The sequence below is a fragment of the Capricornis sumatraensis genome, chromosome 13, assembly GCF_032405125.1.
Source record: "Capricornis sumatraensis isolate serow.1 chromosome 13, serow.2, whole genome shotgun sequence".
Classification (NCBI taxonomy): domain Eukaryota; kingdom Metazoa; phylum Chordata; class Mammalia; order Artiodactyla; family Bovidae; genus Capricornis; species Capricornis sumatraensis.
In genome coordinates, this window is record NC_091081.1 from 88,278,693 (window position 1) to 88,852,610 (window position 573,918).

At 51.3% G+C, this 573,918-nt stretch overlaps 6 protein-coding genes across 13 annotated transcripts in view; 1 reads left to right on the top strand and 5 right to left on the bottom strand.

Moving 5' to 3' along the window:
* Window positions 1-35,968: 35,968 nt before the first annotated feature.
* PRR18 (proline rich 18) lies at window positions 35,969-36,736 on the bottom strand. The gene has a single exon (XM_068984819.1). It carries the CDS (start codon window positions 36,734-36,736, stop codon window positions 35,969-35,971), a length of 768 nt encoding a protein of 255 aa, XP_068840920.1.
* A 6,654-nt stretch (window positions 36,737-43,390) lies between these two features.
* Window positions 43,391-59,120, bottom strand: SFT2D1 (SFT2 domain containing 1). Its single transcript, XM_068984925.1, has 8 exons — window positions 59,001-59,120; window positions 52,161-52,247; window positions 51,544-51,626; window positions 49,652-49,733; window positions 48,697-48,732; window positions 47,155-47,213; window positions 45,453-45,482; window positions 43,391-43,902 (listed from the first exon to the last, which is right to left on the bottom strand). The coding sequence occupies exons 1-8, from the start codon at window positions 59,061-59,063 to the stop codon at window positions 43,863-43,865; spliced, it is 480 nt and encodes a 159-aa protein (XP_068841026.1). The 5' UTR covers window positions 59,064-59,120; the 3' UTR covers window positions 43,391-43,862.
* A 32,615-nt stretch (window positions 59,121-91,735) lies between these two features.
* Window positions 91,736-104,953, bottom strand: MPC1 (mitochondrial pyruvate carrier 1). Of its 4 annotated transcripts, none has more exons than XM_068984933.1 (5): window positions 104,804-104,953; window positions 103,319-103,322; window positions 93,284-93,380; window positions 92,573-92,705; window positions 91,736-92,226 (listed from the first exon to the last, which is right to left on the bottom strand). In XM_068984933.1, exons 1-5 carry the CDS (start codon window positions 104,872-104,874, stop codon window positions 92,202-92,204), a joined length of 330 nt encoding a protein of 109 aa, XP_068841034.1. In that variant the 5' UTR covers window positions 104,875-104,953; the 3' UTR covers window positions 91,736-92,201. The 4 variants fall into 4 exon arrangements, with proteins under 4 accessions (XP_068841034.1, XP_068841035.1, XP_068841037.1 ...); XM_068984934.1 differs by lacking the exon at window positions 103,319-103,322 and adding an exon at window positions 95,598-95,725 and having other exon boundaries at window positions 104,804-104,909; XM_068984936.1 differs by lacking the exons at window positions 103,319-103,322; window positions 104,804-104,953 and adding exons at window positions 95,598-95,725; window positions 104,441-104,457.
* A 24,644-nt stretch (window positions 104,954-129,597) lies between these two features.
* RPS6KA2 (ribosomal protein S6 kinase A2) lies at window positions 129,598-463,818 on the bottom strand. 4 transcript variants are annotated; one of them, XM_068985384.1, is made up of 26 exons: window positions 463,756-463,818; window positions 459,505-459,555; window positions 406,614-406,622; window positions 373,782-373,792; window positions 317,183-317,196; window positions 302,329-302,354; window positions 219,659-219,775; window positions 211,036-211,117; window positions 197,196-197,276; window positions 196,012-196,091; window positions 192,532-192,638; window positions 189,846-189,883; window positions 187,722-187,864; window positions 184,526-184,596; window positions 181,191-181,279; window positions 173,318-173,382; window positions 168,067-168,169; window positions 160,331-160,461; window positions 158,783-158,908; window positions 145,747-145,836; window positions 144,775-144,933; window positions 143,211-143,372; window positions 137,184-137,260; window positions 135,762-135,879; window positions 133,459-133,596; window positions 129,598-131,784 (listed from the first exon to the last, which is right to left on the bottom strand). In XM_068985384.1, the coding sequence occupies exons 1-26, from the start codon at window positions 463,816-463,818 to the stop codon at window positions 131,659-131,661; spliced, it is 2,277 nt and encodes a 758-aa protein (XP_068841485.1). In that variant the 3' UTR covers window positions 129,598-131,658. The 4 variants fall into 4 exon arrangements, with proteins under 4 accessions (XP_068841485.1, XP_068841484.1, XP_068841481.1 ...); XM_068985383.1 differs by lacking the exons at window positions 302,329-302,354; window positions 317,183-317,196; window positions 373,782-373,792; XM_068985380.1 differs by lacking the exons at window positions 302,329-302,354; window positions 317,183-317,196; window positions 373,782-373,792; ... (1 more) ...; window positions 459,505-459,555; window positions 463,756-463,818 and adding exons at window positions 410,589-410,639; window positions 410,731-410,800.
* A 32,275-nt stretch (window positions 463,819-496,093) lies between these two features.
* On the bottom strand, window positions 496,094-512,657 carry RNASET2 (ribonuclease T2). Its single transcript, XM_068985298.1, has 10 exons — window positions 512,572-512,657; window positions 512,214-512,379; window positions 509,319-509,379; window positions 507,649-507,704; window positions 506,138-506,195; window positions 504,628-504,698; window positions 500,298-500,411; window positions 498,735-498,783; window positions 497,345-497,419; window positions 496,094-496,664 (listed from the first exon to the last, which is right to left on the bottom strand). The coding sequence occupies exons 2-10, from the start codon at window positions 512,288-512,290 to the stop codon at window positions 496,482-496,484; spliced, it is 744 nt and encodes a 247-aa protein (XP_068841399.1). The 5' UTR covers window positions 512,291-512,379; window positions 512,572-512,657; the 3' UTR covers window positions 496,094-496,481.
* Window positions 512,658-553,142: 40,485 nt separating this feature from the next.
* Window positions 553,143-573,918, top strand: part of CEP43 (centrosomal protein 43) — a 26,991-nt gene continuing 6,215 nt past the window's right edge. Inside the window, exons 1-8 of one of the 2 annotated variants that reach the window (XM_068985287.1) lie at window positions 553,143-553,275; window positions 554,149-554,202; window positions 554,797-554,851; window positions 555,317-555,405; window positions 555,846-555,983; window positions 560,061-560,141; window positions 562,887-562,946; window positions 572,206-572,432. In XM_068985287.1, coding sequence (XP_068841388.1) covers window positions 553,174-553,275; window positions 554,149-554,202; window positions 554,797-554,851; window positions 555,317-555,405; window positions 555,846-555,983; window positions 560,061-560,141; window positions 562,887-562,946; window positions 572,206-572,432 — 806 coding nt within the window. In that variant the 5' untranslated portion in view covers window positions 553,143-553,173. The remainder of the gene's footprint in view (window positions 553,276-554,148; window positions 554,203-554,796; window positions 554,852-555,316; window positions 555,406-555,845; window positions 555,984-560,060; window positions 560,142-562,886; window positions 562,947-572,205; window positions 572,433-573,918) is intronic. The other variant, XM_068985288.1, reaches the window with a different exon arrangement.

The following is a 573,918-nucleotide window of genomic DNA, read 5'->3' on the forward strand; positions in this document are numbered from 1 at the left end:
CATCCAACCATCTCATCCACTGTCATTCCCTTCTCCTCCCGCCTTCAATCTTTCCCAGCATCAGGGTCTTTTCCAGTGAGTCAGCTCTTCACATCAGGTAGCCAAAGTTTTGGAGCTTCAGCTTCAGAATCAGTCCTACCAGTGAACACTCAGGACTGATCTCCTTTAGAATGGACTGGTTGGATCTCCTTGCAGTCCAAGGGACTCTTAAGAGTCTTCTCCAACACCACAGTTCAAAAGCATCAATTCTTCTGTGCTCAGCTTTCTTTATAGTCCAACTCTCACATCCATACATGACTACTGGAAAAACCATAGCTTTGACTAGATGGACCTTTGTTGGCAAGGTAATGTGTCTGCTTTTTAATATGCTGTCCAGGTTGGTCATAGCTTTTCTTCCAAGGAGCAAGCGCCTTTTAATTCCATGCATATGCATTAACATACTCTGTCTCTTTCTGACCTACTTCACTCCGTATAATAGGCTCTAGATTCATCCACCTCATCAGAACTGACTCAAATGCACTATTTTTATGGCTGAGTAATATTCCGTCACATATATTCACCGCACCTTCTGTATCCATTCATCTGTCGCTGGACTTGTAGGTTGCTTCCGTGTCCTGGCTATCGTAAATAGTACTGTGATGAACACCAGCGTGCAGGTGTCTTTTAAAATAGTGGTTTTCAGCATATATGTCCTGTTTAATCCTCTCACGTTTGAGGAAGTTCGCCTCAGCAAAGGCCCTTCCTCTCTGAAGAGTTCGGACGCCGGACGCCCAGTGCCGTGAACCACTGTGTGGACCCTCGCAGCCTGGACCCCCAGCAAACGGACACGCACAATGTCCATGCAGGTGACTCCTGTGACGGACGACCAGACCCACAGCTCTTGGTGGTGGGAACAGCACGTGAGCTCCTTGGTAGGAACAGCCCCAGAACCCGGCACCTCACACGTGGAGGTCCAGGGTAACGGGGCACACCACCAACCACCTCTGCAGACACCAGTGATTTCGCGTTTGGCTCACAGATCTCTGAAGCTCTGGGATGAGCCCCAGCACAGGGTATGGATCTAATCTACACTTTCCCAGAGGCCGTCCACGTGTCTCCCTGTCACTCAGTAGAAAGCCCGTCATTTCTCCCAGTAAGGCCTGAGAGGACGAACTTACCACCCTGAATCTCTGCGGCTCTTGGGCTGACTCCTTGTTTTCTGTTCTGTCCCAATAATGTGCTAATGCTACCTTGCTGCATTTATAGACAGTTTATCACATGCTTTAATGCCTGGAAGGGCTAGACCCTTCCCCCAACCTAAATTCTTCTTTGTCAAGATTTTCTCATAGATTCTTACTTATTTATTTTTCATGTAAACTTTATAATTCATGTATCTGTCTCCAGAGGGAAAATTGATAGCTTTTATTTGGGAAAAATGGAATGTGAAAGATTAGAGATCTCTTCAAGAAAATTAGAGATACCAAGGGAACATTTTCATGCAAAGATGGGCACAACAAAGGACAGAAATGGTATGGACCTAACAGAAGCAGAAGATAATAAGAAAGGTGGCAAGAATATATAGACGTATACAAAAAAGATCTTAATGACCCAGAAACCCTAACCACTCACCTAGAGCCAGACATCCTGGAATGTGAAGTCAAGTGGGCCTTAGGAAGCATCACTACAAACAAAGCTAGTGGAGGTGATGGAATTCCAGTTGAGCTATTTCAAGTCCTAAAAGATGACGCTGTGAAAGTGCTGCATTCAATATACCAGCAAATTTGGAAAACTCAACAGTGGCCATAGGATTGGAAAAGGTCAGATTTTATTCCAATCCCAAAGAAAGGCCAAACATGTTCAAACTACTGCACAATTGTACTCATTTCACATACTAGCAAGGTAATGCTCAAAATCCTTCAAGCTAGGCTTCAATAGTACATGAACCATGAACTTCCAGATGTTCAAGCTGGATTTAGAAAAGGCAGAGGAACCAGAGATCAAATTGCTAAAATTTGTTGGCTCGTAGAAAAAGCAAGAAAGTTCCAGAAAAGCATCTGCCTCTGCTTCACTCAATATGGTCGCAGAGTTGCACACGACTGAGCGATTTAACTGAACTAAACTGCTTCATTGACTATGCTAAAGCCTTTGACTGTGTGAATCACAACAAACTGTGGAAAATTCTTAAACAGATGGCAATACCAGACCACCTGACCTGCCTTTTGAGAAATCTGTATGCAGGTCAGGAAGCAAGAATTAGAACTTGGAACAACAGACTGGTTCCAAATTGGGAAAGGAGTACGTCAAGGCTGTATATTGTCACCCTGCTTATTTAACTTATATGCAGAGTACATCATGAGAAACGCTGGACTGGATGAATCACGCCGAAATCAAGATTCTGGGAGAAATAACAACCTAAAAATTGCAGATGACACCACCCTTATGGCAGAAAGTGAAGAGGAACTGAAGAGCCTCTTGATGAAAGTGAAAGAGGAGAGTGAAAAAGCTGGCTTAAAACTTGACATTCAAAAAACTAAGCTCATGGCATCCAGTCCAATCTTCTCATTGCAAATAGAATGGGAAAAAGTGGAAGCAGTGAAAAATTCTATTTTCCTGGGCTCCAAAATCACTGCAGATAGTGACTGCAGCCATGAAATTAAAAGACACTTGTGCCTTGGAAGGAAAGTTATGACAAACTTAGACAGCGTATTAAAAAGCAGAGACATCTCTTTGCTGACAAAGGTCCATATAGTTAGAGCTGTGGTTTTTCCAGTAGTCACGTATGGATGCGAGAGTTGGACCATAAAGGAGGCTGAATGCCAAAGCATCGATGCTTTTGAATTGCAGTGCTGGACAAGACTTTTTAAGAGACCCTTGGACAGCAAGGAGATAAAACCAGTCCATCCTACAGGAAATAAACCCTGAATATTCATTGGAAGGACTGATGCTGAAGCTCCAACACTTTGGCCAACTGATGCAAAGGACTGACTCACTGGAAAAGACCCTGATGCTGGGAAAGATTGAAGGCGGGAGGAGAAGAGGATGACAGAGGATGAGATGGTTGGAAGGCACTGCTGATTCAATGGACATCAATTTGAGCAAGCTCCAGGAGATAGTGGAAGACAGAGGAGCCTGGCGTGCTGCAGTCCATGTGATTGCAGAGCCAGACATGACTTAGCAACCAAACAACAACTATTTTGAAAATCAGGGAGGACTGGTCTCTTTATGTCGGTAAGTCGTCCTATGAAAGAACGTTGTGTGTCTTCTCTGGTTGAAGGCTTCTCAACCTGAAATTCCTGGCGCGTAAATCACGCGCGCAGATGCTACCCCGGCCGCAGGTGCGCTCACGGCTGATTTTGTCCCCACGCCTGCTCACTCGCGCCATCCAGACGTCCTGCTGACCCTCGTCACTTCCCCTTTCCTCCTGCAGAGGGCGCCAGGGACCAAGGAGCCGCCACCCCTGCCTGGAGCCAGTGACTCGGGCAGGGAAAGAGTTCAGAATACGCGAGGTCCTTGGATTTTCCACATTATTGGCTGATTTCAGCTCATGTTCTCTTTTGTGACCTTGGATGACGACCAGCTGCGTGAATTTTTCATGTGCGCTCAGGTAAAGTGACCTTTATCTGAAAGGTTTGTTAGAAACTGCAAATTCACATTCTTAAAAGTGTTACTTTTGCCAGAATATAGACTTTTAGCATCCACACAATAGGGATATTTTCTGCCACTAGGAACGGCCTGGCTGTGTTGTCGCACAGGAACTGAGGGCGTTACGTGGAGATGGTAGAGGCTACAGATTCAGCTCGTGACGTAAGCGGTTACTGCCTCCTACAGCAGGACGTGCTGTGCTTCTTGGTTTTCAGCAGAATGAAAATGTCTGTTGCGGAGGCTCTTTCCATTAGCTGTTTCTCATGATCTTTCAAGATTCATGACCTATTAAGGCACACCTGAGGAGAATCGCATCGACTGTGGCTGGAGATCACTGTTATTCTAAGCCCCCTTTCACCCTGAGTTTTTTCCTACACTTCACAAGACGTGGTTCCCTACGATGCTGCAAGAAGGCTGCGGTATTCGGTTTGTACAAATGCGCAGCTGGAAGGATGAGCAGGCAGATGGCAGAGACAGCCATCAGCTGCTGTGAGCGGCCCTGTGTCCCCAAGGCTGGGGGCTCCGTCAAGCAGAAAGGGGCTCCACAAAGCCCCTGCCCAGGCTCCCAGGGGGCAGGCGGAACAGGGATGATGGCTTTTGCACGAGGCAGCTGTGGATGCAAGACGCTCGGAGGACCAGGCCGGGGGATGCTGCAGAGGGATTCTCTTCGCGGCACAGCAGCGCCGGCTCCAGACCCGACCTGCCCGCAGAAGCTCTGAGTCACCAGGGGCTCAGCCCGGGGAATTCAGCCACCGCGAGCCTTTGTTTTATGTCTCAGCATTTTCTCCTTCCTGGAATTTGGAGCCTGGCAACAGCGTGGAGTCTTTAGCAGGTGGCTGCTCAAAGGCACTGGGAAACCAGCCCGCGGGGGTCCTGCAGGCTACAGGAAACACTCCCTTATGTTTTGCCCTCATTTCTCATGTCTTTCTTCCACTGGGCACTTGCATTAGCCTCTTTTGGAGGTTAGCAGAAGATTGTTTTTTAACTGAGGCATATAATTCACAGGTCATAAAACTTATCCCTTTAAAGAGTTCCCTTGAGCGTCTCTCCGTGTACTGGTAAGGCTGTGCGCCCATCACCAGAATCAGCGTCAGACCGTTTTCAACATCCCAAAGGAAGACCCTGCCCATTAGCTTCAAGTGGCTCTGGAGGTAAGGAACCTGCTTGCCAATGCAGGAGACATAAGAGATAGGGGTTCGATCCCTAGGTCGGGAAGATCCCCTGGGGGCGGGCACGGCAACCCACTCCAGCGTTCTCGCCTGGAGAATCCCCATGACAGAGATGCCTGGTGTTGGAGTCCTGACCTCAGCCCCTCAGAGTGTGACTGTATGTGGAGATGGAGGCTTCACGAAGTCATCATTAAAGTGAGACGATCCAACCTGATGGCTGCCCGTATAAGAAGAGGAAATTCAGACACAGAGAGACCCAGGAGTGCAGGCACACAGAGAAAGCCCACGTGAAGGCACATGGGGTGGGCGAGTGTCTGCAAGCCAAGGAGAGAGGCCTCAGGAGAAACCGAACCTGCCCACACTCTGACCTTGCAGAGCCAGCCTGCAGAGCTGTGTGGAAATAAACATCTAAGCGCCTGCCCTGACTGTGCTCTTTCGTTAGGGCAGCCCCAGCAACCTGATTCGGACCCCAGCAGGCCTCTAGCCTGGATATTTCACACAAATAGAATCATTTCAAACAAATAGCACCATGCAACATGTAGTCTTTTACGTCTGGTTCCTTTCACTTAGCGTAATATTTTCAAGTTTCATCTGTGCCACACCAGATACATAAGAACATAATTCCCTTTTATGGCTAACTGGGATTCCATGGTATGGAGAGGCCGATTTTGATGTCCATTCATACTTGATGAACATTAGGGTTGTTCTCACTGCTTAACTCTTATGAATAACGCTGTTACGAAAATCATGTACAAGTTTCTGTGTGAACATAAATTTTCTATTAGCTTAGGTACATGCTTAGAAGTGGAATTTCTGGGTCATGTGGTGACTCGAGGCTGACCTTTTTAAGGAACTGAAAACTACTTTCCAAAGTGGCTGCACCATTTCGCCTCATTACCTGTAACGCACAGGGCTCAGACTTCTCCACATCCTCGTTACGGTCTGTCCTTCTTATTACCGCCACTCGAGTGCCTGTGGGGGCGCAGCTTGCTGTGGGTGGGATGCTTTTTTATGTCAAGAATGGAAAACGTAACGTGGTTTCCTTCTCTGTGCCTCACCTTCCGATGTTTGTACTTTTCACAGACGTGAGAAATGTAATCACTGGTTGTGCGACCCATCATCAGATCTCACGTGATGGTTTTGTAGCTCATCCAGGTTGGCAATGTTGACCTTGTCTAAGTGCATGTGTGCACAAGTGTGTGTGTACACACGTGTGCGTGTGGTGTGTGTACACGTGCACATGTGTGCATGTGTGTTGATGTGTGTACACGTGTGCGTGTGTGCACGTGATGTGTGTGCGTGTGTGCATGTGGTGCATGTGCGTGTGTGTGCATGGGATATGTGTACACATGTGCATGTGGGTGTCTGCAGGGTGTTGTGCAAACACGTGTGTGTCCTCCTCCCACGGGACAAGAGTCAGAGTGACTTTGTGATTCCCCTGCCCACATGGCCTACACAAGGCTGCAAACAGCAGGTGCTTTACAAACCCGGGGAGCTTCTGGGCTGGTCGCTTCAGAGGGGCGTTGAGAGCCCGCTCCCACCGTGCAGGCCCCCAGGCTGCCCCCCAGTTGCCCTTTCAGAACAGGGCTCTGTCACCTCTTCTCGCCCCGAGGCTTGTTGCCATGGAAGTTCCTCGCCCGCGTGACCTGCGCCCCAGGGCCCCAGCTCACGCCCAGGCCCGGGAGCCTGGCAACCGCTGCCCAGGAGCTCGCCCAGGCAAGTCTGTGCCCACGTCTGCCCCGCGGGCCCGTCCCGCCCCCTCCCAGCGCACTTCTTGCTGGGCGTCCCCTACCCCGGTGCTCAGCTGCATCCCTGATTCATTTTCCTCCACTCTGCTCGTCACATCATGGCAAACTTTTTATGTATGTAATTTACTTGTGCGTGTTTTTGCCCGATTTATATTAACAAGTGATTTCCCTGGTGGTTCAGCAGTAAAGAATCCACCAGCAATTCAGGAGATACAGGAGACATGGTTTCGATCCCTGGGTCGGGAAGATCCCTGGAGAAGGAAATGGCAATCTACTGCGGTATTCTTGCCTGGGAAATCCCACGGACAGAGGAGCCTGGCGGGCCACCGTCCCTGGGGTCACAAAGAGTCAGACATGACTGAGTAAACAACGGGTGACTTTTCTGGCTCCGTACCTGTCTCCCTCCAGCAAAATCGAGGCCCGCGAGGACAAGGATTCCTGTTTTGCTCACCTCTTGTGCCTCTCTCCTGAGAATGCAGCCTGGCCCACAGGACGCACCTGTACATGGTCCTGGAGCTGAGTGTGTGTTACGCGGCTCAGAGAAGAAAAGAATCTGGAAGCTGATGAGAGCCCCGGCCGCTCTCATGAAAATCCTAACCCTGTCAGAGGTGAGAAGCGGCAGCTTCCTATTGAAGTAACCCAGGGACGCCGAGCATCTTGATGTGTTTAAACTCGGCCATGAAATAAAATAGTTGAGCTCTTTTCACGTCCAACTCTCTCGATGCTTGTAAAGCTATTATTTAAAGTATATGAGATCTCAATAAACATCTTCCTGAGAAGTCTTGGGCTTTGCCATGGTAACAGAAGTGAGAGAGCCTCAGAGCAAGAAAGTCTTGAAACAGGAACAGATATGAACTGTCAGGAGACCTGGGTTCAATCCCTGGGCCAGGAAGATCCCATGGAGGAGGGCATGGCACCCCACTCCAGGATTCCTGCCTGGAGAATCCCATGGACAGAGGTGACTGGCGGGCTGTAGTCCACGGGGTCACACAGGGTCAGACTGAGGGACTGACACTCACTGTCAGGAAGTGTCACATGCGATTAAAGCTCAGATGAACTCAGACCCTCTATTTCACAAGCACCCGTGCTGCGGATGCGCTCATGGAGGCCGACAGAGAGAAACCACCATCACGCTGACCCCAAACGTTACTCTCTGCTGTTTCATCAGAACACGGCGATCTTGTCAAAACAGGACTGAAGCCCAGGTGAGCGCAGTGCTGTGACCCCGCGTGAGCGTGGCGCTGTGAAATTCACAACTTTATCTTCACAACTTCCACAGAGCCCGCTGCTGATAACAGAATTAACCTTTGAAAATCTGAATTCTGGGTACACACTATGCTAAAAACAGGCTCAAGTTTAAGAAGGAAAAATGGCAACTATAATTTGACTGCAACTCTGGTGGGTTGAATCACCTTCACTAAAAATTTGTGGATTGATGTCTTAAGCCCCAGCACCGTAGAATGTGACTTCACTTGGAAAGAGGGTGGCTGGAGACGTAATCAGTTGAGACGAGGTCGTACTGGAGCAGAGTGGGCCCCAGATCACACGTGATTAGCGTCTGTATACAGGAGAAACTCAGACGCACACACAGGAGAACACTATGAAGGTGAAGACAGGCTCGGGGAGACGTAGCTACCGCCCAGGAACCCCGAGAATCACCTCCATCACTGGGGGCCGGGGGCAGGGCCAAGGCAGGAACCAGCCCTACCCAAGCCTTAACCACAGACCTCTGACCTCCAAAAGTATGAGACAATATACCTCTGACCTCCAAAAGTATGAGACAATAAAGTTCTGGTGTTTAAGACACCCACTCTGTGTCACTTTGTTACAGCAAACTAGTATATTACCCATATCTGACATTTGGGTACACTACCTATTTCACTGGAGGAAAACTATTTTTAAAATCATAGAATATCCTGTCAGCTTTTGACCTGAGAGTTGGTGCTATGAATGCAGTTAGTTGAAGAAAAGAGAAACCCAAACTGTTAAATTCTGAGGAAAAAAAATAATAATAATACTGAGGTCACAAATCAAGGACACTGCAGTTCCATCAGTGTGGACGCTCTGTCCCCTTGGGGACAGAGAACTGGAAGGCCAGGCACACGTGGCAGCCGTGGCGGGAGAGCCCCCCAGCTCCGGCACTCGGGCCCCGGCACGGCCCTCAGGCTCGGCCTCGCCAGGACCGCCCACTACCTGCCGGCCCGGTTAACAGCCCCCGACCTGTGCTCGTCATTGAGCTGTGGGCACCTCCCTGGGTGCATTGGCACAACTGTGCAAACTGGCAGAACACCCTCCATGCGAGAGAGACTGTCCAGGAAGTGGGGATGCGGGAAATGCCGGCGCGGCCCAGGCTCTGAGCCGGGCTGCGGTCTCCACGCCCGGGCGGCCAGCACCTTTGGGAAGCACGTCTTCCAGCTGCTTCAGGCGGTGACAGAGGAGCTGCGTGTCCCTCGTGTTACACCTGCTCCTCCCAACAGCCTCTTGCAGCTGTGTGCGGCCTCGTGGCCTTGGCTCCCTGCTGAGCTGCAAATACTCTCACGGCAGCAGATCTCAAGCTTCTTGTGCAAAGCTGGCCAACCCAAGGAGTTCCTGAAAGGTCACCAAGTTCAGTTCAGTCCAGTCGCTCAGTCGTGTGCCACTATTTGCTACCCCATGGACTGCAGCACGCCAGGCCTCCCCGTCCATCACCAACTCTCAGAGTTTACTCAAACTCATGTCCATCGAGTCGGTGATGCCATCCAGCCATCTCATCCTCTGTCGTCCCCTTCTCCTGCCTTCAATCTTTCCCAGCATCAGCGTCTTTTCCAACGAGTCAGTTCTCTCATCAGGTGGCCACAGTATTGGAGCTTCAGTTTTAGCATCAGTCCTTCCAAAGAGATTTCAGGAATGATTTCCTTTAGGACGGACTGGTTGGATCTCCTTGCAGTCCAACAGACTCTCAGGAGTCTTCTCGAAAACCACAGTTCAAAAGGTCAAAAAAGGCCTGCCCTAGAGGGTACCAGCTCCGGCCCCAGTGCAGTTCTCGGGCAGTTCTGAGCACCCTGACCCGCTGTCTCATGCTGGAGGAGGATCTCCTTCTGGACCCCACAGCCTGGGTTATGCTGCCGAGTTTCCGTCCTTGATGATGTGTGTGTGTGTGGGTGTGTGTGTGTGTGCACCTGTGCCCTGGCCACTGTGTGGTCAGACCCTTCCCTGGTCTTGCTTGCATCCCCCGGTGACAGCTCTGTGCCCTGCAGAAGCCTGAGAAAAGGAGCGCTGGGCACCTGGCTTCAGCCTTACCCTCCTCTTTAACCCTTTACCACCATCCGCACCCTCCACCCCGCCCCAGCTCCTGACCTGCCCCCTGACCCCGGTCAGCTTCAAGTCCAGGGACGATTGTGTTCCTGTCCATGGTGCTGGAGGTGTGTTTTCACCAGGCACCTGCCCTTCCCTTCCCTGTAGGCGAGGCTCTCTCCCTGACCCACGGATGTTGCCGCAGCGCAGACTGTACAGGAAGGAAGGCCACACGCAGAGAACAGACCGGATGCCACCCCCCAACTGGAGGCTCTCGCGGCCCCGCAGGGTCCAGGTTCCTCGGATTTCGGCAACTTCATCTCACTGTTAGCAAACCACATTTCAACTTTTCGGCATTTCTGCTTCATCCCCTACCAACTAACATTCAGGTTTTCATACCAACTGTGTTTCACAACAGAAAATATTCTTTACTGAAGTCATGGCTATTAAAAGCATTATAATTTATTATGCTGATTCCTGTGTGACAGAGTATTAAATACTTTTTTTCTGTAACTCTTTTGAAAAAATCTGAGTGTGTAATTTGTAAATTTTAAGGAGTTGGATCTAATTTCCTGGAATAATACGGCTTTCTTTAACAATAGTGATTACATGACATGCCCAAATACGCTGGTGACTCTTAAAGCCGCGGCCCACGGGCATTTCAGCTCTCACGTTGCTTTCCTTCTGTTCAGCATCAGGTACGGACTCTGAGATAATGAGATGCCACCAACTTGAAATTTCTGGAGGTTTCCATGGTAGCACAAGTCCAGAGCTCCAAGATCCAGTTTCTTGTCTGATGAGAGTTTGACAGATTGAGCTATGCCCTTGCAAGAGAGTTTAGGCAACTATAAAAGCCAGTGTCCCAGTTTCCAAAACATTTGCAAAGCCAGTTGCCAGCATGGGGACACTGGGGGACACGGTGCTCCCCCCAGGGAACCGTGCAGCCAAGGCACTTCCTGCTGTGAAGGGCAGGGGTCCCCCCAAGGTGCAGGTCCAGTTTCAGTCCCGCAGCCTGCTCTTGAAACTGGCGGGGGGAGGTGGCAGCTGTCTGTGCAAGAGGACAGCACTCCCGTGTGCAGAGGGGCTCCGGGCGGCTCCGAGGCCCTTGCACCCAAGCAATCTGCACTTGGGAACCTCAGTCTCTGCTTCAGAAGGACTATAATGAGCTGGCCTTTCACGGCTGGATTCAGGGTGCAGAGTGCTCACCATTACACCATGGGATCACTCAGCTGGCAAAGAATCCACCTGCAATGCAGGAGACCCCGGTTCGACTCCTTTGTTGGGAAGATCCCCTGGAGAAGGGAAAAGCTACCCACTCCAGTATTCTTGGGCTTCCCTTGTGGCTCAACTGGTAAAGAATCCTCCTGCAATGCAGGAGACCTGGGTTAGGATGAGCCCCTGGAGAGGGGAAAGGATACCCACTCCCGCATCTGGCCTGGAGAAATCCATGGACTGTATAGTCCACGGGGTCACAGAGTCAGACATGGCTGGGCGACTTTCACTTTCACGGCAGGTTGGCTGATTCTGCCTTAAAAGCCGATGACTCATGGGATTTCTCTGTTTTAGGCAGGTGCTATGCTCCCTTCCTGATGGCGCTCAGTGCGGCTCGGTAGCTGGGGAGTTGGCTGGCGGAGCCCCGTGAGCTGGTCGCCTCTCTCGTCCCTGTCCAACCCACCCCCGGAAGGAGGTCACCGCCCACTGCCGCGGCTCCCCACACACTCAGGAAGCCTTGTTTTCCTGAAGAAAGGCGGCATTGTTATCCGTCACTTGCCACATCCAAGCCCAGCACGCCCTTGCTGGTCTCCAGGAGCTGTTATGTTTTCACTTTGGAGGGAAGCTTTGTAAACAATGCTGTGGTCTCCTCAAATTTCATCAGGATTCCTGCCTGGGCTGAGTCAGCCCACGATCTCTGGGCAGCTTAGACCCCGTTGCTGTGAAGGTGACGAGGGTGAGGATGGAACAGACAGAAAGGTGAATGGCCTGGCTGTTTAACTGGCCCAGAGTGTAAATGACTAAAGAGAAAGACTGCTGACATTTCAAAACAGACAATCACACACAGCCTCAAGAATAAATGAGAGGGAAAGAGAGATTAAGTGAGGAAAGGAAAGACGGAAGGAAAGAAAAGAACAGCACGCTAGAAAAAATAGAGGAAAGCACAGAACCAGCTTTGTGCAATTTCAAATAAATATCACACTCCTGTGAGAATTCGCATACTTTTGTGCTTTGTTACAAAGTCTTATTTTTTCAATAAGTAATTATACTAATGATTCTGGGGCCCTACTGATTTACTATGGGGTCAAATAACTACGACTCAGAAGCAGGTAGAATAAATTCTAAAAAGAGAAATTTAAATTGAATGAACTCAATGTTGAAAAAACAAAAATAAAGACAAATTGAAATGCATTTCTAGAGGAAAATGTGTTGACAACGTGTGTGGGCTTTACAAATCGGAGGACACCTTCCCAGAAAATATTCTAATCTTGAGATGAATTGCTTTGGGAGATTTGGGAATACCAAGAATATGGACTTTTATCCCTGAACATTTTTTAAAGAAAAGGAAGAAATTACATGCTAATGCCTTTGTACACCAGTTAGAGCCCTCAAGTAAAGGCCATGGTATTCAGTGTTGTTTGCTGTTCAGTGGCTAAGTCATATCTGACTCTTTGAGACCCCATGGACTGCAGCACACCAGGCTTCCCTGTCCATCACCAACTCCCAGAGCTTGCTCAGACTCATGTCCATTGAGTCAGTGATGCCATCCAACCATCTCATCCTCTGTCGCCCCCTTCTCCTCCTGCCCTCAGTCTTTCCCAGCTAAAACTGGCTAAAAAACAAACTTCTCCTTTGCAACTGGAGACATTCCTTCCCTGCCTGAGCCGGGAGGCAGTGGACATTGGGGAGGACCCTGGCCTGGCTGCCCAGGCCCTGCCGGCTCAGCTGGGACCCCAGGAGGAAAGTCTGTGAATCTGTGCCTCTGTTTCTTTCTGCCTCAAAGAGGAAAGGAAGCAAGTGAGCCTCTGACCACACTTAGGAAAGCACCTGAAAGTTTATCCATTAATCTGGGAACTTTTCCAAACCTCAAGTCTGCAACCGCTAGGGTCATGCATTCAGTTTAGTGAATCATTTTTTATGGAACAGAAGAGAAAATAATGCACCATACTCTGTATACTATAGATGTAACAGAAGAGAAGAGACTGCATTTCACATACTAAGGGCGAGCACCGTGTCATCACACGTTTCTGAGTCGGACAAACACAGCCCCTGTGTGAAGCTCCTTTCCTGTGCAGGTCACTGTGAGGCTGGGGGGTTCGGAGAGGCTCGCACGACCCTCCAACTAGAAGAGGATGCTCTACCCACAAGCAGACAGAAACCAGGCTGGCCCTGCGCCGACTGGGCCTTCACCTGTGTCGCCATGGCAACCTGCTCCCACCACCTCCACGTTTGTAGCGTCCTGTCGCTCCCCACTGCTGGGTCTGTGAATCTGCCCTTTGGGGGGCTCCGTGCACCGCGGGCCCCTGACCCCCACAGTAGCGGGGGAGGAGGAAGCCCCATGGGAAGCCCACATCCGCAGACCCGCCGGGCCGAGTGATTTCTTCTCATCAGCAGGCAAAGCTCCCCTCTTGCGTGTTTTCCTGTTACATGAGAGACGCGCTTACAGGACTTGGAGGGGGTGGCGGAAGCAACAGGAAGACGGTCCCGGTTCCCTTGGAGACAGCCTGAACCTCCGCACCGGATTGGACCGCGGACGGGGGACTGGCCTGCCCCCTCGCCGGTGATGAAACAAGATGAAAAGAGAGAAAGGCCACAAAGGCACCCGGGGGACCCGGCGCTGTAACGCGGTTTCCTCGAGAAGTGGATTCAGGATTTCTATTCGGATCCTGCTGCTTCTTCACGCTGTGGTGTCTGCATTTTTGATCCTTTAGTCATTGAAGAAAGAAGACACATTCACAAAGGCAAAAACGCCAAAGAGAAGGGAAACTGTTTAAGAAACCCACATTCATGGCAGTGTCTGTGTAAGCCTAGCATTTCTAAACCTTTTATAATTTCTCCTCATTAAATATTTGATCCCTTTCCAGTGAATGAGGGGGCCTTCCCAGGTGGTGCTAATGGTAAAGAACCCGCTGGACAATGCAGGATACCCAGGAGACAGGGGTTTGGTCCCTGCGTTGGGAAGATGCCCTGGAGGAGGGCATGGCAATCCACTCCAGTATTCTTGCCTGGGGAATTTCGCCTGGAGTATTGCCTGGAGAATATTGCCCGTATTCTTGCCTGGAAAGGCTGCGAAGAGTCAGACACGACTGAAGTGACTTCACACACACACACACACACACACACACACACACACAGTGAGTGCAGGAACCCTGCAAGATTTGAATGAGGAAAATCACCAGAAACAACAAAATTTTTAAATGGGCAAAAGATGTGAATAGACACCCCAGCAGAGAAGATCCAGGGTTGGTAAACAAACATGTTGCTCAAATAAAAATCAGGATGAGATGCTACCAGAGGCCCAAGAGAACAGCTAAGCTTGAAAAAGGGGCCACACCAAGTGTGGGCCGGGGCACGGAACTCGGCCTCCGACCGGTGAGGACGTGAAACGTCCCGCCACGTTGGTTTCTTAAAAAGTTAAGCATAGTTTGCGATTTGAATCCCCTTTCCAAGCCTAGGTATTTACCCAGAAGAAAGTGTAGGAACGTCTGTGCCCCTGTGTGTTTATCGTAACCTTACACGTTACAGCCAACAGCTTGGATTCCACTCGGATAGAATTCTGGAAAACGCAGACTAATGGATCGTGATGAAAAGCCCGTCAGCGGTTGCTTTGGGGTGAGAGGGGAGGGACAGGGAGGACCAGGGGAAGGCTTCCCAGGAGAAAGCAGGGATCTGAGGCTGAGGACACAGGCGCCGTCTGCATCGTGGCGACGGTTTCACAGGTGCAGACATACATCAACACTGGCCAAAGTACATGGGCTCACACATGCGCGGTAGACTGTGTGTCGGCGACGTGGCAGAAAGCTTCAGGGACAGACAGAAGCCCTCCTTTGCCTCTCAGCTCCCGGGGAGTGCTGTCAACTGTCTTGTTCTCCCTAAAGACGGCATTCTCCTCCTTCACCGTCTTGCCCCTTACTTATCGCTGCTGTGATCTGATTTCTACTTTCATGACTACCAAAATCACCCCTGCAAAGGCCACTTCTGTCCGCAGAGTGTGAGACCCCTGGCCTTGTCCATCACCTCATCCTGGCACCCGGCCAGGGGTCCACTCCTGAGGTCTCCCTCAGCTCTGGCCCCTTGCTCCTCGTCCTGTGTCCCTGGCCTCTCCCCTCCATCTGCCTCCTGGGTCCTCCCCTTGCCCACATGCCGCTGGCTTGACAGGGCTCTGCTCTGCCGTCTCGCTCCTTCTGCGGTGACCCCCAGGCTGCTGACGGCGCCACACCCCGTCTCCACACTGGCCTCCATCAGGGGCTCCCGTCAGCCCCCAGAGCCCCGTGGATCCTACTCTGAGCTCCTTCTCTTCTCCTGGGAGTCACCCTGATTGTCCCAGTCTCGGGCACCATCACACCATCCTCCAAATCAGGAATCCAGGGGTGCTCGGGCGCCTGTCCCTGCATCCACAGTGAGTCTTGTGGAACCCACCCCCGAGAGTTCACATCCGGTCTCTCTGCTCCACGTCTACCTCAGTCTTCATCGCAGGTTTCATCCCCTCCATCCCGCCCTTTCTAAACTCCTCTGCCTGCCAGCGCGACCTTTCTAGAAGGGAACCCTAACCACCCTCCCCTGCCCCCACTTACAAAGCCCCCATATCCACAGCACTCAGCTCTAACATGCATAAAACCATCTGGGAAGACTTTAAAAAGCAAGCTCTAACCTCAGGTCCCAGGGTTTCTGCTCCAGGAGCTCTGATGTGCACTGCGGAACTTAAACAAAACCTCTGATGGGGTTGGGGGCCGCAGTCAGGAGGGGCAGATACTGTTGCCTATCGGTCGTCATTCCTGAGGAGGGGGCAGCTCGTGCACTCAGTGAATAGAGGCCAGAGGTGCTCCTTGACGTCCCCCAGTACACAGGCAGCTGGCCCACCCGGCGCCACCGAGAACAGCCCACCCTAAACCGCCAGTGTCGTGGAGATTGGGCCACCCTGGCCTGGAGGAGGGGCATCCATTCTCTTTGCAGGACACACGAGGCCCCCTGACTTGCCAGAGTGCAATCCCAGGGGGAGACGCTTGCAAAGACCCCCAGTTGGTCACTGTCCACATTCACCTGCTCGTGGAAGCCCCTGCCACCTTCTACTCAAATGCCAGGTCCTGGCAGGGTCAGCCAAGCTCGGGACCTGCATTTGCCCACAGGAGGGTTCGTGTTCGGATCCTGAGGGCTGGACGCAGCGGGGCGCCGGGCCAGCGGAGCAGGGGCGTGTGGGCCCTGGTGATGGTTCCTGCCTGTGGCTTCGCCCTGGTCTCCTCCATCCTGCCTGCTTTCCCTCAGCCGCTCTCTAGACCCTTCGTCAGCTCTGTGAGCTGCTGGCCATCCCTCCCAGCCATTCACTTTTTTCTTTTGCAAAGTTTTCCAGAAATAGTTCCCACTGTTTCCGACCAAGAGTCTCACTGACGCAGTCTTGTCTGGAACCAAAAGTCACTCACTACATACGTGCTCAATGACTGTCATTGTGCAGAGGAAAGGTGGAAGGACGCAGGCTGACAGAAAGCCAGGGAAACCCGATCTGTGTCCACCAGCAGGGCGGCACTTACCCCTTCAGAGGCCGGGCTGCCTTCATGGACCGGCAGCACAGTTACTGACGGTGATCCAGTTGGCCTCTGCACGTCCACGCTGGCTTTTAGAGCAACCAGACGATGAGTTAGATTACAGCCTCTTCCCAAAGCTAAGGAAGCACTCTCCAAAGCAGAGTCAGAGAAAAGGAAGAGGACCCTGCGAAGGGAGGGGTGATGTGGTGGCCTCAGGCGCCTCTGGGGTTGCAGCCGACAAGCCCACGCTTGTCCACCTGAAATCCAATGCAACAGGGAGGATGACCGGGCGCGCACACAGCTGATCATTTGCCTGAAAGCAACCCAGGAGCAACCCACTTGCCTGGAAAATCCCATGGACGGAGGAGCCTGAAAGGCTGCTGTCCATGGAGTCACTAGGAGTTGGACATGACTGAGCGACTTCACTTTCACTTTTCACTTTCATGCAGTGGAGAAGGAAATGGCAACCCACCCTAGTGTTCTTGCCAGGAGAATCCCAGGGACAGGGGAGCCTGGTGGGCTGCCGTCTATGGGATCACACAGAGTCAGACACGACTGAAGTGACTTAGCAGGAACCCAGAAGATTAATGGTGTGGGGCTTAAGGACAGAGACACAGGGAGGCCCAAAGCAAAGGCCCAATAAAACGTGTGCCGTGCAAGCTTCCTAATCTGGACAAATTCTCTCCGTCAGCTTGTCAGGAGCTGAGTTCAGGTTCCTAGTCAGAAACAAAGTCACATCTAGAAGGTTCTAAACGTGACGCACTGCGCAAACCCACAAGGAGGCAAGGGTCCTTCAGAACCGTGATGCTCAAAGGTGGTCCCACAGAAACCAGCAGGAAGGAATCCAAAACCGCTTAGAAATCTCCGTGCGTGCTCAGTCGCTCAGTTGTGTCTGACTCTTTGTGACCCCGTGGACTGCAGCCCGCCAGGCCCCTCTGTCCACCGGATTCTCCAGGCAAGAACACTGGAGTGGGTTGCCATTTCCTCCTCCAGGGGGTCTTCCCGCCCCAGGAATGGAACCCGGGTCTCCTATGTCTCCTGCATTGGTGGGCAGGCTCTTCACCACTAGGCCACCTGGGCTACAACGTGGGTCAAATAAACCTTACATCTGTTAAATTAATAACAGAAAACTTTGCCGTGTACTTTGCAGCTCTTTTTAAAATTTCATTGAAATTGAAGATAGAAAAAATACTTGATTCTTCACCCCAAATAACTTGAGAAGCAAAAAAAATGTATAAACTAATGGGCTGATCTACGGCTTTGCAGGTGGCATTAAAGGTAAAGAACCCACCTATCAATGCAGGAGACCTGGGTTCAATCCCTGGGCCGGGAAGATCCCCTGGAGAAGGAACTGGCAACCCACTCCAGTATCCTTGCCTGGAGAATCCCAGGGACAGAGGAGCCTGGGGTCCAGTGGGTCGCAAAGAGTCAGACACAGCGAAGCCACTTAGCGTGCACAGTGGGCTGATCTATGGAAGTGAGAGTCTGTGCAAATCAGTCAGGTGAGTTTTTCACTTCTAACAGCACAGTCTTCAGGCAAAGAGCTGAGATGGGGCAAAGCTCTAGATGGTGGCATCAACACGCTGTTTGGAGCTCCCCTCCCCATTGGAGCTTCCCTACCAGATCCTTCCAGAAGGCTGAGACACGGCCTGGGACCTCCTTCCATGGGAGAGGCGGCAGGAGCTTCTCAAGGAACACCCCAGCCCACCGCCCACCAGCACTGGCCCCACGATCTCAGGTCCTCAGTCCTGGCCATGGAGCCTGGAGGCGGGGAGGCAGGCGTGTACTCTGCATGTGGAGGAGAGGCCAGGAGGGAAGAGGCCGACAGACAGCCTCCTTTGTCTCCCACATTTCATACTGTCCTCCTGGGCCTGCCCCAGGGGCCTGCCCCCAGCCAGCCCTGGTGTCAGGCGCTGGGATGTGGCCGGTGCACCCTGTGGGGCCATTGCCAAGTCGCTCAGCCGTTCTTTCCTCTGCCCCGTTCTCCATCAGTCCCAGGCCCCTCGCGGGGAGACCCTGAGGAGCGGGCAACCTGGCCTGCAGCTGACGTGACCCGGATACCCGTGGGCTATGGGGGTCCCCCAGCACGACCACAGTGACCACAGGAGGAAAGCTTTTTTTCAACATGTGTTCACGCTGAACTCGGGTGAACCCGGGGTGGCATGCAAGAAGGCGGCGATGTTGTGACCATCTCGCTGCTCTGTGCTGCCCGGAGGATGGAGGCTTCTGTCTGCAGGGGGCGGCAGTGGGAGGTGGGCATGCTGCGGTCACACTGTGTGAGGGTGGGTCCGCAGGGACTCAGGGGTGAGTATCGGCAGAGCACAGCCCAGGATGTCACAGCGCTCGACTCAGACCCACTGTCAGCACCCAGAAAGGAGGACACGAGTGTGCCTGTTCTAAGATGATGGTGGTAGAATTGAACGGAATGAGAACTACGATGGGGTTGGGGACCGGGGTGAGTGGGTCTCAGAGGCAGTGAGACCCCCCAGAGGCAGTGAGCCACCTGGGGGCGAGGGGCTCCTGGAAGCATGAAAGGGCCCCGCAAGGTGGAGCCCTGGGGTCAGTGTCCAGAGTCTGCCATTAAGTCTGACTTGGGCACATAACTCCAAGCTCACATGGCTGAGTCGTGGAAGGACAGGGAACCGCCCAGGTACGTCCGACCCTGACCCTGACTGTCTAACCCTCTGGCCTGCAGGGACTGCCGCGCCTCCCTCTAAATTCTGTGACCTAATTTGTAAATGGGACTCGAAGGACCTCACCTGCCTGACGCAGGGACTCCCTGTTAATATCTTGGGACCCTGTGGCTGCAAAGTCTGAGGGCTCACCCTGTCCGTAACCCAAACCAGCAGGAGGCGACGGGACTCTGGTTTAGCGCCATGCGGGTTTACTGCCTTGGACACGTTTCAGCATTGCTGCATTGCCGAAAGCCAGAATACCGCCGCCTTGGGTTTCCGCACTGGGAACCGAAGCTCTCTGCATCTCCTTCCATTCGCTCCGTTACACCGTGAAGGCGGTGCTCTTCTGTGGCCTGCGTTCCCAAGGTTTCTCCGCTACAAATGCTGGTGAGAAAGGAAACGAAACACGCATGGGTTCTAAGTCACTGGTGTATGTGATGTGCTTAGATAACTCCCTGGGGAGCTGGGCGTGTGGAGTCTGGGTAGTCGAGTTTTAGACAGAGGTTCCCAACTCCGGCCGCACCTTACGGTCACCAGGAAGTTTCAGTCTGACCCCCAGGCCCCCCGGGGATCTGAGTCACTAGGCGTTGTCTCCTGCCTTGTTTTGTTTCTAACTATCCAGGGGCAGCCAGGGTTGAACGCAGATCGCTCAACCATGACACAGAAGAGCTGTTAACTCAGCTGGAAGGAAAAAGACAGTTTAATGGTGCTGCCACTTAAAACTTATTTTAATGACTCAAAAAAAAAAAAACCCTCCACATTATTTCCAAGAGTATTTAGGAACATGTGGGTGTTAGCTGCTCAGTCATGTCTGACTCTTTGTGACCCCATGGACTTTAGCCCGCCAGGCTCCTCTGTCCATGGAACAATCCAGGCAAAAATACTGGAGTGGATAGCCATTCCCTTCTCCAAGGGAATTTCCAGACCCAGGAATTGAACCCAGGTCTCCTGCACTGCAGACAGACCCTTTACTGTCTAAACTACCAAGGAAGCCCATTTAAGAATATAATACGTTTCTTTTCTCGAGTCTTTTTCATGAAAAGTGAAGGGATACAAGAATCGGATCTCCATTGCCAGGTTTAATTTTGTGAAACAAACCCCAAAGCTGCCAAACAATGAGATGTTTGTTTTTAAATAAAGAGGCCTGTCAGGCCCGCTGCAGCATTTTCAGGCTTGGTTCTAGTCGCCTCTTAATTCCCTAGAAAAACAACCAGGCCCACTGTCTCTCCTGGGCCAACACAGAGGGTGCCCAGGTGGCCTCCGGAGAGGAAGGTGCCTGAGAGGTCGGCGCACCCATCCCCTTATCCTGCCCTCTCCTCTCCTCTGCTGCCTTGTACGCCCCAACCCTGATCTATCGGAACCCCCATCCCGCCGAGCTCCGGGTGCCTGTGCGCCCACCCCAGCTCCGAGCACTCGGGCGCAGCTCCAGCTGGCCCTCAGTCCTGGTGTGTGCACCCCCATCCCGGGCCGGGGACATGCCGCCTGAGTCTCTACAGCTGGTTGTCACAACATCCCAGCAGTGCCTGGCGACCAATGGGTGCTCACAGGCCCCTAGCCAGCATCGCCAGTTCTATGTTACCATCCTAACCACAGCTGCCCTTCACATCGGAATTCATTGCTGGTTTGCTCTCATCCCATAACTTTCTTGCTCTTCTTGGATTCTTTCCCCCAAGAAAGCTCCTTGAACATTAGAATCTTTGCTCTTGCCTGGAAATCAGTAAGCACTTGGGAACACCACATGTGTTTGCATTTTTAAAAGCTGCAGGCACTCGTGATATGGAGAATTACACTAAACTAATCCACTCCGGTATTCTTGCCTGGAAAATCCCATGGACAGAGGAGCCTGGCGGGCTGCAGCCCAAGGGGTCGTGAAGAGTTGGACGTAATTGAGTGCAAACGTGCGAGTCACAGCCTGACGATGCCTCAGGAGACTAAGTAACTATGGAAGCAGACGTCATCATCTGTTTGTTCTTCAACCAATCACATCAGTCCGTCCTTTCAGGTGCTTTCGAGCGTCCTGGCAGCAGGATGATGAGACGTGTGGCCAGGGCGGATTTGGGATCTGGGCGTCTGCAAGAGGACCCTTTTCATGGCGGCCAGACAGAAAACTGAAGGTCCACCTTTCGGCGCTTACTTTCACTCCCCCGGGAAGTGGGCAGCTACCCTCGAAAGGAACAGAGATGTCCTGCTCCCAGACACAGACTGTTACGCTCAGCTCTACTGTCCCTGGTATTCTCCAGCCAAGAACACTGGAGTGGGTTGCCATTTCCTCCTCCAGGGGATCTTCCTGACCCAGAGATCGAACGCAGGTCTCCCGCATTGCAGGGAGACGCTGTACCCTCTGAGCCAGCAGGGAAGCCCCCTAAGGGGAGCAGAGTGCTGGCAAATAATGGTTGTGGTAATAGTGTTTCACAGAAGTCCAAATTCAGTTCAGTTCAGTTCAGTTCAGTCACTCAGTCGTGTCTAACTTTTTGCAACCCCATGAATTGCAGCACACCAGGCCTCCCTGTCCATCACCAACTCCCGGAATTCACTCAGACTCACGTCCATCAAGTCCGTGATGCCATCCAGCCATCTCATCCTCGGTCGTCCCCTTCTCCTCCTGCCCCCAATCCCTCCCAGCATCAGAGTCTTTTCCACTGAGTCAACTCTTCACATGAGGTGGCCAAAGTACTGGAGTTTCAGCTTTAGCATCATTCCTTCCAAAGAACACCCAGGGCTGACCTCCTTCAGAATGGACTGGTTGGACCTCCTTGCAGTCCAAGGGTCAGCAGGTGGGGAACTTCAGATGACGACACCAGGGGTGAGGGTTCTTGCTGAGGGCAGGCCAGGGCGACCAACCGAGGTGGGGAATCTCCACCCCTACTCAGCAGGATTCCTGCTGACCCCCCGCGCTACCCCCTGGATGAGGCAGGCCTAGGACAGGCCTCTAGGAGGAGGCCTGGGGAAAAGGGCGCCAGGAGCTGGTCTTGAGTTTGGCCAAACAGAGTTTGCAATTGGAGACAAGTCTAGGAGACACTAAAAGCTTTCTAAATATGAGTAATTATGGTCACCTTTCATATGCTGAATAGAATACTTTCAAAACACAGCCAAGGTAAACAATTTATCCAAGAAGAAAGACAGTAGTTACAACATGAAAATAAATTAAAAGTTCAGCTTCACTATTAATTAACAAAATCCCACAAGCTTTTTTTTTTTTTTTCCTATCAGATTAACATTTCTTTAAGTGATCCTACCACATACTTGGCAGGGGTCAGTGGGAAGGATGTTCTCAGATGTCACTCTGAAGTGTCTATTATCACAGACTTTCTCAAAGAAAAGCTGCCAGGACTTCCCTGGTGGTCCAGTGACTAAGATTTAGTGCTCCCAACGCAGTGGGCTCAAGGTGGATCCCTGGTCAGAGACTAGATCCCACATCCCACAACTAAGAGTTTGCATGGCACAACTAACGATCCTGCTTTCTGTGGCTGAAAAAGAAATCCTGCACACGATAACCAAGACCCAGAGCAGCCAAATAAATAAATATCCAATTTTTAAAAGAGAAAAGCTATTTTAAAAAGACTCCATATATTCAGACTCGTGGTTCCAGAAGTTTATTCCAAGAAAAATCAGAGATGCATATAAAGATGCATAAACATCCCTATTCACTAAAGTGAGACTTACATCAGCTCAGTTCAGTCGCTCAGTCGTGTCCAACTCTTTGCAACCCCATGGACGGCAGCACGCCAGGCCTCCCTGTCCGTCACCAACTCCTGGAGCTTGCTCAAACTCATGTCCATTGAGTAGTTGATGCCGTCCAACCATATCATCCTCTTTCAAACCTTTTCTTCCTGCCTTCAATCTTCCCCAGCATCAGGGTCTTTTCAAATGAGCCAGTTCTTCGCATCAGGTGGCCAAAGTATTGGAGTTTCAGCTTCAGCATCAGTCCTTCCAATGAACATTCAGGAATGATTTCCTTTAAGATGGGCTGATTGGATCTCCTTGCAGTCCAAGGGACCCTCCAGAGTCTTCTCCAACACCACAGTTCAAAAGCATCAATTCTTCTGTGCTCAGCTTTCTTTATAATCCAACTCTCACATCCATACATAAAAAACCAAAGCTTTGACTAGATGGACCTTTGTTGGCAAAGTAATTATGTCTCTGCTTTTTAATACGCTGTCTAGGTTGGTCATAGCTTTTCTTCCAAGGAGCAAGCGTCTTTTAATTTCAAGGCTGCAGTCACCACCTGCAGAGATTTTGGAGCCCAAAAACTTAATGACTTACATAAGTAAGTGACTTATACAAATGCATAAATATTAGCAGACACAGTTACTCACTGTAGTGGTGTTTAAAACGTCTCCCCCGAATGGAGGGTAAACTGAATACTTGTGTAGGGAATTTGTTTTAAAAATTAGAGAAATAGGGGAAAGCTACACAGCCAATAATATCATGTGGTAGAAAAATATTCACTAATGTGAGAGAATTCTCATGTCAGTTTTCAGTAGGGCTCTTTATATTTGCATAGATGCTAAAAGGGAGAAGCACAAAGATGATCAAAGAAATGACACGTGGATAGCAGAATTATAGTGGTTTTCATTTTCTAATTTTTATCTCTCAGTATTCCCCCAGGTTTTTATAAGCAGGAAAAACCTAATTATTAAAAAAGAACAAAAGCTCATTATTTGACTTTGATGTTTAGAGGAAACAATTACTTTAAGTTACTAATTCCTTCATGGTTACCAAAAATCTCAGAAAACTCCTCAAAATCGTGTTGTTTCCTGTGTTTTTATTTTACCATTGTCAAATATCTCATCTCCTAAGAAATGAACATTCCCTCTACCCAATCTGATATTTTTGTTAATAGAACAATGAGACAAAGCATATGAAAATGGTTTGACTACTGTTGCTCAGTAACCAAAACGTACATAGGACACCCTCAGGATGAACAGGAAGAGTCCTCATTCTGTTCCGATAACTGGTGCGGCACTTAGGAGAGGACCAGTCTAGTCACAGCCTGGCTTTGCTCAGCAGCACTTAGCATCTTTAATTACTTCACTTCACGAGAACAATAAAACGTGACCGACGTGAGATCAAGCCACAGAATTTCTCCTTGCAAAAAGTGAACGTCTGCTAGTTTGGGTATTTAATTACCCTTTAAAATACGTTTCAAATTTCCGTAAGGTACTACTGAAAAAGTAGCAACTTAGCTGACAAATGAACCATGTTTCTTCCTTCTCCGGAGGACTTTGCAGACATGAGGTGATCCGGAGGTGAGCTGATGCTCACAGAAGGCCGGGTCCTCCCTGAGGGCGGGGAGCGAAGGCCACACACGGAGGCACAGAACGATTTAGGCGCAACCGCGCTGTGGAGACCCCGGCAAGCACCTCCCCAGAACTGCCTACCACCTACTCACGCGGGTCCCTGCACGATCCCCTCGCCTCCCTGCAGGCCCACTGCCCATTCACCACTCGGGCTGCCCTGGGGCTCAGTCCCACCACGGACCTGATTCTCCTACCTGAGGGCTCACCCCCAGTGTTCAGCATCTCCCACCACCAGCGTATAAGCCCCACAGGGACGTGCGGTGATGCACCCCGAGCTCTCAGACCAGAAGCGGCAGGTTCGGATCTGGTAGGTGGATGCCCACGGTCACCAAGCGGACAAGCTCAGAGGGGCCCGGTGCAGGGCGGTGCTCCACATCCCTGACCTGCAGTGGCCAGTGGCATCCAGCCCATCCCTCTTTGGGCAAACATCCTCATTTCCCCACCCCCACGACGTGAGAGCCAACCCCCAAATCTGCACCCCGCAGGGACTGACACAGGGTCACCCAAGACGGATCCCCCCCCCATTACTGCCTGCGGGCTTGATAACCACCCTCACCAAAGCCTGCTTCCTCAGCTTTTCCTCCCACTCCTTCAATGTTTTAGAAATTGAAGTCTAATTCACTTGCGTGCATGCTGAGTCGCTTCAGTCCTGTCCCCAGTCTTTGCAACCCCAAGGACTGTAGCCCGTCAGGCTCCTCTGTCCATGGGATTCTCCAGGCAAGGATACTGGAGTGGGCTGCCATTCCCTCCTCCAGGGGATCTTCCTGATCCAGGGATCGAACCTGCGGCTCTTATGTCTCCTGCATCGGCAGGCAGATTCTTTACCACCACCTAGGAAGCCCATAACTAACTTACACTCCTATAGTATTGTACGTACTAGTTGAAGATGTCCAACATAGTAACTTTGTATTTTGCACATTAGGAAATGATCACCAGGTCAGTCTAGTTACCCTCTGATGCCACTCAAAGTTGTTCCAGTGTTAATGACTGTATTCACCAGCCGACTCCTTTATTTTAGGCTGGAGGTGTGGGCCGCTCAGTCTCCCTCACCAATGGCACTCCCCCACTTCCATTCTTCTCAGATCCCTCAACCTTCTCAGAAGTCTTTTTGCTCAAGCTGAGGCAGAGTTACCTTTTATTTTAGAAACCAAAGAACTAAAATTAGATTCTGCTTTCTCTATTTCCTTATTGAGATGTTCTTATGGATTGTGAAAACCAAACTTTAAAAGTTGCTTGTTTTAATAACTGAGCTGAGTATCTAGTTACCAGCCAAAGAAACCTCAACTAGTCATTTGGAAGAGCTGGAAGTTAGCAGGGCAGCCCCATGCTTCAGAGTGCAGAAGCTGCCCGGTGGTGAGCTGCAGATCACCCCTAGTGGAAGCCGTGAAACAGAAATTCAAGTGTTCATTCTAGCAGGATCTGATACCAAAGAAATAACGTCCAAATCCCCCTTTCCTTCCCAGTGCCTCACTCACATCACAGTCCTGTTAGCAAGGAAGACATCAAATTCTTTCCTGCTACCCCATTGAAAAATCGCCAGCATAGGGGCAGACTCTCGTGAACCGGAAGTAAAGCCTGCGTGGGTAAAGAACCTCAGTGAACCGGCACGTCCCTGGAAAATCTGGGGTTGGTGGGTGTTGCAACGCCGTGACTGCATCTCCCTCCCACCGGGAGTGGGATGATGGTGATGCTGGCTCTTCCCCATGGGTGTAGCCTTGGGGAGGCCCCCAGGAAGGCACGCCCAGGGCCGCTGCTCAAACAGCCGCTCTCTGGCACTTTGCCTTCAGGAGACGGAGACAAAGGACAGTGGCTCCCTGTGGCCGCTAGTACGGTTGCCCTACGTGGCTGGGGCTGGGGTCCTTTTGATTCACATCAGTAACCATTAAAGTCTTTTAGTGGGTAAATGAGGGAGTCTCTTTAATGTTTTTAATAAGCTTTAAAATTTTTTTCATTTGACTTCAATTTTTTTTTTAATTTCACAAAATTACAGTACCCACCCCCACCCCCCAGCAGAAAGATAAGAGTAGACTGTAGGTCGCCTGCAGAAGGCTGGAGGAACAAAGTTAGGGTTCATCCTGGGGACACGGACTCCTAACTTCTTTAAAAATCTGGTACCTTTGGTCACAATGAGCTTGGGTAATTTAGTAATTTTTTAAAATCTAATTGAGGAAAGTTGTGACTGAGTCTTCCTCTTGCGCGATGCCTGATGTTCAGTTCATGCAGGGGAATTCCTGTCTACATCACATACCTATCCAGGACTGCAGACAGGACACGGGGCAGCTTCCAGGTCCTTCTAGCACCAGCTCAGCACAGCCCGCTAGAGCACCCTGCTCCCAGCTCAGCGATGCTGAAGAGCAAGTTTTCTGTGTGGACCCATCCAAGCTTCCTGAAAGACCCCTGGGCGTGTCCCCCCACAGCGCCAGCATACCACACGCCCTGGGTGGACATCCCCGGGACCCAGCAATGGGGCTCCTGATCTCGTGAAGGAACCAGTAATACCAGTCAAAGTCAGCAATCATGTTCTGGAACAATGGCGTCCGCAGTCTCAGCTGAACGAGCAAGACCTGCTTTCTCTGCAGCTCAGGGTGGGGTGTTAGTGATCCTTCACAGTTAAGGACAGTCTGGGCTCTGAGGTACAGCCGGCCTGACTGTGCTGCTATGGAGAAGGACAGGGCTGCTCAGGACCATCCATCACCCTGCTGCTGGGACAGTATCCAAGCGTTTGGGGCATCCATGTTCCAAGGCGGGCACCCTGCCAGCAGGCAAGCACGGAACTTCTGGTCACACATCTCCATGAACTGGGTTCCATGTGTGTGTGTGCACGTAGTCACTCAGTCATGCCCGACTCTTTGCGACCCCATGGACTGCAGCCCACCAGGGCTCCTCTGTCCATGGAATTCTCCAGGTATGACTATTGGAGTGGGTTGCCATGACCTCCTCCAGAGGATCTTCCCAACCCAAGGATCAGACCCAGGTCTCCCACATTGCTGGTGGATTCTTTACCATCTGAACCACCACGGAAGCCCAGTCTTAAGTTCAAATGTATGTTTAAACAGTGATGTCATGAGATACTGATTTGGGTTTGTTTCCTTAAAAACAGACTCTGAGGGTGTTTCCCATGGAGAGGTACCAAAACTCTCTGAAAATCCAGAGAGTTTGCTCACACCAGGAAAACGAGGACAAGGTAGGTTTTGGAGGTGGCTGGTCTGTATACTGCCCAGGAGGGCGGGCCAAGGGCCTTGGGCACATTCCAAAGCCCACCCCCAGCGGCCTCATCCCCCTCTCTGCTCACCAGTTTTCTCCCGCCCCTTCCCAGGGCTGGCAGACACACCAGTGGGCACAGCTGACCAATCATCCTATCCCATCTCTCCTGGCCCTGCGGTCCCCCTACTCCTGACCTCCTCTGATGCCTCTCACTTTCCCCTGTGCTGGGAGAAAACCCCACTTTTGTTTTGGAGCAAATGGGCCGCCTCTGGTTGTACAGCTGTGTGAAGAGTTACCTGCGTCTCAGGGCAGAGCTGAACCTTCACCACACTGACCGTAAGTGTGCAGGAAGGACTCGCCGATGGGCAGCTGCAGGGCAACTGGGCGACAGGCTGGCTGTGGCCCTTCCCATCTCATTTGCTGTCTTTTAAAATATTTATTTATCGTTGGGCTGCACTGGGTCTTCGTTGCGGAATGCAGAATCGTTCCTGGCAGTGCGTGGACTCTAGTTGGGGCATGTGGACTCGGCTGCTCGCCAGGATGTGGGCTCTTAGTTCCCAGACCAGGGACGGAACCCCTGCTTTGCAAGGCAGAGTCTTAACCACTAGACCACCAGAGACGGCCCCCTCATCCACTTCCCTAATGAGGGTCTCCTGGTGATTCTAGAACGGAGGTCAGTGCAGCCAGACTTCAGGGCACCGCTCACGTGGTCGCAGCTCCGTTTCTGCCCGGATGTCTGCTCATCTTTTCTTTCCCACTGGTGAGGGGTCCCCTCCCTTTGTGTTTCAGGTTTACCATTTTGAGGACATTTTTCTAAACTATGGTCAAACATTCCATTGTTAGTGGAAGAGTAGTGTAATCTCTGCCGGGAGCTGCCAGACGCTGAGCACAGACAGCCGTCCTTGAGAAGGTGCCCCTGACTTTCAGACATGCCTTCTGAGCAGACGGAAAGTGAGGAACGAAAGTGGAACAATCTCTGCGATTTGGCTTCGACCGCGGGGCCCTGGTGCCCACCAGCCGGTCTCTTGGGACAGCTGTGCTTTATAACAAGCATGAAGTCATCTCTGTCTGTCCCTGGCCCTCCCATCACCCGCAGTGTCTCTCTGCAGGCCCTGGGATGGCACAGCCGTGGGTACTGGCTGTGCTTGGTCGTGAATGGGCCCATTGTTGGGAGTCCCGTCCCCGCCACTGAGAGACTGTTTCAGAACTCTCTGGCTGGGTTGTCTCAGCTGGTGCAGCCCCAGGGTCCGTGGGGTCATGTTCAGGGGTCTGAGCCCTATGAATGCAAACACCACGTCACCACATGCCAGGCCGGGTCCCCCGCCTGGAGCTCCCATCACCCAGGTCCAAAGCGGGAAGCGGGGCAGACAGTGACCAACGAGGTCACTGTGAACGTGGGGAGCTGGGATGGGCCAGGCCCTGGGCTCGGGCACTGCCAGCCCACCTGCATCATTGTGTGACCCCTGGACACCACTAGTGCCCCTCGGGGTCACCCAGTCTCCTCCAGCGTCTCTGCTTTCTCCTTTACCCAGAAACCTAGTTTCCCTAAGAGCACCTTCTCAGCAAGTCCCTGGGATAAGGCTTCCGTCCTGGAGACTAGATCACCACATCCCAGCCCTGGGTAACACATCAGTGAGCCTCAGGTGACTCTCTAACCCTCAGGAGCATCGTGACTAGGAGGGTGCTGGCCCCTCTACCCATGAAGTGACAGTGATGAGTCCATGTTGGGAGGTGTCCGGACAGACTTCCCAGGATGCTGCCCCGTGGATGTGGGACATAGCGTCTGGGGGGTGGGGCAGGGTGGTCTCCCCTCCCTCCCCCACCCCAGCACCGTGGAGCCTGGATCTGCTGGGCACTGGCCACGATTCAGTTGCTGCCGTTCACACCTGAGTGCTTGGGCCACATCATGGGTCCCCCTTCTGTCTATAAAATTGACCAGAGAGCGTCATCCAAATCGATGGTGAATGTAAGTGCTCTGAAAAGAAGGCTAGTCTTGTTATCGATGGGGCTTCCCCCGTGGCACAGTGGTAAAGAGTCTGCCTGCCAATGCAGGGGACACAGGAGATGCTGGTTCAATCCCTGGGTCCGGAAGGTCCCCTGGAGGAGGAAATGGCAACCCACTCCAGTATTGTTGCCTGGGAAATCCCATGGACAGAGGAACCTGGGAGGCTACAGTCCACATGGTTGCAAAGAGGCAGACTGACTGAGCATGCGCACACACACTCGTTATAACACAGTGAAAAGGGCAGAGAGCCGGGACCAGGGCAGAGACTAAACCCAGAGGCTCCGCAGAGACCGCAGCCTGCTGTGGGGGAGGAGTGGGCTGCGGGACTCCCAGGGATGAGGGCACGGGAGAGGCCCCTCGCTGTGAACGATGTGGCCTTGCAAACCAGGCTCTCCCAGTAAAAGGGAAGCCAGTTTTCCCAACGTATTTGCGACTGTGTGTTGGACGTTTTCTGTTTATCCTTTGCTTAAGGAAACAGGCAAAATCTTCCTTGCGTCCAAATGAATCGCAATGCAAAATAAAAAAACATTTATGCCTCACACATGCAAATATCAGCTGTTCTGTTTGGCAAACTAGATATTGACCTCGGAAAGGAAATGTTTCTGAAATAACACAGAGAAAACCTCACTTGGTGCCTATTCCAACCAGCACTGTTGGCAGTGGGTGGGAAAGCTGTTACTTCGATTCTGCCTGTCCCTGGTTTGACTGATTGCCCTTTTAAGATCTGTAGGATTGCAGTTAAATTCCCCCTTATTCCTGATCTTGGCAGTTTGTGGGTTTTTTCTGTCTTTCTTTCTTCATGATCAGTCACAACAGGTACTGCTGATTTTAACTAATCTTCGAGTACTAAGTTGTGCAGTCATGTCCAGCTCTTTGTGACCCCCTGGACTGTAGCCCGTCAAGCTCCTCTGTCCCTGGGATTCTCCAGGCAAGAATCCTGAGGTGGGTTGCCATTTCCTTCTCCAGGGGATCTTCCCAACCCAGGGCTCGAACCAGCATCTCTTACGTCTCCTACACTGGCGGGTAGACTCTTTTAGCTCCAGGGTCACCTGGGAAGCCCAACTGATCTTCAAAAAGAAGCAACTTAAGACTTTGTGAGTTTTCTGTATTGTTAGTGTCTTATTTCGTTGATTTCTAGCGTAGGGCTTCCCTGATAGCTCAGTTGGTAAAGAATCCACCTGCAACGCAGGAGACCCCAGTTTGATTCCCTGGGTTCAGAAGATCCACTGGAGAAGGGATAAGCTACCCACTCCAGTATTCCGGCCTAGAGCGTTCCATGGACTATACAGTCCATGGGGTTGCAAAGAGTCAGACATGACAAAGAGACTTTCACTCACTCGCTCAGTGTGATCTTTATCCATAAAAGGTTTTAAATCTGTACTCCATGGAAAAGTCGGTTCCATGGAAAACCCACTGAGGGAGGCACCTGGAAGTGGCCCCTTGTGAGGGCCCTCCCCAGGCGATCACCCGTGCACCCCTCCGTGCTCACTAGATCCTTCCTGTGAAGGTTCAGAACTTGAACCCGGGGGCCTGGTGATGAGGGCAGCTCAGCAACTGGGTGCTGGGGTGAGAGGCCCTCCCCTTAGGACTCACTGTCTACACCTACAAATAGAGGAAGGTTGGTGTGCCCCTGCAGGCAGCACTACATCCCGAGTGGGTCCCCTACATGCATAGACACCCTTGGGGGCCCCTTCCAGACTTCCAGAGACGCCCAGGCCCCAGCTCTGATACTCCTGTGGGCTTCCTCCAGGCAGGAACGACTGTGGGCACTTCAGGCATCTTTTGCATCAGGTGGCCAAAGTACTGGAGTTTCAGCTTCAGCATCAGTTCTTCCAGTTAATATTCAGGATCTCCTTTAGGATGGACTGGTTGGATCTCCTTGCAGTCCAAGGGACTCTCAAGAGTCTCCTCCAACACCACAGGTCAGAAGCTCAATCCTTCGGTGCTCAGCTTTCTTTACAGTCCAACTCTCACATCCATACATGACTACAGGAAAAACTGTAGCTTTGACATTTGCCGACATTTGTTGGCAAACTGATGTCTCTGCTTTTTAGTACGCTGTCTAGGTTTGACATAGCTTTCCTTCCAAAGAGAAGGGTTTTTAATTTCATGGCTTCAGTCACCATCCACGGTGATTCTGGAGCCCAGGAAAGCAAAATCTGTCACTGTTTCCACTCTTTCCCCTTCTATTTGCCAGGAAATTATGGAACAAGATGCCATGATCATTTGTTTTTTTAATGCTGAATTTAAAACCAGCGTTTTCATTCTCCCCTTTCACCCTCATAAAGAGGCTCCAGTTCCTCTTCACTTTCTACCACTAGAGTGGTATCATCTGCATATCTGAAGTTGCTGATATTTCTCCTGGCAATCTGGATTCAAGGGTACAAGTTACAGTTTCAGAGTCAGTGTAATCTGACCAGACCCCACAGATCGCTACCATCCCTGGAACTGTGCCATTTGCTGGGAAACTACAAAACTGAAGTTTCTGATTTCTGGCATCTGCTTTTTCCAGGAAGAGAATAGATGGACATAAAACCTCTCTTAAAGTGCCAGGGAATCTCCTAGATATGTGGCATTTAGTCACACATGCCCTGCCCTTCGATAGAGACCTTCCATGTCCGCTCACTATAGCACAGACGCCCGGCCTACAGAGTGTGTGCTCCCAGCCCAGCTACAGGCAGGGCAGTGATGGGAGGATTAGGCCCGAACATCGCCAGTTACTCAGAGAATGCGGGGTTCCACCTTCTTCCTTCCATGAACATCGTTTATCATCTTTTCTCCATGGACCCAAAGATTTCAAAGACAGACCTCATGCTCTGAGTAATCTATAGCTCTCACCATCATTCAAACTGACTCTTCTGATTGGAATGACACACCAGACTGAAATAACTTTCAGCAAAAGAAAAACATTGTAGTGAGCGTAGATGGAACTCTTAATCTGGAGTCATGAGCTCCCTAAAACATACGCAGATTTTGTTGTTAGCAGGCATATTCTTAGGAGTATTTCTGGAATTAGCTCTCGTGGGGGTTGGGACCCCACAAGAGGTTAGGTACTGCTGGTAAGTAGCCTTGTCAAAGTCACTCAGTCGTGTCCAACTCTTTGTGACCCCATGGATTGTAGCCCGCCAGCCTCCTCCGTCCATGGGATTCTCCAGACAAGAATACTGAAGTGGGTGGTTCCCACTCCAGGGGATCTTCCCAACCCAAGGACAACCCAGGTCTCCCACATGGCAGGCGGATTCTTACCATCTGAACCACCAGGGAAAGCCAAATAGTTTTATTATGACATTATTTAACTTAGCAATAGAATTCTTAAAATCCTGGTCGTTGCTGGCAGCAATTAAGAGCTAGTGGTAAAAAATCTGCCTTCTAACACAAGAGACATAAGACTCTGCCCTGGGTCTGGAAGATCCCCTGGAGGAAGAAATGGCAACCCACTCCAGTATTCCTGTCTGGGAAATCCCATAGATAGAGGAGCCTGGCGGGCTACAGTTCACGGGGTTGCAAAGAGTCAGACTCGACTCTTTAGCAGGCAGGCACGACCCTTTGCTAACCCCTGGAAATCCCAAAGCCTCAGGCAGGGCAGTACCAGGGAGAGGCCATCTCAGAAGAACTCTATTTTGGATGGCGTGTGGGATCTTAGTTCCCTGACCAGGGACTGAACACATCTGTGCCCTGGGCAGTGAAAGCACTCAGTCCTAACCACTGGGCCATCAGGAATCCTCTCGGAATACCTTGGTGAGCTCTTCTCTTCCTGGCCAGTGTGTAATATCCCCCTAAAAAGAAATACAGGCACCAAGCTTCTCTTTTACTTAAACATGAAGAAACTGCAGTGCAGTGACTTGGAAAACATCAGTTACAACATGAACGCACATCACGTGTCACGTGATGAACACTTTTTTTTGTCTTTTATTGAGGGTTGTCAACCAGAGCAACACGAACGTTTGACCCATCTGCTTTTAAAATGAAGAACAAGGCACACAACTCCAGCCGACTTCGCCAAGGAGAAAAAGTTCGTGGTGTCCGTGGCCAGTTATGGGCGAGAAGGGGCTGGGGGTCCAGCAGAGTGGGGAGGGGAGGAGAGGGAGACAAAGGACGAGACGCGGACACAGACAACACGCGTGCCAGGGCCAGGACAGACACACAGACGCAGGACACTCTGCAAACATCAACTCCTTTAGGAAAGTCTTTACAAGGCCCTTACTGTCATGACGGCCATGAACCGGGGCCTGTTAATCACTGGTGTTTGTGCCGAGTGCACATAAGGCCAAGGGCACTGCCCTCCTTGACCTCACAGTTGACATCCAGAGCAGCATTCCTCCCCCAGGACTGAGCTCGGCAGACTCCACGGGGGTGCCCGCAGCATTCACAGAGACACGTGTCTTAAAGTCACCTCCACACGATTGCTGCCTTTGCCATTCTGGTATTAAGACACACATTTAAAATAAAACACAGTCCAGCTCTGGGCATTCATACAGAAGGCAAGCTATTCATCAGGTGGAGGTCCTCGGTCCTGCATCTCGTCTGGCGGCTGATCCAGCTCCCACTTAGATGCTTCGTGTCTACCTAGAGGCGTGCCTAGCACGGGAGAGATGAGAGCAGAGACCTCCGCAGGAAAAATACAAAACTGGTTTTTAAAAATGTAAGGCTTCAATGTACAATGCAAGCAAGACTTGACACTTTAAAGTCTAATGAGATAAACATTACACTAGTTACGTGTTATAAAATAAGTCAAAAGTTGAGGTAATACATTACACTCTCATATAACCAGCTTTATCTGAGTATAACCTTCTCCCCCCTTCTCAGCCTTGGTGTTAAATATACTCAGATGCACAGAAGGAATACCTAGAAATCAGCCTGGAGTTAGTGGAGCAGAGTATGACCTCTGAAAGGCAGGGGAGTCTTACCCTGTATTCAAATAATAAATAAAAACTTCCCTTTTCCAAACCACTGTATAAACGGTACAAAGCCACCACGTCACTGATTCTCACACAGGGACTAAAAGCACTGAAAACACCCATCTGCCCTGCACTCCCACGGTCCCTAGAGAAACGGGTTTCTGGCCCGCATGTGGCGCCCCGAATGTGGTCCAGCTCTCTGCACGTCCCCTCCCCCTTCCCTCTGTAGCACAGACAGGTGTGAGCAGCACTAAGATAGAGAGGGTGCCTTCTCCAGAAGCGGGCCTCGCAGAGTGCCGCCGCACCCCGGACGCCGAAGCGTCCCTGCAACTGTGCTCGCCCGTGTGTGTGTGAGTGTGAGCGTGTGTGAGTGTGAGTGTGAGTGTGAGTGTAGAGAGCACGGTGGGCAAGAACTGTATGTGAGCCGGCGTGAGCATGTGTGCATGAACGAGCATGAGTGTGAGTATGGATAAGTGTGCATGAGAGCACAAGTGTGTGAGCGTGAAAGCTGAGTGTGTGGAAGCAAACGTGCATGTGTGCAGGCACATATGCATGTCAGCGTGCATGAGAGCACAAGTGTGTGAGTGTGAAAGCTGAGTGTGTGAAGGTAAGCATGTGTCAGTGTGCAGGCATGTACCTGTGTGTGTGGGACTGTGCACGTGGGCTCCCGGCCCCAGGAGTCTGCGTGGCCACCGAAGAGCACGGTGCCCATCACAGCGCCCACTGGCCGGGCAGACTCTCCTGGTGGCCAGCACCCTCCCCCCTGCCGACCAGAAGTTCGGTTCACCTGCGTCGCGGGTTTTCCAGGCCCCAGGACATGGTTCCCACCCAAGAGAGGCAAAACCGTCCACGCAGCACTGCGCCCAGCTCCACACCTGGCCGCCCCCCTTCTGGCCCCCGCACCTGGGGGTCACCGGGCCCCCTGCACCTGCAAAGCCACACCCACCGACGGGACTTCCTCCGCTGGGGGTGGGGGACCCAGGGGACCCTTAGGGGTGGGGGCTGAGAGGCATGGGTACCGCGACTCACCCCCCACCCACGAGTGCCGAGGACACCCGTGGGCGCGGAAGAAGCCAACAGGTGCAGAGGGCAGACCCGCAGGGCGAGGCCCGGCCGGCGGCAGGGCAGGGTCGCGGCCCTCTCACCCTTCCTCTGCAGGTGGTGGGCCGCGGGGCCGGCTCTCGGAGCCCGGGAGGGACGCAGGCGGGGTGGCGCCCGTTTCCCCCTTCCCTGCAGGTGGTGGCCCGCGGGGAGCCCGGGAGGGGCGGCGGCCGTCTCCCGGTCCTCTGCAGGGGGTGGGCCGCGGGGCCGGCTCTCGGGAGCCCGGGAGGGCCGCGGGCGCGGTCACAGCGAGCTCAGGTGCGGCAGCGCGTCCAGGGGCCCCGCCCGGTCGCGCGCGGCGGCCGCCGACTCCACGCCGCGCAGCCACTCGGTGCACTTGCGCACCAGGCCCTCGTCGGCGGTCGCGGCCTCCTCCTCGTACTCCACGTCGTCGTATTTGTGCCGCTCGTTGAGCAGCGACACCTTGAGCAGCGAGCGCAGGTCGGCGGGCCGCGGGCCGGGGGCGGGCGGCGGCAGCGGGGCCAGACGGCCGAGGCCCGCGGCCCGGGGGCAGGCGGCGGGCGGGCGCCCGGCGTCGGCTGGGGGCGCCCGCCGGGGCCGAGCCAGCAGCTGCCGCTCCAGGTGGCGCCGCTGGATGACCAGCACGGCCTCGGGCGTGAGGCTCAGCGAGAAGCGCAGGGCGGCGTCGGGCCCGGCGCCCGAGGCGGCGGTCCGCGCCCCCGAGGCCGCGGTCCCCGCGGGGCTGTCGCCGGAACCGGCCGGCCGGGACGCGCACGGGGCCGGGGCGCGCGGGGATGCCGGGCCGGGGGCGCGGCGGGCCGGCGGCCGCTTCAGGGTGGCGGAGGGCCAGGAGCTGGACAGCGGCCCCGGGGGCCGCTCGGGAGGCCGCCTCTTCTTCTCGGCGGCCGCGGCGGGCGGCGAGGGTCCGGGCGGGGCGCAGGCGGGCGCCGCCGCCTTGCGCGGGGCGCCGGGCTTCCGGGGCGGCGGGCGCGCGGCGGGGACCCCCGGGGCCGGGGCGGGCGGCGGCGGCGGCGCGGGCGGGAACGGCATGGTGGTCAGCGTCCTGGAAGGAGAGGGGCGGCTACCGTGTGGGCGCGCCGAGCCGGGCGCCCTCCCCGGGGGGCCGCGGTCCGCCCCCCGCCCGCCCTCCGCACCCACCTGGGCTGGGCCGCGGCATCTCCGGCGCACACACGCCCCCCGCGTCCACACCCGGGGCCTTGCGTCCGGGCACCCCGCTGCCTTCCTCCGTCCTGCCTTCCTTCCGGGGCCAGGGGCTCTGCCGGCTCTCCTCCGGGGACAGCGGCGGCCGGTCCACGCGGAGCCTGGCGCGCCCGCGGGAGGAGGAGCCGCTGCGCCCGCACGCCGGCGCCGCGACTGGGCGGCCGAGGCTCCCCGGGCGGCCTTCCACCGCGGGGGCTAATCCATCAGAGGCGGGGAAGACCGGGCGTGTCCTCCGCCCGAGGCGGGGTCCTCGCACGTGGGCCAGAAAGTCGTGTGCCACCTCTCGGCGCTTCTAAGATGGTGCGCAGGCCGGCGGCGGGGGGACCGCGGGCCCCGCGCGCGGCCCCGCATCCCGGTGTCGCGGGAGGAAGCTGGCCGGAGTTCAGAGGCGGGCACAGACATTTCAGGGCATCCTTCTGGTTTTGTTTTTGGATCATGTTGAAAGACAATCATTTTTAAATTAAAAACCTCGTATTCCTTGGCGAGGCAAAAAAAAGAAAAAAGGCCAATTTCGGTTAAATCGTGATATAGGACCTTCAGTTCATTACAGGAGACTCCTGTGAGCACACGGAAAGCATTTACTGCTGTAACAGTCGTTCAAAGGAATGCAACAGCTTCACTGTCAACTTAGTCTAGTGGTAGAGACCTGAAAACATTCCTTCAGTTTTCAAATGTGTGTTAGATAAATGAATGATTCACTGCATAATTACAGAGCAGTGCGTCCTAAAGTCAAAATTTCAAATGAGGAGTCCCTGCATTACTTACGGAGAATCATCCATTGTTTAGAGCTCGTCCACCCGCCCCCCGCCCCCCACCCATGGGATATGCTTTTCTGGGCCAGGGAAAGCGTTAGTCACTCAATTACGTCCAAGTCTTTGCAACCCCATGGACTGTAGCTTGCCAGACTCCTCTGTCCATGGGATTCTCCGGGCATATTACTGGATATGGTATACTGGAGTGGGTTACCATCTGTTTCTCCAGGGAATGGAGGAAATTCTCAGGAATTCTCCAGTAACTCCCAGGAATTCTCCAGGGAATTCTTTTCTTCCTGACCCAAGGATCAAACCTGGGTCTTCTACACTGCAGGTGCCTTCTTTACCATCCGAATCCCCAGGGAATCCCTTTCTGGGCTACCCAGGAACACAGCTAGGTTGTGTGGGTTATGGCCCAGGTTAGCGGGGAGTCCTCAGACATGGCCGGTGCCCCCTGCGCAGGGCTCTGGCCCGATCTCCAGGCTCTCCTGCTTCCCACCAGCACCTCGCTGCTGTCCGGGCCCCTTCCCACGTGCTCCCCTCAGGGCACGCAAAAAGGAACATGATTGATGGCTGGAAACCTTCTCTTGATGGTCTGGGATGGAGGGGTCGGATTAGGCCCTGTCATCTCCACCATCACCCTCAAGCCACCCCGAGTGTCTATTTTCTCCATAAAATACACAGTCCCCATTTCCAGACAGGGCTCCTGCTGTCCTTTCCCCTGGACCTTCTCCTTGTCCCTGCCAGTGTCTCAAGGCATCGTGTCTCCTCCCAAGGCTCAGGGGAAACACTGGAGACAGTTCAGGTCGTAAAACACCTGCGGTGCCGCCGAAATCACCCCGGCATTTTACCCCGCTGTTCCTCGGTGGGTGTGGACTAGCTGTGGAAGCCGAGGCGGCAGGAACACTCCTGCCAGGAGCGTGGAGGGCAGCAGAGGCGGTGAAGCCGGTGCAGGTGGGCGGGGTGGGGGTCAGGAGGCGGGAGGAGGAGGAGGGGCTAGGGGACCACGGCTATGGGCGCAGCCCCCGGGGGCAGCTGGATGCCCAGAGAGGGATTCCAGGAGGGACCTCAGCACTTCAGGAGCTGTGCCGGTGTCAGCGACTGGCTTTCCCTGCTTCCTGTTTCCTAATTCTTGAAGTCACTCGGTCCTGTTTGACTCTGCGGCCCATGGCTGTAGCTCTCCAGGCTACTCCGTCGGTGGGACTCTCCAGGCAAGAATACTGGAGTGGGTTGCCATTTCCTTCTCCAGGACATCTTCCCGACCCAGGGATTGAACCCAGGCCTCCCGCACTGCAGGCAGATGCTTTACCCTCTGAGCCACCAGGGAAGCCCTGTTTCCTAATTCTTAGAATGCTGTGGAAGTGACTCTTGAAGGGTGTGAGTGGGAGGTAAGCGTGGGTTGGCATCTCATGGTCACGACAGCCGTGTACGTCCACGCACAGGATGGACGTGCTGTGTGGCACGTGCCGCCCCGCCCCTCTGACTGTCTCCAGTCTCCTAGAAAACCAGGGCTCCCGAGCGGAAACACCTCCCAACTGCACGCGGCCCTGGGGGGAGGAGATGAGCCTCAGCCCAGCCGTGGGCCCCAGGGCCACGTCAGCCATTGGCACACTAGAGGAGAGAGGGACGCTGCGGGTAAGGAGCCTGCAGCACCCACAGCAGATGCTGGTTGGCCTTTTCCCCCGAGAGAAACTCGGAGCCGTCGGATGGACACACACGTCACACCAGCCTGGTCCGTGGGCTTCTCCCAGTCCGCCCGCGTCGGTCCCAGCCTGGAAGCTCGGGGACTTGGCACGCGGCACATGTGCCTGGTTTCGGAGGCGGGAAGGTGAACGCCGAGGGCCGCCCCCCAGCACCCAACCCATTCCTCTGCCCTCTCCCCACGGGCGCTGCGGCCCCACAGCCCCTGTGGGGGAGAGGAGTCCCCAGCCTCGTGGTGGGTGGGCTGCCCTCCCAGGGGCCACGGAGAAGTTAGCATTTCTGGAGGGCTTCGGACCCGCAGACTCTGCGAAAGCCCCCTGCCGAAGAGTTCCTCTGCCGAGAACTTTCAGCCCCCTGATGTCAGAGGCTGGAAAGCCCCCCTGGGCCTGCAGGAGCCCGCGAAAGCCGCCTGTGTCTGGCCCTGTCACTGGCGCGCTGACTGTTAGAGAGCTGGCTCGGCGGCGTTCTATTTGGTTGACTTGTTAGCCAGCGACAGTTACCAGTAAGGAAAGTCACACCAGGGAAGACAGCAGGCCTCCGTTCAGAATAGGGGATGGAGCGGAAAAGGGATCAGTCAAGAAATACAGTCCGGCTTAATTCATAATTTACCTGGGCTTTTGCATAACATGCCCAGAACACAATAGTGGGGATAAACTACTTACATACCAAATAGTAAAGCTAGAATACTGCGGTGAGGTCATCAGTTCCACAGCCACGGTTCTGTGGTGCAAGAGATAATCACCAAAATACTCATCTTAATGATATGAAATTCACTGTTTGAAATAAAGCTAGTTGATTTAAAAGATCATTTCAGTTCAGTTCAGTCGCTCAGTTGTGTCCAACTCTTTGCGACCCCATGAATTGCAGCACGCCAGGCCTCCCTGTCCATCACCATCTCCCGGAGTTCACTCAAACTCATGTCCATCAAGTTGGTGATGCCATCCAGCCATGTCATCCTCTGTCATCCCCTTCTCCTCCTGCCCCCAATCCCTCCCAGCATCAGAGTCTTTTCCAATGAGTCAACTCTTCTCATGAGGTGGCCAAAGTACTGGAGTTTCAGCTTTAGCATCAATCCTTCCAAAGAAATCCCAGGGCTGATTTCCTTTAGAACGGACTGGTTGGATCTCCTTGCAGTCCAAGGGACTCTCAAGAGTCTTCTCCAACACCACAGTTCAAAAGCATCAATTCTTTGGTGCTCAGCCTTCTTCACAGTCCAACTCTCACATCCATACATGACCACTGCAAAAACCATAGCCTTGACTAGACAGACCTTTGTTGGCAAAGCATTGTCTCTGCTTTTCAATATGCTATCTAGGTTGGTCATAACTTTCCTTCTAAGGAGTAAGCGTCTTTTAATTTCATGGCTGCAGTCACCATCTGCAGTGATTTTGGAGCCCCCAAAAATAAGGTCTGACACCATTTCCACTGTTTCCCCATCTATTTCCCATGAAATAGATGGCATGAAGTGATGGGACGAGATGCCATGATCTTTGTTTTCTGAATGTTGAGCTTTAAGCCAACTTTTTCACTCTCATCTTACACTTCCATCAAGAGGCTTTTTAGTTCCTCCTCACTTTCTGCCATAAGGGTGGTGTCATCTGCATATCTGAGGTTATTGAGATTTCTCCCAGCAATCTTGATTTCAGCTTGTGCTTCTTCCAGCCCAGCATTTCTCATGATGTACTCTGCATAGAAGTTAAATAAGCAGGGTGACAACATACAGCCTTGATGTACTCCTTTGCCTATTTGGAACCAGTCTGTTGTTCCATGTCCAGCTGTAACTGTTGCTTCCTGACCTGCATACAGATTTCTCAAAAGGCAGGTCAGGTGGTCTGGTATTCCCATCTCTTGAAGAATTTTCCAGTTTATTGTGATCCACACAGTCAAAGGCTTTGGCATAGTCAATAAAGCAGAAATAGATGTTTTTCTGGAACTCTCTTGTTTTTTCCATGATCCAGCAGATGTTGGCAATTTGATCTCTGGTTCCTCTGCCTTTTCTAAAACCAGCTTAAACATCTGGAAGTTCACGGTTCACGTATTGCTGAAGCCTGGCTTGGAGAATTTTGAGCATTACTTTGGTAGCGTGTGAGATGAGTGCAACTGTGCGGTAGTTTGAGCATTCTTTGGCATTGCCTTTCTTTGGGATTGGAAAGAAGTCATTACTAAACCTTTAAACCGAGAGTTTAAGAGCAACTTAGTGAAATATTTAGTGAAAATGATATCTTCTATAGCTAACAGGTCAGAAGTGAGTGGCTGCTCTGTGCTCCACCCTTGTGCGATCATGGGTCTAACAGCCCCAGGGCTCTGCTGTGAGCTTGCGGTACAGAGTTCAGTTCAGTTCAGTCCCTCAGTTGTGTCTGACTCTTTGCGACCCCATGGCCTGCAGCATGCCAGGCCTCCCTGTCCTTCACCATCTCCCGGAGCTTGCTCACACTCATGTCCATTGAGTTGGTGATGCCATCCAACCATCTCATCCTCTGTTGCCCACTTCTCCTCCCGCCTTCACTCTTTCCCAGATCAGAGTCTTTCCAGATGAGTTAGTTCTTCGCATGAGGTGCCATTTCATTCTGTTCATGGGGTTCTCAAGGCAAGAATCCTGAAGTGGTTTGCCATTGCCTTCTCCAGTAGTACAGGGTGCAGCGTCAGTGTTATTACCCAGTAGATGATGGGAGGGTCCCTCACCAGGGCCACGCTGAGCATTGCTGTACTGCCTGCCGGGTGGCACAAGGGACCCGCTCTAAGGACGCTGTCCTAGGGAGCGAATACCCATAGAACCTCACTTGGGGGCCATCCTGCTAAGGATTGAACCTCCGACCACGACAGGCTGGCTCCAAAGGGGCCCCCACCCTGAGGAAGCATGAGGGAAAGTTTGACGAGGAAGTCTGTGGTTAACGAGACCATCTGTCACTCTCACACCAGGGCAGGGCCCAGAGGGCCTGGGCAGGCCTCTCATGCCGTCCCTCCCTGCTGGGGACACGCGTTCACTGAGTCCCACTCAGCCCCCAGGCTCTGAGGCCCATCGTGGGGTCCCTCCTCCCTGGTAGGACCTGGCGTGGCTCGCCGGAGCGCCTGCACCACTGGAGTCTGGCTGGACAGATGGTCCCGTGCAGACCGAGAGCTCCGAGGGGCTGCAGCCTGCTGTCTCAGGGGTCGGTTGGTCCCTCGGCCCCATCTCAGTGGACTCTCAGCCGCACCCCGCCTCCAGGCGCCCGGCTTCCCCTGCAGCCACCCCAGTCCCCGTCCAGGGGTCCTCTGCACAGCACCGGGCTTCCCGCCGGTTCTGGGGACTGGTGGATGTGTCTAAGGCGAGGCTCCGACCGTGGCCTCAGCTGGAGACAGGGCCCTCCCAGGACTGGATGCGTCCCCTCTGTGCTCAGCAGCCCGGCCTCGTGCCGATTCTGCACAGATCCCTCGATGCAGGAGTCCCCCCCATGCCTCCCGGGAGCCCCTCCCGTCCTGGCTCAGTCACCACGGCCTGGAAGGCCACCTTCCTAAGGAGCAGGCTCTCGCCTGCGGACACACTGGGTCATTGATGGGCTGGGGACACGGGGGGGAACTGAGGGGCGAGGGGAGCTGGTGACATCTGCCTGTCCCGACTTCTCCCCGGATCCAGCCCCGCCTCGCAGCGCTCCCTCCTGGGTGGGCCGGCTCCTCCCTCCGGGCCTTACCGTGCCGGGCAGGCCCTGACCCGGACCTGGTGGTCAGCTCTCCTGCACCTCCGCTCCGCCTGGCCTGCCCTCCTCCTCGGCGTCCGCACCGCCTGTTTTCGGGCCCACCCTGCACAACACACTGAACACACTTTCACAGTCACTCTGTCTTCTCACCCCTCACCAACCTGTCCTCAGGGCAGTTACTAGGATAGAGATCCTATCTTACCCGTTTCACTGGAGAAAGACTGCACAAGTGTCCAAACTACATTTTATTCAACTGAATCAACAGACCACCCACTTAAAACATAAACTTGAAAAAAAAAAAAATCACAAACTTGATCAAGAAAATGTTATTTTTTCCAAGTGTGGGTTTATTTCAAAATTATGAAGATTTATATATTATTTTTTATTACATACAATAAAGCGGTTTAGCTTACAGTAAAAGCTTTCACATTTAAAGTTTTTATTTTAAAAACATATTTAAAAAATGTAGACCCTTAAAAACCACCAAAAAAGCTGAAAATATCTTGCAGTGTAGGTTTATCCTTAAATATTCACATCTCAAATGCTGTTTAGAAAAAAGATTTAAAAACTGGCTAAAAATCATTTACACTTGGCAATGATTAAAATCTCGTCGTCTCTGACAGAGCGTATTAATGGCACATAATGAATTTACTGTCACAAGCATCTAACAGTTTAATGGGTAAGCAGTTTCACCAGTATACAAAATGGGCTTAGATGGTCGATGCAGTTGTTCTGGAGTGATCACTGTATCAGGAAAAGGACACTGCACCAAAAACAGAACATCAACTTTTAAAAGGTCTTCTCAGTTTCCTTCTTTTCAAACAGCTTTCAGCTCAGGAGAGAAGAACAGCACTTAATTACTGCATCCCTGATTTAAAAAAAAAAAGGAAAAACAATATGATAATTTTGCCTCCAGAGTGAACTTGCAAAAAGATTCCTGCCAAGAGACAAACGCACCATCACCTTCTTCCATCAGAATTCAGTGGAACACCCCCAGCGCATTTCCTGGTTAACTAAAACTTTCTTGAGTGTCACTTGAAATCAAGAACTGAGACACGGAAATAAATTATTAGTTGCTGAAATGGTATTTATTTATTTAGAAATATTAACCAGCACTTATTGCTAATTTTCTTGTGAAGAAATTAAATACCAAAAAAAAAACCCCAAAAAACAAATTTTAAAAAAGAAATAATGAACAAGATTTTAAAACAAAAATGTTTATAAACTACATTCTAAGAACTCCAAAAAAAAAAAAATTCTACGTGCTAGACCATGGTACCCCACTCCAGTACTCTTGCCTGGAAAATCCCATGGACAGAGGAGCCTGGTGGGCTGCAGTCCATGGGGTCGCTAAGAGTCGGACACAACTGAGCGACTTCACTTTCACTTTTCACTTTCATGCATTGGAGAAGGAAATGGCAACCTACTCCAGTATTCTTGCCTAGAGAATCCCAGGGATGGGGGAGCCTGGTGGGCTGCCGTCTATGGGGTTGGCACAGAGTCAGACATGACTGAAGCAACTTAGCAGCAGCAGCAGCAGACCTCATTCACCTTCCAGGACAGTTAGTCTCAACATGATCACTGTTACACAGACTGTTCAGGGTGAGCCCAGGATAGAGGCACAGGCCCACGCCATCAGGGGAGCAATGCCTCGCCCTGGCTGTGAGCTCCGGCTGCACCGGAGTGGACACCGTTTCCAGGGCGCCTCTTCCCCTTGTTGAGGGACAGCAGGAGCCCTCCCAGCTAAGGTCCCGAGGGCCGGCTCTTGTTCTAGGTCACCCTGGTTTGCTTTTTCTCCTTTAAGTGTTCGTCAGAAAGACTCACTCGTTTGAATAAAAACAGAATTTCTACCAATTTCCTTCACTGTTCCATTAGGCTTACAGTTTCGCTGTTTTCATATACAACCTGCATTTCCAGAGCTCATGGAGAAGCTGTGCCTCGAGAGGGTGCACCTCTGAGCCTCACGCTGAAGTCTCTGCAGCTAGTTTTGCTTTTCCCTCCACAATTACATTAACACATTTTTCTTGGAAAAAAAAATTTTTTTTTTAAATGGCAGTTACCTCAACATACAGAATAAATGTTTCTGCTGGCTTAAACCAAACATCTATGCATCAGCCTCACTTCCTATTTACTGGGTGTTTACAGTCGTGGAAGGATGCAGGGTCTCTCGCCAACACCTCCGACCTGCAGGTGTTCAGGTGCTACATCTGCAGTCAGCTCCCAGCCCACCTGGGACCCGTGTTCACATGTTTTCACTTTATGTGGCAAGCTTCTATCAAGCTTGTTTAAAAACTCATTTCCTTTTGGGAAAAAAGTAAATGTCAATTTTTAAAAAGGCCCTGTAAATCATATTTTATTATGAAAATTACTAAAATTTAGAGGAGCAGAAAGAACAGGATGAAGTTCAAAGAGGCTCACCTCGCATACGGGATGTATGACAGACTATACCTGCAAGAAAAATTCAAGGATGTTGAAATTTAATCTACATGACGTTTTTCTTTATGCCAAATGGCCATATTCTAACAGCATAAAAAAAGGAACCAGCAGAATATTACACAGTGATTCTCAGAGCATGAGCCAGACAGCACACAGCATCACTGGGGAACTTGCTAAAAAGGCAAATTACCAGGGCCCACCCCACACCTCAGAAGAAGGCAATGACCCCCCACTCCAGTACTCTTGCCTGGAAAATCCCATGGATGGAGGAGCCTGGGAGGCTGCAGTCCATGGGGTCTCTAAGAGTCAGACACAACTGAGTGACTTCACTTTCACTTTTCACTTTCATGCATTGGAGAAGGAAATAGCAACCCACTCCAGAGTTCATGCCTAGAGAATCCCAGGGATGGGGGAGCCTGACGGGCTGCCATCTATGGGGTCGCACAGAGTCGGACACGACTGAAGCGACTTAGCAGTAGCAGTAGCACCCCACACCTCTTGAATGAAAAACTGTTGTTTTAATAAGCAATCTATGTTTTTAACAAACTCTTAAGTGATTCTGATGCCTGCTAAACTCTGAACTTTTGTTATAACAGGTTACTACTTTTAAGTTATTAAGAAAAAAAATTAACTATAAAGTAACAGAATAAACTACACTCTCCTTCAAGAAGAAAACAAATACACATCAACAACAAAAAGTAATATATTAATAGAAAATGACAAAGATTTAAATTTCCCATATGTCAGAGTAAAGCGTCTGAAGGTTATTTTGCGACAGGTAAAGCAGCGCTTCTAACATGTGCTGATATCGCCTCAGCGGAAAGGGAGGAACAGCCCCAGCGCACACACAGCTCCTAGACTGGCCGACACCAAGATGTCCCACAGCACTCGGGAAGGGGCTCACTGACTCTTACGAGGAAGAAAACGAGACTTGGGTCTACAGAAGAAAGGAAGAACACTCTGAAAGGCCTTTTGTCAGCGAGGAACACTTTTCTGGTCTGACCCGGAAGCATGTGAGGGGGACACGTTCCATCAATCACATACTCACCGGGCCCTCGGTGCCGCCCAGCCCTGAACGCGGCTGCGTGAAGGGGACGGCCACTCAGGAGGGACCGGCCACTCAGGAGGAACCGGCCACTCAGGAGGGACCAGAGGGGTGGAAGCCGCAGGGAGACGGGGAGGCAGGGCTGCAGTGAGTGCTCAGGGCCAGAGGCAGCTGCTCAGCAACACCGCACAGAGCGAGGGGTCCCCGCCATCCCCCGGGCTCAGCCTGTGCCCGGCATGGGTTTACGCGCGCGGGTAGCACCCCGTTCATTGCTCGCCTTCTCTGGCACAGCAGAGAAGGGCGTGCAGCACCGTGTGACGTCAGTGCGGCCCCACAGCCCCGTGTGACATGTCAGCATGGCCCCGACTCCCGGCGTGACGTCAGAGGGCCCTGCGGTCCCGCCCCCGTGTGACACGCCAGCGCGGCCCCGCCTCTCTGCAGCTCGCCTCTGTTGAGTCTCCGCCCCGCCCATCACCACCACCCGGGACACACCACAGACCGCAGGCACCTGACCCCTCAGGGGGCCCTTTCCCCCGGGGCCAGGAGAACCTCCCCAATGACCTCCGTAGGCTCACAGGCTGGGAACGAAACGCTTAGCACCGCTGAGGAAACTACCTTTCCAATGAGTGTAAGACTTACCAGGTCATCGAGAGGAACTGCAACATGCAGAACAGCACGGCCAGCCCCTTCTTATGCCACTGACAACAGCAAAGACAAAGACACAACCAGGTGAACATTTTAAAATATCTTTCACAGCCTCGTTCAATTCCTTCCTTTCAAAAGACGTAACTGATAGCTCCATTCATTTCATTATATTTTAGTATGACAAATTTTCCATTCAGTAAATCTGAAAATTAAATATCTACAAATTCTATTCTCTTTCTAGAATTCTGATTCCATTTACTTAAATGCTGCTAAATATATGGCATTAAATGTTAATGAAATAATTGTGCACAGGCTCAAAGTATTAACCCCCTTTGATGTAAGGCCTTTTAAGTCAAGGCTAACTTTTCCAAAGTCAACATCAAGGCACAGCCCTGGCAGTCCAGTGCCTAAGACCCCCTGCTCCCAATGCAGGGAGCCCGGGGTTTCAATCCCTGGTCCTCTGGTCAGGGAACTAGATCTCCTGATCACGACTGAGACCCACCACAGCTAAATACATCAGCAAGTATTTTTTTAAAATAAGTAAACAAAATCGACATTGAAAAGACCACTTGGTCAGCAGATCTATACCCTATGTGGAGTCCATGTCTCCGACTCACTGGCACTGCCTTCTTTCCTTGAGTCACTTTTTGAAGTAAAACTGTACTTCACTGTGATCTTCCGGAATAATATAAACAGTTTCTGCGGTTGTTTTAAAATGACCCATTTTTAGAATGTGTCCATCTCTATATTCACTTCCTCACTTATTTTTAATCTACTGCTTATAAACAGACTGCTAGACCACTTCACATCAGAAATCAATTTCCCACAGGGGTATGCAAAAATTGCTTAAGAAAATTCTTTTACGTTACAATTGGGAATTGAGGTATTTAGTGAATTCTTGTGTAACTAAAGCCCAGTCCTTGTATCATTAAACTCAGAACACTTCTGGTGGGACATTTCTGAAGTGCATTATACACCACCCCATCATCTTTGAAACACACCGTGTTCTTGGGAGCTCAAGAACCACCTCAATCCCCTTTGGAAGTAGATAAGGAACAACACGCAAATACAGTGAAGGATCAGGAGCATCAGGAAGTAAACGGAGCTGTAATGAAGCTCCTCTAGAGGCTCCTGGAGAGCTGTGTGTGCACGGGTGCCTCCTTGGTCCCTGGTGCCGTTTTGGCTGGCCTGCTTTCTGGCCCTCTCTCCTCGGTGCTGGGACACCTTTAGCCCGAGATGCCCTCCCCGCCCGAGAGCCACAACGCAGCAGACCCTCAGCGAGGGCCCCTCACAGGCCCCCTGATGACGGGGGCCGTCCTGACCTGGAGGCAGGAAGAATCTCACCTCTGTTTCAGGTGGCAGGCTCCACTGCCAGTCTGGCCACTAACTGGACGCTACACACACGACTTTAAGGACACCAGTCTTCGGTGAGTTTTAATAAATCAGACTTTGAGCTCCTCTGAGATGGCAGCTTGATGACACTTTACCTGGTGAGGGGCCACACAGCAGAAAATAGACACGGCTGGGGTAACTTACCCAAAGGGCAGCACACAGGGTGAGCACGAAACACAGCTGGGGAAAGCAAGGAAAACGGTCGAGTTTGAGTCTTTTCAAAGGCCAAACAAAAATGCATACACAATTTTGCATTCATTTGCATAATAACACACCACACAACAAAACCAATGAGACGGCTTACTCGAACTGTCCTTACATATTCTCTGAGTATTATTTCAAAGTCTATGACTGCAATCTTCCGGGGCAAACCGGAAACACGCAGTAAGTCATCTGCTGACTAAGCCAACAGACGCTGTTTCACGAATGCATGAGTGAGGACAGCTGTTCTCAGGGATGTGTGATGCTTATGTTAACGTTCAGTAACTCAAACCACCAACACCGTGTTTAGTACAACTGTTAATGTACAGGGGGTCCTATTCTACTTAGCTTTACATAAGGAGCTGACCATAATCATTTCATACAGAAAGAGTACACTGTCACGCCACACCCTGTTCCCAGAGTGACAAGGTCAGGCAGATGAAAGCAGTGGGGACAGGTCTTAAGACAGAGAACGGGGTATTTGTCCACCACTCCAACAGGGAAGGGACAAAAGCCAGGAGACTCTCCCAGAGAAGACTCAGATGGACCCAGAAGTGACCTGACCTTCCAGCCCCATCCTCCAAAAAGCCCATACAGTGGTCCAGTAAGAAAGGTTGCCCGGGGCTGGAAGCTGAACCGCGTGCAGCTCTGCTTTCCGCCTGAGATACACTGCGCTGCTCTGCTAGAGAACGCCCAAGAACACAGGATTCCCCCAGCCAGTCACTGAGGTAATGCTGCACAAGCCAAACTCTTCAAACTCACAGCCTCAAGGATGAGACTATCACATTCAGCAAAGGAAGCATGAGTTCCTCTGCACACAAGTGGGTGATAATTCATAAATAATGCCAAAAACACCCTCCTATGAAAGTTTTTTAAAAAATGATCATTATTTACTTACAAGCATAATAACTGTTGCAAGCAATCTCGTTGTTTCAAACATTTTCTTCAGTTGTTTCACGGGTCCCATTAAAAAGCATGTACTATTTGAAACAAAAGAAATGAGAGATGGTTCTGTTAATTGGTCTGTGTAAAAATAAGTGCTTTTAAGAAAATAAACCCTGTCAGCTTAATTAAACAATCTCACTGAATCTGTTTTACGGCAGAAAGTGAGAAATTAAAGAGCCTCTTGAGGAAGGTGAAAGAGGAAACTGAAAAAGCTGGCTTAAAACTCAACATTCAAAACACGAAGATCATGGCATTGGGGTCCCAACACTTCATCGCAAACAGGGGGGGAAACAATGGAAACTGCCAGACTTTATTTTCCTGGGATCCAAAATCACTGCAGACAGTGATGCAGCCACGGAATTACAAGACGCTTGCTCGCTGGAAGAAAGGCAACGACAAACCTAGACAGTCTATTAAAAAGCAGAGACATCACTTTGCCAGCAAAGGTCTGTACAGTCAAAGCTGTGGTTTTTCCAGTGGTCACGTATGGATGTGAGAGCTGGACAATAAAAAAGGCTGAGTGCCAAAGAATTGATGCTTTTGAACCGTGGTGGTGAAGACTCTTGAGAGTCCCTTGGACTGCAAGGAGATCCAACCAGTGAATCCTAAAGGAGATCAGTCCTGGGTGTTCATTGGAAGGACTGATGCTGAAGGTTCAATACTTTGGCCACCTGATGTGAAGAACTGACTCCTTTGAAAAGACCCCTGATGCTGGGAAAGATTGAAGGCGGGAGAAGAAGGGGACGACAGATGTCGAGATGGTTGGATGGCATCACCGACTCGATGGACATGAGTTTGGGTAAACTCTGCGAGTTGGTGATGGACAGGGAGGCCTGGCGCGCTGCAGTCCATGGGGTCACAAAGAGTCAGACAGGACTGAGAGACTGAGTAACAAGTGTTAGAAGGAAACTGTAATCTCTGTGTATTCCATGACACAGGAATGCCTCTTACAGTCGTTTGCAGCGTCACTTCTCAGTGCTGGGTCAGCATGGCCGCTGCGGGCGGCCTGGGAGGACAAGGCAGTCTGTCTTTAGCATGGGCCAATTCAGCGACGGCCCCCTTATCTCGACGCGTGTGGCACGCGTGAACGGTGCAGTCAGTTGCAGAAGCAGTGTCCGTGCAGGGCTTCCAGGAGCAAGGCAGTGTGCAGTCACTCCCCGAGGCCCTCCAGACTGCTGTCTGAGGAGCAGGATGGGCCCAGAGGCCGACGGAGCTCAGCGGTGGTTCACGCCCGTCCCCTCGCCACCACCTCTGACCTGGAACGTCCCTGAGGAGACGGGGGCTCACCTCTGAATGCTGAGAGCTCACAGCTGTGACAGACAGCAGCACCCCAGAGATGCGCCCGAGGCCCTCAGAGAAGACCCCCCGAAGGCCAGTGCACAGTCCTCGGAGTCACTGCCCCACATGGCCCCGCCCGACCCCTCTGCACAGCACTGCCACCCGGGATCTGCTCTGGCTGGCCGGCCGGGCATCTGACTGTCCCCCTCACGAGGCAGCTACGAGCCGGGACTCCGGAGGGCTGTCGGGTGGGACCCCAGCCTGGTCACCTCCCTCGGTGTTTCCCCAAGGACTGACCGCCCCCTCTCTTGCGTCTCTACCCCTGCACGTACAATGGAGGGTGACAGGCAGTGCTTGGCACACAGGCGGCACCTCCAGAGGCTGGCTCTTCTCACCATAAACACTATGAGGCAGCTGGCACACAGCAGGGCTCTAAGTATTTACTGAGGGAATGTAAATTTTGAACTCATGACATGCACAGACCTACAGAAATATATCCTATTACAAAAGAAACTTTGATAATGACAGCAAACAAAACATTTTGAGAAGCCAAACTTCCATACATACCTGGCTAATGCAGCAATATTTCCAAAGGTATAAAACACTGCAAAAAGCTTTATGCCTCCAGGGAGCCACAGCAATCCAGTTCCCTGAGTTAAGATGTTAGAGTTATTTAAAAATAATTCTACCACTGTAATAGATTAAAATATAAACCTGCTACTATAATAATGATGGTATATAATGATATTTAAGCATAAATGTGTTAACATATGGTCTCTAATTATACAGTTTCCTAAAAAGTTAATTTTCAATGTTATCTGCTAATTTGAATCTTATGCCTATTTGCATATGAGTATATATAAATGAGCTATTCCATAATCTTCTTTATATATCTAAGTAAATCTCTATTTAAGTATTCTTTTTATAAATGGCAAGTTACAAAAGGTAATAAACTCTTCTAAACCACTGACTGCAACTCTCCTAACACACACAGTGGTTTTTCTTCAGTGAATTTATTCTAACAATCCATAAACCCCCCTAAATATTAGTCTCTACATCTTTTTATTGATCTCTACCCCTTTATTTCAAGTGACTAAATAAGTCCCATCAAAACAGTCCAGATAAATGGAATGCTTAGTCTCACACGAAGCAGAAATTATCAAGCAACATAAAGCTTAACTCACAAGGATGGAGAAGAAGATGCCACTGACGAAGCATATGGCAAACCACTTCAGCCTGGTGTTGAAACTAAGCGTCGAGGCATCAAGCACCTTAAGGAAGGGGAATTAGAACATGTTTTAAAATCACCACTTGGCCAATCTGGTGCTTTATATGACATTAAAGCAAATCTTCACTTTAACACAGACGATGAACCTGTTTTACTTTGCACACAGTGGTGCGGCTTAAGAATATGAGGACTCCTCGGCTGTGAAGAGGAATGTTACCTCTGCAGATGAGATAACAGCGCTGTTTCTGGAACACTCTTCCTGGGAGGGCCAGGAAGGGCACTGATGCATACGCGATGAGACCCATTCTAAAATGCTCACTGATTAAAACCAGGGGAAAGTCGGAACAAGACGGGCAAACTGTTGACAGGTGAGGAGATGGAGTCAGGACACACACCCTTCTCTGTCTCGTGTCTCAGGGCGTCTGGGCCAGATTCCTGCATGCAGAGCCTGACTGGACGGTCCTGCGGGAGCCAGTCCCAGGGGAAGCCCTGAGGACTCAGGGAGGCTGGGCAGAGAAGGGGAGGGGCTGAGCGAAGCCGTGACCTCAGCTGGCGCTCAGTGGACACCACACCCCATTGTCCGTCCAGCCATGAGGCCCGATGACCTTTTGGGACTCACCTCCCGCCAGCTGCTCTGGATGCAGGGTGTGTGTGTGGGGGGCGGGGGGGCGGGCGGAGCGTGTGTCACGAGCAGGGCCCAGCGTGCCACGCGACTCCAGAGCGGGCCCAAGGGGACATCTGTGAGCTGATGGGCAACGGGTACATCCGCCCAATGGCCAGGACCTGGGGTGCCGCCATCAGGCTCTGCCACGGGGTACTCCGTCAACTTCAGTTACAAAAAGCTCATTTGAAACCAGCATGAAAAGTAGATAAAAACAACTAAATCAAGGTTCTGCCAATGTAACATCCATCACTATTTTAACACATTTTAAATGTTTTTTAAATTTGCTTTAAAAACAATCTTGTTTCCAGCAATGTCATCTGTTTATACTAAAACTGACCACTGTAAACAAAGAATGAACTTGCCTATAATAAATAAATAAATATAAATAAAACTGACTCACGAAAGCCTGCATTTCCTAGACCTAAGTTATTAAAAACGTGGTTTGAAATGATAACTAACTCTAGAGCAAAAACACTCCAGGATGTCATGTATATTCTAACCAAATCATATGGGAAAAGCGTACCCCATATATGTCATACAACAGTCTGGCATACAGTCATGATTAAAGTACACATTTTCTTTACAGGAAGTACAGCCAGTCTGTAACATTAGTTTCAGGTGTACAGCACAGTGACTGAGTACTTTATAAATTATATTCCCTTTAAAGTTACTGGGAAACAGCGGCCACGTCTTCCTGTGCTCTATGGTATCTCAGCTGCTCACCTACGTGACGCACAGCGGCAGCATCGCTCGCCTCTGCCCTGTCTCGCCTTCGCTTCCCCTCCCCGCTGGTAACAGCTAGCTGTTTTCCACGCCTGTGAGTCTGTTTCTGTCTGGTTACCTACATGCGGCATATTTTTTAAGATTCCATGTACAAGTGATAACATTAGCATTTGTCTTTCTGGTCATTAAGTTTAACACCCTCTAGGTTCATCTACATTGTTGCAAATGGTAAATACATATTTATACTACTAAATACATTATTACAATTTAGTTCCCAATAAGGCTGAAAAAGTATCAACACCAGCTGTTTCAAGAAAACCAGAAATATACCATAAGGATTTAAATTTCAAAATTTAAAATTCTAACGTGTATTACCATATACTTAAAAGACCACATGCTTATAGTGTATTTTCAAAAATAAGGAAGCAAAAATAGTTTTTGTATGCAAAAGCTGAAAATACTTTTGTCTACATTCCTTACCTCAACAGATTAGTCTTTGAATCCTTACGCAGCATGAAAAGTAGATGACAACAACTAAATCAAGGTTCTGCCAACGTAACATTCATCGCTGTTTTAACACATGTTAAATGTTCTTTAAATTTGCTTTACAAACAATCTTGTTTCCAGCAATGTCATCTGTTTATACTAAAACTGACCACTGTAAACAAAGAATGAACTTGCCTATAACAACATCTAAAATTTCACTTTTTTTCTGATCAGGAAGAATACACATCAAGTACATTTTAACCACATGGGAGAGAATGAACCCTGGAGACGGCGCACTGCACAGGGAACGGTCTGCTGGTCTGTGAAAGGTCAGACCCGGTGTCCCGGGGCAGGGTTCCTAAGTGGTCAGTGCGGACCCATGGTGATGGTGGGGGGCGGGACTCAGCAGGGAGTGAGGACCCAGGGTTCGTGTTCACTTTCTTTCAAGCTTCAATCGCTCCGTGGTCTTTGTCTGACTTGGTTTCAGCACAGCCCTTTGTACAACAGCAGATATTTTTTCTCTGTCATCTGCCAAACAAATTTTTTCCATTTGCAAATTTGGAATATTCGATCCACAAGCAAATAACTTGTCCCAAGCCCTGCAGATTGTCCAGGACACAAAAACATATCACAGAAACGTTACAATGTCCATCTATAGTGCCAAAAAAAGAGGCCCTGCCCTGACCCCGCAGACAGATGGCGTTAGCATGAGCTGGTAGGTGCAACGTGTGGTCCAACCTGGATCAGGAAGGGGCCCAGCTAAAGCAGCAAGTGCTTCCATCTCATACATTGAGTCTTAAAAGAGAAATACACACTAAAATTGCCACCAGTCATTTCACTTGTTACCAAAGGGAGAGGAAGCAAAGAGTACACCTCATGAAGCAGGAGCGACCCTCCTGTTCTCTGGTGTCCTCTTTATGTGGCAAGAAAGCAACAGCACCTGCAACAGAAATTTATTCAAAAGAGAAAAATGAGTCGGAAACAATGGAGGAAAGCATCCTCCCGGCAGCACCGGTACTGCTGGTGAAGGGACGGACCACGGGGATGGAGGAGTCGGGACGTGGACACCTACCCGAGGCAGGCCCTGGTGGCCAGAGCCCACCTCCCAGGCGACCACCCCACGAGTCAAGGGAACCGCCGAGCACTGAGCTCCCAGAGCTGCTCCTGCAGAGACGGCGAGACACGGAGCCGCCCGGACAACAGCAGGGGAAGCAGGCGTGCACACCCTCCCCATGGGGCCACGCCCCGAGCCCTCCGGGTCCCTCTCCCGGTCACCCTCTCCCACCAGGACCCCAACCGCAGGTCCTGCCCCCTCCTAGCAGAGCCTGGGCTGACTGCTGCATACACTGAAGCCCAGCCTTTCTGCTCCCCGCCCTTCGGGGACCCAGGGTCTCTCACGCCCTGAAATGACCCTGTGTCCAAGCCCAGGCCACTGCTCTCCAGCCGTGACGTCCCCCTGGGCTCCCGCCTCACCGCTCCGCTAGCCCCCTCTTTCCAGCACAAATGGCAGGGTGCCTCGCTTCAACAGACAGCAAAGGTTCCCGTTCTCTCCATTCACCTAGCAACACCCCCTCATGACTCAAGCCTTCCTTGCTCGTCCTCTGGGCAGTCACGCACGACAGGACATCAAACCAGGGCATCTGCACTTCAAGAGCCCTGGCCCCGGCCTGGGCCTCCCCTGCGCATGGCTGTCCATGGCACCCTGCCTTCCCATTCCACCACCGCTGACCACTCCGCCCCACTGCCACTTCAGGCTCCAGCTCTGCCAGGCGCCTCTGCTGGCGCCAGGGCTTCCTCCCTGGGCTTCCTCCATCTGCCACAGAGAACGGACGCCCACCCACCACCAGGCTTGCCTGGGACCCTCACCTCGTCCTGTTCCCACCACCACAGAGGGCAAAGCTCAACCTAGCCACAAGGTTAGGTGCCACACCCTCTGACCTCCCAGGGACCTGACCCAGTGGGATTTCTCCCCAAGGTCAACAGAAAGCCACGTTGCCTTGGAGACACCACCCCCACCCCCTACACCACTGACCATCAAGGACTGAACATGCTTAAGCCTCTTCTACCTTAAACACACAGAAAGGAGGACTTCACCCTCCAGCCTCCGCTCCTTCATTCACTGATTCACTCAACAAAGTTAACACTTAACACAGGCCCTCTTGTGGGCTCCTGGGGGCCTGTGTTAAGTGCCAGGCGAGGGATCTGGCTCTTGGTTAAAAGGAGCTGGGAGAAGGTGCAGGCCTGGTGCACGGCCCCTGCCTGCGGTCAGGGATGGGCGGCTGGCTTATCCTTGCATCACCTGCGCTCCCAGCCCCGAGGCCCTCAGGAGAGCCGGGCAGCAGGGGAGGGGCCCTGCAGACTCACCCCTCAGTCCCTGCCCTTCTCCCCTGACCTCGGAGGCCATAAAACTGCCTGACCCCTGGCCTTCGCTGCCCCACCAGACCCCTGATCAACACCCACCGCTGGGGGAAGACGGAGCCCAAGGCAGCTGCCGTGTCCTCCGGCTTTAGCCAGAGGCCAAAGCGACTACCGGCTGAGTGAGCCCCTTCAGTTTTGGCTCTCACATGAACTGATCTGGTCTCTGCTCCCCCACCCTTGCCCTCTCCAGGTTCCCCGCTTCCTCCCTGGCTGCCCCCTCACTCCTGAGCTCCTCACACTGGAAAGCCCCAGAGGTCAAACCTGAGCCTTATCTCTGGTCTGCTTACCCACAATCCCTTGGTTATCGTGAGTACTTCCTCCAGCATCTCACACCCAGCAGCCTTCCTGCCTCTCCACTCAGCAGCTGGCATCTCAGACTCAACACCCAGACTCTCCCCACTCCCCGCCCTACCACCTGCGCCTTCCACGGCCCAGCTAAGGGAGACTCCCTCTCTCCAGCTGCTTAGGTCAAAACCAGAGGCGCCCCTGGCTCCCTCAGCGCTCACGCATCCAACCCGTCAACTACTAACCCCGCCAGCTCTACACCCAAGCCATTTACAGAGCCTGCCCACTCTCACTTCAAACCACCGTCACTCCCATCTTCCTGATCCGGCCAGTGGTCTCTCCCCAGGGCCACTCCCGGAGTCCTCTGCCCCTCGTCTGTTCTCCATGGGCCTGCCAGCGCGATCCTTTAAAATCCAAGTCAGGCACATCCCCGTTCTGCCCTCGGCTCCTCAGCGCTGACAGTAAAAGCTGAAACCCTCACTGGGTCCTGCAAGACCCCACGTAATCCAGAGCCCAACTGCACTCTCCCTGGCTCCAGACACTCCGGCCTCTTTACCGGCCTTCAACAAGCTGAGCACTGTTCTCAGGATCTACATTTGCATCAGTTGCCCAGGTACCTCAGGGACTCTTCAGAGGGACGCTGTAATGTCACCCTGACAGACAGGCCCTCAATGACCATCCAACACAATCAGGCAATCCCAACCTCCTCAACCTGCTTTACCTTCTTCCATGGCGCTTACCACTGACTGACATATTTTTATATTTACTTGTTTATTAACTGCTTTTCCCAATTAAAATATAAATTCCATGTGGGGGAAGCCAAACCAAACACATGTAGGTACCAAAATATTTGTTGAATAAATGACCACCTCCTCTGAACTCACAGCACATGTCCCTTCCAGTCACTCCCAGCTTCCATCAATGACTTCTCTACCTAATCCTTCTCCCCTCTAGAGTGGGCTCAAGAGAAGAGGCACCCTTACCCTCCTGTCCCCAAGGTTTTAGAGCAGCTCAACAGGACTTTCTGAGTGGCGTGTCCCAAGCCTGCAATGTCCTATGCAACAGCCACTAACTTCCACGCTTAGCCAGCACCTGAAACGTGGCTGATGTGGCTGCAATTTTAAATTTTATTTAATTCTAATTAAATTGAAACAGCCGCATGTCGCTAGGGCTGCTGCTTGTATAGCACAGATCTAGAGCAAAAAGGGAAGCAAGAAACAGTGGTTCAACAAATGAGCGGGGGAGGCGTCTGTGGGTGCTGCGGGGGCTCGCCTTTAGGCAGCAGTGCCTAAAGGACGTTTCTCATATTACTATTTACTGGTTCTTATGTTAAAGTTATGATTTGCCAAACTGGTTAGAGTTCATCTAGAGCAGACGCTTTCTTTGAGTCTCTGAACCCTCAGAGTCGTCCAGAATCCTGTTCACTAGAGGTGCGGAACAATTATGACCACAAGGAAGGAAGTTAGGACAGGAGAGGGAACAAATAAAAGGTCTTTCTGTAATACTGCATCCTTTTAAATGTTCCAATTCGGTGACAGGCAAGCATGAATTTGTCTGCAGGCAAATAACACAGATACTTACACAGCAGCTCCTGCCGCACTATTTTTAACCCTCTAAATAGAGGAAGTAACCCTGATCAAGTCTCGTGGGTAAACCACAGAGACAAGGGTTTTTTTGTTTTGTTTTTTTTTTTGTTAAATCTCTTAATAGAGCTCAACAGACAGCTTTTGCTTCCGTATTATTTCACTTCTCAATCATCTGGGTTTGTTTTTTCTTTTTCTCCCTCCAGTCCCCCTCCTTCCACAAGACTAGACACACTCACAACCCCTCCCTTAACTCCAGGGGCTAACAGAGGCGGCGGAGCTTCGCGGTTCCCGCTTCTGCAGCACCGGGACCCGCACGCCTATCGCGCCGCCAGCCTGGGTTCAGAGTCCACAGCGGGCGCGGGGCACCGGGCGAGGCTGGGGGACGGCGGCGCGGGGCCGGGCGGGCTCTCTGGGGGAGGGAGACGGGCAGCGAAGCGGGCTCCTGAGGGTCTCAAGGCCCCACGGGGTGCGGGGGGGAGAGGCGCCTCAACGCGAGCACCCGCAGACGCCACAGAGACGCCACGCACACCCGAAGGCTCCCCAGACCCTCCCGAGAGGCGCCGGGCGCCTGCCCCGCAGCCCAGCTCCGCGCGCCCGCCCCGGCACGGGCGCGCCCCCGGTGCCGGCTCACTACCTGCGCGGTCAGGCCCTGCTCCTCGTCGTCCTGGCCACTTAGGACCCGCCGCAGCTTCTCCATGGCCGCAGCCGCGGCGCCCGGCCCGCCCCTCTCTCAGCCCCTCAGAAACCCCGGAAGTCGAGACTCTTCCAGCCGGCCGGAAGTCCCGGTCTCCAGCTTCCGGCGCGCCGGCTCCGCCCCCCCGGCGGCCGTCCTAGCGGCGTGCGCATGCGCGCCGGGCTCCGCCGCCCGCACGTCTGGCCCCCTGCGGCTGCGGGGGGCGGGCTTGGGCGGGGCTTGGGGCGGGGCGTCGGTGCTGAGTTCGCCGCCCGCCCCCGGCACCCCCGGAGACGAAGCGGCTACTCTGCAACGCGCAGTGTGGGATTCCGCCGCGCTCGGGTTTACCCGTCGCTGCCTATCCCCTACCTCCAGGAGTCGGGACCCAGCGGGCGCATGGCCATTGCTGGTTGGATGAATAGGCCCATGAACGTGGATCCTCACGGGTGTCCTCGACGCCGGTGCCTCGGACCCAGGTCCAGGCCTGCAGACCAGGGGGTCCAGTGTCCGGACCAGAAGTCTAGCTCTGCAGACCGGACATGCGTTACTGCAGGCGCCCGTCCAGTACTGCAGGCCAGAGATCCAGCGCCCAGATGCACGTCCAGTGACTGTACCAGAATCCGATTCTGCAGACTCCTGTCCAGCGCTGCAGACCCGAGGCCCCGTGCCGTAGACCCCCTTCCAGGCCTGATGGAAGAATGCTGGGGGCCAGTATCAGAACGGGCTTCCCAGGAGCGCTAGTGATAAAAACCCGCCTGCCAGTGCAGGAGATGTAAGAGACGCGGGTTCGATACCTGGATCGGGAAGATCCCCTGGAGGAGGGCATGGTAATCCACTCCAGTATTCTTGCCTGGAGAATCCCACGGACAGAGGAGCCTGATGGGCTACTGTCCATAGGGTCGCAAAGAGTCGGACACCACTGAGCAATTTAGTACAATGTGAAAACAGGGACAAGGGTTCAGTCTTAAAGAGTAGCCTTGCACCTTGAACAATGTGGGGGCCAGGTGCGTCTGCGCAAACTGTAGTCTGAAACTGTTGTATAGCTTACAGCCGGGCTGTCATGTGTGAATCGTCTCTATCTTCGGATCCTTTGTGTCCACGGTTCTGCATGTTGGGCTCAACGAGCTGAGGACTCGGTAGTGCTGTAGTATTTACTTTGGAAAAAGTCCAAGTTTAAGTGGACCTGTGTATTTCAAACCTGTTTTGTTTAAGGGTCAACTGTACTTCAGACTGTCTCAGGAAAAAGCAAGAGGCTGCTGCCTTCTTCCTTTTTCCTTGTGAGAGGTGTTTTAAGTTTGTAAGAGCGAAACCCTACCTGTAAAAGGAATAGCTAATCCAACCCACCTTGCCAGTTGTGCATAAACACTGCAAACCTCTGAACAGCGTAAACACAGTTCTCCACCTGCACTGGGTGGGTGGACACTAGCAATGAGCTAGTGACTTTTTTTCTCTCGTTCTCTACCATGCTAAGGAGAGAGGAGAAACTAGGGCTTCCTGTACAGTGAATTACACTGAATCTTCAGTGTGTACTCAGTTCAGTTCAGTTCAGTTCAGTCACTCAGTCGTGTCCAACTCTGCGACCCCATGAATCGCAGCACGCCAGGCCTCCCTATCCATCACCATCTCCCGGAGTTCACTCAGACTCAACGTCCATCGAATCCGTGATGCCATCCAGCCATCTCATCCTTGGTCGTCCCCTTCTCCTCCTGCCCCCAACCCCTCCCAGCATCAGAGTCTTTTCTAATGAGTCAACTCTTCGCATGAGGTGGCCAAAGTACTGGAGCTTCAGCTTTAGCATCATTCCTTCCAAAGAAATCCCAGGGTTGATCTCCTTTAGAATGGACTGGTTGGATCTCCTTGCAGTCCAAGGGACCCTCAAGAGTCTTCTCCAACACCACAGTTCAAAAGCATCAATTCTTCGGCGCTCAGCCTTCTTCACAGTCCAACTCTCACATCCATACATGATCACTGGAAAAATCATAGCCTTGACTAGGCAGACCTTTGTTGGCAAAGTAACGTCTCTGCTTTTCAATATGTTATCTAGGTTGGTCATAACTTTTCTTCCGAGGAGTAAGCGTCTTTTAATTTCATGGCTGCAGTCACCATCTGCAGTGATTTTGGAGCCCAAAAAAATAAAGTCTGACACTGTTTCTACTGTTTCCCCATCTATTTCCCATGAAGTGATGGGACCAGATGCCATGATCTTCGTTTTCTGAATGTTGAGCTTTAAACCAACTTTTTCACTCTCCTCTTTCACTTTCATCAAGAGGCTTTTTAGTTCCTCTTCACTTTCTGCCATAAGGGTGGTGTCATCTGCATATCTGAGGTGATTGATATTTCTCTCGGCAATCTTGATTCCAGCTTGTGTTTCTTCCAGTCCAGTGTTTCTCATGATGTACTCTGCATAGAAGTTAAATAAGCAGGGTGACAATATACAGCCTTGATGGACTCCTTTTCCTATTTGGAACCAGTCTGCAGTTCCATGTCCAGTTCTAACTGTTGCTTGCTGACCTGCATACAGATTTCTCAAGAGGCAGGTCAGGTGGTCTGGTATTCCCATCTCTTTCAGAATTTTCCACAGTTTATTGTGATCCACACAGTCAAAGGCTTTGGCATCGTCCATAAAGCAGAAATAGATGTTTTTCTGGAACTCTCTTGCTTTTTCCATGATCCAGCAGATGTTGGCAATTTGATCTCTGGTTCCTCTGCCTTTTCTAAAACCAGCTTGAACATCAAGGAGTTCACGGTTCACGTATTGCTGAAGTCTGGCTTGGAGAATTTTGAGCATTACTTTAGTAGCATGTGAGATGAGTGCAATTGTGCAGTAGTTTGAGCATTCTTTGGCATTGCCTTTCTTTGGAATTGGAATGAAAACTGACCTTTTCCAGTCCTGTGGCCACTGCTGAGTTTTCCAAACTTGCTGGCATATTGAGTGCAGCACTTTCACAGCATCATCTTTCAGGATTTGAAACAGCTCAACTGGAATTCCATCACCTCCACTAGCTTTGTTCATAGTGATGCTTTCTAAGGCTCACTTGACTTCACATTCCAAGATGTCTGGCTCTAGATTAGTGATCACATCATCATGATTATCTCGGTCGTGAAGATCTTTTTTGTACAGTTCTTCTGTGTATTCTCGCCACCTCTTCTTAATATCTTCTGCTTCTGTTAGGTCCAGACCATTTCTGTCCTTTATTGAGCCCATCTTTGCATGAAATGTTCCCTTGGTATCTCTAATTTGCTTGAAGAGATCTCTAGTCTTTCCCATTCTGTTGTTTTCCTCGATTTCTTTGCATTGATCGCTGAAGAAGGCTTTCTTATCTCTTCTTGCTATTCTCTGGAACTCTGCATTCAGATGCTTATATCTTTCCTTTTCTCCTTTGCTTTTCGCCTCTCTTCTTTTCACAGCTATTTGCAAGGCCTCCCCAGACAGCCATTTCGCTTTTTTTCATTTCTTTTCCATGGGTTAGTGAGCTGGCGCGCGGCCGCATCCGCTGCAACACCCCGTCTCTGAGGTCAGGGCAGCGGCCAGGAGGAGCTACCGTGCATCCGAAGCCAGTGGAGGCCAGGAGGAGACACCTGGTGTCCGAGGTCAGGGCAGCAGCCAGGAGGAGCTACCCCACGTCCGAGGCCAGTGGCGGCTGGGAGGAGACACCCCGCGTCCGAGATCAGGGGCGGCCATAAGAAGCCACCTCTCGGCTGAGGCCAGGGGCGGTGACCTTGGTGTGTACTCAGTCGTGCCCAGTTCTGAGTCGTGACCCCAAAGACTGTCGCCCACCAGGCTCCTCTGTCCTTGGGATTTCCCAGGCAAGAATACTGGAGTGGGTTGCCATTCCCTTCTCCAGGCGATCTTCCTAACACGGATCAAACCCCGGTCTCCTGCATCCCCTGCACTGGCAGGCAGGTTCGTTACTGCTGAGCCACCAAGGAAGCCCATGGAGCTCCTTCCAAGGTCATCAGGTGATGCGTTTTGCCTTCCAGTTTGGTGATGAAAATAGTGATGAAAATGCCTGCTTACTGTTCTGCTTATTAAATCACCTACTTTATTCCTTCCCTAAAATCTCACATTTAAAAGGTAAAGTCCCCAAACTTTTATTGTCCATCCTTACTGTCTTCAGTAGAATTTTATCTAATCTCAGTGAGATAGAAAACATAAGACCCCTAGAAAAATATGATGTGCTTGCTCTGATAAAGCATCTTTTAGGTGGAAATACTTATATTTGGCCTATTTATACTAAAGTGTGAGATCGTCCCCTTTTTTCCTTAATTTAAAAAGATCAGAAAATAGATGAACGCAGTTCAGTTCAGTTCAGTTGCTCAGTCCTGTCTGACTCTTTGGCCTCCCTGTCCATCACCAACTCCCGGAGTTCACTCAGACTCATGTCCATCGAGGCAGTGATGCCATCCAGCCATCTCATCCTCTGTGGTCCCCTTCTCCTCCTGCCCCCAATCCTCCCAGCATCAGAGTCTTTTCCAATGAGTCAACTCTTCGCATGAGGTGGCCAAAGTACTGGAGTTTCAGCTTCAGCATCAGTCCTTCCAAAGAAATCCCAGGACTGATCTCCTTCAGAATGGATTGATTGGATCTCCTTGCAGTCCAAGGGACTCTCAAGAGTCTTCTCCAACACCACAGTTCAAAAGCATCAATGCTGTAAAATGATATGCCTCTATGCTTCTATTTAACAAAAAGAGTCTATCTATCTCATTTTTTAAATTTTTCCTTTTGAAGTATAGTAACTTGAGTTTTGTGTATACAAAACGATGAAATAAACTACCTCTACTAATGGGGAGAAAGCTTTCCAAGGATACGTGAGGCTGAACCATGTGAAACTGCCAAAGTCTGACTCTGTTTAACCTGAAAAGGGCAATTTTACAGCTTTTAACCTGTACCTGGGTTTAAGAAATTTTACTTAGAATATAATACTGGAGATCCGGACTTTCTCACTTCTCATGCCCTGTGAGTCAAACTTAGTTTCCAAAAAAAATACTGCATAAGATGCGCTGAAGGCATAACCCACTGGAAACGACGATGGAGTCTAGGCTCTGGAGTCAGCCAGCCTGGGCTAGGGTCCTGACGCCGCTGTTCCGTAGCTGTGATGTTGGGGGCAAATCAACCTCCACTCCCTTTTCACAACGTCATGTGAAAATCAAGGTGATCGTGGTTCCTATCTTGCAGGGTTGTTATGAGGACGAAATAAAAATAATATATCTCCTGACCCTCTTTATTCAGGGGTTCTATATTGCAAATTCGCCCACTGGCCAAAGTTTGTTTGTAACCCAAAGTTAATGCTTGCATGCATGTTCTCAGTGAGTGGGGGCAGGTGCAGAGGCGTGAAAAGCTGGTCACCCAGCACTCCAGTTGGGCTGCGGTGGAGCCAGACTGTGCTGTGCCTCCTTGTTTCTGCTCATTCTGCAAATAAGTGACACTTTCACGGTCTGCTTACTGCCACATTTTTCACATATTTGCGCCTTTTGTCGGTGATCTCACTGTTTAAAACAGGCCCCAAGCCGTGTGCTGAAGTGCTGCCTTGCGCCCTAAGTGCAAGAAAGCTTATGGAGGGGAATGTGTCTTAGAGAAGCGGCGTTCAGGCTGAGTTATACGCTGATGTCTGAGAGTTCCACGTGAATGAATCAATAATGCGTGCTAAGAAGCTTTTAAACAGAAGTACATCAGGCGAGGTTGTAGGCTGATCATTTGAGGAAAGTGCTCTCACAAGCTCACAGGAACCTGACCTATGTCTCTCCTAGGAGCAGTGTTTGTGGCAACTTTGTCAAACATAACGTGCAGATAACAAGAACTGACTAGGTATAGACAGCAAGTGCTGAGTCAGCATTGGGTTTCGCGATTATGATCATTACTGCTGTTTCATCATGCGCAATTCCTGCTCTGGTTCCCTGTCTCCCATCCCACCTGTGGAAGGAAAATTTAAACGGAGTTGGTATTGCTCAGCAAGCTCTGTGACATGGAGCCGGCAGGCCGCAGAGGAAGATGACTCGCTTGCCTCCGCCTGGAGGAGGGCCTGACCTCTTGACCTGATGAAGTTGTCCAGGACACCTGCTGGAAAGGCAAGGTGTCAGAGCTGCAGGCAGAAGGCGGCCGGGCTTAGTCGTGTCCGACTCTTTGCCACCCCACGGACTGGAACCCACCCGGGCTCCTCTGTCCATGGAACTCTCCAGGCAGGAATACTGGAGTGGGTTGCCAGTTCCTCCTCCAGGGAATCGCCCCGACTCGGGGATCAAACCCACGTCTCCTGTGGCTCCCGCATTGGCAGGCGGGTGCTTTACCACTGTGCCCCCTGGGAAGCCCCAAGATACCAGGACATTTACCCTAAAATGACTTGGGGCCGTCTATCTGCTTATTGGACGCCGGCCCAAAAACATGATTTTAGGACAAATGTTTATCCTAAAGGACAAAGGAGTCCTTAAGGAGAGATCTTTTCTGACTCGGCATCCGTCAGTCACAGTCCTCTCCAGGCAACTTCTCGTTATCTTCCTGCCTCGTTTTCTTCTTTCTTTTCCTTTTTTTCCCTGGCTTTGTGTCTTTAGAAGCCCCTGATCCTTTCTCCTTTGGGGTTACCCTGAATCTGTGTCTCCAAATTGCCCTTCTTAAGGCCCCAGATAAACTGTCCCTGTCTGCAGACTCCTGTGCGACATGTTTTGGTAGACACATCCTGGTGAACAGTCTGTAAGGAAACCAACCTCTTGCCCATAATCCTTGAACAAAAGCCAGGAGCTGCCTACTTCCTGCCTCTTCCTGCCTCTCAGACACAGCTTTCCAGAGCTAATGGCCTTTTCACACACAAGGCAGGGGGACAAGAAGGTTCCAAGAGGGGAGACGCAAAGCTTGAGAGTCTTTTCTGGGCCCTGAGATGAGAGTCCCCGCTTTCCTCTAGGCCTGCTGGGGGGCCGGTGGAGGGGTCTCCACACCTGCCGTCCATCCCTCCTCCCTCCATCCCTTCACCTGACCACAGGGGAGCGGGGCTGTCGAAGGCAAACACAGGTCCCAGGGGCAGAGCCCCCAGTCAGGGAGAAGGAGGTCCCCACCAGGGAACACGTGGTCCCTCCTGCAGACAAGCCCGGGCCCAGAGCAGCCCTCAGAGGCCTCTCCACCCCACCTCAGGACCCCTCCCCGCAAGAAGTCCATGCACAAACCGCCACCCCTCCACCTACTGACGGTAGTGACGGGCTGGCTTCCCAGAGGGGCCTGGGGAGAGGTATGTGGGAACCCAACCCCACGGCAACATTTAAGCATCTCGAAACAAAGATAATATAAAGCATCTCAAGTTTCCTATTCTCATTTCTTAGATTTCATACAGTACTCGGTAGAAAGTTGTATCAGACACTCTCCAGTAATAATTCAGCTGGGAAATTACACTCAAACCTGAGTCCCTGTGCAGCTAGAAGTACCTTAGAAAGAGTGCAGAACTCGGGATAGAGCTGATAACAGTTCACCACCGGCCACTTACTCTGTCTTATCAGCTCGTCTTAACTGCTCCTCTGGACATGACAGAAAACCTTGGTACAAAATGTAACACCGAGCTTTCCCTGCATGAGGACCGAGGCCCCAGATGCCTCTGAGTGAATAGAGTCCGTTTCCCATTAAGGCTGTGAGGCTACTTCCAAGCAGAGGGTCAGGACCAGCTGTCAAGGTGTGGGTGGAAGAGAAGGAATTGGGGACAGTTCAGTTCAGTTCAGTTCAGCTGCTCACTCGTGTCCAAATCTTTGCGACCCCATGGACTACAGCACGCCAGGCCTCCCTGTCCACCACCAACTCCCGGAGCTTGCTCAAACTCATGTCCATCGAGTCAGTGATGCCATCCATCCATCTCATTCTCTGTCGTCCCCTTCTCCTCCCGCCCCCAATCCCTCCCAGCATCAGGGTCTTTTCCAAGGAGTCAGTTCACATGAGGTGGCCAAATTATTGGAGTTTTAGCTTCAGCATCAGTCCTTCCAATGAGTATTCAGGGCTGATATCCTTCAGAATGGACTGGTTGGATCTCCTTGCAGTCCAAGGGACTCTCAAGGGTCTTCTTCAACACCACAGTTCAAAAGCATCAATTCTTCTGCACTCAGCTTTCTTTACAGTCCAACTCTCACATCCATACATGACCACAGGAAAAACCATTGCCTTGACTAGATGGACCTTTGTTGGCAAAATAGTGTCTCTGCTTTTCAGTATGCTGTCTAGGTTGGTCATAACTTTTCTTCCAAGGAGCAAGTGTCTTTGAATTTCATGGCTGCAGTCACCATCTGCAGTGATTTTGGAGCCCAAGAAAATAAAGTCTGTCACTGTTTCGCCTAGAAAGATGGACTTCCCAGATGGCGGTGGTGGTTAAAAAAAAAAAAAAAAAAAAAACCTGCCTGCTAGTGCAGGAAACATAAGAGATGAGAGTTCAATCCGTGGGTCGGGAAGATCCCCTGGAGGAGAGCATGGCAACCCACTCCAGTATTCCTGCCTGGAGAATCCCGTGGACAGGCGGGCTACAGTCCATAGGGTTGCGACAAGTCAGACACGACTGAGTGACTAACACTTCCACAGTGTGTACTAAACCAACTTAGCACACACGCATGCATGCACACTTCAAAGGATGTGGGTGAAATGAGCAGAGAAGAAGTAAGCCTTTAGGGAAACAGCCTTAGCTCTGAGGCTCCCTGTGGCCCCGGAGAGACCCCAATTCCTCTGTGCCATCCCTGACGACATCCCTGCAAACAGATGCTCTGAGGGTCCCACTGCAACAGGAGTCTGGCGCCATCCCCACTCTCTCTCCTGAGTCAGCAGGAACCCTGAGATGATCGCCAGACCACCCACCCCCCAGGGCAGGCAGATGTGGGGGCCAGTAAACCACACGTGAGAACACTACACGGCACAGAAGTGGCCAATGTCAGCTCCAGCTGATCTGCCTAGACGGGTCCCGCTCCGGCGGTTGTCCGCACGTGGCATGGAGGTCATTTTAAGCCTGTTCATCTCACTCCTCTCCTGAAGAGCCTCCAACAACTCCCCTTCGTCCTCAGAGTAACAAAAGACCAGATAAACTGGGTAACTCGCGGAGCTGGTCATGACCCAGCCCAGCTCTTCTCTGCAGCCCTATACATCACCACAACTGCCTTTCCGTGCGCACACACACACCCTGTAGCTCCCACACAGACTGCAGCTCAGCCAGCTCTCCCTGCTCAGCCTGCAAAGGCACAGGCCCACTGACAGGCCTTTTACCCTGTTCTCATTGCCTGAAATCTTGCTCCCGTGTGCCCCACCCACCCCGAGCTCCTCCAGACTGCCTTTCTTGGCCAGCTGCCTCGATCTCCTCGGCCTCCTCCTCTGGCCAGCCCTCCTGGACCTCCTACAACGTGAGCAGGGTCCCCTGCCTGGAGCTCTCCATGCTGCTGTGTCCGTCCCTAAGCAGGGTCACAGTCTCTCCCTGGCTTTGCCTGGCCGAGGGCAGCCTTGTGTCCAGACTCCACCCTGTGATAGATGCTCAGAGGATATTTTCAGAATGAATAAATGAGTAACAATTATTGTTCAGTCACTAAATTGTGTCTGGCTCTTTGCAACCCCATGGACTGAAGCACGCAGGCCTTCCTGTCCATCACCAACTCCCGGAGTTTACTCAAACTCATGTCCATTGAGTCAGTGATGCCATCCAACCATCTCATCCTCTGTCATCCCCTTCTCCTCCCACCTTCAGTCTTTCCCAGCATCAGGGTCTTTTCCAATCTGTCAGCACTTCCCATCAGTATTGGAGCTTCAGCTTCAGCATCAGTCCTTCCAATGACTATTCAGGGTTGATTTTCTTTAGGATGGACTGGTTTGATCTCCTTGCTGTCCCAGGGACTGTCATGAGTAACAATAACTGCTGCTAAGTCACTTCAGTAGTGTCCGACTCTGTGCCACCCCATAGACAACAGCCCACCAGGCTGCCCCGTCCCTGGGATTCTCTAGGCAAGAACACTGGAGTGGGTTGCCATTTCCTTCTCCAATGCATGAAAGTGAAAAGTGAAAGTGAAGTCGCTCAGTCGTGTTCGACTCTTCGCGACCCCATGGACTGCAGCCTACCAGGCTCCTCCGCCCACGGGATTTTCCAGGCAAGAGCACTGGAGTGGGGTGCCATTGCCTTCTCCGGTAACAATAACTAGAGCACATTTAAAGAGTCTGAGACATAAGTTGCCTCCATCTGCCACCTAAAGTTAGTTGTGGAGAGAAAGTTAGTCTAGTTGTCAGTATATGAACAGTGCAGAGCCCATCCTGTGTGTAGCTCCCCCCCTCGGAGGGCTGGTGAGATATAGAAAGATAAGCTGGGTATTTAAACAGCTGACATGAGCCAGGCCTTTCCTCCACCCGGGTGCCCACCAGCCCTCCCTCCACGGCTGAGAAGGTCTGGAACCTGGGCCATGTGCCAGCTAAGTGGTGTCCAGCGGTGCCCAGCATGCCCTGACCCTGGGTCCCTGCCCCGGCGCTGAGCCACATGAGCCCCCGAGTGAGAAGTGGAAGGGTGTGTTCCCCAGGGGTCTGCTCTGTTGGAAACTATCCCGCTTCTCCGTTTTACTCACATGTGGTTTTCCAAAGAAGGACACAAAGGTGATTCTTTTTCTGATTATCTCTTGGGCATTATGCCTTCCCCAGGAGAAGGTTTTACACCTCCAACCACTTGACAAGCGAAAATGCCGTCCCTGAATCCTGTCTCCCAAGAGCAGAGAGGGCCTGGCCCGTAAGAACGGGCCTCTGCTCTTCCTCCACCTTCTGTCGACAGGTAGTGTGGTCAGCATCACACCGCTGCCGCTGTGGATTCAACACTGCTGTGAATGGGGCTTCCGGGCGCCCTATTCACGTTCGTCTGAGACCTGCAAGAAACCCCTTTGCTGGCCTCTGAACACAAGTGGACCTCTCACGGCTTCGAATTAATGAACCAGCTATAAACGAGTTTTGGATGTTGCTAGCTTAAAAGCAAATGTAGGTAGAAACCAACACAACCGTGTAAGGCAATTATCTTCCCACTGAAGTTTTTTTAAAAGCAAAAGGAAATTCAGCATCTGACCATCTGTTTCTCCTGCTCCGTTTGCTGTATCCCTATTGACCGATGGAAACACGACCGCAGGGCCATGCAAATGGTTAGAATATGTTCCCATGGCAACCAGGATGCAACCCACAGAAAACGAGTGTGTATTAGTGCGATTAACTTATGGTCCAATTAAAAATAACACAATCCTCCCTTTAAGGGATTAGTGGATAAAAGTGCATTTATTTTCTACTTGGTACTTTGTTCAGAAAAGAAAAAGATACTATCTCACCATGAAGAATTTTTGAAATGAAATTTAATCAGAAATGAGCAAAAACAAAACAGGGCACGGTGAATTTTAACTTCGGATGTTAGAGGCCCCGAAGGCAGCACGTTCCGGGAGCTTGTTGGGGACGCAGAGTCTTGGGCCCTGGAGTGAAAGCTTCCAGGTAGCGGGCCCCTGGGAGGACAGATATACATGGTGAGTGTGCACGTAACGGCCCCCACTGGGCAGTCAGGGCGAGCCCGGGGCGGCTCTATTCAGGGGGCTGGTCTGGAGGGAAACTTGCGCAAAAACAAGGATTTGCTGCCAAACTCCAGAAACTTCAGGTCCCAGGTCTATACTGACTCCGTTCTTCGTTCTCACCTCAACTCTCTCTTGCAGAGCCCGAGCCTCGTGCCCCTGTGGTGGGCATCCCTGCCTCTCCGCTCCAGCTCTGACTCGACTCTCAACCCGCTGACCAGGGAGACACAGGAGACGGCCCCTCGGCTTCCACACCTGCGTGAGGCTCCCTGACACACACGTCAGGTCCTTACCACCTGTCCCGAGTGGGCCCCCACGGAGACGGAGCAGCAGGTGTCTGCCCATGACTCAGGGCCGGCCTGGTGGGTGGCAATAGGGGCAGACATGCACTCAGACCTTGGAATAGAGTCCCAGCCGGGGCCTCAGGCCCATCTGGGGAGGGAGGGCAACCTGTGGAGGGGAAAGGGCCAGGCTCCTCTTCTGCATCCACCTGTCATTAGGTGGGGGCTGGCCCTGGGCACACGTGTGACCCGGTGCGAGGTGGCCGTTCCTGCAGAGGGACCCAGTCACCACCAGAGTGGCTTAACCAAGGTTATGCAGAAAGGGGCCGTCAGCCTGGGGACCGTGGAAAGGTGGGCACTACCGTGGAGCCACCTGCACGGTGAGTGTCGGGAGCCAAGCCCAGGCCAGCCGCGGCCGTGTCCAGCTGTAGGAGGGGTGTGTGGCTGCAGCTGCTGTGTCCAGAAGGGTTTCCTGACCACAGTGGGGTCAAAGAGTGATGTTGGACCCACACTCTCGCTCCTTGAAGCTGGCTTGGCTGAAGCAGAGGAAGGCAGCTTGCAGACAGGTCGGGGCACTGCTTATACTGATGTTGGGTCTGTGTTTGAGCCCAGTCATTTAGAATGACCTGGTCACTTTGTGTTTGTCTCCGCCTCCTTCATCTTCACAGAAAACTGGGACTCATACAGCGCTGACCCGATAGGGATGTTGGGAAGATTAAATGAGATTCTGCAAGTAGAGGCCTAAGACTGTGCCTGCTACGTGGTGAGTGCTTGCTCCATGGCTGACGGATGTTCAGTTCAGTTCAGTTCAGTCGCTCAGTCATGTCCGACTCTTTGCGACCCCATGAATCACACCACACCAGGCCTCCTTGTCCACCACCAACTCCCGGAGTTCACTCAAACTCATGTCCATCGAGTCGGTGATGCCATCCAGCCATCTCGTCCCCTGTTGTCCCCTTCTCCTCCTGCCCCCAATCCCTCCCAGCATCAGGGTCAAAATGAATCAACTCTTCGCATGAGGTGGCCAAAGTACTGGAGTTTCAGCTTCAGCATCAGTCCTTCCAATGAACACCCAGGACTGATTTCCTTTAGGATGGACTGGTTGGATCTCCTTGTTGTCCAAGGGACTCTCAAGAGTCTTCTTCAACACCACAGTTCAAAAGCATCAATTCTTCGGCGCTCAGCTTTCTTTACAGTCCAACTCTCACATCCATATATGACCACTGGAAAAACCATAGCCTTGACTAGACGGATCTTTGTTGGCAAAGTAATGTCTCTGCTTTTGAATATGCTATGTAGGTTGGTCATAACTTTCTTTCCAAGGAGTAAGCGTCTTTTAATTTCATGGCTGCAGTCACCATCTGCAGTGATTTTGGAGCCCAGAAAAATAAAGTCTGACACTGTTTCCCCATCTTTTTCCCATGAAGTGATGGGACCAGATGCCATGATCTAAGTTTTCTGAATGCTGAGCTTGAAGCCAACTTTTTCACTCTTCTCTTTCACTTTCATTAAGAAGCTTTTTAGTTCCTCTTCACTTTATGCTATTCACATCATTTATTTAGATAAACCAATGGTTGTTTCTCAGCCTGGTCCCTTAGTTGCTGCGAACTTGTTCAGGTTTTCTGCTGTTTATTTTAAAATTCTTCATGTTTCTACATAGAAATAATATTATTTCACGCACTTCTGGTTGGTTGCAGCTTTTGGAAGTTCTATTCCCTGGATGAGAAAATGAGTTTCAAATTTGTGTTCAGATGGGTCTTCCCAGGTGGTGCTAATGCTAAAGGACCCCCCGACCAATGCAGGAGATGTAGGAGACGTGGGTTTGAGCCCCGGTTCAGGAAGATCCCCTGGAGGAGGGCACAGCAACCCACTGCAGCCTTCTTGCCTGGGAAATTCCATGGGCAGAGGAGCCTGGCAGGCTAGGTGCGCCCACAGTCGGACACAACTGAAGTGACTTAGCACGCACACAGTCAAAGGGCAAAAGGAAAGAACTGCTTCGTGCTGCTACAAAGGATATTAGCCCCCCAGATGCGTGAGCTGGGGTCTCTCTGGGCAGCCAGCACTCTTTCCTGGCACTCCACTCCCCAAGCGGACGGAGCTGCAGGATGTCTTCACTCCGGAATAACGCACACGTGAACTTCAGAAAGTAGATCGGACCTCCATCATGAGCCTCGCCTGTGTTTGTCTTCATGTCCTCACAATTGTGAATGCATTCCAACTCTCCACCTCAGCGTTCGAATCTCATGAGGCCACGAGATGGCGTAATTTTGCCACAAAAGAGCCTCAAGTCTGGGGCAAGCCTCAGAGGGCCAAGCCTCTCTGGGCTATCCCTGCTTCTGGGAGAGTCAGGTGTGTGGGAGCTCCAGGCTCTCCCTTGGGGAGAGAATCCTTCCAGCCCAGCCTGGTGACTCTGCCACTAGGGGATCACGACTTAAATCAGGAGGAGCACCGTCCTCCCTGCAGACAGACCGATGGCCTAGGGGAGCTCAGTGATTTGTATGTTTCATTGAAAACCCCAAATATTGAACTGCCTGCTAAAACTGACAGACAAATTCCCTTTCCCCTCCTCCCTCTCATCGCTCCCATGCCCCCCCTCCTTTATTCAGGAGCCTCCCCTTTACTTCTTTTGGCTTTGACCTTGCAGCTCTGCCTGGGGACCAGCCCACAGGTGCCAGTGTAAACGGAAGAAAGCACAGAGTCCTCCTGGGAAGGTAGGTGTGTGCCCCGGGCTTTCCGGAAGGACTTGTCCAGTTGCGTTGTGTCCACAGAATGAAGTTTCTGTCCTCTGACTGTTGTGTGTCATCTGAGTTCCGGTTAGGCAGACTCTAAGTGCAAGTAGATGCCTGTACATCCTGCCTGTAGAACTTGAGCTGAGATCACGTAAGACAGATGTGTTATCTGCTGTGACTCCCGGCATTTAACACTTTAGAACTCGTCGTCTTACACTTAAGGTTGCCAGGGTGGGGGGGGAGGTGGGGAGGAGGGGAGAAAGGATAGAGAATGAGTTTGGGATAGACATGTACACATTGCTGGGGTCTCTCTTGGTACTCCAAGAAAGTGTTCATCGCTCAGTTGTGTCCGACCCCATGGGCTGTAGCCCACCAGGCTCCTCAGGCCACACGATTCTCCAGGCAAGAATACTGGAGAGGAGTAGCCTTTCCCTTCTCCAGGGAATCTTCCCAACCCAGGGATCGAACCCAGGTCTCCTGCATTGCAGGCAGATTCTTTACCATCTGAGCCACCATACTGTTTGTACAACAGATACCCTACCAGAGCCTGCTGCACGGCACGGGGAGCTTTGCTCAATGCATGTGGCCGTCTGGACTGGAGGGGCTGGGGGAGAGTGGACGCGTGTCTATGTGTGGCTAAGTGGCTGTGCTCTCCACCTGCACCTACCATAACACTGTCAGCTACACCCCAATATAAATGAAAAGGTAAAGAAAAAAAGAACTTGTTGTCTTAGGCGAGCGCTCCACAATTACTGGAATGGAGATTGACCAGTTGCTTGGTGCTTGGGTGGAGGGTGCTGGTCCTGAAGACCTGGGTTCAGACCTCGAGCCCCCTGGCTATATGGTTGATCTCAGACAAGCTATTTAACCCCTTTGTGTCCAGTCTCTATCCATGGAAGAGGGAGCACAGTGGTATGTAGGAGCGTCTTAAGTGCTTCCTACACACTTGTAATAATGTCCCAATTTTTATAGTAGCTCATCTTTGTCCTTTATGATGTCTCCTTTCAAAATAACTTTAAAATGTTGCAAACACAGAAGATTTTGCTCATCAGTTCAGTTCAGCCGCTCAGTCGTGTCCAACTCTTTGGGACCCCATGAATTGCAGCACGCCTCCCTGTCCACCACCAACTCCCGGAGTTCACTCAAACTCATGTCCATCGAGTCCGTGATGCCATCCAGCCATTTCATCCTCTGTCGTCGCCTTCTGCTCCTGCCCCCAATCCCTCCCAGCATCAGAGTCTTTTCCAATGAGTCAACTCTTCGCATGAGGTGGCCAAAGTACTGGAGTTTCAGCTTTAGCATCATTCCTTCCAAAGAAATCCCAGGGCTGATCTCCTTTAGGATGGACTGGTTGGATCACCTTACAGTCCTAGGGACCTTCAAGAGTCTTCTCCAACACCACAGTTCAAAAGCATCAATTCTTCGGCGCTCAGCCTTCTTCACAGTCCAACTCTCACATCCATACATGACCACTGGAAAAATCATAGCCTTGACTAGACGGACCTTTGTTGGCGAAGTAATGTCTCTGCTTTTGAATATGCTGTCTAGGTTGGTCATAACTTTTCTTCCAAGGAGTAAGCGTCTTTTAATTTCATGGCTGCAGTCACCATCTCCAGTGATTTCGGAGCCCAGAAAAATAAAGTCTGACACCGTTTCCACTGTTTCCCCATCTATTTCCCATGAAGTGATGGGACCAGATGCCATGATCTTCGTTTTCTGAATGTTGAGCTTTAAGCCAACTTTTCCACTCCTCTTTCACTTTCATCAAGAGGCTTTTTAGTTCCTCTTCACTTTCTGCCATAAGGGTGGTGTCATCTGCATATCTGAGGTTATTGATATTTCTCCCGGCAATCTTGATTCCAGCTTGTGTTTCTTCCAGTCCAGTGTTTCTCATAATGTACTCTGCATAGAAGTTAAATAAGCAGGGTGACAATATACAGCCTTGATGTACTCCTTTTTCTATTTGGAACCAGTCTGTTCCATGTCCAGTTCTAACTGTTGCTTCCTGACCTGCATACAGGTTTCTCAAGAGGCAGGTCAGGTGGTCTGGTATTCCCATCTCTTGAAGAATTTTCCACGGTTTATTGTGATCCGCACAGTCAAAGGCTTTGGCATAGTCAATAAAGCAGAAATAGATGTTTTTCTGGAACTCTCTTGCTTTTTGCATGATCCAGCAGATGTTGGCAATTTGATCTCTGGTTCCTCCGCCTTTTCTAAAACCAGCTTGAACATTTGGAAGTTCCCCCAGTCGGTAGGTGCCCAATATGCTACTGGAGATCAGTGGATAAATAACTCCAGAAAGAATGAAGGGATGGAGCCAAAGCAAAAACAATACCCAGCTGTGGATGTGACTGGTGATAGAAGCAAAGTCCGATGCTGTAAAGAGCAATATTGCATAGGAACCTGGAATGTCAGGTCCATGTATCAAGGCAAATTGGAAGTGGTCAAACAAGAGATGGCAAGGGTGAACGCCAACATTCTAGGAATCAGCGAACTAAAATGGACTGGAGTGGGTGAATTTAACTCAGATGGCCATTGTATCTACTACTGTGGGCAGGAATCCCTTAGAAGAAATGGAGTAGCCATCATGGTCAACAAAAGTCAGAAATGCAGTACTTGGATGCAATCTCAAAAACAACAGAATGATCTCTGTTCATTTCCAAGGCAAACCATTCAATATCACAGTAATCCAGGTCTATGCCCCAACCAGTAATGCTGAAGAAGCTGAAGCTGAAGCTGAAAGGTTCTATGAAGACTTACAAGACCTTTTAGAACTAACACCCCCAAAAGATGTCTTTTTCATTATAGGGGACTGGAATGCAAAAGTAGGAAGGAAGGAAGTCTGGATTTTGCTCATATCCTTCACCTAATTTCTCCCACTCTTAACATATTACATCACCAGACCACAGTGATCAAAACCAGGAAATTCATGTGGATGCAAATTGAGTTAACTAAGCTGGAAATTTCATTCATGTCTCTCCAACTGTCTCACTAACAGGCTCCTTTGAGTCAGGAGCCAGTCCCACTGTGGCCAGCAGCCCCAGCCCCGGGGGGTAGGGTGCGGGGGTGTCTGCGGGCTTCCTGCGTCTTTCACAACCTGAGCACATGGGAGATCTCTGGCAAGCGATTCCATGGAATGTCTTTCGCTTTGGGATAATCTGATATTTCCTCACAGTTACATTGAGCTGATGTTTTTGAGGCAAGAATCCCACAGAATTCTCTGCATCCTATTGAGAATGACAGGGTGTCTAGAGTCTTCCTCTGTAAACAGGGGTTTCAAATCTGGTGGATTCCATCTATGGAGGTTGAAGGAAAACAATAAAAAGATATTTTTTTTTTCCTGGAAAGTTGCAAAAAGCAAACCTTGAGTTTCTACTGCCAACGCAATTTACATAGTGTTTACATCATACTTACAACTATTTACATAACATTGACATCTTATGAGGGGGTCTTGGAACTAATTAGAACCAATCAGAACGATTGTTCTGTTAATGTTGATGATTCGGGTGCTGTCCGTGGGGTTCCCTCACTGTAGAGTCACTGCTTTCCTTCGTCACTGATACACACCTATGGGCTTCCCTGGTGGCTCACACAGTGAAAAGAATCTGCCTGCAATGCAGGAGACCCGGGCTCTCTCCCTTGGTCGGGAAGATCCTCTGGATTCCCTGGGCCAGTAAGATCCCCCGCAGAAGGGAATGGCGACCCACTCCAGTATTCTGGCCTGGAGAATTCCGTGGACAGAGGAGCCTGGTGGGCTATGGGGTCACAAAGAGTCTTACACAACTGAGTGACTAACACACATGCACACACTCAGAGGAGATGTACTGAGACTCAACTATGATTTCTCATCGTGCTGACACACCTGCCGTGTTAGCAACAGCAGGTGGTTCTGGCTTACAGACATAGTTACTGTGGTGTCAGCCTAAGGGCAACTTTCTCTTCCCATCATTTGCGTGTGTCTTTGTGATTCTGTTATGAGGAAGAACTGTCCCCTCTCCACTGTCCGCACGCATGTGTGCGGATTCCATCACTCATTCATCCCTCATTGATGCGGCTGTGGGCTGATGGGTATTGATTTCATGCTCCGGCTTAGTAATCACTGTCACTGTTTATTTTGTTGCTCAGATTGTCCCATATTTCGCCTGCGGGGCTCCTGTGTTCTGCCCACGTTCCCTCATCGTTTTTGGAGCACGTGCTTAACTTCTGACGCCATAGCATGTTCCAGGCTCATGGTGTGTTTTCCCAACCCCACGCCGAGCCAACTGTTTTCCAAGGAGACTCATACTCAGAAACACATATCTGGCCTCCAGGTGTGCCCACTGTCCCGGGGGTGTTCTTGCCTCTAGGCCACCGGAGCGGACCGAGCTGGGGCGACACGTGGACCCTGCGAGTTTATTCCCTCAGCTCCCATCATTCCCTCCTCCTCTTTGCTTAAATCATAACGTCTTTTCCTGACGGTGAGAAGCCTGGTTTTCATCCCCGCCTTGTGTTTGCATCGTTGCTCAATCCTAGATTAACCGCACTGCATTTCAGAGTGTTGCCCTTACCCCTGTGGGAAACAGAGTTCTGAACGACAGTAAAATGTTTGAGCATGGATCGCTCTGTTCTGAGCTACACTGTGTGGTCAGTAAACCGTTTTCCAAACACATCAGGTTAGTGATTGGTTCATTTGGAACCGTTGTGTCCCAGCCGGGTGCCCCACATCCTGGCTGATTCTAAGTGCTGTTCTGGGGAAGTCTTTCCAGACACACAGCGGTGTCTTGCTCCCCTCCCCCTCACTCCCCTGCCCCCACCCTTCCCGCACTGCTGCCTAATCTCCTGTCTGGTTTATTCATCTGCATTTCCTTTGCACAAAGAGCAGATGTGTTGCTTCCCCCATCTCCCTTCTCTCTTACAGGAGGACAGGATACCAAATACAGCTGTATTTCATTTTTCACTTAGCAGTATATCCTGGAATATCCACATCAGTTCTTAGAAGTCCTTATTTTTTTAACTGCTGAATAATGTTACTTTGTGTTCAACAGTTTTCTCAATGACTACTTAGGTTCTTCCTACATTTTTTCAACAACAAATAATGCTACAATGAATAACAATATATATTCATATACTCACACATATACACACATACATGTACACATACATACGCATCTTGATTATACGTACACATATGTACATCTGGTGGCTCAGCCATAAAGAATGTGCCTGCCAGTGTGGAAGACTTAAGAGATGCAGGTTCGATCCCTGGGTGGGGAAGATCCCTTGAAGAAGCAAATGGCAACCCACTCCAGTACTCTTGCCTGGAGAATCCCACAGACAGAGGAGCCTGGTGGGCTGCAGTCCATGGGGTCACAAATAGTCGGACACAACTGAGCAATGAGCACCCAGCCACACCTACACATAAGCACGTGCATACAGATGTATACCTGGAGTTATGAGTTAGCTGCTACTGTATCGCAAGTCACTTCCAAATGTAGTATCTTAAAACAGCAGCTGTTTATCACTTTACAGAATCTGGGGATCAGGAATCCACGCACAACTCAGGCGGGTCACCTGGCTCTGGGTCGAGGTACCAGCAGGCTGTGGTCTCACCCAAGGGAGGACCCTCGTGCAAGCTCGCCCGGGCGGCTGTGTGCGGGATGCGAGCCCTCTGCAGTGCTGGGCTGAGAGCCTCACTTCCTGCCTGGCCGGAGGCTGCCCTGAATTCCTGGGTTGTCTGCAGTGGCTCACGGCTTCGAGTCTGTCTTCCATCTATGTGAGCGAGCAAGACAGAGCAAGACCTAAGACACAGCCTTTTTGCAACCTAATCTCAAATGTTGCCTTCCATTCCTTTCATCGCATTCTGTTAATGAGAGGTGCGTCACTCCCGCTAACTCAGATGGTAAAGAATCTGCCTGCAGTGTGGGAGACCCGGGTTTGATCCCTGGATTGGGAAGATCCCCTGGAGGGAGGAGATGGCAACTCACTCCAGTATTCTTGCCTGGAGAATCCCATGGCCAGAGGAGCCTGGAGGGGTACAGTCCAGGGGGTCGCCAAGAGTCGGACATGACTGAGCGACTGGCACTTTCTCCAGGTCCAGGTAATACTCAAGGAAGAAAGGAGCGCGGAGCACAAGCTCCTTTCTGGGGACCGTCCAGAGCCTGCCTGCTGCGGAGTCTATCTTCAGGGCACATTCTCAGAAGAGAACTGCTGGGTCAGAGTGTGTGTGTGTGCTGGCAGGTGGATCACACAGATTTGCCTCCCCACCAGTCACGTGTAAGAGTGTGTTTGCCCACAGCCTGGACAGTGCGGTGTACCACCGGACATTTCTATTTTTACCAACCTGACAGGTGAAAAAAATAGTATTTCAATGAAAAAACATGCTCACAATCATTCATAATGAAATCAAAATAAAACAACATTGAAACACTGGTGTTTTCCTGCTGTATTTCCATATCATATGTAAAGAGACTTTTTACTTCTTTGCTGCTTCTTACACCTGCAATTGGATACTTTTTATCTGATTGCACTGCTGAGCATATACTGTGTGGAATGGTCGAGAAAATGCAGGGCATACCTTACTTTGACCTTCCCGGTGGCTCAGATGGTAAAGTGTCCCCTGCAGCGCTGGAGACCGGCATGGCTACCCACTCCAGTATGCTTGCCTGGAGGATCCCAGGGACAGGGGAGCCTAGCGGGCTACGGTCCATGGGGTCGAAAAAAGTCAGATACTACTGAGCAGCTAACACACTTTTACCTTGTTCTTTATGTTAGTAAAGATGCCTCTGATGTCTCTTCATTAAGTAAGATGCTGGCTTCAGGACCAAAGGCTATCTACATTATCATCATTATTATACTAAGAAAGTATCTTAAGTAAGTAATTTTTATCAGGAATGGTTCTGAATTTTGTCCAAGAGTTTTACCGCTTCTGTGGAGATAATTATAAGATATCTTCCTGGATCTGTAAAAATGTGTATAATATTGATGGATTTTCAGATATTGAATCAACTTTGCTTTCCTGGAATAACTCACACTTAGTCATGACAAATTATTTTCTTAATGTGGTATTGACCTCTACTTGCTAACATTTTATTTGTATTTTTGCCATCCTCTATCCTTAATCTTTCAGTATCCTTCGGTTTTAATCATGCCTCTTCCAGACGTCATGTTATTGTTTATATTTTTCTATATTCAACCTGTCTTTATCTTTTATATTTGGTAAGTTTTGTCTCTTTATAATTATTATAGTGACCGTATGTTAGGATTTTGCTTTTGTGACCTTATGCTTTGCTTTTATTGAATTTTATTTTCTTTTCTGCTTCTTTTTATTCTCTTTTCCCGCTTTCTTGTGGCCATTTTGAGTTTTCTGCCAGTTTAAAAGGTTAAAGATTATATTTTTGTTCTTACTGTGGCAAACCTCAATTTAAAACCTCTAATTATGGATATTTACCAGCCTTAGTAAACTTGGCAGTATCTTATTGTATCTTGCAATTCAGGACGTTTTGCCCGTGGTTTTGGGCTCCCTCTTCCTTCAGCCCCCATGGTGCTGATATTTTAGCCCTGGACTGTTGTGGACACAGTCTGTTCCCCACCTGGTTCCGATGGTGGACTTTTCCTGGGCGTTTCATCACCCTTAGCTCTGTGGCTCTTATAGCAGTCCCCTGAGTTTGTCTCTTTTCGTGTCTGAATCCTGCCTCCAAGAGCTTTTTTTAGTGGATGGCAACATTTTTGAGGCTTGTATGAGTGAGAATGTTTATATCCTCACATTTGAGTGACAATTCAAATTTTAAAAAGCTAACATTCAAAGTCATTTTCTTTTACTACTTTAAAACCATTAAAGGACGACTTGCTTGGTGGCACGGTGGACAAACATCCATCTGCCAATGGTTTGATCCCTGGTGCAGGAAAATTCCTCATGCATGGAGCAGCTGAGTCCATGTGCCGCAGCTGCTGAGCCTGCGTTCTAGAGCCAGAAACCGCAACTGCTGAAGCCCGTGCACCCTAGAGCCCATGTTTGGAAACCACAGGAGCCACTGCAGGGAGAAGGCCACACACCTCGGCTGGAGAGTCGCCCCCTTTCCCTCTGCAGCTGGAGAAAACTGGAGCACGGCAGCGAAGACCCAGCTCAGCCGGAAATAAATAAAATTATTTTAAAAAGAGAAGCCCATTACACCAGTATCCTCTTGGACTGTTTTCCTACCAAGCTGTCTCTTACTCCGCTCCAGGTAGAGTGAGGATAAAATTCAACCACGAAACTTCTGCGAGTGAAGGGGCGCTTCTAGTAATGAAACTTGGGCCACAGATGTAAACTAGAAGGGCCTCGCGTAAACGGAGACACCCTTCTCCAGGGGATCTTCCCAACCCAGGGATCGAACCCAGGTGTCCCGCATTACAGGCGGATTCTTAACCAGCTCAGCCACCATGGAAGCCCAAAATGGAGACGCACGCTCTACTCACCGGCAGGTTGTTTAATCACCCTGCTTACAGATGCTTCATTCTCTCTCTGGAAGCGTTTAGAGTTTTCTCCTTGCATTTGATGTTCGTGGGTTTTGTTTCAGCGCTTCTTGTGTGGATTTGCTGCTGTTCCTCTTTCTGTGAGTTCTTTCCGTGTGACGCCCTCTTCCTCCGTCCCTCCCTGCCCCCCACCCTCCTCCTCTCTTTCCCTGCCTCCCTCCCTTCCCTCACTCTGTGTCTCCGCGACTCCTCCTGTGAACTCTCTTCAGGACTCTTCACTGTAGTCAAACGTAGAGCTACTCATCCTGCCTGCAGGAGCCGTTTCAGTCCCAGTGAAATGGATTTATTATCGCGAGTCTTTTAAAAGGCATTCTGTTTTATTCCCTGTCTCCAGCACATTTTAATGCTCAAGTGCTTTTGCAGACGTAGGCACTCCGGGCCTGGGGAGGCAGGAGCCCCACCCCTCAGCCTTCCTAAAAGGTATTTATTTACCTTTATGATCGTAAAAGGTGTTTCCAGATGCCTGTGGTACTACTGCTATCCCTCCAGGAACTGTGGACATGAAGCCTCAGACTCCACTTTCCTTGCCTCAGGATGGCTAGAGCCCCTGACCACAAACAGCAGAATCTCCTTGGACCAGCCTAAGCAGACAAGTAAATGCTACAGGATCCGTCAGAGAATCATGTAGAATGCGAGTGCGTTTTAAGACTGTGCTTCCAGGACCAACACCTGGGCGGTGTGATGGGCGCAGACACGTGAGACAGTGGTTCACCTGATCAGTGGCGGGGCCTCTGCTGCCAGAACCGGCCGACTTCTCAGCGACGAAGCTGCCCGCACGCGGGCCCGTACAGCGGACGTTCTGTAGGGAGCCTGCTTCTGGGGCACGCCCGTGGGAGGCCTGGGGGCGCAGCGGGGGCCCCAACCTCGCCACCTGTCTGCCGGCTGCCAGGGAGGCCTGTGAGGAAACGGGAAGTTGGAGAACTTCCTAAAATACACAAAGGCTGCTTGAATCGTTACGGGCTCTGGTTACAGGAGCCCCCAAGGAGCCTACAAGCCAAAGGAGGAGGAAGACCAGCAAACTTCCGAGAACTGCCCCCAGGAGGACGGAACGGACCCCAGATGGTACGTCCAACCTAAGACAGCTCTGCCAACCAGGAACATGTTCACATTTCTCTGCGTGCTTGCTTAATTCTCCCATCTCCAGGAAAAGGAAGCCTTTTAAATTAAATTTGCAGAGTTGTCTCTCTTACGTTCAAGAAGTCTTCAGATTATTTTAAATACACTGTAAGCCTATCAGTTCCACAGAGAGATGACCTCATTGATCAGGGGAGCTTTCAGAGCTTCTGTTTAGGAAAAGCAACCGCTAAGATTCAATGCCCGCTCAGGAGGCTTAGGTGCCCAAACTGTGTTGAAAGACTTACTCTTTGCTCTAAGTAGTAACTTCTGAAAACTGTAATAAGCAACTATGAGGTTATGTAATTCTTCATTAGGAAGGCTTTCAGAAGAAAGGTGAATGCAGTTGTGTTTAAATGAAGCAGAACTGGAAAGACTGGATCCATGCACTGCAGACTGTCATTACCATCCACACCGTCGTCTTCCATCTCCTGCGCTGGTTTCCAGACACCGAGCACGGATGTCGGCAGGCCCAGCGCTGCTGACGGGAGCCTGTTTTAACAGCTTCACCCCGTGCTCTGCTCTCACTCTTGGCCAGAAGCAAAGACACTGGGATGAAATTCAGTGAAAGGCACTGCAGCACGCGTTGGCCTTCCATCCGGCTCATGCTGACCTTTACCCTGACTCTTGGCAGAACTTGTGCCAAGAGTGGTGCTGCAGTTAAAAATTAAGCAAATGTGGTCAGAGAACTCTTGGGGTTTTGCTTGTATTTTTAAGTACCTAACTACAGTCACTATAAGGTTTGAGGTGGGTGAAATACTTAGGACGTATTTGATTATGCTAGAAAATACATGTGCGTATGCAAGCTCAGTCACTTCAGCTGTGTCTGGCTCTTTGTGACCCCATGGACCGTAGCCCGCCAGGCTCCTCTGTCCATGGGATTTTCCAGGCAAGAATACTGGAGTGGGTTGCTATCTTCTCCTCCAGGGGATCCTCCCGACCCAGGGATCGAACCTGTGTCTCCAGTGTCTTCTGCATTGGGGGTGGATTCTTTACCCAACAAGCCACCAGGGAAGCCCAGAAAATGTACGGAGGAGGCAAAGCTTGCGTTTTGACGTCTGAATGAGGAGAGGATTTCAGATCCAAAAGAGAGAGAGAGAGATGTTGTTTTTGCTTATCCTGTGGAACCTTTCTAATAAAAAAATATTCTATTTGCTTGGCTGCAGCAGGTCTTAGTTGCGGCATGCGAGCTCAGCTGTGGCGTGTGGGCTCCAGTTCCCCGACCAGGGAGCGAGCCCAGGCCCCCTGCATCGGCAGCACAGTCTTAGTCCCTGGACCGCCAGGAAAGTGCCTGTCCTACGGGATCTTGAGACCATCCATCTCCCCAAACTCTGCCTACAGAAAAGTAAATGGACTGTGCAAGGTCGAGAGGATATTAACCGAGAATTATGTGAGTGTGTGCGATGTCAACCTTGGCATGAAAATACAGAGCCTAGTAGGCAGAAAATTTGGTTCAGTTTAGTTCAGTTGCTCATTATGTCCGACTCTTTGCCACCCCATGGACTGCGGCACGCCAGGCCTCCCTGTCCTTCACCATCTCCCAGAGTTTACTCAAACTCATGTCCATTGAGTCGGTGGTGCCATCCAACCATCACATCCTCTGTTATCCCCTTCTCCCGCCTTCAATCTTTCCCATCACCAGGGTCTTTTCCAGTGAGTCAGTTTTATTATTTTTATTTAAATAGAATGGTGATAACTCAAAAAGAGTACAAGATAAAACTTGCCTAGTGGTTAGGAATCCACCAGCCAGTGCGGGGGACATAGATTCGATCCCTAATCCAGAAAGACTCCACGTGCCATGGAGCAACTAAGCCTGTGCACCGCAGCGAGAGAAACCACGGCAATGAGAGGCCCGCTCCTTGCAAAAATAAATAAATAAATTAAATAAACTATCTAGGTTGTAACATTCAGTTCAGTTCAGTTCAGTTCAGTTCAGTCACTCAGTCATGTCCGACTCTTTGCGACCCCATGAATCGCAGCACGCCAGGCCTCCCTGTCCATCACCAACTCCCGGAGTTCACCCAGACTCGCGTCCATCGAGTCAGTGATGCCATCCAGCCATCTCATCCTCGGTCGTCCCCTTCTCCTCCTGCCCCCAATCCCTCCCAGCATTACTAGAAGCTAAATATCAAAAGGTAGAGTTGATTTGTTTAGCCAGAACCCATGAGTGTAGACAGACCTCACTGCCTACACTGAAGAATTGACGAGATCATAGATACTGAATTGCCTGGACGGTCGTGTGATTCTTGGCCTGATTTCCAGTTTCCTATACTGCAGATGGTGATTGCAGCCATGAAATTAAAAGACGCTTACTCCTTGGAAGAAAAGTTATGACCAACCTAGACAGCATAGTCAAAAGCAGAGACATTACTTTGCCGACTAAGGTCCGTCTAGTCAAGGCTATGGTTTTTCCAGTGGTCATGTATGGATGTGGGAGTTGGACTGTGAAGAAGGCTGAGCACCAAAGAATTGATGCTTTTGACCTGTGGTGTTGGAGAAGACTCTTGAGAGTCCCTTGGACTGTAAGGAGATCCAATCAGTCCATTCTGAAGCAGATCAACCCTGGGATTTCTTTGGAAGGAATGATGCTAAAGCTGAAGCTCCAGTACTTTGGCTACCTTATGCAAAGAGTTGACTAATTGGAGAAGACTTTGATGCTGGGAGGGGTTGGGGGCAGGAGGAGAAGGGGATGACAGAGGATGAGATGGCTGGATGGCATCATTGACTCGATCGACGTGAGTCTGAGTGGACTCCGGGAGTTAGTGATGGACAGGGAGGCCTGGCGTGCTGCGATTCATGGGGTCACAAAGAGTCGGACACGACTGAGCGACTGAACTGAACTGAACTGAACTGATACTGGGAACATGAGCCTAGAGCTTCCCCTTCTAAGAACTACCAGCTACTGGAATGCAAAAGCCTTCACACTGAAAACAAATGCAAACACCTGTGTTGAACTCTACATTGGGTAAGTGTTCCTGTAGCAGAGAAAAAAGACTGTCTCCAGTGAATTTAGAACTGTTACTTGGAACTTACATATTGAGGACGTGAATTCTGAGGGCAAAGAACAAGGGTAATTGCCAAGCTGGTGTTCAGTAGTTTCATTGTTTGCTGTAATAATGGAATGATTGAGAAACTATTTTTATATTGTTGCGTAAAGCAAGTAAGGAATGAAATGCTTGTGTTAGAAATAATGCAATTCATTATAAACAATTCGATTACAAAAATGAAAGAAATTAAGTAGAAGTACTCTGCAAGTACTAACCTGATCTGCCTCTTGAGAAACCTGTATGCAGGTCAAGAAGCAACAGTTAGAACTGGACATGGAGCAACAGACTGGTTCCAAATAGAAAAAGGAGTACATCAAGGCTGTATATTGTCACTGTTTTTATTTAGCTTATATGCAGAGTACATCATGAGAAACGTTGGGCTGGATGAAGCACAAGCTGGAATCAAGATATCTGGGAGAAATATCAATAACCTCAGATATGCAGATGACACCACCCTTATGGGAGAAAGCGAAGAAGAACAGAAGAGCCTCTTGATGAAAGTGAAAGAGGAGAGTGAAAAAGTTGGCTTAAAGCTCAACATTCAGAAAACGAAGATCATGGCATCCGGTCCCATCACTTCATGGCAAATAGATGGGGAAACAGTTGAAACAGTGGCTGACTTCATTTTTTCAGGCTCCAAAATCACTGCAGATGGTGACTGCAGCCATGAAATTAAAAAATGCTTATTTATTGGAAGGAAAGTTATGACCAACCTAGACAGTATATTGAAAAGCAGAGGCATTACTTTGCCAACAAATATCTGTCTAGTCTAGGCTATGGTTTTTCCGGTAGTCATGTATGGATGTGAGAGTTGGACTGTGAAGAAAGCTGAGCACCGAAGAATTGATGCTTTTGAACTGTGGTGCTGGAGAAGACTCTTGAGAGTCCCTTGAACTGCAAGGAGATTCATCCAGCCCATCCTAAAGAAAATCAGTCCTGAATATTCATTGGAAGGACTGATGCTGCAGCTGAAACTCCAATACTTTGGCCACCTGATGCGAACAGCTGACTCATTGGAAAAGACCCTGATGCTGGGAAAGATTGAAGGTGAGAGGAGAAGGGGACGACCGAGGATGAGATGGTTGGATGGCATCACCGACTCAATGAACATGAGTTTTAGTCAACGCCGGGAGTTGGTGATGGACAGGGAGGCCTGGCATGCTGTGGTCCATGGGGTCGCAAAGAGTCGGACATGACTGAGTGACTGAACTGAACTGAACTGAACTTAACTCAACAAGAATTGACAGGGAAATATCAGTGTGAGTGTATGGCCTTTTTTCAAAGTCCTTTTGAGTGCTGTGGGCTGAACTGGCCAAGACACCCTGTGCCTCCAGCAGCAGGAGGGAGCCGGGCTGGCGTGTGGGTTGCTGACACACTCCCCACGCGAGGAGGGGGGTCTTCACAGTGGGGCTGAGCAGTCGGGGGGGCTCGTGCTGGGCTTAGTGCGATCAAAGAGAGAGACTCGGACAGGGGCTCCCAGAGGCCAAAGTGATGACTGTTGAACCGAAAACAGTGATCGTCACTGACAAAAACATTCAACCTATGACGGTTCCTGATCCAGCTCTGCTCAAAAGGGGAAACACCAGAAAAAATAAGTCAAAGTAACCTGTTACAACTGAAATGGCTACTGAGCCCATTATACTCTAAAAATTGAGCAGAAAAGGAAAGATTGAGTATTTATCCTGTTCTTCACTGTGGCCCATGTCCAGGTGTAAGTGAATAGTTTAGTTAATGGAATAAAGCGCTACCTTATAGCAAAGCTCTGATAACTAGACATAGAAAGCACCGTCCAGCTGCCCTTGTGACTGTCTAGGTAAGAGTTACCACCTGGGGCCGGTACCACCCTCCCGCCCCTGGGGTCAGCCTCTGCCCTCCTCCAGGCCAGGACCCTGCCTGGGTGACAGACCCCTCGTGTGACTCTGCTCCGTGCGCTCTCTCCAGGCCTGAAACCCGAGTTCTTCGGAGACAATGACAGGCTGTGGAAGCGCTCCCATGTAACGTCGGGTGTCAGGACCTCAGATTGTGTGACCGCTTGTGTTTTGGATACCCTCAGCCAACGCCCCTGCACAAACACATCTGAGAAGATGGCTGAGAAGTCCCAGACGAGCACGTAAGAAGGCACAGTCCCTGAGCCCGGCCGGAGGCCCCACGTGGCCCCGTGGCGGGCGGGAGCAGCCTTTGCAGGAGGCGTGGGGCACGGCCAGCGAGGCGGGAGGAATGTCACTGAAGGGGCCTGTGGATTTCCCAGCCGCCACGTCTGTGCCGGGACGTGCAGGTCCAGCCCAGGACAGCGCAGCACACTCTGCCCCGGGACCCGTCAGAGAAAGGAAGTGTCCTTTCCTGGAGGAAGCCCTCGTGGCCCTTTGACACGTGACAGTCGACGTCACTCATTATGGAAGTGTCACAATGCAGGCTTTGAGCCCTGCATTTTATTATTTGAAATGAAAAACATTTTGAGCCCTGGAGTATTATTTTCAGACAGAACATTATTCATGGCAGTTTAAAAAATCGAAAATGTGTTGATACTGTTGACTAAAAAAAGATGTACAAGTTGAGAGCTGGGAGTTAAGTTTTACTTGGGGCAGAATGAGGACTGCAGCCCAAGGGGCAGCATCTCAGGGAGCTCTGAGAGCCTGCTCCAAAGCGGCAGTCGGGGAAAGTCAACATATAAGGTTTAGGTGAAGGGGGCGTCATTTTACAAAAGGGTTTCTGTCAGTCATGAGGGTCTGACATCACCACGAAGGGATTTAGTGCTTCTCAAGATATGCCAGGACTGAGACCATAAAATCTGTTCCTAAAACATCCAACTGTCTAAAGACCTGTCCCACCAGATTCCCTGGAGCACTGAGTGCCTCCCTCCACCCTGAACTCCCTCAGGGGGTGTTGAAGGTCAATGGCTATCGCAGCTCGGGGTTCAGTCTCCATAGAGGCAGACGGCCTTTGCTGTTCAGCCGTTGGCAATGCTCTCGGTAAGTAAAAATGGTGGCTCAGACGGTAAAGCGTGTCTACAATTCAGGAGACCTGGGCTCGATCCCTGGGTTGGGAGGATCCCCTGAAGAAAATGGCAATCCATTCCAGTACTATTGCCTGGAAAATCCCACGGACAGAGGAGCTTGGTGGGCTACAGACCATGGGGTCGCAAAGAGTCGGACATGACTGAGTGACTTCACTACCAACCCAAACTTGGGTCTCCTTGCCTGCACAGTAAAGCCAACCCACTGACCCTGGGCTGTGGGGAAGGGATGGGCTGTGTTTCTGCAGGTGATGAGCAAGGAGTCTGGACAGCTGGTGCTCCAAATAGCCCCGCTCCCTGTGGGTTTCAGTAAAGCGTGTTTACAGGCCAGATGGGGGCGGGCGTCCCAGGGAGTGTGATCAGTTCTCTGATTGGTTGATGGTGAGGTCACAGGGAGGGGTCAGGTGTTCACATGATCAACCCTCAGGCACCGATATGTCTGGGGACCACGTGCTCTTGGTCTAGTAGTTGACCTCTTCCTTTTGGAGGGGGTTTAGCATCCGTGAGACAGCTCAGGAATGAACACCAGAGACGTCATCTGGGGGCTTGAGAGGGGGGCTCAGCGAAGGACCTGGGGGAGGGGTCCGTCCAGGAAGGCCATCGGGTCCTGCTCCGTTGGGCTTTTAGAATAATCACATTCGCACCAAACCGAGCCCTGTCTTCCTGTTTCAGTTGTTATTGCTGATGTTATTACCGCGTTAGTGACCGTATATATATGGCTAACATATTTACGTATTTATGTTGGCTTGGCGTTCTCTACTGACACTCCAGCCAATACCCAGGTGAGATGTCCTGCGGGCACCCTGCAGGGAGCAGGCACTGCGCCCGGAGGGCAGATCAAATAGCCACCACGTTCTGTGAAAACTCACTTCTCATGTCGCCCCAAGACAAGGCTTGGTACGTTCACAGGAGGAGCACAGAGCTGGAGGGCCCGGAGTCCGTGCTCCCAGGAGGGTTCCGTCCAGCCTGCTGGGAGAACGAAGTTTTAATACCATTTGGCCAGTCTTTTGATGAGATTTTCACTTACAAACAGAATGCCCGCTTGTTCTAAGTGTCCTTTCTTCTAATGATTCACCGGTCATTTTAAAGGAACCGAGAACCTTTAACAGAATAAGTCTGGTTCTGGGCCACAGCTGTCCTGTTGGTGCTGATGCTGAAGGGAGTTAGGAGTCGGATTCCAGCCAGCAACGCTGCACCCGCACCTTTTCTCGTCATTCCTCTGGGGTCCTGGCATGTGTCCCTGCCGGGACTCTGCACAGAGAATGGGGAGCTGAGGGCCGCCTGAGACCCCGTGGGAAGCTGGCCCCCGGGGCCCCTCAGCGCCCCCTCTGATGTGGGCCGTGCACCTCACGGGGCCCATGGGTCCCTTCCCCGAGCCCTGCGCCCAGCACACACCCTGCTCGTCCACATCCACTCAGGGCAGAAGTGGCCCTGCCGGCCTGTCTGCATTTCCTCACCAGGTGCCCAGGTGTGAGAGCTGGCAGATGGTATCAGTCTCCCAACTGACACCTGGAGCTACACGGGCTCCTCGCTGGCACTAGAGACGGGTAGGACGGGTTCTCCAAGGTGCAAGGGGGAGGGGAGGATCCCAAACCGCAGGCTAACAGTGGTGGCTCCGGACGGGACAGGCCGCGAGGCTCCTTTATGTGCAGCTGGGTGGTTTGCGTTGCTTACAAGTTTTTACTTGTGCAACTGGTCCAGCAGAAGGCGCTGTTTAATTAAGCCCATCCAGGCTCTGATCCAAAGTTCCTTTCAACCACCCTCCCCTGCAGGCAGGCAGCCGTGGAGGCATGAACCTGATGGCGGGGGAAGGGCTTGTCCCCAGGCTCTCCTCTGTGGTGGATGCAGCCTCGAGGCAGGAGGCCCCAGTCACACAGGCCCCCTGCCCCCTTGCCTCTGGTTCAGCGGGGACAGGTTGGCTGAGAAGAGGGGACACAGAGCCTGCGGACTCCTCTGTCCATCTGCCTCCCTGGTCCATTACCGCCAGAGCACAGCAAACGCGCCCCCCTCCGCAGGGGAGCGTTAGAAACCCCAGCTGTGCTGCGTGCTGACCCGAGGCATCAGGACAGGCTCCTCAGGGTCGCCCCACCCCCGCCCTCCGAGCGTGCGCCTGCCCGGGGTCAGCCTCCCCTCCCGGTGCCCCGCACGGCGCTGGCCATGCGGTGTCGATGCGTGCCGGGGGCCTGCAGAACCCACGGCTTCCATGGCAACAGCACGGGTTTGCCCAGGACACCTCGGCAGGGTCCAGGTGCAGGCCCAGGGGCACCCACTTTCCATTGCCTGCCCACAAGGCAGAGGGCACTATGAGCAGCAGGGACTGGGGGTGCCCTCCGGAAACAGGCCCCGGCCTGTCACTGCCCCTGGCCGGCTCGTCCACTTTCAGGGAGCTCAGTTTTCACCTGTAAGTGTCCTTTCTGGGATACAGTTCTTCAGTTTCTTAACAAACACAGCAAGGTATTTAATCATAGTCTTTTGACAAATATTTAAATCATTTATTGCCATTAATTTACAGCATTTCAATATACACACTGCACAGAAGTACAAATAGCTTTTCAAACACTGGCAATGTGCTTTCCGCTATGTGGCCAGCTGTCAGCCGGGTCATGGTCATTAAGGATGTGACTTCTGAGTACTTAAATGCTAATGGTTACAAATTTTGTTCTCTTCAGCTTTTCACTAAGTATATTCTTATAGATAATACACATATTACTGCAGATAAAACCTTCATTGAGAATTATTAAATTGATTGCATATTTGTGCTATTCTTTCTGAAGAGAAGGAAAATATTCAGTACTCGTAAGGCAGCAGAGAGTTGGTTTACGGACTCTGCTATGTCTAGAAAAATAGTCTGGTTAGTAAAAACAGCATTCTGCGTATTTTCCTCAGCGAGACTATTCATGATGGTGGAATCCGTGACTCGGCAACAGCAGCTGGCAATGCAGTCCCTTCAAAGGCCGGTTCTTCATCCCCCACTGTTACGCTGATGCCTTTTTAGACATCCTGGGAAGAAGCACAAGGCAAAACCCGTGAGGAAACAACTTCTCCACCAGCCTCAAAGGTCAGGAGGCCTTTAAGAAAGGTCATGGAGAGCTTGACGTAACACTTATTTCCAGTCAGGATTTTACAGAAACAGTGATCGCCGACTTCATGCCAATGTTCCTGTTTTAATCAGTGACTTTTCACTGTGTATTAACCACCCAATCACTGTTTCAAATTCTTGGCATAGTTCTGCTCTGAATCAAGTCTCCCCAGCTGGGATGCACTTCTGTCCACACCCACCCCTGGCGATCTCTGCTCTACTCCGCCCAGCTCCTCAAAACACAAAGGGTGGGAGGGGTCTGCTCACTCGTGCCGGATCAGCCGTCCTCCCTGGATGAGCTGTGCGACCTCGTTGGTGGCGTGGCAGGCAAACAGGAGCCAGTTCCGAGGCTGCACCTTGTAGGCGAATCTCATGAACGTGAGGGAGTAACAGCAGAGGGCTGTCAGGACACGCAAGACAGACAGTGGCTGACAGCCGCCAGGAGCAAGGGCTGCTGGGCCGACTGCCTCAACACAGGAGCGCCTTCTGCTACGACCTTTACATGCTTCCGCAGACGGGAACCTCATGAGATGGTTTCCCTGTTGCTGGGTACTCTTATTTATTAAAGTCAGTGCACGGACATCAGTTCTGAGCTCCTTTTCTGTCCCCTACAGTTGTTTATAGTCTGTCATCTGAAAGACCTGCTATTTAATCCCCTCAACATGTTTTAAGGTCAAATATTAAGAGTTTCAAGTAAACTTAAAGATACTTTCTCTGAATAAAGCTCAAGAGGACACACTCTTTAACTGGGGGCACTAACTCTGAAAGGCAGACAGGACCCTAACAAATACTTCTAAACACAGCAGCCCAGCTGCTCCCTGCTGTGTGACGTAAGGTCCCTCAATGCCAGCAGGCTCTCTGCGGTACTTTCTACCGTGACTGCAGTATCTGGGGCGACAGACTTGGAATGTGTGCAGGAGCTGTATCCTGCTATAATCACACCTAATCCCTCCCAATCGTCCACACCTGCGTCCTTACCAAATGTCATCCGCCCACTGATGATCTCTGGGGACTTCTTCATGTCATTGATGGCGGCAATGGGAAGACCCCAGTTGGCTACTGGGCCCCAAAAGTGCTGTAAAAAATGAGGAGAGAAAGAAGACGAGAAGTGAAGATGGAGCCATGAACAGCTGCGGCTTCCTCTACCTTAGATGGTAACGCGAACTGTGCGGTTAACCCCTGGAAGGTTACCAGGCAGGCAGGCGCTGGGCTGTGCAAGTGCTGGCCTATGAATCAGCAGTTCTCACAGGTGAGACCCCAAACTGAAGGGAGCAGGCACTTTACCAAGGTCCCTGCTAACTTCCAGATGACAGGTAAGTAATCTCTGACCATCTCATTTAGAGAATTTTCAAATGAGATCAACTTCTTGCATAATTCAATCTTGCCACAACTTAACTTAAACCTTGTTAGAACTATTCTCTGCAATGTTTAAATCTATCAGAACTTCTTTTTTCAAGTTTCCATTAAGATATGTATCAGTATCTCTTAATATACAGACCCTAAGTTGGATACTTTTTCTGAAGAAAATAACTTAGAAAGGGAAGAAACTGCTTTCAGTTCATATGATCATATTCAGATCAGAGAAGCAAAAAATCTATACTTGGAACCTCAGATAGTATGAAATAAAGATTGAAAAATACTTTTAAAATAATAGTAGCAAGCTATACTTAGAAAATGGACCAACTGTTTCTTACCGGCAACCACAGCCATCACAGGCCACCAAAACCTAGTTGTCCATGTTGAACAGCAGTGACAGCCAACTTATTTAATTTCTGAGGCTGAAATAAGGCCAGGGGCTTTCCCTATTAAATTAAAACTTGTCTTATTTATGCACAGTTTGCAAATAATACTTGAACGTATGAGGGAGGGAATCCCTGGCGCCAGCGGTTAGGCCTCAGTCTCTCACGGAGGCCCAGGTCTGATCCCTGGCTGGGGAACTAAGATTCCCACAAGCTACGCGGCACAGCCGAAACAAACACAAGTAAAATATGAAGGAAACCACACACCATTGGCTAAAGACCCTTTTCGGTTATCAGAACATTAAGCAGTGCTTTATTTCTGCCTATCAGAGCATTTAAGATCAATTTAGACTGCAGAATACATTTCTAGATCTGCATTTTTAAATACTGACCAAGATTCACTAAAATTCAAAACCTCCTAAGAATGAGAAAGAAGAGAAATGCAAAAAAAAAAAAAAAAAAGATGAGAATTCCCTTTGTCATGATCTAATACTCTGAAACGTTTGCACGATATGCTTGATGCAAGCACGAGGCTGTGCCCTGAGAAGCTATCCAGCGTCAGAGCTGTCCTGTGCCAGCATGCTGAGAACTGTGGCGTCCACGTCTGAGTTACGGACCCTGTAACCTAGGCACAGCTGGTGCACAGAACCTCTGAGGTGCTGGGGTGGCTAATTAGTCCTGCTTTCAGACTGGATTCTGTCTGAGACAACAGAGCTGAACCTTTCCTAGTTCTGGCGTCTAGATGAGGGCTGGCCACTTCCCTTCTTCCTCACCCTCCGGGCCTCCAGTGACACAATGTCTCCCCCTCCTCACCTGCTTACTTCAGGGAGGGACCTGTCCTTCCCTGTGGCCCCTCACTTTATCCCACATCATCTTCTTCTCCGCCTTTTTTTTTTTACCACGGCAGTCTACTCCCATCACGTGCTGTCTAACTGTTTCCCGTCACTCTGCTCTGCTCAGCGACCTCTGCATCTACAGGTCACGCACACGGCTCCCTGCGGGGCTCGGCCACACCCGGTGTCTGCATCACAGCTGTGGCCAGACAGTGGAGGCCTTGGCGTGAATCTGAAACCTGAGGCAGGGTGGGGACTTCCGGTCACATGACAGTGCTCAGAGTTTCACTGGCCTGAGTGTAGGGTTATATGACACAGGGTTCTGCAAGTCAAGGGCTATATATACACTTGTGGTTATAAGCACTGAGAGATACTTAAGATACATTTCTTAAAAAGAACATAAAGGGAAAATATACTTTCAAAACTAGTTACGAAATTATCTAACCGCAGAAAACATCCTTTCTATCTAGTGCGAGGTGCCAGTCGTCACTTCGCTGCTCTGGAGTAACGTCTGGCCTGTGCCGCAGACAGGTGCAGGGCAGGGCGCTGGTCCTCTAGGGAAGCCCGAGTCCAGAGGGCACCTCGAGGACCCAGGGGCCACGGGAGGCGCCCCCGGCCCGAGGCCTGCAGGACGGAGGCAGGATGTGCTATTTCCTGTCATAACTCTGCTATGGCACAAAGTCTGCAGAAGCCTTGCGCGCAGGAGAGAGAGGCTCTTACCGTACTATTTCGTGAGGAGCCGCCGAGATTCGGACAGGAAAGACATAGGGAAGGAAAAAAAAAGATCAGATGCTTAGAGACATTTCAGTTTCTTTAACGGCACACGTGTCCACGTCCCAGTAACAGAACTACAACACAAGCAGCACATTTTTAAAAAAGATGAGTTAGTGATATTTCTAATAACAACCTTTACCTAATGAAACTAAACCTTAATTTTATCAAAAATAAACTTAATCCTTAAAGCCAGGCTATCCAATAGGAATACAATGCAAGTCACACACGAGAGCCACATAAGGAAGTTAAAGATTTCTAGAAGCTATGTTAACAAAAACGAAAAACAGGAGTTAACCTTATTCATTCCAAAGTTTCAAAATATTTTAATTTGGACATGTAATCAAGAACAACCTCACAATGAGGCATTTTGCATTCTTTTTTGGCTCTAAGTCTCTGAGATCCAGTGGGCGCCAACACTCCCTGGACACCTCAGCCTGGACTGGCCACCCTCCACGAGCTCCACGGCCACTTGGGGCTGGGGGTTCTCAGACTGGACAGCACGGGCTTCAAGGGAGCATTTATTTGAATACAACTAGTTGGACATACGCACAGTGCTGCAGAATTCTATCCACAATGAACTTTTCCACTCTTACTAACAGGCTATCACCAGAACATAAGCCCCTAAAAATAGGTGTGTAATTCTATATTCTGTTCATGACTGAAACTCTGGTCCAAGTGACACCCAGCATTCACAAGGCATTCAAACAATGTTTGCTGAATGAAGAGAAAAAACTTTCAATGTTAATTGTTTTCCTGAATGTTAAAACCAATGCCATTCAGAAATATGTTGAGTTACTTTCATTGCTGAAAGGCTAGTTCTTCTTTCCAGGATATAGCTGAACAGTTCTGTTAAGGCAAACTCTTATTAAAGTACAGCTTACTTCCCTGGTGGCTCAGATGGTAAAGCATCTGTCTACAATGCTGGAGACCTGGGTTCAATCCCTGGGTCGGGAAGACCCCCTGGAGAAGGAAATGGCAACGCACTCCAGTACTATTGCCTAGAAAATCCCATGGACAGAGGGGCCTGGTAGGCTACAGTCCATGGGGTCGCAAAGAGTCGGACACAACTGAGCGACCTCACTTTCACTGAAAGAATCACTGGAATAAAATGATAAAAATCTTTATACACACAGTCACGTCCGAATAACTCATCTTGTCCTTTTGTTCCTGGGCACGTCGCGCGACTCCCCCGTCCAGGAACGAAACCCACGCCATGCCCCCTGCCCTGGAAGCGGAGTCCCAACCACTGAATCACCAGGGAGGTCCCTCCTCTAGTTGTTTCGAGTTAGGGCTCAAGGAAGTTCTAATTTTCAGCATGAAAGTACTTGCCAAAGGTGCTAATTATACACTTCAAGTAGCTTCCATTATGAACTACGACCAGCCTAGAAAGAGCCCGTCTTTCACAGTTAAGTGAGCTGTTCTAACAGATGACATTTCCACTGTGGAACAAGCAGGTCTCAGCTGAGCACAGGGCTTTACTGGGGGGCAACGTCCTGAGCCGGTCAGGGCAGGGTCCAGCAGTTTACAGGCTGCAGTCACCTCTGGGGGTTGCTCTCCTCTGTTCAGGGTCTGGCAGAGGCCTTTTATTCACCGATCAATGACCAATGGCTGATTGTTTTTTTTTTCCTACAAATTATTTCAGAAATATTCCAAGATGTAGTTCTTAAAATCCAAAATGTCAACTTGATAATTTAGTTTTCAATTCAGAACTCTCTCCTTGGGTTGTACAATAGTTCAAACTCTAGCCTATTTTACAACAGGTGACCTTAGGGCAGAATGTGAAGGAGGAATTAATTTCTGCCACCATTCCCTGCTCAGTACAAAAGTCCTACGTGAAACTGATCACAAAAATAATGTTGATCACATCACTTTAATAGTGGTTTAATGATTATAAAACGACCTTGAGAATAAAACTGTTCTAAACATCCTTGGGAAATACAAAAATCCACAACTCAACGTCTCTTAATTCTGCGTCAGAGTTGTCCAAAACGTGAATCAACTATCAGTCAAAAAATCTAAAAAGGACATTGGTGCAGGGCCAAACTAGAAAAGTTTCCCAGTATGAATAGCTATTCTAAAGAAAGATAAACCTAAAAGCCACACAAACTGCACCTGGGGACAGAAATGTAAAACTGTGTGGAGAACACCCTCTCTCCACTCGGGACGCTGCCTGTACTTCAGTGAAGGTTAAAAAACCTCAAAACATAACAAAAAAAACTCAAAATGGATACAGGTTTTCTTAGGAGAAACCAGGTAAGAATGTTGATGGAGGGACCTCCCTGGTGGTCCAGTGGCTAAGACTGTACTGCCAATGCAGGGAGCCCCAGGGTTGATCCCTGGTCAGGGAACAAAACCTTACCTGCCCCAACTAAGATCCCACCTGCCCCAACTAAAGATCCCACCTGCCCCAACTAAAGATCTCGCACAGCCAAATAAACAAATAATTAAAAAAAAAAAAAAAAGCCGAATGATGATGGAGGTGAGAGAGGAGGAGGACCAGGACCACCCTGAATAAACGTTATCTTCTTTTCCTCCTTTATTTGAATACTGCTTGTCTGGTCCCAGGTCTCTTCCACACCCATTTTTATTTTCAACAAGTCTCCTGGGCACTGACAATTTGTTTCCTTTTCCTAAAATTACTGACAGTAATTGTTAGCTTTCTCTGCAAGTACTCTGGGTAATTTAGGTAATTTATAACTTGCTTTCAGTTCAGTTCAGTCGCTCAGTCGTGTCCAACTCTTTGCGACCCCATGAATCGCAGCACGCCAGGCCTCCCCGTCCATCACCAACTCCCGGAGTTCACTCAGACTCACGCCCATCGAGTCAGTGATGCCATCCAGCCATCTCATCCTCAGTCGTCCCCTTCTCCTCCTGCCCCCAATCCCTCCCAGCATCAGAGTCTTTTCCAATGAGTCAACTCTTCGCATGAGGTGGCCAAAGTACTGGAGTTTCAGCTTTAGCATCATTCCTTCCAAAGAAATCCCAGGGTTGATCTCCTTCAGAATGGACTGGTTGGATCTCCTTGCAGTCCAAGGGACTCTCAAGAGTCTTCTTATACAGTACTAAAAGGATCCTAGCATAGTCTGTGTATATCGCTCCTGAGAGTAAAGTAAGACTCTGAGATATTCTAGACTGCAATTCTCTTAGAGGCTGAAAATGGTGACCACCATTTCATTTATTCTCACCAACTTTTACCTGATTTTCTACTTCAAGTTAAAATCAGGGTGTTTTTACAAATCATAATGTGTGATATTCAACTGGTCAAAACTAAACTGGAAGGCAGAAAAGAAACTCTTGTGGCCAGTTCTGCTTCTACACTCAGCCTCAGAAAGTGTTTGAAGGTCATTTACACGACAGGGAAGCAAAGCCAAGGGCAGGGCATGGAAGCTTGTGGCAGAGAAGGGACACATACACAGGAAAAGGGGCGCAAAGAGAGCACTGACACCTTCTTTTCAAAGCCATTTTTGTGCGTAACTACTTCCCTTCAAATCTTAAATATACATTCCTGTTTTGGCTTCACAACTTTGGCATGCAGAGGGTCTCGATGTCTCAACTTTTCTGCGTGGTTTGGATCTTAGTTTTCCCATGTGGCTAGGGAAGTGCTGGACCATCTGATGTCTGAGGACCATTCAGCTCTAACATTCTATTCTATTTGGAAAGAGTTCTGTTTTCCCCTGCAACTTCTCCCTTAGGTATTAACTATAAATTCTTAAAGTTCTCCTGGAAGCTTAGAAGTTAAAATTAACAGAATAGAAAACCTTATTAACTGGAGAATACTCACTGCAAACACCCAACTTACCTGGAGTTTATAAGAGCATGCTGACTGATAAACTGATTTTCTAACACTCATGATCTAGGCTTACTTAAGAAGACCTCCTTTGCACATATGTGCACATAAACATCCATTCACTCCTCTAGGAAGGGGAATAAATCTCTAGTATAAACATACACAGACTTTGACAGACCACAAAACACACATCCTATCTCCAAGCTTAGCTGCTCCTTCTAATTTATTTTTCTTAATTCAGGAGAGAGAATAAGAGGAGAGGACCCCTCCTCCCCGCCAAAAAGCTATCTTCTTTTGCTTTCCACTGATAAGGTATGTGAGGACATAATTTATTCTTCTTTAGAAAGATAACAGAATAGAGATCCAGAAAGTTCTTGATTCACGATTTTCATTAAGGTAAGAAGAAGAAATCAGGGAAAGGAAAGCTGAAAGGTACCAAAAGGAGAGTACCAGGAACTCAGGGACTGAGCACGGAATATTCATAAAAATACAAGTTAATAGAACATTTCTTTCGGTAAGTATACACAGCACTATGGTGTGTCATCAAACAGTTACCGAAGCACAAAAACCAAGAAATTTGTCCAAGACTGAACTGACACAGCTGGAAAGCAACAGGGCTCGGATTCAAACCTATCATTCAAATTCAATACTTGGTGCAATAATACTGCCAGCACTCACAACAAAAACTATTGCTAATTACTTAATATTTTAATACTGAGACCCTATTTTAGTGTCCCAGTTGTCCGAGTAATGCCTTTTAGAGCTGTTTTCATCCATACCAGATCCAAACAAAATCCACACACTGCCTTTGGTTAGAGCCTGCTCTTTCAACTCAGGTTTCTCAACCAAAAAAAAAAATTTTTTTAAATACACTTGAAAATTCACTTCAGTAAGAAAGGCATTTCAATCTTATTCAGAAAATGTAACTGACAGGAGTTTATAATCTATGTGAAACATGATTTTAAGTTTTTGCTGCAGATGTCAACTCTGTCGTTAATAAGATGACTTTAAAACTCTACAACAGCTTTAGTTTGGAAAACCTCTATACCCCTTTGGCAGGCTGTAAGAAGAAGGCTGGAGCTCTTGAGTAGTCCAGGATTGCAAAGAATGTAGAACTGATGAGATGAGCAGGCACAGAACCCCATTTCTGATTGGAGGAGAATATGAAATTGTCTTATTGCTTCATTTGCTTTTGCAGAAGCAAAGCAGGGGCTGTAAGGAAGACTGGAAGAACCAACAGAGGAAACATCCCTTTAATAAGTTCTGGAGAGAGAAGTCTGTCTTTCTAGGGGAAAAGGCTAATAAAAGAGCTTCTGATGAGACTTTTGATACCATTCCTCAAACCTGTCCTCAATCATCTCTTGGCAGGTTGGCATGAGATCCCACTGCTGCCAAGAACAGCAGAGAAAACAAGCACAGTAGGACACTCACTTTCTCCGTCCAGTCCACAAAAGTACTTCCAGGTCAAAATACACAGCTTCACACCTTGTGAAAATGAGCAGGACCCTGTAGGGCCTTTCTGGGTACAAAACCCCCTCCATGCCCCCATTTCTTGTTACAGAAAAGCGCTTTAGTCTCCAAGGCCTTCCTGAAGTTCCCAAGGGCAGATTCAGGCAGTTACTAATGGGGAAAGTGAGGAAACACAGAAAGAAGGAAATGTAAGCAAGAAAAGTAATGAAAGAGTAAACAATAGTTCAGCGACAAACCAAGTCCTAATGCTGCTGCTAACCCTAAAGGGACACACACAACAGTCTAACACAGACCTTTGAGTTGTTCTGCAGGAACAAAGACCCCACCCATGGTGGGGGTGGTGACTACATTCCCACCATAAGAAGCTGGAACTAGAAGACTGTCATTATAGTTATAGTTCAGTCGCTCAGTCGTGTCCGACTCTTTGCGACCCCATGAATCGCCGCACACCGGGCCTCCCTGTCCATCACCAACTCCCAGAGTTCACTCAGACTCACGTCCATCAAATCAATGATGCCATCCAGCCATCTCATCCTCTGTCGTCCCCTTCTCCTCCCGCCCCCAACCCCTCCCAGCATCAGAGTCTTTTCTAATGAGTCAACTCTTCGCATGAGGTGGTCAAAGTACTGGAGCTTCAGCTTTAGCATCATTCCTTCCAAAGAAATCCCAGGGTTGATCTCCTTCAGAATGGACTGGTTGGATCTCCTTACAGTCCAAGGGACTCTCAAGAGTCTTCTCCAACACCACAGTTCAAAAGCATCAATTCTTCGGCGCTTAGCCTTCTTCACAGTTCAACTCTCACATCCATACGTGACTACTGGAAAAACCATAGCCCTGACTAGACGGACCTTAGTCGGCAAAGTAATGTCTCTGCTTTTGAATATGCTATCTAGGTTGGTCATAACTTCCCTTTCAAGGAGTAAGCGTCTTTTAATTTCATGGCTGCAGTCACCATCTGCAGTGATTTTGGAGCCCAAAAAAATAAAGTCTGACAGTTTCCACTGTTTCCCCATCTATTTCCCATGAAGTGACGGGACCAGATGCCATAATCTTCGTTTTCTGAATGCTGAGCTTTAAGCCAACTTTTTCACTCTCCTCTTTGACTTTCATCAAGAGGCTTTTTAGTTCCTCTTCACTTTCTGCCTTAAGGGTGGTGTCATCTGCATATCTGAGGTTATTGAGATTTCTCCCGGCGATCTTGATTCCAGCTTGTGTTTCTTCCAGCCCAGCGTTTCTCATGATGTACTCTGCATAGAAGTTAAATAAGTAGGGTGACAATATACAGCCTTGACATACTCCTTTTCCTATTTGGAAGCAGTCTGTTGTTCCAGATTGTTATTAAGATTCCCCAAATCACCTGGTTATGTCACCACCCACCAGTCAGAAGTCCACAAGCTGATCACACACCCTGCAACTCTCGCTCTTTTGTTTTGTGTCTTTAAGAACCCTTTCTTGAGAGTCATCTGGGAGTCTGGATGAACATGAGCCGCCCCTTCTTGGTTTGCAGGGACCCTGCAATAAACACGGCACTTTCCTTCTCCACCATGCCGGGTCAGGAGATTGGCTTGGCTGTGTATCGGGTGCATAGACTCAAGCTCTGTTCAGTAAAATCCACATTTATGATTTTAACTTTTCCCATAACAGGAAACTTTTAAAAATGTTTCTGCTACAAAGACAGCAAGGTATAATAGAAATACATAGTGATTTGAGGTTTCCAACTATTTTCACACCCCTCACCTGGTTTAATGTTCTCAACAACCCAGTGAGACAGGACATTATGATTAAGCCCATTTCATAGATGGGGTAACTAAAGTCCACTGGGATTGACTGCTGGGGATCCCTTGGCCTGAAGTCATTCTTTGGAATCCTAGCTGAGAGCCAAACCTTGCAGTACTTTCCTGGACACTGCAATTCTCTTCCTCATTTAGTCAGAGCTTAATACAATTAAGGCGATGCTAGAGAAGTTATACAAACATTAAAGCTACATGAACCTAACCTCTGAAAATAGGTTAGACCACACATCAAAGCATCCAACTGAAATGTCTGGCTCTCAGACACCTATCTAGTAGAAAAAATATAAATTTAGAAAAGTGGGGCTAACTCTCTTCCTTGAAAATACATATATTCTACAAACTCTTCCTAGGTGATCATTAGCATATTTCTAATATGGATAAGATTTTATTCTTAATTACACCATACAGCCTTATCCTTAGTTGTCCTTAACTATTAGGAAGGCTCATACATAGGAGAAAACATCAGTAAAACTAAGGTAGTATCTGAAGCCATAGGGAAACTTAACTGCAGGGACTAAGCACACAGCCTCACATGATTACTTTGCTCAGACTTCCCAGGACATTAACCTGATAAATACTGTACTCCACAGTACTAAACATCTATCTTAATTAACCACAGTGCTATACAAGTACAAAAAGTTTTGTTTTGTTTTGTTTTAGAAAACTCAAGAGTGAAGTTCTTGATCCCAAATTTATGGCAGAAAATTATTTTCCTTACCCTACTGATCTTTAAAATTAGAAGTAAACAGTATTTGCAATAACATTCAAAATTTTAACAAATTATATATATATTTTTACTGGTAAATGAAGCTGCCTTCATACTGTACCCTATGGATGGTTACATTTCTTAGCTGTCATTAACTCTTTACTACATTAAACTGCTGAAAAACATTGCAGCGCTAAATTTACCTAGGTTTTAGAAAATCACACAAAAACTAAAATTTAAATTTATTCTCCAGGGAAGAATACTGGAGTGGGTTGCCATGCCCTCCTCCAGGGGATCTTCCCCACACAGGGATTGAACCTCTGTAGTCTCCTGCATTGGCAAGCCGGTTCTTCACCACTAGCGCCACCTGGGAAGCCCCCAAATAAACTATATAAAACGGCTTTAAAGTTTTATTATATATTTTGAAATACAAAGCAGGCGTCTCAAGGCTAGAGATAGAAATAAAATACAGAAAGTGTCTTTAGGCCTTTCATCCCGCCAAAGCCCTTTCTACCTGGAAAGAATCAATGGAAAATAACATGCAAAAAAGCGTGCGCTTGGTTGGCAGAATATTCGTCTGTAAAATTGTGTTGGATATGACTCCCTCCCACCCACGCCTGACCTCCTGAAGCTGAGAAACGCGAAGGACGAGTCGACCAGGCGGGCACGGTGCCCTTGTGGCGGAGAAGGAGCCCTGGCCCCCGCCGCTCCGCTGGCCCCGCGCGACTCCAGGGCGCGCCCTCCCCGCGCCCGTCCGCCGCACACCTGCCAGGCAGGTGCCTGGAGGCGGAGCCCCGGCCCCACCCGCCGGACCCGGCCGGCTCTCAGCGCTCGACCGCGCCGGGGCTCCACCTGCGCCCCACCGGCCGGAGGACCCTGCGCCGCGGCCCCCCAGCCGCCGGCCCGCTACCCCGGGACCCTGCTCGGCCGACTGGACTCCCGCCCCGCTGCCCGCGCCCCTCGTCACGCGCGTCATTGGCTCCGGAGCCCGGAGCCCTCTGCGCGTCCAGGGTCCGGCCAGGGGACTCGTCACCTCAGGAGTGACCGGGCTCCCGCCCGCCCCGCTGCCCGCTGCCCGCGCCCCTCGTCACGCGCGCCATCCGCTCCGGAGCCCGGAGCCCTCTGCGTGTCCAGGGTCCGGCCCCGGGGGACTCGTCACCTCAGGAGTGACCGGGCTCCCGCCCGCCCCGCGCCCCTCGTCACGCGCGCCATCCGCTCCGGAGCCCGGAGCCCGGAATCCGGAATCCTCTGCGCGTCCAGGGTCCGGCCAGGGGACTCGTCACCTCAGGAGTGACCGGGCTCCCGCCCGCCCCGCGCCCCTCGTCACGCGCGCCATCCGCTCCGGAGCCCGGAGTCCTCTGCGCGTCCAGGGTCCGGCCCCGGGGGGACTCGTCACCTCATGAGGTAGTCCCGGAAGTCCTTGCTCCGGACATAGTCCGCCGCCTTCCGCACCAGCGCTCCTGCCATGGCCGTGCCGGACACCTAGCCGCCCGCGGTGCCCTCGCCGCAGCGCCTCGGATCCCAATGACACCCGGCGAAGCGGACAGCGCGGACACCGCACCCTACCGCCCGCGCGCGTCACGACAGCTCGGCCCCGCCTTACGGCCGCCGCCCGGCTCTCGGCCTACTGGAGGGCGCTGAGCGCGAGACGGCGGCGCCGATTGGCTGGCGCTGGCCTCACACCTCCGCCCCGCCCCTCAGAGGCGGTGCGCGGAGGGGAAGGGGGAGGGCCGCTGCCGTAAAACGGCCGGGGCCCGGCGGCGATTGGCTAGCGGTTGCTAGGCAGCCAAGCGGGCGCGCGCCGGGCGGCAAGTGACAGCTTCCTGGCGCGCAGGTCCATCCTCGCCGCCCGCAGGGGCGCGCTACCCGCCTCTCGTGGGTTTTTGCAGCTGCCGCAGGCTCCGGACAGGCGGCGTCCCCAGAAGCCGCCCTCTGTACCGGCAGGAGAGCCGGTCACAAGCTCAGGACCGACCCCGGAGCCGCAGAGCCACGTGCGGGGCGAACCGCCGGGAGAGGGAGACGTGGGAGCGCCCGGCTGTTCTGGGTTTTGCTTTGTTTTTATGGTGAATGTTTTACACTGGCCCAAACTGTGGAGGTATGAGTCAATTAAAAGGCCTTTGGTGGGGAGAGAGCAGGGAGGGGCGGCGGGCCAGAGGCCCTGGGGCATCTCTGGCAAAGACATCAACTGGAACGTAAACACCATTATTATTTATTTATTTTTAATATGGGAGGATGGGAAACGATTTCCATAGCCACCAAAGGGAGAGAGTCAAAGAAATAGGCCTGCGTCCTTTCCGCGGAATGCCTAAAACGTAAGGCGGCTGTGCCTTCTGATATAAAAATACAGCCCTCGGGACTCTGTGGGGCCTCATGGGAGGCGGCCTTCCTCCCCACCTCCCCCATTCTCTGCTTTACCAGATAACAGTATCTGATGCACATTTCTGGAGTTGCTTTAAAGATATGAAAACACCCCACCGCAAGGAAGGTTTAACTTCTGTGAGCATATAGCCCCAGGCTGCATGAAGGTAACCCCTGTGACACCGCCTCCTTCCCTCACCATCAGCCAGTCAGAGGCTTGTGCACCAGGTGGTCACTATACCTTGCTATTCCCCTGTCTCACCTGGCTTTTCAAAGTGCTTTGCCAAAACCTTTCAGGAAGTTAACATTTTTTAAAGGCATAAGCCACCTAACTCCTTGCCTAGCCCTGCAGTAAACCTTTCTCTCCTCCAAATGCCAATGTTTCTGTTTGTTTGTTTGGCCTTAGTGTGTGGGACACAGGAACTTGTGCTAACAGAAAGATCTTTAAGATATGTAGGAAAACAATTAAGGTGCAGAATCGTGTGTAGTATGCTGGCCATCTGTGCACAGAGACAAAGAAAGTATATAAATTTGTGTTTCCAAAGATCAAGAGCAATGTTGGCAATGGCTGCCTCTAAGGACGTTAAGGGGGTGAAGGTTGGAGGGTGACTGTTCTTTGTGCACCTTTTGTTCCTTTTGAAAGTTGTACAACGAACATATGTTATCTATTCAAAATTAATAGTAAAGAGAAGAAATGCCTTTGAGAATTGAAATAGCAGTCATTTCATTGAATCAGATTTATTTTCTGTCAGGTTGTCTAGAAAAGGCAGAGGAACCAGAGATCCGTTGGATCATCGAAAAAGCATGAGAGTTCCAGAAAAACACCTACTTCTGCTTCACTGGGGCTTCCCTGGTGGCTCAGATGATAAAGCATCTGCCTGCAATGCGGGAGACCTGGGTTCGATCCCTGGGTCGGGAAGATCCCCTGGAGAAGGAAATGGCAACCCACTCTAGTATTCTTGCCTGGAGAATCCCATGGACAGAGGAGCCTGGTGGGCTACAGTCCACGGGGTCACAAAGAGTCGGACACGACTGAGCGACTTCACTCACTCTGCTTATTGACTATGCTAAAACCTTTGACTGTGTGAATCACAACAAACTGAAAAATTCTTCAAGTGATGGGAATATCAGACCACCTGACCTGCCTCCTGAGAAATCTGTATGCAGGTCAAGAAGCAACAGTTAGAACTGGACATGGAACAACAGACTGGTTCCAAGTTGGGAAAGGAGTATGTCAAAACTGTATATTGTAACCTTGCTTATTTAACTTATATGCAGAGTTCATCATGAGAAATGCTGGACTGGATGAAGCACAAGCTGGAATCAAGATTGCCAGGAGAACTGTCAGTAACCTCAGATATGCAAATGACACCACCCTTATGGCAGAAAGTGAAGAACTTAAGAGCCTCTTGATGAAAGTGAAAGAAGAGAGTGAAAAAGTTGTCTTAAAACTCAACATTCAGAAAACTAAGATCATGGCATCCGGTCCCATCACTTCATGGCAAACACACTGGGAAACAATGCAACCAGTGATAGACTTTATTTTTGGCACCAAAATCACTGCAGATGGTGACTGCAGCCAGGAAATTAAAAGGCATTTGCTCCTTGGAAGAAACGTTATGACCAAGCTAGACAGCATATTAAAAAGCAGAGACATTATTTGTCCACAAAGGTCCATCTAGTCAAGGATATGATTTTTCCAGTAGTCATGTACGGATGTGAGACTTGCACTGTAAAGAAGGCTGAGGGCCGAAGAATTGATGCTTTTGAACTGTGGTGTTGGAGAAGACTCTCAAGAGTCCCTGGGACTGCAAGGAGATCCAACCAGTCCATCCTAAAGGAGATCAGTCCTGAATATTCATTGGAAGGACTGATGCTGAAGCTGAAACTCCAATACTTTGGCCACCTGATGCAAAGAACTGACTCATTGGAAAAGACCCTGATGTTGGGAAAGATTGAAGGCAGGAGGAGAAGGGGACGACAGAGAATGAGATGGTTGGATGGCATCACTGACTCAATGGACATGAGTTTGAGTAGACTCCAGGAACTGGTGATGGACAGGGAAACCTAGGCGCTGCAGTCCACGGGGTCGCAAAGAGTCAGACATGACTGAGCGACTGAGCTGAGGGTATCTACAGATTACACTAACCTTGATCTTCTGTGAAAGCATACATTATTACACAATACCACAATCGCAGAATAACACCAAGAAGGTTGTTAGAGTCCACTGGGGCTTCATGGTAGCCGTAGGAACTGTGACCTGAAAGCAGCAAAGGGACCTTGTTTGTAGCATCATTATTAAGAGCAGCCATTTGTTGACCAGGAAGCACTTTTCAAACAATTTCCTCCTCCTCCTCTCATCAACTCAGAAGGTGAGTATAAGGAATTGGAATAGCTTTCAGCTGCTGCCTCTATGTCACTTCAGTCATGTCCAACTCTTGCAACCCCCGGCAACCCCACCAGGCTCCTCTGTGGGATTTCCCAGGCAAGAATACTGGAGGGGGTTGCCATTTCCTCCTCCAGGGGATCTTCCCGACCCAGGGATTGAAGCTGGGTCTTCTGTAACTCCTCCGTTGGCAAGGGGGTCCCTTACCACTAATGCCACCTGGGAAGCCCTTTCTAAATAAAATCAAACTGCATCTGGCTCCCTGATCTCAGTGGTCCAGTCTTATTCCCTAAGGTTTTTCTTTCCCTCGTGAGCAGTGGTTCTGAAAGGAGCTGTTAGAGGAAACTGGAGCCACAGCCTCATAAGCCTCAGGAGGTCCAGAGAGCGGCCCTGAGAGCTTCGTGGGTCGGTGAGAATGCAGAGACGCTGGCAAGGGCGCCTGCGCGGTCACCGCTGTCCCCTCAGCCCTCATTGGAAGACTCGCCTTCCCATTAGGGCCTCAGGTGGGCCTCTGAGCTTCCGTTGGCTTCCTGTTGTGTGGAGGAGGGTGAGCTGGGGTGTTTAAGTAAAGGAATATGCTGAGTAAGTTCAGTTCAGTGGCTCAGTCGTGTCCGAATCTGCGACCCTGCGGACTGCAGCACGCCAGGCCTCCCTGATCATCACCAGCTCCCGGAGTTTACTCAAACTCATGTCCATTGAGTTGGTGATACCATCTAACCATCTCATCCTCTGTCATCCCTTTCTCCTGCCTTCAGTCTTTCCAAGCATCAGGGTCTTTTCAAAGGAGTCAGTTCTTCGTATGAGGTGGCCAAAGTGTTGGAGTTTCAGCTTCAGCATCAGTCCTTCCAGTGAATATTCAGGACTCATTTCCTTTAAGATGGACTGGTTGGACCTCCTTGCTGCCCAGGGGACTCTCAAGAGTCTTCTCCAACACCACAGTTCAAAAGCATCAATTCTTCAGCGCTCAGCCTTCTCTACAGTGCAAGTCTCACATCCGTACATGACCACTGGAAGAACCATGCTGGATAAAGGAATATATAAGCGTCCTGGTAAGTAGCTCACCTGCGATCTGAACCCAGTTCTTTTAGTCTGAGCATCATACATTGTCCACTATTTCAAATGTTGGGACAAAGAGAAGGACTTCTTTTATGTGAAGAGTATCTTTGCTACTTTAACTATGGAGCTGGCACTATGGTCTGATGTATAAGAGATCCTAGCAGTAGAAGAACCCCCAGCTACTCTATTTCCTAAAGCTTCAGAAAGGCTGCCCGCCTCCCCAGCTCCCTGCATGGATGGCGGGTGTGTAGCGAAGATGCTAACGTCACTGGCTGTGTTGGAGCTCAGGTTTGCAGAAGCAACTGCAAAGCCCTCTCAGCTTGTGGGAATCTCGCGTGCCCACCCAGGTTCAGGACAGGCAGTCACCGCCGAGCTCCGACAGAGTGCTGAAGCCCGAGGCTGGAGGGAGCTGACCCCCGATCAGAGAACGTGCACGCCCAGCGCTGTGCTGGCTTTGCTTACAGACCCTGTATGCAGTGCCACTGCTTGTCGTGTAGGAGGGTGGGGGGGGGGGTCCCCTGCCTGCGTGTCCCACGAGGGTTTCAAGGCATGTGGCTCTGCGGTGCTTTGTACGGTAGAAGAGCTTCCATGTGGGACAGACAAGCTGCAGTTTCTTACCTAACTATCAAAACAGCAAAAAAACAAAAAAAAACAGTAGATCTAATTACAAGCTAACACACTGAATTCCCGGAGAAGGCAAAGGCACCCCACTCCAGTACTCTTGCCTGGAAAATCCCATGGATGGAGGAGCCTGGTGGGCTGCAGTCTATGGGGTCGCAAAGAGTTGGACACGACTGAGCGACTTCACTTTCACTTTTCACTTTCATGCATTGGAGAAGGAAATGGCAACCCACTCCAGTGTTCTTGCCTGGAGAATCCCACGGACAGGGGAGCCTGGTGGGCTGCCGTCTGTGGGGTCACACAGGACTGAAGCGACTTAGCAGCAGCAGCAGCACTGAATTCCGCAGGTTACTAATATCATCTGTTCTTTGGTTGTTACAATGAAAGAGGCAACTTCTGAAGAAGTACTTAGTGGATGATAAAAGTTATAAATAATAAACGACAGAGTCCCATCGTATAGCTGAGGGAGCAGCTATTCAATATTCTGTGATAAGCCATGATGGAAAAGAAGGTGAAAAAGCATTTGTATACACGTATAACGAAGTCATTTTGCTCTACGGCGGAAATTGACATTGTAAATCAACTATACTTCAGTAAAATAAAAAATTGTAAGTGTTTTTGTCCTGTTGCCCATTTTTCATTTTGGTCATATAAAATATGCCTTTCTTTGGTTCTCGTCAGGCAGGCACAGGTCAGTTTGGTTAGCTTAATATAATAATTTAAAAATGTGGTAAATGAATAAACCAAAGAATCCTGGAGTTCAGAGAGGGCCTTGACACTTAAATTCAAAAGCCAAAGTACATTTTAAAATCCGAAGGCAAAATATCTCAGCCGAGCCAGCCCCTGCCCTCCCACCTGTAATGAATCCGCTGCACAGCTCCCGGGGCTTGGGGAATCCTTTCAGATTCTTCCCAGGTTCCGGGTGTTCGGTTACTCGGTACTACTCAGCATGGAGAAATCCCAAAGAGTGTCTCACAGCACGGAGTCTTCACTCTGCCTAGTAGTTCAGTAATTTGCTAGTGAATCAATGGCAAAGGAATAAAGAAAATAGAACCGTCACTGTCTGGCCTTTCCGGTTGAAATGTGCGACATTTCAGGCTCCAGCATCAAGGGGTGTAGTCCAGCCCCTGAAAGGTGAGAGGGGCTGAGTCTCCCCGGGGTGCCTGGCATCACCCAGAATGGCTGCTGCTGGTCACGGGAGACACAGGTGTCACACAACCTGAACACAGGCAGCCTCCCCAGCCCTGTGTCGTCCAGAGTTTCAGGGGGGAAAGTGGTGAGGGGTTTTTCTCGGTCAAATGTATTCAAAAACTTACTTGAATCAGACAAGGTTAGTTTCTTCTGTAGCTCTTCCGAGTCTTTACTGAGGTCCTGGGAATGATGGGATCATAAAACATGCTTATTCTGTGTAGCATTCCCCAAATTCCTTCCCCACGGAGCCCTTTGGGAAGGAGCATCTTACAGATTGTCCCTCTCAGGGGTCCAGAGCCCTGGTTCCTGCCTCCAACCCTCCGAGCCAGGGCACAGAAGGAGTTCAGACCTTCCATTCAGGCTGACACCCCACTCACTCTTTAGCCGCCTACATGTGGCAAGTTCCTTGAACCCCTCAGACCTCAATTTTTTAACCTATAGAGTAGAAACAAAACATCGCATCATACATGTTGCTGAGCTTTTGTGAGAATGAAAAGCAATGATGTCTGTGGGAAGACACTGCCAACAGCCGATCCTGCTTCCCTGCGTCCCCTTAGGACATCAAGGTCCGCTTCTTCCTTGCACCCCGCTTTGGGCAGCTTGGGCCGGGGATCCTGCTCGCCCACCTGTCTTTTGCTACTGGGTTGCTTGTTTGATTTTTCTTTTTGGGGAGAGGCTGTACATCGCACCACCCTTTAATCCTCTGAGTTTTATCTTCTCTCCAGAAGAACAACGGTGGAGAGAGGTTGTTGTCCAGTTGCTCAGTCGTGTCCGACTCTTTGCGACTCCACGGACTGCAGCCCGCCAGGGAGAGAGGGTGTCTGTGTACATCTGTGTCCTCGGAGGGAGGTCGGAGGTGCCTGGGTCCTCGTCTCCGCCTCTCCTGCACAGTCATGTGCTCTGTGTGTGCTGAAAACCAGGCTGGGGGAAACCAGACCTGCAGAAACGGTGGCTCCCTCCTCCCACAAAGACACAGCAGGCGGTGGGGGCCGCCCACCTGCTCAGACCCCTGCGGGCTGCAGGCAGAGCAGTCCCAGCCGTGGAGGTGGGTTCGGGGGTCATCTGGAGCCTGGAAAGTCCTCTCATTTCCTGCTGACACTGACCTGAAATTCTACCTTTGTGAGGATGCTGATTGAACAGGAAGCCATGCTGGGAGGGGCTCCCCCTGGCTAAACACAGGACCATCTGAGTATCCGAAGCACTGACTCTAGACATGGAAATGGGGGAGCAATTCTGTGAATTCATGGTCCTCAAGGGAAAACACCAAGTCCACAGAACAGGGCATTTTCAGAAGCCAAATATCCGTAAGGGACTTGTATCTAAAATACTTAAAGAACTTCTACAACTCAATAATGCAAAGACAAAAAGACCCGAATAGCCCCATTAAATAAGAGCAAAGAAGGACTTCCCTGGTGGCCCAGTGGTTAGGACTCTGTGCAGGGGGGTTGGGTTCAATTCCTAGTTGGAGATCTAAGATCCTGCACGCCACGCGGTATGGCCAAAAAGACAAAGATCGAATAGACGTTTCTCCAAAGAAGAGGTACAAATGGCCAATAAATGTATGAAAAATGTTCAGCAGCATTAGCCATCAGGGAAATGGGAATCAAATTGGTAATTAGATACCTCTTCACACTCTCCAAAATAGCTACAATCAAAAAGAATGGAAAACAGCAGGTGTGAGTGAGGATACAGAGAAATAGGAGCCCTCGTGCACAGCTGGAGGGAAAGGAAAATGGTGCCTCTGCTTCGGCAAACAGTCCAGCAGTTCTTCAAAGGATTAAACACAGAGCTGCCTTGTGACCCAGCAATTCCATGCCTAGGTGCACACCTGAGAGAAGTGAAACATATATCCTCAGAAAAACTTGGCCAGGAATGCTCAGAGCAGCATTATAAACAGTAGTGAAGAGGTGAAAACAACTCAAATGTTGGATCAACTGAGAGCTGGCAAACATGAAACATTTGAGACGGGCTACTACATGGCCGGTTCTTGCGAACACTGATGAACTACAAGAAGCCAGACACAAAAGACCATCTATCCTTGATTCCAGGCTTCCCTGATAGCTCAGTTGGTAAAGAATCTGCCTGGTAGGCTGTGGTCCATGGGGTCACCAAGAGTCAGACACGACTGATCGACTTCACTTTCACTTTTCACTTTCAGCATTGGAGAAGGAAATGGCAACCCACTCCAGTGTTCTTGCCTGGAGAATCCCAGGGGCAGGAGAGCCTGGTGGGCTGATGTCTATGGGGTCGCACAGAGTCGGACACGACTGAAGTGACTTAGCAGCAGCAGCAGCAATGCAGGAGAACCCGGTTCGACTCCTGGGTTGAGAAGATGCCCTGCAGAAGGGACAGGCTCCCCACTCCAGTATTCTTGGGCTTTCTTCGTGGCTCAGCTGGTAAAGAATCCACCCACAATGCGGGAGACCTGGGTTTGATCCCTGGGTTGGGAAGATCCCCTGGAGAAGGGAAAGGCTACCCACTCCAGTATTCTGGCCTGGAGAATTCCATGGACTGTATAGTCCATCAGAGAAGGCGATGGCACCCCACTCCAGTACTCTTGCCTGGAAAATCCCATGGACAGGGGAACCTGGTAGGCTGTGGTCCGTGGAGTCACTAAGAGTCGGACACAACTGAGAGACTTCACTTTCACTTTTCACTTTCATGCATTGGAGAAGGAAATGGCAACCCACTCCAGCGTTCTTGCCTGGAGAATCCCAGGGGCGGGGGAGCCTGGTGGGCTGCCGTCTATGGGGTTGCACAGAGTGACTTAGCAGCAGCAGCAGCAATGCAGGAGAACCCGATTCCACTCCTGGGTTGAGAAGATGCCCTGCAGAAGGGAGAGGCTGCCCGCTCCAGTATTATTGGGCTTCCCCTGTGGCTCAGCTGGTAAAGAATCCACCTGCAATGCAGGAGACCTGGGTTTGATCCCTGGGTTGGGAAGATCCCCTGGAGAAGGGATAGGCTACCCACTCCAGTATTCTGGCCTGGAGAATTCCATGGACTGTATAGTCCATCGGAGAAGGCGATGGCACCCCACTCCAGTACTCTTGCCTGGAAAATCCCAGGGATGGGGGAGCCTGGTGGGCTGCCGTCTATGGGGTCGCACAGAGTCACACACGACTGAAGCGACTTAGCAGTATAGTCCATGGGGTCGAGAGGAGTTGTTGGACATGACTGAGTGACTTTCGCTTTCTCTTTATCCTTGATTCCACTCATATGAAGCATCCAGAGTGGGCAAATCCACAGACACAGTGAGTTGCCTGGTGGCCGCCTGGGGCCGGGAAGCAGGGATGTTAATGCATCCACGCTCTGCTCTTGGGGTGATGAAAACGGTCCAACATTGGTTGTAGTGATGGTTGCACAGCTGTGACTGTGCGGGAAACCATTGGCTTTATACTCTTAAGGGGTCAGTTGTAGGAGACGTGAACTATATCCCAACAAGGTTAGTCTTCAAAAACTTAACAGAGAAAAAAATCTCTAAAACAATGCAGAAGGAATTCCCTGAAGGTCCAGTGTTTAGAACTCTGCGCTTCCACTACAGGGATTGCAGGGTTGATCCCTGGTGGGGGAATTAAGATCCCACAAGCTGTGTGGCGAGGCCAAAAAATAAAATAAGTAAAAATAAGTTGCAGAGGGGAGTAAACAGAGCAAAAATCCAGACACTCGTTTGCCATAATCAGTGCACCACTTCTTCGGGTAAGGAAAGAGGAAGAAGCATTTATCTGTACGAACTGTTTCAGACAGCGTTAGTCACAAAGGAAAGCTCTTCTTTCTAGAATGAGCACAGCAGATAAATATGAAGGAACGGCGGAACTAAAACAACGTCAGTGTGTAATCCCTAGTGAATTATTATTTTGGCAGCTGGCTTGTGGGATTGTAGTTCCCTGAGACCAGGGATCAGACCTGTGCCCTCTGCAATGGAAGTACAGAGTCTTAACCAGCGGACTGCCAGGAAAGTTCCCCCCGCCCCCCCTGCCCCCACCAACCTCCTCTTTTTTGATCTGTAATCCTTTGTAAAATATTGATGCAGACAAAGGTCGTCAAGGATGCAGGCCTGATTTATTCAGTAAGGGGATGGAACTCGGTCTCCACAGGGTGGGTCTCCCAGGTCCGTTTGAAAGGGGGAAATGCCAGTTTATAGTCAGGGGTGCAGCTGGACCTGCTCAGCATCGCAGCCCACTCTAAGTGGCCCCTGGCAGCACCGGGCCCACAGTCCACCGCACATCTTGGTTCTGAGTCCAGTTAGGCCTGTGGGCACACCTTCCAGTTCTCTGGAAATGAAACCGTTAACGGGATTAGTTAAGGGAAACTCTGAGGAAGTGACCCAGCTTCTCCAGTAAGTGAAAGTCACTCATTCGTGTCCAACTCTTTTCGACCCCATGGACTACAGTCCATGGAATTCTCCAGACCAGACTACTGGAGTGGGTAGCCTGTCTCTTCTCCAGGGGATCTTCCCAACCCAAGGATGGAACCCAGGTCTCCCGCATTGCGGGCAGATTCTTTACTAGCTGAGCCACAGGGAAGCCCTTCTCCAGTAAGTGGAACATTTAGCAGGACAACACGCACGTGCTGAGTCACGCCAGTGTGTCCAGCTCTTCGTGCCTCTATGTGCTGTAGCCCTCCAGGCTTCTCTGTCCATGGGATTCTCCAGGCACGAATACTCGAGTGGACTGCCATTTCCTATTCCAAGGGATCTTCCCAACCCAGGGATAGAACCTGCATCTCTTACGTCTCCTGCATTGGCAGCTGGGTTCTTTACCACTGGCAACACCTGGGAAGCCCTAATAGGGCAGCAGGGCAATGGAGCGCCCCTCTCCCGCACGCCTCTGGCCTTTGGAAAGAAGACAGTCTGGATCAGTGGTTCCCAGTAGAAATGTAGCAGGAACCACAACCTGAACTTTGAGGACTGTAGCAGCCACATTAAAATGTTAAAAGAAAAAGGTGAAGGTAATTTTAATAATGCAGTCTATTTAGCACAATATATCTAAAATATCATTTCAGTATACGTGGAAGTCATTCAGTTGTGTCCAACACTTTGCAACCCCATGGACGACACAAGGTGCCTACTCAGCTGTGTCTGACTCTCTGCAACCCCGTGGACTGTAGCCCGCCAGGCTCCTCTGTCCATGGGATTTCCCAGGCAAGAAGACTGGAGTGAGCTGCCATTCCTCCTCCAGGGGATCCTCCCAACCCAGAGCTCAACACAGGGATCAAATCAGAGTCCCTTACGTTTCCCACACTGGCGAACAGGTTCTTTACCACTAGCACCACCTGGGAAGCCCAAGGACTACACAGTCCAAGGAACTCTCCAAGTCAGAACACTGGAGTAGGTAGCCGTTCCCCGCTCCAGAGGATCTTTCCAACCCAGAGATGGAACCCAAGTGTCCCCCATTGCGGACGAAGTCTTTACCAGCTGAGCCACCAGGGAGGCCTGAAAACACTGGAACGGGTAGCCTATTCCATCTCTGGTGGATCTTCCTGACCCAGGAATCAAACTGGGGCCTCCTGCTCTGCAGGCGGATTCTTTAGCAGCTGAGCTACCAGGAAAACCTCAATAATAAATATTACAGAAGTATTTTATTTTCTTTTTTTCATACTATGTCTTCAATACCTGGTGTGTATTTTACACTTACAATTCACCTCAATTTAGATGCTAAATTTTGATGCCAATACTTGATCTCTATTTACATTTCATAGCATTTATAGTTTAAAAAAGTATACTCACACACTCAAGTTGTTCCAAACATACTGAAAAAATTTCCAGAACTGAATTGAGTACCAAAAAAGAAACAGAAAAAAAAAATCGCTTTCCTTATCTGCATTCTCATCAGCAAAAGCGTTTACTTTTGAAAACGAGTTGAAGGAAAAGCATATCAGATTCAAAGCTATGTCAAGGGCTTTCCTGGTGGCCCAGCGGTTAGGATTCCATGATTCTACTGCAGGGATTCCGGGTTCAATCTCTGGCTGGGGAACTAAGATCCCACAAGTCTAGGGAAAAAACCCCCCAAACCAACAGGTAAAGTTAAATGAATTCACCTACATTGTTTCAAGTCAGTTATGTTAACCTTGACATCAAAGGTTAGTGATTGCCTAAACAGAAAAGTACCGCTTCAACTTGGGAGTGGCTGTGGAATACACATTACTGTTTACTATTAAAGCGTTCTGCCTGTTTATTCATGTTAGGAAATGCTGTAATATCATTATTATTGATTTGTTGTGTAAAAATTTCAATTGGAAATAAATTCGCATACCTGTCTAGCTAGGTCACAAGGGTTTTTTTTAGTATTTACTTATTTGGCTAATTCAGGTCTTAGCTGCAGCATGAAACTGCTTTGTTGTGGCATGTGGGATCCAGTTCCCTGACCAGGGATCAAACCCAGGCTCCCTGCATTAGCAGCACGGAGTCTTAGCCGCTGAACCACCAGAGAAGTACCGGTCAGGAGCTTCTATGTGAAGGCTTTCAGCTTCAGGTTTAGCTCCTTCTTAGGTGTGCTGTTGGGGAGAAAACATAGGTCACACTGCTGTTTGTTGCTTTGATTACTGAGCATTTGGAGAACATTCCATTTACAGAAATCCTTGAGTTAGAGGAAAAGTAGGGGAAATCTTGGTAAAACTCTTTCAACGAGCTCTGGCAAATATCATCACACTAAAAGTCACTGTTTTGAGCACATTTCTTTGAACAATGTTGGTGGTTTTGTACTTATTTATTTTCTTAGATTCCTTTTGCACCACAGTTTTCAGGATCCTTCTGGAAATAGTGTGACTACTGCATTCTGCGGCATGAATGGTAGTGAATGGTCTTAAGTTCTTAACAACAAATGGATTTCTCTCAAGAGACCAAAATGGTGACTTATCAGTTTTTCTTATGCCCCCTAAAAAGTGGCTCTGCTTCAGCAGGTACTTGCCAGTGTTTAATTTATCCATGACTTCTCACCCTACCCTACTCCCATATACCTCCTAACATCAGCTGTCTTGTTTTATCATTTCTCCGGGGTTCAGTGTGCAGTGAGCAATTTTTGTGTCAGAAATCCCTTGTCGTAACAAATGGATTTAACAAACTCAGCTTATGTAAAGCTACCTGTGTTCTCTTCATATATCTGTAAAAAGATGTCCCTAATTGATTATGTAGCGTGAGAATAGTTGAAGATAGACCAGAAAGACTATCTGTGAATTAATTCTCCTGCCTATGTAGAACAGTGATCACGGAAGAAAACTGCTTAGTTGTTACTAGCCAGCGTAACTTATTCAAAGCCTCCGTTATTTTATTGCATACTAAACTAGTGAATTAGTTGGAGAAGGCAATGGCACCCCACTCCAGTACTCCTGCCTGGAAAATCCCATGGACGGAAGACCCCCTGCAGTCCATGGGGTCGAGAAGAGTCGGACACGACTGAGCGACTTCACTTTCAGTTTTCACTTTCATGCATTGGAGAAGGAAATGGCAACCTACTCCAGTATTCTTGCCTAGAGAATCTCAGGGATGGGGGAGCCTGGTGGGCTGCCGTCTATGGGGTCACACAGAGTCAGACATGACTGAAGCGACTTAGCAGCAGCAGCAGCATTGCCTTTAATTTCTTTCAATGGTTCTATAAACTCAGGAAGAGTCATAACATTGGCACAGATTTAATGAAAAAAATTTTAAAGAACACTCTGACACTCTTCACCATGTCTACTTCAGAAAGTCAAATGTGAATATTTTCAATATGCATTACACAATGGAATAAAGCAATAAGGGAACCACCAGTGTCTTATTTTAAAATTCCCATGAATCCTTGATTTTTGGCTGAATAGCTGAAGCACTGTCCATTGCAACAGGAATTACCCCTGTTTTCTCACTCGTAGCTGATACGCTGCAAGGCTTGAGAATGTCCTCCATGGGCTCTGTTTTTCAGGCCATGACTTGGCAATGTTACTTTGTGTGTTTGCAGGTCTGCGGTTGGCCCGGGGGTAACTTCAGCCTCAGCCCAGCTCAGCGCTTCTTCATTCACTTCATATCTTGTTCCATATCTGTTCCATATGCTTAGGTGTGTTTTAGATCATTTATTATTTTTACTTTTTTAAAACCTAAATGTTTTAAGCAACTGAATAATGATGTTTCAAGCAATTGGAAAAGGTGTGTATTCTGAATACCGAATACTGGCAGCTTGTCATATTTTTCATGAGCACAGATTTCCTTCATCATGACGAGGCGTCCCCAGCCTGCTGTTGTCAGCTGCCAGTCTCTTCGAGACACAGTACAGATCGTTGCCCCTGATGCTCCGTGAGGGTCTCTTCCTGTTTTACCTAATACCCGCTGTCGAGCTCAGGGCTTTCCACAGCAGTGCCTCTCTGGAGCCTGAAGCCAGCGGGCTGGGCGCCTGGATTCCAAAGGCTCCGCCTGGCCTCAGCTAGCACATCTTCTGAATGGGGTGAAGGGCAGAGATCGAAGTAGCCAGCGGCATTCGGGTGAGTTGAAGTGTATACTGCGAGTGTCCTGTGGCTACACGGGTCAGTCACAAACACTGAAACACAGACGAAGATCAATTTCTTCAGAAATCTTTCACCCACAAAGCAGGTTATCACTTGACGGGGTTAGGCTTGTTTACTTGACCTCAAACATGCTTCCACGTGGGCCATGCCCTGTGGTCTGGGTTGCAGCTCTGAGCGGCGAGTCTGAAAGCTAATATTTGGGTTGTCCTCATCTCTTAACCCTGGCCTAGTTCTACGCTTAAAAGGAGAAGAGGCAGCTTTACGGAATTTGATGCTGATCAAGCAAACGCTAGTGTCCGTGGGTCATTTCACTGAAGGGGCCGCTGCCTGCAGCGGTAATAAGAGCTACTCTGGACGCCTCCACCGAGGGAGCAGGGGGCTCCGCGTGGCACCTTCTGTGGTCCCCAAGCGTCACGTGGCTCCCCTCAGAGGGGAGGAACAAGGCAGCCCCGACGTCACCCCTCAGTCCCTTCCCCTGAGACAGGACAGGTCCTCTCGCAGCTCAGGAGGGCCCAGGGCTTGAGCCTGTGGCTTCCAGGTGTCTGAGCGCGTGCATTTTTCTGCTCTTGGCTGTTACCAGGCGTGGAAATGATGTTTTCCAGTTGTTCCAGAGAGAAGGCAATTCTGACTCCATGTTGGAACTGTTTGTCTGACTTGCTGATTGTCGCTTTTGTTATTATAATCATACAGGGCGGCCTGCCTCAGAGGACCCTGCCCCTCTGCCAGACTGTTAACTAAAGTGCCTTTGTTCAGAACCCTGTCCACCTGTAGATGGCAGGAGGGAAGAAATTAGCACATCCTCCGCCCGAGGCTTGCCATTCTAGGAGACGTTTGCTAGGTTACTGGTCTTTTTACTTTGCTTCCTCACCTCCCCCCATGTCTGACCGGTAAAGATCCTGGTGTCCAGCCCCCATAAGATGGTTCTTTTGAGGCACTAGCCTGCTGTCTTCTCTGTCAGCTGCCTTTCCGGATCGAGCCGGTTTCCTTGCCTCAACACCTGGTCCCGGATTCACAGGCCTGTTGCGTGGCGAGCAGAACGAGCTTGGCCTTGGGAACAGTGACTTTAGGGTGGGGAGGGGGACGGGACCAAGGGAAGGTGGCTCTCACAAGAGTCCCTTCCCGTCTCTGCGCTGCTCCCCACGCTGGTGCAGCCTTGCCTTCATCCTCCTGCAGGCCCTGCTGGGACCCCGGGGGACGCCGTGTGGTGCCCCCGGGGTTCAGGCAGACACAGGTGGGCGACACCTCTGCTCTTGTTCCAGCAGGGGAAGCAGGTGGGGAGGGAGACAGAGAGGAGCAGAGAGAGAGACAGACAAGGAGACAGAGAAAGAGAGAGACAGGGAGAGAGAGAGAGACAGGGAGAGACAGAGAGGAGCAGAGAGAGAGACAGACAAGGAGACAGGGAGACAGAGAGACAGAGAGACAGGGAGAGAGAGACAGAGAGAAGCAGAGAGAGACAGAGAGACAGGGTGAGAGAGAGAGACAGAGAGACAGGGTGAGAGACAAGGAGACAGAGAGACAGGGAGACAGAGAGACAGGGTAAGAGACAAGGAGAGAGAGAGAGACAGAGAGGAGCAGAGAGAGAGAGAGACAAGGAGACAGAGACAGAGAGACAGGGAGAGAGAGACAGAGAGGGGGGGAGAGAGAGAGACAAGGAGACAGAGAGACAGGGTGAGAGACAAGGAGAGAGAGACAGGGAGACAGGGTGAGAGATGGAGAGAGAGAGAGACAGAGAGGAGCAGAGAGAGACAGAGAGACAGGGAGAGAGACAGGGAGAGAGAGACAGGGAGACAGAAAGGAGCAGAGACAGAGAGACAAGGAGAGACAGAGGAGAGAGACGCAGGCGGGGAGGGTGAATCAGCGCGCTTGTGCCCGGTGCAAGGAGGGCAAGCCAGGGCGATGGGAGAGGGAGGGGGAGAGAACGTGGACAGGCTGGGGCGGGGAGGGCAGCCTCCGACGGGACCATCAGAGAAAGGACCTCTGAGACTCTGAGGCCTGAATCCTGGACAGGAGCGCTGGGCAGGATGTCGGGCCAAGGGAGACAGCGCGTAGACCAGGCCTCTTTTGGGAGTGGGGTGGTGGTGGGGTCGCCCAGCACAGGGGCGCTGTGCAAGCTGGTGGCTCAGCCCCTGCACCCTCCCCGGGGCCTCCTCCAGGAAGCCCACCCTGACCAGCTATGAGCCTGGCTCCTGACAGCCCCGTGAGACCAGCCGGCCCCATCAGGCTTCCGCGTGTGGGCTCACCCCCGCTCACCACCCCAGACCCACACGGTTTTGTTTCTGCCTGGGGGGCTCAGAGCCAGGGGGATGCACGGGGCTGTGTGCCTTCAAACCCACATGGTGAACCCTCACCCCCGCTGTGATGGCATTTGAAGGGTAGGCTTCGATGCGGTCACGTGGAGAGAGCGCTTGCAGGATGAAGGGCCCAGGGCCTTCGTGAACCAAAGGGTCCCCCCAAGACACAAGTGTGTGGGGCCCCTCTGGTAGACCCGCAGCCTCCTGAGCTGTCTGCAGAATTCTGTCTCACCAGCGGGGCTGATCGAGCTGGGAGGAAGGAGATGGAGGCCACTGCTTCGGGATGTCCTCCGCACGTCTCAAGGACTCGGCCTTATTAGGGCCGCAGGGCCGCCCGGGGAGGGCTAACAGGGCAGGGCTGGGGGCCCGGAGCCCCTGCAGTTCTGGGCTTCTCTCTCTCTCCCAGGTCCCAGGTGCTGGACATTAAGGGGCGGGTGCTGGCAGGACCCAGTGGGTCACGAGCAACATGCTCCAGGCTTTGTCTGGGCTCTTGGGCCCCATGGTGGGAGGGTTTCCAGGACGCGAACGTGACTCCATCAAGCTGTCCCAGAGGACACCCCCAGCCTGAGCTGCAGGCCAAGACATCGTCACATGATGACCTGTCCTGATGAGCCGGGATCTCGGACAAGGGGTCCTGCTACAGCGGGGAGGGACGAGGTGCAGGGATTGCATGTGGGAGATGAGGCGATCCTGCAAGGGGGGTTTCAGAGGCCGAGACCCCCAGACACAGACCTGGGAGCAAACGGGCACAGAGTCCCAGCCAGCTGGGACGCGTGTTGGGGGAGGACGCGGGAGTCACCGGGGAGCCCACCAGGAGTCTGCAAGCAGCCCAGGGGAGGGGCTGGGGTATGTTGTCTCTGCCCGTGTGGCTTCCACGCCAGCTCTCTCGAAAGTTCTGCAAGGACCTACTATTCTGTGATAATTCCCTTTCTGCTTAAACTTGCTGAAGAGGGTTCTCGTGTCTGTAACTAAGACTCCCAACCAATGTTCTGCAACGGCACCGTCCAGTGGAACTTTCTGCCTTCACGGAAATGTTCTAGAGTCTGGGCTCTCCAGCTCGGGAGCCCTGGCCTTGGTCAGCCACAGGGCTCTTGATATGTGGCCCGTGTGGCCACAGAACGGAATTTCAAATTTTATTTGACTTCTCTGGTGGCGCAGTTGTAGAGAGTCTGCCTGCCAATGCAGGAGACGCAAGTTCGATCCCTGGGTTGGAAAGAGCACCCGGGGGGAGCAAATGGCAGCCCGTTGCAGTATTCTCGCTGGAGGATCCCGGGGACAGAGGAGCCTGGCGGGCTGCAGCCCACGGGGTCACAGAGCGTTGGACACGACTTGGTAACTGAACAGCAACAACAAAGCCATTCACATTTAAGTAGCCGACTGTGGCTGGAGGCACCTCTTGGAGGGCACCGCACTGTGATATAAATTAAGGTGGGGCGCGCCTCAGGATTAGCTGAGATCTCAGCGGCCAAGGTCATGGGGCTCAGGGACGAGACGGATGAGCCGGGCTTCCTCCAGGAGGACCAGGGTGGCAGCAGGTTTCCCTTCAACACAGTTTAGGGATCCGGGCACAACGGTCTGCTGACGGAACTGTATGCCGCAGCGCGGACAGTGGGTTGCAGGGGGCAGCGCTGCCGAGGAAGCCCAGGCGGGAGGTCAGACCACTGCCCAGGTGAGCAGAGAGACGCCCAGGAAGGTGCCCAGGTGAGCAGAGAGACGCCCGGGAAGGTGCCCAGGTGAGCAGAGCGACGCCCAGGAAGGGAAGAAAGGGAAGCCCAGGGTCCAGAAGTGACCGAGCAGGACAGGAGGTGGATGACGCTGGCGGGGCCGGGGAGAGGCCCTGGAATGAGGAATACCCAGACGGATCCTTGGGAGGTTGTGCAGGTCCTAGGGCTTCAGTTTCAGCTGACTTAGGGAGTTGGGCAGCAGCCGCCAGGCTGGGAGGCTGAGAGGCGCGCAGGAGGCTCAGGGCTGATGGACCAGGGGAGGCTTGTCAGGGAGCCCCGTGGCGACCAGCAGCCCGCAGTGGCCGGCCGCCTGCGGGTCAGGGCAGGCCTGGGCTGAGTTTGGAGCTTGGAGGCTCACGTGGTACTGTGTGTCTCCGACAAGGCCGGTCCACCGAGCCACAGCGGTACTTGAGAAATACAGGGGTATTATCTGAGCCTTTTTCCGGGGGTTACCTGAGTCGTTTGCACCACTGAAGACCTATTCTGAAATTAAATTTTTCTTACGGACCTGTTACAAGGAAGGTTTTGTCTAACGATTAGGTAACTTCTCTGCTTCTCTACCAGAGTGTTTTAATTAATTAATTAAGCCATGATTTGCGGCATTTGGGATCTTAGTTCCCTGAGAAGGGATCAAACCTGAGTCCTAATCACCGGCCCACCAGGGAATTCCCTACAAGAGTTTTAAAATTTCTTGTTTTACTTTTTTAATTTATTTTTTAATGGGAGGAAAGTTGCTTTACAATGTTATGTCGGTTTCTGCTGTACAGCGATGCAGATCAGCTAAGTGCTGCGTGTGCTCAGATGCTCACTCGTGCCCGACTCTGCGACCCCATGGACTGCAGCCCACCAGGCTCCTCCGACCATGGGGTTCTCCAGGCCAGAATGCTGGAGTGGGTTGTCACTTAAGGAGAGATTTTCTCCTGTGTGTGAGAGAGCTATGCTAACATAAAATCGAGAACTGAAAGGATCCTGACCTTTTGCCCTGTGTAGGTTCATGGCGTGTCCATGAGCTTCTGTGTCAGGAGCTTCCCAGAGCTTGTGGCAATGTTGACAGACACCCAGCTCTGCGGAAATCTCGGGTCGGCAGCTCGGGCCGGGGCATAAGGAGCAGACGTAGCATCTGGGACAGCTGGACAGCTGCCCTCCCCACAACACGTTCCCCCCCCCGTAAGGAAAGGGTGTGATCTGGGAGGGGGCGCAGGGGGCGGAAGTGACCCAGTCTACACCTGCGGGACCCACCCTGCCCTCTGGTGGCACATTCTGAGAATTGCGAACTCACAGGAAGCCCTTCCTCTGCACGGAGCTCGGGGGCTGGGTGGGGGAGTCGCTGGAGTGAAGCTGGGGAAGAGGAAGTGAGCTCATGCAGGTCTTCTTGCCCCGCCGTCCCCTCCCTGCTCTGCTGTTCCTCCCCGCAGCCCGCAGCGCCCCCCTTCCCTGGCCCTCTAGCTCCTTCAGAGCATCTTCTCCGTGAGACCCTCTCCCTCTCTGTCTGAACGTGCCCTCCGCTGCCCCCTTGGCCTCCCTGTGTCCCCCCACGGCACTTGGTACCCTGTCATGGTCACACCCTTTGTGTGATTTGGTTGTTTCTTCTGTTTCCTCTCTCATCAGGAAGAAAGCTGATGGAGGGCCGAGTTCTGCTAGCATCCCTGGGGCCTGGTGAGAAGCTGGTCTGAAGAAACGTTTCTGTGGACAGACTGAGCATCTCTCCATCCGTCCTGGGGAGAACCTTCTTGACCGCGCCTCAGGGCACCCCCTTTCCCACTGGACTTCCCCTGCCATGCACCCCTTTTCCAGCGTCTCCATCAGCCCTCAGGAGACCGAGACCCCGCCCCGGGGTCACCAGGGCCGCCCTGCCGCCTCCTCATTTCACAGCGGGTCCTAGAAGGCTTCTTGGAGGAAAGGGGAGTCTGAAGCCACTAGAACTTTCTGGGGACGTGGGAACCCGTGTCTCAGCCCCATGGACTGTGGCCCGGGAACCCGCGCCCCGTGGACCGCAGTCTGGGGACCTGCATCCTGGGCCTGGGGACCGCGGTCTTGGCCCTGCTGACCTCTGGCCTTTTGTCCAACACATCAGGGACGGTCGCTCGTCTGGCGGCCGTGAGGCCAACATTGATTATTTTGTCATTCACCCTCTCAAGGGCTTAGACATTATGCTTCCACTGTGATTCCTGTCAGTCTTTTGGGTCAAGTCCCACGTGATTCTGGGTTTCTCTGGATGTTTTCTCGGTCTCACTGGGGATCTTGTGTGACTAGGTCAGAGTATGTTGTTAGCAAAAATCTTAGGCTCTGAAAACATGTTTAAATGTATGTGCAGAGCCTAACTCTGGTCTTAATTTCTCTTTAAAAAATTCTTTTCTTCAGTCTGAGCATCTACCTTTCCAACTGCTGTTTACAACTAAAAACAAAACCCGATCGATCCAGTTTCCAAGTCCATAGGTTTACCTGATAAAGAAAGTCTACAGGCCTTGACGTGTCCATGTGATCAAAGTTTCCAACTTCACAGTCCGTCCCTCAGCCCAGAGCAGAGCCCAGGAGCCCTGAGGTCAGGGTCAGGGGCTGAGATGACTTCCCATTCCCCCAGGAAAGAAACCCTGCGTGATAAGATTTGTGGGAAACACTGAAATTGCAGAACTCACCGCCAGCAGTGCTGTTTCTGAGCTGAGGCCACACCTACGATTTGGAGATCGTGACTCTCTTGCCTAAGCTCAGATGCGATGAAAACAGCGTATTAAAAATTGTTTCTCTGCCAAATGTTTGTGTGATGTTTATCCTAGTCACTGTGAAGTGACAAACACACACCCAAATTGGACACATGTCGTACAGGAGGGCTGTTGATTTTAGATCCTGAATTAGAGCCAGTGTTGGGGAATCAACTAAATAAAACTCGAAAGTCACCAGCTCCACACTGAAAGGTTGATAAGATCTGTGTCTGAGAGGATCCCGCACATCTCAAGGCCTCCTGAATGAAAGCGCAGCTGCCGGTCTGCAGAGCTGGCCTCCGGGCGGCTGCTGCGGTGTGTTGCTACTGGTTTAATTCCTGTTACAGTTTCCGTTCCTGTTGCGCTGTTCCTCTCCTGCTGGAAGCTCAGCTTCACGAGAGGTGGGCCCTGCCCCATGGCTCGGAACCTCTCAGGACCGCGACGGGCATGAGGTCCCAGCTCAGAAGAAGAGCTCTGACTCAGCGACTCTGCATGGGGGACCACGTGTTGAGTCCGCGTGTCTGCGCGTCAGTAATGAGATGACCGCCACTGTGTCAAAGCACGGACAAGCAGAGGGAGTGGGTGCCCTCCCGGGAAGGGAGGTGCCCTCGTCCGGCGTCCGGCCCAGGAGGCCAAGCCCCGGGGCAGGGCCATGTCCGGCTGGCCACCTGAGTGGCAGAGCAGGACCCCACGCCTGGCGTCTGACCTGGGATCCCAGGTCACGCGCTGCCTGGTTTCTGGCCTCATCCACGAGCGGGACTCATCACCTGGGAGGTCTCAGAGCGGGTGAACGCCGGGATCTGCTGGGGCCCAGAACTGGGTGGCCCAGGGGTGCCCTGGAAACTGGGGGCCCAGGCCCAAGTCTCCCTCACCCAGCTCGGGTCCCAGGGTCTTGGGAAGCAGATACGCCTACTGGCCTGGTTGGTGGTGCTTAGGACAAGTGACAAGCAGGACTGGAGAATATTGACGGGATATTCTGCAGGAAAGGTGTCTGCAGGCCTATTTCTCATCCTACAGAAGGTACGTGCCCTGGTGGTTGAGGGTCACCAGGAAGTCCGGTGAGCTAAGGCCGCAGACCGCCCCCGTCTGGCCCAGCCCCTCTCCCAGTCTCACGGGTGACAAGTGAGGACAGTGTGTACAGACCGGAGCCGCCGGTGTTGGGGAGGGTGGACCCCTGGCCTTGCTCATCTGCTCACGTGTGAGCAGTCACAGAGCTGACGCTCACGGACAGCACACAGCCGGGGCACAGAACTGCCCTGACCTGGGCAAAGGATGGCAGTTTGCCTGCAGCCCTTAGCGTTGGCCTGGGGTTTCCAAAGTCTGGCCTTGCAGAGACACAGCCCCTGTGTGCACCCTTGGCCTGGGCCATGCCCCCCACCCTGGAGAGACCTGGCGAGGGGCAGGGACTGACAGACACGAAGTCTTGATGTGGGCTCTGGGGAGGGGGTCCTGACCCCGAGTCTCCTATCCTGGCCGTGTCCCTGAGACTGAGGTAGGTAACTCGTCAGCTCCTGAGAAGCAGAGCCCGGATGTTGCAATTGCCTGCGATCCACACACAGGCTGACCTTTGCCCGCCCGGCAGACAGGATGTTGGGATGTCATGGGCTGGCCCTGGGGCAAAGAGGGGCTGAGACCGCAGGTGGAGTTGCCCTGCTGTCAGCTGCCCTCACAGTGGGGAGCACATCCTGGGTTCTCAGGGAGGAGGAGGGGGCAGCTGGGAGGACGGCGGACTCAGCTCTGAGGCTGCAGGGAGGGACTGGGAGCCGGGGAGTACGGGCACCTCAGAAACTGCACACGGTGGGGCTTGGAGCCTCCCGGAGGCCCCAGGAGGTCCACGGCCCTGCCTTCACTCCGTGGGCCCACCTCGGACTTTTGACCGCCAGAACCACTCCCCAGGGGACTGCTCGACACCCCGGCCACGAGGGCTTGTCACACAGCAACACAGCATGCATGCGAGCTGCCCTCTCCAACTCAGTCTCCTCCAGGGGAAGGTTTTCTGAGCACCCTCTGGGGCCTCCAAGATCTCCTTGTGTGTTACCTCAGGCCCTGAAAGCCAGCATGCCTCCTGCCTGAAGGCCCTCAGGAGGGACCCCTCTGCTGCTGGGGAAGCAGCCCTGAAAATGTGTGTGTGTGTGTGTCGAGGGGGCGGCCCGGCCTGCAGACAGAGGTGTGTGTGCCTGTGTGTGTGTCGGGGCGGGGGTGGTCCGTCCTTCAGAAAGAGAGATGTGTGTGTACATGTGTGTCGGGGGGGTGGTCTGGCCTCCAGACAGAGAGGTGTGTGTTTGTGTGTGTGTTAGGGGGAAGCGGTCTGGCCTGCAGAGAGAGGTGTGTGTGTGTGTGTGCGTGTGTGTGTGTTGGGGGCAGGGGTGGCCCAGCCTGCAGAGAGAGGTGTGTGTGTACATGTGTGTGTCAAGGGGGGGCGGTCTGGCCTGCAGAGAGGTGTGTGTGTGTGTCCTGCTTGCTGACACACGCAGGTGAGGAACTGACCAAGAGGGAAGAAGAAATGAGGTTGGAGAGCTGATGACCAACAGCGTAGCTTCTTGCTTTATTTCTGTACAAAGAAAAGATGGGCAGGAAGTGCCACGTGGAGGCACCCAGGGGAGACCAGCAGCCCGCCGCCCCCCACCCCAGGCCTGCTTCACTCCAACACAACTGTCCACTGTCTCCTGCCCGGCTGCCCAGGGCGTCATGCACTCACAAACACACATGTACACGCACTCAGCACTCACACCTACAAGTGCACAGATGCAGCCACACTTCCAGCCCCCAGGACGAGAGGAGGCAGGGGGCAGCGGCAGAGGCTGGCAGAGGAGGGCGAGAGGCGGAGAGGCCAGACGCTCACCCGTAACAGTACAGAAAGGCCAGTGTCAGAGCTGTGCTAGAAAAATAGTACACTTCATAAAACCCGTGTTTATTAAAAAAAACCTATTCAGAAAGTCTGGAAAGCGTAATAAATACCGTAGGGTGGCCGCCCATCTCCAACATAAAATATAAAGCGTGAGCTCGAGAGTTCCCTGTAAACACGGACGCGGGCTGGGGCGCAAAGTGCTGGCAGCGGGGCGAGCGCAGGTCCCTTCCCGGGCGGCCTGAGCCCTCAGCAGCTCAGCGCCCCCTCCAAGCTAGAACTCCGCGGCCCTTGGAGAGGCGCGGGGGTCAGCCCATGTGGGCAGAGAAGAGTGCAAACCAGATCCTCCTGCGGGGGCGGGGCTGGGAAGGTGAGGGGACCGGGGGGGGGGGGGGGGGGGACAGGGGGCGGGGGGACGACACCCTGGTGAACACACTGGCTCCATCAGTGCTACGACCGCTCACAGACCGACGGCCTTCCTAACAGCCAGGGGGGTCTGGGATCCCGGAAGGCCCGACCTGGGGAACACAGGAAAGCCCACTCTCCGCTGCTCTGACACGGGGGCGCAGAGCTTTCGGGGAGGGGGGCGGGTGCGAGTCAGGTGTTTCTCTTAAAGTAGAGGGGGCAGTGTTGAGTCTAGAGTGGGCACCCCAGAGGGTGCGGCTGGGCGGGAGGCCTGTGATCCAGGGCTGCGCATCTGCGGTTTCTATGGGGGGTGGGGGGGTGGTGTCTGGCTCTGTGAGGGGCAGGGCAGCCGGTTAGCCTGCGGGCGGCCACTCCAGGCCCACAAGCCCTGCGAAGCAGCGGCCGCACCTGCACTCACACCCCGCCCGTGGGCCAGAGGGCCCAGCCGTGGGCCGCTTCACTCAAGATTTCTGCAAGTTCAGTTGAAAATAGGCTCTTGACTTCTCCCGGCGGACTTTGTGCAGAAAGCCTCGTTTCCGAGGAGGGTGAGAGAGGAGGGCGCTGCACGGACAGCCACGTCGGCGGGGGGAGGGGGGGACAGTGACGGGGTCCGCAGAGCCGGGCGCTCTCAGAGGTGAGAGTGGAGGGCTGCACGCAGGCGAGCCGAGCCCGCGGGCCGCTCAGAGGACACGCCGACCCCCTCCCAGCGCTGCACCTCTTCGGCCTTCTCTCTCCCTCCATCGCAAGGCTCCGACTCGAAGCAAGTGAACGAACCTGCCCACAAGCCCAGGACAAAGGCCCAGGAGCCGGTGGGCCGGACGTTCTCTGTGCAGCAAACCAGATACAAACGATCATGGTTGATTTCCGGGAGGACAAAACCTATGACCTGGGGCCACTCGGGTTTGCTTAAGTGTCCAATAACAGGTGAAACCGTTCTGACCTAAGACAAAACCCTTGCGGGTAGAAGTCTCCTGAGCCTCGGGGAAAAAGCACTTTCTATTGAGAAATATGAGAAATGCCTGAAAGGGTTTTGTGGGAAAACAGGTACAGGGATCTCTTCCCACCTTTTCATTCTGCGTGGTTCTGAGGGGGAAAAAAAGCCTCGTGGAATAATTAAAGCTTCACCAATATGCTTATATTTTAAGGTCTGAAGACCATTAGACAGAGATAGGGAGCTATAGTTTTAGAGTGCGGCATTCGTTGATTTTGGGGTTGGGTGCCAGAGTGACTTTTAAATCCTGTCTTCTAGGTGAGAACCTGGCTGAAAACAGGCGCGCCGTCCCCGCCTGAGTGCAGGGGGGCCCAGCGCTGCCGGACGACGCCCACTCCCGCGTGCACACGCCCAGCAGAGACATTAAACATCCCTGACGCTTCAGCTGAGAACAGCCCTGTGCGACAGAAACACAACACACGGCACAAAAGCACAGCTTCCACAAAGGGCTCCCCTGCCCTCTGCGAGCATCCTGCTGCTGGCCTCTCTCGCGGGCGGGGCGGGGGCGCGGCAGAGGTCTCCAGGGGAACAGAGAGAGGGCGGATGGAGGCAACCGGGCTCGGGGTTTCCGGCGGCCACCGCGGCGCTTCCACGGACCAGGAAAGGGAGAGCCGGCACTCGGGGGAGCCCGGGACCTCTCGCAAGTTTGGGACAGGAGTGGAGCAGCCCTCCGCCAGTCCCCGGTCCTCGTCAGGGAGCACAGGCTTCGGCTGGCTCCTTCCCGGGCGAGAGGACACCAGCGATGCTTGTGAAACGCGGCCACTGGTTCTGAGGTTTCCTCGCCCCTCCCCAGCTCTGCAACAGGAGAGAAGGCGGGAGGTCGGTCCAAGCGGGGGGCGGGGGTTGGAGGAGACAAGGGCTCTTTGGTTCATTCGGAGGGACCAGGCGTCCACCCGCCGGTCACTCAGCCGCGGGCACAGGCCGAGCGCAGGGGCCGGGAACCGCCCCCTCCTCGCGGTGACATCCAGGCTGCGTGTGCCGGAGGTGGGACCAGGTTGCTGACTTTACAGCTGGAGGAGCCATCTCTCCACAGAAACACAAGCCATGTGCAAGGCTCACGGGCCGGGAGGAGCCCGCGGGTTCTCGGCACGGTCAGGGGTGCAGGAAGGACTCCGTCTGGTTGGCGGGGGCGGAGGGGGCAGGTCGGCCTGGCCGCGCGTCCGGGGGGTCACCGTCCGATCCTCTCCGGGCTGCAGGAGAAGGCTCGGGGCTCGGCTACAGCCGCGTGGACGTGAGTCTCTTCATGCCCCGGCGCTGGGCCAGGTTGGACGACAGCACGGGCTCCAGCCGCGGGGCCTGAGGGGCTCTGTTGAGAGCGAAGTAGGTGGCAGCCATGGCTCCCTGCAAACAGAGGGGGAGGCGGGCTCGCTGAGCCTGGGCGGCCGGGAGGCCCTCCGCCAGGACCCGCGCCGGCGCACTCAGACACCTGCCTGGGGCTCTGAGCGCCGCCTCCGCCCACCCACCGCCCACCCACCGCCCACCGTGAACTGCGCAGGGACGCAGACCCGCCGCCAGCGCAGAGACGCAGTGACGCAGACCTGCCCCCTGCGCAGTGACGCAGGGACGCAGACCCGCCACCAGCGCAGAGGCAGAGACGCAGGGACGCAGACCCGCACCCTGCGCAGTGACGCAGGGACGCAGACCCGCCGCCTGCGCAGTGACGCAGGGACGCAGGCCCACCGTCCAGTGCCCCCGGGTGAGGCCTCCTGACGCCCATCCTGCCGGGTCCCTGGGGCGCCCTCCTGGCAATGGCTGAGCCCGTTGGCCCCCAACTCTGCCCGTTTTGAGGGCTTGGGACCCATTTGGGGGCCGTGGCCTTTACGGGAGCAGCTCTAACCGGCTGGGCGGCTCCTCGCAGGAGCCCCTGTCCCTGCGCGGCCAGGGCAGCGCACCTCTCCCGGAGGAGGGTCCCACCGGGTCGCAGGGCTCCCTGCAGACGGGTGCGGGCCTCTCTGGCCAGGCCCGTGAGAGACGGGCCAGGCCGCCCGAGGAGCAGGACTGGGCCGCAGTGCTCGTGTCATCACACCAGCAGCGCCGATAAGGCGGGGTCAGCCTCCGCCGGCTACCAGGAGCACTGGGGCCTCAGCCCTCCCGGAGAACAGCCCGTGGGCGGGACCCCCTGTCCTCGCCGTGTGGACCCCCGGGTCCTCTGGACGCCCGCCGTCTGTCCGGGCTGCACCACAGGGGCCGGGGCGGCACCAGCGGGGTGACCGGCAGCCACTGCCCGGCCGTTCGTAGGTTCAATGACACACAGCCGCAGTGCAGTGGCCTGGAAATGATGGCCGCCCCACAAGGTCAGAAGAGGCAGGCAGTGCGGGCCTGCTGTAAGACAAGGACGAAAGGGGCAGCGAATCCGTGGGGCGGGGCCTCTAGACCCCCGAGCAGGAGCCCCTCGGCCGTCCGCCCTGAGCTCCGTGGGCGCGGCTGCTCTGGGCTCACCCATCGTCCAGGGCTTCCCGCTCGGCTCCCAGGGTCTCGAGATGCCCTAAGCTAAGAGGCCACGCCAGCGGGGCGTGGTGGTGGGTGAGCTACCGGGCAAGGCTGGCTGCAGAGGGCCGGGGACGGGCAGGGGTCCGCAAACGCCGGCCGCTGCCTGGTGTAAATAAGCTCTTCCTGGAACTCACTGACCACTCAGGTGCCATCCGCGCTGTTTCTGTGCTGTGACACAGAGCTGGGCAGTGACAGCCATCTGGTGAACCCTCAGATGTGTGCGGTCTGGGGTTTACAGAGGCGCCTGCAGAGCTCAGGCCCAGAGCGGTGGGCCTGGCGCCTGGCCTGGTACGGGGCCCTCAGCCTGTCTCCTCTCTCTCCCTTGTCTGTCTGTCTCTCTGACACACAGACACACACACGTAATGAAGCTGTCCAGAAGTTGCCCCTTCGTCAGAGTTGGTACGTGGCCGCAGGTGGGGGGCACACCTGTCTGTGCCGGTTCCTGGTTCCCCTCCCGTACCCAGGACCCCTGGGGGTTAACCAGGCAGGAAGTCCCCCTCCCATAGACGGGACTGCGGGTGGTACCTTCACCAGGTGGACGTCCTGTCTGCTGAGCTGGTTTGGGGACAGGTGTTCCCTGTTGACGATCCAAGGGTGTTTGAGGACCTGAACTGCCGTCAGGCGCTGGTGAGGGTCCACGTGGAGCATCTTGGACACGACGTCCTGCGGGGGAGGGTGAGCAGGGGCGTGGGGGTGAGGGCTGCCCGTGCTCGAAGCCGTCCCCCTCCTCCCTGTCCCCCTCCTCCCTGTCACAGCAAAGCCTCACCATTGTCCTGGGAGTGACTCTCTGCATTTGGGGTCAAACATTTGCCTTCAGGTTTGTAAGAAGGTGAATTTTAGAAAAACAAGTTTTAACCAGCATCAACATGGTGGGTGCCCCCTATTTTTAATTTTTTTGGCTGGGCTGAGTGGCTTGTGGAATTTTAGTTTCCAGGGATAGAACCCGAGCTCTTGTGACAGCATGGAGTCCTAACCACTAGGGAATTCCCACTCCAGGTTTCTATTGTAGGAAAGATTTCACATCTAAAGAGAAATCAAATGTGGAGATGTTCAATAGTGGATGTAAATTACTGCAATACTGAGTCAAAATGATAATCTTCCCAAGGGAGAAACTGAAATAAGGACTACCCCACAGCTACAAACCAATCACAATGTCTTTGGTCACATTTCATGACATGTAGTAAAATGTTACTGTCCTCAACGCCACACACATTTGGTACAGCATTTGCTGCAAATAATTGCCAACTATGGAATTGATGGTCTGGTTGCCATTATATGTGTTCAAAGGTTTCATGTTCCATAGAGGTGATTTTCTTCTTTGATTATAAAATAATAACAACAAAAACTCCTAAAATGGGTTTAAAGACTGAGCTCGTCTTTATATTAACATGTTGTAATACAGGCAAATGTGTGTGCACACAAGTGTAGTTACAACTATGGAATTCATGAGACTGTCTTCACACACTCGAAGCACCTACTCCTGTGAGTCATCAGGACCGTCCTTGGGGGAGGGGGCTTAATGTGACGCCGCTGTGTTGCAGGGGAAGATGTGACGTGTCCACTTGTTCACCACGTGCCCGAGGACGGGCCCCGGGGAGAATCCGTGGCTTTCCACCAGCCTGCTCTCCTGCCTTGGTGTTCCCACCTCGTTCAAAAACGAAATGAAGTCAGTTAGAGTCTCTGCCCAGTGTGAAGTTGCTTCGCTTAACAGAACTTGTGGTCATCAACCACAGTGAAGAAATACCATACACCTTCAAGCAACTCCTTCTGCAGAGAAACCCAAAGCCCTTTTACATTTGCTGACACTAGTCTTGGTAACTTCTTGAGACAAATATTTCCTAGAAGGATTGTTCTTCCCATTTTCAGGTGTAAAAATGAAAAGTTGGGAGAACTTTATTGACTTGCTCAAGACCTCACAGGGACTTCCCTGGTGGTCCAGTGGTTAAGAATCCTTGCAATGCAGGGGGCACAGGTTCGATCCCTGGTCAGGGAACTAAGACCCCACCTGCTGCAGAGCAAGTAAGCCCCTGAGATTCGACTACTGAAGCCCGTGTGCTCTGGAGCCTGCACGTTGCTACCGGGGAGACCGTGCACCGTGACAAAACATCCAGAGTGCCACCACTGAGACAACACAGCTAAATAAAACTAAAACCAACAAACCCTCACAGTAGGGAATTCCCTGATGGGCCAGTGGTTAGGACTCTGCGCTTTCACTGCTGAGGGCCCCAGTTCCATCCCTGGATGGAGAACTAAGATCCCAACAAGCCAAGTGGCAAGGCAAAAACCTAACAGAAACCAAGCCCACTGGCCTAGATGTTTCTGTGAAAGTGACATTAACATTTAAATCCATCAACTTCTCCATGATGTGGGTGGGCCTCATCCAACCAGTTGAAGATTTTAAGTGAAAAAAGACTGACGTCCCCAAGGAAGAGGAGATTCTGCCAGAAGACAGCTTTGGACGAGAGTGGCAACTTCTATGTCTCCCTGAGCCTTCAGGCTTCTGGCCTGCCCTGGAGATTTTGGACTTAACCATTACCAGCCTCCACGATTCCATAGAAACAGACCTCCCTCCCTCTGTCTCAGTCTCTCTGTACATGCACACCCTGTTCTGTGTCCCCGAAGAACTCTAATACACAAGACTACAGAAAATGTGAAAAGGGCTATGAAATATTTTTGGGAAAATAATTTTTTTTATCTGAAAAGCGTACAAAGTCTCTGAGTACAAAATTTCTAAGTCATTTGCATGAGAAGTATCCTCTAGCGTCCTCGGAGACGTTCCTGCAGAATCTCCACCCCGGGGCCGTGAGGGCACCAGGCAGAGAGCTCACCTTGGCCGCGTCAGAGATGGAGTCCCAGTTTCCCCCGGAAAGGGCGTATTTTCCGCTGCCGATCCTTGCCAAGATGTCCTCGGGGGTGTCGTCCGGCCCGTTTGCAAAAGGGGTGAATCTGTGTGATGAGAGATTCGTGGTGAGCTTCCATTCTACAATCTGCGGTAAAGCTCACTGTGCCTCTGTGTGGTAAAAGCAATCATTCTTTCCTTCCTCATCATGCTCCAAAGCCAAGATGCGCGGCAGAGTGCACTTGACTCCTTCCTGGTGTGTCTCTCTTCCCTGCTGGCCAGTGCTAAAGGCTGATAGGGCAAATGAAAATGTAAACTCAAAGATGAGGCCTCCAGGACCATCTCCGGCTTCCCTGGTGACAGAGGGGCACAGCGGTTTCCCCGAGATATGGTTTCCATGGCGACAGTGTGGCATAGTGGATGGGAGCCTGGGATTTGAAGTCTGAGAGACCCATGGTCGATGTATTACCAACAGTGGGTTCTTTGACAAATTAACTTTTTGAGGCTCAGTTGGACATGGGCAGCACGATGCACTATAGCAGCGGAGTGCAGAGACGCACCGAGTGTGAATGCTGCTTGCGCGTCCCTAACGTGGGACAGGTGTTTCCTGCCACCCCTCACGTAAACCAGGGCGGGTCAGCGTAGCCTTCCTCGGAAAGGACTCGCATGTGATTCTAACAGCACTCCGTTCCGTGGCAGCTCTGTGCTCCTAGTTAAGTATCAGCAAAGCGAGCCCCGGAAGGGCCACCAAGAGGGGCACCGGAAATAGACGGCAGGCCACCCGGGCTCCCCCTCCACTGGACACCGCCCCCAACTCACTGGGAAGCGCGCCACTGAGGCCACACAAGAAGCAGGCCATCCTCGATCACTCCTGCGAGGCCCTTTTCTCCATTTTGCCCAGTAAAGAGGACTGGATAACCTAGACATCTCGCCTGCCCTGCCACCCAAGTGTCTAATAACGTTTAAGCCGCTGGGCACTAGGGGATCCTTGGATTCCAGGCCTTCCTGGCTGGAAGGAGCCTTCAGCATCCACAGTGTCATCCTCTCAGTCAAAAGTGAGGGCAGTGAGGGGCTCAGGGCAGGATTCCCCCGGGAGCAGAGCAAGTGAGGGTGAGTCTGTGTGCTGGAGCCCGGGGCCGCCTGCCGGCTTGCTGGCTCGAGGAGACGCTTCTAAGCAAAGATGTGATCTTTCCAGAGGGTGCATAGTCCAGAGTTGACAGTGGCCTCATGGTCTGAGGCTTGGGGTTCTGTGGGTGAGCTGAGCCCTGCAGTGCCAGCTCCCTAATTCCAGAGACACCCCTGAACGACAGGCAGTGCTAAACTTCCTGCCCCTGCCCTCTGACCACCCACCAGGCCCCGGGCCTGAGCTCCTGGCCTGAGCGGGGGCCGGCCCCCACACGGGCTGCATTACCCCGCCAGCATGGTGTAGAGCAGGATCCCCAGGCTCCAGATGTCACATGCCGCGTCATAGCCCTGCCGCTTCAGGACCTGCGGGGAGAGCGGATGCGGATCAGCGCTGGGCGGAGGAGTTCAAGTTCAAAGCGTGTTGCTGTGATGGGACCATAAGGCCGGTGGAGGTGGGAGTAGGGGATGGAGGTGGGGGGTAGGGGATGGAGGTGGGGGGAAGTCTTCAGTGAGACCATCGTGTACTACTGCAAAGCCAACCCCAATTTCCCACAGTAGGATTCCCCCAAGACCAGCACGCACAGAGAGCCCTGGCTCTTGACGAACATACGACAGATGGAAAAGGGGACATTTAACTTCGGAGGAAGAAGAGTTTGGGGAGCTCCCTGGTGGCCTCGTGGTTAGGACCCCGGGCTTTCACTGTGGTGGCCCAGATTCAATTCCTGGTTGGGGAACTGAGGTCTTGCAAGTCATGTGGTGTGGGGGAAAAAAGGCAGAATTATTTTTAGCGTAGTAAAACATATTTAGGCTTCCCAGGTGGTGCGAGTGGTAAAGAACCTGCCTGCCAGCACACCAGACATAAGAGGTGCAGATCAATCCCCAGGTCAGGAAGATCCCTTGAGAAGGACATGGCAACCCCCTCCAGTGTTCTTGCCTGGAGAATTCCGTGGACAGAGGAGGCAGGTGGGTTATACTTCATGGGGTCGCAAGAGTTGGACATGACAAGTTCATCATTCAGTTGCTTAGTCACGTCTGACTGTTTGTGACCCCATGGACTACAGCGTGCCAGGCTTCTCTGTCCTTCACCATCTTCACCACCAGCAAGTTGGAACTTGCTCAAACTCTTGTCCATCGAGTCAGTGACGCCATCCAACTATCTCACCCTCTGTCGTTCCCTTCTCCTTCTGTCCTAAATCTTTCCAGCATTAGGGTCTTTTCCAGTGAGTTGGCTCTTCACATCAGGTGGCCAAAGTATTGAAGCCTCAGCTTCAGCATCAGTCCTTCCAAATGAATATTCAGGATTGATTTCCTTTAGGATTCACTGCTGTGATCTCCTTGTAGTCCAAGGGACTCTCAAGAGTCTTCTCCCACGCTATAGTTTGAAAGCGTCAGTTCTTTGGTGCTCAGCCTTCTTTATGGTCCAGCTCTCGTATCTGCACACAACTACTAGAAAACCCAGAGCTTTGACGAGATGGACCTTTGTCAGCAAAGTGATAGCTCTGCCTTTAATATGCTGTCTAGGTTTTAATTTCTCTCACAAAATACACTTGGCACAACACTCCCAGCTTCCCCACTTTTAGGAGTGGTTGAGTGGCATCAGATACATTCACACCACCTTCCCTTGAAAGAACTCATCTTGTTTTGAAAAACTGAAACTCTGTCTCCAAGAAACAGCTCCTGCTCCCCTCCCCCAGCCCCGGGAACTACGATTTTACTTTCTGTCTCTATGATGTGATGATGCTAGGTCCCTCATGTGAGGGGAATCACATCATTGTGTTTTTCTTTATCACACTTTTAACACCGTGTTCTCGGGGTTCATCCACGCTGTGACCTGGGACAGGATTTCCATCCTTTTCCTTCATCTCTCAGTCGTGTCTGAGTCTTTTGAGCCCCATGGACTGCAGCCCACCAGGCTCCTCTGTCCATGGATTCTCCCGGCAAGAATACTGGAGTGGGCTGCCATTTCCTTCTCCAGAGGATCTTCCGGATGGAACTGGAGTCTCTTGTGTCTCCTGCATTGGCAGGCACGTTCTTTGCCACTAGCGCCGCCTGGGAAGCCCTCCCTCCTTTTAGAGGCTGGCTAGCACCCCGCTCAGCCGTTCTTCCATCGATGGACACAGGGAAGCCCTCCCTCCTTTTAGAGGCTGGCTAGCACCCTACTCAGCCATTCTCCCATCGATGGACATGGGGAAGCCCTCCCTTCTTTTAGAGGCTGGCTAGCACCCCGCTTAGCCGTTCTTCCACGATGGGCTCTTGCACTGTCTCCACCTTCTGGCTGCTGTGAATAACGCTGCTGTCGACACGCAGACAGATTTCCATTCCTACCTTTGCTTTTAACTCTTTCGGGTTTACACCCAGAGGTGGAATTGCTTGGTCACTGGGTAAGTCTGTGTTTGATTTTCTGAGGACTAGTTAGGATGGGAGAATTTTCATGTGTCCCAGGATCACCCAGTTCAGAAGAGAGCAGTCCTCTGCTATGCTCACAACTGAGAATAACAATGAAGAAAGAGCACAGATGCTCCTGGAAACTGCAGGTCGCTGGTTTTATGCCGAATGTGGCATCAGGAGAGCTGTGTACAATTTCCTTAGACACAAGGGCCAGGTTCTCTGTACTTGGGACACAGAGCCTCCAGCCCTGTAGGTAAGTCACCGAGGTGTGTGGACAGGCCCGGGGGTCAGTGTTCAAGCGCTTCTCATCTCCACTAGCTGAGTGTCTTCAACGTCCCGTCCATGGAGGCTGTTTCTCTTTTTTGTTTTGAATCTGTGAAATGTGGCTAATAGTATCTACTCCATCCATTCCATACGGCACATGAGGATAAAAGCAAAAAATACTGGTGAAGTGTTTGGTAAACGGTAAAGTGATAGATCAGCGTAAAGTAGTCTATAATCACTAAAACCATTAATATTATTATTCAGTTCAGTTCAGTCCAGTCCAGTTCAGGTCAGTCCAGTCGCTCAGTCGTGCCCAACTCTTTTCGATCCCATGAATCGCAGCACGTCAGGCCTCCCTGTCCATCACCAACTCCCGGAGTTCACTCAGACTCACGTCCATCGAGTCAGTGATGCCATCCAGCCATCTCATCCTCTGTCGTCCCCTTCTCCTCCTGCCCCCAATCCCTCCCAGCATCAGGGTCTTTTCCAGGGAGTCAACTCTTCGCATGAGGTGGCCAAAGTATTGGAGTTTCAGCTTCAGCATCATTCCTTCCAAAGAAATCCCAGGGCTGATCTCCTTCAGAATGGACTGGTTGGATCTCCTTGCAGTCCAAGGGACCCTCAAGAGTCTTCTCCAACACCACAGTTCAAAAGCATCAATTCTTCGGTGCTCAGCCTTTTTCACAGTCCAACTCTCACATCCATACATGACCACAGGAAAAACCATAGCCTTGACTAGATGGACCTTAGTCGGCAAAGTAATGTCTCTGCTTTTCAATATGCTATCTAGGTTGGTCATAACTTTTCTTCCAAGGAGTAAGCGTCTTTTAATTTCATGGCTGCAGTCACCATCTGCAGTGATTTTGGAGCCCCCCAAAATAAAGTCTGACACTGTTTCCACTGTTTCCCCATCTATTTCCCATGAAGTGATGGGACTGGATGCCATGATCTTCGTTTTCTGAATGTTGAGCTTTAAGCCAACATTTTCACTCTCCTCTTTCACTTTCATCAAGAGGCTTTTTAGTTCCTCTTCACTTTCTGCCATAAGGGTGGTGTCATCTGCATATCTGAGGTTATTGATATTTCTCCCGGCAATCTTGATTCCAGCTTATGTTTCTTCCAGTCCAGTGTTTCTCATAATGTACTCTGCATAGAAGTTAAATAAGCAGGGTGACAATATACAGCCTTGATGCACTCCTTTTTCTATTTGGAACCAGTCTGTTGTTCCATGTCCAGTTCGAACTGTTGCTTCCTGACTTGCATACAGGTTTCTCAAGAGGCAGGTCAGGTGGTCTGGTATTCCCATCTCTCTAAGAATTTTCCACAGTTTATTGTGATCCACACAGTCAAAGGCTTTGGCATAGTCCATAAAGCAGAAATAGATGTTTTTCTGGAACTCTCTTGCTTTTTGCATGATCCAGCGGATTTTGGCAATTTGATCTCTGGTTCCTCTGCCTTTTCTAAAACCAGCTTGAACATCAGCAAGTTCACGCTTCACACACTGTTGAAGCCTGGCTTGGAGAATTTTGAGCATTAGTTTAGTAGCATGTGAGATGAGTGCAATTGTTCGGTAGTTTGAGCATTCTTTGGCATTGCCTTTCTTTGGGATTGGAATGAAAACTGACCTTTTCCAGTCCTGTGGCCACTGCTGAGTTTTCCAAATTTGCTGGCATACTGAGTGCAGCACTTTCACAGCATCATCTTTCAGGATTTGAAATAGCTCCACTGGAATTCCATCACCTCCACTAGCTTTGTTCGTAGTGATGCTTTCTAAGGCCCACTTGACTTCACATTCCAGGATGTCTGGCTCTAGATGAGTGATCACACCATCGTGATTATCCGGGTCGTGAAGATCTTTTTTGTACAGTTCTTCTGTGTATTCTTGCCACCTCTTCTTACTATCTTCTGCTTCTGTTAGGTCCATACCATTTCTGTCCTTTATCGAGCCCATCTTTGCATGAAATGTTCCCTTGGTATCTCTAATTTTCTTAAAGAGATCTCTAGTCTTTCCCATTCTGTTGTTTTCCTCGATTTCTTTGCATTGATCACTGAAGAAGGCTTTCTTACTTCTTCTTGCTATTCTTTGGAACTCTGCCTTCAGATGCTTATATCTTTCCTTTTCTCCTTTGCTTTTCGCTTCTCTTCTTTTCACAGCTATTTGTAAGGCCAAATAGTTCCGTTCTCCACACGGAACCCGAGGTTTGTTTCCATTCCTGACGCCCCCCGCCCCGCCCAACCCCCTCACTCCCCAGCATCGTTAGCCTCCTCTGCACTAGTCTTGCTCTCACCAGCGGCTCTGGTTTGGCTGTTTTCTAAAGAGCAAGAAGCTGGATTTTTCTTCACAAACGCATTATTATTATTTAATAATAATATTATTATTAGCATCGACCAAATAACGCAGTAATGTTGATCGAATAGAACCAGATTGTTTTTAAAGGGGCCGCAGGTATCATCTAGACAGTCTAATATCGGCCGCACAGGCCAGCCTGGGCTGCGCGTCCATCCGTATCCTGGCAGACACGCAGACGTCCTCCTCGGGGACCACTGCCCCGCGGTCAGCTTGCAGACCCGGCCCGCACCGCCTCTCGGACAGTTCACAGCCTGACCACTAGGTGTCAGCATGGCTCTCTTACGACGCGCGGTACCCGCCACCGCGCCCGCCTAGAAACGCTCTGGGGCAGCTTCACCTGCAACCAGAAGGATCCACACGGAACCCGAGGTTTGTTTCCATTCCTGACGCCCCCCGCCCCGCCCAACCCCCTCACTCCCCAGCATCGTTAGCCTCCTCTGCACTAGTCTTGCTCTCACCAGCGGCTCTGGTTTGGCTGTTTCCTTAAGAGCAAGAAGCTGGATTTTTCTTTACAAACGCATCAGGGACTCCAGGGCCTATGGGGCACGACCCCTCGAAGCGCGGAAAGGGGAAAATGTGCTTATAAGATGCGCTGCTCTGGTTCTCTGAGGCCCCGAGCCGAGGGCGGAGGGGGCCCCTCAGGATCCACGTGGGTCCTCATCTGCAAATCTCTGCAGAACTGTGACAGGCCCCCAGTGCGCCTGTCGTGGAAGGCAGTCGAGCTGGAATTCTGGCATAAGGTCTGTGCACACGCGCACGCTCCCAGTGCAGCTGCGGGTGGGTTTCTGATCCCAGGTGACACACTGGCTCCCCTCCCAGTTGAGGAGAGACCAACGCATTAGTTCTCACTCTGTGTGCTTGCGTGCTTCAGTCTTGTCTGACTCTTGGCAACCCCATGGACCGTAGCCCGCCAGGCTCCTCTGTCCATGGGATTCTCCAGGCGAGAATCCCGGAATGGGTTGCCATTTCCTCCTCCAGGGGAGCTTCCGGACCCAGCGCTGGAACCCAAGTCTTCTATGTCTCCTGCATGGGCGGGTGGGTTCTTTACCACTGGGGCGACCTGAGATGCCCACTTCTCACTGCAAGCCTTAACAAGTAAGCAGATATGGTTGAAATCGTCTATAGCACAGCGACAATTCTACATTACAGGTTTACAAATAGGAAATGAAAATGTTAAAATAGCAGTGTCTGAGCGCTATCAGCGGCTGACTGCCTGCCCGCTGGTGCCGCTGCCCACTCCAGCGGCTCACGTGGGCGGCCATTCCAGCAGCGGGCGAGGGCCGACCCCCGCCGGCCCAGCGGTCCTCTCACCTCCGGGGCCACGAAGTTGGCCGTGTAGCAGGGGGTCATAAGCAACCCGTTCTCGGCTCGCAGCTGCTTGGCAAACCCGAAGTCACAGATGCGGATGGATTCGGGGTTTCCAGACTCGTCCACGTACAGGATATTGCTCGGCTTTAGGTCCCGGTGAACAACCTGGAGAAGCAGGAGGAGCCACGCCTAAATCGGGGGCCGGGATGGAGCAGGGGCGAGAAGCAGAGGTGGGGGTGCCCTCGCGAGATAAGCGCTCATTTGGAGCCGTTTCCTCTGGGTGGGTCTGGCGGCAGGAAGCCATTGGCTGGGATGCTGTGAACTCCGCAGGTCCTTCCCCCTCTCTTTCTCTTACACCGATGCTCAAAACTAAGGACCAACCAACTGCCCCAGCCTCTTGGATGGCGAGTGTCTGGATGAATAAATAAGTAGGCAGCTGTCCAGGATCAGGGGGGGCCCCTGGGGCCATCACTAGGGGACACTGCTGGTGGTCAGGAACTTGGATTTCTGAGGATACAGGCCGGCCGTGTGTGGCCACGTTCCAGCGTGGGCAGGTGCCGGGTACCCCAGCGGGTGTGCAGACAAGGAGCCTCCGTCCTGTGCTCATGGCCAGGGGGCAGAAACCTGGGGCTGCATCTGTGCCCGGGGAGCGGCTGGGCGCTCTGAGCACCAGGGACAGAGCCAGCGGCACCTCAAAGCACAGAGGTTGCTCAGCTCTTCAGGGCACAAAGCGGCTTCTTCGGAAGGGGACAGAGGCCCGTTGTGAGAACGCGTGGCATGCCCACACCCCGAGTGGGGCCCAAGTGTCTCCATTGTGCTGTTCACGGCCAGACAGAGGACGGGGGGAGGCAGATGAAAAAAGCCTTGGCAAGCGGCCGGTGAGGCTTCAGAGACTGCGAGGCCGGGAGACTAAAGACCCCAATGCCAGCTCCCTTCTTGCAAAGAGGCCAGTCTGCCAAACCACCCTCTGAAGGGCTGCCCCGGAGTCTGACTGTCCTGGGAAGGGTTTACTAATCCCGGAAACAGCGACCGCCGTGGGGGCCCAGAAGAGTGCCCTGTTCAGAGGGCACACGTGTGCAGCTGGCAGAGGAACAGTGCAGGCCTACCAGGGGCTGCTGACCAGGCGGGGAATCGGGCTGGGGAGGGGAGCGGGCCTGGAGGCACAGTGCTGGGAGGAAACCGGTTCTGCGTGCAGCTTTGGGCCAGACCCTCAACCCTTCTGTGATCCAGTCTCCTCATCTGTGAAATGGGTCTGATCTGGAGCCTAGAGGGCTGCGATCTCAGCTCTCACAGTCATTTCATCACCGGCCTCCTGGGCGGTGGGGGTGGGACAGTGAGGAGCACTCCACCATCAAGTCCGAAGTACGTTTTCGCTGTAATGGGTCCCAGTGAATTTAAATCTGACCGAGCTCCTGGATGTAGGCTGTGTGCGTCTGAAATCACGCAGGCCCATGAGGAACCGCTGGGGTTGGGACGTAAGGCGGGACGCCTGGTTCCTAAGTGCCGAGGCCGCGGCCCCGGGGCGCTGGCTTCCCGGCCTCCCGCGGCCCGCCCCGGGGCGCCTTACCCCCTGCGAGTGGAGGTAGTCCATGGTCTTGGTGATGGTGCACAGCACGGCGCTGGCCTCCCGCTCCGAGAAGTACCGCTGCCGCAGGATGCGGTCCAGCAGCTCGCCGCCGCGCATCAGCTCCGTCACCAGGTACACGAACTTTCCGTCGTCGTAGACCTGGCGGGCGAGAGTGCGACCGGCATAGGGACCCCGCTGGCAGGCCGCGGGCACAGGGGCGCCACGCCGGGAGGGAGGGGCAGGCCAGCGCCGCCGCCTGGGGGCTGGGCTTCCCTTTACGCTTTGTTCACAGAGGCCTGTCCTCAGAACTGCGCCAGCGTCACGAAGGCCTCTTACGCCCGCCCGGGCGTTCACAGGGCCCTGGGGAGACCGAGGGGCGGGTCCTAGTATCTTGAGGTTCTGGGTTGACGACCCTGGGGTCACTCTGGGGTGGAGGGCAGGGGCGGAGAGGAGGTCAGCGCGCTCCCCGTTCTGACTCCCCGGCCGGGATGGACGCTGCCAGGAGCATCCGACTGGCTCCAGCGCGCCTGGTCACCCCCTCCCTGTCCTTCTTCCGGGGACAAGGACCCCGCATCACTCAACACGGACAGAGGGAAGCTGGCCGGGGCCGTGGACCTGGAGCGTCAGAGCTGCAGCCCCGCTTCACGGGCTCCACGCTCTCCACGACGGTGAGAGACAGCACAGCCGGGTTAGACTCCTCGCGGGTTCTCTCTCCTCTCCCCCACTGCATGCCCGGTTACGGGAATCCCGGAGGAGGTGGGGGGCCATCAATGGGACGTGATGAACGGCCCAGCAGGTCGGGCCCCCGGCTGCCGGGTGACCCCGAGGGTCTCGGGCAGCAGCGGCCTCGGGCTCCAAGGCACCAGGAAGGGCGGATGAGCTGGCGGCAAGCGGCTCCGCGCATCCACGGGGCTTCCGGGGGCGGGGCACAGACACAGCTCGGCGACAGCAGGGGCGCCGGAGGGCACTTACGTCTTTGAGGGTGATGATGTTGGGGTGCTGGCCGTACCGCAGGAGAATCTCGATCTCCTCCGAGGGGTCCCTTTTACTCTTGTCGATGATCTGAAACAGACAGGGTGTGTGACGTGCGGCGTCCAGCGGGCGCCCGCGGCTGGGCCCCCTTCTGCACCCTCGCGCTCCCCGTCTCCAGCTTGACCTCAGCCAAGATAACCCAACACTGCCCAGAAATGCACGGCCATCCTTTCTTTCCTAGTGAACAACAGACTGACATTAAAAAGAAAAAGGCACTTGCCTCCAGACACTAAATTTTAAGCCGTTACACAGCTGGATGAAGAAGGGTGAGTTTGGGGAGCTCACACAGGCACCCCATAAGCAGAAGGTGGTTTTTCTATACTCGTCAGGCTCTGGGAGGGGCAGGGCTGTGCCCTCTCTCTGTCCAAAGCGGGCCTCCAGCTGCTGTGTGTCTCTCGCCTCCTTGGGAGGCTACACACCAGGCACAAAGGGAGACCCAGCGCAGTTCTGACCGGGAGACGCCGGGTTGGTGCTGAGGTTGCGCCGTGGCTTATCCGAATGGATGCTCCTTCAGGCTTCCAACCTTCCTCCTCTTCCTGGCAAGTGTAGCCCGGGTCTTAGGATGGCAGATAAAATTCTTTCCTCCGTGAAGACAGATGGCTTTCAACCACTGCTGCTGCTGCTGCTGCTGCTAAGTCACTTCAGTCGTGACCAACTCTGTGTGACCCCATAGACGGCAGCCCACAGGCTCCTCTGTCCCTGGGATTCTCCAGGCAAGAATACTGGAGTGGGTTGCCATTTCCTTCTCCAATGCATGCATGGATGCACGCTAATTTGCTTCAGTCATGTCCGACTCTGTGCGACCCTATGGACAGCAGCCCACCAGGCTCCTCCGTCCACAGGATTCTCTAGGCAAGAATACTGAAGTGGGTTGCCATTTCCTGCTCCAGCTCCCAACCACAGGTGTCATGGATGAACGTGGACCTTGATCCAGGCAGGCGTTCATTCATGCCTTGTCACTGTGGGTGGATCACCACAGGCTCCTGCGGAGGCAGCTTCCTGCGCCCCAGTCCTGCTTTCTGTGGGGATGGAGTGGGTTGGGGAGGGGACCCCGAGCTCGCAAAGTCTACAGCACCTGGTGGGATTCGACACTCAGAAGCACTGCTCTTCCCTGCGCGTTAGCTTCACGCAATTTCAAAACATTTGCCACGGGGAGGACGCGTATTTCAGAGGGAGGAAAACTCGCTTTCACTCCCCGTCTCATCCAAGGCTCCAAGCAGAGCTCGGCATAAACTCACTCTCTTCTTCAGGTGAGCAAAATGCCTGGGGGGTGGGGGTGGAGGAGGACCCAGAGTGAGTGCTCTGCAGCCCCCACCCGCTGCCCCCTCAGCGCCGAGGACGGTGGGCGCGGAGTCTGTGCCTCTCCCTGGCTGGGTTTCAAACCCGCTGCCAGGCCCTGCTGACATCACACCAGGACTGTGAGCCCCACAACACACTGGGGCTCCGCGTCCAGTGAAACGTCACGCTTCCTTTCTTGACCCAGCACCTTCCTCCTCTTGTTACTGAAGTTCTAGCTCGGACACCAGGGTGACTTCTGTTACTGAAGGAAGTCAACACACAGTGCGTCTGTCTAGAGGAGTCGTCTTAAAGGCTCCTTTAGCAGCTGGTGAAGCGGAAGCCTTACCATGAGGATGCTTAGCTGCCCGCGGTGTGGTCTTTATGCTGTGTGGGTCCCCCACTGACCAGCGAGGTTCTAGGACTCTCTCTGACCCAGCTTCCTGCTGGCCATTCAGTTCCTGGGCGGTGACCCGTTTGGAACTTGAGAAGATTAAAATCATTAGTGGTGGGTTTTTTTTTTTAAAAGTTAATAGTATATTCTTTTTTTTTTTTCAAATAAAATTTCAGGCTTTTTGTTGTTCAGTCATGAAGTCATGTCCATCTCTGTGCGACCCCACGGACTGCAGCACGCCCGGCCTCCCTGTCCATCACCAACTCACAGAGCTTGCTCAAACTCATGTCTATTGAGATGGTGGTGCTATCCAACCATCTCATCCTCTGTCGTCCCCTTCTCCTCCTGCCCTCAATCGTTTCCAGCATCAGGGTCTTTTCCAATGAGTCAGCTCTTCACATCAGGTGACCAAAGTATTGGAGTTTCAGCTTCAGCATCAGTCCTTCCAATGAATATTCAGGACTGATCTCCTTTAGGATGGACTGGTTGGATCTCCTAGCAGTCCAAGGGACTCTCAAGAGTCTTCTCCAATACCAGTCCAAAAGCATCAATTCTTCGACGCTCAGCTTTCTTTATGGTCCAGCTCTCACATCCATATATGACCACTGGATAAACCATAGCTTTGACTAGATGGACAAATCATGATGGAACAGGATGCAGGATGAGCAAGAAAGAAGAAACTTTTTTACCACACCGATGGCCTGGGGCAGGGGGAGGGGAGCTATCACGGGACCAGAGGCAGCTGCATGGACGCACGGACAGGGCCCCCCAGGCCTGAGGGTGCTGCCCTCCTCCCTCCTGGGGTGTTTCCCCAGGTGGAACCAACCGGAAGCCAGGGGGCGGGCAGGGCACCGTGGTGGGGTCCCCGGTGGGCCGGGAGTTGGGGAGTGGGCAATGCCTGGAAGGAGGTCCCTGGGGAGTAGAGGCGGGCTCAGGCCCCCTCAGCTGCCCTGCTGGCTGCTGCCCCCGCCTCAGTCTGGGCGGTGGGGGACCAGCGTGCAGCGGCGAGTTCTGTTCAGACCCAGAGTCCTGAGCCCAACTGTCGTTGGCGAGGGCTGGCCGTGTTTATCCACAGGCGTTTGCCTGCGGTTGTTTGCAGAAAGCTCAGGAAGGACACACAGAGGTGTGATGACTGGTCCCTGTGCCCGAGCGCAAAGCCCAGGTTTGTGGCGGACAGCTCTTGGGGGTCGAGAACACTGCTGGGAAGTGTCCAGGAGGAACTTCTCCGTGGGGGTCAGTTTCTTGGGATGGTGACTGAGGGACTGGCTTCTCGTCCAAGCGAGCCCTGGTCAACTGAGTCCCTTATTTTGAGAACAATGTAGCTTTATAGTCTTCCTTACGCAACAAAACTGAGGGGAAAGTTCTCAGTAAATAGATCCGCATGCAAGGCCTCCCTTCTCCGTGCGGATGCTCAGAGCGTGCGGATGGACCACAGGTGGGGAGGACCAGAGGCTCTGTCCTCTCCTGGCGCAGACGCCCCCCAGCGGTCAGCGACCAGCGAGGCTGGCAAAACAGACTCTCCAGGAGCTGCTGTCTGAGCAGCTGGATGCTTCCACAGCCCACAAAGCGAGTCCAGCCCCAACAGAGGATGCAGAGGGCAGGATTCTCCTTAGCAGGTGAGGCGCACAGGCAGGTATCAGCACGTCCTATTCCTGCTGGCTGAAGGCGGGGATGAGACTGGTCCAGACGTTCCAGCATCCACACGCTTGTTCCTCTTCCTTTTGGTCTCTGCATTTCCCCGTCTTCCTCGGCCTCACCTCTGTCCAGCACGGGCTCCCCTCCCAGACACTGACTATCACAGGGCTTCGAGGTGCCCTGTGCACCACAAGACAGAGGGGAGAACGCCCAGGCTCGCCACACCCCCTCCCGGGGTGGGGTGTTTCCTCTGACTTGTCGAGAGGATTAATACCATATTTGAAACGAGACTAGAAGAGCGTGGGGGCCCTTGTAAAACTGAACAGATACCTTCTCTTGTTCAATTAACTTAAACAAATGACACAGAGAAAGGGCTCCAAGGTTTCCTGCCGGAAAAAATTAAATTTCCATGCCAATCAGTTTTCCTTCTAAAAATAAGCTCCATTAATTCAGCCATCTGTCTTAATTCCACTGCTTTTCTGGTTGACAAATTACACACGCAGCATGAAAATGAGCCCAGAAACGTGCTGTAATTGTCAGCAGTCTGTTGTGAATACAAATGGAGTGGACAGTCAGTCCAGCTTCAGCCCCAAGTGTGTCAGCCACACTTCACTAGAATTACAAATCGGGAGATGCTGACTCCGGCACAGTTTCAAGGATGGCGCTTTATTTTTACCTGACTCTATTGCTATTTTAAGAACACGAGAATCTGCTCCTGAAAGGACACCCAGCTGTGCTGCCCTTCGGGACAACGTGGCCATGGCTGCCGACGTCCTCTCGGACCCACGCGAGCCTCGCAGACACACAGGGAGGAAACGGGCGAGCGGCACCTTGGGTGAGAGGAGCCTGTGTCTGTGTGTCTGCAGAGGAATCAGGCCACCCGGAGAGGCAGCCACAGAGGGCTCCCCACGTTTTCAATTCCTCAGTGAGCTCCCTGTTTGGCTCTGGGCTCTGGTTCTGTGGTCAGTGAAGCCCTCCCTGGCTGGACTGTGAGCTTCCCGAGAACAGGTTTGCTTTTGCCTGGAACCTAGCACTGTGTCTGCCTGGGTAAAAGAGTTAATACAAAATTGTAAGAAACGAATGAAAGTAACTGGTTACTGAACAGAGGGGTTCAGTAAGGACACGCGTGCAGAAGGAAATGCGATCTAGAGACAAGAAGTGTTGGGTGGACCAGCCGTCCTGCCCACTCTGAGAATAAACAAGCCAAAGGAAGAGATGCAGTGATTCTGGATTTGAAGAAAAGCCCCTGATTGCGCTCTCTCTCTCTCTCTCTCTCTCTCTCTCTCTGCCTTTCGGTCACACCACATGGCTTGTGGAATCTTAGCTCCTTGACAAGGGGTTGCACCCAGGCCCCAAGAGTGAAAGCAGAGTCCCCACCACTGGGCCACGAGGAAACTTCTGGGACTTTTCTCTCACCATCCGTCCACCGAGCATCATGACGGGGTGTAGACAGGAAACGAGCTGGGAAGCACGCTGGGTTCCAGGAGCACTGAAACAGGCACTGAGGCCGGGAGGACGGGGACAGGCGGGGACCACCCCATGCTCAGAGAGACGGATGCCCAGCGCGGGGAGTGGGGTTCAGGCGGGGACCACCCCGTGCTCAGAGAGACTGAGGCCCAGCGCGGGGAGCGGAGTTCTGGGTTCAGGGAGGGGCCCTGCCCCCTCGGGAGTGGGCTAAGGATGGGATGAGGAGGGGCTGGAGGGGCTCCAGGAACAGGGCGGTGCGGGCCTGCTGGCCACTGCAAGGATCTGGGTTCCACCTGAGTGAGAACAAGACCCAGATTCCTCCACAGCCAGTCCCTCCCATCAGGAAGCTTCCACGAGCTCTGATCCTTCTCCATCAGAGGGCGGACAGAAGGAAAACCACAATCACAGAAGACTAACCAAACTGATCTCACGGACCACAGCCTTGTCTAAATCAGTGAAACTATGAGCCATGCCGTGGAGGGCCACGCAAGACGGACGGGTCATGGTGGAGAGGTCTGACAAAACGTGGTCCAGTGGAGAAGGCAATGGCAAACCACTTCAGCATTCGTGCCTTGAGAACCCCATGAACAGTATGAAAAGGTAAAAAGACAGGATGTTGAAAGAGGAACTCCCCAGCTCGGTAGGTGCCCAATATGCTATTGGAGAAGAATGGAGAAATAACTCCAGAAAGAATGAAGGGATGGAGCCAGAGAAAAACAACACCCAGCTGTGGATGTGACTGGTGATAGAAGCAAGGTCCGATGCTGTAAAGAGCAATATTGCATAGGAACCTGGAATGTCAGGTCCATGAATCAAGGCAAATTGGAAGTGGTCAAACAGGAGATGGCAAGAGTGAACATCAACATTTTGGGAATCAGTGAACTAAAATGGACTGGAATGGGTGAATTTAACTCAGATGACCATTATATCTACTACTGTGGGCAGGAATCCCTTAGAAGAAATGGAGTAGCCATCATGGTCAACAAAAGAGTCCGAAATACAGTACTTGGGGGCAATCTAGAAAATGACAGAATGATCTCTGTTTATCTCCAAGGCAAACCATTCAGTATCACAGTTATCAAGTTTATGCCCCAACCAGTAATGCTGAAGAAGCTGAAGCTGAACGGTTCTATGAAGACCTACAAGACCTTCTAGAACTAACATGAAAAAAGACGTCCTTTTCATCACAGGGGACTGGAATGCAAAAGCAGGAAGTCAAGAAATACAGGGGGTAACAGGCAAGTTTGACTTTGGAGGACAAAGGCTAATAGAGTTTTGCCAACAGAATGCACTGGTCATAGCAAACACCCTCTTCCAACAACACAAGAGAAGACTCTACACATGGACATCACCAGATGGTCAACACCGAAATCAGATTGATTATATTCTTTGCAGCCAAAGATGGAGAAGCTCTATACAGTCAGCAAAAACAAGACTGGGAGCCGACTGTGGCTCAGATCATGAACTCCTTATTGCCAAATTCAGACTTAAATTGAAGAAAGTAGGGAAAATCACTAGACCATTTAGGTAAGACCTAAATCAAATTTCTTATGATTATACAGTGGAAGTGAGAAATAGATTCAAGGGATTAGATCTGATAGACAGAGCGCCTGAAGAACTATGGATGGAGGTTCTTGATATTGTATAAGAGGTGTTCATGAAAACCATCCCTAAGAGAAAGAAATGTGAAAAAGCAAAATGGCTGTCTGAGGAGGCCTTACAAATAGCTGGGAAAAGATGAGAAGCAAAAAGCAAAGGAGAAAAGGAAAGATATACTCATCTGAATGCAGAGTTCCAAAGAATAGCAAGGAGACATAAGAATGCCTTCCTCAGTGATCAATGCAAAGAAATCGAGAAAAACAATAGAATGGGAAAGACTAGAGATCTCTTCAAGAAAATTAGAGATACCAAGGGAACATTTCATGCAAAGATGGGCACCATAAAGGACAGAAATGGTATGGACCTAACAGAAGCAGAAGATATTAAGAAGAGGTGGCAAGAATACAGAGAACTATATAAAAAAGATCTTCAGGACCCAGATAGTCACGATGGTGTGATCACTCATCTAGAGCCAGACATCCTGGAATGTAAAATCAAGTAGGCCTTAGAAAGCATCACTACGAACAAAGCTAGTGGAGGTGATGGAATTCCAGTTGAGCTATTTCAAATCCTAAAAGATGATGCTGTGAAAGTGCTGCACTCAATATGACAGCAAATTTGGAAAACTCAGCAGTGGCCGCAGGACTGGAAGAGGTCAGTTTTCATTCCAATCCCAAAGAAAGGCAATGCCAAAGAATGCTCAAACTACCGCACAATTGCACTCATCTCACACACTACTAAACTAATGCTCAAAATTCTCCATGCCAGGCTTCAACAGTATGTGAACTGAGAACTTCCTGATGTTCAAGCTGGATATAGAAAAGGCAGAGGAACCAGAGATCAAACTGGCAACATCTGTTGGATCATCGAAAAAGCAAGAGAGTTCCAGAAAAACATCTGTTTCTGCTTTATTGACTATGCCAAAGCCTTTGACTGTGTGGATCATGACAAACTGGAAAATTCTTCAAGAGATCGGAATACAAGACCACCTGACCTGCCTCTTGAGAAATCTTTATGCAGGACAAGAAGCAACAGTTAGAACCAGACATGGAACAACAGACTGGTTCCAAATTGGGAAAACAGTACATCAAGGCTGTATATTGTCACCCTGCTTATTTAACTTATATGCAGAGTACATGATGAGAAACGCTGGGCTGGAGGAAGCAGAAGGTGGAATCAAGATTGCTGGGAGAAATATCAATAACCTCAGATATGCAGATGACACCACCCTTATGGCAGAAAGTGAAGAGGAACTAAAAAGCCTCTTGATGAAAGTAAAAGAGAGTGAAAAAAGCTGGCTTAAAGCTCAACATTCAGAAAACGAAGATCATGGCATCTGGTCCCATCACTTCATGGCAAATATGTGGGGAAACAAGGGCAACGGTGGCTGACTCTATTTTTTGGGGCTCCAAAATCACTGTAGATGGTGACTGCAGCCATGAAATTAAAAGACGCTTACTCCTTGGAAGAAAAGTTATGACCAACCTAGATAGCATATTCAAAAGCAGAGACATTACTTTGCCAACAAAAGTCCATCTAGTCAAGGCTATGGTTTCTCCAGTGGTCATGTATGGATGTGAGAGTTGGACTGTGAACAAAGCCGAGTGCCGAGGAATTGATGCTTTTGAACTGTGGTGTTGGAGAAGACTCTTGAGAGTCCCTTGGACTGCAAGGACATCCAACTAGTCCATCCTAAAGGAGACCAGTCCTAGGTGTTCATTGGAAGGACTGATGTTGAAGATGAAACTCCAATGCTTTGGCCACCTGATGGGAAGAGCTGACTCATTGGAAAAGACCCTGATGCTGGGAAAGATTGAGGGCAGGAGGAGAAGGGGATGACAGAGGATGAGCTGGCGGGATGGCATCACTGACTCAATGGACATGAGTTTGAGCAAGCTCCTGGAGTTGGTGATAGACAGGGAGGCCTGGTGTGCTGCAGTCCATGGGGTTGCAAAGATTCAGACATGACTGAGTGACTAAATCGAACTGAACTGAGTGAGGAAACCACTGCGGGGGGTGGGGGGGGTGCGGTGGGACGGGGGTGGCGGGGCCGGTGTAAACACGAGCATAGACTGGAATACGCACCCAGTCATGTCAGGCCACGAAGACCTAAAGCTGCGATGAAAGCAAAGCTGCAGGCAGTCTGCACAGTGAGCGCCTCTCATGAAGTAGGAACATGAATTATCTTTCCTTCCAAACACACCTCTCCCCTGTGAATCCCCCTGACTCAGAGTTACCTTCTGCAGGTCATCACTGATCCCATTCCAATCTTCCTTTAAGTGAAAGGTGCGTTAACGCTTTGGCATCTGCGCAGTTTGTGTGTTGTGTTATTTTCAAGTCTTGCACAATCTCCTCTCCTCCCACTAGCCTCTGGGGCTGGCCGTGGACACAAAGGCGGGCCTGAGTCTCACATCAGACGCCCGCGAGAGCAGCTCCGAGGTCTCAGGAAGCAGGGCGCATCTGTCCACTGCGATATGCCTGAGAGAGAACGCCGCGGTTCTTCCCCTTCGGCATCCTAGCCTGAGGCAGGTGCACGGCGGGGGGGACACTCCACCCGATGAACCTGAGGTGGGGGTCAGCGTCGTGCCCTCCCAGGTCAGACTCTCCTGGCAGGGGACCCCAGGCACCTGGTGGGGTTTGCCTCAGCGGGGGGCAGGGGCCAAGCCCAGGGACCAGATTCTTCTTGTTCAGTCGCCAGGTCGTGTCCGGCTCTTTTCGACCCCATGGGCCGCAGCACGTCAGCCTCCCCTGTCCTCCGCTGCCTCCCAGAGTCACTGAGTCCCTATTCCATGTGGTCTCACTAACTCAGGACCTGAGTGTAAAAATGCAGCTGAGAACAAGTGCAAAACCAGCAATTTTGTGTCCCGGGTGTATACCTGGGTAGGTTGGTTTCAGTATATTGGTATAAAGACCTAGAACTGAAATTGCAGTTTAACTTAAATTGCAGTTGATGTGATGACAGGGTATTCACAATCCAAAAGTAGGTGTTTATAAGGCTGACACAAACTTAAAGCAAAACAGCGGTATTTCCAAGAACGTGAGAGCTGCTGTACGCTGTACTCTGAGCTTGGAGGCTGATGGCTCAGGACTGGCCCCGAGGCCCCTCAGAAGGGCCGCACCCGGACCCCGGCTCTGGGCAGAGAGGGGGTGTCCCGCCCTGCACAAAGCGTGCTCCTGGTCCACAGCCATCCAGCTACCAGGACAGCAAGCAGAGGCTCCGCGAGAAGGAAACCGCCCTCATCTCCAGACTCCAGCTGCCGGAGTTGTCTGTCTGACACTCTTATCTTTATGCCTTAGGCTGGGGTTCCCAACCTCGGCACGCCTGACCTTGTGGGGTTGAGTCTCTGGGGCACCGGGGGGCTGTCCTGTGTGGGATTCGGGGAAACACCCTGATTCCTGGGCACCACACGCCAGGAGCAACTCCTGCCCCGCGCGTGTTCCCCAGGGGGCAGAATCACCCCGGTGTGATGGCCTCGGGCAAAGCCCGCGTATTCCGCCCACAGCCCTTCAGTCCGGGGGACCGCGGTCTCCCCCTGCGGCTCTGCACGCAGAGCGGACGTTCCCGCCTCCTCCCTGTAGCCGCACAGAGGCCACGACTGATCGGTCTCAGAATGAAACCAACCCCGTTCTCCGCCCAAGAGTCTGCAGCGCGGGGTCTGCACACCGCGGTGGCCTGGAGAGATGTCGCCCGAGTTCAACAGGGCGAGTGCGGAGCTGGGACCCACTCGCAGCCGAGTCGCTGAACCGCGTCACGTTTGAGAGCATGCCGAGAGGGCAGCTTCTCGGCTCCTCCGCCCGCGAGTGCGGTGCTGCTGCCCGTCGGGTCAGCAGAGCACGGAAGAGCCAACACGCGCTCCGCGGTGTTCTACCTGGAAACGCTGGAGGGAACAGAACGGGGAGCCGCAGCGGGGCGGGCAGCTTTGGGGGCAGATGGGCTCGTCCTAAACGCTCTCTGTCGTGGGACTCCCGCCGGCTTTCGTCTCGGAAGGAAATCCAAACGGGGTGTCTGCCCCTCGATGGAGGAGCCAACGCTCGGTGAGCGGGTAACCGAGGCAGCCGCGGTCCTGGGCGTGCGTCTCACTGGAGGCGCTCCTCCTTCCTCGCCTAACCCAAGGAAGCTCCAGACGAGGAATCACGACCCACCAGGGGCTCGGAGACCATGGGGGCGGTCCCTGCGACGCCCACCTGCCCAGTCTGTCCAGGGAACCCCGAGGATTCGACTTCAAGGAACTTCAGCTTCAGCTCGGACTCCTACCGTCAGCTGCAGTCACAGTTCCCGGCTTCAATGCCCAAGAAGCTGGGGCTAGAATCCCCGGAAATGCCAATCGTGGGGTCCAGTCTTTGGGGACGGAGTTAGAAGCCAGTTGCTGACAAAGCTGAATTCAGACGGTGTCTTTTGGTGAAAGCTGGATACGGGGACACTGGGGGAAAGACACCGTTGCCTTTGTCAGCGGGGGCTTATTTTCAGAAACCTCCCGTGTCAGGCTGCACTCTGGAAGGGCACCAGTGTCGGGCGCCCGCTGAACAATAAACGCATTTCTCTGCGCTCAGCGGAAGCCTCGATTGTTTCTAGGACTGGTGCTGGCCACCCGACACAGTGTCTAAAGAAATCCTGTGAGGAGTGAGCCCAGCAGAAAGAATTTAAGAAGCCCCTGCATGCTTACGAAGCATGTGAAATATGTTAAGTAAAACTGACGTCCTCGTCGAGGCAGGACTTGGTTCTCCTCTCCCCCATTGGCTTGTCTGGACATAGGAACAGCATCATCCGAGATCCCGTTAAACCCTCCCGAGGACGAGGAAAAATGAAACTCCTCTTTGAGCCAAATCCCGAAACACATCAGACCGACATGCAGGGTGGCCCCCTTGCAGCCGCAACCCCACCCACCCAGGGATTTAAAATCGTGCGATATTCCCTTCCGTCAACCACTCCTTGATGCGGTCAAGACACTGGGCAGGCTGACGACCCCAGACTTGCGAAATGCACAGACTGAGTCTTCCTCCAATGTAAACACTCTGTGTTGTTTGAGGAATTCAAGTTATATTTGTCACAAAGCCATAAATTGCCAGCCCCACTTAAACCAAGGACCTGCGATGCTTGGGGCTGGTGTCTCCGACAGGGCTGAGCGTGTCCTCGGGGTGCAAGGCAGTGGGCAAACGTCCTGCTGGACACAAGGATTATCTGTTCCCAGGAGTGGCCAGGGAGCTGGGGATGGGGCGGAGTGAGGCCACGGCATCGCAGCCACCACTTCGAACAACCTTCTCGGAGCTCAGGCGACCACAGGGGCTGGAGCGACTCCTCTTATTCCACTGCCTGCTGCACAGGCTCCGTCTGTCCCCAGAGGCTCCTTGAAGAGCAGGGGAACGTCACGTGCACCGTCCTGGGCTAAGCCAGGGTGCCCTGGTCACCACGACACCATCGGCTGGACCTGGGTCCTTGAGCACCTCCCGGCCAGCTGAGTGGGCAAGTGGGCAAGTGGTAGACAGACCAGCTCTCGCCCTTGTGGAGGGAGAGCGCACGAGTCATGCTTTTTGCAAAAATTAGGTTATGACTTTAGCAGAAAGTTTTAGCTTTCATCCACGTTTCTGTTACTGTTGTTCAGTTGCTTGGTCATGTCCCACTCCTTGTGACCCCATGGACTGCAGCACGCCAGGCTTCCCATCCTTCACTACTTCTTGGAGCTTGCTCAAACTCACATCCATTGAGTCAGTGATGCCATCCAACCATCTCATCTTCTGTCATCCCCTTCTCCTCCCACCTTCAATCTTTCTCAGCATCAGGGTCTTTTCAGATGAGTCAGTTCTTCAAATCAGGTGGCCAAAATGTTGGAGCTTTAACTTCAGCATCAGTCTTTCCAATGAATATTCAGGACTGATTTCCTTTAGGATGGACTGGTTGGATCTCCCTAAAGTCCAAGGGACTCTCAAGAGTCTTTTCCAACACTACAGTTAGAAAGCATCAATTCTTTGGTGCTCAGCTTTCTTTATGGTCCAACTCTCACATCCACACATGACCCCTGGAAAAACCATAGCTTTGACTATCCATATTTTACCAACCAGAAAATGCAAGAAACTGATATTTTGGATTTCCAGATCAAATATTGAATTTAGCAACAATTACAGAAGCAAAAGGCAGGATGGAGAGAGTGCCAAACTGGGTGGTAGACAGTCGTCACTGTTTACTGGGCCTGATGTTGAGGGCAAAACTGCCAGCTCTCTGCTGAAGCTTTTGCAAATGTTACAAAATATCTGCTTCTGTTTATCTCTTTGATTTAAGTTTGGTGACTGTAACTTCCTTCCTCATCTCTCCCCCCTTCCTTCCTTCCTTCCCCAGATGCACTGCCTATGTCCCAACTCTACATTTTCCAAAATACCGAGCACCCAAGCTTTTGTCCCAGTGTATTTCAGGTGCAAAGTTACTAAAGGCGCTCAGCACCCACCTACACGTTGACTGGAGAAGAACACACTCACGATCTGCGGAACAGCTTTTTAAGAAGTGACCTGATATCAAGGCAAACGGAACTGCCCGCATCCGAGCCTGGGGGAAGATGCGTGAGAGGGTGTTCGCAAAGCCGGCCGTGCCCGCGTGCCTGGGCGCCCTGCTCTTACCTTCACGGCGTACTCGGCGTCCGTGGCTTTGTGCACGCAGCGCTTGCACACAGAGAAGGAACCCACCCCGATGTCCTCCTTGATCTCGTAGCCGTCGGTGAAGTGGACGTTGTTCCCGTGTAGCTGCTGCAGAGACAGCGGCAGAGAGCGGGGTCAGGGGGCTCCAGCCTGCGCACGTGGGGACACCGAGGCTAGGAGGGCGTGGCGGCTCAGACCACGGTCGCAGGGCTGGCTGCCGGTGGTTCCAGATCTCAACCCCAGCATCCCCATCTTTCGGGTCAGGACCCTGGGTTGGCTGCCCCACCTGCTTCCCCTAAACACCCCAGGGAGTGAGGATCCGAAGGCGGGAGGTCAGATGCTCTGAGACTCAGGCGGTGGCTGTGGTGCTTGTGTCCAGAGCGGGGTCTGGATGCCAGCGTCTGATGGAAATCCCACCCCTGACGCCCCTCCCCATCCCCACCTGCCGCCTCAGGGTGTAGACAAAGTCACCCATTACGGTGACACAGCAGCAGCACGGTCCACGTTACACAAGCTGTGTTTCCCCAAAGGGCCTTGCGGAGAGAAACGTGGCCTTCCAAGACCATCCACCGCACCCAGACTCGGCTCTTAAAGGAAAAGTAGTCCTGGTGCCTCGTGAGAGTCTCTACAGTGCTCACCTTTACACAGTGCAAACCCCCTTAGGAAAATGGCTTTCACTGACCCCCTGAAACTACATTTCATGATGGCAATTGGGACATCCACCATGGTGGACACTCACGGCCCTGGGGAGCTGGGGGAGCGAACCAAGGGGCTCTACAAGATCCCCTGCATGATGGGGGACCGCCTGGACGCGGGGGACCACCTGGACGTGGGGGACCACCTGGATGCAGGGGACCACCTGGACGTGGGGGACCGCCTGGACGTGGGGGACCGCCTGGACGTGGGGGACCGCCTGGATGTGGGGGACCGCCTGGATGTGGGGGACCGCCTGGACGTGGGGGACCGCCTGGATGTGGGGGACCACCTGGACGTGGGGGAGTGCCTGGAATAAGGGGACCGCCTGGAAGATGGGGGACCGCTGGACGTGGGGGACCGTCTGCACATGGGGGACCGCCTGGATGCGGGGGACCACCTGGATGCAGGGGACCACCTGGACGTGGGGAACTGCCTGGACGAGGGGGACCACCTGGAAGATGGGGGACCGCCTGGACGTGGGGGACCGCCTGGACATGGGGGACCACCTGGAAGATGGGGGACCGCCTGGACGTGGGGGACCGCCTGGACGTGGGGGACCACCTGGAAGATGGGGGATCGCCTGGACGTGGGGGACCGCCTGGACGCGGGGGACCACCTGGAAGATGGGGGACCGCCTGACGTGGGGGACCGCCTGGACGCGGGGTACCGTCTGCACATGGGGGACCGCCTGGACGCGGGGGACCACCTGGAATAAGGGGACCGCCTGGACGTGGGGGACCGCCTGCACATGGGGGACCACCTGGAAGATGGGGGACCGCCTGGACGTGGGGGACCGTCTGCACATGGGGGACCGCCTGGACGATGGCAGGTTACCTGCACGATGGGGTGAACCGTGGCTTTGTGCAGGTCTTGTTGCGAGGGCTCCTGGACCAGGCTGGAGGCCACAAAACTGAATCCTCTAAACAGATGGTGGGCGTTGGCACTGGGGGGGACGCCGGGTGAGTCTGCAGGTAACAACCAGAGAATCAGCCTTCCCGGGGAGCTGAGCTACGACAAGGTGCAGAAACCCTGTGAGTGTGTGTGCACGTGTGCACCTGTGTGTGTGCACGTGTGCGTAGGTGTGAGGTGTGTGTGCACAGGTGTGTGTGTTAGATGAGGAGGTAAAACAGAGATCAGAGAGGCTGAGCCATATGAAACCACACTTTATTTTGTGGCTCAGCTGGTAAAGAATCTGCCTGCAATGCAGGAGTTCAGTTGCTCAGTCATGTCCGACTCTTTGCGACCCCATGAATCACAGCACGCCAGGCTTCCCTGTCCATCACCAACTCCCGGAGTTCACTCAGACTGGTGTCCATCGAGTCCGTGATGCCATCCAGCCATCTCATCCTCTGTCGTCCCCTTCTCCTCCTGCCCCCAATCCCTCCCAGCATCAGGGTCTTTTCCAGTGAGTCAACTCTTCACATGAGGTGGCCAAAGTACTGGAGTTTCAGCTTCAGCATCAGTCCTTCCAAAGAAATCCCAGGGTTGATCTCCTTCAGAATGGACTGGTTGGATCTCCTTACAGTCCAAGGGACTCTCAGGAGTCTTCTCCAACAGCACAGTTCAAAAGCATCAATTCTTCGGCGCTCAGCCTTCTTCACAGTCCAACTCTCACATCCATACATGACCACAGGAAAAACCATAGCCTTGACCTTAATTGGCAAAGTATTGTCTCTGCTTTTGAATATACTATCTAGGTTGGTCATAACTTTTCTTCCAAGGAGTAAGCGTCTTTTAATTTTATGGCTGCAATCACCATCTGCAGTGATTTTGGAGCCCCCCCCAAAGTAAAGTCTGACACTGTTTCTACTGTTTCCCCATCTATTTCCCATGAAGTGATGGGACTGGATGCCATGATCTTCGTTTTCTGAATGTTGAGGTTTAAGCCAACTTTTTCGCTCTCCTCTTTCACTTTCATCAAGAGGCTTTTTAGTTCCTCTTCACTTTCTGCCATAAGGGTGGTGTCATCTGCATATCTGAGGTTATTGATATTTCTCCCGGCAATCTTGATTCCAGCTTGTGCTTCTTCCAGCCCAGCATTTCTCATGATGTACTCTGCATAGAAGTTAAGTAAGCAGGGTGACAATATACAGCCTTGATGCACTCCTTTTTCTATTTGGAACCAGTCTGTTGTTCCATGTCCAGTTCGAACTGTTGCTTCCTGACTTGCATACAGGTTTCTCAAGAGGCAGGTCAGGTGGTCTGGTATTCCCATCTCTCTAAGAATTTTCCACAGTTTATTGTGATCCACACAGTCAAAGGCTTTGGCATAGTCCATAAAGCAGAAATAGATGTTTTTCTGGAACTCTCTTGCTCTTTGCATGATCCAGCGGATTTTGGCAATTTGATCTCTGGTTCCTCTGCCTTTTCTAAAACCAGCTTGAACATCAGGAAGTTCACGCTTCACACACTGTTGAAGCCTGGCTTGGAGAATTTTGAGCATTACTTTACTAGCATGTGAGATGAGTGCAATTGTGCGGTAGTTTGCGCATTCTTTGGCATTGCCTTTCTTAGGGATTGGAATGAAAACTGACCTTTTCCACGAGACTCGGGTTCAATTCCTGGGTTGGGAAGATCCCATGGAGAAGGGAACAGCCACCCACTCCAGTATTCTGGCCTGGAGAATTCCATGTACTATACAGTCCATGGGGTCACAAAAAGTCGGACATGACTGAGCGATTTTCACTTTCACTACAGCAAAAATACCCAGAACAAAAACTTCAGGATGATCATTGATAATAACGTATTCGATATTCATTCTGAGCCACGGCCCTTGGCTCTGCCCACTCCAGATGGAGCCCAGAGCCACCAGCAACCTCGGGGTGAGCTGTCACTGCGGGCAAGGCCTGGAAGGCCACACTCTGAGTGTCTCAGTTCAGCGGAACCGGGCACAGGGACGCAGGCCCAGCAGGGTGACCCTTCTGTCCCCTGAGGGTCCCCAGGGGCCTGCCTGCAGCATGCAGGGCGCTCTGCTCGCGGACCTTCAGGGAGCCCTTCAGCACTGACCCCGCTAAGCTCTGTGCACGTGCTCGAAGGCTTCACTGCTGCTGAGATGGGTCCCGTTCCAAGCTCACCATTAAGGAAAACAAAAGGATAAAAGACTGGCAGAGAGAAAAGATCTGCATCGTACTGAACAGACAAAACTCTCTACTATGCAAAAAGCTCCCGGAGACCAGTGAGAAAAGGGGGAAAGGCCCAGGAGAAAAATGGGGGAGGGCATGGAGGGCTCCTACCTGAGGAGGTGCTTGGTCCCTCTAACGGGCATGGTGACCAGGGCAACGCGCTGCCTGGCAAATCAGCAAAAGCTAACCAGGCTCGTGCGGGTTTGGTCAGGGCTGGCACTGCAGTGGTGGGTGGGAGCCCAAGTCGGCAGAATCCTTGCAAGGCTGGCGTGGAGTGTCTACCTAAGCACAAATCCACCTGCCTTCTGAAGAGCAGCAGTGACACTCCTACCCCACAGAATTACTTTAAGGTGATTAGAAATAAATGTGGGAAACGTTGCTCTTAGCAACATTTGTAACAGCAAAAAAACATTCTGGCGACAACCTGGATATTTATCATCAAGGAAACCACGCTGCATCCGTGCTGCAGAAGTGTTGCTGCAGCCAACAAAGCTGTATCCATGTCATCAGGACGCTTGGTCTGGTGCAGGGAACACCAGTAAGACAACGAGGCCCAGAATGAGACACGGCTGTGTCAAAACTGACACAACAGCTGGTCAAGTGGAAAAAGAGAAAATACGCTGTGGAACGCACCCACCGGGAGAAAAATTCAAAAATATGTATCTTAATGCATTCTAAAGCACAGTACAGTAAAGCCATAAGCAATATTAACTAACATAAAGTCCTGTCGTGCCCTGGGGGCTTCCCAGGTGGTCCTGGTGGTGAAGAACCCCCCTGCCAGCGCAGCAGACTTTAGAGACCTGGGTTTGATCCCTGGGTCGGGAAGATCCCCTGGAGAAGGGGATGGCAACCCACTGCAGTATTCTTGCCTGGAGAATCCCGTGGACAGAGGAGCCTGGCGGGCTGCAGTCCATGGGGTCGCACAGAGTCGGACACGACTCGAGCACACCGTTTGACTTGGTTTGAATACTTCATTTTGACGTGGAAACAATATATAAACTAAGGCTTTCCGGTGGAGCAGGGGGGTGGGTGGGGGTCGGCTGCTGCAGGAATGTGCGTTTTCCTCCTGAGCATTTTATTTTGGGGGAAAGGCAGCTGGGGTGCTCCTTCCACACCCAGGAGCCTAGCCATGAGCTGCGACCGGGCAGCCCACACGGCTCTTCCAGGGAAAACTTGTAGGGTGACAGGGGCTTCGCGGGCTTGGCCTACCCCCTTTCAGCACCTCCGACCACGAGAAGGCGGGTCTCAGCCCCTGACGTCTACCTGGCAAAGGGCTCCAGAGTCACCGAGTGCCTGAGATCAAAGCTGACTGCACTTGGAAGCAAGGTGCCAACGTGTTGGACCAGAGAAGCTTAATTAGAAAGCACAAGACTCGGCTGTGTAGTTTCTAGAATTTGGAAATTATGCACCCAGATGGCAGAGGCAGCAAGCGCCTTCCAAAGAGGTTTTGTTCCCGGGCCGGTTTTGACTGTTTTTTCCCTGCAGAGAACTCTGGCTTTGAGGTTTGCCTGCTCTTAAAAATCCCCCAGGTGAAGTGTCCTGGGCTAGGTCTGCACCAAGCACAGGGACACAGCGTCGGTTCAGCCACCATCAAGCCCAGAGGTGCAGGTTTGGATGGAAGAACTCAAGCCCATGCCAGGATCTAGGGTGAGCCACGTACAGGCTGAGGGCCGAACGGATACAGGCTCAGTTACAGCAACTGGCAGTCTGCGTGGGCAGGATGTAGCTTCCTGCAAATATGAACTGATACACCTTCCTGGGTGAACGGAGAAAGTCTGTGGATCAAGTAAGCAAGGACTTCAACCGTCAAAGAGGTGTGAAGCCCAGGGCCAAGCCTTCTAACACTCAGGGTGCGTCTCCCTGCTCTGACCCAGCAGAGACCAGCTGAGGTTCACACGGACCTCACGGGAGGTTATCACAGCCAACACTGGTCTGTGCAGCTGGACATGACCACACGGCAGTGGCAGCCGTGACTTTTAACAGGCTTTACAATCAGCTAGGGGACACTGACTTCTAGCTCAGTACTAGAAGAAGGGCAAACGTGTGAGTTGGATGAAGGGAAATTTAAAGCTGAGTACAGTCAACCTTCGTTGATCCTAGGAGTGATCCCCGACTTGTTGCAATGTTCGTTGTGCTTTTAAATCTTAGGCTGGCATCTCCCGCAGGTCAGCAGACTCTGAAGGGCAGCTGGTGTGTCGTCAGGGAAAGTCCACCAGCTTTAGCATCAGCTTAAGCTAAAAATGAAAGACTTGAAGACCGCGACAAAAAATTCCAACGGTGCGTCCAAGTCTGACACAGGGCCTGGACTGCCCGCCGCTCCAGGGTTACACCGCATCTGCTGCCCTTTCAGTCATGAACTCGAATCACATGCTCAGAACAGTCTGGTCTCTTTTGAGTAGAGAGAGTTATTTTTCTATGTCTTCGCATTTCAATTACTACCTCCTCAAAGGCAAACTGTGTCGTGCAGTAAGTACAATTGATTGGAGAAATCCAAACAGTAAGGGGTAAAAAAAGCTATTTCTGGACAGCATTAAAACGCACTGTGTCTAATTATGTTTTCCTTTAGCTAATAATAAAATAAACTTGAATTCTCTGCACAAAAGATATATGATGCACTTAAGAAAAAAGCCTGCTAACAATACGGGCCAATTAGGTTGGGGTTTAAATTCTTCATGGATGATACAAAAAGTGTGCACAGGTGAATAATTCAGAGCCGACTGCGTTGGCATTTTCTTGCCAGGCAACACAAATCTGGTCTTTATTTCAGGATTTTAAACACAGTTCCCAATGATGGAAACCCTTGGTGAAACTGTGCAGCTTTCCTTAAGGACCTGGAGGGGGTGAGGGTGCTCGTCACAGGCAGAGTTCTCTGCTGGAGTTAACCCTTTCTGGGTTCCATGGCGTTTGGGTAAGCCACGGAGAGGGCAGACAGTGACCTGCTCAGGTGGGCACAGCCAGGATGGAATCCCTCTTCCTGCTCCGTCTTTCCAACCTCTGGGGCTAACGAGTCCCTTGTCTGTGAACTGGGTCCGTGCTGCCAAGTCAAGGACTGGCCACCCCCACCTCCAACACACAAGGGCTTCCCGAGGCCGCTGAGAGCTGCATGAGCACCCCGCCACCTTTCCTAGAGGACCCCTGGGTCTCCAGCTGCTCCTGAGCAGCCGCGTGAATCTCACAGCAGCGACTGGTAACCCCGACCGTGGCCGCAGGCCTCACTCGGGCTCTGGCCCTGAGGACGGTCTTGGTTTTATCTGGGGGCTGCAGGAAGACCCGGAAGAGACCAGTGAGTGTCTGTGCCTCGACTCCCTAACCAATAGCGCCCAGCATCCGCTTCCTTTCAGGTCCTGGAGCCTCCACTGTGGGGATCTGCAGGCACCTTCCAGGCCCCAAGGACGCCCCCTTCCCACCTCTGTGTTTGCACACAGCTCACATCCGGAAAGGGCCCCTCTGTGGTGTGGAAAGCCAAGTGGATTCTTTGTTGTAATGTTACCCACTTGATATATCATATTTGACCATCTATTTATTTCACGATTGTCTTTTTAAATCATAGACAGTTTCAGATTCAGTAACAGTGAGAGAGGAGCAGGACATGGCCACCCACTCCAGTATTCCTGCCGGGGAAATCCCACGGACAGACGGAGCCTGGCGGGCCACAGTCCACGGGGTCGCAAAAGAGTCAGACACAACCGAACAACAACAGAGACCAAAGCGTGAGAAGCCCCATGCGCACAGCACGCAGCCCCAGTAGCTACCAACGGGCTGAACGTGTCCCATCCAATCTCCAGAATAAGGCGCGCTCGGTCGCTCAGTCGTGTCCGACTCTTTGCGACCCGGCAGACTGTGGCCAGCCAGGCTTTCTGGAGTGGCTGCCATTTCCTCCTCCAGGGGATCTTCCTGACCCAGGGTTCAAACCCGTGTCCCCTGCATTGCAGACGGATTCTTTACCATTGAGCCACCTGAAGACTGGGCACAATCTCCAGAAGGGGCTTGTCACGGTGTTTTCGGACCAAACCACCATGCCTTTACCATGGTGAACTGGACTGTGTCCCACAGCATCCCATGCTGAAGGCCAGAGTGACTGTACTGGAAGAGGGGTCTTGAGGGTGTAAGTGAGGTCGTAAGGGTGGGGCTCTGATCAACAGAGCTGTCTTTATCAGGAGGAGGACCCCAGGGGCCTCTCTCTCTCTCTTCTCGGATACAGAGTGAGTCCACGTGAAGCCAGAGGGAAGGTGGCTGTCTGCAACCCAGGATAGGGCTCTCATGGGAAACCAAGATAAATTTCTGTAGTTGAAGCTGCCCAGTCTGCAGTATTTTGTTGAGGCCACCTGGGCAGACAAAGACAATCACCATATTTTTACAAAGTTAATGCATGCTCAGTCACTCAGTCCCATCCAACTCTTGACTCTTTGAGAGCCCATGGACTGTAGCCCACCAGGCTCCTCTGTCCATGGGATTTCCCAGGCAGAATATTGGAGAGGCTAATATCACAGAATGACAACTTTTAAAGGGAGCTGAGAGTTGGACTGTGAAGAAAGCTGAGTGCCGAAGACTTGATGCTTTTGAACTGTGGGGTTGGAGAAGACACTTGAGAGTCCCTTGGACTGCAAGGAGGTCCAACCAGTCCATTCTGAAGGAAATTAGTCCTGGGTGTTCATTGGAAGGACTGATGCTGAAGCTGAAACTCCAATACTTTGGCCACCTCAGGCGAAGAACTGACTCCTTGGAAAAGCCCCTGATGATGGGAAAGATTGGGGGCAGCAGGAGAAGGGGACGACAGAGGATGAGATGGCTGGATGGCATCACCAACTCGATGGACATGAGTTTGAGTAGACTCTGGGAGTTGGTGATGGACAGGGATGCTGTGATTTATGGGGTTGCAAAGAGTCAGACACCACTGAGCGACTGAACTGAACTGAACTGACCAGTTCTGATAGAATTTGGTAGACCTTAGGAGTAATTCAAGATGCATCGTGGAAGCTAAACTCACGAGTCCATCTGCTGGGCTGAGCTATAGGAGCTGACGCAACTTTTCAAACAGCTGTTTGGTTTTTTTGCACGAATAAGATCAACAGTTCATGCATTTACAGACTTGGCTGACAGCCTCCCTCTTCCCATAAAACCACTAATTAAATGAGACTTTCGTTGCCTCGAGCTTCTTTTCTCAAACTTTGCAGGGTGAGTCCCTGGAATCGGCAACTCAGGCCCAGAGGGAGCAGGAGGAGCAGGAGCGCCAGGGAGATCCGCAGGCAGGCGCCCCCAGGGCGGCTGGGAAGCGGCTCCATCACGGACGAGCAGAGAAACGAGAACAAACAGTCCTGAGGGTGACCACCCCTGGAGGCGCCCTTGAACGTGGGGCTCTCCGACTCCGGGGTGCCTGGCATACCTGGCCGGGCTAGAGGACCCTCGTGGGAAAGTAGCCCAGGCCACCCCACCCCTGCCCGCACACACCTGTGGGTGTCCTCGCCGTGAACTCGGGGTCGAAGTGGAAGGTGTCCTCTGGCCTGCCCACCGCTGGCTTGAAGGGCGGCTTGATCTCCTTTCTGTACAGCTTCTGCAGGGAGGGCAGGATGGAGCGGGGGCTGAGGGCTGGCAGGGGGATGCAGGGGAGGGGCCACCCATGCCCCCTCGCCACTCTGCCAGGGCACCGCGGCCCTGCCCCCAGCTCTGACACGTGCAGGAGCACCCTGAGAATGTTACGCTGAGGACACCACACAGCCGCATCGTCTACACACAGACGTTGAAGCTGCGGCTCCAGGGAAAAGGCTTTGGGGGCATCTAAACACTCTGATTTTAGCGTGACAGTCTCGATCATTTCTGCGCAGTAGAATCTGCTTCAAGTAGCATCTGACAGGCCAGTCACGTCCGCCCCCCCCAGGTACCAACAGGAAGAGCCCTGCTCCTCTGCACCGTCGCCCCGTCTCCAGGGCTGGGAGCCAGCAGTTCAGATGCCGCCAGTTGTCGGGGACACCGACCCCATCCGCGCCCCCCTCACCCACACCGCAGGGTCTTTGCACCTCCTGGGGCACCTATTTGGGCTGCTCCCAGATTCAGGCCTCCAGACCCCCCTGTTCAAGTCCAGGGGCTGAGTCGGGCTTTGCAATTGATATACATGTTTTTGCATTCTTGAACAGGCCCTCGGAGCGCCTGTCAGAGAGCCGGCCGCTTCTGGGGTCTGACTCAGTCTCATGGTGACTGCCTTGGACAGGGTTCAAGGGCACACCCTCATGTACATTGTTCCAAGCCTGACTCCTCGCTGATTGCTTTTAAGGAGCCACACAAGGGCGTTCAGAGCTGGGCAGGACATGACGGATGATGCTGAGGTGTGGGGGGAGGTAGGGAGAGGTTTGAAGGTGGCCCCAGGGCCCAGGATGCCCGTCTGATGAGGGAGGTGGGCACCGGACCGGCACAGCCTGGTGATGGCAGGTGTGGGCCAGGGGTTCCACTCAGGCGGATTTGGGAATGGGAGGCCTAGGTTCAGTCAGCTCGCCCTGGGAATAGGCAGCAGCTGGCGTCAATCGTCGGGAGCTGTGCACCCCGCAGCAGGGTGTGGGAACCAGGAGGAGTGTCTGGCTGCAATCTGTCAGCTCACCTTCTCCACAGCCTGCCTCACCGGCGGGCCCCTAGGCCCCGGCTGGGAACATGGGGCCCTTCCTGGGGCTCTGGGCTCACCAGGCCCGGACTCAGGGCTCCAGACGGGTGGCTCTGCAAACGGATGCAGCGGCCTGTCTGGATCCGCTTCCAGTCTCTTAAGGACTCGAGATAGCAGATTTCATCACCAATTTTACAGACAAGAAAACTGAAGCTATAATAGGTTAGGTACGACCCCTTCCAGGGTCAAGGGTGACGAAGGCACAGGCGGGGGGGCGGGCCTGGGTCTCCAGACTCTTCCCGCCTCAGCGGAGACCCCACTGGAGCACACCCTGCAGAAGGCGCCGTCTGCACAGACGCGCTGACCACTGAGCTCCCTCTCGGGTTCGGAGCGGCCTTGGCCGCGTGTGCACACGTGGAGCTGGGGTGTGCACTCGGGAGCCCTCGGAGGAGAAGTGAGCTAATCCAGCCTCCCATTACTTGGTTGCTTCCAGCCCTGGGTGAAGAGATTTCATTAGGAACTGAGTTACCCTTTCCAGAAATGGAAAGATGCTGCTTTCTGTACTGAGGCACCAGCCGGGTGTGTGTGTGTGTGTGTGTGTGTGTGTGTGTGTGTGTGCGTGCGTGTGTGTGCGCGTGTGCGTGCGTGAGTACACGTACTTCGGGGAAATCAAATACGCAGGGTGAGCTCTGCGCTCCGGTTAAAACACCTGCTGTTACCAAGCCTGCCGGCCCCCCAGCCTGGCCGCCCCCGCCACCGGGCATTCTCTCTGGGGTGTCTGCGCTGGGCTAGTCACCAAATATTTGTCCTCCTGCTGCTTCCCGGAGGACGGGGAGGAGGGCGGGGAGGGAGGGGCCTCCAGCAGAGCCCAGTCTCCCACTTCCACGACGAGGGGGCATTTGTTTACACAAGAGAGTTCCACGAAAGAGAACCACACGCGTGGTGGCCAGGGGCGGGAGGGGTTTCCCGTGGCTGAAACGGGTGAGGGGGTTAAAGGCACGGATATCTTGCTTACAATGGATAAGTTCTGGGGAGGTTCTGTACCGCATACTGACTATAGCTCAGAAGACTGGTGCCTGCTTGGAAGCTGCTGAAAGAGGAGATCCTGAGAGTTCTCATCCGAAGGAAAAAGCTTACAACTACGTGTGGCGACAGATTTCAACTAGACTTACTGTGTGATCACGTCACAATACCGTACAAAGAGCAAACTGTGATGCTGTAACGCTGAAACTAATACATGTCAACTGTATCTCAGTAAACACACACACACACAGAACAGGTCATCATTTCATCCGAAGGAGAGCTCTTGCACCTGGAGGCTGAAGCCCAACCATTTTGGCTCCTCCCCTCACTTAACACCCAGGCCAAGTCTTCACCTGCCTCCACTGGGAGCTGGGAGGTGGTCCTGGCCAGGAGGCTGACCCCTTGGGAGGAGACGCAGACCCCCCACTGGCAAGTCCTCATGTATAAGGAGAAGAGCTCGTCGCAAACAGATGGTCCCCCAGCAATGAGCTGTTGCGGCTTCATCCGAGTGGAGAGCAGCGCGTATTTTAAATGGAAACATCGAGTGATAACTCGGGGATCCAGAGAGGAGGTGGCCCCTGGAGGTCCCGGCTCCAGGACGGTCCTCGGCTCACACTTGCCCTGCTCTGCCCGGGGCAGAATCCCAACTCCAGCGCCCACCGAGCAGGTCCCGGAAGCGGGTCTGCAGCCTGTGCACCCTCGGGCTTCACGCGGCAGCGTGTGCAAGCGTTGTTCCCGTGCACTGTCTGAATGGCCTCTGTAAGCCTGTGTGTCAGCTGCGGAGAGCCCGACTGACCAGAGACACAGTGTGGGAGAAAGCTCCCTGAGGCTTGCTGGGGGGCAGCAGGAAGTCCCCCCAAGACACCTCTTCCCCCGACACTGGGACCTGCAGAGGCGGAGCCTATCAGTGAAATATGCCCCAGACCCCCCATCTCGGGGGCTTGGTGCAGCCTCATCCTGGTTTCAAGAGGGCAGCAAAAAGCCTCAAAGCCACCGGGGGTGTTTGGTCATCCTTCCCTTCTGAGGCACCCTGGTGTTTGCTGCAGTCTTAAATGTCTTCCTGACACTGGATAAACATTTTGGAAAGTGATTTGTTGGCGTTTAGTTGCTGAGTCGTGTCTGACTCTGCGACCCCTGGGACTGTAGCCCGCCAGGCTCCTCTGTCCGTGGAATGCCCCAGGCAAGAACACCGGCGGGGGGAGTCATTGCCTCCTCCAGGGCACCTTCCCGACCCGGGACCAAGCCTGAGTCTCCTGCATTTGCAGGCGGATTCTTTACCACCGAGCCTCCAGGGAGGCCTGGAAAGCACTGCTGCTGCTGCTGCTGCTAAGTCGCTTCAGTCGTGTCCGACTCTGCGACCCCAGAGACGGCGGCCCACCAGGCTCCCCCGTCTCTGGGATTCTCCAGGCAAGAACACTGGAGTGGGTTGCCATTTCCTGCTCCAATGCATGAAAGTGAAAAGTGAAAGTGAAGTCGCTCAGTCGTGTCCGACTCTTAGCGACCCCATGGACTGCAGCCCACCAGGCTCCTCCGCCCATGGGATTTTCCAGGCAAGAGTACTGGAGTGGGGTGCCATCGCCTTCTCCATAAGTGTTATTCTTATACGTCTTCTCTTCGCCTGTGCCCAGACCTTGGAGTGGGTTTGAAGATTTAGAGAAAAGGGGGACTTGCTCCTCATTCTGTCACATCTGCTGCTGAGCGCAGGGCCAGGCGGAGAGTGGACGGCATGCCATTTTGTGGAGGCCATTGAGCTTCCTAATTCTGACCTGGACGCCCCTCTCTGAGCCTCTGGGACAATTCTCCTCACACCGATGGAAAGACAGTGGGGTCTCAAGACCAAGTTCACCAGGCATTACTTTCAGTCTCAGAGCTTGTCCCGGGATTTTGAGATGACACGAGCTGTAGCAATGATGGAACGGGTTTCACATCATATGTACAGGCTGGGGTGCTCCGAGCAGGTGCATCTGAATTCTATTTATACCTAAAAGGTGACTAGGGAAGGACAGAGGGAGCGAAACAAAAATAGCAACTCGATAATGGAAGGGAAAACTGATTGCAGCTCGGGGTCAGACAGAACATCTGTTTTCTGCAAGCACTTGTGGCTCCAGGCATTTCAACATTAACACGCTCCAATTAGGCAAAGGGCACCGTGAGAGATGCTTCCTGAAAGAGCAGAAACGACGCAGACAGGACGGGAAGGGGAACAGGAAGCAGCCCAATGGCTCCAGCGCGCCGTGGGCGGGTCTGGGGTGTCTGGTCCACATGGCGCACAGCTCTGCCTCCGGGGGAGATCCCACCCAGAGCATTAGAACCTCGGTGTCTGGGTGGCTGTAGGGGGCCTCCTCTCACTCTGTCCAGTTCCCGCAGGAGTCCCGAGTCAGTCTGACCACCCCTCCCCGCCCTCCACATCTCATCACCCTGGACACTGACCAGCTCGATTACGACGCCCGCCGCAGCGTGAGTCCTGGCAGGTGGGTTTAGCCGGAACCCCCACCTGGTGTTTCCCCTTAATCACTTTCTGCCCGCCAACCCCCGGTCCGCGCCCCACCTCCCTCCTGAAAGCAGGACCCCCACCCCTGAAGTGGTCCCACACCATTGTGACGGCCCTCCAAACAAGTCTTCCTTACGCCTTTAACAAGCATCACAGACACCTGTCTTCCCCGGTCGGGGGAACGCTTTTCTGTAACAGCTTCTACAGCAGTGAGAGCTAACTGCGGGCGGGGCCCAGACTCCAGGCAGGAAGCTGCCCCCAGTCTGGGCCCAGAGGCCCCATACCCAATGCTCTGAGCAGCCACGAGTGGCCCGGGGTGGCCTCAGCTCGGTCCTCAGGAACGCGGGAGGGCTGCAGGGCCACGGGGGCCCAGGGTCTCCAACTAGCAAAGGCCTGGACGGGTTCCAGGCCTAGAGCTGCAGGGGAGGGCTGGAGGGTCCCTGGCCTGTGCCTGGGAGACACCCCGAGGGAGCACCCTCCTTCAGGGGACGGGTTTACGCTGACCGCTGGCCTGTATCCAGCAGCTGCTGCGCCCCCTGCCCCAGCCCCATCTTCCTGCGGTTTCTATGCAGAAGGGACCCGGGCCGGCAACTTACGTTCCAGTCGATGGTGACGAAGAAAGGGTGGCGCTTGATCTCCTCCACGCCGTCCAGCCCGGCACCTGGGGGGCCAGAAAGCAGAGACTGTCAGAGCAGAGACTCGACTACACGCCCTCTGACGTCAGCACAAACGGGTGACGACACGCCCTCTGACGTCAGAGCAGAGCTGCGACTGCACGCCCTCTGACGTCAGCACAAGCTGGCCACTGCACGCCCTCTCATGCAGCAGTGAGGCGGGTGCCGGGGGCACGTGCAGGGTGGTCCCGACGACCTCCAGGGAGAAGCAGCCTCAGCTGCCCCCTCTCCTGCCAGTCCCCGCCTTGCCCACCTCACAGCCTGCAGAGGCCACCACGCGGCCCTGCTGGGCTGTGACCAGCTGAGAGGGGGCGGGGGAGGGGCAGAGTGGACGCCCCCAGCAGTAGCTGTGAGCTGCCCTGGCAGCTGGGCCAGGACGTGGAGGCCCGGCCCAGCCTCCATCAGAACCAGCTGCAGGCCGGACCTTCCTGAAGGATGAGATGACGCGGGCGAGGGCGGCGGGGAGCCCAGCCCAGAGACTTGGCTCCGGGACTCCCGGGGAGGAAGGCAGGGCCCGGGGCGCCCGTGTCCTGCAGGACGGCAGCCTGGAGACAGGGCAGCAGGGAGTGGCGGGCACCCCGCGAGCACTGCACCCTGAGTACCGACAGAGCTGCCTGTTACTGCTGCTGCTTCACCTCTGCCCGCTTTGCTGCTGACGGTATATCCCGAGGCCCGAGGGAGGGGGCGCGCGGAGGACTTCAGGGCAGCGGGACCGTCCGACCCCTGACGGCGGAAGCACATCGTCACGGATCCCACACCTCCCAGAGTGAACCCTGCCGGCACCTCCACGTCTCAGGGAGTGAATATGTGCTGATCATCAACACTAACAAAGGCGGGATTCGCCACGGACGCGGGAAGGGGTGGCGGGCCGCCTCCAGTGGGCAAGCGCAGCTCCTGCTGCACGTCGAGGGGAAAAAGGCTTTCCAGCTCAAAGGGACAGGCTGAGCAGGAGGCACCCCGAGCTCCAGGGGCCCAGCCGTGCCCCAGTGCAGAACCTCGTTCAGGTCCAGCCCCACTCAGCCGGCCCCCACCCGAGCCTGAGGTCTCATCCTTGGGAGGGAGGCAGGAAGATGAGGAGGACAGATGGCAAGTGGCCACCTCAAGCCTCTGTGGTCCCTGTGGAGCCCCCGACCCAGCCTCACCATCCAGCCTGAGGAGCCGGGGGACCCTCCCAGGAGACACAGCCTGCTGTGGGCCTCGTCGGGAAGCTGCTCACAGAATCAGGTCATCTCTAGGTGGGTGAGGGTCCAGCCAGCTCCCACCTCGGCCGGGAAGCCTGGCCAGGCCAGCACAGTGGGAAAGAGCCCCTGCCCCTGTCACCACACTAGCCTCCAGGACCTGCTGATCAACTCTTTGATATGCAAATGACCATAGACAGGAGGAAGGGGTCAGACCTGGAATGCTGCGCTCCAGGGACCCGGGGAGGCAGACACACCAGGGGCCTTTCCCACTAAGTGAGATACTGCACCACAGGACCACCAGGGAAGTCCTCATCTAATCTTTTAGAGCGTCCTGTGCAATGAATCAGTAACAGTCACAGGAGACCTTCCTGAGGTCTGGGATCCGTTCTCTGAATTACCAGAGCTGGGGGCGGGGGGTGGCGGTCCTGGGAACCCCGGCTTTACACCCGGTCAGCAGATAGCACAGCGACCTGGGTCCCCCGGCTTGTGTCTGAGGCGGGGGGCCCGATGGGAGTGACCGTAACCCTCTGGGGTCCAGGATAACTCGGGCGGTCAGAACTGCGCTGAATCCTAGGACCCAGTGGGTGTCTGTGGAGACGGGGAGAGCCCGTCCATGTGGAAACCCCGAGCGTCTAGTGTCAGGAGCGTTGTCAGTAGTGGAGAGAAACAGCATTGTTTGAGGACCCTCTGCAAGTCCGTGCCCATCTCCAGAGAAACCCCTGACCTGAGTCTGGAGAGCTGGCCCAGCCTGGGCGTCCCCAGCATCTGGCAGTACTCCCAGGTGCCCAGGCAGCTGCAGGAACACGTCAGCAATGAACATTCTGGCTTCGTGCCCACCCACACGCAGGCCTCCTTTGCTGAAGCCCAGAATGCAGGATTGAAAAAGACTTGGCCACCATGAGTAAAGCAAAATGAAAAATCACCTCTGATTTGTACACTTTCAGCTTTTTTAGGGGGATTCCCTGGTGGCTAAGATGGTAAAGAATCCTCCTAGATTCGATCCCTGGGTCAGGAAGATCCCCTGAAGGAGGAAATGGCAACCCACTCCAGTATTCTTGCCTGGAGAATCCCCATGGACAGAGAAGCCTGGTGGGCTACAGTCCACGGGGTCGCAAAGAGTTGGACATGACTGAGTGATAAATACTTTCACCGGTCTTTTTTGCATGTTTTACCCATTGCATTTCATGCTCATTCATTATTTGCGAGTACATGCTGCAGGAATCCAAACAAAACAAGACAGACAAGAAATACAGGTATTGGTATAACTACAAGTATCTGTTGTACCAGCTGGGTTTTCTTGGGCACATTTTTATCTGCACCTTCTTCCACTGCAGTGAGATTCTGCACCATGTTTGTGCTTCTAGGCCTCAGTAAACACTCGACAGTGAACTGACACTTTCATTATGACTCAAAAATTATAACTATTCCAAAGGAGGGAAATGTAAATCAGAAAGTTCCTGCACGCAGCTCTCTGAAGCCTGTGTCAACCTTCCTAGGGGAAGTGGGGTGATTATTTTGGATTCCAGTTCTATTTATCCTCTCCTGAAACACGTTAACATAGTCTACTCTGCACTTGACAACTCCTTTTTGTTTAAACACGCAGTGAGCAGAGATCCATCCTGGCAGAGTCCGGGGGAGTCTGTGCTTGTCACTGAATCTCGGCTGACTTGCCGTGGGGTCATCACCAAATGCACTCAAGTCTCACTCTGTCCCCAGAGGCAGGAAGAAGACACAAAGGCAGGTGTGCATGGAGGGAAACATTCAGAACAGAAGAGCAATCTCTAGGTAGCTTAGTGAGTCTTCACTAAGACCCCCACGCCAGCCAAATACGCAGATTCAAGAATTCACACTTACTCTCTGCAGCGCGAGTAAGGACCACATTTAATTACTTCTGTTGTGATCACTCGAGGACCGTCTTCCCGAATGTGGCTCTCTGGACCACGTCTGGATTTCTCTGTGCTGGTCCAGCGGTGGTGCTACATCCGTGGGAACCGACCTCCACTGAGCGCGGCTGTAAACGCAGCACTGGGCCTGTCGCCGGGACCTGACCCTTTCTGACCCTGGTCTCCTGGAGTCTTCCCCTCCACATTCTTTAACAAGGCAGCCCTGTTCATTTCCTTCTGGGCTTAATCATCGACAAGCTTCCACATTCTCAGTAAATCATCCCTCAAAAGTTCTGAGGATCTGCCAAAAATGTTTTCCTTCAATCTTCCTGCCCACAGAAAACTCGGGGAAATGTTTAATCCCTGGGCCCTCCGTGACTGTTGAACTATTTATTTGGTGCTGTGTTTGTTGTCCCAGAGTCACAGAGTCGCTCTCTAGTTCTTTGGGGCGTGTTCACAATCTGCTCGTGTCTGGCTCTTTTCCTCGCATACTTTGCGTTCCATCGAACCTGCACACTCCTGAAGGCCAGTCTACAACCACCCAGGATTTGAACTCTAGGTCTCCTTTCTACGTCTTCATCACCCACAGGTCATCTACAAGTCATTGTTCTGGCTTTGAAGTATCTTCGGTCAGCTTGATTCTTCATCTGATGCTTAGAATCTTTGCCCGGCCGTGGCTGTATCTCCCAGGGCCCTGACGGCTGAGGGCGGCACCCCCGCAGATCCTCAGGGCTGGTGGGGAACTGTCAGCTCCCAGCGAGGGGCAGGGTGTTCTTCATGACCAAGCCATCAAGGGCCAGCCCAGCACGCGAGGTCTCGGTGGTGCCAGCGGGGCTGGAGGAGATGACAGGAGAGCGGGGTGGCCAGTGTCTGAAGCCAGGTCAGGAGAGCACAGCCCCTGGAGATGGACTCTGGAAAGGAGACGGAAGCCGGAAGAGCAGAGCCCTCGCGGGTGGATGGCCCTGCCCCTGTGTGTCCCGGACGGTCGGTGGTAGCTTACTGGCCATGCTGTTTTATGCTCAGCAGCACGTCTGACTCCAGATCCTGCCGCCTCGTCTTCCAGGAGCCCAGGATGTCCCAGGACTCTTCAGAGAAGCTGCAGATGTTCACAGGGATGAGCTAGGGACCCCCGTAGGGTCCTTCTCTAATTCACAACCAGAATGATCGGCAGAGAAACCAGAGCCCCTCGCTGCATCCTCAGAGGGTCCTGCCCTGGGGACTGTTCAGCCGGCATGGCCTCCCGGCCCCTCCCCTTGGCCACCTGAGGTCACACGTGCTCTCGCGTGCTACAGGACCCTCTGTGACTCTGTGTGGTGTTTCTCTGGCCCAGCACCCACATTCCCCACTGCCCCCCAGGCTAATACACACACAAGGCTTGGAGACGCCACCCCAGGTCCTCAGGCAGCCCTGCCGGGGGGCCCTCCTGACTACAGCAGCCGGTATATTTTGGGCCTGCTTCCATCACTGAACAAACCACAGTACGTAATAAACAAGGGTGAAGCCCAAATAATCCAGTCTTCCAGCTGCTGAGTCCACTTGCACCATGGTTGAAATAGACACAAATTTGACTCCATTTTGGACAAATATAAAAGTAAAATCTCTCCACTTATGGCACAGAAAACAACCCTGTTCCTGCTGTTCCACCCACTGGCCACCGAGCCTCTGCCAGGCCTAGCTGGGGGCCTGCTTGCCCCCTCCATCTGCCTGTCCCCTCAGGCCCACCTCGCCCCTGCACCTTGCCCCTCAGGCCTGGCTGGGGGCCTGCCTGCCCCCTCCATCTGTCTGCCCCCCAGCCCCGCCTCGCCCCTGCTCCTTGGGTACTGCATCCTACCAGGGGAGGGGGCTCCCTTGGCTGGCTCCTCAGCCTTCTCTGGTCTGCAGGGAAAAGGCAGGGGTGAAACCCACCCGAGATTTCTGGCCTCTTCATCCCCATGACTGGGTTTCCCAGGTGGCATCACCGACCTGTGTCCCCAGCATCTGCCACAGGTGTGGGGCCCCTCACTGAACAGTGCCTGCCCGCGGCCAGCAGTGGCCAGGGGACCTAGACTCAGACTCACTGGGTGAGGATGTCATGCCTTCAGGGGACGACAGGGTGGAAACACCATCTCAGGCTCAGCAGCCACCTCCAGCAGGCGATCTGGGGCAAGGGCCTCGGCCTCATCACCTGTCAGGTGTGCGACACCAACCAGAGGAACTTCTGCCATTTCTTCCACTGCAGATGTTATGGACTCACTCTTGGAGGTACTGAGCGGTGTTCCTCCAAATTCATGTGGTCAAGTCCTAACCCCAGAACTTCATGGGAAACCTTATGTGGAAATGTGATTAGTTGGGAAGAGTTCACCCTGGGGCAAGCTGGTCCCTGACCCCATATGGTTAGGGTTCTGATCAGTTCAGTTCAGTCACTCAGTTGTGTCCAACTCTTTGACTTCATGGACCACAGCACACCAGGCCTCCCTGTTCAGTGCCAACTCCAGGAGCTTGCTCAAACTCATGCCCATCGAGTCGGTGATGCCATCCAGCCATCTCATCGTCTGTTGTCCCCTTCTCCTCCTGCCTTCAATCTTTCCCAGCACCAGGGTCTTTTCCAACGAGTCAGTTCTTTGCATCAGGTGGCCAAAAGATTGGAGTTTCAGCATCAGCATCAGTCCTTCCAATGACTATTCAGGACTGATTTCCTTTAGGATGGACTGGTTGGATCTCCTTGCAGTTCAAGGGACTCTCAAGAGTCTTCTCCAACACCACAGTTCAACAGCATCAATTCTTCAGCACTCAGCTTTCTTTATAGTCCAACTCTCATATCCATACATGACCACTGGAAAAACCATAGCTTTGACTAGACGGACCCTTGTTGGCGAAGTAATATCTCTGCTTTTTAATGCTGTCTAGGTTGGTCATAGATGAAGAGCAGAAATTTGGACAGACGGGACTCCTCTACAGTTCAAGGATCAATAGACAGAGATCTCGGCTGACTTAAAGGTGATGGGGTCAAACCACAGATTGACGAGAGGACCCAGGGCTTAGGTGAGATCTTCTGATGTTGACAAACTCACAAAAGGGCCAGAGGACTTTGAGGGGTGGGTCAATAATAAGGCTCAATACAATTGAGAGGGGAAAGAAGTCCCAGCCTTCTAATTGAGCGGCCTGTGTAGAGCAAAATTAATCTCCACAACATAATTTTCACTTTATAGGCCAAAGATTTAAGGCAATTAAATTTAGTAGCCGACCTGGGTCAAGTTGGGTGAGTAATAATTCTGACTATGATTTCCTCTTTATATGAGTCTGCACATCCTATGGCATTAATATGAAGTGGTCTTGCAGGATGGTCCATAACTCCTGGGCCTTTACAATAATTCACTTTAGAGATTATCAGGAGGGCATTCTCTGGCCATGGATGGGCTGTTTTCCAGGCTGCTACAGGCTCCACTGTAGCAAATCATCATAATTTGATGATTATTTATCCACCTAATGAGATCAATCCATCTTTCTCTCTCATCAGGCATGCAAACTGAATAACAGAACAATATTCTGGGTCAGAGAACTATGATTTCTGTGATGTTAAAGTCTAAGACAAAAGTAAATTTAGAAAATTCTTTCCTTTTTCCAAAACAAAGGAAGAACAAATACATTTCCCCTCCCTTGGTTTGGTCACAGTCACCCACCAATGCCATGAATTCTCCCCACCAGATACCATGATATTTGAAAGAAAAGAGGGACTCCCAAAGCAAAATTCTTCATCGCTGCAAGAGATGAGACCGAACTGTTTGTTTTGTGTGTTTCAGTGGATAAATGAGCTAATGTCTTCATTTCTAGTTCCTGACTCCAGTTTCTGCCTCTGGGGAGGTTAGGCAGGTGAGACCATACCTGGGCACTGCCCAAGGGCAGAGCAGTTGGGAATGGAGTGGTGTGCCTGCTACCTTGGAGGCAGGTGCTCACATATGCATCCATAACAGGACAGGTATTCGGAGTTTGTTGCGGCACTCACAAACGACAAGGCAGAGACTGGGCAGATTTTCCTAACAAAACCTTGGTACTGAATTCAAAGTTTCGATCATCGGCAGTTCCACTGGTGGTGGGTTGCGTGATGGCTTCTCAGGGTGACAGACCAGAGAGGTCCCTCTTCTCCACAGCTGGTTCTCTCTTGTTCTGCTTCTGGCGTGGACTCAGGACCAGCTGGGTGCTTCTTGATTCTTGTCTGGTGCTGCCAGCCCTTCCAGAGACAGCCCAATAGTCCCTTGCCCACTCTGCCTTTTTGCAGTGATCTCAGGAGCCAGTTTAACAAGACCTGTTAAAATGCACTGCACAGGACGATGGTTGAGCCTCAGACAACTCTATCTGTACAAGCGGCAGGGAAAGAAAGACGCCCTCCCCACCCCCCAGATCTGTGCACTCCGATTATCTCTGCTTTTCACACGTTCCTTTGTCAAACACACTGCGTGTTTCCTATGCATGAGGTGCCATGCTGGCTCTCGAGGTCTTCCTCACAACCCTGTGAAGAAGCTCCGCTATGACCCTCGCTTCACAGGTCGGGAAACCAGGTGCAGAGAGGGCCAGCCCTTTGCTGAAGGTTGCACAGCAAGGAAGTGCCGGGTGGGACAGGGTCCTGGTATTCCAGCCCCCCACCTGGCGCCACCACGCAGGGCTCCTCCTGAGCTCCGCTCCCCCCTGGTTCACACCTGCATGTCCTCCACGTTCCAGTCACCCCCGGGTGGCTCAGGGGTCAGGGGAGCTTACCCAGCCGGTTGCAGGGGTTCCGTTTGAAGAGCGCTCTCAGCAGACTCTGGGCCTCCACGCTGAGGAACTGCGGCATGCCTAGCTTGGCTCTGAAAAGCAGTCATATTTTAGGGGAAGAAGGACAAGCCGAAGGGGGACCAGAGTTTGCTCCAGTGCTCTGGGTTTCTGCAGTCAGCATCCACAGAGAAATCCAATCAAACCAATAGCAGCTATTCACAGCAGATGTTTAATAATTCATTAAAAAACAATAAAGCCCCTAAAAATAGACAGCAATGCTCCCATGAACATAAGTAACATTTTAAATGGAAATTAACTATGTTTTCTGAGACAATGACATCAAAGGCTTTGGAGAGACAAGTGGCGTTGCTGACATTTTGGGAATCTCTCTCGGTTTGATGAGGCAGCTGGATTCTCCCATCTGTGTCCAGTTTAGTCTGTGGTCACATCTGGAAAAGGAGGGGCTTGCAGCCCCCTGGGGTCCTGGACACCCCCCACCTCCCTTCAGGAACTACGTGACCACAGTCTGATGCTGCCCCTTCAGAAATGCTGTCACTCCTGAGTGACAGGCTGTAAGTTCACACCTGGGATTTGATGGGAGGAAATTATTCTAGCTCCAGAAAAAGGTCTTATGCCCCCTTAGAATGAAAAGGAGCAGAGACCATCAATAGAAACAGCGGACTGCAGTTATGCACATCATCAGAGTAAAGGTCCCCTGATACAGGAAACATTGTCCATGGGATGTCTCTTATTATGGGATGCCTCTTATTTATAAAATGGCGTGATCTACAAAAATGCAAGGTCTGTAGGTGCCTCTTGGTTTTATAAAAGTTGTGTGTCCACCTGCAAGCAGAGTTTGAGAGAGCTGATCACGAGGCCAAGCAGCTTCATGGCTTCTCCTGCAGGTGCGGTGAGCGCCCCCCTCTGCCTCCCTCCACCTCCCCCACCCCTCCCAAGCAGGGAAGGCTGGAGTGACTTGGAGTCCAGCTGTTCCAGGGGCCACTTGCCCACTCTCGTCTGCCCTCTGCCTGCTTCTCTTTCTCCCACGGACTGCTATTTGACATCTGGCTCAGATGAAGCCTGTTCACATTTAAGGAGTTACAGCAAGGGACTTCCCTGCTGGTCCAGCTGTTAGGACCTGGTGTTTCCACTGCAGGGAGCGTGGGTTCGACCCCTGGTCGGGGAACTCTGGGGAATCCCAGGAGCCATGCAGTGCAGCCAACAAAATAAAATGATGTTTTAAAAAAGGATATTATAGAAAGACTGGCTCTGTGTTTAGATCTCTTTCTAGGGTTCTAGGTCATGAGGCCAAGCAGCTTCACAGCTGGAAAAGTTCAGTTTTCATTCCAATTCCAAAGAAATGCAATGCCAAAGAATGCTCAAACTACCGAACAATTGCACTCATCTCACATGCTAGTAAAGTAATGCTCAAAATTCTCCAAGCCAGGCTTCAGCAACATGTGAACCGTGAACTCCCCGATGTTCAAGCTGGTTTAGAAAAGGCAGAGGAACCAGAGGTCAAATTGCCAACATCTGATGGATCATGGAAAAAGCAAGAGAGTTCCAGAAAAACATCTATTTCTGCTTTATGGACTATGCCAAAGCCTTTGACTGTGTGGATCACAATAAACTGTGGAAAATTCTGAAAGAGATGGGAATACCAGACCACCTGACCTGTCCCTTGAGAAATCTGTATGCAGGTCAGGAAGCAACAGTTAGAACTGGACATGGAACAACAGATTGGTTCCAAATAGGAAAAGGAGTACGTCAAGGCTGTATATTGTCACCCTGCTTATTTAACTTCTATGCAGAGTACATCATGAGAAACGCTGGACTGGAAGAAACACAAGCTGGAATCAAGATTGCCGGGAGAAATATCAATAACCTCAGATATGCAGATGACACCAGCCTTAAGGCAGAAAGTGAAGAGGAGCTAAAAAGCTTCTTGATGAAAGTGAAAGAGGAGAGTGAAAAAGTTGGCTTAAAGCTCAACATTCAGAAAACTAAAATCATGGCATCTGGTCCCATCACTTCATGGGAAATAGACGGGGAAACAGTAGAAACAGTGTCAGACTTTATTTTTGGGGGCTCCAAAATCACTGCAGATGGTGATTGCAGCCATAAAATTAAAAGACGCTTACTCCTTGGAAGAAAAGTTATGACCAACCTAGATAGTATATTCAAAAGCAGAGACATTACTTTGCTGACTAAGGTCTGCCTAGTCAAGGCTATGGTTTTTCCTGTGGTCATGTATGGATGTGAGAGTTGGACTGTGAAAAAGGCTAAGCGCCGAAGAATTGATGCTTTTGAACTGTGGTGTTGGAGAAGACTCTTGAGAGTCCCTTGGACTGCAAGGAGATCCAAGCAGTCCATTCTGAAGGAGATCAACCCTGGGATTTCTTTGGAAGGAATGATGCTAAAGCTGAAACTCCAGTACTTTGGCCACCTCATGCGAAGAGTTGACTCATTGGAAAAGACTCTGATGCTGGGAGGGATTGGGGACAGGAGGAGAAGGGGACGACAGAGGATGAGATGGCTGGATGGCATCACTGACTCCATGGATGTGAGTCTGAGTGAACTCCGGGAGATGGTGATGGACAGGGAGGCCTGGCGTGCTGTGATTCATGGGGTGGCAAAGAGTCGGACACGACTGAGCGACTGAACTGAACTAGGGTTCTCAATGCAAAACCTATTTTCATGGCAAAATATTCTGCATGAACATTAAGGAGAAAGTTATGTTCACACTCAGTCACAGGCTTCCCAGATGACAGTAGTGGGAAAGAAGGCTCCAATGCAGAAGATATGAGACAAGAGGAAGGGAAGATCCCCTGGAGGAGGAAATGGCAGCCCACTCCAGTTTTCTTGCCTGCAGAGGAGCCTGGTGGGCTATAGTCCATGGGGTCACAAAGAGTCGGACACAACTGAAGCGACTTAGCATGCACACACTCAGTCACACGGGACACACGACTCCTGCCCATGTCAGGCAGGAGAGCTCAGGCCCCGGCATAAGCGGGCAACAGGCAGACTAGGGAGGCTCTCTCAGGAGCCCCTGCACCCTCTGCCCCTGAGTCTGCATTTCTGAAGGTCACCAGCCATCATGTCTAAAGACCCTGCCATGGGACAACTTTGATGAGCTTCACAGATGAGAAACAGACTCTTTGATAGAAGATTTCGTCAGAATCACACCCCACTCACTTTATCCACTGACAGGGAAATGCCAAGAGTGCTCACTACCATCATTGCCTACTGGATACTCCTGGTTTCGAAGACGGAAGCTCTTGCTATCAGAAGGGGTGAGCAAGTGCTGGGGTGGATCCCAAGGTGGGAGTTTGACTCACTTGAGGATGAGGGCCATGGTCTCCTTCCTGTCCTTCCCCTGGAACGGCAGCGACCCCGTGAGCATCTCGAACTGCAGAGCAACACAGAACGGGAGCAAGTGTTCAGACCAACCCCACTGCCCAGTGGAGAGACCCAGATGGACAGGGTGCGCCCGAGTTCAAGTGGCCATTCAAAATCCTGGTCAATTATGTGTGGGCACCGGCCCACATGCTTGCTTAGAACAGAGCTGCACGGTGGGCCTCGGTGTTCAGTGCAGAGATGGATGGGCGGGCGATGGACATGGTCACCAACCCGGCTCCACAGCAGGGAGCGGGGGTCAGTGCCAGGATGGGAACCTGAAGGGACAGCAGGACATGGCCACACACCTTCCACGGGGGCGACTGAGGACCCGTCCTTCCCTGGCGGGTGCAGTGGAGCAGCTCAGCGAGGAGGCAGGGGAGGGGAGGGAGACCTTTCGGTCCAGATCAAATGCAAGGATGCCCTGTGGACTCTGAGAGCCGTGCAGACTCGTCATCAGCAGGACGACCCTCCTCCTTCACCCGACTGTGATCTCCCGGCCCAGCGGTCACGAGACACTGAATGTGGAGCGGACGGGCCCCTAAGTGGGTCATTCAGGACGGAGTGTCCTGAGCCCGAGAGCAGGGTGGCCAGACATGCCCTGGAGTGAGGACCACGGCAGACAGCAGGGGCGAGAGGCCGGCCTCTCTGGACCACTGTCTCCAAAGTCTGGGGCCATTTCCTGGGGCACAGGGGTAGGGGGGCCGGGGAGCCCAGGCCCTCTCTGCACTCACTGCCTGTGGACCATTGGGGCCCAGACCTTCCTGGGCTGGGGACCTGTGAAGATTTCCCCTATGCCCAGGAGACCCTCGCAGAGACAGGTGTTCATGACACAAGATGAGACGCTTGTGTTCATGAGCCAAGATGAGGCAAAGCACCAAGAGGACACAGAGCCGGAGCGCCGCCTCCTGCCCTCCTCTCTCCTCGCTCTGCCTCTCACGCCTCTTCTCCCTCGGTTGTTTTTCATTTCATCTTCCTTTTTGTGTCTTCGCTATTCTTTATTTTTCCCCTCAGTTTCTCCATTTATTAAACATGCAATGATTTTGACCAGAAAACAGCACGTAAGGCATATTTTATCTTCATGGGGTAGATTTTATGTCTGCTGTCTTAATACAGAGAGACGTGGACAAGGTGGATAGCATGTCCCCGCTCCCCCAGGAGCCTCACAGCGCTAACTCCAGGTGGCTCTGCCGCGTGTGGTCTTGTGTGCGGTCTTCTGTAATGTGCTGGCCGCTAAGACGGTCCTTCTCCCCAGGCTCAGGCCGGCCTCCTGCTCTGCCATTGATGAACATCTGGTACACAGAGACACACGTGGCGTTCTGTGACTTCAGAGCTTCGGGCACGGGCTCCCTGGGGAACCGCTGTGTGGTCTCTGGTGAGCCCAGTGTGCACCCTAAGAGCTTGGAGAGTGTAGGGACGGGGTCCAGGGACAAGGGGAAGCCGGGGGTCCTCAGGGAGCCCACCCCACCCCGTGCTTCTCAGGCGGATGGAGGGGGACAGAGGGGGACGGAGGCTGAAGAACCGGAATCGCTCCTGAAGATGCAGAGCTGTGACCTGGGACCAGGAAGCCCGCGTCAAGAAGGTGATACCAAACTTCTGGTAAAATCTGCAGTGAGGGGGCTGACACCACGCGCCTACCCCCACTGCACACCCTCCAGACAGGGTGACGAGGAAGCACCCACATGGACGGGAGCAGAGCCGTGGAGGCGGCTACCTTTCAAGGGGGAAGCTAACCTGACGGTCTTGCTGATGTGTCTAAAGAGAGATGGCTGGTCGGAAGGGACAGCTGGAGGTCCCATCTCAGGGGCCTCTGCTGTGAAGACAGACTGCGTCTCAGCTGAGGCCACTAGACGTCTAAACAACCAAGAACGCAGCATCACCAGCCCTGGCAGCCAGCACTCATGGGGCCCGCGTGAGGTCAGCAGCTTGTGCCGACCACCTTGCCTGGGTTAACCTGCTTCATCTGCTGTGACTCTGTTTGGGGAGCAGCCTTCTCATCACAGTGTGACTTCCTTGTGAGTGGCGGGAGGGGAGAGATCACACTGACTCTGGAGGTGGGGGCGCTGCCCAGCATGGCGGGCGGTCTCTTCCAGAAACCCGTGCGCTAGCATCTTGGCTGAGGCCGTGGGAACTGACCCCTGCCCCCTGAGCTGGTTCAACATGTCTGCCCTGCAGACAGAGGTCAGGGGTCTGTGCTGACAAGTTCAATCAGCCCGCACTTCTGAGTCTGCGGGACTAGAACCTAGAGACCAAGTGAGTCTCCTGGGTGCCAGCCGGAAGGCATGCGGGTGACACCCTGCAGGACAGAGGCCAGAGGTCCCGTGGCCAGGGTGTGAGGTGTGTGCTGGAAAGAGGCATCCGAACAACCTCCGTGGAATCTCCGAGAACCCCCATCACTCGCTCTCCTCGTTCATTAGATGCACAAGGGGGAGGCGGCTGGACAACCCGGAGAGGCCACGATGCTTCTCCCATCCAGGGTCAGACCCAAGAGCCTCAGAGATCTGGTTCCTGCTGAGGACATGCAAGCGTGGAGGGGCCGCCAGCCCAGGGCCCAGTGCAGGGGGGCTGGACGGGGGCAGGGGACAAGGAAGGCTGAGGACGGGAGGACCGTGTGGGCCAGCACCACTTCTGTCGTGACGACAGGACACCCTGTCTAGATGGTGCTTGCTGCACGCTCTGCAAACACACGATCCGAAGAAAATCCACGTTTCTAGACGTAGATGTAAAATGCTCCACTCGTGTATTTTGGTTCATGCTGACTTTTATGGCTAAGTGGAGGGATTCTGTGATTGAAATAAGAAAAGCATCTTTAATCTGGAAATGACCGCACCCTTTAAAATAATGTTAAGAGCGTTAAGAATAAAGAAGGTCTGACTCTTCACACATCTGTATCCTTAGCTGAATCCCAGCTCTGTTTCCCGATGCTGGGAGCCTGGGGAGGACGGAGGGGAGGCTGCCAGGAAATGCCAGGCTCGGGGACGGATGAGTCACACAACGGGCATTGTCTTTCTGGGTTGTTCCCGGATCTTTGCGTTCCGGGGGTGGGCAGGCGCACGGGGGCACAGAGACCCGGGCGCCTGTAGACTGTGGGTGCCGCCCCACCGCGCGCACACCATACCATGAGCGCGCACACCATACCATGAGCACGCCGAAGGACCACCAGTCCGCACTCTGCGTGTGGCCCCGCCGGTTCACCACCTCGGGCGCCATGTACTCGATCGTCCCACAGAAGGAGTACGCTCTCTTGTCGTGGTCGATGGCCTCTTTACTCAGCCCGAAATCTACGGGGACACACAGCACACAGCGCTCAGTCTCCGGGCGGTGCTCAGACCCCTGGCTGCCCGGCCAGCCCTCCCCCCGCCGCCCTCCTGGGGCCACGCTGCCCGCAGAGGCTGAGCCAGGCCCCGCGCCTCCCCGTCAGATTCTGTCGGGATGAACACATCCAGGAGTGCTCGCAAGGGCACCCAGAGCTTGGGTTCTGATGCCCGACGCCACTTCCCAGAGGCCGTTTTTGGCAGGACACCCTGCATGTTGGCGGCCTGGGGAGAGGCTCTGGGGTTGCTCTGATGGACAGGCATGGAGAGGACCCTGTTCCAAAGGAAAGGACCAGAAAGGGGTCACGGGCAGAAGGGTGCTCAGGAAGGCGGCCCCCAGTGGTGAGGAAAAAGTGGAAGACAGACAAGTCTGACGGGGCTTCAGAGCTCCTGCTGGGCGTCACCATCCCCAGATCTCATCCTCAAAGCCAGCCAAGGGGGCCTTCCTGCCACGCTCATGTTACTGCACCCAGGGGGTGGGGGACACAGTGAGCATGCCGGTCCTGAGACTACAGACCCCTCCAGTTCATCACCTGTGAACTTCAGGTTATGTCACCTCCTCCTGGGCCGAGTGAGGACGGAGAGAGCCCGCTGCTAAGACAGCCTCCCCACCCACGTGGGTCTGACACTCACGACCGAAGCAACCTGCTCTGCACATCAGAGTCTCGGGGGCTTGTCTGTCATTTGTGCCAAAATGACAAATCATGACAAATTACTAACTTGGGGTTGCTAATAAATAACAGAGACGGCAATGACTGCATCAGAGGAAGCCAAAATCCTCTCATGGAGCCCCCCAGGTCGGTAGGCGTTCCGTGTGCTGCTGGGGAAGAGCAGAGAAACAGCTCCAGAAAGAACGCAGCGGCTGGGCCAGAGCGGAAGCAACGCCAGTTGTGGACGTCTGGAGGTGAAAGTAAAGTCTGAGGCTACAAAGAACAGTACTGAATAGGGAGCTGGAACGTCAGGGCCATGAATCAAGGCAGATTGGAAGTGGTCACGCAGGAGATAGCAAGTGTGAACATCGACATTTTAGGAATCAGAGAACTAAAATGGACTGGAATGGGTGAATTTAACTCAGGTGACCGTTATATCTACCACTGCGGGCAAGAATCCCCTAGAAGAAATGGAGTAGCCATCATGGTCAACAAGAGTCCGAAATGCAGTTCTAGGGTACAATCTCAAAAATGACAGAATGATCTCTCTTCGTTTCCAAGGCAAGCGATTCAACATCACAGTAATCCAAGTCTATGCCCTGACCGCTGATGCTGAAGAAGCTGAAGTTGAACGATTCTAAGACCTACAAGACCTTGTAGAACTGATGCCAAAAGAAAACCCTATTATTCCAGCTACCTCTGTACACGTGTGTACACGTGGGGTTTATGTAACACACATGTGCAGTTCCTCACTCAGCAGAGAAACCCAGAGAGGTGTTAGCAGAACCTTAAATCTCCGTGAAATGCCTGGCTGGCACTTTGGAACTGTTTTACCCGGGTGCAGAAGTCAGGTTTAGGTTCCAGCTTGTAAGTGTTAGTCTCTTCTGCTGCCCTCCGTGTGGGCAGCACAGAGGCACCAACAGGCCAAAGTGGGCTCAGTAGCAGCCACACCAGTGGACACGGCAGGTGCCCTCCAACCTGTGGCCCCCGCCTCTAGGGTGCCTCCTGAAGGGTCTGTCACACTAGTGCCCCATTCCCATGCATAATTCATGAGAAACTTAAAAAGCCTAACTGTTTGACATTAGAGAGAAGTTACTCTGTACTCTGCACTGGGGCGGGGTGGGCATCAGGAGCGGGGTGAGCCAGCCCAGAGGAGAGAAGAGGCCTCAAGGAGACCAGAAGGAGCCGTGGCCACAGGGACGCGTGTGCACGCGCTGCTGACGGAGGGCCTGGGCTGGTGCCCCGTGTACCAGGGCTGGGACAAACTCAACAGTGAGGGGTGGGAGAGACTTACACACCTGTGATCTTAATATGCCCCTCTTCGTCCAGGAGGATGCTGGAAGAAAGGGGAAGAAAACAGATGCTTTGAGACGAGACACGTGAGAGGGCACGCGGACCCCAGGGGACCCGCCCAGGCCCTGGGGAGCAGTCTCCATGCCAGAGGGGGAGATGCCTGCTGGCCTCCCGGCCGCTGCGTCCCTGGTCAGCAGCTCCTGCTGGGTCGGGCGTGCACAGACGCTCGGGGTATGGGGGCAGGGAGCACCCCTGTGTCCTTGTACCTGTTCACCAGGCTAGCAGGGATGGCAGGTCTGAGACCATCTCAAGCCCGGGGGGACGGTTTGCTCCCCGCCCCCAGGACTGCCTGCCCTGTGAGAACAGGGCTGAGATGGGCCAGGAGTGCCTGAGCTGTGCAGATACAGAGCCCCTCAGGGATCTCCTGTCCCCAGGCGGGCACTGGCCGGGCGGAGCCCGCTCCCTCTCCCCAGATCTCCTCGGGAGCCCCGTCCCGGCTCTCGGGACCAGCTCCGAGCTCCAGGGAAGCCCGTGAGACCTCAGGCTGGTCCCCTGGCTCTGGCCCTTGTTGCCGGCGTTGGCCACCTGGGACCCCCACTGGGAGCCCCGTCCTGCCACCCCCAGCTCTCTGCCATGGGGCCGGGCTCGCTCCCGCAGGCCGCATGGAAGGGCTGGAGGGAGGCCCTGCTCCAGGCTGCAGCCCATGGCTTCCTGGGGGCTTCCAGTCATCCCGTCTCGCTCTTCACTGTAACTAAACCCTGCACTCCCAGCTTCTGCGAGGTGTCAGCCCAGCTCCAAAGAGACCAGAATGAGGATTGTGAGGATTAACACGTGGACCCGTAAACACATTTGGGCAAGGGAGGAAGCTGGGACACAGGTCACCAGGAGGACACCAGGCTGAGGGCAGTGTCGGTCACAGCAGGACGAACGCCGTGTGAGGCCACTTGCGTGGGGACCCAGAGCGGTCAGGTCCACGGAGACGGGGAGCGGGGGGTGGGAGGTAGTGTTTCCCCGGGGACAGAGTGTCGGTTTTGCAGGATGGAGAGTTTGGGGATGGAGGGTGGTGATGTACAACAGCGTCAGTGTTCTTGACACGACTGACTTGTGCCATTGGAGATGGTCGAGATGGTCCATTTTATGTTGTGTTCGCCTTACCGCAACTAAAACAAATCAGCCATGGAATTAAAAGTAACACCCACTATTTCATGGAAAAGGGCAGGAAAATTTACAGCATGTGAGATGACAGTTTATAGTGAAAGAAGCAAACGTTCTCATCTTTGCTTGTCAGTTACACTTCATCTTTGCCCCAGAAGTGAGCAACTTTCAAGATTAACTCCCTACTAATTCTTGCTGACAACAAAAATCCTTGTTCTTCAGCCTGCAATGACGTATCACCACGTCTAACTGCCGGATCTCCCTGATCCTTCACGAGAGGGAGACTCGGGGTGCTGCCCTCCGGGGGGCCCAGGGCTCAGAGGAGGGGTGACGGTGGCCCAGCGCCCGCAGTGAGAAGGCAGCATTTGCAGGGCGTGGGGACACTCAGGAGAGGGCCTCTCACGGTTATTCACACATTCATCATTTACACGTGCAGCCAGAGATGCCCTGCCCAGCGGGCGGTCAGGCTGATGCCGGGTGTGGGTCTCAGGAAAACGCACTTTGCGTCAGAGGCGTGCAAAGCACTCCTGGCCCCCAGGCAAACCCAGGTGCTTCCGTCAGTGGCGGCTGCGTCTCAGAGCTGACTGTGTGTTTTTCTCAGGTCACGGCAGATGAAGGAGTAAGGGACGGAGAATGAGGCGGGGAGATTCACTTCCTGTGCCCTCGGGGCCTGGGTTGCCTTGTGCCCCAAGCCTTGGGGTCCCGCCAGGCCCCACTTTATCCAGCAGCAGGCGTGGACCTCAGTCTGCGGGGGGAGGGGGGTGGGGTGGGGGGTGTTGTCGACCACTTCAGGGGGTTGAGAAATCACCAACTCTGTAGCAGAGACCACTGAACTTAAAACTGCACCCTGTAGACCCCTCCTTTCCCAGTGGGTCCCTCCTAGACTGTGTCAGCGCTGCACAGAAAACAGCAGGAGAATGCCTGAAAGAAGACCATTACTATGTGGGGGGACTTTAGAAAGATTTAGACTGGATTAGCAAGACGTCCTAGACACAACATTACAGATGATTGTTGCCAGAGGTACAGGAATCTGCTTGGGATCTGGGCTGGGAGTCCGGCCCACTGTCCTTCAGGAAAGCCTGGAGCAGCTCAGCCGACTCGCCACCTAGAAACGGGCCCAGGCAGCTGAAGGGCTTCCAGAGCCTGGAGGTGGAGGTGGGCCGGAGGCCAGCCTGGAGCAGGAGGTGTGTGGGGGACGTGCCCCCTGCAGGACGGGCCCCACCTAAGAAGGCGGACAGCAGGTGTGGTTGGAGGGGTGGAGGGCCACCTCCAGCCTGACCAGCCTCCCCTGAACCACAGGGGTGTAGCCTGGCCTGTCTCCTGGGTGGGAGGAGTTTGGAGGGTCAAGGGGAGGGGGCAGGGCCATCCCACACCTCTCAGCACAAGCCATGCCTGTGTCTGGCCCCTTTCGGGGGGCAAGCAGGTGGAACCCTTGTGTGTGGAGGTGGTACCGGAACGTCCCCGGCCTCCGGCCTGACGTGTGCGCACAGGGGAACAGGGACAGAGTGAGGTCTCTGCAGAGTGGGGGCTGCTCACTTCTCTGGCTTCAGGTCTCTGTAGATGATGCCCAGGCTGTGCAGGTGGTCCAAGGCCAAGGCCAGCTCCGCCAGGTAGAACTTGACGTCCTCCTCCGTGAACATCACCTGCAGGAGACAGAGGAGGCTCAGCCTGCTCGGTCCGCCAGGTGTAGAGAGCAGGACGCTGCTCCTGAGGCCCGCCCTGAGCCCTGGGCCCCGAGCCCCGAGCACTGAGCCCCGAGCCCTGAGCCCCGAGCCTCAAGCTCTGAGCCCCGAGCCCTGAGCCCTGAACCCTGAGCTCAGCTCCGCTCTGCAGACCGTGGCCCTGACCAGGCTCTTTCAGCTCCTACAACAGAAGACTGAGTTCTCGTCAAAGTTTCAGGACCAGTGAACCTGGGGGCTCTTCTCACAAAGTGACTCGGCTTGTGGGTGGAACACTGTGCCGGGTTCTCTCCTCTAGCTTCTCTTGCCCCTCAAACCATGTGGCTTGGGAGTGTGTTTTTGGGTTTATGCTTTAATAGAAGTGCCTGGGATGTTCAGTTCAGTCACTCAGTTGTGTCTGACTCTTTGCGACCCCGTGGACTGCAGCACACCAGGCCTCCCTGTCCATTATCAACTCCCGGAGTTTACGCAAACTCATGTCCATTGAGTCGGTGATGCCATCCAACCGTCTCATTCTTTGTCGTCCCCTTCTCCTCCCGCCCTCAATCTTTCCCAGCATCAGGGTCTTTTCAAATGAGTCAGCTCTTCGCATCAGGTGGCCAAAGTATTGGAGTTTCATCTTCAGCATCAGTCCTTCCAATGAATATGCAGGGCTGATTTCCTATAGGATGGAATGGTTGGATTTCCTTGCAGTCCAAGGGACTCTCAAGACGTCTTCTCTGCCTGGGATGTACCATTTTATTATAATGCAACCAGCTAAACCACGCTGTGAAGGTCGACGTAAAGAGGCCTGAAAGATTTCCTGAGACCACGTCTTGAATCTCATTTCTTCTTCAGACCTTACATCTTCCCCCCTCAGGTTACGGATGAGGAGCCACTGTCTCTCTGAAGCGGATGAGTCCACCAACACGACCCACTCATGTGGTGTCGGCAGGTGTCTCTCTCAGGGAGGCTGGTGGGAGAGGGATCCTGGCTCAGCTGAAACACGCTCGAGGCCACGGCGCCCAGCAGACCTCAAGGTCATTGCCTCCCACAGTCTCCCTGTCCATGGCGGCTGTGAGAACCAGCACGCAATTCTGTAGTCATCTCACCAGCAAGCCGGATGCTACCAGAAAGCATTCTCTACCTGCACTGTGAGAAGTCAGCATCACAGAGAGCAGAAACCCATGGCATGGCTGAACTCCCTCTGAAAATCAACGCACCAGCAGAAGGCTGCCCAGGAAGTTGGGGCCAGGATAAGGGTCATCTGGGGAAATGAACGTGATGACATCAGGCTGGTGCAGGTGGAGCTTGTCCCCTTCACAAATGGGGTGCCTCCCAGCGGGGCTGGGACATGCACCCCAAGTCCTGGAGGGAAGCATCAGGGTCCCGCCAACCCTTGCCACACCTCCAGCCTCTGGAATCGCTTGTTCCGTCTTCACGCTCGACCAGCACCCCCTTCCCTGGCTGGGTCTTTCTTCCCTAAATTGGCCAACACGCTCAGAGGGCTTCTCTGTCGTCAGATGCTGCTGGCTGTCGGGGTGTCCTACACCCGACCGTCCCCACTTCTGGACATAACCACCTGGATGTGCCTGCAGTCCAGGCTCACGGTCACCATTCCCCCTTCTTGGCTGTTCCTGGGACTCAGCTCAGGACAGCCTCCAACTTCCAATGACAAAGAGTTTCTCTTCGGGAATGAAACACCCACGGATGTGAGTTCTCGAAGGAGTCAGTGCTGAGACCGACACTCACAAGGATGCCGTCCAGTGGACTCGGGGAAAACAATGGAAAGAAAATACTTTTGCACGTACGGTTGGGGTTAGGGTAACGTTCATTTCCCGTGTGTCCGTGAACTCTGAGACCCTGTTGAGCCCACTGGACAGCTTCACTTCAGCTCTGAGACAGAGGGTCTTACAGGAGCCTTACGTGTTCCCACTGGGAGCCACGGTAGGGTTTTTTGCTAATCGTCGCTGCCTTTTTGGTCCAGAAGCCCAACAACAGGGTGTGTTGCACTGGATGCGGCCTGACTCTTGGAGACAAGCTGGGGAGCAGACCAAGAGGCGCCAGGCGAGAAACGCCAGCCTCAGTGATCCAGCCTCTCCGGACACTGAGCTCAGCTGGGAGGCAGGTTAAGGGACCAGAGACCTGCTCCCAGAGGGCTTTTGGAGAACTTGGACCTGATTCTCCCAGCCATGCTTTCAATCTATTGCAAAGAGCCCGATAGGTCAGTCGTGCTGTGACCTGGCGGTCCGGTGGGAGATGGAGGGACAGGGCAGCCTGAGGTCTCGGGGACCCCACCCTGTGCCACCGTGATTGACTGCCCACTTCGGAGTGTCACACACGGTGGACGGCTCGCCTGCTCTGCCAGTGGGCGGTGAGGAAAGGGAGCGGGCAGCTGAACCCTCTGTTATGGCCAAGAGGAACCCCGCGGCTGGGGGGAGGCTGCATCAGAGGGTCGCAAACCTGCTGGTGCGTCATCACCAGCGCTGCCACCTTCTCTTCTGAGTATGGGGAACCGCACGGAATCATCAGGACAAAAAGCCCAGAGTCACCCCTGCCGGGAGCAGGAGCCTGGGTTTTCCATCCCATGAAGCAGAGGCCAGAGAGCTCCCACGCTGAGCCGCGAGACATTCTGGAAAGTTCCCAAGTCAGGTGCTGGGGGCGAGGATGAGCCCCGGGGCTGTGAAGTGGCTGGGGGTCATGCAAGTCTCCCCTGTGTAGCCCTAACGGGACGCCCCAGACGCCCCTCCCAGGAAGAGTGGTCCTCGTGTTAACAGCATCTTCCTACAGTGGAAACTGAGATCCTGTGAAATAGTCTTTCCCACGTAACATAACCAAGTTTCCATCTGCTCTACACAGGGTGGCTCGAGAACTCCACGGGGGTCATGGGAAGTCTCTTTTCTGAAGACCCTTCCCTGCTGGCTCAGTCAGTAAACAATCTGCCTGCGAGACAGGAGACCTGGTTCGATCCCTGGGTCGGGAAGATCCCCTGCAGAGGGGCATGGCAACCCACTCCAGTACCCTTGCCTGGGAAATCCATGGACAGAGGCGCCTGGCGGCCTAGTCATGGGGTCGCCAAGAGTCGGACACGACTGAGCGACGAACACTTTCTTCCAGGACAACAGACTTCTTCTCCGTGTGACTTGCGAGACTTCTTTAAAACAAGTAACACACCTATACACACATCACACACCCCACCACCATCACACGTGCACACGTATACTGCACACTCACACAGACACACGCCACCCAGCACGCATGCATGTACACACGCACACTCACACACAGCCCCCTCCTCCCACCCACGTCCTGCAGACTCTAGGCAGCCACCCACAGACCCCCGGCCCACACCGTGTACCTCTTTGGAGAGTCGGGTGAAGAGGTCCCCTCCGCGCAGGAAGTCCAGAATCAGGTAGAGTTTCCCCTCCGTCTGGAAGGCTGCGGACGGAGAGAGGTGAGAGCGTTTTGGGGTCGCAGTGCCTGGGGTGGCCGTCACTCCCTTGGGGCCAGCACTGAGCGCTAGGAGCCCGTCTGTCTTTGGCTCAGACAGTACCGTGTGGTCTATAACGCTGAGTCATTTCAGATGCAGGCCTGGGGCAGGGTGGACAGCGTGGGGGGCAGCGCTCGGGGAGAGGGGGGCCCACGGCGAAGAGCTCTGCCTGCGCTTCTCATGAACCGTCTGGAGACCATTTCTCTTCCTCTCCTACTCTCTCCCTCCCCTTCTTTCCTTTCTTAATCACTAAGGGGACTGAAAGACACGCAGGGAAAAGTGTCAGTGGGTCCCCGGGCTCTCACCACCTCTGGGAACACTGGCCACCTGGGTCTCGTTGGAGGGTCGGCTTTGCTGTGAGCTGCCTGGGGAGGGGCAGGGCGACTGGACCGTCCGGGACCACCCTGTCCTTCTATGGAGCTGCTTCGGGGCAGCTCAGGGTTCAAGGACGCCCACCGCCCGTTCCTCCTCTGAGGGCCGCACTGGGGATGGGGCAGCCTGGATACTGCACCCGGGGGCCATGGGGCTCGCGTCCTTGGTTTGGGCCCCGAGGGCCACAGGTAGGGGCCTGCGGTCCACAGTTCTGCCCCCGCCCACCACGAGCAAGGGCACGCCTCGGTCAGAGGGGTCTGCCGGCACGTGAGGGTCAAGAGAAAGTAATGCCCGCGGCCACCAGACGATCAGTCCAATGCTACTGCTGGCCCGTCACGTGGCTTCTGTGTCACACACAGGGCGTCTGGCTGGAAGGGGCACTGACAAGTGTGTGAAGTTTCCCACACACTTGGAAACTTCATTTACTGAACATCGAGGCCAGAAGCTTATAATGTTGGGGTTTTAGAAATGCAGGGCTTCCCTGGAGGCTCAGCTGGTGAAGAATCTGCTTGCAGCGTGGGTTCCTGGGTTCCATCCCTGGGTCGGGAAGATCCCCTGGAGTAGGAAATGGCAACCCACTCCACTGTTCTTTCCTGGAGAAACCCATGGACAGAGGAGCCTGGTGGGCTACAGTCCCTGGGGTCGCAGAGAGTTGGACACGACTGAGCACACACACGCACCATAATGAAGCTTCACGATGAAAGGGTGATTCACCTCGGCCAGGATGTCTCTCTCCATCTTTGACCTGACTCGATCCCGAACTGCAAGACAAAAAAAATGAAGACTTTCAAAGGCAGGAGTCAGGTTCTGCAGAATGTGGAACACAAAACTTTATTTATTTATTTATCTTTAATATAAATTTATTTATTTTAATTGGAGGCTAATTACTTTACAATATTGTATTGGTTTTGCCATACATCAACATGAATCCGCCACGGGTGTACACGTGTTCCCCATCCTGAAGCCCCTCCCACCTCCGTCCCTGCACCACCCCTCTGGGGCTGCTTTTTAATGTGCTGTTCAGGTTGGTCGTGACTTTTCTTCCAAGCAGCAAGCGTCTCTTAATTTCACGGCTGCTGTCACCACCGGAAGTGATTTTGGAGCCCAAGAAAATAGTCTGTCACTGTTTCCATTGTTTCCCCATCTATTTGCCATGAAGTGATGGGACCAGATGCCATGATCTTAGTTTTCTGAATGTCGAGTTTTAAGCCAGCTTTTTCACTCTTCTCTTTCACCTTCATCAAGAGGCTCTTTAGTTCTTCTTTGCTTTCTGCCATAAGGGTGGTGTCATCTGCATATCTGAGGTTATTCATATTTCCTTCAACAATCTTGATTCCAGCTTGTGCTTCATCCAGCTGACCATATCACAGGATATACTCTGCATATAAGCTAAATAAGCAAGGTGACAGTATACAGCCTTGATGTTCTCCTTTCCCAATTTGGAACCAGTCCTTTGTTCCACGTCCCGTTCTAACTGTTGCTTCCTGACCTGCATACAGATTTCTGAGGAGGCAGGGAAGATGGTCTGGTATTCCCACCAGCTGAAGAATTCTTCACAGCTTGTTGTGATCCATACAGTCAAGGCTTTGGCTTAGTCAATAATGCAGGAGTAGATGTTTTTTCTGGAAATCTCTTGCTTTTTCTATGATCCAACAGATTTTGGCAATTTGAAAACTTTACATATAGATAATTTCCCACTTTTTTTTTTTTTGTCACAAACTTCTCAAACAGATACAGAAGTTTAAAGAGCAGGCTGAATGGCCACTCCTGAAGCCTCCATCTGGATTCAACAACTGCTCACATTCGGACACATTTTCTCTTGGCCTCTCCTCCCGACACATACACACGTATTAGCCAAAAGTCTGATAATAAATCATCCACACCATGACCTTCCACCTCAAGTGCATTTATGACACACGCAACATCTCCTAAGCACAGGACAGTCTCTTACACAACCCGAGCATGACTGTCACCCCTAAGGAAACCAACCCTCATTCCACAACATCATCCGGCACCCCATCCACAGTCCAGCCCTGCCCTACCTAGCTCAGTCACAGCTGCTATTTTCCAGCACAGGGTTCTGTCAAGGCTCACACGTCACCTCTGATGGTTGCACTTCCCATTCCTTTTGCTTCTAGAATAAAACGGCCCCACACCTTTGTCTCCTTGCGCTTTCTGTGGGCTTTTAGGGTTAAGTCCAGTTTCCTTGTAGTCGTCTCCCGTTGTGTCTGGTTGCTGCTTTCCTGGTTGCTCTAACTCCTATATTTCCAATGAACCAAGGTTAGGCCTGGAGGCTTTTTAAGGTTGAGGCCAAACATTTTTGGCAGAAACACCTCCTGGGCGATGCTGCAGGCCCCAAGGTGCAGTGGGCGGGGCCGGGGTGCTGTGATACCCTGCTCAGCGATGCTGAACTCCACTGGGTCAAGGGGGCAGGTCATCCGCCTCCCATTGGAAAGATGCCTACTTGCTTTGTAAGTAATCAATAGCCTGAGGGATGACATTTTAGCACCGATGGCCTGTGGGTTCCCTTACAATTCTTCACTGGTTAGCTCGCATACGGTCCTAGCTTGAGTCATTTAGGGTCACAAAATGGCCATTTTCTCATTTCTGATGGGACTAGAAATCAAGAGGACCATCCATTCTCACTCTTCCTGAGGATAACTGTGAGTTATGGATTTTAAAAAATGAGTCTGTTGCGATAAATTGCAGTATCATTCTTTTCAGCGCTGACGCTGTCCAAAGTTTAGCCGTCTGGGAACACAGACGGAAACGTTTTGAGGCAAAAATCAATGAAACACAAACAAAGCCACTGCTTGGGAGTAAGAACAACGCCAAGATTCCCACGAGCAAACTGGTGCACCCAGGGCAGCGCCCAGGTGACCTCCTACGGCCCCACGTGTGTGAAGGCAGAGACGCCCCTCAAGAACTCCTAAGTGTGACAATATGATGAACACCACCCTCATAATCGGGCATTCAAGTCCTCCATTCTTTAGCCTTTTGACATATTCTTAGACCTGGGTCTCCTGCACTGCAGGCAGATTCTTTGCCATCTGAGCCACCAGGGAAGCCCTTCATTTAAGAAGTCCTTCCCAAAGGATGGCTATAACAGGGGGAAAAACACGAAAAATGGAAAATAACAGGCATGAGTGAGGATGTGGGGAAGCTGGCAGGAAGGTAAAATGGCGCAGCCCCTGTAGAAAACCATTTCGCAGCTCCTCACAAAGTTAAACACAGAAATACCATAGGGCCCAGCACGCCCATTCCCCAAAGAACTGAAGCAGAGATTCCAGCAGATCGCACACCCCCCCATCCACAGCAGTGCTAGTCACAAGAGCAAAAGAGATGGAGGCCACCCACGTGCCCACTGATGGATGGCTGAGTAAACAAAAGGGGGCGTGGCCATGCAGTGGAATGTTACTCAGCCCTGACAGATAAAATTCCGACACACGCTACAGCAGGGATAAACCTTAGAAACACTGCTGCTGCTGCTGCCGCTAGGTCGCTTCAGTCGTGTCCGACTCTGTGCAACCCCATAGACGGCAGCCCACCAGGCTCCCCCGTCCCTGGGATTCTCCAGGCAAGAACGCTGGAGTGGGTTGCCATTTCCTTCTCCAGTGCATGAAAGTGGAAAGTGAAAGTGAAGTCGCTCAGTCGTGTCCAACTCTTCGTGACCCGTGGACTGCAGCCTACCAGGCTCCTCCATCCATGGGATTTTCCAGGCAAGAGTACTGGAGTGGGGTGCCATCACCTACGCTAAGCAAAGTAGGCCAGACACAAAAGGATAAGCACCATACGATTCTACTTACTCAGGACTGTGGCTGCACCAGAGAGAAAGCCCTGTGGCAGAATCCGCATGGCTCCATCAGGATGGACCCCCAGCCCAAGCTCATTCATCACACGGTAGTTCTTTCTTACTTATTTATTTTTATGAAAGTATGGTTGCCAAGAGGTGGAGGGCGGGGTGGGAGCTTGGGGTTAGAAGATGCAAACAAACTGGCACACCCAGGATGGACACACAACAAGGTCCTACTGGAGAGCACAGGGAGCTATAGTCAATACCCTGAGCTAAACCACAGTGGAAAAGAATACAGAAAAAGAATGTGTGTGTAGCTGAATCCCTAGTGGTTCTGACCCCAGCTCTGCCGCCGCTCAGGAGAACCAACAACAAGGGGACAAGCAAGACAATCCCCCTGGAGACAGGACAAGGAGTCGCTCCACGTTCTGCCTGTCCTGGGTTACATGCTCTGGTGGCTCCGCCAGGGGCAACACGAAAGAAAGGGTTTCGGGAGAGGAAACAGACCCTGAATCCCTTCCTTCAGTAGAAGATGCAGAGGAGGACGGCTGGAGACCCTGAATAGGCACGAAGGCGGTGGGATCAGGACGATGCGCCTCCAAACACCCTCCAAGTCTGAGCAGGAGACCCTGGACGAGACACGTGGAAGGACGGGGGTTGCATCAGTGCCGGGGGCCCGGGGCTGCCCGCTCCCCAACCAGGGCCGACAGGACGCCTCTCGGGGCAGCTCCTCGGGGGGAGCCTCGTCCGATGCACTCAGGCTCCTGGGCCGTGTCCTTGACTTCGGGGAGCCGGGCAGACTGGGGGAGGGGCCGCGGGAGACGGCTGTCCACCCCCCAGGAAGTCCTCTTCCGGGAGAAGCACCCCCCCCACCCCCACGACTCGATCCAGAGGAGCGGGCGGCCAAGGAGAGGGGACGCTGTTTTCCCACACCCTTCCTGCCATCTCCTCGCAAAGCTCACTCTGTGACTCCGGATAGGAAAATGGAAACATTCTCTAAATAGGGTTCACGCTATTATCATTGAGCTCAGATCTCTCTGGAATGAGGAGCACTGCTTAGTCACACAGCTGATGATGGTGTTCGTAATGGAAACCAAAGGTCATAATAAGCCTGGGGACAGAATCAGAGAAAGACACCTTATATTCAGATTCCCAAGGGTTGTCCACTGAAAGTGGAAAAGTGAATATATATCCTGCCTGTATATTTTACACAATAAATCCCAGGTCTGTTAGAGAGGTAAGTGTTTTAAAAAGCCGTAAAATGACAGCAAAGATGAATCAAATACTCATCTGAGGTTTGGGAGGGGATTTCTTCATTTTTAAATAAAAGCAACGAAAGAAATAACATAGGAAAGAGTGGTAGACTCAATCACAAAACAAATTTCCCATCGAAAAGGTCATGAAAAGTTAAGAGGCTAACACAAGGGAAGGATGAAGGAAGCATCTCTCTGGGCGCCTTTCTTTCCTTCTGCATCTCAATCTTAGGACTGAAAGTCCCTTGGAATCCTAAGCCTCCAGAGGCAGCATCAGAAACAAGGCGCTCGCTGTCAGGTCGGTTTCTTTCTTAGTGGAGGGACGGCTCTGCAGCTGCCCGTCAGGTGGTCAAGGCAGCATTCCAGGCCTTTCGCTCCCTCCCCAGGGCCCGAGGGAGGGCCACCACCCCAAGCGGGTGGGCTGCGGGCCCTGCAGGGCTAAGCTGGCACGTGCAGCCCCAGGTCCCCCATCGCCTTCGGAGGGCCGGCCTCACGCCCGCGGCCTCACCTCTGAAGGGCCCGCCGTGGCACAGCTGTCCTTCCCTGTGGTGTCAGCCCGGCCCGGTCGCCCCCCTCGTCACCCACCTGCAGTGACCCAGGCAATCCAGGAAGGACAGCTGTGCCACGGACGGCCCTTCAGAGGTGAGACCGCTGGCGTGAGGCTGGCCCTCCGAAGGCTGGGGAGGGGCCGCGGGAGACGGCTGTCCGCCCCCCAGGAAGTTCTCTTCTGGGAGAAGCTCCCCCCGCCTTCCCACCCATGACGCAATCCAGAGGAGCAAGCGGCCAAGGAGAGGGGATGCTGTGTTCTTTCATCCTTCCACTGCTACCCCTCGCGGGTTACAGAAACGATGAAACCCTCACACAGCCTGAGGCGAAATGTCCCCCAGCCATCTCCTGCTGGGTGGATCCAGACCAGCTCAGCGCCTGGAGCCAGGCCAGTGCCTCCCTGAGACACCTGCTCTCTGGTATCCCACATGTGAGTCCAGAATCGAGCGGGGCTTGACACTGTAGATGCAAAAAATCCTCATGTTCTAGGCTATTTTGAGATTCACTAATAAATCGTAGGGGCTTCCCAAGTGGCTCTAGTGGTAAGGAACCCGCCTGCCAACGCAGGAGATCTGGGTTCAGTCCCTGGGTTGGGAATATCCCCTGGAGGAGGAAACGGCAACCTGCTCCAGCATTCTTGCCTGGAGAAACCCGTGGACAGAAGGGCCTGGCGGGCTACAGTCCATGGGGTCGCAAAGAGTCGGACATGCGGCTGAGCGTGCACACACACGCGCGGACACTGGGGAGAGAGAAGCATCTTTCACACTTCAAACCACCCCGTGGAGGGTTGGGATGTGGTTTCCATGGCTGCTTTTGTAACCAGCCTCCGTGAATTACACTGTGTTTACGCTACATTATATATCCTGTCGTATCATATCATTATGTCACACTGCATTCTATTATACAGACACTGTATTTCAAAAGAAAAGGAAGGCTGAGATAGAAACAAGTGTGGTCTCTTCAGTCAGGGCGAAGATGACAAACGGCCAGGGAGGAGGTGACCTTAGGAAGGCCCGGCTGGTGGGGGGACGTGTGAGCGTGCGGCAGCCCCCGGGGAGCACAGGGCACGTGAACCCCCGTCTCCTGCGGCCACAGGGAGGCCCGAGCGTCCTAACTGGAGCCGGACACCCGGCTGGCGATGAACGCAGCCTCCGCCCGGCTGAGTGACCACACTGACCACCTCCCGGCTCTGTCCTCAAAATCCTGCCGGATCTGAAAATCTGCCCTGAGCAGACCCTGAATGCTGAATAAAAGTCCATCTTGACACAGGACCCTTTACCGTCAAAGGTCAAGTTCACAGCACAGAGGGGCTTCCCAGGGGAAGCTGTGCTGCTTATCACACCAGAGAAAAAAGGGAGAAGACCCGGAATGATGAAAATTAGTGTCAGCCACGTTGACGATCATGTCAGGCACCGCTCCTCAAGAGCTGCCTTTCCATTTCTCTAAACCAATCTAGATCGTGGAACCAAGACTGCCACGCTTACTTAACTAACTTCTTTGCCAGAGACTCTGAGCCTCGAGTCTTCAGTCCTTTTGCTTTCACGTTTACAGGCAAAGATGCAAGCACACAAAACAATGTATCGCCTACTTTTTATCTACAGTGTAAGAAATACAGCTCTGGTCAGTCAGTTAGTCAGTTCAGTCGCTCAGTTGTGTCTGACTCTTTGCGACCCCATGAATCACAGCACGCCAGGCCTCCCTGTCCATCACCATCTCCCGGAGTTCACTCAGACTCACATCCATCAAGTCGGTGATGCCATCCAGCCATCTCATCCTCTGTCGTCCCCTTCTCCTCCTGCCCCCAATCCCTCCCAGCATCAGAGTCTTTTCCAATGAGCCAACTCTTCGCATGAGGTGGCTAAAGTACTGGAGTTTCAGCTTCAGCATCATTCCCTCCAAAGAAATCCCAGGGCTGATCTCCTTCAGAATGGACTGGTTGGATCTCCTTGCAGTCCGAGGGACTCTCAAGAGTCTTCTCCAACACCACAGTTCAAAAGCATCAGTTCTTCGGCGCAGAAAGGCACATACCAGGACACCAAGGCGTGCAGTCCCAGACTGGAGCGCTGTGCCTAAGGGTGATGCTGGCTCGGCCCTTTCGTCTTAGGTCACCCATTGGGAAAATAGGTCCCCTGGACAGGGAACACCCCAGAGACAGCGGGGTGAGGCTTCCTGATGGGGAAGTGATGCCCTGTGGGTGGGGGGGGGCAAGGCTGGTCCCAGGTGCCCCTCACCTGGGAGGGGATGAACGTGGAACCCAGATCCCACCAGCTCTGAATCACGCGGTTCTGAGTGTGTGGCTTCACTGCCTTGCACCTCGATTTCCTCATCATAAAATGCAGCTAACACTACCAGTAAGGGCACTGAACTCGTGTGCTTGGAATCTGCCTGCTCCCCTTCCCCCTCCCCACTTCCCCCTCCCCACTTCCCCCACCCCTCCCCCACCCCCTCACCCCCCCCACCCCACCCCCACCCCCGCCGAGGAATCTGCAACCGTCCAAATGTGAATGAAATGACGGAAAGGAAGCAGCAGGAAAGTAGCTCAGGCACTGACTGAAGCTCTGTTTCTAAGGCAGTGTTTTTAAAACAAAGCATCTTAGTGTAAGAGAAAAGGAAATAGAATGGTGCCCGAAACACATTCTGAGGCTTGAAACCGAGCAGGCTGGCTCTGATGGGGAATGTTTCACGATGTAGCCAGTGTCAACGGGACCCATGCATTTCTGTCCTGTACATGCTGACACTCCAGGGATGGAGTCAGGGCTCTCCTTCATGAAAGGATAGAGGAGGGCCAGCCCTGCAGTCTGAGAGACACCCCGAGAGGCTCAGAAGGCGCCGCTGGGACCCGCCCTCTTCTCTCCTGGCCAGGCTCTTGCTGGAACCTACCTGCAGCTGCCAGGAAACCCACGAGGTGCCCAGAACGGTCTATCAGTTACTTGCTAAACATCGAGATTTTGCCAGGATACTTTTTCCTTTAGAATCAACAGGTCACAAGCCATTTCCTTCAAAGTAGGAAATATGTATCTCCTCTGGGCTTAGAAAGTTGACTTACAGAGAGAACAGCTGAAAAGTTAGGCATGAGAACACAGGTGAAGTCCTGTCAGAAGACCACTACTGCAAAGACATACTGCATAATAAAAGCTCGCTCCACGTTACGAAGAGATGTTCCAGTCAGTCCAGTGCAGTCGCTCAGTCGCTTTGTGACCCCATGGACTGCAGCACGCCAGGCCTCCCTGTCCATCACCAACTCCCGGAGTTTACTCAAACGCATCAGTTCTCACTAAAATGAGAATTCTACAGGAGGAGCTGTCCTGAGGTGGGTGCTTGTGGTCCCCAGCAGCGCCGGGCATCCTTGGTAACTAACGTGACTGGTGGCAACCAGCTCCACCACAGGCTCTTCACGGAGCTGGAGGAACCAGGACTGAACCCAGACGTGCGTCTTTCTAACCAGATGGCGATGTAGGCTCAACCCGCCTCTTCCCTCCTGCACTCCTTCAGACCTAAAGCAAGCCTAGACAAGAAGAGACACACCTCCAAAGCCAGTCTCCAAGGAGAAGAGGCCCAGAAATGGAGGGAGGGACTCTGAACCTCCTGCTGGCTGCACTTCACGTGCGTGGACGAGTTTAACCCTCACATCAGCAGCATCACTGAGGCGCTGTCACTGCCATCTCAGTGGAGAGTCTAACCCTCACATCAGCAGCATCACTGAGGTGCTATCACTGCCATCTCAGTGAAGCAGGAGCCAGTGGCAGCCAGGAGAGGTTACCCGAGGTGGCACAGCCAGACGGAACCCCAGGGCCCAGCGTTTGCGCTCCCAGCCACCGCAGAAGTGTCCCCGCACTGGCGGGGCGCAGGGGACACCCGTATTCTCACGCCCAGACCACATCCGGGCCTGACATGACCCCAGCGCTCGGTAAGGGTCCCGCAGGGCACTCCAGCCTGCGGCCCCGGCTGGGAACCACCTTGTTAACGTGGGTGACAGTCCCCGCTGGCTGGTCACTACACAGGGGATGGAGCTCCGTCCTGCTTCATTCTGGGCTCAGGCCTGGGAGCACGTGGTCTTTTAAATCAAATTCCCCTGCAACACAAGGTAGGGTGTCGCCCTTAGGGATTCGTTATTTAGAGCTGTCACCTGCGGTAAGTCAATGTTGAGTCACGAACACAGACACGCTGTCAATTAGAGATGCTGAACACTTTGAAAGGCTCCTTTAGCAGCCGGGGGGCGAGCAGCACCATCCGCTCGCGGGGCCCGCGGGGGCTGGGGGTGCGGACGGGACGAGGCGGCTCTCCCGCAGGCTTGTCACCCCGTCAGCTGCTTCCGCAGTTGACATTTTCCTCAGAAATGGCGTGCTGCCTTGTTACAGAAAGAGGGGGCAGGCGACTGACACCTCCAAACTCATTTAAAGATGAAACAGAGCTGTCAGAAACGGTTCTCCGCTTGTCAGGTTACTTGGAACCCAAATGACAACCACGCTCTGCTGTGCACGCGGGATGGCCACCCACGTGCCTGAGAAACAATTGGGAGGTGTACAATCATTGCCACGAGTTTCCCGGCCTCCTTCCATTTTCCCCCTCTCAAAACAGTTTCACTCTTCGGGGGCATTTTCCTGGGGTGCTGTCTGCGCCCTGGAGGGGACCACTCCACACACGTTGCTCTTCCAACACGTTCTTCTGACTCACTAACGAGCCTGCAAACCGGGGGTGCTTTGAGGATGGAGAACAGCTTGTGAATATTTGAATCTCTCAGGCTGACCTATGCAGAGGTGTTGGAGCCAAAGCAAATCTCAATAGCCCTCCACACGTGAGGGGAAAGGAAGTTCCAGGAAGGTCAGAAGCCCCCTCGGTGGCTCAGAGGACTTGGCCGCATCGAGGATGTGTACCTGGTCCCCCTCTGATGCATCCAATCACCACCTCACACAAAGGACTGTTTTGTAAAACTTCTATGTTTTCTCTTAGGAAAACAAGTTCTGATTGCATTTCTGGCCGGGGGGGCGGGGGGGATAAAAAAGCTGTTCTTTAGTGACGGATCATTATGAAAAGTCGAAATAGACGACGTAAAATTAATGCTTGGTTTGGAAGCTGGCTTTGAAAGGAGCGCAAGAAAGTGGGAAGTTTTTCTGACTTTACTCTTACATGACCCATTCTCACAATGTAAAAAGGATTTCACATAGTCAAGCATATTGTTCTGGAATATTATGCAAATAAAAACTTCATGTTATACAAAGTCAAACGTTGTATGCTTGTTCAAAAGTTGGAATACAGAATATAGAGATGAAAATAAAAGCTCTCAATGCTGCTACAGCTGTTTTTGTTTTGGCTCATTTCCTACCCGTATGACATATACTCAGTATTTGTAAACACACAGGCAACTACCTGTACTCACGGAGACGCTCTTGCTTTTATTATTAATAACGTCTCGATTGTTCTCAACACAATCTCATACCCTGCCTAACCTGTGTAACCTGGTATCAGGAGCACTTTCTCAAGGACACTGAATCGGATTATAAACAAATGTGGAGGCACGCATACCCGTGAGGCTAAAATCACTGAGATGAGTGTCTGCACAGGGGTCGAGGCTGAGATCAATGGATGGGCTGAACAAGAACAAGCAGAGTGGAGACACAGGTCCCCGTGGCTCCGGTTCCCTCCTGCCTGCCCTTCTTCCTTGGGGGCAGGAGGAAGGATGCGATGGGAAGAAGGAACAGTCACCACCTGAGAGGGCAGAGAGCAACGAAGGTGCTGAGCGCCTGCTGCTGAGCGCCTGCTGCTGAGGTTAGTGGGATCTGAGGATGGAGGGCAGATGGCAGGGTACCACTGGGAATACTCGGCCCCAGGATGACCTAACAAAGGCGCCTGCTTCGACCTGCCCGTGTCTTCAACCACAGGGAGCTGCCCGCTCTGTGTCTGAGAGAGTGAACCTCTATGCGTTGAGGATGAAAGTGTGGGTTTTAGCAAATGGCCATGTCATGCAGCAGCTGCTCATTTCTAAAAATAGCAGCTTTACAGGGAAACATACCCCACTCAATCCCCCCAGCTACAGCGTGCAGCTCAATGGTTTCCAGAATATTCGGAGCCATCACCACAGTCAGTCATAACACATTTTCATCACCCCTAAAGGAAACCCACGGCCAGTCAGTCATCCTTGTCTCCCTAACCTCCCAGCCCCCAGCAACGATTCAGTGACTTTCCGTTCCTGTGGATTCGCCTCTGCGGGATTTTCATCTAAACAGAATCCTGCGACACGAGTAATGTTGTGACTGACTTCTTTTTACCCAGAACCTTGTTTTCAAGGCTCATCCAGGCCAACGATGCATTGATATTTCATTTCTTTGGATTGCCAAACAACACTCCGCTGTATGGACATACCATACTTTATTTATCCACCGGTGGATGGGCATTGGGCGTTTGTCCACTTTTTGCCTACTGTGAATTGACTGATGCTGCTATGAACATTCATGCACAAGCTTTTGTGTAGGCGAATGTTTTCATTTCTGTTGGTTATATACAAAAGATTGGAATAGTTGAGTCATATGCAAACTCTGTTAACTTTTGAGGAAGTGCCAGAGAAGCTGTTCATTTTCTAGACATTCTGATGATCCGGAATTACCAAAAGTCTAATTTGACTTTCCACTTCTATGAAACTACTGTTTAGTAATGAGATTATTTTATTTAAAGTGAGGGATAGAAAGTCAAAGCTGCTTTATTTTCTATACATCTTTTATTAACCACAAATGATTCTTTAAAATTATATTATTACAGAGATCTTGGCCAAGTTCAACTGACAATTTTAGAAATGTTATTACTGCTACAATAAAAAATGTTCACTATAAGTAGCATGGCTTAAATTATGTGGTTGAATTAAAAACTCCAGCGTCTAAAATAAACTCGAATGCCTACACAGACCCCAAAACTTCTGTATACAAAAGAACTATTGGCATAATTTGTTAGAAAAGTCAAATTGTAGGCTCTGCCCCTAAGAGATTATGATTTAGTAGGTCAGGAGTGGGGACTAGGAATCACTTTTAACAACGTTCCTCAAATACGCACAGGTGATTCTGATGCAGGCTCTAGTCTGGCCAAAGTCTCCATATTTTCTTCATGGGCAGTGCTGACAATGTCACCCTGGTTCCTGCTTCCTATAAAATACTTTTTGATAGATTAAGTCTTACCTACCTTCTAAATCCTTCTTGAATGAAGAATTTCGAAAAACTCTTTTCTTCCTTTCTACCTAAGACTTTTAGGCCTATATATATATATAGAATTTGATCTATGCATTTACTGTCTTATCTTATTGGTTATATGTAGTTCAAAAATATATCTTATTTACCAGCTAGACAGGAAGTGCCCTGAAGGTGAACCAGTGAACCAGTGAAGTTGCTCAGTTGTGTCCAACTCTTTGCGACCCCATGGACTGTAGCCCACCAGCCTCCTCCATCCATGGGATTTCCCAGGCAAGAATACTGGAGTGGGTTGCCATTTCCTTCTCCAGGGGATCTCCTCGACCCAGGGATCGAACCCAGGTCTCCCACATTCCAGGCGAACACTTTACCATCTGAGCCACCAGGGAAGCCCCGCCCTGAAGGTGGAGAATGATATTATTTTTGTACTGCCTCCTGCATGCAGGCGCTTAGGACATTGTGATATAAGACCTAAAAATTCTCAAGAAAGACCTGCTTTGACATCTGTGAGTTTTGTAGGCCCCAAAGTCCTAATCACAACTTCTGCCTTTGTCCGATGTGCCCCCCACCCTACTGGAAAGCTTCCCAGGTGGTGCCAGTGATAAAGAACCTGCCTGCCAATGAAGAAAACGTGAGAAACACGGGGTTGATCCCTGGGTTGGGAAGATCCCTGGAGGAGGGCATGGCAACCCCCTCCAGTGTTCTTGCCTGGAGAGTCCCATGGACAGAGGAGCCTGGCGGGCTGCGGTCCACGGGGTCACACAGAGTTGGGCACGACTGAGTGACTGCACGCACCACAGGAAAAGGCTCCCTGCCCTGGGATTCCCCATGGGCCGGATCGAGGTGCCCCATCTGGTCTTCAGCCTAACGGGTTCACTGCCCTGCCAGCCCACAAAACGGTTCTAACAAGCCCCCCACATTCTCCCTGGAACCAGGGGTCCCCCTGCCCTCTTGTTATCTATTACACAGCCTGCATCTCACAGCCCCTGCGACTTGCTCCACGCCTGCCGGGAGCCCCGTATAGTCCTATGTGGTGGGTGTCCTCCTCGCGTGAAGAGCATGGGTGAGTGATAGACTCCGTCATCTCATCTGTCCAGACCAGGCACTGTGTGCTCGGCCTTCTCTCACTGTTTAGGACCCGGGACCCCTCCCTCACCCCCGGAGGTGATCAGAGCAGACGGGGCTGGTGCCCCGGTTCTGCGGGCTATCGTCTACATGATCATGCACCTGGAACAGAGGTTTCAAATAGCAGCGTATTTTGACCTCTGTTACGTGCACGTTCTTGGCTGGGAGGTGGGGTGGGAGGAGCTCAGAGGGAGGGAATCAAGTGTTGGACTGAATTTCTAAAACCCAGTCCGGGGGACGAAAGAGAAATAAAACAATCATGAGTCACATTTTGTTTAAAACTGAGCGATCCAGCCTGATGGACGGATTCAGGCTGCTTTGTTGCCCAATACAGCCGAAGCAACCTGCTTCTGCTCTCCTCCTCAGCGCTCCTTCCCACAAGTGGCACGTCACAGCCAAGCATATGTGGAGCGTGGCATTTACACAATACGGCTTTCCCTCTGAGGACTGTGCACGTTTTTTAGGGAGATGTTAAATATTCAGGGACATGTTTGTATTGTGTATTATCAATCAGAGAGTAACGTGTCAACATACAGAAGTCAAGCAACACTACACGGGATGGCTATGCCCCCTCGTAACAAGTAGAGGATAAACCACAGTTAGGCACATCTTGCCCTCTGCAACCCCTCACCTTTCAAGGTGGCCTTCTTAAGAACCTTCATTGCGTAGAGCTGTCCAGCATCCGACCCCTTGACTTTCCTCACCAAGAACACCTAAGGAAGAGAACACAGGATATCTGCAGCTGTTAAAGACGGCAAACTCATTTTCCTTATTTGATCTGACAAGGGGTTACACTAGGGAGTGTGGGAAATCCCAATACAATAAATATGCCATAGGAAAAACTTAAATGTGACATCTCCAACATCTAAAAAAGTTTCATCTAGTTTAGTACAGCCCTGTGAGGACCCACGTTATGTGTTCATCTTAACAATTATAGTTGTTTTCGGCACCATTCTCTTTCCATGAAACACTAAATCAGAGGTAATTGCTGCTGTTTTCAGTTGTTGTGTCCAACTTTTTGCAGTCCCATGGACTGCAGCGCACCAGGCCTCCCTATCCATCACCAACTCCAGGAGCTTGCTCAAACTCATGTCCATCGAGTCGGTGATGCCATCCAACCATCTCATCCTCTGTCATCCCCTTCTCCTCCTGCCCCCAATCTTTCCCAGCATCAGGGTCTTTTCCAATGAATCAGCTCTTTGCATCAGGTGGCACAGTACTGGAGCTTCAGCTTCAGCGTCAGTCCTTCCAGTGAACGTTCAGGGTTGATCTCCTTCAGGATGGACTGGTTTCATCACTGGGCTGTCCAAGGGCCTCTCGAGAGTCTTCTCCAGCACCGTTTAGCAGCAATCAGTTCTTCGGCACTCAGTCTTCTTCATGGTCCAACTCTCACATCTGTACACGACTACTGGAAAAACCACTGCTTTGACTACATGAAACTTTGTCAGCAAAGTGAGGTCTCTGCTTTTTAATGCACTGTCTGGCTTTGTCAGAGCTTCCCTTCCAAGGAGCGAGTGTTTTTTAATTTCATGGCTGCAGTGATTTTGGAGCCCAGACAAACAAAATCTGTCACTGTTTTCATTGTTTCCCCATCTATTTGCCATGAAGTGATGGGACCAGATGTCATGATCTTAATTTCCTGAATGTTGAGTTTTAAGCTAGCTTTTTCACTCTCTTCTTTCACCCTCATCAAGAGGCTCTTTAGTTCCTCTTCACTTTCTGCCATTAGAATTGGTTTCATCTGCATATCTGAGGTTGTTGATATTTCTCCCAGCAATCTTGATTCCAGCTTGTGATTCATCCAGCCTGGCATTTCCTATGATGTACTCTGTATCGAGGTCACATAAGCAGGATGACAATATACAGCTTTGATGTACTCCTTTGCCAATTTTGAAGCAGAATAGCAGCTTCCTTTGTAAAAACAGAACACTTGTTCAGAAAACCAAACTATCTTCAGAAGTTTTCAGGGAGATAGATCACTTGGTTTATTGTAAATATGCCCTGTAAATATCCACAGTCAAGCTACCCTGAGAGTCCCTGCCAGACAACACAGGCCAGACTCCGACCCTCAAGAAGCTAAGTTCTCTAGTTATCCTCATCCATGTTTTAGCTTCGAGTAGCTGAAGTTTACAGACAGAGCTGGTTCTAAATGGCTCTCATATATTCTCATGTGGACACTTAACAGCATTTTCTGGAACACATTTTGACATGTTTTGGGAGGGAAAACCAAGAAGAAAAGACAACTGAGAGGCTAAGCTTGAGAGTCACATTCATAATTGTTGAATGAGATTAGTGGAAAACCAACCAAACAACCTAGGGTATCCAGCAGGAAAGAAAAGTACCTTCTGTGCAGATAGAAACAATGGTGTCCAGTACTTCCCAACAGAAAAAGCTGCGGTCATGACTGGCACGCACACAGAGGACGTGTGTCCAGGAGGGAGGGGTGCTGCCCACGTGTCCCTAACGGGGGCCCTCACCAGCCTCCTGAGACGAGAAGACCCGTCCTCACAGGGGGGTTCCGGCTCCAGGAGTCACGCCCAAGTGTGAGGCTGTAGGAGGGGCTGCATCCTCTCACCCTCCACCCCAGACAGACTCAGGACACGAAGTCGGAGGTGGGGGAGCAGGGGCCTGAGGGCCGCGCAGACCAGTCTGCCCTGCCCACGGGAGATGTGGCCCCGCCCCCTGGAGACACGGCAGGTCAGGAGGTCGGCGTCCGGCAGAGCATGGGGATGGCCTCCTCGCATCAGCTCCCGGGGTCACCGCCTGCCCTTGGGACCATCAGCTGCCTCCGGACCCGGGACTCCCCACCCCATCCCTTCGTGACCGCTGTCACCCAGGGTCCCGGGGACACTCAGGCCAGCGGGAACACCCCTTGCCCTCTGCCCAGCATAAAGGAGGCCAGAGGCGGGCAGGACAGTGTCGCCCCCCGGGACAGACGCTGCCCCTGGGGCTGGGATTCTAGCAAATCCCGGACAACGAGAAGCAGGCACTCTCCTCTCCCGGGTTCTGGACGACAGTGTCCCTGGGAGCCTTTACCATGGGAGGCGTGGGCCGTGCCTCTGTGCACGTGTGCGTCACACAAGTGTTTGCTTGGCCGCGGGGACCTGGGCCTCTCTGGGCGCCGGGTCTCCTGTCCCAGCCCAGAGAGTTCTGTCTGGGAGCTGGTGAGGAGCCTCCCGGCAGGCGGGGAGAGCTGTGGCAGGAGTGCCCAGGGGGCGGTGCAGAGAAACTAGAGCATTCCCACGTGGGCCCTTCTCCGCTGCCAGTGGGATTTCCCAGGCAAGAATACTGGAGTGGGTTGCCACTTCCTTCTCCAGAGGAGTAGAGAATATTGTCTACTTAAGTCCATGCTGAACCACATTCACACGGCAGCTGACCACTACGATTCAGTTTGTGAGTCATCTCCGACTCTGCGACCCCGCAGACTGCAGCTCGAAAGGCCCCTCTGTCCACGGGATTCTCCAGGCAAGAGTCCTGCTGTGGGTTGCCATTTCCTTCTCTAGGGGATCTTCCTGACCCAGGGATCCAACCCAGGTCTTCCGCACTGTGGGCAGATTCTTTACAGGCTGAGCCATAGATTCAGTTTACAAGATGTCAAACCTTGCAGAGACCTCGTCACGTAAACGAGGTCACAGAAACCTTCTTTGTTTATTGCATTTCAGGTTTTAAAAATGAGATGATGGATGGTAATGGCTATTTATAGGGCTTCCCTAGTGGCTCAGACGGTAAAGAATCTGCCTGCAAAGCAAGAGACCTGGGTTGGATCCCTGGGTTGGGAAGATCCACTGGAGAAGGAAATGGCAATCCACTCCAGTGTTCTTGCTTGGGAAATCCCGTGGACAGAGGAACCGGGAGGGCTGCAATCCAGGGGGCTGCAAAGAGTTGGACACAATTTAGTGACTAAATCACAAACACAAAAATGGCTGTTCATAATTATCTATTTTTAAAAAGACTTCAAAAGACAAGGAAAACACCGTATTCTCCCAATATTTGTCAGGCTCCTGCCACACACAAGGTCCTACAAGAAATACAGCAGGAACGGCCCTATGGTCAGCAGGGCAGCTAACAGCAGACAAGCACCTCGAGAGAAACAGCAAGCGACAGTAGCGATCGGCTTACAACGTGGGAGTAACGGGGTGAGGACGTGGGCTCTGTCCGCTCGGGGGGAAGCTCTTTTGTCCCCGGCATCCCGGACCTCTCGCCTCCTCCCTCTCTCCTGATTCAGGAACACATTCTGACGCAGGAAAACAAGTTCCCAAACAACCCGTCAATCTCAGCAAAGACGGAGGCGGCATCTCTAACACTTTCTCCAGGTGACTCTTCACGACCTCCCTCCTTTTCCTTTTAGAACCCTGCTCCAGCAGCTCAGCCGCGACTCTGCAAAGCCCTTCCTCGAGCCCCGTGGAGACACAGCCACTGGCTGAGCTGGGGAATCTGTGGCCGATGAAGGTGAAGCATCTGTAGGATTGCCACTGCCTCTTCCTTTTATTTCTCTCCATTTACTTGCTTTACTTTTATCAGAAGACATTAATCTTCTATGCTTTACTTTTTTATGTTTCGCATAATCATGGCTTTTTTTCATACTGTTCATGGGGTTCTCACGGCAAGAACACTAGCGTGGCCTGCCATTCCCTCCTCCAGGGGACCACGTTTTGTCAGAACTCTCCACTCTGAGTCCTCTGTCTCCGGTGGTCCTCCATAGCACAGCTAATAGCTTCCCTGAGTTTCGCAAGCCCCTCTCTCATGACAAGGCTGTGAAGGAGTACAGCAAGGGCGCGTACTGCCACCCTGCTTATTTAACTTCTGTGCAGAGTACGGCATGCGAAATGCTGGGCTGGATGAAGCACAAGCTGGAATCAAGACTGCTGGGAGAAACATCAATAACCTCAGATATACAGATGATGTCAACTCTAATAGCAGAAAGCCAAGAGGAACGAAGAAGCCTCTCAAGGGTGAAAGAGGAGAGTGAAAAAGCTGGCTTGAAACTCAACATTCAAAAAAGTAAGATCATGGCATCTGGTCCCATCACTTCATGGCAAAGAGATGGGGAAACAATGGAAACAGTGACAGACTTTATTTACTTGGGCTCCAAAATCACTGTGGACAGTGACTGCAGCCATGAAATTCAAAGACACTTGCTCCTTGGTGGGAAAGCTCTGACAAATCCAGACCGCATATTAAAAAGCAGAGACAACCCTTTGCTGACAAAGGTCCGTCTAGTCAAGGCCATGATTTCTCCAGTGGTCATGTATGGACGTGAGAGCTGAGCCATAGACAAGACTGAGCACCAAAGAACTGATGCTTTCAAACTGTGGTGCTGAGAAGACTCTCGAGAGTCCCTTTCACTGCAAGGAGATCAAATCAGTCAACACTAAAGGAAATAACCCTGAATATTCACTGGAAGGACTGATGCTGAAGATGAAGCTCTCATACTTTGTCCACCTGATGCAAAGAACTGACTCACTGAAAAAGACCCTGTTGCTGGGGAAGATTGATGGCAGGAGAAGGGAACGACAGAGGATGAGATGGTTGGATGGCATCACCGACTCAATGGACATGAGTTTGAACAAACTCTGGGAGATGGTGAAGGACAAGGAAGGCTGGAGTGCTGCAGTCCATGGGGTTGCAGAGTTGAACACAGCTTAGTGACTGAACAATAGCAACAACATAATCATAGCTGGGAAGGAAAAGAGTTCAGTGTTAGGAAGATTATCATTCCAGGGGAATTCTGCCTAACACCAGGATTTCACTTGTTTCCCAAAGAATGTTTTTAAAATCAAAATTTGCAGGAAGTTGGAAAAGGTGTTTTCTCTGAGGAAGGCATTGTCAGTGTAGCTTTTATTCAGTCGAGTATTGGAAGGACAGGCTCAGATCCATTTTCCTTGACCTCAGAAAGCATTTCCATCTCTTCTGCTTCTAGGCGCCTCGAGAATTGGCGGAGGGGTGCTCAGTGAAGTCAGGGCCACACAACAGCCCAGACAGTCAACCACCACCTGCCCAGCAGCCCTGGGCTTGCCTGCGAGGGCGTCCAGGTCTCCATCACTGAGGACGGAGGATGGAGCTGACGCGGCTGACACTGCGCATCCTCGGGAAGCAAGTGGTGGGCGGTGTGCCTGTCCCTGTTTCCCTGTCATGGCTCTTCACTCCCCTTCCCCCTGGCAGCTCAGACAGTAAAGTCTGCCTGCAGTTCAGGAGACCAGGGTTCAGTCCCTGGGTCGGGAAGATCCCCTGGAGGAGGGAATAGCAACCCTCTCCAGTATCCCTGCCTGGAGAATCCCATGGACAGAGGAGCCTGGCGGGCTACACGCCATGGCGTTGCAAAGAGCTGGACGTGACTGACATGACTAACACATACACACACACACTCACACATGCTCACACACACACACATACTCACACACAATCACACTCTCACATACACTCACACATACACATAGTCACACACACACACATACACACACACACACAGTTGCACAGTCACACACACATTCATACACACACACACTCTCAAACTCACACACATACACTCACACACAATCACACTCACATACACACACATACACATAGTCACACACACACATACACAGTCGCACAGTCACACACACATTCATACACACACACACTCTCAAACTCACACACATATAGTTACACACACATTCACACTCATACACACACACTCACACATACTATCACACATACACATACTCACACTTACACACACAGTCACACAGTCACACACATTCATACTCACACACACACATACTCTCAAACTCACAGTCATACACACATTCACACTCATACACACACTCACACATATACTCACACACATACTCACACTTACACACACACAGTCACACAGTCACACACACATTCATACTCACACACACATACACACACACACTCAAACTCACACACACAGTCATACACACATTCACACTCATACACACACTATCACACACTCACACATACTATCACACACTCTCACACAATCACACACACACTCACACACATACATACACTCACACCCCCCATACACACACAATCATACACTCACACACACACACTCACACATACACTCATAAACACACACAATCACACTCTCACACTCACACATACACATAGTCACACACACACACACTCATACACACAGTCGCACAGTCACACACACACTCAAACACACACTCACACAATCACACTCACATACACTCACACATACACATAGTCACACACACACACACAGTCGCACAGTCACACACACATTCATACACACACACTCTCAAACTCACACACATACAGTTACACACACATTCACACTCATACACACACTATCACACACTCACTCACACATACTATCACACACACACACACACTCACACCCCCCATACACACACAATCATACACACTCACACACACACTCACACATACACTCACACACACATATATACACACACACAGAGTCACACACACAGTCACACACACTCTCACACAGACACACAAACACACACACAGTCACACACACAAATACAGACACACACACAGACACACACACTCACAAACACACATACACACACACTCAGACACACAAACACACTCACACACACAGTCACACACACTCACCTTTTCCAACCTTTCTAATTAATGGGAAGACAACCCACAACCACATAAACAGGTCTGCCCCTATGTGTTGGTAACTTTTTATCCCGAGAGACTGAAATGTTCACGTTCTTATTTCAATAAATGCCTAAAAACCATATGAAATTGCCATTTTTTAAGGTCATCGCATTTTGAATACTGGTAATTTCATATTGTTCAAGTGAACATGTTTGTAGATATATTTGTATTAATATAAATACATGTTGCTACCACATTGCCATGTGGAAAAGAAAAATAAAAATGTGCTACCTTTTAAGAATGCCAAAAGGGAGATTTCACAAACAAGCAAATTTCCGTGGTCTGTAAGATTATCTAGAACACCATCAACCTACTCTTAATCCTACATGAAACCAACACGGGCCAGATTTCATCTTGGCACCAAGTCCTGTGAAAAAAGGGGAAATCTGATGAATGTCCACACACCGTACAGAAACAGTGATTTCAAAAGGCCAGGACCCTGTCCTGCTTAAACTCTGGGAAAGGCTGGCCTCCTGGTTTATCTCAGGGCCTCATGTTCTAGAAGCCATACATCTGTATAATTTCTAACAGATACACCAAGGACCTAGAGAACTCAGCCTGGCCCTGGAATAACTTGCCCAGTCTCGTGAGAGATCTGTTGATATCGTGCTGTATATGGACGCAGTCCTATATGAACAGACAACCATTTCTCATTTCCTGCGAGAAATGAGTATTCATTCTGATTTGAAGGCGAAAAAGAAAAGAATAGAACAATGCTTCTTGGCTGCGCTGGGCCTTTGGCGCCTGGGTTTGCTCTAGCTGTGGGCCGGGGCCTCTCCCGCTGCAGAGCACACGCTCTGGAGTGAGCACCCAGTCGCTGAGACAGGCAGGCTTAGCTGCTCCGAGGCCTGTGGGGCCTCAGTCCCCTGCCCAGAGGTCGAGCCTGTGTCCCCTGTGTTGGAAGGTGGATTCCTAACCACTGGATCCCCAGGGATGTCCTGAAATGAACAATTCTAGTGCACAGATTCATCACAGACAGTTGCTACATGGGAGCCATGTGCCATTGAACCCACAGAAGAATTACAGGAAGTAGTTCCTATTCTCTCCATTTTACAGCTGGGGAAACTGAGGCTTGGAGAAGCAGAATAACCACACGGTTTACAAGAAGGGTGGGAGGGGACCCAGGCTGCAGGCCCCGTCTCTCTGCCTCCCTGGGTGACAGTTACGTGAGTGGGTCCCAAAGGGCACCGCCTTCTCCACTGCTTTCTTCCCTGCTCTCTTATTTTTTCTTTCTTTTTGAAAAATACCTGTGGAGTGCGTACTTCCCAAAGATGTATGGCTCAAGTTCAGGGGCCCTCCCCAGCATGGAAATACACTAAAGGCTCACGGAAGCTACAGGGGGGAGGTGGGTGCCGCGCTCCCAAGCCCAGCTCCACTGTCCCAGGCTCCCGGGCCCGCAGAGTGAGGCCACAGCCCCTGCTACCACGGGGCCTGGCAAGTGGGCACTACCTTACTCCGTTGGCTTGGGCCCACGCTTCCCCTGGACTCAGGGGGCACCTCTGCCATCTCTCCTTCGCCCTGAGGTGGGGGACCAGCTGCGGCGGAATGAGGCCCGCTTGAAGGGAAGCATGGACTCTACCTACCTTTCCATAGGAGCCCTGTCCCAACACTTTCAACAGTTCAAACTGGGAAGGGTCGGCCTTCTCAAAGCCCGCTTTCACATGGTGACTGATGTCAATCTCCTTCACAATGCCTTCTTCCTGCAAGAGAAAAACGACAGAAATGCTTATCAAGGGGCTCCTCTGGATTCATCCTCCTCTCAAGTTGCCACGAGTTGGGTAGGTCATGGATTTTCAGGATTGGAGTTACGAGCTGTGACATCACAGCGCTTTGCATAATTCGCTTGCTTATTTGTACCAATGATTCTGTTTGTGAGCCTTAAATTGTGTCTTTTCTCCATGGACTTGTGTTTCGTGGTCTTACCAATATCTCAATGAAATCCATCCTCCTTCGTAACAGTTCGGGCAAAATTCTGGACAGGGAGGAAGGTGGGGACACGGAACCAGACGAGCCTCTGAGTGTGTGTCTGGGTGTCTACCGTTCTGTGGCCTGAAGGGCCGTCCACAGGCAGCAGTCGTCTGTGAAATGGGGATTTCTTTTCTCCTTCTCCTTCTTTTTACTCTGCTCCCCCTTATATTCTTGCCAGAGCTGATGGTTCATCTCCATCTCAGAGATTATATTTCAGAAGAAGCAGCCAGATGAGATTTTCTGCCAGTTCAGAAGCTTTCCCAGTAGGGAAAAAAGTCCTTGATCTTGAAATTAAAGCCCTGACAGGAATCACTCCCCAGGCTCATCAGAGAGCTCCCTGTCCCGGAGACGCACTGCCCACCGGTCAGGGGCGAGGCTGCCCTGCCACCACCAGCCATGGGAGATGCGGAAGCTGGAAAGGAGGGGCTTTCCTGAGCTGGTCTCTGTGCTTCTCCGAGACACCCTTTCCAATCCATCCATCCTTCTGATCCTTCATCCACTACCACGGGTTTGGCCTTGTCTACATACTGCAAAACGGCAGGCCGGGCTGACTGCAAAGCACGTCTAAAAAGCACCACAAGTAATCGCACGCATAGAGTGTTCTGGGCACTCAGCCTTTCTATACGTTTCATTTCTTAAAAACTATCAAGTGAGATGTTATCCTAAGGTTGCCCAGCTGGAAGTATGAGAGCCGGGTTTCTAGTCAAGAGTGACGTTAAAGCCTCAGGCAAATCAAATCGCAACAGTAGTCATCCACACCACAGCGGTCACTCTCAGAGATGGACGGAAAACAGTTTCTCAGAGTTCTAAACTTTGTGACCACCGTCTCCATGGAGCCAACACAGGACACCTACAGAAAGCAGAGGAAGGTCGTCTGGGCTGCAAGACAGTTGTTTCTCGCTTCTGTTTATTCCAGTGGTTAAAGAAGCCCTTCAGTCTTCACATCTTCAAGGATTCTTTCCCATTTTTGTAAAAATAATCATGTTTCTCTTTGTGAAAACAAGCAATGGGTATACCCCCAGTGGATCCTTTTGGGGTCAGTCCACAAAGCTTGTATGTGTGCGGTTAGAACACAAAGAATTTTAATGTAACTACTCCTCGAACATGGAGAAGGAAATGGCTACCCACTCCAGTATTCTTGTCTGGAGAATCCCATGGACAGAGGAGCCTGGCGGGCTACCGTCCAGGGGACACAAGAGTCAGACAGACTTAGCAACTAAACCACCAGCATTCCTTGAATATGTAAGAGAGAGAAGACCCTGAGGGCATGGTCCTCCCCCCATGAGTGGAGATGACCTCTGAGTCCCGCTGGAATCCCAGGACCCCTTTAGCTACAGAAAGGGGCACAGCTTCTTCTGTAGGGAAATCTCTCCATTTACAACAGGGAAAAAGTGGAAAGTGTTAGTCACTCAGTCATGTCCAACTCTTTGTGACCCCAGGCACCTGGTAGCCCACCAGGCGCCTCTGTCCATGGGATTCTCCAGGAAAGAATACTGGAGTGGGTAACCATTTCCTTCTCCAGGGGATCTTCCTGACCCAGGGACTGAACCCGGGTCTCCCACACTGCAGGCAGACTCTTTACCAGCTGAGCCACCAGGGAGGAAGGAGGGAAAGGGGCATCTCGGGGCGCAGGGCAGCACCTGTGTCTTCCCCAAGAAGACCGCACTCATCCGGGCAGTGCCTGCAGACCGATGCCCACTGGGAAGACGAAGCTGAAGTTCAAAGTGCTCGCCAAGTCCCTGATGACTGATGCTGCGCAGGTGCTATCTCCACCTCCACTGACTTATCGACCAAGAAAGAACCTGATGCTCACTTGTCACTGAAGGAAGAATAAGACACCCCCGTTCTGTTAATGGGCTTCCTTGCTGGCTCAGCTGGTAGAGAATCCGCCTGCAGTGCGGGAGACCTGGGTGCGATCCCGGGACTGGGAAGATCCCCTGGAGAAGGGAAAGGCTACTCCCTCCCGTCTTCTGGCCTGGAGAATTCCATGGACTGTATAGCCCGTCGGGTTGCAAAGAGTCGGACACGACTGAGCGACTTTCACTGCACTTGACTTTTCCGTTAACACACAGCACCTCCCGTCCCGCAGGCAGGATGGCCCTGAGCCATCCAATGTCCCCAGCCCCCTGAACATGGCTCAGTCCTGCAGCCAAGCTAATGCCACTCCCGCGGGCCAGCAGGGCTCACCGAGCGCCATCCTCTGTGACTTGGTTTTGGTGCCTGAGCACACCAGCATTCACACAGCTGAAGAGAAGGTCACCCTCAACACTGGTGGGGAGGGGCGACTAGGGGCGAGGCCGGGGCCTTGGGGAGATGCCAGGAGGCAGGCTACCCCTGACCCCACGTCCCCGTTCCCAGGCCCTTCGGAGCACGTGTCACAAACGACTGCTGTGCTCCTCCAGGGTCTCCAGGTCAGCCCTCTGCGTCCGTGCCTCCGCTCGGAGGAGCACGACGTCACTCAGCCCCCCGGAGCCTCCTCAGCATCCCTGAAGGATCCCCCCAGGGCCCTGCTTCCCCCAGCCCCCAGGAACCAATGGCCCCAAGCACCCAGCTCTCCCCTGCCCAGCAGAGGCACCAGCAGGCCAGAATTCACCTTCCTTCGTCGTCACCACCCTGACATTGCAGCTGAAGGCTTAGAAGCAGATCTCTCTGTAACATTTCGTTTTGTGGGGATTCTTGCTGTCAAAGTCCTTAGCGCAAATGCACTCAAAGCACACAGCTAACTTCCTCCTCGGGAATGGCCTTAAAATCCAGGGTCACTCCCTGATGGTACTGTGATGTTTCAATTAACATCAGGGAGGTCTTGAACAGCAAAGAATCTCAACCATCCATTGAAAAAGGAACCAAGAGTCCACATTTTAGATTTTAGCATTCTGCACTCATAGTAACACTTTGACCTGAACTTGCTTGAGACATTTTGTTTTCCTCTTTCCCAAGAACTTGAAAAAAAAAAAAAGAGTCAAGGTCTGGAGACCTGTGCTGAGCGCTGTGTGCACAGGAAACGCCCAGATGGGAGCTGGGGAGACATGTCTGGGCTTGTCGGCTTCTAACCATGTCCAGACCGGACAGGCGTATTTTCTGCATCATTTTGTGATTACTGCCTTAAAGGGCACCCAGATTTAACATATTATTTATGCCTCATTTAGAAATAAACATCTTTCCCTCTTATCAGGAAGGTCACTTATTCTAGAATTCTACGTGCATTTTAACGCCGTTCCCTTAAGGACATAAAGTCTGGTCCTGAACGCTCTACAGATAGCACTATTTGGTTTCTAGCATAACTCCTATGAAGTGTATTCTTTTACAAATAACCTGAGAAATTTGAGGGAGAGCCTGGTATCATGGCCAGGTGTGTGCTCTGCCAGAAAGGATTTCAAAAATGATCCAATGGGAGAGAGAAAAACCAGAGTAATGAGTTGCTGAAATGACATCAATATGTGACAAAGTAACTTGTGGCAGTGGATTCTAGAATCCCCATCGAACTGGGCTTGAATTCTGACCAATGGAAGACATTCCCCCATGGGTGTCGAGGCAGACAGACAGCTAAGTGACCTGGACTCAGGCCAGAGGGGACCGGTGAGGTGTCCTCCGAGCCCCGCCCTGCGCCAAAGTCACCTTGGCAGGTAATTTCCTCCCTTCTGAATCATCTGCTTTCCACGTCATTAAAGGGAGGCGATTTATGAGAAGTTAATGCAGATGAAAAGTGGTGGAATAGTAATGACCAAAACGTAGAAAAGAAAAACTGGGCAAGTGTGAGCTGGGTCTCCACCAAAGGGGGCTTGGCCATTCTAGAAAACACTGATTCCTGCGCAGGATATTAATTCCCAGAAAGGGCCGAGAGTAAATGATTAAACAGGTGGCTTATGAAAACCCAGAAAAGAAGAAGGAAATTAGCTAACTCTGACTTGCTCCCAGCAAGCCCTGCAAGGCCAGCCCACCCCACCCGGCTGGTAATGGAGCAGGCGTGTGGGGAGGGGTCAGGGAACCACGGCCTGGCTCTCAGGGGCCCGCTGAGAGCTTGGGTCCACAGAGGCTGACACCCCCGGGGAATCCTCGTAGGGCAACGTGGCCCTTCCCCCAGACCCCAAACCAGGTGTGCTCACTCACGAGTGACACCCCGCTGCAGACATTCTCAGCGTAGCCACGGTGCCCCAGTATCAGACCTGCCAGGGAACCTGTTACAAATGCAGATTCCAGGTGCCAGCCCGGGGCTTCAGGACCTGTAATCTCTGAGAAGGGTGAAGGTCAGGGCTCCCTGGGGGAAATCCTGCTCAAGTCTGCCCTCCCCAGTCCCACCGTACCTACCTACCGCTGGCTCCCGCAAACACGCTGTCCTGTCTGCATCCTTCGCAGCAAAACACAGACTTTGTTCCGCCCTCCCCTGGCCACCTGCCCCACCCCAAGTGGCTCACCGATTGCTCATCAATGCCCTCCGTGGGGCTGAACCCAGTGGCCAGGCTTCAGTGTTTGCAGCGCCGGGCGCCAGCCATCAGCCCAGCTTCCTCACTTGGATTCGGGGACATTTGGCTCCCTGGGTCCCCCGACACCTCTCCCACCCTCCCAAGGGCTCTTCCTTTATCTGTCTCCCAACATCCCCCACCCCCAACTTGGTCCCAGCCTCTTCTCCCATGTCATCACCTCCTTGGGACTTCATCCCACCTGGGGATCCCATGTCACCATCTAAATGCTGATGCTCAGGACTGGGTCTCCCCCGGGACGGCACAGGCGGCGTCCTGGGCGTGCCTGGGGAGACCTTAGGGGCTGTGCGCGCTCCTCCCCGGGGTCTTAGCCTGATGTGGGGGGTGGGCGGAGGCTCCCTGGCCTGTGAGCTGCTCTGACACACGGCACGGGCCCTGAGTATCTGCTCTGCCTCCCGGCTCATCAGTGCCTTTAACTGTTTTTAAAAAGATATTTTATCCAGACTTCCATTTTCAGGAAGAGGACTCCCCACACCTAGCCCCACGTACTCTAGGAAGGAAGCTCAGAAGCGCTTTGAAGGCAGAGAGAAGTCACTGTAGTTTGTCTGCTTCCTCCAGGGAGGGAAGACGGAGGACCCTGAAGAGCCCCTCTGGGGGCACGTGGGTGTGTGCTCAGCCGATAAGTTGTGTCCGACTCTGTGAACCCATGGGCTGCAGCCTGTGAACCCAGGCTCCTCTGTCCCTGGGGTTCTCCAGGCAAGAACACTGCAGTGGGCTGCCATGCCCTCCTCCACGGGCTCTTCCCTATCCAGGGGTCGGACCCACACCTCCTGCGTCTCCTGCACTGGCCGTCGGATTCTTCACTGCTACGGCCACCTGGGAAGCCCCCTGGGGAGCATAACCCTCTCCCCAAAACAGCCAGAACTGAGGACACAGGCTGCTCATGACAAAGCCCCCAGGGGGCGGTGGCTGTGCCCGCACCATAACACAAGGAGGGGAGGGCCGGGCGTGAGCCCCAGACTCCCAGCCAGAAGGAACCCGCTCCTTCCAGGCAGGTCACGCAGCTTCCCAGGCAACCAGGGCCCGAGCCTCGAGCCTCGAGTGGATCTGACCTCCCAGCGCGCCCGGGTGGGAGGTGGACTCCAGGCAGCCTGCCTCCTCCCTGACCCACCCAAGGAGGCTCCTGAGACGAATGGCTGATGCATCGCAGAGTCTTCTCTGCCCTTTAAATCGCCCTTTACACGTCTCCGCCACTGTGTCTGCGCCCGCTGGTGTGAGCAAGTGCGAGATGAAATCACAGGACCAGCTGCACTGGGCCAATCAGTCCTCAGGAAAATACTTTGACAGAAAGCCTCCACTTCGCTTCCAAAGGCTAAATATAAGCTGCGCCATTTAGGATGGCAACACTTCTCCAGCTGGCCTTTCAGGCACTCACGGGCCTCCAGACAGAGCAAGGACACCCACCAGAAGAAAAGCACACCCCCCTGAAGTCACAGGAATGAGGGGACAAGAAGGGAGACCAGAGGCGGGAGGCAGGGGCCCTGAGATGCAGGGAGAAGGCCCGCCTGCTGTATGAGGTGTGCTTCCCACAGGGCGCTGCCCACAGACCCACCTGGCCAATGCCCACCGGCCGCCCGAACTCCCCGAGGGACAGGTCACACAGTCCACACAGGGCTCTCTTCTCTCATCCACCCTGGAATGGCATTTTTCCTTTTTTTGACCCAAGAAAGGGACCCAGCATCCAAGGCAGTCACAGGACTAACTCACACCCGGGGCCAGCAGCCAGATGGGGCCAGCAGCCAGATGTGGCCGGCAGCTGAGGGCCACCTCCACCTTCAGAAGGCAACCCTGAGCTGCCCCGGAAGCCCCTCAGGGTCTGCACGGGGCTACACTGGGGCTCCTGCATCAGAGCAGCGCAAGGGGAGAGGTTGGAGGAGAGAGGAGAAGCGGCTGAGGTGCGTCTCCCGTCCATTTCCTTCCTTTGCCCTCCCACCCAGGCCTCTGCGCTCCGCTTCCCCCACCCCAACTTCTATTAATTTTGCTTATTAAGGTAAGATGGGTGTTTCCCTCTGTTTTAAAATGAAAGTGCCTCCCGTTCATGGCTTCTGTCTTTCTTCACCCCCACTGCTGGCCACCCCCTCAAATTATCTTCCCTTCCTTCCTTCTGGAAGCCTCTCAGTCTGCTAGTGTTTTTATAAATCACAGGCTATGCAGATCGTGCCCTGGAAGCTTCTATTATAAACGGTGCCAGGCAGATGGAGCAGCGTCCCTGCAGGTGCCTCCCTGCGGACGGCGGAGCACGCGGGTGTCCCACCAACACGCAGGCTGCAGGCTCCCCGGCTCTGAGACCTCGACGTCCCTCGGGTGGGTTCACTCGAGTCCGTCCCACCCACCCTCGAGCCCCCTGAGAGGCAATGTCCTGTGGACACGAGCTGCGAGGTGACAACGGCCCGAGGCCCCAGTGCCGGGACGCTGTGTTTCAGGCGCAGGTTCTGTTGAGTCGTGTTGATGCGCTTCATCTCAGCTTGCAAGTTTCCTTCACGGGGGTGCTTTGCAAAGAGCCGCTTCTCACGTGGACGAGAAGTTGTTACTGCTGACTTGGGTTTGTCAAGATGCCCTGAGGAATCTCTAAAGAGCCCCAAACCGTGGGTGGACAGGGTGCCAACAGGTCCTGCAGCAGAGACGTCTGCTGCCCACCCTGGGGCGGCTGCAGGTGTGAGGACGGGGCTGGTCAGTCTTAATTCTTTAGCACAACTTTAAAGACAGCGCCGAGTGTGGAGGGGGATACGGCTGACAGCAGGCGTCACGCATGCCGTGCGCCAAACACAGACTCAGCACCGTCTCCCTTTTGTCCTCAGACTCAGAGCGCTGCCACAGCAGTGCATCGCAACTCCGCTTCAGTGAGGAAAAAACAATCCGAACACGGAAAGCTGTTTGTCACAATGATTTTCTTTATAAGAGTGAAAAAATGAGGAACACTGTGAATGTCCAAAAAAACCCGGAAGAATTAAGTGATGACAACATCCGCCAGATGACATTTTACAAAGGCATTAAAAGTGGCTATGCCATTTACAGTTGCTCCCAGAATAATGAAATATGTAGGTGAAAACTACCGAAACACATAGGGTATCTGTGTGCTGAAAACTACAGACGTGCCTGAACACAACCAAAGAAGAGCTAGACACATGGGAGGCACTCACGTCCACAGACTGGGAAGCTCAGCGGATGGAGCATGACCCTCCCAGTGCTGGTCTGCAGGACAATGCCGTTCCCATCAAAACCTGAGCAGGGCTCCCTATAGACAGACAACGTCATTCTAAAATTTACATGGAAATGCAAATGACCCAAAATCATGAAAACCCATTTTCAAAAAAAATAATGAAGTGGGAGGAATCACTCTACTGATGTTCAGGCTTACAACGCAGCCACAGTAATCACGACAGTGAGGGACTGAGGGAACGACAGACACACAGACCAACGGACAGAACCGGAGGCCCTGCAGTGAACCCACTCAGACACACCCAGTGCATTCTTGAGAGGTGTCAAGGAGAGACTCAGCAGAAGAAGGAGAGTATTTTCAATAAACGGTGTTGGAGCACTGGACCTCTGAGGCAAAAAATAAAAAGGCCTCAAATACCCTGAGTTATACAATGAACTGAAAATGGATCACAGACTTAAAGGCAAAACATAAAACTATGAAATTTTTAAGAAAGAAGCTTCAGGACCCAGATCTAGAGTAAAAATTCTTAGACATGATCTCCAAAGCTTGATCCAAAGGAGGAAAAATTGTTCCATTGAGCTTAAAACTTTTGCTCTGCAAAGACACTGCCAAGAAGAAGAAAAGACAAGCTGCGCATCAGGAGAAAACATCTACAAACCGCTTACGCAACCGCGGTGTCGGATGTGTGACAGATAAAGATTCTCAAAACTCAACAGCAAAATAAAACAAAGAATCCAATCAGAAAGTGGGCCAAAGAGAGAAACGGTCATTTCGCCTAAGGAGATCTACAGATGGCAAACCAGCACGTGAAAAATATACTCAACATCTGTAGCCGCCAGAGAAAGGCCGAACCACAGTGAGGCATCACTGCACACCTATCAGTGGTTAAAACAGAAAAAAATACAGTGACAACATCAAATGCTGGTGAGCATGCAGAGGAAATGGGTCTCCCCTCCATTGCCGGTGGGGATGGAAAACAGTCCAGCCGCTGGAAAACAGTCAGGTGGCATCTTACAAATTGAAACGTGAACTTACCCTACAGCCCAGCAACCACATCCTCGCAACTTCATCCCAGAGAAACGAAGACAAGGTCCGCACAGAGACCTGAGCATGATATCTCACAGCAGCTTTCCTCCCAAACAGGAAGCAACCCAGACGTCCTCCAACATAAATGCTTCAGCAAACTGGGATTCATCATCCGGCGGCAATAAAAAGGACAAACCACTGATACCCCACACGATGGGGGTGAGCCTCACAGAAGGACGCTCAGCACAAAAGCCAGTCCTGAAAGATCACACTGATGCTGGAAATAAAAACTCCGATGTTAAGGCAAGCCAAGAAAAACGTAAACACAAAGCATCTTCTCTGCCCATTTGGGCCTCCCCCCTCCCCCCGAGTGTGCACTGTGCGTCCGCCTTTGCATTAACCAGACCTACCCAATGGCAGAAATACTGGCTCAGCCACAGAGACCAAGGGGTCTCCCGCGTCAGACAGAGCAGGCCTTCCTCAGTCCTGTAAGGGGTCACCCCCCACTAGCCTTGTATGTGCAGATGTTTCTGATGGACTTTGTGTCCAATGCCAACACAGCACTTCCTTTAAGGATGGTGACTGCTGCAGAGCCAAAGGGTCAGACGACCTACGAGACACTGGACCCCACCTAACGGCAGTCCTTGGTGTAACTGCTCACTTGTGCGCTGTGCTGCTCGGCTGCTTCAGTCGTGTCTGACTCTGCGACCCCGTGGGCTGTAGCCGTGGCTCCTCTGTCTGTGGGATGCTCCGGGCAAGCACACTGGAGCTCTCCTCTCAGGGCTGAACTCCTGTCTCTGCGTCCCCTGCACGTGCAGGTGACTTCTTTACTGCCAGCACCACCTATTAGTTAGCATTCCCAGCAATATTACTTGCCATCTGCCTGTTTTACAAAATTATTGGTTCTTGCATTACCAAATGTGTGACTGAGTCTCTGATGAGATGAAGGATGGTCAGGGGACTTGAAATGACCGATCACACATATAGACCTATACGGTCAGCGGTTGTCATAGTGCGGCTCTAGATGGGGGAAGTGGCAGCAGGAGGGAGCCTCCAGGGAAACTTCCTGGGTCAGGAGGGCACAGCGACCCACTCCCGTATCCTTGCCTGGGGAATCCCACGGACAGAGGAGCCTGGTGGGCTACCGTCCATGGGGTCGCTAAGAGTCAGACAGGACTGAGCGACTTCACTTTCACGTTTCACTTTCATGCATTGGAGAAGGAAATGGCAACCCACTCCAGTGTTCTTGCCTGGAGAACCCCAGGGACAGAGGAGCCTGGTGGGCTGCCGTCTATGGGGTCTCAATGAGTCGGACACGACTGAGTGACTAATCAGACAACGTGGTTCTGAAAGTTATTCCCACGGGAGGGACTGGGGAGCGGGCAGGCAGACCTCTGCACTCGTTTCTGTAGCTTTCTGTTGCTCCACAACTATTTCAGAATAAAACACTTTTAAAAAGTGACTTTGAAGTTTACTTGCAATGTTGAAAGAGACTTAAGATTTTAAACTAAAGAAGGCAGTAAATAAATTTTCTGTCCATGATGGTTATATTCACATTCAAAAGATTTGTAGGAGAAACATTTACGGGAAATACATCAAGATGTTAACAGGGATAGTGTCAGAGAAATATAAATGACTAATTTTCTTTCCTTTGCTTTTTGAATTTTTTTTATACACAAATGTAAAAATGAGCAAGAAGATGCAGGCATCTATAACAGGAAATTTAAATCAATAGAATCATCTTGCTAACTGTCCACGTGGGGCTCCTAATCCACCCACTGCTATGCATCCAATGCTGAAACACAACGGAGAATTTACGCAAAATGAACTGTGAGCTTTGAAAAGCCGATAAGATCAAATAACTTGTCGCAAGAAAACAAAAAGATGGAAGCCAATATGAAACAATTTGGATGCCATTTCTGGATGCGAAGAATAAACCTACCATTTGGTGGAAAAGAAAGGCTCAATATTTTTAAAGCTATTAGAATTTTTAAACTCAACACGCAAGATTCATCTTGTGGACGAACATGGCATTTCCAATCAGGGCACAGATGGTAAACATAAGAATGTGCCATGCAGAGACCAATACGAATTTCCCAGCCCGGCGGGTGGCCAGGGGGTGAATAGAAGTTTTCCAGAGAGGTGGGCTGTTTGGGGGTGGCTGGTATGAATTTACTGGAAACTACAAAAATTAGAAAAAAATTTAAAAGTGAAATTAGAGATGACCGTCTGCTGTGAAATATTAGACAAAATGACTTGTGTGATAACTTTATTTCTCTCACTAGCTTTTTAGATATAAATATAAAGGGCTTACATTTTTTCTTCAACAGTCACGAGTAGTAATCTAAACAGATCAACTGTAGTCACTTCTGTGACCTGTGTGTGTGTGTGTGTGTCTGTGTGTGTGTTAGACTGCTGTTGTTCAGTCACTCAGTCGTGTCTGACTCTTTGTGACCCCCTGGACTGCAGCATGCCAGGCTTCCCTGTCCATCACCAGCTCCCAGAGCTTGCTCACACTCATGTCCATAGAGTCTGTGATGTCATCCAACCATCTCATCCTCTGTCATCCCCTTCTCCTCCTGCCTTCAATCCTTCCCAGCATCAGGGTCTTTTCCGAATCAGTTCTTCAAAGCCGGTGGTCAAAGTAATGGAGCTTCAGCCCAGCTTTAGTATCAGTCCTTCCAATGAATATTCAGGATTAATTTATTTTTAGGATTGACTGGTTTGATCTCCTTGTTGTCCAAGGGACTCTCAAGAGTCTTCTCCAACACCAAATTCAAAAGCATCAATTCTTAGGTGCTCAACCTTCTTTATGGTCTAATTCTCACATCCATACACAACTACTGGAAAAACTATAGCTTTGACTATATGGACCTTTGTTGGCAAAGTGATTGGATTATTAATCCCTAAATCTAGGGGAGATTCTGCATGAGTGGTGTCCACTATACAAGGCCAATCCACGAAGGTGACACTTAGGGCAATACATGAAAACCACTGTCAACACCCTGGTCCCAGTCATTTCCCCCTAAAAGGATTGTCCCAATATCCTTAGAGAAGACTGCCAGTCCGTTACCAGAGCCTCAGAGTCGGGTGACTGTCACCAGTCCCGGTGTGTTCCCTTATCCTGGAGATTCTTACAAACGAAATCCAAACAGAAAACATTCTGAACTTCAGGATTAAGCTTAAACAATTTCAGTGACAATGTGCTTTCATCAGGTTTCAAAATTTTTGAAAAGGTGAAACTTTTGGCCAAATCTCATTCAAAGAAATCAGCTGAATAACCATCCCTCTTCCTTTTTAACCAACTTAGTTGACATTAAAAATAATTACAAAACATTCTGCTAAATGTTTTCAAATGCCCCCACCAGCCCACCCACATCACACTACCCTCCATCCCAAACTCCGCCCCAAATGACCCCCTCAAAAAGCTAACTGGTGAGCTCCACACATATGTCAGCTTTTGCCAATATGAGCTAAAAGTCACAGATTTCCAGAGAGTCGTGAGCACAGATGCAGTATTTCTCGAGAGCTGATGCACTGAATTGATTCACCCAGGATAGTGGCCTTGTAGCCTGAACCCTGCAATCGGCGTGGCTGAGGTTTATGGAACTCCAAAGACTGGCGACCTCAGGGTCTGCTGTAGGATCACGGAGGAATCCGGGTAATTACACTTTTCGTCCACATTAGACGGGTTGCCTCGGCCTCAAGGGCTTGTTATCTGAAGACCTGCGAGCCTGATCCTGAAAAGCGGCTGCCTCGGAAGCACTTGTTGGAGAAATGAGAGATTCTGCACAGGGTGAAGGCAACGTCTTTTTCATTCCCGACTGAACCCACTCTGCGAATACCGCTCTGTTCCCGGTGGTACCCTCTGCCCTCAAAGCGACCTGCGCATGGCATTTACTCAATAAGCATTTGCACAGGAATAGATGAACACCTTGTAGGTGGTTAAGAAAGGTGTATGGAACGCCCAGAGCATGTCTGTAGAGCCAGGCTTACAGCATGACGGAGCCAGCCTGCTGCGATCCGGTCTCATTCGTGGTGTAAGACAGGCTGGGGGACTTTCCACATTCTCCACATTCAGGGAGTATGATCTGCATTATATACAATTTCTAAATTCAAAGAAAGCATATTATAAACACTTGCAGAAGTCTAACCTAGCTTGGGGTTTTGCCAGAATGCTTCAGCCCCATCCAGCAAATCCAGACATCTCGTACTTCAGGATCACACACTTTGTCTACAACAGGCTGAAGTGACGCTGGAGAAAAGCCCCAGATGTTTCTGAGGCTCTGGAAGAATATGTCAGAAGTTCACTCTTTACACCAGGAAGGGTGATCTGAAGACTTGTTTAGAAAACCCCTTCAGCCGAGGCTATTATTCTGAGCTGCCGAGTAGAAGTTCTCTCATCTCCTACAAATGAGGGTGAGTAATTGTCTGTGGGGATTCAGCAGTGATGGACCAGCCACTGCACCTAAGCCCTGAACTAGGAGGCAGGCCGGAGGCCTGGCAGCAGGGGCAGGCGTTCTGTGAGCTCTGTGATCCCGCTGCAGCACGCCGCCTACCAGCGAGGTCAGCAGCTTCCGATGATGATGTTCTATCGTCATTAACACAGGGACTCACTCACACAAAACTGCTGAATTAAGAACCCTCACGGCAGGCGGAACTCACAGGCCGCAGGCATCCAGGACCTTGGCCACTCACGTTTACTCACACGTTTGTTTTTGCTTGAACTGCTTGATACAGACCACGTTTGGAAGGACCAAGATTCACTTACACAGAATGGCACCCACGGGTGACGGGTACTGTCCTGGGCTCAGGAGCAAGGTCCCTCCCCCAGGGACAGCCCTCCCCTCCGTGCTCCTCTCTGGGCTCTGCCCTCATTCAACCTCCGCATGTGTGGCTTGTCTCCCTGTCGATGGATGACATTATTTCTGAGCCAAACACAGGGCACAGCTTTACATGGACTTGGCTAATTTCTGCTAGCACTTATACACCGAGCTATTTAAGAAAGACACCCACCGATTATCATGTTTTCGAATGTTTCCAAACTGCTCTCCTTTCCCAGGATGACGGCTCTGCAACAGCCATGCAAACCCCACTGAGATGTACCTCGTCCTCTTGGACTGATCAGGAGCTGAGCCCCACCAGAGAGTCACAGGCTGAGGTCAGAGCCTGCTCCTGGCAAAGGACATCTGTGTCCAGGAAGGAGCTCTCATCAGCAGGCTGCCCCGAAGTGGAGGCCGAAACTGCACCCCGTCCTCTGGATGCGCATGTGTGTGCACGCGTGTGTGTGCACGTGTGTGCGTGCACAGGCACACAGAGGGGCTCCAGGGAATGACCTCGGGCAGCTCCAGGAGTGAGGAGCTCTTAGAATGATCACGGAAGCAGCTGACAACAGCGCCCAAGTTCAGTGCTCACATTCTTCTTCCCACCAGGTGACATAGTGTTCTCATTATCCCTCAGACTTTTCAAATAACAATTCCCCGGGAAATGATTCAAACAATGATTCCCCGGGAAACAACGACTGCCCCTTTCCTTAAGCAAGAGCTCTGCGAATTTTCACTGTTTGTGCACAGCTGAACTTCTGTCTCAAGCCTCAAGACTGCAACATTCCCCGGTTGCCAGGCCTGCTTTATAAGCAGGCATGTGAGAGGAAGCTTAACCTGTCTCTTCTGTTGTGAAAACCGGATCTAAAGAACTCATGACTGGACCAGGAGCTGCTGACTGAACACAAATCCCAGAGGGGTTTCTGGGCCCTCCTCCTCCCGACGTGTGCTGGCTGGACGAGGCGGACAGAGGCTGCAGCGTGTGAGGAGGGACGGGCGTGCGCGGTCAAGAGGACACGGCCTCCCCCGGCCGTGACCACATGCACGTGCTGGCCCACGGGAACGAAATCAAACACCCAAACCACGGCGCGGTCGGGAAGAAATGCAGGCTCGCGGGTTTTGGCTGCTCTTTTAAGAAAACAGCGTGGCCCTCCACCCTGGACGAAGCTGAGGGGACGCTCGGACCGCACCACCAGCACCTCTGTTGAAAGTCTTAAAAATACACAAATTGCACGTACACTCGGGGCCCATCAGACGGAAAGCAGCCATGAGTTTCACAAGGATTTGGTAACTTTAAGGACCTGATTTTGAAATGAACTTAGTGATTTTTCATCCTTGACCTCTTCCCTGTGTAGCGAGACTCCTGCTCCAGTGATGACTGAAACGTCCATCCAGCAGACACCGCGTGACAGTGATCCGTTTCTTTAGCAATTCGGACTCCAATGCTCTGAAACAGCTTGAGGCAGGAACAGTCCGTCTAAGCACGCCAATCTGCGCTCCTCGCAGGCATGTGGGGGGATCCGTGGTGGACAGGTGGGGGGTCCTTCCCTGCCCTTGTGGTTTTCCACGCCTTTCTTTATGAGACGCTCGGTCACCTTCAGGACCTGTGCTTCCTCCACTCTGACTGAGGGCAAAGCCTCCTCATGGAGCGAAAGCATCCTCTGAGGAGAAGAAAGGGACTGAAGGACGCTGGCCTCTAGATAAGGGGCCACGGAGGGTGAAGGTCACAGAGACGCCGCCTTGAGCTGAACACGTCTCCCCCTAATGCAGAGACCGAAGCCCACATCCCAGGGTGACGGTGTTAGGAGCTGGGCCTCTGGGAGGCGACGGGTCAGGAGGGTGGGGCCCCACTGGGATGAACACGCCCACAAAAGGGCCCCAGAACGTGAGGACGCGGGGAGAAGACACCTTCTGCCAACGGGGTCCTCGCCGCAGGGGACCGACTGGCATCGTGACCCTGGATGTCCGCCTCCAGAGCCTCCGGAAACACGTCTCTGCGGTACTCAAGCCGCCCAGTCTGTGCAGTCTAGTAGCGGGAGCCTGGATGGGCTAGCACAGACGTGAGACTGCGCCTGCGGCTCCCGAGGGGCAGCTGTTGCGGACGGCCAATGCAGGAGGAGGGGCCGAGTCTGGAAATCGGGGAGAAGGAGGTGATCTCGGGTCTTCTTTCTCCGGCGCTCCAGGAACCATCAGCGCGTCCTCCATCCAGGGCGAGCCTCCTGAGGGTTCCTGGAGCCGTCTGTTCTGTGGGGGTTCCTCCGTCCTCCTCCCGCATTCTAGGTCTACAGTACGCCAGCGGCGCCTCCCCTCCACAGGGGACCCCACCCCAGCCCCCAGGCCTCTGTGTCACCTGCCTGGCCTGATGTGGAGGGCTGCTCGAGGAACTCTGCCCTGCTCAGGAGGTGCTAAATTCACCCACATGGGCTCCTTCGTGTCATCATGATTGCATTTTCATTTCGCTTGGCTTGTGAGTCCCTGAAGGCTTTCCTCTTAATACCCAGCATTAAGGGAAAGACCATTCCTATAGCTGCTGAAAAGTACCTAAGTGATGAACACTTTTCTTATTAAACACTAGTTAATAACTACACTGTAGTCAGTAAACACATCCCATGTCTAAACATGCCACTGAAAGGCTTTGCTGAGCTTCAGTGATGTGTCTGAGTTAAATGACAACCAAGTTCTCCTAAAGGTTACCAAACAGGAAATTTGTGCCTGGACAAATAAGCCATATTTTCCAAGAACTGTCAACGATTTCTTCTAACGGAGTCTGATTAGAAAGTAGAAGAGGTGAGGGCATGAGCTGACATGGCATCAAGTCACAGGGGTCCATCTGGTCACTGGGCTGCAGGATGAAGAGCAGTCACTCAGACTGACATGCGTTCAGCTCTGACTTCGGACGCCTCCACACCCGCCGTCACATCTGGACACAGGCCGTCGGTGAGCACACCCCCACACACATGTAACCTGAGGACCTGCGGGGAGGGTCGCTAGGTACCGTCCAGCTCCTGGAACCTAAAGCACGTATTTCCGGAGCTGCCCTGGTGGCTCAGATGGTATAGAATCCACCTGCAGTGCAGGAGACTCGGTTCGATCTCTGGGTCGGGAAGATCCCCTGGAGAAGGGCACGGCTGGCTTGCCCACTCCAGTATTCTTGCCTGGGGAATCCCACGGACAGAGGAGCCTAGCAGGCTATAGTCCACAGGGTCGCCAAGGGTCGGACATGACTGAGTGGCTAACACGAAACACGTATTTCAGTGTACTTAAATGAGAAGGAAAGCCAGTCTCAGGTTCTCTTTAACAAAGACCTTACCAAAGTAGCAACGGAGCATAACGAAGGAAGACACAAAGTTCACGTTATCTGCTCTGCCGTCCTGAAGAAGTGACGTGACGGAAATGTGAGGCACAGCACGGGATAAGAAGCCTTCCACACACGCCCTTTGGGTTGTCTGACCAGAATTCAGATGGGATCGGGGTCTTGGCATGCCTGGGGAGACCCACAAAGCCCACGGGAACGGGGTGCAGCTGCAGAAGAAAAAGGCTGGGGTTGTCACCAACGTCCAGGGCGCCAGGCACAGGGGGCAGGTGCCTCGGGGGGATGTGCTTGGGTGTGCCTCCCTGCCCTGCACCAGGAGGGGAGAAGCCTGCTTTCTGGCCCAAGCCTCTTCATCCTCCCAGCTGTCTTATTCCACCTCTTTTCTTCTTTCCTGACCCCTCCTCGAGCACAGCTCCAAGAAATGGCACCAGGGGTCCCTCACTGCCATGCAGATGGCCTGTCCTGTGGCCCTTCGGGGGCATCTCACAGGACAATACAGTGTTTTTTCCCCCAAGGCTCCTGCCCGCTCGCCAGTATGTGCATCCAGGGTGCCAGCCCTTGCTATCACCCTGCGGGGAGTGTGTTCAACCCTCAGATCATTTAAAATTCAAAAGAAACCCGGGGCTGTTGGTTTCAGTATCCAGAGTTTAAATGGCCTTTCCTCCAAGTGGGGGTGCACACATGTTCTCCTCAAAGTCCCCCGAGCCTGGCCCACTGGAGCCTCGGTCCCCAGTTTTGGCACGAGAGAATGGTCTCAGGAAGGCGATTTCTCCAGGGACTGGTGAGGGCAGGGATGGTTTCAGGATGATTCAAGCACACGACAAGGAGACCCGGGTTCAGTCCCTGAGTCAGGTAAATCCTCTGGAGCAGGAACTGGCTACCCACTCCAGTATTCTTGCCTGGAGAATTTCATGGACAGAGGAGCCTGGCGGGCTACAGTCCACGGGGTGGCAAAGAGTTGGACACTGAGCGACTAACACACACAATTATTGTGCATTTTATTTCTATTATTACATCGGCTCCACCTCGGATCACCAGGCATTCGATCCCAGAGGCTGGGGCCCTGCACTAGAGTGTCCACCCCCTGTGGCTGTGGACGGCCTCTCCTCGGCAGCCCCGAGTGGCCAGCCCTGCTCTCTGCAGACCCAGGGGGCCCGCAGCGGACAGAGGCCTTGGGACACGAGCTTCCCCGCATCCAAGCCCTCCATGATGCGGCAGCGGGGACAGAGGCGGTGAGTGAGTCACCCAGAAGAGGCTGCAGCAGAAAAGCAAGGGGCTGCAGGATGAGGTGGGGAGGGTTGCTTCCAGAAGAGTCCACCCTCTTGCCGGCTGAACCCTGCCCGAGTCACAGGAGCCTCCCCACCCATCAGGACTTCAGTACCACAGGGTTTTACTAATACGACCTAGAAGCAGCCCCTTGTGCAACAAGCAGCCGGCTTTACTCCTCCCAGGGGCTCCTGGAGTGAACCTCTAACGTCTAAAAGGGAAAAGGAACACGGGATTTCTAACACAATCTCGCCAAAGCCACACTTCACATTCCACGTATAAAACCTTTAAGCAGTGCAGTCGAGCTTCAGAGAAGCTGACTTTATGCTCCCACCAAGGTGATTCCAAGCAATGAACCCAGGTTAACAGCTCGCACGGGGCTCTTATAAAAGCTTAATGATCCTAAGAAGGCCCCGCTCGTCCTGGGCCTAGACACGAAGGTGGGTTAGAAGGGCACTCCGCTTGGCCACCTGCGGCCGGACTTTCCGGCTCCCCTGTGCCTCCAACCTCCAAATAATTTAATTTACAGCCAAGTCCAAAGCATTCATCCCAGGGGATGGGTCCACTCTTTAACCTGAAAGACTGCCAACACGACAAGAAGGAAACTGCCTTTCAAAGGCGAAGCTGCAGATTCTCTTTCGCATCGCACATCTGCCTTTTCCCCAGCCCGTCCCGGGAGGCTGGCGTGTGCGCTTCACTCTGGCTCACCTGGCTGGAGCTGGCACTGACCCGGGTGATGTGGGTGGCCACCAGGGTCGTGGTGGTCCCGCCCCACCGCCCATCCAGAGGGGCTCCCCCGGCGTGCACATGCCGCCCGACAACTGCTCCCCACGGGGGCCTGGCTGGTCCCTGAGTGTGGCCGGCTTCCCGCTCCCCTCCTCTACTGGGATTTTTCGGGGGAAGAGTCAGGCCCAGGGGGGTTAGGCTGGAATCCCCAGGGGATGCCCTGAGCCCGTGCATCATCGGCCAGTGGAGCCAGGCACCTGCCTGGACAGGTGGTGTGATGGCCTAGGGGGAACCAGCTCAGACCAGGGTGGACTCCCACCCCCCACCCCCCCAAATATTCCCAAAGACAGAGAGCTCGGAGCCTCGTGCAGTGACTCAGGACTCCAGGCAGGGCCAGTCAGCTCGAGTCATCTCAGAAGACCACATCAGTGAGCTCCGCAGGCAGGACACTGGGAGGACGGTCATCCCTCTGGGTGTAAAACCACCACATCGCTCTGCGAATGACCTCCCTAGAGAGACATCTGGCACCTGGGGAGGGACGAAGGACGGGAAGGGTTTCACATCGACCCAGACTGGGACTTAGGGCTTCAGAAGCTACATCTGGCATACATCACAACCTGTCTTCAACATGTCATCCATGACGCGGGAAGGGACCATTCCTCCAGTCCTGAGCCTGCGTCCTAGGCCCTGGTGTTGCCATCGCTGTGACGCGGCCACCGCCCTTCTCAGGAGGAGCCGACCACAGCCTCCCGGCTTCCCTGGGGGCTCGAGGGTAGGAGTCCACTGGCCAGTCCAGGAGGTGTGGTTCCGATCCCTGGGTCGAGAAGATCCCCTGGAGGAGGAAATGCCACCCCAGTATTCTTGCCTGGAGAATCCCGTGGACAGAGGAGCCGGGCGGGCTACCCTCTGTGGGGTCTCAGAGTCAGACAACTGATCAACTACACACCAGCACCGGTTCGGGAATGTTCCCCCAGGGCGTGCTCACCTTCTCCTTCTGAGCATCTGCAAAGGGACCCGCCCACGGCCGGTGTGCACAGCCCTGCTCCCCTCCCCCACCCGGCCCCCCAGGGGTCAGCGATGCTCCCTCCCCTCTGTGGCCTCAACAAGCCCCTGTGGATGCAGAGTGTGCGTCTCAGGTCAAGCCGGAGGCCACGCAGAAGCAGCAGCCCTTGGTCCCTGTGAAGCAGAGTTCGCCAGGTGGGGACATGGCCTTTGTGCAACATCCGTCTCCTCTGCCCCAAGGCCTTCCCTGCATCCGAGCATCACCCGGCACTGGGCTGGCGTCTCTTCCGGGGCACTTCCGGCCCTCAGGCCCCTGGGCGAGGTGCTCCACTCCCTGAGAGGCCAGACGGACAGCGCTCCGTCCTTCCCGTGTGCCCACCTGAGCCTGGAGATGCGCAGTGACAGCTCAAGGTCACACGGCAGCTGCCCAGAGGTCAGGGCCAGCGGCGCCCAGGCGGTGACGCCACAGAGGGTGGACTGGATCAGAGGGACTTTCCCTCCAGCTGCGCTGACTCACAGACAGTCCTATTTACACAGCACACAGCAAATGTGAAGTTTGCAGGGACTTACTGGCCCAAAGAGTTGGGAGTATGATGAAAACAGCTGTTAGAACAGGGTCACATGGATTAACGGATAAAGAGACCATGATGAGCTTCTCAGGCAAGTTAGGAGGCATTAAAACTTCAGGGGTCCTCTGAACACTCTTCAGTAAATAGCTACCTCACTCTGATTCTTACACTGGGTTGACTCAGGGCCAAGTCCACCGTGGCAGATCTGATGCTCTTGCTAAAGCAGGACTTGAGAAGTGATGCTCCAGGGACTTGCTGGTGACGCTTGGGTCCCTGGCCACTGGTCTGCAGACTCGGACAAGACCTCGGTTTGTGTCCTCCGCACACAGCCTGAGCATGTGTGATTAATAGAAGCTGCAACCAGAGGATTCGTAGCAGTGACTCAAAAACCAGAGCGAAACACGGTAGCCAAGTTAGACAGAGACAAGCAACACCCGGAGGGGAAATAAGAAACGGAGAAATAGCTCTGGCCCAGTGCCCAGTGCTCCAATTTAATGTAGGAAGGGGACAAACTGGAAACAGTGACAGATTTTATTTTTTTGGGCTCCAAAATCACTGTGGATGGTGACTGCAGCCACGAAATTAAAAGATGCCTGCTCCTTGGAAGGAAACCTATGACAAACCTACACAGCATGTTAAAAAGCAGAGACATCATTTTGCCAACAAAGGTCCATATAGTCAAAGCTATAGTTTTTCCAGTAGTTATGTGTGGATGTGAGAGCTGGACCATAAAGAAGGCTGAGTGCCAGAGAATTGCTGCTTTGAATTGTGCTGCTAGAGAAGACTCTTGAGGGTCCCTTGGACTGCAAGGTGATCAAACCAGTGAATCCTAAAGGATTTCAACCTGGAATATTCATGGAAAGGACTGATGCTGAAGCTGAAGCTCCAATACTTTGGCCACCTGATGGGAAGAGCTGACTCACTGGAAAAGACCCTGATGCTGGGAAAGACTGAAGGCAGAAGAAGAGGACGACAGAGGAGGAGATGGTTGGATGGCATCAGGGACTTGATGGACATAAATTTGAGCAAACTCAGGGAGGCAGTGAAGGATAGGGAAGCCTGGCATGTTGCAGTCGGGGGGGGTCACAAAGAGTCAGACACAACTTAGTGACTGAACAGCAGACAAGAGACTTGGGCAGATGTGCTGCAGAGAAAGGCTGGCTCACTGACAGCGCCAGGCCTCCAAGAGAGCCATTTCCGACCAGGAGGCCGGCTCCAAGCAGAGAGAGGGGCGTTTGCGGGTGACTGTAACCTGAGGGACGGGGGTCCCAGTAGGACCCGGAGACCAGCTCAGACCACGGAGCACAGAAGGAACACCTCTCTCAGGCAACCTGTGAGCGACTGAAACGCACCAGGGGTCTGCTAAAAACTGGCCCGGGGAAACCTCTTTCTCTCGTCTTAAAAGCCAACTTGTTTGGGGAAAGTGCAGCATGGGGAATTCCTCGAGCCGCAGCATCCGCGCTGGGGCAGGCTTGCTCCAGGAACCCCCTGGCGGGTCTCCTCTCCGGTCTGGGGCTGAGGTCACGGGCCTGCCGCCCAGCGCGCCTCCTCCTGCAGTCCAGGAACCGCCCCCCACGGCTGCTCTCCATCCCCTGTGACCACCAAAGCCAACTGATTGCAGGCGGCAGATCTCAAGTTTCCTGGGTGACAGAAATCCTTGAGAATGTGATGAAATTTTGCCCTCCTCTCCCTAGAAAATCACGCAAATGCGCACACAGAGGAAACGTGTCACAGAATGTCCCGAATTCCCAAGACTGTCTGAGTATGCAAAGGGGTCACGCCATCCGGTCTCAGCTGCCTTCTGTCTCCTGACCCAAGACAGGAAGGTACCTGGACAGGTCTAATTGTTCAAGAGGCAGAAATTAATGTCACCAGTGACAAATGCCTTAATCTTCCTTTCTTCAATTTCATCTGCAAAAACAGAAACACTCCTACCCCAAACTATAGGACTTACAAAAGCACATGTAATTACCATCACTGTTTAACACTCCCCTTGGAAATTCTAGAAAATGCAATAAGCACAGAAATAGAAATAAACACTACAAATGTAGGTCAAAGGCAGTGTGAGAGTATATTTAGCATACTAAAAGCATAAACCAAAATAAATATATTAGATCTAATAATAGAAGGTTTGGATGCAAAGCAAAACACAAAACTCATCGGCATCTTTATAAACCAAGAACGCAGCGGGGAAGCCAGGTAACATTCAAAGGAGTCATAAAATATGGGAAATAACAGCCAGGAGGCATACGGAGAAGCAGACCAGCAGGACAGAGGCACGCAGTGGACCTGGATGACAGAGAGATGCTGGGAGCCTGGGCGTGGTTGACACTTTCCAACGTCACGAAGACGTCCTGTTTCAGGACGGGAAGACGGAAGGAAGAGGAGGGGGCAGAGCAGAAAGGATGCAAGTGTGGGAACGTCGTGTGTGCAAAGTCGCTTCGGATCTGTCCCGCTCTTTGTGACCCTGTATACTGTAGGCTGCCAGCCTCCTCTGTCCCTGGGATTCTCCAGGTAAGAACACTGCAGTGGGTTGCCGTGCCCTCCTCCAGGGGATCTTCCCACCCCAGGGATGGAACCTTCCTCTCCTGTGTCTTCTGCATTGCAGGCGATTCCTTACCGCTGAGCCACAGGGGAAGCCCACAAAGAAAACTCAAAGGCCAGGGACAGACCAGGAAAAGCCGAAGGAGAAGGTAACGTCTGTGTGTGTGTGTGTGTGTGTGTGTGTGTGTGTATTGGGTGTGACGTGTGTGTGTGTGTATTGGATGTGACGTGTGTGTGACGTGTGTGTCTATGGTGTGGGTGTCTGTGATGTGAGGTGTCTCTGTGTGTCTATGTGCAGTCTATAATGTGTGTGTGTGTAATGTGTATGTGTGTCTGTGTGATGTTATCTGTGGTGTGACCTGTGTGTGGGGACTGGCACCCCAAAATTAAACCTGGTCAGTGGAGAGAGAAGATGGTTTACATGTAAGGAAACTAAATATCCAAGAAATTTATTTTTTTCAAGTACCTCACCAGCCATCACTGAGATATAATGAAACAGATGAGATCTTTTTTTTTTTTTTTTGGTCTGTCTAGTCAGCCAAGATGCTGAAAATAAAAATATCCAATGTTTGCCAAATTGTAGTGATCACCTGCTGGCAGCCATCGGGGTTAACTAAGATGTGACACTTGTTCTGGAAAGCAACTTGGCACTTTCGAGCCAAAGCCTTAATCGTGAAACAAGTGATTTCATTTCCAAAATTTGGGGGAGAAATCAGAAGAAGATAGATATTTACCCCTAAGGATGCTGTTTCAGCATTAACTGCAGTGAGACAAGGCCTCCCCCAGTGGCTCAGTGGTTAAGAACCCACGTGCAACGCAGGAGCCACGACTTCGATCCCTGGGTTGGGAAGATCCCTCTGAGAAGGAAATGGCAACCCACTCCAGGGTTCTTGCCTGGAGAATCCTGGGGACAGAGGGGCCTGGTGGGCTACAGTCCATAGGGTCACACAGAGCTGGACACAACTGAGCGACTTAGCCTTTATACACGAACAGTGAGACACATTAGGGGAGAAACATCTAATTTAAACACCTAATGTTTAAATAAAGAGAGACAACAGCTCTCTATATGTAGAATAAAATCCATTTATGATGATATTTAATGACATGACTTGTAAGGTTCAGTCATTTTAAAGGGTACCAAGTTCTGTGTTCAGAATGATGGCAAGATTATGCAGAGATACACTTCTGAAAGAAGGAAAATGTCCCCAGATGTCAAATATTTAAGCCTGAGTGGTGGGATTTATGAGGATTCTAACTTTCTAGATAGTTTTCTGAATTTCGAGGTAGTGTCTTCCACATATTAGTTGATAAATATTGGTGAAAAACTGTCCCAACTTCTGACACAGCAAGCACAATGACTAATTTTAATTAGGAAAAGAACACAGACATCTCACAGAGCTGAATCAATGGGCACACAGTCAGCGTAATAGGCCCGTCCTCGGGCAGCGTGATGGCGTGGCCGCAGTGGGGGCGATCGGGAAGGAGGGAGGCCCCCTCGGTGGGAGTCACAGGAAGGACTCCTCCAGCTCTGCAATGGAGCATCATGGCAAGGGCCTCCCTGACGGGCTGTCCTGGGGGCCTGTCCCCTCGCCTGAGCCCCCGGCCCCCAGGCGGTTTTTTGTGCCCGGGCTGCGGGGTGCGGAGCCAGACCTCCCATCCCTCTGGCTGCCTGGTGCCCGAGGAGCGGCAGGGCTGCTCACTAAGGACCCCACAGGCATCCCCCACACAGAGGACATGGAGGGGAGTCCCCAGGGCCCCAGAGCCCCTCCAGTCTGGAGGAGGAACAAGGGGAGGGGAGCGCTCTGGGGCTCAGGGCAGAGGCCGTGGGGTGGGCGAGGGCAGGCGGCCCCCCGCCCAGGGGACAGCGGTGCCCCAGGTGCCTGGGGCTGTCAGGGACCACTAGCAGGTGCCCCCCATTTCTGGCAGGGGGAGTCTCCCTTATCCTCTGTCCACGAAGCTGCCCCAGACACAGAAAGTCTGCTCCGCGGATAAGGCCGGCCTGCAAAGGCCAGCTGCATATCACCGGCTACTGGCCGTACACGCCCTGGAGACACAGCCCCGACCCTGGCCCATCCCTTGGAGCTTCACGCTCTGTGTGCATGGACGCAGAGCATCGCCCCGCGATCCGCTGCAGGGGAGATGGCAAGGCGTGCAGCGGGCACCTGGCCTTCTCAGGGTCAAGGCCAGCCTGCCGTGTGCACACCCCCCAGTGCTGGGGGTGGGTAGCTCCTCACCCAGACGCCGCAGCAGCAGACGCCTGCCAGGGAGGCAGCAGGTGCCTCTGAGCGCCCGCGCCGGGAGCTCCCCCGAGGGCCAGGCGCTCACAGAGTGAGCGTGTCCCATGAAGCTCACAGGGGTCGGCTGTATTGACGGTCCCGGGGCAAGTCTTCCTGAGATCCCCCTGGTCCCCACCATAAGCGCTCCAGCTCTTGGAGAGCTGCAGAGGGAGGGAGACCGACCCAGAACCACTAAGCTGGGCAGGGAAGTGGTCTGGGATTTTGCCAACTTGGAAATAAAAGTCAAGATATCTTTAAAAATTTAGTAAAGAGTTCAAAGGCAAATGGTTTTCAGTTCCATTAAACTCAAAGAAAATCATTTCTATTCAGTCTGATCGATGCAGTTAGGCAACATCACAGGTGATAACACTTCTCACAATCACACGTTCTATTCAGTCTGATCGATGCAGTTAGGCAACATCACAGGTGATAACACTTCTCACAATCACACGGACAGGTAACACACAGACTCCCCGTGCTCTCCAGGTGTCCCGACACAGCAACCCTCAGGGGCCCGCAAGAGTATTTCAAACATAACTACGTAAGCATGATGGAAAAATGGAGACAAGCACCAGACAAATAAGTGCAGGAAAACCACGTAAATCCAGCAAGCAGCTTGAAAAGCCGGACTTTCTAAAGTCGTAAAATATCCGAGTCATGGCCTCTATAAAAATAAAGCTATTACTTTAAAGCGTGGGACTGTGCGTGGTCAGTCACTCAGCCATGTGCAACTTTTTGCCACCCCATGGACTGTAGCCCGCCAGGCTCCTCTGTCCATGGGATTCTCCAGGCAAAAATACTGGAGTGGGTGGCATTTCCTACTCCAGGGGATCTTCTTCCAAGGACTGAACCTGCATCTCCTCTGTTTCCTGAATTGAAGGCAGATTCTTTACCAGCTGAGCCATCAGGGAAGCCCCATTTTAAAATATAACAATCTCATTCAGACAATCAGAAAGACTTCCAAAGTGGTCTTTTGTTTTTTCTTTAACAACAGACAAGAATTATTCTAAACTAACAAACCAAGATGGAGCAAATACTTAAAAACCCGACAGTTTCTGCAGCAACGTCGCTCACTTCCCCAGCAAGCAGAGGCGCTGCCGTAGCCAAGACCGTGACTGTGAATCACGGGCTGTGCACACAGCTGCTGTTTCCACATGCTGCACGCTAGTAAAAGCTGCGCAACTTCTCAAACCATGCCGGAGGGAAGACTTTTTAATAAATTAAAGAGTGAAGTTAAAATCTGAAGACTTACAACGACTTCTGCGAATTTTTTGACTTTGCATCAAAAAGTCAGAAGCGTGACTCCAGGTTAGTGCCTGGGGGGAGCTGGGGAAGCAGGTGGGGACCCTCCCAAACGCTCAGAGAAGAGCCGTCTCCAGCACTGGCTTCGGTGTGGAGTCCAGATTTGCCAAATCCAACACAAGGAGGCACCTTATTTGCCAAGATGGAAGCACTTCAGAGCAGCAAGTGTTCGTTTCCTGTTTAATTTATGTGAGGGGTGGAGCTTTTCAGAGAAGAAAGCCAATTTCTGTTTTTATGCACTGACTGGCCAATGAGTTTGGTGTTAACTTTTTGCTTATTCTCTCTAGCTCTGGAAAAATGTCAGCACGTAACTTCTTTTTAGGCTGTTGTTGTTGTTGTTGTTGTTACTAAACCATTTATCTGAAGAGAGATAAGAGCTCAGAATAACACCCATCTCCTGGATGAAAAAAAAAAAAAAATCTGATGGTTTGTTGTTCTCTTTATCAATAAGGATCACCATCTCTCTTATTTTTTACAGCACAAATATATCAAGGAATATTACTCAGCCATAAAAAGGAGCAAAACTGGGTCATTTCTAGAGGCATGGACGGGCCTTTCAGTTCAGTCTCTCAGTCATGTCTGACTCTTTGCCATCCCATGGACTGTAGCACGCCAAGCCTCCCTGTCCATCACCAACTCCCAGAGCTTGCTCAAACTCATGCCCATCGAGTCAGTAATGCCATCCAACCCTCTTGTCCTCTGTCCTCCCCTTCTATTCCTGCCTTCAATCTTCCCCAGCATCAGGGTCTTTTCTAATGAGTCGGTTCTTCGCATCACCATCTCTTTTTAAAATAGAAACCCCTCCATCAACTCACTTGGAAGAATAAACTTTCCAGGCAAAAGGGACCACATCAGGACATCAGTCATTTCGGATGAAGACATGATCCTCAAGCCGAAAGGGAGATGACTGGAAGTCACAAGCCTGACAAGGCAGGGCAGGAAGCCAGGGTCCCAACCCTGGCATTCACCCAGGGCGCCTGCTACGAGGAGGCTAGCACCCTGGCCCTTCATCCCCACCGCAGCACACAGACCCTGCAGGCAAAGAGTTCATACTTGGAAATCTTGATATATAAGACACTCCTGAAACAGCGGGTCTGAAAGACACACCTTAGGAGAGGGAGGCCGCCCACGAGCACAGAGCCCCAACGATGCTGGGGGGCGGGGGCACCCGGGTCCAGATTCCGGGGCCAGTATCCCGAGCTGCATGACCCAGGCAAGCACCCTGGCCATCCTGCACCTTACTTTTCTGCAGAGCAGTGAGTGGGCCTGCAACACTGAAGCTTGACTGTGTTAGATTATTTGGAGCAAAGCAAGCATGTAAGGAATCTTGGCTCCCACTCTAATACACTTCTCGTTTCACTCCAGAAACTTCTGGCTTAGACACACCCTCTTTGCCCCTGGGTGCAAATGTTTGCTGCTGCTGCTAAGTCGCTTCAGTCGTGTCCGACTCTGTGCGACCCCACAGACGGCAGCCCACCAGGCTCCTCTGTCCCTGGGATTCTCCAGGCAAGAACACTGGAGTGGGTTGCCATTTCCTTCTCCAATGTATGAAAGTGAAAAGTGAAAGGGAAGTCGCTCAGTTGTGTCTGACCCTCAGGGACCCCATGGACTGCAGCCCACCAGGCTCCTCCGTCCACGGCATTTTCCAGGCAAGGGTACTGGAGTGGGTCGCCATTGCCTTCTCCATGCAAATGTTTAGAGGTGAGGTTTCGTACAGCTGGTCCTCCGGGGGCAGATGGCATCTGAATCTGCACGGGTGTTGGGATTCCCTGGTGGCTCAGATGGTAAAGCATCTGTCCACAATGCGGGAGACCCAGGTTCGATCCCTGGGTCGGGAAGATCCTCTGGAGAAGGAAATGGCAAGCCACTCCAGTACTCTTGCCTAGAAAATTCCACAGATGGAGGAGCCTGGTGGGCTACAGTCCATGGGGTCGCCAAGAGTCGGACACGACTGAGTGATTGAACAACAACAACTTTTCTCTGTACAAGAACTTTCCCTGGGACACGTGTACCACGAGCAGGGACGTCGGAGGCCAAGCTGTCCCTGAGGGTTCTGTGTGGAGGCCCCTGGGCCTCCCTGGCCTCAGGGCCTTCTCCACCAGCCCCGCCCCAGCCCCATCACACCCACCTGGACGCCTGGGTCCACTCTGACCCATGCCCGCCACCCTGCCCGCAGCAAGGGCACCGAGGTCTCCTCTCAGCACTTTTCCTCCCTTGAGGGGAAATTCGGGATTTCCCACAAGCCCAGGAAGAGAGCCGAGCAGGTCAAGCCATGGACGAGAGATCAGCCTCCAGCTGGTGGGGCGGCTAGCATCACTGAGAACATCTCCACCATTTTTCACGGGGAATTGTATGGAAGTGGGCATAGAGCGTAGGCTTGAAAAGCCCTTAGAAACCATCACTTGAGTCTCACCATGACTGAGCAGGCGCAGCTGGGCGACAGGGTCCACATGCAGGAGATGGGAGAAAGCGGACAGTGTCCAGCTCCACCCGGGCCATCAAGGGCTACCTGGAGCTGCCAGGCTGGCTTCTAGGGACGTGGGCTTTGTGAAATAAACTATTTTTATTTGAACAGGGACATATCCAATAAAACCAACTGTCTAAGGGGAGTGAAAGACGTCCAAATCCACTAACTCATCGCATGGACCATTCCCAGCAGCTTGGCACCAGTGGCCTTATTCACTGGAGTTGGTGAACGTGCAGTGATCCTACCAACACAACTTCTATTTCATAACTAAATGTGTCACGCAACACGTCTCATCATACAAAACTCATACAATGAGTTTTTGCCAAATTCATCAATTCAGTTCAGTTCAGTCGCTTAGTCATGTCCGACTCTTTGTGACCCCATGGACTGCAGCACGCCAGGCCTCCCTGTCTATCACCAACTCCCGGAGTTTACTCAAACTCATGTCCATTGAGTTGGTGATGCCATCCAACCATCTCATCCTCTGTCGTCCCCTTCTCCTCCCACCTTCAATCTTTCCTAGCATCAGGGTCTTTTATAACAGAAACACATACCAAACTTAATAGGCTTTTATTTTTCTCTATGGAAAAATGTGCCAAAAAATAAACAGACAATAATAAAATTTCCACTATGAAAAATGCTAGGCATGATTTCCATCTTAACTGGAAAAGCCAAAATACTTTGAAAGCACCTTTTAGAATTCTTAAGTAAGCAACATCATTATGCATCCAGTTTACTAAGCAGGGGAAAAAAACCCTTTTAAACAGTAAAAGCTATAAACAGTCTGTGTAATTTGATGTAGGGACTAATTTGAAGGGAAAACACCTCAATATATTTTTGTCCTCCATGCTTTCCTAGAGCCTACTTTCAAATTCATTCAGTTTAATTTGATTGTTGATTGTGTTTATTCACAAAAATTCATTCGGGGAAAACAGAATTAAAGCATATACAGATATTGCATCTGTACAATAACCGCCCCCCCCCCCCCCACACATACACAGCAGCTGCTCCTCCAACCACACCCCTCCTCCTGCTCCCCGACCCATAGCCCTTGACCCTGGCCAGCCTCCCCCCACACAGGCCACTAGATGAGCTCCTGAGACCTACCCCCCTACCCCACAGCAAAAGGCTGCCTGTGTGCAGCTCATTTCGCTGGGGGTGGAGAGCGGGAGGGTGTACCTTGGGCTGGCAAATAGAGGCCTGGGGTGGGGGTGGGGGGTCAATGTGCCTCAGTTTCCTCCCCAACGACAACAGAATTTTTATAATATCTGAAAACTGAGGGGACTTCCCTGGTGGCTCAGACAGTAAAGAGTCCACCTGCAATGCAGGAAATGTGGGTTCGATCCCTGGGTCGGGAAGATCCCCTGGAGAAGGAAATGGCAACCCTTCCATGCCTGGAGAATCCCTTGGACAGAGGAGCCTGGTGGGCTACAGTCCATGGGGTCGCGAGAGTCGGGCACGACTGAGCGGCTGACACCACACGCAGATACTGACCTTAGAGAAACAAAAGTGATTCCGGTGTCACTTCTAGTTTAGACGCAGCGGTTTCTCCGTCCATTTCTCCCACGCCCGCCCTCTGCGGCTGGCGACCGCCACCCTGCGTTCTGTCTACAAGCTTGCCTTGCAATCCATGAACACAGCACGTCCTTCCATTTACTTGTATCTTCAGTTTCTTTCATGGGCGTCTTAGAGTTTTCAACACACAGGTCTTTCAGTTCCTTGGTTGACTTATTTACGGGTATTTTACTCTTTTTGCTGCAACTGTTAAGTGGGATTGTTTTATTTATTTCTCTTTCAATTGGTTAAGTTTTACTCTAACTTCTCGTGTTTTTCAAAGTATCATATTACATAAACTAGCTCCTGGCAATTACCAAATTACTACTTATGAGCTAAAAGCACTGAAGATGTACTTGTTTAGAAAGCACATGGGACTTCCCAGGTGGTACTGCTGGTAAAGAACCCGCCTGCTAATGCAGGAGACATAAGAGACATGGGTTCAATCTCTGGGTTGGGAAGATCCCCCTGGAGAAGGAAATGCCAACCCACTCCAGCATTCTTGCCTGGGGAATCTCATGGACAGAGGAGCCTGGTAGGCTACAGTCCACGGGGTTGCAACATGTCGGACACGACGGAGCACGCCCGCAGAAAGCATGTAGCTCTCATCCGTGGGCTGCCCAGCATCGGGCACCAGGGTATAGGTGTCCACGTCCCGGCGGGACTGTCACACGGCCACCTTTGCCCTGTGACAACGACGTCCTTGAGTTTGTCTCCCACGTGGGCGACTGCACCTCACACCCCAGAGGAAGGGTTGCGTGTGACAGTGTGCTCTGCGGGACGCAGGCGAAGCTTGTCAAACTCCTTTCGGATGTTTTCTAAAACTAAAGGAAAGGGCAAACGTCCTCAGATTCCTGGCTCCCCGCTCTGGGAGGCTGCGGATGTTTCTGTCCAGGTTCATTTCCATCTGGGAAGCACTGTGCAAAAATTAATCTGTTCGAAAAGAAATGTGCACGTTTGCTGGTTCTCATATTCTTTTACAGCATTTTATTTCTATTTTATTTCTACTTATGACATTTTATTTCTACAGGTTCTATTTAATGGTGATATAACTTTACAGTTAGATAATCAATACATGTATTTTACTTAGAGTAATTTCATAAGGTCAACCCATTGGTGAGAGAGAAATTAGGGGCCAATAAAAGCTTATACTTTAAAATCTATTTTATAACCAGGATATACCATACTGTTATGCCATGAAATACTGTCAATAAATGAAAAATAAGCTAGGCATTCTATAGGTACCACAGAGCCCTCTAGTATGGGACATACTAAGTCATATCATTGCTATTGTTTAGTGGATAAGTCATATCTGACTCTTTGCAACAGCATGGACTGTAGTCCACCAAGCTCCTGTCTCCATGGAATATTCCAGGCAAGAATACTGGAATGAGTTGCCATTTCCTTCTCCAGGGGTTTTCCCAACCCAGGGATCGAACCCATGCGTCCTGTGTTGGCAGGCAGATTCTTCACCACTGAGCCACCGGGTACATGTGTGTTCTTTACCACATAGCCCTGCTATGGCACATGGTGCACCCAATTTGCTCATTTTTATCTCTGACTGTGGTCCAGCTTTCAGTCTTTTCCACCTTAATTTATAGTGGTTCCAACTGAAAGTTTATATGAGCCAAAGCAGTTAGGCTGCGACGCCAAGTTTTCAGTAAATATATTCAGGAAAGAGCTGCAAAGACAGAATTCATGACAACAGGACTCGTCTCCCATTGAGCAGATCATGAATGATCTATCTGCAATGTGATACTGGTCCAAGAAACTCAGAAACACTTGGCGGAACTCATGGGGGTTACCCCAACAACAGTGACAAAAGATTCATCTGCAGATATTTTCAGAGCAGTGGAGGGGGTGGCGTGCCAGAGAGTCTCAGAGACGCAGCAGGTTTCTATGATGGCAACTGTCAGCTGTGGAGAGCTGCAGCTCCTTGGCCGTCTCTGCCCCGAGTGCCGGCCTCAGGCGGACAGATGTCTACAAGGGCGGGGGCTCTGGATGCCCAGGTTCTTTCCCCATTTTTCTTTCTACCCAGAATGTTCTGAAACAGATACACGTTGACAGGACACTGGCTACCTGAGGATGGTAGTGAGTACGAAGGTCACCTCACTCCAGTGTCCTCGCCTGAACCGTTCCCTGGAGAGAGGAGCTTGGTGGACTAGAGTCCACGGATATCACTTCCCTCTCACATTCGACTACAGCTTCTTAATAATGAGTGCTCCCCCAGGAGAGGGGGCTTGAGGGGCACTGGCGTATCTGCACTGATTCGTTACAGGCCTCCACTGCGCCTGGCTGTCAACCCAAGTCCGGACCTGATTCTGAAACTCAGTTATAACTGTGTGCGATTGTCCACAATGATTTTATGCCATTACAGAGAAAAAGTCACACACGATCTCCAAAGACTTTTAATAATGCTTAGGGACTACTCGGGCTTCCCAGATGGTACTGGTGGTAACGAGTCTGCCTGGCAGTGCAGGAGACACAAGGGGCGCAGCTTTGACCCCTGAGTTGGGAAGATCCCCTGGAGTTGGAGATGGCAGCCCACTCCAGCATTCTTGCCTGAAAAACTCCATGAACAGAGGAGCCTGGCGGGTTACAGTTCATGGGGTCACAAAGAGTCAGACACAAACTGAGCATGCAAGCACTGAGGAGCTACTCTGCAGAATTACCAAGGTTTATTCTGAAGTATTGATGAATTTAGTATGAGCCCTGTGTCCCAGATACCATCGTCCCAGAAATCCAGCTTCTCCCATCACAGGTGGGCTGCATCGGCAAGGGCCACCCAGCCCAGGACTACACTTCCCAGCCTTCCCTGTGGCCAGGTGTGGACATGTGACTTGCTCCGGCCAATGGGAGGGAAGCAAGGGTGGCCCCTGAAGAAGCAGCTGCCTCCTTCATCAGTGTCCCTTCATCAGTCTCCTGGGGAGGCAGAGCCTTCCCGGGCCCTGGAAGGGGTGAGCCCATTAAGACAAGGCGCCTGGAGTCCTGCTAATAACTCACCACGTAGAAGAGACCTGCCCAGCGACCAGGAACAAGGACATTTGGCTGATGCTTGACTAAGAAGTGAATCCTGCTTTTGTTAATTCACTGCAGGATCACACAGGGCCTGGCACCAACCCTCACCACGGTCCAGAGCCCCCGGGTGACCACACAGCCCGAGAAATGCTGGGATAGCTGACACCCTCTGGGCTCGCACGCTGAGGGTCGGGAAGAAGCCACTGGAGGGTAAGCGAGCACCAGCTGGGGTGCCGCCCCACCCCAGCCAGTGCCGATCACCGCCATCCTCGGCCAGCACCCCACACTCACTTCCTGTCCCCTCCTCCGTGGAATGGGACGATCCCACCTCAGTCGCTTATAATAAGAGACAGAGGCGGTAACGCACGTAAAGCATCCGCCACAGTGCCCGGCAGGTGGTAGGCCCTCAAAATATAACCTGTCAGGACCCTGCGTATCTGATGCAATGGCATAGAATCTTCCTTAAGAACGTTTGCACTTCTACAGGAGGAGACCAACAAGGCAAACCATCGTGAAATAAACGTGATATAGAAGCAAACTTGGGAGCGTAAGATGAAGAGCCTGAATCTCTGAAAAAAAGGACCATCTTGGGATGACAAAACGGGAGGCTTGCTCCTGCTGAAATTTTCAGCAGTCTGACCTCCCGACTCTCACGGTGGTGACAGAGCGCATGTGCCACGGTTTCACCAACACTTGTCTCCCGGTAGGGCTGGAGGCACCCGCCAACCCCCCGCCGCTGCGGATGAGTGTCCTGAAGGGGTGAGAGGGAACCTGTCAGGTCCCCCTAATTCATGACGGGTCGAGAATTTTAGGACCAGGAACTAAACTGGACTTCTAAAGATATAGGAGGCTCTTCCGTTCTGCTCCCCAGTTTAAAAGCCCACGTCAAGGTATGAAGTCACCCAGGGGTCCCAGAGGAGAAGGCAGGAGCTCAGCCCCATCCCACAGCCCCGCCAGCCTCCGCCAGTTTGGGGATGAGGTTTGAAAAGAGGTTCATAGACCTTCAAACAGTCTGCTCCACATTCAGAGGGATGAGGGCAGCATAATCCGATCTCTTGGTGGACACAGTGCACACACGTGTGTGTGTGCGTGCGTGTGCTCCAGTCTCTGGACCAAATGAACCGGATCTACAGCCCAGCATGCGCCCCACTAACCAGCCGTGGACCTTCGGGTAAATCGTTACCCTCCACCCTCAGAGTCTACTTTCTTCCTCATCAGGACAATGTGGAAGATAATTTATTTACAGTAAGACTGTTTAGAGGATTAAAAAAGAGGCAAGTTTTAAAGAAATATTCAAAGCACAATTTATAAGACTTCCCACATGGAAGCTGCTCAAAAGAAGTGGAGTTGCTCTGTTCAGATGAGGAAGGAGCAGGTTGCTGCAGCGGAGCGGGTAGGCAGGGAGCTTGGGCACCGGTGGACCCAGGTCACGGGGCTCCTGGGACTCCGGGCCTGAGGGGACCCCGCTCCCCTGCTGGTGCAGACACCCCTCGCTTCCTTCTCCCCAGGGAGGGGCCCCCCAGCCCAGGGTGGGGAAGCTCTGCAGCCTCCAGCCCTCGCCGCGGCCAGGCTGATGGCGCTTCTCTCAGGAGCCAGCACCCAGGGCTGATTTCAGCTCCGCATGAGCACGGCTCATATTCCTACAGAAACGCCATCAGAGGTAGCCTGGACCCTGACCCCAGATCCCACAGCTGTCCACTTGGCAGCTCGGGTGCCTGAGGAATACCTGCAGCCCAGGGTTCCGACTCCGGCCCTGATGACAGACCCAGGGCTCCCAGAGCAGAGGCAGGCAGCCACGCCCGGGAAACACGGCTGGGCATCCCGCCCAGGGCCAGACACACGCCCTTACTCTGCACCCACAGGACCAGGAGGCCCTGCACAGAGCCCCAGGGGCTCCCGCCCGCTACAGAAGGGGTGGGGTCGCTTGAGCAGGGTGTGTTTATCCACAGGCAAGAAGGCATGAGTGGGTAAGGACATCCAGGAGGTGGGTGGCCAGGGTCGGCCGCTGCAGAACAGGAGGAAAAAAGCTCCCAGGCTTGGATGGGTCGCGGCTGAAATTAGTAACGTCCCTCCCAAGGACATCGGGTTGTCGCTCCTCTTTCAAAAGTTAAGTGCTTTAAAAAAGGAGGCCAGGTCTTCTAGAAACAGATGGTCGGACTGAGAATGAAAACACTGGCCGTGGGGCCAGTCACCACCTTCCACCCGTAAAGCCAAAAGTCCACTGTGGGCATCTGTGCTCAGTTCCACGGGAAGAGAGACAAGGGAGGGATTCGCCTGCAGAGCCCCTGGCTGAAGCGTGTGGCTCTGCAAACACATGTTCCAAATTATCACCTAACGCCCCAGCCTGGAGCCGGGCTCAGCCAGCGTGACTCACTGGCCCCACGTGATCAGAGTCGACTCTTTCTGGCAGGAGGGGCTGTGACTTCAGACTGGAATCCGATGAAATGAGCCATGATTTGTGGACAAACTGCATTCACGATGCCGTCCTGTCCTTAGGGCTTCTGTTTCATCTTTGTTTTTTAAGTCATGGGGATAAGCGCCTGAAGGTGCCTTAGGGACCTGGAATGTCTCAACTGGCAGCTCCGCTCCAGTGCTGACTTCTAGAGGAAACGGCAGTCAATAGCGGGCTGTGCCTTAGACACGCGTCTTTTCATTAAAACAGGGCATGCGATGTCAGGCTCATAAAAGACTCTCATGGAATGTTCAGGCCAACAGGGTATTTGTTAGAAATATTCTGAAAATGTCTAACTCCCCCACTTTGTATATAATGCCAACTAAACTCTAGTCATGTGAACTGAATGGAAAGAAACTTGTAATCTCAGTGGAGAGACAGGATCATTTATCCCCAAACACAGACATCCACGGTCATGGACGTGCAATGTGAGATGCGGGAACAAGGAGAGCTGGAGAGGTCAGAGGAGGGATGATGGGCTGGTGGGGCTGGGCCGGCTTATAGGAGGGACAGAGAGTCACGGGGGGACGGCATCCCAGGTGGGCTAGAGCAGCTCAGGCGGAAGACCCAAAGGCTGGAGCTGGCACTGTTCAGGCAACAGAGACGACATCTCTCTGGTGGGAACGGGCTTCTTTATCATTGTTTCGTTTTTACTTTTTGTGCACAACTTGGAGACAGTGGGAAAGTTACCAGTTTCCAACGGGCCTTGAGGAGCAAGAAGTGGTAGGAATGAGACGCACAAGGGTCTGGCAGGTACAACATCAGCTTAAGATTAGTTTACAGATTCCGTGACGTGACCTCGGTGATTTGGGGGAGAGAGGATCCCATTTCAGGCCTCGGCGCACCTGAGATAAGCGGCTTTCATCTTTAATAGACGGAGGGGACGGAAAGAGATCAGCCAGCTGATCTCAAGGGCTCAGCAAACACACCAACTGGCCCTCTTCTTCCAGAAAGGCCTGAAAACCTATCCAGTGACATCAAGACCCAGAACCAAGTGAAACGCTTGAGGCTGGAAAGCCTCCGTGTGTGTCAGCAGAATGCTTTCAGACGGGCCACAACGGGGTGGCTGCTGCTGTGGTCCAAAGGGTCATCAGCACGTGCTGTGGGTGGAACTGTGTCCCCTCCAAAAATGTACTGAAGGCCTGGCCCCCAGCCCTGGAGAAAGTGCTCTTGTCTGGAAATGGGGTCGCTGCATAAGGAAGTCAGGTTGCAGGAGGGTGGCTGAGCCCAGTAGGTCCTTGTGAGATGGCATGTGGGGACAGATGCACAGAGGAGAGTGGGTGACGGCAGAGGCAGAGGCCAGGGTGACAGGCTCCAAGCCCAGGGGCGCCTGGAGCCACCAGAGCCTGGAGGAGGCAGGCAGGACCCCTCCCCACCTGGGCTATAAAGAGAGCTCAGCCCTGCTCACCCTCTGAGTTCAGGTCTATGGTCTCCAGAGCTGTGAGGGTGGATCTCTGATGATTCACCCACAGAAATCCACACTCGGGTTCCCGGTGTGTCCTGAGAGCCACAGGGAACAGACCCAGCACGCAGCCAACACTGTGACTCCTCCTAAACCATCGCAGGACACTGATGCCCCGCACCGACCACTGTGACCACATCCACGCTGCCTACGTCGTGCCGTGACCAAACCCAGGCCAGCCCAAACCCAGAGCCCTCAAGGATGGAGGACATCTGTGACAGAGGACTGCATCAGAGCTCAGAAAACGAGAACATGATGGAGGATTTATTTAATAGAAAATAATCGCTCGCAAGCCTTTGCTGGACAACCTGTCAGGGTGCAGCAACGGATGGAAAAGCCTGCAGAAACCCTGAAAGGCTGAAAAGAGGAAACTTTTTACAGCAAATATCTCTGCTGATGATATTACAAATTAGCAGATCTCTCAAGGGAACGGCAGGGTCAGAAATTACAAATAGTAGGTGAGGGTCATGGGGAAATCAGCAGGATAACTGATGAGCCGTTGCACAAGACAGAGCTGGCTTTCAGGGCATCAGCTGGCTGTTGCCTCCAGTGAAAACCAGAGGACTCCGTCAGACAGTCTCTAGGTCCGTCCACGTCTCTGCAGATGGCACGATTTTGCTTTTTCTGGCTGAGGAATATTCCGCTGCGAGTACGTACCACACCTTCGTTATCCAGCCCTCTGCTGATGGGCGTTTAGGCTGCGCCCACATCTCACCTGTTGTGGACAGTGCTGCAGTGAACACCAGGGTGCGCGCACCTTTTTGAATTATGACTTTCACTGCGTATATGCCTAGGAGTGGGATTTCTGGGTCATATGATGGTTTAATTCCTAATTTCTTAAGGAATCTCCATAATGCCTATATCCATTTACATTTCTACCAGCAATGTAGGAGGGCTCTCTTTTCTCTCCACCCTCTCCAGCATTTACTGTTGGTAGAACTTTTGATGGTAGCCATTCTGACCAGCGTAAGGGAGGTAGCTTGTTGCAGTTTTGATTTGCATTTCTCTAATAATTAGTGATGCTGAGTATCTAAAGAGATAACTAATAAGAACCTACCGTACACCACAAGGACTTCTACTCAATGCTCTGTGGTGATCTAAATGGGAAGGCATTCCAAAGAAGAGGAGATGTATGTACACACACAGCTGACTCACTCCTCTGTACAGTAGAAACTAACACAGGATTCTAAAGCAACTAAACCCCAATAGGAGCTCTTTTAAAAAGCCAGAGGGCTGCTCTCCAGGGAGAGCAGGGGTGCGGCGTGGGCTCTGTGCCCACTGGCTGAGCCAGCTGACCTCAGTGGCCGCCACGTGCCAGCCCTCAGAGCTCCACGTGCGCTAACTGGTCAGCGTGACCTTGTGCGTTAGGCCTGCGCTGTACCTTCAGGTAACTTTGTAATCAAAAGCCCCTCTTCCACTCTGAAACACAGAAAGCTGAGATGGTCACAGCCGAGTCAGTTTTGCCAGTGAGACGTCAGCACACATTTTCATACATTAGTAACCTCTGGGAATTGTAATAACGTCGCAAAAAGCCTAATGACACTGAGACTCACACTGCTAAGAAGCTGTCTCCTTAGGAAGCCCACCCCACGTGTTTCAGAGGCCCATCTAATGTGCACTGATGAGACGTTCTGTGGCGACGGGATCTGCCCATTGACAAAGATGGGAAGAAAGAAAGAAGGACGGAAGCGCTTATAACTAATTCAACTGATTATCACCAAATCAACAAACGGGATCCCTTATTGGCTGACCTGATGATCAACCCAACAGATCAAGATCTCCAGACGTGGAATTTTCTCACAGTTGATGGAAATGGTATTCCCATTTTGGCCAGCTTAAAATAAGATAAACTTGGAAGTCTAGAGTGGGGTCTGGATACAGAAATCTCTGAACAGTTACTGGTACCTGACCCTGGAGAAAGGGAAAGCCTGTTGAAGAGGTTAAAGTCCATGAACGGCACCCCGATGCCACGGCCACTGGTCTGCAGGTGAGTGTGAAGGCGTGGTCACCAGTCACCGTGGGGAGGGGACAAGGTGAGGGCCAGAGGGGAGTAAGGAGAAGGTGACCAGGACGTGGGAGAGGAAGGCTGGAAGGTTTCCCTGTGACCAGGAGCGTGGCTACCCCACCAGAGCACAGAGACACGGCGGAAGAGGGCTTCGGGGGGAACGTGGCCAGCCCCCACAGCTGGGCAGCTAGGGAGGGGGGCCCAGTGGGGGGCACACGGCTGGGGCGGCGAGAGGACGGAACCCGGACTATGGGAGCCCAACCGTGGCATCTGCCCTCGCTGGCCAGGGAAGGGAGAGATCCGTGCAGACCTGGCTGAGTGCGTTCTCCACCTGCATCTCAGAGAGAAAAGAGGGCGGGGAGGAGCCAGGGAGTGGAGGTGGTTCCAGATAAGGACAGTGCAACAGTCAAGAAAAGAGGGGTCTTCAGAGGGGGCTCTAGAAAGCGCAGCCCCATGGCTGAAGCTGGAACGTGGCTGGTGAGGGGGAAGGGGGCTGGGAGGAGCAGGTGAGGAGGCCCTGGTCCAAGCAGAGGCAGAGGAAGAAGAGCCAGACACACACTGGCAGCCGGGACGGCCTAGAGACCCCGCCCGCTGCAGGGGCAGCCGGTGATGGATGCAGGGGGCGGGGCGGGTGATGTGAGAGGGGAGGGAGACCCACAGCGGAGGAGACGGGGCTGGGAACTAAGGGGAAACTTGCAAGGCAAGAAGGAAGACTCTCTCCTTCCAGAAAGAGAGGGAGAGATCAGCGTGCACATAAAGCTATTCAATACACGAGGGAAAGTTCAGTGAAGACACCAGAGGTTTTAGAAAGCAAATGCAAAGATTTAGAGGATATACAAAACTGTCTAATCAAGACCACAGGCTAAAGCAAATTCTTCACGGTTTTTTCCTTTGGATTTAACATGACATCAAAATGGGCCTTTCAAATAATTAAACCCAAAGAGACAAGCAAACAGAGAGAGAGACAAGCGGTACCCAGGGGCAAGGCCCCGTGGAGGACAGAGTAGAGGGGAAACAGGTTCAGAGCCTGCGGACGGGGAAAGCGGTCCAGCTGGCCGGCGGGGGAGTTGGCGGTGGTGCACGGCCTGCGCTGGGGGGGCCCGGGCGGGCCCGTCTCCGCCAGCACCTCCTGCTGGACTGGGAGCACCGCGGTCGTGCAGCGGAGCTTTGGTGTGAATGGCATTCGCCGGCCTCCCGGGAAACACGCCACTCTGTCCCCTCCAGTCCTGCTTTGTTCAAGGGCGCCTGACCAGGAGCTGCGCTTGCTGCAGGCTCCAACTTCCTGGGGCCTCAGCCCCCTGCCCGCCTCCCTCCTCCCGGCCTGGTGGGCGAGGGTCCCCGACACAAACGGCGGGTCAGACACACCTCGTTTTATTTTCTCGTAGGCACATATGCTCTTACAGGAACAAGTTAGCTTACGGATGGATAACGGGCTGCAGAATCAAGGCTGGCCTACCCATGATGGACACTGGCGGGGCAAACAAAGGTGCGGAGAAGTCAGCACACGCTAGGTTTGATGTGACTTCAGGGCCAACTCTGGGCAGAGAAGTTGGAACCAGATGACCCTCTGAACGTCAGAACTTTCAGTTAAACAACCTGGAGTCTGCTCACCACGAACTATATCCTGGGTTGTTTGTGTGGGTAAAGGCTCCAAACATTTCTGTTCTAAGTAGCTCTGTTTATACGACATTCTTTCCTCTTGCGTCAGGAGAAAGATGCCTGCTTTCTGGTGGGGGATGGAGGCAGGGAAGAGCAATCCCGATTCTGTGAGACTCTGTTAGATTCTCTTGTGGTCCAGGAAACAAAAAGGTTTTCTCTGAGCAGCCAGCCTCTCTCTTCTCCTTTCTTTTTCCTCCATCCTTGTCCCCCTGCCCCATGGACCGGGACTCAGCCCCATCAGATACCTCCTTGCCCACCCTCGGGCGACTGGATCGATCACCCGGGCCGGCGGGGACGGATGGTCGGAGAGCAGGGATACAGATACAGCCAGGCCACCCGGATCTCTAAGGCACTGTAACTGCAAACCCAGGTCTGGGATGCGAAGATCTACTCTTGGTGATTTCTGAAGAAGATGAGTTGACAGGAAAGACTGAAAACAGGGAAAAGCTTTTAGAAAGGTACATTCAACCCAAAGGCTGGCTGAATAAATGATCATTCTTTTAACAGAAAAGCTGCTGTATCCATCCCATTTTTAGACTAAACGATAAAGCTGAATGTAGGGTTGTTTTTTTTTTTAAGAGAAATGGAGATCCAACCAGTCCATTCTGAAGGAAATCAACCCTGGGATTTCTTTGGAAGGAATGATGCTAAAGCTGAAGCTCCAGTACTTTGGCCACCTCATGCGAAGAGTTGACTCATTGGAAAGACTCTGATGCTGGGAGGGATTGGGGGCAGGAGGAGAAGGGGACGACTGAGGATGAGATGGCTGGATGGCATCACGGACTCGATGGTCGTCAGTCTGAGTGAACTCTGTGAGATGGTGATGGACAGGGAGGTCTGGCGTGCTGCAATTCATGGGGTTGCAAAGAGTCGGACATGACTGAGTGACTGAACTGAACTGACATTTCAAATGTGTAGAAATCAGTGAAAAAAGCTCCTTAGTTCACAAAGTGAAAACAAATGGCAAACGGAGTACTCCTGCATTTTGAAAATGGTCTCATCAAAGTCAGTAGGAAATCAGTATTTAAAGCAGAAGCCACTTTTATTATATTATTCCTATTGAAATCTTTTCCGCTTTTGCCTATAGACACAGGGAACAACTTACTGAGATGCTTCGTGCATCTGGCACTTCTTACGAGAAAAAAAGCAAAAAACCTGTTGCCCTCCCCTCAAAAAGATGGCAATAAAGGAGAGAAGGGTTAGAAATATGAGGCAGACAGACAGCTAACTGGTCTTCCTTGAGCCTGACTGACTGATGTATCCACTCAGATATTTACTGAACACCCACAAGCTATTTGACACATCTATAGAGAGAAAACACCAGAAATCAGGCACATATCTTTACTCGTAAGCAAGTTACATACTAGCTGAAACATGGAATACATACAATTTTCTTAAATCCATAGAAGTCACAACATTTTTACAGTGTGAATACTCACAAATTAAATATGTGTAGCACTCCACTGCTTGTAAAAATCTCCACAGAAAACACCTTATTTAACTAGAAAATAAGTGAATCCAGTGAGGTTAAAGATTTACGTCAAGGATAAGCTGGCATCAAAGCTCATCCTGAGAAAAACAATGTGAAGCCAGGAAGCACTCGCTGACTTCAATATCACGACATTTTAAATCAACATTAAATGAGCATGGGTTTGGCACAGGTTAGACAAACCGGACAGACATGGACCCAGTCCTTCCAGGGGATCCTGCGATGTGGCTGGGCGGCCACGCCGTGGAGAAAAGAAGTTCACTTCAACAGGCTGGGCTGAGAAAATGGTGATATTACTTACAAAGACAGGAAATAAGATTAGTTCCCTATACGAAGACTATAAGAATTCATGTTCAGTAGTTAAAGGCCAAAATAAAACTTTATAACTTTTAAATGGAAACAGACTCTCTCTATGACTTCAGAGTAAGGACAGATTTAACAAAGAAAGCACCAACCATAAAGAAAACAACTAATAAATTCAGCTACATAAAAATGTAAAACTTCTGCATAAAGAGGTTAATAGGTAGGTCGCACACTAGATGCTGTCCACAGTACGTCTAATCTCTCAGGGGGCTCAGACGGTGAGGAATCCGCCCAGGATGCAGGAGACCTGGGTTCAATCCCTCCAGGAAGACCCCCTGGAGGAGGGCAAGGCAACCCAGTCCAGTGTTCTTGCCTGGAAAACCCTATGGACAGAGGAGCCTGGCGGGCTACGGTCCATGGGGTTGCAAAGAGTCGGACACAGCTGAGCGACTAATAGGACATCTAACTTATGAAGAATTATTATTCAGAATACACAAACAACTCCCAGAAAGCAATGAAAGAACCAGATAAACGGGAAATTTAGAAAGTTACACAAATGGGCAACGCAGGCAGAAGCACAGACGACCCACCGGGCGTCAGAGAGGCTCAGGCACACGGGTATCCCAGGGCAGACGCTAACTCCCCACACCCCGCTGACGTTAAGGATGGAGACTGGGGCCCGTGTCCATCGCTAGTGGGGGCGTGGGGAAGGAGGGAAGTTTGGTAATATTTAGTAAGCTTGGAGATCTTGTGCTCCCCAGCCCAGCAACCTCACTCCCAAGGAAACGCCCTCCCCCACATGCTCAAACAGCACTGCGCCTGGTAACGCCGGAAGGAGACCGCGAGCGTCCACCCACGGGACAACTGATCATGAATATTCAGAGGGCAGACGGCGAACACCACACGGACGCAAACACAAGGAAACAAGCCACCGGATCGACCCGAACGGATCCCAGCGATATCACACTGAACAAGCTGTATCAGAATACATGCCGTGATTCCGTTGATAAAGCACGTACACTTCGGGGAACCATGGCCGTGTTTATATTCACCCGGGAAAAGTAAGACGCACAGAGGGATGGTGATGTCGAATCCAGAAACGGCAACTCCTGGAGGAGACGGACAGGACTGAGGCCGGGGAGCTGCAAACAAAATTCAGCTGCGTCGAAAATGCTTATCGCACTCAGCCGAACTACGGGTTCAGTTCAGTCGCTCAGTGGTGTCCGACTCTTTGTGACCCCATGAATCGCAGCACCTCCCTGTCCAGGGCCTGTCTAGGCCTGTCCCTGTCCAGGCCTCCCTGTCCATCACCAACTCCCAGAGTTCACTCAGACTCACGTCCATCGAGTCAGTGATGCCATCCAGCCATCTCATCCTCTGTCGTCCCCTTCTCCTCCTGCTCCCAATCCCTCCCAGCATCACAGTCTTTTCCAATGAGTCAACTCTTCTCATGAGGTGGCCAAAGTACTGGAGCTTCAGCTTTAGCATCATTCCTTCCAAAGAAATCCCAGGGCTGATCTCCTTCAGAATGGACTGGTTGGATCTCCTTGCAGTCCAAGGGACTCTCAGGAGTCTTCTCCAACACCACAGTTCCAAAGCATCAATTCTTCAGTGCTCAGCCTTCTTCACAGCCCAATTCTCACATCCATACATGACCACTGGAAAAACCATAGCCTTGACTAGATGGACCTTTGTCGGCCAAGTAATGTCTCTGCTTTCGAATATGCTATCTAGGTTGGTCATAACTTTCCTTACGGGTACATAGGTGTTTATTACCGGGCTTCCCTTCCTCAGTGGTAAAGAAACCTGCTATGTCACGAGCGTGGGGTTGCACAGAGTCAGACACGACTGAGCAACTGAACTGAACTGAAGGAAAAATGAGAAGCTCAACTAAGAGGAATGGAATGCCGAAATATTTAGAACGAAGTGATGATGAAAAAGCACTTTTAAAAGCTCGGTTCTTACTTATCCTCCATGAAAACACTCCCCAGGAGGAGACTGTTTCAATGTCAAAGTTTCTAACTGTGAGCAACACTGTTTAAAAGACACGGGTACGGACACTTTCCCCTCGCAGACGCTCAGACGTTGAGATGTGATGGGGACAAATGGTCTAGGAAATAATTTCTTTAAAATAGGTGTTTGGAAGTCAGAGCTTCCTGAAGGGGGAACATCACAGTGCCCTCATAAAACACACGGAAAGCGTCTTCCTTTCTTCTTAAAACTCTCCCTCAACACAGGTTTGCTTATGTGGCCCGTGGCAGGTTTGGAATGACCTTGTGGAAAACTCACAAGGAGAGAGAGAGAGAGAAGCCAGAAGCAAATAAAGGAACGAAGTCCACATTTAATACTGTGCGGTGTGGCCGGGGCTCCCTCTGAGGGTGAATGAGATCGTCCTAAGCTGATGCAGCGAGCGTGTGCACAGCAGGCTGCTGTCAGGGAGGACGGGAGGCCCCTCTGGGCTGGGGGGAGGGCCGGTGGGCACCTGTGGCCCCTGGACCTCCCACCAGTCACACCATCAGCCGGTGCCTTCCTTCACAGCCTCCCCTGGAGAGCGAGTTACTCACAGCCCTTCCACCGAGGGCTGTCTGGAGGATCAGACATAAATATGGAGCCTGCTTGGAACACAGCTTGAACCTGGGGTGTGGGGATGCAAAACCACCAAGAGACACAGAGATTTCACGACAGAGCCACTGTTCACATCCCTCCAGACTGCAGACAAGCCGGGGCACGCCCGCCCCACCTGAGCGTGGGCGGGGCTGTGCCCACGGGCTCCCCACGCGCCCCACGGCTCTGCCACCCCCTTCCCTGGCTCCACGCTCACTCGGAGCACTCTTCACTCTCGCATTCACCATCCCATCCCCTCCACCTCTCCTAGAGCCACCTCCGGTCACACTGTCTCCAAAGATTCCGGCCTGACATCTTCAGATTTACAACTTGCCATCAAGTCCTCTGCCTGGGGTTCTGGGTCCCAAGGGCTGCGGGCGGGGTCAAAAGACATGTTTGTTACAGCAACGATGTGCTCTGCACTCAGACTTTGCTTTCTTGGAAAGCCACCTGGTCTCGCAGTGGATGGATGAGAGACAACTCTGCAGTCCATGCCATGCAGGCGGGCAACCCCTACAGCATCCATCATTAACGCAGGGATATCACACTGGTCTCCTTAGTGAGGCTGAAGTGAACGAACCGAGAGTTGCTCAGTTGTGTCTGACGCTTGGCGACCCCGTGGACTGTAGTCCATGGAATTCTCCAGGCCAGAAAACTGAAGTGGGTAGCTCTTCCCTTCTCCAGGGGACCGTCCCAACCCAGGGACTGAACCCAGGTCTCCTGCATTGCAGGCAGATTCTTCACCGGCTGAGCCACAAGGGGAGCCCTAAAAGGCAACCCTTGGGTCATCTCTTAGCCTAAAAAGTGAGATGAGATACGAGGTCCTAAATTTCTCGCTTGGAGTTAACATTTGTTTATTGAGGCTTAATCCAATTAAGAGATCAGAATGTATCTTTGGAAGCTTCTAGTAGACAGTCTTATTTAAATTCTAAAATATCATGCTTTCTCTCTAGGCACTTAAAATTTGATATGACATTATAGGAACAAATGAACATACAGGCTCTGATTCTAACTGTGAAAGGGCTGTGGGGGTAGCTGCTTTAGACAGAAATGCACTCAGGAACACCCGTACATTATCCCTATTATGTATTCAGCTGCGATGTTCCAGAGGTGACATAAAAATAAAAATAGCATACACATTTTATTGAAAAAAGCAAACTCAAAGATTGCTTTCTGTAGTAATAAGGCCTGAAATGAAAATATGAGATCAGTGTTTGAGATATAAAGGTTCTGTCTTGCCCAAAACATGACATCCCGAATAAAAAACCTTTTTTTCACTTTGCTGGCGGATTCGAATTCAGCCTGAGGCACAAGGTCACCACCTGTTACCAGACTAGTGGGCTCTGGGTCCTGATTCCCTACTGCAGCTTCCAAACCTTGGTGAGCATTCGCAGGAAAGCAAACACCAGTGCAAGGCTACCGTGTGAAGGGGAGCGTGGGAGACCCCACCCGTGAGATGCTTCAGTCCTTTTCGTTAGCGCTACAGCCCGGGGGTGTGGTTTCAGCAGTTCCTGCCCATTAGAAAGTAAGATGGTGGACCCGACAGAAGATTATTTAAACAGATTAGATTTCAACCAACTGTAACCTATTTATATTGAGACCCATAGATCCGAGTGCTTGTAGGAAGCTAAAATGGATTCCTTTGAAATACGCCTACCTGTTCACAGTGGGGAAAACCCCTGCCTTCCTGGCTCTATTACATGAGAAAAGCGAGTGACCCTGGGACTTCAACTCTGCAGAGACATAGCCCAGACACACCCCGCCTGGGAATCTGGGTGTCCAAGCAGGGTTGGAAAGGGTCTTCAGAGTGACCGCAAGTCACAGCAGGATGGCAGGGTGGACACAGAAGTCAAAGCATTTGTGCTGCAAATGATGCCATCAAGAAAATGAAGAGACAACCGAGAAGGCGGTAGAAATACCTGCAGACGATGTATTTGGTGGGTGGCCTGTATTCAGAACATATAAATAACTCTCACAGCTCAGTAATTTAAAACATCACGTAATATTTAAAAAAAAACGACAAACGACCTGAATAGGGATTTCTGCGAGGAAGATACGGCCGATAAACACGTGTAAAGATGTCCAGTGCCACTGGTCAGGAAACACAGCCGAAAGCGCAGGGAGACAGACGTGACTTCACACCCTGTAGCATGGCTTCATACCCTCTCGGATGGCTCTGGAGCAGCAGCAAGTCTTGCTGAGAAATTGCACCCCTCGGTCTCTGCTGGTGGGAACGTAAAATCTGCAGCCACTTTGGAAAACAGTCTGGAAGTTTCTCAAAAACTTAAACATAGTGTTACCATGTGACTCAGCAATTCTACTCCTAGGTATCTACCCAAGAGAAATGAAAACACATCCACACAAAACCCCGTTCACAAAGGTTCACAGCAGCATTAGTCACAATAGCCAAAAAGTAGAGACCACCTACACCAAAGCCTTCGACTGTAGATCACAACAAACTGTGGAAAATTCTTCAAGAGAGGGGAATACCCGACCACCTTACCTGCCTCCTGAGAAATCTGTATGCAGGACAAGAAGCAATAATTAGAACCAGACATGGAACAACAGGCTGGTTCCAAATTGGGCAAGGAGTACATCAAGGCTGTATATTGTCACCCTGCTTATTTAACTTCTATGCAGAGTACATCATGAGAAACGCTGGGCTGGATGAAGCACAAGCTGGAATCAAGATTCCTGGGAGAAATATCAATAACCTCAGATATGCAGATGACACCACCCTTATGGCAGAAAGTGAAGAACTAAAGAGCCTCTTGATGAAAGTGAAAGAGGAAAGTGAAAAAGCTGGCTTAAAGCTCAACATTCAGAAAACTAAGATCATGGCATCTGGTCCCATCACTTCATGGCAAATAGATAGGGGAACAATGGAAATAGTGACAGATTTTATTTTGGGGGACTCCAAAATCACTGCAGATGGTGACTGTAGCCCTGAAATTAAAAGATGTTTGCTCCTTGGAAGAAAAGCTATGACCAACCTAGAAAGCATATTAAAAAGCAGAGAAATTACTTTGCAGACAAAGTTCCATCTAGTCAAAGCTATGGTTTTTCCAGTACTCATGTATGGATGTGAGAGTTGGACCATAAAGACAGCGGAGCCCCAAAGAATTGATGCTTTTGAACTGTGGTGTTGAAGTTGAAGACTCTAGAGAGTCCCTTGGACTGAGGTCAAACCAGTCAATTCTAAAGGAAATCAGTCCTGAATATTTATTGGAATGACTGATGCTGAAGCTGAAACTCCAATACTTTGGCCACCTGATGCAAAGAACTAACACCTTGGAAAAGACCCTGATGCTGGGAAAGATTGAAGGCAGGAGGAGAAGGGAATGACAGAGGATGAGATGGTTGGATGCCATCACTGACTCAATGGACATGAGTTTAAGCAAGTTGTGGGAGTTGGTGGTGAACAGGGAAACCTGGCGTGCAGCGGTCCATGGGGTCACAAAGAGTCAGACACGACTGAGCGATTGAACTGAACTGAACCAAGAGACCACCTAAATGTCTGTCAGCTGATCCATGGATAATAAGATGTGCTGTGTCCGTGCATTAGAGTATCTGGTGATTAACAGAAATATCTGCCACAACACAGATGAGCATGGACACATTATGATAAATGAATGAAGGCAGTCACAAAGCATCTTGTATTCTGTGACTCCATTCATGAAAATGTGCAGAACAGATCAATCTATGATGCCTAAAAGCAATTAGCCATTAACTCAGGCTGTTGGGGGGGGGCAACGGATGGAGAAATGGAGGGTCACAGGAAATGGGTTCCTTTTTGGGGTGACGAAAAGTTCTAGACTGTGGTGACGGTCATACAGCTCTGTGAATATACTAAAACCCCCGGCACTCACTGCATTCTGTGAAGGGGTGAACGGAATGGTATGTGAACTAGATCTCATAAAACTCTTTGAAAAAACAGGAAAAAAAGTCATAATATTCAAGGGAACTTAGGACAAAACAGCTCCTCACACAGGTGATTCAAAGAACTTTCTTGGTGCTTTCCATGAAAAAGTAATTTAAAGAACAAAGCAGCGTACATGCTTCTCACATGTCTGATTTTAATTCTGTATCAGTTCTCAGGGAAATTTTGGAATGTTTCAAAGACAACCCTCCGCCCTACCCCCCAAAGACACTAGCAGAATGTATGATAGACAACTGCCCAGGATATTTGCTTCCTGACAATGCAAGAGAATTTAGGATGAGCATTTAACACATATTGGAAATGAAGTTTCTGGGGGTAAAACAATGCTCCCTTAGCAAAGGTATAAAGCACCCACACATGACTTAGAAGTAGGATAACTGTAACTGCATTGCTAACAAGTATCCCTATACCTGTGTAAACTGAACTGAACTTGGTACTGCAAAAACAGAGAAACGTTTGGCTCAACATCTTCACGTCTAATTTAACAATCTATCAGTATATGGAAGAAAAAAAATAGCTGTAGATTTTAGTTACAGACTTCAGGATTATTTCTGTCTGAGGGAGACAAAACCCGGAGTCACTTTTGAGTCTTGGGGAAACTATAACATTTTGGCTACCGTTTGGACCTATATGTGAACGCAATCTCCCTGGATATGGCGCAGATAGACGCGGCTCTGCAGGCGTGGTAACAGCGTCTGATGACTTCTCCCCGCAAGTGGTACAGAAAGCTCCCAACTCTCTTGCCAGCCCTGTTCTAGGAGCAAAGGCTTTTTCAGTCTTGGCGGCTCTGGGCTATAGGTGTTTGCTCTGTATCTTCCACAGCTGATAACACAGTTGGACACAGAGTCATGTTTATTCCCAGATCCAAACAACCAGGAAGCTAAGGATCTGTTTTAAAAACAGAACTCTTACGAAAGAGAAAAATGAACTAACCATGAATAAGTAAACAATTTAAGATTGGAGATTTACTCTGAAGCATAAGTTCCGGAATATATACCGGTGGTAGGGTCAGCCCAAATTCAACCTGGTCTCTGCTGACGTTTGGAGAGGAAAGAGAGGAGGGGGTTGGTTTGTCAACTTACCTGGAGGATTAACCTGTAGATAAAGATAACGAAGGTGTTACTTAGTCTTTTTTCTAGAGTGATTTGACTTTCAAACTGGGGTTCTCTGGGATCCTGGGGTCCTGTGATCTGGCCACAGACCCATAGGGGACAGGAAGGCCACAGGGAGAGCCTCCCATCCCCTTGCAAGCAAACTGGCTCTTTTGCAAAATCTGTTTCACATACTGCAGCTCTGCATGAGATGTCTGAGACAGGGGACCTGTGTAATAGACACATGGATAAACCTTGATCTGGGTTTACTTTCAGGGTTACTGTAGACTGAATGAAGCACAAGCTGGAATCAAGATTGCCAGGAGAAATATCAATAACCTCAGATATGCAGATGACACCACCCTTATGGCAGAAAGCGAAGAACTAAAGAGCCTTTTGATGAAAGTAAAACAATGGAAACAGTGGCAGACTTTATTTTTTGGGCTCCAAAATCTCTGCAGATGGTGACTGCAGCCATAAAATTAAAAGATGCTTGCTCCTTGGAAGAAAAGCTATGACCAACCTAGACAGCATATTAAAAAGCAGAGACATTACTTGGCCGACAAAGGTCTATCTAGTCAAAGCAATGGTTTTTCCAGTAGTCATGTATGGATGTGAGAGTTAGACTATAAAGCAAGCTGAGCACTGAAGAATTGATGCTTTTGAACTGCAGTGGTGGAGAAGGCTCTTTAGAGTCCCTTGGACTGCAGGAGGTGAAACCAGTCAATCCTAAAGGAGATCAGTCCTGAATATTCATTGGAAGGACTGATGCTGAAGCCCCAATACTGTGGCCACCTGATGTGAAGAACTGACTCATTGGAAAAGACCCTGATGCTGGGAAAGGTTGAAGGCAGGAGGAGAAGGGGACGACAGAGGATGAGATAGTCAGATGGCATCACTGACTCGATGGACATGAATTTGAGCAAGCTCTGCCAGTTGGTGATGGACAGGGAGGCCTGGCGTGCTGCAGTCCATGGGGCTGCAAAGAGTTCGACAAGACTGAGCGACTGAACAGAACTGAGAAACAGGACCCATTAGAGTGAATGGCTCCATCATTTTTCTATGATACAATATTGCTATAGCTATAGGGCTGAACCACAAGGTTGGATTTTTATATTGAACTAGAAATATGAAAACATTGTAAAGTATATTCTGAATTATCAAAAGCTTAATTTTATTTAGAAAAGCTTTAGTGTCAGGTATATTTTATTAATTGGGGGCTTCCCTGCTGGCTCAGCAGGTAAAGGATCCTCCTGCAATGCAGGAGACACCAGTGAGATGGGTCTGATCCCAGGGACGGGAAGGTCCCCTGGAGGAGGGCATGGCCAACCACTCCAGTATTCTTGCCTGGAGAAGCCCATGGACAAAGGAGCCAGGCTACAGTCCATGGCGTCACAAAGAGTAGGACACGACTGAGCGACTGAGTATACAGCATCATATTTTATTAATCTGTACTTATTTGGAAATGGGGAATTAACAAACTGGAATATTCATGTAATCGGAAAATACCTGTCTTCTCTATTTCAAGATAAAGGACATTTATTAGCTCTGAATCATTCACTCTTCTTATTCTTATTTCCTTGTTTTCAATTTATTTCTGTATTCCCATCTCCTCTTTATATCTCTTGCTATTTATTTTAACACAATATATTTTGCTACCAAGTAGCTTTCTAGAGGGGCTTCCCAGGTGGCTCAGTGGGTAAAGAATCCGCCTGCAATGCAAGAGATGAAGGCAGACGCGAGTTTGATCCCTGGGTCAAGAATATCCCCTGAGAAGGGAATGACAGCCCACTCCAGTATTCTTGCCTGGAGAATCCCATGGACAGACGAGCCTGATGGGCTACAGTCTGTGGAGTCACACAGAGTTGGACACAACTGATGTGGCTGAGCACACACACACACAAGCTTGCTAGAGATAGAAATACTTACTGGTAAATATACATGAAAAAGGTATTCTGAAATGGCTCTGGGAGCATGAAGGCATTTACTACAGAGTGTGGCTTATTATTTAATAAATATATGAAAGCAAGTCATTTTTCTCCAATTAAGCATGACATCACCACGGAAGTCAATGCAAAAAGCTCTTTCTCTTCCCTGTGAATGAAAAGATAATCAACCCAACACAGACAGTGGTGGCAGAACAAGGGACAGAAAATTACTGTGAATTTCCTGAGTTCTGCCCATCACCTATAAGCGAAAATCAAGGACACAATTTAAAGGAATGAACCCATGATGGCTGAAGCAGATGAAATCCGAGGCAATCACATTACATGACCCGTGATGCCAAACACTTAGAAATGCTTTGAGTACAAAGTCTGTGGATACTTCCAGGGTAGAAATGCTCAGGAGTCTTATCAGGCATATCATAGTTTTATAATCTTTTGCTTTATGTAACAAATTCCTTCTAGTAATTTATCAAAACACAATCACTACAGTAAACAGGTACTGCTGGCAAAAATTGGGGCACAAAAGTATTAGAAAAATAACGCAAAGAAAACAATGTTACAATGTTTTCACAAAATTTATTCTATAAAATGAATATATGCATATTTATTTTTACATAGAATTATAATGCTGAATAATTTTACCAAGTAGGAAGCTAAGTACAATAAATAAAATACTCTTTCTAGAATCAATACCCACTGCTACCTTGTTTTGAAACCTTATTTATTTAAATTATTATTTAAATAGCCTAGATTTTAGGCTGGAGACTGTTACGAGAAATAAAAGTGGACAGAAAAGCAACAAAAGGATGCTTAGACTCACTAAACACACTGAAAGAATGACGGCGAACATAATATAGTTCAGTTTTTTGCACCAAGAACTATATTTAATATCCTGTGATAAACCAGAATGGAGAAAAATATGAAAAAGAATGTATACATATATACGTACAATCGAATCACTTTGCTGAACAGTAGAAATGAACAACATTGTAAATCAAGTATACTTCAATAAAATAGACCTCTAAAAATGCATCAAGGTTTTAAACGAATAAAAAAGTAATTTTCTCAATTTACCATCTCAGTTAAACTGGAAAACCTGAAAAAAATGTTTCTACTATGTTTTGAAACATAAATCTAAAGGTATTATTATATTTTCCAAATAATATACATTATTATCCTATTAAGACATGCCCTTAATAGCCTATTGAGACACGTCCCTGTTCTTTACAAGCAGCCGTTTGGCAGAATTCTATCAACATCTGCGAAACTGTTGGAAACACTGCAGATGTCCCTTCCTCCAGATGGATGAGCAACCATAAGAGCGTCAGCCGGGTCCAGCCGCGCCGCTGCAGAGATGCCGACAGGCTGTAACTGCCCCTGGGGTCTCTCCGCCTTACCTGTGCTTGCCAGCGTCCTTCGGCTCTCGCCAGAAGCTTTGCCTCTGTGACACTCAACGTGAGCCAGGAGGGAAAGTGGCATGGAGGAGACACCCCTCTTGTGTAATTATAAAAATCAACAGCACTGTTTTAATGGGATGACCAGCTCTCTGGGTCTGAAACCCTGGACCTGGGCGGGGGCTTGGCCCCACCGAGCTCTCGGGGTCCCCAGGAGAGGGCTGGGAGGGTCTACATGCTCATTCCTTCCCCACTGACCTTAACGGAGCACCTCAATGCACGAGGCACCTGCTACCGGGGAGCCCGGGCTTTAAACAGTGTGTGCCTTGTGAGCACATCCCCCTGTGACTTCTGTAGACAGAAAACATCTTCTGGAAAGCATTTCCCTGGCCAGTGAGAACAGAACAGAGCAATCTGGTCTAAACATGTTATTTAAGATCTAGTATACATCATAGTTGGAGAAGGCAATGGCACCCCACTCCAGTACTCTTGCCTGGACAATCCCGTGGATGGAGAAGCCTGGTAGGCTGCAGTCCATGAGGTTGCTAAAAGTCGGACACGACTGAACGACTTCACTTTGACTTTTCACTTTCATGCATTGGAGAAGGAAATGACAACCCACTCCAGTATTCTTGCCTGGAGAATCCCAGGGACGGGGGAGCCTGGTGGGCTGCCGTCTATGGGGTCGCACAGAGTCAGACACGACTGAAGCGACTTAGCAGCAGCAGCAGCAAACATCACAGTAGTTAAAGGCACAAGCTTTGGAGGCAAACAGAACCAAGCTAGAGTCTTGATTTCTACTTATAATCAGCATGACTTCATTCAAGCTATTTAGCTTAGTTATACAGTTTGTTCATCTATGAAAAGGATATAATTATACTTATTTTAGGATTCTAGTAAAGAGTTAATTAGATATAAGTATGTCAGGTTTTACTTGCATTAAAAAAAAAAAAAAACAAATCAAACTGACTTAAACAATAAGAGAAACTGGTTGGATCACATAACCAAAACGTTCTAAGGTAGCAAGGACTTCAGGCAAGGGCTGATCAAGGTTCCAACCTCATTTCTCCATGGCTCTGAGTGTTGGTTCCTCTGTAGAATGGGTAACCTCCTGCTCTCAGAAAGCTGCCAGGCTCCATGCCCCCTTGTTCCTCCAGAGCCAATAAACAAAGGTCCCAAGTTACAATCCATTTTGACTGTCTTAGACCACACGCTCAACACTGAGCTAATCACCAAGGCTAGGAAGACACCACATGTAGTGCACACACACACACACACACACACACACACACACACACAGAGTTAAAGCACACATATGTATAAACTTAAATATTCATGGAGATCTGCTCATTTTAATCTCGATTGTCAAAGTGAATATTTCACACTGGTCTTTGCTGAGAAAGGAGACTTGTGTTGCTTAGTTTTCAAATAGTTCAGGCCCCTTCACCTTAAAACTTAGAAAATGCAAGAAAGACCTGCTGGCTGGAAAAATAATAGGCACTTCAACCCTGGTTTTGTCTCTACTGTTTTTCTCCCAGATGGAGAAACTCTGGGAGTGAGACCACCCGTCACTCTTTCAGTGATAGACGTGTATCTGGAGATATGAAACGCACTTGAAGGGTAACTACAGATAACCACATCTTTCAAACACACAGGTGAGCTGCTGATGCTGACATAATACTGTAGAAGCGTGAAATTCATAGATTATGTTGGTTACAAAGAATTCAGGGAAGCAAAACAAATCCTTATAATTTCCATTCTGGAGTCTTTCCTCATAGACACTGAAAACTATGAAGTCAGTCTTGCGGGCTCCTCACAAGCATTTCCACTGTTGTGTCAATGTCAATACACTTGTTCAGTCCTCAAGTCATGTCAGACTCTGTGCGACCCCATGGACTGCAGCCCGCCAGGCTCCTCTGTCCATGGGATTCTCAAGGCAAGAATACTGGAGAGGGTTACCATGCCCTCCTCCAAGGATCCTACCAACCCAGGGATCAAACCTGGGTCTCCTGCATTGCAGGCGGATTGTTTACTTTCTGAACCACCAGGGAAGTCCTACATTTCCATAATGCTTCAAAGAGTTTCCAAAATGCATCAGACCCCACCAGTGGTCAGGGATGTCCCCCTGGGCTGCGGGAAAGGTGCGGGCTGAGATGAGCCCAGGGATCGGGCCCACCAGGTACAGGGGGGCTGGGGGCCCTCAAGTGGTGGTCTTTCATCACCAGTGCAGGCATGAGCTCCACGGACTTCGAGCCCAGGTGTGGGGCTCGTGTGGGGAGCGCCCAGCCAACCCAGCCAGCCGCTGTGCCCCTAAGAAAGGTGCCAGAGGTCAGAAGCACAGATGGATTCCTTCACAGAACCAGGCTGCTCCTGCGATGGGGAGGAAGAGGAGGGCACCCTGCTTGTCCTGAGCCAGACAGCAGACTTGCAGGCTCTGAAGTGGAATGATGTATCACAATCACACTAAGAGTTCAAAAGCCTTAGAAATTGCTTTAAGACATCACACAAGCCACCTCCCTGGAATTAAACCTATTCCTTGGTAAGTACTGGCTTTTAAAATAAAAGCCCATTCAACTTTCATCGTTTTAGTTTTTAAAAATTGCTAGTGTTAAAACATTTTTTTGCTGCTTTAAGAAGTTTTAAGTGGTGACAACGGTCGGCTTTTCCATACTTTTTTCTGCGGATGACACTCTACCAGCTACACTGCGAATGCAGATTAGACGCTCTGCCTGCGAAGATTCTGAGATCTGGTGAACTTTCTGGAAACCCAGAACTCCTCAAGGATGGGGGGCAGAGCCCAAACCACAGGGAGCGGCTCTGCCATGGCTTGCCCATCCAGCACCCTCCTCTTGAGACAGGGCGTGGCTCTGAGCAGGGACCACCCCTGCAGACTGGCCCTTGGGCAGCGCGCTCCACGCCACCCTCCGTCACGTGGCAGTGACTGCGTTCCCTGGCCCCCACAGGCCGTCCCCCACCAAACACGAGCTCTCCAGGGACAGAGTCCTCGCAAGAAAGTGCTGGCCCTGAATCCCAGCCACGGGTCAGCTTCCCCGGGGGAGGCCGGTCATGGGCGGGGGGTGCGTGGGCGGGGCCTGAGTGGCCGACAGGACAGGAGGGGAGGACTGGAGGGAGGACCGCCCGCAGATGGAGCAGGCTGGGAGCAGGATGGGGAGGAGGGACATGGATCCCAGAGCAGGTGAGAGGCCTCTGCTAAGCTCCCAGACTCCCGAGATGCTCTGGGCAAGTGTCCATCACCCCTACCGAGTACACACCCCTCAGCTTGGGGCGCTCTCAGATGCGCCCCTCCTCCCCCTCCCTAACGCACGAACGCAGTCACAGTGGCTACAGTTGGTTCCTTTCGACAAATCACTGTCACTTTCTTAGGCCGATTGTTGGCGTTCCGTGGTGGTCAACCGCAACGTCGAGTCAAAGGAAACACAGCGGCGTGCTGACGGAGCCCTCCGGCGGGGGTCTCAGTGCCCAGCCGAGTGCACGCCCAGCCTCCGCAGACCGGCTTCAGCACGGCCCACCAGCCTTAACGTTTTTATTCACATCTCTGTTGGAGTGAATTCTGCATGAGTGCCTCACACATCCAAATCCATGTGTTCTTTCTTTGCTGAGATCTAGACACACAACAGTCACGCCCAGCCTCACGCTGTTTCTCGGGGTTCTCTGGGATGAAGGCAGGTAGCAAGCATCGCTCCCTTATTCCTGCAGCCCACTTGCCCTCTTCCCTGAGCTGCAAACTAAAGCGGAAAGCCAGAAGCCGAGGATGTTCTAAAAATGTGTTCTTTTCTGCTTTATCTGTTTTTTTTTTCCTTTACTTATTCTTCAAAGTCAACCAAACAGAGCAGCAAGTCATACGGCAACAGTGTCTCCCGCGTCTGGTCCCTTTGCACACGGGCCGTGAGGAGGGTCGCCTGCCCACCCCACCTGGCCCCTCAGCCTCCTCCCAGCGGGTGCCCCCCTCCCACACACCCACCTCCTGTGCAAGCTGGCCACAGAGCAGCCTCCCCGGTGCCTGTTCTACTCACTGCTCAGAATAAGAAGCTTTCTACCTTTTCCGTCCTTAGAGATTGTCCACACTATCCTTTGGATGTAAAACGTATATTTGAAACAACATATCTCATCTTAGCTGCAGAAACTTTGCAACTGTCCTGGGCCAAAAGTGTTAAAACCGAGACCTGACAGAAATCTGCTCAACTAGCACATTTCCACCACAACTACTCCAAAAGGGAGTCTTTCAAAGTAAAATTCCTCCATCCCTGTTCCTTAAAGATTCGACCGCACATTTTAACAGCCACACGTTTTAATAACTGTGCGTTTCAACAAGTAAATGCCGTCTCGGGGCAGGCAGTGTGGCCGGGTGTCCCGACACAGGGACTGTCACGGCTCACGCTGACTGCAGACACCCAGGCCGACAAATCCTCCTCTGACGTGTGGGTTTTCTTTCGGTCCTGCCAAGTGACATGTGGGATCTCAAGTTCCCGCTCCAGGGATCGAACCCGAGGCCCCTGCAGTGGAAGCGGGGAGTCTTACCCACTGGCCCACCAGGAAGTCCCCTGATCTGTGTCTTTGAATCTCCCTAGTTTAATACAGGAGGGCAGAAGAGCCAGAAGGAAAAGCAGTTCTTGTCCCTGAGAAGTCAGACCATCTCCACTGGCTCCTGAGCCCCGCACTAGCGGGCTGACGCCAGGAACGGCGGGAGCCTCTCTGCTCCGCCAGAGCCGCTACTTCCCTGAATCATGTTTAAAATGACAGCGACCGGGCCGAGAGCATCGCTGCCAGCAGCCTTGCAGCAGCTCGGCCCAGGAGAGCGGGCTTCGCGGGGACAGGGCTGACTGGGAGCGGGCGAATCCTCAGAAGGGCAGGGAGGAGAGGCTGGCTCAGGAGGACGACCTTTCCTCCCCACAATGGCACGCTGACCCCCTTCCAGGCGGGGTCCATCACAGCCAGCTGTGGGCAAAGCTGCAGAGCCCAAGGGCAGACTCTTCCCTCATCGGGCACATCCGACCTGCTGGGCATTTAATAACCAGAGAGCAGCCTCGCCACCCGTGAGGCCGACAGCGGGAGGGAGAGGGACATGCCCGGGCCGGCAAGACCCAGCACAGCCAGCGGGGTGAGCAGGGGACCTCTGGTCGGGGAGGGGGTCGGGGTGAGGGGATGGCACCCCTGCCTGGCTCTGTCACCCCTGCCACCCTCTCCTGTCCCTGAAGGGCACAGGAGCCGACTCCTGGGGCTCTCAGGGTGGGGCAGCCGGCTGACCCTTGGAGTGAAAGTGAAGTTCACTCAGTCATGTCCACTCTTTGTGACCCCAGGGACTATGCAGTCCATGGAATTCTCCAGGCCAGAATACTGGAGTGGGTAGCCTATCCCTCCTCCAGGGGATCTTCCCAACCCAGTAATCAAACCCAGGTCTCCTGCACTGCAGGCAGACTCTTTATCAGCTGAGCCACCAGGGAAGCCCAAGAACACTGGAGCGGGTAGCCCATCCCTTCTCCAGGGACCTTCCCGACCCAGGAATCGAACCGGGGGTCTCCTGCATTACGGGCAGATTCCTTACCAACTGAGCTATCAGGGCAGCCTGGGGAGCCGGCAAACCAAAGCTTGTGGAAAAGATCGGGTGCTGAGTGTGTGCTGGTTGGAATAGGTCAGGGCTGTCTGATCAGTGGTGTTCCTGGGACCCCCTTCAAGGGATATCAAGGCACAAAAGCAGATGTCTAACAATAACAGGTACCGCTCAAGAAAAATTATTCTGGCACTTGCTAAAGACAATGAGGAAGACTTTATTCAAGGGACCCCTGCCAAGGGTTTGCAGCAGGGGACCAAGATGGAGCTCCCGCCCCACAAGAGGAGGGGCGGGGGGTGAGCTGCAGCCCAGGGGCAGGTGGGCGGCCAGTGGGGGCAGGGCAATTCTTTGTAAACTGAGCTGAAGGCGGGTCAGGGTCACCACGCCTTGCCTGGGGTCGTGGGGGTGAGGGGCTGGACCACAGGCCAAGGGTGGTCAAACGCTGAGGCTGGCCAGGGGTCCTGTTTAAGTCGACACAGCAGGATTCTGGCTGAAACCAGGCGCAGTGGGCCCACCAAGGACGACACAGAAGCCCAAGGTCCGGCCAGTGGGAAAGAAGGGCTGGGAGAGGCGGGCTCAAGTCTGAAGGGGGAGAACTCTTGGCGGCGCGCATCTCATGGTTCCAAACTCTGCCTCTTGCCCGCCTGGGGGTCAGCCACAGTGATCAGACTGTGAGAAACAGGCTCACAGCCACCACGGTCACCTCTGCCCCCGGGGTGCAGGCTCCTGGGGTTTAGTTACACCTGCACCACCATGACAGCTCCTTAGCCAACCCACTGGCAGGGAAGGCTTCCTACACCGCTGCAAGTCAGGAATGGTGAACAGTATTTTATACTGAATATATCTGAGCCACTTGCTTGATTAAATCACACTGTAGCTTTACAGACTCTCTGCTGGTAATTCCTACTTGAGTTTAATTTACTAGCTTTTACCAGTGAAAATACATCAGCTGACACGTGATGCTGCTGGGGGAAAAATACAACACAACCCAGCGTCATTGGAAATAATAGCAGTGCATTCTAGAGAATGCTTTTAGCTACACTGGCTTGCTTACTTAACACACATGGAAGCTTGGACCAAAGGTGAAGAGCCTTTCTGGCTAAATTACTGGTTCCCAGCTGGACTCACACAGAACTCGGTCACCCCCAGTCTCCCCATATCTGAAAGGGCACTGCCCACTGGAGCCCCATAGGGACTCATCCACACCCGGGCTCTTGCACGAACATCACTCTTTATCTCCTGCTCCAGTCCCTGTCTCAGAGTGCCAGCACCTCCAACCCACTTATTAATTTTGGCTCAGAGGTTAAAGCGTCTGCCTCCATTGAGGGAGACCTGGGTTCAATCCCTGGGTTGGGAAGATCCCCTGGAGAAGGAAATGGCAATCCACTCCAGTATTCTTGCCTGGAGAATCCCATGGATGGAGAAGCCTAGTAGGTTACAGTCCACGGGGTCGCAAAGAGTCGGACACGACTGAGCGGCTTCACCTCACCTTACCTTACTTAAGAAACTATCCACCTGACATGCAAGAAACAGCATGCAATCCTGGGTAATCGACAAAGCAGTTGATGTGGACAAATATGCCATTTTTTACTTAGTGTGTTTTATTTCATTCCTGCACTTCTAAATGCATGAAAAATATACAGAAATGGTCTTGGCGAGGGCTCCCCCAGTAGCTCAGATGGTAAAGCATCCACCTGCAATGCAGGAGACCTAGGTTCGATCCCTGGGTCGGGAAGATTTCCCTGGAGGAGGAAATGGCAACCCACTCCAGTATCCTTGCCTGTAGAATCCCATGGACAGAGGAGCCTGGTGGGCTACAGTCCATGGGGTCACAAAGAGGCGGGCACAGCGGAGTCACTAACACACAAATCTCGGCTACATCAGGGCGGTGGAGGACGCTCAGTGAATAGGCCAAAGAGGTGAAAGAAAAAGGGGAGAATCTACAGAGCGGACTCACAGACACAGAAACAGTCTTGTGGTTGCCAAGAGGGCGGAGAGGGGGGAGGGAGGGCTGGGCCATGCGCACTGTTATATGCAGGATGGATGAGCAACAAGGTCCCACTGTAAAGCATGGGGAACTGTACGCAATATCCTGAGATAAACCACAATGGAAAAGAATATGAAAATGAATGTGCATATATGTGTGCATAGCTGAACCACTCTGCTGCACAGTAGAAATTAACACAACAGCGTAAGCCAGCTATTATTGTTGTTTAGTCTCCGAGTCGTGTCCAACTCTTCTGTGATCCTATGGACTGTAGCCCTGCATGCTCCTTTGTCCATCAGACTCTCCAGGCAAGAACACTGGAGTGGGTGGCCATTTCCTTCTCCAGGGGAGCTTCCTGCCCCAGGGATGGAACCCTCATCTCCTGTTTGGCAGGAAAATTCTTTACTGCTGAGCCGCCTGGGAAGCCCAAGCCAACTATACTTCAATCAAACAATTTTTTTTTAAGGGGTGAAATCTCAATAGTTTTAGTTGTCTTTTCACATATTTTTGAATAAGAAACAATACTTTGGGGGTGTTTTCCTGGATGTAAGGAAAGAAAGTGAATAATGAAATTGCAAAGATAAGCCGACCACAAATAAGGAATTAAGTCTAGTGTCTTCAAAATGGAACAAAGCATAAATAAGTAAAACAATAAACAAATTAAGTATTCACTAGAAAGGACTTCCCCAGTGGCTCAGCAGTTAGGGAATCTGCCTGCAATGCAGGAGACCCAGGAGACACAGGTTCGATCCCTGGGTCGGGGGGAAGATCCTCTGGAGAAGGAAATGGCATTCCACTCCAGTATTCTTGCCTGGAAAATCCCATCAAAAGAGGAGCCTGGGAAGTTACCGTCCATAGGGTCCCAAAGAGTCGGACAGGCCAAGGCACGTGCTGAGGCTGAAAATGGACTATTTCTGTGGTCTCCACTGACCTGCTGTTGCTGCTGTCCGAAAGCCCAATAAAACAAGGATTAACATGGGATTTCTTTGGGTGCATTTACTGAAACTACCTGAAAATTATTTTAATTACAAATGGTTTTCCTGGAAACCTCCCAGTATCAACAGCTTACCAATCGAGGATCAAGAATACGCTTTAATGCTTTAACTTTCCAGGAAGTTTTCTTTCTTTTCCCCCAGAATGGAGCCAACATTGCTATATTTGCCAATAGTCCCTTAACTTTTACTTTATGAGGATACCAGGTTTCCTTTAAAAAGGGTAAGTAGAGTGTATTCATATGCGCACATGGATAATGACTGATCATCTGTGAGCATTGGAAATGGGAACAAATTGACAATCGATATAGTTAGGCCACTGCACTCCAACGGCGCCAGTGATTTCACAGGACTTACACCCTACACAGCAGCTTCCATATGTGTCCTTGCCTCTCTCACCAGATGCTAAATTCACTGAGGGCAGGGATCAGACGTTCATCTCTCAACTGCTTAGCACAGGGCACATGGAATGTGTAGACAACTGAGCAAATAAATAAATGAATGAAACTCTTCTCTACTCGCGTTTGCCACTATCAGTACCCCAGGGAGTGCGTGTCTGCGTGCTAAGTCGCTTCAGTCGTCTCTGACTCTGTGGGACCCTACCGGCTGCAGCCCGCCAGGCTCCTCTGTCCACGGGATTCTCCAGGCAAGAACACTGGAGTGGGTTGCCACGCCCTCCTCCAGGGGATCTTCCCGACCCAGGGATCACACTTGCCTCTCTGACCTCTCCTGCTTTGGCAGGCGGGTTCTTTACCACTAGCGCCACTTGCGAAGCCCCACCCCAGGGAGAGGACCTGCCTTTTGTCCTTCTCATTCATCCCCAACTGTCTTTCAGTAACAACGTCAAAATCAGGTGAAGTGACAAACAGAACCAAATTCCTGGCTTTGCTAACCCCAAGCAAAAGCAGTGTTCCCTAAATGAACCGACCTTGAATACTGATCCATTTAGCAAACTGGTAGATAAATTTTACCCCGAGTAAACGATATCCCTTTTCATTAATCAAAGCCCAGTATTCTCTCCAGAACGTTTCCTGGCCAAACTCTCTCAACCTCACCGAGCCCTGAGCCATGCTCTGGAGTCTGCACACACTTGGGAGGTTTTCCTGGGGTACTGAGGGGTGCTGGGCAGGCTTCCTTCCCCAAGATCTGCTAGGTTAGCGCGACAATGGCAGGGCGGTTTCTGATCGAGAACCCGCCTGAGCTCTGGGTGCCTCGGCTTCAGGACCTGCGCTGTAACGCATTTCTGGACCCCAGGTGACAGGCAAGATAAGGACGAGGAACAGCGGCATCCAGGCCAGATGACAGGGGCTCCATCTTAGCCAGTGGGACCACTGCTAGCTAATGAATCAGGCTGGAATGCAGCCTTCGAGAACTGATCTCTGCGTTTCCTTCCCCAGGGTGCTCAGGGTGGGTGTCTCAATGATTGATTAGTTACCAGGCTGGGGCATAGCACAAGCCATGGGATCTATAGGCCTCGGGGGAGATGGTGGTGGGGCGTGTGCAATCTCAGGTTCAGACAGAACCAATAGATGCTGAACAATATGAAAAACATCAATAAACCTGGCAAATACTTTATCAATACCCATAGCTAGCAATGATTGATTACTGATTTTATCTTCCAGTCTCCATGTTAAACCTCTAGCTCGGAATCATCATATAAAGCCCATGAGGTAGGAGTCACGATCATCCCCATTTCACAGAGGAGAAGAACGAGGCTGAGAGAGCTGAAGGAACTGCCCTGCTATGAGAGGTAAAAGCGAGACTCTAATTTCAGTGGTTCTACTGCAAAGCCCACCGAGAACTTTCCAACTTCCAGAAAAGGTTCTCTAGGATAATTTTAGGTTATGGAGCACATTCCAAAAATATCCCCTAGAGTAGCTTTCTTTTTAAAAATGAAAATAGCCTTCATCTGTGCATCTTCTAATCCATGGTAAACTCCAAAAAAACACACAACCTGAAATGGCTAAAATTAATGAGAGACAGCACATGCTCTCATAGTGAGAACTTCCCGTCAAACATGTTAGAAGCACGAGCAAGTCATTTTGCTTCCCTGGGCCCCACTTTCTCAGCTATAAAACGGACAGTTAGATGAGGCAATAGTTACACCTTCTAGAGGTGCTATGGTTCTTAGGCAATGCTGCCAGTGGCCTGAGATCAGAGCTTTCTTGGGGTTGAGGGTCTGGCAGATGCTGAGCCCTGAAGCCTTTCTAGGGTATGCACATAGAAATAGATTCAAGATATCCAAGTTCCATTTAGAAGCCCCCAAAATCATCCTTGCCCAGTCAATGATTTAGCCAACTCAGCTGGCACAGTGCTGACACACTATAAGAACATTTAAGCTGTAATTTATAAACTGATTCCAAATCTTATATTAAGCAACCTGGCTTCTCTGTTTGTTAGAGTTTACCAAATGCTGAGTTCTAAACTTGAACGTCAAGTCAAATGTAAAAGCTATGAAACACCAAGTCTCTCCCTAGGAGCCTTTTTGATAAAGATGATACTGTTTCAATTTCCAAATATAATAACTACTGTTACTTTCCTATTAATATCACTAGATACTGAATTTAAACAAAACAAACTTGTCAGTCTCTGTGTCTATTTTAAAATATAAATTTCACTGAAAGAATTAAAAAATAAGTTTGTTTTTACGAAGTGAGCTCTATTTTTCATTAGAGGAAATACACATGCGTGTTAAGTACTTTATACGTCCATTTCTCAACCTCAAATAACTGACAAACCTCCTTCCCAAATTTCACATTTTTTGGTGAGTGGTTCTTGGTCTCTAATCTGTAACCGAATGAATGAATGGTGGTGGTGATTTAGTCACTAAATCGTGTCCAACTCTTGTAACCCCATGGAATATAGCTCACCAGGCTCCCCTGTCCATGGGATTCTCCAGGCAAGAATCCTGGAGTGGGTTGCCATTTCCTTCTCCAGGGCATCTTCCCAACCCAGGAATCGACCCCAGGTCTCCTGCATTGCAGGCAGATTCTTTACCGACTGAGCCAGCGAATAGACAGGATTCTTTGGGGAACACTGGAAGGCAGGCGGGCAGGAGTATGGGATTTACTGGGCTGAAGCACAGGTCAGCACGCAGTAGACCCCCCACCAGGTGGAGGCACCATGAGGCCAGGACTGCCCCGTCCTTGGTATTTTGGATCTACAGTGCCCAGAACAGGGCTGTGCACACACACAGCGGATCTCAGTGAGCACTTGCAGAATGATTTGGTTAAGTTTTCAGCAGGATTCTCAGGTTTTGCTCTCAGGGCTTTTCCTCCCTAGCAGTACAATGAGGAGAGTAACACATCTACCTGGATTTTCACAGCGATCAACTACGAGCAGCTGCTGAGAGCGTCTGCAGAGACCGGAGCACTGAGTCAGCGCTGGGCATCTTTATCAGCACTTCTGTGCACCTCCAGCCAGGGCACCTGGGTCACACGAACTGCCCACTGATCACGTGCTGACACACTACATTTCTTCCTCATCCGCTTGACCTTCCGCATGTCTGATGGCTTATTTATAGTTTTCTTTTGTATCCAGAAATTTTATTTTCACACTGAAGCAACATCACTTCTCTGTCCCCACTCCCCACTTGGTTTCTATTGTATTCTTTTTTGAGGCACTTCCACAGCCCAGAACACCGGTGGTAAATGTATCGTGCCCATAGGATTCCTGACATCCAGAAGGGCCAGTGTTTAGGCTCTTTACCTAAACAACACCGGAGTTCACTGCCTCCCCTTGGCAAGGACACGAATGGAGGGAGACAAGTAGCTGTATAATAAACTTGGCATTGAGGTATGACGGTAAATACTCTTCTGAGTTTCTATTCTTGTCTACTTTTGTGTTTTTTAAATGCCTGACATCCAGGAAGATGACTTATCCCAATGAACTTATGCTTCATCTGTCAGCATGAGGTTTAAAGGAAGCCCTCCTCCATTATTGAATTATTGAATGAATAGTTGTATTTGAAAGATATGCTTCATCCTCAGAAACCAGTCACAAAGATCCTACCTAGTCCTTAAAATTCTGATTTAGTGATTTCATAAGAGAAACTTTTAAAACAAGTACTTTTCTGTTGCTGTCATGTCTACTCCTGAGCTTCGCTTAAAGATCTCTTGTTACAGAACCCATGCCTGTATCTAATATCATGGCAGCCAGGACAAAGAAACCCAAGATGAAAAATGTGACATTGTTCCCACTGATGTGACTTCATTAGAAACAAACACATCAAAACCTCTGTAGGTGCCAGCCTTGTGGCAAAGGCAAGGACATGGTCAAAAGAAATCTCTAGGTTGTGTCCACTAGCTTCACCCCCACCCCTCCCAAAAAAAAAAAAAACCCCACAATGTCTCTTTTCTTCACTTAAACATGCTTCACAGTTTGGTCATCTATAGATTCAACCATGTAGTTTGGACACTGGAATGCAGAGCATAAGATGTGATTGTTGAAATACAAAACACATTAGAGGACCGTGCACAGACCACTTGGAAACCTGAAGATGACAAGGTGCAGGACTGAGAAAAGGGTCCTCTGGGTTTCAGAATGAATCCATATTACACCCAGAGGCACAAGGCTATTGCATCAGGCACTTTACTACGGAGCACCATTTCAGACTAGTCCAGGTGGATTGTGGTGCTGCCCTAAAAAAAAAAAAAAAAAATCCCTTTTGTCAGTTCCACACTGATTTCAAATACACGAACAATCTACACTACATGGTAGTATCTGTGTGGCTTTGGTCTCTGTAAAATAAACCTGATCAACACCAGCCCAGGGTGGGGCTGGGGAGGCTGTGTACTTGGGACTTCTGAGGTGCCACACCGAACGGCACAGGCTGAAACCCTTTCCACCCAGAGCACCCTGTGGGCACCCAGGGTGACTACCCAAAATCCTGCACAGAGCGTGGAACAAAACTGGTTAGAGATTCAACGCGGGCAGAGCTTAGTTCCCGCTGAGGATCCGAAGACCCGTCCAAGGATTTACTAAGTCCCGACAATAACATTCGGTTTTAGGAAGATCGGAGCGGCTCTCAACTTTAGCTCCCTGACACGGGTCGCAGGGTGACCGTGCATCTGACAATCGGAAGGGCTCGCGACGGCCCCAAGACCCGCAGCCTCCTCCAGGGCGCGGCGGGGACCGGGGTACCTGCGCGCTCAGAGGCGAGGGCATTTACCTCGAGTCGGCTAAGACTGGAGCTCTTGGAGCGCGACTTCTTGCGCAGGTACACGGAGAAGAACCTGCGCACCGTGAACTTCTTCATGCTCAGCTCCATCTCCTGGAGCCCAGCCGCGAGAAGCCGCAGGGCCGGAGGACGCGCATCCCCGGCGCATCCCAGGCGCGCGGGGTCAGGTCCGCTCGCGGGCGCGAGCGGCCGGGGAGCCCGGCACGGCGGCCATCGGCGCGGGGCGCGGGCGGCGGGCACAAAGGGCAGGCCAAGCCGGCCACAGCGGCCGGGGCCCCAGCGCTCCCGCCTCCTCCCTCCTCCTCCTCCTCCTTCTCCTCCTGGTCCAGCCTGCGAAGACCAGCCCCGGGCAGCCCCGCCCCTCCGCGCCCCGCCCATGGCCACTACCGCCAATCAGCGCCCGTCGCTCCGCCCGGCCTCCGCCACTATGACCAATCAGAGTCTGCCGCCCCGGGCTCTCCCCTCCCTCTCCTCCTCCTCCTCCTCCTCCTGGTCCAGCCTGCAGGGACCAGCCCCGGGGAGCCCCGCCCCTCCCTGCCCCGCCCACAGCCACTACCGCCAATCAAAACCCGCCGCCACGCCCGGCCCTCCGCCACCACGGCCAATCAGAACCTGTCGCCCCGAGCTCTCCCCTCCCCCTCCCCCTCCTCCTCCTCCTCCTGGTCCTGCCTGCGAGGACCAGCCCCGGGCAGCCCCGCCCCCGTAGCCCGCCCACAGCCACTACCGCCAATCAGAGCCCGCCGCAACGCCCGGCCCTCCGCTACTACAGCCAATCAGAGCCTGTCGCCCCGGGCTCTTCCCTCCCCCCCCACTCCTCCTCCTCCTGTCCGGGAGAACTAGTCCCGGACAGCCCCTCCCTGCCCCGCTCCCCCACCACTCCACCAATCAGAGCCCGCCGCCACGCCCGGCCACGCCCACCCCCTCGTTCCCCGCCACTACCACCAATCAGCGCCCAGCGCCCCACTGCCCCAGGCTCTCGCTTCTTCTCCCCGCCCCGTCCTTCCGCGTACGCGCTCGCTGTGGCTCCGCCCCCAACGCCCCTTCCACCAATCAGCGCCCCCGACGGCGCATCCCTAACGAGCCCGCGGAGGGGACCGCGGCGCCGCGCGGCGCGAGCTGCGCGGCTGCTCGGCTGCTCGGCAGCGACTGTCGCTGTCTCTCTCTTTGGTTGGCCTGCTGGGCTGTTTTCCTAGCTTGGGATGTCATTATGTTTTCTTTCCTTAAAGCATCCATATAAGGACTTGGCCCTCATGCGTTTCTCTGCAGAGCAAAACTTTGCTGATTAGCAAACACTTCTAGAAAACGGAACAAAACAGGGTGGAGGGTGCGCCAGGAGCCTGCACGCGTGAGCTCTACACGCTCTTCGCGCCTTGGCCCCAGCGGCCCGCCCCTTGGGCGCGTCCCCGCAGCCCGGACGCCCGACCTGGGGGTCCGCCAGTCTTTGCCTGGTGATGAGTGGACCCCAGCGCAGCCTAGGGCGGCCGCGCCCAGCGGGGGAAGCCTCCGCGGCTGTGTTTGGAGAACAAAGACATACATCCGTTCTCCATGACCTCCGACTCCATGTATAGAAAATTACCCAAACGGAAGATTTACCGGGTGTCCTGAGTATCCTGACAAGGCCCTCAGAAACCAGCTGCTGGCTGTAGGGCTGCAGGGGATTTGCCCTAAAGGGGAACACAGTTCCCGCCGCCCCCGCCCCAGAAATGCTCATTAGAGGGCCGGAGTCCGGTCCAGATTTGTGACCTTTGGACTTTGTGCAGCCTTTTCTGTTTTCCTTTTGTGCATTGTCCACGTATTTTTGTTTAAAACACAGACCAGACAATCTCATTAACAAACTACCACCACGCCCTGAAAAGTCCAGAAGCATCGGTGCACGCGGCGCTGTGTGACAAGTACTGCTTTGCCAGGCAGATTGTGAAAAATCTACCTGTCATATGACCCCCTGGCTTAATCAAAGGCTGCATTAATACTGGTGTCAGGCTATCTTTGCTACAGCGAGTCAACAGCGGAGGCTCCCAGAAAAGAACTGGTAAGTTCATGCTGCATCTGGGTCAGCAGGTGAGGTAAGACACTCTCTCTGGGGTTGAACGGGGGTAAGCACAGTTGAGCATCCAGATGCTGGCGTTGCCATTTCCTTGCTGGATGAGCCTGAGCACACTTGCATGTTCTGTGTTCCCACTGTGCATCTCTAAAATGAAAATAGGCCGCAAACCGGGTCCTGCTTCCTGCAAGGATTCTGCTCGGGGGCCATTATCCCTACTGTGCAGAGGAGCTTCCTACCACCCTGTGTCTCCCGCCAGCACCACTCAGGCATCCCAGCTCTAAACAAACAAAGACAGGCTAGGGCTGTGCCATGTGGCTGCTCTGGCAAAGAGAGCACTTGATGGACAGCAGACATCAGGCTGGTCACCGGTTCCAGGAATGAGGAAGGGGCCGGCTGTTGGTAGATGATACAACTAGTCAGACAGGATTACGGCTTGCCAGGGATGCTAGTTCAAGGGCACCCTGCGCCAGACAAACACCTTGGGGTAGGTCCAGATCAAGGCTTGTGTTTCACCAACAATAGCATTTGACCTGTTGTAACAAGACAGGAAAGACATTGTCTATGGGACATTCAGGATCCCCCATGTTCGAATGCTACAAAATGGTTCTATTGAACTTGGACATCTCAAAAGAAAAATAAAAGTAGCTTTCATATTTCAACTGAGGAATTTATTTCATTGTTAGAACAAGTCTGTTTGCTTTTGTCCCAGTAAAACAGAGATACATCAAAATCTCTAGCCACCATTTTCCAGCACTGTGTGTGCTAATGCAACCAAACCCTCCAGATCAGCAAATCTTGGGTAGGTATCAGGGCCCACTTTAACCTGACTCCAAACGATCCCTAGCAAATATTGGGAAAGAAAAGATGAACTTAATAAAGGCTGGTGCCCAGATGATAGAGTGGGGAGGCTTGGAGAGAAGACCAAGAACTCAGAGACCCCTGATTATCCTGAGTTTCTTCCTGACTTAAGCAAGATCCATCTGGGACTGAATTCAATGGCTGCTGCTGCTTCTAAGAGAGGACCAGACTGGTCAGTATGCATTCAGATGGGTTGAACACAGGATTACAGAGCTCCTCTGAGTACCTGGCCTTGTGCTTGGCATGCGGGAGCACAACGTGATTACAACATGGCCCCTGACCCCCAGAAGTTCACAGCTGTGTGCTAGAGAAGGAAAGTGAATAGACAGATCTGATGTAGGTTCTACACAATGTTGAGGAAACATGTAAGAAAATGCTCCATGAACAGAGATGAACGAAGAGTTGACCCTGACTGGAGAAGCCAAGGAGGAGGGAGCTTTGGGGTGAACTCTGGGGACGAGGAGACGTGTTCTGTGAAGACAGAGGAGGTGGGGTCCCAGGCTGTGGAAGAACAGAGTTATTGGGAACTTGGAACAAATACAATCTCATGATTGAGTAATGAAAACTAAATTTTGTACCAAGTCCCGAAAACACAGAAGGCAAAGGATTTGAGAATCCCAAGGATGATAACAGGGAGCTGTCCTTCTCTGAGAATAGGCTGCCCTGGGCAGGAAGAGGAGGCAGGCTTTTGTCAGGAAGGTAACTGGCAAAGTCCGTGCCCTCCCACCTTGCTTTCCCTCCACCCAGAGGGCTTTCAGGGGTTGGGAGGATGCCCCTCCTTTATTTCAAGCCCCGCCATGAGAGCTGTGATGTCTGGGGCTCAGCATTCTACAGGAGGGAGTAGGGCAGCCCCAGGTGCAGGGAAGCCCCAGGAGGAGCTGTTCAGAGTGGCCTGCATCCCAGGGTGCCGAGCAGAAAGGATGTAGCAATGTCTCCACACATGGTGGCCCAGCGGTGAAGAACCCGCCTGCCAGGGCAGGAGATGTGCGTTTGATTCCTGAGCTGGGAAGATCCTCTGGAGGAGGAAATGACAACCCACTCCAGTACTCTTGCCTGGAGAATGCCATGGACAGACGAGCCTGGCAGGCTACAGTCCTTGGGGTCACAAAGAGTGGAACAGGACTGAAGCAACTAAACAACAGACCAGGGGTGGCCGGGCAAGAGAACTCTAAGTAACCCCCAAATAAGAGGCTGCTCTCCTGTAAGTGGGCTGCAGCCTGGGGGACTGGGGTTCTCTGGCCACAGTAACCTCGGAAGAAGACAAGACGGCTGTCCATGAGAGAAGGGGTCAGGCCGGGTCCAGAGAGCAAGATCAGCTGGGCCAGGAGCAGTTTAAGTATACCTTTGTCTCTCCTCTCCTCCTGCTCTGACCCTGAAAGGGACGCTGCAGCTTCCAGTGGGATGGACACTCAAGCCAGGCAAAGAGAAGGTCTGAGTTTGATCAGCCCTTAGGACACAAGACACTAACTTCTTAATCAGGTTTTAAACCTAAAGTGAACGTGGTTGTGTCTTGTTCAAGAAGGGGAAGAAAGCCATGAAACCTGCCAGCCGCCTTCCACTGTTCCCTCTTTGAACAAAGAATGGAAGGGGTGTGATGGCCCAAGCACAAGCCAGGTCTGTGCAACAGACCAGCTGCAAGGGGTGTGCTCAGAGCTGAGTCGGCAATTCAGGGTCGAACTCGGAGATTCAGATTCGATGTGTGAGCACCATGGAAGTCAGAAGCCCAGGGTGGGGGGTGGCAGGGCTCTGCCTTCCCTCTGAAGTGGACTAAATACCCTTACCTTGCAGACAAGGAGGACAAGGAAGGACAAGTCTCCCCTTAGAAATCGTGAGCACAGCCATCCCTGACATAGGCTGTGGCCCTAATTCACTGTCTGTGTAACTTAAAAACAGCAACGGAAATTCAAGTTGAGAATTTAAAGGGGTCTCATGGAGAAGGAAATGACAACTCACTCACTTGCCTGGAGAATCCCATGGACAGAGGAGCCTGGTGGGCTACAGTCCATGCGGTCACAAAGAGTCAGACACGACTTAGCAAGTAAACTACCACCATTTATCCAGTACTCTTTCCTGGAAAATCCCATGGACGAAGGAGCCTGGTAGGCTACAGTCCATGGGGTCACAAAGAGTTGGACAGGACTGAGCAATTTCACTCACTATAGAGTGCTTACGAGGTACCAAGAGATTGTCATGGATTATGTATTTATTATGAATAATCATGAGATTTCTTTTATTATTCTCATTTACAGTTAATAAAGTTCAGAAGCAAAAAAATAAATAAAGTGGTCTCAGATGGTTCTCTGCAGTGGTAAGGAATCTGCCTTCCAACGCAGGAGATGCAGGTTCAATACCTGGGTCAGGAAGATCCCCTGAAGGAGGAAATAGCAACCCGTTCCGGTATTATTGCCTGGAGAATCCCGTGGACAGAGGAGCCTGGTGGGCTACAGTTCATGGGAGCATGAGTCAGACATAACTTAGTGACTAAGTCACCACCACCACCAGTATTCTTGTTGGAAAATTCCATGGACTGAGGAGCCTGGCAGGCTTTAGTCCATGGGGTCACAAAGAGTTGGACACAACCGGGTAACTGAGCACACACAGGTGGTTCTTAGCTCAGGGGTCTAACAGAAACACTCAGAAATGCTCTCTAGAGAAATCCACATTAAACCCAGGATTCAAAGAATTCTTTGCATACAGCTTCCAGGAGCTCACAGCCACTGAACAGAGACACGGTAGGGGGTCAGCAAAGTCAGCAAGACAGCCGACTACAGAATCAGACGTGCGGACTTCGGCTCTTGGACTTAGCCAGGTGTCGGATATAAAATTAAATCTAGTAAGTTTAAAGAAATAAAAGACACGAAAATATGATCAGCAGGACTTCCCTGGTAGTCCAGTGGTTGAGAGTCTGCCTGACAGTTCAGGGGACACAGGTTTGATCTCTGGTCTGGGAAGATCCCACATGCTGCGAGGCAGCTAAACCCGTGTACTACACAACTACTGAGCCTGTTCTCTGGAGGCCACTCTCCCCAACAGGAGAAGCCACTGCAATAAGAAGCCTGAGCACCGCGCCTACAGAGCAGCCCCCGCTTGCCGCAACTAGAGAGAGGCTACAGGAAGCAGTGAAGATCCAGCGCAGCCCCAGGTTAAATAAATACGTAAATAAATATTTTTAAAAAGAAAATATGATTAACAAACAAGAGACTCTAAAAAGGAACAAAGTGCTTCTGGAAATGAGACAGTGCAGTCCTGGACACCAAACAGGCACAGCTGAATATAAACCTCCTCTTTATCAGAAAGCAAATTCAACGCGGCTGTGGCAAGGTGTGCACAATCTAAAACTGCTGCGGTGAGAAGCGCTGCATTGTGGAACGTACGTCAGAAAGGGAAGCATCTGGAATGACGTTCCTACTCGCTCTTCCGATTCTGACTGTGCCGAAATCCTCTGAGCCTCTAGAACTGGGGCTGACTTTGTCAAGGGGTATAGCTGGCCATGTCTGGGGACATTCTGGGGTCTCACAACTGGGGGTGACGGGAAGGCTGCTGCTGGCATCTCGAGGGCAGAGGCTGGGGGTGCTGGTGAATCTCTGCAGCGCCCAGGACGTCCCCACAGAGGATGACCCCGTGCAGAACTCGCCAGTGCCGAGGTGAGAAAGACCCCTCTGTGAAACCTGTCTACCTTCCTGACAAGCTCATCACTGCAAGACTGGCAATCCACACAGGAAACCAAAATGAGAAAGTGCTCCGTAAACTGAAAAGCGCTCAACAAAGACGTTATTTGTCAAAATCCTAGAGTTCCATGCAGGAAGATCAATGACATGCCCGGGAAAGGAGCAGCCCCCCACTCCACATTCTAGAATGCTAATCTGGAAGCTTGCTCCATCGGTCTGTGTCATCCGGTGTAGGGCACAGCCAGTCACCCCATCACCCGAAGCAGAAGATGAGACCACCAGCACTGTGTCACGCGTGGGTTCCGTGTGCAGTGACTGCCCTGATACCGTCTCCACAGTGTTCCTGTCCCCTCCTCTCCAGCTGTTCTCACCAGAGCATGGTGCTTCCCGGCTCAAGGCCATGCCCCACAAGTCATCTGCAGTCTGCCAACCAACGCGACCTTTTTAGAAGCAGAGCCCGAGGGGTGGGGAGTGTATTCTGCACACAGCACCTGTCCTCCTGGGCCTGCCACGCTCACACCTGGGTGAATAGGAGAGTCCAGCCTCCGTGGGGCCACAGCCACTGCCAGCGTGTCCTTCCTGCCCCTCCCACCTCCTCAAGATGCAGCATTGCTCCGGGAGGCCTACTGAAATCCGTGCCCCACAGGCGGTGCCAGGGCGCCGTCGCTGGGGTCCTCGTTTTCCTTACCTGCTAGATAACCATTGCTGGCCTGTTAGCTTCTCACACCCACGTGGACACACTCGGGATGGCCACTGTGCACAGCACTCTGACACACTGGCTTAAAGGGATTCGGTGACGACTGTTGGTTCTGAAGATCTGGGCCTGCATTATTATTCCATCTCTGTGATACACTGTGAACGCTATGAACCAGACACAGAGAACCCATTTACGAGGTGGAGACACTGAGGCCCAGGGAGGTGAACCGACCGTCTAAACTTATACAACAGGACAAGAAGAATTCAGACAAGGTCTGCGTGTGCAGGTCCTCACAGATTCACAGCACTGCACTAGCTGGGTGTCAAAAGAAGCCACAGGAAGGGCTGGCCACCAGGGGAGGCAGGCCAGGGTCCTCCTTTCCCTGGACACCTGCCCTTAACCGAGAAACGCCCCTGGGGCCGATATTCAGGTGTCAGAGCGTCTCCCAGACCAGCTCTGGTGGCGGCCTCCAGGGGCTTCATCGCGTGTGTCCTTGGCGGCAGGATGCGTACCCTGGGAGCAGGGAGGCCAGGGGTCCTTATGAAAAGCCAGCGTACTCCTGAGGCCGTGGAGGGACGCCAGGGTGAGGCTCGACCACGTGCGCGAGCCGGGGCAGGGCGTTTGCAATCATTAACGTGCATGCGCTCACCGGGTCTTCTCTGAAGATGAGTTTTAAAGCGGGGAGGGGCGGCCTTGCGTTCACTGGGAGGGGCCGGCATGTGTGGGACTTCCGGGTTTGCGCTTCGCTGCTGTTTCCGCGTTGTTACGGGTTGGGTCGTGCCCCCTCTAAAAACGTATGCTGAAAGTCTGACCCCCAGAACCTCAGACTACGGCTTTATTTGGAGAATAGGGTCACGGCAGGTGTAATTGGGAAGATGAGGTCGTGCTGGAGCAGGGAGGGCCTCGCCCGGCATGACTGGGGTCCTCAAAAGAAGGGCCGCGTGGAGGCCGAGACGGCGGAGGAGGCCGCAGGGACACGGCGGCGGAGGCCGCAGCGGGGCGGTCCCAGCCGGCAGTGGGAAGAGGCGGGAAGATTCCGGGCAGCTGGGCCCTGCACCCTGACCTTGGACTTCAGGCCTTCGGACTGTCAGACAGTACCTGTCTGGCGTTTGAAGCTCTGGTTTGTGGGGCTCTGCGTTTGTGACCCTTTGTTATGGAGGCAAACACACTCCCCATCTCACACATTTGCAGTGACTTCCTGACGAGCACGGTCACTAGGGAGGCTCACGACCAAACGGAGAATCTGCACCCCCTGTCTGTGAGGAGACTGGGCTGTAAGAGAAATGAGCGGCTTTTTCTTGTCAACCCAAGCCCATACATAAACTAGAGAGGAACTTTGAAAGGAAGGGAGCTCACAGGAAAGAGGAAACAGGTTAAAACTAAAGCAGGAAGGATTTTTGTAACTTAAAAAGGAAAAAAACAAACAAAAAACCACCCTCTTATAATAGAAAAGTTTCTTAAGACCTGGGCTGGGCACAAAGGAGAATGTAAATTCCTTGCCAGAATGTTTTTTTAGCAAGAAATCTTTTTTTAAACTTTTTAAAAAATATTTATTTTTAACTGGAGGATAATCGCTTTACACTGTTGTGCTGGTTTCTGCTGTATATCAGCCTGACTCAGCCGCAGGTGCACATAGCTCCCCTCCCTCTCGAACCTCCCTCCCACCTCCGCCCACACCCCACCCCTCTACAGGCTTTCAGGCACTGCTGCTGCTGCTGCTGTTGCTAAGTCGCTTCAGTCGAGTCCGACTCTGTGCGACCCCATAGACGACAGCCCACCGGGCTCCCCCATCCCTGGGATTCTCCAGGCAAGAATACTGGAGTGGGTTGCCATTTCCTTCTCCAATGCATGAAAGTGAAAAGTCAAAGTGAAGTTGCTCAGTCGTGTCTGACTCTTAGCGACCCCATGGACTGCAGCCCACCAGGCTCCTCCATCCATGGGATTTTCCAGGCAAGAGTACTGGAGTGGGGTGCCATTGCCACTAAACGTTTATATTAGCAATGAGAACTAGACAAACACATCAAAAATATGCAGGGACACTAAAAACAGAACAACAGGGCTTTGGGCTGCACGGCGTGTCCTGTGGTCCGCCCCTCACCCTCTTCATCAGACGGACACAGGACCAGGCTGGGCGCTGCGGGAGGTCGTTCTTGGCAATATGGGTTACATATACAGAGGGGATTTCCTGAGACACAGAAAACAAAGGGAAATTCCCCTTTTTTTCAGAGCATGGCTGAGCCAACAGTGAGCAGGGGAAAACAAATTCAGACCAAGAATAAGAAAATGTTCTCCCAAGATAAGTGATGTTACAGACGGCCTTTGTCCTGGAGCCTGTGACAATCCCTGTGGTCTAGACCTGAGGTCTTAATAGGATCTGGAGGATGGGTAGGACTCAGGGGCGGGGGGAGGGTGGGGACTGGAGAAAGCCTGGGTCATGCAGGGCAGGTGAGACCCACCCTGAAATCAGGACCCCATTGGAGTAGACTGTAAGGTGAGCTGGGAAATTCTCTCCCTGCAGGAGAAGAGATGCTTTTACAGGGTGAGCGCTGGAAAGAGAAAGAGAAAAGAATTCTCCTCTCTGGTTTCTGAAGCTCCCACAGATGACAGCTGGAGGACAAAACTTACGCTCCGAGTGTGACCTGAAAAACGCCAAGCCAGAAACTTCCGTTTTAAAGATCCCAGTTTATAGCAGCAAAAGGGCCATGTGGAAGCAAATGTAAGTTTTCTGGAGGAACATTCTTCAAACATGTCTCAGAGCTTAATCACAGAGAAAATTGTAAGGAATATGAGCTCGCAGTCATCAGTTGCTGAATTCACGAGGAGATAGGTCACCAGGAGCAAGAAGGAGTAGAGATAACAAGCTGCAGGATCAGACAGTGTAGAGACTACAGAACTGAAGCCTCTGTATAAATTATATAAAGTGTGTTTGCTTAATATGTTTAAAAAACAAAAGGGGGATTGAAGGCATTACAAGGAAATTAGAGATTATAAAATGATCAAGCAGATTTGTAAACAAAAGTAGAACTTTGCAAATAAAACTATAATAATGTAAATTTACAACAGATTTTATTTTCCTGGGCTCCAAAGTCACTGTGTACACTGACTGCAGCCATGAAATTAAAAGACGCTTGCTCCTTGGAAGGAAAGCTATGATAAACCTTGACAATGTTTTAAAAAGCAGAAGCATCACTTTGTCAACAAAGGTTGATATAGTCAAAGCTATGGTTTTTCCAGTAGTCATGTACGGATGTGAGAGTTGGAACATAAAGAAAACTGAGCGCCGAAGAATTGATGCTTTTGAATTGTGGTGTTGGAGAAGTTTTTGAGAGCTCCCTGGACTGCAAGGAGATCAAATCAGTCAATTCTAAAGGAAATCAGCCCTGAATATTCATTGGAAGGACTGATGCTGAAGCTCCAATATTTTGGCCACCCAATGAGAGGAGCTGACTCATTGGAAAAGACCCTGATGCTGGGAAAGATTGAAGGCAGGAAGAGAAGAGGGCAGCAGAGGATGAGATGGTTGGATGGCATCACTGACTCAATGGGCATGAGTTTGAGCAAGCTGCAGGAGATGGTGAAGAGCAGGGACATCCTTGCATGCTGCAGGCCATGGGGTCGCAAAGACTTGGACACAACTTAGCGATTGAACAGCAACAACAATAAGATTAAACAATAGTAGACAAAGTCCAAGAGAGAGTTGATAAAGGAAAAGTTAGATCTGCTGAAAATTGACAGAGTGCAAATCAGAGAGACACTTCCAGATCAAGAACCTGAGAAAGTTCACGACCAGTGAGAATATCACATGGAGAGCTGAACACTCAGGGCCAGCAAGGAAATAAAAATCAAGTTAGAAATGAAGCCTTCATTGAAAAAATAGCATAGCAGAAGAAGGGAGGTCAGTTACAGCCTTTTAATGTCCTTGTACTTCTGTATGTCAGTAAAGATGCAGATTACTTTTAGACTAAGTTAAACATACATGCTAAAATTTCTAGAGTAACCAATAAAAAAGTAAAAATTCACTGTGTCTAGTTGTCCGTTGGTATCCATGAACCAGCTCCAGGAACCCCTTGGATACTAGAATCCACAGATGCTCCATCTCTTAAATAAAATGCAGTGTTACCACTGCTGGATCCAAGGCTGGTTGGATCCAAGGATGTGGAACCCGGGGATATGGGAGAGCCAACTGTAACTGCTAAACTAATAGAGTCCAAAGTACAGAACAAGAAAATATTCCAGAAAGAAATATAGGAATTCAGAAAAAGCAGAATGAATGGAAAGCACACGCTGTTAGGAGTGGCAGCCACCACTGACCAGAACATCTCTGCATTCCTCATCCGTTCATGCTGGCCACACTCTTAACCCATTTCTCAGGGTTGTGTTTGCAGTGAGCAACGTTGGGGGATGAGGTAACGTTTTCCTCTAGGACAAAGAGCAGGCTTGCTTACCCCTTGTTATAAACACCAGGTCCCCAAGCTCAGTGGTCCTTGCCTGGGATGCAGGTTCACTGTGAGCATAGCATCCATCGGCCCCCCCCCCTTGCAATGCCACTTTGGGTATTCGGGGGCAAAGGAAACCAGTGCAAATATGGTACTCATGTCACTTGAGTGAGGAAGTCCCTTCTCTCTGATCTGGAAGCTTGTGTCTTCCTCCAACATCCCTGAAATAGGAACATGCTAATTATTAGATTGTAAGTAGGCAAAGTCAAAACCTACACCTTTTACACAAACTAAAAGTGTAGAAAGAAATGAATTATATATCAAAAATTGCAATCAATGTGAATGGGCTAAACTCTCCAGTCAAAAGACAAAAAAGGCCAAATTGTTATAAAATGGATTTAGTTACAGAGATATTTCTAAAACAAGAGACACAGAAAACTTGAAATAAAAGAATGGGAAACGTGTCATGCAAACACTAATACAGGGAAAGATGATGAAGCAACATTGATGTCATACAAATGACAAGCATGTGAAGATATAAAAAAAGTCACTGTATATGATGAAGTTCCAATTCACCAGCAAGACATAATAATTCCAAACTGGCATGTGCCATATAATAAAGCTTAAAAATATATTCATCAAAATTTGGCAGGCTCAAGATAAGAAATAGACAAATCCATTATCATCTGGAGGAATGCCCAACACATGTCTCAATAAATGAAAAATCAAGCAGAGGAACAAAAATCCATAAATATTTGAATAATTAAACAATACATTTAAGAAAGTTGACTTAAGGAACAAGTACATATATCCAACCACTTTAGACTGTGCCTTCTTTCCAAGTTCACATGAAATATTTCCAAAAAATCGACCACATTATAATCTAGAAACAAACTGTAAAGCAGTAATTATCTAAGAATTAATTTCAAAAAACTAAAATGAAAATCTCACAAGTGCTTGTTACCACATAGATTGATTTTTCTTAGCATACCACAAGGATCAATTTTATTTCAGTAATATCACGGCATCCGGTCCCATCACTCCATGGGAAATAGATGGAGAAACAGTGGAAACAGTGTCAGACTTTATTTTGGGGGGCTCCAAAATCACTGCAGATGGTGACTGCAGCCATGAAATTAAAAGACGCTTACTCCTTGGAAGAAAAGTTATGACCAACCTAGATAGTATACTCAAAAGCAGAGACATTACTTTGCCAACAAAGGTCCGTCTAGTCAAGGCTATGGTTTTTCCAGTAGTCATGTATGGATGTGAGAGTTGGACTGTGAAGAAGGCTGAGCGCCAAAGAATTGATGCTTTTGAACTGTGGTGTTGGAGAAGACTCTTGAGAGTCCCTTGGACTGCAAGGAGATCTAACCAATCCATTCTTAAGGAGATCAACCCTGGGATGTCTTTGGAAGGAATGATGCTAAAGCTGAAGCTCCAGTACTTTGGCCACGTCATGCGAAGAGTTGACTCATTGGAAATGACTCTGATGCTGGGAGGGATTGGGGGCGGGAGGAGAAGGGGACGACAGAGGATGAGATGGCTGGATGGCATCACCGACTCGATGAACGTGAGTCTGAGTGAACTCCAGGAGTTGGTGATGGACAGGGAGGCCTGGCGTGCTGCGACTCATGGGGTCGCAAAGAGTCAGACACGACTGAGCGACTGAACTGAACTGAACTGAACTGAATAATCCCATAAGATTGGAAAAGTTTTAAAATACAATTTTAATAGTATTCCCATGTATAGAAACTGATGATCTATCAGAGGCTTTGTGAAACAGCCATGTTTAGACAAACATCTCAAAGCTATTCCCAGATCAGTGTCTTGGGCTGTCTTTCTTTTCCTACAAAGCCAAGTGAGTTTCCTGGTCCTCACGCGGATCTGTGGAAACAGCCTGTTGTAAACACCGGAACTGAGCTCAGTCCTTCCCACCGTCTCCCCACACTCCCCCTCCTGCTCCTGGGCTCCAGCCACACGCTCTTCTCTGAGCTCTTAGGTGGGCCCCACTCCTGAGTATCTCGAAGCTTCAGCACAGCCACTAATCCCCATCTAGGCCACACAGTGACCTCCCCACTCCCTCACAAGGTTAGACTCCACCTCCAGCTCTCAGGACACTTTGCATGAACCCCAGAATCAGGCAGGCCCCCGGTGAGATGCTCTCCAGGCAATGGCAAGTATTTAAATTATTTAGATTGGAATACTCAGCTGTGCGCATGTGACCATTCGATTAATGCTTTTCTTCCCGATGGGCTTCCCTGGGGGCTCAGACAGTAAAGAATCTGCCTGCTGAAGCGAGAGACACAGGAGACTGGGGTTCGATCCCCTGGAAATGGCACCCGCTCCAGTATTCTTGCCTAGAGAAATTCCATGGACAAAGGAGCCTAGCGGGCTACAGGCTATGGGGTTGTGGAGAGTCAGACACGACTGAAGTGACTGGGCACGCACGCACACACACCCAGGTGTATGTGTGTGACCATTTGATTAATGCTTTTCTTCCTGATGGACTGTAGACTCGACAAGGGCAGGAACTGAGTCTGTTTTGCAAACCACTAACCTCAGCGCCTGTCATGATGCCTGAACATGCAAAGCAAACATTTGCTGAGTGGATAGATGCGTGGATCGGCCAGTGGATTGCCAGGCAGAAAGCCACCCTGGCTTTTCAGCACAATGTGCTTTGTGACGCGGGACAGAGGGAAGAATGAGTGGACTTGGAGAGATCAGCTGCCCACCCCCTCCTCTCCCTCCCGCTTCCTCCCTTTCATCCAGTAATTAGCACATCACCTCCTGAACTAGGGGCCAATCAGTTACATGCTGAGGAATATGACATCTACTTTCCCAGAAAAGAGAATTCTTTAGCAGGGAACAGATGTGAGGTTCACAATGCTACATCCTGAAGTTCAACGCTGTGCACAGACCACACTCCTGAGCCAAGGCCCACCCCCCATCTCCTGTGCCTGCCCCCCCACCCCCAGCCCATGACATCACTGCTTCCGGTTATTCTTGTGACTGTGCTTCCTTCCTGGGATAGTGGGGAGGGGGCGGGCTGGTGACTTTTCAGGAAGTCTGAATCTCTCTGATCCTGCCACCCTTCCCCGGGAGCAACTGCTTCAGCTCCTCTCCCCGACTTCTCAGGAAGGATTAGACTGAAGTTGCAAGCATGAAAGCATATTGCAAAAGCATTATCGCTTGGGAATATTTTAAACGGCGGTCTGGAAATGTGACAAACCTAGGAATCTGTCATTTTCACGGAGGATTAACCTGACCGGGGGGGTGGTTTGTGTCCGCCTAAAGGTCATTTGACGTCCCAACCCGCAGAGCCATGAATGAGACTTTATTTGGAGACAGGGTCTTTGCAGCTGCAATGAGGTCAAGATGCGGGCACAGCTGGACTAAGGCTGCCCCTAAACCCAGTGTTGGGTGTCCCTGTAAGAGACACACTGTCAGACAAGAACCCCGTGCTGTGACGGAGACAGGGACTAGAGCGGCGCGCCTAGACTCCAAGGGACTCCAAGCCTTGCCGCACCAGCCGGTGGAGATGGGTTCACCAGAGCCTTCAGAGAGCACAGCCCTGCCAAGCTGAGGAGGGGCTCGGGGGCACCGTGAGCACTGGGGGCTTCGGGGTCACTTCTTTGGTACAAGCTCTGGTACAAGAAGCCCCCCTGGAGGCAGAATTAGGGTCCCTGAGAGAAGCACTGAGTCCCAGGCGACCCCACCCTCCCTGGTAGTGCTGCCGAGCCAGGAGGGTTCGGACCAGTGACCCCCACTCGGGCTCAGCGTTTGAGCGTTTTCATCTATCACCTTCACTTCAGTTCAGTCGCTCAGTCGTGTCCGATTCTTTGCCTCCTTGTCCATGGCCAGCTCCCGGAGTTTACTCAAACTCATGCCCATCGAGTCAGTGATGCCATCCAACCATCTCATCCTCTGTCATCCCCTTCTCCTCCTGCCCCCAATCTTTCCCAGCATCAGGGGCTTTTCCAGTGAGTCAGCTGTTCACATCAGGTGACCAAAATATTGTAGCTTGAGCTTCAGCATCAGTCCTTCCAATGAATATTCAGGACTGATTTCCTTTAGGATGGACTGGTTTGATCTCCGTGCAGTCCAAGGGACTCTCAAGAGTCTTCTCCAACACCACAGTTCAAAAGCATCAAGTCTTTGGTGCTCAGATTTCTTTATAGCCTAACTCTCATATCCACACATGACCAGTGGAAAAACCAAAGCTTTGACTAGACAGACCTTTGTTGGTAAAATAATGTCTCTGCTTTTTAATATGCTGTCTAGGTTGGTCATAGCTTTTCTTCCAAGGAGCAAGTCTCTTTTAATTTCATGGCTCCAGTCACCATCTGCAGTGATATTGGAGCCCCCCAAAATAAAGTCTGTCACTGTTTCCACCGTTTCCCCATCTATTTGCCATGAAGTGATGGGACCAGATGCCATGATCTTAGTTTTCTGAATGTTGAGCTTTAAGCCAACTTTTTCACTCTCCTCTTTCACTTTCATCAAGAGGCTCTTTAGTTCTTCTTCACTTTCTGCCATCTATCGCCTTAACACAGCTAATTTCTAAACCTGTTTTCCCAGCTCTGATGGCTCTCAACAGCCCCGATCTTGCATTCATAGCTGTTGCCAGATGGCTCCATTTGGATTCTCCAATCTGTGTTTGTAAGAATTGCTCCCCGACCAGGGGCTTCCCTGGTGGCTCAGATGGTAACGAATCTGCCTGCAATGTGGGAGACCCAAGTTCGATCCCTGTGTGGGGAAGATCCCCTGGAGACGGGCATGGCAACCCACTCCAGTATTCTTGTCTGGAGAATCCCATGGACAGAGGAGCCTGGAGGGCTACAGTCCATGGGGTCACAAAGAGTTGGACACGACTGAGCGACTAACACTAACCAACCCACCTCTGCCTCTCCTCGGGGCCCGTACCTTTGTGACGGCATTGCCCATCTCCGGCTCACAAAGCACGGACTCAGGAAGGGGGTGCCTGGCACCAGCACACGTTCACTCTTTCCTCTGCACCTCGCCTTGGCATCCCATCAACAGTCAGGCCCTCGGGATTCACCTGCGCCACAGTGTGAAGGTTCACTTGCCCCTCGACCATCTCTGCCCCCGGGTCTAAGCGCTCTTGTCCACCTCCTTCCCCAGCTTCACCCCCAGCCACCCTTCACTAACAGCCTCGGGCCTCACACTGCTCAGCCCCCCACCTCCTGGGGCACCAGTACTAACGGAACCGGCTCCACGCTGCCTCTCAGGACACCCACCACGTGCCCCACCAGCCCTCAAGCCCCTCTCCCCCAAGCCCACCTGGACCAGCCAGCCTCTCCACAGCTGCCCTCCCCAGGCCTGTCTGGGGCCTGGGGCTGCTCCCCTTCCCTCTCCTGCATCTCTGCCTGCAAGCCTCGCGACACCCTGTTTTCCAATGCTGGCCTATTTTATTGATCAAATTCGACACTTATAAAATCAACGCACACCATTCATTCGTGTGTGTGTGTGTGTGTTTCTGTGTGTGTGAACTTTGCCCCTGATTTTACACGCTCAAAATACATAAATGAGCTTCCCTTTGCTCCTAGGAAAACGCTCAAAGCACGGGTGAGCACTCACGTGTTCACCCGGCGGGATTGGAAACCAAGGCCGCGCAGAGCGGGGGTGTACTCGCCCACCTCTGTCCGTCAAGGCCAAACTCAAACCGAACCTCTTGGTCACGGGTTTGCTTTCCACGGGGCAGAAGACGTCTTTCTTCCCGGAAACCCTCGGCGCTTCGTAACTCACGTCATCTGACTTTCCAGCTTGTGCTCTAGTCGCGCGCAGGCCTCCGCTGGCTGCGGGTCGCAGACACCGCGGTGCTCACACCCCCGGCGGCCCGCGCCGCCCCGCGCCCGGCGAGGCTGCCGGAGCCATTTCCCTCACAGCCTGTGCTCACTGTCAGGTCCCCGGGCCACCTTCGGGTCATTCTCACAACTTTCTCGAGCTTTTCATTGTCATTGCGTTTGTTCTGGTGATCTCTGATCTCTGACGTCATGACTAAGACCAGCTGAAGGCTCAGAGGATGGCTGGCCGTTTTTAGCGATACAGTATTTTCAACTAAGATGCGTACTTTTTAAAGACATAATGCTACGGCATGCTTAATAGACTACTAAGCTAAGCTAAGCTAAGCTAAGTCACTTCAGTCGTGTCCGACTCTGTGCGACCCCGTAGACGGCAGCCCACCAGGCTCCCCTGTCCCTGGGATTCTCCAGGCAAGAACACTGGAGTGGGCTGCCATTTCCTTCTCCAATAGACTGCAGTGTAACGTAAACACAGCTTTTTTGAGCACTGGGAACCAAACAATTCACACCACTGGCTTTGCAGGACACTCGCTTTATTGCGGTGATTGGGCTTCCCTGGTGGCTCAGCTGGTAAAGAACCTGCCTGCAGTGCAAGAGACCTGGGTTCGATCCCTGGTTGGGAAGAACCCCAGAGAAGGGTACGGCTCCCCACTCCAGAGTCTGGCCTGGAGAACTCCGTGGACTGTATAGTCTATGGGGTCGCAGACAAGTCGGGTACGACTGAGCGACCTTCACTTTACTGCACCCAGACGTGCAGTGTCTCCGGGGCTCCTGTGCGATCCCTCCCATGATGACGGTATGCTTCTCATGTCACATACGCGGGGGAAGCCTTACGGAGCTCCTCCAGCAGCCTCCACTTTGACGACAGCTTCCTGCGGGAAGCAGGTGGTGAGTAAAGGATTAGGGCTCGGGGCTGGACTGCAGACGCCGGAGTGGGCTGATGCTGGCAGAGTCCCCACCTCTGATCAGGTACCTAGGCCCAGGTTGAGGGGAAGTCAGGGCCAGGGGGACGTTCCCGGTGATTGGTGCCCCCAGAACCTTGGGGTGGGAATTCCCCGGGGGCCCAGTGATTAGGACTCTGCTTCCAATGCCGGGGACGCTGGTTCAATCCCTGATCTGAGAACACAGGAGCCCAACAACAGGCCCGCAGCACGGGGTTCAGAACAGTGTGTCAGGCCCATGTTGACAGGCAGTGGTCACCACGAGGACAGAAAGATGACGGTCTTTAAACTATTCTTGTTTTAAAAAGATCTTTGTTACCCTTGAAAGAATATCAGCCTCAAGGCTGAAATGTAATTTGGACTAGCATGATGGCAGATTTATATTCTACGAGGAAGAGTCCCTCAACGTGATGCTCATTTGTTTTGTTGGGAATTACCAAAAAGGCATGATTTACTCACTCCCCAAGCTGCCGAGCCAGAGTTCCTTTCTCCTCTGTGGGAATGAGACAGGTTCCCCTGGGCTTTCTATTTTGGGGTCCCCGCAGGAGGTCTTCCATCGCTGTATCCCTACTCACAGACACTGAATCAACACAATATCCACTTTGCAGCAGGGACCAGGAGCCCGACAAGAAGGGAGATCCCCCTGCTGCCCAGAGGCGTTGGGGGTCAAGGTGGGAGAAGGGTCAGTGTGACTGTCCCCCTTCTGCCATCATCCCTCAAGGATCAAGACAAAACGACTTCCTTTTGCACCTGTGTCCCGCACACGCACCCGCTTGCCTCAAGACACAGGGTCCTAACGCATCAGTGCTCCTGTAAAGCTGGGTGTCAGGGTAAACTGACCCAGGCATGTGAGCCTGGGTGATATCCCGTGGGTCGGGGAAGTTGAATGTGTTGGCCGCATACTCACCCAATTCCCTCCCTCCCTCTCTCCTTCCTTCTCGCTCTCTGACGTCTCAGCTACAATTCTAAATGATGCTGACCCTCAGATCAATCTACAGAAAGGGCCACCCCCACCCCAGGACTAGAGACGGTACAGCAGGACACACCTGCATTGGGTGGTTTCTTGGGGAGGGTCAGGTTGGTTTGTGGCTAATCCTGGAGGAGGAAATAGTGACTCACTCCAGTCTTCCTGCCTGGAGAACTCCATGGACAGAGGACCCTGGTGGGCTACAGTCCATAGAGTCCCAAAGAACTGGACAGGACCAAGTGATCAACACTTTCACTTTCAACCCCTGGACAGGACATTTGTTTGTCTGTTTCCAACACCTAAAACCAAGTCCCATAGGTGGCTCCGTGCAAAGGTCCCCTGATTGCAGGAACTGCCCCCGCTGAGACCCCATTACAGACCCTCACCCAGCACCTCCTCCGAGAGCTGTGGACACCTGCCTCCCCGGAAGCATCAGTGGTTTGCTCAGGATCACGTTTGGGGTTAGAACCCAGACCTCTTGGCTCACTCTGTCCTTTCTCTACTCTGTCTCAGAGCTACATCTTCCTATTTTCTTGGTGAACATCAGATCATGTCTTCTTCTAATAGACCATCTGCAACCATTTGCGCAGCTCAGCAAGTACAGAAAAGTGTTGTATCGTGTGGGCAGTGATTCAAAGACTTTTTTTTTTTAAACCAGATTATGCAATTATCTCAATGCACAGCCTTACGTAAGTGGACCTGAAAAATGGGCCTTTGCAAGCAATCAAACGAGAGATGTGCACTCGATTCACTGGCATCGTATTTCTAACCTTCCGGAGGAGCTGTGATGCCCGCTAGGCTACTTCCCTGCTCCGTGAGAACCCTATATCAATAGGAGACAATTCTTCCCAGAATGACAAAAGAAATCCAAGGAAAAGTATGAATGCTTTAATCTCACGGAGGGGCGAAGACAAACGCCGTCCTTGAAGCCCTTCACGCTGTCACTTTGAAATGCTGGCGACAGCAGGCACGCCAGCAGCCACTAAGCTCGCTTAGCATCCGTAGAGATGCCGACAACCCCCACTCAGGGTTCTTAAAGGTTGTGTCTTACTGGTTGGTGGAATGATGACATCATGTATGCAGTGATGTGTGGCTTCAGGAGTGTGGAAGTGTGGCTGTCAGCAGGTGAGTCCCTCCTGAGAACTTTCTCCCTGGTCCTATTGGAAAGCACTCTCTCCCGAGGAACCCACGTGTGAGCCGATGCTGTGTGTTATCTCGGGCGCCCGCGTCACCTCGGGCCAGACCAGTCCTCACTGTCCTGCTCCAAAAGTGCTGACCAGGCACAGACTTCAGGGGCAAGAGGCCTTTTGAAAGCGTGTTCTCATGACTGCTACACTTTCACTAGCGTGCGTGCACGCTAAGTCGCTTCAGTCGTGCCAGACTCTTTGCAACCCAAAGGACGGCAGCCTGCCAGGCTCCTCTGTCCATGGGTTTGCATGTAGGAACACTGGAGTGGGGTGCCGTGCCCGCCTCCAGGGGATCTTCCTGACCCAGGGATCGAGCTTGCTTTTCACTGCCTCCTGTACAGGCAGGTGGGTCCTTTACCGCTAGCACCACCTGCGAGGGCCCACTTTCTCTAGATTTTCATTAATTTCTGCTGTTGGGGTTTTCAAGACCACTGATGCTAAAAGGATTTAAGAATGGTTAAAGGTTACGATAGAGGCTCCAGAAGAATACTGCCCTTGGAGCACCTTCTCTACACGGAACATAGAAGTTGGAGGGCTAGCTAGCATTGCAGATTGCCCCAGAGAGAAACCCTAAAAAGTACTAGTAGCAAAGGCCATTTGGGGTATTGCATCCTTTCATTTCTACTTGGTATTTTTAAAAAACCGTCTGGCCAGAAACTTATTATTATGTGCATTTTACATTCCAATTTTCTTCCCAACTTCAAGAATGTTTTACTGCTAACTCTTCTTGGGAAATTCACACCAACTGGGTTTACTCGAAGGAGGGTTGAAAATGCTTGGTCTTCAACGTAAGTTTGCTTTCCTTTAAATATAACCAGATGGATTTTAACCCTCTTCACCTTGTGATCTTTGAGGAACTTGGCCAAAGGCACCTGGAGATGCTTTCAGACAATGCAGCCAGGATCCCGACACTGTTTCTTGACTTAACCAAGTTTTCCCCTCTCTGCTCCTGACGAGCTGCTTCACGTCCTTGATAAACAGCCCGCCCCCGTGGCGGAAGGTGATGTCACTCAAGAATGCACTAGGCACCTTGTTCTAAAATCCTGGAGCAGCTGCTCAGCGCGGGGTCACAGCATGGCCCGCTGGTGCCCGGGAGTTCCTCCAGGGTTTTCCAGCCCCGTCATGGTCACTGTGGACCACGGTCACTGCCTTTGATTAAACAAGCAAGCACTGTGCTTACACTCGCCTTCCGTGGACCACACGAGGCACTCGCGGTACACCAGCCTCCCCAAGTATACACAGGCCTCCGAGGCCTCGGTCACACCCGCTCCCGTGGGGCTGCGTGTGGCCAGGACCGTGGGCGGCAGGGCTCCATTCCCCAGAACTTGCCACCATGCTGTTCACTCTCCATTCTTTTCCCAAAGTCTTTTCTGAGGAGGTAAGTCATTCCCATCAAATCACCAGGCTCAGTCTTGGTCTGAGCTCCAATCCAGCCAGGCCCCCAGGTTCCTGAGTCAGGCATGAGAACAGAATCCATGTTGTCATCAGCACCGGAAAGGCTGGAAGCCCTTGCATCAACCACCTTCTCTTCCTAGAGAAACACAGATGTTTTCCTGGATTTCCTATTAATAGCCAGGAGTGCAGAATATAGAACGACCCAACCTTGCACAGATTTCCTATGACTTGACGAAAATAGCTAATGGCATTTTATTTGTGACTCTTGGTTCATTCTTATGAGCTAAACGGAGAAAGAAATGATAAATGACATTAGATCTAAGAGGCGCTATGCAACTTCCTCGTTTATAATAAGAACAGAAATAAACGGAGTGGCACCAAACAGAAACACATTTTCAAACGCTTACCATTGTGGATTGTAATGCCTTGCCAAATTCATGAATAGTCTCAATCTGTGTCACACAGACAACCTCCCCACCAGTCACTGTGACAATGAGCAGAACCCTCTAGGAAAAAAATCTATTGTGAAATGAGGTTGTATTTTTATAAATTGAATTATTCTTCAACCATATCAGTCAACTTTTCAAAAACACTTCTCCATACTCAGGGGTAAAAAGGTTCTTAATATCCTCTAATTTAGCATGTGTTTGCCTCCAAACTACTAAAAGGGAAAAAAGTGTTAATCATAGAAAATAACGCACCCACTTTTTACTCTTCTGAAAACTAGATGTTTTTCTGCAGACGATGTTACCGACCTGCAGTGAAGATCACCACAAGCTTCACACAGCGTACTGTGTGGAAGCGGCACCCTTGCTGGCTATGCGAGGTGTGACAGGACTCAGGTCCTGTCTGTGAGCGCCGGGGGTCACGGCACACCTTCGTGCAGATGCAGCCTTTGCACACTCAGGCCTTTGCACACTCACAGACCTCACAGATGCAGGAGCTGGGAAGGGGTGCGGGTGGTGAGGCTGAGGTTAGGGTGGGACCACCAGCCAGGCTCTGCAGTTATGACCATAGACGGCTTGCTTCATCACGCTCAGCCTATCAGCCTCTGTGAAGTCAAGGTGTTTTACTGGATGAGCTCAGGGATAATTTCCACACACATTACGATCAAAGAATCTCATTTTCTTAAGAGAGGAAATTACCAGAAATTTGTGAAGTGCGGTCCATCAGGATGTTTCCCTGATGGACCTTCTTCCATGTGGCTTTTCCTCTCCATGTTGCCGAGAGCCACGTGCAGGGGTAGGAGGGTGGGCAGAGCTGAGGTGGGCACCGATGCCTCGGGGCCCGGAGCCCAGGGGGAGGCTCCACACCTTCTGCTCTGCGTCTGTCGCCCTGTGACTCGGACATGTGGTCAGAGACCCTCCAGACCTAAGAGCAACAGAGCCCAGTCCCTCCAGGCCGTCCGCCTGCAGGGGGTCAGCGCAGGACTGCAGAGGCAGTCCGTCCCAGAACAGGGCAAATCCAGTGGTGACATCACTTATTTCCCCCAGGCAACACTGCTCTCGTTAGATCTCATTTAAAACGCCTCTTTGTCCTTCAAGGGCTGTTACTTTCCCACTGCATTTTTTTTTCTTTTTATTCAACTTTTTTTATTCTGAAAAACTCAAAACCTTTAGTTAGGTTAAATAAAGGAAATTAAGAGAGAAAAAATGAGATCAAATCCCCAAATATGTTATTTTAATATAAAGTATGTATTTATTTGCCAATCATTTTAGGTAGACTAGGGCTTCCCTGAGAGCTCAGTTGGTAAGGAATCCACCTGCAATGCAGGAGAAGCCAGTTAGATTCCTGGGTCAGGAAGATCCCCTGGAGAAGGGGTAGGCTACCCATTCCAGTACTCTTGGGCTTCCCTGGTGGCTCAGCTGGTAAAGAATCCACCCGCAATGCGGAAGACTTGGGTTTGATCCCTGGGTTGGAAAGATTCCCTGGAGAATGGAAAGGCTACCCACTCTAGTATTCTGGCCTGGAGTATTCCACGGACTGCATAGTCCATGGGGTCGCAAAGCGTCAGACACGACTGAGCGACTTTGACCTAGGTAGACTAATGAATATGGGTCCATTTTTCTCTTTGGCTAAAACCACGCCCCCCACACTGGACCATAACAGGGTATACTCAGTTGTGAGCCATTCAAGCTGACTTAAGCAATAACAGATCCCTTATTTTAAGTAACTGGGGCTCCAAGGGTCAATGTTGTGGCCAGCAGGTTGGCAGTTTAAGGTCTTGGCTCCTTCCCACTCTCTCAGGGAATCTACAAGATCCGCCCAATGTAAATGCGTCTCTCCTGAGAGTCCTAAGCGAACCAGGGCTCCATCCGTCAACGTGAAAAGTGGAAACTCGCCCCCACTGTGGAGTCTTGTGCCTCATCTCCTGGAAGATGCCACCCACCCTAAGATGCATTCCACGTTCAGTGGTGTTAACATGTAAAACATGTGCATCTCAGCACCGAGTACATAGCGGGGAATTTTACCCTGAGTTTAATAAGCCAGTTTAGGTCACAGGCTCATCCCCAGACTTGACAACTGTAAGAGAAAGTCAGGTGCCAACTAGCTGCTGCCCCCCACAGAGTGGGGAGTAGGGCTCGGCATGGGGGGCTGGGTTGGGCTTAAGTCCCCCTCTCCTGGAACACGAGGGTGGAGAGATGAGAGGAGAACACCAGAGTGAAACCAGTGTCCTGGGAGACAAGTGTACTTTCCCCAGCAGTTTCCAGCACCCAGAGATCTCCAGGTATGAGTTCTCAAAGTAGAAGAATGGGGGAATTTGTCTTAACGTTTCATTTTATTGGCATAGGAAATGGCAATCCATTCCAGTAATCTTGCCTGGAAAATGCTATGGACAGAGGAGCCTGGAGGACAACAGTCCATGGGGTCGCAAAGAGATGGCTATGCCTGAGCGGCTGAGCATACATTACAGCAGATTTCAATGCCTTGGTGGTTTCAGGTGGAAAGCAAAGGCTCAGCCATATGTTTACACGTATTCATTCTCCCCAAGAACGGAATGGGGGAGAATTTAAACTAACTTTGCAAAGCACCCCCAGAATGAACTGCAAGTCTCCTCCCCAGATTTTACAGGGATCTCACTCAACCCTTTCAGGAGCAGTTCTCACTTCTGTTCATTCGTGTTGGCTGTTTCCAGAGTATTCACTTTTCCTTCCATAGACAAGGCTTTCTCGTCTCTCTACTCAAAGTTCACTCATTTGTAGTAAGCAACTATCGCAGCTCATGAACCTCAGGTCACACTACTGCACGAGGCACTATTATTTCCAGCCCACCAAGAACGGAAACACGCCGGCCACTCAGCGTGACACCGCGTTACTCTAAGAAGCGTCAGATCTCAGGGACAGTGTTCACACCTACAGTAAACAAAGCGGGGGCATAACCAGCGCTGACAGGTTAGGGAGCCAGTGCGGGTGGCTTTCGGGAAGCTGGTCAGTTCACTGGCGGGGCTGAGCCACGCCAGCCTGCTGGACGATTCCACCCTGGCCCTGGCCCTGGCCGTGTAGCCCGGAGCTGTGGACTGACTGCACGCCCTGCAGAAGGGCCAGCACCAAGCGCCGGTTAGACTGGTGGGCGGGCGATGGGAGGTTGGACACGAGAGATTCTGTTTGTTATTCACTTCACACAAGTGAGCATGTAAAAAAAACTCTCCAAAAGATCCATATTTCTTTCTTACTATAACTTAAAATTGCTCACAGCTATTCATATCCTGCTTTCACTCAGAGTTGGCAAGAGTGCAGAACAACTGGCTGATCAGAGAGTAAACCGGCCCGTCTGGAAAGCGAGCACCCCGCGGCGCAGGACCGTGGACCACGTCCGCCATATAGAATGTGACGCTCAGAGACAAGCTCGGGAAGTCGCCTGGAGCTGGAAACGGCCTGTCATGGTGGAAGGAACCAGGAACATACACCCCGGGGCAGAGCAGACAGGACAGCAACAGAGGTAACAGGAAGCGTCCACCAGGCGCAGCAACCCGGAGCCCCTCCCGAATGTGAGCGTGAGCAAAAGAGAGACATCACGGGAAGGGCTCAGGTGGGCTCCACTGGCATGAACTCCAGGCGCAGCGACCCGGAGCCCCTCCTGAATGTGAGGATAAGCAAAAGAGAGACATCACGGGAAGGGCTCAGGTGGGCTCCACTGGCATGAACTCCAGGCGCAGCGACCCGGAGCCCCTCCTGAATGTGAGGATAAGCAAAAGAAAGACATCACAGGCAGGGCTCAGGTGGGCTCCACTGGCATGAACTCCAGAAACAGGCGGAATGCTTTAGGACACAGTGCTCAGGGTGTCCGTGGCCTGTGGGAGGGGAGGGGGGCTGGCTGGCCTGAGAGGGGTGTCTGGTCCTTTCTACATCTGTACGCTTGTCCTCCAGGTGCCCTCTATTTCAACCTAACGAGAGACGCTCTTCTTCCCAGCATGGGTGGCTCCTCCATGGTCCACACTGCCATGAGCCCAGGTGCAACTCGCGCACCCCACACCTTCCAAGGTGTGACTCAGACATGGTGTGTGTCCCCTGATTGTGTGCTTCCTGAATTAGAGTCTGCAAGTTGCTTAAAATAGAGCTGAGCACAGGAGGCTGAACTCAGCTAATGTGTATTGATCGGCACAGAACGGAGCAGTTCAATCAGCGCTCACGTAATGCTCCCTAGGTCTAGCACCCCGGCTCGGTGATCAGGAGAAAGGTTGGGAGACAGTAGTGTGAGGCCTGATTTCACAGAGCTCTGGATTTAGGCTGAGAGGATAACAAGCCGTTTGCACCCCCAGCTGAAGGCCAGCGCACCACGATGTCCAGAACAGGCCACAGAGAACATCGCCTCTGCTCGTCCCTGGATGCAGCTCAGCATGGAGCCAGGCAGGATGTGCAGGAGGGCGGTCCTGACCCAGAACACAGGCTCTGGCACAGTCTGGAACATTCCAGAACCTCACAACCCTCTTTGTCCAAGAAGATACAGCCCCTCCCAAGAGCTGCTGACCGATATCCAATGGTGTGGGTAAACGCCCTGGTAAGACGGTGCTCAGAGCTCCTCTCATTTGCATCTGTGCTCGGTGAGACCTTGACTGAGTGAAAAAAGAGGATGGGACAGCTGCTCTGCTCTTAGGACCAGGATCTGAGTCACTAACTCCTTCCATGACCTCTGGCAAGAGCTTAAAGCTTTGAGTTCCTAATTTCTCACCTGCACCACGGGAATAACCGCCTCGTACGGGGAGGGGATGAGCCAATGAGACAACAGACGGATGGTGGGCTCGAGGCTGCAAAGCAGGGCCATCGGGCCCTGGGCCTCAGGAGTCATCACTGCTGGGCAGAAGGCCTAAATAGACATTTCTCCAAAGAAGGCAGACAGGTGGCCAGTAGGCACACAAAAAGATGCTCAACGTCGCTAATTATTAGAGAAATGCAAATCAAAACTACGAGGCATCACCTCCCACCAGTCAGAATGGCCAGCATCAAAAAAGTCTACAAACAATAAATGCTGGAGAGGATGTGGAGAAAAGGGAACCCTCTTTGGTGGCTTAGACAGTAAAGAACCTGCCTGCAACGTGGGAGACAGGAGCTTGATCCCTGGGTTGGGAAAATTCCCTGGAGGAGGGCATGGCAACCCATTCCAGTATTCTTGCCTGGGAAATCCCATGGACAGAAGAGCCTAGCGGGCTACAGTCCATGGGGTTGAAAAGAGTTGAACACAACTGAGCCACTTTCAATTTCATTTTACTCTGCTGGCGGGAATGTAAATGGATGCCATCACTAAGGAAAACGACACAGAGGTTCCTTGGTTCCTTAAAAAACTAAAGATAGAGTTGCCATATGATCCAGCAATAACACTCCCAGGCATATATCCAGACAAAACTATGATTTGAAAAGATACATGTATATAGCAGCACTATTCACAACAGCCAAGACAAAAAAACAACCTAAATGTCCATCGACAGATGAATGGATAAACATGTGGGAAATACATGACAAAGCCACCTGCAGCAACGCGGATGGGCCCCGAGATCATCCTTCTGAGTGGAGTAAGTCAGAAAGACAAGTGTCCTATGATATCACTTATAGTGAAGTTGCTCAGTCATGTCCGACTCTTTGTGACCCCATGGACTGTAGCCTACTAGGTTCCACCATCCATGGGATTTTCCAGGCAAGAATACTGGAGTGAGTTGCCATTTCCTTCTCCAGGAAATACTTCTTTGAGCCGCATTTTTTGGGGGCGGGGCGGGGGAGGTGGCGGCAAGAATACTGGAGTGGGTTGTCATTCCCTTCTCCAGGAGATCTTCCCGACCCAGGGATTGAAGCCAGGGCTCCTGCATTGTAGGCAGACGCTTTATCATCTGAACCACCAGGGAAGGACAAGTGCAATCTAAAATACGGCACAAACGAATATGTCTACAAAACAAAAACAGATTCACAGACTTGTGGTTGCCACGGGGGAAATGTGGAGAGGAGAGGGTATTGGGAGTTTGGGATTAGCAGACGCAAAGTATTACATATAGGATGGATAAACAACAAGGTCCTACTCTATAGCATGGAAACTATTTTCAATAGCCTGTGATGAACCATGATGGAGAATAATATGAAAAAGAATGTATATACATAACTGAATCACTTCTCTGTACAGCAGAAATTAATCACAGCATTGTTAATCAACTACGCTTGAATATAATTTTTTAAAAAGTCATCATGGGATGTGAGACGCACTGCATGGGCGAGGTGTCACTTCCAGTTTAGAGAAACAGAATAAGGAGCAGAGCTAGGCAGCGGGACCGGCGTCCCCGTGCTGAGCGAATGCTCGACGACAAACAGTTCGGCCCACCACTGCAGATTTTCTGGGAAAAAACAACTCTAGGGAAGTTTTAAATATATACTAGGAGGAACAAATACATTTCAACAACAAAAAATGTCAGTTCACCAAATGATGGCATAGATGAGGCTCCAGTATGCCTAACGATAATAGCCCTCATTACCTGTGCCAAAAGACTACACCCTGGGAGCTGTATCAAGGCCCCGGGAAGCTCACGGCAAGGGATCCCAGGGCGAGAACCACACACAGAGCTGCGTCCTGTCGGAGAAGGGTGTGCACACGGGGGTCAGGAGGAAGAAACAGATCTTTAAGCAGATTCCATCCCTAAAGGACGTGGGGAAAGGCAGGTTTTGAGGCAAGAAGTCACGCAGATTCCTGAGATCTCTCACGACGGAGCACGCCAGAACCGGGAAGCAATTCAGCCACAGACAGGCTGGGAAGGGCTGACTCCTCTCTCCAAGGCTGATTTCTGACTCAAGTGTAATTTGAGGCAGAGAAGGAGCAACAAGGAAGGTTGCCCCAGATCTCTCGTTCTGTAACACAGTCGTGTCCGACTCTTTGCGCCCCCATGGACTGCAGCATGCCAGGCCTCCCTGTCCGTCACCAACTCCCGGAGTTTACTCAAATTCATGTCCATTGAGTCAGTGATGCCATCCAACCATCTCATCCTCCGTTGCCCTCTTCCCCTCCTGTCCTCAGCCTTTCCCAGCATCAGATTAACCCATCCCGGACTAACCACATGCAGCAGCACTGGGTATCTGCTCTGTGTCCATCACTCTGCTAACAGCTCACGCAGAGTCTCACCAATTCTCCCAACAGGCCATAGCACACAGGTGACCAAGGCCTCGGGGGTTTATGCTGAAGACATGGGGACCAGGCCCCCTCCCAGCGCGATCCAGGCATCACCACACACACTGTGTCTCGGGGACTGATCACGTCACTCCTGCTCCAGACAAGACTCGTCTCCGTGACTCAGAGCCTGCTTTAAAGTGATGAGCTGTCAGAGCCTGCTTTAAAGTGATGAGCTGAAGGTGGTCTAGACAAAGAGGGCAATCTGCTTAAGGGGAGCGCCATAAACCTGAGGCTGTGCCTTGAAACCCTGACAGAACCACGCAGGGGCTCTGGCAGCAGACAACGCCGGGACCAGCCTGGAAGCCTTGCGGAGCAGCAGCTGTGGGGCTTCCCCAGGTGGTTTGGGAGCGGCTGTGGCTTTCATGTGGCGGATCCTGACCTCCAGCATCTCAGCGGGTTTGCTGAGCCCCGCAACGCAAGGCCCTAAGTCTCCCCGTCCCCACAGCAGGGGAGAAGACACCAGCGTAGAGCTGTGGCCGGAACTTGTCCTTGGGGACTGGAGTGGACAGACTCGGACCCCCTGCACCCTTGGACGTGGACCCGCCGCGTGCTCTGGAGTAGAGGCTGCCCCTAGGACGGAGAAGCAGTGAGGCACTGTGGGGCGGGGGCCGTGTCAGCTCAGCCAGCTCCGCCGCTTTGCCCTGTCCGCCCGCCCCAAACACTGGTCAGCACGCGATGCAGGCGTGCTCAGAGGAAGACAGGAATGGCTGGAAACAGGCCTCGTAGCCCGGATGTTACATCCCTGACGTTGAACCAAACAGTTAAACCTCCTGGAAAGAAGATCTGCAAACCCGTCCCCTTGGCCAGCACTGCGCCTCCGGTCCCTTCCAGGATCACGTGCGAGTCTCCCGTGAAGCCCCACCCCTTCACGTGAGCATCTGTCTTCCCTCCTCACCCCCACTGCACGTGACCACAACAACCTCGCCACCAAAGCCCTTTGTGGGGATCCCGGTGGGGACCACGGCGTCATCAGCTGAAGATACAGACTGGACAGATGTCAGAGACGAAACGCTAATGACGCAGGAAGGAAACAAGTCAGGACCAAAAGTGCCAGTTCCCAATTTCAGCCCTATTAATTAAAAGCCAAAATTGAAATTAAGTCAGACCAGTCATGAAGTCTTTGTTTTAAACACAGGCCGACAAAACTAATCGCCCTGGAAACCTCCCCCAGCGGCTCCCCACCACCCTGCACCGTCCTGGGCTGTCTCCCGGAGATGCCGTCAGCAGCAAGCTCACGGCTCCGCAGAAGGGCAGAGCTGAGCTCCTTCAGAGGCGATGCATTTATTTCTGTCTTCACCACCCTGGAGACCAAGTCCCAGCTTTCAGGCTTTGTCTTCTTTCCTAAATGGGCACTGGGGCCATGGATATGCATCTCACATCCGGCCAGTGCGGTGGGTTCCTAGTTCCAGGGCTGTGGGTGGAAGCAGGAGGGTGGGTCGGCACCGTGAGCCAAGGCAGGGATGGAACCCCTCTGGGGTGAGCGCCCAGACTGAGCTCCCAGTCTGGGTCCTGCTGCCGCCCCGCCCCCCACCCACCCTGGCTCTTATGCCAACTCTGTGACCAGGGCCCAGCTTCCCGGATCCCAGCTTCATGGGAACACGCCGGGGGAGAGAGGGGCTATGCTCTCATCTTAGAGACTGAATCAAAGGAATCGAGGCGATGAGGAGTATTCAGAAGTTAGTTTTATACACTGGAAAGCACTAGATACGTGCAGTGGGTTAATATCTGCCACTAGAATCCAGGAACCCACTGGCAGCTCCTTTACAGGACTGATAACGGGTAAATTGCTTCATAAGTCGGATGTAAACATAACGTGGCCTTCTCTGGTAGCTCAGCTGGTAAAGCATCCGCCTGCAGGGCAGGAGACCCCAGTTTGATTCCTGGGTCGGAAGATATGCAGGAGAAGGCAACAGCTGCCCACTCCCGTGGGTAAAACCATCATGCCCTTTTTTTTTAAGGAAAGAGTTTTACTTACGTAACTGGCACTATTATTTTGGTTTATGCTCTTCCAGTGCGTGGGAGTAAGTCTGCCTACATCTCACCGTGTGTGTGTGAGTATGCGTGTGTGTCAGAGAGAAAGAAAGGGAGAGACTGTTGAACAAATACTCGTGTCTGCCTAACCCACAACAGAGCCTGCTGGGAATATCCTTACTGGGGATACAAGTGAAATAAACACAGTCCCTAGCTCAAGAACATTCGTTCCGTAGGAGAAGCATGAACAATTATTTTCTCTATCAATGGTTTCATCACAAAAGGGTAAGTATTGCAACGATTAATTCAGATGACATGAGTGTATGATAGGAGAATACTCACCAAACTGAGAATTTACAGGATGTTCAGATTTAAACCCAATGGTGTAACAGGCATTTCCGCAGGCTTTCTAACGGTTGCATCTGATAGTTGCATAGCCTCCTGTTATGGGGTAGTTTGATCATTTCCCCATTGTTATATTTCTTAAGTTAAAAATAATACTGTAAGGAGTATTCTCAAACGTAGACCATTAACTAACGTCCTATTTCCTGTGAATATGTTCCTACAAGTTGGAATCCTGAGTTAAGAGTCACAAAAATTTTGAGGTTAATAATGCATAGCTCAAGTCATTTTCCAAAAGCGGAATCCATTCCACTCCCTAGTAGAGTGAAAGCCCATCGGTCAATGAACACCTACTAGTAGGAAGTATTGCCTTTAAAAATGGGCCAATTTGCACTATCAGAAACCACTTACCATTTTAATCTGCATTTATTTCAGTATTGAAAGTGAAAAAGTATTAGTCATTCAGTTGTGTCCAACTCTTTGCAACCTCATGAACTATAACTCTCCAGGCTTCTCTGTCCAAGGAATTCTCCAGGCAAGAATACTGGAGTGGGTTGCCATTTCTTTTTCCAGGGGATCTTCCCAACCCAGGGATCAGACCCATGTCTCCCTCACTGCAACCAAATTCTTTAGCATCTGAGCCACCCAGGGAAGACTGGTGTATCAGTAGTATCAGTCGCTCAGTTGTGTCCGACTCTTTGCGACCCCATGAATCGCAGCACGCCAGGCCTCCCTGTTTATCACCAACTTCTGGACTTCACTCAGACTCATGTCCATCGAGTCAGTGATGCCATCCAGCCATCTCATCCTCTGTTGAACCCTTCTCCTCCTGCCCCCAATCCCTCCCAGCATCAGAGTTTCTTCCAATGAGTCAACTCTTCGCAGTGAGGTGGCCAAAGTACTGGAGTTTCCGCTTTAGCATCATTCCTTCCAAAGAACACCCAGGACTGATCTCCTTAAGAATGGACGGGTTGGATCTCCTTGCAGTCCAAGGGACCCTCAAGAGTCTTCTCCAACACCACAGTTCAACTGGTGCTTAAAAAATTTGGTGGTTTGTAATTTTTTAAAGTATATGCATATCATTGGGCCCTTTTTTTCTATTGGAGAGTTAGTATTTGCTTATTATTTTCCAAGAGTCCCTCATATATTAAGGAACTATCCCTTTATTAAAGTTAATGTATGTATATTTTCCCAGGCTACTGCTTTATCATTTATAAAATTTAACATATAATATCACATTATTCAGAAATCCCTGGTGGTGCTAGTGATAAGGAACCCACCTGCCAATACAGGACACGTAAGAGATGTGGGTTCAATCCCTGGGTTGGGAAGATCCCCTGAAGGAGGGCATGGCAACCTGAATTCAGAATACTGAATTCTCCAGTATTCTTGCCTGGAGAATCCCGTGGACAGAGGACCTGATGGGCTACAGTTTGTAGGGTCGCAAAGTCAGGCACAACTGAAGTGACTTAGCATGCACAGCACGTCAAATTATTCAGTTCTCAATATTGTAGTAAGTCAAATCAAACGACTTCTTTTTGTGAGATTATTCTTTCCTTGACTTACGGGTGTAGAAAGCCTTTTCCCATTCTGGAGTATTGGTTAAATATTTAACCACATCTTCTTCCATCTCTTTATGACTCTGTTTAGCCTCAGCCTGCCTGGAGTTGGTGCTGGAGCACGTCATAAAGTGAAGGTCTTCATGACTCATCCCCCCGCTTCCAGCAGGACTTGCTGACCGTACACATCGCCCCCAGTTTTGAGGATTCCTTGATTGCACACTAAGTAAGGATTAAAGCACTCCTTCGGGCTGTTTTCCTCCAGCAGGAATCCTTAACAGGGCAGGTGGCAATCAGCCTCGGTCCTGACTCAGTGCTGCTTAAGTGAGTGAAGGCAGACTTTCTTTATCATCTTCTGGATATTTCTCTGTTTCAAAGTATTCACTACCTAAAAATCAGAAATGCCTTAGATCTTACCAGATTACTTTTTTCTCTTTTAAGATTATCAGAGGCGTACGAGTCATTGCTTCACGTGAATTTAATTCTTTGGTCCTCCTCTTTCTGGAAGGGGTCGCTCTAAGATGTGCTTCAAAGGTGGGGTGATAGCCTTTGTGGGAGGTATGTAGCCTTCAGCTGGCAGGCAAGGGGCACGTCGGATGCAGGGGTGGTGAGAGATGGTTTGCGCTGGAGATACGGAGGCTCGTCAGATTGCAAGTGACAGGGCTCCAGTGGGTTGTCTGCCTTCTGGGGTTGTAGGCACAGCTCTGCCTGCAAGCCCAACCCCATGATTTCATGTTGAGAAAGGTTACCTCAGCATTATGAGTTGTTTATGTATCAACATCAGTTAATTAACACCAGTTCTGAGGATGCAGAAATATGGAAAGATCCAAAGGTGAAATACAAAGAGAAGACTGAGTACTTAATGGAAGGACGAGAGGTGAATGACTATTCCACCTGGAGCCCCCCACCCCTGTGCAGAGCCACCTGAGCTGCCCGGCTCGCTGGACTCAGTATACACGTGAAGACAAACAGGAAATTGGGGTGACGCTGGGCATCATTGAGTGCACGTGCGTGTAACCAGACACGGTATCAGGGGTACATACATGTGACTCGGGTAGCATACCTGGGTGCTCTGATTTAGCGTATAAATCCAACATTTCATCAAACGCGTTAAACGGAATTAACTGTTATGGGCTTAATTGTGCCCATCCCTCAAATTCACACGGTGAGGTTCTAACTCTTAGGTCCTCAGAATGTGAGTATATTTGGAGACCGAGTCTTTAAACAGGTGACTGAGTTAAAATGAGGCCCCTAGGGTGGGCTTGACCCCACCTGCCCGGTGTCCTTAGAGGAAGAGGGGATTTGGGCCCAGACACCAGGGACGCTGGCTCACCGAGGGACATGTGCGTGAAGAGTCAACAAGAAGACGGCCGTCCGCACGCGGAGGAGAGAGGCCCCAGAAGAAACCCACCCGCTGACGTCTCAGTCTTGGACTCACAGCTCCTGGAACCGGAGAAAATACAATCTGTTGATTTCTCCACCCAGTCGAAGGCACTCTGCTACGGCAGCCCAAGGAGAGTAGAACTCAGCACATTAACAGAAAGGCGCCTCGTCCGCCGCTTCCTCACCAAGCATCCGAACCGAAACACCGTCAAGAAACGGAAACCGACGCACTGCCACCCTCTCTGGACTTGCCTGCCAGACTGAGGTCTTCACTCTGGGATGCGAGGCTTCGCCGAGGAGCTGCTGACTCTGTGAAAAGACAGCGCGGGGGGCAGGAGGCGCCTCTGGGTCTGCAGCCGCAATGCTCAGAGGCCCTGCCACTCACCCCTCCTAACTCGAGGTCATCCCTGCAGACACAGAGGCAGGGCAGCTTCCCCACCACATCGAGGGGCGCTCCAGGGGTGCCTCGGAGAATGGGAGGCATGAAAGGGGCACACCCCTCACCACGGCTGCTCCAAAACGGGAACCTCCTCTCTAGGCGGTTAGAATAATGATTCCCATGGTCCCTCGAGGAACCTGGGTCACCCAGAGTAGCACCTGGTGGAGAAGCCAGTGCTGGGGGTCCTCCCCTCCTCCTGGAAGGGCTTTGAAAGGCAGGCCCAGGGCGGAGGGTCCCCGTAGACAGTGCGGGGACACGGCCAGGCGACAGGCTTGAGGGCCCAGGAAACCGGGGGGTGGGCACAGTCGTTGCTGGAGGGAGAACCTGGCGCCAGAAGCGTGGCCGGAGAGTCTGTGTCCAGGCCTGCGCTTAAGCTCTGAGCTGGCGCTCCGTGAGCGGTGGGCCTTTCAATGCACCGCCTGGACGCGTGATGAAGCCGTTTTATTGCCTGTAAAGCAGAAGAAGCTCCATCCAACTCATAGGTTTTCTGGAAAGCTCGGTAATGGTTGAAAATGCTTTGTAAACTTTGTAGACGAGACTTGTTAGAACTCTTGGCATCTCACTTGTCCATCTGCACGTAGCAAATGGCCCAGGCCACTCTCTTTAGCATCACGCTTGAACTGGATTCAAGTTCCCTTGTTCACCCAGCTTCCGAGGCCACAGCGAACAGCATTACGATGCTTCTGTTTCCCTCTCTACTGGCTGTTGCTCTGAGTAAGCTCTGGCAACAGTCCATCGTGCCTCTTCCTACCAAGCCCAGTGCCCCCAGAAAATGGAAAATAAACACAATTCAGAAGCAGCTGGTCGTGGCCAATGTTTGGAGTGTTCACTTAAGAATAAAATGTACTTAGAACTGCTCATCCAGATGTTCAGGATCAAACGTGAGCTTTAAAAACAGCTTCCAAGCCTGTCCTCGAGGTATTGTTCACACACACACACACACACACACACACACACACAAACACACTCACACTCACACAAACACACACAAACATACACATACACAAACACACACACATACACATATACACACACACACATACACAAACACACACACACACACCAACAAACACACAAACACACACAAACACACATACACACACAAACACACTCACACACACACAGACACACACAAACATACATACACACACACACAAACACACACATACACATACAGACACAGACACACACAAACACACTCACACACACACACAAACACACACATACACATACACACACAGACACACACAAACACACACACACATACACACTCACACACATACACAAACACACACACACATACACAAACATACACACACCCCCACACACACACACTCACACACAAACACACACTCATATACACAAACACACACATACACACTCACACACACATACACACACACAAACACACATACACACACACACACACACTCAAATATTTATGCACACACTCGCCCACTTCTGTTTATTTTGTTTCATTGTGTTTTACTTGTTTAAGAACAGGAATTGCAAGGCTGTAGGTAATTTTGAATGGGGTAAAAATTATCAGGCTGAGTCACATTAAATTCCCCAAAGTTTGACTATTTCTAAATAAAAATTACAATTTTGTGTATTATACTAGACCCCACAGAATAAGGAAATAAGCCTGTTCCGTGGTATTTGTGGGAGGTTATTCCCGTGGTGGCTGGGCTAGAAAAAGAGAAAACATTCCAGCTGACAGCACATGCCAGATGCAGGGGGCACAGGGCAGGCTCCTCTCTCCCTAAACCACAGAATCCTCATGCCCGCCCCAGGGTCGGAGGCTTCACTTCCGAGAGCAAGAAGTGGAGACTAAGAGAAAGTGAGTCACTTCACAGTTAGTAAATGCAAAGTCAGGACTCAAATGCTGATCTGATTCTAAAGCCAAATTTCGGCTGAAGGTCCAAGACTTTGGACTGGTGGGGTTGGGAGGGTCATCAGGAAAAGGAGAGATGCCGGGTGTGGTCACGGACTCACCCGGCAAAGAGGGTTTCCCTTCGCAGCCACAGTATTGCATCTGTCTTGCCACAGACAGGAGCCCAGGTCACAGGCTTCACCGACCTTCACGGCCTCGCAGAGCAGCCTGCGGGGCTGGGACCCGCTCACGTCACCCCCAGGACCCGGAGAGCGTTGGGTTCCAGCAAGGATGCTCCTCCTGACGGGTCTCAGGGCAAGCATCTCCCCTCCCTCCGCCAAGCGTTCTGTGGGGTGTTCATGGCCCTCTCTCTTGCTGCTGGGCTGGACTGCAAGGCCTCTGATCACCCAGCTGGGCTGGGACAACAGTTCCCAAGCCCCGGGTGCCCAGGGGTTGTGGTGGGCGCAGGGGCACCTGGCTCGTCCGGGCATTTCTGCTTCCTCTGGGCCACACGAACCTCACCGGCCGCACTGAGCCGAGGAAGGCAGAGCCAAAGGGTCACCGCCTCACGGCCACCCGGTGACCGGGTGCTGGCTGCAACGGTCCAGGCCAGCAGCCTCGGGGAGCTCTTTTATCCAAGAGAGCTTGCTCAGCTCAGACCCGGAGGGAACCAGACGGTCTGGGAGCAGCGCTGGGTCAACACAGCAACAAAATGGCACAGACCAAACGGGCGTTTAAAAATACCGCGCGGATCACGGGTTCGTCACCAACGCAGAGACCAAACGGGCGTTTAAAAATACCGCGCGGATCACGGGTTGGTCACCAACGCAGGCAAGCCGAGTCGAACGCGGCAAATCAACCTTTCACTCAAGGCTGCGGCGCAGTCCCCTCTGGCTAAGGCATGCACCCATCAGTTTCCAACAGACCTTTCCATGCTTGCGGACGTCTGGAGCATGGACTCCCCCTTCATCCCCAGAGCCCCACTATCCACAGAAAAAAACTAAGTGAAGTCTAGCTTTCTTGGCTTCTTCTGTATCAAATAGCAGGTGTACTAAAAAAGGCAGTAAATGAATAGAAATCATGGCCCGTTACCAAGGTCTAGTCATGGCCCAGCCGCACAGCGGTGTGACCTTGACAAGCCCGGACTTCTCTGGGTCTTCATGTCCTCCCTGTAGGGCTGGGGTCATTCCTGACTCACGAGCTACAGGATTCCACATCCGACAGGGAACAAAGGCTCCATTTTAATCCTCAGTGGATTAAGCCAGAGCGCCCACTCTTCTATGACAACGGTATAGCGTTACCACCCCTGACGCCTGGCGCTCTCCTCTGCATTCCTCTGCAGCCCTTCCCTGAGGCGCACAAAGCCCTCATTATAACATCACCCCCGGCCATCTGCAAGAACCGGAGCCCGCCCCTCCCCCACCCCACCCCCTGCCCCACCCCGTCCTGTCCCGCGGGCTCAGGCATGCACGCCTGACGTGGCACTTAGTGCATATTATTTCATCTGACGTTCTAGCTTCTGTTCTTGGCACAGCCTCTCCCAACCACAGCTGGTGCACGTCTCCAAGGCCCGCTCTCCTCTGCCTCCAGGCCTTGCTGTGCCGTCACATGTGCCGTCCCGTGGGTCTCCCGACACAGCCACACCAGGGGCACAGAGAAACTGGCCGCGATGAGACCGGCAGATGAAGGAGGCCCCTGGGGGGTCTGTCCTCAGGCACACATACCGTGGGCACATTTATGGGGCACTCCAGTCAGGGCGTCCACAACTGGTGCTGGAGAAGACTCTTGAGAGTCCCTTGGACTGCAAGATCCAACCAGTCCATCCTACAGGCAGTCAACCCTGAATTTCACTGGAAGGATGATGCTGAAACTAAAGCTCTAATACTGTGGCCGGTTGATGCCAAGAGCTGACTCATTGGAAAAGACCCTGATGCTGGGAAAGATTGAAGGCGGGAGGAGAAGGGGATGACAGAGGATGAGATGGCTGGATACGGCATCACTGACTCAATGGACATGAACTTGGGCAAACTTCGGGAGATGGTGAGGGACAGGGAGGCCCGGCAAGCTGCAGTCCATGCGGTTGCAAAGAGTCGGACATGACCAAGTGACTAAACAGCAACATACAAAGTAAAGGGTTAAAAGACTCAGAGTGTATTATAAGCCCTTTGCAGCGGCACTGGGCTTTTTCTTACACATCTACACCCACGATTATCAAACCTAAAGAACACTCCAGACAAAACCTCCAGCAAAAACTCCAGGACCTCAGTCTGCCTCTCCTCTGAGAAGGCCTCCAGGTAGCCATCCTCATCCAGGAGAGAATCAGACTAAACATATGGGAAAAATTGAGTGCTGAAACCAAGCAGAAGCACAGACGCATTCAGAACCACATTTACACTGGAGACTCCAGGACCGGCCCAGCCGCACTCAGGACAAGGCCAGAGACATGAAGTTTCTTTCTAAAATCTCCTGGTGAGCTGGAGGCATGCAGAGTGACGTGGAAAGTGCCTCCCTTGGAACGTGTTCCCAGCCTTGAAGGTGAAAGTGTTGCGCAGTCATGCCTGACTCTGCAGCCCCTTGGACTGAGGCCTGCTAGGCTCCTCTGTCTATGGGATTCTCCAGGCAGGAATCTGGAGTGGGTTGCCATTCCCTACTCCAGGGGAGCTTCCCAACCCAGGGATCAAACCCAGATCTCTTGCACTGCAGGCAGATTCTTTACCGTTTGAGCCACCAGGAAAGCCCTGTTCCCAGCCTCGCTCGGGGACTAAGTTGGTTTTGTCCCCAGGTCAGCAGAGGAAGCTGAGTGAGGGAGAGGGAAGGGGCCTCTGCAGAAGCAGAAGCGAGTCGGAACAGGGCCAGTGAGCCCACATGGCTGGGGCAGCCTGGCCACTGCTAGGGAAAACTCAGAGACGAAATACCCAGTCCTGAGGATCTGCCTTGAGTCAGGGTGCTGTGCCCGACTGCACGCGTATGGCTTAAATCAGAGCGACACACTTCACGAGGGCTCATTGTCCACTGCACCCTCCCGTGGGCCTGTGGGCTGGAAAGAGCAGTGATTAGTGATCCCAAAATAGAAAAGTTATTGAAAGGTAATCTTCTTCCGGCTGATTGATCCAGAAGCAACGGAAGGAAAAGGCTGGACTCTGGTCAGAGGTTCGTGTCTAAAATTGCAGACTCACTCCATAAGGCACACCTGGGTCACCCTCATCCACTACAGCTCAGCATGGTCTCCAGTGAGTCAGAGACAGAAGGTCATGGGGCATCCTCCTGGGGACAAGGGCCAAGAGGGCACTCTTTAAATGCTGCCCACGGTTTCCGAACCAGCCCACCTTCCTGCTGACGTCAGTAATGTTCCATTTAGTGGCCGGTCAGGTATCTGACTCTGACACTTGTCAGATCTCTAGAAACTATTTTAAAATGTCAGTACGTTTTGTTTTTGTTTGTGAGATATGAGGATAAATTTTGTAAAGAAGATATAGAAACGGCCAAACAAGAGCATAAAAAGATGCTCGACGTCATTAATCATTAGAGAGATGTTAGTCAAAGCCACGTGGGAAGCCCCACCTCACACCTGCTGGAATGGCTATAATAAGAACAGGAGACAACAGTGCTGGTCAGGACGCAGAGAAGCTGGAGCTCCCGAGCAGAATCGGGGGACGTAAAATGGTCCAGCTGCTCTGGAAATGGTATGGAAGTTACTAAAAAAAGTGAAACATAGAATTATTATATGATCCAGAAATCCCACTTCTGGATATATACCCTCAAAGAACTGAAAGCAGAGTTCCAAAGAGACATCTGCTCGCCCACATTCACAGCAGTTATTCACAACAGTCAAAGGGGGAAGCCACGCATGCCCACGGACAGAGGGGGCGGATAAACAAAAGTGCATCCAGTGGGCTGTTATTCAGCCTCAAAAAGGAAGGAAATTCTGACACCTGTTGCAACATGGATGACCACTGGGGACTTTACTCTCTGTGAAGTCAATCCATCACAGAAGGGCAAATACCCTGTGGCCCCACCTGTGTGAAGAGCCATCAGATTCCAAGATACAAAGCAGAGGGTGGCTGCCGGGCTTGGGGGAGGTAGATGGGGAGTAATGGTCTAAAAGGTGCAGAGATTCAGTTCTACCTGCAGAAAGGATGCCCGAGGAAAGGGCGGGAGCCATGCTTGTACAGCAATATGAATACACTTAATACCACTAACTCAGCAGTTGGCCACAGGACTGGAAAAGGTCAGTTTTCATTTCAGTCCCAAAGAAAGGCAATGCCCAAGAATGTTCAAACTACCGCACAATTGCACTCATCTCAGATGCTAGAAAAGTAATGCTCAAAATTCTCCAAGCCAGGCTTCAGCAATATGTGAACCATGAACTTCCAGATGTTCAAGCTGGATTTAGAAAAGGCAGAGGAAGCAGAGATCAAATTGCCAACATCTGCTGGATCATCGATAAAGCAAGAGAATTTCAGAAGAACATTTACTTCTGCCTTATGGACTACTCGAAAGCCTTTGACTATGTGGATCACAACAAACTGTGGAAAATTCTTCAAGAGATAGGGATACCAGGCCACCTGACCTGCCTCCTGAGAAACCTGTATGCAGGTCAAGAAGCAACAGTCAGAACCAGACATGGAACAACAGACTGGTTCCAAATCGGGAAAGGAGTGCATCAAAGCTGTATATTGTCACCCTGCTGATTTAACTCATATGCAGAGTACATCATGGGAAATGCCAGGCTGGATGAAGCACAAGCTGGAATCAAGATTGCCAGGAGAAATATCAATAACCTCAGATAGGCAGATGACACCACCCTTATGGCAGAAATCAAAGAAGAACTAAAGAGCCTCCCGATGAAAGTGAAAGAGGAGAATAAAAAAGTTGGCTTAAAACTCAACATTCATAAAACTAAGATCATGTCATCTGGTCCCATCACTTCATGGCGAATAGATGGGGAAATAGTGGAGACAGTGACAGGTTTTATTTTGGGGGGCTCCAAAATCACTACAGATGGTGACTGCAGCCATGAAATTAAAACATGCTTGCTCCCTGGAAGAAAAGTTATGATCAACCTAGACAGCATATTAACAATCAGAGACATTACTTTGCCGACTAAGGTCCGTCTAGTCAAGGCTATGGTTTTTCCAGTGGTCATGTATGGATGTGAAAGTTGGACTATAAGGAAGTCTAAGCACCAAATAATTGATGCTTTTGAAGTGTGGTATTGGAGAAGACTCTTGAGAGTCCCTTGGACTGCAAGGAGATCCAACCAGTCCATCCTAAAGGAGATCAGTCCTGGGTGTTCATTGGAAGGACTGATGCTGAAGCTGACACCCCAATACTGTGGCCACCTGATGCGAAGACCTGACTCATGTGAAAAGACCCTGATGCTGGGAAAGATTGAAGGCAGGAGAAGAAGGGGACGACAGAGGATGAGATGGTTGCATGGCATCACTGACTTGAAGGATATGAGTTTGAGTGAACTCTGGGAGTTGGTGATGGACAGGGAGGCCTGGCGTGCTGCAGTCCATGGGGTTGCAAAGAGTCGGACACGTCTGAGTGACTGAACTCAACTGAATACCACTGAATCCTATACTTGAAAATGGTAAAGACAGTACATTTTGTTGCTCGTTGTTCAGTGGCTGAGTTGTGTCAGTCTCTCCGTGACTCCATGGGCTGCAGCACACCAGGCATCTCTGTCCTCCACTCTCTCCCAGAGTTCACTCAAACCCATGTCCACTGAGTCGGTGATGCCATCCAACCAGCTCATTGTTGCGTCCCCCTTCTCTTCCTGCCCACAATCTTTCCCAGCATCAAGGTCTTATCCAATGAGTCGACCCTTTGCATCAGGTGGCCAAAGCATTGTCAAATTTTATGTTATGTGTATTTTACCACACTAACATTTTTTAATATGAGGATTAAAAACTGCTGAAGATACACACTCAAGGAAAATAGCTTGTTGTCCTGTTATTTTAATAAAATAAGTTGAATTTATTAATAATATGGGTTTCCCTGGTGGCTCAATAGGTAAAGAGTCTGCCTGCAGTGTGGGAGAGCTGCGTTTGATCCCTGGCTTGGGAAGATGTCCTGGAGAAGGAAATGGCAACCCACTCCAGTATTCTTGCCTGGAGAATCCCATGCACAGAGGAGCCTGGCAGGCTACAGTCCATGGGGTCACAAAGAGTCGGACACGACTGAGTGACTAACACTATCACTATACACTATCAATAATATATATTAAAATTTTAACAGAAGTTGAATTTGTTAATAATATATAGTAACATCTTTTGTGGTGCGTGCATGTGTGTAAAATCTAAAACCCTCAGACCTCTGCACAGAACAGCTCACAGGTCAGATCTCATGTCACTGAGTCAACCAAATACACCAGGGGAACGCAGTACTTTACGGGTGGGTCAAAAAGAGCTCGCTGCAGTCCTACCGCTGTGAAAATGCAGAAGCACGTGCTCAAGAGAGAGGCCGACGTAACAGCTCGTCGTAAGCGGCTCTTGGGGGAACCACACCCGTCGGTGAATGTGATGACCTTCAGAAGGTCCTGATGCAGAACCCAGAGCACTTGGTGTGAACCCCACAGGATCTTCCGTGGGAGTCGGGGAGATGTCTGGGATGTGAGTGACCAACCCACTGAACACTGACGGACGGACGCAGACAGCACTCGGGAGGTGGGGCCCCGGAGGGCCAGAGGGACAGACAGATTTGGAGGACGTATCCCGGAACGTGAGACCAGAGAGCCACCATGAAGGGCTCCCAGAACGGCTGGACAAACCGCAGAAGACACAGAGAGAGGAGGCCGCCCACAGCCCGGGACGGAAAGTAGAGACACAAATCCCCCCCGTTTCCTCCCTCTTGTGGGCCCCTCAAACTTTGCCCCAGGTTCGCAGACCGGCTCAGCCCCGAGAAGCCGCTGCTCCCAGCCTGACCGTGGCTGTTTTCGCCGCAGGTCACTGAGCGTCCGAACACGAGCCATCTCACGCTGGGCGCAGTCTGGGCATCTGGACGGCGCCGGGCCACCCAGGACACTAGTGATCGCACCAGCTACTCTAACAGAAAGTGTTTACGATAGGGACCGACCTGCTCCTTCCAGTGAACATTCCTGGTGCTCCCAGGGGCACCCGCCTCCGGGGGCATGGCCCTCACGCCTGCTGGCCGAACCTCAGCCTTCCGGGCGGCTCACACGCGCCAAGCCCACGAACAGGCAGGCCGAGGCCCCAGCACCCTGATGTGCAATGCAGAACGCACGCTCCCAGGAGACTCGAGTCCCAGGCTCACCGCCCGGAAGGGTGACTTGCCCGGTTCTTCCCCGAGGCCTGCACGTGGCCACATCCCCTGCAGCCACCCCACCCCTCCACGCGGAGTCAGTGGGCCGCTGGCCGACGTGGCGCTCGTGGGATGGGGCTTCTCCGTCACCCCCTTCCTCACTCTGTCTGCACCGGGAGGTGAGCTCTGCGCCTTCCCCGCCAGGTCTGACCAGAGAGGACAGCCCTCCCCACGTGCTCTGGCTCGTTCAAGACACCATGGAGTTTCCTGTGGGGGTTTGGGATGGGAATGTGAAGAGGAAAGCAGTGAATGATAGGGACTGAATTTGTGGGCAACCCTTGCTAACTGGGGAGGAAGAGACTCGAAGCAGGCTAAACTGGTTTAAAGGAATTTCCTAAAATGACATTTCTTATATCCATGCTATTATTGTAAAAAAAAAAAAAAATCCATGCCTACTACAGAAAGATCCAGAAATGGTGAATATTAACCCTCCATAAGATCTGAAATTTGCTTATAGCATCTGTGATTCAGGAATGGTCTAAAAAAGCATCTTTTTCAGTCTCATGCCCTTAAATTTTCACAACACTGACACAATAGTAGCAATAATCTCACTCCCCATCAAAAAAAAAAAAAAAAACCCATGGAAACATGATTTCTAAGGAAGATGTCAGCTATGATCTTTCTTCTTCTCCTCTTTCCCCATGAAATTATTAATTCCTGTCTGAAGCAGGAGTTACCAGGGCAGCCTCTGAGGTGCCTCCAATGATCCCTGCCCCTTGGCACTTACCTGCTTATATAACCCTCTCCCCTTGCTTCTGGCTGGACCTAGGGACATGCTTTCAACAGATGGAAGGCAGAACAGAAAACAGAGCAGAAGTGACGGGGTGTGAATTACAGAAAGACCACAGCTTCCATCCTGGTGCCTCCTCCTTAGCCTCACATGGCTCCCCTGGGGGCAGAGGCAGCTCCCAGGCTGTAACCCAGGCCTGGAGACCAGAGCCTGTGTTGAGGGACCAAGGCCAGCAGCCCCCTAGGGGACTTCAGAAAGAGTTAGCTCCCCACTGGGCAGGCCTTCAGGTGAGGCCACACACAGCCCTGGCCACAGGCACCCAGCTAAGCTGCAGCCTCCTTGCTGACCCACAGCAACTCTTAGAGAGTAAATGCTCATTTTTTTTTTACTCCAATAAGTTTTGGGGTAAATTGCTAACCACCAAAAGGTAATTAATACAGAGGGTAAAGACCTGAGATAACAACTCCCAAATTTTGAGATGGTTAGTTCTTAATGCTTATTCCTCTTCAATTAAGCATAAGCATAATCTTCACACCTTAAGACAATCAAGATTGCCCAAGGAAAGAAGGCAATTGTGTACCACGTAAAAGCTCAGAGATGTGAGCTCTGAGAGCCTTTTATTCACAATCTTACCTGCACTTTTGAAATGTGGCAACTTATAGTTCCTAAAGATGATAGAAATGAAAGGCATTTCTCTACAGTTTCACTAAGGGTCCAAAGCGTTACTTAAATGAAAACATCCTGTTTCCTTTTTTGAGAGACGCTGCTGAGTGAAATATCACACAGGTTTGAATCAACTACAGTGATGCTTCTGAGACTCTGACTCAGCTGGTAAAACTCAGGCGGAGGCAGCACAGCTCACCATCCCCTCTACCCATCACTCATCCGCTCTATCCGCGTCACACCGAAGCCTGTGTGTCTGGTAACCATCTCTGTGTAAAGTTGGACACACACACTGATCGGCAGCTGCATGAGGTAGAAAGCTCTTCTTAGTAACAACTGCAGTTTCTGGGTGTGAAATCCTGAGGCAGGCAGTATTGCTCCCAGCGGCATGTGGACGGTGGAGGAAAGACCACCCCAGAGCACAAGGCTCCTCAACATGGAAAGACAGACCTTCACGCTGGATTGTACCAGCCCAGCTGAGCTGTCACAGAAGAAAAAAGGCATCCCCCCGCCTCAGGATGCTACGTCAGCATCATCAGCATCTGCCTTCATCTCTGGGGTCTGAGGTCAACCGAGTGAAGGGAGAAATGGGAAGTCTGGGGGGAAGACACAGGCTGAACGGGAGATGCTGCCCAGCCAGGCAGAGTCAGAGCTGGACCGGCCCATGCGGGAACCTCAGGGGCGAGCTGGGTTTTCTAACTGCACATGTGTGAGCCAGCAGCCCCCAAGGTCTGAGCCGGGGTAAGAGTTCTCCAAGGCTCAGATTTACGGGGAGATGCGGCAGAATCAGGAAGGTCGATCCTCAGGGCAGAGGTTGATGCTGAGGGTCTGAAATCAGCCTCAGCCGCACCTCCTCCTGGTCTATAATTGGGGCCATGACTGCCGCCCCTGATCTCCGGAGGGTCTGGCCAGCTGATGGATTACAGGCCGCCTGCACATTCGGAAGTCTGTTTGGAAAGAATATATTAAAGCAAAGAAAGCAACTGTTTTGAGAGATAATTGATGGAGACTAAAGACACATGGGGTGACGACGAGGAGGACCTGGCCCGGCAGGGGCCTGGGGATCGGGGCCTGGGGATCGGGGCCTGGGGATCGGGGCCTGGGGATCCGGGGCCTGGGGATCGGGGCCTGGGGATCCGGGGCCTGGGGATCGGGGCCTGGGGATCGGGGCCTGGGGATCCGGGGCCTGGGGATCGGGGCCTGGGGATCCGGGGCCTGGGGATCCGGGGCCTGGGGATCGGGGCCTGGGGATCCGGGGCCTGGGGATCGGGGCAGGATGGAAGAGGAGACACGCCCTGTGCAAACCCTTTAGGAATCCCGAGCCCAAGCGAGATTTCTCCCGCATTCAGAGCAGGGAAGGAAAGTCAGCTGATAACCCTCGTCTGTTATTAACAGTTTCATACCAGACAATAAGCATAGTTGATTAACCCACAGGCCCTAAACAGTAAGAGAGGAAGCCCCTGAATTCCCCCTCTGTGAGCCCTGAGCTGCCAACAGGCAGAGAACTGGCAGGCCTCTGTCTCAGTTCTCTGAGGGCGGTGGAGCGAGAGTGACCTTTCATTTTTGGACAATGATTCCAACGGGATCTCGTCACATCTTCTCTTGATCCCAGATAAGAGGAGTGGAGACTGTTCGCTCCTCTAAATGATCTGTTGTGATTGTGAGGGGAGCGAGCATGTTACCAGGCCCCGGGCTCACACAGGGTCAGCTTGGCGGACGCGGGGGCATCTCAGGACACACGGTCCCCCTTCAGTCTGGAGAAGGGGGTGGCCTCTGCATGTGGAGGCAGGGAGGCCTTGTCCCTCACGAGAGACGACTTGTTGGCAAGAGAGGAATGCTCACCTTGAGCTGAAGGCTCTGCAGAGGCAGGCCCCCTGCTCTCCTGCGCCCCAGGTTTAGGAACTCTCGGAAAGGGGGGGGAGGGGCGGCACCCTCAGAAAGGGGCGGGGCCTGCGGCACCAGACAGCCCCCCTCCCACCTCCTTCCGTCTCCCATCAGCTGTCAGACGCACTTACTATCCTGCTCCCGTGGGGCCTTGGCCACGTGGGGCCTGGGCCCCGGGACCCCTCTGCACCAGCCTGTGCTCCGCCTCCCTCACACTTAGGACCCCTGGGAGTCGGCCTGAGAGCTGGACGCTGGGCTGGGAAAGGCCCTGGGAAACACCGTTCCCGGTACTGGAGCCTCGTCCCCTCTCGCCAAACCAGGGGGGCAGCGCAGGGAACCCACACCCTGCTGGGCCCTGGCCGCCTGACCGCCCGACAGGGGCCCTGGACTCACACCTCTGGAGGCACGCCCCGCATTCCCAGCCCCTCCGCTTGGGTCTGCCGCCCCTATTTCCCGTGCACCGCAGGGCCGCTGGGCAGGGTGCATGCTGGCCTAGCACACAAGCTGAGGGTGTGAGGCTCGAGCAGGCTTCCGAGGCAGGCAGCCCCGTTTCCTTTCCGTTTGTGCTGAAAATAGCCTTGATTGGCCTACTGGGACCTAATGTGCTTGTCCTAAAAGGTCGCCACCAGGTCAAGAAAACTACCCCAAGGGTCCTCGCCCCAGACGACGCATGCTGCGGCCTCCTGTCCACAAGGGGTGCCCGCGGGCACCAAGCAGAGGTGCCTCTCGGGGACAGAGCGCTGGTCAACCCCAGGCCTTCTTTCTGATAAAGAAAATCGGGCACCAGAGCTCTCACAGTCCTGAGTCCAAAATCAGAGATGTCAAGAGTTCCTCTCCAAGACAACCTTTTATAGCATCCAGGTCAATAAAGAGATTGCTTTTTTTGTTTGTTTTTTAAAGAAAACAACGTCATGTGTTCAGGGAATTATTTCTGGGGAGCAGGAAAGCTCTTTATTGATGCGTTGCCTCTGATCAGGGACAACGGTGCTTTGAACACACAAGAGGGTGGGCTCTCAGGGGGACCCCTGCCTGGCCAGGCCCTGGGGGGCAGCTGGAAGGGGGGTAGACACCTCTCTTCCATCCCGTCTGGGGAGGCAGGGAGATGCCAGCTGTCCATGCGCCAAGTCTGAGGGGACAGCGGCCATGGAGCCCACCAGGCACAGGACGGTGGTCCATGCGGGGAGCTGGAGGTGGCGGAGGAGAGGGGCTGGGAGTTAGGAAGCGCCGCGCAGGCAGTCTAGGGGCTGCTCAGGAGTTATTTAGGGAAGCAGAGCCCCCCTCAAGAGAAGCGGGCCATGAACCAGGAATGAGCACCATGCCCCCAAAGAAGACTGCTTAAACTCGAGTCTCTGCAAAGCACTCTGACACCAACACAGACACACGGAAAGAGCCTGCGGCTAACAGAGAAGCCAGCCCTGGGGGTCCAGAGCTCCTCCTCCGCTCTGGGACCCCCAGCCCCTCCCAGCTCCCTGGGGTCAGCACCCACCTCCTCCTTGGAAAAGGACTCAGGAAGAAACACAGCGCCCCCACTTCCGGGCCCGGCCCCTCACTGTACCCAGGGACGGGGACCCAGCCCCACCCACCCAGCACCTGTAGCCCCGAGCCCCCCAGCCTGGCCTCCCAGCCCCACTCTGCCGATACGCCCCAGCACCTCCCCTGGGCCTGCATCACCAGGCTCTGGTTGCAGCCCTGCTGGGTCATTCCCTCTACAGACGCGGACAGGTCCCGTCCTTCTCGGCGAGTCCGGAATGCCACGGACTCACTGACATGGCAGAGGAGGATGTCATGAACGTTCTTCTCGCTCAATCACACTCTTCTTTCTGTTCTTCATGGTCGGTGAATTCCTCGGCATTGCCCTACCTTTTCTGTGTCCCCAACCCCCACCACCCCCCACCCCCCGGCCAGCAAATATGTTTTAAGTCTTCAAGAATGCTTTCTCCTCCCTCAATTAGTCCTTCATTCCATCCCATTTAGTTAGGGCTTTGGTGCCATACGTCCTCAGATCTCTCTGGTTTCAAGGCCTCATCTGTTCCCTGAGCGCCATCTGCTTCTCTGAGGTCACTGGTTTTCTTTCCAGGAAAGGACAGAAAGCTGAGTGCAAACTGGCTCCATCTCCGTCAGGGAATTCGCTGCTTGCAGAGGACGCCTCCAGGGTGGCCCAGCTTCAGACAGCCCTCCTCCGCGTCTTCTCTCCTGAGGTTTTCAAACAGCCGTCCCTAACCTCCCGGTGGAGTGGGGCAGGCGAGTCTCCTGAAGTGCAGTTTGATCCTGGTCCTTCTGCTCCTCGAATCTTCGCTGTCTCCCTGCGTGTATCACACTTCCTAATTCCTCATCCTCACCTACTCACTACCTGTGGCCTTGGGGTGTGAACACCGCTGAGAGTCTACACGGCTACTCCCAATCAGATTCAAGCTCCATCAGTGCACACCTCTGCAGGTTCCCGGCACCCCTGAGCACGATCAAGGCCAAGGCTGATCACCACTATGGAACTATCTCTCCTGTCACCTCCACCTTTGGGTCATGCGGTGTGACAGACCCTGGAACCCTGGTGGGCTTCTTCCCTAGTCCAGCACGTGAGAAAACGGAGCTAGAACTTCTAGTGGAATTTTAGTTAACTTGGGGAAAAGGTCTCCTATCACAAATGGACTCGATTCTCCCATACTTGGCAGAATTTCCACTGGTTGTTTGCCTAGGGTGAGAATGTATAACCTGCTGCAGACAGGACTCCTGGGAATCTCAACAGCTACTTCCCCGGGGAGCCGGGTCAGTGCCGAGGTCGGGCACAGTCAGCGCCAGCTGCCCTCACTGGAGAGCCACCTCGGTGCCCGGCTGGGTTTTACACACAGGGGGTGGGACTTCCACAAGCTGAGAGATGGGGACCCACAGGAGGGACGCACAGGAGGGACGAGGCCTCACCAGAGAGAGGTTAAAAGCGATGAACCTGTCCACATCGCTCTCATTTACTAACCCTGAGTAGGTGCTGGCTTCCCTGGTGGCTCAGCAGTACAGAATCCGCCTGCCGGTGCAGGAGACATGGCTTGGATCTCTGCTCAGGAAGATCCCACGTGCCGAGGGGCTACTGAGCCCAAGGGCTACAAGTACTGAGCCCGTGCTCTAGGGCCTGAGAGTCGGAACCACTGAGCCCATGCTCTGCACTAAGAGAAGCCATGGCGATAAGGAGCTCGAGCTCGGCAACTAGAGAGAAGCCCCGCTCGCCACAACCAGTGAGAAGCCCTCGCCGCAGTGAAGACCCAGCAGAGCCAAAAACAGACAAATAAAAACAAACGTTACAGAAAACAGTGAGTACAGTTCTCGGTGCTGACGGAAGGGCCTTCTGATCAGGCATCAGAGTGTGCTCTGTTCATCCCAGTTCCCGGTGTCTTCTGCTGCAAACCCTGCCCGCCTTATTCACCGCATGTGATACACAGTTCTGTTCAGTTCAGTCGCTCAGTCGTGTCCGACTCTCTGCGACCCCAGGAATCACAGCACGCCAGGCCTCCCTGTCCATCACCAACTACACAAGTGCCTAGGAAATGTGTGGTAATGGCAAATGAATCTCTCAAGTGTGGGAAAAGAGCTTGAAACTCTAGGAACTGCGTACATTTGGAGGTCTTTTCCACAAGTGAGTTTATTATTCATTAGAATACATTTTTGGATCATTGCCATTAGTACATAAAGGCATATTTTTTTTTACCATAAATATTAATTCTATAGGATTTAGTTCATATTACAAACCCTGGCTGAGCAACTACCAGCACAAATAGCTAACAAAATAGTAGGTCTGGAGAATAAAACTGCAAACAGACAACTAAGTGGGAGACGTTGCTTTTAAAATCATAACACAACAAAAGTGTAGCATACTCTACCCTCCTATCCATGTATCGTGCATTGCTGGATTCAACTGACTGTGGATTAAAAATACTAAAAAAAGAAAAAAAAATTACAGTAAGTTCCAAAAACCAGAACTTGGATTTGCAGGGTGTTGGCAACTACTTACATCGCATTTACATTGTACTGGGCTTCCCTTGTGGCTCAGCTGGTAAAGAATCTTCCTGCAATGCTACCTGGGTTCGATCCCTGGGTTGGGAAGATCCCCTGGAGAAGGGAAAGGCTACCCACTCCAGTATTCTGGCCTGGAGAATTCCATGGAGAAGTCCATGGGGTTGCAAAGAGTCAGACACGACTGAGCGACTTTCACTTTCACTTCACTTACATTGTATTAAGTATTAGGAGTAATCTAGAGGTGATTTAAAGTATATGGCAGGATGTATGTAGGTTATATGCAAACCTTACACCATTTTAGAGAACAGACTTGAGCATCCACCAACTTTGGTGGGAGCAGGGGTTGTGGAAATAATCTCCTGCAGAGATGGAGACTATAAATGTTTTCATTTAGATTTGCCATCTAAGACAATGCAAAATCTGAGACAACACGCAGGACAGAGCCAAAAAGAGAATGAAGAAATAACACGGGACGCTCTGCAACCAGCATGCTGGCCAAGCTTCTCCAGCGGAAACTCAGAAGCGCTCCAGCCCTGGGGCACTCTCCTCCTGCCCCTGATGACGCGAGGCTCGTCTGGGCCAACAGCAGTTCTGGAACCAGGAGTGCTCCCCGCCCCTGTCGGTTACTCGTCTTCTCCGTCCCTTCTCACCTGTCGCTGCTCTAAGTAAGTCCTTGTTCCACAGTTAAGACTAAAGGCAGGAGAGGTGTGAGAGAGAAAAGCAGGAGTGAACACAGAGCAAGAACCCCAGAATCTGGGGGCCTCCCGGGTGGCTCAGCGGCAAGGAGCCCGCCCGCCAAAGCAGGAGGCGTGGGTTCAGTCCCTGGGTCAGGAAGATCCCCTGGAGAAGGAAATGACAACCCACTCCAGTATTCTTGCCTGGAGAACCCCATGGACAAAGGAGCCTGGTGGGCTACAGTCCACAGGGTCGTAAAGAATCAGACATGACTAACAACAGCAGTTGTTTAGTGACTTAACAACAACACCACGGCCTGGTGGCAGTGGTGTACGCCGAGTCCTTGCCCCACGGAAGCCAGGCCCCCGTGCCAGGCTCTGTCTTGATGGGGACAAGCCTCCATCAAGCTGCCCGTCCCCTGCCCGGGGGGCTGCGCTCAATTCCTCGCTCACGCCTGCCCCCTGGCGCTGCCCTGGCCTTCTTGCTGCTGTTTACACCCGGGCTCCAGGGCACCCGAGAGGGACCCGTGCTGCATGGCCCTGGCCCCTCCTCACGAGGCTCCAGGTCACTGCCGCTCAGTTTCTGCCCCAGGCTTGCTCCTTTGTCTCAGAGACAAAAGTTGCCTCCCGAACCCCAGGAGCTGGGGGTCTGACACCCCCGACACCCTCCAGGGCCCCTGGCTAGAGGTCCCGGGAGGGACTCTGCACCCAGTTCCTGCTGCGTGCCTCTCGCCCCACCAGGCCATTCTCTCTCAGGCTGGGGCTCAGGTTTAAATCTCACGATGATAAATAAGACCACAGAAGAAAAATGGCCTACACAGTGTACTGTTTAGTTATGAGATTCTGCTCATTCTTAAGTAAAGTTCCAAGTGCTTTCAGATGCTGACTTACGTATAACCTGTGGGCTATTTATCCCCGGAATACGTTCGAGAGTAAACCTCCACTGAGCAAACACAGGCAATAACACGTGCAGCTTCTCCTCTTCCTTCAGTAATGAACTGGAGAACATAAAAGCACATTAAACGTAAAGGCACATCGCTGCCTCGTCCTGCTTTCAGCTTCAGCCCCGTTAATTTAAGAAAGCACCGGTGCTGAGAGGCCACCCGACAACCATGAGCATTGCTGCCCACGGCTGACCCTCAGCTCACGCCATCAGAGTTGGGCATCATCTCCCCTCCACTGGGGCGCAGGGCTCTGCAGCCCCCCCGGGTGCCGGCCCTACATGGATGAGGCCAGGAGAGCCAGGGACCTCAGGCAGGGAAGGCGAGCTCGGGAGGCGGGGCCAGAGCCGCAGGGGCCCGGGGCTCCCCTGGAGTCTGTCTCAGCGAGAGAGAGAGAGAACAGGGCTCAGTGATCGGCTGCGGAATAAATGGGACCCCAAGAGGAAGCCAGGTGGGCGTGCTGAGAAAAACAGAGTTGACACGAAAGATACACGGGTTGTTTGACACCTAGAACAAGATACTCTATCAGATTCTCCGAAGTGAAATCAGAAACCAGAAATAAGCCCCCTTGTGGGTCTGTCCTCAGAATGTTCTTTGACCTTCCACTTCAAGAAGAAGCACAGCTGTGGTTCCATCACGTTCTGACTCAGCCTTCCGTAACTGACGCTCCTGAAAGGACTTTATCGGGCACTTTCTTTCTTTGCTGCAGGGCAAGGCATGTGGGAGCTTAGTTCCCAGACCCACAATGGAACACGTGCCCCCTGCAGTGGACGCACAGACTCCCAACCACTGGACCGCCGGGGAAGTCCCTTCTATTGTGGGCTTTCGAGCCACATGGCTCTATTTAAAAGGTGAACAGATAAATGAGAAAATTCAATGAGGGACGGGAGAAGGAAGGCCTAGCGGCGGGTGGACATCCGGCCCAGCCGCTGGTCTGATGAGGCTGGCCCTGAGGTCACCGAGCCGTCCTCCTGTAGGGGAGACCCTGCTCACCGCAGCCCCATGTCCCTCACCCACTGGGGGCTCCCCGAGGGCGTCTGTCTGCACCAGCCTCGAAGGTGAGGCTCAACATGGAAGCCAGCGCATCCGCAGCCACAACTAACACCATCAGTCAGTCCATCCGCTCAGTCGTGTCCGGCTCTCTGCGACCCAGTGGGCTGCAGCACGCCAGGCCTCCTGTCCATCACCAGCTCCCGGAGGTTCCTCAAACTCATGTCCATCGAGTCAGACATGACGCCACCGTGTCTCTATACAAGTACACTACCGCAGATCACGGTCTAGAGCCTCAGGAGGTTTCCACGTATAAATCCTTTTAATTAGGAGAAAGCATTGACAAAGCAGGAAAGGCAACACCACGCTCCAGATCCAGCAAGGAGTGAACAGGGAACAGACGTCCGCTCAGAGTCCGTCACAGTCTGCAGTCCTGGCTCCCTGCACTCCAGAGACGGGAAGCGCTTCACACTGTCTCAGTGTGAATGGTTAGTTTTGAATTCACCATGGTAGCTTGGACAGTACAGAATCTGTCTGCAACGCAGGAGAGCCCAGTTCGATCCCTGGGTCGGGAAGATCCCCTGGAGGAGGGCATGGCAACCCACTCCAGTATTCTTGCCTGGAGAATCCCATGGAAAGAGGAGCCCGATGGGCTACAGTCCACGGGGTCACAAAGAGTCAGACACGACTGGGCAGCTAACACTTTCACAATGATTTATGGGGCGTCCAAGGTGGCGCTAGTGGTAAAAAACCCATCTGCTAATGCAGGGGATGCAAGAAACATGGGTTCGATCCCTGGGTCGGGAAGATCCCTGGGACAAAGGCGCGGCAACCCACTCCAGTACGCTTGGCTGAAGAATCCCATGGGGCCACATGACGTGTCATTTGTGATAAATCGGTGATTCACCAAAGGATGACCCAGGACTGACACACTTCCCTCCATCAATAAAGGTCCTTTTCCAGGCAGTGGGTCCCTGTCAGGAAAATCACTATCTCTAAGCAGAAATGCCCCAGAGGGCCTGCGACTGAGAACCACGGGAGAATGCATCCCGGAACCTCGAACCTTCAGGGACAAAGAGACCCAGAGCTCAGATGGGGGAGCAGGCCCCCAGCCCCCGCCAGCCACCAGCTGCCAGGCTATGGGGCAGTAAGCTGGCAGGGGATGAACCGGGAGCTGTCTGGGGAGCCCCGGCCGCGACCAGGCCTCTGAGGGTCTGCCCTCAGACTGACCTCAGGGTCCAGACACAGAAGGGCTCCCTCTTTCCCACAAGCTCCTCCTGCACTGTGGCCCAGAGCCCACTGGGCAGGGTTCCCAGCCAAGGCTGCCAGAGCCTGGGTTTTGCATGAGCAGCCCCCAAACATCCTGCAAGGGCCTCATGGGATGCGTGAGCCCACTGTGTGGGACCACAGGCCAGGGAACCACCCAGGCAGAGCTGGGGTCCCATTGCTCCCTGCCCCAAAGGGCCCAGGGACCCCACCGGGCACCCCCGTCCCCCAGGAAGCTGCACCTCCAGCCCTCCTCAGCTTCACCTCCCATTGTGAACATTTATCCAACACGTTCTCTCCAAACAACTCCATCAGTTTCCCCAGAGGGGTCCTGGGGGAGAGGAGACGTCGGCGTGGGGCAGCAGCCTGTGTCCCGCAGGGCCTGCTGCTCAGCCCCTGGGAAGATGCCCATGGAGGCTCTAACGCGCGGGCAGGAAGGCAGGGGACCCCGAGGGCCGCGGAGGTGATGGTGCCCTGGTCACTGCCACCATAGGCTCCTGTCCCTCCTCCCTCCCTGCTAGAGCCAGGGAGGACAGACCCCAGCCCCGGCTCCTCCCTGCCCTCGGGTCGTGCCGGAGCACCGCCACCCGCAGCACGCAGCCTGGCCTCCCGCACAGACCCAGGCACACCCACGGCCCCTGGCGCCCCAGCCTGCCTCCTGCTGTGCTCCTGCCTGCCCCCCGCCCCCCGGCCCATCCCGTTTCTCGAGACACACCACTTCTTCCAGGAAGTCTGCCTGGACTGCCGGGGACTATGCGTCTCTCATCTGTGTTTCCACCACGTCTACATCGAGCGGGGAAGGACCGAGAGGCCACTGCAGGTCACCTCTCAGGGCAGCCCTTCCCTGCGCTGCTGGAACAACCCACGTAGAAGAGAGACAGCCGGCCACGTCGCTGCACAACCGGCCCGCCTGCGCACCGCTGCTGGAGGCCAGAGAAACGGCAGTGCAGCCACTCGCCCCTCCCCTCCCTGACCCTGCTGCCGGCTCTGACGCTGTAAAGGCCTCCACCATGGCAGCCCTGCCCGCTGGCATCTGCTGCGGCTGGAGCAGGGTGGCCAGGGCCCCTGGCTTATCTCAGCGGAGCCTGACCTCAGGCCGAGAGGCGGGCACCCTCTTCACACCCGACTCTCAGACGAGGGCCGTGACACTGTGGACCCCACCACACAGCCACACGCTCAGCAGTTTACCCAGTATAAGCCACTCTTACGGAGGGTAACTCGGAGTTCTTTGCAGACCATTCCTGAAAGCCCATAACCCTGTCCTGACCTGGGCATGCCCCCTGCAGCTGCGGGAGTCAGGACCAGACTCTCAGAGGCTGTGGGATTTCCTGCCTCTAAACTGAAAAGATGGAGATGGTTTAGAGGGAGTTTCCCAAAAACTTTGATAAAACTGCTGATGTCCGGCTGACGTCAGCCTGTTTGTTTTCCTGTGGAGCTAGTTTGCTGGATTGTTTGATTTGCATGAAGCCCAATCACTTTTATTTGCTCAGATGTGGCTTCTCAGACTTTGATTTTCTGTGCTAAGAAGCTAACACAGCACGCTCACAGAAACTAAATCTGGGACTGTTGGAAGAGGGCAAGCACGTCTCTGAGCACGTGGCAGGAGGCTCGCGACGCCTCCCCGCGTGAAAGACGGTCCGGGTCTGTGTGAGCGCAGCCGCGTAACCGTGTTTGCCAGCATCATCTCGGAGTGTGGACTGCACGTGCGCTCACCACCAAGGATGCCAGCCTGCACCCGAGGGTCCCTTTAGTGGGAGGGGTTCATCCCTGGTCCAGACCTCCCAGCTTGGGACAAGCCGGCGGGGGTGATGGGTGCGGGGGATGGAAGGAGGTGGGAGGGGGGACTGAATGCAGGAGAGGTCGGACTGGGCTGAGGAGGGAGCAGTGCGCTGGGAGGAGGGGCGACCCCCTCCTCCTCTGCCTGCCCTTCAGAGCCGCGGTGTCTCCCTGCTCCCCAGGGCTGTGCAGGGCGTCTGGGGGTGGGAAGGACTCTGAGTCTGCTGGAGCCGATGCACCGGGGGGACCGGGGCCAGCCCAGGGCAGGCTGCGCCCTCCCCCCACGGTCCCCGCCAGGACACTGCGTTCCCACTGGCGAGCCTCGCCCCTGCGGAGGGCAGGGCCTCCTGGAGAGGCCGGCGGTGACTCCTGGTCCAAGTCAGCGCTCGGGGATCCCCACCACGCCCACTCGTGGCCACTCAGCAACGGGCAGAAGTGATTATTCACCACCGGGTTTTGAGGGAAGAAAGACGGCTGATCGAGGGGAAGGTGGTGACCCGACACCTGGGCGGGGGTGGGTGGTGCAGGAGAGGCTGGCAGAGTGCAGCTGGGGTGGCAGAGGAAATGCCCGGGTCAGCTGCCCGACACGGTCCCGTACTCGAGGTGAGCTTGGGAATGCGCTTACACCCACCGACACACTCGCCTCCGTTTCCTCATCTGTGAAATGGGGGAGTAACGGTGCGGCACTCCTGAGAATCAGGAGGAATAAACGAGTCATTATGCGGAATGCAGTCAGGACAGTGCCTGGCGCGTGGCTAACACCTGTCTCTCAAGCGAGGAATCAGAATTTTAGATCTCTGAGCAACCAGGATTTACTACACAGGGATTTATGCCTGATATGTTGTAATAACCTAAAATGGAATATAATCTGCAAAAACCCCAATTTGCTCTTATATACCCCTGGAACTAACACAATATTCTAAATCAACTATCCATCAGTTCAAAAAAGAGAACCTTGGATTTTACCTCAACTTCACTTTCCAGACACAAGATCTAAGGCCCAAAGAGACCAACTGGCTCTACTAACATCATGGAGTCAGCGAGCTGGGGAGAGGCCTGGGGGGGAGGTGGCCCAGGAGGCGTTAGTGGTAAAGACCCTGCCTGCCGATAATGCAGGTAGATTCGGGTTGGACCCCCAGCTTGGGAAGAGCCCTGGAGGAGGGCACGGCGGCCCACTCCAGTGTTCTTGCCTGGAGAACCCCATGGGCAGAGGAGCCTGGGGGGCTACAGTCCAGGGGGTCACAGAGTCAGACACGACTGAGCAACTGAGCGCATATATAAGACCCAGGGATGGAACCCAGGCCTCCCACACTGCAAGCAGATTCTTCACCAGCTGAGCCGCCAGGAGAGCCCCAGAATACTGGACTGGGTAGCCTATCCCTTCTCCAGGGGACCTTCCCAACCCAGGGATGGAACCAGCATCTCCGGTGTCTCCTGCGTGGGCAGGCGGGTCCTTCACCAGCTGAGCCGCCAGGAGACCCCATCTTATATATAGTAAGGAGTGTGTACACGTTACCGGCTTCCCAGGTGGCTCAGTGGTGAACCACCCGCCTGCCCACGCAGGAGACACAAGAGATGCCAGTTCGATCCCTGGGTCGGGAAGATCCCCTGGAGAAGGGAATGGCAACCCACTGCAGTATTCTTGCCTGGGAAATCCCACAGACAGAGGAGCCTGGCGGGCTGCAGTCCGTGGGGTCACACAGAGTCAGACACGACTGAGCGACTGGGCACAGCACCGATATTAACCCCAACCTCCTAATCTATCCCCCTCTGCTCCTTTCCACTTTGATAACTGTAAACTTGTTTTCCATGTCTGTAGGTCTGTTTTATAAATAAGTTCATTTAAATAAGCTCCCTGCATAATTCCTAAACAAATATTTGGTACCTCTAAAGGAACCATCCACTCATAGCTCAGGGAGCCGGTACCTTCCAGGCCCTCACTGCCAGGGGCTGAGCCCAGACCCCGCGTGGGGTGCTGGGACGGTGGGTGTCCATCTGCCCTGGTGGGCGCCCCCTACTGCAGAGAGAGGTGGTGACCGGGGAAGCCACCCGCCAAGTTGGTCCTGAGCCTCCAGGCTGACTGACGGGCAGTTGGGGCAGGACCACCAGCACCTCTGCAGCCTTGGTCCCGCTGGCAGAGCCTGGAGTCCTGAGCACGTCCCTCTCTGGGTCCTGGGAGGTGCCCAGTCCAGGGAAGGCCCACAGCGGCAGTGGAGGGGGAGGATAAAGGCGAGATACCGGACAGCCCTGCCCCACAGACGCGAGGCCCAGGTCAGGGGCCCCGCCCGCCCGTGATCCCCTCACAGCCCGGGCCCGTCGTCAGCTCCACTGCTGGCGGCCCCGCTCGCTCGGAGGCTCTCACACACGTACAGGAAGCACCCAGAGCAGAGCCTTGCTCTTCCACGGGGTCTGCTCCAGGACCCGGCCCACCCCAGCCGCAGGGCTGACGTGCGACAGGCCCGCCGGCGCAGAAGGCCACCGGACCCCGGTGTGTGGGGGAGGCAGACGCTGACGAGCCCGGACGCTGTATTATGCGGTGACGGCCGTGGACGGCTCTGACGGCCTCAGACCCTCTAAAGACGGCCACCTGCCCCGCATCAGAGGCGCAGGCACCCCGGCGCCCCACCCCTGGAGGCAGTGTCTCTGGGCGTGGCTCCCCTCTCTGTGGGAGGTGGGGGCTTGTCACGGGGGCTGGGCTGCCAGGGGCGGGGGTCTCTGCCCTGCAGTTGCCCTGCGTGGGCTGCACTCCGGTTTCACCAGCATCTGGGTAACCGAGCGACTCGCCTCCTCTGGAGAAACCTCCACCTTTTCATCTGTAAAATGGGAGCGCAGGCCCTACAGAGCAGACCCTGCTCCTCTCCACGGCCAGTCCTCATCTCGGACGTGTGAAGACACACGTGGTGTGGGGAGACAGGAGCGGCCCTTTCCGTGCTCTCTGAACATTCCTGCTGAGGACGGATGCTCACAGGTCTTCCCACTTGACTTGCCCATCTCCATGGCTGGGTTTTATAAAGAACATTAGTTGAAAACACGAAATAAACAGCGGTTCACTTGGTCATAAACAGCATACAGCATCGATGACTATCAACAGCAGTGTTTATGTGTTTTCCTGGGGGCTTTACACATAAGACGACCCCGGCGTCGCCAGTGGGAAGCCCATAGTCTGTCATGATCGGTGTGTGTGCAGCTCTGACACGTGACAGTCATGCGTGTTTCGTGCTTTCCATGCTAAGTCGTGTCTGACTCTTTGCGACCCCACGGACGGTCGCCCGCCAGGCTCCTCTGTCCATGAGCTTTCCCAGGCAAGAGTACTGGAGTGGGTGTACTTCCTTCTCCGCGGGATCTACTTTCCTTCTCTGCGGGACCCACTTTCCTTCTCCGGGGGACCCACTTTCCTTCTCTGGGGGATCCACTTTCCTTCTCTGCGGGATCTCTCTGACCCAGGGACTGAACCTGCATCTCCTGAACTGGAGGTGGATTCATTACCGCTGAGCCACCAGGGAAGTCCCCTTGTCCACAGACTAGAAGAGTGAGAACCACGGGGAGCGGGGAGGAAGCTGCCCAGGCCACAGGACCCTGCAGCATTCAAGATGCTCCAGGAAGCTGTGCTGACCAGTGAAACTGTCCCCTTGATCTGGGACCAGTAACGGGACAGAGAACCACAAATGAGCCAGGATGCGCTTAAAGCAAACGGCATGTGAGAGGAGGAGCTGGAGAGGCAGGTGTGAGGGTCCCGGAGACCAAGCCCCCAGACCAGGCCCAGACCAGCCGACCGTCACCCCCCAGGACCTGCCGTCTTAGGGAAGGGAGCGCAGGGAGGAGAGGAGAAAAGCAGGATAAAACAGGAAAGTGGAGAGAACGACGGGAGAAACAGAGAAGAAGTGAACGCAGCTTCCCCCGACCGGACGCTCAAGCTCCAGACAGACTGAGGTCTCCCCTCACTGGAGTGGCACCATGGGCCACCCCCTGCAAGCAGGCAGCGAGGGAGCAGGCACCCGGGAGCACCCGGGCGTGAGCGAGGTCACGAGCAAGATCAAGTAACGGGACAGAGGGCGTCCGCTCCGCAGGACGGGACGCTCCAGCGAGGGAAGGTGGAAAGCCGAGCAGAAATAAAGGGGAACGAGACTGGGCCCGAACGGAGATAAAATGAGAAAACTGACTGTTTTAGAAATCAGCCTCTCAGTTTCACATCAGATGAAATAAGAAGAGGTGGCAAAAAGGCTTATAAACGTCATGCACGCCTTTGAAAATCCATCACCCAAAGTGACCAGCCGGTTTGGCTCCCAAATAGGACCGGGCATCATTTTGAAAAGAGAGCCGTGGCCCCTCCCGAGGGCTCCTTCATGACGCAAGCTGGGGTACTTACTAGCAATGCCCCATAGACTCTGGAGAAGGCTTGCCGCAGGCGGGAGAGCATGTCCCCTCTTGGGAAGGGAGGTCAGCTGTGCCGGGAAGCCACACAGCCTTCCCCTCAGGCATGTAGGCTCTGACTCCTCCACGTGGCACAGAGTGAACCTCCAAGAGACATTTGTAAACATTCAGGCCAGTTCTCGGCGGGCATCACCCCAAAGATGGGGGGGCGGGGTAGCGATGGCACAGCCCTGCTTCCTCAGGGCAAGGGTAAGTCAGAACCGCGTTTAGTAACTGACTTAATCGAGTGGCCCAGGGTCATCTGCTTAATATAGGGCCTGCTCTTTCCACGGGGTGGCCAGCTCGCCAAGGCTGGCCACCTGCTCTGCTGCCAGCCTGTCCGTCCTGAGCGAGCCCCTGGCGTGCAGCCAAGGGGGCGGGCAGCTCGGGGCAGGGGGCACTGGTCCCACCACCGCGTCCAGTGTCCAGGTCCCTCCTCTCACCCAGGAGGCTGCAAAGCGGCCACTAAGGAAGGGATTCTCAACGTCGCTGTTGATACTGATTCTAGGCATCTTTTTCTTCGAGACGCTACTCTTGTCATTTTGAAACCGACCTCCTTGCACCCTGGGGAGCGCCTCTTCCGAAGAAATGTAACACGGCAAGGACTTAGCCAAGAGGCCACACAGCTCAACCACGAAGCCACGGAGGATTCCCTGTTCCTTGTGTCCAGGCTGCCCTCCTGAGTCTCCGAGAGCAGAGCCTCTCTCCAGACCTGTGGCTACAAGCATCTAATTGTTCACAAAATGTCCCCAGCAGTTTTGAAACTATATGGTTTTAAAAAGCCCAAACCTACACCATTAGCATTGCACTCACCACCCTTGGACAAGACACGGTGGGCTAATTCAACCTCACGGTGTTCTGTTTCCTGGTTAGCACAGCAGGTCCACCAATTTGAAATCTCAGCCACAGCCGCGGTGCTTTGCCAAGAACAGCTTAATTGGTGCTAGAATTTCAGGAGAAAGCGGCAAAATAAAAGCAATTCAAGAGGGAGGGGATATATGTATTCCTATGGCTGATTCCTGTTGATGTTTGGCAGAAACCAACACAATTCTGTACAGCAATTATCCTTCAGTCAAAAAAATAAAGAAATTTAAAAGAAACAATAAAGGAGTTCATGCAACAGTCCCTCCTGATGCCGTGATAAGGGATTTGTGTCGCTCCCCTGGGTGTCTGCTTCCAGCCTTCCCCACCTGCTCTTCCCCAAACTTCCCTGGGAAGGCTCCTGGTGGGAGCAGACTGGGTTTCTTTTTTTAGGTCAAGCTGTGTGCCGTGTTGGATCCCGCTCCCCTAGCAAGGGTCAAACCTGTGCCCCTGCGTTGGGAGCAGAGAGTCTTGACCACTGGATCATCGGGGAAGTCCCCAGATGGGAGTTTCAGAAACAATTCTCTCTTTTCCTTCTCATTAGGACCACAGGAAGCTGTGGCGCCTAAGCTGTGCCCTGAGAATGCCTCCTGGGAGCTACTTCCCTTGCACTCTGTCACCCTTCCCACTTCATAAGCCCTGGACGCGTCTGACCTCAAGGCTCGTCCTCCTCAACACACCGTCTCCCCCAGCCTCTGCTCAGAGGGACCTCTCCTGCCCCCTCCCTCATCGGCTTCCCCTCGGCGACTCACGGAGTCTCCTGCGGCCACAGGCCCTTGGCTCTCCCCGATGCGCACGTCTCTCTGAATCTGCTAAGCGTCCAGTCGCTTTCTAACCACAGCTCACCTCACCAAGCAAAATGGGCAAAGCCCTGTCATCACCCGTGTTATCAGCCTCGGTTTACAGCCCTGGGAGCACCTATCCACAGGCCGACGTCATGGCTCTGCATGTTGATTAAAGCCCGCTTTCCCACTTACGTCACTGCAGGAATAGCCGGACATTTTGAAGGTTGCTCATCTTCCCGTGCTACGCTGTGGGCCACGAGGTCGGGGCCACAGCTTTGTCTGGACTGACACCCTGATCTTGCACGCAGGCTTCAATTCACGTGAACTGAGACCAATATTTATAAATTCAAAGACTGTAAGTATTAACTTCCTGAGGAAGTAAAGAACATGATTTTACTGAGTTGCGGACGGAACTCAGCGGCTAGACCGCAGATAGCATGCTCATCAGAGGCGCGGCCTTGGAGGGGAGTGAGTCTACCATCAGAGCTAAGACAGGTCAACTCCGTGTCACAGGAGAAAGGCTGTCCTCCGGAGGGGCCATCAGTCGCAGACTCCGCGTCATGCACAACACAGCTTTTCTTCTCAACTATCCCCCTTAGTTGCTCAAGATTTCTTCATGGAAGAAACACAGAGAAGAAGAAAAAGTGACATGCGGCAGGGGAAATCAAAGAATCCGGGTTTTGCGTAGAAGGATACAAAGCTCATTTCCTGTGATTACAATTCAGAAAAGCTGGCAGCTTCTGACCTCTTTTCTACAATCCGATTAAACTACAGCATGCCTTTCTGCTTTAAGGTGTGAATTTTCTCCACTCAAGGAAAAACAAGAGGAGGATGGAATAAATTATGAGACTAGGAAAGGCAACTGATTAAAAAATGGAAGAGCTTGGCATCTCTTCCTCAGGGAACATTTGTTTTAGGGATCTACTTTCCATTCTTCTAACTGCTGTCTTCAGAAGAACTTTAATTCTGGATATTATTTTCAGCTTTTGGAAGAATTTTGGCTCGTGTTTGTCACGATCGAGGAATCGGAAGTTAATTTTACATAAGAGATGAGCGCTGCGTCTGGAAAGAACCACACGCATCTCTCAAATAATTAGGATAAACTCAACCAGATCATAAATAACAGACACAAACACCCCTCACACTTACAAGATCTTTAGCTAGAGGAGCCAGAGCAGGTGTTGCTCACGCACAGTCTGCAGGCAGGGTGGGTCAAGGTCAGCTTCTCTTTCCAGAAGACCCGCGGTCAGCATCCCCACCACCTGGCCTCTGGACAAGCAAACGGCGTCTAGACACTTGCAAGCTGCCTGTGGAACACAGCGGGTATGCTGGGGGCACATGTTTTATAAAATGCAGGTTCTCCACTGGAGCTGGGACTGATGACGCAGGAAACATAGCATAAAAGCTGCAGTGGACCCGGACAAACATCACCAGCACACGGTGGTTCCAAGTCCCTGCACTGGACACCGACGCGGGAGAGCAGGGCAGGACGCAGAGGCGCGCTCTTCTGGCCCCACGTGGTCCCCCTTGGTCCTGTTCAGTCACGTGTTCAGTCGTGAAAGAGTCTATGTCACAGGGGCCTCCTGGATCTTTGTCAGAGGAAACAAGCAGACGGTCCAGCACGCCCGCCCTGAGGCCGCCCACCTCTGTCCCCGCCTGCAGGGCCAGCCTCCCCACTCCACCCCCCTGCTTGTCCACCAGGCTGCCGGTGCCTTTCTCTTCATTACAGTGAAGTTCCGTGCACAACGCAGCGTATTTCATGTTTTAGGAATTTAACACGTGTTTCTCCACACAAGGGTATCTTTACTAGGATTGACTTTGGGCGGAGGGGTGGTGAGGGGTTAGTGCTCTGGGCTTCCCAGGTGGTGCTAGTGGTGAAGAACCCAGGAGACAGAGAGATGCAGGTTCGATCCCTGGGCAGGGAAGATCCCCTGGAGGAGGGCATGGCAGCCCACTCCAGCATTCTTGTCTGGAGAGTCATGAACAGAGGAGCCTGGTGGGCTACAGTCCGTGGGGTCGCAGAGAGTTGGACACGCCTGAGTGACTGAGCACCTCGCGCTCTGGTTACAAAGATTCCAAGGTTTTGCACATTCGATCCCAACACCGCATTTCCCCAAATCCTTGCTATTTTCAGTGGATGATTTTGCACGATTCAAGGTTTCTCAAGAACACGTGTAACTTTACAGAGACATAATCCATTCTGGGAAACTTCAAAGGCAAAATAGCTCATTGCATTCAGTGGCTCACTGACTCCAGTTATGCTGGTGGGTGTATGGAGTTATAATTCAAGTGCCTAAAATATATTCACTTCTTAATAGGTCGTGTTTATTACTAAAACTCTGAGGAGTTTGTACTGATTCACTTATCTAGACCCTTAGGTGCAACTGCTACACTTTTGATGCACTGTTTAGCCCTTAGGAACAAACCTTTCTGCCTGAATGGGAGCCGCTTCAGTTTCCCCTGCAAGACCACCACCTCTGAAAACTGGGTACTCTGATCTCTTCAGGTCATTTCTCACTGTGTCTGATCACGGCTTCTGTTTCGGCTGTTCTATCCCGTTTGCCCTAGAACATCTAAAATCCTGAAGCTCACACTGGCTTCCCAGGGGTCCCTCCCACCCGCTTTCACTGAAGCCCGAGTCTAGGCTGAGCCAGACCGTCCTCTGCGCAGCGTCTATGCAGCTTCCTATGCTGAGCCTCTGGGAAGCACGTCAGTGTGACTTAGGGCAGAGTCAGCACCTCTTACCGTGTCCCCTGCCCCAACAGTGGTGCCCAGCCAGCCGCGCAAGCCAAGAGCAAGCAGACATCTTGACCTTCCGGGCCATCCCCCCGGCCCGCCCCGTCTATCACCAACCCCCACCAGTCTCCCTCTAAGCCATTCTCCAACGACTCACCGCCCTTTGTCTCCACCACCACCCACCCTCCTGACACAGGCTGCTGTCTCTAGGACGTGGGCCCCTGCAGAAACCCCTAGCTGGACCCTCCAGATGCAGTGGCCAGAACCACCCCAAAGAAATGGCCCTCTGAGCACGTCACTGTTAGGGGACACACACTGACTGAAGTCGCCCCCTGGTCAGGCACCATGTCACCATCCGCATGAGCTGTTTTACGACAGGAGGTCCTGGAAAGGAACATGGAACTAATAAGCTCCCACCAACCAAGAGAGTTCACGAAAAGTCAAAAGGAGACCACACATGTCCGACCACCTCCCAGAATCCTCCTCTCCGGCATCCATCTTGGCTGAACAAGGCGTGTGCCACCAGGAAGGACTCTGAGTCAGAATGATTGGCTGAAGACAACCCGTAAACTAATCCCATCCCCATAAAACCCGCGACTGCGAGCCTCGAGGCAGAGCAATCCTCCTGGGTTCCCTCACTCTCCCGCTCTGCGCCCGGGCGCCCTTTCCCAATAAAATCTCTTGCTTTGTAAGCACATGTGTCTCCTTGGACAATTCATTTCCGAGTGTTAGACAAGAGCCCAGTTTCAGGCCCTGGAAGGGGTCCCCCTTCCTGCACCACCCTCCACCTAAGCTCCTTCAGAAAACTCAGAGTAGAAGAAAACATCTTCAATGTGGCCACATTCCCAAAACATTGAGCAGATTTCACACTTGGTGGAAAAACTTAAAATCAGAATCAAGCGTTCTCATTAACATGACAACTGTTTAACAAAGGTCCTTACAACACAGAGAGACAAAAGGAGAGGGGGGAAGGTGGGGGGAAGGAGCTGGAGAGGGGAGGGGGGGTAGAAAGGACATGAGAGGCGGACAGTTTGGAAGGGGGGAGTTGAAAGAATTCACAGATTCTTATGGGCAGATGACACGATCCTAACCACAGAAATTCCAATAGAACAGAAGGGCTTGAAACTAATGAAAGTCCAAAAAGATTGAGGGATATAAAATCTGCTTAAAAATCAATAACATTTTTCTAGGCCTACAATAAACAAAGTCTTTACCAAACTTATATGTCAAAATTTTATCAGTTACTTTTTCCATGTCAGTAATCAGATGATGTACTTATCCTACCTAATGTTATTTTACTTAATGTAAAAGACAGAAATCAATCAGGAAATAGAAAAATTATGAAAACAGTTTGGAGCAAGAGAAATCTACGTGACTAGAAAGCATGACCTTCTCATGAACTGAAGACATCCTCAACTCACTAGATGTTCAAGCTGGTTTAGAAAAGGCAGAGGAACCAGAAATCAAATTGCCAACATCCGCTGGATCATCGAAAAGGCAAGAGAGTTCCAGAAAAACACCTATTTCTGCTTTATTCACTATGCCAAAGCCTTTGACCGTGTGGATCACAATAAACTGTGGAAAATTCTGAAAGAGATGAGAATACCAGACCACCTGACCTGCCTCTTGAGAAACCTATATGCAGGTCAGGAGGCAATAGTTCGAACTGGACATGGAACAACAGACTGGTTCCAAATAGGAAAAGGAGTACGTCAAGGCTGTATATTGTCACCCTGCTTATTTGACTTATACGCAGAGTACATCATGAGAAACACTGGGCTGGAAGAAGCACAAGCTGGAATCAAGATTGCCGGGAGAAATATCAATAACCTCAGATATGCAGATGACACCACCCTTATGGCAGAAAGTGAAGAGGAACTAAAAAGCCTCTTGATGAAAGTGAAAGAGGAGAGTGAAAAAGTTGGCTTAAAGTTCAACATTCGGAAAACTAAGATCATGGCATCCAGTCCCATCACTTCATGGGAAATAGATGGGAAACAGTGGCAACAGAGTCAGACTTTATTTTGGGGGCTCCAAAATCACTGCAGATGGTGACTGCAGCCATGAAATTAAAAGACGCTTGCTCCTTGGAAGGAAAGTTATGACCAGCCTAGATAGCATATTCAAAAGCAGAGACGTTACTTTGCCAACAAAGGTCTGTCTAGTCAAGGCTATAGTTTTTCCAGTAGTCATGTATGGATGTTAGAGTTGGACTGTGAAGAAGGCTGAGCGCCAAAGAATTGATGCTTTTGAACTGTGGTGTTGGAGAAGACTCTTGAGAGTTCCCTGGACTGCAAGGAGATCCAACCAGTCCATTCTACAGGAGATCAGTCCTGGGTGTTCTTTGGAAGGAATGATGCTAAAGCTGAAACTCCAGTACTTTGGCCACCTCACTGTGAAGAGTTGACTCATTGGAAAAGACTCTGATGCTGAGAGGGATTGGGGGCAGGAGGAGAAGGGGAAGACAGAGGATGAGATGGCTGGATGGCATCACTGACTCGATGGGCATGAGTTTGAGTGAACTCCAGGAGTTGGTGATGGACAGGGAGGCCTGGCGTGCTGTGATTCATGGGGTCGCAAAGAGTCGGACACGACTGAGTGACTGAACTGAACTCAACTCAACTCACTATACAGAGAGTTTGACATTTCTTGTCATGAGAAAAAATAAGGAAAGGAGAAAAAAATCAGGAAAAAAATAAGATAAGGAGATGTCACTTTACAACCATCATATAAAATTTTAAAGTGTAACTGCACCAGGAGTTGGTGAGCCCATAACTCGTCACGGTCATGCACAGGTCCCCATGTCACCAGGGCCTGTGAACTGGACCTTATCAAGTGAGGGTGAGGTCTTCAGGGTGGGTCCTGATCCAACAGGACTGGAGCCTCTTTCTGAACATTTTCTTCCTCACTTGGCTCCATTGGGCCTGAGCTGCAGCACCTGGGATCCTCACTGCGTCAAGCGGGACCTTTCACCGTGGCTCACGGGCGCTCTCACCGTGGCCCACAGTTTCAGTGGCCGCAGCGCCTGGCCTTAGCTGCTCCCCGGCATGTGGGATCTCAGTTCCCCAACCAGGAATGGAATCCGTGTCCCCTGCATTGCAAGGCGAATTCTTAACCACTGGACCACGAGGGAATCCCTAGACTGGAGTCCTTCTTACAAGCAGAGAGACACAGGAGGAGGACGCCCATGTGACCACAGGGGCAGATACCCCAGGGATGCCTGGAACATGGGGCCAAGGAACGTGGGGACAGAAGCTGGAGGACGCCGGGAAGGTCCCCTCCAGGTGGCTCAGGAAGCTTGGACCTACCAACACCCTGACTTTGGACCTAAGCTCCAGAACTTCAAGACAATCAATTTCTTTTGTTTTAAGCCAATTTAAAACAAATGTTTGTGAATATGGGGATAAATAAAGAACTGCATGCAGCTCTTCTGGTACACTGCTGTACCGTCTCTGGAGAACATCCTAGCAGTAAAGAAAGCTAAGCGTTAGTACAACCTATGGGCCACCCACCCCATGCTGTGCTGCCTGGAGACCCTCCCCGGATGCCTGATAGGATACAGGGGCAAGGGGTCACCTGCTCAGGTAGGCGGAAGTGAAAGCAAAACCCTGTGACACCTACAGGCGGAAACGAACAGGACACACACCTAAGAACAGACAGTGCAGAAGAGTGTGTTCCCACGGTAAGCAGGGGGTCAGCTCAGGGGGAGAAACGGTGAAAGGTGCTCAGTCGCGTCTGATTCTTTGCAACCCCAGGGACTGTAGCCTACCAGACTCCTCCATCCATGGGATTCTCCAGGCAAGAATACTGGAGTGGACAGCCATTCCCTCCTCCAGGGGATCTTCAGGGATTGAACCTGGGTCTCCTGCATTGCAGGCAGATTCTGAGCCACCACGGAAGTCCTGGGGAAACTGGGAAAATCACATCAAACCCAACAGTGGGCTTGTCTGGACCATCATGGGAGAGAGCCTCGATTGTAGTAGTGAAACTCTGCATATGAAGTGCTTCAAAATAGCTGAAAGATTAACTGGCAATCTGTGGAATTATTGAAGGAGTGATGATAGCCATTCAAATGCCTACGTTTAATTTAGGGATTGAGTATTGCTCAAAGTAGATCAACGTCTAAGATATCCGCAACTAGCGTTCAGGAATAAGGAAATTCTCCAGAAAAGCTGAGGACAAGGGATGCTCAGGAAAGCGAATTAGTGGGAAGAGAGTGAGGAAACTCGGTCTTGCCATCTATCAGCTTATAAAATGTTTCCAACAAGCAGGCTGTGTCATCTCTTTGTACAGATGGGGAGGTGACTTCTCTGAAACCAGAGGGCAGGACTGGAACCCAGTTCTGTCTCACTCAGAGAGCTGCAGCTCAGGAAAAAGAGAGCAAGCAGTTTCCAAAATGCAGCATTATTCTTGATCAGGAAATGTTGATGATTTACTGCAGAAAAGGTAAACAGTAGCTTCTAGAAATCATTTCAGTGGAGTGGTAAGGGACAAAGCTGGGTGATGGGTAGACTGTGATGAAGACGTGACAGGAGAATTCAAATCATCTTGACTTACATTAAAGGTTAGTGAATGTCTGGGCACATTTAAAGTGATGGAAAAATACAGAATAAATATGTTAACAGAAACAAGGCAACTAGAACGACAAAAAAGAATCAAGTGGACTACAGAATTATCTAATTATTATTATTGCTCATCATCTTTAAAGAAGATAATTTTTCTTGCTAATCTTGTACAACCACAGAGGGAAAAAAGGACAATATTCCCTAGGGTAATTACATCTATGTATTTACAGTTAAATTCATATTTAGTTCAGTAAAAATGTTTGTGCTCTTTATTGGACCTAGAAAAAAGCTAGTTTAACTCAGTATTTTTTTTTTTGTCATGACTAATTCTGTTGGAAACATATACGATTAAACGTGATATCAAATAACAGAGAGGAATCACTTTTAATAATAGTTACTTGGATTTTAGACTTTTCTGGTGGCTCAGACGGGTCTGCCTACAATGCGGGAGACCTGGGTTCAATCCCTGAGTCAGGAAGACCCCCTCAAGAAGGAAATGGCTACCCACTCCAGTACTCTTGCCTGAAAAATCCCATGGACGGAGGAGCCTGGTAGGCTACAGTCCATGGGGTTGAAAAGAGTCGGACATGACTGAGTGACTTCACTCACTCAATTGGATTTTACACAGAAAATCTCCATCTCTCAAAAAGCTAAGCTGTACCTAGTAATCTCCTTTATTAGGATGTTGTAACTAGGAGGTTAAAAAGATGTTGCCGCTAAGTCGCTTCAGTCGTGTCCAACTCTGTGTGACCCCATAGATGGCAGCCCACCAGGCTCCCCCGTCCCTGGGATTCTCCAGGCAAGAACACTGGAGTGGGTTGCCATTTCCTTCTCCAATGCATGAAAATGAAAAGTGAAAGTGAAGACGCTCAGTCGCGTCCAACTCTTCGTGACCCCATGGACTGCAGCCTACCAGGGTCCTCCGCCCATGTGATTTTCCAGGCAAGAGTACTGGAGTGGGTTCCCATTGATGCTAAAAAAAAAATAGGTTCCATGTAAGCAAAGACTCTCGCTCACAGCTCCTATTTTCCCGTCTTGTTGTTTTGGCAGAAAGCTGGGAATACAGAAGATGTCGGGTGACGTCCTATAGACGGAACATTGTAACATTCTCACTAGAAGTGCCACTGATCAGCTGTGTGCTCTGGGAACCCAGGCAGACCTGTGCTGCTACCGGGCAAGAATACTGGAGTGGGCTGCCATTCCGTTCTCCAGGGGATCTTCCTGACCCAGGGATTGAACCTGGCTGTCCTGCATTGCAGGCAGATTCTTTGCCATCTGAGCCACCAGGAAGGCCCCTGTTTCAGTGATTACCAGTTGTTAATTTGCTCTACGGTTTCACCACAAGGGCTTCCTTTCCAAAACAACGGAAATCTTTATGTTTTCAACTTTCACTACAAATTGGAATAGGCGACTTCCGAACCGAAGTCCCCACCACTGATGTTCATAAGCAAGTAATGAAGACAGGATCAATGGTACCACCAAATTAAAATGTACTGAGTTCTGCAGCTTAAGCCAAGCTAATGATGTGGACAGCTTGGAGAAATAAGAGACAGTCCTGAGCCACTCGGTCTGCAGCCTTCATTGAGAAAAGGAGGGGCTGGGGTTACGCATGTGGAAGCCGGCAGTCTAGACTGGGGTCACCCCTGAACCTTCCACACGGACGTCATCGAGCTGCATGAAGGCTGTCACCTCTTACTTAAACCTGGGCACAAATCAGACTCAGGCCTCCCTGGTTATCATCAGGGCACAATGGGATGACGCCTGTGGGGTGCCTGTCAAGCTGGGTACAAGTGTGACAAAGCTCTACTTTCATTAAATGGAGGAGTAAGAACCATGCTCCTAGAGGCCGGAAATGAAGACGGGCACGTACTTGGGGATAAATACGCGACAGAGAAGGGGAAGCTGCTTAAGACTGCTTTGTATTTTACCTTAATCTCCAATCACGTTTCCATTTCTAACCATGGCTATTCTTTACATCACCTTGTTCTCAAGAAAGTAAGAATCTCAAATGAAACTTAAGAGCCTGACGTGCAGGTGGGTTAAGACGGTCAGTAAACATCAAAGAACAAAAGAGAGGAAAGGGTGGCTCGAAGCCTGGCCCGCCGCTTGGGGAGCTGTGTGGAACCTTTCTGGTCCCCACCACCCCCTGGATCGACAGACGCACAGCAGGCCCTCTATCCTCCAGAACGGATTGAATCACCGTCGAGCAGCATTTTTCAAGTAAACACTTCAGTTTCTGCATCTGCCTCTGACTCATCACAGCTGAAAGCAAATTAGGGGTTAAAAAGGCCCGCATCGTGCACACAACGACCCTGATTTTCCAAATGGAAGGATATCTTTAAACATTTGAGAGGTCTTCAATTTTCATATACGCCATATTCTATATTTAACCAGATTTGACAGTGCAATGTTCAAAATACCCGTGGAATACTAATGAAATCAGTGCAACTTAACTTTAATCATGTTTATGTCTAAAATCACCATGACCACGCCGTGCCTATTTCTCCCTTCCTTACCAATCTCTTGATTTACTGCCATAAAGATACTCTGTTGGGACCATCATGGGCAAGCCAGCTGAAAAATGTACAACTTGAATCTCTGAACATCTGAAAGGTCCAGTCCAATTTTGCTTTTAATGTTCAGCCTTGTTTCAAATCTGGGGAATTAAAGGTAAGACTTTAGCCGTAATCCCTGAGGCTTGCTGGGGCTTTCAATCAACAGTAAGGGACAGATGTCCTGAGACACCGGCCTCAGCACCATGGCTGTTCCCCCAACAGCACACACTTTGTTCTGTTCTCTTCATACACATGCTTCTAAAACATGCACATAGCCTCGAGTGAGTGTGTGTGTGTGCGCGCGTGCGCACAGTCACACACAGTCTCTTTACTGCTTCCTGGAAGTACACGCACTCCATCTTAGACTTCCGGGAAGACTGAACACGCGTTCTTGTCTCTTTTCCTCCCATTTGTTGCTGTTTCTCAGTCGCTCAGTCGGATCTGACTCTGTGACCCCAGGGACTGTGGCCCACCAGGCTCCTCTGTCCATGGGATTCTCCAGGCAGGAACACTGGAGCGGGTTGCCATTCCCTTCTCCAGGGGATCTTCCCAACCCAGGGATCGAACCCAAGTCTCCTGCATTGCAGGCAGATTCTTTACCACGTGAGCCTCCAGGAAGTCCATTGGGAAGAAAAGCATTAATCAAATGGTCACACATGTGCACATACAAAGAAAGGAATTAGTGTGTGAATAAACATAGAGAAGAGAAATAACTGGAATTTAAAACAGAAAAGCAACAGAGGTAATCAATGAGGAAACAGCTGTGTTTTAAAGGAACGATAAAATTGACAAACCTCCGACAACACCACAAAAAATAAGATAAGAAAGGGAACACACGGATGACTAATACTGGGAATGAATGAGGGACATCACTACAGACCCTGCAGGCAGGGAAACAGTAACTGGCGGATCCCAGGGACAACTCACAGACACAGACTGGACAGCCCCCAAAGGCCCAGGAGGCTCAAGGAGGCCGCCTCGGGTCACCAGTGCAGGGAATTCTGGGCCCCAGGCACCTGAGCGTGGTCTATAAGGAAGGGTGCACATGCCTAGGGAAGGGCAAGGCCAGCCAGCATAGTCTGGACAGGCCTCCTGGCACCCAGCACCAGAGGGGCCTCCTCTTGTCTAGGTCTAAAGACTGTACTGATGGAAGACGTTTCTCATGCTGCTGTGAGGGGATGACTGTGAGTCAGAAGACAAGGAAGACCACCAGGTACTTGGGGCCAGAGTTAACACCATCATGTAGGTTTATATGCAGCTTTGCAGATACCCCGTTCATTATTTCAGTTCAGTTCAGTTCAGTCGCTCAGTCCTGTCCGACTCTTTGCAACCCCATGGACTGCAGCACACCAGGCCTCCCTGTCCATCACCAACTCCCAGAGTCTACTCAAACTCATGGCAGTTGAGTCAGTGATGCCATCCAACCATCGCATCTTCTGTCCTCCCCTTCTCCTCCCACCTTCAATCTTTCCCAGCATCAGGGTCTTTTCCAATGAGTCAGTTCTTCACATCAGGTGGCCAAACTACTGGAGTTTCAGCTTCAGCATCCATCCTTCCAGTGAATATTCAGGACTGATTTCCTTTAGGATTGACTGGTTGGATCTCATTGCAGTTCAAGAGACTCTGAAGAGTCTCCTTCAAAAGCAGCAATTCTTTGGCACTCAGCTTTCTTTATAGTCCAACTCTCACATCCATACATGACTACTGGAAAAACCATAGCTCTGACTAGACAGACCTTTGTTGGCAAAGTAATGTCTCTGCTTTTGAATATGCTGTCTAGGTTGGATGTAGCTTTTCTTCCAAGGAGCAAGCATCTTTTAATTTCATAGCTGCAGTCACCATTTGCAGTGATTTTGGAGCCCCCCAAAATTAAGTCACTCACTGTTTCCCCATCTATTTGCCATGAAGTGATGGGACTGGATGCCATGATCTTAGTTTTTGGAATGTTGAGTTTTAAGCCAGCTTTTCACTCTCTTCTTTCACTTTCATGAACAGCCTCTTTAGTTCTTTTCTTTCTGTCATAAGGATGGTGTCATCTGCATATGTGAGGTTATTGATATTTCTCCCGGCAATCTTGAGCCCAGCTGGTGCTTCATCCAGCCCAGCATTTCTTATGATGTACTCTGCATGTAAGTTAAATAAGCAGGGTGACAATATACAGGCTTGACGTACTCCTTTCTGGATTTGGAATGAGTCTGTTGTTCTGTGTCCAGTTCTAACTCTTGCTTCTTGACCTGCATACAGATTTCTCAGGAGGCAGATCAGGTGGTCTGGTATTCCCATCTCTTTCAGAATTTTCCAGCTTATTGTGATCCACACAGTCAAAGGCTTTGGCATAGTCAATAAAGCAGAAACAGATGTTTTCCTGGAACTCTCTTGCTTTTTTTGATGATCCAAAGGATGTTGGCAATTTGATCTCTGGTTTCTCTGCCTTTTCTAAATCCAGCTTGAATATCTGGAAGTTCACAGTTCACATACTGTTGAAGCCTGGCATGGAAAATTTTGAGCATTACTTTACTAGTGTGTGAGATGAGTGCAATTGTGCGGTAGTTTGAGCATTCTTTTGCATTGCCTTTCTTTGGGACTGGAATGAAAATTGACCTTTTCCAGTCCTGTGTCCACTGCTGAGTTTTCCAGATTTGCTGGCATACTGACCACAGCACTTTCACAGCATCATCTTTTAGGACTTGAAATAGCTCAGGTGGAATTCCATCACCTCCACTAGCTTTGTTTGTAGTGATGCTTTCTAAGGCCCACTTGACTTCACATTCCAGAATGTCTGGCTCTAGGTGAGTGATCACACCATCGTGATTATCTGGGTCGTGAAGATCTTTTTTGTACAGTTCATCTGTGTATTCTTGCCACCTCTTCTTAATATCTTCTGCTTCTGTTAGGTCCATGCCATTTCTGTCCTTTATCGAGCCCATCTTTGCATGAAATGTTCCCTTGGTGTCTCTAATTTTCTTGAAGAGCTCTCTAGTCTTTCCCATTCTGTTGTTTTCCTCTATTTCTTTGCATTGATCGCTGAGGAAGGCTTTCTTATCTCTCCTTGCTATGCTTTAGAACTCTGCATTCAAATGAGTGTATCTTTCCTTTTCTCCTTTGACTTTAGCTTCTCTTCTTTTCTCTTTTCAGCTATGTGTAAGGCCTCCTCAGGCAACCGTTTTGCCTTTTCCCATTACTTTTTCTTGGGGATGGTCTTGACCCCTGTCTCCTGTACAAGGTCACGAACCTCCGTGCATGGTTCTTCCGGCTCTCTGTCTACCATCTGGGGTCTATTTGTCACTCCCACTGTGTAATCGTAAGGGATTTGATTTAGGTCATACCTGAATGGTCTAGTGGCTTTCCCTATTAGAAAACTACTTCATTACTTGGTAAGCATTTATGGATCTTTGCAGGAGCTGGGCTACCACAGTCTCGTGGTAGAAAGAGACCCTAGAGGGACCACAGGAGCCTGTAGAGAGAATGCGGCCTGCAGGACCAGTGTGAGCTCCACGCACCCTGGGGAGGTCCCTGCTGTCCCGCCTCCAGCTCCACGTGGGCCCACCAAGGTCTCGGCTGTGCTACGTCCTGCGTGTCGGAAAAAGTGCTGTAGCTAGAGAGCTTTGCCTTCCCAACTGCTCATCCTATACGCTGTCCTGTTCCCATGGATGGACAAACATCACTAGATTGGCTACTAACACATAAAGTTTATCCTGAGTTCCTTTTTATTGGTAAAGAAGCAATCTCACCGGGGTGATCAGAACACAAAACCGGCAGGCTTGGGAGTGGGCTGTCTGAGACCTTCACCTGGAGGCATCTCTGTAACAGCTGTTTGCATTTAATTATTCACCCCTCTGCCCTCAGGGGGAAGTCCAGGTGCTGCTGGGAAGGGGGAGGGCCCTCCGCGAATGAGGTCTGGAGTTGTGACAGCTTGTTTAGAAATTAAGCCAAAAACCACAGGAACAGATCAAGAAAACGAGTCTTAAAATCACTAGAAATGGTCTTTTTCCAAAGCTGGATCATTGGCCACGTTCTCCAGCGCTCATTCCCAGATTTCGTTTCTGATGAGCTTCCGTCCTTTCCCTGAGCTCTCGACCATCACGTCTCGCTGCAGACACTCCGCCTCGCCACCTCCACCTCCCTACCACTGCCCTCTACTCACCACCCTGGTCTAAGGACAAGCGCCCTTTCTTTTCAAACTGTAGGAACCCTGTACCCACAGACTGACTTTGTGGCCAGTTGGGTCCCTATAAATCAAAAGAACACAACAAGAGAACAGAAGTGTGAGAGCTTTTAAAAAATCATACTTGACTGAATGAAGAGAGAAAAATACACAAGGGATACTGAAAGTAATGAAAGAGGAGGTTTTTATGAAAAATTGGTGCGATCTGTGCAGACGGAGTGTACAAGAAAACTCCAGAAAACAGCGACTGCCTTTTGCCCTGTTCTTTTAAATAACCGATGTCTGGAAATCTGGGTCACAGCCCTGGGCAGAACCATAAGAGCATTCATGCGTGATGTGCAGGAACAAAGAACAGGAGTGTCTAGAGTGGCTGAAAACACGGGAATGGACGACAAGCCCTAGGTTCGAGATTATTTCCGACCCAACGAGTCATTTGTTCAGAGTCACTACAGTAGCAAGTGAAAACCACAACACCGACTTTCACGGAAGATTCAGAGTGAAACCAGAGGCAAAAAACAAATGAGACTTTCCTGCAACACCCAAGAGACCAGTTTTGGCCGTGTTACTTGTGCCGGTGACGAGCGTCACGGTGCGATGCTCTAAACACAGAGGCACTTGGCCAGTCGGTTAGCATGGCCGTCACAGCCAGACAGTCCCCACGTCCTCTCGGTGTTTCTGCCAGGTCACTCCGGTGTCACTACATTAACCCCATCCCTGCGGCCATCACCCAGTCCTGAGCCTCATCACGCCCTCCTGCCTCAGCCCCGACTGAGCTGGTCTGAGCCTGCCTCTCCCTCCCGGCATCTCAAGAGCCCTACTGGGTTATCCTCCCGATAGCGTCCATGCCCCTGATATCCTTTCTTCCTGACCCATCCAGTCATTCCAGCCCCGCATGGCTACACAGGTTATCCCCAGCCTCCTGCAGGGGCGGGTTGGGGGGGGGGGCTGTACTCAAGTTCTGTTTGTGTGTCACTGGCTTGAAACACAGATGCACACTCACATGGAAACAACACTTTGGACTGTGTTTGGTTCTTTGATAAATCACAGAAAAGCCTGTGACTCAGAGCTGAGCCCTGTACTCCAGGACCAGGTCTCAAGAAGACGCAGCCACGAGATGGAGGCTGGAGGACAAGAAAGAGACTGTGGGTCCCCTTGCCTCCCCAAAATGTACGCTACCATCCCAGCCTCCAGAACCTCTGTGACCTGCCTCGGAAAGAGGGTCTCTGCGGCTGTAAGCAGTTAGGATGAGGTCATTAGAGGCTGTCATCCGAAAGGACTGGTGTCCTCATAAGACGAGAAGACAGAGACGCACAGAGAAGAGAAGGCCAACACAGAAAGTGGGGCGATGCGGCTGCAAGCCAGGGGCGCCCAGGGCTCCCCACAGCTGCAGAGGCTGAGAGAAGGGCACAGAAGAGACTCTTCTCCAGAGCTCTCAGAAGAACCAGCTCTGTGATACTCATACTTGTGGCCCCAGGCTTGTGTTTGCTGTTGTTCAGTTCTAAGTCATGTCCGACTCTTTGCGACCCCATGGATTGTGAGCTGCCAGGCTTCCCTGTGTTTCACCTTCTCCTAGAATTTGCTCAAACTCGACGGACATGTGTTTGCACAAGCTCCAGGAGTTGCTGATGGACAGGGAAGCCTGGCGTGCTGCAGTCCATGGGGTCGCAAAGAGTCAGACACGACTAAGTGACTGAACTGAACTGAACAAGTCCATTGAGTCGGTAATGCCATCCAACCATCTCATCCTCTGTTGTCCCCTTCTCCTCCTGCCTTCAGTCTTTCCCAGCATCAGGGTCTTTTCCAATTAGTTGGCTCTTCACATCAGGTGGCAAAAGTATTGGAGTTTCAGCTTCAACGTCAATCCCTCCAATGAATATTTAGGGTTGATCTCCTTTAGGATTGACTAGTTTAATCTCCTTACGGTCCAAGGGACCCTCAAGAGTCTTGTCCAACACCACAGTTCAAAAGCAGCAATTCAGGCCTGTGGGAGAATCAATTTCTGCTACGTCACCTAGTCTGTAGTTCTTTGTGATGCCAGACCCAGGACGCTATTAGCTGTACCTGGGCAAATTTTTGTCAAAAGGCACCATTTGACTTTAGTACCAAGCGTGGAGCCCCATGTTCCAGACTGTTCTGTGAGGTCAGAGGGCCTAGGCCTTCCCCTGCCCTGGGCAGGCATGCAGCGGCCACCCCCCACCTGGCCTTGAGTCCTGCCACATGCTTCTCTGGCTGTGGGTCCAGCCGAGGGACACAGCGACATGAACACAAAACCACATCAACACAGCGGCTCCTGAGGAGCCCCGGAGGGACCTCCGCGTGGGGACAGCGAGAAGCTGGCAGCAGGGACTCTCGGGAGGGGTGGCTGTGAGCAGACCCCTACCCACCCTCCTCAGTGCCTGCACCCCACCTGTGCTCAGGTAAGCTGGCAGGACTCCGCTTCCAGAGGGGGGCATTGGGGCGTGAGACACTCCTGACCCATAGCCTTGCCACTGGCATACCCGCGGCTGGGCACGAGAGCTCGGCCCCGGGAGCCCCACAGCCCCACCAGCTGCCTCTTATTCATTAAAGGAGAACGGGGGAGGTCGTCATTGTTGTTTAGTCGCTAAGTCATGTCTGACTCTTTGCGACCCCATGGACTGCAGCCCACCAGGCTCCCCTGTCTGTGGGATTTCCCAGGGAAGAGTGCTGGAGTGGGCTGCCATTCCCTTCTCCAGGGGATCTTCCTGACTCAGAAACTGAACCCATATCTCCCGCTTGGCAAGTGGGAAGCCCAGGTGGTTCAGCGGTAAAGGGTTTGCCTGTAAATGGCAGGAGACATGGAGACATGGGTTTGATCCTTGGGTTGGGAAGATCCCCTGGAGAAGGGAATGGCAATCCACTGCAGTATTCTTGCCTGGAAAATCCCATGGATAGAGGAGCCTGGTGGGCTACAGTCCACGGGGTCGCAAAGAGTCGGACACAACCAAGTGCACGCACACACATGAGTTTAGGATCTAAGTGATATTTGTGGTCAGAACAAAAAGCAAAGGTTATAATAATAAGTGACTGGAGAGGAACAGGTCGGCAGTTTGGAAAAAATTAGTTAAATCCCCAGGATACAACTCACAATCTAAAATGCCAGAAAAATGTCAACCAAAATACTGAAACAAGGGCGAACATCTATGTCATCTTTTGATGGGTGCAGACTTTAAAATGGAATCAAGACTAACTGTAAACTTTGGGGTATGAAAACACCATAGCTAAAATGAAACTGCAAAAAATTTCATAGCATGTATAACAAAGGGTTAAAGTGCCATCGAAGGAGTTTGTGCAAATTAGTCAGAGAACAATGAATGTGTTTACAAGCTGAGAAGGGCCCAGTGAGTGGGAGGGACAGAAATGGGTGGATGGACAAAGTCTGGGAGGAGAGACCGGGGGCACAAACGTGGAAGTTCAAGAAGAGGGTGGGGGAGGGGTGGGCGTGGGGGACACAGAACGTATCTGTGTGAGTTCCAGAAGGTCCCAGTGGTGCACACTTGCATCCTGGAACAGCCCCAGACGTTCCATCAGCAGAGCTGCTCGTAACTAACCTGCACTTGGGGCAGGTGCATTCGACAGGTTTTTCACTGAGGATGGTTTTATTGGGCATTCTTCTACAAAGACAGAAATAGCTTTGTGAATCTACCTTCACTTCCCCTTAAAGAGCTTCCTTAGTTACAGGCACAAAGGGAACCAGTGAAGATTGTATCTGCCAGGGGCTGCCAGTCTGCGGGCAGACAGCAGTTATCACAGGCTGGCCTTGGGAGGAAGTCACGGCCGGATGGCTCCTTAGAGAACAGAGCGCGGTCTTATTTGTCAAGTTGAACTCCAGTTTACAAGAGGACATCTAAACCAACTTATCAGGAGACGCTAAAAGCCTTTGAAAATAATTTTCCCTTTAAGGAAACTAAGCATTCTGTGTTCTTTTGAATAGTTAATCATCTTAGGACTGTATCAAAACCTAAACCATACCTGCTGCTGCTGCTAAGGCGCTTCAGTCGTGTCCGACTCTGTGTGACCCCATAGACGGCATCCCACCAGGCTCCCCCATCCCTGGGATTCTCCAGGCAAGAACACTGGAGTGGGTTGCCATTTCCTTCTCCAAACCATACATACTGACTTTTTAATCCTACAGTAAAATATCTGAAAATACAGGACGAAAGAGTTTGGACATACATTCCTTTTTAAAAGGTCACAAAACACGGATTAATGAGTATGTGTTTCCAAGAAAGTAGCTAACAGATATTTCAACACAGACGTATCTCAGAATCTCACCCACTGTTGTAAGACATCTTCGCTCTTTCACACACACAGGCAGCGTGAACTTGGCAAACACCGTGAGATCAGTTATGTCTCAATAACTGACCTTTGGTTTATGAAAAGTGAGATCCCAATATTTCTAGACACACTGAAGAGTCCTTTGGCTTCTACATAAAAAAACTGGTTAGAGGGGTGAATAAAAGCTTAGCCAGGTTAAAAGTCCAGTCGTTAGATTTTTTCTTACTTCTATGTATGTCTGTATGTGCATATCTGTATTGATAAATAATTGGACATTCGAAAGTTACTAAGCATTGTGGGAACCCAAAAACTGAGAATTGCCTAATAACCGCAGGGATGAAACCCTCAACGTTTCGCCCGAGGCCGACTCTGAGAGTCAGTGGAGTATGGCAGCAGGTGGCAGCCTTCCTGCAGCGGGCAGATGGTAAACCCTGCAGAAGCCACACGGCCTCTGGCACAGTCACTCAGCTCTGCCGCTGCTGGGGTAAAAGCGCCATGGACAGACGACAGCTACACTCGTGAGCGAAGCTGGGTCCTGATAGTGCTTTACTTGTGGTCGCAGGAATTTGAATTTCACGTTATTTTATGGGTCATGAAATATTCTTTTCACTTTTTCCCCAGCCATGTAAAAATGTAAAACTCTTTCTTAATTTAAAGACCACACAGACAGGTGGTGGGCAGTGGCTTGACAACATGGGCCGTGGTGCCTCCATCCCTTGAGGACCAGCAAAGGAGGAGCATTTCAGTGATGAAACCGAGAATGGACGGTGGCCAACCTGTGCGAGCAACTCCAGGGAGACCCAGAGCAGGGTCCTGTCCCTCCTGCCGAGAGCGCAGCCCTTGCCCCACCCCGTGCCCCTCTGCTCTGCTCTGGGGTGGCCTCCAGCGCTGGCCCCTTTCTGGTTAGGTCTTCGTTCTTTCTGATCCCTCTCTGACACCGCCTAAAATGGCCCCAGGCACTCTCAGAGCCTTCTTCCTTCTCCAAACGGCACGTGACCAGAATGGAGGTGACCCTTGACATCAGGGAGAACCTTGAGCAAATCCATGTTTGTTTCAGTGTCAGCTATCTGCCGTCTCACTCTGCCTTCTTCCCATTAATACCTTCACTTGAACAACACGTTGTCTCATTTCCTCGGGTATTACTTCTGTTTTGCAAGGTTTTCTTAAACCTCACAATAGATATTCTGGATCTAGCTCACTGATCGATAATATATTATTAAATATATCAGATGAAGAAATGATTAAATGATGCATCTCAAAATCTGCTCACTTACCCTCAAAACACTCATTAAGTAGCAGATGGCCAACAGGCACATGAAAAGATGCTCAACATAGCAAATCATCAAGGAAATACTAATCAAAACCACAATGAGACACCACCTCACATCTGTCAGAATGGCCATCATCAATCAGAACACAAGTAACGAGCGTTGGTGAGGATGCGGAGAAAGAGAACCCGCGTATACTGTTAGTGCACGTGCGTATCAGCACGGCCACAGTGGGACACAGAGTGAGCCTTCCTCAAAACACTGGAGGCGGAATTACCAGCATGTGACCTAGCAATGCCAGCCCGGGCAAAGACCTGGGAAAAACAAAAACACTCATTTGAAAAGACACATGCCTCGCAATGTTCTTAGCAATTATTTACAGCTGCCTAGATATGGAAGCAACCTAAGTATCCATCAACAGATGACTGGATTTTAAAACTGTGGAATCTGTACACAATGGAATTATACTCAGCCATAAAAAATGAGACTTTGTCATTTGCAACAACATGGGTAGATTTGGAGGGCATTATGCTAAGTGAAATAAGTCAGATAGAGAAAGATAAATACTGTTTGTACCACACATGTGGGGTCTAAAAAATACAGCAAACTAGCGACTATAACAAAAAGAAGCAGACTCACAGATTCAGGGACCAAACCGGGGGTGACCAGCGGGATGGGGAGAGCGGGGAGCCGCAGCACAGGCGCAGCGGAGAAGGACAGCTGTCACGGGTCACACACACACGGGGAGTACAGCCGACATTTATGAGAGATATAGCTGGGGCATAGCCTTTAAGAATTGTGAATCTCCACATTGCACACCTATAACTCACATAGTTGTTGTACATCAAGTATATTTCATACAAGGGCAAAAAAGAAAGGGAAAAAACACTCATCAAAGAAGAGATCATCAATCTTACTGCTTTTCAGATCGGTCAGTAATTCCTGGTCAGTAATTTCAAAGGAGCATAATTATTAACCTTCCTTTCTTCTCAATAAACAGCATCCTAGCAATGCTGACGGGGGCGAACCTAGGCGATCTGAAGGTGTGTGCTCATACTATAACTTGGAAATTCTGCATGCCAGCACTCACCTACGATCTGCACAAGGGGATTCATGTCAAACGTCTGAGCTTCATGACAGCTGCGAGACGTCTGGGAGAAGGAAGGTAGGTGGACACGCCTGGCTGTTAAATTCCCAGTTCAGAAATCTTCACGTCCCCCGGCCTCATCACTAACATCTATAAGGTCTTCACCTATATAAACACTTCCTATTGTTAAGAACTCTAAGTATATTTTAAAATATACACTGAATATAACAAACTATAGGCATTTTTTCATTGCATATCTACTGACATTTTATTTTCGGTGGCAAGTACTCTAATGTTTGGCGACTCCTGTGTAAGAGCCACCACCACTCAGCGAACTCCTAATGTGTGCCAGGAGCAGGGCAGGCACTTCATAAACCCTTGGCCTGGGACCTGGTATTCACCACAATTTCCATCTTTCAAGCTCACTACAAAGAGGAGGTTTCTAATCCTTACAACGAATGGATGAATACATTAACTCCATAAAACAAGAGAACTCAATAAAAGATATTCGAGAAGATATTTTTTAAGAAATTGCCTGTTTAATGATCAAGGGTAATTTCGCTGTTATAATAAAGGGTAAAGTTCTGTTATAAAAATTTCACAGAAAAAGAAAGTGACTTTCCCAGCTTGCATGTTTCATAACACCTGAGTTCACACATGGGACTCCACACCGTGGGGCTGGTATGAAAGGGGAATGGTGGCCGGGGGAGCCGAACCCACACCACGGGTTCCAGGTGGGGCTCAGGGGAACTTCCGGGAGCCAGTCTGCCTCTGTGCGGACAGAAGCGGCCGCTCTGTGAGCTTCCTCATCTTTAAACGAGGAAGTCAGAGCCCACACACAGGGTGGGGCCCTTCCCAACTCTGAATTTCCCATGCTGTCAACTCTAAGGCTACAGCAGGGGACTCGATGGGCCAGCTCACTGTTGGTGGAACAACGGTCCTGAGATATAAAAGGATGCATCATCTTTTTTATTAGAAAAAACCCAAACTCTAAATACCCGCCTACAAGGAAAGGACTTGATACACAATGATGCTTGCTTGCTGTCGTAGAAAAGCCTAACGGAGATCCACCCCCGAGACAGGCTGATGAGGGAAAAGCAAGCTCCAGGGACAATATTCTATGAGCCCTCTCAACGTCCTGCTGTTTATTTTATGCCAGCAAACAGATGTTTCTGCAATAAGGAGAAAACCCACTCTAGAGATGGGTGCGCTTGGCAGGACAAGGGTTTTAGGGCAGGAGGACACTCCATGGTCTAGTAGCCTTTATCACCTTATCGGTAATGTTTATATGTTTACAAGGACACAATATTCAAATTATCATGAAAAATAAATTGCATCAATGAACATGAATTTGAGCAAACTCCAGGAAATAGTGGCAAGAACCCAGTGCACTGTAGCCCATGGGGTCTCAAAGAGTCGGACAGGATTTGATAACTCAACAGTAGCAAAGGGCATTCACGCCGTGATCCAAGCCGGCCTCGGGCTGCAGTGGTCCGGGTTATCTGGGAGCCGGTCCCGAGGAGGAGGCCTGGGCACTCAGGGTCTGGAGCAGCTTCTCCTAGTGCAGATGGAGCCAGGAGAGGAGGCGGAGCCCAGCTGCGGGGACCCAGCCCAGAGGACCCACTCTGGCCAGCAGGGAGCCCCTGGGGAGGGACAGAGCCTGGGTCACCATCAATTAGGGACCCTGAGGCTGGGAAAGCGTGTGACCGGGGCAGAGGGCACTGCAGGGTAGGCCTCCAGGTCTGGAGTGAGCCTGAGCCCTGCCCATGTACTGGAGGGTACATGGCGTGGGCCCTCTGGGTGCCAGTATCCAAACCTGCAAGATGTGGACAGTCATGCCCACGTCTGTCCTTTATCTGGTAGGTCTGGGAATCAGCGAGACAGGAAGATCAGCTGTAGACTACACAGGGCTCCAACTACACGCCTGCAATGACACTCTGACTTCCCCTAAGACCCCAGCACGGCCACTGCAGAGAAAAGGGAAGCCAACGAGAAGAGGGCTGGCGGGCGAGGCCAGCGCCCCCCTGAGCCCGCCAGGATTACAGGAGGAGCGGTGGAGCCAGGCGGGTATCGGGGGCTAAACCAGCGGCCTCGCAGCCGGTGAAAATCTCCCACGCTCTCCATCATGACACGCAGGCAACTGCTCGCGGTGGGCGAGAGAGCAGAGGCTGCAGCCAGATGCTCAGGGTCAGGCTCCACGTCCACCATTACCAGCTGTGTGACCTTGAGCAAGTTACTTAACCTCTCTGTGCCTTAGTTGCCTCCTCTGTAAAATATAATGATAGTCTCACCTCATAAGTCGTTACGAGGATTAAATGAGTTCATAGCGATGATACACTTAGAACAGTGCCTGGCAGGAAGCAAGTACTGAACAGTCGTCTGTGAAACAGAGAAACAGGACAAAACCTGGGCCTTCGTGCCCACCATCGGGATGTCCACACGGGGACGGTCTGGTCTTCCTCGTATGCTCCCACGGCGCCCTGCAGCTAATGAAGTGTGTTTGCATGCAGCTTCCCTGCGCTCCTTGGGGTTCCCCACTGACTGCACTGGCTGCCCAGTACTGGGAACGGCTGCATTGTGAAGGGCCTTGTGAGAACACTCATCCACGCATCCATCATCGCGAGGCTCTTCACGGGGACCTGCAGCGGACAGGAGGCGGTGGCAGTCACGGCCGTCTTCTTTCTTCTTGGTTGCTCGGCTTTGCGGGCTCTTAGTTCCCTGCCCAGGGACTGAGCCCGAGGCCTCTGCACTGAGAGCACAGTCCTACCCACCACGCCCCCAGGGACGCTGCTACGTGCTTTCCACGGTGTCGACGATGCAGAAAGGCGCTCGGTCATCGGGCAGATATCAACACTGCAGTGCTGTTCACCTCCCCTTTGTCCAATCTCTTGGCCCCTCTTTCAAGGGAGCTTGATTAGTTTGCACTTGGCAGTTCCAGTTTCCAACTCCGTCTTTCTCCATCCGGTGAAGACAGTCACCGAGAGACTGGTACTGCAGGCCCGCCTCCCTCCCCTGCAGGAGGTGCGCAGGGCCCCGCTGCACCTCTCCTTCCTCCAGTCCCTCTCTCACCAGGAATGTTTTTAAGTGTTTTTCTGTTTTGTTTAAAGAAAAAAAAAAAGCCTTCCAGAAGATCTATCTTTTAACATATGGCTCTTTCTTAAAACAACAGGCTTGGTTTTCTGAGCAGAAATCACAGAAGAACATGCTAGAGTTTCTTAAAAACTGAGAGTGCTGGCTGATCCCCAGCGCAGAGCCCCGTGGAAAGCCCAGCTCACTGGGCTTCTTGGGGACATTTCCTTGGCTGGCGACAGAATCAGTGGAAATGCGGGTTCCACTGAACCGGGAGTTCTTTACCACCTTCGGTCCCTCAGCTGAACCATTTGCCTTCAGGGGCAGCCAGCTCAGAGGAGGGAGCTGAGAGCCACAGGACCAGGCTCTTCCACAAAAATAGCCCTGTTTCTCCCACACGGCTTCCCGCGAGGGTGCCCCTGAAACAGTTAGCCACCCATTTCCCACAGTCGATTTTATCTGGAACGTCACAGTTGAGTAGACATAAAATACAGCACGAAAATGTAATTGAGACAAAATATAATCAGAAAAAAAAAAAAAAACACAGAAAATTTAAGCAGAATAAATCAGTAGGCGCAGGTCATTTCCGAGCCTGGTTTTGAAACGCTGGATTGCCCAGGAAAGTGATTTCCATGTTGGGAATCGGGATACATGGAAGCAGGGAACGGTTCAGAGATCCACACGGTCCATTCCGAATTCCGGCTCCGTCTTCTCACCTCTTTTCAAAATCTGTCAGGACACACACGCACCGGGAGGTCAGAGGCCCCACTGCCTTCTTCACGGGGAAGGAACGGCTGAAAACCGATTGAGGTGGAGGAGTGTTTCGGAGGGTCTGGCAAGCATTCCACCAGGTAGGTAGAGGACGAGGAGATGGAGGAGCAGCCTCGCAGCCTTGTGCTACTGAGGACAGTCAGGCCACGGTTCTAAAACACGTCGCCACACCCCAAGGGACCAGCGGCCCCCGGGTCTCACCGCTGAGCTCAGCACCGTCTGCCAACCACCCAAGGGGAGTAAATGCTTCTTCGGCTTTGGTTTCCCCTGTGCTCTTTTATCATCCTTTCTCTGGAGTTCCAGAAGGAAAACGCCAGGGTGGCTCTCAGCGGGGCCGCCTGAGGCCCACGTGACTCGTCACGACTCCACGTGGCACCAGCTGCTCCCCCGTCTGTCCATGCATGGGCTGGGCGCCCAGGGACGGTCTCTATGCTGACTGTGACCTTCTGGGCCGGGGCTCCCAGGGGAATTAGAGAGAGAGGGGCTGCAAAGATGAACAGCACAAGGGCCTAGGATACTGGGTCAGTAGGGAAAAGGCAATGGCACCCACTCCAGTACTCTTGCCTGGAAAATCCCATTGACGGAGGAGCCTGGTAGGCTTCAGTCCATGGGGTCGCTAAGAGTCGGACACGACTGATCGACTTCACTTTCACTTTTCACTTTCATGCATTGGAGAAGGAAATGGCAACCCACTCCAGTGTTCTTGCCTGGAGAATCCCAGGGATGGGGAAGCCTGGTGGGCTGCCATCTACGGGGGTGCACAGAGTCGGACACGACTGACGTGACTCAGCAGCAGCAGCAGCAGGGACCAGGTAAAACTGCACAAAAAGCATAGATGAGCTGGGCAGGGGCACCTTCCCCAGTGGCTCAGACCATGAAAAACCCACCTCAGGGCAGGAGACGAGGTTTCGATCCCTGGGTCAAAGAGCCCCTGAAGAAGGGCATGGCAACCCACTTCGGTATCCTTGCCTGGAGAATCCCATGGACAGAGGAGCCTGGCGGGCTACAGTTCATGCTGTCACAAGTGTGGGACACAACTGAGCAACTACTACTTTCACTTTTCACCTCCAGGAGGACCCAGCCCGTTGTTAAGAGCCTGGCCGTGGTCGAGGGTCCTGTCCCTGGGCCCTAGCAGAATCTCCACAGTCCTCCTTCTGAAAAGGAAAACCCTAACTCCTCACGACCAATGAGACACCATATGGGCGTATACAAACCTACCAGCACACACACGTGTGTACAACACAGATGTGAAGGGACAGATGGAGAGAGAAATCCATACGGAAACACAGACCTACCTGCCTCTCAAGCATCCACAAAGCAGATGTCCTCAAAGAAAACCCCAGTCAGTTCCTGAAAATAGCTCCGGTGCAGATCATTGGTTCACGGTCACAGTGGGCTCTCTGATCACAAATAACGCCCCGCCTCTTTCTTCGTTTATTCCAGCGGCCTCCTTGCAGCACAGAGGCCAGTCCCGTGGGGACTGCTGGCAGTACCCGGGGCACAGGGCGCAGAAGGTGGGTCTGACGTGCTCTGGGGGCGAGGAAGGTGGTGGGGAGACGCATGGGCCCCAACAGAGGCCAGATGAAATGCCGCCGTGTCCTGACTCGGGGATTCTTTGCTCCTTGGATTTTCTGCAGTTTTCCCTTCATGAACTTTGATGCTGCTCTTTGACCCATGGTCTCACGTCGGTCAGAACTTCACTGTGGACTGTGCTTCTGCTCTTGTCACTGTTGTTCACTTAGTCGTGTCCGACTCTCTGCGACCCCACGGGCTGCAGCACGCCGGGCTTCTCTGTCCTTCACTGTCTCCTGGAGCTGGCTCAAACTCATGTCCGTCGAGTCAGTGATGCCATCCAACCATCTCAGCCTCTGTCGTCCCCTTCTCCTCCTGCCCTCAATCTTTCCCAGCATCAGGGGCTTTCCATAATGCATGTCCTTTAATGCTTTTTTCCCTTCAATTGAACCTTGTTCGTTATGCATCTTTTGCAAATTCTGCTTCCCTTTCAATTTGAAATCTATTTGGTTCAGACTTTCAGTCTTTCCCAGATACACGATTTAGGAGGCATTTTAAAATGCAAATAGGCAGGCCTTGTCCTTCTACTCAGTCTGAGACTGTTTTAGGCATGCTTAACCCGTTCATGGTTTTGAGATGAGAGCTGCTCAGTCTCGCTGTTCCGTTTCGCACTGTTTCCCCGTTTGCCCGTCTCCCTTGTTTTCTGACTTTGCCACCTGGCCTGTCTCTGAGCTTCACGTTTTGTGTGTCCCTGTGCTGCTTCCTTGGACCAACTGTAACTCACTTCGATGGTTTTATGATAACAGTAAACACTCGCTCCTGATTCAGCACCTTGAGGCAGACTTTCTTTGATAACCTAGTTTGAAACATGAATACTTTGTTCCCTTCCTGCATCTCCTCTTTACTTTCCAATTCTGGCTTATTAAATCACAATCTTTAATTTTTCTAGTAATTTAATAACTTGTCTCTTGATTTATCAAGTTGGAATCCTTTCTCTTGACTCACTGCTCTGAGAGTTGGGAGGGAGGGCAGGGCTAGGTTTTTCCCACCTCATCTTCCCCTTCCTCTGTCTGCTCTGATTTTACACAGTTCGATTCAGTGACATTTCATTCTCTTCTGCAAAATCCCACAGTTATATGGCTTCATTTCTATATTTAGATAGATGCAATATTTTCTATTTTCCATGACTTTTCCTTTTATCTCTTGGCTTGCTGGACTTAATTTTAAAAAAATTAAAGAAAGGCTTAACATTGTTTCATTATCTGGTTTTTCCTTTATTTAAAACATGTCTCAATTTTCCTTACCTTTGAAGAAAACTGGTTCAGTAGTAAATTTTCATGTGTCATATTACAAGACATTTTCTTTTTTAACCAGTGCATTTGAAAAAACTGTATGCACTGTAGTGTCCTAAGGTCTACAACTTATATTTTTAATCTTTATTTATAATATATTAAGCTGAACAACTTGTTCAAAATCATGACTGAAAATCATCTGAGATAACCTGGACATTCAGACAATGGTTTAAGAATCTTCTACATCAAAAGACAAATATTAAAACTTGCATTTAATTTAAAAAAATTGATGGTGAACATGATCAATGCTTGATGTGCTTCACTGTTCAATTATGAGAGAAATTTGTCTTAGCTTTCTTAAGACCTAGATCCTGTCCTTTAGGCGCTAAAATTGCCTTTTATGTCCAACTACGTTACAATCACTTCGAAGGTCTCATCACAGAATTCAGGTAACCACTCTGAGTAAAACACAATGGAGGATAGTCAAGGCTCCATCAGAGCGTGTGAGCAGAGCCTTGGAAGGAAGCTCCGCTTTCTGAGGGAGCGTGTCCTGCGAGCGTGATGGGCTTGGTTGGGACGGGTGCCTCTGTCTCAACAGAGGAGGCGGGGTTTGCTTTTCTACGAATTGTCCTTTCAAGTGTCCAGTTTTTCTACAAGCTCAGAATGCAAGAGCTCTGTCCTTCTGCTGTCGAGCAGCTGAATCAGGAAGAGTTAAAGGCGGAAGGCTGGCTCCCGGGGGAGAGGGAGCAGGTAACGACATCCCGCAAAGTGGCGGGAGTGCTGGCTGAGAGGCCAGGGGTGGCCCCCCTTGAGACAGAAGGCGGCCAGACCGTGGGCTGTCCTGCAGGACGCAGGCTGGCACTGGGGAGGACGGTCCCTTCTGTTATCTGGGCTCTAACATCCCTGAACCCTGCTGGGAGGAGCCTGTCCCCTGCTGGTCCTCCTGGTGCGGAGAGCTGACCAGGGTCTGCGGGGCTCTCAGCAGGGGTGGGCTCCAGGACCACACGTGGGGCGGGCGGGAGGCGCGAGTCTCTCATTACCCGCCCCGTCCCCAAGCCTTCCCGGCTCCCCGGGCCTGCCCTGCCCGCAGCTTCACCCCTCTGGCCCCTCCTGACTCTGCAGCCCGGCCCTGGACCTCAGCCCACCCCTGTCCCTTCCAGGTTAAACCGAGATGGAACACGGCGTTTCCTTCCTAAGTACCGGCCACTGCCGGGGGAGGTAACCAGGTTCTCCTTCCCCAGTTCAGACTCCAGACCTAAACACAAGGTATCAACAATGCCCCCAGCTCCTCACGCTGCAGGAAGGCTACTGCCCGGCTCTCATGAGCCGTGCTGAGCTGTGAGCAATTAGGAGGGTCCAGCCATTAGCTCCTCTATCTGCCGATTAAAACTCAGCCATCATTCTGGAAGGGCGTTAGGAGACCTAACGGTCTGAAACACACGTACTCAGGGCCTGAGCACGGGGCCGCAGTGGTCGATGGCCATGCATCTTCACATCTGCTTGGCCACAATGAGAGCGCATGCTGCTGGGCAACGGGCACCCGGGCCAGATGCTGGGACTGACGCTGAGCCACGCGGAGCAAAGCCATTGTCTACTTATACGGCAGTTCCTCCTTCGGGGTTATTTAAATATTTCATCAGTTTGCCCCATGAAGTATTAAACAACTTCACCTTTCCCATGACAGCCTTGTCACACACAGAATGGTAAAATAGCACAGATTTGAGAAGTTCCCATCTTCTGGTTACCACACTCAGCAGAGCCTTATTCAAACAGAAAGCAGTCTCAGTTTACACACTCCAAAACTCTGCGCCACTACCCTTGTGCAACTTCAGCTTTAGGCTGAGTCTTGGCTCACAGTAAGGTGGCCTTGGATTAAATTCCCATCTAGCCTGAAAGAAGTCTGAGAAGCCCTTTGGCTGGTCCACGCAGGAGACCGTCGGTAGCACAAGCAGGGCTCAATGGCTCTCCTCTGCCCCCAGCCACCCCACCTCGAGGCACACACCACAGGCGCACGAGGAAATGTTCGCCCAGCAATGATCTGCAAAGCAAAATGATATTAACACCAAAACCGGGAAGAGCCTTGAATCTCTACAGGTGAGAGAACTGATCATAACACCCTCATGGACTGGTCTGCATTTCCAGGGACATTGCAACAGAGAGCTCAAGGCAGGTAAGTAAGAAAGAGGCAGTTGGGACTTTCCTGATGGTCCAGTGGTTAAAAATCCACCTTCCAATGCAAGGGGCCCGAGTTAGATCCCACATGCCACATGGCCAAGAAAACAGAGGCACTATAATGTATGGTTTATGGGTACAAACTGAATTCCACTGTATAATGTACTGGTTGCTTTATTAAAAATATGTTACGTAGGTTCCCAAATGATAAAGTTCACAGTAAAACTCCTGGAAACAGCTAGACCCATCAACAAATGCAGAACAACCCATTTTCCAGTTGCTTCCCCTTGAAGTGACGCTAAACACATACGGATAATTTGGAAACTGCATCTGCATACGTGACGCTGTCTGCTGCCTTCAGAACACCCTTGAGACTCGTGGAGCTGAGCGCATTGGTCCTACCCATTTAACAGGACGGGGCTTAGATCATGGTCTCAAAACTTACTCAGGCCTCTGACTCATGCAGTTCCGCTCTGTTTTGGATGTTATTTCAAAGCGGTGATCTGCTGAGATTTCTCCTGAAGAGTCACATGAAATCGTTTTCTGCAGGAAGAGCACCGTAATTGTGTATTGCTTGCTCACTGTTCTCAGATGAGTCCCCAAGTAAACTTTCATTTCTTCCACCATGGCTATCTCAGTCAGCAGAGCAGACTCTGTAATGTTTCCCCTGTCCTTTTCTTCTCACTCCTCTTCAGTTGTCCAGTAAAATTTGTGCAAATACAAAACAGAGCACAAAATATTCAGGCTGCATCTAGTGGCAAAGGCTGTTTTGCTAAGTCGCTCAGTCACGTCCAACTCTTTGCAGCCCCATGGACTGTAGCCCACCAGGCTCCTCTGTTCATGGGATTCTCCAAACACGAATACTGGAGCAGGTTGCCATGCCCTCCTCCTGGAGATCAACCTGACCCAGGGATCAAACTCAAGTCTCCCACATTGCAGGCAGATTCGTCACCATCTGAGCCACCAAGGAAGCCCCTGGTGGGGACAGAACCCGCAGCTCCTGCATCTTCTGCACTGCAGGCGGATTCTTTACCAGCTGAGCCACCAGGGAAGCCTCGTGCTTGGTAATACACATTTTCAATTAAAACCAGAATTTTTGCTCTATCACTGTTTCATAATTTGCCCTTCACATTTCATACATTTGGATATTTTTCTTATCAATTAACATTTCAGTGTCTGTCTTATTGTTGAATATTCCAATTGTGTACTGATGTACAGGATACATGAATGCGTTTATATAATCGTGTATTAATGTTCGCTGTTTCCAGTTCACTGTTGTTATAATTAAAATGACAGAAAGGAACGTTACAAATCAACAATCCTAAAAACTACTGTTTTGGGAGGAAGTCTCCCAACATTTTAGAACCCCTTCCAGAAAACCTCACAGCTCAGTCTTCCAAACACATTTTTCACTGCCGGGAGGCAGTGGAGGCCAGCTTGGAAGGAGGACTTCGTGCAGGGGGAAGGGAAGGGGAAGGGCCAGAGGCCAAGGCCACTCAAGAGCGGAGTCAGATACTGGGCTGGAAGGAGACCGAGGCAGATCTCAGACACAGAGGGCTCCGCCGTGACGGCCAAGGGCAGAGAGCAGTCCCAGCAGCGCTAACACGGGGGTCTCCATGGCGCCTTTGGGCAGGTGCGGCCTCATAATCTGGCATAGTTAACTGTCTTCCAAGCTGGTCTCCAGGGCCCTAGAAGCTATATTAACCAGTACTGGTTCCATTTGACACACAAAGAGAACATGGCCTTCTTGGGTTAAAAAAAAATAAAAAAACACAATTGGATGCAATGGGATCAGGCAGAGAGATGGCAAACTTTTACCCAGAACTTGGGTGGTCGAAACTGTGGGGTTTCAGAAGAAAAGTCCTGAAGGAAAAATGTCTGATTCCAGCAATGGGCTCAGTCAAAAAGAAAATACTCAGAGGCTTCAGACGCTATCCATTCCTTTCCTGCCAACAGTCCCACGTGACACTCCCAAGCCTCACACAGGGAGGAATGTTAGTGGCTCAGTCCTGTCTGACTCTTTGTGACCCTAAGGACAATCGCCTGCCAGGCTCCTCTGTCCATGGAATTTTCCAGGCAAGAATACCGGAGTGGTTTGCCATGCCCTCCTCCAGGGGATCTTCCCAATCCAGGGATCGAACCCGGGTCTCCTGCACTGTAGGCAGATTCTTTACCATCTGAGCCATCAGGGAAGCCTCAACACAAACCCCACACAACAGGGGAGTGATTACAGGCCCAATACACTGATCTGCATGTTTCCAAGATAAGTATTTGTGAAAACACATAGGCTCTGGAAATGTTAACCGTCTCATACAAACACCAGCAATACTGCTTCAGTGGAGACTGTAGAGGGAATCAAGAGTTATTTTTAAACAGAGAGGGGAAAAATCCTAACATCAGAAATAAAATTTACAAGCATTTGCAGATATTTATAAAATGCATGACAAGCTCAGTGTCTGTACTGAGTCACTCAGATCTAACTTGTCTAAACTCATGTCTTCACCAACTTTACCATTTCCTCCTTCCCTTGATGTTATTCACGGTGCTGTTTCATATTTCAATAGCTCGAAACCCACAGGCCACTTAAAGCTGTGATGCAAAAAAATCTTTGATCAGATAAACTTAGAGTTACGAACTCCACAAAACTCCCTAGGAATAAAGATCCTAAATGGATTACTTGAACACAACTGTTAGGTCAGAAACATAACCCTATGCATTTATGAAAATACTCCAGTTTCCAATCAGAGACATCCTTATCACAGCTTTCTCTGAAAACTGGCCCTGTCCTTTAGATCAGCCTGGGAACCCATCAGCTCCATTTGCTAGAGCTGAACCAGAAAGAAAGCTGAGCACATAAGAACTGATGCTTTGGAACTGTGGTGTTGGAGAAGACTCTTGAGAGTCCGTTGGGCTGCAAGGAGATCAAACCAGTCAATCCTAAAAGAAATCAGTCCTGAATATTCATTAAAAGGATGGATGCTGAAGCTGAAACTCCAATATTTTGGTCACCTGATGTGAAGAGCTGACTCACTGGAAAAGACTCCAATGCTGGGAAAGATTGAAGGCAAAAGGAGTGCACAGCAGAGGATGAGATGGTCGGACGGCATCGCTGACTCAAAGGACATGCATGGACTGGAGCAAACTCTGAGAGATGGTGAAGGACAGAGCAGGCTGGTGTGCTGCAGTCCTTGGGATCGCAGAGTCAGACATGACTGCAGTCCTCGCTTCAGACGCTCATGACTGAGCGACTGAACACCAGCGCTGTACCTGAGTCAGGGGACTGACACAGAGCAGCAGGGACCCTGTAAATTTCCCACAGGTCAGAGGAGGAGCTTGCTGCTGATGGACCGCGAGCCTGACGGTGAGGACCCCCAAGGTCACGGAGGACACTCGATCCCTGCACAGCCCTCCCTCTGGCCAGCGCCACCCTACGTGAAACTCCCGAGACAGCACACACATGTCCATGTCGGGGAGTCACCACATCTTGGGAAGGTTCTGGATCCGAGAAGAGCCAAGTGTGAACCAGACCTGCCTCCCCACAGCGTCCACCCACCGGGCCCACAGTGTCCAGAGGCCCTCTCTGCAAAACGGCCAAGTATTTGGAAACCTTCCCTGCGTTCACTTTGTTCTCCCAACATGTTACAACACCAGCTCCTTCACTGTTTCCTAGGGTCACACGATCAGAGAACTTAGTCACTAAATGCCTGTTGAGCACTTACCAGGGCGGGGCCTGCTCCAAGAACCGAAGGCCCTGGCCAAGGCCCTGCGTTCCAGCGGGTGGGGGAAGGGGGCCCGAGACCTCAGCGCGCCCCTCTGGGCTCTGCTCCCTGCTGGGTTAGGGGGTCAGCAGGGAACAGGAACCCCGGTGAGCTGCCCTCTCCTGGGCCAGATTCAAGGCCTCTTCCTCTGCATCCTAGCAAACAACTTGATTCCAGTCTGGCATTGTTGAAAATTGACTTGGAAAAATCACCTGTTCTAGTGCCTATTCAAAAATAATTTTCAGCCCGATGATCTGCTTACTTTCCTGGTGGCCCAGGGGCTCACAGGACCTAAAATGAATAGAGAGGAAAAGGGATAAAGATGGGCTGTTTAACGGAACCACAGAGAGTAACTGTTTCCCTACAGGGAAAATTAAATTCCTACATCGCTGTATACAAAATCAGATTTAGTACAATAATTTAGTATTAGAAGAAAAAGGAGACAGTCTTTAGGTTTTTAAATAGGAAGAATTGTTTAAATGACAGGCAAACAGAAAACAAAAAATATGTATATTGATTGGTTTGAAGAAGTCAAAACTTTATTGCAAAAGATCTCATACAAAGTTAAAGATGACAAGCCATTTGAAGTTATTTGGAGCATTAGTGACAAGGGATTAATGTCTAAAATTTATAAACAATGTCAGGAATCACTAAGAAGAAACAGATAACCCAACAGAGAAATAAACTCTATGGACCTAACAGAAACAGAAGATACTAAGAAGAGGTGGCAAGAATACACAGACGAACTATACAAAAAAGATCTTCACGACCCAGATAACCTTGATGGTGTGATCACTCACCTAGAGCCAGACACCCTAGGATGTAAAGTCAAGTGGGTCTTAGGAAGAATCACTATGAACAAAGCTAGTGGAGGTGATGGAATTCCACCTGAGCTATTTCAAATCCTAATGATGCTGTGAAAGTGCTGCACTCAGTATGCCAGCAAATCTGGAAAATTCAGCAGTGGCCACAGGACTGGAAAAGGTCAGTTTTCATTCCAATCCCAAAGAATATTCAAACTACTGCACAATTGCACTCATCTCACATGCTAGCAAAATAATGCTCAAAATTCTCCAAGCTAGGCTTCAACAGTCTGTGAACTGAGAACTTCCAGATATTCAAGCTGGACTTAGAAAAGGCAGAGGAACTAGAGATCTAATTGCCAACATCCATTGGATCACAGAAAAACAGAGAAAATTCCAGAAAAACATTTACCTCTGCTTCATTGACTACACTAAAGCCTTTGACTATGTGGATCACAACAAACTGTGGAAAATTCTGAAAAAGATGGGTATACCAGACCACCTTACCAGCCTCCTGAGAAACCTGTATGCAGGTCAGGAAGCAACAGTTAGAACCAGACAAGAAACAATGGCTGGTTCAAAATTGGGAAAGGAGTACATCAAGGCGGTATATTGTCACCCTGCTTATTTGACTTATATGCAGAGTACATCATGAGAAACGCTGGGCTGGAAGAAGCACAAGCTGGAATCAAGATTGCCGGGAGAAATATCCATAACCTCAGATATGCAGATGACACCACCCTTATGGCAGAAAGTGAAGAAGAACTAAAGAGCCTCTTGATGAAAATGAAAGAGGAGAGTGAAAAAGCTGGCTTAAAGCTCAACATTCGGAAAACTAAGATCATGGCATCCAATCCCATCACTTCATGGCAAATAGATGGGCAAACAGTGGAAACAATGCCTGACTTTATTTTTGGGGGGGCTCCAAATCACTGCAGATGGTGATTGCAGCCATGAAATTAAAAGACACTTACTCCTTGGAAGGAAAGTTATGACCAACCTAGATAACATATTGAAAAGCAGAGACATTACTTTGCCAACAAAGGTCCATCTAGTCAAGGCTATGGTTTTTCCAGTAGTCATGTATGGATGTGAGACTTGGACTATAAAGAAAGCTGAGCACTAATGAATTGATGCTTTTGAACTATGGTGTTGGAGAAGACTCTTGAGAGTCCCTTGGACTGCCAGTCCATCCTAAAGGAAATCAGTCCTGAATACTCATTGGAAGGAGTGATGCTGAAGCTGAAGCTCCAATATTTCGGCCTCCTAATGGGAAGAGTCAACTCACTGGAAAAGATCCTGATGCTGGGAAAGACTGAAGGAAAAAGGAGAAGGGGGTGGCATACGATGACATGGTTGGATGGCATCACTGACTCGATGGACATGAGTTTGAGCAAACTCCAGGAAGCAGTGAAGGACAGGGAAGCCTGGTGTGCTGTAGCCCATGGGTTGCAAAGAGTCAGACACAACTAGCGACTGAACAGCAACATGAACAGAAAATTCACATGGAAACCAAAATTGTCAACAAAGTATTCCATTAAATGTCCAACCTCAGCAGCAACAGAGAAATACAAAATATGTCATGCACTAGTCTGGCAAAATGTTTAAAGAGTCTGAAAACATCCTCCCACTTACTAGAAACTGAAATAGAGAGCAATTACCAACACCTAATAAACCTGAAATTGTACAGACTTTTAGCCGCAATTGCATTTCTGTGGCTGTAACTGCAAGAAACTCAAGATGCCACTGCAGTGGTGTCTACCAGCCAAAATCTGGGAATAACGTGGGTGTCCGTCAGCAAGGGAAAGAACAAAAAATCAGTAACACACTGAAGGAACAGGGCAGTTGCATGAAAACATGTGCACTGTGGTTCTACTGACAAAACTCTGAGAATGCACAGAACAGCTCTACGTGCTGTCTGTACACAGAGCGCTTTCACGCGAGTTTAAAATGTGAAGGCGAGAAGGGAGACTGTGTGTCAGATTCAGGGTAGCAGCTGCCTCTGGTGGGAAAGAGGCACTGGGTGGGACTGAGGAGGTTTCTAAAGGTGGCATTGGTTGGTTTCAACATGATCTGAGGCAAAGATACTCTGCGTTATTCCGGCGTGGTGGCTACTCAAGCGTTATCTCCAAGCTTGGATGCTGAATGTTCAATCATCTTTTATCCGTCCCTAAATTCAATTTCCTCCCAATTGAAAAAGGAAACACACAAACACAAATAGAAGCTGGCACTTTAGTGAATAACTCAGCAGCTCCTAATGAGCACACCACCCAACTGAATCAGGATAATTAGAACCCTCCTGTCATTTAGAAAGAGCTTCCCTAGTGGCTCAGATGGTAAGGAATCTGCCTACAATGAGGGAGACCCCGGGTTCGATCCCTGGGTTGGGAAGATCCCTAGAGAAGGGAGTGGCAACCCAGTCATTTAGAAAGTGCTGGGACGGTGGAGACCCTCCAGGGCCCTGAATTCCCCCCACACATTTAGCATGGAGCAGAGAACTGCTGTGGAGAAGGCGATGGCCCCCACTCCAGGGTCCTTGCCTGGAGAATCCCAGGGACAGGGGAGCCTGGTGGGCTGCCGTCTAGGGGGTCGCACAGAGCCGGACACGACTGAAGCGACTCAGCAGCAGCAGCAGCAGAGGACTGCTGTAAAGCAAAGCCGATACATTTCCCCGAGGACCATTCGGATAAGGAAGGAAGACGAGAGAGATCCGTGTGCGCTGCCACCCAGGCTAGCTTTTCTGTGCTTTATTTCTGCCTATTTCTCTGAGAAGGCAGGCTGGCCCCAGAGCCTGGGCCAACTACAATAACCCTCTTGTGAGGGTCTACGCCATCAGTCCCACACTGGACGCACAAGGAACCTGGAGGCAGGTATGAGGACCGAGCCACCAGCTTCAGGAAGGTGCCCAGGAGAGCTGACATCGCAGCATCTCAGAGCACAGGTACACAGCGGGCAAGGACCTTCCAGCACCCCCTCCCCCCCCGCAGGCAGCCTCAGTCCACGGGGCAGGATCGGCCGGGCAGGGAGGACCTGGAGAGCAGTCCCCAGGGGGAACGACAGGGCCAGACGCCCAGGCGGAGCGCAGAACAGGCCTGAAGCCAAGTGCTTGCTGAATTTCAGGGCTTCGCTGCGCCCCCGTCCTAAGGCATGTGAGAACTGAACACACAGGAGAAGGCGGAGGCCCCTGGTTGCCAGAGCAGCGGCCCTGCCGGGCCTGCTACTCCACAGAGAGCTTCACTGTGCCCCTGGCACCCAGGGATCATCCTGTTCCCTGGGGACCCTCGGGGCAAGGAGACCCTGAGACCCACTGGAGGATCTGACGAGGTTTTGGTCATCGGGCTGATCTGTGCACCATCCGTGCACACAGACACCACAGGGGGTTCTCTCCCTGCCCCTCCTCACCTTCCCACTGTGGGACCGATACAAACCAGGCCCACACCATGCTGGCCTCCGCCACCCGCTCAGAGATCGTGGTGGAAATCCCCAGTGAGAACACAGACCTTCAAAGGACAGGAGAGCTCGGAATACTCTCCTTCTTCCATGAGCTCCCGCACTGTTAGCGCACCTGTTGCGCTGGGGCCCTTAGACGTCACAGCATCGCAAGCCTGGGCATCTGGACCTGTCCTCGACACCCGGATTTCTCCAGATGGTCCCTGCCCCTCCGTCCAGGAGTAGACGCGGCTGCTCCCTGGCCTGCAGACCCCAGAGCTCAGGAAACGCCAGCCACTGACCTGCAGTTTCTTCTTTACAAAGTCCCTGAGGACACGCACGGCTGCAGCCGCAGTGGTCTCCGCAGGCCTGGGCCAGGGTCCCTCGCCCTCCGCTGGGCGGGCCGGCTGGTCGTGGGCCATGGGGGCCGCTGATGCGAACGCACAGCCGCTTGGCAACCGAGACTGGCGAGGTGCCCGGGGAGGCCCCTGGAGTGATCAGCCTCCCTGGGGGTTTCCTTGCCTTTCAAAACACGCGCCTCCAGGACAACAGGCAGGAGAAAGGGCAGGGCGGCCTCGCTGCCCCGCGGGTGCCCAGAGCCGCAGGCACAGGGAGCGGGCAGAAAGCGCTGGGGTGACGGGCCAGCCAGTCCACGTGATGCCGGCCCAGGCCAGTCCAGGCCGGCCATTGCGGTCCTCAAGGGCGAGGCCACGAACACGGGGAGGGCAGGGTCCGGTCAGCGGCGCGGTCCCCACTTACAGGAGGCTGTGGGGACATCGCTGCAGTGCGCTCGGTGACCGGAGTCCAGCCGCAGACTCGGCACACAGCACCCTCGGGACAGGGGCCGGCCCACGCCGCCTCCACTCTCTGCCTTCTGGCTCAGCTGGCTTCAGGGCCTGAGTCAGTGAGGACCGAGTAACAAGCACCCAGTCTGAGAGCTCAGACAGCAGACGTCCGCTCTCAGGGGCTGGGCCCGGAAGTCCTCCCAGGCCGGTCTCTCCGGCCCCTCTCCTGGCCCCTTGCCCTGGTCCGCGCACGCCGTTCCTCCGCGCATGTCGGCGCCTGGTCACCTCTTCCATAAGGACGTGGCTCATAGGGATCAGGGCCCACCCTAATGAAGTCTCTGTCATCTACTGACGTCTGTGGAGGCCGCTTCTGCAAATACGGTCACATTCTGAGCCCCGGGCGGTCAGGGTCCTCACACGTGGACTTTGAGGACTCAGCTCGGTCCCAGCGAGGACAGGATCTGTGTGCTGGGTCTCTACAGGGCCGTCGTTCAGCAGGGCCGCACGGGCAGCCTGCTCCAGCTACCTCGCCCTGGGGGCTCCTGGCCTGGCAGACTCTCTCAGTTCAGCTCAGTCCCTCAGTCCTGTCGCCCGCCAGGCCTCCCTGTCCATCACCAACTCCCAGAGTTTACTCAAACTCATGTCCATCACATCAGTGATGCCCTCCAACCATCTGATCCTCTGTCGTCCCCTTCTCCTCCTGCCTTCAATCCTTCCCAGACTCTCTGGCATGCCACTGTCTAGAATGACCTAACATCAAGTGGACATCACAATCCCTTGTCTCTGCAGAAGTGAGGACGCCGGGCCCATGAGGTGACCGTCACTCACATCCCTCCCCTCCCCTCGCCGGGTCCCCTGTGGTCAGAGCCCAAAGTCCACTCTGGGTCCCCATTGCTCCTGCCCTGCAGGGGATGCTCAGCACACACTCCAGCCATAAAGGAGAGCCTGCAGCCGGCATGGGCCTGCCGCCTCAGGGCCCATCCCCACCAGGAGACAGACCCCAGATGCCGACAGCTTCCGAGTGTGTGCTGCCGAGTCCCCCGGGCAGAGCTTGGGAAGGACCCGCCTGGCCAGGCGCCAGGAGGGAGGTGAGTGTCTCTGTGCTCTGAATCTGAGGACACCTGCATTTTCAATTCACGGGCCCCATAAATTTTTACTTCCTTTTGCTCAAGCCAGTTACAGTGGGTTTTGTATCAGTAGTGGATTCTAACAGCCAATTTGGGGGTTTTATGCAAAGCCAGACGAATGCACAGACTCCTGGAAATCCACAGAACAAGCAGAGCGTACGCTGCTCTACAAAAAGAGTAGAACACACAGCCATACGCAAGGAGCAAGGAGGATCCTGAAAGCCAGAAGCCTGTTTTCTCGTGGAAAAGGGACCGCGAGGAGCAGAGGGCAGGACCTGGCAGGGTCTGGGCACATCACGGCCACCAGTTCTCTCCTGTCCAGTCAAAGGGCATTTAGTCTGTACCTGGGTGTTGGTATGTTAAAAATCTTGCTCAGAAGCCATATCAATGTGCATTTACGAGAATCTAGACCAAAGTGATGACCATCCATTTAAATACTTTGCTTTTGTTTCATTGCTCAGTCACTCAGTCCTGTCTGACTCTTTGAGACCCCGTGGACTGTAGCCCACCAGGCTCCTCTGTCCATGGGATTTCCCAGGCAAGAACACTGCAGTGGGTTTTTGTTTTACTCATACTTCTTAATGAGCTGTGACCCTCCAGACAGGGCTAGCCTAGTAACCTGGGCAGCACAGTCACCACCTCAGGCCCCTCTGTTCACGGGACGCAGACTACCCGCGGGCACAGGCTCTGAGTGGGGCGTCTGACACACACCCACTACGTTGAAAGGGAAACTCAAGCACAGACTGTCTTTGAAGACCTCAACCTCAGGTTCAAGAATGGCAGGAGACATTTAAGAAGACAATTTAGAATAAAGGGACAGAAATCTTATTTTATGAAGCAGATAGCAAAACTGTAAGGAGATGGCTACTTCAAAAGCTAACACTGATTTGGAATACTGATGAGTTATCAAGTATTTAAATTAACTCAAGGACGACGGGTCCACAGTGAGTGACATCACTGTAGAAGAGGATGATTCTTGGCCTTGAGCAGCGGTCCTCAACCTTTTTGGCACCAAGGACTGATTTGGAGGAAAACTTTTTCCAAGGACCAGGGTTGCGGGCAATGGTTTCAGGGTGATATCTAATGTTATCACTGATCTGACAGGAGGTACCAGTCCAGCCTGGAGGCTGGGAACCTCTGGCCTTGGGGATCACTTACTGTCTGTTGTGATTACCCACCCCCATATCCTCCACAGCGGTGCGCTTGCCCTGGTTCATTTCTCGGTGAACTCTGGACCAGACGGCTGGATGCTCTTGGAGATGCTTTACTTGGGGGTTGCCGAGGCCCCACCCCTGACCCCGTAGTGAGTGGTACGTGTTCTGCTGGGAGCTACACATTTCCATCCACTCACTGCACCTGGCCTACTTGCTCTGACACACGGGGCCCGTTCCTGAAGTTTATTCTGAGGGTGTAGTCGCCGCAGAAGGCAGAAACAAGATGCTGTTTCCCTTGTACGTGGCATTAAAAGCAAACTCCTCTCCCCTGCAGTTATGCTATTTCTGTGTCCTGTTTCTGAGCATCCTTTATCTAGGGTAAAAGGACTGACTCTCCTGCCAGACTGCAAGCTACTAAAGGTAAGCCCACCCATCTAGGGCTGCACCCTGAGCCCCCATCAGGTGCAAATCAAGAGCCCTGAAAATATTTATGAGGGAGATGGACCGTCATCCTCAGGAAAACCAAAGAGATGTCTTATGGTTTGTAGCAGGCCTCTGCTGATCTTCTCAGTCCATTTCAAAGTAAATCTCTTGCAACTAAAACTTTAGTCATAACTTAGAAAATAAACCTCTGTAAAGAACCTATAATACACCTGAAAATCTCAGTTATATTTTCCAGTGCAGGGGCCGTCTTAGTATCGATACTGTCCTGCATGACAGAAAGTGGACCCACGGTTCTTTCTACTCTGTTTTCAAAAAGCCACAAACGGGGTTTTAAGGGCTCAAACCTGTCGGAGCCATACACTTGGGGAGAACTGGCAGTTTCTTCCCTGAGATCCTAGCTGCTGACACGCTTGACCCACTCTCCTCAATTTCTCTGCGGCTTCAATGTCTCTGCCGTCAGCTTCCTGGGAACGTAAGTTTTCACTGATACATGCGAGAGAGGCTCAATAAAGTGGCGCGTGTTTCCTGAGCACATTTTTCAGATCCCTCTCTCTCCTCTCATGCCCTCTCTCTTTGACATGGTCCATTTATATTTCTGCAGATGCTCTGTTACAATTCTAACAGCAAATGTTTGGGATTAGCTGTCTTCACATTAATACAAACTGCTTTTGAAAACTCCTCTCTGTTCGTGGCTCTTAAATGTGGTGGAACTCTGTCACAATTTTATGGTTTTAAATCAATACTATTACATTTCTCCCTGCTAATCTGAGCAAGTCAAAACTTTGTTGCTTACACTTCATATCACCAAACAGCCATGTATGAGGCCATTGGAGTTTCCCTCTCATCCTGTATTAAACATAGAACGTCCTATTTGTATACAAAAATCACCACCTCTGGGTTGACTATTAACCATCCTTCCACAGTGGTTTTTCTCATATTGTAAAAACAAAACATATAGGCTCAGGTGGCTTTAATAATAAAGTCACATCACAGAATAGAAATATATCACAGGGAAACAGATTCGCTGCTGTCAGTACGGGAGTTCATCTTGTCACTAGAAACCCACCTGGGCTGCTACTTACTTAGTCTGCGCTAATGTGATGTGTGGTTTTCACAGAGCGTCTATGATTATGACAGGCGGTGTGGTTGTTAAACAGTCCTCAGTACCTACAAAACGGAGAAAATATCCAGGACTGTTTCCCGAGGGCTCTCAAGGGTTGAAACAGTGACGCTTGATAAAGAAGAAATGGTGCACACGCACGACAGAATACCACTCAGCCACGAAAAGGAGCGAAGCTGGGCCGTTTGCAGAGGTGTGGGTGCACCTGGAGACTGTCACGCAGCATGAAGCGGGCCAGAGAGAGGAAGGCAGATACTGCACCGTATCTCATGGATGTGGAATCTGAAGACAGTCTTATGTACAGAGCAGAAAGACAGACCCAGACAGAGACACAGACGGAGAACAAACCTCTGGATCCCCGGGGGTGGGGGGAGGGAGGGCAGGCAGGGTGAACTGGGGGACCGGGGTGGCCATATACACACTATTGATAGTATAAAGGAGATAACTAATGAGTGTGTCTAAAGTGTTAGTCGCTCAGTCGTGCCCAACTCTTGGCAACCCCGTGGACTGCAGCCCACCAGGCTCCTCTGTTTATGGGATTTTCCAGGCAAGGATACTGGAGTGGGGTGCCACGTGCTCCTCCAGGGGATCCTCCCAACCCAGGGATTGAACCCGGGTCCCCTGCACTGCAGGCGGATTCTTTACCAGCTGAGCCACTGGGGAGGCCCTAACTAACGAGAGCCTACTGTGCAGATCAGGACACTCCACTGTGCTCTGCGTGACCTAAATGGGAGGAAATCCAAAAAAGAGGGGATGTGGGTTATACTGCGGCCACTGGATGCGAAGAGCTGACTCACTGGAAAAGACCCTGATGCTGGGAAAGACTGAAGGCAGGAGGAGAAGGGGATGACAGGATGAGACGGTTGGATGGCATCACCAACTCGATGGACATGAGTTTGAGTAAACTCCGGGAGTTGGTGATGGATAGGAAAGCCTGGCGTGCTGCAGTCCATGGGGTCGCAGAGTCAGACACGACTGAGTGACTGAACTGAACCGAATGTTCACACGTATAGCTGATTCACTTTGCTGTACAGTAGAAACTAACACAACCTTGTAAGGCAACTATATTCCAATAAAAGAGTTTTTAAAAAAGCAACCCCACAGAGGGAGTGGACCCTGGGTGTGCTGGTTTGCTCCTGAGTAAGTGATATGGAATTAGCATTAGCTAGCTCAGAGCGGGGCGGGGGGGGGGGGGGGGGGGGCATTGCTCTGGAGTCAGCAGCCCCATGACACAGAGTCAACACAGGTGGGTGGGGACACATGGTCACGCCTCCAGCGGCCCTGTTGAGCCCGCCCACCGTGGGATAAAGCGCAGAGCTCCAGGTGGGTGTCTGGAGCGTCCCGTCCAGCCCCAGCTCTGCCACTAGCCCATCTTACGATCTTGGACATGTCAGCGTCTCAGACCCTGGGGCTCTTCATCTAAAAGATGACGGATACTGTCTGTGTGGTCTCTAAGACCTCTTCCAGCGCCCAAATGTTATGACTCCCTCCTTGTAACCTGTAATATAGAGAATCTGCATTCCTGTACTTGTCAAGGAACCCAGATTAAATCCTAATGAAACTTATGGATTTCCTACCCAAAGTTACAGAGAACTGCGTTATGACACCCAGACGCCTTCCAACATCCCTGCCCAGGGCAGCTCTCAGAGGGCTGTTCACCAACACCACACAAGCAGACTCTGGATGGAAGTGATTTTCGGCTTTGTATTTTGGTCTGACCGCCTCCGCTTGCAGTCCACAGCATCACAAAAAGCATCAGCGAGAAACGCACTGCACTTAACAGAGGCTGCCCTTGGGTATACTGCTCACTGCTCCGACGCGGTGCCCGCTTTAGGAGGACCTGCGGGAGACCTCTCTGGGCTCAGCGACAGAAAGAAAAGCGTCCGTCTGAACAACAGGGCAAGGGCTTTTGTCTGTGGTTTGAGCTCACACCGAGCCCACCCCCCGGGCAGCCAGCAAGCTCCAGCTGGCCACCAGCCTGCCTTGCCTTCCGACCTCGCCTCTGCCTTCACATCCAGTGTCTACCTTCTTTTCTTTGCCTCCATATCGGGACTTACTCATTTTTAAATCTCATATTGAATATATTTGCCAACCTTGCTGACATCTTCGGGAATAAGAAGGGGTATCAAGAAGGGAATACTCCCAGAAATGTGAGGTTCAGAGCAAAAGCCCACAGAGGAATGACAATGAGGCCGTCGCAGACCTATGGGCTGGAGCTGGCGAGGGGCTGCGACCACAGGCTGCGGCTTTCACGTGTGGATCTGTCCTGGCTTCTGAAAGTGGACCCGTGCCTGGTTCCCTAAAGCCTCAGTTCTCTCAACTCCAAAAGTAGGAGGAGACGACTTTCATTCCCAGTGTAAAATCATTAGAAATATTCTTTTAGGAGTGACTTTAAAGTGAAACATACGCTTTCATGCATTTCGAGCTACAAATAAAAAACATTTATCAATAGCAAATTTGCATATAATGCATAGGCACACTAAAACAAGAGAATCAGAATATTTCTTGCCCAAATTAAACAAAGTTATATGCACATGGTTGGAAATGCACAGATTCTCTTCAAAAAAGTGCTATGACTCACAGTCCTAATATCTCTGCTATGTCAGTGATTTATAAAACCCTTTAGTAAAGGCAGTATGTGAGATACAATTGAAAGCAACCTCTCTAAGAAGTCCAAGGGACAGACTGCAGGAGCCGTTCTGCGTGGCTGGTTTGGACTGCATTCTGATGCATGCTTGTCACACATGACTATTGTGTGTTTGCATTATTGCACTTTAAAATGGGCAAGCTCGGCAGGGGGCAGGAGGATTGGGGAGTCATTTAAAGGGGACAGAGTTTCAGTTTGGGGAGATGAAAGCCTTCTGGAGATCGGCAGTGGTAATGACTGCACAGCAAAGTGAAGGAAACACGCAATGCTGCGGAAAGTGGTTAAAATGGTAAGCCTTCTGTCACGTGTGCGCGCGCGCGTTAGTCGCTCAGTCGTATACGACTCTCTGCAACCCCACGGACGGTAGCCCGCCAGGCTCCTCCGTCCATGAGATTCTCCCATGGGTTAACATTCCCTTCTCCAGGGGGTCTTCCCGACCCAAGGATTGAACCCAGACCTCCTGAATTGCAGGCAGATTTTTTTTTACTGTCTGAACCATTAGGGAAGCTCTATGTTATCCATATTTTACTACAACTTTTAAAAGTTCTAAAAAAAAAAATGTTTTAAGAGCAAACTGCTAAATCTGATTCTCTTCACCTAAAACTTTACCTTTCAGTTACAGTTGCGATAAACATCAACTTTGTCACATTTTCCTCCCCTTCATTCCTAAAACTGCAGGAAAATGACTAAGCGGCCCCCGTTCCCGCTGACTGTGAACATACACTGAAGCGCGATGTTGAATCCATTCTGGCTGTAACACGACCTCAGAAACAAGACGAACTGAAAACGAACGGCAACAGCTTTCACTCCAGCTTCTGACCTGCTCTTTGCGTCCACCCGTGACCTGTGACCCTTTCACAGAATTTCACTCTGTCCCAGAAAACAGCCAACTTGCCCTTTCCCGGCCAAAATCTGTCACCGTAGCGGGTTCCCAGCAGCAAGCAGAAAACGTTGGTTCTCTCCTGGAACTGGAACCCGGCCCGTTCCAGCGCGAGGGCTCGCCTACCCTTCCGAGAACCAGTTTCTGCAGCTTCTGGCGCGGCCGCCCGAGCATCCTCTGTCCCGCGTCCGGGGCCATCGCGCGCCGCGCAGCCCGGCCACCTCCTCCTCCCGCGGCTCTCGGGACCACGCCCCCCGCGGGGCGGGCCGGGCTCGGGCCGGGCCGGCGGCGGTCGCCGCACTCACCCACCGCGGGAGGGGCGCGGGGGACCAGCGCCGGCTGCACGGTCAGTCCCCGCAGAGCGCTCGGAGCCCCAGCAGGCGGTGCGCGGGATCCAGCCAGAGTCCACGTGGACCGAGTCAAGTGTCCAACACTGTCCTAAGAGTCAGAGGAGCCCCGAGGGCGGGCTGTGACCCTCCCCGCAGCACACCTGCCGCCCCCCCACCCCCGGCCATCGGTCATTTACACTGAGAGGGGAGACATGCGGGGTGCTAGGGGGCTAGAAAGGATGCCTTATCTTTTCAGGTGCCCAGGTCAACTACACGCGCTGATTATGCAAGAATCACCTTATCCGGTTTTAGTCCTTTGAGTAATCCTTCCACACGCACGCACACACACACGCACTCGAGTATGTACCGCTGCACGCAGCTCCACAGGTGCACACTCTCCCGTGCACACCCACTTCCTCTCCCACCTACTGCAGGCCAGCACGGAGGGCGTCCCATCTGAGAATCAGGAAAACCTGCTCTGCTGCCTTTGCGAACTGAGTCCCCAGCTTCCCCGGAAGAATCAGCCTTTTGTGGCTGGTGTCAGGCTTTGCCTTGGTGCGGCCGGAAGCATGCCCAGTCCAGCTTCAGAGCCGCCTTGGAGGGCAGGGCAGCTGGTCAGAGGTGTACCTTTGCGGGTGAAGAGTTTCCTTTTTGAGCTTCTTTTTAATAAACAGGCTCCTTCTCTGAAGACCTAAACATCAGTTCAGTTCAGTTCGGTTCAGTCGCTCAGTCGTGTCTGACTCTTTGCGACCCCATGAATCGCAGCACGCCAGGCCTCCCTGTTCATCACCATCTCCTGGAGTTCATTCAGAATCATGTCCATCGAGTCCGTGATGCCATCCAGCCATCTCATCCTCGGTTGTCCCTTTCTCCTACTGCCCCCAATCCCTCCCAGCATCAGAGTCTTTTCCAATGAGTCAACTCTTCACATGAGGTGGCCAAAGTATTGGAGTTTCAGCTTCAGCATCATTCCTTCCAAAGAAATCCCAGGGTTGATCTCCTTTAGAATGGACTGGTTGGATCTCCTTGCAGTCCAAGGGACCCTCAAGAGTCTTCTCCAGCACCACAGTTCAAAAGCATCAAGTCTTCGGCACTCAGCTTTCTTCACAGTCCAACTCTCACATCCATACATGACCACAGGAAAAACCATAGCCTTGACTAGATGGACCTTAGTCGGCAAAGTAATGTCTCTGCTTTTGACTATGCTATCTAGGTTGGTCATAACTTTCCTTCCAAGGAGTAAGCGTCTTTTAATTTCATGGCTGCAGTCACCATCTGCAGTGATTTTGGAGCCCCCAAAAATAAAGTCTGACACTGTTTCCACTGTTTCCTCATCTATTTCCCATGAAGTGATGGGACCAGATGCCATGATCTTAGTTTTCTGAATGTTGAGCTTTAAGCCAACTTTTTCACTCTCCTCTTTCACTTTCATCAAGCGGCTTTTTAGTTCCTCTTCACTTTCTGCCATAAGCGTGGTGTCATCTGCATATCTGAGGTTAACATGTGATATGAAAAAACCCACCAACTAACAAATAGGTTTTTTTAAAGTCAAGTGTTAGTCACTCAGTTGTGTCTGACTCTTTGGGACCCCGTGGACGGTAGCCCACTAGGCTTCTCTGTCCATGGGGTTTTTCAGGCAAGGATACTGGAGTGGGTTGCCATTTCCTTCTCCAGGGGATCTTCCTGACTCAGGGATAGAACCCAGGTCTCCAGCATTGCAGGCAGAGTCTTTACCATCTGAGCCACCAGGGAAGCTCTGTGTGACAGATAATAGACGTCATGGTTAAGGATGTGGACATGGAAATATATTGGTAAAAAATTATAGGGCATGAAAAGAAGGAATCAAAGACAACAAGGAAATTCAAGACTGAAATGGACCAAAACTGCCCTGTTTGGGGCAGCCCACATGATATAGTCCTGTCCATCTCTTCCCTCCTCTAAAATGCTAAGCATGTCTTTTCCAATAAATGAAAATAGTTGAAGTACAGTTGCTGTTTCTCAGGAAGTTACTATTCCAGAAAAATGTGGTTTTCCAAAACAATTTTGCGTTCATTTCATGGCTTCTGGAGCTGAATGTTCTTTTTCTTGAATAAATTAACATGCATTTATCCATGTAGTTGTCATATTTATGTGTAACTGTGCAGAAGTGTATATACACATACATATTTACTTCAGATAAACAACACAGAAGAGAGTTTTGGAAGAGTAACCACTAGGTCAGCCCTCTGGAGGGGCATTCTAAGGTGTGATATTACTAATCAGACCTTCCATTAGAAAAACTATTCAGATCTGAGAAAACAGGATTTCTAAAAAGGAGCGTCACACACCCGCCATGATGTGTGAATCTTTCCTGTTCTGGAGCCGCCGGCAATCAATGCAGTCTAAGGGGGAAAATCACATATTGAGCTGTTACTTTGGGAACAAAGCAGGGTTTGTTTCATAAGCCAATCACGGCAACAGAGGAGAAGTCCTCTTTTTAAAACTCTCTCAATCACTGGTTTGCTCCTGAACACAGGCATAAAATAGGAAAATTAATAGAAACTGGTGTTCTTCCTATTCTCACCAAATTTCTTGTCTCTTATTTTTATTGGACTAGGCAACCCCTCACATTTCAGTCTTGAATTCTCCTTTTGTCAAATCGTCAGAAATTTAAAAGAAATCTAGTGTATTCCTTTTCCCTAAAATCAATCCACGTCTCACCCCTTGGAAAAGTCCTGGATCTTGACATCTACTTGCCGTCGCTCACAGGAATGAGCGATCTCTCTTGGGAGCTACAAGAACGTGAAGTTACTCTTCACTAACAGAAGACCCAGCTCACACCTCTGAGAAGACCCAACGCCCAGCCCTGGGCCCGCTGTGGCCCCCCCAAGGACAGGGGAAAGAGAAGTTTACAGGTCGTCAAACCCTCCTCCCTGCTGTTTGGGGATGGTGAAGGAGGAACTTAAACCTGGACTCTCTGGTCCTTCATTAACATTTTGTTTCGATGTTTGTAATAGTCCTTTGCTTTCTAACATCCAGGCTTGATTGGAACTTAGAAATGGTTACTGAATTTTTGTGTGGGGGTGTGTGAGGCTCCGGTGTCATCTCCAGCGCATGGGGCTACAACCGGAAAGCGAATTTGCAGGGTCTGCCTCCTATCCAAGCCCTCGGGAAAGATGCTTATCTCACATGAGAGTGTTTTCAGCATAGCCAGCGTCAGGGTCACCTGGGTGTGGTTATCCGGAGAAAGAAAAGTGAGCTCATTTGGGGCACAGACACGTTCTCAGATTATTTTCTGTGCAGAATAAGATAAAAGGCTTAAGAAATGTGTGAACATCTGCTTCTAAGGGGTCACCCAGCTGGTGTACTACCTGAACGTAGACATCCCACGAGTTAAACAAGAAGCATCTCAGCAGCATGAAAATCAGCCACCGAAGCTCCTCCACACCGGACGTGTGCTCAGCTGCTCAGTCGTGCCCGACTCTGCGACCCCCTGGACTGTAGCCTCCAGGCTCCTCTGTCCATGGGATTCTCCAGGCAAGAGTACTGCAGTGGGTTGCCACGCCCTCCTCGAGGGGAGCTTCCCGACCCAGGGATCAAATCCGCGTCTTCTAAGTCTCCTGCGCTGGCAGGCGGGTTCTTTACCACTAGTGCCACCTGGGAAGCCCCCAAGGGTGACAAAGTGACTGCTCAGCACCTGGTCTGGTCGTTGATTATGCGAAGCATGAGGTCTGCCTTGGCTCTCCTGGGAGGAGGAGTCAAGCCCAGGTTAGATGAAGTCAAGCCACAGCGGGGCAGGGAGACAGCCCAATGAGAAAATGTCATCTTTCCTGCGCCACACTTTACCCGAAACGCCGGACACAGGGCGCTTGTGGACAAGCCTCACTCCCTGTCGTCTCTGGGGGCGGTGTGCCCAGGTTCTGAGAGAGAGAGAGAGAAGGGGACAGGAGGAAGGAAGCCGAGGGCCTGTCTAAACTCTCCCCACCTGAAACCATCAGGCTTTTCATGACAGTATTTTGGGGTATCCCAACTGCCATTCAATTCAAACTTCCACGGGAATTGGAAGGTAATTATCTCAGGCTTAGCCCTCTGGAAATACGTTTGACCTGTGGCTCAGTCACGGTCGTGTTAGATCCAGTGGCTTGTGAAAATAAAAAGCTTTCACTGTTGATAGAATTTCATTGCAGGTTTATGGAAGTACGTGAACTGAATGTTGTCACGGTGACCGTGGCAATGAATTGCCTCTTATTTTGGGCCATGGAACATTGTCACGGCAGTCTTGGCTTACTCATCTTCCAAATACATTCTTAAAAGAAATTATTTTGAAAAAGAGCTATCACTGTTTGCTGGTCCCTGCTTGAAAGGAATTGTCAGACGGGCCTCTATCTTCCAGCAGGAAAGCCAAAATGCGAGGGCAGTCAGGCCCAGGGAAAAAAACACCACCAGCACCTCAACAGAGCAGCCATTTCCTGTTTCAGTGACACCATAATGCCAGCTTTGCAGCATTAGGCCCTGTCTTCCTCCGTAAAACCTGGAATTCTACTCCTCTGGGGCCCCCCCGTGGGATCAGACAGACCATCTCAGAGCTGAAGTGTCCGAAAGCATCAGATGTGTCCAGCTCACGACCAGCAGGTGCTTGGAGCCGGGGGAGGGTGTTGGGTGATGGTCTGGCACCACGGGATCAAATAGGGGCCATGGGGCTCCCTAAGCACCCCAGCTGGAAGGTCATTATATTTTGAAAAGCGCAGTGGAAACCCTCGATCGTGAATGAGCCCCTTCTAATAACATGGGGGAAAAGTCTGTGGAAAGAACCTGGGGAACACAAGCGACAAGTCCATCTATATCCTCATGAGTGTATATGCGTGTGTGCTACATGCATGTATATTATAGACCGTGCATTTGTGTGTGTTTATATGTATGTATAAACATATATAAGGGAGACAAATCTGCTGAGACGATCTGACGGTTTATCTCCGATAAAGGATGACAGTCCCATCCTTTCAGCAGCCGCCAGTCGGGTGACCTGGCCTGACCAAGGTCACATTCACCGAGTGGCCGGGTGGAGCCTGGGGAGGGCCTCGGCCCAGGCCTGCGGGCTCCTGGTCTGCCCTCTTTTGATCCCAGTACACGATCACCCTCCTAGTCAAAGTCAGTGCTGTTGCAGACGGTATGCTGCTAAGTCACTTCAGTCGAGCCCGACTCTGTGTGACCCCATAGACGGCAGCCCACCAGGCTCCCCTGTCCCTGGGATTCTCCAGGCAAGAACACTGGAGTGGGTTGCCATTTCCTTCTCCAATGCATGAAAGTGAAAAGTGAAAGGGAAGTTGCTCAGTCGTGTCTGACCTCTAGCATGGACTGCAGCCCACCAGGCTCCTCCGTCCATGGGATTTTCCAGGCAAGAGTACTAGAGTGGGGTGCCACTGCCTTCTCCGGTTGCAGACGGTATAAAAGACGGTAACCGTGTTCTCAGGGAGGAAGACAGCCCTAAGTGAAGTCACGTGAGAAGGATCCGAGTACGAGGGCGGCATTACATCTACGAGAAAGGAGCATGGAGGCCTCGTCCTGTAGAAGCGGTGGGGGGTGCTGGCACCGTGAAGGCTGGGGCATCCCTAGACCAGCCGGCCATGTTCCCAGGCAGTGGGCCACAGAGAGCCGGGGGCAGCTCCCGGGTGGGGCTGGGCAGCCAAGCAGCTCCTGCTCTGACACTGTTAATCCCCCCTCGTGGAGATGAAACGGCACTCCTGACTGCATCTTTAGGTCCTGGCTGGGAGCAGACATGTTAACATGGAGTCTCACATGAAGCCAACGGATAATAGGAATAGTAATAAAAAACAGTAGCTTTCTTTAACATTTTGTAGATTACAAAAGCCACAGTTTCCCATGGTTTAGAAGATGCTGCCCTAAACTGCAGTAGAAGGTGTGAGATGGTGAGCTGGAGCTTATAAGGGGAACTGAAAAGCTTTCTGTTTGCTTGAAGGACACAGGACTACCCTCTGGTTGCACGCCAGAGCGAAGGGCTCGTTTCCTTCTGCCTTCAGTCCCTTGTCTATGAGAGCAGTGAGGACAGGAAGGAACAGTGACCCCGGGGAACTGGCTGGCCAAGGGCAGGTGCTCAGCTCTGATACGTGGAGGGAGCAAGTGGGAAGGGAGGGTGCTGGCCGTCACCTCGGCCTGTTAAAAATAGAGCACTTCCTGCTTCCCCGGTTCACTGGAGGTCAGTGTCACAATGGCCATGATTATGACTGAGACGTTTACAAGGTGAGCTACAAACGTCAAACAAATCTCAGACCTTTTGGGTTTCTCGAGTGTATAATTATGGTGACATCTCTTATGCTGCATTGCAAATTGCAATGATTTGTCAGTTAATGAATTGACTACTTCTTTTCATGCTACTTGTCACTACAGGCCATTAAATGCCCCCTTCGGTTGGTGAAATTATCTAAGACATTCAGTTCAGTTCAGTCGCTCAGTCGTGTCTGACTCTTTGAGACCCCGTGAATCACAGCACGCCAGGCTTCCCTGTCCATCACCATCTCCCGGAGTCTGCTCAAACTCATGTCCATTGAGTCAATGATGCCATCCAGCCATGTCATCCTCTGTCCTCCCCTTCTCCTCCTGCCCCCAATCCCTCTCAGCATCAGGGTCTTTCCCAATGAGTCAACTCTTCTCATGAGGTGGCCAAAGTATTGGAGTTTCAGCTTTAGCATCAGTCCTTACAATGAACACCCAAGACTGATCTCCTTTAGGATGGACTGGTTGGACCTCCTCGGAGTCCAAAGGACTCTCAAGAGTCTTCTCCAACACCACAGTTCAAAAGCATCAATTCTTCGGTGCTCAGCCTTCTTCACAGTCCAACTCTCACATCCATACATGACCACTGGAAAAACCATAGCCTTGACTAGATGGACCTTTGTTGGCAAAGTATTGTGTCTGCTTTTTAATATGCCATCTAGGTTGGCCATAACTTTCCTTCCAAGGAGTAAGCGTCTTTAAATTTCATGGCTACAATCACCATCTGCAGTGGTTTTGGAGCCCCCCAAAGTAAAATCTGACACTGTTTCCACTGTTTCCCCATCTATTTCCCATGAAGTGATGGGACCAGATACCATGATCTTAGTTTTCTGAATCTAAGACATTAGAGTTATCCATCTGTTATTAAATTCCAGACATCTGCAATATAATCACCCAGTGATTATAGTTATTTTAATATTTTAGGATGACTTGAGCCTTAACTATTTCTTAAGATATGATTATTGCTTTAGGAGCTTAGATTTCTTTAGAAATCACAGAAAAGTAAGAACCAAGAAAATCACCTTGGATCCTAGAACTTAATGAAAATCCCTAAGAATTTTGGGATTTTTTTTTTTTTTTCCTATAAATCTTTTCTGTTTTGGCTGGGGAGAGAGAAGTAAGCTATGCTAAAACTTGGGGTCAGCTTTTTCCCCGAGGGTTAATGCTTAATTTTTCTCCAGATACCCCAAAAGGAAATTTACAGTTATGACCTCAATCAAAGGATTTTCTTAGCTCCACATGGGCCTCTGAGTAGTTGCCACTGAAGCACTACACGCAGATAGGGAAAGACCAACAATTACAGAAATGTGGGCATGAGACTGTATTTGACTCAGGAACGGAGTGGAGACAAGTGCAGAGGTCCCACTGTGCTGCCTTTTAGATGCAGGCATCTCCCCTGCTGTTCCAGAACCTTCCCTAGGTACCCTACGGGCCTCGACAGGCAGATGTCTGCACCCACTCTGCAGTCCAGGCCTGCCTTCCTTATCTGCCCCAGGTCTGCTGGTGGGCAGGGGAAATAACCCCAGCCCCACACAGATGTCCACACATCCACTGTGGCCGGAATGAGTGAAAAGCCTTAACCAGGAGCTGAGTTAGTGGAGGTGGGGGTGGCTCAGCTCCACAGGAGAACTTCTGCCCCTGAAAACAGACTGAAAACCCAGATTTCCACTTTCGATCCCCTCTGCCCCACCTATCTGTTAATGTCACCTGTCACCTTCACCTTTGGAGAAGGCAATGGCACCCCACTCCAGCACTCTTGCCTGGAAAATCCTCATGGAAAAGTCCATGAGGTCGCTAAGAGTCAGACACGACTGAGTGATTTCACTTTGACTTTTCACTTTCATGCACTGGAGAAGGAAATAGCACCCCACTCCAGTATTCTTGCCTCGAGAATCCCAGGCATGGGGGAGCCTGGTGGGCTGCCATCTATGGGGTCTCACAGAGTCGGACACGACTGAAGCGACTTAGCAGCTTCAGTAGCAGCACCTTCACCTTATCAACACCATCAACAAGATGCAAAGTACTTCTGTGAATACTTTACCAAGTGCCTCAGTATTCAAGGCTGCTGCTGCTAAGTCGCTTCAGTCGTGTCCAACTCTGTGCAACCCCATAGACGGCAGCCCACCAGGCTTCCCTGTCCCTGGGATTCTCTAGGCAAGAACACTGGAGTGGGTTGCATTTCCTTCTGCAATGCACGAAAGTGAAAAGTGAGAAAGTGAAGTCCCTCAGTCGTGTGGGACTAGTAGCTACCTCACAGACTGCAGCCCACCAGGCTCTTCTGTCCATGGGATTCTCCCATGGAGTGGGGTGCCACTGTCTTCTCCCAGGATTCAAGGCAGAGGCAAGGAAAGATTGATGAAAAAGTCAAACAGAACAAAAATCACCCTTATTCCAAGGCTTCAAACCCTCAGAGGATCCACCTGGTCCCGGATGAGCAGATCCAAGCATGGTCACCCAAGGCAAGATGGAGAAGAGAAGCCAGCTCGGGCTCCTCCTTCAAGCTCCAGTCCAGAGCAGGTTTCGGGACTCCGCTGGGGGCCGCCTGCCCCACTGCGGTCTCTCGGGCGGCCCCGCTCGCCAGGAACTCCGGAAAAGAGAGCGGCCGGGCTAATGCCGACCAGTGTTCACCGAACGGCCGCTGAGTCCCGCGCACACCAGGAGCGCTTTGAAAAGTTCCTTTTCAGAGGATTGAGTGTGTCATCCCCTTATTTAATTCATTTAATGTGGAGGTATCTGACAAAAGAATGGATTGTTTCTCAGATTACTAAGAATCAACACAAAATAGATACGACACCCACGCCCCGTGCAGTCCGGCCGCTGGCGGAGGTGCGCGCGAGGTGCCGTTTGCCCCCCGCCTCGCCCTCCGCCGTCAGCCTCGTCTTCCCCCAAGACTCGCCTGGCCTCACGTCCTGCCCGGTGCCCCTGGAGAGGCCTCGCTCCTCAGCTGCAACAGCAGGGCACCCGTCGGAGCCGTCGCTTCTCTTGATTTGTAAAGTTCCCCTCAATCAGAGGCTCACTGAACAGCGCCACTGTCTGAAAAGGGCATTTGGTTCATTCCAGAGCAATGGGGGAAAAAAAACAGAAAGAAGAGGGAAGGACCCCAGACAGCCGTTGCAGGGGCAGAAGCCGCTCTAAACAAGCTGCCCTTCTGTCCTGTGAAGGGTGAGTGCTGGCGGAAAGAAGCCTCCCCCCTCCGGAATTTTAACCTCCTCTGCCTTCTCTTTTTAAATTGCTTCTTATAATCCTCTTGTCAATGCAGGAGACACGGGTTCAGTTCCTGGGCCAGGAAGATTCCACGTGTCTCCGGACAATGAAGCCCGAGCCCCACAGCTACTAAGTCTGTGCTCTAGAGCCCGGAGCCACAACCAGTGAGTCCCGCATGCCTGGAGCCCGGGAGTCCCACACACCTAGAAGCTGAGAGCCGTGCACACCTGGAACCCTAGAGCCCTGCACACCTAGAACCCGAGAGTCCCACACACCTGGAACCCAGGAGTCCCGCACACCTAGCCGCACACCTGGAACCCGGGAGTCCCGCACACCTAGACAGAACCCAGGAGTCCCACACACCTAGAAGCTGAGAGCCTCGCACACCTGGAACCCTAGAGCCCTGCACACCTGGAACCCTAGAGCCCTGCACACCTAGAACCCTAGAGCCCTGCACACCTGGAACCCGGGAGTCCCGCACACCTGGAGCCTGGGAGTCCTGCACAGCTGGAACCCGGGAGTCCCACACACCTGGAACCAGAGAGTCCCGCACGCCTAGAACCCGGGAGTCCCGCACACCTAGACAGAACCCGGGAGTCCCACACATTTAGAACCTGAGAGTCCCACACACTTGGAATCAGTGAGTCCCGCACACCTAGAACCCTGGAGCCCCGCACACCTAGACAGAACCCAGGAGTCCCACACACCTAGAAGCTGAGAGCCGTGCACACCTGGAACCCTACAGCCCTGCACACCTAGAACCCGAGAGTCCCACACACCTGGAACCAGTGAGTCCCGCACACCTGGAACCCGGGAGTCCCGCACACCTAGACAGAACCCAGGAGTCCCACACACCTAGAAGCTGAGAGCCCCACACACCTGGAACCAGTGAGTCCCGCACACCTGGAACCAGTGAGTCCCGCACACCTAGAACCTGGGAGCCCCGCACACCTGGAACCCGGGAGCCCTGCACACCTCGGGCCCTGCTCCCCGACCAGAGCCCAGCGCAGTGAGAAGCCCGTGCCCCGCAGCTGGAGAGCAGCCCCCCTCGTTGTAACTAGAGAAACAAACAGCCAGGAAGACCCAGCTCAGCCAAAATGAAATCAATGAAGAGCTTCCTGTGCAATCAAATGAAGAGTGAAACCGTAATAGAAAAGGAGGAAATTCAATCACTGTCATGCTGGAGGCCGCGAGTAGGTTTATCCGGTGAAGCACGTTAAGGACGAGCGGCTCTGTGCCCATCGGCTTTCCCTGACCTGCCTGGTATAATATCATGCTTCCTGTCAAAGGCATGAGCGGCGCCTGCTCACGGTCCACAGCTGAATCTGCGTTAGGGCTTTAAACAGGAGACCCCGTAATGCTCCCAGTTGGGGTACCAATCTAATGCGAAGTTTCGGAAGGTCTTACCGAAAGTAGGCGTGGAGAGAGGGGGAGAGAAGGGGGGGGCAGACTCGACACTCACGGCTGCCCGCGCACTTTCCCCACGCCCTCGGGGTGTGCCCGGGGCGTGCGGTGTGGGCTCTGATGTGTGGGTTCTGTCCTCAGTGGGGCTTCCCAGGTGGCACAGTGGTAAAGAGCCCACTTGCCAATGCAGGAGACGTGGGTATGGTCCCTGGGTCGGGAAGATCCCCTGGAGAAGGGAATGGCAACCCTCTCCATTATTCTAGCCTGGAGAATTTCATGGACAGAGGAGGCTGGCGGGCTACAGTCCGGGGGTTGCAACTGAATATGACTTAGCAACTAAACAGCAGTCCTCAATGTGAGAAGGAACTCCTGCTCATCATACCCAGGGTGAATCTGAAAACACAGCCAACCGTTTTCACCCACTCAGGAGCCAAGAGCCCCAGAGGGGCACTGGCTGCCCAGAAAGCCGCTCCTGGGCTCCCAGGAGCCTCGACTTTGGATGTGATCCAGGCCTGATAGAAACAGCCTCCTTGAAGAGCGTTCGGGTCCTGTCTGCGGCTCTTGCAGGTCACACCTCATGGGCCTGGCCTCTGACTGCTGAGGGAACGGTTCACAAAGGGCCCCGCACCTCCGTCTTTCTGGACCCTGAACCCCAGGACTCCGTCTGTCACCCACCAGGCTCCTTTTCTTTGCCTTCGTTCATTTCTACGAGTGAGAAGAATCACTGCTGTTCAGTGTGGCTGGTCTAAACGTGGATTGTGATGAAGTGTAACCAGTGAGCTCGATTTTCCAGCAGACACGTGCTTCCCCGTGCATCCCTGGGCTTCCCTATAAAGCCGAATAAAAGTTTTGCTAAGACTCATCAGCTGAAAGTGAAAAGTGAAAGTTGCTCAGTTGTAGTCTGACTCTCTGAGACCACACTGACTGTAGCCCGCCAGGCTCCTCTGTCCATGGGATTCCCTAGGCAAGAACACTGGAGTGGGTGGCTGTTTCCTTCTCCAGGGGATCTTCCTGACCCAGGGACCAAAGCTGGGTCTTCCACGTGGCAGGCAGATTCTTTACCATCTGAGCCACCAGGGAATTCTTTTCTTCAACAGGTTATAAAATAGACTGAGAAAAGCTTATGAAGAAAGTATGAAAGGCCAACTTCCTGCCACTACAACACATCTCATTTTCCGAGTTTACTGACATTAGGGTTCAGTGTGAAACGGTATGGACATCTGTCTAGTCACTAGGCTGAAATAATTAGAACCATCCTGAGAGTTTATATAACCAGAGATTGTCGATCATTCACTTTTCATTACACAATTTTTATGTCTAGTAAGGAAATCTAATTCACACAGGATGATGGTATTGAGGACTTTTTTCCCAACCAGATTCTTCAGATTGGGCTGCTAATAAAAATACAGTGAGACTCAGAGAGGAAAACCCTAAGTATGTGAAAAGTAAAATGCTGGCATTCAGTAATAAGTGTTGTTTATGTCAGCAAACAAATGCAGGATTGGCCACTCATGGCCCAGCTTCGTCTGCTCCAAAATTACAGGTCCTGGAACACAGGGGCTGTGCAGGCCCCAGTCCTACAGTGAGTCACCGAGAAGCCGTCACTTCTCAGAGCAGCTCCCAAACTGCATGGGTTCTGGTGGCCCACCACCTTGATAGGGCCAGGGAAGCAAGACTCTTATGAGAGTCCAACATGCCGACAACCAGGAGCAGTTCTGTCTAGTATGAACAGAACGTGGTTTGATGCATTCACGTAAATTAAATAAGCCTGACCCGCACCCAGGCTTCTGTGACCTGTTTGGAACCCACAGGGATCGGGCCATCGTACCTGCCAAGCCCGTGGAGAATCTATAGGCCGGACAAGAAAAGCTGCCCCCGTTCCGTGGGCGCAGGTCGAGTTATTATTGCTGGGAGACACAAAACAGCTGTAAGTCCATCTTATAACATCCCTTATCTCTAATGTCAGTATTTCAACCAGACAGCTGCTCAAAATCCTACAAGAAATCTACCTCCACCTAAAATGATTCATTTAGGCCAGATTCCTGGAAAAGCTTCCAGCGGACCCTGAACCCCACACAAGCTGGCCGGCCGCCAGCCCCCTGACCCCTGGCGTGGACAGCACTGGCTGCCCGGCGTCGCAGCCCTGCCCAGCTCTGATGTCTCATTTGCTCATTGTGAAGGCAGAGAAAAGAGATTTCAAAGAAGTGCTGTGCATGAGGTCACATGCATCACCTCCCACCTCCCCAGTGGCCTCGGATTCAGAATAAAACTCAGTCTTCCTGGATTGCTGGGTGACATTCCCAGGGTGACGCGCAAGACAGACCCCTGCCGTACAAAGACGTTATTACACAACTCCAGGCAGTTCTGGGTCTCACCCAGAGCATCGGAGAATTCAAATCGTACTGGGGGAGGGGGGGTTTCCACTCTTCCAAAAGCACACCACAGCTGGCTCTGCTGGCCTTTGGGCAGCATAAAATAACCCCCGAAGTGAAAAAGACTTCACATTGAATGTTTTTGAAAAAATGTAACCGATATTCGCGTGGAGAAAAGCAAGCCACGGTGGTGTCACTTACCTCCGCCAACGCAGCTGTCTTCGTCTCGAGGGAGGGCGGGTCAACCTTGTCCTGTGGGGGCAGAGGGTGAAGAAAAGTCCTTTAAGTCACAGGACTTCCTGGACGGTTGCTGCTCGGGGAGGATGGCTACACGGACACTCACCAAGGCTGGCAGCTTTTTGTTTCTGAACATGAATCTCCACATGGCTGTCAATAACTTGAGGAGTTTCACTAGCTCTCAGAAAGCCCGTCAGTACAAACACCGAAAGAAGGGAACTTGCAAACTTTTGAGCAACTTTTACATTCAGCCAAAGGAAGTGATGTCCCATCCCCAACCTCAAGATGTAACCGAAAAAAAAAAAAAGTCACTCATTAATCTCCAGACGCACAGCCTTCAGCTAAGGAGCTGTGGTTATCACTGGGGGCCGGCCAGCATCTTAGGGTGACCTTGAGGCCCTCTGTCCTACGGAAGGTGCTCATTCAGCAGCAGCAGGCAAGACTTCTAACCTGTAAATAGGCTAACGGACACCTGATTAAAATTCCAATCACTTTCAGCCATAGGGGTTCGGCCTGGAGACGCACACAGCTCCCTGCCTCCCCTTGTCTAGACTCAAAACTCCCATAACCTGAAGACTTTACTTAGCGCCGTGACTTGAGGTCCTGAGAACAGAAACCACGGCTTTGCCTGCTTCTGCACACAGCATCCTGGGGGCACGCTTGTCATTTCCTGCTATAGTCTTCATTTCTCCTCTGTTCTCTGCTCCGAGGCTCAAATCCACTAAAACATGAGCTGGAGAAAGTGGGCAAACATATCTCTTTCACCCTTGACTAGTAACTGTGGCTCAAGGATCAGAAGACAGAGGGGCTGGGTCCCCCCGGACCATGACTTTGGCCCCCTCCTGCCTAACGGGCTACAGGAAGGGGCCCTGTGGGGACCCCAGCTCGAGAGAAGCCCGTGGTTACCAACACCGCGAGTTCACCTGCTTCACCAGCGTGTCTTCACGGTGACGGGGCAGCTGCCGGCCAGGGCTCCCGTTCCCTTGCGTCCCTGCCTCTCCGTGGTTCGCGTGTCTTCACACTGGTGACGGGGCAGGTGCCGGCCAGGGCTCCCGTTCCCTTGCGTCCCTGCCTCGCCATGGTTCGCGTGTCTTCACACTGGTGACGGGGCAGCTGCCGGCCAGGGCTCCCGTTCCCTTGCGTCCCTGCCTCGCCATGGTTCGCGTGTCTTCACACTGGTGACGGGGCAGCTGCCGGCCAGGGCTCCCGTTCCCTTGCGTCCCTGCCTCTCCGTGGTGGATGGAGTTTACAGACTCCCAGGTCCAGTGACACAGAGCATCTGGACGTGGAGCCCCAGCCCATCAGCGCCCGCATCGCCTCCAGGTGCGGCCAAGACTGCAAGCCCCGCTCCACGGCCGTGTGTCCTTGCTCTCAGACCCCCAGCTGGACGGTGAATGTTGAACGGCAGGAATACACTTCCTTCTACGTGACTGACTGCTCGTTTCTGCAGCTCCTACACCGGCCTTCGCCGCACAGGACATTAGGGGCAAACGTCTGTGGTCTCTCTCCCCCCAGTTTCTCCCTCCTCGGCAAATGTCCCCTTTCCTCCTGTGGGAAGCAGATTCCACGCAGTCTGGTGAAAGTGACCCCACCGCTGCAATCCCCCACCACGGGCAGGGGCGTGACTCAGGCCCCGTCATTCGCCAGGTGCCGTGCCCGGCACGGAACCCAGGCCAGGGAAAGCCTGTCCAGGCAGGAGCCACAGGGTCACACCGCAGATGCGGAGTTTGTTGGCCTAGAAATGGGCCTCGGATCAAAGAGGGAGACAGAGTCAGCGTCCTGCTGACAGTTTCAGGACCGTTAGGTTCAAAGCTGCCAGAAGTCATTTCTTTTCAATGACAGGAGGAGATAAACTGCCAGTCTGAGCAGCCAGACTGAGCTTCAGCCAGTCTGAGCTGGTTTCTGTAACTTGAAAAGGAGCCCTAAGGACATGGAAGTGGTGCATTCACAAATAAATGCCTAACAGCGAGAAATGGGGGCCCCCAAAGCCCCACAACTCCACGCGTCCACCTGCTGCCTTTCTCAACTCACAGCCAACCCCCAAAGGAACGCCTTCTCGTGCAGGGGTCGCCCTGCAGAGTCTCCTGGCCCGGCCATCTGGAAACCCGGGGACTGTGCGCACGGACAGAGCGCGCAGTGTCTGCGACTCTCCCTGAAAAAGCCTTGCTAAATTTTCCATAGCCTTCCTTTAGAGTCGTTGGCCCTCTTTCCGCCTCATTTTCTGGGTCCCCAGTTTGCAGATAAGATTCAGAGAATGGAGAGGGAAACCAGCGATGGCTGAAGATGAAACGGCGACTCTCGTCATTCTGCAGACACACCGGCCCCCGTCGCCCCCTTCTCTCCCTCCGGCTGCCCCGCAGTCGGTCCCCCCGCTCCACGGGCAGCCAGACCCAAGTGCGGGCACATGGGGCAGGGGCTTTTCCAACTGCAGAGGGAAGCCCGGGGTGCTCCTACTCCGGCCCCGTCCCTGGGATTCTGGACAGCGCAGGGCGCCCCCCCATCCCACCTCCACCTGAGCGGGAGAGCTAGGGGCAGGTGCGGCGGAGCCAGAGGGCAGGGGGCGGACAGGCCGCTCCATCTGGCCCGGCAGGAAGCCCTGCCTCTAAGTCGGCCCCTCTCCGCTCCTCCCGCCTCCCAGCCCGTCACGTCGCCGCCTCGCTCTCATCACAGTGCCTCTGGTGACCTCAAGGCCGTCACGCTAGCCCACAAGGCAGAGCAAGCCAGAGGGGAGACGCTGTAAGACCCCTTGTCCAGGCAGACTGAACTCCAGGTGTATCTCCTAAAGAGCAAACTGGTCAAACAAACTGGGGCAAGCAAATATTTTGTGCTTTGTGGATTTGAAATAAAATACCAGCGTTTTCTAAGCCAAGGATCAATGACCATTTCGGGAGAATCATGGCTTGAATGTCTGCATAGAGCCCCAGAAAGCGGTCGTGTGCCATGGGGCACACCCGAGGGCCATGTGGTCTGTGCCCAGTGCTGGGGTTTCCGGTCTAGGTAGGAAGCTTCCTTCGATGCTTCAAAGTCTTCTCAATATCCGGGTTTAAGCATATAAAGCGGACAGTCCGATTTTACAATGTAAGAAGGTCAGGCTCATCCCCAGAGTCCCTGTTTCCTGGAAAACTTTGTGCGTAGTCCTTGGATGCCCAATTTTGACAAGCAAGCAGTTGACTGAATATGCTCTTAATTCCCAAATGAAATTAGCTCATGGGGTTGATTCTTGGAAAGCCAGGTTTTGCCTGGAGGGTCGCTGGTGTCCTGAATTCACAAATGTGCACAGAAGTGATGGCTGCCGGTCTCGTAGAAAGCTGGGGCTCCCGCTCCCGCCCAGCCCCTCCCCTGCTGGCACTGCTGGCCTTCCAGGAGAGGCAGCCGCCAGGGGCTGGTGCCCAGGCTGTGGGACAGCAGGCCAGAGCACGCTTCCAGACACCAGGCGCTGGGCAAGGCACTCAACCACTGTGCCTGGGTTTCCGCGTTTGCAAAGATGAGGTGAGGTGGTGTCAGGGAGCCCAGAGAAACGAGCTGTACGTGTTAGACGTCTGGCTTGCAGGGGCCTCAAGCAGAGTTGAGCTTGAGGGTGATGCAGGGAAAGGAAGGGGTCCCCCAGGTGGAGCAGTAAAGAGGAGCCCCAAGACAGCCCACCCTGCTCTGAGAGCACTGGCCAGTACGTCTGTGATCCCCAGGAGTTGACCTCCAGGGGCTTGACTAGATCTAAAACGTCGGCTTAAAGCTCAACATTCAGAAAACTAAGATGATGGCATCCAGTCCCATCACTTCATGGCAAATAGATGGGGAAACAGTGGAAACAGTAGCTGACTTTATTTTGGGGTTCCAAAATCAGTGCAGATGGTGGCTGCAGCCATGAAATTAAAAGACACATACTCCTGGCATCTGGTCCCATCACTTCATGGGAAATGGATGGGGAAACAGTGGAAACAGTGTCAGACTTAATTCTGGGGGGCTCCAAAATCACTGCAGATGGTGATTGCAGCCATGAAATTAAAAGACGCTTACTCCTTGGAAGGAAAGTTATGACCAACCTAGATAGTATATTCAAAAGCAGAGACATTACTTTGCCAAGAAAGGTCCATCTAGTCAAGGCTATGGTTTTTCCAGTGGTCATGTATGGATGTGAGAGTTGGACTGTGAAGAAGGCTGAGCGCCGAAGAATTGATGCTTTTGAACTGTGGTGTTGGAGAAGACTCTTGAGAGTCCCTTGGACTGCAAGGAGATCCAACCAGTCCATCCTAAAGGAAATCAATCCTGAATATTCATTGGAAGGACTGATGCTGAAGCTGAAATTCCAAGACTTTGGCCACCTGATGCGAAGAGCTGACTCATTGGAAAAGACCCTGATGCTGAGAGGGATTGGGGGCAGGAGGAGAAGGGGACGGCAGAGGATGAGATGGGTGGGTGGCATCACCAACTCAGTGGACGTGAGTTTGAGCAGACTCCGGGAGTTGGTGATGGACAGGGAGGCCTGGCGTGCTGCGGTCCATGGGGTCGAAAGAGTCGGACACAACTGAGCGACTGAGCTGAAGTGAACTGAACTGAAAGGTCCTTTATTCCACCTGCCAGCTCATGAGGGAGGGAGAGCAAAGCAGAGACAGCAGAGGGCAGCAGAGACACTGGCACGCAAGGCTGTCCGGCCTGACCCGAAGGCCACACTGGACGCGGCCGGAAGCCTACTCCTTATAAAGAGCGCATGGATCAATTTAAGGGTCTGTCATTTGGAAACATTTAGCGATTGCCAAAGCAGCGCCCTGACGCTGTTGGGCTTATCCAGCAGACCCTCTGCCGTACGGAGTCATGAAGGTCTTCGGATGGTGGCGGCGTGGACGCCCACCGCCGCCCCCGCCTCCCACTGCCCTGCCGCGGGGCGGCTGCAGGTCAGTCTGCCCTCCCGCGCCGCGGCGGCTTCCCCGCCCAACCTGAATCATCCACCAGGGGGCAGCAGAGGACGCAGCCTGGGAGAGGCCCCCCCCCCGCCCCCCCCCCCCCACACGAGCGGCTGGACAGTCCGCTCCTGAGGCTTCACTGATGCGCCCCTGGGAATAAGGCGCTGCCTGCACGCGGAGACCGACTGGAGGAAGGCGGGCTTGTTTTCCACAGCCTCCGCTTTCCAGACCCTCCTCTCCCCCTCCCCTGGGGACCCAAAGCTCCAGAGGTCCATGGGCTGTCGGGCTTTTCATAGACTCCAGTGGGTTAATGCTTCCCTGGTGTAGCTCACACAGTAAAGAATTCGCCTGAAACACAGGAGACCCAGGTTCGATCCCTGGGTTGGGGAGATCCCCTGCAGGAGGGCATGGCAACCCACTCCAGTATCCTTGCCTGGAGAATCCCATGGACAGAGGAGCCTGGCGGGCTACAGTCCAGGGGGTCATACAGAGCTGGACAGGACTGAGCGACTGAGCACAGCACAGTGGGTCCATAGGCGTGTCACAGCCTCAGCCCCCGAGAAGCCCGCCCTCTTCAGCCGGTTGCTGGTTTCAGGGCTGCACCCTGTGTCCTTTCCAGATAAAACGAGCCAAGGCGTGTGTGGCCGGTCCCAGGGGAGGCCACGCCTGTTCGGCACGGGTGCCCCTCCTAGCGGGTCACCGCTCCTTCTCCTCCGCCCCAGGGGCCGGGCCAGGCCGTGATAACTGGGAGGAGAGCAGCTCAGAGCACGTCTCCCCCTCAGTGAGGCTGCAGATAGAGGCGCCTGAGGACTGTCCCACCGTGCACACTCGAAGGGGAGGGGGAGATAGAAAGGTGGTCCAGTGAATAAATGAACTGTGAGGAGGAAGGAAGAAGGCGAGAACCCCCAGGGGCTAAACGGGGCGCCAGGGGTGGACCACCACTGGGGAGCATGCACCTAACGGGGATCTGAGCATTTAGAACGTCTAATTCGATGGTGTTTAGTGCATTCGTGGCGGCCCAGCGGTAAAGAATCCGCCGGCAGTCCCTGGGTCGGGAAGACCCCCTGGAGGAGGGTATGGCAACCCACTCCAGTGTTCTTGCCTGGAGAATCCCGTGGACAGAGGAGCCTGGCGGGCTACAGTCCACGGGGTGGCGAAGAGTCGGACACGACTGAGCAATTTAGCATGCACCGGGTTGTGTAAACATCACTATCTATTCCAAAATAAGTTCATCACTTGGGCAGAAAACCCCGTATGCGTTAGGCAGCCGCTCCCCACCCTCCCCGAGCCCCAGCCCGGCCCAGGCCCCGGCAATGCAGTCTACACTCTGTCTCGGTGGATGTCCCCTCTGGAAGCGTCTCATCAGGGGAGCCAGGCTGCAGAAATACATGCAGGAAGGCTCACTTCACGTGGGGCCCTGCAGGGGGCGCTCTCCCTCGCGCCAGCCTTGCGTCCCCAGCGGGAAGCCGGGGGATGAGGCTGACTTGGGCATCGTGATGACGGAGGACACTTTGCACCTGGGGATGCCACCTCTGGCTTTGAGAAAAGAAGGACGGTGACAGGGCGCGCAGCCAGTGAGAAACTCCAGCTCTTCTCCAATAAACTGGTTCAAAACGGCCCTCCCCAGCTTCCCCCTGAGACCTAACACACGCACCTCCCCGCCCCGCCCCGCCCCTTCCGCCGCACATCTGCCCCTAGCGAGGCTGCAGATAAAGGCTCCTGAGGACTGTCCCGCCGTGCACGCCCGGAGAGGAGGGGGAGATAGAAAGGTGGCCCAGTGAATAAAGGAGCTGTGAGAAGGAAGGAAGGAGGCGAGAAGGGCCCCGGCTCCTCCAGCCCGCTTGTCTCAAGCTGCAGTTCCTCTGCTCTCCCCAGACAAACTCACTTTTGCTCACACAGAACTGCTCTTGGCTACCAGGTTGACAAGACGATGTGTGGATTTTTGTGTCTGGTTTTGCCTGTATCCAGGACCTGATTGCCTTGTTTGTACACTCGCAGTCTGCTCATCCATTCCTCTGGGCAGACGCTCCAGCTGTTGCCAGCTATTGGTAATTGTGATCAGTGCTGCTGTGAACATGTGAGTACATGTATGAACATGCATCTACATGTGTGTGTTTGAGTCCCTGTGTATATATCTAGGGCTAGAATTTCTTTGCTCCTGCAAACAGTAGTCATGTATGGATGTGAGAGTTGGACTATAAAGAAAGCTGAGCGCCAAGGAATTGATGCTTTTGAACTATGGTGTTGGAGAAGACTCTTGAGAGTCCCTTGGACTGCAAGGAGATCCAACCAGTCCATCCTAAAGGAGCTCAGTCCCGGGTGTTCATTGGAAGGACTGATGTTAAACTGAAACTCCAGTACTTTGGCCACCTGATGTGAAGAGCTGACTCATTGGAAAAGACCCAGACGCTGGGAAAGATTGAGGGCAGGAGGAGAAAGGGATGACGGAGGATGAGATGGTTGGATGGCATCACCGAGTCAATGGACGTGAGTCTGAGTGAACTCCGGGAGTTGGTGATGGACAGGGAGGCCTGGCGTGCTGCGGTTCATGGGGTCGCAGACAGTCGGACATGACTGAGCGACTGAACTGGCCTGAACAAACAGCAGGATAGTAGGAAACTGTGTCCAGTGGCAGCTGGCGCACATCTTGAGAAACAGGAGGTCTGATGGGCTGTCAGAGGGGGAATAAATGAATGAGCCGCCGTGGAGAGGGCGTCTCAGTACCAGTTAGTCTGAAAATGCACATATCTTGTGGTCAGCAATTTCACTGTTAAGTATCTAGACTAGGGAGGAAAAGCCTAGCATGTGTTCATGAGACATTGAGCACCATTGTACAGAACAAAAAAACGAAAGGCATCTAACTTGGCTTCTTGGTAAGGGAACGGAAAAATAAGCTGATATTGTTCATATCGTGACATGCTACATAACACTCAAAAAGAATGAACTAGGGCCACATAACTGACAGGGATAAACCTCAAAAATTAAAAAGTTCCAGAAGGAAGCACACAATGATTCCATCCACGCACAGATTAAAAACACGCCTGCGAACATCATTGATAAACACGAACTGTTGCGGGCTGAATCGCGCTCCCTCAGAGACTGAAGCTCTAGCCCCTGGCGCCTTAGAAGGTGACCGCAGGGGACACGTGGTCTTCACAGAGGCAATTATGTAAATAAGGTCACGCGGCTGCCTGAGTAGCTTATCAGGGGAGACTAGGGACGCCTGCCTCCGGACACAGGGAGATGCCAGCCGTTTGCAAGGCTGGGAGACACGTCTCAGAAGAAACCATTCTGCCGACACCTTGATCTCGGGCTTTCAGCCTCCAGAACTGAGAGGAAGTTTCTGCTTTTCCAGCTGCCCAGTCAAAGTCTGTCGCAGCGCCTTAGCTGACTGAACAGCCTTGGAAGCCAGAGCATTCCTCTGTGGGTCCACCCAGAACAGCCGGCTAACCAGATCAAAATAGCCATAGAGTGTTTAAACAATCGCAGTAATTAGACTTGAAATGTAAGCCAATCCCGGACACTGGGATTATTTTATGGACATTTTAACACACTACTTATACCTTTCTCTGCACCTGCAGAAAATACGCACTTATCTTAAACTGAGACTCGAGCGTCCTCAACATTGCTTTGCAAACCAGTCCAGTGTGGTCAGCAAACCCAGGCTGGACACTTTTCATGACTCTGAAACGCTCTGTGCCAAGCTGTGGACACAGCTCGGGCAGTAACACATGTAGCCTGTGGCCATCTTGTCCAAATGGCAGCTGAATCCGAGCAGAATGTCAAGGTCCTCCCTCAACCTTTGAGGACCAGAACTCTGTCTGAAGAAGCAGTATGGCGGACTACAGTTCAGAGAGAACGCTAACCATCTCGTTCCTTCCTCTCTGCCTCCTTTTAAGAAGCCCACCAGAATAAAGCGGGACTGGTTCCCAGTCCCAGGGAGCAGGGCTGGCTGCCTTGACCCTGCTCCAGCCCCCAGCACAGGCTGGGTCCATCCAGGCCTGATCCGCAGGTCAGAGGAAAGTGGCTACACAGCTGAGGCACGTCTCAGACCTGCCAGCTCCCCCAACCGTGTGAGCCAGGTCCTTAGAATAAACATCTTTCCTTTCTCACTCAGCCTGTCATCTGTCTAAGAGACATGGATTCGATCCCTGGGTCAGGAAGATCCCCTGGAGGAGGGCATGGCAACCCACTCTAGTATCCTTGTCTGGAGAATCCATGGACAGAGGAGCCTGGTGGGCGACAGTGCATGGGGTCGCAAAAAGTCGGGCATGACTGAGCGACTTAGCGCAGCACGCCCTGCTGGTCTGTCTCATTGGAGAACCCTGACCAGTTCAGGCCCTTTCGTTCATAACGGTGGCTCTCACTTCTGAAGACGGAAGAGTCTCCCAGTCCTTGTGATACTGAAACGTTCCCACTTGATGTAAAGCCTCTCCCTGCCCGGGAAGCGGGGGCGGGACCGGGGCTCTTTCTCTTCCACACTCCGTGTGGCACCACCCTCGAGGGCGCCTGGGCAGCTCAGCCCGACTCGGGGGGCCTGCCGATGGAGAAACAGGAATTGCTCTGCTGGTTTCTGGGAGCTATGGCTCTTTTCTCCTACTCACTACAGGCTTGACTGTTTCTAAAGTAATTACCTTTTGTACACAGTGTTCCTGAAAACACCTGAAGAACAGCAGTTTAGATGCCTGCCTCCCTCGGTCCCCACGGCAACTCCATGGGGCACAAGCTCCACGCTCCTTATGACGAGACTAAGAAAGGCAGAGGGCCAGGAAGACCCCCAGAATCGCATGCCTGAGAGAGCTGGGGTTGAAACTGAAATCCAAAGCCTACGTTCCTGACCATTACAGTTTGCTTCCGATCATTTTGCTTTTTAAAAGCACTTATGAAAAAGGGGGGAAAAAGCACTTATGGGTTTACTCCCTCAATCTTGTGTATAAGAGATTCCAGTCACTCAAATGTGTTTTTCAAATGTGTTAGATATTTTGCCAAGAGAAGTCTCTCTCTCCTTCCCTTTGTTCGAAAAGGTCAATAATCTGATAAAATAATAATGTCAGATAATAACTGAGCACATAAAAGTTGTCTTGCTTTTTAGCTCTCAGACCAAAAGAATTTTGACCAATGTGAGCAGAAAAATATGCAAAGTTTCTTTCCCAATAATCCCTGATGAGCGCTTCGTATGATGTGAGGAAACCAGAATATATACCTTCATGACCCTGATGCACTCGGCAGCGAGGAAAGCTGGTGTCACTGCTAACTTCATTTCCCATGGCAAAGCATCTCCATTTCTGTCGCTGGTCACTGTGGACCAGGGCTTCCCAGGTGGGGCTAGTGGTAAAGAACCCACCTGCCGATGCAGGACACGTAAGAGAGCCGGGTTCGATCCCTGGGTGGGGAAGATGCCCTGAGAAGGGAATGGCAACCCACTCCAGTACTCATGCCTGGAGAATCCCATGGACAGAGGAGCCTGGTGGGCCACAGTCCATGGGGTCACGACTGAAGCATCTTAACACGCGTGCAAGTAGGCCAGGACGAGATAGGAACACGGGAGTGGCCGCAGGATGCGTTTGCTGACTCCCCCACACCCCCTGGGGCGGGAGGGCTTGCATTGCCGGGGGTCGTGGGGGTGGTCTCCAGCCCCTCTCTAAGCGTCGCTGTCTCCAGCAACCCCCCAGTGACTCCACATCCCACCCGCCTGATCCTGTCCTCCACGTGCTTCTTAGCGCTTCTTGACTTTAGCTGCACATCACCGGATGGAAACCGTCCAGCGTGGGAGGGGCTGGAGCAGTAACACTGCTGAGCGTGTCTGGGGGCACAGCCCGAGGAGCCGAGTGGTGGATCAAGCATCCGGCAACTGACCTACGCCCAGGCCCGCCTGAGGAGCTTTCCCAGCACCGACTCTTCCAGCGGTCCAGCTAGCGCAGTGTGCCGACCAGAGCTGGGCACCTGGACCTTCTGAGCTGGGGACCCACGCTCATGTGCCAGCCACAGGGGCAGCTGTAAAAGTGGGTGCTCAGGAGCACGCAGTCACCACAGAGATGCTTCCAGAGAAGGAAGCCCAGTCAGGGGACCTCCCAGCAGCTGCCTGGTCTCGTCAAATGCACCAAAGCAAAGAGCAAACAGCAACACCACCAGCATGTCTTTAATTTTCATTCTAAAGCTCTAATTTTTAATCACACACAGCACTAAACTGCAGACCAAGCTAGAGCACTCAGTGAAATAAATAAGCTGAGAGTTTTAAGTCTATGTGAAGAAGAACATGTTCACGACATTTAACTTCCCAGAAGAGGCAAAACACTGATTCATTGCTTTGGAAAATCAAATTTAAAGAGTAAAGAGGGTCTTCCCTGGGAATCAACTCTGAAAAAAAAAAAAGAAGACGAATCCACCTTGAATGCAGAGGACATGGGTTGAATCTCTGGTCTGGGAACTAAGATCTCACACGTGTGTGCACGCTAAGTCGCTCAGTCATGTCCAACTCTTTGTGACTCTATGGACTGTAGCCTGCCGGGTTTCTCGGTCCATGGGATTCTCCGGGCAAGAATACTGGAGTGGGTTGCCATTTCCTTCTCCAATGCATGAAAGTAAAAAGTGAAAGTCGCTCAGTTGTGTCTACTCTTAGCGACCCCATGGACTGCAGCCTACCAGGCTCCTCTGTCCACGGGATTTTCCAGGCAAGAGTACTTGAGTGGGTTGCCATTGCAGTGTAGGGTAAATAGCCTTTCAGAAGCAAGAATCAAAGGAATAGTTGATTAAAACTCCCTGTCTTGGGCTGAAGCCTCCAGTGTTCAGACTGGAAGGTCTCACTCGGGGCGGGCCCCCGGAGGAGACAGCCACCTGCAGCGCCGGAAACGGGAGCTCTCAGGAGGCTTGCAGCTAGCAGTCCTCTTGCTGTGCCTTCACGTGGCAGGAAGAGGGCGAGGCCGTGCTCCGGGGTCTCCTTTAAGGGCACTAACCCCACACAGGAGCCTGGGGCACTGTCCCTGTCACTCACACGCTGACTTTCCCATCACCTCCTTATATTTAACAATTATTTTAATCAACTGTATGGCAAAAATTGTAATAATTCAAAGGAAACGTAATAGTCTTGTGGTTACAGAAAATTCAGTTTAAAGATCATTTTCAATTTATGAACAGATTTTTTTTTTTCTGCAAGAATATATAAGGTGATGTGCTCACTCACGTCCGACTCTTTTCGATCCCATGGACCGTAGCCCTACAGGCTCCTCTGTCCATGGGATTCTCCAGGCAAGAATACTGGAGTGAATTGCCATTCCCTTCTCCAATAAGGTGATGAATGGACGACTTTTTATCAAATACCCATGTTTATCACATTAGGATAACATCCTAACGGACAAGTGGAAGGGAAAGCCGAATTCAAGGATTAAAGAGTCACAAAAACTTATGCCTGTTCAGCTAAAAGCATTTTCGTGTATTTTTTCAGCAAAATGCTGGTGGGTTATCCAATTGCTACAGTATTTAGATTCCAGGGGAAACATTTCAGAGTGTTACAGTAGCTTTATTTTGAAATGTCAACATGTTTAAATGCTAGAGGAGTTCCCCTTTGTAATTAAAAAAGCTTTGATGCAAAAAGGCATTAGCTGTCTAGGGGCCCTGGCCTTCAGGTCTGCTGAGGAGACCCCTGTGTCTGTTTTGGGGGGCAGGGAAGCAGCTGCTTCAGAGGTGGTGGGGGCGGCTCCTTGTTTTGCTTCTTGCAGTCTGGCAGTCAGTCCCTGGTGTGATGAACTTATTTATATCCGGGAAAACACTGTTTCAATTAGGCCAGTCCTCGGGAGGTCTAGAAAAATAAGTCAGTTACTTCTCTGAGTCCCAGATGACAGTGAACTCCGGGGCCATCAGGCCCGCAGTGCAGGAGTCCAGGCAGAGGGTCTTCTGTGATTCCGACACGTCCGTGCCAGCATCTGCCCTCAGGAGCCCACATCACAGGCCGGGGTGAGAGGCAGGTTCTGTGACTCCGTCCTTCCCCACATCCTGGTCCCCTGTCTGGATGAGGTCTTTAAAAGAAGGAGTTGGGGAGGGTATGAAGGAGCTAACCAGCCTAATTGAGCTTGTATGTATCTGTGTGGCGGACATTCCTTCACTGGAGATGATTACAAATCCCACTGGCCTTCACTTCATCACCTGTCCCAGGGAAACGATTTTATTTCGTGAGAGGCACTGGAAACGCAAGGCTTCAGTTTGCCCTTAGTTGCAAAGAACATTTACAATGTAAAACAACTGACATACGATGCCTCATTTTAGCTTTCAAAACAGGAAGAATCCAGAAGGAATAAAACTTGGACTCTACAAAATGATCTGGATAAATGCCAAGAGTTTAGATACACCGGAAACGAGAGTGAGAGGGAGCGTTCTCGAGCCTCTCGTGGACTCAGCGTTTCTGTAGAAGAAGGCAGGGAAAACACTGGAAGCCGGGGCATTGCCATTTCCATTAGGGTGTCTCAGAGGTGTTGTCGTCAGCTCGGTAATAACTTACCTGTGTATCTTTAAAGGATGCTAATCATGTGCTTTTAAAGAAATTTAAAGTGTTTAGAAGGATCTGATATGCTCGACTTTTGGAAAGCATAATTGATAGTTGTGGAGACAAAGGAAAAACATAGAGGATCCAGAGAAAACAAAAATGAAATAGAAGGGGCTGGCAGAGGGGGAAGTAAAGAGAAAAGAAAGGTTTGTATGACTCTTGACAAGCCATTTTATTTTTATAATTATTTGACACTTTTAAGCTCTAAAAATATTAAAAATATTTCACATACACATACTCACACACATAATTTTAAATTGATGGGTATATTTGGATGCAAACGTTTAAGATTTTGAGAAAACACATTTAAATTTATGTCCTATCACTTAATTATATAAAGAGTCTATAACTGATTAGAGGGAAAGGATTAGGAAGAATAATCAAATAGTCTTAAAGGCGTGCAGTTGCAAAAAGCCAGGGTCGGTGGGGTGAGGAGGATTTTACAAAATATTTTTTAAAATCCCTCCCTAGACCTCAGCGAACACAAAAGAGAAGTGAATGACTTCTAGTTAGTTACAGGGACTCTTATGTTAACTTATTCATGGAAAAATACTGGAAAATAGAGTACATAATAAAATAAGGCTCAAAATAAGGTAGAATCCTGACACCAGAACATGGGACAGTCCCACAGCAAAGCCACCACCTCCGCTGGGGGACACCAGGTGCCAGGCAGGAAATGGGTGTTTTCAGGTCACCCCTTGGTGGTGGGGAGGGGTGACAGCAGGCACCCCCAGCCCCCAGATGGAGAAACTGAGGCACAAGAATTGGGAGAAGTATCCAGGTGCACCCAGCCCACCAGTGACCCAGAATATTCCCTGGACTAAGTCACACCGAAGTGCAACCAGTGGTTGGAAGCTTTACTAAGAAATAGAGAAAATCAGACAAGTCACCTTATTAATAAAAACAAAATAATTTACTCAAGGGTAACCATAAGGTTAAAATGCACTAATAGTTTACTCCTTTCAGAGTGATCGTCTCTGTGGCCCAGGGACAGGCAGTACATAACGAGTTTATAAGATGACAAAATGAGGGCGAGCGAAACGATTTTTAAAGCCTCCATTGATTTTACGTCATTCCTTTTAACCAGTACTCCTTAAACACTGCATACTAAACCTGTCTCTTTGACCCTGAGGCTTTGTACAAACTAATTAGCGCCTTAAAAAAAAAAAAAGAATGTCCAGAAAGGAGACCCAGAAATTATTGTGCAGTTTCACTGAATATTCTCCAAAAGGAAAATCAAAAAACAAACTTCCACTGATGAAGCGTGCGTGTGGGCATGCTAAATCACTCAGTCGTGTCCGACCCTTTGTGACCCCGCAGACTGTAGCCTGTCAGGCTCCTCTGTCCACAGGATTCTCCAGGCAAGAGTACGTACTGGAGTGGGCTGCCATGCCCTCCTCCAGGGCATCTTCCCGACCCAGGGATCAAACCTGGGTCTCTGATGTCTGTTGCATTAGCAGCCGGGTTCTTTAGCCCTGGCGCCACCTGGGAAGCCCCTGGTGAAGTATACAGGGGGTGGGGGGCAAGCTGTTTTTAAACCCGGTGTTACCTGGCTGCTGCTGCTGCTGCTGCTAAGTCACTTCAGTCGTGTCCGACTCTGTGCGACCCCATAGACCAGATGTGTTCGCATTTGCAGCCCGAGTGTAACAAAAGGCAGTGAGCGCTTGGTCCCCCACACCTCACAAATGCGCCCCCACCGTGCTGAGATGCGGACTCGAGGGCCAAATGACAGCCTTCTGCTTCGGACACGGTTTTGTTGGGTGACATCACAGGTATGGGCCCTCAGGTCTGTGAGGTGCCCGACCAGCTGGGGTGTGCCTGCCCTTCACCCTGGACCTGGCCACGTGGGAGGTCAGAGACGTGGGAGGGGGCACAGGTGAAAATCCGCTAAGAAGGGAAAGCCTCCTGGGGGCGGGTTCCTGCCCCAGCACAGGGTCCTGGGCCCTCCTGAACCCCAGGAGAACTGGGGCTGGGCGCCGGCACTCACAGAGAAGAAAGGAGGTGCTAAGGGAGCAAGAGAAAGAAGGCCTCTGGGTCCTGAGCCCCACACGGCAGGGACCCCTCAAGGTCTGAGTCGTGTGGATCCCAGGGCAGGGATCATCCCAACAAGTCAGGCAACGAGCCCTGAACCACAGACCCAGCCAGACCCACCGGGAGCCAAATGCTCCTGAATTGCCTGGACTTCCCTGAAACCACATCCTGCACCCAAACTTTCCCGGGATCTGGGTCTAGGACCCACAGGGAGGGGTCCCTGCTCCCCTCGGCTGCACAGTTATGGCAGAGCGAGAAGCTGGGCGGCGAGGGATGTTTCATTTTGCATTAAATCTAGAAAACATCCCTGAATTTTCCAGCTGCATTTCTAAGCTCTCTTCTCAAATTCAAACATTGAAACTCCCATGGGGATGAGCAAACAAGGCTGAAAATCGTTTCTAAGATGTTTGAGGATGACTAAACACAAGGCTGCTGAAAACTGCCTCTGAAACCGCTGCTGGCATTTCCAGTCTGGGCTTGTGGATCCCACGTTGTACACACAGGAGCCTCTGAGAATTTTCCTCTTGAAATTCTCTAAGGTTGCTGAAGTCTCTGAGGATTCTGGTGATGGTTTTGATCATGCTTCTGATCTCCATAATTGGTTTTCAAGAGTTAAGCGCTACAATGAGAAATATTAAATATGACTAAAACCTACACAGCGTATTAAAAAGCGGGGACATCACTTTGACAACAAAGGTCCGTCTAGCCAAGGCTATGGTTTTTCCAGTAATCATGTATGGATGTGAGAGTTGGACTGTGAAGAAAGCTGAGCGCCAAAGAATTTATTCTTTTGAACTGTGGTGTTGGAGAAGACTCTTGAGAGTCCCTTGGACAGCAAGGAGATCCAACCAGTCCATCCTAGGGGAAATCAGTCTTGAATATTCTTTGGAAGGACTGATGTTGAAGCTGAAAGTCCAATACTTTGGCCATCTGGTGTGAAGGGCTGACTTATCTGAGAAGCCCTTGATGCTGGGAAAGGTTGAAGGCAGGAGAAGGGGACGACAGAGGATGAGATGGTTGGATGGCATCACCGACTCAATGGACTTGAGTTTGAGTAAGCTCCGGGAGTTAGTGATGGCCAGGGAGGCCTGGTGAGCTGCAGTCTATGGGTTCCAAAGAGTCGGGCACGACTGAGGGACAACAGGAAGATTCCACACGGACAGGAAAGCAGGCCAGGGAATAAGCTGCAGCCGGCACTGAAGTTTCCCATCTTGAGATAAATTACGCCCCTCAGAGCGCGATGAAAGGTGCAGGCTCTACCGAGAGGACTTTGTCTTCACCTAAGGAGGCGCTATTTGTGTGTTTTACCCTCTCCTTTGTCATTACTCGTTAGTCTTACAAATTCTGTCAAAGATGGACGCATTCCGCGCACTCCTGTTCTCTGAGCGGATGGTGAAGCTGTTCCCTCTGACCGTCCGTGATCCGAGCATCTACACCGACAGGAGGCTGACTGGAGGCCAGCCAGCGGCTCTTCGCTGTCCCACACGTCAGCGAAGAGCCGCTGGCTGGCCTCCAGTGTACCCCCTTCCTCACCGGGCACCGTCACTGAGGCACGGCCTGTGGGGTGTGTGCCCGAACCACCGCCTAGGTCCCTTTCTGAATCTAAACCTGGGCTTCCTTCTGTTGCTCGGGGAAATGTACAGAAATCCTGTCTAGCGATTTCATTTCTCCCTGGCTCCATCAAAGGCTCTTCTCCCGAGAGAGCCGCCCCAGCTGCAGTTTGGGGGAGCCCTGTGGTGTCGACTCACTCCCTGTTCAGTCAGGGCCACCTCGGTCAGTGAACCCAGAGGCCCCAGGCTCACCACCCCCAAAGTGTGGGAGGGGTCGCAGGGAGGAAATGAAAATCCAGAGAACTCTGCAAAAATGCATATGAACTGGCGTGAAGCCAGCACTTCTGGATCCGCCCACAGGAGGACCACACTGACCGGGCACCGTGTCCCCTGCACAGGATGTGACCTTTCCTGTGGAGACACTGATGGGCTCACTGACTAATTTGGGGGCCTCATGGCAGGTAGGGCTTCCCCAGGTGCCTCATGGTAAAAACCCGCCTGCCAGTGCAGGAGACACAGGAGACCGGGGTCCAATCCCTGGGCCGGGAAGATCCCCCGGAAGAGGAAACGGCAATCCACTCCAGTACTCTTGCCTGGAGAACCCCACGGACAGAGGAACCTGGCGGGCTACAGCCCATGGCTTTGCAAAGAGCTGGACATGACTGAGCGCAGCACCACGTGACAGGTAGGAAAGGTTGCCCAAGCTGAGTTCTCATTATAAAAATAAACCACACATCTCCAACCCAGCTGCACATACGGTGAGAAGTCCTTCACAGCCACCAAAAAGCACGGCCTCCAGGCCCTGACTGAGCAGAGGGTGCGCAGGCCCACGGGGCCCCCAGGGCAGGGCTGGGACCCAGGGTCCCCGGCAAGTGTGCTCAGGTCCCGCGCCCCCTCTTCCCGCTGGAGCGTCGGAACTGAGCCGGGAGGCTTCTTCCGCAGCCTGCCCTGCTTTCCCATCCTCCTCTGCTGCGTCCCTTAGCCAAGGCCTCTCCCCGCCTCTGAAGTCGGGCCCCGGGCGCTCTCCACGGTGCTGAGCCCAGCAGGCCCCGCTAGGTCTGCGCTGCCTCGGCACCTGGATCCTTGCCCTCCCGAAACCCACAAACTGCTCCTCGGCCACAGCCAGTGTCTCAGAAAACGTCCTCAGCTCTGCGTCCCACGCGTGTCCACAGCAGGACCTCGGCCACACCCAGTGTCTCAGAAAACGTCCTCAGCTCTGCGTTCCACGTGTGTCCACAGCAGGACCTCATCTTACAACTTCCCTGCCTAACCTTTGCTCTGGTCCAAGCAGTCGTGGGCTCTCACGCAGACAAGCGCAGAATTGTCAGCACAGCAGCCAGGGTAACCAGTGGGCGCTCGAGGTGCATGTCACGAGATCCCAGAGGTTTCCACCAGCTGAGTCTCAGAGCTCCGTCCTTAACCAGGTCTGGAAGGACCCTCCCCTGCATGCCCCCGCCACGCCCTCCCCACACTCGCTCTGCACCGCCTCCTGGCCACCCCGCTGTTCCGCGCTGTCTCTGCATGGCCAGCGCCCTCCTGCTTGCTGAGCTGCTGCCAGGCCCTCGTCCTCCCCACCTTCATTCACGAGGCCCGCCCTGACCACACCGGCCACACTGGCTCCACTTCCGGCTGCCAGTTCCCTCCCCCATCCTCAGTGCTGGCCACTGTCCCCAACGTGGCGGCCACGTTCGTGCTGGGCTCTCACCTCCTGCTGGGGGCATGCTGGACCATGGCCCAGCTGCTTCCCACTGGGCACACATCCAGTCCTCAGCCACTCTCTCTTCACCGGCTCTGCGGTCTCTGCACCCACTCCCTGTAAATCTGTTGCGTGTCTAACCCTGTCTCAGGGCCAGCTCTAATCTCTCCTATCATCAGTGGTTTGGGAAACCTGGATCAACACAGAAAGAAAGGTGGAGTCAGATTCCTAGCATCACCACAGGTAGTGACAGAGTCACCGAAACTCAAAGAGCTACAAGTGGGAGATTAAACTATAAGCTTGTAGACGACAGAGGAGGAGTAAGCTTCTGTGACTCCAGAATGGAGAAAGAGGCTTAAATGAAAAAATCCCCCAAGGCTCAAACCAGAAGGCCATAAACGAAAGTGGATTTGAAAATAACACCTTTATTATTTTGATCCACTGAAGGACAGAGTTACTGTACAGTGGATATATCAGAACATGAAACAGGTCTTTAACTTACAAGGAACAAACATCAGGAGTAAATAAGGACAGGGGCTTCCCATGTGGCTCAGCTGGCCAAGAATCCGCCTGCAATGCAGAAGACCTGGGTTCGATCCCTGGATTGGAAAGATCCCCTGGGGAAGGTAAAGGCTACCCACTCCAGTATCCTGGCCTGGAGAAGTCCATGGACTAGAGACCAGAGAAGGCAGTGGCACCCCACTCCAGTACCCTTGCCTGGAAACTCCCATGGATGGAGGAGCCTGGTGGGCTGCAGTCCATGGGGTCACTGAAGGTCGGACACAACTGAGCAACTTCACTTTCACTTTTCACTTTCATGCATTGGAGAAGGAAATAGCAACCCACTCCAGTGTTCTTGCCTGGAGAATTCCAGGGACAGGGGAGCCTGGTGGGCTGCCATCTGTGGGGTCGCACAGAGTGGGACACGACTGAAGCAACTTAGCAGCAGCAGGCACTGTATAGTCCATGGGGTTGCAAAGAGTCAGACACGGTTGAACGACTTTCACTGAATCCAAAGAAAAAGACAAAAATTCAAACTCAGAAATGGGCTAACGGTATGAACAAGTGATTCTCAGAAGAGAAAACCCAAGTGGATACCAAGGTTATGATGAAGCTTAAATTGTTATTAATTAGAGTCATGCAAGGTAAGTCAACAAGATTCCCTGTACGCGGCTTGGTGAGGCTGGGCAGTGCCTGGGGTCATGGAGACGGCTCCGTGCATGGCAGGGGTGCAGACGGGCACTGTGGTTCAGGTGCTGTCAGTGGTCACCCAGGGACATCCTCTCCATTGGGATTCCATACAAATGTCTAAATATACCTGAAGTTGGTTGTGAAATAAACCAGTGTGCCCACCAGCTGTGGGGGTGCTTGTTCAGGGGAGGAAACCTCACACTGTGTGCACGGCAACGACCACCAGCTTAGGGGGCAGGGACCACACGTCGCCAGGACGGCCGTACTCACTCCAGCACGTGTACTGGGGCGTGGTGAGCGGGTACGAGGCGCCCCTCACTTCCGCTGTAAATGGAGAGAAACAGCCGTAGGAATTTCCCGGCGCTTCGTCTTCTGTGTGCACCTAGACAGCCCCGATGGGGCCCCAGGGCGTCTGTTAATGGCCCCAGATCAGAACCCACAGTGTCTGACGCTCACAATGGGGGACATTTGCATGAACTTTTGACCTTCTAAAAGCAGAACAGAACGCTGAATCAATATTTACTCTAAAATCAATGTTTACTAATTTAGAAAGATAGCTTACATGTTCAGAAATTCTCCTTAATCCTTGGATCAAAGGCAGGCATCCCCTGACTTTTCAAAATAAATCCAGAATAGCAGATTTGGAAATCTGAGCCCCGCCTGCAAACTACCATTACATCATCAAGCAATGAAAAGTCTGGGCTAATTGTTCTTCTGAATCAAGTTATCACATATATAATTATCATATATATAATTGCTCTCAAAGATTAAAATTCACTTAACAAGAAAATTGCCTGGAACATAATGCAATCGTTCTTTCTCCAGGGATTCCAAAGTCATCTCTGATAGTTCAGTACCTGTTTCAGGATGTTAATTATGAAGCTGAACAATAGTCCCCAGTTCACTGTAGACATTGAATTATGCAGAGGGAATGTCTTATAAGGGCTTCCCAGGTGGTGCTGGTGGTGAAGAACCCACCTGCCAATGCAGGAGACGCAAGAGACACGGGCCCAGTCCCTGGGTCAGGAAGATCTCCCAGAGGAGGAAATGGCAACGCACTATAGTGTTCTTGCCTGGAGAGTCCCATGGACAGAGGAGCCCGGTGGGCCACAGTCCACGGGGCTGCAGAGCCGGACACGACTGAGCACACACACGTGTTATACCTTCCAAGACATCACACCATGTCTTGGAAGGCGGAGGTGGGGGGTGAAAGCAGGTCTCAGGGTCTCACAGGGGGCCCCCCACCTGCAGCCCTGCCCTCCGAGCCCACAGCCCCCTCTGCCTTCAGTTCAAATGGCCCTTTAAGAGGGCTCCCTGAGACAGGTTGGGGAGAGGGGTCCCCAGTTTCTATGACGCCCCGCCAGGCCTGCAGCGTCCTCTGCATCTCTTTCCATGAGAGAGACCCTGACGCCGTGTGTGTTTGACACCTGGCCCCCTCACCCTGCTCGACGGTGGACAGGGAGGAGTTCAGGGGTCCTGCTCCCAGCACCCCCTGGGGAGGCACTGCCCCATTCCAGTAGCTTCAACCCCTCAGTTTAGGAACAATTTTAAAGTACAAACTTCGATACCGTCAAAGCCCCTACCTGCCCAGCTGCTTGTTTTCGAGCCATCTAGTGAGCAGAGCGGTTTAACAGCATCACGTGTTTTCCGCCTCTCAGCGCCACCACTGCGCCGCCGAGAAATAGGCCAAGAAGCGTTTCAGGTTATAAATTCAGTGATCCTGCTGAAAACTAAACAGCACCCGGATAAAGAGTCCTGCCCTACAAGTCAAAAAACTCTCCCTTCCTAACAGAAAATAACTGTAGACAATTCAGAGGAGAAACAGTCTCATAGGCTGGACTTTCAAACGACTGAAACCAAAGGATGAGGCCCTCGCACGGGCATCCCCGTGTTCTCTGGGTCCTGTTCTGCGCTCTCCATCCTCCGGGGGCCGAGGGGATATGGAGGGTCCCGGAGCAAGGACGAGGAGGCCCCCCGAGAAGCCGCCTCCCCACTTCTGTGGACCAGACCCGCGTCACCTCCCAACCAGTTTGCTACGACCAGCCAAACCTGCAAAGTGATTCTGCTGAAACTAGGCTTGACTATACTGAGCGCTGATAAGATCAAAGGGAATTTACCCTACATTCTATAATTCATCTTCCGAGTGTATTTGTAGTGTATTTATTAGTCTCTGGGGGCTGCTGGAGCAGAGCCCACAGACTCGGGGACCGAAAACAAGACACCCTCCTGTCTCATAGTCTGGAGGTGGGGAGTCTGAGGTCAACGTGCTAGCAGGGCCCTACCCCTCTGAAAACTCCAGGGAGCATCATGCCTCATCTCTTCCGGCTCCAAGACGTGGTGTCCCTTGGCTTGAGGATGGTCGCCCAGACCCTCCTCCATCACCTCACGTGTGCCTGTGTCTCTTCTCCTCTCCATGTAAGGATGCCAGTCACGCTGGGCCAAAGCCCGCCCTGAAGACCTCGCCTTCCCGCTCACATCCCCAGAGTCTGTGTTTCCATATGGGGTCCTGTTCACAGACCTCCCACAGCTCTCCCCAAGAGGGCTCAAGTCAACCTGTGACTGTATTGGAACACTTAACTTTAAACCCTTTGGGAAATATTTTTCCAAAGGAAGTGTATTAAATTATAGCTGAATTTAGAGTACATTATGGAGTAATAACATGGGAGAGAGACTAGAGTTTTACCAACACTTCGCCTTCCACCAACACATTTATGGTGGGTATTTAAGTTGAATTGTCTTGTGCCTCAAAAGCATAGGGATTAGTGGCACCTAGTCTTCTATTTGGCCCACTGCAGGCACTAAATAAACACTGACCAGTTGGTTGATAGTTACTGATCAACTCCGTGTTCCTGGTGTACACACATCTTGGAATAATAAACATGGAATATGCTTAAAGCTTCCCAAAGACACTGAGTGGCTTCATCCCTAAGCCTTCTAATTGCACCCGGATCATCCTTACTGGGATGCCACATCAGATTTTTTTAAAAGATTATCTGTAAAGCCAATTATAATCAAGAACCATTTTCAACTGTTGGCTATGCTAACCAGTAAAGAACACAGAGAAAATATTTCAAAAATCTAATCTAAAAATCATATGAGCTCTTTTATTTCAGGCATGGTAGAGCAGAGATAAATAGCTTCCTTTCAATTTGTTCATTATTATTCACTGAAGCTCAAGGAAAATACCTTGGCGACGTGTGTAGAGCTTTCTGAGGAAGCCTTTAAAGCTGGAAATATCTGAGCCTGGCATCTGAGAGAGCTCCAAGGGAGGTGCCTTTCCTTGGGCACGACCTATGAAAGGGACAGTGATCAAAAATCACTTCTTCTGACTGTGAAACGTGAGTTTATGAATGATTCTGCAGCCCCCATCCCACACAGCCCAGGACTTCCATCGCCTCCATCTCCCCCTCTGACTGTGGTCTGCCAGGTGTACCACGGCGTGGGGGGCTGCCTGACTGAGGGGCTGGGTCCTGGCTCTCTGCCTGCGAAGACTGCCCACCAAACGCTTCACTGGGCATGATGTGGGGAGAGACACACACTTCCTCCAACTGCCAAGCTACTGGGGATGTTTGCCACTCATTTCAGCCTCTCTCAATTTCTAATTGCTAACATACGATATCCTGACAACCTACCTACTATGGAAACCTAATTCAAACTAATAACCTTTACCAAAATCGTATCAAATAGCCTGTAACTTAAGACCTACAGATTCTAATGAATTTAGGAGACAGTGCGGTGCTTGGAAAAAATTCCCACTGAGAGCTCACGCTGCCTTAGACAGTCCATTCCCATCTCTCCTCCCCGTTCACCCACTGGGACAGGCATTTCAGGGAGGCAGTGAGGGTCTGAGATGTATCCATGGCAACAGAATCAGACTGGAAGAGACAGGAAAGAGCAAAGCTCAAAGGAATCGCTGAGTGAGTATGCAGGCAATAATCCCAGAAGTTTATAGCTTGAGTGAGGAGGGTTCAGCACCACGGACAAGGACCTGCCCTACTTCTCGCCCTCTCATCTAAGCTAATTCGTCTACAAACGCAAGGAGGGAATAAAAACCACAGTGAAGCTCACAGAGGGCACTGTTTGTTTCTCCATAGCTCCAAGCCGTTAAGAGGGCTTTCAGTAGTTTCAAAAAAATAATGCTGCTGATACGGATGCCTCTTCTGAAGATGTCAAAAACGAAAAAGTGTAAAAATTATGCCGTGATTTTTAAATCATGAATATGGAAGACAGATATTTGAAAGACTGCGCTGAGATGTTAAATCAGGTAAGAATCCTTCTTCGACATTACATGGAGAATCCTGCTTTGCCTTCCACAGCCACGCATCATGTTTCCGTGTCCAGGTCTTACAGGGTCTGTGATTTCTTAGGGCCCCCAGTGTTTACTTTAAGACACTATTGAAGTGAGCTGAATTGGAAAATGGTAGGAACGCCTCCCCCGTTTACTTGTTCTCTGAGGAAAATAAGCAATAAGTGGATATAAAATGACTCTGTCTGATTTCAAAATATTTGAGGCCAGAATTTCTTGTATGTGTTACTCGGTGAAACTCAGTGAAAGTACGAAGCAAATTAGAGTCAAAATATCTCTCAGGAGGTTATCAAATGGGCAACAAGGGGGAACAAAATCAAAGCATTAATTTCATACATACTCACATACTTCTCTCCTAGACAGATTAATTGTTTAAAAAAAAAAAAAAGCCACAAGGCACTGCTCTGATGCTCTGACAAACTAGGTGGGACACGAGGTCTCACACACCCAGGGGGCCACACCCAGAACACAAACACACAGCCTCCCTCTGGGTGGGGCTGCAGCAACCTAACCCAGGATTCCAACAGAGAAGGCAGCCTCTTATTCGTACAGGACCAGGATGAAATGACTTCCCTGGTGGCTCAGACGGTTAAGCGTCTGTCTACAATGCAGGAAACCCGGGTTCGATCCCTGGGTTGGGCAGATCCCCTGGAGAAGGAAATGGCAACCCACTCCAGTACTATTACCTGGAAAATCCCATGGACAGAGGAGCCTAGTAGGCTCCATGGGGTCGCAAAGAGTTGGACACGACTGAGCGACTTCACTTCACTTCAAACCCATGGACGGAGGAGCCTGGTGGGCTGCAGTCCATGGGGTCGCGAAGAGTCGGACACGACTGAGCAACTTCACTTTCACGCATTGGAGAAGGAAATGGCGACCCACTCCAGTGTTCTTGCCTGGAGAATCCCAGGGACGGGGGAGCCTGGTGGGCTGCCCTCTATGGGGTCGCACAGAGTTGGACACAACTGAGGGGACTTAGCAGCAGCAGCAGCAGCAGGATGAAATATGTGAGCTGCTGGGGAGAAAAGCATCTGACAGTGTCTGACAAAGGCCACAACCTTGACCTCAACATCCCAAAGCTGCACGCTTCCTTTTCCTGTGCCTCTGTCTTAGCACCATGATTTAAGCACCGAAACCGGAAACATCACCAGGGGCTGTGATAATAACCAACTACAAAATCCAGGGCCACTCCTGCAGGCTCAGGGCGGCCACGCATTGACCACTGCTCTGTAGTCAGAGGGGAGCTCCCAGCTCAGGGGGCTCAGGTTCCATCCCTGGCCAGGGAGCAGGATCCCACATGCCACAGCTAAAGCTCCTGCGTGCCACAACCAAGATGAGGCACAGCAACATAAAACATGTTTACCCTGCCCTCTGGCGACTGTGACCCGCTTTGAGATCTGCTGAGAGTCTAGCATGCAGTCACCTTTTCCTGCAAATGTTCTACATTAAACAACCACAGACCTAGAGAACGGCGGACAGGACAGCAAGTATCATGAGTCCTTTGCTTTAGTTCACCAGTGTCTACCTTTTTGCAATATTTCTTTAATTTCTCTCTATATAATTTATACAACGTTTTTGGCCAAACTTCTCCAAAGTAACTTGCAAGTGAGTTGACATTTCACTTCTCAATATTTCAGCACGTTCTTCTAAGGTCCAGGTTGTTCTCCATGGTCACAAAAATACTATCAAAGCTGAGAAATTTAAAATTAATGTAATGATATTACTAAATATTTTAATTTCTCCAACTGTCCCTAATATGTCTTGGCAGCATTGTTTTAAGCCAGGATCAATGTGTCGATTATACGACACTCTGTTGTCACACCTCTTTAGTCCGATTAAATCTGGAAAAACCCTCGCCTTTCATCTCTGAAGAGCCCAGACTAGTTACATTGCAGGCTCCTCCACAACCTGAAGTCGCCTGTTTCCTCTTGTTGGAATTGGACCAGGCCCCGAGGCGGGAGCCTGCGGAAGTGGTGCAGAGTCATTCCCCTCCGCCTCACACCTGGAGGACTGTCACTGCCGGCGCCACCTTTGATCAGCTGGTTACGCAGGTGCGAGCCAGGCCTCTCCCTGCAGAGCCGCCTTCCCGAGCCCTGGGCACCAGAGGTTTGTGCGGCTGCCCTGCCCCCAGCCTCGCACCCGACGGTTTCAGTGTCCCCCGAGATCCTTGCCCGTATTCCCGAGTAGCTGGGAGTTGAGATGGTGGTTTCCTACTTCTGTCACTCCTTTGTCATTTGTTAAATAACTTCCTTCTATTAAGAAAAGAAGGGAATGCAAATGGGTGCAGCAATGTGGAGCGCAGCATGGAGCTGCCTTAAAAAACGGAAAATCGGACCATCATGCGCTCCAGTAACCCCGGTTTGGGCATTAAAAACCCCGTAATTTGAAAAGATACACACATCCTAATGTTCAGAGCAGCACTGTTTACAACAGCCAAGGCACGGAAGCAACCTAAGTATCCCTCAAACGGATGAATGAATGAAGACAATGCAGTGTCTGTGTACAGTGGAATGCCGCTCGGCCATAAAAGGAGTGAAATAATGGCATTTGCAGCAACGTGGATGGACCTAGAGGTGTTCATATTAAGCGAAGTAAGCCAGACAAAGACAAATATCTTATGATATCACTTATATGTGACATCTTTTAAAAGTGATACAAACAAATTTATTTACAAAACAAAATAGACACAGACATAGAAAGCAACCTTATGATTACCAAAGGGGAAGGATGGGGAGGGATAAATTAAGAGTTTGAGATTAACATAGATGCATATTACTGTGGCTGAGATGGTGAAAGTGTCTGCCTGCAATGCAGGAGACACGGGTTTGATCCCTGGGTCGGGAAGATCCCCTGAGGAAGGAAATGGCAACCCATTCCAGTACTCTTGCCTGGAAAAGTCCATGGATGGAAGAGCCTCGTAGGCTACAGTCCACAGGGTACTCTTTGTCCATGGGCAAAGAGTCGGACACGACTGAGCGACTTCACTTTACACACTTTACCTGTGCAAAATAAACGTCAAGAGCCTACATCACAGGAAACTATAATCAGCATTTTATAACCACCTATAAGGGAAAAGAATCTGGAAAAGCATATCACTGTGCTGTGTGCTTGAAACTACCATAGCACTGTAAATCAACTATACTCCTATTTTTAAACATTGGGGGAAAAGACCTCACTATTTTTTTTCCTTTTCATGTCACAATAGATTCATCAATTTTTAAAATTCTAAGTTTGATAACCTATTGCCGCTGTTGCTTGTTTTGTTGTGCAATTTTTCAGAATTTGGCTAAGAAGGCCTCTTTGAAAGACCAGAGTCTGAGCTCGTGCACAGAATGCCCAGGCTCGCCTGCGCTCTGCCTGCTCCAGCCCGGAAATCATCCACGGTTCCAAGCGTCCTCTCACCCCTCAGGGAGGACACGACTCAGAAAACAGGACGGGATGCAGGTCTTCTCACGCCTACTGCGGTGTCCTCCTGGAAAGCCCTGTCCTTGGACAAAGTCAGGAATTTATGGTTGCTGATAGATAAACACACTGTTTAAAAGGAATTTAAAAAATTAACTATATTAAAAGCATCTGAGCAGCCTCACTCATCCTTACCCTTCCTGTCTCATCCCTACTCTAGACTCAATTTTGGAGCATATCATCTGGATCGTGTTTGTTTTCACCAAATAAGCAACTATCTATCTTTATGCTTAATACTTATAAATATTCTAAAGAAACATGTATATCTTAAGTTTCCCTCACTTCTTACACAAAAGGCATGTCTATAACATGCCATATACAGATGTTACTTTACAAAGTCTTTCAGTGAAAAACTTAAAAAGTCAGCCTTGGAGATCAGCCCCATCGCATTTCCCAGAGACCTTTCCCGTTCTTCTTCAGGCTGTGTAGCCCCGGGTCTGTGGATGCCCCACGGTTTATTCGGTAGGTCACCTACAGAGGACGGTTAGGCTGTTTGCAGTGACTGGCCACCCAAACGACCGCGCGAGACGCCGTCTTTCCTCATGAAAGGGTTGCCAGATCTCCTCCCTCTGTCCCAGCCTGACAGTGAGTTCGGTGCCTCCTCCTGGAGCCCCTGTGACCGGCTTGAACTTGGTTTGGACAATGTTTAGGTGCTCAGGCTGTGTCAGTGGGGTTTACGGAGACACCCGAGCAGCAGAGCTTTGCCTCAGGAGCATGAAACCTCGGGCTGGTCAAAGATAGAGAACATTCACGTGCCTGTCAGGCTCTGAGCGAGTCCTCTGTTTCGCTGCTGTCATGACTGTGTTTCGCTCTGCTGTGAGAACAAAAGCCCTTCTTATACATAAATATAAATATGTATATAGAAAGGTTGGCTCCGTGACTCCAAGAACGCCGACTTGTACCCCAGAACTGTACACGTTATAGGAAACCACACTCCTCAGATTTGTTGTAAAGAATTGTCCTTGTTAAAAAAAAAAAAAAGAATTGTGCTTGTGAAGTTTTAAACTGTATTTGTCATAAGAGAGTTAATTGCCTCCTTAACGAAAAATAATTAAGCCACTTATGATAGCCCTAAATTATTTTTGTTTAATTATAATGAAGTGATTGCTGCTTTAAAAGTCCTGTTAATTGCTAGTTTAGAAACATTCTTTGAGGCCGCTCCTCCCTGCCTAAATTCTACTTAAGCAAAAGTCAGTTAAGCGTCACAAACAGATAAATTTTTAGACATAGCACAAAACAGCACATTATCACAGAGGGGGCTGGGGCCCAGAGCTGCTAAAATGTAAGCGTCTTAGTGAGAGAACTTATCTGTAGTCACAGGCCAGATAAGCTAAGATGTACGAGTTCTAGGCATTAAGATGAAATGGTGTCAATTAAGGACATCTGCAGTGTTGTTCAAACTGTTAGATGATTTCATGTTTTAAAGCATAGATGTGACCACGGAGCATCTAGGCAGGCATTTCTTAAGCCCCGTTTCCACCAGAAACACCTCGAAATGACAAGTGGCAGCCACATGACACGGATTCTAAGAAGCCTGGGTGGGAGTGAACTGAGAATGTCTCTTATTGTGCAGACGACCCTGAATCCACCCTAGTGCGAAAAGCAAAGGAAATCATTTGTAAGTCCTGGGGAAGGAACAAGATGGAACCTTTCTGCAGCTGAAGACAAGCTGATGAATTCAGGCCGATTTGCTAGACAGCGATCAAATCAACCCCAGCAGGGCTCCCAAATCCTTCAAATGACTTGGTATGTTTATACTCAGCAGCTGCCTGTCTCTGCTTTCCCTATAAACCGGGAAAGGGTTTGTCATATCCGCCCCGAGTTGACAAGACAGGCCGCGTGGTCGCGGTGAAATTCCCCGTCTCAGCGGGGAGAGCGGGCCTGCGATGCTGCTGGGAACGCTCGGCAGGCCGTCCTTTCCCACGGGTGACGCACACTCTTAAGAAGGAATCAGGAAAACCCAGCAGGCGCGTGGCCGGGCACGGCGGGGTCTGGAGGCAGGCTGGGCGCAAGGCCGGCCCTGGGGCGCAGAGGGGGGAGCGCGGGGCTCAGACCGGAGAGGCAGGCAGAGGCGGACGGGAGGGGCGCGAACCACGAGGCGGCGTTTCCGCTGAGGGTCCTCAACACGCTCCGCTTCCGGAGACCTCCCTCCCGGAGCATCCCCTCCTTCTGGGCATCCCCGGAGTCTCCGCCCGCTCATGATGGGCATCTTGAACTCGGCGTGGTCGAGCCGCAGCAGCTCTGGAAGGCTCCTCGCAAACAGACCTCACCCCTCTGTCCCCTTCTCTGCCCACGGCGTGGGCGCCGGCCTGGGCTCCGCCCTCGGTCCATCGGAGCACGCGCCAGGCCGGGGCTCACCGTCTCCGCCGCCCGGACCGGCCCTCCTTCCCCGCGGAGCCGCAGGGAGCGCCCGGCTGGCCTCAGGCTTGTCAGGCGTAGAGCAAAGCGGCGTAACTGTCCCCTGCTCGACACTTCCTCTGGTCTTCGGGGCTGAACTGTGTCCCCAGGTCGGGGTCCTAACTCCCCAGACCTCAGAATGTGAGCCGATTTGGAAATAAGAGTTCAATGGGTGGTTCAGGCCGAATGGGGTCGTGAGGGTGGTCCCGATCCGGAGGGGCTGGAGTCCTTCAGGGAGGAGGAGGCGAGGACACAGACTGAGAGAGACTCGGGCACCGTGCATGCGGAGGAGCCCGGCGCCCACACCCGGGCAGAGAGGCTCCCGGAGCCCCTGCGGCGCCCTGGCCTTAGACCCGGGAGAGGTGGGCTTCGGTTGCTCAGCCTCTGCCCAGACGGCGGCGCGAGTCTGTGGAGCCGGAGCACACCCCACAGACGGCTCGCAGGGCCGCCAGCCTGCATCCCCCGCCGGGTCCTGGGCCCCAGCGCGGCCCCCACCACGCCTTCGAGCTGCTGCGTTTGTCTGCGGGCTGCTCTCAGCCCCCGAGGAGCTCAGAGCAACAGCACCCTTTGTCCACCTGCTCACCGGTGTCCCCGCCCCCCCGAGGCAGCCCTGAGCTCTCGAGTGAGGGCAGGCCCCACGCCGCCAGATCTCACAACTTTCCAAAAGGAACTGTGTACTTACGCCAAAGGTATGGGTCTTACATCAAACAGCTATGGACAGAACAGCCCCCTTCGCCGGGTGACCAACACCATTTTTCTTGGCAGAATTTTAAATTTCCTTTAAGAGAGTCTTCTAGCTGGTAAATGAAGAAGAAAGTGCTAGATCAAGGTTTCACTATTTTACATTTCCCACTGGATGTCTGGATCTAGGCAGTAATTGATAATAAAGGATAAAAGTCAGGAAAAGAGAGATGACCAGTTGCCAAGCACCCCCAATAAGAACACAGACCCCCCACTTGCGAGGTCTTCACAACAGATGAGAAAATCAAACCAGGATATCAGTGAGATTCACGATCCAACTTACAAATTACAGAAAATACGGGGGACAGAGGAACACGTTCAAGGACACCATCACAAGCAAGATTCAGAACTTTGGAACCAGGACAAATGATCCAGATTCTCTAGCAAATAAAAAGACAAGAAAGACAGCAGATGGGAAAGAGGTTACAAATTGCGTGAGACTTAAGGGGCCTGTCCCCTTCATGGATCGCTGCCTTGTGGTGGCAAAGGGGCTTGAGTAACTCAGTGAAGCTATGGGCCATGCCCCGCAGGGCCACCCAAGACGGACAGGTCGCAGGGCAGAGTCTGGACAAAACGTGACCCACTGGAGGAGGGAATGTAAGGCACCCCAGGACACTTGCCGGGAGACCTCGTGAACTGTGCAAAAAGACAAAGAGATGCAACACGGACAGATGGGTCCCCCGGGTTGGAGGTGTCCGATAAGCTCCTGGGGGGAGTGGAGGACACCTGCCAAGAGTCCCAGAAAGTCTGAGGGCAGGAGGAGAAGGGGACGGCAGAGCACGAGACGGTGGGTGGCATCACCCGCTCAACGGACGTGAGTTTCCGCAAGCTCAGGGAGAAGGTGAGGACAGGGAAGCCTGGCGTGCTGCAGTCCAGGGGGTGGCAAAGAGCCGGACACGACTGAGTGACTGACCAACAACAGCAGCAAGAGGCCCTCAGTCACAGGAGGCGCCCTCACCTGACTCCTAACGCAAGCAAGCTGTCACAGTCAGACGACTGGGGAAAGCTGAAGGCGTGGCAGTTGATGGTATTTACAAACTATAAGTCTTCATTCACTAGGCTGGTTTTGTGGTTATATGCACACGTGTGTGAGTGTTTTTAAAAGAGTGACCTTATGTTTAGAGACACTTCCTGGAACAGCTGCAGCTGAAATGACGTGGCAGTGAATCTTTTCAAAACGACCTGAAGAGGGTGGGCTCAGGAGCGGGTGGGGGGTCAACGGTGGGCTCAGGAGCGGGGTGGGGGTCAACGGTGGGCTCAGGAGCGGGGTGGGGGTCAACGGTGGGCTCAGGAGCGGGGTGGGGGTCAACAGTGGGCTCAGGAGCGGGTGGGGGTCAACAAGGTTTCCTACGAGTCATGTTTGTTGAAACTGCGCCGTGGGTCAGAGAAGTCCACTATGCTAGACCCCCGACTTTGCAATTGCTTAAAATCTTCCTGAGTAAGTTTCTATATAAACACAGAAACTACGCAACACAGAGGACAAGAGGAGGCATCTCACTGGAGAGACTTTTCTGGCCACGAAAAACACAGAGCGAGGTGAACTTTGTTTGACTGAGAAATGCAATTTCTACCCATTTAATTGGCAAAAAAAATTAGAAGTCTGACTATACCAAGCATGGGAGAGTGTGGAGAGCCCCAGTATCTCTTGTGCCTTGCTCTTGGTGTACAGACCAGCACAGGGGGCTTGGAAGATGGTGTGGCATTTGTCCTGAAGTTGAACAGCTGCATTCTCCATGTGCACGCTGTTCAGTAATTTCACCTCAGGTAGAGTGTGTGTGTGAGTGTGTGAGTGTGTGTGTGTGTGTGTCTGTCTGTCTGTGTGCCCATGTACTTGCACACACACATCAACACATCCGGGAGAAACTTTTGTACAGAAGCTCTGGGAGTTGTGGACGAGAATGTTTATAGAAAATAAATAAATCGATAAATAAGTCACAAGTGCTGTGCATGGACCAGTGATGGAAGTGCAGCTTCAACCAAAACAAAACCTGCATTGGAACAAGGGCCGTCCTCTGTCACTAAGTACAGATGAGCCCCCTACGCCGGGAGACTCATGCCAGCCCGTGTCCCATCCAGCCAGGGAGCCCTGGGCTGGGTCAGCAGGAAGAACCAGGGTTTCACTCTGTAAGGTCAGTTTTCATTCCAATCCCAAAGAAAGGCAATGCCAGAGAATGCTCAAACTACAGCACAATTGCACTCATCTCACACACTAGTAAAGGAATGCTCAAAATCCTCCAAGCCAGGCTTCAGCAGTACATGAACCATGAACTTCCAGATGTTCAAGCTGGTTTTAGAAAAGGCAGAGGAACCAGAGATCAAATTGCCAACATCCGCTGAATCATCAAAAAAGCAAGAGAGTTCCAGAGAAACATCTATTTCTGCTTTATTAACTACACCAAAGCCTTTGACTGTGTGGATCACAATAAAATGGAAAATTCTGAAAGAGATGGGAATACCAGACCAACCTGACCTGCCTCTTGAGAAACCTGTATGCAGGTCAGGAAGCAACAGTTAAAACTGGACATGGAACAACAGACTGGTTCCAAACAGGAAAAGGAGTCCTTTATACAGCAAAGTTGTATATTGTCACCCTGCTTATCTAACTTATATGCAGAGTACATCATGAGAAACGCTGGGCTGGATGAAGCACAAGCTGGAATCTAGATTGCCGGGAGAAATATCAATAACCTCAGACATGCGGATGACACCACCCTTATGGCAGAAAGTGAAGAGAAACTAAAAAGCCTCTTGATGAAAGTGAAAGAGGAGAGTAAAAAAGTTGGCTTAAAGCTCAACATTCAGAAAACTAAGATCATGGCATCTGGTCCTATCACTTTATGGCAAATAGATGGGGAAACAGTGGAAACAGTGTCAGACTTCATTTTTCTGGGCTCCAAAATCACTGTGGATAGTGATTGCAGCCATGAAATTAAAAGATGCTTGCTGCTTGGAAGAAAAGCTATGACCAATTTAGACAGCATATTCAAAAGCAGAGACATTTCTTTGCCAACAAAGGTCCATCTAGTCAAGGCTATGGTTTTTCCAGTAGTCATGTATGGATGTGAGAGTTGGACTATAAAGAAAGCTGAGCACCGAAGAATTGATGCTTTTGAACTGTGGTGTTGGAGAAGACTCTTGAGAGTCCCTTGGCCTGCAAGGAGGTCCAACCAGTCCATGGTAAAGGAGATCAGTCCTGGGTGTTCATTGGAAGGACTGATGTTGAAACTGAAACTCCAATAGTTTGGCCACCTCATGTGAAGAGTTGACTCATTGGAAAAGACCCTGATGCTGGGAAAGATTGAGGGCAGGATGAGAAGGGGACGACGGAGGATGAGATGGCTGGGTGGCATCATCGACTCAATGGACATGGGTTTGGGTGGACTCTGGGAGTTGGTGATGGACAGGGAGGCCTGGCTGCTGCGTTCCATGGGGTCTCAAAGAGTCAGACACGACTGAGCGACTGAACTGGACTGAACTGAAGATGCTCCAGGGACATATTTCCTGGCCGCCCTCGAAACAGAACTCACTCAACCTGGTTCCAAGTCAGGTCTCTCTCGGTGTGTGTGTGTGTGTGCGCGCGCGCCTGTGTGTGTGTGTGCGTGCCTGTGTGTGTGCGCGCCTGTGCATGTGCGCACGCCTGTGTGTGTGTGCATGCCTGTGCATGTGTGCGCCTGTGTGTGTGTGCGTGCCTGTGTGTGTGCGCACCTGTGTGTGCGCGCGCCTGTGTGTGTGTGTGTGCACACCTGTGTGTGCATGCGCCTGTGCGCGCCTGTGGACCCGTCCCATTTCCACAGTGAGAAACCAAAGCCGCACTCACGTTAGCACCAGCACCAGCCTGGTGGTCCCAGCGCCCCGGGCCCTTGCAGCCTGCCGACCTGCTGCACCTCCAAGTGGGTGGGGAGGCCTGGGCTGGAGGGCCTGGGTGGAGGGCCTGGGTGGACCGGGAAGCTGTGCACACCCGCCGACCTGGGAAGGGAGGACGGAGGCCCAGGGAACAGAATCCGGGGTGAGCCCACTGCTTTCTGCTTGGCCCCCACCCCTGAGTCCAGGGAGGCGGCACCGTGCAGAAGGCAGAGTTTCCCACAAGGAGGTGACCTGGAACTCCTATTTCAGGTGGAGTGTGGGTGAAGAGACCCCCCCCAACCCTGGACTGAGTCAGACTTCACCTTGGTGTTGGGGGAGGCACCCCAGACCCTGCAAAGGAAACCTTCCAGCAAGGAAGACCAGAGCCCTTGGTGCCAGTGCCACCCTCTTGTCCTGCCTTTAACAGTCTTGAGTAGAAAACGAAGAAAACAGAATTAAATTAACCTGAAAGAATGAATCAAGGCAAATACAACAATGAGTCATTAAATAACACTTTGGACATAAATAGATGCTCTCTTTGGCAAATGTTCTAGGTTGCTGGGTATTTTAAGTTTTAATGAGGAAAACAGATGTAAATGCTATTAAGTGGCTGGAATAAGTGGAGCGCAGCCCATTTTTCTCTTGTTTGCTCCAAATCAACTCCACATCAATATGTATTTATCTTTGTGATCTAGAACCTGACGGGAAGGTTTCTGTTTGTTCTGCAGAAACAGAAAACTAGTTTTTGTCAAGGACAGTCGCCACAGCTCCGACACACTCAGAATGCTCAGTCCGTATAATATTATAACATTGCATAAAGACAAATAGAATTTATATTGGTGTGGTTACTGTGTCCTGAGCAGGGTGCTAACACCGTGGGGAACCTGAGCCCACGTCCTCAGAAAGGAAGGTCAAGGATTCGATTCAGGTGTGCACAGCTCAGCGAGGACTCTGCCACCCTCCTGCATGCACGGAACTCTGATTGGCTCTCACAGCAGTTTTGCGGGTAAAGTCCCATTCCTCTCTGATTGGCTCTTATAGCAGCTTAGTGGGTAAATCCCATTCCTCAGAGATGGCCGGAAACGCGTTCCACCCACGCATTATTCCACAAGATATGAAGTTGCCCCTGAATTCGGTTGGCATTATTAATACCACAGGCCTGCCCCCGTGAAACTGTTCAGTGACCTCTGTTTTTCTCCATGGTCTCAGATTATATCTACAGATACTGCAGGAAGGATGTATAGAGAATTCAGCACTATCTTCATTCTGGGGGTTTATCTGAGCGTGACCTCCACTGCCTTATGCAGGACACCCTTGATGGGCGTGAGAAGGAAGAGTTACCCTCAGCCATGGCTCTGAGCAAGGCTGTGTTCCTGCCGATGCCTGTGTTTTGATGTGTAGATGCTGTGAATTGCATCACTGACCATGTCTCCCTTTTCGCCTCAACCTCCAGGAAGCTTGGGCTTCCCTGGTGGCTCAGACAGGGAATCTGCCCGCAGTGCAGGAGACCCCTTTTCAATCTCTGGGTCAGGAAGATCCCCTGGAGTAGGAAATAGCAACCGGCTCCAATATTCTTGCCTGGAGAATCCCCTGGACGGAGGAGCCTGGTGGGCTGCAGTCCATGGGGCTGCAAAGAGTCGGACACAACCAAGCAACTAGCGCATTTTGCAGGAAGCTCAGAGTTGAATTCCAAGACCACCTTTCAGAGTTGGGAAGACGGGCTGGTACATATTTACCTTTCATTTCTCTCTCTGCTTTCATTCCCCATCACCTCCATCTGGGTGTTAGTTTCAGGTTAATGAGGTGTAGATGTCTCCCCTTCCCCCCACTGCCCCACCCACTGTCAGAAGAAAAGGGATCGACTTTACGCAAAATGAGAGCAAAGCCCGTTGAACGGACCCCCTTGCTTTTCTCTGCATCTGCTGACGGGGTTGTTCCTCCAGCGGAAGAAGCGCCATCCTTCCTGGTGGGAGCCACCTCGGAGCACACGGAAGAAGCGCATCCTTCCTGGTGGGAGCCCCCTCGGAGCACGCATTCTCTTTGCTCTTTCCCTGTGATGTTCACGTCTTCCGTGCCTAGTCAAGTAGCTAAAGGCCATAGAGAGAAGCTCCAAAGCTGCGAATGGCAACTTCAACAGCAAACATTTCAAGCAAATTGTATTCCACCAGGTACACAGACAGATAGAGACACAGCCTCCTAGTTACGTGATTACCTGTGGGTGGTTCGGTAGATGATGGATGGATAGATAGATAAATAGGTGGATGGATGAAGGATGGGTAGACAGACTCACAGGTGAAGATAATGTATAGATCATGGGTGGAGAGATAAATAGGAGAGACACAGGTGGGTAACAGGTGGATGTGTAGACTGGTGGAGAGACACGTGGATGGATGGACAGACAGTGTGTGCGCACTCAGTCGCATCTGACCCTTTGTGACCCCGTGGACCATAGCCCGCCAGGCTCCTCCATCCATGAGCTTCTTCAGGCAAGAATACTGGAGTGGGTTGCCATTTCCTTCTCCAGGGGATCTTCCCGATCCAAGGATCAATCTCCCGCATTGGCAGGTGGATTCTTTATTGCTGAACCACTGGGGAAGCCCAGCTGAAAACTTAGATCCACGCAATGCCCCACGCCATGTTTACGGCAACTGTATTCATAACTGCCAGAATTTGGACGCATCCAAGGTGTCCTTCGGGAGGTGGATGGGTGAGTGAACTGCAGCCCATCCAGACAGTGGAATGTCATTCAGCACCGAAACCAAACTGTCAAGTCACACAGAGATGCGGAGGAGGCTTGCATGTGTGTTACTGAGTGAAACAAGCGAACCCAAAAAGGCCGCTTTCCGTGTGATTCCAACTACACAACATCCTGGAAAAGGGACCACTACGGAGACGATAAAGAATCAGTGGTTGCCAGGGGTAAGCGGGGAGGGAGGGACGGGTAGTCGGAGCACACAGGATTATCAGGGCAGTGAAAACACTCTGTGTGATATAGGGTGGATGCGTCTCATTTTACATTTCACGTTACATTCCAAATCCACAGAATGTACACACCAAAAGTGAACCCTATGCAAGCTGGACCTGGGGTAATTGTGTCCAGGTAGGTTCGTCGCTGTACCAATGTCCGCTCTGGTGGGGGTGTTGACGGTGGGGGTGCTGTGCATGTGGGTGGGGGGGGAGGGATTTAGGGACGCTGTACTTTCTGCTCGATTCTGCTGCGCTCCTAAAACTGTTCTAAAAAATAAACTTTATTTAAAAGAGGAAAAACCTGGGATTTCAGTTGGTATTGCATTGAATCTCAAAATCACTTTGGAAAATGAACACCTTGGTACGGAGTCTTCTTGTCCATGCATGTGGCATATCCCCTCATGATTGTAGGTTTATCTAATCTCTCAACAGCGTTTTACTGTCCTCGGGGCCTTGCCACACCCAGGCCCCCTGCCTGCCAGTGCAAGAGACCTAACGGATGCAGGTTGGATCCCTGGGTCAGGAAGAACACTTGGAGGAGAAAATGGCAACTCCGGTATCCTTGCCCGGGAAATCCCATGCACAGAAGAGCCTGGCGGGGCACAGTCCACAGGGCTGCAAAGAGCTGGACACAGCTGCAGTGACTCAGCGTCCACATACAAACCCTGCATATATTTTGCTAGATTCATCCCTCTGTGTTATAGGGTTGGGATGCATGATATATAATTTTAATTTCTATGTCCAATTTTTATTGCCAGTGTACTGAAGTTGGAGCAGGGAGGAACTCCCGACCCTCTCACAGGGCTGTTGGCTACAGCTTCTGTGTTTTCCCACACTCAGGTCCTGCCAGGGCCAGGGTGTAGGAGGACTTCCTTCCCACTCCCAGGGGCTGAGGCTCCTGCATCAGGAGCTGGGTTTGGGGTTGTGCTGTGCACACTGAGGGGCTCCCTGAAGGCAGGCCCTGCCGCTCACATCCCTCCAGTGAAGGCCCCGGGGAGGACGCGTGCGCAGAGTGGGTGCCCGGACCCTCACTCCCCTCCAGTGAAGGCCCTGGAGAAGGCCCTGGGGAGTACTCGAATGCAGAGTGGGCTCCCAGACCCTCATTCCCCTCCAGTGAAGGCCCCGGGGAGGATGTGAGCACAGAGTGGGCGCCCTGACGCTCACACCCCTCCAGTGAAGGCCCTGGGGAGGACACGTGCGCAGAGTGGGCACCCGGACCTCAGGCTGGCACGTGAGCCCACACTCAGCTGTTTGTTTTCACCCATTTTCATGGTGGCTGAATCTTATACCTATTCCGGGCCCCCCATGAAGCAGATCATACCCCCACCCTCCTCGAAGGGGCTTGTCATCCTTCAGGTAAAGTCCATCTGGCTGCCTTGTGCTCTGATGGGTTCAAGGAAAGCCAGGACTTTGCAGGTTACCTAGCTTTTCCTCATTGTCAGCAATGTTCTCTGTGCTTTCCTACATCCTAGGTGGAATGAGAAGGTCCAAGCACTTCACTGTTGATTTTTGGCTTGCCTGCCTTTTACCAATAATCTATCCCAGTGATGCTCCCTTCAGAATTAAATAAAGCTTGCATGTAAGAAATGACGGTCAAAAAGCAGAATTTGTCCAGCTTCACAGTTAGATCAGGAGCTAGGTTTTACTTTTGCTTTCAAGGCACACAAACCAGTGCTGACTCTGCAAGAGCAGGAACTCTTGGCCAAGGCTCTAGGTCACAAACCCCAACTCCCTACACAGTAAACACGGAAGGCCTGATTCATGGGCTGGGCAGCTCTGTCTTAAAAAGCCTCCTATGAGGTCAGCAGGTAACCCTCTTAGTTAAAATTAACAGCTAGAAATCAATGCCCTGTCCAACAGAGGTACAATTTAGCTAGATTGATTTTTTCAAGGAAGCAAAATCACATGGAGAGAAGGGTGGGTAGCTTTTAACTTATAAAACGAAGTGCTTTTGACCTTCCTAAATCAATGGTTTTGGGGAAGGCAGGATGAAAGCATCAACCTGCCAGTCACAACGGGTGATGTTTGTGTAGGAAAACATTCTTCTTCTTGAGAGAAGCATATTGAAATATTTGAGTGAAATGCATGGTTTACACACTTCACCTAAAAACACTTTAGCAAAAAAGAGTAAGAAAAAAATTAACCAAAAAAAAAAAATTTAACAGAATTGTTACCTAGTCCACATTCAAAATAACCTAACTGTCCCAAGAAATATGTTTTAGAGTCTGTTTCTTTAAATCAGGACCCAAGCTAGAAGTGTGCATTACATCCATTGTTTCGTCCCTTATGTAGACTCACAGGCTTCTGTTTCAGATTTTGGGGAGACCAGGCCATCTGTCCCACAGGGGTGCCACCAGGGTGGCCAGAATAATGGCACCCCAAGATTCCCACAAGGTAAGCCCCAGAGCTGCGACGTGTGTCCTTCCAGGCAAAAGGGACTTTGAAGATGTGTTTAAGTCGAGGATCCTGAAATGGGGTGAGTACCTTGGATCATATGAATGGTTTATACCATCACAAGGGTCCTTGGACCCTTGGGATGTGGTGGGAGGGTCAGGTCAGAGAGAGAGTGATGCCACTGCTGAGGGGCAACACAGCAAGGAATCCAGGTGTCTCCAGAGGCTAGAAGAGATGGTGGCGTGGCATCACTGACTCCACGGACATGAGTCTGAGCAAACTCTGGAGACAGTGAAGGCCAGGGAGGCCCGGCGTCCTGCCGTCCTTGGGGTCACAAGGAGTGGACACAACTGAGCAACTACGCAACGACCAGAGGCTAGAAAAAGCCAGGACACAGATTCTGGAAACGGAGCACGGCCCTGCCTGCACCCAGGCTGCAGGGCCCTGACCTCCAGAACGGCACCATAGCAAACCCAGGCTGCCTTCAGCCAACGAGTCTGGTCATCCGTTACCGCAGCAATCGGGTGCTGACACAACCATCGGCCTGAGCTGTTTGAGCGCTAAGTCCCAGCGTTCTCCCACTTGTCTCTTTATTTTTCATTCCCCTATGACTCGGTGGTCACGTTTACAGTAACTTTCTGCATCATTTTTATCAATATATCACTGTATATTCTGCACTGTGGGTATCAATTCTCCTAAACAAACAAAACCACAGCAAAGTGTTCTCTGCTCCCAAACAGGCGCCCCAGCACTGCGAGGTCGGGGTGGCCCAAGTCTTGGGGGCTCTGGTGTCCTTGGACACCGCGTCTCAGAAGCGACCCAGAGTCCCCTGCATGGAAGCGTGTGGCAGGCAGAGCACAGTAGATGGGGACTCAGCACATGGCCTGGCCAGGGTCTGAGCAGCAGAGACGGCTGCAGAAATCCAGACCACGTGCATTTTGTGTGTTTATCTCATGACTGAAAAAGCAGGGTTTCTGGCAAAGACTTGGAGACCTGGACGCAGCAAACCAACAAAACTGAGTGTCCTGAGTGTATCTGTTATGGGTTGAAACTTGTCGCCCAGAGATCTGTCGAAGCCCAAACCCCAGTGACTCAAGATGTGCCCTCGTGTGGAAACAGGGTCTCTGTGGGTGTCATTAGTTGGGACAAGAGTCATCAGGGTGGGCCCAGATCTGAAATGATTGGTGTCCTCAGGAGAAGACAGCCAGGTGAGACGCCCACGGGGAGAGGCCACGTGAAGATGGACGCAGAGACCTGAGATGCATCCGGGAGTCCCAGAATCCCAAGGACTGGGGCAGCCCGCAGGGGCTGGGGCAGGGGCCTGGGGGAATTCGCCCTACCCGCCTCCGGAGGAACCAGCCCGCTGATACCCTGACCTGATTTCCAGCCCCAAGAACTGCAGGAAACTAAACATCAGTTGTGTAAGCCGCAGCATCCGTGGAACTTCCCCCGAGGCCCAGGAGAGGAGGCTCAGCAGGAACTCAGTGCCACCCGCGCGCCCTGCACCCCGACACCACCACCTCTCGCGGGGCCCCTGCCGCCTCCTAACCCGGCTCCCTGACCTCACTCTGTCACCCAAACTCCCTGCTTCCTGACCCAACAACCAGAGAGACTGTGCTTGAAAAACCTCAATGCCAACGCAACACTTTCCTGCTCAGGAGTCACCAGGGCCGTCCCAGAGAAACTGGAACAAAGTCCGGAGACCTGCTGGCCTCCGCGTCCCCTCCCAGCACCGACCGCCTGCTCCCTCGGCCCCCGTCCGCTGGCGGCCCCAGGCCCCCTCGGCCTTGAATCATCTGCCTTCGGGTTCGGGGTGGGGGGCTGGTCTCTTCTGTCTTTTACCTCCCAATCTCAACCCCACCTGCTGGGCGAAGTCCTCCCTAACCCGAGCTCCCACCCGTCTGTCCGTCTCCTTCGGTTCTCCGCAGCCCCCGCCGCCACACGGAACGGTCTCGTTAGCTAGCTGTTTACTTGCAGGAACACCAGAGCGTAAAGTGCAGAGATTCTCGTCTGCCTCGCTCATGTGAGTCCCTGCATCACTGGAGCTGGGCCCGGCGCCAGGCACAGAGCTATTGCTCAGCAGACGCTCGCTGAGATAACCGAGATGGGGGAGGGGGCGGGAGTGGGGGCGGGGGCTGGCCGAGTGAGTACCCCGGGGGCTGTGATGCCAGAGGGGGCCTGTCCCACCCGCCCGGGTACGCCTGAGACCTCCCATCTTCCCAGGAGGACGCTAGAAAGCACCCTCTTGTATTTATCCCGTTGTAAAAAACAAGCATCTGTGTGTGCCTGCATCTTCAAACTGAGACTCAAAACCCTTTGTCTTCTCTGCTTAAGTTACACGCCGTCGCTCCGTTCATTCTACCTGAGACGGAAGGTGAGACCTGACTCAGGGTCGGAGGGTCTGGGCCCCTGGGGGAGTCCTCCCCACACTCCCTCCCAGGAGCCGGGAAGAGGGACTGAGGGGGAGGAGTCTCCTGCAAAGAGCCAGGCACTCACTCAACATTCACTTGGCACGGAGGGCTGTTTTGGTACCACATCTCAGAAAAAAATGGTCTTAATGATTCCCTGGAGATTTTTATGACTCACACGGATTGCAGTCTGTGTCTCCACACCCAGTTCCCAGCTGCATCTGTGTTACAAGAGTAAGCATTTTGGGGGATTTGTTTGACTTTTTATTTCTTCAAAATATCCAAAGTATAAGAAGCTACATGATTTTCTCTCTGATACTTTGAACCTTACCCACACGTGTACAGCATTATCAAGGAGGAAAATTCACTCTCTCTATATATATATATATATCCTCTCTTACTGTAATTATTTAAATGATTCATTTGATATCCATAAAGTACAAGAAACTTTCATGATTCATTAAGTCAGTCATGCATCCCACCCATGACAGAGATATCAGCCAAAAAGGCAGAGAGAGGGTGTGTGTCTTTCAACAGCACCTCTGGCTGAAGTTCCCCCATGCTTTTCATGCACACACAAAAAGAACAAGTTTTGTATTTTCCTCGTTTGAAGAGATTTGGAAGGTCTAATATTTTGGCCACGTAATGTGAAAAGCAGACTCACTGGATAGATTGAGAGCAGGAGGAGAGGGGACGACAGAGGACGAGATGGTTGGACGGCATCCCCGACTCAATGGACAGGAGTTTGAGCAAGCTCTGGGAGATGGTGAAGGACAGGGAAGCCTGGCGTGCTGCAGTCCATGCGGTCGCAGGGAGTCGGACCCGAATGAGCAAATGAACAACAGCAACAAATTGAAGGGAGAAGGAGAGGGAATTTTCAAAAGAGAAAAAAAGAGAGGCCCAGGGACACTGCAGGGTGGGTGGGCTCCACGCTGCCCCCGGGGACGGACGGGGCCATGGGGACGCAGTTTCTGACCCCAGTGTGGTCACAGAAAGGAGACGCGGGCAGGGTTCCCAGCACACCTGTAACCTTGCTTTAAACCCAGAGGAGAAGACGGAGCACAGCCTTTGACCCTGGGCCCTTAGTCCATCAGCCAAAAACCCACCCGCTAACCTCCGAGATTTAGGAAGAGAAAATAAGTCAGCAGAAAAAGCTTTGGTTTGAAATTCCCTTTTTGGTTGGGTCTCTGCTATAATTACAATATATAATTCTCTGCAAATTACATCATCTCTGATACCTCAATTTCACCCCCTGAAACTCAGGGAAAGTAACAGGCTTGCCGCCCACTTCTTGGTCTTAGGAAGATGGAAGATGACATCAGGCAGGTCCACCAGAAGCAAGGCTCTTATCTCAGCACGTCATCGGTTCCTCCACAGGCAGAGGCGCACCATCATTCCAGGGGGTCAGACGCAGGAGCCCCCAAAGGACACCCTAACGCAGCCCCAGGGCTTCCTCCAGCCCCGCTGCTGTGCGGTCAACTACATGGAGAGGGCGGCTTTGGCTTCCCTGGGGGCTCAGACAGTAAAACGCCTGCAACGCAGGAGACCCAGGTTCAACCCCTGGGTCGGGGAGATCCCCTGGAGAAGGAAATGGCAACCCACTCCAGTAATCTTGCCTAGAAAATCCCATGGACAGAGGAGCCTGGTGGGCTACAGTCCATGGGGTCACAAAGAGCCGGACGTGACTGAGAGACTTCACTTTTGCTTCATGATTTGGCAATCATCTCAGTAGGTGGCCGGGCGGGCACCTTTCCTGGTGAGACCGCCCGTGAAGTCACTGTGCTGGCAGGAGACACCCAGCCCCCGGGCGGTCAAGCAGCTCCGGCTGGGGGTTCACAGGGCCAGAGCCCGCGCCCTGCACGGTGTGAACAATTGGCTCTGCAGGACTGTGTACCCCGCCCCCACAACGCACTGTTCTCAGACAGCAGAAGAGGGCACCGTGCGTGCCCGGGGTTCTAGACGACGTCAGCACGAAGTAAGTAATCAGTTTATTCCCAGAGAGGCAGCACTCGGAAGCGCGCTCCTGCTGACTTTGCTACAGAAGCAGAAAGACGAGGATCGAGGATCGCAGAAGCCAAAAATAGCTGCAAGCTGTCTTCTGTGTCCGACAGAGATGGCGGCAAATGCTTCAGAGATGGTGTGATAACCGGAGGGACCCGTGGCTGCTGGCGATGGGAGCTGGGCTTCTTGTCTCGTGTGGATCCTTGCAAATAATTACCACCGACACATCAAATACACTCTACCAACGTTCATCCCCAAACCTCGCCTTTTCCTTCCTGTCTGCAATAGGTGCTCACGTTTGGTGAAGCTAACGTTACTGCTACCACCGTCCAGGGCATTTAAACGCCCAAGGGAGTTGCAGGGGCTTAGTCATGTTCTTCCAAATGCGTTATGTTTATACTGCTCTTTTCTAGAATTCCTGTAAGGATTAGAGTTCTTGCCTTCTTCTGGACAGAAAACGAGAGAGAACGCCAATGTGAATGGTGACATAGCCAATGGGCCTTCGCCAACTCCAGCTTCAGAGACAGGTGGGTTCTGCAAAGACACACTGATGGAGGTAACGAGCAGGCTGGGAAGACTGACTCACCCACCTCTTTTCAAATTCCCGACCATCTTTGCAGGCTGTGATCGCACTGCTTGTAATCGCTTTACCAGTTCTGAGCCTTCATTATTCTTCTTGTCTCACTTCTATTCAATCCAGTTTGGATTGTTTTTTCTGTCTTTCTTTTTAAGGAACAATGAAACTGTCTAGATTCCCAGGGCAGGACAAGAGGTAAGAGGCCGTCTGTTGACGTCTGCGGATGACCTGGGTACAGGTGGCTCTACCCCGACCTGGGCAAGAGCTGCTGCTACCGTGACTTCGTCCCAAGGGCTCTGAAAACACTCTTGGTTTGTTCTCTCCTTCAAGATTGAAGGGCTCCCCAAAATTCACCCCTGCCCTGCTTCTCACCCCCCTCCCCTGGCTGAGAACTGGGGATGTCCAAGCTACAGCTGTTGGGAAATCAGGAGGCTGGTCACTGAAGGAGTTCACATTGACAGATGCTCGGGATTCAAAGAACACCTGCCTGGAGGTGGTCCTGTTGGTCCCCTGACTCCTGGGGAGATGCCAGGGGCTGGGCCGCTGGTGCCCCACCTTCCAGCATCCTCACTCGGCCGAGAGCTGTTATCCCCACCTGCCAACCCCTCAGGGCAGATCTCTGTGCTCCCCGCAGAGTGCTCTCCTGCCAGCCAAGGCTGACAGCAGGGCTGCCGCCCTCCCGGCTCTGTTCTGCCTCAGAGGTGCCAGAATCATCTCTGCTGTGAAAACAGAGTGCAGAATTTCCGCGGGAGAGGCGAACACCCCAAGAGTCACAAGGAAATAAGGGGAAACCATGATAATGCTGGGGGTGGCTTCTCTGGACCTGGTTTCTAAGGTCGTCCAGACAAGAAAATGACCATTATTAACAAACAGAACCCTGAAATCAAAGCACTTTAAAAATATATATACACATTCTAGTGTTTTCCACAGGGCATTCTGTGAAATCAGAAACTCGCCTAAAACGCCCCCTGTCACCCCATGTGTCTGCAGCAGCTGGACACGGAGGTCAGGGATGGAGCAGGGATACAGGGGCTCCTGCTGACCTCGGCTCAGAGACTCATCCTGGATACACCCAGAGGGACCCCCGCTCCCCAGACTTGCCCCGCCCTGTCCCCATGTCCCTCCCCCAGATGACTGATGGGGCCTGCGTGCAGGTCAGGAGGCCACAGTCACCCCTGGTCTCACCCTCCAGAGGCCCCCGCTCTGTGCCACAGTGCCCAGCCCAGCGAGGCAGGTGCTTCTGCCTTAAGCCCTAACTCTCTCTGGTGTCCTCATTTCCCAACATTTCCACTGGTCCTGCTACACACACCAGGCCAAAAGGAGCAAGGCGACAGGACCACCAAACCCCGCAGAGCAGGGGCCTCAGTTCAGCTCAGTCGTGTCCAAGTCTTCACAACCCCATGGGCGGCAGCATGCCAGGCCTCTCTGTCCATCACCAACTCCTGGAGCTTGCTCAAACTCATGCCCATTGAGTCAGGGATGCCATTCAACCATCTCATCCTCCGTCATTCCCTCCTCTTCCTGGCTTCAATCTTTCCCAGCAACAACATCTTTTCCAATAAGTTGGCTCTTCAAATCAGGTGGCCAAAGTATTGGAGCTTCCAGCTTCAGCATCTGTCCTTCCAATGAATACTCAGGGCTGATCTCCATTAGGATTGACTGGTTGGGTCTCCTTGCAGTCCAAGGGACTCTCAAGAGTCTTCTCCAACACCACAGTTCAAAAGCATCAATTCTTTGGCACTCAGCCTTCTTTATGGTCCAGCTCTCATATCCATACATGACTACTAGAAAAACCATAGCTTTGACTAGATGGAGCTTTGCATAAAACGTCCCAAATGTTTGCATAAAATGTCCTACACTTTACACACACACACACACACATATGTGAAGAACATTCCACATGTAAGAACTGTATCAGTAAAAGGAGCAACAAGGCTGGGACCAGCACAGACAGTTCTACTCATCTGTTCCTGCTTCCATGCAAGGCATGAGGTCTTACCCACAGGCCACCAGTAAACATTCTTGATTGACTGAAGGAACAAGCCGTTGTGGAGGTGGATATTTTTTCCGAAATAAGACTTTTTTAGTCATCACCCACTTTCAGACTGGCAAGGAGTGCGAAGCCCTCATGCCCAACTCTGCTGCCATCGGACTTCGCGTACCTGAGCCAAGGACCTTTTGCTCTGAAGGCTGAGGAGGATGCACGCGGGAAACCTGGCCCCAGAAAAAGTCAGACAGCCACTCAAGACCCCTGGGACCCTTTCCGCTGCTGGATTGGAGCCTGGGGTTTTCAGCATCATCTCTCAGAAGCAGCCACTGACAGGCTGGACCCAACGTGTTTCAGTTTCCCCAGACTTTACAAATGCATCCACACCTCAGCCTTGTGTCCTGCAGACACTCCTAGCCACTCTTCATTTACTAAGAGTCAAAGGCAGGCTGACCTTCTGTCATTCGGACAAGGTGACACCGGGAAACAGGGAACATTCCTCTCCCATGTTCTGTTATCAAAAATAACTTCAAGAGCTCAGTGGACTTTCCTGCGTTCCTGCAACAACTTAGCACCTACGTTTGCATCACAAGCGCTGAGGATAAGACAACTTGAGACCAGGAGGCCTTAGGAAGTAACTACAGTTCGTGATGTAACAGGTTCTGTGAGTTACCAAGCACTTCGAGGGGATCCTGGCACACAGTCAGTCGTGGTGCCAGTGTGGCTGCCACGCTGGGCACCCTGGAGCCTGTCTGCTGAAGCCGACGACTGAAGGGCCTCAGCAATCTCCCTGCCGGAGATACACCAAAGATTCCCTGGACATCTGAGTCCCCCAGCACCCCATCGCTCTGCCCCGGCCCCCCAGCACCCCATCACTACTCCCCGGCACCCCCCAGCAGCCCCATCACTCCTTTCTGCTCCCCCCAGCGCCCCAGCCCAGTGCCCATCGCTGCTCCTCAACCCCCCAGCACCCCAACACTCCTCCCCCGGCCCCACCCAGCTCTCCATCGCTCCTCCCTGCCCCCCTCCCCCCCCCCGCCCCCCGTCCAGCACCCCATCGCTCCTCCCCAGCCCCACTCAGAACCCCATGGCTCCACCTCCTCAATCCTGCCCAGCTCTCCATCGCTCCTCCCTGCCCCCGTCCAGCACCTAATCGCTCCTCCCCTGGCCCCACCCAGTGCCCCATCGCTCCTCCCCAGCCCCGCCCAGCGCCCCATTGCTCCTCCCTGGCCCCGCCCAGCATCCCAATCGCTCCTCCCCCAACCCTGCCCAGATCTCCATCGCTCCTCCCCTGGCCCCGCCCAGCACCCCATCGCTCCACCTTCCCAATCCTGCCCAGTTCCCCATTGCTCCTCCCCGCAAGCACCCCATCACTCCGCCCCCAGCCCCGCCCAGCGCCCCATCGCTCCAACCCCGGGCCCGCCCAGTGCCCCATCGCTCTGCCCCAGGACCCACTCTGCCCTCTGCCCAGGCGTCCCGACCTGCTCCCGCCCGGCTGCAGAGGGATCCACCTCCTCCCGTGGCCCCAACAACACATCCCAAACGTTCTAAGAGGCCACGTGACCCGACCTCTGGCAGGTGAGAGTGATCCCTCACTTCTCTATTTTCCCTGCGTGTCTTAATTGATAATGACTTGTCATTTTCCCTTTAAAAAGTCCACACGAGAAGACTCTGAATCTCACCCTGGGTGGTACTTTTTCTTCCTGTGTTCTAAGTATCCCTTTTGCGGGAAATTATTGACTTTAAAATGTACACAACCCATATGGGTACGTGTGTGTACATGTATGTACATGCACGTATTTCACTAAAATAACCACTAATTTCCATCTTTCGTTTGCTCCCTCCACCCCACCCTCGTCCCCAAATAATAAAGCACTTACAGCTGCTTCTCCCACAGCGTCTTCTGAGGCGGGCTCTGAGTCCAGGCTTAGATCCTCTTCGGGGGTCTGACAACAAGAGACACACGAAGGGCAGTGAGCATGCCAGTGTTCTTGCAGACAGCATCATACAGGCAACTGGTGCAAAGGACTAGCGAGACACTCGGGGCCGGACGGTAGGACACGGAAACAGCATCAAGGCCCCTCTCCACCTGAATTTAGTTAAAACTCTACGACGCTTCATGCCAGAGACAGACCCTTTATGTAACAGGAGGCAAATAAGGCACTGAGTGTGTATATCCACAATGACAAATCACCAGATCAGCCAGCTGTGCACGCTTGACACCACAACTGAAAGGAGAAGCAGGTGGTGTATACAACTCCCTGACCAGCACGGGGAGGGCAGGGTGTGGATTTACACGGCCCCAAAAGTCTCGGGCTGTGAGGGCAGAAACAGGTTACAGGGAGGCTTTGTGGCCAGCCTGTTAGAGTGGAACAAAACCAGTCTCGAGCCAAAGCTCAGAGAGTGAATTAAACCAGAGAGAGTCAAGTCCCAAATCATAAAGTCAAAAACTGTTGTTTCTGCAGAGCAAGCCTTGAGCAGAAAGGTCTGTGTCTGAGCTTTGCCTCCCACTTCATGACTTCAGACAAATTGCTTAACCCAAACCTCAGTTTCCCCACATAGAAAATCAGGGACATAAGGATATCTGCCACTCAGAGACACAGACAGAATTCAGGGAAATAAGACCTCACAGCACTCTGCCCCGGCTCTGGGTGCGGCGGACGCTCAGAGCTGGCTGCTGTCACAACCATTTCTAGTTGGGTTTTCAGCCCAGCAGCCAGGAGATAATCGTCACTGTACGAGCTAGGCTGGGAACTTCAGGAGCCGTGTTTGATCTGCATTGCTTAAAAACAGGGCTTTCTCCTCTCTCTAACGTGTGATGACACCTCAGAAGGAAAAGTGTCGCTGAGTCCTCTGAAGGACAAACAAGAAGGGTCAGCTGGGCCTCCTGGGCTGCTGCTGCCCTGCCTTCCCCACCACACTTCCCACGAACTCACTCCCCAGCACATGCCCCCTCCCCGGAGCACACCCTGGGCGCTGGGCCTCTGCTGACAGCAGTGGCGGGAAAGTCCTGCTCTGAAGACATGTGTGTGTCTAACTTGCTGACGCACTGTTCACACAGTCGGCTCAGTTCAGTCGCTCAGTCGTGTCTGACTCTTTGTGACCCCATGAACTGCAGCACGCCAGACCTCCCTGTCCATCACCAACTGCCGGAGTCTACCCAAATCCACGTCCATTGAGTCGGTGATGCCATCCAACCATCTCATCCTCTGTCGTCCCCTTCTCCTCCTGTTCACACAATACTTGGTGCTTATCTTTGGTGCCAGCTTCTTCTGGGCTTTTATGCAGGTCCCAGTGTTTTAATTAGCACATGTTTCCTTGTCAACACGCCTCATTCATGGGTAAAATACGCCTTCCAAATACCTCAAAACATTTCATAAACCACAAATACTTTCCTTAGACTGTCGAATGAACTTCCCCTGGTCTGTGTGCTGAAGCAGGGTCGATTTTTATAAGGACATATAGGGATTCTACATAAGGATTTTTATAAAGATTCTCTAGTCCAGTGACCCTCAAATCCAACTTAGTTCAGTTCCCTCTCACTGCAGATGAGAAAAGACATTAGAGGGGAAGCAGCTCATGAAGGCAGGGAAAACCTAGAGTCCACGAGCATCGATCACTACCCCGGAAAACCAACATCTGGTTCTGGTAAATGTGTGTAAAGCAAACAACGTAAGCGCTGGCATCATATAGAATTTTCGCATAGAAAACCACACCTTTTATGCAAGGATTTTGTGACACTTAACTTGGAGCTCAGAGGTCAAATGGGCTCCATCTGCGGCTGCTGCTGCTGCTAAGTCGCTTCAGTCATGTCTGACTCTGTGTGACCCCATAGACGGCAGCCCACCAGGCTCCCCCGTCCCTGGCATTCTCCAAGGAAGAACAATGGAGTGGGTTGCCATTTCCTTCTCCAATGCAAGAAAGTGAAAAGTGAAAGGGAAGTCACTCAGTCGTGTCCGACTCTTCGCAACCCCATGGACTGCAGCCTACCAGGCTCCTCCGTCCATGGGATTTTCCAGGCGAGAGTACTGGAGTGGGGGGCCATGGCCTTCTTCGGGACTCCATCTAGTTTTGCCCAATTCCTTGATATGGGAGTTAGTTTAGGATCACACAACATAAAATGTGTGCCAAACTGGGAAACAAAATCAGCCTCTGGGTTCCAAAATAGATCTCACATTTTCCTGACACCTTGAAATATCTCAGGGTTAATATTTCAGGTTTAATCTTTCTGTAGAAAGAGCTCTCATTTCTGGGTTCCAAATAAACAGAGATTGAATGCTCTGTCTTAACTTCCTTAGGGTTTACTATCCCAAAACATTCACCCAGGAAGCCTAAAGAAAATTTCCTTTGCTTCGGGACCTTTAAATTTATCCAATTTTTATTATTTGTTGTTGCATATACATGAACCTCAAAGACTTCTATAAAGGTGCCCTCTCTGCGGGGTGGCGAGGCCCTGCAGTATCTCAGCCAACTGGGCTTCAGATTATTCCAGATTGCAAGCTTTTTCTAAGATCATGTTATATATATTTCTAATAATGTGAGTATATTTATTGCTGGCGTATTTTCAATTTTAGAAACGTCTAAACGCAGGCTGCTGTCCAGAGCTTGGGTCACGGGCCATGGCACAGTGTGCAGAGTCCCAGAAGACGTGCTCCAAACCTCCGCCACTCCTCACTCGTTTCTAAGCCCCCCAACCAACCTTCCCCAACAGAAAGGCTTCCTCCGCGGGGCTTGGATGTTGAGGGGCACCAGCTGGGCCCCCCACCACCACCAGCAGAGTTCAGATCACCAGGAGGGGCTCAGAAAGCAACCAGAGATAGGAATGGGCCTTTTGGTCCATCATTAATTCAAGTGATCAGTTCAACTTGTTAAAAACCGAAACCTTTCTCAAAAGAAAAAATAAACTTGATTTGGCAGCCTGCTGAGTGAGAGGTTCTTTCTAAGGTATTGCTGTCATTGCCGAGAACAGCCTCGTGTGCAGACAGAATAATCAATAGGCCTGACCCGTGGGGTCATCGCTTCCCACTCAGGTGCTCCATCGAAGAACTGGCCCTCATATCTGTGCCAGGCTTGACAAGCTCCTCTGACCAATACACACACCCCAGGCATTAATAAGGTAGTGGGGCTTCCAAAAAAAAGTATTAAATATAAAATATTAACTAAATTCTCTTCTGAAACAGAATCTCTCCTTCTGTTTAAAATTACTTGAATGTCTCAATACATAGTGTATATATATATATATAAATAATATATCTATAAAACATGTAAACTAGGAAGAACTGAACTTACTGATATGATACAGGATGTTCGAGATAAGGCAAAAGTTAAAGGCTGGATTTTGTAAAGGTTTGGTCAGTTACTAAAATCTGCCGTTTATAAATGTGGTTTGAGTTGCTATGAACACAGCACAGGTGTATTAAATAATTCAATAGACTTAATAACTTTGGGGAACTTTCTCTTCCAGGAAAATTATACATTGATGTTCTAGAATTCAAACTAGAAATTCCAAGAAAGGAGAGCTCTGCGTCCCTAGGGTAGCACAAGTTAAGCAGAATCATACCTGCCTCCCACCCGCCAGGCAGCCCCGTGGGCAGCCGCTGACATGTGCGTTTCATTATCTTTTCATCCTCGATCTCTCCTCTCTATTCAAACACACACCCTGTTAAGGTTGCATCGTCTCTGTGCCTTGTTTCTTAAGGCAGAGCTCATCGCTTGTTTCGCCCTCTGGTTTCATCCTTCACTGTAGCAGTTGGAAAGCTTATAATTTAAAGCCACTTGTTGAAGGAAATAAACTGATGTAGCTTAGTTTGAAAGCATGGAGACTCTTTTAAGGCACACACTCTAAAATGCAGATGAAGTTTGGCTGAAGAGCAGCCATTTTTTTCTTCATTCATTTTCATTCATATATTTACACCACACACAACGCCTTGTGTGGGTGTGTGTGCACACACATATGTACAGTTTATATGTGTATATAAACAGCACACACACACACCTATACTCATTAAACATCCCAGACTCTACCACATAACAGTCGCTCAATAAATATGATTTCTTTACAGTACACAGACTGCCCACTGGCCGCAGAGTTAGGGTTTTTAAGGAGACTGCAGAAAAAGTGCCACGCTTTCCTCCTCGGGACTCACCTCTACTTCCATGGGCTCCACCTCTATCTTCTTCCATAGCTCCAGCAACTGTGCAATGGGCATGTTTGAAAACTTTCCCTCCGATCAAGTGTGGACAGGGAGGAAGCAAACGACCGGAGGCACCACGGAGATCCAGACAGGATGTCGGAGCGCAGGCAGAGGCGGGCGGCGCTGGAGGAGGGGAGCCGGCGAGGACGCAGTCCTGCTGGGACGGCCGTGGGCGCCGGTCAGGTCCTCGGGCCCGGGGGCTGGGGAAGGAGCCGGGGGTCTTCAGTGCGGCTGCTCCGCCGGCGCGTCCTCGCCCCCGACGGCCGCCACGCCACCCCCGGACTGCGCCAGGGGCTCGGCCGCTTCGCGCTGGCCGGAGCTGCGAGCCGGAGGAGGAGGAGGCAGGCTGCAGCCTCGGGATGCGCGCTGCGACTTTCCCGGAGTGCGCGCCGCTCAGCCTCAGATTGGACTCGCCGCCTCGCCCCCTCCCCTGAGCGGCCACTCCCCCTCCCCCCACTATTCTACCTTAATTGGCTCTAAACGACGGGTGAAAGTTGGGTCTGAGGATGCTGCTGCCATAGAAACCGCATAGCAACCGAGGGCTGGGGGAGGAGGGGTGGCGAGGAGGGGGCCGTGCGGCAGGTTCTGCCCTCTCCCTCCCCTCGCACGCGCGCGTGCACACGCGTGCACACACCCCTCCCTTCGCCAAGGACTGCGCTGAGCCCCCTAGGACCACCTGCAGCCAGCGGGGACGCTAGGGGCGTCCAAGGCCAGAGGCCAGGTGCTCGAGAGCTGCTCCTGCACCAGCGTTTCAGAGACTCTGCATTAGAGAACCGCCTCTGGAGGGGCGATTGGGGCAGCTCCTCGGCCTGGGTGTCCGCCCCCCCACCCCCACCCCCCAAGCATCAGGGAAGCACTCCCTCTCCCGGGAAAAGGAAGGGAGGTGGGGCTGGGGCGGAGGGGCGGGCCGGGGCCCGCGTCCTGCGACTCCTCCTGCTCCAGCCAAGGCCGTCCTGGGGCAGGCCGGCGGCCTCCGCACCTGGGGAGCTGGCAGCCCTGCTGGTCTTGGGAGACAGGATGAGAAGTGCTGGGCGGGTCAACTCCCAGGCGGGGGGCTCAGAACAAGGATCCTGCTGGACTCGAGCAAGGACTGGGGAGAGGGGCGGTCACGCACATCAGACGTTTGCTAAGTTGCAGGGAGGATGCTCTGTGCACCGAGAACAGCGTCTTGTTTAATGTCCCCTGTGATGCGGATTTCACCATCCCGTCTGGTAGACGAGAAAACCCTGAGGCTCCTAGAGAAGGACCGAGCCCAGAGTCACACGGTCCCCAGTGGCAGAACCGGAAGTGAAGTCCGGCTGACTCAGCTGAGGCTCTGTGATCCCAGTTTCCTGCAGAAGGGAAGCCAGGAGTGCGATTTTCTAAGTAACATTTCCCTCCTTTGGGTCTCTCTTTTTTTTCTCTTTTTGATCTTTGTACTTTTCCTCACACCGTCTCTGTCTTAGAATAAAAGATGTCTGCACTTGGAAATACATTCATCTCTCCAGATTTCTAAGGCTAATGTGATTTTTGGTTTCCTCCTTTGGGAAATGGTGGTAAAGTCTAATACAATTTAATGTTGCTTCTGGAATAAGTATTCATTTCTATAGCAAATTCCTTTATCTCTGGGAAAAAATATCTAAGAAATGCCTTACTGCTCCCCAAACTTACCAATAATATCTTTGTCCTTTTCATCATTATAAAAATGACAAAGAAATCCAATTCATTAGAAAAACAAAAAACCAACAATAACCACTCACTCAGCTGTGTCTGACTCTTTGCAAAGCCTGGACTGTAGCCCACGAGGCTCCTCTGTCCATGGGATTCTCCAGGCAAGAGTGAGTACTGGAGCGGGTTGCCATTTCCTTTTCCAGGGGATCTTCCCAATCCAGGGGTTGAACCCACGTCTCCTGCACTGAAGGCAGAATGTTTGCCATTTGAGCCACTAGGGAAGCCCCAACAATAACCATGAATTAGCTCAGATTCCAGACAATGTATGTTTCAGAGGGAAAATACAGTCAGAATTAACAGAAAAGTTTCCGTTCCTAGTGTGGATTTACAAAAGTCACTTATCTTTCTTTAAAACGGGGCCAGTAAGGATTTTAAACATTAATTCCATTCAAAATAAAAATAATACCAGGATTGTTTGTTTTCAAAGGTGACAATCACTGGTTGACAGAGTGAAGGCTTCCAGTGTGTTCACCAAGTTAAGGGGATTCGGGGTGTAACTCAGAAGGCCAAGGTTGCTGTCGCTCAGTCGCTAAACCATGTCCAACCCTTTGCGACCTGGTGGACTGCAGCAGGCCAGGCTCTCTGTCCTCCGCCATCGCCAAGAGTTTGCTCAGATCCACGTTCATCTAGTCCGTAATGCCAGCCAACCCTCTCATTCTCTGTCGGCCCCCTCCCCTCCTGCCCTCAATCTTTCCCAGCATCAGGGTCTTTTCCAATGAGTCAGCTCTTCGCATCAGGTGGCCAAAATATTGGAGTTTCAGCTTCAACATCAGTCCTTCCAATGAACACCCAGGACTGATTTCCTTTAGGATGGACTGGTTGGATCTCCTTGCAGTCCAAGGGACTCTCAAGACTCTTCTCCAACACCACAGTTCAAAAGCATCCATTCTTTGGTGCTCAGCCTTCTTTATGGTCCAACTCTCACATCCATACATGACCACTGGAAAAACTATAGCTTTGACTAGATGGGCCTTTGTCAGCAAAGTGATGTCTCTGTGTTTTAATAGGTCAAGACTTTTTAAAATTCAAGATTAATAACAGGTGAACTGAAATGGGTTTGTGTAATAAAGAAAGGGAAATCATTGGTATAAAAAGTAGTGCTGAAGAGATGTTGGGACTTTTCCGTCTGAAGGACTGAGCTCAGGAAGCTCTGGAAGCCAGGTTGGGGGGTAGAAAATGAAGTGGGGTTCCTTACTGGGAGTTCATAAAACCTCCACTTTCTGAAATTTTCCATGAGTATTCTGAGATGGGGCAGACAGAAGGGAAGTGCTGGCCTTCTCACTTGGGGGAGGAACAAGGAAGAAAAGGACATGGGGTTAGGGACCAGCCACCTGCATCCTGGGGCGAGGGGCTGCACCCACAGAGGTCAGACCAGCTGTCTGCAGACACCAAGGAGCTCGTATTACAGGCACAGCTTAGGAGTCTGGTGGGTGAACGCAGGGAATATGGCTCATCGTTTAGATGACGTCTCCTTTTAAACCGCGCAAAGGTGACACTGACAGAGAGACCGAAGCCTACTCAGCGATTCCGCAGGTGAGGCAGAGGAGCAGGAGGAGTGAAGTGAGGGATCGAGGGGGCGGGACCGGGCTCCGCACCTGGGGCTCTGTGTCCGTGCCCGCCACACTCTGCACCGCCGCCTCTGAAACACCGAAAGACCGTTCCTGAAAGGCAAGCAACCACCTCGATGGACTCTCTCCCCCCACCACCATCACCTTCATGGGCGCCACCTGCCCAGACATGGTACCTGGCCTGCTGGATGGAAAGGAAGGGCGAACAGACTCCCTAGGAAACCAAAATGTGAAATAAAGTTTAAAAGACAACTTCCCAACAGATGTATTGGTCCAGTGCAAGATCGCCCCATTTGTAAATCTCAAAGTGGGAAATGAACAATGAGACACGGGCTAGTTCTCCAAAGAGAAGTGATGCTGAGTCGCTTCGATGGTGTCTGACTCTTTACGGCCCCATGGACTGTAGCCCGCCAGGCTCCTCTGCCCATGGGATTCTCCCAGGCAAGAATACTGGAGTGGGTTGCCTTGCCCTCCTCCAGGGGGTCTTGCCGACTCGGGGATCGAACCCGAGTCTCCTGTGGCTCCTGCAGGTGGATTCTTTACCGCTGAGCCACTAGGGAGGCCTAAAGGAAGGGATGATACCATCCAGATCCCTAAAAGGATAAAGGCCCACGTAGAGGGGAAAGAAATCGCGTCCTAAGTCCCAGAAGACCTGAACGACTTTTTCAACAAGAACACAAGCATCAGTTTCCAAGGAGAAACAGCAGCTGGCGCATCCTTGCAGAAACGGGTCTGTAACGAAGCAAACCGTGCAGGCAGAAAGCAGCAGGAGCGCCTCAAGAGTCACGGCCACTCTTGGCCACAGACACTGTGAGCAGGGCCGTGCGAGCTGACGTCAGGGTCCCGGAAGCCAGCCCCCAGCCAAACCCCTCACTGCCCCGCAAATCTTAAAATGACTTTCTTCTCTGAGCGAGACTGGTAACGTGGGTGTAAGGGTGTCTCGTGACCTGAGGGGAGGGCCCGCAGCTGATGCCGAGTCACCCGGTGCTTGAGATGACAAGACGGGCTTGACTCCCTGGAGAAATGACCCGACGGTTTACGCTGGGCTGTTCTGTCTGGCTGGTTGCCGTGACCAGAGGATTCGGGAAAGTGAAGAGAATTACTCATTTCTAGGGGAGTGACCACCAGCCTTGGTATTTCACTCTCTAGGTTTCACGCATTTCTCCAAACACACCAAAACCAAATCAGTTTTCGTTTTAACACACAGGCCCAGTTTCCATTGTCACAAGCTGAAGTGTCTTCTCCCCAGCCCCCTCCGCCGCACGACTTACACACTGAAGTGCAAATGCGATCTTGGGTGGAAAGAGGACCTTTGAAGTCGTAATTAGTGAAGGTGAGCTCTCAGGGAAACAGGGTGGCCCTAATCCGTTAGGACCGACATCCTCACAAAAGGCGGACTTCCCTGGCGCTCCAGCGGCCAGGACTTCATGCTCCCAATGCAGGGGCCCGAGCTCGATCCCTGGTCAGGGAACTGGATCCCACATGCCACAGCTAAGATCCAGTCCAGCCAAATAAGTAAAAATAAACAGTTTTTAAAAGTTGTAAAGGGGGGTAGATGTGGACACCTATGGGCCTGGGGAGAAGGCCCGTGGACGCTTGGTCCTGCGGCCACAGCCAGGGAGCCGGCGGAACTGGAGAATGGCGTGGGACAGACCCTCCCTGGGGCCCTGCTGACACCTGGGCCTCAGACCCCAGCCTCCAGAACGGCCAGAGGAGGCATCTCCACTGTCTAAGGCCCCCATCTGTGGTCATCTGTGTGGCAGTGAAGCTAGCACACCCCCAGGGGACCGGGGAGAGTCTTAATGATGAATCCGAAGGCCCCCAGCCACCGGGACCCAGAGAGGGTCCACGCCCACCAGGGCCCAGAGGTCCACACCTGCCAGGACCCAGAGACGGTCCACGCCCACCAGGGCCCAGAGAGGGCCCCCAGCCACCGGGACCCAGAGAGGGCCCCCAGCCACCGGGACCCAGAGAGGGTCCACGCCCACTGGGACCCAGAGGTCCAGGGAGACTGGTGCCAGGAGGCCCTGGTCCACACCTTCATTCTTCAGGGAGGGGCCGGGGCACAGGGGACGGCGTTTCAGATGGAGACTCGTAAGCTTCAGACTTCCAGAGAGGCTTTCAGAACCCCCTTTACGTACGAACATCCTGCAGTTTGGTCCAGAAAGACATGAAAGGTTTTCGGAACCCAAACCAGCCAAGCCCTATCTCCAGCACTACAGAGCCGTGTCGCCGCACCAGAATGGCGGCTTCTTTCCACCAGAAGTTATTCACGAGGAGGAAAAAACCGGCTGAATACAAAATAAACAGCATCTCTGTATCATGGGAAGTAAATTATATGCCAGGAGAACATGCCAAAGAAGGAGGCTAGCTTGCAGGCTTTTCCCAACTAACATCCCATCTCTGCTGGGGAAAGCGCGTGGGATCCCAACGGTGGAAGCTCTGCTCACCCCAGAGAGGCCTCAGGCCTTCCGGACAGAAACACATCCCTGGACACTCACCTGCTCACTCCGGTCGTGTGAACGTCATTTGTAAGAAAGGACATGCACACACCAAGCACAGAGGACGGTAAAAATGATGAAAATCGACATGGACCCTTTCATTCCATTTGTCCCCTTCACCCACATAGAACGCTTCACAGAAATTAGCACAGTCTTGTAACAATACTAGCTGGCGGTTACCAGCCTTCCCGGGTGGGAGTCTTACTGATTTGCTGGTCTTTCCCTCTTTCTAATTCAGCAGACTCTGCAGTGATTGTCAGTTAGGTAATTTTCAGGGATGTATTTAACTGGGCTTCCAACATTTATTCCAACTTCATAAGGCTAGCACATCCACTAACCCCACAGCAATGAAACATCACATGAGGATGGGCCCTGTGCCGTTGCCGCTCAGCCAGGCCTCACATGGAGGATGCCGGCATCACCAGTACTGGGCATTTCTGCTGGGATTCAGGGGAGTGACCGTGGCCTTCAAGAAGGAAAGGTAAAGGAAAATAAACGTATCTCTAGTTTTTGTTTTTTTTTTTTTTAAGAAAAAGCATTCCCTGTTGGACCAACTCAAGTTCCTTCTGAGAACAAAAATAACAACATTGATATGTATAAGCTGAACACATGGCATGCCTTTTTAAAAGACAGTGTGAAGTCTATGGAGCCTGTAGACACAGCGTCCGGCCTTGAGGAGAGGTGAAGAGTCAGGGCCCAGCCCGGGGGGCTGATTCAGAACACCCCGCCCGTCCTCCTGTGGCTGATGACCCACAGGTGTTGGCTGCTGTTATTATCACTGTCCCCTTAAGCTTTCTAAGCATTTGTATCAGGGTGTAACTGCTTCACAGTGCTGTGTTTGCGTCAGGTAAACAGCAAAATGAATCAGTCACACACACACTCTCTCTCTCCTTTTTTAGATCCTCCTCCCATGTAGGCTATTACAGAGTCCTGAGCAGAGTCCCCTGGGCTGTATAACAGGTCCTTATCAGTTAGCCACCTCATATACAGCAGCGTGTGTATCTCAATCTCAGTCTCCCAGTTTAACCCTTCCCTCCCCTCATCCCTGGGGAACCACTGAGCAGCTGAGCACACACAGCACACAGCTTTAATGATAGCTGAGTCACTTTACCAAGAGAGAAATGACTATCAGTTACTCGGTTACGATGGAAGGAGGCAGGAAACAATACAAGTGACTAGAAGCCATCAGCAGCAAAGCTTAGAAGCCCGTGCTCCCCAGACTCTCTACTAGATTTTGGAAGGAACTGGTGGTGGTTTAGTCACTAAGTCCTCCGTCCCTGGGATTCTCCAGGCAAGAGTACTGGACTGGGTTGCCATTTCCTCCTCCAGAAAGAGTTGGAACCAGTCACTTCTAAGTCCTCCGTCCATGGGATTCTCCAGGCAGAAGTACTGGAGTGGGTTGCCATTTCCTCCTCCAGAAAGAGTTGGAACCAGTCAATAATTTTTACTGACGTTAGAAAATTAAGCATATGTACAAATGGTATTTGGTAAGTTATTAGAACTGTGATAGTTACTTTCTTACAACAGAAACAACCAGTGAAAACATAGGGGTCTTCCAAATAATCTTTGGAATCAAGTATCTAGTCCAGGTGAAAGTATTTGAAGTCATGATAATACAGTTATAGAATAATCACTATAGTGGTACGGAATTCTCTTTTATTGGAGAAAGTGGTAGTCAGAGGAGGCATTTGAATCCGCAACTGGACTCCTTGAGACACAGCCCAAGGGCAGGGGTGTTTCCAGCGTGAGAAGCACTTTCCCGATCGATTGCAAGAACACAAATGCCAGGGCCACAAGCCCCACCTCTGGCTCCTCTGTTCGCAAGGATTTGTTTGTCTCCGTGCTCTTGACTTTCATTTCAGCATCCGATTTTTTTAAAAAGATTAACACATGCTTATCTCATTAGGAAAATGTAAGAACACAATGAACAAGCTAACCTTGACACAGGTCTTACAACAAGAAAGATTTTCCTTGAAGTGTTTAGCTTAAGGGATGACTGGACCAGTAAAAATGAAGGGCATCTTCTGCCTTGAAAATGAAAGGCCATTTCTGCACCAGTGTTTGAGATCTGAAAAGAATCCTGCAAGGTGAAAGCATGGAAAGATATCCTTGGATAGTAAGCTACCAAGGCCAGAGGACTCTCACCACCAGCATGCCTGATGCCATACTCAGCTGTGCCCTGACCCGTCTCAAAGGATGCCTTAAAGTTCCCCCAAACCAGAGGGGTACACTTGCAGGTTGTGAGGGCCCGGAGTCTGTGAGATGATGACCTGGGGACAGTCTTCCCTGGTCAAGACTGGAGGTGTCCTGTGAGCCTCAGCCTCACCTGTAGCAGGGAGGCTCTGTCCCTCCTTCAGGAACAAGGTTTTTGTTTATTAGCATAAAGCGAAGGGTTAGTAAACCCTAGAGGTCAGGTTAATCTGTGTTCACCAAAGCACTCAATGCAGCACCAAATACACGTTCTTGCTTCACAAACGATAACTGATTAGTTGCTAAGGGGATTTTTTTCAGGTATCAACAGAATTGTTTGTGTGTGAATATGTGCACATGTAACCCATGGGTTTCTTGGAAAAAAATGAAGCTCCGGAATTGCCTGGCACTCTCCACCCCTTTTGACTGGCCCTACAATGGTCCAAGCAAAACCCTGCAACTCCTCTGCGGCCCCTCCCCGAGGGCAGGACCCTCGCTTAGCCCATGACGTCTCAGCAGACAAGCACAACCCTAGGTCCACATTTCATCTTTGCACAAGTCTCTGCTGAACAGAGAGATATCTGGGCCTTGGAGGAGGACGTAAAAACCGTGAATGGGGCCCGACAAGATCCGTGTCCCAGGATGAGTGCATTGGCTATTGATTTTGCTAAAGTTTTATAGGGCAGAAGAGGTCTTTTCCCTGGTTTTAAATGCAAATTCTTTGAAATGAATATTTAATACATTACTGAAAGCGCTGGTAAAGGAATGATCATAGCAGGACATTTTTTTTTTAATCCAAGTGTCCCTTTAGTATTGCGAGGTATTTCTTGAGAATAGTTCAACGTAACCTTGAATTTTCAAACTCATGTAGGGAATGAAGTAACATGTATTTCTTATAAGGACAAAAAAAAAAAAGTCTGAAGAAAAGTTGATTCGTGTTCTCCCCCACCCCAAGTCCCCAGGAGGCTGACCTCTCCGGTGATGGCAGACAGAGCTCCTGGGACACTCAGCCAGCAAGGGAGACAGTCTGCTTAAGCAGAGGCTTGGGTCAAGGACCCACGGCTTTACGAAGCTGTTTGCCCCTAGCGCACCCTGACTTCTGCTCCCAGCCTACCCGCCCCCCAGGCTCCCAGGTTCCCATGGATGAGTACAGATGCCCAGGGAGACAGCTGGACCCAGAGGGACCTGAGACAGCCTTTCTATCCACGGAGCAGTGGGTGACCGGAGTGGACCCCAGTGCTGTTCAGTCATCGCATACCTGGGGGAGACCTCGGGAGTTGCCCCAGGGGTCTGGGGTGATTGGGATTTGACCCCAGAATGCATTCGATTTGCAGAAGAGGAATGTGATTGTTTCTGCACAACTGTTTACAGACTGGTTGTCCAGCATGAGTTAGGGTTCCCTGTGATGGGTAGTGGGGGCCGGAGAGTCGGTCTTGCCTTGGACATTATTCTACAGCTGTCAGACTTCTGGGCTATTGAACAACACAATTGGGTGCGGAGCTGGGCAAACCTGAACACCCTTCACAATGAAAGAAAATTGCTTTGTGCTGTTCTTTCCAGCTATACTGTTTGATCCCCAGCATGCCACATCCGCAATGTAGCTGAAATCCAAAGTGCTTATTCAAATCCATGTCCCGCCTCTTTGGGGACCTGCTGGACCCACCTGGAGGCCAAACAGTGGCACAAGAACATTCACACTCTCTGCCGGCGACCTCATTACGTGTTTTCATATCTTGGCTTCCTGTCATATAAAAATACTGAAGTCTGGTCTATTAAAAGCAAACCAAATAGCCTTCTGATTTATTTCATCCAGCTTTTTGTTGTTGTTGTCTGGCTTGATTTTCTTTAAAAACAGCCTTTTGTCTCGTGTTTTGAATAGGTTTTTCTTCTATGCAGCTGATTACTGCAGGCATTTTAGATGGCACTTCTGCCAGCTGAGAAAGCTCAGCTAGACTTTTTTTCTTCCTCAGTAAAAATAGATGTTTTCTGATTGGAGCATATGGAATTTTCTCTGCATTGTCACACGCTGATCAGTCATCAATGTTAGTCTTTACTGTCTCTCAAGAAATAGTTTCCAAGTGACTTTTTGAGAAGCGGGAGGAGAGAGGCCAACTTCAGGACCTGAAGATCCTGCCTCAGTGTGGTCCGTAGACGCACTGGGGCTGGGGCGGGGGGGGGGTGGGGTGGGGGTGGGGGTGGGTGGGGGTGGGGGGGCGGGGGGGGGTGGAGAGGAGGGGGCGGGGAGGACGTGATGGGCAGCTGTCAGCCAGGCCTTCCCCCAGAAGGGCAGCAGTGGGGCTGAGTCTGCGGGGCACGTGTCCACGGAGACCAGTGCGATGCCCACAGCACGGCTCCCTGAGCCTCTCTCTATCTGCCTTCTCCCTTCCCATGAACAGACTCATGAGACCCTGGGGGGACCGGAAGTGTGACAGCGGGGACCGCTCTCACAGGTAAGGGGCCCCACACCTGCTGGAAAGCAGGAGCCTTTGCAGGCCCGTCCCCAGGGGAGAGGAGAGGGGGGCCTGGGGAAGGTGCGGGGCGGGGGCGTGGGGAGGGTCACGGGGAAGGGGCGAGGGGCGGGGGGCGGGTCACGGGGAAGGGGCGGGGAGTGTGGGGGGCTGTGGGGAGGGGCGTGGGGTGTGAGGAGGGTCACGGGGAAGGTGTGTGGAGGGGTGTGGGGTGTGAGGAGGGTCACGGGGAAGGTGTGGGGAGTGTGGGGGCGTGTGGAGGGGTGTGGGGAGTGTGGGGGGCCTGGGAGCATGGGGAGGGGCCTGGGGGTGTGGGGGGCGTGGGGAGGGGTGTCGGGTGTGAGGAGGGGCTCTCTTTCTGCAGCGAGACCCTTCGCAGCGAGACCCTTCCCAGCGAACTCAGCCAGAGAAGCAGGGCCTCGCAGGGGTTTCAGAGGCCGCCCTCAGGAAGCGGCCGGCGCTGTGGGCCCTTTGGGTCAGCCCCCGTCCCCCTCCCAGTTTCCCTCCTATCTGTTGGATCCTCAGGCATGAACACAGACAGATGCGCAAAGCTGCATCGAGCAGGGGCCGAGACAGCCTTTCTATCCAGCAGCTGGCAAAGCCCCAGTAAGACAGGATCGCTAGCACGACGACCCCCGGCCCCGTCGCTGCAGACTCGCTCACAGGGCTGTTTCTGAGCCCAGCGCCTCTCCGTGCGGCCCAGGTGCGCACACCCGAACAAACGAGACACCACTCGGGTCGGGGTCACAGTTTAGCTGGAGGAGGGTGACAAGAGACATGTCACTAAGCCCCTGCATCAGGCCGTGAGCAGGGGCAGGGAGCCTGGCAGGGGCTGAAATCCCAGAGGGCACCGTCCGGAAGGTACCGCGGGAGGGGAGGCTGTGCAAAGGCTTGGAGACGCGAGGCAGGGCCGAGCGCTGTCTGGGCCAGGGCGTGGAGGCCTGATGCTTGTGTGCTGGGCGTGCACGTGTGAGAACAGCCAGGAGGGGTCTGGGTGGTGCGGGGGGCGGGTGGGCAGGAGGGGAAGGGGGGGAGGCTGACAGCAGACACTCCGTCCTGCCGTCCTGCACGGCACATTAAAAGTGCTTTCCAACATTATTATATCCTCACGATCATCTGAAATTTCTATGCAACGTTCCATTATGTTCACAAACTTTAATCTGTGGAATGGTTCCCCACAGGGGAGCGTTTTTGCTCCAGGTCCATCTTACCGCAGGAAAGATCAGCTTTGCTTCTGTGAGTGATTTTAAAAGCATCCTAAAATATCTTTATGACTTGAACATACTTGCCATCTTGGCCAGTTTTCATGAAAGCAGATATGGGAACATTAAAAAGATCAATTTATTGCCACGTTCCTGACTAGGAAAACTGAAAAATGTGCACAGGCATATTCTGCAGAAATTGATTTTAATTGTATTGTGATTATAGTCAAAAAGCCAGTTGTGATTTATAATTTAAGAAAATAAACAAGAGTTTAAACAGAAAAAGAACCCCTGCTATATCAGATACAACCTATACTCTGAAGGCACATTAATTAAAGCAGAGTGGGGAATGGGTCAAAATATGCATAAACCGTGGGAGAGAAAAGTTCAGTTAGTAGCTGCAGAAAATATACAGGGACTTAAAATATGATAGAAAAATACTGAACTTTGACTATAGAGGGATAGATTATTTCAGGCTGTTGTGGCAAAATCAACCATTTGGGGGAAAAGTTAAAGTCTCACTTCCCAAGTACACAAAATTAGTTAGGGATAATTAAAATCACTGTGAAATAGGAAATCATAACAACAAAAAGAAACTATAGGTGAATATATATGTGACTTGGTTGGGAAATAGCTTTTTAAGCATAAAAATGGAGTGAATCGCAAAGAGATAGACTAACAGATCTGTCCACATAAAATTTAAAGACTACATTTCATATCCCAAAGTGGGTGGTAAAGGTTTTCCACAACCACCGGTTCCTAATTCACGCAATTCCATCTGAAACAGATGAGCAAGCCCACATCTTTGTTAACGTGAACATGTGTGTGAAATCTTCCCTCTCATGTTTTTCTTAGGAACAAAAATTCCTGCCTTTCTCCCTATTTGAGGTGGGGGCATCTCTTCAAACATGAAATTGAAGCATCATCCATATATTTTAATACGTGTCTATAACACTTTTGATGTTTTCTATTACATTTTAAGGAACCATCTGTCCAAAAATTATTTTCAAAAATCGAAAAATTAGCAATTGGGCAAATTATAGACTTGTTTATGCTTACATTCTTGGAGGTGATTTAGCAGGTACCATCTGATCTAAATGCTCCGAGTAATGAAGAGGCAATTGAGCCTTTAAAAATAGGACCCCAGACAGGTGGCTGCAGAGAGTCAGGTGAAATTAACGCGTGTCCTGAAGGTCACTGTGCTCTTTCCTAGGCCCGAGATGTACACATGCATCACCGTGAAGCCTCAAGGAAGGTTTCCAAGTGGATTCAAACCAAACCAAACCAAACCACAAAAGCTATATTCCTTTGGGCCAGATCAGGGCAAGAAGAGCGGTGCAAAGCAGTCAGAACATAAAATACAGAAATCAGGAAGCTGGGAAAGCAACAGCCCCTTGAGCAGATGATACATTCATGACCTGAGTGTGAGTGAAGGGAACGTGAGTTTGGGCTGAAAAGACCACGCCTGAAGTCCGCGCCCTGTCTCCGCTGTTTGATCATCCCGTGACCTGGTTGATGGCTCTGCTTCTCTGAGCTTCAGTGCCTCCACAGCAAGAAGAACAGTGGTCTTATAAACACCAGCAACGGCAACCACGCCTTCCGGACACCAGCTAACACCAGGCGGACCAGCCAGCCTCCCAGCCCAGGCTGCCAGGAGCTCCTCCCACTTACATTACAAACCCAGGCCCAGGAGGAAGAGCCACCCCCAAAAGCTGTCCCTGGGTCAGACGGTAAGGGAGCGTCTAGAATAAAGGGGGACAGCGGTCCTGCTGGGTCGGGAAAGCGGTGCCCTAGGCGGCTGGTCTTCACGCCTCCATGTGCCGGCCGCCACCTCCTGAAGGGAGCACCAGCTGGGCTTGGAGGGCGGGAACCTTTCGCCTGCATCGACTTCCCCAAGTTGTAGGGGGAACAAGTATGTAAATGCTTAAGGAGGTGTAGAGGATTTTATCTGTCACAATCTGCTTCACAAATATTAATGTCTTCTATCATTGTGGGCAAATGATTACTCAAACTTCAAGTCTTGCTTCAAAAATCTCCTTGAGGCTTTCCTGCATCCTTCCAAGCCCACTGTGTGCCACTGGGCGGGGGCTGGCTGCACTGCTCGGAGGTGGTGGGGCTGCAGGGTCGGAGGGGCCGCTAATCCTGTCTTGTGCCTGAGCCCCTGGGCGCATGTCCCTGCTCCCAGCTGCTGCACCCAATCCTTGTCTTAAATCCACACTGGACTTTGTTACAAGACCTTTACAACCGTGACCTAAGTGTTCCCAGATGCTCCACGCCCACCTGTTCACTCTTCTGACCTAAAATCAAATGATTTGAGATCTTAATTTTTTAACTTTGTCTCTGACACCTAAAGAGTGCCTGGCAATTTGCTTACTGTGTTAGTAAAATGAATAATTACCAAAAGCTGCTTCCATCATAGGGTGCTCAAGCCTCACTTCAGCCAGGGCTGTGTCCGGTGGTCCAAGGACTAGTGCAGGTCAGAGAACAGGCCCCACGGCTGCATGGGTTTCCTGGGAAACTTACAGGTCAGACTGAGCCTGGGCCCAGCCAAGAAGAGCCAAGACATGAGGATATTTTTACATGGGTTGACAGTATTGAAGGGATAGTGTCTAAGGGTTAAGTAAAACGCTTTGTTTTTTGAGAGAAGATAAGCTTTGGTTAGGTTTCCCAGGTGGTATTGTGGTAAGGGATTCACCTGCCAGTGAAGGAGACGTGGGTTCAATCCCTGGGTCAGGAAGATCCCCTGGAGGAGGAAATGGCAACCCCCTCCAGTATTCTAACCTGGAGAATCCCATGGACGGAGAAGCCTGGCAGGCTACAGTCCATGGGGTCGAAAATAGTCACACGCAACTGAGTACGCACACAAACTTTGGTTTTGTTTCCAACCAACCTCCTGAAAGTAACAGTCACTGACTATATAAAATACAAAAACAACTACCTGAGAATTCTGAGCGTAAGCTAAGGCAGGCAGACTTTGGAAGGAAGACAAAATTTGAGAAAAAATAACACATGGTGAGTTTCTTATTTTATGATTCTTAGCCATAGTCACAGTATGGCTCAGCTAAAGACTGATCAAAACCCAGGGAAACTTCTGTTTTCAGCCAGGATGAAGTAACAAGGGCTGCTTTGCCCTCTGTTACTTGAAAGATATGAAACAAATGCAATTTCTAAAATATGTGAAACAATAGATGCGAATCATATTCTCCTGTTTGTTTGGCTGGTCATCTGGACTGAACACTGGACGTATTAAATTTCAGCTCAGCACACAGATCCCACTGACCACTTGACTGAGAGATGAGAAATATTTTAGATAAAGTGAATCCTAGGACTTCCCCATAGGACATGACAACCCACTCCAGTGTTCTTGCCTGGAGAATCCCAGGGACGGAGGAGCCTGGTGGGCTGCTGTCTATGGGGTCGCACAGAGTCGGACACGACTGACGCGACTTAGCAGCAGCAGCAGCAGCAGGACTTGCCGATATCACTGCCTGGGAGGAGTCTCCTGGTGACAGAGCAAGAATAGAGTCCAGCCTGGTGGTCCCCATGAATTGAGGAGATGTTTGGGATTTGGGAAGATCACAGTAGCTAGAACTTCTGGTTTTAAAACCAATGAAGGGAATTCCCTGGTGGTCCAGTGGTTAGAACTCCACACATTCACTGTAGGGGGCACTGGTTCAATCCCTGGTCAGGGGAACTAAGATCCCACAATAAATATAATAAAACCAATGAATGTGTATGTGTATATATATATATATATATATATATATATATATATGTAAATATTCAGCCTTAAAAAAAGAATGAAATAATGCCATTTGCAGCAGCATGGATGAATCTAGAGACTGTCATACTAAATGAAATAAGCCAGACAAAGACAAGTATCACATCTCACTTATAGATGGACTCTTAAAAAAAAAACAAACGAACTGATCTACAAAGCAGAAACAGATCCACGTAGAAAACAAACGTACGGTTACCAAAGGGGAAACGGGGGAGGGATAAATTAGGAGTGTGGGATTAATATGTACACGTTTCTCTGTATAAAATGGGTGACCACCAAGGCCCTACTGTATAGCACCGGGAACTATACTCAATATTTTTTAATAACCTACACGGGAAAAGAATCTGAAAAAGAATATAAATATACATAAATTTAAAACAACCTCATTTACAATTCCACCAGAATCATAAAATATTTAAGAACAGATTTAACAAGATGCACAAACCTCTACACTGAAAACTACAGGACATTGTCAAGAGAAATTAAAGCAATTCTAAGTAATGGAGAGAGACATTCACTGATTGGAACACTCAGTGCTGTTGAGATGGCAGTTCTTCTCGAGCTGATCTGTATATTCAAGTCGATAACTCAGTCACAGTCAAAATCTCAGCAGATTTTTAAAATAAAAATTGGCAAGCAGATTCTAACACTTGTATGGAAATTCAAAGAACCTAGACTATCTAAAGAAATCCCTTCAGAGGAAAACCAAGTTGGAGAAGGTAAACTACCTGACTTTGGGATTTGTCAAAAGCTACAGGAATCAAGACACAGGATAAAGTGTGGTCCAGCAGGAGTGCTGAGAGGCTGATGGAGGATGTGGAGACCCCGAAACAGATCCCACTGACATCATCACCGGATCTTCAGCAAAAACACCAAAGAAATGACAAGAAAGCACGATCCTTTCAGCAAACAGTGTTGAAACAGCTAGATAACCATTTGGTAAGAAAAGAGATCTTGACTCCTTCTCATACCCTACACTGCAGTGATTTGCTTTAGATCACCCCTAAAACCATAATTTCTGCTTTATTGACTATGCCAAAGCCTTTGACTGTGTGGACCACAATAAACAACTGTGGAAAATTCTTCAAGAGATGAGAATACCAAACCACCTGACCTGCCTCTTGAGAAACCTATATGTAGGTCAGGAAGCAACAGTTAGAACTAGACATGGAACAACAGACTGGTTCCAAATAGGAAAAGGAGTACGGCAAGGCTATATATTGTCACCCTGCTTATTTAACTTCTATGAGAGTACATCCTGAGAAACGCTGGGCTGGAAGAAGCACAAGCTGGAATCAAGATTGCCGGGAGAAATATGAATAACCTCAGATATGCAGATGACACCACCCTTATGGCAGAAAGTGAAGAGGAACTAAAAAGCCTCTTGATGAAAGTGAAAGAGGAGAGTGAAAAAGTTGGCTTAAAGCTCAACATTCAGAAAACTAAGATCATGGCAACTGGTCCCATCACTTCATGGGAAATAGATGGGGAAACAGTGTCAGACTTTATTTTTTGGGGCTCCAAAATCACTGCAGATGGTGACTGCAGCCATGAAATTAAAAGATGCTTACTCCTTGGAAGGAAAGTTATGACCAACCTAGATAGCATATTCAAAGGCAGAGACATTACTTTGCCAACAAAGGTCCATCTAGTCAAGGCTATGGTTTTTCCAGTAGTCATGTATGGATGTGAGAGTTGGACTGTGAAGAAAGCTGAGCGCCAAAGAATTGATGCTTTTGAACTGTGGTGTTGGAGAAGACTCTTGAGAGTCCCTTGGACTGCAAGGAGATCTAACCAGTCCATTCTAAAGGAGATCAGTCCTGAGTGTTCTTTAGAAGGAATGATGCTGAAGCTGAAACTCCAGTACTTTGGCCACCTCATGCGAAGAGTTGCCTCATTTGAAAAGACTCTGATGCTGGGAGGGATTGGGGGCAGGAGGAGAAGGGGACGACAGAGGATGAGATGGCTGGATGGCATCACTGGTTTGATGGATGTGAGTCTGAGTAAACTCCAGGAGTTGGTGATGGACAGGGAGGCCTGGCATGCTGCAGTTCATGGTGTCGCAAAGAGTCAGACACGACTAAGCGACTGAACTGAACTGAACTGAAAACCATAAGACTTTTAAAAGAAAATATAAGAGAAAATCTTTGTGACTTAAGAGTAATCAAATATTTCCTAAATAGGTCACAGAAGGAAATAACCATGAAAGAAAAAAAAAAGACTTTATTCAAATAAAAGCTTCTCAGACTCCTTAATGGCACAGTGGTTAAGAATCTGCCTGCCAGTGCAGGGGACACCAGTTTGATCCCTGGTCCAAAAAGCTTCCGTACACTGCGGGGCAACTAAGTCCACACACCACAGCTGATAAGCCCGTGCTCCGGAGCCCAGAGCTGCAACTGCTGAGTCCACGTGTCTACAGCCCGTGCTCCACAGCAAGAGATGTCCCTGAAATGAGAAGCGCACACACCACAATGAAGAATAATGCCTGCTCACCACAACTAGAGAGAGCCAGTGCACAGCGGCAAACACCCAGCACAGCCTAAAAGAAAGAAAGAAACGGTCCACATGCAAAATATCCACATAAAAACTCCTCATCAAAGCACATCATCAAGGAAATAACTAGGCAAGCTACAACTTAAAAAAAAAAAAAGTGTATCTAAAATAAGCTCAAAATGGATTAAAGACCTGAATGTAAGCCCAGAAACTATAAAACTCTTAGAGGAAAACATAGGCAGAATACTCTTTGACATAAATCACAGCAGGATCCTCTATGACCCACCTCCCAGCGTAACGAAAATAAAAACAAAAATAAACAAATGGGACATAGTTAAAAGATTTCAAACAGCAAAATAAACTATAAACAAGGTGAAAAGACAGCTCTGAGAATGGGAGGAAATAATAGCAAATCAAACACCTGACAAAGGATTAATCTCCAAACTCTACAAGCAGCTCATTCAGCAAAACACCAGAGAAACGACTCGATCAAAAAGTGATCAGAAGACCTAAACAGACATTCAGAGAATACATACAGATGGCTAATAAACACATGAAGAGATGCTCAGCGTTGCTTGTTTTTAGAGAAATGCAAGTCAAAACTACAGTGAGGTATCACCTCACGCCACTCAGAATGGCCGTCATCAGAAAGTCAGCAAACAATGCTGGAGACTGGGTGGAAAGATGGAGCCCTCTTGCACTGTTTGGGATGCAAATTAACACAGCCGCTTTGGAGGACAGTTAATACTAAGACTAAAACTATCACAGGGCCCAGCAATCCCACTACTGGGCATATACCCTGCGGAAACCATAGTTGGAAAAGACACACGCACCCCAGTGTTCATCACAGCACTGTTTACAGTAGCTAGAACTAGATACCCACTGGCAGATGAATGGATAAAGAAGCTGTGGAAAATATATTCAGTGGAATATTACTCGGCCATAAAAAGGGACACGTTTGACTCAGTTCTAATAAGGTGAAAAAAACTAGAGCCAATTATACAAGCGAAGCAAGTCAGAAAGAGACAAGTATCACTTATTAATGCATATATATATATATATATATAAAATCTAGGAAGACGGTACTTATGCACCTATTTGCAGGGCAACAATGGAGACACGGAACAGCCTTGCGGATACAGTCGGGGAAGGAGAGGGTGGGACGAACTGAGAAAGTAGCGCTGAAACATGTACGTTACCGTAGGGGAAGCAGATAGCCAGTGAGAGTTGCCTGCATGATGCGGAGAGCTCGAGCCAAGTGCTCTGTGACAACACGGAGGTGTGGGATAGGGTGGGAGGGTGGAGGGAGGTTCAAGAGGGAAGGGACATGCATATACCTATGGCTGATTCATGTTGATGTATGGCAGAAACCCACACAATATTGTAAAGCAAGTATCTTCCAATTAAAATAAAAAAAAATTTTTTTTTTTTTTAAAGAGAAGTACCACCAAATGTTTGCAAAACTGTGGAGCAACCAGGACTCTTACGCATCATTGGCAGGAGTGTAACACAGCCTAACCACTTTGGGAAAAGGCTTGCAATTTAAAAAAAATTAAACATATACCTATTCTCTGGCCCAGCAGTTCCAATACTAGGTATTCACCCAAGAGAAACAGCATATATGCCCATCAGCAGACTTGAACAACAATAATCAAAATGGTTTTATTCGTAATAGCCAACAATAGGGGAAATCCCCACTGTCCATCAACAGAGCAGGTGAACAAACAGTTTTGATATAATGAAATACTGCTCAGCCTCAGAAAGGAAGGAACCACTGATACAAACAACACAGGGAATCTCAAGATTATCGTGCAGATGTGGACGGACAGGACAGTGCCCCTGAAGACACCCGAGCAGAAGTCTCTGAGCCTGTGAGCATGTCAGGGCCCTCGGCAAAGACCAGCTGATCTCAAACGGGGCAATTCTCCTGAATTATCCGGGTGGGCCCAGGGAAATCAACTGGGTCTTTAAAAGTCAAAGAGGGAGGCAAAGAAGAGTGCGGGGACATGAACGCCAGATTGGCCAAGGCTGGATTTGAAGATGGAGGAAGGGGTGGCGTCTGGTTACCAAAAGTGGGGCTTGGCTGCTCGAACGCCAATAAACAGGCAAGGATGGTGGAAAGGAGAGGTGGCTTCATTTCGGAGGCCAGCAACCTAGTGGGAGGGTGAACTCCTGTCCAAGGGCTTTCTGCCTGCCACTGACAGTCAGAAAAAGAGCTTTTATAAGCTGGGGGGCGGGGTGGGGGCTACATGGAGAAACAGCACACTCATTTCTGGCAGTCGTCTTGAAACTGGCCATCAGTTGTCTGGTCATCATCGTGTTGGTGGTTTTCAGTACAGTTAACCTTCCTTTACAGGCTCTTCCATTACAGATTTAGTGATTTGCTCTCGTTTCTCTGGGGCTGGTTCTCAGAATTGTGACAGCTTATGGACTTTCCTGGAGGCTCAGCTGGTAAAGAATCCACCTGCAATGCTGGAGACCCAGTTTGATCCCTGGGTTGGGAAGATCCCCTGGAGAAGGGAACGGCTACCCACTCTAGTATTCTGGCCTGGAGAGCTCCAGGGACTGTATAGTCCATGGGGTCACAGAGTCGGACACGACTGAGGGACTTTCACTTTCACTTTAACCAGTGACTGGTGTCCTTCCAAGAAGAGAGAAATGTGGATGCAGGCACTCCGGGGAGGGGCCCAGAGTGAGGTGAGGACGGAGGCAGAGACCAGGGTGACACGGACGCCAGGCAGGACAGGCCCGGAGGAGCAGGAAGCGTCCTCCCCATGGCCCCGAGAAAAGCCACGGCTCTGCCCACAGTCTTGACTGTGGACTTCCGGCCTCCGGGCTGGGAGGGAACAAACTGCTGATATTTCCAGCCCTAGACTGTGCTGACTTGCTGCGGCAGCCCCAGGAAAGGGATAAAGCAAGACCTGTCACCCCCACTCCCTCTCCGTCCTGCGTGGATCAGCAGGCGACCTGCCATCACAGCAGGCAACCAGACGGAGCCACAGCCGGAGCCCAGCCTCCCTGCATCCCCGGCGCTGTGACCAGAGCCCCTCCCCGCGCAGACAGAGCTGGACACCTGGCCGTGTTTCTCGAGCAGATGACAGGTTGGAAGACAGCCTGTTGCCCAAGGACCAACCCGATTCTTCTGCAGCGACTCCTGAGTGTCAGCAGGTTTGAGCTGGCATCGCCCCTGTGTGGAGGGAGAAGGGACACGGTGGTTGTGGAGACCCGCAGCCCCCATGGGGGGCCGATGTTCTGGAAAGGCCAGAAGACACTCCTTCTCTTCCCTGGGCCTGTGGTCTGTTGCACAGGCTCCCAGAGTTGGGACACGGGAACCGTCTCTCGGTCTGTATTTCCTGAGCAGAGACGATACACAGCTTTTTCCCCTCTGCAGCGTCTCCGGCTGGTCCCCGCTGAAGGCTGAACCAACCGCCCAGAGCTGAGGGGGACATTTGCCAGGTATCAACGCACTAAGAGCAGCTTTGGGTGGATTCACAGACAGCCCTGAGCAGGTCCTCTAATGTGTTTTTTTCCAGTATTTACTTGTTTGGCTGCGCTGGGCCTTAGTTGTGGCATGCGGGGTCCAGTTCCATGACCAGGGATGCAAGCCGGGCCCCTTGCGTTGGGAGTGCACAGTCTTAGCCACTGGACCTCCAGGGAAGCCCCAGGTCCCCCAGTTTACTCTTTTCTCCCAGCGTTTAGAGAGCGTATGCCAGGTCATTGCGAAGCATCTGTGTCTCAGAACACAAGAGACACGAGATACTGACGCCAGAGACTTATGGTCAGACAGAGAGGACTTCCCGCGCACGCTTGCTGGCGCGGCCCTGCCCTGGCTCTGGCCGACGGACGTGAGAGGGTCGGTGCCCCTCCCAGCAGAGGCCTGGGAAGCGGCTTTCCCTCTGCTGCCTCTTCCGCCCTGACTGTTGCCCACAGGTCTGAACCCGAGTCGGAAGTCACGGGCGTCTGTGAACCCAAATGCCAGAAGAAAGCTACATCTTTATTGGCAAACTCTAGCCAGTCTTTAGCATCTCCTTCAGGTATGAGTACAGGCAAGAAGCACAGCTGCACAGGATGGTGATCCTGTATCAATAGAAACCACATTTGGGGGACTTCTCTGGTGACCCAGTGGTTAAGACTCAGTCTTCCGAAGCAAGGTGTGCAGGTTTGATCCCTGGTCAGGAAGCTAAGATCCCACATGCCTTGCAAACCCCAACCCCCTCCAAAAAAACAAACAAAAAAAAAACAAACCATAAAACAGAAACAATATTGTAGCAAATTCAATATAGACTTTTAAAATGGTCCGCATCAAAAAAAATCTTTAAAAAGAAATTACATTTTCACATTACATTCTTTGTTATCCTATGTGCTTTTAAAAATGTATTTAAAAACATTATTCTGAGAAAAAGCCCGTTCACCAGACCACCAAAAGTGGGTCCATGGCATAAATAAAAGGTGAAGCCCAGCGATAAGGTGAAAGGGGGCCCCCAGAGCCAGCGCGCCAGGAGCCTGGCCCCCGAGTCACCGGAGGGAACCTGCCCAACGAGACACACAGGGCGCTGGACACCCCAGGAGAGAGGAGCGAACTTGCTGGGGCTGGGGGAGACCCTGAAATGCTGCGTGTGTTATTACAGCAGCTGGATCGTCCAGCCAGCGCAGGACACAGGAGACGGTGCAGGGGAGCAGACAGGTCTGCAAGGCGGAGGGCCTGGCTCACGCACCCGTGGACCCTGCGGCTCCCCTCCTCTCGCCCACAGCACCTTCCTGCGGGAGAGGCGGCTCTGCCCCAGCCCGAGTCAGGCCGCCGATGGACCGCTCCTCCAGTGGGTCTGCAAAGCTCCGCCCAGCCCAGCCTTCCCCTGGTGAGACTCACTGCCCAAGAGGTTAGGTCATCCCCACTCAGGCCTTGGAAATGAGGCCACAGGTCATGTGGGGCACTGACATCACAAAGGTTAAGGAGGCGTTGATACGGCTGTAGAACGACCCCCTTTTCTGCAAAGGGATGGGGCTCGGAGCGCTGCGTCACCTGCCACTCTGGTCCCACCAGGGCGGGTGGGCAGCCGCGTCCAAGCCGGAACACAGCCGCGTCCGGGGAATGCTGACAGCACGGACACTAGGGGCAGGAGGGCGGGGGATGGGGGCTTGGCGGAGGACTGGGCTGCTCCCCCGACCACCAGGCCCACAGCTTGTGCCAGACGCAGTGTAAGCCCTTCATCCCTGCCGCGCCTGCCCGTGTCCGCTTCACAGCGAGGCAAGCGAGTCGGGGACACGGTACCTCTGGGATGCAGGCCAGGCTCTCCGTCTCTCTCGGACCCTCACCAGCCCGGGCCCCTGCCCTGGGCTTGTTGCTGCTCTTACCCGCCCGGCCCCGTCTGCGCTGCTGGCTCGACACTGGCTCCTCATCGCCGTCTCGGCGGTTGTGAGTAGACGTGGGTCTGGGTCCTGGATGTAGACCCCAGCCCTACATCTCCCTGACCAGAGGAGCGTGAGGCAGAGGGGGTACTGCCGGACCCCCTGGGAAGGCCGGAGTGGGGTCACCCAGGCCGTGAGACTGCGCCGCCCGGGGTCCTCTGCTGGTGCATCTTCTCACTCGCCACCGGGCAGAGACACCACCCGGGACCCTGTGAAGATGCAGGCTCAGACCTGCAGGTCTACGTGGGGCCTGAGACTCTGCATTTCTAGCCAGAGCGAGGCCCACCCTGGAGCGACGGGACCTCCAGGAGCTCTTTTCACATCCTTTAACATGAGATGAGTGCCCTGCCCTGCTCTCCCCAGGGCTGCTCGGAGGGCCCGCTGTGTAACAGCAGCAGGCAGTGCGGAGTCACAAAGCGCTGCACAGGCCTCAGTGATATGTTGCTGGAGGGCACGTCTGGGTCCCTGCCGTCAGTCCCCCGAGGAATCAGAGAGGCTGACAGCAGGGACTGGCTGGCCGCCAGGGAGGAAACCATGCAGAAGGCAGGAACCGAGGGGCGGAGGCACCTGCGAGACGCGACTCCCAGCTGACGGAGCCCTCGTAAGCGCCCCACAGGGCAGGACGATGCCGGTGAGTCCCGGGTGAGCCGCTTGGCCGGGGTGAGATTTCAGGATGAAACAGGCGTGTCACTTGGGGTCTCTCCCTTGCTCCTTCAAGGTTATAACGTCAAATGGGTGTCAGAGCCCCTGAACACCTGCCCACAGGTTCCAGGCGAGGAAGCAATGCCTAGAATCAGCCAGGCCTCCTGGTCTACCCAGCCACGTGGCTCCGAGTGACCACACAGCTGGCAGGGAGCAGCAAGGGCAGGACCAGGGCCCGCTGGAAGATGCAGGGCCATTCAGTGTGCTGACTGTCTGGGGGAAACGCCACATTCTCGGCTTAGCCCAGCTAGATGTACGCGTTGCCCTCGGGTCACAGGTCCCCACGCTGAGATGAAAATGCCTGGCTCATGGCTCTGAGTTTCCGCATCCTGGTGCCTCCTCCCTCTGCTCCAGCCTCAGCTGGGGGAGGCCCCAGGCTGAGCCAGGCTTCCATGGAGGTGACCAGCTTGGAGCGCTTGGCTCTGGACGCCTGCAGGAGCACCTTATATAACGCCCGTGGCAGAGGGGCAGGGACGCCAGGTGGCCTTGACCTTCTGAGAATCTTCGGGGAGGTCTGGAGAGAGATTGGATTCTGTTCTGTTCTGGAAGCCACAGGGGTGGGAAGGGGGTCTCTCTCCTGAAGGAATGAGATGGAGTGTGGACACAGAGAGACGGGTGGCGGGGAGACGTCGCTGTGGCCGGGGATGGCCCCTCCGCCTCACGTGGGAGCTTTTAGGTGTCGCCTCCTTGGAGGAGGAGCAGGAAGATGGAGGGCCTGGGCTTCTCCTGCTCACATGTGTCTGCAGCCCTGGGCTCACTGCCCCTCACCCGAGCAGGCCGCTTGGTGAACCACTGTTGAAGAGATGAATTAAGAAGCGAAAACCACACTGGGTGGGAAGCGCAGAGTGGCCGAGGGCAGGGAGACAGGGAGACAGACTCTCCCCGGGAGACATGCATCACCATAAGCAAAGCGCCACAGCGCCCATCACGGAAGCCTAGACCACCGCACGTGGACGCCCCACGCCTCTCCCGCCGCTGAGCTCCCGTGTCCTTTTCTTTAGGACAGACGGACGCTGGTAAGATAACTCACCCAGGAATCAGCTGGGTGTCCCAGCAACTCTCAGCTCCACAGTTTCTGGACGGACCCTTCCCATGGCCGCTGTCATTCCCAACAGAAGGTGCCCTGGCCCCGGACACCCACCCGCCGGCAGCCACACTGTCTCCCTGGCCCCGGACACCCGCCCGCCCGCGGCCACACTCTCCTCCCCTGGCCCCAGACACCTGCCCGCCCCCGGCCACACTCTCTTCCCCAGCCCCGGACACCCGCCCGCTCGCAGTCACTCTCTCTCCCCCCGCCCCGGACACCCGCCTGCTCGCAGTCACTCTCTCTCCCCTGCTCCGCCAGCTCCTTGAACAGCTCAGATCCCCCTCCATGGACAGCCATCCACCCCAGCGCCAGGTCCAGTCCCGCCCGGCCTGAGCCCCCCGAGCCCCCAGGCCTGGGCCTCCTGTCTCCCTCTCATCACCTCACCTCTGTGTCACCTGGTCCCCGAGAGGCTGCCAGCCCCACCTCCCGCCGGGCATCCTACCTCCCAGCTGTCTCTGCAGGCTGTGTCCAGGAGGATTGCAAGCCCTCACGCTGGAAACCTGGCTTGGATGACACCAGTCTCTGCTGAAACCCCAGGACCGCCCGTGCCCAATCAGGGCCTCTGGTCCCCACACTGCCACTCACGCTTCTCGCCCTGCCCGCGGTGACCTCCTCTGCACCTCTCACTCTGTGTTGCTGCCCCCACCTCTCAGCCGGTCGCGGAGGCCCCACCTTGCTCCGCCGGCACCCTCCCAACCAGCGCACACGCCGGCCGGCATCGTCTGTACCATGGAGGGCGTTTCTCACTCCCGGCCTGTGCAGCTCGGACATTTCTCCTGAATGCACTATTCACCCAAACACGTGTTAAGCTCCTAGAAGTCTGGGACCGTGTCCGTGTCTTATTGTCCCTTGTACCCTTTCCAGTCCTTTAAGATGACAGCCTACTAAATTATTTTATCATGAGGATACTATGAAGCATTCCTTGGACGTATCAGGGCAAAAATATCTTTGATTCAATAAACAAAGGGTTCAAAGAGGCAGATCACATGTCTCTCTGCAGTTAGTAAAAGATTCTGTAAAGATAACATCATTGCCGGTTAAGGTGGACACAGATGTTTAGATGGGGCCTGTTTGCTTGGAGCCTCTTCTGCTTCATTCGACCTGTGGTTCAACACGGAGCCCCAGGCAGCCACCCCCAGCCTCTTTCCGCACCCGCCCCTTGCCCACTGAGTGGCCCACAGGGCCTTGGCGGTGGGGAGGACACTGAAGTCAAGGATGGGTCTGAGTGGTGGGCTGGGCACGGCCTTGGGGGGCCTCCGGCGTGTTGCAGGTTCCCTGTTTTCCCTCTCAAGACACAAATACAGCAGCCCCTCCTCCGACCGGCATCTCACTGGGGCAAAACCATCAGAAGATGACACCCAGCGGGCACTGACGTCCACTGTGCTGAAACACAGAATTCTTCATTCCCAGAAATTCTCCCTGCGCCTCCTGCTCACAGGGGCCCCTGTGCTCCACCAGACAGGGGATGGGGGAGGCTTGAAGACCAACTCTGTCTGCTGCCCAACACCTTTGGGGGAGATGGCACCGGCTGAGACGTGTGTGCAAGGTGTCGACCCTCCCCGACACAGAGCCGCCCTCGGCTGGACACTCTGCGGGCTTCGCCGGCCGGCCTGAGCGTGTCTGAGGCAGAGCTGTGCGTGCGGCGACGGGCGCTCTCTCCTGCCGGATCAAGGACCTTTCTCTCCCTCCTGCTCTCCCAGAAGGGCCCACCTGCTCCTCCAGCCTTCCCTGGACCCTGAACCGGTTCCCACCCGCCTCTCACAGAGGCTTCCAGAGCCGCGTCTGTCCAGCCCGAGGAGGCCCATCTAGCAAAAGCACCCTGGTCCCGCGAGCCATGTTAGCACCGGAGCAGGAGGTGCGGCAGCTCAAGCTATTCACACAGGTGTTATCACAGCTTCGCAGAGCCCTGCGCTAGAGACGCCCTCCTAGGCGCAGGAAGGGGCACTCCCTGGACTCGGGGGGCTCGCCGCCCGCAGCTGTGTCGCTGGGCTGGACCTCAGCTCGCTGGGGACACACCTGAGACGGCGTGCGGTCACCTCACCCCTCAGCCATGGTGGGGACTGTCTTCTGGGCGGGAGCACGCGGCAGGTAACGGGTAGGACTACTGAGCGTCCCGTCAGAACACTTCTGCTGCTGAACGCGCACCCTCCTCTTCCATCTTATGCTCACAGTGTGTGTCTTCCGTAGGAATTTTAGTACAACAACATGCACGTGCCTGGACGGCATGGACTGTAACATTGCACCCCGAAGCTTGCCAAGGCGTAAGACTTCCCTCCCTCTTGTTCCCCGCTCTTCCCTCTGAAGTGCTGGGGATCCAGTGATGAGGACTTGTAGCGGGGAGCGCATGGGAGGACTACCAAGGCCCAGCCTGGGGCGCCGGCGCTCGTGCAGGGGCAGCGTCGGGGTCAGGAGGCGGAGCGACCATACAAGCAAAGATGCTGAGCGTCACAGGAGCCGGGTTTGTGGACACCAGAGGAGGTTGCAACACGGAAAAGGAGAAAGCCACCGTAAGCTCTCCAGCGCTCAACTGGGATCGGAAGTGTCGGTGTGAACTCACGATTTGCAATACATACGGATCAATACTGAAGCTGAAGTTCCAATACTTTGGCCACCTGATGTGAAGAGCCAACTCATCTGAAAAGACCCTGATGCTGGGAAAGATTGAGGTGGAAGGAGAACGTGACGACAGAGGATGAGATGGTTGGATGGCATCACCAACTCGGTGGACATGAGTTTGGGTAAACTCCGGGAGTTGGTGATGGACAGGGAGGCCTGGCGTGCTGCAGTCCATGGGGTCAGAGAGAGTCAGACATGACTGAGCGACTGAACTGAACTGAACTGGATCAGTACAGAAACATGCGCAGATGTCAATGGTAGAAAGGCACTTTTTCTTTCGAGGTAAGGCTGGTTCCAGCGGTGGAAAGCGTGACGTGACGTTTTGTCACATGAGGCTCAGGGCAAAGGGGCTGCGTGGAGAACAGAGCCCAGCCAACAGTGCAGTGACTGAGCTGGGCCCCAGGTCAGACTAGACCTGCGGCTGCGGTTTCAGTTGCTCAAGCTAATTAACTCCCTTCATTTCAAAGAGAGCGTCCACGTCTGTTGCTGTTGTTATTTGTAACTGGAAGGGCCATAACTGATAAGCATCCATGCATATCAAGCTTCTGTGATGGTACACGCTTGTGTTTATGTTGTTGAGACAGGAACATGAAATAAACACCTATAAACGAGACCAGGGATTACTGACACTCTCCAGAGCTAAGATTTTCGCACTTCAGTAATCTTCTACATCTCAGATCTCGCACCTGCAGTAGGGGGCACCCCACTGTCCCCCACACCCCCAAATCACTGGGTTTCTCGGTGTTGTCATAGACTAGATCCCCAGTTACAGCAACATAAGTTATGCTCATCGATTTAAACGGAGCGCCCATGCAGGGAGACGCATAGCGCTCTGGATGTGTGCGCGCCGAGTCCCTCAGTTGCGTCCGTCTCTTGCAACCCCACGGACTGTAGCCCGCCAGGCTCCTCTGTCCATGAGGTTTCCCAGGCAGGAATACTGGAGTGGGTCACCATTTCCTACTCCAGGGGACCTTCCCGACCCAGGGACTGGACCCTCATTTCTTTCATCTTCTGCATTGACAGGCAGGTTCTTTCCCACTGAGCCACCTGGGAAACCCATCCTGGATGGGACACTCAAATATTTCTTGATGTGGCCATTTTCAGTCTGAGAAAACAATCCAGGTGGCGTTCAAGCCTCTGACTGAGGGGGCACGGTACGCCTGAGTATGGGGAGCGTGGCGGACATGGGCTGAATTTCTGCTCTCGGCTGCTAGGTGGCCACTGATGAGCGTGGTCATCTTTGATCCATTGCTGTCCTTCCAGGATTCTTGGACTTACTAAATACCTACCACCTCCAAGCTGTCAGGTCACCGTGGCTGCAGGAGGCCCTCCCATCTCCTGGGGGGAGGTGGGGGAGGGGCTGATGTACCCCAGTAACCATATCACGGTGGCAGCAGGAGGAGCTCACATCTCCTGGGGGGGGGGGGCGTGGGGGGGCTGGGTGAGGAGGGCCAGATGTGCCCCAGTAGCCAGGAGGGCAGAACAAGTGGTGACTGGACCCTCCCCCCACCCCCCCCAACTGTGCTGGTCGACATCTTTGCTGGTAAAAATGAGTCTGTTACTCTGTGGACTCAGCATCAAAAATGAATAGGAAAAGTTATTGTATGATTTCTTCCATCAAAAAGGGATTATGAATGCCTGCCAGCTGCACAGGTGTGAAATGTTCCAGGCAAACCTATGCACAGTCATTGCAGTTCCACAGCTTGTAAACCTACACATGCCAACCCTCTAACAGCCTCCCCTCGTCGAGCCTGGGATGCTAATCCTTTCTGTCGGCAGTAAATGCGAGACTCATTATGCTGTTGCTCAGTTGCTAAGCCTTGTCCCACAGCCTTCCCTGTCCTTCACTATCTCCCGGAGTTTGCTCAGACTCATGTCCATCCAGTCAGTGATGCCATCCATCTCGTCCCATCGTCCCCTTCTCCTCCTGCCTTCGATCTTTCCCAGCATCAGGGTCTTTTCCACTGGGTCGGCTCTTCGCATCAGGTGGCCAAAGTACTGGAGCTTCAGCTTTAGCATCAGTCCTTCCAATGAGTATTCAGGGTTGATTTCCTTCAGGACTGACTAGTTTGATCTCCCTGCACTCCGAGGGACTCTCAAGAGTCTTGCCCAGCACCACAGATTGAAACATCGGTTCTTGGGCGCTCAGGCTTCTTCATGATCCAACTCTCACATCCGTACGTGACTCCTGGAAAAACCAGAGCTTTGACTACACTCATTATGGCCACTCAGAAAAACAGAATTTCCGTTACAAAATTTATGTAAAATTGCAGCATTTCTCACTGTCTGTTTAAGGTTTTGTCAGGACAAGGAAACCCTAGTTACTGCCACCTCCCTTCTACAGGAAACAGCTCACCCCATAGACAACACAATAGATTCATCTTTCTACAGAAGCACCAAAGTTTATTTAAAACCTGGGACTGTGTCCTGCTAATTTCATTTCCTGAGCCAGAGCTTTCCAGGGAAAGTTTCTTATGCTCACTGAAGGGTTTTTCAGCCCTCTGCAGTGATGAATTTAGCCAACAGAGTTAAATTGCGCAAAAACATTTACAGTACAATTTCAATTGCCTTAGGACCTGGATCAAATTTTTATTCCTGGTTGAGAGTTCACAAAACACCCAGAAGGATAAAACAGACAATTAGACCACATGTGTGTTCTTGTCTGGGCAGGATGCAAGCTGACAAGCTCCACAGAGGTCCAGGACACACACGTGTCTCTTCCCTCAGCAGTCTGATCGTTCATTCTCATGATGGCTAGAGGACACTGGTTTGGAGCTAACGCCCCTGCGGATGCCCCGGGGACTCCAGCAGCACAGGTGCCTTTACAGGTGGAGGGGAACCACGAGGGCCGGCACACAGCCGCTGCTCAGCGCCTGTGGGCCTCTCACACCCGCCTCCCGGCTGTTCTCACACAGGCCTGCCGCCGCCCTGGGCTTCTGCTCCAGCTGCTCCCACCACCGGGAAGGTTCTTCCTCCATGGATTGCAACCTCATTTCCTTCAGGTCCTCGTTCAAAATCACATTCAGTGACGCCTTCGCAGAAGACCCTGGCTCCTTCCCTGGGGTTCGGGCTCTGGACAGAGACTTCCGCTCCTCTCCGGCCACCCGCAGCCCGTCGCCTGACACTTAGCCGCCTGGACTCAGGTTATCAGCCACGTCATCACTACTGATCCTGTGCTCGAGGCCACACAGAAATGTTGATAAAAAGCCACGAGCATTGACTGATGATCCTGTTAGGAATTGCTAAGCCTGCTCCTGATTTTATCCCATTCGGTCCACATCCGAAATCTTACGACCGTCGACATTTTGCTTCATTTCACTCTTCAGCTGCCCTTCACTGTTACACCATCCTGCTCAAGTTTCAGCCTACCCTCAAGAAATGCTTAGACTGTATAGTAATAAACGTTATTTTATTAGAAAAATTATAGCCTATTTAAAAAGCACGCAGGCAGATTTTAGAAAGACTGGTGTCCGAGGAGTATCAGCAGACCACTGCTTTTCTTGATTCTCCAAAGCTATAAAATAAATTCAATTCAAATGTGAAGCTTTATTTAAATTTACCAGCTCATCTGGAAATAATGAAGTAGAAACCCTTGCCTTGAGCCATGTATTTGCAAAATGAGTCAGAAGAAACAACAGCCACCTTTTGAAGGTCTCTCCAGGGGACAGAGGCTCGCCCCAGGGAGGCCCCGGCGGCTGAGGAGGCGTCCGGCTGGCCTGGGCGCAGATGAAGCCTCTGCCACGCTTCCTCCTTCCCTTCGCTTAGGAGCCAGACGCAAATGAGCAGAGGGAGAAGCAGATGCCCTCGGCGGCAGGGCAACAGGGAAACTCAGCAGACAGGTGGGTGGACCGCGGCGTGGGTGAGCCTGGGGCGCAGGGAGCCCGGCAGAGGCCGCGTGTGGCCCCAGCCTGGACGTGGAGAGCAGGGTGACCCTCCCTCCCTTAGGGAAAGAGACAGGCCAGAATCTGACTCGGATTCCTGACACGCTGCTCAGGCTGGTCCCTCCCTCCCTTAGGGAAAGAGACTGGCCAAAATCTGACTCGGATTCCCGACGCACTGCTCGGCTCCCTCTGGACGAAGCTTCATCCGTCACTGAGCACGTCTGTCTTCAGAGCCGCCTGAGCCTGGACGTGCTTCACGGCTGAGAGGGCCCCCGCCTCCAGGCAGCACCTCGGGGGACACAGACCTGCCCCCAGGGGCCTCAGTCCCAGCACCTGAGGACTGATGCCGCCTTCCTGGGGAAGGGGGAGCTGCTGGACTGCCTGCCCTGCGGGACTTCTAGTCTGCAGGGAGCAGCACTATGCCGTGGGGGTGTGGGGTGGCACTTGGCACACACCCCAATTCCCGCACCCCGACCCCCTGCGCACACACAGAGCATCTCGCCTGCCAGCACCAGGGCCCTCAGGGGACACTGGGTCATCCTCACCAGCCCCCCAAGGGAGATACTGGCAGCGACCGCAGAACAGGAGCCAACAGCCCTGAGGCCCAAGGCAGAGACTCCCTCCAGCACCGCACCCCCCCTCCCTGTACCACCCCCCCAAACCCCCGCCATCCGTTTGCAGCCTGGGCTGCTGCTTGAGGGCTGGTCCTGACAGCCCCCAACGTGTCCTCAGAGCTGAGAGACACAAGGGTGAGTTCTCCTGAGTCTGCACCATCAGCCCAGGCTCCAAGTGGGCCTGCCTTATTTTCCAAGGAGGTCGCAGAGATTGCCAAAGAAGAGAAAAAGGAAACCAGAGCTTCACTCCAACCACAAGGCAGCCAAGGGGCGGGGATACCCCCTCCCTTTCGGTGCACCCCCTGCACACCCCACCTTTACAGGGACCACAAGACTCAGCTCCCAGACATGAGGTGCAAAGCAGGACAAACAGAGCAGGCTCCGGGGAAGGCGGCTGTGAGCTGCTTTTTAAAAAGCAGCAGTCTTGCTTTTCAAAGTGGAGATTTACAAACCGCGGCATCAGAGTTTGGTCTCGTTGAGCGGAGGGTATAGGACGGGGCCGTCCTCACAGACGTGCAGGCCCAAGTTCGGCCAAGCCTCCTGCCTGCGGGCCGCCGGCTCCGCAGCATGCGAGCAGTTCCACAGCTGCAGGTCCTTGGAGAAGCACAGCTCTATCTGCCCGAGGAGCTGCACCTCCTGACCCTGAAGGGAAGAGCGAACACGCCTCAGAAGGCAGGCTGGGAGCATCACAGTGGTTCAAAGACAGAAGACAGGGCTCCGGACCTGGGATCCGGGCTCCAGGAGCGGGACCCCCGCTTCAGAGCTGAACTGGGGCCAGGGCCCAGAGGGGCGGCTGCGGCCACCTCCAGCCCCGCCCCTGAGCCAGCCTGGATGTGGCCGGGGAGGAGACCCCACTTTCAGCTTGGACAAAGGTGCGAGCAGACATGCCCCCACACACCACGCCTGCGTCACAATCGATGAACAGGTAAACGGCACCCTATCGCTAAATGAATTTAAGACTTCAGCAGCTGACAGAGGCAAGCACAGCTCATCTGGAAGTTGGACGGGAAACGACAGCTGCGTGGCACGCCCGCAGGGCCCCGCCCCTGCCTCACTGCCTTCCGGAGCAGGAGCCCTGCTGTGAGGCAGCAGCTGCCAGAACGGCAGCCTGCCCAGCACGGTGTCGAACAGCAGCCTGCTATTTCAAAGCACACACACACACACACACGTGGACATACACCATTTGTACACCTGCACACACACACCCCCACCCCCAACACAACTCTGCCCCTGGGAACTCCACGGTGAGCACGCGCTCTCAGAAGACTGCACGGGTCTTCTTGGTAGAGACAGAGGGGATGACAGAGCATAGCACATCTGACCTTCTCTAGCAGAAAACACTGGACTTTGGGCACGACTTTGTACACGCTGACAAGCGCATCTCTGATGTCCGACACCTGAAATCGGATAAACTGCATTAGAAATGAAATGTCAGCAGAGCAAACAAACCGTTCTGTCGTGGTCAGAAGTGACGCTGGTTTACACTCGTGTGGATGCAAACTTCCGACAGCGGCGTGCTCTTCCCAGAGCGCCCCTGGCTCACGGACACAGCTCGGAGACGCTGCGGATGAACCGCCCCAGCCCCGGGCCCTGAAGGAGACGGAGCAGCCCCGGAGGTCCCCCTCCAGACCGGAGTCCACACAAGCGGCGCTGCGTGGGTCTCCCTTCCCCTCTCGGCCCTGATCCAGGGCCAGCATGCCGGGTACAAAAGCAGAAGCTCTCCTGCCAGGAGACGGGAGGGCAGGCCCTGCCTGTGCTGACACCCTGCCTCGTGCCTCCAGCACAGAGAAGGAGCTCAGAAAACACGCGCTGTGGCTGTTGCTCTGGCTTGGAATTGAAGTCTGCTCTCTGAAGGTCATGTTCTGGGCAAGAAAATTCCGCTTATCCACTTAAATGTGAGTCAAGGCGATACTGAAGGGGCCCACAAATGCCCTGCCTCCTGGGCGGATGGACAGAGGGCAGCCTGCAGTCCCTCCGGAAGGGCACTGCTCCGCCCGCCCCTACTCTCCACGGATGGAGACGCACGTGCTGACTTAGTCACACCAGGTCACCAGACTGAGGGTTCGGGACCCGCCGAGGCACCGGAACTCAGAATTGCTGAAGACAGTGACTTTTGGGTGTTTCCACATTCATATATGGAACAAATACAAAAACTGTCTCCAGGGTGGGGTCGGCTGACTCACACTGTAAGGGCCCGAGAGCAGAGGCTTCAGGCCAGGGCGGGTAGTGACCGCTGCCTGGGGGCCAGGCCGTCCGCCCACAACTGCGCTCACACCAGCGTGAGCCCTTCTGTACAGGCCACCTGCCAACAGGCTCTGCCTGGTTCCAATTTCTACATTTTTAGCATGAAACAAAGCACAATTACATCATAAAAACAAATCTTCATTTTCTTCTTCAGGTTCAGAGAACTGTGCTATCCAACTGCACATTCTATTAATACCAGTCTCTTAAGAGGCTGGAACACACTCCTCACTAGGAGACCACTCCAAAACCTGCTCCAAAATCATGTTTCACTAGCCTTGAGTTTACACAAAATATACAGGGAGATAAAATTTAAATGAAATCTATTTAGAAACGTAACAGTCAAGTGGGAGTGCCTGGTTTGGGTTCTTTGAAGCCAGAGTAGAGCTCACAGCTGAGGTGACACCTGGTTGTGGCCGGGCATCCCGTTAGCGGATACACATTTGATAAGAAGCCAGAAGCAACACTCACCTGGTAGTAGTGATCGGTAGATGGTTCTATCCCCAATTTTTGGAGCATGCTAAATTTTAAAGCAAAAAAAAAAAAAAAGAAAGCTGTATAATGAAGGTCCGATTTCCTTTCTTGTTACTATCACATTTCATAATACAAATGAAGACCCTCTTAAAGGGAAGTGTGCAGTTTCACTACCTGGGGCCGTAAGTCTGCTGACACAGGCAACACAGGGGTGGCACTCAGGCCGCCAGACCTCCCCTCACCGTGGGCACACGAGGGCCTCATCTGGGCCCCTTTCCAGCACCAGAACCTCTCAGCACCAGTCCGGGTGGCTGCCACCAACTGGAGTGGGCACCACATAATCACCTACCCGCCATGCCTGTCCTAAAGGACAGCTAGCAGCTGATTCTGGATTCTAGGCTTATCCTAACAACCCCAGATTAGATCAATCTTTAAAATACTTTCAATGCCTTGAATCACTTTCTAAAGCACGTAGGTCAATCTTTAAAATACTTTCAATGCCTTGAATCACTTTCTAAAGCACGTGGTTTTAACCTGCTCTTTGTGACCCCATGGACTGTAGCCCTCCAGGCTCCTCTGTCCATGAGATTCTCCAGGCAGGAACACTGGAGTGGCTTGCGATGCCCTCCTCCAGGAGACCTTCCCGGCCCAGGGACTGAATCTGTGTCTCATGTCTCCTGAACAGCAGGCGGGTCCCTCCCACTGTGCCGCCTGGGAAGCCCAGTGGTTTATAACACAGAGCAAAATAGAAAGGATGTGTTTTGAAGCCTTAGCTTTAATTTTGTGAGCGCTGAGATTTTTGATTTTCCTTGGAGAAGCTGGGAGACTCTATGACTTCTCTACAGCGGTTCTACATAGTTCCCATCAGACACTCAGTGGGCAGGAGCGCCCTTCCTCGGCAGGTCCCAGGGAACACACTCCAGGGAGGCCAAGACTCAGCCCGTCCACCCCCGTGGGCCTGGCTGACGCTCCAGGGGTCCCAGAATTCAGCAACTCTGCACTTGCGCATGTGTATGGAAAGCCACGCAGATTCAGGAAGGGTAGCCAGGAGGTCCTTAGTAAGTAGTTGTTGGCTGAAGGGACGTATTATTCAAATATTTGACCTTGAAACTTTCAGCGTAAGCACATACTCTCCTTTTCCTGCTGGATTCAATAAAACCTGGGCTGCAGAGTCGGCCGGACTCACGCTGCTTATGAGCCAGGACTATGAGGTCTGTGCTGGTGAACGGGGGGCGCCTTCCTCCCCGGAATCTGATAAGAGGGAGGTGCCCGGGGTCTCCCGCACAGGCGACTTCTCCCAGGACCTGTGTGATGAGCCCCTTGAGTCTCTGAGTCCACTCCATGCAGTCAGGCCCCCAGGGGTCTGGAAAGGCTCGTGGGAGGAGGTGTGTGTTTCTCAGCACGACTCCGCTGTCCGGTTCCCGGGACCATGGTACCTGAGCCAGGAATGCTGCGCTGAGCAACTCTCAGCCCCGTTCATCCCCAGGACTAGGGTGTGGGTGTGCAGTGACTTGGGAGAGTGGGGTGTGGGAGGGGAGCCTACAGGCCTGGGTGTCCCACCTGGTCAGGGCCAGCGCCTTGTACAGATCCAGGCTCTTGCCAAAGTACTTCCTCTGGGAATTGAGGGCATCCAGCTGGGCGGCACAGGTCCCGTGCTTCTTCCATTCATGGCTCCTGTAAGGGTGTGTTTAAAAAAAAAAGCAAAACTCTGGTTAAAAGGTAATCTTGGAGAAGGAAATGGCAACCACTCCAGTACTCTTGCCTGGAAAATCCCGTGGACGGAGGAGCCTGGTGGGCTGCAGTCCATGGCATCGCAAAGAGTAGGACACGACTGAGCGACTTCACTTTTCACTTTAAAAGGCAACGACACCACCTCCCAATAAGCCACCTGCACGGCTGCTCATGCAGGGCATCCGGGCAGGAGGCAGACTGCCGTTCTCGCAAAGCGGGAAGTCCTCCTCTCAGCACAGGCCCCAGGCCCCGCCGGGCCCAGTTGAGCACCACCAGCCCTCGTCAGTTTTCTCCAGGCCTTCCTCCGCCAGGCGGCTCCAACTCGCTTCTGAGATTAACAACAAACCCAACTGAGAAAGACACGATCGCTGTTGTTCAGGCTTCACAGGATGACATGGCTCCGGGTGTCCTCCCGGGGAGCCCCAGCTGGACAGCAGCGGGCGTGACGGGCGCGGCTGGACGGCCACGCCTCAGCCACTGGCAAGAAAAGGCAGGCTCACGCATCACCACGACGGCCTGAGCCGGTTCCCCGAGCTCACTGCAGCGTAGACATCATCTACAGAGACGACTGCACGGAAGCGGCAGCCCAGCCAAATGCCCGCAAACAAGCAGTGATTTGTACTGAAGAAAAACACCACTACTGATAATAAATGCTCGTGTTTTACCGAAAATTAAACCGGGTGGCTCGGTGGTAAAGAATCCACCTCCCAGTGCAGGAGACGTGGGTTCAATCCTTGGGTCGGGAAGATCCCCTGGAGAAGGGAATGGCAGCCCACTCTAGTATTCCTGCCTGGAGAATTCCACGGACGGAGCATAGGCAGGTTACAGGCCGTGGGGTCGAAAGAGAGTCAGACACAACTGACCATACATGCACGTAACAAAGGTTTGCAAAACGTTCACCCATTCTTCACTCGAGCCTCACAAAGCCGCAAAGTGAAAACGTAACTGCTGGCTTACAAGTGGGGACACCGAGGCTCACAGGCGCCAGTGAGCAGCCCAGCTTCACAGCCGCCCAGCCAGGCAACCCCGGCCTGCCTCAACCCATGCTCGGGGCCCTTCCAATGCCCCACGCTGTCAACCAATCAACTGCCAAACACGGATTACACCCGCCTTTAGGATGACTGACAACTTGTCAATTCAGAAGCTAACCATGGTTAGCATGGAAAGCCACACAGGCATCAGCTTTATCAAAGATTAATTCACAAAGATTTAATAAAGACAGTCACTCAAGCGCTCAGAAGGCACCTACATGCAATCTTACAGAAGCACAACGTAAATGTCACCAAGTCCTTGGTAGCATCACCAGGGCTAGTCCTGAGCGAGGGCAACGGCTGTGAGCTACCAGTCTCCCGGGCCCAGGAAAACCATGAAAGGGAAAAATGAAGGTGAAAGTCGCTCAGTCGGGTCTGACTCTTTACGACCCCATGGACTACACAGGCCGTGGAATTCTCCAGGACAGAATACTGGAGTGGGTATCCCTTCTCCAGCAGCTCTTCCTGACCCAGGAATCAAACCAGGGTCTCCTGCATTGCACACGGATTCTTTATGAGCTGAGCCGCGAGAAAACCATGAGGAGATATTAATAACATGAATAATCAACTTTCTTCATCTACAATAGCATCTACAGTGAATTATTTCTTAACTTTCTAAATTCTATGAAATAGAAAAAGGAGACTCTTTTCAACTAGCTGAACGTGAAACTGAATTATGGGGGCCTCAGTTTCTGCACAACAGGGACAGTCATTCTAGAATCTTCCACAGAAGGAGCTGGAGAAGTCAGGGGCGGAAGCAGTCACACACGCCCAAACTGCTCCTAGCATGTAATAGTCAAGAAATGTCCACTGTTGTTTCCAGAGCAAGTTAACTCAACAGATGTTAGAGATGACCAACTCTCATTCTTTTTCTTGTTGTTTAGATGCTCGGCCGTGCCCAACTCTTTGCAACCCCATGGACGGGAGCCCACGAGGTTCCTCTGTTCATGGGATTCTCCAGGGCAGGAATACTGGAGTGGTAGCCATTTCCTCCTCCAGGGGATCTTCCCAACCCAGGGGTCAAACCCACATCTCGTGCATTAGCAGGCTGATTCTTTACCACTTAACCTGCTGGGAAGTCCTTCTTTTTCTTACAACAATCAGAAACCAATAACACCCCTATTTTGCAGATGGTCATGTACACAGTATTTTTCAGGATGGCTGGTTCTGTTAACAGATTTAATCTTAGGGAACTATCTTGAGCACCAGCCGATACCAGGACCCTCTCCTCTGCATACACGATTCCCATTTGAGATTAAAGAGAAAAGTTTTCTGACATAAGCCTCCCCCTTAAGGACAGGAGAGGCCAGGACACCTCTGTGGACATTTGATCCAAGAGAGCAAGGCGACCTGGGCAATAGCCGCCCTCAGGCAATAACCAGTGAGCCGGTAAGCACCCGGCCACATGAGCACCATCTCCACATCCAAAGGCACGAACGCTACCTTCGTCATTTAGAACAAGCTTCTAAGTGCATCCTTTAAACACCCAACCTGAAAGGTGCATCGTTTTGCCCTTATTAGAACACAAACCCAAGTGTGTGCTCTGCCCACACCACCTCATCAGACGCTGAAGGACTCGCCCCATCGAAGGCCGTCTTTGTGTTACGTGTGTGGGTGTTAGCTGCTCCGTCCTGTCCGACTCTGCAACCCCATGGACTGTGGCCCGCCAGGCTCCTCTGTCCATGGGGTGCTCCAGACAAGAACACCGGAGCGGGTTGCCATGCTCTCCTCCAGGGGACCTTCCGGACCCAGGGATCACGCCTGTGTCTCTTTTTGCTCCTGCACTGGCAGGCAGGTTCTTCACCACTGTGCCACCTGGGGAGATGCCTTGTCTATGTTTAGTGGTATGCTTTTAAGCTTTGGCAAAAACCTGACTGATTCTACCTGGAATATTCTAACTACTGAAACCTCTTCTGTTTACTTAGTCACCGAAGAGTTTTTATTTTTAAGTACACCATGAAGTGCTCAAAGTTTTTTTTATTGTTTTTCACTATTTCAACCCATGGAGGCCACAGTCTGTTCTGAAACCACTTTCCAGACCTCAGGTCGCTCAGAGCCAGTACTGGAGACGTGGACTGTTCGTCTCCCAAACTTTTACAGCCTCCGGACCCAGAGCCGTGAGTGAACCACCTCCCAGCCACACACCCTCAAGTGAACTCGCAATCCAAACACCCACGAGCCAGGAGGACAGAGGTCACTGTCACTCTGCTTTGTTTCAAAAAGCTCTTCTCCAAAATTTAATTCCTCCAGAAGACTCGTGAGAGTCCCTTGGACTGCAAGGAGATCCAACCAGTCCATCCTAAAGGAGATCAGTCCTGAGTGTTCATTGGAAGGACTGATGCTGAAGCTGAAGCTAGTACTTTGGCCACCTCATGCGAAGAGTTGACTCATTGGAAAAGACCCTGATGCTGGGAGGGATTGGGGGCAGGAGGAGAAGGGCACTACCGAGGATGAGATGGCTGGATGGCATCACCGACTCGATGGACATGAGTTTGAGTGAACTCTGGGAGTTGCTGACGGACAGGGAGGCCTGGCGTGCTGTAGTCCATGGGGTTGCAAAGAGTCAGACACGACTGAGCGACTGAACTGAACTGAACTGAACTGACTGAAGAGTCTACACAAATATACTTCCAAGTTAAGTGAATCACTTTGGCCAAAACCTGATTCACTGTGAGATGAATTATAAATTGCCATCCTGCAGTGAGGGAGGGCTTCCCAGGTGGCGTCAGTGGTAAAGAATCCACCTGCCAATGCAGGAGACCCAGGTTTAACCTCTGGGTCCAGAAGATCCCCTGCAGGAGGCCATGGCAACCCACTCCAGTATTCTTGCCTGGAGAATCCCACGGACAGAGGAGCCTGGCGGGCTACAGTCCACAGAGTCACAAAGAGTCGGACACAATCGAAGTGACTTAGCACGCACACAAAATGAAAGATATAATGGATTAAAAAGCAAGTTTTCAGAGTCACTTCCCCTCGCCCTCATTCCTTATCCACTGGAGGACCGCTCCAAAGAGGGTGCGGCACACGCGCGGCCGCTCCAGCTCCGCAGCCTCAGGACCCCTGCTCCCGCGGCCCCACCTCACACCTGGGCTGTGGGGCCCGAGACGGGCCTGGGGACATAGACTCACCAGAACTGGTGGCTGTAGTTGGACGGGTGCAGCAGATCGGGCCAGTACCTCCTCATGTCTGGCAAAAGGTCCTGCACGTAAAGACAGCAATGATAATAAATCCACGTGAGGCTTGACAACTCAAACCTAGAAGGCAGACCTGATAAACGGACACATTAAAAAAAAGCAAACAAAACTGAGCTCGGCGAGTTAATAACACTCAGGGGAGTGAAATGACTCAGTGCATCTTGCACAACCTGCTTCTTAAGACACACGTAAAAGTGAAGTCTGGGGAATCGTGAAAGCGTGTGTGAAAATATAAGCTCTGACGGTGAACGGCTAGACAGATCATGTCCACCCACACAAGGGAGTATTATTCAGCATGAAAAAACCCCACAAAAGTATCAAGCCATGACACTGGCTTCCTTCTCTCTCAGCTTGAATGTTTCCAAAGACTACGTCTGCATCTTACTCAGACACACAAGCCTTAAGCAGCACACAGGACTCAGGAACACTGCCCGGGCCCACGGCTCACCCCCAGCCACACTGGCTTTCTCCCAGCTGCTTCAGAGCTCCGTCCTACCCCGGGGCCTCTGCACAGGCCGCTGCCTCTCCTGTCTCTGGTTAAGCTGGATCCCACCACCTCCTCCGGAGAGCCGGGCCCAGGCCTGCCGTCCTCAGCTCTGACTACCCTCCCCTCCAGGCACCCAGAGGGGACGTCTGTCCCGGCTCCTGGCTGCAGGCAGGGGGGGCTGGAGACCACACCTGGTTCTGCCCGGCCACTGGCACAGTGCCCGATGCGCTCCTGGCATGAGAACCTGTGACTGGTTTGGACGCGATTACCTCGTCCTTCTGGGGGCCGTGCAGTCCTGGGAAGGGCCCACAATTCTGGCAAATCCCAACTCTGCTCCACGTTTTCAGAGAGGTCTCAGGAACTCGCAGACCCTGCCCGCTAAGTCCAGGTATGAAGTCACGAGTCCCTGACAGTTGACCATCACACACAAGGGGTTGTCAGCATCCCATGGAAAGCTGCGCTCACGTGTGTATGTGTGCATGTGTGTGTGTGTGTGTGTGGCTGCTACCAGCTCTTGTAACCGCAGGGCCCAGTTACTCTGCAATACAAGTCTTTGTCCTGGAAAGGCCCATCCTCTCTTCCCTGCTCACTGGCCCCATCGAGAAGCCCACCCACAGCCAGAAAGGACGCCCTGGCGGCTAAGGCAGTCCTGCATGCCAGGGCGGTGCACACGCCTGAGCTCATGCCCAGCGGGCAGGGGGCTCAGACTAGGAGCCATGGGCCACAGGCTAGAGCCAGGGCCGGCCTGCTCAACCCTGCTGCCCCTCACACATCGCTGCAGCCCATCGGGCCCAGGGCAGAGGACTTACTGAGACACAGCTCATCCTTAATCCATGGGGCTGCTTTAGATGCCCATAAACGCTGGTGAACACAGTTCAAACACAGCTTTGAGGGCACACCTGGAGGAGGAGCGAACCTTTCGGGGACTCTGTGGTGGAACACTATTAAAGTTAGTACCTTGATCTCCTTGGGATTAAAGGGCCAGGATCGGTTACACACTTCACTTTTATCGGGCCTTGAAATTAGAGTTGAAAAAATAAAGAGAAATTAGTCTTGGTCTGGCTGGTTCCAAATGGCATGAGAAAACACTTGAGTTGTGGTCTGGAGAGAACGAAAGGGCGTGAGTCACGCTTGGGCACAAGTGGGCACTACCAGAGTTCCCTTCAAAGCGGAAAGTTGTTCCAAACTTCAGGCACAGTGCCAACAGGCTTTCCTGCACAGGAAGCAAACAGACAGCCCAGTAGGGGGCGACCCAGAGCTGGGTCAGTGGAGATATCTGGCCAGGTTCTGGCGCTTCCCTGGTGGTGTCTGCAGTGCAGGAGACCCAGGTTCGATCCCTGCATTGGGAAGATACCCTGGAGAAAGCCATGGGAACCCACTCCAGTATTCCTGCCTGGAGAATACCATGAACGGAGGAGCGTGGCGGGCTACAGTCCACAGGGTTGCAAAGAGTTGGACACAACTGAGCAACCAACACTTTTTGAGTTACTTGCAAATCTCCACTCAACAAGCACAGCATGAGAAATGAAAGAGGTTCCACCTCTTTAAAGGTGATGAGGATCATTGATACAAGGCACGTGTCGTGCTCAGGACATGCCTGGTGACGACTCAAGGCTGGCTGCGGGAATGTTTTAGCACAGAGCACATGTCCCTCCACTTGTGCCTCATTCTGTCCTCATGCGCCCAATTCTGGACGGGTCCACGCTCCATCTCCACGTGCAGCTTAGATCACGAGGGACCAAACCTGCTTTCTCCAGCCTGGCCCAGCCCCTGAAACTAGCCCAGTTCCCCACAGAGCTGGGTGCCGTCCCTCCGGCTGGAGGGCGGCCGAAGGCACCAGTGAAGTCACAGAAAACCAGAGGTGGGATGAGGCCCAGTCCTCAGGCCCCTGTTTAACCAGCATTCCACTGACCCTGTCCCCGAGGGACACCAGGGCCAGCAGGAGCCAGGACTGCCTGCCTCTCAAGGGAGGGGGAGAGCCGGTCGCTTCCTCTGGACAAACAAACGCACACGGTTTGATGTCCTGAATACATGCACACACCACAAAAAAAAAACAAACTAAACAGGCTGCTGGCAAAACCAGAAGAAAAAATCTGGGTGTCTGTGAAGCGTGTATACTATAGATACAAATCACATATGTATAACATACATACATTTATTTTTATGCATTTACTTATTGGTTCCAAAAGAAGAAAATGAGAAAATTTAAATTCAGTGATTGAAAATGTACCCAGAACCCCTAAATGCATATTTAAGCTGGACTGTTATCGTCCCACCGAAACAGGACTCAAGGACAGCAGAAGGCAGGTCATGTTAGGAAGACTAAAGGTGTTTCTCAACAAGCTTCTGGCCTGCTGAGAAAACTCCTAACAGAAATCTCCAGCATACACGTCTGCACAGAGTGAAGCCAAACCCCAGGTTAGCCAGCTTCTGGGGCTGCTGAAGTTTGAAAGGCAGGAAGTACTTGCCATAATCCGTGTATGGTCCAGTAATTCGGAGGGTCTTTGCAGTGGCTCTCAACTTCCTATGAAGAAAAGACAGGGGACAAGTGGTTTCTTGTTTATTAAATACACTCAGCAACCTTCCTTTCTTTCGACAAACATCAATGAAATCCTAACACAAAATAAATTCTGTGATAATTTACGATAAACAATGTTCATGAGGGTACCACACGGGGTGGGGGCTGGATGTTTTATTTGAAAAAGGTGAACCAAAAATCTGGAAAACAGAATTTAACAGCTATTTTTTTAATGTGCCTGAAAATTAAGTCTATCTGATGGATGCACTCATAGTTCAGTGCAGTTCAGTCACTCAGGCGTGTCCGACTCTCTGCGACCCCATGAATTGCAGCACGCCAGGCCTCCCTGTCCATCACCAACTCAGTCGTGTCTGACTCTGCGACCCCATGAACCGCAGCACGCCAGGCCTCCCTGTCCATCACCAACTCCCGGAGTTCACTCAGACTCGCATCCATCGAGCCCACGATGCCATCCAGCCATCTCATCCTCTGTCGTCCCCTTCTCCTGCCCCCAATCCCTCCCAGCATCACAGTCTTTTCCAATGAGTCAACTCTTCGCATGAGGTGGCCAAAGTACTGGAGTTTCAGCTTTAGCATCATTCCCTCCAAAGAAATCCCAGGGCTGATCTCCTTCAGAATGGACTGGTTGGATCTCCTTGCAGTCCAAGGGACTCTCAAGAGTCTTCTCCAACACCACAGTTACCCATGAATAATTTTCTTGTCATGCAATCAAAAACTGGGAACTGGAGGCTGACATGGCGCCCAGGCGCATTCAGATCTGTTCAGGCACCAGGTTCAAATGCAGTGATGCAATAATAAGCACTGAGAATCTGGAGCCAACGAAGCGCAAGATGAGAGTCAAACAATTAACTCATGGAGTTACTTTACAGGAACCTCCAACTTGTTTCGCTAAAATGGATCTTTTCCAAAATAACTAACCATTAAGAAATACACCTCGACTATCAGGTGGTGGCATCAGAACTTGGGCCCAGTGCCCGCAGTGAGCAAGCAAGGGACAGTACACGCCGGGTGTGGTGAGGAGCCGGCTCACCCGCAAGCCCTCCTGCTTAAACCCCTTCTGATGTGGGAGGCACTTCTCTGTATGGCTGGTCTGGAAATGAGGGCAGGCCTGGTTTAGGTGACGGCAATATCTGACGTCAGAAGGCTCAGACTAGGGGGCAGAGGGCAGGACGACCAACCGTGCCCTGCTCCCATCCCCAAGGAAACACAGTCCAAAGCAGGCAGGCTTTCCCGCGGCACGAGGCAGTGGAGGGCAAAGCCAAGCACCCACGGGGGCTTTTCTACCCCAGCTCTTCACCCAGCGTCTTGGATGAGCCTTTGGTGGGGGGAAACTGGGGTCAAGGTGCAGCTTTCCAAGGGGGCATGAGCTGAGGGCCCCTGAGCAGAGGACAGACCTGCTCTGGCATCTGTGACGCCACCTGGTTCTCAGGGCAGGGCCCCTGGCCCCTCACGCAGGGCCTCTTGGAGGCACGGTCTCAGCTTGGGAGGGCTCGGCCTCGAGGGGCGGTTGGGCCGGGGGATCGGTCGTTGAGAGGCGCTGGGGAGGAGCCTGCACAGGACCTCCTCTCCGTGGGCGTCACCAGTCCCCGTAGAACTCACCTGGCACACGGTCGCAGGCCAGTGGTGAACCATGATTAGTTTGCTCCATTCAAGGTCATCACTGCAAAAAGACAAGAGCTTACTCTATAACTTGAGTTACAGAAAAATTAATTCATCCATTGATCATTCAATAAACACTGAATGCCAGCTGCAGGCCAGGCGCTGCTGCTGCGGGGAGGGGTCTGCGTCCCCAGGTGCTGCTGTGGGCAGGAGTGGGCGGCCGGGTCCCCAGGCGCTGCTGTGGGCAGGAGTGGGCAGCCGGATCCCCAGCCGCTGCTGCTGCTGCTGCTGCTGCTGCTGCGTGGAGGGGTCTGAGTCCCCAGGCTCTGCTGTGGGCAGGAGCGCGCGGCCGGGTCCCCAGGCGCTGCTGTCGGCAGGGAGGGGGTCGCTGAGAGGACTGGGGGGCCGAGTCCTTACTCTCTTGCAGCGCCAGCCAGTGAGGGAGACAATGACTACGGTGACTGAGAAAACACAGACAGCATGGCCCGGGGACAAGGGTAACAGGCCTGTCCAGTGGGGTGCGTGCTGCGTGCTTAGTCATGTCCGACTCTGGACAAGACTGGAGTGGGTTGTCATTTCCTTCTCCAGGGGATCTTCCCGACCCAGGGATCAAACCCACGTCTGTTGCACCTCCTGCACTGGCAGGAAGACTGTTCACCACCGTGCCACCTGGGAAGCCTGGCAGGTGGGGAGGGGGTTGGGATTCTGGACCAGGCAGCCAGGAAGGCTCTGCAGTGAAGAGCTGGTCAGAACGCCCCTTTCTCCTCAGAGGCTCAGGCAGGACAGATACAGACCAATGAGCCCTTAGCAGCACGTGTGACACCCACAAGCCTGGAAACACAGTGGTTCTTATAGCTCATCGGGCCACAGAACAGCACCCAGGGCTGCACAGGGCCTGGCACCACCCCAGCCACTGGGATCTTGTTCTCTGCAGGATGTGTGACTTGGGAGCCTAAGGACTTCTTCCAATGTCCCCATGAAACCCATCTGACCCTGAGACGTTCCATAAGGGGCTGTGGAGTAGCATTCATACATCCCTCAGCAGAAGCCCTTCCACCAGGCTGGCAAGGCTTGGGACACACAGAGATGGGGGTAGAAAGGCTGGCCTGTGGAAATACTCACTTTCCAGATGGAAAACATCAGTAGCAACAGGGCATATAACTCAAGCAGGCATGTCATTCAGGATAGATGAAATTTTATTTTATTAGGATAGATGAAATTTTAGAAAAAGCAAAAGCCAAACAGAAATAAGTTCTTACATAACAGTTCTGTAAATTACTGAGTACTGTTTAATAAGCAGAGAATTCACAATATTTGAAAACTTTTCTCAGACTGAACTAATGAGCAAACGCTGAGTACAAGAGAAAAAAGAGTGCATGGGCATCAGTGCTGGGAGAAGTGCTGCTGCTGCTGCTGAGTCGCCTCAGTCGCGTCCGACTCTGTGCGACCCCAAAGACGGCAGCCCACCAGGCTCCTCTGTCCCTGGGATTCTCCAGGCAAGAACACTGGAGTGGGTTGCCATTTCCTTCTCCAATGCGTGAAAGTGAAAAGTGAAAGCGAAGTCGCCCAGTCGTGTCCGACTCTTAGCGACCCCATGGACTGTAGAAGTGCTTTTTTCCCCTCGGTATGAAAACCTGATTTCACAAAGGCGGAAACCGAGGCTGGAAGAGTGGGCAGAGATCAGGAAAACTAGACCAGTTTACAATAAAACTCAAGACTCAACAATGTCTGTAATACAATTACCACATACCACCCCGGCTAAAGAGTGCTGTGAGCGTAAGAGAGAGATCCTCTCTAATCAGTGGAGACGCTGACTGCGCTGTAGAGAGAAAAGCCTCCCAACCAGAGGCAGGGGGCCTGGGAAAACCTCGCTGACCCGTGAGGCCCTCAGGCTCTGAGTCACCCTCGTGGTCTCGAACCCCTGCCTTGCTCGCCAATTATTTCAGTTGCGCGTGACAAGTATGCCAGACATGTGGACTGTTACGTAACTGGATATGTGAACACATGTTTGCATCTCTGGAAGTCCGAAAATTGCAGTCCTCCTATGGAGGGGCCTGCTGCATTGATCACTGTAGGCCAGGCGTGGCTCGGAGCATGTTCTGTACTTTCACTGATGCCTCCTGGCACTGGCACTAGGAGGCGGGTGCCATCACTCTGGGGACTTCGGGCTGAACGACCTTGGTGGAGGGCTCTGGATCACACATCTGGATGTGAGTCCGCACTCCACACTACCTCTCTGGTGAACCGCTCTTAACTTGAGGGCAAGGCTTAGTTATTTAATGCAGCCCGTTTTCAGAAAATAACACTTTCTTGGAAAACTGAAATTTAATGTTACCTTTTAAAGTAAATGATAAAACAACAACGATGGTTCATTAAAAACGAAAACTGAACTTTACCCACGCCTGCAAATGAAGTATGAACTCCTTCTATTAACAAGATCATTATCCAAATTAAAGAGAAGAAAATTCAAATCTGGTACTCAGATCTCTGTCTCCTCTACCGAAGCATAATGCGAATCCTCTCCCAGAGCCCCTGTTTAACTCCTAACTCGTCGGTTGCACAGGAAAGAATGGAAAGAGGGAACGAGGGGGAGGGGAGGGAGGGCGAGAGAAAGAAACTAGGAAAGAGGAACCACGACCACTTCACCAGGATCGCACCGACCCTGAATGCGCGCGTGCGCCGGCCGTCCCTAGAGCCGCTCGCAAGTTCGGGCGCCCGGGTCCACCCCCGTTTCCCCGCAGACCCGCGCCCCGCGCCCCGCCAGCAGCTCACCTCCTCCAGAGCCCGCGCGCGCCGCCCCGGAGCCACCCCGAAGCTCGGGCACCCGTGTCCCCCTACCCCGCCTATCCCCCGTTCCCCTGCAGACCCGCGCGCCGCGCCCCTTCGGCGGCTCACCTCCTCCAGAGCCCGTGCGCGCCGCCCAAACAGCTCAGCGCCAGGCACAAGGCGCCCAGGAAGGCCGGGGAAGTCATCCGCCGCACACGGGAGGACCCCGCGGGGTCGCCAAGGCTCAGTCTCCCGAGGGCGCGAGGCCGCGTCCGGCGCCAGGCCCTGCGCTTCCCTGAAAAAGGAACAGACGTCGCTAAGCTGACCGTGCGCCGGGCCGGCGGCCGGCGAGCAGGGCGGCTAACCCCAGCCCACCGCCGAGCCCAGCTGCGGAGGCCCGGAGGCCAGGGAGCCCGGATCCCCGCAACACAGTGGACTCGCACCCCGCCCACCGACCACCCGGAACCGCGGGGCCCTGCCGCCTCACCAGGTCCGCCAGGCGCACACGGCCGCCGGTCCGCTAGCACCGCGACCCTCGCTACCCGGCGAAGCCCGCTGCCCGAGCCTCTTCCAGCGCATTTCCGCCCAGATGCCCCAACGCCACGCCCCCAGCCCGAGACACGCCCCCAGGCTCAGCCAAGGCCAGGACCCTCAACGCCACGCCCCTGGCCCGGGCCACGCCCCTGGGCGACGGGCGGGCGCCGGGCTGCCGAGAAGCCCTGGAGAAGCCCGACGCCACGCCCCTTCCGGAGGACACGCCTCGCCCAGAGGGCACGCCCCGCCCCCGGCCTGTCCGTCTGCCCGTTAGGCTTTTGACCGAGCTTCCCTTTCGGGCTAGTTCCTGCCCGCCTTCGGCCCAGACCCGGGAGGTCGACTTGAAAGCCCGGGAGACGGGGCTTTCGGGGCCCAGTAGTCAGTCCGTCAAGGTGTGTGACAGGCGTGCGGAGACAGCGCCGTGGGGCCGCAGGAAAGGGCTGGGAGAAGGCTGCTCCCTCGAGGCCGGGTTGTATTCAAGGAGCTGGGACCCTGGAGACCCAGGCAGGCGAGAGATTCATGTCGCGTGTCCTCCCCACCACATGGCCCCTAGGGGCAGCCCCTGACCCCAGACAGTCCTGTCTGTCCAGCCCCAAGACCGCACAGGGCACCCCTAGGTAACCCCATTCGATTCCATTTCTCTCTGCCCCATTCCCATGATCTCCACCGTTTGCAGCTCTTCTGGGACACAGAACAGCAGGGCCTTTGGAGCTAAGCCTGCCACCGGGACCATCAGCCTTCCTTGAGATCAGACAAATAGAAAATCAAGGCTGTGACTCTGCACCTACCACCAGCCAGCCAGCCAGTGTCCTTAGTCCTAAGAACCTGGGAGATGAAGACCCACAAGGCAGAGGGAGAGAGGCAGGCAGGAAGCTGGTGGAGGAGGCAGCGGACTCCCAGATGACGACCTTCCTGCCGCTGCCACCTGCAGCTCAGGCCTTTAGCCCACCTTCCTTCCTCAGGAGCTACATCCTCAAAGATGGCCAGGGACCTCCTAACCGCAGACAGTGCTTGGTCCCCGGTCCTCTGTGGCTCTGTCCACCTTCTCTCTCCACTCTGCTGCCAAGAAGTGGTCAAACCACGGGGGGCCGCGGGAGGCCATCCCAGCCACGGTAACGTTTCCATGTCCCCCATTTCTTGCTTATAGCTGAAGCTCCAGCCTCCTAGACCTTCCCTGAGCTCCAAAGGGCAGATTCAGGCAGTCACCAGGGACCTGAGGGTGTGCAGAACAAAGGGAAAGCAGTCAAGAAACAGCAGGGCAGTGATAAAGCAGTCCTAGCCCTGCCTCAAGGGCTAACGCTAAGGCTAAGTCATGTCAGTCGTGTCCGACTCTGTGTAACCCCACAGACGGCAGCCCACCAGGCTCCCCTGTCCCTGGGATTCTCCAGGCAAGAACACTGGAGTGGGTTGCCATTTCCTTCTCCAATGCATGAAAGTGAAAAGTGAAAGTGAAGTCGTTCAGTCATGTTTGACCCTCAGCGACCCCATGGACTGCAGCCTTCCAGGCTCCTCCGTCCATGAGATTTTCCAGGCAAGAGTACTGTATATATATATATTGATATATCTTCTGCAGGAATTAAGGCCCCCACCCAGGTGGACGATGGTAACTTCAGGCTGAGCACACAGTCCTTGGTGAACCGCCCTGTTACCTCACCAACAACCAAAGAGAAGAACTCACACACTCTGAAGTCTCTACATTTGCCTGTAAAAATTCTTCTCCAAAAACCATTGGAGAGTTTGGGGTTTTTGAGCCCAAGCCAAAAGCCTGTTCTCCTTTCTTGGTTCTGCATAAACATTTCTCTGTTCCAAACTCCCATGTTTGGGTTTGCTTGGCCTCACTGCATCCAGCCCACGAATTCGACAGCACTGGCTCTACAGTTGGGTGCGGATCTAATCAGGTCCCGCCCCTGGAAAAACTCTGCAGGGCTTCTGGTTGATCTTTGTTTGCTGTTGTCATTGTTACTGTTCCATTTTGTTTTCCAGCCCTGTGGCAATTGGGATCTTAGTTTCCCAATCAGGAATTGAACCCTTGCCCCCTGCAATGGAAGCAGAGCTTTAACCACTGGTCACTGCTGTTCAATTGCTCAGTCATGTCTGACTCTTTTCGACCCCATGGACTGTAGCACACCAGGCTTCCCTGCCCATCACCAACTCCCAGAGCTTGCTCAAACTCATGTCCGTCGAGTCGGTGATGCCATCCAACCACCTCATCCTCTGTTGCTCCCTACTCCTCCTGCCCTCAATCTTTGCTAGCATCAGGGTCTTTTCCAGTGAGTTGGCTCTTCGCATCAGGTGCCCAAAGGATTAGAGGTCCATGGAAATCCCTAGAAATAAAGGGGGAAATGAGTCATCCTATCACTCTCATGCAAACAGCATCAGCGTTTTGCAGGACAGTTTTTCTTGACAGCAAGTGGAAGTTCCCTGACCAGGGGTCGAACCTGTGCTTCCTGCATTGTGAGCGTGGAGTTTTAATCACGGGACCCCAGAGAAGTCCTCCCCATTCATCTCTGAAGGAGCAGTAGAATTCTTGGTCGGCTCAGGCCTCAGCCACTCTATGGACTAGCTCACGGTGCACGTCCATTCCAGAGGCCCTGGCTCCGCCTCGCTAACACTGGCCTTGTCCTTCCTCAGCCACAGTCTCTGCCAAGGTGCTCCGCTCCTTCTGTCCCCTCCCTGCATCCCACCCTAGATAATGCCCATTCGTATTTACCTTGTGAGTGAGACTGTGGCTTCCTCAGGGCCCTCTGCCACACGTGACGGTCTCAGTTCCGTTCCGTTCAGTCGCTCAGTTGTGTCCGACTCTTTGCGAACCCATGGATTGCAGCATGCCAGGCCTCCCTGTCCATTGCCAACTCCCAGAGTTTACCCAAACCCATGTCCATTGAGTCAGTGATGCCATCCACCATAAGCAGGGTGACAATATATAGCCTTGACATACTCCTTTTCCTATTTGGGACCAGTCTGTTGTTCCATGTCCAGTTCTAACTGTTGCTTCCTGACCTGCATATAGGTTTCTCAAGAGGCAGGTCAGGTGGTCTGGTATTTCCATCTCTTTCAGAATGTTCCACAGTTTATTGTGACCCACACAGTCAAAGGCTTTAGTATAGTCAATACAGCAGAAATAGATGTTTTTCTGGAACTCTCTTGCTTTTTCCATGATCCAGCGGATGTTGGCAATTTGATCTCTGGTTCCTCTGCCTTTTCGAAAACCAGCTTGAACATCTGGAAGTTCACGGTTCACGTATTGCTGAAGCCTGGCTTGGAGAATTTTGAGCATTACTTTACTAGCGTGTGAGATGAGTGCAATTGTGCAGTAATTTGAGCATTCTTTGGCATTGCCTTTCTTTGGGACTGGAATGAAAACTGACCTTTTTCAGTCCTGTGGCCACTGCTGTGTTTTCCAAATTTGCTGGCATATTGAGTGCAGCACCTTCACAGCATCATCTTTCAGGATTTGAAACAGCTCAGCTGGAATTCCATCACCTCCACTAGCTTTGTACGTAGTGATGCTTTCTAAGGCCCACTTAACTTCACATTCCAGGATGTCTGGCTCTACGTGAGTTATCACACCGTCATGATTATCTGGGTCGTGGAGATCTTTTTTGTACAGTTCTTCTGTGTATTCGTGCCACCTCTTCTTAATATCTTCTGCTTCTGTTAGGTCCAGATCATTTCTGTCCTTTATTGAGCCCATCTTTGCATGAAATGTTCCCTTGGTATCTCTAATTTTCTTGAAGAGATTTCTAGTCTTTCCCATTCTGTTCTTTTCCTCTATTTCTTTGCATTGATGGCTGAGGAAGGCTTTCTTCTCTCCTTGCTATTCTTTGGAACTCTGCATTCAGATGCTTTTATCTTTTCTTTTCTCCTTTGCTTTTCGCTTCTCTTCTTTTCACAGCTATTTGTAAGGCCTCCTCAGACAGCCATTTTGCTTTTTTACATTTCTTTTCCATGGGGATGGTCTTGATCCCTGTCTCCTGTACATGTCACGAACCTCCGTCCATAGTTCATCAGGCACTCTGTCTATCAGATCTAGTCCCTTAAATCTATTTCTCACTTCCACTATATAATCAGTCATAAGGGATTTGATTTAGGTCATACCTGAATGGTCTAGTGGTTTTCCCTACATCTTCAATTTAAGTCTGAAATGGCAATAAGGATCTGAGCCACAGTCAGCTCCCGGTCTTGATTTTGCTGACTGTATAGACCTTCTCATCTTTGGCTGCAAAGAATATAATCAATCTGATTTCGGTGTTGACCATCTGATGATGTCCATGTGTGGAGTCTTCTCTTGTGTTGGAAGAGGATGTTTGCTATGACCAGTGCATTCTTTTGGCAAAACTCTATTAGTCTTTGCCCTGCTTCATTCCGTACTCCAAGGCCAAATTTGCCTGTTACCCCAGGTGTTTCTTGACTTCCTACTTTTGCATTCCAGTCCCCTATAATGAAAAGGACATCTTTTTTGGGTGTTAGTTCTAAAAGGTCTTGTAGCTCTTCATAGAACCATTCAACTTCAGCTTCTTCAGCGTTACTCGTTGGGGCATAGGCTTGGATTACTGTGATATTAAATGGTTTGCCTTGGAAACGAACAGAGATCATTCTGTGGTTTTTGAGGATATCATCCAAGTATTGCATTTCGGACTCTCTTGTTGACCATGATGGCTACTCCATTTCTTCTAAGGGATTCCTGCCCACAGTAGTAGATATAATGGTCACCTGAGTTAAATTCACCCATTCCAGTCCATTTTAGTTCGCTGATTCCTAGAATGTCGACGTTTACTCTTGCCATCTCCTATTTGACCACTTTTAATTTGCCTTGATTCATGGACCTGACATTCCAGGTTCCTATGCAATATTGCTCTTTACAGCATTGGACCTTGCTTCTATCACCAGTCACATCCACAGCTGGGTATTGTTTTTGCTTTGGCTCCATCCCTTCATTCTTTCTAGAGTTATTTCTCCACTGATCTCCAGTAGCATATTGGGCACCTACTGACCTGGGGAGTTCCTCTTTCAGTATCCTATCATTTTGCCTTTTCATACTGTTCATGGTGTTCTCAAGGCAAGAATACTGAAGTGGTTTGCCATTCCCTTCTCCAGTGGACCACATTCTGTCACACAGATCACAGCCTTGTCTAACTCAGTGAAACTAAGCCATGCTGTGTGGGGCCACCCAAGACGGGCAGGTCATGGTGTTTATTAATATAGCAGGAGATATTTCCATTTCACAACTGGTTTGATCCCCTTGCTGTCCAAGGGACTCTCAGGAGTCTTCTCCAGCACCACAATTCTAAAGCATCAGTTCTTTGCCACTCAGCCTTCTTTATTGTCCAACCCTTACATCCATGAGAAAGCTATGGAAAAACCATAGCTTTGACTAGACAGACCTTTGTCTGCAAAGTGATTTCTTCGCTTTTTAATACACTGTCTAGGTTTGTCATGGGTTTTCTTCCAAAGAGCAAACTTTTAAAAATTTCATAGCTGCAGTCACCATCTGCAGTGATTTTGAAGCCCAAGAAAATAAAATATGTTCCTGTTTCCACTTTTCCCCCATCTATTTGCCATGAAGTGATGGAAATGGATGGCATGATCTTAGTTTTTTGAACGATGATTTTTAAACCAGCTTTTGTACTCTCTTCTTTCACTTTCATCAAGAGGTTCTTCAGTTTCACTTCGCTTTCTGCCATTAGAGTGGTATCCTCTGCATATCTGAAGCTGTTGATATTTCTCCCAGCAAACTCGATTTCAGCTTGAGCTTCATCCAGCCCAGCATTTCACTCGATGTACACTGCATATAAGTTAAATAATCAGAATGACATTATACAGCCTTGACGTACTCCTTTTCCAATTTTGAAACAGTCTGCTGTTCCGTATTCAGTTCTAACTGTTGTTCCTTGTCCTGCATACAGGTTTCTCAGAAGACAGGTAAGGTGGTCTGGTATTTCCATCATTTTAAGAATTTTCCACAGTTTGTTGTGATTCACACAGTCAAAAGATTTAGCATAGTCAATGAAGCAGAGAAGTAAATGTTTTTCTGGAGTTGTCTTGCTTTTTTCTATGATACAACGAATGTTGCCAATTTGATCTCTGGTTCCTCTGCCTATGCTAAATCCAGCTTATACATCTGGAAGTTCTCAGTTCACATACTACTAAAGCCTAGCTTGAAGGATTTTGAGGAACATCTTGCTAGCATGTGAGATGAGGACAATTGTGTGGTAGTTTGAGCATTCTTTGGCATTGCCTTTCTTTGGGATTGGAATGAAAACTGACCTTTTCCAGTCCTGTGGCCACTGCTGAGTTTTCCAAATTTGCTGGCACATTGAGTGCAGCACTTTCACAGCATCATCTCTTAGGATTTGAAATAGCTCAGCTGGAATTCCATCACCTCCACTAGCTTTGTTCATAGTGATGCTTCCTAAGGCCCATTTGACTTAGCATTCCAGGATGTCTGGATCTGAGTGACCACACCATCGTGGTTAGCCAGGACATTAAAATCTTTTTGGTATAGCTCTTCTGTGTATTCTTGCCACTTCTTTTTCTAATCTCTTCTGCTTCATTAGGTTCTTACTGTTTCTGTCCTTTATGTGCCCATAAAGTGCCCCCATCTTTGCCTGAAATATTCCCTTGGTCACCAGGGTCCAGCCCCCGCAGGATCCAGGGAAACCCGAAGGAGAAACGGCGTCGGCGATTGATTTAGAGAGAGAAGGAAAGAATTTTATAGATAAGAAAATAGAGGAGAGAAGAAAAGAGGCTGATGTTCCTTGGTTTATACAGAAAATCAATAAAGTCTCAAGACAAGAGACTTGCACCGTCTACGTGAGGCCACAGGTGCCCTCCCGGTCTCCCAAGGGAGTGAAGGTGCAGGGTGCCTTCCCGTTCAGGTCTTAGAAACCCAGGCAAATAAGTAGACACGGCGGACCTCTGTCCTCCAGATGGGAACCAGCCTGAGAGAGAGAGTAAGAGGAAAATGATTGACACGAGGAGACCAAGCTGCTTTGATCAGCGAGATCCATAGTTTAATTTTTAAACAGTACTCATAAACTTGTTTTATACACAGAGGGAAATGAAAGACGCAAGGTCATACAGAGTCAGCCCAACATTCCAGCGGTATTGCCCTTATCGAAACCAGGATTTTTCTGCATACCTTTTCCACAAAAGATGTCGTGTACAGTATCTTCTGGCCTTGGAGGCCTGTGAATATTTTATGACCCTCTTTTGATAAAGGCTGCTCAACCAGAAAACTTATTTTCCCTCAAAGTGTTTTTTCTTTATATTTCTAATCTATGTCAGCCTCAGAAAATGCCAAACAGAGTTAACATTTTTCACAGAGCAAAGGTGCAGTGAGTTACAAGAAAGAACCAATTAGCTCAAAAGTCTGATATGGTTAAATTCAAGGCTACACGTGTTTTTCTTGCATTCTCACTATGTTAACTAATGCATTCCCAGGTGCACAGTGGAGAAGAGATATGGGAACTTAGCAACAGGCATTGGCCCAGTAATGAAATCCTACATCAGCACTAGCACTACTCTAACAACTTTTAACTCTTTCAAAGGCTCTATGTTTTAGGCTTTCTGTGCCTCTCACAGTTGGGAGGCTGTAAATAATCACATGAGTAGCTGTAAGAGTCTGGATATACCTGCCGAGCAAGCTAGAATGTTAACAGAGGGGATTTGATTTGAAATATTCCTCTCATGTCCAGGAGACTTATTAGCTATAGCCCTAAGTTGATTTTCTCCAGAGAAAGGTGGTCAGGGTTAGCCCCCTGTTAGTATCAGAGGAGTTGGTGAAAGTCATGAAATAGTAAAACAGACAGGTTCTGGTTTGGGGGTAGATGCTCGGGAAAGCCTAGGGAGCCCCTTGAGTTCTGAAGCCTTGCTTAACAGTTCTCTTCCGCATGAACTTGTCATGGGTGGGATCTCCTGTGGCGCCTCCCGGCACTTGGTGTCTCCAATTTTCTTGAAGAGATCTCTAGTCTTTCCCATTCTATTGTTTTCCTCTATTTCTTTGCATTGTTCACTTAAGAAAACTTTCTTATCTGTCCTTGCTATTCTCTGGAACTCTGCATTCAGATGGGTATATCTTTCCTTTTCTCCTTTGCCTTTCACTTCTTTTCACAGCTGTTTGTAAGGCCTCCTAGACAATCACTTTGCCTTCTTGCACTTCTTTTTCTTTCACTTGGTTTTGGTCACCACCTCCTGTACAATGTTATGAACCTCTGTCCATAGTTCTTCAGGCACATTCTCTACCGTATCTAATCCCTTGAACCTATTTGTCACTTCCACTATGTACTCATAAGGGATTTGATTTAGGTCATATCTGAAAGTGGTTTTCCCTACTTTCTTCAATTTAAGCCTGAATTTTGCAATAAGAGGCTGATGATCTGAGCCACAGTCACCTCCAGGCCTTGTTTTTGCTGACTGTATAGAGCTTCTCCATCTTCATCTGCAAAGAATATGATTAATCTGATTTCAGTATTGACCATCTGGTGATGTCCATGCGTAAAGTTGTCTGGGAAGCCCAAATCAACTATACTTCAATTTTTTTTAAAAGTGAAAATAAAATAGGGTAGGGGCAGCCGAGGTTTAGGCCAAACTGCAGCTGTGGAAGCTGGCGAGCCTTCTCAGGGCAAGTGGGGGTGGCTGTCGCCGCAGGAGGTGGGGGGAACCCGAGAGGTAAGTTTCTCGGCTCCCATAGTACAGATCTTGTGGTTTAAGAGATGGCGTTTGCTCGTGAAGAAGCATGTTTGCACGAGGCAGGGGAGGAGATGGTCACAGCCGTTTCAGTGAACGGAGCATCCTGGAATCAGTGCTCCAGCCTCCAACACTAAGGACCTCTTGTTGCACAGCTTTGCTGACGTAACTCCCTCCACTGCCCTGTTCCCGTGAGGAAATACCGCAGGTTACACTGTGAAAGTGAAACTGAAGTGAAAGTGAAGTCGCTCAGTTGTGTCCGACTCTTTGCGACCCCATGCACTGTAGCCTACCAGGCTCCTCTGTCCATGGGATTTTCCAGGCAATAATACTGGAGTAAACACCTCCCAAATCTCACGGCTTCACTGACTACGTCCGCAAGAGCCCGTCTCTGCTGTGCCCCACGCCGGCTGTGGATCGGGTGATTTTCACTCTGGGACCCAGGCTGCAGGAAGAGCCAGTGCTGGCCTCTGCCCTTCAACCAGCCTGAGCAGGGCCACATCCCGGCTCTGGCCACTCGGTGTCCGATGTCTGTTCCTCTATTCAAATGCTCTGGACTGGAGCCAGTCCCACGGCCAAGTCCGTGACTGGGAGGAAGGAAATACACACCTCCCACGGGGGAGGGCATCACAGAGAAATGGAGAGCATATGAGAATGTCAGCAAATAACTGTGGCAAGGTTCCCGCCACCAGTGGGGAGGCAGAAGGAAGGCCTGGAGAAGACAGGCGGGCGGGTGGAGGGGGACGAGGGGCAGGCTGCGCCTCGGTGCGGGGTGGGGGGCCCGTGGGCGGAACCAGGGAGCCACACGCGTTCAACTGGGCGCAGGCTCTGCTGGTGGGGAGTCGTCAGAGGCAAACAAGCGTGAGCACCCGGCTGCAGAAGCGATGCGCCGAGTGTCCGAGAGCCGCGCGGTAGACCATGAGATCCTTGCGGGCTGCACTTGCTCTTCCAGGAGCAGGCCTGGGGAGCCAGAGGGCCTGTGGCGGCTGGAGACACCCCGGGGTTCCTGCTAGGTGGGGTCAGAGGTCACCTTTACCGGGGTGGTCAAATCACGCCCGCCCCCTCGCTTCTCAGTCCAGGCCAGCCGGGGCAGGCTCAGCTGAAGGGGAGGCAGGGGGCAGGTGTGGGGGCGTGGAGCTCCAGGTCAGGCGTGTCCAGGGGTTGGGAGCAGGCCTGTCTGAGGGCGAGTTCAGACTCCCCACTTATGACCTGCGTGACCTTGATCAGCTGACTGGCTTCCAGAAGCCTCAGCTTCCTCATCTGTGAAACAGGAAGGAGCAAGCTCTAGCACCTTGGCATGACGATTCTAACAGTCCCCAGAGGTCAGCAAGAGCCCACTGGGCCGGGCTGTATCAGGAGCTCGGGGCCACTTTCTCTTTCACTACGGAGCCTGTGGACTTTCACCCTGGAGGGAAGGACCCCGAGGGCTCTCGGAGGGCTTGGCAATCCCGCGTTAGTCCTGAGCTTGGCGCTGGTGGGCATGGTTTTAGACCTTGTGTGTGAAAGCCGCGTCCCCAGGCTCTGTTGTAACCTTTTAGGAGTCTCAGACTCAAAATAGTTCTGTCACACTCTGGGGACGCTTCCCTTAAAAAGTCCTTCACATCCTAAATTATTGATACTTTCAGAAAGTTCGGACACTCTGGATGTTTTCCCTCTGACCTTCCTCCGGTTCTCACAGGACTGATACGTGGGGCCAGCCCGGCTACTGTGGCTCCTGTTTGGTGGAACTGCTCTATTCTGAGCTGTGGTTATGACAAAACAGGAACAGGAAAGGAACAGAAAAAGGTTGGCCGCGTGTCCTCGTGGTGTCATTTCCCTGAAGATTCACTCTGATACTTGGAGCTATAAGGAAGAAATCTTTGGAAGTGAGAATAAGGCTAAATCAAGTCAAACAACATAATATTCTAAATGTGAAATGCAGGAATGTATCACTTCCTGCCTAAAAAAGAAAGAGAAAAGTGAGCTCGCTGACACACACATACACACCTGTGCACAGATCTATCCCTCACACACACACACAGACACACACCTATGTGGATATGAGAAGAGGCTGTTTACTTGGATGTTTCTAAAATTGTTTCTCTTTTTTAACAAAAGGGAGGGGGAATTGAATGAAGGTTGTCAAAAGGTACAGACTTCTAGTCCTAAGATAAGTAGTAAGGCTGCAGTGTGCAACACGGTAAATGTAGTGAGCACTGGTCTCACACATAGATATATGTACATCAGATCAGATCAGCCGCTCAGTCATCTGACTCACTGGAAGACTCTGATGCTGGGAGGGATTGGGGGCAGGAGGAGAAGGGGACGACAGAGGATGAGATGGCTGGATGGCATTACCGACTTGATGGACGTGAGTCTGAGTAAACTCCGGGAGTTGGTGATGGACAGGAAGGCCTGGTGTGCTGCAATTCATGGGGTCGCAAAGAGTCAGACACGACTGAGCGACTGATCTGATCTGATCTGATATATATATATGAAAGTTAAGAGAGTAATGCTGAGTTCTCATAACAAGAAAAACAGGTTTTTCTCTTTCTTTACCTTTGTATCTATGTGAGTTTATGGGTCTTCACCAAACTTACCATGGTAATCATTTCAGGATGTTACAGGGGTCAAATCATCATGCTGTATTCCTTAGATGTACTCAGGGCTATGGTCAATTTCATCTCAATAAAACTGCAAGAAAAAACAAAAATGGAGCAAACTTCAGAAGTTTTATGACATAACTGAGCTATTTCCCTTTAGGTAAGCATTTCTGCCATATAAATGATAGTTGAATATTCATTAACAGCCAAGGTAGTGGACTTTCTACTGGTATGTAGTCTTGATCAACAGTGTTCTGTGCAAAGCCGCTTCAGTCGTGTCCGATTCTTTGCGACCCAATGCACTGGAGCCCGCCAGGCTCCTCTGTCCATGGGGATTCTCCAGGCAAGAATACTGGAGTGGGCTGCCATGCCCTCCTCCAGGGGCTCTTCCCAACCCAGGGACTGAACCCTCGTCTCTTACTTCTCTTGTATTAACAGGCAGGTTCTTTACCATTAGCACCACCTGGGAAGCTAATATAACTCAAAGAACTAATGCTTGAACATACTAGAAAGAGCTCTGAAGTCAGGCATTGAGTGGCCCTAAAGCTACTGTGCGACCTCGAACAAGTGCAGCTGAGGTTTTGAGCTGTGCCCGGGAGAGGGCCAGGCACCCCACCTTCATCTCTCCTCTGAGTGAGGTGGGCCATGGGGGCCCAAGGCATTCAATAGGAGGCTGCCACGCAGAGAAAAGCTTGTGCAAGCTTGTGCTTGCTGTGACTCTAAATCCCAGATAATAACTACCCCTTAGGTAGAAGCACTGACAAGTCGATTTCAAGGGGAAAAAATCCCAGCTTATTCACATGGCATTCCTCTTTCCCCCAGGGTCACTGAGAAGCGTGGGCCTCCTGCGGGCCTTGCTACATAGCTCTGCCCACTGAAACATCTTGACAAGCACTTCAGAGTAGTCAGACGATTGAGGAGGAATATTCTCCTTTATAGAATTCTGGGTGAAAAATGAAGAGAGAATAATCGCATTGGAATATTATTATTTTGCAACTCCAAGTAAAACAACAAATCCAGGCAGTGATCATCAACAGAAGCTAAAACACCAGAGGGAAGCTGAGAGGGAAGCTCATAGCGGACAGATCCGACTGAGGTCGTCAGGAGCCACGGTCAGCACTAGCAAGGCAAGCAGTCAAGCAGAGGAGGCGTCCCGATTTGAAGTGAAGGGAACCCGCCTCACCGGCTGCAGAGCGGTCATCCCCCGCAAGAGCATTTCTGGGTGCTTTACTTTTAGGTTAAGTAGCATTAGTGCTAGTCGCTCAGTCGTGCCCCACGTTTTGTGACCCCGTTTTGCTACAGTCTGGTGGCCTGTAGCCCGCCAGAATACTTATAGGTTAGTTGGTGCTATAAACTCCGGTTTTCTTTACGCAACTTCCCTTTTATCATTTAAAAAAAAAAAAAAGTCCCTTTTCGTATCATAATATGTTTGCCTCGAATTCCACATTGGTAATGTAAACTCCTGCTTTACTTTGTTAAAAGGAACCCTGGTGCTTTTCAGTGGAAATTTGGATTTTGAGGCCACAGTCTTGGTGCTGTTGCGACTGGGTTAGTCATTGGACCCGGTGCCTTCCAGGGCCCAGGGCTCAGAAGTACCTTTTGTTTGCCCTTTGGTTTTTGTTTGTATTAAAGAAGATAGATCGACAGTCCATTCTGACATTTATGAATCAAATTTAGGGTGAAAGAGCTTTCTTGTTTTGTGCCTTCCTTTCATCTCTTTCAGGCATTTGTTTGTTGGTGTTTAGTTGCTAAGTCGTGTCCAACTCTTTGGAACTCCATGGACTGTAGCCCACCAGGCTCCTCAGTCCATGGGATTTTTCCAGGCAAGAATACTGGAGTGGGTTGCCATTTCCTTCTCCAGGGGAATCTTCCTGGCCCAGAGATTGAACCCGGGTTTCCTGCCCTGGCAGGCAGAGTCTTTACCGAGCATTTACTTGGCCACAGCTTAAACAGGGAACTTGGTCTAAATGCTATCTTGCTTTCTAAAAATACAGCTAGTCACTAAAGCTTTGCCTCTCCCCTGGGGCTGATTTTGGCCTGGGACGCTGATTAAATCACACAGTAGTTTACCTGGACCAAATTCAGATGGCGACTCCTAACCTGTCTCAACTTGCTTAGAGTAAACCTGATTTCATCCTCCGGTGGCTTTCATCGCGATCTTAAAAAGGGGGGAGTCCTTTGACACATCTTTGCTATTAACCCTTCTTACAGGTCTGTTAACACGACATCAAACACAGCAGGGGAAAGAGTTAAAAGCAGGTCCCAGGAAGGCAGTGGAGGCTGCTTCCTGCTAGACCAGGGGTAGAGTTAGAGCCTGGAAGAGCCCTGGTCTCAAAAGCCGCCGTGATGTGTGGGCTCAGCATGCCCGAAGTCATGCCTTCCCCGTCCTCTTCAGCTCCTCCTGCGTTTCATTTTAGCATCTCTGCTGGGACCTGAGGCTCCTCCTGCCCTTCAGAGCCTCTCTTTTCCTCAAAACACAACTCAATCCTTTTCCTGAAAGTCGACCTCCTTCATCTAATTTCTCCCGGTCCTGAATTCTCCTTTCCCGTGTAGTCTAAAGCCTTTGAAAATATATTCTTGTAGACTGATTTATCCCTCTCCGAGAATTATAAATACCTCGGGACAGAGCCGGATCTCACAATCTTGAGATGTCGCCGCTGTGCTGAGACAGAACAAACTTTCAATAGACACTGGCTAAACTGCTTTAGTCCCATTTACCCAAAAGCACGTTGTACACAGATGTGCCCCTATATGTGCTAAAAAAAAAAAAAGGGGCAAAGAAACGAAAAACCCTCCAAACCCGTCTTATATTACACAGCGCTTTCTAGGTGAGAAAGCGTCTTACTCTCATCGGCTCCTTCTGTTCTGTAATAGCCCCGACGACGGTGGGCAGAGCTGCTGTGCGTGCCCTTTTCCCAGAGAGGGAGAGTGAGTCCGGAGGTGCTCAGTGAGGGATGAAGAAGATGCAGCTCCCTGGTGGCTGAGCCAAGGGTGGAGCCGGCGAATCCCTGGAAGCTTTTCTTCCTCCTGTTGCCTGGCACTTCCAGAAAGTGCATCGGGAAGGTTACCCAGAACTTGGCAATAATGCAAACAGATGATTCCAGGGCTTTCCAGCGTCCTCCAGGAACATCACCTCACAGACCCCCGAGGACGCTGTTCTCTCTGCAACAGCAGGTCCTAAGCTTTCTAGTCTCAGAATCTCTCATACCTTTAACAATTATTGAGGATTTTTAAAATAAAGACCTTTGGTAAATACGAGTTACAGTAACCAATATTTACCTTATTTGAAATTAAAGCTGAGGGCATTAAAAAATGTGTTAATTTTTAAAATAATGGCAAACCTACTATGTATTAACAAATATTTTAAATTAAAATGACCATTTTTCCAAAACAAAACCAATGTAGTGAGAAAAGTGGCATTGTTTTTACATTTTTGCAAAACTGCATCACTCCGGGCTTAACGGAAGAAGTGTGGATCCTCATCGTTGCCGGTGCATTCAGTAGGTTGTGGAAAGTCGCTTGGGTAAAGAAAGCCCAGACCCACGTAGATATGTAGCTGGGAAGGGGAGGGGCATTTTAGTCACCTTTTAAAGCGGAACAGAAAGTCTAAAATTCTAACAGGGGAGCGGCAACGTGGAACCCGAAGCTCAATCCATGGACTTTTTGCACTCTGCTACCTCGGAACTCATTGCTCTTTCTGGAACGTTGCAGGCATCTTTTGTCCACGTGTCGGAGACAGAATAATGACCCCAGAAGGCATCCTCGCCCTACTTCCCTGAACCTGGGAAATGTGGTAAAAGGGATGCTTGCGGATGCCGTTGTTGGGAACACTGAAAGGGAGACAGGACAGAAGAGAGTGAGGCAAGTGCCCCAGGAGACAGATGCCCCAGGAAAAGGATTCCACCCACCACTGCTTCTTGCAAAGATGGAAGAAGAGTCCATGAGCCAGGAAATGTGGGGGCCTCTCAAGGCTAGAGGGCTTCCTTGGCGGCTCTGCGGGCAGAGAGCCCGCCTGCAATGCAGGAGACCCAGGAGACCTGGGTTCGATCCCGGGGTGGGGAAGATACCCCGCAGAAAAAAATGGCAACCTGCTCCAGTACTCTTGCCTGAAAAATCCCATGGACGGGGGAGCCTGGTGGGCTACAGTCCAAAGGGTGGCAACGAGTTGGACATGGCTGAGCGCACACACTGTTGGCTCGAGGCGGGAAAGACAAGGAAGCAGTTTCTCTCCTGGAGCCTCCAGAGAGGGCCACAGGGAGACCCGTGCCAGACCTCCGACCCGCAGAAGTGCGGGGCCACGAGCTTGCTGTGTACACCACTGGGTTTGCAGTGGTCTGTTGCCGCAGCAACGGGAAGCTCCCTGTAGACTTGGTCGTGCAGCGTGTCGGTCATTTGGAAAACGATGGTTCCCTGGGTTACGTGCAGATTTTTCCAATGCCGACATGCTTCCTTACACAGTCCCAAAGAGCCACTGTCGTTAACATCACGCTTTGTCAGAAAACTCTTCAATTATTAGGGAGCTTTCAAGTACTCAGAGCAGCTATCCAAAATTCCCACTTGAAAACTCTCATTTTACCGTTGGCAACAAGTGTTGTCAGCTGCTTCCCTCGAAGCAACGGATTCACTTCATGCGCTTCTGAAAAATGTCTTCTAAACACTGAAGTCTGAACAGCCAGCTTGTCTCTCGGTGGTTCTTGCAGAAAGTAAACGGGGCTCCAGCTGGATTAATTGAAGTGAACAAAGGAAGACAGGGTGGCTCCTCAGGCCTCAGGCTCGTCTTTGTCTCAGGCTCTGGCGCCATCTGCCTCCCTTCCTCCGGCCACATCACCACTATGCCCTCCACTCCCTCACCCGAATTTCCCGCCAGACTTCCTCTTTTCTCATTTTCCTTCCTCTGAACTTGTCAGAACCCGTCTCTTTAAAATGAGGCCTTCTGACAGACTCACAGACTTAAAGAACACATTTATGGTTACCTAGGGAAAGGATGGGGAAAAAGGATCGTTAGCGAGTTTGGGAAGGTCATGTTCACACTGCTATATTTAAAAAGGATAACCAACAAGGACCTACTGTCCAGCGCAGGGAGCTCTGCTCAATGTTACATGGCAGCCGGGATGGGAGGGGAGTTTGGAGGAGAATGGATACATGTGTATGCAAGGTTGAGTCCCTCTGCTCTCTACCTGAAAATATCACAACATTGCTAATCGGCTCAACTCCAATATAAAACAAAAATCTAAAAATACAATAAAATTAAGCCTTCTGAGCATCCAGGGACCAAACCCTTAATTTTTCATATTCCCTGGGATAAAGCCAAATTATGAGTAGTAGCAAAATATTTTCCCAAAGTAACTGAAGAGCCTCACCGATTTGCAGAGGTATTTAATATCGTCATGCAAACTGATCAACAAGGTTGCCCTGACTTATATCGGCTAGTTCAGATGCTTGTCAGTGAAGGTCAGGCCCAGCATTTGATGAAAACTGCTAATTGGGAAAATCCTGAAAGGTGTCTAGAATGGGGAGACCAGCCCCCTGACTTACTGTATGATCCGGTTCAAGCAATCTCTAGGCGACTTCGCCAAGCAATTCTTAAGACTTTTTCAAAGCCTGTAGATTGAGACCAAGTTTAAGCTTGCACACAAAAATCTGATGGACTGTTCACGACTGTTATAATTGACTTCAGAATGTTCCTAAAGAAAACTCTGGTCTTTCTTCAGATGCTGACTCCACCTCGGCAGTTTTAATTCTGTTTATTAATAGGCTGAGCCAAGACCTTTCTAGTACAGAGGACCAAGGTGGAGCAGGAGGCCTTGTCCACTGCAGATATAGTCCACCTGACGAGCCAGCCCTCCCGTATTCTGGGTGAGTCACCTCCAAGGAAGACCACCAGAATTCCGTTAATAAGCCTTCAACTCCAGCAAACGAAGGCTCCTAAGCAAAACCCAAACCCTCCTGGTTTCTGCTGTTACTGCAAGAGCCAAGACATTGGAAAAGCAATGGTCACAAATATAAGCATGACAGGTGCCTTCAGCTCTCCACCCAGCCTCTCCAGGGTCCTCCAGCAAAATTAGCTGCACTCCTCACACTGAGGTTCCTGCAGACCCCTCAGAATCTCTCCCAAGAATCAACCAACACTCTAGAAGGAAAGAGGCCCTTCAAGGTATGCAGCCCGCAGAAGATTACTAGGCTCAAGGCCTCATTATCCCTTGCCTGAGCTCCTGAAACTCCCATTTTACCACGAGAAAACCTCAAGGCCAAGGGTGGAGGCTTATCCAGTACCTCTGAGCCATAAACGTTACTATCCCTGGACACCCTGCTATTTCTAACCCTCATGTGTTACAACATCCATTCCCAATGGAAGGACGCTCTCTTCTGTAGCTGATTACACAGCACATTCTTTAGAATTCCAGCTGATGAAGCTAGCCAATGCCTTTTTGTTTTCAATCAGGAAGAAAACAATTTGCCTGGACAATAATGCCTCTTTTTTGGAGGCATTTTACTGAGACTTTTACTGAGTTTTTTACTCAGTAAAAAAGCTGAGAGTTTTATGGAGAGTTTTACTGAGAATCCTTCCTATTTCTCACAAATTCCACAGGCTGATCAGGACGATATGAAGTTCCCTAGGGTTCTCCTGTGTTGTAATACGTGAATGCTTTGCATCTTTGATCTCTTTCTAAAGCCGCCCTGTAAAAAGCATCCTCCTGCCAAAGCTTTGAGGTTTAATCACATCTGTATTCAAGCTGTATGTTAGAGTCACTTCCTATTCCTGTGCAAAAGGAAGATGGTTTGATTTTGGACTAGAAAAAAAGTTAAAACTAACAGAAATACAGCAGTGTTGAAAATATTTTATGAATTTCCAACTATGTGCAGCAACTTTCTCATATTTAAAACAAGAATAGCATGTGAAGCAATATATACTGGATCAGTTTCATGTATTGAGCATTTATTGCATGGAGCAATGAGCTATGCAAGAATTAAATGTTAAAAATGTAAGTGACCAAATTGTTAAATATTAAATTGAGGGTGAAAAGGCTCAGTCGTTTCCACAAGAATGTTCTCCCACAATTGATTTATGAATTAGTACAATCTTGCCTCAGAATATTTTAATTTTACCCAGTGAAATTAACTGCAGACTTAATCACTAAGTAGAATGCATCTTTCCTTCTGGGTTTTTAACACGTTCTTTTTGGTTAAATTTCAAGAAGCTACAGTCATGTGATTTCATTTGGAAGTAATGTCAGTCTTCATGAGGGGTTTATGCACACACATACACGCACGCGCGCACACACACGCACACACAAAGTAATATCTTTTGACAGCAGCTAAAATGCTTCTGTCCAGATTTGCTTCTAAACCCAAGTAATTCTCTTTCAAAAAGCAGCCTTATATAAGCTTTTAAAACCCCAATGATGAGCCAGGAAATACAGCTCTGAATTAATTAAATTATATAAAACTGATACAAACCATAAGGTGCAGAGAATTCAGTTTTCCTCTATGTTGGTCAAGGTAACTGTCCTAAAAGTCACTCAAATGTCTAAGCAAACTGGAACAGAAGTAGAAAGGAAAGCTATAAAAAAGACCAAGAGTGAAAAAGATTCACAGATTTTTTTGTTTGTTATCCGGTTTTTCTCACCAAACCTTGCTGTGAGATATACACTCACGCACATACATGTGCGCATACATGTGTGTACATGCTCATACATATGTGTGCACGCTCACACATATATGCACGCGCTCATACATATGTGTACGTGCTCATACATATACGTGTGTGCTCATACATATATTTACATGCTCACACATATACGTACATGCTCATACATATGTGCGCATGCTCACACACATATGCACACGCTCATACATATGTGCGCATGCTCACACATATACGCACACGATCATACATATGTGTGCGTGCTCATACATATACATGCGTGCTCATACATATATTTACATGCTCATACATATACGTGCATGCTCACACACATGTGCGCACACTCACACATATACGTACATGCACTGTGTGTGCTGATGAAAAAATGCCCATTCTAAGCATTATGACCCGGCAGTCATTTCACTTACCTATTTACTCAACGAATTTATTCCCTACCCTGCCAGGTATCCATTTTGGGGGAATAAACACAAAAAGACAATGCTCTCTTTCCTGAAAGTGTTCGTGGCCTACTAAGAGACAAACATTTGTAAATTATTTATGAATAATAAATAATTGTAGGGATGCAGTAAATGCTGTAATAAGAGTGTGGGTTACGTGCTATGCGGATGCAGGACAAAAGAAATGGCTGAGTTGCCTGTAAGACATGGATGGCTTCTCGGAGTAGACAGCTGCGAGCTGAGTCTTAGAAGGAGGAGTTTCTAGGCGGGTAACCCAAGGGTGTTCTGAGTGGAGGCGACAGAGAGAACTGAGAAATCATGCTGTAATCAGGGCACTCGAGTGACAGCTTAGCATGGCTGAGAGTGGAATTCACACTGAGAATGAAGAGAAATTAGGTGGAAGGGGGCTGTTGACCTGAAACAAATAGACTGACAGAAGTCTCTCCAGCAAAGATGGGTTTATTCAAGACCAGCAGAGGTTTGTAGTTTGGGATCTGCAGCCATGATGTGAGATGCGGCCACATGCAAGGCCCTGCACAGCTTCCACAGAGAGGAAGAAGACGCTGGTGCCTGTAGGGGTCGGGGTGGGAGGCTGCACGGTAGCAGAGAGTCCGTGGCTTTTTCTCGGCTGAATCCTTGCCAGGAAGAGAAGGAATCTTTCTCTTCCTCTTGGGCTCAGCCACCAATCCTCGCAGGAAGTAAGCGCTCCTCCTTCTCGTCTCCTAACCAATAAATTGAGGTTTCTGTGTACTAGTTGCTGGTGACGGAATGAAACACCAACACTGCAGAGTGGTTTGAATCTTTATATTCTAACACTTGCTTCTTACAGCTGCTTTATTTTATATCCCTTGTACAACAACCTACAGGGCAAGTTGCCAAGCACTATGCTTCAGAGACTATACAGTGCGCAGGCGCAGGGCGAGATAACCTTTACCTTGACTTATTTACTGCAGCTGAGACTTTGTTTTGGGGAACTTCCTTATCAACTTAGAATCCGTTTTGTCCCTGGGTCTGTTCCTTTTGAGGAATCAGAGAAACATCCTTGTGTGCAAGAAATGTTCTTTTCTCACGGGAACAAACAGGATTCTTAGCTGAGCATCTCATTTGCAAGAATGTTCAGCCCTGGTTGAGAGTCTCGTTTGCAAGCACTGCTCAACCTTCCTTATACCTTGTTCCCTACACTAGTCTTTTACATTTCCCCAATTTGATCAAGATCTTTTTCTGAAAGCATCATGGATCAAGAGCCAGGTGTTCTAGTCTCAGTGGATGTTTAGCCACTGAGTAAATTTTTTATCAGAAAGTACCTTTCAGGGTGTCGGGTCCCAGGTCAGAGGGAAAGTTGCAGAGACTGGAAGTGTATTGAGGTCAAAACTGAGTAACAAAGATGGCTAGAGGGAGAGAGAACTCTCAGACACTTTTTATCAAAGTCTGTCTGTCATCAAGCTCATAGGCCCTGGAGATCCTCTATAGCATCCTGTCCTCACCAGAGGTGTGGAGATGAACTTCCAGCAGGCAGGGTCCACATATCTTGGGAAGCCTGTCTCACCAGACGTCTGCTTGCATTCTGGGAAATCTCCGCTTCCAGGTCCTCCGATGATGTGCGGTTCCGGCCAGTGTTCACTGCTTCTGTTTAGGTGAGTCACGTGAACCCAACCGTCTGTTCTTTGAAGTTTGGTGGCACAAGCGTTGATTAACAATACTTGATAGGGACCTCTCCAGTGAGGTGGAAGAGAGTTCTTCTGGAGGTATCTTTTCCAATAGACAGAAGCTCCAGGTTGCAACATGTGATGCTTAAAATCTTTGTTTTTTGAGAGCATACTGTGAAGATTGCTTTACCAAAACATGGTTATAGAAACAATTAGGCTTTTGCAATATTGAAGTATCTCTCCTTTTATCATTTGTGGGTCAAAAGAAGCAGGCATCACGTGTGCTGGCTTCCTGTGACTATCTCAAAGGTTGAGAGGTTATAAATTCCAAAAAGAAGGGATCCGAGATTTAGAAGGACCAGTGGCAAACTTTTGGCACAATGTACTTTGCTAATTTAGTCTTAGTGATGCCATCAGCACAGTCTATTAAACCAGAGGATTGAGGGTGGTTGCAAACCCAGCTGAACAACACAGACTTGTCAAAGCACCTGTCCAGTAAAGGGGGTTCCTCCACCACTGTATAGTCTGAGAGGAGGTCCCCTGATCTGAGAGGAGTTCCCCTGGTCTGAGAGGAGGCCCTCTGATCTGAGAGGAGGCTCCCTGATCCGAGAGGAGTTCCCCTGGTCTGAGAGGCGTCCCCTGGTCTGAGAGGAGGCCCTCTGATCCGAGAGGAGGCTCCCTGATCCGAGGGGAGGCCCTCTGATCTGAGAGGAGGCCCCCTGGTCTGAGAGGAGGCCCTCTGATCCGAGAGGAGGCTCCCTGATCTGAGAGGAGGCCCCCTGATCTGAGAGGAGGCCCCCTGGTCTGAGAGGAGTTCCCCTGGTCCGAGAGGAGGTCCCTTGGTCTGAGAGGAGGCCCCCTGATCCGAGAGGAGGTCCCCTGGTCTGAGAGGAGGTCCCCTGGTCTGAGAGGGGTCCCCCTGGTCTGAGAGGAGGTCCCCCGGTCTGAGAGGAGGCCCCCTGATCCGAGAGGTGCTCCCCTGGTCTGAGAGGAGGCCCCCTGATCCGAGAGGCGCTCCCCTGGTAGGGACAATCTTTTCTGAAGGGGTTTTAGCAGCAGAAGAGGCAGCAGCCTGCCTGCAAGGGAAGACTCCAGTCCAGGGTGAAGACAGAGAGCACGGCTAAAGCATGCTTATGTCCAAGAGACGAGAGAAGTCGCACGAAACCCACGTGCCAGCCCTTGAATGATCCATTCGGCTCAGTTCAGTTACTCAGTCGTGTCCGACTCTTTGCGACCCCATGAATCGCAGCATGCCAGGCCTCCCTGTCCATCACCAACTCCCGGAGTTCACTCAGACTCATGCCCTTCGAGTCAGTGATGCCATCCAGCCATCTCATCCTCTGTCATCCCCTTCTCCTCCTGCCCCCAATCCCTCCCAGCAGGCACTTTTAAATGTCCGGGGGCAGCTCCCCTTGGATTGTACTTTGGACAAGTGGGACAGGGCGGGGAGGTAGTTTTCAAGACCTTTTTAATGTTTCCCCGCCTAGATTAGAACAGACGCCACTTTGCCAGTAGACCAGTGGTCTGATGTGATCACCCAGGGGTCACCCAGTGGTGAGGAGTGAGAATTTTAGAGTCTCTGGTAGAACTGGTTCATTTGGTCCAAACCGGAACTTTCGTTAGCAAATGAACAACTATTTAATTTCCAATCTTATTTCCCTTTTCTAAGGCCCCTTGTTGGTCTTCGCTAGCCAGTTTCCCTAAGTTGTCATTTGGAGAAGCAGCCGTTTAGGTCATGACCAACGTTTGGCTTTTGTGTCCTTTCAAGGGAAGCATTCCTTGCAGAAATATTAACAAGGAGATGTCCTCTAGCTTCCAGAGGGTCAGGTGTAGAATGCCCTGGAGTCTTAATAAAACCTAAAGTGGTAGGTTAACGTATCGTACTTAATAATTCCTGAACACAGGAGCCATTTTTAACTTCACTCCCACTGTAAGGAAGGAAGCCACACTGCTTTCCCAACGTTCCAGGATCATGACCTACTTCAAACGTATTACTACTATCAGTGTAAACGTTGCAGTTTTGTCCTCGGCTAAAGTACAGTTCAGCCTGTCAGGCTGAAGCAGCCACGGGTACTTGCTCTTGCCACAAACAGCATCAACAGCAGCTGCAGCAGCGGACAGAGCGTAGAATCTGCCATCATCATCTTTTAAGTAAGAACCATCCATGAGCTAGGGGACACTAACAGGCACTCGGGTGAAATTCCCTGTCGATTATCACTAGGACTCAGGAGGTAGTCTGCTGGCATTGAACGCTCATGAGGTACGCTGTCAGTGTAGCAGCGGAGAGAAGTAGCTAGGTTAAGGTTACTTTGACAAACAGTCATATCTGGGGTAGTTAACAATATGACTCCTTAAGAGGTGAGGGCTGAAAAGTGTTGAGTATGGTGAGAATTCAAGATGGCTTCTGCTACATGGGGTACAGCAATGGTTAAAGGGAATCCACTGGGATTCTTGCAGTGGCTTTTACCAAAAGGTAAAGGCAACGATGGCTCTAAGGCAAGGAGATATTTCCATTCCAGAGGCTCTAGTTTGAGTCTTTAATAATATTCTGGGTCAACTGATGGTCCCCGTGTTCTCAGTAAGTACCCAAGGGCATTCCCTTCCTTTTCATGTACGATAAGGAACGTGATAATTGACTGTGTGGATGACAACAAACTGGAAAATTCTGAAAGAAATGGGAATACCAGACCACCTCACCTGCCTCCTGAGAAATCCGTATGCAGGTCAAGAAGCAACAGTTAGATCCCGGCATAGAACAATGGACTGACTGGTTCAAAACTGGGAAAGGAGTACATCAAGGCTGTATATTGTCACCTTGCTTATTTAACTTATATGCAGGGTACATCATGCGAAATGCCGGGCTGGATGAAGCACAAATGGGAATCAAGATTGCCAGGAGAAATATCAGTAACCCAGATACACAGATGACCCCACCCTTATGACAGAAAGCAAAGAGGAACTAAAGAGCTTCTTGATGAAACTGAAAGAGGAGAGTGAAAAAGCTGGCTTAAAACCCCAAATTAGAAAAACTAAGATCATGGCATCTGGTCCCATCACTTGATGGCAAATAGATGGGAAACAATGGAAACAGTCACAGACTATTTTTTTGGGCTCCAAAATCACAGTAGGATGCTGACTGCAGCCATGAAATTAAAAGACACTTGCTCCTTGAAAGAACAGCTATGACCAACCTAGACAACATTTTAAAAAGCAGAGGCATTACTTTGCTGACAAAGGTCTGTAGAGTCAAAGCTATGGTTTTTCCGGTAGTCATGTATGGATGTGAGAGTTGGACCATAAAGAAAGCTCAGTACCGAACAACTGATGCCTTTGAACTGTGGTGTTGGAGAAGACTCTTGAGAGTCCCTTAGATGGCAAGGAGGTCAAATCAGTTAATCCTAAAGGAAATCAATCCTGAATATTCATTGGAAGGACTGATGTTGAAGCTCCAACACTTTGGCCACTTGATGTAAAGAACAGACTCATTGGAAAAGACCCTGATGCTGGGAAAGATTGAAGGCAGGAGGAAAAGGGGACGACAGAGGATGAGATGGTTGGATGGCATCACCGACTCAATGGACATGAGTTTGAACAAGCTCCGGGAGTTGGTGATGGACAGGGAAGCCTGGCATGCTTCTGTCCATGGAGTTGCAAAGCCTTGGACACGACTGAGCAACTGAACTGAACTGAACTGAACTGAACTGAAGGGTAGGTAGGTTCATCAAACTTTCTTTTAAGGCCGTGAAAGCCATGTCATCCAGTTATTCCCATAAACTTGGGTGGGGGCTGTTACTGTTGAGTAATCATATAGAGGTTTGGATCTAAGAGAGAAATTTGGAATTCAGTTTTGGCAATAGCAAACTAGCTCAAGAAAACCTAACAGTTGGCAGTTAGTTTTAGGTTTGGGAGAACGTAGGACCCCGTGAAGTCTCTCTGCATCTAGGTGCCTGTAGCGTGTAGCCGTTGATCTAATATCAGAAGCCAGAATATCAAACCCAGGTTCAGGCAAGTTAAGTTTTTCCTTTGCAACCTTATGTCCCTTTATAGTGGGGTTGACCAAATATAAATGATATTCCAGAGGTTCTCTCATTAAGAATGTTTTGTCTTAAATAATGCTGTTTTAAATATAGGTGTAAACATATATTTGTATACATAATATATATGGATTGAGAAAAAGCCTAGTGAAAACTCTGAAAAGATTATTTTATTTATTTTCGAATGTTTTATAATTACCACATGCTACTTTAGTAAACAGAAATACAATTAAAAATTAAAATCTAGAAATACGAAACTTTTAAATTCACACATCTTAGCACTCCTAGAATACTGGGCACAGTGCTGAAAATCAGGTATAGAATTCTCACCCAAAGTAGGGTTCTTGCCTTGTTTAGTCGCTAAGTCAGGTCCAACTCTTTGTGACCCATGGACTATAGCCCACCAAGCGCCTCTGTCCATGGGGTTTCCTGGGCAAGGATACTGGCGCGGGTTGCCATTTCCTCCTCCAGGGGATCATCTGACCCAGGGATCGAACCTGCATCTCCTGCTTGGCAGGCGGATTCTTTACAACTGAGCCACCTGGATAGCCTATATAAAAATGTTAAATCAACTCTCCAAATTAAAATCTTTCAAGGTGCATGAAATGAATGACTATGTGCCAGACTAATACTCTAAAAAAAATAACATTTGGAGGTCAGTGTCTGCCACATGAAATTTACTACACAATATATACTAAACATAAGAAGTTAACAAATTGGAAAGTATAAACAATTATTTCAAGCATTGCAATAGCTTCATTTAATACAAAATACTTTTAAAGTAAAATGAAAACTTTAACTTATAGCATATTTTGTCTAATAAAAATATTCATCTTTAAGATTTCTTTTACTTATCACTTTTCAAAGTTAGTTTTAATTTTTTCCTAAGTGACTCATGAATAGTTTCCAGAAGTAGCCTCTTTCAACTTCACTTGCTGTTTCTGCAGATAGTTACCTTTCTCATTCTGTGTTTATGCTTATATCTCTCTCTGGATCACTCTAAGATGTTTTTAATGGAAGATAAAGATTTAATGGCTTATTTAATCATCTTTGGAGAAGGAAATGGCAACCCACTCCAGTATTCTTGCCTGGGAAATCCCATGGACAGAGGAACCTGGTGGGCTATAGTCCATGGGGTTGCAAAGAGTCGGACACAACTGAGCGACTTCACTTAGTCATCTTCCCAAATTTTCCTCTTTCCTGCCATGCAGTAAAAATTAAAACAATGCTAATTTACCTTATACAAAAATATAAGTACTTTTCCCTGTGAGACAAGCTGTGTACCATGATTCTATTTCTTCTTTCTTTCTTGTCCAACGTTTGCTTTCCCTAGAGTTAAGAATTTAGTAGTCTTCTATCACTTCTTCTTAGGCTCACCCGAAGAATTATGTTTAAAAACAAAACCAACTGCTGTTTCCAAATGGCCAAGCCTGTTGCATATTGGGCGGTTGTTAGGTTAGGCTTCCTGGAATCACCTTATCATTCCGTTCCAGGGTAAACAGGCATCTTCTTCACCCTTCTATGCACCTGTTCTCCTATGACTTCTGTTTACTTCCCACTTCTGCCATATTTTCATCTTTCTCACTACAGCCAGGAAAAATCCTCCACTTTTAAGGATCTGTGTGATTAGACTGTGCTCAGCTACTCAGTAGTGAGGTTGTGACCAAGTCGTTTGCGACTCCATGGACTGTAGCCACCAGGCTTCTCTGTCCATGGAATTCTCCAGGCAAGAATCCTGGAGTGGATTGCCATTTCCTCCTCCAGGGGATCTTCCTGACCTGGGGGTCAAACCCACATCTCCTGCATTGCAGGCAGATTGTTTATCACTGAACCACCTGGGAAGCCTAGTGATTACATTAAACTCACCCAGCTGATTCAGGATGTTGCGAGATTTCAGGTTTAATCACCTCTGCTTGACAAGGAAACATACACACAGGCTTTTGGGGTTTAGTTTGTGGATAACTTTGGGTACCCATTATCCTGGCCACCTTACATATCTTTTAGTATCTATTTTTTCTCACTTCTTTCTCTTAATGCATTATTAGTTATGTTCATTTGCTCTTGGGTTATTCTTTTTTTAACACGTACAAATGTTTAATTCTTCACTGAGTTTGTCACTTCCTTTCTGAGTTTTCTAAATCTGACACACGTTGCTTTCAACATCTTATGCCATTCTTTGTGTCTGCTGTTAATCTCAAACAATAAAACGGCCAATTATTTTACCAACAAAACCAGTTTATTCAAGAGCAGCAAAGACTTGCTGTGGGAGACAGGCAGCTACGGTGAGCCACATGCAAGCCCAGGAAAGCCAAGCAGAGAGAACTCTTTTCGAGGGAAGGGGAAGTGGGGACGGGACTGTAGCAGACGAAAAGTCCCCCAGAAGAAGTTAGCTGTAGAGCGGCTGCTCATTGGCTGAGCCGTGAGAGTCTCTCATTGGCTGAGCTGTTGCCAGGCGAGGGGAGAACTCTTCCTCCCTCCTCACCATGCCTGAGGGAGATGGCAGGAGCGTCTCTCCCTGCTGGAGTCTGTGTTGCCCTTCAGTGGTGTGCGCATGAGAGCGCCTCCTCTGGCACCCTACACGTGAGGGGGTGTGGTTTCCCGTGACTAATTTTCCCGTTCATTTCTTTAAAAATATCAGATTAGCATTCTCACCTATTTTGGGGGCACGACTTTCTGGCTTCTGTAGAGCCCAGAGAGGAAGGTAGAAGACAGCGCCCCATCTAGAGCCCAGCCCCAAGGCCAAACGGCCCGGGTCCCCAGCACCTCGGCTGCACGCCCACATCCTGCCTGCTCAGCGTGGGAGGGTGACCTGAGGGCAGAGGTGGGGTCCGTGGGGCCATTCTGGAGGAGGGCGCCCAGATGCTAAGATTAGGAAAGGCGTGAGGAAGGATGGATGAAGCAGCCGTGGTACATGTACGCAATGGAGTATTACTCAGCCATAGAAAGGAAACGCATTTGAGCCGGTTCTAACCAGGTGGACGAACCTAGAGCCTCTTATACAGAGTGAAGTCAGAAAGAAAAACAAGGACTGTATATTAGCGCATCTAATCTGGAATCTAGATAGCTGGCACTGCCGACTGTATGTGCAGGGCCGCAGTGGAGGTGCAGACACAGGCACCAGGCTTGGGGACGCGGCGGTGGGGGGAAGCGCAGGGTGGGACGATCGGAAACAAGGGCACACATCACTGCGTGTGAGACACAGCCGGGGGACTCGCTCTGTGACTCAGGGAGCGCAGTCCCGGCGCTCTGCGAGAACCTAGTGGGAGCGCCCCACTCCAGTACTCTTGCCTGGAAAATCCCATGGATGGAGGAGCCTGGTAGGCTGCAGTCCATGGGGTCGCTAAGAGTCGGACGCGACTGAGCGACTTCACTTTTACGTTTCACTTTCACGCACTGGAGAAGGAAATGGCAACCCACTCCAGTGTTCTTGCCTGGAGAATCCCAGGGACAGGGGATCCTGGTGGGCTTCCATCTATGGGGTCGCACAGAGTCGGACACGACTGAACTGACTTAGCAGCAGCAGCGGGGGCCGGAGGCTCCAAAGGGAGGGGGTGCGCATATACCCATGGCTGATTCACGTTGATGCGTGGCAGAAACCAAAGCTATATCCTAAAGCAGTTATCCTCCAACTAAAATAAATACATTTTAAAAAGTTGAATGAAGATATTTGCACTGTGTAGCCTCATAAAATGCTTATTAGTTACAAGGGCAAACACAATAGTTTGACAGTGGAGAAGCTCATAAACACCACTTAACCAAGAGCCCTGGTCAGGTCAGGCAGCTGCAACAAAGTCCCATCGACTGGCTGCTCATCAACGACACTGGCGTTCTCAGGATGAGGGCAGCAGGGTCAGTGCCTGGTGAGATCCTCTCGCATGCCTGGTGGACTGCGTGTGTCTCCCAGCCATCCGCGCAGAGCTGGAAGAGAGCTGAGAGCTCCCTCAGGCCTCCCATTACCTCCCAAAGGCCCACCCCCAATCCCATCATGGTAGAGGTCAGGATTGCAATGTATGAATCTGGGGGGAAGACGTGAACACTCAGACCAACGCACCAAGTGACCAAACTCTGCATCCCCAGTGATGGGACAAACTGCCACTCCACGCTTTTAACATGACGAACTGAGGATACAGCACTTACGTGGTGTTCTTGCCAAAAATGCATAGTCTAAATCTAAGATGTCACGAATTCTAATTAAAGGACGTTCTGCAGGAGACCTAACCGGCACTCTTCAAACACAGCAACGTCACGACAGACCAGAAAGGCTGGAGCCACTCTGGATAATGGGAGAGCGAGGGGACTTGAGCAGTGATGACTCGGACTGAATCCTGAGCTGGGAACCGTGTCTGCTGCTGGGGATATGTTTGGAGCAGCTGGAAAGTTTGACCGTCAACGGGAGAGGAGGGGCCTGGCTGGCTCACGGCTCATCATGAAACACTGAAGAATCCTGCAAACTGGTTGTCGCTGTTGGTAACTAAAAATCAGCCCCGGTGAGCCATACACCACGGAAATCGGCAAATGTTCGGAATTAGGATGGCCCACCCGTCGCCCCACCAGTGTGCCAGCCGACAGTCGTATGGTAGCAATGGTCAGTTTCCTGATCAGAATCTCTCTACTGTGTGGGGCAAAGTTCTTATTCTCAGGAAGTCCACAGTGAAGTGTCTGAGGGTAAAGGGACCCAGTGTCTGCCCCTCACTCTCAAATAGTTCCGAACAGATCAATGAACTGATCAATATATAGGTATACTCTGATAGGTGATAGATACGATGATACGGTTAATACAGCAAGATGGTGACCATTGGTAAATCTGGGTACATAGGTCTGTCACACTCTGTAAGTTTTGAGTTGAAAACCGAAACCAGAACCCTCTAGCACTTGATATGCTTCAGCTGTTAAGTCTCGGATACATGGCTGACTTACCAAAGTCACAGAGGAAGTAGATCTTCCGCCCAAGGCTCTCAGAGCAGCTTGAAGTGGCCTTTCTTAAAGACTTAACATTGTCCTTAAATTTTCTTACAATAAGATGAATGTGTGAATACCTTTCTATCTTAAAAATAACTTGTTCCACATACATTTCTGTCAAAAGCAAAATTATTTTGCTTCCTGTTGGCTTTAGAGTTTCATTGGGCAGTTTCACTGGGTTCTGAACACAAAGCTACTAAGAGCTGGCAGTGGCTGCAGCAGGTGAGAAAGAGGTCTTGTGTTAAGAGGCAAGAGGAATTTAACCTGGACCGAAAACCTTACAGAGGGTGGGCCACAAGGTTGGTCACTTGCGGCTACATCACACTGAGGTTAGGGGGGTGTTCTACAACGTGATTTCTCAACACGGGTTTGACTGACACTCTAAGCCTGACAGCACTTTGCTGTGGGGTGCTCTGGGCACTGAAGGATGTTCCATAGCGTCCCTGGCCTCCACCCACGGGACCCCAGGAGCAGGGAGCCCTCTCCCCATCAACCAGAACGTTTGCAGATGTCCCTGAGGAGGGCAAAACGCCAGTCGAGAACCACTATTTTAGAGTCAGAAGTATAGAAAAGGCAAAAGCGAAAAGAAGAGGTTGCTCTATATAGACACACGTATATATGAAAGGCACTTTAAGGGGCTAGTTCCTTCAGTGAATATATCCTGATCTTTGTATGTTGTGGATACGTTATTCTTCTTGTGTAATTTTTAGATTCACCAATTTAATCAGCCTAATATTCTGTCTCACCCATGTTTAGAGAGTAAATTCACACCCATTTTGGACTTATAATCGTATCAATGTGCACGCACACACACATACACTTAGTCACGTCTGACCCTTTGTGACCCCACAGACTGTAACCTGCCGGGCTCCTCTGTCCATGGGATTCTCCAAGCAAGAATACTGGAGTGGGTGGCCCTTTCCTCCTCCAGGGGATCTTCCTGACCCAGGAATCGAACCAGGATCTCCCATGTCTCCTGCATTGGTAGGTGGGTTCTTTAACACTCAGTTCAGTTCAGTTGCCCAGTCATGTCCAGCTCTTTGCGACCCCATGGACCGCAGCACGCCAGGCTTCCCTGTCCATCACCATCTCCCACAGCTTGGGCAAACTCATGTCCATTGAGTCAATGATGCCATCCAACCATCTCATCCTCTGTCATCCCCTTCTCCTGCCTTCAGTCTTTTCCCAGCATCTGGGTCTTTTCCAATGAGTCAGTTCTTTGCATCAGGTGGCCAAAATATTGGAGTTTCAGCTTCAACATCAGTCCTTCCAATGAACACCCAGGACTGATCTCCTTTAGGATGGACTGGTTGGATCTCCTTGCAGTCCAAGGGACTCTCAAGAGTCTTCTCCAACACCACAGTTCAAAAACATCAATTTTCGGCACTCAGCTTTCTTTATGCTCCAAATCTCACATCCATACATGACTACTAGAAGAACCATAGTTTTGACTATATGGGCCTTTGTCGATAAAGTAGTTTCTCTGCTTTTTAGTATGCTGTCTGGGTTGGTCATAGCTTTTCTTCCAAGGAGCATGTGTCTGTTAATTTCAGGGTTGCAGTCACCATCTGCAGTGATTTTGGAGCTCACGAAAGTCTCACACTATTTCCCCATCTATTTGCCAGGAAGTGATGGGAACAGATGCCATGATTTTAGTTTTCTGAATGTCGAGTTTTAAGCCAGCTTTTTCACTCTCCTCTTTCACTTTCATTAAGAGGCTCTCTAGTTCCTCTTCACTTTCTGCACATCTGAGGTCATTGATATTTCTCCCGGCAATCTTGATTCCAGCTTGTGTTTCATCCAGCCTGGCATTTTGCATGATGTACTCTGCATGTAAGTTAAATAAGCAGGGTGACAATATACAGCCTTGATGTACTCCTTTCCCAGTTTGGAACCAGTCTATTGTTCCATGTCCAGTTCTAACTTGCTTCTTGACCTGCATACAGATTTCTCTTTACCATTAGTGACACCTAATTTCTATAATAGTATTAAATCCTATTTCCTTCAGTTACATCTAATGGTTCTAATTAGTTAATCTTAGCTCAGATATAGTGATCAAATTCTGAACTTTGGCATCAAAGGTATTTAACTAATGGGTTAAAATAATGAATCAAAATAGTAACAATCCACAGTAATTTTTAAAAATCTCAACTCTTCAAGAAGCTTCTGAAACACCAAGAATGCAAGTTTCCAAGGTGTGCATGTACTGTGCACTGATAGGGTACCATAGCGATGGCTTTTTATCAACTACTTATGCGTAGACATGCACTTAGCAACAAGATAATTAAATTCACAAAGAGGGCTAAGCATTATAAAGCTAAATTCAAAAACCTCAGAGAAGTCCTGGGGTAGAAAAAAACCACTTTCACATTGTTCTCAGTACTGAAGGATATCTAATTAGAAGCCATCAGCTGAGTGGGGAGTCCATTAACTCCCCGTGATAGGATTAGCTATCATATCGTTGAGAGATTAATGAAAATGGAAAACGGGATCCTTGCAAGTTGTTCTGGTGCACGCCGCCCCCTAGTGGCTGTGAATGGTAGCGCACCTTTCCTATTGCCTGCGCTCTCTATCTTCTTCACCCAACCATTTTTCTTCTATTTCTTTAATTCCACTTGATTTAAGTTCTATTATATAAACATTGAGAGGAGTATTTTCATAAAATATCGTGCAAACCAGGTAGACTTTAATCGTTCATGTTTGCCGCCATATGACTGTGGGCAAGCTGCTTACCTTCTCTTGAGTATTGCTTGTCTCATCCATAAAATGAGCTAAAACAAACAAACACACACAAAAATTAGCTCAGAGGCTCAGGGACAAGGGGGCCTCCCTGGTGGCTCCGTGCTATAGAACCCACCTGCTAGTGCAGTAGACGTGGGTGCGATCCCTGGGCTGGAAGAACCCCTGGGGAAGGAAATGGGAACCCCCTCCAGTATTCTTGCCTGGGAAATCCCACGGACAGAGGAACCTGGTGGGCTAAGTCCATGGGTTCACAGAGTCAGACATGACTTCGTGGCTAAACAAGAATAAATCATGGAACTAAAAATGCCATGAGGCTGTATATAACCACTAATAATAGTCCATATTCTTATCGTGATTTCTGTGTTTCAGACCTTCAGTATGATCTAAGCAATCCTTCTCACTATACATACGCCCACACATGAAGACTTTGACCCTGTTTGCAAATCAGAGATCAAGGCACAGAGAGATTAAGGAACGCCCCAGTTAGCTCAACTAGTAAGAGGATTTGAACTCAATGTGACTTAAAAGTCCATACTTTTAACCATGACGCAAAACCGGCTACTAAATCCTCGTTGAAATAACGAATGAAGTCGCTTGATGAACATGCCAGGAGGGGAAGCCTGGGTGTTTCTTTCCCAGCATGTCAGTGCCTTTTGCACCATCTATGAAACATTTATCAGAGCTTACAGTTCATGAAGCACTGTACTCACCCCCCACCTCTGTCTAAACTATCCTGACTCTTTCAAGCACGGGATGGCCGACCCCGAGAAAGAAAGCATGAATGCTCCCAAGTGCAGACGGAAAGAGGATCCCCATGAGTCAATATACATTTTCAATGTTTCAATATTAAAGAAACAGGGGCTTTCTGTGCCAAGAATATGCAAGTAGGAAGTCAGAAGGCATTTCCCCTAGTCCTACCTTCTGAATTTAATTTATTACCAGCATCTAATTAAAGGGTTTGTTTCTATAGCATATCCACATCTCTTGAGTCCACCTTCTCTGCGCGCTCAGGTGTTTTGGCTGTATCGCAGCAGGTGGAACTTCCCTGACCAGGGATTGAACCTGTGCCTCCTGCAGTGGAAGCCCAAAGTTTTAACCACTGAACCACCAGGGAAGGCCCTCTGCACCCTCACTTCTGCACTTCTGAGCCCAAGGTCCTTTTTCACTTTTTTTGGTTACATTGTCTTTATTTTTAGGTGTCAGTAAGAAATACAGTGAATAATATATGTTCACACAAAGACTTATACATGAGTGTTTATAGCAGCGTTTTTCATAATAGCCCAAACTAGGAAGCATTCAAAACGTCCACCGACTAATGAATAGATAAATGAGTTATAACCATACAATGCAATATTAGTGCATATTTAATAGTAAGAGGAAATGAAGTACAGATTCAAGCCACAGCACGGATAAACCTTGAGAACATCACGCTAAGAGCAATAAGCCTGTTACAAAAGATGACTCCATCTGTAGAAATTGACCAGAAGAGGCTAAATTCAGAAGCCTGAAGTAGATTAGCGGTTGCCTCGGGCTGTGGGGTAGGGTGGAGAGTGACTGCTAATGGGTAAGGGGTTTCCTTCAGGGAGGACAGAAATATTCTAAAATTAGGACGTGGTGATGTCACTTTCCCTTTTCACTTTCATGCATTGGAGAAGGAATGGCAGCCCCCTCCAGTGTTCTTGCCTGGAGAATCCCGGGGACGGGGGAGCCTGGTGGGCTGCAATCTCTGGGGTCACTGCGAGTCGGACACGATGGAAGCGACTTAGCAGCAGCAGCAGCAGATGGGGCACAACTCTGCAAATGTACTAAAATCACTGACTTGCATGATTTAAATGGATGAGTGTATGACATGTGAATTATTTCTCAATAAAGCTGTGAAAAATAATGGTAAACTGAAGAACTCTTATAAGGAGGTGAGTTAGACAGTGCAGACTCATCACTGGTTTTCTTAAACAAACCTTGGAGGGTGAATGAGTAAGTACAAGAACAAGCTATATGTGAGCCCATAATTACCACATCTAAGGGCATCTTTTTTTATCATTTCAAATATTTTTTAGCCTTTTATCCATCAATTTTGGTGATATGAAAATTAATACATGAATAGCTTTCTTAGCTCCCAAGTCAAGTAAGAATGCATTTCCCACTTCTTTGCCCTTAATTTAAGGCTTATTTTGGATATTTAAAAACGTAATAGTTTATTTCCTTCAATTATGAAAATGAACTTTAAGCAGGGAAGCCTGGAGTGCTGTAGTTCATGGGGTCGGAAAAAGTCAGCACAACTTAGCGACTGAACAACAGCATTATTAAAAATCCCACGTTCACAAATTATAAATAGTGACCTTCTCAGTGTTAAAGTGCTGAAGGAAAAGAATATTTTAACAGAACTTTCACTCTATGGACTTTACGATAGGAAACACACATGCATTTGAAGGCAAATTCCCCCACTGTCTAAATGACTCTCTGGGAGCAAGTTAAGTGTTATAATAACTTTTTTGATAGAGTAGTAATTGAAATTACACCCTAGTGACTTAGAAAGTTACCTTCCAAAGCTGCTCAAAGAGTCAACATGGAGAAGCACAGCTCAGCTGAAACAGGAACTCCAGGGGCCGACCTGGCCGGGCCCGAATAAAGATGCGCACCGTGGGCTACTGCCTGCCTGCAAGGCCCCGCTGCCCTCCTTCATCTCGCCTCCGCCAACAGGCCAGATCCTCGTCTACGGCATTTTAAATGACAGAAATCTGCTCCATAGCTGAGGAAACTGAGGCTTAGCAAGGCCAGGAGGCCTAGAGGATCATGAACAAGTGGTAGAAATCCTCAGGAAAAGGAGGAGGAGAAGCGGGCAGCAGAGGATGAGACGGTTGGGTGGCATCACCGAATCAATGGACAAGAGTTTGAGAAAACTCTGGGAGATGGTGAAGGACAGGGCAGCCTGGCGTGCGGTAGTCCACCAGGTTGCAAAGAGTGGGACACGGCTTCGAGGCTTTACGACGACAACCACAATAAATCCTCAGACTCAGGAAACCCAGTGAAGTGAAGGGAAATGTGCTAGGAAGTGTTCAACAGCTGGTTTTTCCCCCTTGAGCTCTAACTTAGAGTACTTGCCCATTTCCTTAGTGCTTCCTACCATAGTGGGTTTCAAGCCACCAAAGTGATTTCACGGGCACACACTCTGGGCTGATAGTTGGCTGTCGTATTCTTCCTTCAGCATTTTTCTATCATTTAAGAGAAGAAAAAACCTGACTCCATAATCTTTAAAATTACCATCGCCCCCACTTCCCCAAATGTGGGAGGGATTGCACAAGTCAGCAGCCCCCACACGCACCCCCTTCCCGCTTGGCCACAACCACAAAGCTGTGGCACCTTTCCAGGGTTGCCATCACCCCGCCTACCACCACGGTGGGTCCTTGCTGCCATCTGACTGATAAGGAACCGATTCCAGACCCCATCCCTGTGTCTGCCTCACATGACTCAGTCTGGGGGCACTGTCTTGGCTTGAGGGCCTTGGGAGGGGATCCCAGGAAACGCCAGTGCGAGCAGGGAAGCAGGACCCGGCAGTGAAGGGAACTCATAAAGCCTGTTTCCATTTAACTAAATTGAACCCGAGCACTGGAAGCTAGCGGACACACGTGAGATGAAGCTCCTGCCCCCAGGGTGACAGAGCTGGGGGTCCTCACCTATTCCCTGTCTGCAATTGCAGGCGCTCTCGGGAGGTGCAAATCCCCTGGCACCTCAGGTCTTCCCTCAGTGCAGGCAGACCAGGCTCTGGTCGCTAAAAAAGCCAGAGCCGGAGGCTGGCCCGGGGGCAGAAAAGGTTCAGCTGAGGGCATATGGGCTCTGCCTACAGACCTGATGTGCCCCGAGTACTGTGAATGCTGCTGACTGTTTTCCATCAGTTACGGACAAAGTCTGAGATGTAATTATAAGTACAGAAGGGAATGCAAGTTCTTGATAGTATAAAAATAAAACTTGGACTAAAACAGGGGTGGAAGAGAGTATAGATGCACTAGCTTCCTCAGCTCTCTTTGCAGGGAGCCGATAGGCAGTATGTAAATTTATAAATAATGACTTAGGTAAATAATTTAAAACTCACAAAATCTTCCACTGTTAAAAGTAAAAGTATGTAATTACAAATTCAATGCAATCCCTATCAAGCTACCAGCCATATTTTTCACAGAACTAGAACAAATAATTTCAAGATTTGTATGGAAATACAAAAAACCTCGAATTGCCAAAGCAATCTTGAGAAAGAAGAATGGAACTGGAGGAATCAACTTGCCTGACTTCAGGCTCTACTACAAAGCCACAGTCATCAAAACAGTTTGGTACTGGCACAAAGACAGACATATAGATCAATGGAACAAAATAGAAAGCCCAGAGATAAATCCACACGCATATGGACACCTTATCTTTGACAAAGGAGGCAAGAATATACAATGGAGTAAAGACAATCTCTTTAACAAGTGGTGCTGGGAAAACTGGTCAACCACTTGTAAAAGAATGAAACTAGATCACTTTCTAACACCGCACACAAAAATAAACTCAAAATGGATTAAAGATCTAAATGTAAGACCAGAAACTATAAAACTCCTAGAGGAGAACATAGGCAAAACACTCTCAGACATAAATCACAGCAGGATCCTCTATGATCCACCTCCCAGAATTCTGGAAATAAAAGCAAAAATAAACAAATGGGATCTAATTAAAATTAAAAGCTTCTGCACAACAAAGGAAAATATAACCAAGGTGAAAAGACAGCCTTCGGAATGGGAGAAAAGAATAGCAAATGAAGCAACTGACAAACAACTAATCTCAAAAATATACAAGCAACTTATGCAGCTCAATTCCAGAAAAATAAACTATGCAATCAAAAAATGGGCCAAAGAACTAAATAGACATTTCTCCAAAGAAGACATACGGATGGCTAACAAACACATGAAAAGATGCTCAACATCACTCATTATCAGAGAAATGCAAATCAAAACCACAATGAGGTACCACTTCACACCAGTCAGAATGGCTGCAATCCAAAAATCTGCAAGCAATAAATGCTGGAGAGGGTGTGGAGAAAAGGGAACCCTCCTACACTGTTGGTGGGAATGCAAACTAGTACAGCCACTACAGAGAACAGTGTGGAGATTCCTTAAAAAATTGCAAATAGAACTACCTTATGACCCAGCAATCCCACTGCTGGGCACACACACCGAGGAAACCAGAATAGAAAGAGACACATGTACCCCAATGTTCATCGCAGCACTGTTTATAATAGCCAGGACATGGAAACAACCTAGATGTCCATCAGCAGATGAATGGATAAGAAAGCTGTGGTACATATACACAATGGAGTATTACTCAGCTGTTAAAAAGAATTCATTTGAATCAGTTCTGATGAGATGGATGAAACTGGAGCTGATTATACAGAGTGAAGTAAGCCAGAAAGAAAAACACCAATACAGTATACTAACACATATATATGGAATTTAGAAAGATGGCAATGACGACCCTGTATGCAAGACAGGAAAAAAGACACAGCTGTGTATAACGGACTTTTGGACTCAGAGGGAGAGGGAGAGGGTGGGATGATTTTGGAGAATGGCATTCTATCATGTATACTATCGTGTAAGAATTGAATCGCTAGTCTATGTCTGACGCAGGATACAGCATGCTTGGGGCTGGTGCATGGGGATGACCCACAGAGATGTTATGGGGAGGGAGGTGGGAGGGGGGTTCATGTTTGGGAACACATGTAAGAATTAAAGATTTTAAAATTTAAAAAATAAATAAATAAATAAATATAACATACATATGAAAACTAAAAAAAAATAATAAAAGTAAAAGTATGTAATTTTTAAAATTAGTAGTTGAAAGAAAAGACAAATTTTTATTCTTTGAAAAGATGATTTTTACGGTTGATGGGTCAGGATATATGTTATTTAGAGTTAAAAAGAACCAGAAGAACTAAAAAAGAACTAGAAACAGACTTAATTGTATTAATAGCTGGGGGAGACCTGGGTTCGATCCCTGGGTTGAGAGGATCCCCTGGAGAAGGGAAAGGCTACCCACTTCAGTATTCTGGCCTGGAGAACTCCATGGACTCTATAGTCCATGGGGTCACAGAAAAGTCAGACACGAGAAGGCGATGGCACCCCGCTCCAGTCCTCTTGCCTGGAAAATCCCATGGACAGAGGAGCCTGGTGGGCTGCGGTCCATAGGGTCACGAAGAGTCAGACACGACTGAGCAACTTCCCTTTCACTTTTTACTTTCCTGCATTGGAGAAGGAAATGGCAACCCACTCCAGTGTTCTTGCCTGGAGAATCCCAGGGACGGGGGAGCCTGGTGGGCTGCCATCAAAGGGGTCACACAGAGTCGGACACAACTGAAGTGACTCAGCAGCAGCAGCAGCAGGGTATGGTATCAGGTGAGACCTAGGTGAGTAGGAAGGATGCAGATACTTTTAGCATTTTCTGCTTTCTTTTGATTTTAGACCACTGGTATAAGTAACTCATAACAGACAAAACAAATGCAGATAAATCAGAGCCTATTACAAAGAATAGCTGTGAAACATCCTTAAAGAGAATACTGCTGCTGCTGCTAAGTTGCTTCAGTCGTGTCCGACTCTGTGCCACCGCATAGACGGCAGCCCACCAGGCTCCGCCATCCCTGGGATTCTCCAGGCAAGAACACTGAAGTGGGTTGCCATTTCCTTCTCCAATGTATGGAAGTGAAAAGTGAAAGTGAAGTCACTCAGTCGTGTCTGACTCTTCGCGACCTCATGGACTGCAGCCTTCCAGGCTCCTCTGTCCACGGGATTTTCCACGCAAGTGTACTGGAGTGGGGTCTACATAGGAGTTAAAAAGAGAGAGGCAGAATATATATGTACCCGTGAAAAAAATGATCAGGATTTACTGAGTGAAGTTAGTAAATTAAAAAGCAGTAAGCATAGCTTCCAAATTAGGGAAGTGAAAAAAGTACTGTGTGTATGTAACACACCCACGTGTAAGGCTGTCTGGAAAGGCACATGTCAGTTTGAACAGACCTGCCAGGAAACCGCGCCTTTTCCTTTCTCACTCATTTGTAACTCAGATGGTCACCTGCAGGCCAGCGCGTTGGAGCCCCGGGCTCCTGGAGAAAGTCGACTCTGAGGACGGGCTGCAGACTCGCCGAGCGGGCGTCGGGGGATTCTAGAATCTACAGCTTTCCCCTTGAAGTGCTAGTGGTTTGGGATCACCTTCCTCCACACGTGACAGAGCAGCTGTGAGAACACGCAGGGTGGAAAGCACAGCAACGCAGCGTTTGCACGTCCACACACCCTCCAGTGCACGGCGCGGGGAGGTGTGCGCTCCCGACGAGCGTGCACACACACCTACCCTGCACGCACACTTCGGCCGCACCTTGGGAAGCCAGTGGGGGACCCAGGACTTCAGCCCGTCTTCCACAGCAGCGACCCGCGGGCGTGCACCTGACACCATCCAAAGGCCACTATTTCCCCCTGCCTCCCGGCCGAACCCCACTTTACATCCGGGCCCACCCCCCAAGCCTCTGGCCTCTGGGGACCGCGAGGCCCCGCCCACCCCGCGCCGCCCGAGGCCCCGCCCACCCGCCCCGAGGCCCCGCCCGCCCGCCCCGAGGCCCCGCCCACCCCGCCGCCCTGAGGCCCCGCCCACCCCGCCGCCCGAGGCCCCGCCCCGACGTGACGGCGGGCTGCGCGGCGGCGCCGGGGGCGTGGTCTCGGCCGCGCTCCTTGCGGGCTGAGGCGCCCGGCGGCCGTTGGCGCGGCTTGGGCGGTTGTCTTGGAGAAGCAAGATGGCGGCGACGGCGGCCGCGGTGGTCGCGGAGGAGGACACGGAGCTGCGGGACCTGCTGGTGCAGACGCTGGAGAACAGCGGGGTCCTGAACCGCATCAAGGTGAGGCGGGGGCCTGGGAGCTGGCGGGCGGGCGGCGGGCCGCGCTCGCGCGCCGCAGGGCCCGTGTGGACGCCGGCGTCACAAAGGGGCGCGGGGCGCGACGGACGGGCCGCCCGGGCTGGGGTCCGAGCCGCCGGCCACCTCGGGGGGTCGAGGGTCAGTCACGGGGAGCCCCAGGCGGTGCGGCTGTGAGCGGACCAAGGGGCCCAGCCGGCTTTAGTCGGAGGAGGCCGACCCCGGCGTCCGGGGTCCAGTCTCCCGCAGCCCCGCCTGGTCCCCACTGCACGTTTGGGGTCCAGTCTCCCGCGGCCCCGCCTGGTCCCCACTGCACGTTTGGGGTCCAGTCTCCCGCAGCCCCGCCTGGTCCCCACTGCACGTTTGGGGCTCCTTTGTGCGCTGCTCCCTGCTGGTCCCCGCCCCGCCCTCGATCGTCCAGTCGCCCACGGTCCGGTGGTCGAGTTGCCCCCGGCTCCTTCGCTCTCCCCCGCCTCTGGCCTGAGCTGCCGGTCGGCCAGGCTCTCCAGCTTTCTGTAACAGGCGGGTTGCGGATGTCCAACAGCTTGTTTCTTGGGGTGTATTTCTCATTCATTCACATTACTGGTGGGCATTAATAAGGACTGGAGATCACAGCTTAAACCAGAGAGATGGGTGCTGAGAGAGAGAGTGCCGCCCGAACAATAGCCTTGAGAGCTTGTGTCGATTTCTTCAGTGTCAGGATGCCCTCTGACCTCTCTCTGCACCTGCCTCCTAAGCGTTATAATCTTGCTGGTTTTCGTTTTGACTTTGGAAATTTCGGTGTTTGTGCTTCTTACCATGAAAATTGTCTGGAGATAATTTTTGTTCCTTTCCTCCTCCCCACCCCGCTTTTTAAAGGCTGAACTCCGAGCAGCTGTGTTTTTAGCACTAGAGGAGCAAGAGAAAGTAGAGGTATGAAATCTACAAACTTTAATGACTGTATTCATTTATGTTTAAGTTCTAATTACTTAAAAACCATTCTCGAATGCTGTTTATAGTAGTGTATAGTCAGGGATAATTTTGAACTAAAGATTATGCTTCTTTACTGTTAGGGGAGGGTCAAGGTTATTCTCTTTTCATGTATACTTTAGAGTTTTGGAGTAACCTAAAGAAAGTTATCACAGGAACTCTGAAGTCAGTACTAAATCTCATAGATCCCTTCCCTTAGGGGAAATTGGAAACACTTGAAGAAATGGGTTCGTAGTCCTGTATGCTCCAGGGACCTCTCATTCATTAACATTTAAAATCATTACTGTTACACCTAAAAATTTCTTTTGCTGCTGTCAGGAACAATCTCCTAATTGAGTATCTCAGTCCTTACCTTAACCAAAAAAAAAAACAACAGTTCCTGTAATAATCAGTAGTTACAGAATGGGTTTAACCAAGATTTTTTGTGTGATAGTATTTTACTTAATATCTTGCCAAAAAATTAAACTTTGGTGTACATTTTGTAGTGGTTTTGGGGACGAACATGTAACGCTTAATGATATTTCATTTTTTTAACAGAACAAAACTCCTTTAGTCAATGAGAGCCTGAAAAAGTTTTTAAATACGAAAGATGGTAAGGTGTTTGCTATTTATTTTGTCTGTCTCTGAATTTTGAAATCTTGACTCTATTTGATAGAAGTCAGGAATTTCAGATTATTTTTTGAAATTTCAATCATTGGAAGTTCTCATTTTAAATTGAATATGATTGGACAACTATTGATTTGCTATTGAAAATCCTTGGCTATGGAACATTATTCATTAAAGACAGTTTTATCACAGAAAGCTGAGTTACTGTAAAAAGTTATAAGCAAAATAATCCATTTATGCAACGTCATATTGTCTTACTTATTGTTTCAGACTGACAGTCCGAATGAGGGAGACTGAGACATTTATCCCTTAATTGTATTATTCAGAGAGAAGAGATTGTAATTTAAACCTTGAGAAACTTTATTCCCTTTAGCCATCTTACTTACAGTGTCGGTGATGAGGCTTTGGGTTCCTAAAGATCCTTTCCCACTTTCTCTTTCGCTCTTTGCAGGCCGGCTGGTGGCCAGTCTCGTTGCCGAGTTTCTTCAGTTTTTCAACCTTGACTTTACCTTGGCGGTGTTCCAGCCCGAAACTAGCACAGTAAGAGCGAAGCTTCTTGATGTCTGTCCTTGAAGCTGCCGTTGACACAGACGGGCTCACCACAAGCTGAAAAGTAACAAAATTCGACCGTGTAGAGTGTCTTGCATAAAGATTGTTTTTTATAATTGACTATGTCTTAGTTTCTTAAAAGCCATCTGAGCTGTTAGACAGCTGGCACCAGTGTCCCTGCTTCACAGAACTTGACAGAATTGTCCTTGCAGAGTTAGTTTGTTCCGGTGCTAGCCTGCGCCTGCTAGTGGGGACTTTAAATGTGGAGATGTGTGATCTTAAAAATGGAGATTTCATTCATTAGAAAAATGGTGTCTTTGAGTTTAGAGATGCCTTTAAGGTTGAAGATGCTTTTCTTTCGCCTCTGAAAATAGTTTGCTACATTTTTGTGCATTTCTGTTTTACTTTCTTACATCTTATTTCTTTCCCAGTTTCAAGGTCTTGAAGGTCGAGAGAATTTAGCCCGAGATTTAGGAATTATTGAAGCCGAAGGTACTGTGGGTGGACCCTTATTATTAGAAGTGATCAGACGCTGTCAACAAAAAGAAAAAGGGCTGACCAGTGGGGAAGTGAGTACAGTCCTATCCTTTGTTATCTGTTTCTGTTTTCCCATCACTGCATATCTAGGGCAGCCGTGCGGATTAGTTGACAGGTGTTGAGTCAGGTTGAATAAAAAGGCCATTCCTTCAAATCAAACCAGACATACTCAGAGTTTGTATAAATGCACAATTTGATGAAAACTGTAGACACAGAAGCTCTGAAGCTGCTGCTGTGCCTTTTCTGGGGAGGGACGCTCAGAGCGCGGGGTTTGGGCCGGGTGTGTGGAGTCCCTGCCGGCTCCCCCAGTAACTGAGTTCGGCCTTGGTCATGCGACTCCCCGCCCGGCTCCTCCTCTGTGGACGGGGATGGTGGACTTCCACTCGGGCTGGGGAGGCTCACGTGCACGAGTTAGTGCATGTGAGATACTGAGGACAACCCAACATATTGTTGGTCATTATTTTTATTATTGCTTCTAAACACAGACGGGCTGAATTGTAGGCTTGTTAACAATTTTTTGTACGTAAAGTCTTTTTAAAACTAGGCTTAAAACTTTGAACTGTTGATTTTGCAGTTTCCAAACATTTTCATAATTTTTAAATTAGCCATTGTATTTCTGATTTTTAGCCTTTCTTTTTAGAAATCATGCTAATGAGATTAATGGTCTGGTTTCCTTTACAAACAGTCATTTCCCATCAAGGTGCTGTTTCACAGACACAGCACTGTGACTGTCTCAGACACCTAGTCGAGTAGAGGTGGGCAGGCAGGAGCCTGGGAGGCTACGGGCTGCCGTCGCTCCATCTGGAGAGTCTCAGAGTGTGTTTCCCATTAGAATCTTCGAAAATCATTAAAGCTTGAGTACCTACAGCATCAAAGGCATGCTAAATAGATTGTTTATTTAAAATGTAAAATATAAGCCAAGTCATCTGTTGGGAGGGTTGGGAGCTAGTCAGGGTGCGCTCACGTAAGGAAACGGACATTTAAGGCTTCCGTGGTGGCTCAGCTGGTAAAGAATCCACCTGCAATGCAGGAGGTGGAAGAGACGTGGGTTCCAGTCCTGGCTTGGGAAGAGCCCCCAGAGAAGGCAGTGGCAGCCCAGTCCATTGTTCTTGCCTAGAGAATCTCATGGACAGAGGAGCCTGGCAGGCTACGGCTCATGGGGTCGCAAAGAGTCAGACATTGCTGAGCAGCCGAGCACACACACAGCCATGGTAGAGGACAGACACTGTAGCCCGTGAGTAGCTCTGCACATTTAGGGGTAGCAGTTTTAGTTAGCAGAGGGCAGCAGCTGTTTCAGGTTGGAATTTTGCTGCGCTCCGTCGCAGTGTGAGGCGGGGGATTGTGTGGGAGGGTGCTGGAGAAGGCGGTGAGCTCCGACCTCAGCGTGTGCACTGGGGCCCAGTCTTCTGTAATAGTCGATCAGTTTTTGGTGTGAACTCACTCCCTGAGGCCGTCGTGCTGGCCTCTGGTGAACTGAAAGGTGGCCTTGGCCCCTGCCGTCTGCTGGGCCTCCATCTGTGGGTGGAGGTGGCCCTGGCTGCTGTGTCTCTCCACTTGCCCCTTTTGTCTTGTCTCTCTCTGCTCTTTGATTGCCCTCGTGCAGGGGTGGCTGCCCTCTGTCTGTCTGGTTTGCTCTCCCTGCCTTAGCATCCCAGCAGTAACCTGGACTCTGGGGCCAGACTGCGTGGGTGACACCCCAGCTCTGCTCCACCCTGTGTGTGACCCTCTTTGGCCACTTAACCTCCACCTGCCTCAGGTCCTGCACCTGTGAGATGGAGAGAGTCGGGTGTGTTTGTGGTCGCATCGAGGACTGGAGGCTGCCGCATCCTGGAGCTCTGGGACCCACGCTGGGCGGGCCATGACCACTGTTCCTGTTCCTTCCTTTGCTGTTAGGACTGAACACAGGAGTCCCAAGCCCAGCCCGATCGTTTTCACAGGCTTGAGACCAGAATTTCCAGCCTTTCACCTGGGTAACTCGCTGGCACGTTTGAATCTTTGTGAAAGAAAACTGACTTCGCTGTCTTGACTTCTCACGGAGCGAAAGCTGCACCAGGCCAGCGGTGGTCCCCACCCCCAGCCCGCCCGGCCCCTTCTGCACACCCTGTCTCAGTGTGTGTGGGATCTGCCCTGTGACTTGGCTCGCCCCGGCCCCGTTTGTCAGAAAGCATTGTCGCTGTCCCTCCTGGGCACTGTGGGTTGGGCAGCGGCTCCTGAAGGAAAGGCTGGTTCCTGCGAGCTCCCTGTGCCCTCCTTGGCAGGCTGTCTGCCTCAAACACAGACTCAGTGGGAGCTTTCCTGTCCGGTTGCTTTGATTGAGAATCGAGACTCAGTAAATGCGTTTTCAGTCTGTAACTCTTCACAGATGGGTCCAAAGCTTCCCACTCAGTTTGCCTGGTTCGTAGGTGAGGTCTGTCATGTGGACCCAGCCTGGGGTCTCTGCAGCTCCAGAAGGCGATCGTTTCCTCTCTCAGGAAGCAGAACCGTTAGGCTGGACATGTCATCCCTGCTTTCTGCTGGTTCTCCAGCCTTCATGCCCGGCGTCTTATCTTAGTAGTTCATTGAGTACATGCACGCACACGCACGCTGGATTGATGCTTAGAGTAGGGGGCTCACAGGTGTCTGCTTGGGCCCTTTTGTCATTTACTAGTCCTTACCACTTAGAGGGGAAACATTCTGTGATTTTTATAATGAAATAAAAAATTGTAGATTTAATTGACCTCATTTTGACTTTTGATGCTGGAGAAGAAAACTAGCTGTGGATTAGCCCACTGAACTCAGAGACGCTTTCAGCAAACGTGATTCTGTGTGTGTGTGTGTGTGTGCGCATGTGAAGTTGCTTCAGTTGCCTTTGCGACCCTGTGGACCATAGACTGCTGGGTCCTCTGTCCGTGGGGCTCTCCAGCAAGAGGACTGGAGGGGGCTGCCCTGCCCTCCTCCAGGGGATCTGCCCAGCCCAGGGACGGAACCTACGCCTCTCATCCCTCCTGAAACGCAGGCAGGTTCTTTACCACTAGCACCACCTGGGAAGCCTCAAAATGTGCGTTTTAAACCTTCCTTAAAACCAGGTTGCTGGGTCCACACCTTTTCAGTCTTTTCTGTTCACGATTGCCGAATTAATCCTAAAATTCAGCCCTTTGTCCATTTTTTCCCTCTTCAAACGTTGCAGTGAGTATGGAATGACACTGAATAATCTCCAGGTTCCTCAGCTGTGGGCTTCCCTGGTGGCTCAGCTGGTAAAGAATCTGCCTGCAATGCGGGAGACCTGGGTTTGATCCCTGGGTTGGGACGATGCCCTGGAGAAGGCTACCCACTCCAGTGTTCTGGCCTGGAGACTTCCTTGGACAGAGGAGCCTGGCGGGCTGCAGTCCATGGGGTCTCAAAGAGTCAGACATGCCTGAGCAGCTCTCACTTCCTCAGCTATAAGCTCTTGCATGATGGGGTCCCCGTGGCTTTCTAGCCCCATGCCTGGTTTTGAATCTGGAAGCTTCAGACCGAGACCGAGCGCACCCCAGAGTGGCCGTTGCTTCCTTGCCTTGCCCTTTTTCTCTTCCCTTTTCCACCTGAGGTGGTGATCCTCTCCCCACCCAGCTCTGCAGTGTTGCCGTCCACCTTGTCTCTCTCCTTCCCCTTTCACTCCTGGCAGCCCCTGCAATTTAGTGCCTCATCCTGCATTTTTGAAATAGTTACTTGTTTTTATGAGGTTTTTTTTTTTTTTTTTGAGACCAAATGAAGTAAAGAAGTCCAGGGAGGGAAGAAAGAAAGAGATCATCTTTGAGAATCAGAGGACAGTGATTTTGTGGAGAGCAGGGAAGGTGAAGTGAGAAGGTTCACTTGGCAAGAACGCTAGGGGCGTGTTTATTAATACGTGTGGCCTGAGGAGCCTGTTCCAGGTGCTTGAGGGAAATACTCAGCAGGTAATTAGAATCCTGAGTCTGTTTGTGGTTGTGGTAAAATTTGGAGAAAATCTAAGGATATTTATATTAATAGGAAGAAATAAAAATGGCAACATTGTGTGGTGGTTTTAAATGTTTAAATTCTGTTGAGGTATAACTAGTATTTTGTGCTTTGTTTTTAAGCGTGTCTTAATTTTCAACCATGTAACATTTCAGGGTGCTCTGGACCTGTCTGATGTACATTCTCCACCAAAGTCACCAGAAGGAAAAACAGGCGCACATACTCCCCCCAGTAAGGTGAGCGGGCCAAGGCTCCTGTCTCTAGTCTTGGTACAAGGGTCATTGTTGTTGAAAGTGCTTTTTATCTTTTGTTGAAGTCTTTATTTATGAGAATCTTCTGAAATTTTAATAAGCTCCTTTGGGACCATTATACAAGTCAGTAAGTTTTTTAAAACGCCATGTAAATATGTTCTTAAATTGTTTCATCAGTGATTTATATGCTGAGCCACATGAGATTCATATCTTAGTACTATGCATTTTTAAAATATTAAATTAACTTTTTCTAATCAAAAATTTTTTTAAATTAATTCTTTTGCTTTGTTGATAGTGTTTTGAATATTGTATCATAGAAAGAAATGTGCTATTAATAACAGAATTGTAGGATATTTGGGTTCATTTCATACTTTGAACATTTTGTCCAATTGACAAAAGAAGTTTACTTCTTTTTTGCTTTTAAATTCCTATAATTTCAGAATATTAAATTCCAGAATATAAAATTGTTGTGCTAAATACTGTAGACAGGTGCTCAGATCTGGAATTGTACGTTAGTGATGGTTTTTTATATTGATGAGCTCTTTTGAGAATTTACAAGAACGTTGATGTACTCTGGTTATCTTTGTGTGGGTGTGTATGGTATGTGTATGAGTTGTGTGTGTCTCTGCACGTGTGTGTGTGTCTCTGCATGTGTATGTATGAGGGGTGTGTCTGTGTGTGTGTGAGTTGTGTGTTGTCTACACGTGCATGTGTGTCATGTGTGTGCATGTCTGCGTGTGTCTGCACACGTGTGTATGAGTTGTGTGTCTGCGTGCGTGCATGTGTATGAAGTGTGTGTGTGCATGCACATGAGGGGTGTATGTGTCTGTGTGCATGCGTGTGAGTTGTGTGTGTCTGCGTGCACGTGTCTGAGTGGTGTGTGTGTGTGTGTGCGTGCACGTGTCTAGGAGGTGTGTGTGTGTGCACGTGTCTATGAGTTGTGTGTGAGTTGTGTGTGTCTGTGCGTGCACGTGTCTATGAGGTGTGTGTGTGTGTGTGTGAGTTCAAGTTAAGGCCTTCTGACTTCAGGGATTCGGATCACGGAGAAGAAACGGAGTGGGACCTCTGCTGGAGTTTAGAATCAGGGCTGCCTGTCCTAGAGGGGAGGATGGAAGGGTGATGGTCGGGAAGGGCGTCCTCCCCTGCGCCAGGTGGCGCTCCACGTGGTGGGCGAGCCCATGGGTGCCGCCCACGGGGCGTGGGTCTGCTGGTGTCGTGTGAGCGCCTCTGGTGGAGCGCGCCCCCCCCCCCCCCTCCCCGACGGCTCCGGTGCTGTGTTGTTCGTGGTGCCACCTGTGTCTTTCTGAATCAGGTGAAGTCTAGAGAGCAGCGGTTACACTGCTAGGCTCCTTTCTTTTCCAGATGCCTGGGAGTGGACACCAGTGAACGGTTCCAGTTGTTTATTGCTGGTTCTTTGATTTTGTGGCTCCTTTTTATTTTTTAAATTTGGGAGTCAGAGGAATATTGTGCATTATTCCTAACCAGGAATGAGGCCATCATGCTGTTGGTAGCTGTCCTGCTTCCTGAGGTCCAGTTAGCCTTTCCTGGTTGGGGGCTGGGGCAGGTGTTGGTCTAGGAAGGATTCTCCCACAATGCTCATCAGGCTGGAACTTCTGTGCAGGGAGCGTGAGGTTGTGAGTCAGTCTGATGCTCTCTTCAGATGAAGTGCCACACAGAGCCACAGGAGAAGAACGCTTTGCTTTCTGTGAGAATATCTGCCTTTAGTGGTATTTAAGTTAATCCATATTCCTAAATACTTAGTAGTACCTGTAGCACTGAGTTATTTGGAAGTTCTCTTCTTAGATATTTTTTCTTAAAGCATGTTAGCAATACGGACTTTCCACATATTGTATGTCTTCAGGATGAAATATTAATGTCTGTTATATATTTCTATTCTCTCTACATAAAAATGTTTTCAGCTCGATTATGAGACTCTTAGCTTTTAAGTCAGGAAATGTTGCTGTAAGTACAGAAGTGATGGTAGTTTTTAAGATGAACCTGGAGACACTTGATTGTTTCCAGGTGGTCCCCATCCACCCTCTGACGGTCTTCAGCTTTGCCTGGGCTCTCCGTCAGCACCTAGGCCTGTGGGGGCAGTGGGTGCTTCGGACACCGTAGCTCATCTCTAGTGGGGCTGCTTGGGGCTGTTTGGAGACAAGGCATTCTGCTGGCAGTTAAAATGCAGTTCCTCTCTAGTCCTACAGGATCTTGATTCAGGATCCCAGTACTTTGCCCACCCTTTTCTGGCCAGCTTCCTTCTCTCTCTGAGGTCTCTGAGTGTCTGGGGCTCTAAGAAGGGCATCTCATCAGCCTGGAGAGCTCTAGGAATCCCGGGAAGCTGTGGCCAGGTCCAGGGCCAGCCCAGCCCGGACGAGCTCTCTCTGCTTCACCCCGAGAAAGGCGGTTCCTAAAGGAAGCTGCAAGGATGGAAGGCTGGCTTTCTTGGGGTGCCTTTCGCCAGAGTGGGAAGGAGTGAGTCTCACGTGGGGAGCCAGGTGGGGTGAGGTTGTGGACCCCATGTGTGACCCCGTGACTGCTGGACATGAACTGTAGCGTGAGTTTAGGAAGAGTGTCAAGAAAAGGCTAAAAAAGTGTTTCAAAGAACATATTAATTAGATTTTCCATTTTGAAGACATTTTCTCATAGGAATCTTTTTTAGTTTGGTATGAATTAGTTTACTTTTAAAGATTTTTATTTTGTGGTAAAATGTCATTTTATTCTCATGCTCAGATACCAAGGTATAAAGGACCAGGTAAGAAGAAGACAAGCGGGCAGCAGTCTGGTGCCAAGGTAACACGCGGGAGGGCGAGGAGGAGAGCAGCTGGGCGGGCATGCCGCCAGCCCCCTGTGGGCCTCCCCGGGTGCCCAGTTCCCCTTGGCCTAAGGCTACATTTCCTTTGGAAATACTGCTTTCTTTATCTATGACCAGAATATGCCAACGTCATGGTGACGTAAAAGAAAAAGTAGTTTGAGTTCCGGTTTTCACCCAGTGAAAATCATATTGCTGTTTTTTAAAACTCTGCTCTCAGTTTGCCCTTGAAAATGCCTTGATGTGTTGGCAACAGAAAACGTTGGAAATACCTTCCTCTTAATTTACTTTTCTTAAGTGGATGGTCACCTGTGTATTCGTAACCTTCTGATTTTTATCTGAGGTAATTAGAGCATCAGCCTACTTTTTGGATAAGCTCTAGTTGGTTACCGAAAGGCCAGCCCTGGTGTCCTTCAGGACACTCAGCTGTCAGGCCTGCATGTCCGTTAGCCTTTTTCCGAGCCCTGGCTCTCCAAGCGCCAGCCCACAGTGGACTCGGGGACCTGCTGAGTCCCTGCCTTGGCTGCTTTTTTTCCTCCCCAGAAGGTCTCAGACTTTTAATAAGTTGGTAATGTGCTGCTTAAATATTTAAATATTAGAATTCTCAGGAGTAATTATCAATTGCCAATGTAGTTCTTACACTTACTTAGAATAGAATCAAGTTATTTAATGTTTAGTTCGGTGAGAGTCTCTAATCCTTATTGAGTCTCAGTTTATGTGCAGATTTTTTTCACTAAGTTCAAGACTTCCAAAATTTAAGCGTTTTGAAAAATGTGCTTGCTGTGTTAGCTGGCTTTAGTTCTAGTGGTTTCCATGGTAAGTTCCTGTTACGTTTGTTCACACTGTTCTTCATGCACTACTACACGAGGAGGTGTTTTAAAATGTACTGGACTATGTTTGAATATTTACATAGTGAAAGTCTTCAGTGTTAAGTGCTGAGAGCAAGACAAATTTAACACAGATCCTCCCTGAAGCAGCTTAGGGTCAAATGGCAGAGGTGAGACAGACCAGAAAAATAATTGAAAGTATAAATTGGAATTTTTTTATAGATGTCTTAAATCAACTTCTTGCCCTTTTTAAAAAGTATATTTTGTAGTATTGCATTTTAAACTCTTGTTGGTGTCATGAGTTTTAAAGAAGCTAGAACATTTGAAAGAGGCTGCTGTGTAGAACCAGAGCCCCTGGAGCAACACTTCACTTTGTGTGCTGGTCGCAGCCTCGGGGCCCAGACGTCCCGTTTGCTCTGCTCCGAGCAGGGCCTCGCGTGCTCTGAGGGGTGACTGGAGAGTCTGTCCGCCCGGATGCTGGAGTTGCAGGCTGCAGGTTCACCCCTCTTGTTTCGTGATTATACTCCTGAGCCCAGAGTACTTGCTCAGTCACTTGGAAACGGCTTTCCCCTCTCCCACCTGCTCGCGTCTCTGAGTCGCTTTTACGAGGAGCCTGTGCTGTCCCCGTGTTGTCTGGTTCCAGCCTGAGAGACGAGCCTGTTCCTCTCCCGCCCCCGCCTTTCTGCTCCGCTCTGTGCACGCAGCAGGTGCCCAGTACCCTGAAGTAGCCCGACACTCTCCACATCCTAACAACCCAGATAGCGAGCTGCCTCTGGTCTGGGGTGGCCCACGGCTGGGCTCCAGGGGGAGCCCTTCACCACCGTAGGCGGTGGAACCTTCATCTGGGAGTGCCACCCCGGCCGTGAAGAGCCCAAACCCCGGGTGCCCAGCGGGGAGAGCTGCCCTGCCTAACTGTTTGCTTTGCCTGCAGTAAGGCAAAGTGTTAAGTGCTCATTCAGAAACTTGGCTATTTTCAGAGAAGCTATATTCATATCAGAAACAAACTTAAAAAAATCAGTTATATGGATAACTAGTTTGTACTTACTACTGTTGTAAACCTGTTAATACACATAGCAAAATCTAAGGTTTTGGACTAATTTAGTAGAAATAAAAGTTAGGTTCCTGGTTTTGTCATTGTTGTAAGACAGTGAAGGATGGATAGTGGAGGAATACAAGGTGCAAAGATACTGGATGGGAAGCTGTTTCTCTACTCGGACATTTTCAACGTGTATTAGCATCTGCAACGTAGCTGTAATAATCTGTTTAATTGTAAGCTGTTTAGCTGTACCAAGCACGGTGCTAGTTGTCTGGAAAAAATATCAAAAATCCCAATAGACTTGGTAGGCTCCACAAAGGTTTTTACCATTCAGATGAAGAAACTAAATAAGATGTTAGATGGTTTGTTTTCAGCATTAAGCAGTTTCAATCATCACATTAAATGGATCATCAAAGGTTATCCTTTCTGTTCATAATTGTTTTCAGGTGTTTTAAAACTAATTTTTGTTGAGTTTTTTGGCCTCGAGTTCTTAATAAATGACATTTCTTAATTTGCTCCTTATTTTCGGAATTCTGGGATAAGCCCAGCCTTCTGTTGATGTGCCTTCCCAGGCGGCTCAGTGGTGAAGAGTCCGCCTGCCGGCGCAGGAGCGGGAGGAGACACGGGAGGAGGGGAGGGGAGCCGAGGCCTGGCACAGAGGGAATTAAAACCAGACAGATGCTTTGAAGTGCTTCTGCAGAGTGGGATATTCCTTTGGCTTTTATGTTTCTCTCGTAGGAACAGTGCAGATTAAGCCTTTAGTGTAGAAAAGCAAGTTTGTTTTCTTCCAGGTTTTTAAGACAGTCTAATAATCGAGTTTTCAGCAACTGGGAAAACAGTAATTTCTCTGTGAAACTTCTCTATGATGCTAATTTTCTGTTAGTGTAGAAATGATTAAAGTCTTGACTGTGTAAGTGTTCTGGAGAAAATGAATCGTCCACTAAAGTTTTCTTACAGTTTTGCTGTAGTTTACCTTAAAGTGTATTAGTCCTGACGTTCACCCAAGTGACGGCCACGGTGCTGGGCAGTCGGCCTCTCTCTGTTAAGAAAAGACACAACTCCGTTATGTTTCAGATGTTTATTGTAAATACCTCTTAGTTCCCAGGGCTGCTGTAACAAAATCCCCCAAACATGGTAGCTCAGAACAGTGGACGTGGATTGTTCCCGGCTCTGGAGGCTGGAGTCTGAGATCAGGGTGTCTCAGGATTGCCTCCTCCTAAGGTGGGAAGGAGAGGCCTTTGCTGCCTCTCCACAGCTTCTCATGGCTCCTGGCCCTCCTGCATGCTCTTTGGCGTGCAGATACGTCACCCACGTCTCTGCTGTCACGTTCATGGGGCCGTCTCCCTGAGTTCATCTGTCCTCTCTCATCAGGACACCAGGGGTATTGTGTTAGAGGCCTGTCCTCCTCCTCCATGACCTCCTCATAGCTGGTTACATCTGTAGTGACCCTGTTTGTAAAGGAGGGCACATTCTCGAGTCCTATGCATTAGGCTTACAATGTCCCTTTTTGGGGGGACAGTGGAGAATCAGTGGAAAAATAACTCCAGAAGGAATGAAAGGATAGAGCCAAAGCAAAAACAACACCCAGTTGTAGATGTGACTGGTGATGGACGCAAGGTCCAATGCTGTAAAGAGCAATATTGCATAGAAACCTGGAATGTCAGGTCCATGAATCAAGGCAAATTGGAAGTGGTCAAACAGGAGATGGCGAGAGTGAACGTCGACATTCTAGGAATCAGCGAACTGAATGGGTGAATTAACTCAGATGACCGTTATATCTACTACTGCGGGCAGGAATCCCTCAGAAGAAGTGTAGTAACCATTGTAGTCAACAAAAGAGTCCGAGATGCAGTACTCGGACACGGTCTCAAAAGCGACAGAATGATCTCTGTTCATTTCCAATGCAAACCATTCAATATCATGGTAATCCAAGTCTATGCCCTGACCAGTAACGCTGAAGAAGCTGAAGTTGAACAGTTCTATGAAGACCTACAAGACCTTTTACAACTAACACCCAAAAAAGATGTCCTTTTCACTATAGGGGACTAAATTCAAAAGTAGGAAGTCAAGAAACACCTGGAGTAACAGGCAAATTTGGCCTTGGAGTACAGAATGAAGCAGGGCAAAGACTAATAGAGTTTTGCCAAGAGAATGCACTGGTCATAGCAAACACCCTCTTCCAACAACACAGGAGAAGACTACACATGAACGTCACCAGATGGCCAACACCAAAATCAGATTGATTATATTCTTTGCAGCCAGAGATGGAGAAGCTCTTATACAGTCAGCAAAATCAAGACCGGGAGCTGACTGTGGCTCAGATCCTTATTGCCATTTCAGACTTAAATTGAAGATATAGGGAAAACCACTAGACCATTCAGGTATGACCTAAATCAAATCCCTTATGATTATACAGTGAAAGTGAGAAATAGATTTAAGGGACTAGATCTGATAGAGTGCCTGATGAACTATGGACAGAGGTTCGTGACATTGTACAGGAGACAGGGATCAAGACCATTCCCCAGAAAAAGAAATGCAAAAAAGCAAAATGGCTGTCTGAGAAGGCGTTACAAATAGCTGTGAAAAGAAGAGAAGCGAAAAGCAAAGGAGAAAAGGAAAGATATACCCATTTGAATCCAAAGAATAGCAAGGAGAGATAAGAAAGCTTTCCTCAGCTATCAGTGTAGAGAAATAGAGGAAAACAATAGAATGGGAAAGACTAGAGATCTCTTCAACAAAATTAGAGATAGCAAGGGACATTTCATGCAAAGATGGGCTCACTCTTGGACAGAAATGGTATGGACATAACAGAAGCAGAAGATATGAAAAAGAGGTGGCAAGAATACACAGAAGAACTGTACAAAAAAGATCTTCAAGATCCAGATAATCACGATGGTGTGATCACTCACCTAGAGCCAGACATCCTGGAATGTGAAGTCAGGTGGGCCTTAGGAAGCATCACTACGAACAAAGCTATTGGAGGTGATGGAATTCCAGTTGCTGCTGCTGCTGCTGCTATTAAGTCACTTCAGTCACGTCTGACTCTGTGCGACCCCGTAGACGGCAGCCCCCCAGGCTCCCCTGTCCCTGGGGAATTCCAGTTGAGCTATTTCAAATCCTAAAAGATGATGCTGTGAAAGTGCTGCACTCAATATGCCAGCAAATTTGGAAAACTCAGCAGTGGCCACAGGACTGGAAAAGGTCAGTTTTCATTCCAATCCCAAAGAAAGACAATGCCAAAGAATGCTCAAAACTACCACACAATTGCACTCATCTCACGCTAGTAAAGTAATGCTCAAAATTCTCCAAGCCAGGCTTCAGCAATACGTGAACTGTGAACTTCCACATGTTCAAGCTGGTTTTCAAAAAGGCAGAGGAACCAGAGATCAAATTGCCAACATCCACTGGATCGTCAAAAAAAATAAGAGAGTTCCAGAAAAACATCTATTTCTGCTTTATTGACTATGCCAAAGCCTTTGACTGTGTGGGTCACAATAAACTGGAAAATTCTGAAAGAGATGGGAATAGCAGACCACTTTAACTGCCTCTTGAGAAATCTGTATGCAGGTCAGGAAGCAACAGTTAGAACTGGACATGGACCAACAGACTGGTTACAAATCGGGAAAGGAGTACGTCAAGGCTATATATTGTCACCCTGCTTATTTAACTTATATACAGAGTACATCATGAGAAATGCTGGGCCGGAAGAAGCACAAGCTGAAATCAAGATTGCTGGGAGAAATATCAGTAACTTCAGATATGCAGATGACACCACCCTTACGGCAGAAAGTGAAGAGGAACTCAAAAGCCTCTTGATGAAAGTGAAAGAGGAGAGTGAAAAAGTTGGCTTAAAGCTCAACATTCAGAAAACTAAGATCATGGCATCTGGTCCCATCACTTCATGGCAAATAGATGGGAAAACAGCGGAAACAATGCCTGACTAATTTTTTGGGGCCCCCAAATCACTGTAGATGGTGATTGCAGCCGTGAAATTAACAGACACTTACTCCTTGGAAGGAAAGTTATGACCAACCTAGATAGCATATTCAAAAGCAGAGACATTACCTTGCCAACAAAGATCCATCTAGTCAAGGCTATGGTTTTTCCAGTGGTCATGTATGGATATGAGAGTTGGACTATAAAAGCTGAGCACAGAAGAATTGATGCTTTTGAACTGTGGTGTTGAAGACTCTTGAGAGTCCTTTGGACTGCAAGGAGATCCAACCAGTCCATCCCAAAGGAAATCAGTCCTGAATATTTATTGAAATGGCTGATGCTGAAGCTGAACTCTAATACTTTGGCCACCTGATGCGAAAAGCTGACTCATTGGAAAAGACCCTGATGCTGGGAAAGATTGAAAGCAGGAGAAGGGGACGACAGAGGATGAGATGGTTGGATGGCATCACCGACTCAATGGACATCAGTTTCGGTGAACTCCGGGAATTGGTGATGGACAGGGAGGCCTGGCGGGCTACAGTCCACAGGGTCGCAAAGAGTCGGACATGACTGAGCGATTGAACTGAACTGAACTTTTTGTGGGAACACAGTTTAACTCATAATAATCTCCAGGGCCTTTAGGGTAGTCCTGGTATGAATTCTAAACCATTGTCAGAGGATATTTTTTTCTGGTCATACTTTTGCAGTACTTTTGTTTTAATCTACAGTATGTTTTGATTAATGTTTCTCCTGGTAAAGTGGATTTCTTTTTTTGTTTAATAGTAAAAAATATGTGGAATCAAGTTTGGTGAATTCATTAGTAACCCAGTTAGATAATGGTCTTTTTTGGTTAAAAAAAAAAAAAAAAAGCCAGTTATAAAGTAATGACACATTCCTGTGTGATTTAGAAATTGATTTTGGGAACAATTCCTGAAGTTTCAGTGTTGTAAAGCTTTACTTTCACTCCATAGATAAATAGAGCTATGATTTGTTCGGTATTACTTTTGAAAGTGTGCACGTCTTATGCTGACCGTCATGATGTGCTATGCCATGAAGGCTGTCTTCCCACAACTCGCCTTTCGTTTCATAGCAAGAATGTCGCTAAAACTAGTCAGAAATAAGCATGGACATATTAGTTACTCAGTTCAGATAATTCATTATATGAACTTAAGTTAGGCTGATGATGTGAATTCACAGGGAGAGAGGCTTTGAAATGACGATTGTTTTTTGTAATGTGCCTTACATCTGTGTTTGTCTATTTCAGGTCAGGCATCCTTTTGAGTTTTCTCAGGGGTGTTTTGAAGGAGATATTATCTCAGTATCTATAGTCATACATGTGTTTAAATATCAGAATAATTCAGGGTATTTATTTCCTAATGTGTATTCCTTTGAAAAGATACAAATCTTTTAAAACATTTGTAAATCAGAAATTATAATGGGCATGAATCTTATTAAGAAATAAATAAGTGGTTGGTGTGTCTCTGTAACTAATAATAACAGGAAAACTTCAAGAAGGTTGTGAGGAAATTTGAAAAATTGTGTGTTTCTTTGAAAATATCCTATGTTGTCTGAAAGGGAGATAACTTAATGTTTACCTCTCCAGACATCTCTTTTTACACCCACTTATTTCTCTACGTTAATAACATACGGAATGCATAGCGTGTGTCTTACCTGCTGTAGCCTAATCGTGGCTTCTAGCTAGCGTGAAAAGTCAGCATGCATCCTGCTGCAGTCCCCTGCCACACCCGTGTTAAAAGTGCAGTCATCCTGGGGTCTCGTAACATCCTGGTGAACCAGTTATAACACAGTCTGTCACTGCCCTGCTTCAGTGTTCAGCAGCTTCTCCCCAACTGCTTATCCCTTTTTTCTTCACTCCTCGTGGTAACTTGACTTGGAAAAGACTACTCTGGTTCAGTTCTCATGCCTGAGAACATTAAATTTCTTAAAATTACATAGTAGTCGAGTACGAGGCCTTCCCTGGTGGCTCAGATGGTAAAGAATCGTCCGGAATGCAGGAGACCCGGGTTCAATCTGTGGGTCAGGAAGATCCCCTGGAGAAGGGAATGGCAGCCCACTCCAGATTCCTGCCTGGAGAAGTCCATGGACAGAGGAGCCTGGCGGGCTACATGGGATCTGTGGGATTGCAAAGAGTCCGGCACGAGTGAGCACACGCAGAGTACAGGCTGCGTTGCGTGTTCCACGTTTCAGGAGAGCGCTCTGCTCACACACCTGGCAGCTTACCCAGTGCTGCCCTCTGCAGTGGGAGGGCTAAATCCGACCCATACGAACTGCAGTTTCCTGTGACTCAGCTGAACAGAGTGTAGGCCTTTTGCATAGCCTCGGGAATCAGACTCTGATAGCAGGCCCCTTAGCCCCCCCGGAGGCCGGGGCCCGCGACCGAGATGCCTCTGTATCTGCTTTTCCCTGTTGCCAGGGAGACAGAAGCTGCCCACGTAGCAGAGGGTTACTTTGAGGATTAAGGTCAGGCGACCATAGGAGGCATTGGAAGGCTTTCCATAAATGATAGCTCCTTTTATTATTGCTATCCTGGTTTTTGGTTTCATTATTATTTTTATTGTTGTTGACATAGACGTGTCTAAAGGCAAAAAGAAATCTGACCAAGGATAGAATAAAATTTGGCTGTGAAGGATAGGGCTGACTGAAAACAAGAAACACATTTTGTGCTAACATCACCAGGTCAGTAGGACAAGAGTAAGGATGAATGCTTGACAGAGTCGTGCGTTGCTTTGAGGCGTATAGAAACATGGGACTTCCTTTGTGGGTGACGATGGTAAAGAATCTGCCTGCAGTGCGAGAGACTCGAGTTGCATCTCTGAGTGGGGAGGATCCCCTGGAGAATGGAATAGCTGTCCACTCCAGTATTCCTGCCTGGATAATTCCACCGACACACGAGCTGGTGAGCTACAGTCCATGGGGTCGCAGAGTCGGACATGGCTGAGCGACTAGCACTTTAACTTTCACGTAGAAACACACTTCCATGAACGTACAAGGAAGGGGTGGGTCAGGCAGTCACTGAACGTCTGAAGTAACAGCGGTGACTTCACTCGCAGAACTTTGATCTTGATGCCCTTGGTATTTGGCACTGGGTAGAAAGTTGTGGGTTTTCCTGACGTGCACTCTGTTTTTCTCCTGGGTTCATTTCTGTGGCGTGCTGATGGCGGTGCTGACGGTGCTCCTCCTTGCCTCCTTATTATGCTCTCCATTTGCCATTTGAACCATTCAAAGGTGGTCTACGACGCAGTGGTGCCTGGGTAGGAGGGAATGGGAGGGTCTGTCTGTGAGTGGGCTAGGCAAAGGCGCTTCCACGGGGGGAGCGGGGAGAGGGATGGCGTGAGCACGCCTGACACTCTTCCCCTTCAGAAGGTAGTCATAAACCAGCTGTCATCACCAAGAACTTCCGTCTCTTCCCCCGTCTTCTAGAAGGCCAGCAGTGATGCTGGTCACAGCGACACCAGTACCTCATCGTCGGAACCGAAGAGCAGAAGCAGTCTTCACTTACTGGCCCATGAAACTAAAATCGGGCCCTTGTTAAACAACCACAGTCTCGATGTCAACGCCAAAGCGGGCCCCGGTCCAGGTGAAGATGACCTGGAAGGGGACTCTTTCTTCGATGACCCCCTTCCTAAACCAGAAGCAGCGTACGGTTGGTGAGTAACCTGTGCTTTCATGCTGTCAGACCCGAGGCTTCGAAATGGGGCTTCTGCATGTGTTATTCTGTGTTTAAGAAAACGAGCTACCAATGGTCTGTAATTACTTAATTCATAAATCTGATTTTGTGTCCTTAAAGCCTTTTAGGGCTTAAAGAGTCCAGGTTTTGAAAGACCTGGCCATTAATGATTTCAGCAGGTAGGTGTGTGGTGTGTGCCGGACACGTGCCAGGCGCAGCAGTGATGAGGCAGGCCAGGCTCTGCCTCTGGGAACTCACACTCGGACGGCAGGTGCCGTGTCGGGGCACAGCCGTGTTAGGGAACTGAGCCGTGAGGGCAGGAGTGCGAGTGTGGGGGCCTCTGGGTCTCGAGGTGTTGGAGCAGGCCCTCAGCCCCAGGGCGGGCTCCTGGGGCTGCACGGAGAGGAGGCTTCGCGGGCCGCGGTGTGGCGGGCCTGAGGCCCTGGGCCAAGGCGCCTGTCGGAGGTGGTCTTGGGCCTGGGGAGCGACACGGCCAGGCCTGGCCCTGCTGTGATGGTCCTGGAAGCCCGGGTTCTGAGCAGTGGTGATCGGGACAGACCTGCGCTGTGTCGGGATCTGACTGCTGGGTCTGCAGATGGAAGCTGTGGGGGGAGCCAGGTGGAAGTGCTGAGGATAGTTGGTTAGGGATGTTCTCTGAATGTGGATCCAGAGGGGTTTGCTGGCAAGTGTGCGGGACACAGAGCAGTGTCAGGCCACCTCCAGGGTTGCTGGGCTGAGGGACTGGAAGGCTGGCACTGCTGTCACAGAGGTGAAGGGTAGAGAGAGCAAGGCTGGTTACACAGGGGGCCGTATGGCCCTCTGGACCGCACTTCCCGCCTGCTAATTTAAGAAGGTTGCCGATGCGAAGAAGTGTGTTTTCGGGTGTGAGCGTGGGTATGAAGGCAGAGGTCTGGGCTAGAGGAGACAGGAAAGACTTATCCCTTTGAGCTAAAGGCCCGGCAGGGGAGCTGAAGGGCCCCTGAGGAAGGGCACTGTGGCGGGAAGGGAACCCGGGGGACGGGAGACGAGGCCAGGGTGGGCGGCTGAGCGTCACACCGTGCTCAGCGCCTGCAGGCCTCCCAGGGTCTTCCCAGGCAGTCTGCCCGAGGGGGGCCGGGCCAGGGCAGGTCAGGCTGGGCTCGAGAGCCCGAGGGTGGAGGGCTGTGGGGACGAGTGGTTTCCTGCTTAGTTGACTCTGGGGGTCACAGAGGGCATGGTGGCGGCTGGAGGGGACACGGGGTGAGAAGCGTCCCGGTGGGAAACAGCAAGCACGCCTGTATGTTGCTGAAAAGAACCAAGTCTTAAAGAGGGAAATTGGAAACGAGGTCAGAGAGGGACGGGACCCCTGGAGTGCTGGAGGGGTGAGAGGGCGTGGTGTCAGAGTGCAAGCAGGCGGGCCAGGCGTGTTGTCAGACGTCTGCGGGAGGCGGGCAGTCCTGGCTCTGAGCAGAGGTCAGGGGTCAGCT

Bases quoted from the DNA above. Each gene is read 5' to 3' on its own strand.
- RNASET2 (XM_068985298.1), bottom strand. From the start codon at position 512,290: ATGACTTCCCCGGCCTTCCTGGGCGCCTTGTGCCTGGCGCTGAGCTGT. The intron at 509,380-512,213 runs GTGAGCCGCCGA...GTCTTTTTGCAG, and splicing joins GCGCACGGGCTCTGGAGGAG to TGATGACCTTGAATGGAGCA. The intron at 498,784-500,297 runs GTGGGACACCCA...TTTAAAATTTAG, and splicing joins AAGGCGCTGGCCCTGACCAG to CATGCTCCAAAAATTGGGGA.
- MPC1 (XM_068984933.1), bottom strand. From the start codon at position 104,874: ATGGCAGGAGCGCTGGTGCGGAAGGCGGCGGACTATGTCCGGAGCAAG. The intron at 92,706-93,283 runs GTAAGGACGCAG...GTGTCCTGACAG, and splicing joins CAGTGGGCGGATGACATTTG to CCCTCTGCTGTTACTCCCTC. The intron at 92,227-92,572 runs GTGAGCAGACCC...GCTTCTTCCCAG, and splicing joins GGACGGCTGATCCGGCACGA to GATGTCTAAAAAGGCATCAG.
- SFT2D1 (XM_068984925.1), bottom strand. From the start codon at position 59,063: ATGGAGAAGCTGCGGCGGGTCCTAAGTGGCCAGGACGACGAGGAGCAG. The intron at 47,214-48,696 runs GTAAGTTACCCC...TGCTGTTGTCAG, and splicing joins CCCTGTGTGCTGCCCTTTGG to TGGCATAAGAAGGGGCTGGC. The intron at 45,483-47,154 runs GTAAGTCTTACA...TTTTTCTTGCAG, and splicing joins CAGTTCCTCTCGATGACCTG to GTATAGTCTGTCATACATCC.
- PRR18 (XM_068984819.1), bottom strand. From the start codon at position 36,736: ATGCCGTTCCCGCCCGCGCCGCCGCCGCCGCCCGCCCCGGCCCCGGGG.
- RPS6KA2 (XM_068985384.1), bottom strand. From the start codon at position 463,818: ATGCCCATTGCACAGTTGCTGGAGCTATGGAAGAAGATAGAGGTGGAG. The intron at 219,776-302,328 runs GTCATGGGCTGG...TTTCTCTTGCAG, and splicing joins GAATAACCGGAAGCAGTGAT to GAAGAAGGCATTGTGAAGGA. The intron at 144,934-145,746 runs GTAAGTGCCCTC...CTCGCCCGCCAG, and splicing joins ACATCATCACCCTCAAAGAC to GTCTACGACGACGGAAAGTT.